This window comes from Pogoniulus pusillus, chromosome 3, assembly GCF_015220805.1.
Source record: "Pogoniulus pusillus isolate bPogPus1 chromosome 3, bPogPus1.pri, whole genome shotgun sequence".
Classification (NCBI taxonomy): Eukaryota; Metazoa; Chordata; class Aves; order Piciformes; family Lybiidae; genus Pogoniulus; species Pogoniulus pusillus.
In genome coordinates, this window is record NC_087266.1 from 30,402,702 (window position 1) to 30,979,417 (window position 576,716).

General features: G+C 41.8%; 6 protein-coding genes and 1 non-coding gene across 7 annotated transcripts; 5 read left to right on the top strand and 2 right to left on the bottom strand.

Annotated features, from left to right (window-relative positions):
• The first annotated feature begins 98,858 nt into the window (after nt 1–98,858).
• MYCBP2 (MYC binding protein 2) lies at nt 98,859–345,705 on the top strand. Its single transcript, XM_064173772.1, is given in 106 exon segments — nt 98,859–99,612; nt 130,939–131,014; nt 153,524–153,739; nt 158,239–158,392; nt 159,648–159,844; nt 160,054–160,296; nt 160,525–160,596; nt 161,924–162,020; nt 164,770–164,843; nt 165,989–166,127; nt 167,730–167,806; nt 169,710–169,914; nt 170,409–170,573; nt 171,250–171,408; nt 172,635–172,839; nt 173,508–173,653; nt 175,975–176,076; nt 191,678–191,785; nt 198,338–198,457; nt 198,825–198,906; nt 207,389–207,506; nt 209,413–209,617; nt 209,954–210,107; nt 211,194–211,366; nt 212,445–212,570; nt 212,672–212,799; nt 215,812–215,903; nt 216,841–216,975; nt 217,053–217,136; nt 218,446–218,542; nt 220,888–221,080; nt 221,683–221,957; nt 222,913–223,134; nt 224,745–224,936; nt 225,904–226,110; nt 226,815–226,946; nt 227,488–227,666; nt 230,444–230,586; nt 235,709–235,809; nt 236,980–237,198; nt 239,227–239,452; nt 239,784–239,902; nt 242,685–242,772; nt 247,043–247,095; nt 248,437–248,609; nt 248,952–249,096; nt 250,088–250,300; nt 260,815–260,870; nt 261,297–261,412; nt 262,625–262,722; nt 266,885–267,001; nt 267,745–267,885; nt 277,635–277,859; nt 278,767–278,899; nt 282,148–282,273; nt 301,485–303,146; nt 304,395–304,452; nt 304,454–304,476; nt 304,479–304,517; nt 304,520–304,559; nt 305,321–305,376; nt 305,379–305,506; nt 305,508–305,540; nt 305,542–305,567; nt 306,010–306,020; nt 306,023–306,070; nt 306,073–306,175; nt 306,376; nt 307,320–307,475; nt 307,667; nt 308,306–308,341; nt 308,344–308,384; nt 308,386–308,506; nt 309,465–309,527; nt 309,530–309,572; nt 309,574–309,614; nt 313,984–314,046; nt 314,049–314,097; nt 314,099–314,128; nt 314,734–314,894; nt 315,516–315,571; nt 315,574–315,741; nt 316,336–316,401; nt 318,719–318,958; nt 319,086–319,184; nt 320,419–320,499; nt 321,725–321,804; nt 321,806–321,917; nt 321,919–321,990; nt 328,196–328,258; nt 328,260–328,326; nt 328,329–328,479; nt 328,778–328,820; nt 328,822–328,890; nt 329,886–330,005; nt 331,684–331,785; nt 333,944–334,072; nt 337,457–337,589; nt 337,890–337,993; nt 339,106–339,294; nt 340,250–340,357; nt 341,075–341,284; nt 343,436–343,543; nt 343,744–343,830; nt 343,832–343,910; nt 344,910–345,705. Coding segments are annotated over 106 exon segments (14,010 nt in total). The 5' UTR covers nt 98,859–99,328; the 3' UTR covers nt 345,026–345,705.
• A 9,537-nt stretch (nt 345,706–355,242) lies between these two features.
• Nucleotides 355,243–355,426, top strand: LOC135174180 (U2 spliceosomal RNA). Its single transcript, XR_010301772.1, has one exon. It is a non-coding gene; the product is annotated as a U2 spliceosomal RNA (small nuclear RNA).
• A 6,454-nt stretch (nt 355,427–361,880) lies between these two features.
• On the top strand, nt 361,881–379,813 carry FBXL3 (F-box and leucine rich repeat protein 3). Its single transcript, XM_064173784.1, has 5 exons — nt 361,881–362,105; nt 368,511–368,874; nt 369,272–369,394; nt 373,208–373,379; nt 377,262–379,813. Exons 2-5 carry the CDS (start codon nt 368,512–368,514, stop codon nt 377,903–377,905), a joined length of 1,302 nt encoding a protein of 433 aa, XP_064029854.1. The 5' UTR covers nt 361,881–362,105; nt 368,511; the 3' UTR covers nt 377,906–379,813.
• Nucleotides 379,814–383,305: 3,492 nt separating this feature from the next.
• CLN5 (CLN5 intracellular trafficking protein) lies at nt 383,306–392,956 on the bottom strand. Its single transcript, XM_064173795.1, has 4 exons — nt 392,781–392,956; nt 390,249–390,414; nt 388,502–388,727; nt 383,306–384,516 (listed from the first exon to the last, which is right to left on the bottom strand). Exons 1-4 carry the CDS (start codon nt 392,894–392,896, stop codon nt 384,005–384,007), a joined length of 1,020 nt encoding a protein of 339 aa, XP_064029865.1. The 5' UTR covers nt 392,897–392,956; the 3' UTR covers nt 383,306–384,004.
• Nucleotides 392,957–402,208: 9,252 nt separating this feature from the next.
• LOC135191498 (glutamine amidotransferase-like class 1 domain-containing protein 3, mitochondrial) lies at nt 402,209–408,502 on the top strand. The gene is made up of 4 exons (XM_064173830.1): nt 402,209–402,383; nt 403,704–403,875; nt 406,712–406,916; nt 408,214–408,502. The coding sequence occupies exons 1-4, from the start codon at nt 402,279–402,281 to the stop codon at nt 408,404–408,406; spliced, it is 675 nt and encodes a 224-aa protein (XP_064029900.1). The 5' UTR covers nt 402,209–402,278; the 3' UTR covers nt 408,407–408,502.
• A 1,271-nt stretch (nt 408,503–409,773) lies between these two features.
• ACOD1 (aconitate decarboxylase 1) lies at nt 409,774–416,600 on the bottom strand. Its single transcript, XM_064173809.1, has 5 exons — nt 416,589–416,600; nt 415,178–415,339; nt 414,035–414,124; nt 411,936–412,141; nt 409,774–411,079 (listed from the first exon to the last, which is right to left on the bottom strand). The coding sequence occupies exons 1-5, from the start codon at nt 416,598–416,600 to the stop codon at nt 410,125–410,127; spliced, it is 1,425 nt and encodes a 474-aa protein (XP_064029879.1). The 3' UTR covers nt 409,774–410,124.
• A 31,861-nt stretch (nt 416,601–448,461) lies between these two features.
• On the top strand, nt 448,462–454,953 carry KCTD12 (potassium channel tetramerization domain containing 12). Its single transcript, XM_064173820.1, has one exon. It carries the CDS (start codon nt 448,760–448,762, stop codon nt 449,759–449,761), a length of 1,002 nt encoding a protein of 333 aa, XP_064029890.1. The 5' UTR covers nt 448,462–448,759; the 3' UTR covers nt 449,762–454,953.
• The last annotated feature ends 121,763 nt before the right edge of the window (nt 454,954–576,716 follow it).

The following is a 576,716-nucleotide window of genomic DNA, read 5'->3' on the forward strand; positions in this document are numbered from 1 at the left end:
TGCTTTTTCTAACCGGCATTTCTATGGTTCTTCAATGGGGCTAGGATGTAAACGTGTTTCTGCTTCAAAGGAAAGCAGCTAGGAGAAAGTTTCTTTTGCCAGTGTGTGAGGGAGCTGGAAAGCTGCAGAATGGTGCAGGGGATTCCAGGCTAGGCCATTCCTGGCTGGGTCTATAAGCAGAAGGAATGCTTTTTCTAACCGGCATTTCTATGGTTCTTCAATGGGGCTAGGATGTAAACGTGTTTCTGCTTCAAAGGAAAGCAGCTAGGAGAAAGTTTCTTTTGCCAGTGTGTGAGGGAGCTGGAAAGCTGCAGAATGGTGCAGGGGATTCCAGGCTAGGCCATTCCTGGCTGGGTCTATAAGCAGAAGGAATGCTTTTTCTAACCGGCATTTCTATGGTTCTTCAATGGGGCTAGGATGTAAACGTGTTTCTGCTTCAAAGGAAAGCAGCTAGGAGAAAGTTTCTTTTGCCAGTGTGTGACGGAGCTGGAAAGCTGCAGAATGGTGCAGGGGATTCCAGGCTAGGCCATTCCTGGCTGGGTCTATAAGCAGAAGGAATGCTTTTTCTAACCGGAATTTCTATGGTTCTTCAATGGGGCTAGGATGTAAACGTGTTTCTGCTTCAAAGGAAAGCAGCTAGGAGAAAGTTTCTTTTGCCAGTGTGTGAGGGAGCTGGAAAGCTGCAGAATGGTGCAGGGGATTCCAGGCTAGGCCATTCCTGGCTGGGTCTATAAGCAGAAGGAGTGCTTTTTCTAACCGGCATTTCTATGGTTCTTCAATGGGGCTAGGATGTAAACGTGTTTCTGCTTCAAAGGAAAGCAGCTAGGAGAAAGTTTCTTTTGCCAGTGTGTGACGCAGCTGGAAAGCTGCAGAATGGTGCAGGGGATTCCAGGCTAGGCCATTCCTGGCTGGGTCTATAAGCAGAAGGAATGCTTTTTCTAACCGGCATTTCTATGTTTCTTCAATGGGGCTAGGATGTAAACGTGTTTCTGCTTCAAAGGAAAGCAGCTAGGAGAAAGTTTCTTTTGCCAGTGTGTGACGCAGCTGGAAAGCTGCAGAATGGTGCAGGGGATTCCAGGCTAGGCCATTCCTGGCTGGGTCTATAAGCAGAAGGAATGCTTTTTCTAAACGGCATTTCTATGGTTCTTCAATGGGGCTAGGATGTAAACGTGTTTCTGCTTCAAAGGAAAGCAGCTAGGAGAAAGTTTCTTTTGCCAGTGTGTGAGGGAGCTGGAAAGCTGCAGAATGGTGCAGGGGATTCCAGGCTAGGCCATTCCTGGCTGGGTCTATAAGCAGAAGGAATGCTTTTTCTAACCGGCATTTCTATGGTTCTTCAATGGGGCTAGGATGTAAACGTGTTTCTGCTTCAAAGGAAAGCAGCTAGGAGAAAGTTTCTTTTGCCAGTGTGTGACGCAGCTGGAAAGCTGCAGAATGGTGCAGGGGATTCCAGGCTAGGCCATTCCTGGCTGGGTCTATAAGCAGAAGGAATGCTTTTTCTAACCGGCATTTCTATGGTTCTTCAATGGGGCTAGGATGTAAACGTGTTTCTGCTTCAAAGGAAAGCAGCTAGGAGAAAGTTTCTTTTGCCAGTGTGTGACGCAGCTGGAAAGCTGCAGAATGGTGCAGGGGATTCCAGGCTAGGCCATTCCTGGCTGGGTCTATAAGCAGAAGGAATGCTTTTTCTAAACGGCATTTCTATGTTTCTTCAATGGGGCTAGGATGTAAACGTGTTTCTGCTTCAAAGGAAAGCAGCTAGGAGAAAGTTTCTTTTGCCAGTGTGTGACGCAGCTGGAAAGCTGCAGAATGGTGCAGGGGATTCCAGGCTAGGCCATTCCTGGCTGGGTCTATAAGCAGAAGGAATGCTTTTTCTAACCGGCATTTCTATGGTTCTTCAATGGGGCTAGGATGTAAACGTGTTTCTGCTTCAAAGGAAAGCAGCTAGGAGAAAGTTTCTTTTGCCAGTGTGTGACGGAGCTGGAAAGCTGCAGAATGGTGCAGGGGATTCCAGGCTAGGCCATTCCTGGCTGGGTCTATAAGCAGAAGGAATGCTTTTTCTAACCGAATTTCTATGGTTCTTCAATGGGCTAGGATGTAAACGTGTTTCTGCTTCAAAGGAAAGCAGCTAGGAGAAAGTTTCTTTTGCCAGTGTGTGACGCAGCTGGAAAGCTGCAGAATGGTGCAGGGGATTCCAGGCTAGGCCATTCCTGACTGGGTCTATAAGCAGAAGGAATGCTTTTTTAACCGGCATTTCTATGGTTCTTCAATGGGGCTAGGATGTAAACGTGTTTCTGCTTCAAAGGAAAGCAGCTAGGAGAAAGTTTCTTTTGCCAGTGTGTGAGGCAGCTGGAAAGCTGCAGAATGGTGCAGGGGATTCCAGGCTAGGCCATTCCTGGCTGGGTCTATAAGCAGAAGGAATGCTTTTTTTAACCGGCATTTCTATGGTTCTTCAATGGGGCTAGGATGTAAACGTGTTTCTGCTTCAAAGGAAAGCAGCTAGGAGAAAGTTTCTTTTGCCAGTGTGTGACGCAGCTGGAAAGCTGCAGAATGGTGCAGGGGATTCCAGGCTAGGCCATTCCTGACTGGGTCTATAAGCAGAAGGAATGCTTTTTCTAACCGGCATTTCTATGGTTCTTCAATGGGGCTAGGATGTAAACGTGTTTCTGCTTCAAAGGAAAGCAGCTAGGAGAAAGTTTCTTTTGCCAGTGTGTGACGCAGCTGGAAAGCTGCAGAATGGTGCAGGGGATTCCAGGCTAGGCCATTCCTGGCTGGGTCTATAAGCAGAAGGAATGCTTTTTCTAAACGGCATTTCTATGGTTCTTCAATGGGGCTAGGATGTAAACGTGTTTCTGCTTCAAAGGAAAGCAGCTAGGAGAAAGTTTCTTTTGCCAGTGTGTGAGGGAGCTGGAAAGCTGCAGAATGGTGCAGGGGATTCCAGGCTAGGCCATTCCTGGCTGGGTCTATAAGCAGAAGGAATGCTTTTTCTAACCGGCATTTCTATGGTTCTTCAATGGGGCTAGGATGTAAACGTGTTTCTGCTTCAAAGGAAAGCAGCTAGGAGAAAGTTTCTTTTGCCAGTGTGTGACGCAGCTGGAAAGCTGCAGAATGGTGCAGGGGATTCCAGGCTAGGCCATTCCTGGCTGGGTCTATAAGCAGAAGGAGTGCTTTTTCTAAACGGCATTTCTATGGTTCTTCAATGGGGCTAGGATGTAAACGTGTTTCTGCTTCAAAGGAAAGCAGCTAGGAGAAAGTTTCTTTTGCCAGTGTGTGACGCAGCTGGAAAGCTGCAGAATGGTGCAGGGGATTCCAGGCTAGGCCATTCCTGGCTGGGTCTATAAGCAGAAGGAGTGCTTTTTCTAAACGGCATTTCTATGGTTCTTCAATGGGGCTAGGATGTAAACGTGTTTCTGCTTCAAAGGAAAGCAGCTAGGAGAAAGTTTCTTTTGCCAGTGTGTGAGGAGCTGGAAAGCTGCAGAATGGTGCAGGGATATTCCAGGCTAGGCATTCTGGACTGGGTCTATAAGCAGAAGGAATGCTTTTTTAAACGGCATTTGTATGGTTCTTCAATGGGGGCTAGGATGTAAACGTCTTTCTGCTTCAAAGGAAAGCAGCTAGGAGAAAGTTTCTTTTGCCAGTGTGTGTGGGAGCTGGAAAGCTGCAGAATGGTGCTGGGGATTCCAGGCTAGGTGATTCTGGACTGAGTCTATAAGCAGAATGAGTGATTTTTTTAAACCGAATTTCTATGGTTCTTCAATGGGCCTAGAATGTAAACATGTTTCTGCTTCAAAGGAAAGCAGCTAGGAGAAAGTTTCTTTTGCCAGTGTGTGAGGGAGCTGGAAAGCTGCAGAATGGTGCAGGGGATTCCAGTCTAGGCCATTCCTGGCTGGGTCTATAAGCAGAAGGAGTGCTTTTTCTAAACGGCATTTCTATTGTTCTTCAATGGGGGCTAGGATGTAAACATGTTTCTGCTTCAAAGGAAAGCAGCTAGGAGAAAGTTCCTTTTGCCAGTGTGTGACGCAGCTGGAAAGCTGTAGAATGGTGCAGGGGATTCCAGGCTAGGCCATTCCTGGCTGGGTCTATAAGCAGAAGGAGTGCTTTTTCTAAACCGAATTTCTATGGTTCTTCAATGGGGCTAGGATGTAAACGTGTTTCTGCTTCAAAGGAAAGCAGCTAGGAGAAAGTTTCTTTTGCCAGTGTGTGTGGGAGCTGGAAAGCTGCAGAATGGTGCAGGGGATTCCAGGCTAGGCCATTCCAGTCTGGGTCTATAAGCAGAATGAATGCTTTTTTTAAACTGCATTTGTATGGTTCTTCAATGGGGCTAGGATGTAAACGTGTTTCTGCTTCAAAGGAAAGCAGCTAGGAGAAAGTTTCTTTTGCCAGTGTGTGACGCAGCTCGAAAGCTGCAGAATGGTGCAGGGGATTCCAGGCTAGGCCATTCCTGGCTGGGTCTATAAGCAGAAGGAATGCTTTTTTTAAACTGCATTTGTATGGTTCTTCAATGGGGCTAGGATGTAACTGTGTTTCTGATTCAAAGGAAAGCAGCTAGGAGAAATTTTCTTTTGCCAGTGTGTGACACAGCTGGAAAGCTGCAGAATGGTGCAGGGGATTCCAGGCTAGGCCATTCCTGGCTGGGTCTATAAGCAGAAGGAGTGCTTTTTTTAAACGGCATTTCTATGGTTCTTCAATGGGGTTAGGATGTAAATGTGTTTCTGCTTCAAAGGAAAGCAGCTAGGAGAAAGTTTCTTTTGCCAGAGTGTGACGCAGCTGGAAAGCTGCAAAATGGTGCAGGGGATTCCAGGCTAGGCCATTCCTGGCTGGGTCTATAAGCAGAACAGTGCTTGTTGTAAAATGAATTTCTATGATTTTTCAATGGGGCTAGGATGTAAACGTGTTTCTGCTTCAAAGGAAAGCAGCTAGGAGAAATTTCCTTTTGCCAGTGTGTGAGGGATCTGGAAAGCTGCAGAATAGTACATGATAGTCCAGGCTTGGCCATTCCTGACTGGGTCTATAAGCAGAATGAACGCTTTTTTTAAACTGTATTTGTATGGTTCTTCAATGGGGCTAGGATGTAAACGTGTTTCTGCTTCAAAGGAAAGCAGCTAGGAGAAAGTTTCTTTTGCCATTGTGTGTGGGAGCTGGAAAGCTGCAGAATGGTGCAGGGGATTCCAGGCTAGGCCATTCCAGTCTGGGTCTATAAGCAGAATGAATGCTTTTTTTAAACTGCATTTGTATGGTTCTTCAATGGGGCTTGGATGTAAACGTGTTTCTGCTTCAAAGGAAAGCAGCTAGGAGAAAGTTTCTTTTGCCAGTGTGTGACGCAGCTGGAAAGCTGCAGAATGGTGCAGGGGATTCCAGGCTATGCCATCCCTGGCTGGGTCTATAAGCAGAAGGAGTGCTTTTTCTGAACCGGATTTCTATGGTTCTTCAATGGGGCTAGGATGTAAACGTGTTTCTGCTTCAAAGGAAAGCAGCTAGGAGAAAGTTTGTTTCGCCAGTGAGTAACACAGCTGGAAAACTGCAGAATGGTGCAGGGGATTCCAGGCTAGGCCATTCCTGGCTGGGTCTATAAGCAGAAGGAGTGCTTTTTCTAAACGGCATTTCTATGGTTCTTCAATGGGGCTAGGATATAAACGTATTTCTGCTTCAAAGGAAAGCAGCTAGGAGAAAGTTTCTTTTGCCAGTGTGTGAGGGATCTGGAAAGCTGCAGAATCGTGCATGGTATTCCAGGCTAGGTCATTCTGGACTGGGTCTATAAGCAGAAGGAATGCTTTTTATAAACGGCATTTGTATGGTTCTTCAATGGGGCTAGGATGTAAACGTGTTTCTGCTTCAAAGGAAAGCAGCTAGGAGAAAGTTTCTTTTGCCAGTGTGTGTGGGAGCTGGAAAGCTGCAGAATGGTGCAGGGGATTCCAGGCTAGGTGATTCTGGACTGATTCTACAAGCAGAATGAGTGATTTTTTTAAACCGAATTTCTATGGTTCTTCAATGGGGCTAGAATGTAAACTTGTTTCTGCTTCAAAGGAAAGCAGCTAGGAGAAAGTTTCTTTTGCCAGTGTGTGAGGGAGCTGGAAAGCTGCAGAATGGTGCAGGGGATTCCAGTCTAGGCCATTCCTGGCTGGGTCTATAAGCAGAAGGAATGCTTTTTCTAAACGGCATTTCTATGGTTCTTGAATGGGGCTAGGATGTAAACGTGTTTCTGCTTCAAAGGAAACCAGCTAGGAGAAAGTTTCTTTTGCCAGTGTGTGAGGGAGCTGGAAAGCTGCAGAATGGTGCAGGGGATTCCAGGCTAGGCCATTCCTGGCTGGGTCTATAAGCAGAAGGAGTGATTTTTCTAACCGGCATTTCTATATTTCTTCAACGGGGCTAGGATGTAAACGTGTTTCTGCTTCAAAGCAAAGGAGCTAGGAGAAAGTTTCTTTTGCCAGTGTGTGACGCAGCTGGATAGCTGCAGAATGGTGCAGGGGATTCCAGGCTAGGCCATTCCTGGCTGGGTCTATAAGCAGAAGGAGTGCTTTTTCTAAACCGAATTTCTATGGTTCTTCAATGGGGCTAGGATGTAAACGTGTTTCTGCTTCAAAGGAAAGCAGCTAGGAGAAAGTTTCTTTTGCCAGTGTGTGACGCAGTTGGAAAGCTGCAGAATGGTGCAGGGGATTCCAGGCTCGGCCATTCCTGGCTGGGTCTATAAGCAGAAGGAGTGCTTTTTCTAAACGGCATTTCTATGGTTCTTGAATGGGGCTAGGATGTAAACGTGTTTCTGCCTCAAAGGAAAGCAGCTAGGAGAAAGTTTCTTTTACCAGTGTGTGAGGGAGCTGGAAAGCTGCACAATGGTGCAGGGGATTTCAGGCTAGGCCATTCCTGGCTGGGTCTATAAGCAGACGGAGTGCTTTTTCTAAACGGCATTTCTATGGTTCTTCAATGGGGCTAGGATGTAAACGTGTTTCTGCTTCAGAAAAAGCAGCTAGGAGAAAGTTTCTTTTGCCAGTGTGTGAGGGAGCTGGTAAGCTGCAGAATGGTGCAGGGGATTCCAGGCTAGGCCATTCCTGGCTGGGTCTATAAGCAGAATGAATGCTTTTTTTAAACTGCATTTGTATGGTTCTTCAATGGGGCTAGGATGTAAACGTGTTTCTGCTTCAAAGGAAAGCAGCTAGGAGAAGGTTTCTTTTGCCAGTGTGTTACACAGCTGGAAAGCTGCAGAATGGTGCAGGGGATTCCAGGCTAGGCCATTCCTGGCTGGGTCTATAAGCAGAAGGAGTGCTTTTTCTAAACGGCATTTCTATGGTTCTTGAATGGGGCTAGGATGTAAACGTGTTTCTGCTTCAAAGGAAAGCAGCTAGGAGAAAGTTTCTTTTGCCAGTGTGTGAGGGATCTGGAAAGCTGCAGAATGGTGCAGGGAATTCAAGGCTAGGCCATTCCTGACTGGGTCTATAAGCAGAAGGAGTGCTTTTTCTGAACCGAATTTCTATGGCTCTTCATAGGGGCTAGGATGTAAACGTGTTTCTGCTTCAAAGGAAAGCAGCTAGGAGAAAGTTTCTTTTCGCCAGTGTGTGAGGCAGCTGGAAAAGCTGCAGAATGGTGCAGGGGATTCCAGGCTAGGCTATTCCTGGCTGGGTCTATAAGCAGAAGGAGTGCTTTTTCTAAACGGCATTTCTATGGTTCTTCAATGGGGCTAGGATGTAAACGTGTTTCTGCTTCAAAGGAAAGCAGCTAGGAGAAAGTTTCTTTTGCCAGTGTGTGAGGGATCTGGAAAGCTGCAGAATGGTGCTGGGGATTCCATGCTAGGGCATTCCTAGCTGGGTCTATAAGCAGAAAGAGTGCTTTTTTAAACAGCATTTCTATTGTTCTTCAATGGGGCGAGGATGTAAACGTCTTTCTGCTTCAAAGGAAAGCAGCTAGGAGAAAGTTTCTTTTGCCAGTGTGTGAGGGAGCTGGAAAGCTGCAGAATGGTGCAGGGGATTCCCGGCTAGGTCATTCTGGACTGGGTCTATAAGCAGAATGAATGCTTTTTTTAAACTGCATTTGTATGGTTCTTCAATGGGGCTAGGATGTAAACGTGTTTCTGCTTCAAAGGAAAGCAGCTAGGAGAAGGTTTCTTTTGCCAGTGTGTTACACAGCTGGAAAGCTGCAGAATGGTGCAGGGGATTCCAGGCTAGGCCATTCCTGGCTGGGTCTATAAGCAGAAGGATTGCTTTTTCTAAACGGCATTTCTATGGTTCTTGAATGGGGCTAGGATGTAAACGTGTTTCTGCTTCAAAGGAAAGCAGCTAGGAGAAAGTTTCTTTTGCCAGTGTGTGAGGGAGCTGGAAAGCTGCAGAATGGTGCAGGGGATTCCAGGCTAGGCCATTCCTGGCTGGGTCTACAAGCAGGAGTGCTTTTTCTAACCGGCATTTCTATTGTTCTTCAATGGGGCTAGGATGTAAACGTGTTTCTGCTTCAAAGGAAAGCAGCTAGGAGAAAGTTTCTTTTGCCAGTGTGTGACGCAGCCGGAAAGCTGCAGAATGGTGCAGGGGATTCCAGGCTAGGCCATTCCTGGCTGGGTCTATAAGCAGAAGGAGTGCTTTTTCTAAACGGCATTTCTATGGTTCTTCAATGGGGCTAGGCTGTAAACGTGTTTCTGCTTCAAAGGAAAGCAGCTAGGAGAACGTTTCTTTTGCCAGTGTGTTACACAGCTGGAAAGCTGCAGAATGGTGCAGGGGATTCCAGGCTAGGCCATTCCTGGCTGGGTCTATAAGCAGAAGGAGTGCTTTTTCTAAACGGCATTTCTATGGTTCTTCAATGGGGCTAGGATGTAAACGTGTTTCTGATTCAAAGGAAAGCAGCTAGGAGAAAGTTTCTTTTGCCAGTGTGTGTGGGAGCTGGAAAGCTGCAGAATGGTGCAGGGGATTCCAGGCTAGGTGATTCTGGACTGATTCTACAAGCAGAATGAGTGATTTTTTTAAACCGAATTTCTATGGTTCTTCAATGGGGCTAGAATGTAAACTTGTTTCTGCTTCAAACGAAAGCAGCTAGGAGAAAGTTTCTTTTGCCAGTGTGTGAGGGAGCTGGAAAGCTGCAGAATGGTGCAGGGGATTCCAGTCTAGGCCATTCCTGGCTGGGTCTTTAAGCAGAAGGAATGCTTTTTCTAAACGGCATTTCTATGGTTCTTGAATGGGGCTAGGATGTAAACGTGTTTCTGCTTCAAAGGAAACCAGCTAGGAGAAAGTTTCTTTTGCCAGTGTGTGAGGGAGCTGGAAAGCTGCAGAATGGTGCAGGGGATTCCAGGCTAGGCCATTCCTGGCTGGGTCTATAAGCAGAAGGAGTGATTTTTCTAACCGGCATTTCTATGTTTCTTCAACGGGGCTAGGATGTAAACGTGTTTCTGCTTCAAAGCAAAGGAGCTAGGAGAAAGTTTCTTTTGCCAGTGTGTGACGCAGCTGGAAAGCTGCAGAATGGTGCAGGGGATTCCAGGCTAGGCCATTCCTGGCTGGGTCTATAAGCAGAAGGAGTGCTTTTTCTAAACCGAATTTCTATGGTTCTTCAATGGGGCTAGGATGTAAACGTGTTTCTGCTTCAAAGGAAAGCAGCTAGGAGAAAGTTTCTTTTGCCAGTGTGTGACGCAGTTGGAAAGCTGCAGAATGGTGCAGGGGATTCCAGGCTAGGCCATTCCTGGCTGGGTCTATAAGCAGAAGGAGTGCTTTTTCTAAACGGCATTTCTATGGTTCTTGAATGGGGCTAGGATGTAAACGTGTTTCTGCCTCAAAGGAAAGCAGCTAGGAGAAAGTTTCTTTTACCAGTGTGTGAGGGAGCTGGAAAGCTGCACAATGGTGCAGGGGATTTCAGGCTAGGCCATTCCTGGCTGGGTCTATAAGCAGACGGAGTGCTTTTTCTAAACGGCATTTCTATGGTTCTTCAATGGGGCTAGGATGTAAACGTGTTTCTGCTTCAAAGAAAGCAGCTAGGAGAAAGTTTCTTTTGCCAGTGTGTGAGGGAGCTGGTAAGCTGCAGAATGGTGCAGGGGATTCCAGGCTAGGCCATTCCTGGCTGGGTCTATAAGCAGAATGAATGCTTTTTTTAAACTGCATTTGTATGGTTCTTCAATGGGGCTAGGATGTAAACGTGTTTCTGCTTCAAAGGAAAGCAGCTAGGAGAAGGTTTCTTTTGCCAGTGTGTTACACAGCTGGAAAGCTGCAGAATGGTGCAGGGGATTCCAGGCTAGGCCATTCCTGGCTGGGTCTATAAGCAGAAGGAGTGCTTTTTCTAAACGGCATTTCTATGGTTCTTGAATGGGGCTAGGATGTAAACGTGTTTCTGCTTCAAAGGAAAGCAGCTAGGAGAAAGTTTCTTTTGCCAGTGTGTGAGGGATCTGGAAAGCTGCAGAATGGTGCAGGGAATTCAAGGCTAGGCCATTCCTGGCTGGGTCTATAAGCAGAAGGAGTGCTTTTTCTAACCGGCATTTCTATGGTTCTTCAATGGGGCTAGGATGTAAACGTGTTTCTGCTTCAAAGCAAAGGAGCTAGGAGAAAATTTCTTTTGCCAGTGTGTGAGGGAGCTGGAAAGCTGCAGAATGGTGCAGGGGATTCCAGGCTAGGCCATTCCTGGCTGGGTCTATAAGCAGAAGGAGTGCTTTTTCTCAACCGCATTTCTATGGTTCCTCAAAGGGGCTAGGATCAAAACATGTTTCTGCTTCAAAGAAAAGCAGCTAGGAGAAAGTTTCTTTTGCCAGTGTGTGATATACCTGGAAAGCTGCAGAATGGTGCAGGGGATTCATGGATAGGCCATTCCTGACTGGGACTACAAGGAGAATGAGTGCTTTTTCTAAATCACACTTGTGTGGTTCTTCAAAGGGGCTAGGATCGAAACGTGTTTCTGCTTCGAAGGAAAGCAGCTAGGAGAAAGTTTCTTTTGCCAGTGTGTGAGGGAGCTGGAAAGCTGCAGAATGGTGCATGGTATTCCCGGCTAGGTCATTCTGGACTGGGTCTATAAGCAGAATGAATGCTTTTTTTAAACTGCATTTGTATGGTTCTTCAATGGGGCTAGGATGTAACTGTGTTTCTGCTTCAAAGGAAAGCAGCTAGGAGAAGGTTTCTTTTGCCAGTGTGTTACACAGCTGGAAAGCTGCAGAATGGTGCAGGGGATTCCAGGCTAGGCCATTCCTGGCTGGGTCTATAAGCAGAAGGATTGCTTTTTCTAAACGGCATTTCTATGGTTCTTGAATGGGGCTAGGATGTAAACGTGTTTCTGCTTCAAAGGAAAGCAGCTAGGAGAAAGTTTCTTTTGCCAGTGTGTGAGGGAGCTGGAAAGCTGCAGAATGGTGCAGGGGATTCCAGGCTAGGCCATTCCTGGCTGGGTCTACACGCAGGAGGATTGCTTTTTCTAACCGGCATTTCTATTGTTCTTCAATGGGGCTAGGATGTAAACGTGTTTCTGCTTCAAAGGAAAGCAGCTAGGAGAAAGTTTCTTTTGCCAGTGTGTGACGCAGCTGGAAAGCTGCAGAATGGTGCAGGGGATTCCAGGCTAGGCCATTCCTGGCTGGGTCTATAAGCAGAAGGAGTGCTTTTTCTAAACGGCATTTCTATGGTTCTTCAATGGGGCTAGGCTGTAAACGTGTTTCTGCTTCAAAGGAAAGCAGCTAGGAGAAAGTTTCTTTTGCCAGTGTGTGAGGGAGCTGGAAAGCTGCAGAATGGTGCAGGGGATTCCAGGCTAGGCCATTCCTGGCTGGGTCTATAAGCAGACGGAGTGCTTTTTCTAAACGGCATTTCTATGGTTCTTCAATGGGGCTAGGATGTAAACGTGTTTCTGCTTCAAAAAAAGCAGCTAGGAGAAAGTTTCTTTTGCCAGTGTGTGAGGGAGCTGGTAAGCTGCAGAATGGTGCAGGGGATTCCAGGCTAGGCCATTCCTGGCTGGGTCTATAAGCAGAATGAATGCTTTTTTTAAACTGCATTTGTATGGTTCTTCAATGGGGCTAGGATGTAAACGTGTTTCTGCTTCAAAGGAAAGCAGCTAGGAGAAGGTTTCTTTTGCCAGTGTGTTACACAGCTGGAAAGCTGCAGAATGGTGCAGGGGATTCCAGGCTAGGCCATTCCTGGCTGGGTCTATAAGCAGAAGGAGTGCTTTTTCTAAACGGCATTTCTATGGTTCTTGAATGGGGCTAGGATGTAAACGTGTTTCTGCTTCAAAGGAAAGCAGCTAGGAGAAAGTTTCTTTTGCCAGTGTGTGAGGGATCTGGAAAGCTGCAGAATGGTGCAGGGAATTCCAGGCTAGGCCATTCCTGGCTGGGTCTATAAGCAGAAGGAGTGCTTTTTCTAACCGGCATTTCTATGGTTCTTCAATGGGGCTAGGATGTAAACGTGTTTCTGCTTCAAAGCAAAGGAGCTAGGAGAAAATTTCTTTTGCCAGTGTGTGAGGGAGCTGGAAAGCTGCAGAATGGTGCAGGGGATTCCAGGCTAGGCCATTCCTGGCTGGGTCTATAAGCAGAAGGAGTGCTTTTTCTCAACCGCATTTCTATGGTTCCTCAAAGGGGCTAGGATCAAAACATGTTTCTGCTTCAAAGAAAAGCAGCTAGGAGAAAGTTTCTTTTGCCAGTGTGTGATATACCTGGAAAGCACAGAATGGTGCAGGGGATTCATGGATAGGCCATTCCTGACTGGGACTACAAGGAGAATGAGTGCTTTTTCTAAATCACACTTGTGTGGTTCTTCAAAGGGGCTAGGATCGAAACGTGTTTCTGCTTCGAAGGAAAGGAGGTTGGAGAAAGTTTCTTTTGCCAGTGTGTTACGCAGCTGGAAAGCTGCAGAATGGTGCATGGTATTCCCGGCTAGGTCATTCTGGACTGGGTCTATAAGCAGAATGAATGCTTTTTTTAAACTGCATTTGTATGGTTCTTCAATGGGGCTAGGATGTAAATGTGTTTCTGCTTCAAAGGAAAGCAGCTAGGAGAAGGTTTCTTTTGCCAGTGTGTTACACAGCTGGAAAGCTGCAGAATGGTGCAGGGGATTCCAGGCTAGGCCATTCCTGGCTGGGTCTATAAGCAGAAGGATTGCTTTTTCTAAACGGCATTTCTATGGTTCTTGAATGGGGCTAGGATGTAAACGTGTTTCTGCTTCAAAGGAAAGCAGCTAGGAGAAAGTTTCTTTTGCCAGTGTGTGAGGGAGCTGGAAAGCTGCAGAATGGTGCAGGGGATTCCAGGCTAGGCCATTCCTGGCTGGGTCTACACGCAGGAGTGCTTTTTCTAACCGGCATTTCTATTGTTCTTCAATGGGGCTAGGATGTAAACGTGTTTCTGCTTCAAAGGAAAGCAGCTAGGAGAAAGTTTCTTTTGCCAGTGTGTGACGCAGCTGGAAAGCTGCAGAATGGTGCAGGGGATTCCAGGCTAGGCCATTCCTGGCTGGGTCTATAAGCAGAAGGAGTGCTTTTTCTAAACGGCATTTCTATGGTTCTTCAATGGGGCTAGGCTGTAAACGTGTTTCTGCTTCAAAGGAAAGCAGCTAGGAGAACGTTTCTTTTGCCAGTGTGTTACACAGCTGGAAAGCTGCAGAATGGTGCAGGGGATTCCAGGCTAGGCCATTCCTGGCTGGGTCTATAAGCAGAAGGAGTGCTTTTTCTAAACGGCATTTCTATGGTTCTTCAATGGGGCTAGGATGTAAACGTGTTTCTGCTTCAAAGGAAAGCAGCTAGGAGAAAGTTTCTTTTTCCAGTGTGTGACGCAGCTGGAAAGCTGCAGAATGGTGCATGGGATTCCAGGCTAGGCCATTCCTGGCTGCGTCTATAAGCAGAAGGAATGCTTTTTCTAAACGGCATTTCTATGGTTCTTCAACGGGGCTAGGATGTAAACGTGTTTCTGCTTCAAAGCAAAGGAGCTAGGAGAAAATTTCTTTTGCCAGTGTGTGAGGGAGCTGGAAAGCTGCAGAATGGTGCAGGGGATTCCAGGCTAGGCCATTCCTGGCTGGGTCTATAAGCAGAAGGAGTGCTTTTTCTCAACCGCATTTCTATGGTTCCTCAAAGGGGCTAGGATCAAAACATGTTTCTGCTTCAAAGAAAAGCAGCTAGGAGAAAGTTTCTTTTGCCAGTGTGTGATATACCTGGAAAGCACAGAATGGTGCAGGGGATTCATGGATAGGCCATTCCTGACTGGGACTACAAGGAGAATGAGTGCTTTTTCTAAATCACACTTGTGTGGTTCTTCAAAGGGGCTAGGATCGAAACGTGTTTCTGCTTCGAAGGAAAGGAGGTTGGAGAAAGTTTCTTTTGCCAGTGTGTTACGCAGCTGGAAAGCTGCAGAATGGTGCATGGTATTCCCGGCTAGGTCATTCTGGACTGGGTCTATAAGCAGAATGAATGCTTTTTTTAAACTGCATTTGTATGGTTCTTCAATGGGGCTAGGATGTAACTGTGTTTCTGCTTCAAAGGAAAGCAGCTAGGAGAAGGTTTCTTTTGCCAGTGTGTTACACAGCTGGAAAGCTGCAGAATGGTGCAGGGGATTCCAGGCTAGGCCATTCCTGGCTGGGTCTATAAGCAGAAGGAGTGCTTTTTCTAAACGGCATTTCTATGGTTCTTGAATGGGGCTAGGATGTAAACGTGTTTCTGCTTCAAAGGAAAGCAGCTAGGAGAAAGTTTCTTTTGCCAGTGTGTGAGGGAGCTGGAAAGCTGCAGAATGGTGCAGGGGATTCCAGGCTAGGCCATTCCTGGGTGGGTCTATAAGCAGAAGGAGTGCTTTTTCTAAACGGCATTTCTATGGTTCTTGAATGGGGCTAGGATGTAAACGTGTTTCTGCTTCAAAGGAAAGCAGCTAGGAGAATGTTTCTTTTTCCAGTGTGTGACGCAGCTGGAAAGCTGCAGAATGGTGCATGGGATTCCAGGCTAGGCCATTCCTGGCTGCGTCTATAAGCAGAAGGAATGCTTTTTCTAAACGGCATTTCTATGGTTCTTCAATGGGGCTAGGATGTAAACGTGTTTCTGCTTCAAAGCAAAGGAGCTAGGAGAAAATTTCTTTTGCCAGTGTGTGAGGGAGCTGGAAAGCTGCAGAATGGTGCAGGGGATTCCAGGCTAGGCCATTCCTGGCTGGGTCTATAAGCAGAAGGAGTGCTTTTTCTCAACCGCATTTCTATGGTTCCTCAAAGGGGCTAGGATGAAAACATGTTTCTGCTTCAAAGAAAAGCAGCTAGGAGAAAGTTTCTTTTGCCAGTGTGTGATATACCTGGAAAGCACAGAATGGTGCAGGGGATTCATGGATAGGCCATTCCTGACTGGGACTACAAGGAGAATGAGTGCTTTTTCTAAATCACACTTGTGTGGTTCTTCAAAGGGGCTAGGATCGAAACGTGTTTCTGCTTCGAAGGAAAGGAGGTTGGAGAAAGTTTCTTTTGCCAGTGTGTTACGCAGCTGGAAAGCTGCAGAATGGTGCATGGTATTCCCGGCTAGGTCATTCTGGACTGGGTCTATAAGCAGAATGAATGCTTTTTTTAAACTGCATTTGTATGGTTCTTCAATGGGGCTAGGATGTAACTGTGTTTCTGCTTCAAAGGAAAGCAGCTAGGAGAAAGTTTCTTTTGCCAGATATAGGTCATTCCTGGCAGGGTCCAAAAGCAGAATGAGTGCTTTTTCTAAACCGCACTTCTCTGGTTCTTCTGTGGGCCTAGAATTAAAACGTGTTTCTGCTTCAAAGGAAAGGAGCTAGGAGAAGTTTCTTTTGCCAGTGTTTCTTGGAGCTGGAAAGCTGCACAATGCTACAGGGAATTCCATGCTAGGCCATTCCTGACTGGGTCTATAAGGAGAATGAGTACTTTATCTAAACCGCATTTCTATGTTTCCTCCAAGGGTCTAGGATCAAAACGTGTTTCTTCTTCAATGGGAAGGAGTTAGGAGAAAGTTTCTTTTGCCAGTGTGTGATGTTGCTGGAAAGCTGCAGAATAGTGCAGGGGATTCATGGATAGGCCATTCCTGGCTGGGTCCATACGCATAATGAGAGCTTTTTCTAAACCGCATTCCTATGGTTCTTCCAAGGGGCTAGGATGATAACGTGTTTCTGCTTCAAAGAAAAGGAGCTAGGAGAAAGTTTCTTTTGCCAGTGTGTGACGCAGATGGAAAGCTGCAGAATGGTGCAGGGGATTCCAGGCTAGGCCACTCCTGGCTGTGTCTATAAGCAGAAGGAGTGCTTTTTCTAATCCGCATTTCTATGGTTCCTCAAAGGGGCTAGGATCAAAACATGTTTCTGCTTCAAAGAAACGGAGCTAGGAGAAAGTTTCTTTTGCCAGTGTGTGATATAGCTGGAAAGCTGCAGCATGGTGCAGGTGATTCAGGGATACGACATTCCTGGCTGGGTCTATAAGCAGAATGATTGCTTTTTCTAAACTGCATTTCTATGTTTCTTCAATGGGGCTAGGATCAAAACCTGTTTCTGCTTCGAAGAAAAGGAGCTAGGAGAACGATTCTTTTGCCAGTGTGTGTGTAGCCGCAAAGCTGCAGCACGGTGCATGGTATTTAGGGATAGACGATTCCTGGCTGGGTCTATAAGCAGAATGAGTGCCTTTATTAAACTGCATTTCTATGGTTCTTCAATGGGGCTAGGATCAAAGCGTGTTTCTGCTTCAAAGGAAAGGAGGCTGGAGAAAGTTTCTTTTGTCAGCGTGTGACGCAGCTGGAAAGCTGCAGAATAGTGCTTGTTATTCAGGGACAGACGATTCCAGGCTGGGTCTATAAGCAGAATGAGTGCTTTTTCTAAATCGCACTTGTATGGTTTTTCAATGGGGCTAGGATCAAAACGTGTTTCTGCTTGAAAGGAAAGGAGCTAGGAGAAAGTTTCATTTGCCAGTGTGTGATGTTGCAGGAAAGCTGCAGAACGGTGCAGGGGATTCCAGGCAAGGCCATTCCTGACTGGGTCTATAAGCAGAATGAGTCCTTTTTCTAAACCGCAGTTCTATGTTTCCTCAAAGGGGCTAGGGTCAAGACCTGTTTCTGCTTGAAAGGAAAGGAGCTAGGAGAAAGTTTCTTTTGCCAGTGTGTGATATAGCTAGAGAGCTGCAGAATGATGCATGAGATTCCAGGCTAGGCCATTCCTGGCTGGGTCTATAAGCAGAATGATTGCTTTTTCTAACCCACAGTGATATGTTTCCTCAAAGGGGCTAGGATCAAAACGTATTTCTGCTTCATAGGAAAGGAGCTAGGAGAAAGTTTCTTTTGCCAGGTATAGGCCATTCCTGGCTGGGTCCAAAAGCAGAATGAGTGCTTTTTCGAAACCGCACTTCTCTGGTTCTTCAGTGGGCCTATAATGAAAACGTGTTTCTGCTTCTAAAGGAAAGCAGCTAGGAGAAAGTTTCTTTTGCCAGCGTGTGATATAGCATGCAAGCTGCAGAATGGTGCAGGGGATGCCATGCTAGGCAATTCCTGTCTGGGTCTATAAGGAGAATGAGTGCTTTTTCTAAACCTTAATTGTATGGTTCTTCAATGGGGCGAGGATCAAAAAGTATTTCTGCTTCAAAGGAAAGGAGCTCGGATGGAGTTTCTTTTGTCAGTGTGTGACGCAGCTGGAAAGCTGCAGAATGGTGCAGGTGATTCAGGGATAGGTCATTCCTGGCTAGGTACAAAAGTAGAATGAATGCTTTTTCTACACCGCATTTCTATGGTTCCACAAGGGGGCTAGGATCAAAACGTGTTTCTGCTTCAAAGGAATGGAGCTAGGAGAATGTTACTTCTGCCAGTGTGTGACGCAGCTGGAAATCTGCAGAATGGTGCAGGGAATTTCAAGCTAGGCCATTCCCGTCTGGGTCCATACGCAGAAAGAGTGCTTTTTCTAAACTGCAGTTTTATGTTTCCTCAAGGGGCTAGGATCAAAATGAGTTTCTGCTTCAAAGGAAAGCAGCTAGGAGAAAGTTTCTTTTGCCAGAGTGTGACGCAGCTGGAAAGCTGCAAAATGGTGCAGGGGATTCCAGGCTAGGCCATTCCTGGCTGGGTCTATAAGCAGAACAGTGCTTGTTGTAAAATGAATTTCTATGATTTTTCAATGGGGCTAGGATGTAAACGTGTTTCTGCTTCAAAGGAAAGCAGCTAGGAGAAATTTCCTTTTGCCAGTGTGTGAGGGATCTGGAAAGCTGCAGAATAGTACATGATAGTCCAGGCTAGGCCATTCCTGACTGGGTCTATAAGCAGAATGAACGCTTTTTTTAAACTGTATTTGTATGGTTCTTCAATGGGGCTAGGATGTAAACGTGTTTCTGCTTCAAAGGAAAGCAGCTAGGAGAAAGTTTCTTTTGCCATTGTGTGTGGGAGCTGGAAAGCTGCAGAATGGTGCAGGGGATTCCAGGCTAGGCCATTCCAGTCTGGGTCTATAAGCAGAATGAATGCTTTTTTTAAACTGCATTTGTATGGTTCTTCAATGGGGCTTGGATGTAAACGTGTTTCTGCTTCAAAGGAAAGCAGCTAGGAGAAAGTTTCTTTTGCCAGTGTGTGACGCAGCTCGAAAGCTGCAGAATGGTGCAGGGGATTCCAGGCTATGCCATCCCTGGCTGGGTCTATAAGCAGAAGGAGTGCTTTTTCTGAACCGGATTTCTATGGTTCTTCAATGGGGCTAGGATATAAACGTGTTTCTGCTTCAAAGGAAAGCAGCTAGGAGAAAGTTTGTTTCGCCAGTGAGTAACACAGCTGGAAAACTGCAGAATGGTGCAGGGGATTCCAGGCTAGGCCATTCCTGGCTGGGTCTATAAGCAGAAGGAGTGCTTTTTCTAAACGGCATTTTTATGGTTCTTCAATGGGGCTAGGATATAAACGTATTTCTGCTTCAAAGGAAAGCAGCTAGGAGAAATTTCCTTTTGCCAGTGTGTGAGGGATCTGGAAAGCTGCAGAATAGTGCATGATATTCCAGGCTAGGTCATTCTGGACTGGGTCTATAAGCAGAAGGAATGCTTTTTTTAAACTGCATTTGTATGGTTCTTCAATGGGGCTAGGATGTAAACGTGTTTCTGCTTCAAAGGAAAGCAGCTAGGAGAAAGTTTCTTTTGCCAGTGTGTGTGGGAGCTGGAAAGCTGCAGAATGGTGCAGGGGATTCCAGGCTAGGTGATTCTGGACTGATTCTACAAGCAGAATGAGTGATTTTTTTAAACCGAATTTCTATGGTTCTTCAATGGGGCTAGAATGTAAACTTGTTTCTGCTTCAAAGGAAAGCAGCTAGGAGAAAGTTTCTTTTGCCAGTGTGTGAGGGAGCTGGAAAGCTGCAGAATGGTGCAGGGGATTCCAGTCTAGGCCATTCCTGGCTGGGTCTTTAAGCAGAAGGAATGCTTTTTCTAAACGGCATTTCTATGGTTCTTGAATGGGGCTAGGATGTAAACGTGTTTCTGCTTCAAAGGAAACCAGCTAGGAGAAAGTTTCTTTTGCCAGTGTGTGAGGGAGCTGGAAAGCTGCAGAATGGTGCAGGGGATTCCAGGCTAGGCCATTCCTGGCTGGGTCTATAAGCAGAAGGAGTGATTTTTCTAACCGGCATTTCTATGTTTCTTCAACGGGGCTAGGATGTAAACGTGTTTCTGCTTCAAAGCAAAGGAGCTAGGAGAAAGTTTCTTTTGCCAGTGTGTGACGCAGCTGGAAAGCTGCAGAATGGTGCAGGGGATTCCAGGCTAGGCCATTCCTGGCTGGGTCTATAAGCAGAAGGAGTGCTTTTTCTAAACCGAATTTCTATGGTTCTTCAATGGGGCTAGGATGTAAACGTGTTTCTGCTTCAAAGGAAAGCAGCTAGGAGAAAGTTTCTTTTGCCAGTGTGTGACGCAGTTGGAAAGCTGCAGAATGGTGCAGGGGATTCCAGGCTAGGCCATTCCTGGCTGGGTCTATAAGCAGAAGGAGTGCTTTTTCTAAACGGCATTTCTATGGTTCTTGAATGGGGCTAGGATGTAAACGTGTTTCTGCCTCAAAGGAAAGCAGCTAGGAGAAAGTTTCTTTTACCAGTGTGTGAGGGAGCTGGAAAGCTGCACAATGGTGCAGGGGATTTCAGGCTAGGCCATTCCTGGCTGGGTCTATAAGCAGACGGAGTGCTTTTTCTAAACGGCATTTCTATGGTTCTTCAATGGGGCTAGGATGTAAACGTGTTTCTGCTTCAAAAAAAGCAGCTAGGAGAAAGTTTCTTTTGCCAGTGTGTGAGGGAGCTGGTAAGCTGCAGAATGGTGCAGGGGATTCCAGGCTAGGCCATTCCTGGCTGGGTCTATAAGCAGAATGAATGCTTTTTTTAAACTGCATTTGTATGGTTCTTCAATGGGGCTAGGATGTAAACGTGTTTCTGCTTCAAAGGAAAGCAGCTAGGAGAAGGTTTCTTTTGCCAGTGTGTTACACAGCTGGAAAGCTGCAGAATGGTGCAGGGGATTCCAGGCTAGGCCATTCCTGGCTGGGTCTATAAGCAGAAGGAGTGCTTTTTCTAAACGGCATTTCTATGGTTCTTGAATGGGGCTAGGATGTAAACGTGTTTCTGCTTCAAAGGAAAGCAGCTAGGAGAAAGTTTCTTTTGCCAGTGTGTGAGGGATCTGGAAAGCTGCAGAATGGTGCAGGGAATTCCAGGCTAGGCCATTCCTGGCTGGGTCTATAAGCAGAAGGAGTGCTTTTTCTAACCGGCATTTCTATGGTTCTTCAATGGGGCTAGGATGTAAACGTGTTTCTGCTTCAAAGCAAAGGAGCTAGGAGAAAATTTCTTTTGCCAGTGTGTGAGGGAGCTGGAAAGCTGCAGAATGGTGCAGGGGATTCCAGGCTAGGCCATTCCTGGCTGGGTCTATAAGCAGAAGGAGTGCTTTTTCTCAACCGCATTTCTATGGTTCCTCAAAGGGGCTAGGATCAAAACATGTTTCTGCTTCAAAGAAAAGCAGCTAGGAGAAAGTTTCTTTTGCCAGTGTGTGATATACCTGGAAAGCACAGAATGGTGCAGGGGATTCATGGATAGGCCATTCCTGACTGGGACTACAAGGAGAATGAGTGCTTTTTCTAAATCACACTTGTGTGGTTCTTCAAAGGGGCTAGGATCGAAACGTGTTTCTGCTTCGAAGGAAAGGAGGTTGGAGAAAGTTTCTTTTGCCAGTGTGTTACGCAGCTGGAAAGCTGCAGAATGGTGCATGGTATTCCAGGCTAGGCCATTCCTGGCTGGGTCTATCAGCAGAATGAATGCTTTTTTTAAACTGCATTTGTATGGTTCTTCAATGGGGCTAGGATGTAACTGTGTTTCTGCTTCAAAGGAAAGCAGCTAGGAGAAGGTTTCTTTTGCCAGTGTGTTACACAGCTGGAAAGCTGCAGAATGGTGCAGGGGATTCCAGGCTAGGCCATTCCTGGCTGGGTCTATAAGCAGAAGGATTGCTTTTTCTAAACGGCATTTCTATGGTTCTTGAATGGGGCTAGGATGTAAACGTGTTTCTGCTTCAAAGGAAAGCAGCTAGGAGAAAGTTTCTTTTGCCAGTGTGTGAGGGAGCTGGAAAGCTGCAGAATGGTGCAGGGGATTCCAGGCTAGGCCATTCCTGGCTGGGTCTACACGCAGGAGGATTGCTTTTTCTAACCGGCATTTCTATTGTTCTTCAATGGGGCTAGGATGTAAACGTGTTTCTGCTTCAAAGGAAAGCAGCTAGGAGAAAGTTTCTTTTGCCAGTGTGTGACGCAGCTGGAAAGCTGCAGAATGGTGCAGGGGATTCCAGGCTAGGCCATTCCTGGCTGGGTCTATAAGCAGAAGGAGTGCTTTTTCTAAACGGCATTTCTATGGTTCTTCAATGGGGCTAGGCTGTAAACGTGTTTCTGCTTCAAAGGAAAGCAGCTAGGAGAACGTTTCTTTTGCCAGTGTGTTACACAGCTGGAAAGCTGCAGAATGGTGCAGGGGATTCCAGGCTAGGCCATTCCTGGCTGGGTCTATAAGCAGAAGGAGTGCTTTTTCTAAACGGCATTTCTATGGTTCTTCAATGGGGCTAGGATGTAAACGTGTTTCTGCTTCAAAGGAAAGCAGCTAGGAGAAAGTTTCTTTTTCCAGTGTGTGACGCAGCTGGAAAGCTGCAGAATGGTGCAGGGGATTCCAGGCTAGGCCATTCCTGGCTGCGTCTATAAGCAGAAGGAATGCTTTTTCTAAACGGCATTTCTATGGTTCTTCAACGGGGCTAGGATGTAAACGTGTTTCTGCTTCAAAGCAAAGGAGCTAGGAGAAAATTTCTTTTGCCAGTGTGTGAGGGAGCTGGAAAGCTGCAGAATGGTGCAGGGGATTCCAGGCTAGGCCATTCCTGGCTGGGTCTATAAGCAGAAGGAGTGCTTTTTCTCAACCGCATTTCTATGGTTCCTCAAAGGGGCTAGGATCAAAACATGTTTCTGCTTCAAAGAAAAGCAGCTAGGAGAAAGTTTCTTTTGCCAGTGTGTGATATACCTGGAAAGCACAGAATGGTGCAGGGGATTCATGGATAGGCCATTCCTGACTGGGACTACAAGGAGAATGAGTGCTTTTTCTAAATCACACTTGTGTGGTTCTTCAAAGGGGCTAGGATCGAAACGTGTTTCTGCTTCGAAGGAAAGGAGGTTGGAGAAAGTTTCTTTTGCCAGTGTGTTACGCAGCTGGAAAGCTGCAGAATGGTGCATGGTATTCCCGGCTAGGTCATTCTGGACTGGGTCTATAAGCAGAATGAATGCTTTTTTTAAACTGCATTTGTATGGTTCTTCAATGGGGCTAGGATGTAAATGTGTTTCTGCTTCAAAGGAAAGCAGCTAGGAGAAGGTTTCTTTTGCCAGTGTGTTACACAGCTGGAAAGCTGCAGAATGGTGCAGGGGATTCCAGGCTAGGCCATTCCTGGCTGGGTCTATAAGCAGAAGGAGTGCTTTTTCTAAACGGCATTTCTATGGTTCTTGAATGGGGCTAGGATGTAAACGTGTTTCTGCTTCAAAGGAAAGCAGCTAGGAGAAAGTTTCTTTTGCCAGTGTGTGAGGGAGCTGGAAAGCTGCAGAATGGTGCAGGGGATTCCAGGCTAGGCCATTCCTGGCTGGGTCTATAAGCAGAAGGAGTGCTTTTTCTAAACGGCATTTCTATGGTTCTTGAATGGGGCTAGGATGTAAACGTGTTTCTGCTTCAAAGGAAAGCAGCTAGGAGAATGTTTCTTTTTCCAGTGTGTGACGCAGCTGGAAAGCTGCAGAATGGTGCATGGGATTCCAGGCTAGGCCATTCCTGGCTGCGTCTATAAGCAGAAGGAATGCTTTTTCTAAACGGCATTTCTATGGTTCTTCAATGGGGCTAGGATGTAAACGTGTTTCTGCTTCAAAGCAAAGGAGCTAGGAGAAAATTTCTTTTGCCAGTGTGTGAGGGAGCTGGAAAGCTGCAGAATGGTGCAGGGGATTCCAGGCTAGGCCATTCCTGGCTGGGTCTATAAGCAGAAGGAGTGCTTTTTCTCAACCGCATTTCTATGGTTCCTCAAAGGGGCTAGGATGAAAACATGTTTCTGCTTCAAAGAAAAGCAGCTAGGAGAAAGTTTCTTTTGCCAGTGTGTGATATACCTGGAAAGCACAGAATGGTGCAGGGGATTCATGGATATGCCATTCCTGACTGGGACTACAAGGAGAATGAGTGCTTTTTCTAAATCACACTTGTGTGGTTCTTCAAAGGGGCTAGGATCGAAACGTGTTTCTGCTTCGAAGGAAAGGAGGTTGGAGAAAGTTTCTTTTGCCAGTGTGTTACGCAGCTGGAAAGCTGCAGAATGGTGCATGGTATTCCCGGCTAGGTCATTCTGGACTGGGTCTATAAGCAGAATGAATGCTTTTTTTAAACTGCATTTGTATGGTTCTTCAATGGGGCTAGGATGTAACTGTGTTTCTGCTTCAAAGGAAAGCAGCTAGGAGAAAGTTTCTTTTGCCAGATATAGGTCATTCCTGGCAGGGTCCAAAAGCAGAATGAGTGCTTTTTCTAAACCGCACTTCTCTGGTTCTTCTGTGGGCCTAGAATTAAAACGTGTTTCTGCTTCAAAGGAAAGGAGCTAGGAGAAGTTTCTTTTGCCAGTGTTTCTTGGAGCTGGAAAGCTGCACAATGCTACAGGGAATTCCATGCTAGGCCATTCCTGACTGGGTCTATAAGGAGAATGAGTACTTTATCTAAACCGCATTTCTATGTTTCCTGCAAGGGTCTAGGATCAAAACGTGTTTCTTCTTCAATGGGAAGGAGTTAGGAGAAAGTTTCTTTTGCCAGTGTGTGATGTTGCTGGAAAGCTGCAGAATAGTGCAGGGGATTCATGGATAGGCCATTCCTGGCTGGGTCCATACGCATAATGAGAGCTTTTTCTAAACCGCATTCCTATGGTTCTTCCAAGGGGCTAGGATGTAAACGTGTTTCTGCTTCAAAGAAAAGGAGCTAGGAGAAAGTTTCTTTTGCCAGTGTGTGACGCAGATGGAAAGCTGCAGAATGGTGCAGGGGATTCCAGGCTAGGCCACTCCTGGCTGTGTCTATAAGCAGAAGGAGTGCTTTTTCTAATCCGCATTTCTATGGTTCCTCAAAGGGGCTAGGATCAAAACATGTTTCTGCTTCAAAGAAACGGAGCTAGGAGAAAGTTTCTTTTGCCAGTGTGTGATATAGCTGGAAAGCTGCAGCATGGTGCAGGTGATTCAGGGATACGACATTCCTGGCTGGGTCTATAAGCAGAATGATTGCTTTTTCTAAACTGCATTTCTATGTTTCTTCAATGGGGCTAGGATCAAAACCTGTTTCTGCTTCGAAGAAAAGGAGCTAGGAGAACGATTCTTTTGCCAGTGTGTGTGTAGCCGCAAAGCTGCAGCACGGTGCATGGTATTTAGGGATAGACGATTCCTGGCTGGGTCTATAAGCAGAATGAGTGCCTTTATTAAACTGCATTTCTATGGTTCTTCAATGGGGCTAGGATCAAAGCGTGTTTCTGCTTCAAAGGAAAGGAGGCTGGAGAAAGTTTCTTTTGTCAGCGTGTGACGCAGCTGGAAAGCTGCAGAATAGTGCTTGTTATTCAGGGACAGACGATTCCAGGCTGGGTCTATAAGCAGAATGAGTGCTTTTTCTAAATCGCACTTGTATGGTTTTTCAATGGGGCTAGGATCAAAACGTGTTTCTGCTTGAAAGGAAAGGAGCTAGGAGAAAGTTTCATTTGCCAGTGTGTGATGTTGCAGGAAAGCTGCAGAACGGTGCAGGGGATTCCAGGCAAGGCCATTCCTGACTGGGTCTATAAGCAGAATGAGTCCTTTTTCTAAACCGCAGTTCTATGTTTCCTCAAAGGGGCTAGGGTCAAGACCTGTTTCTGCTTGAAAGGAAAGGAGCTAGGAGAAAGTTTCTTTTGCCAGTGTGTGATATAGCTAGAGAGCTGCAGAATGATGCATGAGATTCCAGGCTAGGCCATTCCTGGCTGGGTCTATAAGCAGAATGATTGCTTTTTCTAACCCACAGTGATATGTTTCCTCAAAGGGGCTAGGATCAAAACGTATTTCTGCTTCATAGGAAAGGAGCTAGGAGAAAGTTTCTTTTGCCAGGTATAGGCCATTCCTGGCTGGGTCCAAAAGCAGAATGAGTGCTTTTTCGAAACCGCACTTCTCTGGTTCTTCAGTGGGCCTATAATGAAAATGTGTTTCTGCTTCTAAAGGAAAGCAGCTAGGAGAAAGTTTCTTTTGCCAGCGTGTGATATAGCATGCAAGCTGCAGAATGGTGCAGGGGATGCCATGCTAGGCAATTCCTGTCTGGGTCTATAAGGAGAATGAGTGCTTTTTCTAAACCTTAATTGTATGGTTCTTCAATGGGGCGAGGATCAAAAAGTATTTCTGCTTCAAAGGAAAGGAGCTCGGATGGAGTTTCTTTTGTCAGTGTGTGACGCAGCTGGAAAGCTGCAGAATGGTGCAGGTGATTCAGGGATAGGTCATTCCTGGCTAGGTACAAAAGTAGAATGAATGCTTTTTCTACACCGCATTTCTATGGTTCCACAAGGGGGCTAGGATCAAAACGTGTTTCTGCTTCAAAGGAATGGAGCTAGGAGAATGTTACTTCTGCCAGTGTGTGACGCAGCTGGAAATCTGCAGAATGGTGCAGGGAATTTCAAGCTAGGCCATTCCCGTCTGGGTCCATACGCAGAAAGAGTGCTTTTTCTAAACTGCAGTTTTATGTTTCCTCAAGGGGCTAGGATCAAAATGAGTTTCTGCTTCAAAGGAAAGCAGCTAGGAGAAAGTTTCTTTTGCCAGTGTGTGATATAGCTGGAAAGCTGCAGAATGATGCAGGGGATTCCAGGCTAGGCCATTCCTGGCTGTGTCCATAAGCAGAATGTGTGCTTTTTCTAAACCACGTTCTATGTTTCCTCAAAGGGGCTAGGATCAAAATGTGTTTCTGCTTCACAGGAGAGGAGCTAGGAGAAGGTTTCTTTTGCCAGTGTGTGACGCAGCTGGAAAGCTGCAGAATGGTGCAGAGGATTCCATGCTAGGCCATTCCTGGTTGGGTCCATAAGCAGAATGAATGCTTTTTCTAAACCGCACTTGTATGTTTCTTCAGTGGGCCTAGAATGAAAACGTGTTTCTGCTTCAAAGGAAAGGAGCTAGGAGAAAGTTTCCTTTTCCAGTGTGTGACGCAGCTGGAACGCTGCAGAATGGTGTTGCGGAGGGCAGGATTTGATACGTGGCCGAGTCGTGAGTTTATCAAAAATAGATATTTTTATTTTCCCAAAAACCCACCCCCACAACTATATATACAAACATTAATTTAGTTTAATAAACAGGTTCAGTTGCATGAGAATTTAATCTACAAGGATACCATCAATAATCTGACTATATTATAAGTCAGAAGTTGGAAAAGGACTCAGCTATTAATTAATAACAGTTTCTTACTAAATTAAGCTAAGCCAAATAACTCACTCAGGCTGGCTCGTGCGGTCTGTCCTTCTCTTCCTTTCCAGCGGCTGCAGGAGTCGTTAAGGGTCGTTAAGGGTCGTTAGGCACACAAAGGTGTGCCTAACAGGAAAGCGAATCCTTGGTCTCTCTGCAGTCCAGGCACAGGGGAGTGTGTGAGCTCAGGCAGACATATACGTCCAGGCACGGGCAAAATCCAAAGTGGGAACCCCAAAGGTGGGAAGACCCCCAATATTTATAACCCTCGCTAGACAAAGGGCAGAGTTACCACACCCTAGGCACGAAAGTGCACGGCCAATCCCAGCCTGGCTCCAGCGCGGGAACTCACGGCGCAGTCGCTCCCTTCACAGGGCAGTCCTCCCCCCTTCACGGCTGCAGGGCTGGTGAGGGTGGGGGAAACCAGGTGGCTTTTCCCCTTTCCCCCCTAAGTCCGGGCAGGAGAGGAATTTAGGGGTACAGGACTCCAGGACATCCCACCCCAGTGGTAATGAGCATCTTTGTCTAGAACTTGATAGGTGATCCCCCTTCAATTTAGTAACCTATTAATATATATATATATATAGCTTAGCCTTTTCCAACATTAACAATATATAACACATTAATCGCCCCAACAATATTTAACAATACTTAACAAGGCTTAACAATAGCCCAAACAGTATTAATAAAGCTACACAGTCAATTTGAAGATTGCTCTGTTCCTGGTAGAGCAACCAAGTTCATGGCAGAGCCTTAGATGCTCTGAGTCCATGGCTGGAGGTCACAGGCCGTGGGTCCGGATGCCATCATCCACTGGCCACCCCAGTGATATGACTCCATCTCTTGTGTAGCTGGCTCTCCCTTTCCCAGGTGCTGGTCAGGTGGTCAGGAACTGGTCCTCTGCCTCGACCTTAACCTGTAAGGAGACAAAACCTGCCTCGGCCTATAAAGGCCAGGCTTGACAATTAATAATTTGGGACGATTCACCGTGCACTAATCCGGTGGCCTTTTGTACTGGGGCAGGTGGTCAGTGACCACGTGGCTCACCTAGGCAGCAGGTCATTATTCTGGGGGCTTCTGTAGCTCTCCCCGTGACTGCTGACCATTAAACGCTGCCGAGCCACCATTACAGTAAGTCAGTGTTTCGCCTCCCGTGTGGGAGACGAGAAAGGGTTAACCTTTCCGTCTGGGGGCGAGCTGCAGTTCCCAGCGGGGGGGCTGCCGCTTCTGGGCGAGCCGCTCCGGGAGCCACCACTGGGCGTGCCGCTGCCGCTGGCCCTGGGCTTCTCGCGGCTGCCTCTGGATTTTGCAGCTGATTTCTGGAGGCACCACACTAGATCCTTCAGCTGCCAATGTGCCAGCTGCTTTAAGACAGTTTTTGGTACCCCTAAAGTCAGGGCTTGTAGATACCAACTGCTCTTTTCTCTGGGTCTCCAGTCACTCTGTTGGTCTCTGCCCCTTCCCCTCGGGGAGAAGCCTGCAAGACCTGTCCCCCTGGGGGGGCAGTCCTGCACTGGCCGGACCTGCCTGCGCGGAGCCCTGGAATTTTCTGGGGGAGAAGTACGAGACTGTCTCTCCCCAGCCCCTTTTCCTTCAGGAGACCCGAACCCAAACTGCAACCCGTGGGCATTTAAGTCAGTTAACAGTTCAGCCCAAGTCATTACATGCTCTTTAGCACCATTTTCTGCTTTTTTTTCAAGCACCTGTTGAATCTTTTCAACATTCCTCATTAGTTGGATTTGCAGAGTTGCTGGCAAACCCTTCATAATAGGGTGCAGTCTCTCCGGGTCCACAGGGGCATAAAACGGGCAATCATAATTTCCCTTATCATAGATAGCCTGGACACAGGCAAGTCTGTGGAGAGCAGTGATGTACTCAGAGGAGCTGGTGACCCTCAGTTCCATCGGCTCCCCCCGGTAGGCTGGGCGGACGCTGCTTGCCCAGTAAGCTATCCGGGCAGTGAGGCTGTGTGTCCCCTCGGGTTCACGTGTCAGGAACACATTGTCCCCCCAGTCTCCAGCCGCTTCCTGCGAGTCAAGAAGGACCCGGTCCCCACCGGCTTGGGACACTCGATACACATAGTCAGCGATTGAGTCCCCAGGATCTCTCGCATATTTGACTTGTAAGTCACTGAGCTGTGCGTCTGTGAACTGTTTTTTGATAACGGTGGTCCCTGCACCGCCTTTTCTGCCATTCACGGACTGAGTCCTTATTACCGGCAGCACGTGCTTCTGCACCATGGCGCCCTCCTCACCGGAGCTCTCTTCTCTGCTAGCCACGGGGGAGTCCGGTCGGGACCAGCGTTTTCGGCGTGGCTTTGAGGCTTTCTGCCGCACAGAGGCACGTGCAGAGGAATTCTCTGAGTCACTGGCAAAGTCTTTTGTGCCTGGTTTCAGGGAACTCCTCTCCCCCGAAGAGCCCCTCGGGTCATTCTCTGCCTTTTTCCCCGATTCCCGCAAATCACTCCATTCAAATTCAGACACGGAGACTGAAGAGGTAGCGTCTGCAGGCCTTTCTTTCATCTGGGCAGTCAGTGCCACGGTCAGGCTCTTTGTCTGCGCCAGCATGCTTTCCCAGATGTTTTGGCTTTTAGCTTTTTCTGCAAATAAATCCTTTTCCAAGGCCTGAATTCTTTTTTCATAATTTTCAAATTCGGCCAGAGTCTGGGTCACGACTGACCCCAGAACAACAGAGAAATGCTCCGTTGGAGACTCAGTAATCACAGGGTCTGAGCACTCAGCTAATTTCTCCAGGATATTCTCCAGATTTTTACAATTTTGCTGAGCCCAAATTAAATCAAGTCTTGTGATTAGGCATCCCTTTTCATGTAGAAATTCTATGATTGAACTACCTTGCATAAACTGTGCCATAATGTTGCGGAGGGCAGGATTTGATACGTGGCCGAGTCGAGAATTTATCAAAAATAGATATTTTTATTTTCCCAAAAACCCACCCCCACAACTATATATACAAACATTAATTTAGTTTAATAAACAGGTTCAGTTGCATGAGAATTTAATCTACAAGGATACCATCAATAATCTGACTATATTATAAGTCAGAAGTTGGAAAAGGACTCAGCTATTAATTAATAACAGTTTCTTACTAAATTAAGCTAAGCCAAATAACTCACTCAGGCTGGCTCGTGCGGTCTGTCCTTCTCTTCCTTTCCAGCGGCTGCAGGAGTCGTTAAGGGTCGTTAAGGGTCGTTAGGCACACAAAGGTGTGCCTAACAGGAAAGCGAATCCTTGGTCTCTCTGCAGTCCAGGCACAGGGGAGTGTGTGAGCTCAGGCAGACACATACGTCCAGGCACGGGCAAAATCCAAAGTGGGAACCCCAAAGGTGGGAAGACCCCCAATATTTATAACCCTCGCTAGACAAAGGGCAGAGTTACCACACCCTAGGCGTGAAAGCGCACGGCCAATTCAGCCTGGCTCCAGCGCAGGAACTCACGGGGCAGTCGCCCCCTTCACGGGGCAGTTCTCCCCCCCTTCACGGCTGCAGGGCAGGCGAGGGGGGGGGAAAACAGGTGGCTTTTCCCCTTTCCCCCCGAACTCCAGGCAGGAGAGGAATTATGGGGTACAGGACTCCAGGACAAATGGGGCAGAGGATTCCAGGCAAGGGCATTCCTTACTGAGTCTATAAGGAGAATGAATGCTTTTTGTAAACCACATTTCTATGATTCCTCAAGGGGCTAGGATCAAAACGTGTTTCTGCTTCAAAGGAAAGGAGGTTGGAGAAAGTTTCTTTTGCCAGTGTGTGATATAGCTGGAAAGCTGCAGAATGGTACAGGGCATTCCAGGCTACGCCATTCCTGACTGGGTCCATAAGCAGAAGGAGACCTTTTTCTAAACCGCAGTTCTATGTTTCCTCAAAGGGGCTAGGATCAAAACGTGTTTCTGCTTCAAGGGAAAGGAGCTAGGAGAAAGTTGCTTTGGCCAGTGCGTGATATAGCTGGAAAGCTGCAGAATGGTGCAGAGGATTCCATGCTAGGCCGTTCCTGGCTAGGTCTATAAGCAAAATAGGTGCTTTTTCAAAGCTGAACTGCTGTGGTTCTTCGAAAGGGGCTAGGATCAAATCCTATTTCTGATTCAAAGAAAAGAAATAAGGAGAAAGTTTCCTTTGCAAGTGTGTGACGCAGCTCGAAAGATGCAGAATGGTGCAGGAAACTGAGGAATAGACCATTCCTGTCTGGGTCCATACGCAGAATGAGTGCTTTTTCTAAACCGCATTTCTATGGTTCTTCAATGGGACTAGGATCAAAATGTTTTTCTGATTCAAAGGAAAGGAGCTAGGAGAAAGTTTCATTTGCCAGTGTGTGACGCAGCTAGAAATGTGCAGAATGGTGCATGTGATTCAGGGATAGGACATTTCTGGCTGGGTCTATAAGCAGAATGAATGCTTTTTTTAAACCGCACTTCTCTGGTTCTTCAACGGGCCTAGAATGAAAACGTGATTCTGCTTCAAAGAAAAGGAGCTAGGAGAAAGTTTCTTTTGCCAGTGTGTGATGCAGCTGGAAAGCTGCAGAATGTTGCAGGGGATTCATGGATAGGCAATTCCTGACTGGGTCCATAAGCAGAATGAGTGCTTTTTCTAAACTGCAGTTGTATGTTTCCTCAAAGGGGCAAGGATCAAAATGTGTTTCTGCTTCAATGGAAACGAGCTACGAGAAAGTTTCTTTTGCCACTGTGTTATATAGCTGGAGAGCTGCAGAATGGTGCCGGGGATTCCAGGCTAGACCATTCCTGACTGGGTCTATAAGCAGAAGGATTCCTTTTTCTAAACCGCATTTCTAGGGTTCTTCAAAGGGGCTAGGATCAAAACGTGTTTCTGCTTCAAAGGAAAGGAGGCAGGAGAAAGTTTCTTTTGCCAGTGTTTGTTGGAGCTGGAAAGCTGCACAATGCTGCAGGGAATTCCAGGCTAGGCCATTCCTGACTGGGTCCATAAGCAGAATGAGTGCTTTTTCTAAACCGCATTTCCATGGTTCCTCAAAGGGGCTACGATCAAAATGTGTTTCTGCTTCAAAGGAAAGTAGCTAGGAGAAAGTTTCTTTTGCCAGTGTGTGACGCAGCTGGAAAGCTGCAGAATGGTACATGGTAATCCGGGATAGGCCATTCCGGGCTGGGTCTATAAGCAGAATGAGTGCTTTTTCTAAACTGGATTTGTATGGTTCCACAAAGGGGCTAGGATCAAAACCTGTTTCTGATTCAAAAGAAAGGACGTCGGAGAAAGTTTCTTTTGTCAGTGTGTGACACAGCTGGAAAGCTGCAGAATGGTGCAGAGGATTCAGGGATAGGCTATCCCTGGCTGGGTCTATAAGCAGAATGAGTGCTTTTCTAAGCTGCAGTTGTATGGTTTCTCAAAGGGGCTAGGATCAAAACGGGTTTCTGCTTCAAAGTAAAGGATCTAGGAGAATTTTTCTTTTGCCAGTGTGTGGCGCAGCTGGAAAGCTGCAGAATGGTGCATATGATTAAGGTATAGGCCATTCCTGGCTTGGTCTATAAGCAGTATGAGTGCTTTTTCTAAACCGCTGTTCTATGTTTCCGCAAAGGATCCAGGATCAAAAAGTGTTTCTGCTTCAAAGGAAAGCATCTAGGAGAAAGTTTCTTTTGCCAGTGTGTGATGTAGCATGAAAGCTGCAGAATGGTGCAGGGGATAGCATGCTAGGCAATTCCTGGCTGGGTCTATAAGCAGAATGAATGCTTTTTCTGAACTGCAATTGTATGGTTCTTCAATGGGGCCAGGATCAAAACATGATTCTGCTTCTAAGGAAAGGAGCTAGAAAAAAGTTACTTTTACCGGTGTGTGACGCACCTGGAAAGCTGCAGAATGGTGCAGGGGATTCAGGGATAGGCCATTCCTGCCTGGGTCCAAAAGCAGAATGAGTGCTTTTTCTAAAGCGCTCTTGTATGGTTCTTGAATGTGGCTAGGATCAAAACGTGTTTCTGCTTCAAAGGAATGGAGCTAGGAGAATGTTACTTCTGCCAGTGTGTGACGCAGCTGGAAATCTGCAGAATGGTGCAGGGAATTCCAGGCTAGGCCATTCCTGGCTGGGTCCATACACAGAATGAGTGCTTTTTCTAAACTGCAGTTGTATGTTTCCTCAAAGGGGCTAGGATCAAAACGAGTTTCTGCTTCAAAGGAAAGGAGCTAGGAGAAAGTTTCTTTTATCAATGTGTGATATACCTGGAAAGCTGCAGAATGATGCAGGGGATTCCAGGCTAGGCCATTCCTGACTGGGTCTATAAGCAGAATGAGTGCTTTTTCTAAACAGCAGTTGTATGTTTCCTCAAAGGGGCTAGGATGAAAACGTGTTTCTGCTTCAAAGGAAAAGGAGCTAGGAGAAAGTTTATTTTGCCACTGTGTGATACAGCTGGACATCGGCAGAATGGCGCCGCGGATTCCACGCTAGACCATTCCTGAATGGGTCTATAAGCAGAAGGATTGCTTTTTCTAAACCACATTTCTAGGGTTCTTCAAAGGGGCTAGGATCAAAACATGTTTCTTCTTCAAAGGCAAGGAGCTAGGACAACGTTTTTTTTGCCAGTGTGTCAGGGAGCTGGAAAGCTGCAGAATGGTGCAGGGCATTCCAGGCTAGGCCATTCTGACTGGGTCCATAAGCAGAATGAGTGCTTTTTCTAAACCGCAGTTCTATGTTCCTCATTGGGGCTAGCATTCAAAACGTGTTTCTGCTTCAAAGGAAACCAGCTAGGAGAATGTTTCTTTTGCCTGTGTGTGATGCAGCTGGAAAGCTGCAGAATGGTGCATGTCAATCAGGACTAGGCCATTCCTGGCTGGGTCTATAAGCAGAATGAGTGCTTTTTCTAAACTGCAGTTTTATGTTTCCTCAAAGGGGCTAGGATCAAAACGAGTTTCTCCTTCAAAGGAAAGGAGCTAGAAGAAAGTTTCTTTTGCCAGTGTGTGATATAGCTGGAAAGCTGCAGAATGATGAAGGGGATTCCAGGCTAGGCTATTCCTGACTGCATCTTTAAGCAGAATGAATGCTTTTTCTAAACAGCAGTTGTATGTTTCCTCAAAGGGGCTAGGATGAAATGTGTTTCTGCTTCAAAGGAATGGAGCTAGGAGAAAGTTTCTTTTGCCACTGTGTGATATAGCCGGAGAGCTGCAGAAGGGTGCAGGGGATTCCAGGCTAGACCATTTCTGTCTGGGTCTGTAAGCAGAAGGATTGCTTTTTCTAAACCACATTTCTAGGGTTCTTCAACGGGTCTAGGATCAAAACTGTTTCTGCTTCAAAGGAAAGGTGCTAGGAGAAAGTTTCTTGTGCCAGTGTGTGACGCAGCTGGATAGCTGCAGAATGGTGCATGAAATTCAGGGATAGGCCATTCCTCGATGGGTCCATACGCAGAATGAGTGCTTTTTCTAAACCGCATTTCCATGGTTCCTCAAATGGGCTGTGATCAAAACCTGTTTCTGCTTCAAAGGAATCCAGCTAAGTGAAAGTTTCTTCTGCCTGTTTGTGATGCAGCTGGAAAGCTGCAGAATGGTGCATGGAATTTAGGGATAGGCCATTCCTCAATGGGTCCATACGCAGAATGAGAGCTTTTTCTAAACCGCATTTCCATGGTTCCTCAAAGGCGCTAGGATCTAAATGTGTTTCTGCTTCAAAGGAAAGGAGCTAGGAGAAAGTTTTTTTTGCCAGTGTGTGACGCAGCTGGATAGCTGCAGAATGGTGCATGTGATTCAGATATAGGACATTCCTGGCTGGGTCCAAAAGCAGAATGATTGCTTTTTCTAAATCGCACTTGTAATGTTTTTCAATTGGGTAGGATCAAAACGTATTTCTTCTTCAAAGAAAAGGAGCTCGGAGAACGTTTCTTGTGCCAGTGTGTGATATAGCTGGAAAGCTGCAGAATGGTGCGGGGGATTCCAGGCTAGGCCATTCCTGGCTGGGTCTATAAGCAGAATGAGTCCTTTTTCTAAACCGCAGTTTTATGTTTCCTCAAAAGGGCTAGGATCAAGACCTGTTTCTGCTTCAAAGGAAAGGAGCTAGGAGAACGTTTCTTTTGCCAATGTTTGATGCAGCTGGAAAGCTGCAGAATGGTGCAGGGGATTCAGGTATAGGCTATTCCTGGCTGGGTCCATACGCAGAATGAGTGCTTTTTCTAAACCGCGTTTCTATGTTTCTTCAATGGGGCTAGGATGAAAACGTGTTTCTGCTTCGAAGGAAAGGAGGTTGGAGAAAGTTTCTTTTGCCAGTATGTGACGCAGCTGGAAAGCTGCAGAATGGTGCAGAGGATTCCATGCTAGGCCATTCCTGACTGGGTCCATAAGCAGAATGAGTGCTTTTTCTATACCGCACTTCTATGTTTCTTCAATGGGGCTAGGATGAAAACGTGTTTTAGCTTCAAAGGAAAGGAGCTCGGAGAAAGTTTCTTTTGCCAGTGTGTGACGCAGCTGGAAATCTGCAGAATGGTGCAGGGGATTCAGTCTGGAGTGTTAACCTTGGCTAAGGCCAAGCAACCTCCTAGCTGTTCACTCACGGGCCCTTCTCATGGAGACAGGGACAGAGAAAGAGGGATGAGACCCTGTGAGTTGAGGCAGAGACAGGGAGATACCTATCAGTTACTCTCATGTGTAAAGAAGATTCAGCCCAGGGAAATGTGCTTTAATTTATTGACAACTGAAGCTGACTCAGGTAGTGAGAAACAGAGATAAACTTAAAGCTAAGCCCTTTCTCCTTTTCTCAGGGGCAACTTCACTTCCAACACATCTACCACTCCCCACTCTGAGCAGTACAAGCAGAATGGTGGAATGGTCAGTACAAAGTGGTTTCTCTCTGCTACTACTTCCCTCTCACACATTTCTGCTGATCCAGTGTCGCAGAGGGGAGATTCTCAGCCTACGCCTATTTTCGTGGAGGGGAGAAATTAATTGGAGTGAGATAATTTTATATAAAAACACAGATTTATTAAATTCAATATTCTGAACTCTTGCCACCCCCAATCACTGTATATTATTATTAATATTCAAGACACGGTTATGAAAACAATCTAGGATAAAATATGTACAGGAACTGGCTTAATGCCGTTTGGGTTCTCTATGCTATTTGCCCAGCAGAGCGGGATGGAGCTGATTCTGCTCTACAGCAGAGGTAACAGATATTTACAGAGGTATTAAAGCTTTTACACACAACTCTTATCAATTATTAATCACCCTCCTGGGCTGCATCACATCCTGTGTCTAAAGTCCAATTCTCCAGGGTCTTTGCCTGTGGACTCTGAGGCTGGAATCCTTCCGGCTTGAAGGGAAAGGATAAATCTTCCCAGCATCTGGGGAAATAGGTTTCTGACCTCGTTCTCCTTGGTGAAGATATGATCTCTGCCTTTGGTGCTGCTGGCACCTCCAGATTCTCTGTCCAGGAATTCTCATCTGGCGGGATCTCAGGTATAGGAGAAGAACACAGTGCTGCCTCTGGCACAGTTGTCACAGCTAGCAGGCCATGTGTGCAGACAATCCAGGGTCTGTTTCCTGGTTATCTCAGCAGCAACGGCTCTTGCCAGGCAATGATAGGCAGCGGGCATGCAGGATGTGCACGGCTGCTGGGAGACTGTGCTCCATAGGTGAATACAAGCAATGCAGGATCTGGTCCTGATAACACGGTAGCGTGCAGATGTGCACAGCTGGCTGGAGACTATAGGCCCCCATATATATATATATTATGGGCAGGCTTAAATGAGCTCAGCATCTAATGTACACAGACAGGTAAGCTGCGAATAGGTCAAAGCATGAGGTCTGGGCCTCTGAGCATCAGAGCTATGCAATGGCATCTGAGCATGGGGGTCTGAGCAGCTGAGTGCTGCAAGTGAAGGTCAGAGCCTGAGCTGTGCAGGGGTCTGAGCACTTTATTGACCTGTGCACCCCTATTAATTGAATGTGGGCCGAGATTAATGGGCCCTTTGGCCACTAGAATGACCAATCAGGCTGGCAGTCAGCCAAACCTTACCATAGTAGGCTGTGCTAGTTTGAAGCAAGCAAGAATGTTTTGGTGAAAAGAACTAGATTATAGGCCGTGAAAGGAAGATAATGGTGATGTCTACTTCCCTCAGAGTCTTGCTGAACAAGAAATGAAAACATTAGGTAACACTCTTGCCATTTTTCTCTCACTCTCTCTTGGGCTGCTGGCTGAGCTGCATCTCTCTAACACACCCTCCACTCACCTTTGCTTCATAACCTCTTGGCTGAACCTCTATTCTTCCTTGAGTCTGGGGTAAGGTTGAGAGTGGTAGAGAGAAGGCACAGGGGTGGTTGAGAGCCCCTCCTGAGGACTCAGGTTTCTGGGAGGGGAGTTGTGTTTCTGTATTACCTTTTACCTTGTATATTTCTGTATAGAATTGTATATACTGTAAATATCTGCTTGTATATTGTGCTATCTGTAAATAAATAGCTTCATTCATATTTCCAGAGCCAACTGAGCCTACTCTGGGTGATTTCTAAAGTGGGGGGGGGGGGGCATGGGGACACCCAAACCATCACATAGGCAGAAGCTACTTGCCTGAACTTTCCCAAATATGGGGATCACATGGACTTACACTGTGGGAAGCTTTCTCCTGCAGCGGAGCATGAAAGGTAAACATCAGACCCTGTGATAAGAAGTGTCCTTGGAGCCTTGAGGCTCCCAGGGCCCTGAGCCGGCAACTATGAGCAACCCACGCACAGCTGTCAGGGGGTGGAATCTGCCGGCCCCTGGGGCGGGCACGGCCCAGGGGGCTGACTCTGGCCATCCCCCCTGGGTGGGATCCTTAAGGTGTTTACTGTAAGTTAACCTATCTCTGCCTTACACATAACTTGGGGCCAATCTGTACTGTCCACTTCTGCCAGCCCCAGGCTGGCTGGAAACACCTCCTCTGAGCACTATATAAGACGCTGCACTACCCTAATAAAGTTGTACTGATGTACTGATGCACAGATGCCTAGAAGCTGCTGTCTCGAGTCGTCAGTACCCCGATCTCGCCTCTCGCCAGCCTCCGTACCCCGACAAATGGCGCTCGAACAGGCTAATTGGACCACCGTATCGCTGCGGCCAGGCACTGAGGCCTGCATCGTGACCACCGGCAGGCCTCCAGGCCGCATTCGACAGAACTCTAAGCCGGCCCTTGAGCCGCAGGGGCCCCGAGGAGGGGCCGAGACATCGCTTCACCTCCGTGCGTAAGGAGCTGGCAGAACTGTAAGAGATCGGACGCTACTATACCCCCTGCTGGGGAAACGCGCTGGTTTTCCTCTTTTGCTTTTTTTTCTTTTTTTTTTTCTCTTCCCCCTCACTAAACCCGTTACTAACCACGAGGGATGGGTGTCTGCTGATACGGGCGGCCTATAGAGATAGGCGCTTATTGAAGATTGACCGCTCATAGATATGGGGGTGCTTCGGTAACGGCAGCTGTGGCGACGGCCATGCGACCATATAGATGGGCACTTCTGGGGGCAGTGATCGTGCATAGTCAGGTTCCCCCCGGAACAGTTGTTGCCGGAAGGCAGGAACACACACCCATCCCCCCCACCCTCCCTCTTTCTCGCTTACGGAATTTTTCCGGGGAAGTGCGCTGGTTTTCCTTTTTTTTATCCCGTCCCTAACCGCGGGGGACAGTGTCTGCTGGTACGGGCGGCCTATACAGATAGGCGCTTATTAAATAATACCGCTCATAAATATGGGGGACTTTAGTAACGGTAACTGTTGTGACGACAGGTGCGACCATATAGATGGGCACTTCTGGGGGCAGTGATCGTGCATAGTCAGATCCCCCCGGAGCAGTTGCCGCCGGAAAGCAGACCACCCCCTTTCCCCCCCCCCCCTTCCTTTTTTTTCACCTTCGGTGGAATAGCGACAGCGCGGCGGCGGTAGCCGCTCCCACCACCCCGTGATGGCGATTGCCGAGGGCCGTCCGGCGGCGGCAAACTGCCAAAGTTTCTCAGCCTGTAAAAGTTTTTCGGGACTGCCATCCAAAGCGGCTGCTTCCAGATGCCACTGCCAGCCGCTACGGTGCTTTCCTTCTGCGTTCCATCATCAGGACGGCAGCTCCCCCACCACCGCGTCCCCGATACGGACAGAACGAAAAGCAGACAAAGAAAGTAGAAACGGCAGCAGTGCCCACGCTTCCCGAGTCTCGCCGCTGGTGGGAAACGCCCCTCCCCAACTGCAGAGCCCGGCGGAACCCAACCCCCCCCGTGCCCCCCACCGATCGTGGGTACAGGACATGAGAACACCAAAGAGACAGACGGACGAACAGAAAGACTCTGGGGGACCAGGCTCGAAGACCAGCCTGCGGGGATCAGCGAGAAGTCGTCTGGAAGTCCGAGCCACCCTCCCCTTCCCCCCCCCCCCCCCCCGCCCCCGGCCGGCGGCAGAGTTCAGCAGGGTCCCTTTGTCCCTTTCCCGTCCCGGCTTGGAAAGTTCGGAAATGGCGGCGGCTCTGCAGGTCACGGGACACAGCCCCCACCTCTCCTCCCCCCCCCCCCCTTCCCCCGCCTCCCTCCCCTGGCACGGGCGGCGAGCTTGGCTCACCCCCCCCCCCCCTGCACTTCCTCAGCGAGAAACGAACAGCTTAGTTCTTACTGTAACAAACTCGTATTGTTGTATCTTGCTACCTATATGAACTACTGACGTCAGTATTAATGCTTTTTTTTTTTGAGTGTACTGGATCTTACAGGTTAGGAGTGTACTGAATAGGATGTTAAATGATTGTTAATTGTATCAGAATTTCTAGGAAGATCTTCTTTTCCCCTCTGTTCTGATTCTGACTCTCCTGTGGTACCACACCTTGAATTTTTCTTCGCCTTTTTTTTCTCCTATTTCCTTCATTTCCTAGATCTTTGAGCTGTTACAATAGTATAGTTAAGGTTCAGAGTTTGTAATATAACAATTATGGGATTTTTTTTGATATGGGGAAATCATGGGTTGTTCTGGTTTTGGGTTCTTTCTGTATATCTGGGTTTTTTCTGGAATAAAAAAAAAAAAGGGGGGGGGGGAAAGGGGGTAGAAAGACAAGGGAGCAGGTATAAAAAATTCTGCCGACAGGATCAATGGATTTGTCAGCCTAGGCACTCAATATGTTTGTGTTTGTTTCTGTATTTGTTTCTGTATTTGTTCACTTGCATTTGTCTCCGTGTTTGTTTGTGTTTGATCCCTTATCTTCACAGGCATTGTAAGATGGGGACCAGCTTGAGTATGATTAGCCTGTCCTTTCCTAAGGTGAGCAGGAATCCTGCTCAGATGGCAGAATTGTGGTAAGATCTTGAGAGGAGTACTGAAATGATGGCTATATGTGTCTATGGATGATGAGGTCTGATCATGGTTAGTGAATTTGGGTATTTTCATGAGTTTCAGTGATTGTGGTTTAATGGAATAGATTCAGTTTAGCATCCTTTTGTAAAGGCCAAAGCCCACTCAAATTGGCATAAGATGGCAATGTGACCTTTTATCTCTTGCAAGGGCCCTGCAAGAGATAAAAAACACTGCCCTAAATTCTTAAAGTAGATGAAGAACTGTGGGAAAAGGCCTAAGCAGAATACCCTGAATGCAATATCTGTCGTGGAACGCAGTTTCGCGGCAGAGTTATGGGGAAAATACGCGAGGCGTTGACTATTTTTATCAGTGATTTATTGCAAAGAATGCGGATTCCCTCTTCCCGAAACTACACCACCACTGTGAATTCTTTTTGATTGAGATCAAAGTAACATTTCCGAAAATGGCAAATTAAAGAGTCTATGATGTTTAAAGAGAGTTCTTTTGAGTTTCTGTGGTTTGAGTTAATAGTTCATCAGCTACTCACAGTCTGTAGCTTGGCAGGAGAGTCTCTTTTCCCGATGAGGGTCCAGGCATGCAGGTTTTAGCCTCTGCGACTCGGGGTCCGCCCGAGGCGAGACTAGATCGGCGAGCAGTTTGTTGTTGTTAAGTCCGGGGAAAAAACCAGAAAGGCTGGAAAAACCCAGAAGTGCAAGAGGCAGGCTAGAAGGCTAGGGCAAGAACATGAGCAAGAGCAAGAGAGCCCCGATCCTGGCCTGTCCACCATTTTTATAATGTTCCAAAACAGGACTAGCCCACAACTCAGACCACTTTTACGTTATTCACATGCATTGGTAAAAAAAACAGTAAGCAATCTATATAATTGGATAATTTTACTCAAACAATATAAAGACCACTCCTCAGGCCAGCCCACCTACAGGTGCTGGGCAGACTTGAGATAGTCGTTCCTACTTAACCAAAACAATATCCTGTTGTCTGAAAAGCGAGGTCAAGTGGAAGGGAAAACATGGCCAGTGTTTACCTTTTCACTTACTCTGGGAGAAATCTTCCCATGGGACTGAAAGATTGTTTTGGTTTTTCGATGCTTCTGGCTTGAATGTGAGGCACTAGAAACTACACAATATAGCAAAAAGCTTAGAGAGCCTTTTGCTACTCTCCATGACATACTCCACCCCCTGGCTCACATTAAGCCAAGAATCGGAAAAAGCAAAAATGAAATACAACTTACATCTAACTCTTAACATAACTAATACATAAGCATAACTCTAATCTAAACTAACTTAATACTTATGCCCACCCCCCTGAATAAACAAAGCTTTATTGAATATTTACAAAGCAGAAAACCTGGTACATGCAAAAGCAGTTCAGAAGTCTGGGAGAATCCATCGTGCACTGATACGATGAGTCTTCCCACTTACATCAGTTGCTTCCCAAGCATACAACCCGTTTGGTTTTGTCAGGGTCATAGGCACAACTCCAATTGAAGGTAAGTTTACCATTACTGATTGTCCCACCTGTAATTTGTGTAATGACTGTTGAGAGTGCTGAGATTTATCTGGTGGATGATTAACATTCTCCACTGGATTGTCAGGACAAAATGCCCTTATTTTAGGACTACCATAATTACCCCATTTGTTGTTCACAATGAAAACTGCGTATGGCAAGCGTTTATCCCAGTTACCTTTGGATACCATGGCATGTTTCTTAACCAGAGCATTTGTTCTCTCTACAATACCATTAGCTTGAGGATAATAGGGAGTATGGAACACCCATGTAATTCCCTCACCCTTAGCCCAGTCTTGCACAGAAGACGCTGTAAAGTGAGATCCATTATCACTTTGGATGTACTCTGGCATTGGTAAGACACTAAACCACTGCTTCAAGACCTCAATAGTTTGAGCTCCTGTGGCAGCACTAGTTGCTGTAGCCATGACTAATCCTGAAACCACTTCCACCCCCACCAGTATGTATTTCTTCCCGTGTGAGGGCTTTAAAGGACCCACATAGTCAACTTGCCATGTACTCCATAACCTTTTGTCCTCTCTGATATGCTGTGCTGGAGCTAGATTGGGATGATTTGTTTTAAGCCTGATTCTGCACTGTGGACAAGATGAAATGAGTTCCTTACAGGTACTCATAGAAACTGGCCACCCTCTAGACCTACACTCAAAGTAAAGGTCTGCTTTTCCTGAATGACCTCTTTTAACATGAAGCCACTCAGCTAATCTCCACCATTCTCCTTTGTCCTCATCCACTATGTTGATCTTTGCCAGGAAATCAGCTTGATTATTCCAGGCGGCAGCTGGTGTTTGCTTTTTGGAATGCCCTTCTACCCAACCAACCTTGAGGGGTCTGGATCGGCCAATTTCTAATAGCCTTTTCCAGTCTTCGACTCTCCAGACTTCCGCACCTGATACCTTCCACTGATTCGCTTCCCACTGGCAAATCCACTCAGTGGCGCCTTTGAACGTGGAATAAGAATCAGTGTAAATAGTTGTTGCTCCATTTTCGGCTGCTATTATAAGAGCACGCAACTCCCCTACCTGTGCACTGCCATCACCTTCTTCAGTGATGGTCTGGCCTGTAGCAATCTCCAAGGCAGCGGCTTTGTATTGCCACTTCGCCCCTACCCTCCGAGAGGATGCATCTGTGAACCACACTCCCGATTTGTCGGAGTCTGCGGTCATCTCAGGGGCTACCTGAATAGGAGAAGGCTTATATGGCTGACTAAGCAGAGCTTTATCAGGATTTATGGGTTGCTGAAGTTTGGATACCTTTGTAGGTCCCTCTTTCAGCGGCATCAGCTGTGAAATTCCCTCTAAGTAGGCATACCACTTTCTAACAGTAGCCTTTTGGGCAATTCCTTCTGGTGGAGGAGATCCTTTAAGGATCGCTTTTAGCAGAGGAAATGGGCCTTGCACTACAACATCTTGTGTAGTACGAAGCTTTTCTGCTTCCTTAACAGCTCGAGTTAGGGAAAGAAGTCCCTTTTCCCAATCTGAGTACCGAATTTCGGTCTCTTTAAATGCTGTTGAGGAAAACAAGAGAGCTCTACTAGGACCATTGGGTCCTCTCTGGAAAATTCCACAGTATGAGGCATTCGCGGAAAAACCCCATTCAGCCCTCAGGGCATCTTTTGGGTGTAAGGGCCCCAACTTCTGATATGCCTTTAGTTCATCCTTTAGAAACCTCAGGCTATCAGAATGTTCTGAAGTCCAATCCCAATGTTTGTTCTTCTTAAGCAAATCATACAGAGGACGGGCAATTACTGAGAAACCTGGAATATGTTTCCTCCAGTAACCCAGAGTACCCAACAACTGTTGTAACTCTTTTCTATTTTGGGGTATTTGGCCCTTTTCAATGCTCTGAAGAGTGTCGTCTGGCACAGACACTGCACCTGCTATCCACCATGATCCCAGGAATTTTACCTCTTGACTTGGACCTTGACACTTTTCCTTTGGAATGGTCAAACCCTGGCTAGTCAACAGCTCTCGGATATTCTCAGCCACTGCACCAACTTGCTCCTTGTCATTCCCTCCCACCAAGATATCATCAATGTAATGGTACATCTTAACATCCTTAGGAAGCTGAACAGTGTCAAGCAAAGCTGCGAGTGCATTGTGTGCAATGGTTGCGCTGTGTTTGTACCCTTGTGGAAGACGGTTGAATGTGTACTGAATACCTTGCCAGGTAAAAGCAAACTGCGGTTTGTCCTCTTCTCTCAACAGCACCATGAAGAACATGTCCTTCACGTCTAGAGTCGCCATCCAGGTGTGAGAAGCCGCTTGGATTGCTGTCACTGTGGACGAAAGACTAGGAACTGCTGCAGTAAGAGGAGGAGTGTTACTATTTAGCTTCCGGAAATCTACCGTCAATCTCCATCGGCCATTCTGTTTTCGGACTGGCCAAACAGGTGAATTGTAAGGAGAATGAGTTCTAGTGATAATCTGTCTCTTTTCAAGATCAGCTATCACTTCAGTGATACCTTGCTTAGCTGCAGCTGGCAATGGATACTGTGCAACACAAGTAATGTGTGACTTTGGTAAAGGAGGAGCTGTTTGCAATAAGCGAACACAAGCACGGACTAACCTTTGCCTCTTATTCCTCATCTCATAAGCACCAAAGCTCCATAATGTTCCGTCAGGAAGATGCCATCTTCTACCTGCTAGAACATCAAACCCAAGGATATTATGTTTGCACGAAGCCAATGCTAACTCTACCAGGGTACTTCTTTTCTCCCCAGGTAGCCACAGCTGTGCTTTGGCTAAATAGCATGTTTCAGGTTGTCCTGTAACACCTGTTATGTTTACCTTTCTCCGGGATGGCAATATTTTCAGATGCTTTGCTAGTTGTGCATTTAGCACTGTAATTTGTGCACCTGTATCTATTAGGTATTTGACAGCAGTTCTAGTTGGTCCAGTAGGAATCATGATATAGGGTTCAGGTTTGTCAGACCATTGACATTCAGAAACAGAGCGATGAGTGTGGCCTGAATCATTCACCGCCACACTTAGTTTTTTGATTTGCTCTTATCTCCTCCCCGATCAGGAGAACCTGACTTGGTAGGAGACGTGCTTGCAGAGCCTTTCTTATGGTTCTGCTTCACCTTTCCATCACCATTGCCTTTCAGTATCTGTTCTAACAGTTTTTTTATCTCAAACATGATCTCATTTTTCACAGGATCACGCTCTATCTGTTTCCTCTGAAACACATCACGAGGTTTCACTGCATATTTCTGTTCCTGCAGTGGGAGCACACCTCTACCTTGAGAAGTTGGTACCCACATTATTCCAGATTCAGAGCGACGATTAAGCTCAGGGCTCCCCCTGGGACTTGATCGTGGGCTCGATCTTGGACTCTCATTGGGGTTACCAGATGTCCAGGCATGCCGCACCGTTTGGTGTTTTCCTCGTGATGCAGAGCTGCTCCTGCCTCCAGACTGCTTTTCCTTCTGAAAGACAGATTCTGGCACAGATAAAGGATCATGATAACCCATTTGTCTCCCTAGAGTGGCTAGTTCTGTAAGCACTTCCCTCCATGTAGGATGATGTACTACACTTTGTGAGCTTTGCCCTTGCTCTTCATTCTTTTGTATTGCATTCTCGATTTGTCTCCTTATCCTAATACCTTCAGCCTTTATGAAGCCAGGCATACCCTTTATCAGGGGTCCAAGCCTGTGTGGCTCTACTGGAGCATCCATTGCATGTGCATATAACCCCTTATGATTCACAGCTTGGATACAGGCAACCATAGTAAATGCTTCATTTAGCTCAACAGGGGATCTAATCCAAAACTCTGTAGGTTCACCCCTATCTGAAGAATCATAAGCACTAGCCCAGTGAAAAATCCTAGCACTTAACGCAAGGTCTCCCTCAGGACCATCCCCAAGAAATACCTCGGGTCCCCAGTTAGTTCTTCCCACCTCTCCACGAGATAAGATAATCCTTTCCGCCCCCCTTTGGACCACACGATACACATACTCAATTATGGATTCATTAGGCATGCGGGAATAAGTTTCCCTAAGATCATCTATCTGCGTTTCTGTGTACGATTTTATTTTCGTGGTTGTTGTTTTGCCTCCTTTCGGTCCTTGCGAAGTTTCAGACGCAAAGAGAGGATTTACGGAGTAGGACTTCATTTTGTGGTGCACCTTCTCCACTTCCGTGTCGCTATCAATAGACGCAACTGCAGGCTGCAACGCGGTGTGGCGCTGCGCAGGCGTGCTTAGCGCTGGTTGCTCAGGGCGTGGCGGTTGAGAAGATGGCGGCTGTTGTTGTTGCGAAGAAGGTTGGGAAGATGGCGGCTGTTGTTGTGAAGAAGGTTGGGAAGATGGCGGCTGCGGCGGCGCTGCCGATGGTTGAACTTGAGACGGCATCGGGACCTGCTGAAACGCTGGAACGGACTGAGATTGAGGAGACGGTTGAGCCGGGAAAAGCGGCACCATAGCTGCTGCCTGCGGCATTGCGGACAACTGCTGCTGCAGGACCCGCGGCTGGATTATCGGCTGCGTTACTGCTGGTGTCGGCGACTGAAGCGCCGGGACCCGCGGGGTCGTCTGAAGCTCCTGTGCTGGCAGCTGCACCGTCGGAAACGGGGTTGTCTGCAAGATCGGCTGCTGAAGCAGAGTCGGCTGTGAAGCCAACCCGTACTGCAAAGCCTGGGGTTGCGACTGTGTCTGGGCTATCGGCTCCGCTACTATTAGTAATGGCGCTGCCGATGGCTGGGGTGCCGGCATCGCGGAGGCGTCAGAGGCTTCGCCGACGGAATCACCGGGACCGGAACCAACTGCGGCTGAGGCAAAGCGGCGGCTGGCTGAGCCGGCATTGGTGAGTTAAACGGTGGACGCGGTATCGAGCCGCATGACTTTAGCGGCAACAGAGACGGCTCTGCCACTAGTTGGGGATTCATTGGCTGAGGAAGATGCCTCACCGGAGACATTTTAAAGAAATCGGGCTCGTGGGAAGGCGTACTGACGTGAGGGGTTTTAGGCGGAGGGCGCAAGAGTTGCGACTCCTGGGTCTGAGAGGGGGTAGCTACCGGCTCTTTCCGGCGGACCACGGGCTGCTGTGACTTCTCAGGACATATCGGAGTAAAAGTTGGCAAGCCTAGATAACCAGTTGACTCCCGACTGTGGGTCGAGGGCTGCGGAGTTTCTGTCCGAGACCCGATATGCGATCGCGGCTGCGGTGTGTCCGCGCGGGAACTAACGGCTGATTGCGTTCGGGAAGTGCTCCCGGACCGTGACTTTCGGCTTAGTAACCTGTCTAACTTTTCCTCCATACTTCTCATCCTGTCCTCAGTTACAGCGGGCTCTGCGCGAAAGCTCAAGTTCCGCCTGACAACGTCTTTCAACAGAGCTTCTCTCTCACTCTGCAACGACTTGATTTCTTGACGCGCCTGCTCTAAACGCAATTCTCTCCGGGCATTCTCATCACTCAGCTTTTTGACCTCCAACTTCCAAACATCAACCTCACGTTTACAAGCCTCAACCTCACGTTTATGCGCCTCTGCCTCCAGCCTCCAGGCCTCTGCAACATGCCTAAAATTAGCTGATTCAAACACGGAAGCTAATCTAGCATACAGGGTGTCTGTGAGATCTGGCGATCTGGCATCTCCTGCTGCGGGAGAACTCCTTCCGAACTGGGCCATTTTTAAACTCGGCTGTTACTTCAGTTTCTCAATCCCACTTCTGACACCAAATCTGTCGTGGAACGCAGTTTCGCGGCAGAGTTATGGGGAAAATACGCGAGGCAATATCTAAGGCACATCCTTGTACTATATTTAGAGGCTAGTAGCTCTTAAAGCACAATGGAAAGACGCAGCTCACAGCTAAGAGGTGTGATTAGAACATCAAGATTTCTGAGAACTACAGACTGAATCCAGAACTGTGGGAGTCTGAGGAGAAATACTGGACAGCTTGGTGCAGCTGCAGCTCTACAACATCAGCTGCCACACTGAGCCAACGAAGACGATGGATTTTCACTCTCCAGTGACTGTGATATTCGTCTGGACTTTTGGGCTTTGAACATTTGATTCACTGTCGCTTACAGGAATAGCTTTTGGAATTGCTAGCTAAGCTTGGGTTGTTAGTTTGCCAGACTATTACCACTAGCAAAAGGGTTCTTCACAGATGCATTCTCTTAACTTTAGCATTGTTAACCTGCACTTGTATCATCCATACCTGTATCAAACACGGCCTGTATAAGATCGAACGTGGGTTGCTCAAAGAAAAGAAGGGGGTATTGTGGGAAGCTTTCTCCTGCAGCGGAGCATGAAAGGTAAACATCAGACCCTGTGATAAGAAGTGTCCTTGGAGCCTTGAGGCTCCCAGGGCCCTGAGCCGGCAACTATGAGCAACCCACGCACAGCTGTCAGGGGGTGGAATCTGCCGGCCCCTTGGGCGGGCACGGCCCAGGGGGCTGACTCTGGCCATCCCCCCTGGGTGGGATCCTTAAGGTGTTTACTGTAAGTTAACCTATCTCTGCCTTACACATAACTTGGGGCCAATCTGTACTGTCCACTTCTGCCAGCCCCAGGCTGGCTGGAAACACCTCCTCTGAGCACTATATAAGACGCTGCACTACCCTAATAAAGTTGTACTGATGTACTGATGCACAGATGCCTAGAAGCTGCTGTCTCGAGTCGTCAGTACCCCGATCTCGCCTCTCACCAGCCTCCGTACCCCGACATTACACCATGGAGACACAAGCCGGGTGTGTGGGGACTTACACAACCTGTTTACAACCAGGGGTCCTGGCAGAAAAACATATCCAGGCAAGCATAGGCATAAATTAGCCTCTTTTCGGGCCTACAGGCCCTCTACGACATCCAGTGTGAGCTCTTCATGGCCCACTGTCCTGCTCTGTCACAGGAGGTCTTGTCCACAGCTAAAGGTGAATTTCTGCTCTGGCTTCTGCAACACCTCCTTTCCTCCTCTGACCTTGGTGTAATTTGTTTCCCTTCTCTACTCTGTTTTCTGGGGATTTTTCCCTTTTCTTAAACATGTTTTCCTTGAGGCACCACAATCTTGGCTGATGGGTTCAGCTCTGCCCCACAGTGGATCTGTTAGACCTGGGCGGAAATAACTGTCTGAATCTACTTCTCTGATCACCCGCTGTTGGTACCTAGTCATAGAAACCCAGCACAAACTTATACAATTTCAGTTAGCCTTCAAACTGATCAACTCCTTGATAATCTTTGTGGTCTTCCACTGGACACTCTCCAGTCTACCTGCATCTTTCTGGAATCGGGACCAGATTGTTGCGGAACAGAAATTTTTCAAATTAATATTGTTTATTAATTTTGCTATTCAGAACTCTCGCCATCCCCAACCACTAATTTTAATAATATTCTGGTTCTTACATGGTTATGGAAACATTCTATGGATAATATTTACAACTAATATAACCATCAAAATACATAAACATTAACTGAACTGGAAGAGACTATTCTTGCGGTCAAATGCCAGTTGCAGTCAACATGCCATTTGCTCAGTAGATGGGCTCAAGCTCTTTCTGCTTATGGCAAAAGGCAGTAGAGAATTACAAAGAGGCAATGAGCATTTACTCACTGGGGCTAGCCACAGTGCAGACAGTGCCCAAATGCTTTCAGGGGACTCTGTCTTGACAGACTTTGAGGCTTGAATCTTCCCAGCTTCTGGGGAAAGGATGCAGATGATCTCTGACCTTGTTCTCCTGGCTTCTTCTGGATGATCTGTGTATATGTCCAGGAATTCTAAGCAGGATCTTCAGGTGCAGATGGCAGGATGCCGTGCAGTCTCAGGACAATGTCACACTGGCCACACAGGCCGATCACATGCAGGCATCTAGGATCTGCTCCTGGTAACTCACGCCAGTGGAGTTTAGCAGGCAAGCAATAAGGCAGTGTGCAATATCAGCACAGCTGGGCACAGCAGAGAGAGCATGGCAAAGAGCAGGGAAACAAAGCAGCAAAGTAAAAGCACGCCGTTCACCTGTGTATCTCCTTTTATCAATGTAGGCTGAGATTAACTGCCCCTTTGGACACAAGAATAGCCAATCAGGATGGCAGTTAGCCAAACCTTACCATATTAGGCAAATCCATAGACTCGCTTTTCCCTAATTTGGGAAAAGCATGGGCCTTGCACTAGGCAGCCACAAGCTAAGTGTGTGTACTTTACACCACAGGACCCTCTCTGTGGCTTCAGGTGTTGTGTCCGTTTCCCATGCTTGCCTCTCTGGTGGAGCAGAAAAACATGCCTAGGCAAGGCAGGACATTTATAAGCCTATTTTGGGTCTAAGAGGCCTACCACAACACAGATCTGAAGACAATACTCCTGGTGTAGCCTTACACATACTGAGTACAGTGGAGTGATCACATCTCTATATCTGCTAGTGGAGGCCCTGTGGATACAGCCTAGATCTCAGTTTGCTCCTGTTAATGCAGCAGTACACTGTTGATTTTTGTTCAGTCTGTTTCCCTCCCAAGACCTCCATGTGCCTTTCGGCAAGGCTGCTTCACAGCCAAATAGATCCTAGCCTGTACTGGGCACTTTGGCTATTTTGTCCCAAATGCAGGACTTTGTACTTGCCTTTGTTAAACTTCCTACAGTTCTTATTAGCCCAACCTTCCATTTTGTCCAGATCTGTCAGATGGTTCTCCCTTCTGACACATCCACTGAAACACCCAGTTTGGTGTCATCAGTACACAAGGTGAATGTGTTTTCAGTCCCACCACCCAGATCATTTATGAAGTTGTCAGTGTGGGGTCTTGTGGGAAGCTTTCTCCCGCAGCGGAGCATGAAAGGTAAACATCAGACCCTGTGATGAGAAGTGTCCTTGGAGCCTTGAGGCTCCCAGGGGCCTGAGCCGGCGACTATGAGCAACCCACGCACAGCTGTCAGGGGGTGGAATCTGCCGGCCCCTGGGGCGGGCACGGCCCAGGGGGCTGACTCTGGCCATCCCCCCTGGGTGGGATCCTTAAGGTGTTTACTGTAAGTTAACCTATCTCTGCCTTACACTTAACCTGGAGCCAATCTGTACCTTCCACTTGTACCAATCTTGAGCTAAGTTAGTTGTCTACACCCCCTTTGGGGGGCTATAAAGGTCGCTGCATCGCCCTAATAAATCGCACTGCTGCGCAGAAGCCACAGAGTCGACTCTCAGTGCCCCGATCTCTCGCCGCACCAGTCTCCGTCCTCCAACAGGGTCTAATATCGATCCCAGGAGGACCCCACTTGTGACAGGATGACAGACTAAATAAAAAACACTGCTCAACAGCCTGCTAGCCAGTTTCTTACCCATCTCACAGGCCACCAATCCAATCTATATCTTTCCAGTTTGTCTGGGACCATGGGAAATGGCTTTAATGAAGGCCAGGTAAACATTTGCTGCTCTCCCCATGACAACAGAAGATGTTATTTTGTTGTAGAAAGTGATCAGATTAGCCTGACATTATCTGCCTTTGGCAAATTGATGCTGAGTTTTCCTAAATACCTACTTCATTTGGAAAGCAACATATGCTAGGAGAACTAACTTCCTTATTTTCTTGGGGATTGAAGTCAGATTAATGGGCCTGTAATTTCCTGTAAATGGATATAAATGCATTTCAAAAAGTTTACACTAAAATCAGACTTACGTTGACAAAAAAAAATCTGATTTATCTTACCCTTTGTTTTCTTCTTTTCTGCTGAAGAGCAGCCCTAGGAAAAGGACCTGGGGGTCTGGGTTGATGAAAAGCTCAAAATGAGCCAGCAGTGTGCATGTACAGCCCAGACAGCCAACTATGTCCTCGGCTGCATCAAGAGAAGTGTGGCCAGATGGGCAAGGGAGGGGATTCTCCCCCTTTACTCTGTTCTTGTCAGACCCCACCTAGAGTACTGTGTGCAGTTCTGGAGCCCCCAACACAAGAAGGACATGGAACTGTTTGAGCGAGTCCAGAGGAGGGCCACAAAGATGTTCAGCAGGCTGGAGCACCTCTGCCATGAGGACAGGCTACAAGAGTAACCTGGAGAAGAGAAGTCTTCAAGGAGACCTTATAGTAGCCTTTCAGTATCTGAAGGGTGCCTACAGGAAGGCTGGGGAGGGACTATTTACAAGGTCTTGCAATGATAGGATGAGGAGCAATGGGTTTAAACTGGAAGAGGCGAGATTCAAAATAGATGTTGGAAAGGGTTCTTTAAAGTGAGGGTGGTGAAACACTGGAACACGTTGTCCAGGAGGTTGTGGCTGCTCCCTCCCTGGAGGTATTCAAGGCCAGGTTCGATGAGGCTTTGAGCGACCTGTTCATACGATGTTATCAAAGGATGTTAGGGGTTGGAAAGGACCCAAAGAGATCATCGAGCCATTTTGGCTGCAGAGCCGATCAAGAGAGCACCGCAGGCACTGCTCCTGAGCGCTGACTTTCTGCTCTGTTCTGCTGCTCCGCGGTTCAGGGGGACCTTCAGGTAGGCAGGGGGGATGGCAGGACTGTTGTCTCATGGGATTGAGTGGGGCTGTGACGAGGGCTCGTGACGTCAGCCGTGGGAAGTTTAAATCCCCACCGGGTGCCCCGCGCAATGCCATTTTGGCTGCAGAGCCAGCCTCCCATGGCTGGGATTTTTTTTTTTCTCCCCTCTTCCTGTTTCTGACTGTCAGTACCACTGCACACCATGCCTGTCACTCGCACAATGAAGGGCAGAGAAAGTGTGTGCATGCAGACAGACTCGACCCACCAACACACAGCAGTCCAGGGTACTGGCTGCAGGGAGTGCTGGAGCCACTCACTTGCTGTAGAAGGAGAAGGGGTGAACAATTGTGCCAGGGGTGAGCAGGTGAACTTTCTCCTCACCTTGGTGGCGGAATTGAAAGATGAAGTGGCTGAGCTGAAGGATGAAGTATCCAGGCTCAGGTCAATAAGGGAGAACGAAAGGGAGCTGGATCTGTGGGAGCAGGCACTGCAGATCACCCCTGCTAAGGGAACTGCCCCTGGAAACAGGGAGGGATGGGTACAGATCCCTGTCAGGGGCAGTAAGGGAAATCCTCTCCTCCTCTTCCACTGCCCTTGCACAACAAGTATGAGGCCCTGCATGCAGAGGGCAGGGAGGATGAGAAAGCTGAGGAGCATCCAACTGGGATTATGCCTAGGGTGGAGTAGTCCCCATCAACTGTGGTGACTAGCTCCACAAAAAACAAGAAAAAGCGAAGGGTCATAGTTGTTGGGGACTCAGTCTTAAGGGGGACAGAGGGACCCATTTGTCGTCCCAACCCATCTCACAGGGAGGTCTGCTCCCTTCCTGGTGCCCGGGTTAGGGACATCGCCAGGAGACTCCCAAACCTAATCCGGCCCTCTGATTATTACCCTTTGCTGGCAATACAGGCTGGCAGGGATGAGATCGAGAAGAAGGGCACCAGGGCAATTAAAAAGGAATTTAAGGCCCTGGGGAAATTGATAGATGGGGCGGGAGCACAGGTGGTGTTCTGCTCAGTTCCCTCTGTGGCAAGGGAGTTCACAGAGAGGAACAACAGAACCCATGCCATCAACAAATGGCTCAAGGGATGGTGCGAGCGGTGACACTTTGGGTTCTTTGACCATGGGGGAACTTTTACTGAGCCAGACCTGCTTGATCCTGATGGGGTGCAGTTGTCTAGGAGGGACAGGAGAGTCCTGGCACTGGAGTTGGCAGGGCTCATTAGGCAGGCTTTAAACTAGATATGAAGGGGGTGGGTGAGGCAATTACTCTCTCTGAGAAGGAGAGAGTGGGAAGGAAACCAGGGTCAATTGAGGAATCAAGAACCCAGCTGGAGTGCATCTACACCAATGCACGCAGCTTGGGTAACAAGCAGGAGGAACTGGAAGTCCTGGTCCACCAGGGTGACTATGATATAGTCGCCATTTCAGAAACTTGGTGGGATGACAGGCACAATTGGAGTGCTATACTGGGGGGATACAACCTCTTCAGGAGAGATAGGCAAGGGAGAAGAGGAGGAGGGGTGGCCCTGTATATTAGGGAGTCACTCCTTGCCACTGAGCTTGAGGTGAGGGATGAAGGGATTGAAAGCTTGTGGGTTAAAATCATAGGGAGGACTAACAAATCTGACATCCTGGTTGGAGTCTGTTATAGACCACCCAACCAGGACGAGGAAACGGATGAGATATTTTACAAACAATTGGAGGCTGTCTCAAGATCATCAGATCTTGTTCTTGTGGGTGACTTTAACCTGCCAGATATCTGCTGGGAACTTAATTCAGCAGAGAGGAGGCAGTCCAGGAGATTTCTAGAGTGCATGGAGGACAGCTTCATGACCCAGCTGTTAAGCGAACCTACTAGGGGTCAAGCTCAGCTTGACCTGCTGTTCTCCAACAGAGAAGGGCTGGTGGGAGATGTGACAGTGGGAGGCTGCCTGGGGTGTAGTGATCACGAGTTAGTGGAGTTTTCAGTATGCAGGGAGATAGGGAGGAATTATAACAGAACCCACACCTTGGACTTTTGGAGGGCAAACTTCAATTTGCTCAAGAAACTTATTTGCAAAGTCCCCTGGGCAGCAGTCCTTGAGAACAAAGGGATCCAGGATGGTTGGACCTACTTTAAACAGGAGCTCTTGAAGGCACAGGAGCTGGCAGTTCCCATATGCCAAAAGACGAGCCGGCGGGGAAGGCGACCAGCCTGGATGTGCAAACAGCTCCTGAAGGAATTAGGGGGAAAAAAGAGGGTGTATCACCTTTGGAAGGAGGGGAAGGCTTCTCCTGACGTGTTTAACGATGTAGCTAGATTATGTAGGAGAAAAATTAGAGAGGCTGTCCTGGAGTCCTGTACCCCTAAATTCCTCTTCTGCCCGGACTTCAGGGGGAAAGGGGAAAAGCCGCCTGGTTTCCCCCCGCCTCGCCTGCCCTGCAGCCGTGAAGGGGGGGACAGCTGCCCCGTGAGTTCCCGCACTGGAGCCAGGCTGGGATTGGCCGCGTGCTTTCACACCTAAGGTGTGGTAACTCTGCCCTTTGTCTAGCGAAGGTTATAAATATTGGGGGTCTTCCCACCTTTGGGGTTCCCGCTTTGGAGTTTGCCCGTGCCTGGACGTATGTGTCTGCCTGAGCTCACACACTCTCCTCGGCTGGACTGCAGAGACCTTCAGGAATTCGCTTTCCTACTGACACCTTTGTGTGCCTAACGACCCTTAACGACCGTTAACGATTCACCTGCAGCTGCTGTAGGAGGAACACAGACCGCACGAGTCAGCCTGAGTGAGTTATTTGGCTTAGCTTGATTTAGTAAGGAACCGCTATTAATTAATAGCCGACGACTTTTCCAACTTCTGACTTCCAATATAGTCAGATTATTGATGGTATCCTGGTAGATTAATTCTCATGCAACTGAATCTGCTTATTAAACTAAATTAATCTTTGTATATATAGTGGTGGGGGCGGGTTTTTGGGAAAAAAAAAAAAAAAAACCACCAACTATTTTTGATAAATTCCCGACTCGGCCACGAATTAATTCCTGCCCTCCGCAACAGAGGCTAAGGCCCAGTTAGAACTTAGGCTGGCCACCTTTGTGAAGGGTAATAAAAAGCACTTTTATAAATTTATAAATTCTAAAAAGAAGGGCAAGAACACCCTCCACTCCTTGCTGGACCAGTAGGGGAACATTTTAACTGATGATGAAGAAAAGGCTGAGGTCCTGAATGCCTTCTTCGCCTCAATTTTCAACAGTAAGGAGGGAGGAGTTCAAGGCAAGTGGCCTCTTGAACTGGGGGATGGGGTCGGAGAGCGGTGTGTTGCCCTGGAAATTCATGAGGAATTAATTCAGGACCTGCTGAGCCACCTGGACACCCACAAGTCCATGGGACCAGATGGGATCCATCCTAGGGTGCTGAGAGAGCTGGCAGATGAGCTGACCAAGCCACTCTCCATCATTTTCCAGCAGTCCTGGCTCACCGGAGAGGTCCCAGGAGACTGGAAACTGGCCAAGGTGATCCCCATTCACAAGAAGGATCTGATGGAGGAACCTGGGAACTACAGACCCGTCAGCCTGACCTCAGTGCCAGGGAAACTGATGGAGCAGGTTATCTTGGGGGTGATAAGAGCGCACCTGAGGGATGGCAAAGGGCTCAGGTCCAGCCAACATGGGTTTAGGAAGGGCAGATCCTGCCTCTCCAACCTGATCTCCTTCTATGATCAGGTGACCCACTTGGTGGATGTGGGGAGGCCTGTGGATGTGGTCTGTCTGGACTTCAGCAAGGCCTTTGACACTGTCCCCCACAGCAAACTGCTGGCTAAGCTGTCAGCCCATGGCTTGGATGGCAACATTCTGTGCTGGGTTAGGAACTGGCTGGAGGGCTGAGCCCAGAGAGTGGTGGTGAATGGTGCCACATCCAGCTGGTGGCCAGTCACTAGTGGTGTCCCTCAGGGATCAGTGCTGGGCCCCATCCTCTTTAACATCTTCATAGATGATGTGGATGAGGGCACTGAATCAGTCGTCAGTGGGTTTGCAGATGACACCAAGCTGGGGGCAGATGTGGCTGGGTTGGAGGGCGGAAGGGGTCTGCAACGGGACCTTGACCACCTGGACAGATGGGCAGAGTCCAATGGGATGGCATTCAATAGCTTCCAGTGCCAGGTCCTGCACTTTGGCCACAACAACCCCATGCAGAGATACAGGCTGGGGTCGGAGTGGCTGGAGAGCAGCCAGACAGAGAGGGATCTGGGGGTGCTGATTGATACCCACCTGAACATGAGCCAGCAGTGTGCCCAGGTGGCCAAGAGAGCCAGTGGCATCCTGGCCTGCATCAGGAATGGTGTGGTCAGCAGGAGCAGGGAGGTCATTCTGCCCCTGTACTCTGCACTGGTTAGACCACACCTTGAGTACTGTGTTCAGTTCTGGGCCCCCCAGTTTAGGAAGGACATTGAGATCCTTGAGCATGTCCAGAGAAGGGCGACAAGGCTGGTGAGAGGCCTTGAGCACAAGCCCTACGAGGAGAGGCTGAGGGAGCGGAGATTGTTTAGCCTGGAGAAGAGGAGGCTCAGGGGTGACCTTATTGCTGTCTACAACTATCTGAGGGGTGGCTGTGGCCAGGGGGAGTTTGCTCTCTTCTCTCAGGTGGCCAGCACCAGAATGAGAGGACACAGCCTCAGGCTGTGCCAGGGGAAATTTAGGCTCGAGATGAGGAGAAAGTTCTTCACTGAGAGAGTGATTGGATACTGGAATGGGCTGCCCGGGGAGGTGGTGGAGTCACTGTCCCTGGAGCTGTTCAAGGCAAGATTGGATGTGGCACTGGGTGCCATGGTCTAGCCTTGAGCTCTGTGGTAAAGGGTTGGACTTGATGATCTATGAGGTCTCTTCCAGCCTTGATGATACAGTGATACTGTGAGTCCAACTCCCCCTGTCAGAGCAGGACAATACTATCTAACACAGAGCACAGAGGAACACATCCAGACAGGCCCTGAAAGTCTCCAGAGAAGGAAACTCCACAGCCTCTCTGGAGAGCCTGTTCCAGTGCTCTAGGACCCTTTCAGTAAAGAAGTTCCCCTTTGTGTTGAGGTGGAACCTCCTGTGCGGCAACTTATACCTATGGCTCCTTTTCCTATCACAGGGAGCAAGTGAAAAAAACCCTGTCCGCCCTCCCCTGGCCAGCCTTCAGATACTCATAAACATTTATCAAATCCCCTCTAAGTCTTCTTTTCTCCAGACTAAAAAGCCCCAAGTCCCTCAGTATCTCCTCATAAGCCATGCCTTCCTGTCCTCTAATCATCCTCATAGCCCTCCACTGGACCCTTTCCAGCAGATCCCCATCCCTCTTAAACTGGAGAGCTCAAAACTGAACAGTATTCAAAATGGATCTCAGCAGGGCAGAGCAGAGGTGGAGGAGAACCTCACTTGATCTGCTGGACACACTCCTCCTAATACACTCCAGGATCCCATTGGCCTTCTTGGCCACAAGGGCACATTGCTGTGCCATGGTTAACTTGTTATCCACCAGGACCCCCAGGTCCCTCTCCACAGGACTGCTTTCCAGCAGATCACCTCCCAGCCTGTACTGGTGCAGTTTGTTATTCCTCCCCAGATGCAGGACTCTGCACTTATCCTTGTTGAACTTCATCTGGTTCCTCTGTGTGTGTTCTAGTGGAAGGTTCCTTGTCTATGGTGGGGGGTTGGAATGGATGAACTTTGAGGTCTCTTCTAATCTAAACTATTCTATGATACCTGCTGATAAGTTCTTTCTAATTGAATTCTTCTCACCTGCCTGAAATGTTAAATTTGGGGAATTTAGATTTTCACTGTGTTTATTAGAAATTGTTTCACTAGAATTTATGAAGATATGTCAGCATTTTGACATTATTTTTAGTTCAATCTACATTGTATTGTGTTAACTTTCATGCTACTGTTGTATGTTAATAAGTCCGTGTTTCACTCTAATGAATTTATGACCAGTATTACTGTTTGTAAATGAAATTCAAACAGATCCTCATTTTCAGTAAAATAATCCTTACAAAATCTATTTAAAATATAGACGTAAACTCTACAGTTGTCTATTTCTCCAACCTCCTGTTCTCATACAGTTTCTAAGCCAGTCACATTAGAACTATCTGTATAATGTTCTATATGATATTAAAGTAGACTGATATGAGATCACCACTTTTTATCTGTTCTTCCATTTGGAGGTGAGACAAACTTGATAAAAAGCTGCCATCTGAAGGATGTGTATTTGGAATATCTTGGGTCTATATTTTCCATAATCATATAAAAATAATTATAATAACTTATAGTTATTACTACTACTGCAACAAACTACTGCCACACAACTTCCAAGAACATATTTATTCCATACATATATACCCTAGTCCTCTCTTTATCATAGGGTTATTTCATTACTTTGAAACATGCCTACTGCAAAAAGTGAAGAGTTGCTGAGTTCCCATTTACATGATGGATGCTTCTGCCCTGACTCCAAATTCCTAGGTGGCATAATTTCAGCTACCATGCATTAGTCTTTTTTAAATTAATATTCTTCTGATATTCAAATGAGCTATCTTAATAATAAGCTGACGTTCTCTGTGGTTTATTATTTGTAAACAATGAATCATAGTGGAACCTTAAAAAATGGTATTTTGTACTGCTTCATTATTCACAAACAAGTGTGGCCTTTATATTTAGAATAGCTAGTGACAGCGTTTTCTTTGCTTATAATGTAATTTCTTCTGTATTGAATACTGAAAGCCATTCTTGGCAGGGATAGAAGGCACAAGTCACAGGTAGACAATAAAAATTGTGTCTTTTTCAGATGTAGGAGGAACTCTATTTTGCTGTGTAAGAAAAAGTCAATACATTGTCACCATAGCGATGCTTGCGCTGAGCTGAACAGTATGAGGAGAGGAAATATATACAGTGGTTTGTTATGGATGGGAAATTATTTCAAACAACTCCTTTAATAAAGACAGAGGAAAAATATTCCCCAATGACTTCACTGAAGAACTTATTTTTTAGGGATTTCTGTGTTCTTTTTTTACTGAAAGGGAAGGACATGAAGTCTTTGTTTTTTTTAAATGAAAAAACATTTCCACATTCCACTACTATCCTTCAGTTCCATAAGGGCAAAGACACGTCATTTTAGCTAAAATCAAGTTTGCCTTTTGAGAAAAAATCCTTCCCAAAAGCAGGATTCCTTCATTAAATTGTCTCGGGGGAGGGGGTAAATTTCTGCAATCTTTAGATGTTCTAGTTAATTAAAACTCATTAGAATCTAGGACATATAATGTGTGCGAACAAAATTGGACTGTGTGCTAGTTTGAAGCAAGCTAGAATGTTTTGGTAACAGAACTAGATAACGGGCAGTGAAATGAAAAACAATTGTGTCTACTTCTCTCACAGTCACGCTGAGAACTCTGGGAAGAAGAAAGACTTTTTCTCCATTTTGTTTCTCACTCTTGCTTTTGCCTTAGACCTGGTCACATCTCATTAACCCTGCTCCTACTAACCCTGCTCCCTAACCTCTTGGCTGCACCTCTTTTCTTCCTGAGAACTGGGGTAAGGTTGAGAGGGCCGGGGGGAGGTGTTGGGGTGGTTTGAGAGCCCCTCCTGGGGACTCAGGTTTCTGGGAGGGGAGTTGTGCTTTTATATTGTTTATCCTTTGTATATTTCTGTATATAATTGTATATAACTGTATATATTGTAAATAGCTGCTTGTAAATTCTGCTAGCTGTAAATAAATTGCTTCATCTATATTCCCAGGATCCGTCTGAGTTAGCTGGGGCAAATACAAAAGTGTGGGGGGGCGGGGTAACCCCTAAACCATCACATTTTTTATTGGCGCCCAACGTGGGGCTAGATATTTCAGTGAGTGGAAATTAGCTCTGGGAATTAAGATGAAGCTAATCAAGCAGCTATTGTATTTGGTTGGTGCATTGCTCTGGTCTGGTTTTGTTTTCTTGGTATTTAGTTGGTTAAAAGGTCAAATTGTTGCTTATTTCATTGATCTGGCTTATAATAAGGCTAAAGCTAAGGTTTCAGATATGTTCTGGAGCTGGGGTGATTTTATTCTTGGTTATGCTGGTTTTAATATCTCTGAGAATATTACCAAGGATATTACAGGAGCTCTGGTCAATAATGTGACAATCAATGGAAATTCTGCTTTAAATATGGCTCTAATGAGAGTTATTCAGCCAAAGACAGGAATTCCAACTGTTTGCATAGGTACATGCTCGTGTAAAACTGTTTTTCTTCTCACAGTTTTTAATATTTGCCTCATGATTTTAATATTCATATTAATTTTGGCATTATTGGTGAAAAATTCAAAACCAGCTTCTGTAAGAGCTAGGAAAACTTCTGTGTCTCAGAAGCAGTCTCTTTCACAGCAAAACAAGGGAATACAGTTGTCGGCTTCCCCCTTGCCAGCCTCTGCCCCTCCTTCTCCAAGTGCTGGGAACACAGCCAATGTTCCTGCCAATAACGTAAACAATGATAAGGATAACCAAAACAATGCCACAGAGTCTGGACAGGAATCGAACTTGGGACCTCTTGCATGGCAGGCAAGCACTCTACCCCAGAGCTACCAAGACATTGCTAATGCTTTCTTCTCTATTCCCATAGCAAAGGAGTGCAGGCCTCAGTTTGCATTCACCTGGAGAGGAATCCAGTACCAGTTCAACCGTTTGCCTCAGGGGTGGAAACACAGCTCAACCATCTGTCACTCAGTCATCCACAATGCACTGGAGAAAGGTAAAGCTCCAGAGCACATCCAGTACATCGACGACATCATTGTGTGGGGCCAAACTGCTGAGGAAGTCTTCGAGAAAGGTAACAAAATCATTGACATTCTGCTGCAAGCAGGTTTTGCCATTAAGAGAGACAAGGTCAAAGGACCTGCCAAAGAAATTCAGTTTCTGGGAGTGCGGTGGCAGGATGGTCGCCGTTACATTCCTCAGGATGTGATCAACAAAGTCTCTACCATGGCAGTTCCCACCAGTAAGAAGGACACACTTTCTTTCCTTGGTGTGGTGGGATTTTGGAGACTACACATTCCTGGTTTCAGTCAGATTGTCAAACCTCTGCATGATGTGACTCGTAAGAGAAACAATTTCGAGTGGGGACCTGAACAACAAGCAGCCTTTGATCAAATTAAACGAGAAGTGGTCCATGCAGTGGGCCTGGGACCTGTGAGATCTGGTCCGGACATCAAAAACATTCTGTACACGGCTGCCAGTGACAATGGTCCAACTTGGAGTCTTTGGCAGAGAGCTCCAAATGAGACACGTGGTCGTCCACTTGGTTTCTGGGGACGTTGTTACAGAGGTTCAGAGACAAATTATACTGCAACTGAGAAAGAGATTCTAGCAGCCTATGAGGGAGTGAAAGCAGCTTCTGAAGTGATTGGAACTGAGTCACAGTTACTTTTAGCTCCTAGACTGCCAGTTCTTAACTGGATGTTCAAAGGCAAAGGCTCATCACCACATCATGCCACAGATGCAACCTGGTCTAAATGGATGGCTTTGATAACCCAACGAGCACAAATGGGTAATCTTGATCGACCTGGTCTGGTGGAGGTGATCACCAACTGGCCGGAAGGCACAGACTGTTCTAAACCTCCAGAGGAGAAAATAACTCGTGCTGAGGAAGCTCCTCCCTATGGTGATCTCTCTGATCAGGAAAAGAACTATGCTTTGTTCACAGATGGTTCCTGTCGTCTTGTTGGGAACAAGCGAATATGGAAGTCAGCAGTGTGGAGTCCTACCAGAAGAGTTACCGAAACGAAAGATGGAGAAGGAGAATCCAGTCAGTTCGCTGAGGTAAAAGCTGTTCAACTTGCTCTTGATGTGGCTGAACGTGAGAATTGGCCTATCCTTTACCTCTACACCGACTCGTGGATGGTAGCCAATGCTCTATGGGGTTGGCTGAAGGACTGGAAGAAGCATGGTTGGCAGAGGAAAGGAAAGCCTATTTGGTGTGCTGATCTATGGCAGGACATTGATGCACGGCTGGAGAGAACTCCAGTGAAGGTGCGGCACGTAGACGCACACATGCCTAAGAGCAGAGCAACTGAGGAACATCAACATAACCAGAAGGCAGACCAAGCTGCTAAGATTGCTCAAGTTGATACTAACTCTGAACTTGACATTGACCTTGATTGGAAACACCGAGGTGAGCTGTTCTTAGCTCGGTGGGCCCATGACTCATCTGGACATCAAGGCAGAGATGGAACATACCGATGGGCTCGTGATAGGTCAATTGACTTGTCCATGGACGCTATCACCCAAGTCATCTATGACTGTGACATCTGTGCTGCTATTAAGCAGGCTAAGCGAATCAAGCCCTTATGGTATGGTGATAGATGGTCAAAGTACAAGTATGGTGAAGCCTGGCAGATTGACTACATCACTTTACCTCGATCACGTTCTGGCAAGCAGTATGTGCTAACGATGGTAGAAGCCAGCACTGGATGGTTGGAAACCTATCCAGTTCCACATGCTACTGCACGTAACACCATTGTTGGTTTGGAGAGACAGATCTTGTGGAGACATGGAACTCCAGAAAGAATCGAGTCAGACAATGGTACTCATTTCAAGAATAATCTTGTAAAAAACTGGGCCAAAGAGCATGGTATTGAATGGATCTATCACATACCCTACTATGCACCAGCTTCAGGGAAGATTGAACGCTACAATGGTTTGCTGAAAACCACCCTAAAAGCCATGGGGGGTGGAACTCTGAAAAACTGGGACAAACATTTAGCAAAAGCTACTTGGTTGGTAAATAGTAGAGGTTCAGTAAACAGAGCAGGACCTGCACAATCAGATTTAGTCCAAACAGTAGACGGTGATAAAGTTCCTGTTGTACGTGAAAAGAATCTGTTAGGGAAAACTGTTTGGGTATTTTCTCCTTCGGGCGAAGGGAAACCTGTCCGAGGGGTGGTATCTGCTGAGGGTCCTGGTCATACATACTGGGTAATGCAGGAGAATGGTGAAATCCAGTGTATTCCACAGAGAAATCTAACCTTAGCTGAGAGAGTTTAAATCCAAGCTGTTAGGAGTTTTCTATTCCAGGTAACATCGGCGCCCAACACTGAGAGAATCTACAATAGAATCTACAGCACGTGAGCACGAACCCAACATCACCTGGGAGTCCCTGTTCTGAGCTTTTGAATCACCTACATCTGATTGAAGTGTGAACTGAACATGTATATATAGTTTTAGTGTAAATATTGGTTTAGGTTAGATTGGATAATTCTCAGCGATACTCTGAGCGAAGTAGACAGGGGTGGATTGTGCTAGTTTGAAGCAAGCTAGAATGTTTTGGTAACAGAACTAGATAACGGGCAGTGAAATGAAAAACAATTGTGTCTACTTCTCTCACAGTCACGCTGAGAACTCTGGGAAGAAGAAAGACTTTTTCTCCATTTTGTTTCTCACTCTTGCTTTTGCCTTAGACCTGGTCACATCTCATTAACCCTGCTCCTACTAACCCTGCTCCCTAACCTCTTGGCTGCACCTCTTTTCTTCCTGAGAACTGGGGTAAGGTTGAGAGGGCCGGGGGGAGGTGTTGGGGTGGTTTGAGAGCCCCTCCTGGGGACTCAGGTTTCTGGGAGGGGAGTTGTGCTTTTATATTGTTTATCCTTTGTATATTTCTGTATATAATTGTATATAACTGTATATATTGTAAATAGCTGCTTGTAAATTCTGCTAGCTGTAAATAAATTGCTTCATCTATATTCCCAGGATCCGTCTGAGTTAGCTGGGGCAAATACAAAAGTGTGGGGGGGCGGGGTAACCCCTAAACCATCACAGACTGTAATTGAGTAATGTTTGCAACAAACACTTCTGTTGTTCATAATTATATGGATTATGAAAAAATGTTCTGGAAACATGTTCCTGTTAACATTGTAACATTGCCCATGCTATCTTGTAGTTAGCAAACAGCAGTTTTCTTCATAAGTATTGGCAAGTAGTACAGGATAGACATTACTCACTGATAAACCTAGTCTTGCAGCTATTGTGGACATAAGTCACTGACTTCTGGACATATTCTACAGCTTCAAATTAAACACAAAGGTTGTAAAAAATGTTGTATTAATATGAATTTATGCATTTCTATACTGAAATAATAAATTTTATGTGCAGGAATCCCAGAGATTTTGGCTTTCTCAGAATATGGGTTGACTTACCATAGGGACTGAGATCCATCAAAATTCTCCTCATTTTTGACTCAAGATATAAGACAAAGAGAATGAAAGCAAGAGAATATCACATCAAGGGAAATTAGATTACAGGATTTTGAGGCTGAAGCAATATATGCATATTTCAAAGAATAAGCTTTTAGTTAGCTAAACTGTTTCAGTAGATTTAATATTTTCTAGGGATAAACTGAAAACAAAATGAAAAAACAACAAAATTCACCAAACTAGAAACTGCCAGTTCTGTTAAAAGAGAAACATACAGCATCAGGGAAACATTCGTTAAAGAAAATACAGAAACTATCCTGTGGCTTGGTCTGTGGTATTCTGCCGTACAAGTGGGTGCCTTACACATTAGGCTTCAAATTTAAATATCTTTCTGTTGGTTTTACATGACCCTTAAGAAACAAAAGAGGTGTTTTTCTCTGCAATTTTGAGGAGTATCCTCGTTTCCAATCTTTGTATGTATTCTCCTGGGAAGTTTTTGTTTACAATCCTTTCAGCTACTGGAGGTAACAGGATATAAGTCTCTCATTTCCTTGACAACTGTGCTAACCATTAGGTTAATTTATGAAATAAATACATAAGCCAATCTAAGTCCTCTAAGGAAGAGACTGTTGGTGCTTCCTTTAAAGTAAAAGCATTCTCAGACACTCTGTGCTGCTGTGTAAGCTGTTGGTCTGCTAAACACATTTTGCTGCAAGTGGATAAGATGATAAGATAATGGAAACCATAAATGAAGCCACAACATGAAGAGAACATATTTGGCTTGGTCACTAACAGAAGAGCATTAAACACTGCTGTTAACAGCATGTAAATAAATATATTTAACCAATAACTTGGTCCATATTGTTAAACTACATAAAGGGTTAGGGATCCAAGGGCAAATAGCAATCACCTCGAATCTGCACTGCCTAGTGCTAGTCCTTTGTTGAGTAGATACATTTTGGATGGAGGTAATTCAACACAGAGACAGTAACTGAGCTAACACTTAAGTAGTGTGCTCTAGATCACACTGTGATCTTCTTTCACCACAGATATACAAGAACACAGATAAGGTAGTGCTTATGTTTTCTCAACGTTTTCAAAAACTTATAAAGTTTTTTTTAAGTTGTTTAAGAACTGAAGTTCTAAAATTCTTAGGCTTTAATTCTTGTACTTTTTTTTTTTTCATTTTGAAAACAGCAGTCCTCCTTGGAATAAATTCAGAAGATTCCACTTCATAAAAGGCCTTCACAGCCCAAGGATGACCTTGTAGCTAAATACAGCTACACCAAAGGTAGGTCAAATCCTGCCACAGTGATAAGATAATATACTAGAGATATAATTTTCAAACTTTTCCTACTTCTGAAAGTTTAGACATATTTTAGTAGCATATAGAGTAATTTAAATTTGCTGACAAATAATCATCCTGCCTTTTTTGATCATCCAGGGTTTACGTTCTTCAGAAGGAATTTGGAGTTCCTAGAAGACTAGATATCACAGGTTAAAAGTTGTTACATTGAACAAATATCTCTGTATCTCATCCTGCAGCTCTTGCTCATGCATAATTTTTACTTGCCTTTCTTTTTCATTTATTCTTCTACTTGATGCTGTGTTTGCATTCAGGTGGCCTCCTATTTCTTAATTATCTTTTTCCTATTCAGAAGGTGATTCTTCACAGCTTATTTCCAGGTGGTGGCTGAATATTTATCTTCTTTCCAAGGCAAGTACTTTTCTAAAGCCTGTGACAGGCATGACAACTGACAGGTGTGTGGAAGGCAAAAGCATTCTTCTCTCACAAATATAGCAAATTAACATTATGAGGAACTTACACATACTCAGGTTCACTCCACCTTGATGTACTCTCATGGTACCATAACATTATGATTACATTTATTTTGAAAAGGAACTGAATAATTAGTTTATGTGAACTGCACTGATCTAACTCACTACATTTATTTCAACATTTTCATTAGTCTTAAATCTAATACAGTCTTCAGCACAGCAGTCTCTTCCCTGGCTTCTTTTAAGAGCAAAAGCTGAGATTTTTCTATGGCTAATGGATGTTACTTTCACAGGAAAAAAAAAAATAGTCATAATAGAACATGAAATCCACCTGCCAGTTCTTTTAGGGAACAAAGTCATAGATAAAATACAAAAGTATGACCTGTTCTTCAGAAACAAAAATGACAGTGATGGCTCATTCTTCTTTCTGGGAGGTATTACCAAGGAATCCAGTCATGAGTGAGATACTTTCATCAGCAATGAGTTAATAAATCCCAAAGGGAAACCAGAAATGGACAAAGTCCAAAGAGCCTACCACCCTGGGAAAGTTGGCCTAAAGTTTCTCTTCCAATGTAAAAGGGAAGGTTTTCAAAGAATTCTTCTCAGTTTGTATAATGATTTTATTGTCTTTTTTTCATCATCCACAGAAATCGTTCTGGTTTGTTTTTTAAATTTCTACTATGTAATGGCTTGTGAAAGTCCTTGAAAAATTATTTTATTTCTGGAGATTAAACCAAATCAGAACTACAGAGTAAACATTTGATTCCTGATTGCAGAAAGAAGAGCCAGCTACCAGGCTTCAGCTCACAATCTACATATATCTTCTAAATATCAAACTTTAGTATCAGCTTCTGAACACAGCCAAGCTAGAAACATAAAGACAGGACTTTCACAGACATTGTCATCAACTACTACACTGTTTTCTAGTTACGTTCATGAGTAAACTGCTTTCCAACTACTAAAATCCACCACTGAACAGTGCTGACACGACTAGTTTCAGACAGTCCCAGGCACAGTTTCAGGACTTCTGTGTTAAACTTGTATGGGACTAGAGGAAGGGACTCATTGATATACCAACTGTCAAATCTTTCATGTTTAACTGACCAAAATCCATTAAAGCAGTCTACTCTGGGTCTTCATAATCAGCCCCCAGGAGGGGCTCTCAACCACCCCTTCACCTTCCCCCTACCCCTCTCAACCTTACCCCAGACCCAAGGAAGAATAGAGGTTCGGCCAGAGGGTTAGGAAGCAAAGTGGATTAGTCCCAAAATGGAGGGTGAGGTTAGAGAGATGCAGCTCAACCAGCAGCACAAGTGAGAGAGGTGCACCAAAAGAATTATCTATGTTTTGACTTATATTTTTATACATCTCAGCAAGCCTATGAGTGAAGTAGACATCACCATTGTCTTCCTTTCACAGCCTGTGAACTAGTTCTTTTCACCAAAACATTCTCTACTGCTTCAAACTACCACAATCTACCCCTGTCTACCTCACTAAGAGTATTGCTGAGAACTATCTGATCTAATCTAAACCAATACTTACACTAATGAATATCACAAATTCAGTTCGCACTTCATTCTGGCTATCTCAGATGTAGATGATTCAAAAGCTCAGAACAGTTTGTCACTGCACAGGTGAGACGAGAACAGGGACTCCCAGGTGACGTTGGATTCGTGCCCATGTACTGTAGATTCTCTCGTAGATTCTTTCAGTGTTGGATGCCAATGGTATCTAGAACAGAAAACTCCTAACAGCTTGTATTATACACTCTGAATTTTAGACTCTCTCAGCTAAAGTTAGATTTCTCTGTGGAATACACTGGATTTCACCATTCTCCTGCATTACCCAGTAGGTGTGACCAGGACCTTCAGCAGACACCACCCCTCGGACAGGTTTCCTTTAACATGAAGGAGAAAATACCCAAACAGTTTTCCCTAACAGATTCTTTTCACATACAACAGGAACTTTATCACCGTCTGCTGTTTGGACCAAGTCTGATTGTGCAGGTCCTGCTCTGTTTACTGAACCTCTACTATTTACCAACCAGGTAGCTTGTGCTAAATGTTTGTCCCAGTTTTTCAGAGTTCCACCCAGCCATGGCTTTTAGGGTGGTTTTCAGCAAACCGTTGTAGCATTCAATTTTCCCTGAAGCTGGTGCATAATAGGGTATATGGTAGATCCATTCAATACCGTGCTCTTTGGCCCAGTTTTTCACAAGATTGTTCTTGAAATGAGTGTCACTGTCTGACTCAATTCTTTCTGGAGTTCCATGTCTCCATATGATCTGTCTCTCCAAGCCAAGAATGGTGTTACATGCAGTAGCATGTGGAACTGGATAGGTTTCCAGCCATCTGGTGCTGGCCTCTACCATTGTTAGCACATACTGCTTGCCAGATCAAGATCGATGTAAAGTGATGTAGTCAATCTGCCAGGCTTCACCATACTTGTACTTTGACCATCTCTCACCATACCATAAGGGCTTGATTCGCTTAGCCTGCTTAATAGCAGCACAAATGTCACAGTCATGGATGACTTGGGTGATAGCGTCCATGGACAAGTCAATTGACCTATCGCATGCCCATCAGTATGCCTCATCTCTGCCTTGATGTCCAGATGAATCATGGGCCCACCGAGCTAAGAACAGCTCACCTCGGTGTTTCCAATCAAGTTCAAGATCAAAGTTGGTATCAACTTGAGAAATCCTAGCAGCTTGGTCTGACTGTTGGTTGTGTTGGTGTTTCTCAGCGGCTCTGCTCTTGGGCATGCATGCGTCAATATGCCACACCTTCACTGGAATTCTCTCCAGCCGTGCATCAATGTCCTGCTATAGATCAGCACACCAAATAGGCTTTCCTTTCCTCTGCCAATCATTCTTCTTCCAGTCCTTTAGCCAACCCCATAGAGCATTGGCTACCATCCATGAGCTGGTGTAGAGGTAAAGGATAGGCCAGTTTTCATGTTCAGCCACATCAAGATCAAGTTGAACAGCTTTTATCTCAGCAAACTGACTGGATTCTCCATCTCTCACCTCAGTAACTCTCCTGGTAGGACTCCAGACTGCTGACTTCCATCTCCACTTGTTCCCAACAAGACGACAGGAACCATCTGTGAACAAAGCATAGTTCTTTTCCTGATCAGAGAGATCACCATAGGGAGGAGCTTCCTCAGCACGAGTTATTTTCTCCTCTGGAGGTTTGGTACAGTCTGTGCCTTCTGGCCAGTTGGTGATCACCTTCACCAGACCAGGTCGATCAAGATTGCCCATTCGTGCTCGTTGGGTTATCAAAGCCATCCATTTAGACCAAGTTGCATCTGTCGCATGATGCGGTGATGAACCTTTGCCTTTGAACATCCAGTTTAGAACTGGCAGTCTAGGAGCTAAAAGCAATTGTGACTGAGTTCCAATCACTTCAGAAGCTGCTTTCACTCCTTCATAGGATGCCAGTATCTCTTTCTCTTTTGGGGTGTAATTTCCTTTGAACCTCTGTAACTATGACCCCAGAAACCAAGTGGACGACCACATGTCTCATTTGGAGCTCTCTGCCAAAGGCTCCAAGTTGGACCATTGTCACTGGCAGCCGTGTACAGAATGTTCTTAATGTCCAGACCAGATCGCACAGGTCCCAAGCCCACTGCATGGACTACTTCTCGCTTGATTTGATCAAAGGCTGCTTGTTGTTCAGGTCCCCACTCAAAATTGTTTCTTTTACGAGTCACATCATGCAGAGGTTTGACAATTTGACTGAATCCACGAATATGTAGTCTCCAAAATACCACTGCACCCAAGAAAGATAGAGTGTCCTTCTTATTGGTGGAACGGCCATGGTGGGACTTTGTTTATCACATCCTGAGGAATGTGACGGCGACCATCCTGCCACTGCACTCCCAGAAACTGAATTTCTCTGACAAGTCCTTTGACCTTGTCTCTCTTAATGGCAAAACCTGCTTGCATCAGAATGTTAAAAGTATTATAAAATCAAAAATTATAAGACCTAGGACCACACACACCAGAAATGCCACAGTGTGACGTGAATAAAATTCTGATCAAGGGTCTGGCATCTCAATTCTGGGTAGGATAACCTTCATCAGAGCGGTGGATAAAGCAATGCTTCGATTGGCTGTAAGTTTAACTTTGACCTTAAAAATTATCCTAAGCAAGAAATAACCAATGTGGGCCTTGATCCAATTGAACACAAGAAAACGGATAACAGGCCACACAGTAGCCCCCACTAAGTAAATAAGTAAAAATAAGTAAAATAGCTGCTTCATTAGCTTCATTCGGATTCCCAGAGTTAATTAGCAATCACTCAAAATGAATTTGCCCCACGTTGGGGAGCCAAATAAAAATATTGTGATGGTTTGGGTGATTCCCACCCCCCCAAAATTTATGAATCGCCCAGACTAGACTCAGTCAGTTCTGGAAATATGAATTAAGATATTTATTTAGAGCTAGCACAATATACATCAGCTATGTACAGTATATACAGCTATATACAGAAATATACAATATAGAAGGTAATACAGAAACACAACTCCCCTCCCAGAAACCTCAGTCCCCAGGAGGGGCTCTCAATCACCCCTGTACCTTCTCCCTACCCCTCTCAACCTTACCCCAGTCTGGCAAGGAGACCTAGAGGTTATGTGGGGCACTCAGAAAACAGGGAGAGCACTGGCAAGGGAATTTGGAGGGACTGGAAGCACTGAGAGGGACTGGGATGACACGGGGATAACTGGGAGGCCTGGGAAATTGGGGGTTGCTTGGAGCACTGAGTGGACACTGGAACCACCCTGGGAGAATGAGGAGGGGCTGGCAGTGCACATAGTGTTAGTGGGAGCACTTGGATGAGATTCTGGAGTTCCTGGGAGCCCTTCTAATCCATTCCAGGATGGCACTGACCTTCTTGGCCACAAAGGGCACATTGCTAGCTCGTGGGAATCCTTCTGTCCACCAGGGCCCCCAGCCCCCAGCCTATCCTGCTCCCTGGGCTGCTTCTTTCCCAGCTGCAAGACTCTGCAGCTGTGCATATTATTCCAGCCTACACCATCTTCGGCTTCTCTTATGAGGAGAATGTTTGCATTTTTCTAAGCACTTTTTAGTGGTCCATAAAGCAGCACTAATTAAAATGTTTTTGGTTTTAAAAGGAAAGTACTGAGGAGAAAGTTTCTTTTGCCATTGTGTGAAGCTGGTAGAAAGCAGCAGAATGGTGCACAGGATTCCAGCCTAGGCTATTCCCTGCTGGATACAAAACATGTGTGGAATTAAAAGGAAGTGACCTAGGAGAAAGCTTCTTTTGCCAATCCGTGAGGCTTAGAGATAGCAGCAGAAAGTTGAAAGCCATTCCAACTGAGGTCATTCCGGTCTGGACTTGTGAGGGGAAAGAGTTAATTTTCTATAGAGCATTTGTGTTGGTCCAAAAAGCAGCAAGTTTAATATGTCTTTCTGCTTAAAAGGAAAGGATCTAGGAGGAAGTTTCCTGTGCCAATGTGTGAAGCTTATAAAAAGCAAGAGAAAGGTGCATGCTCTTCCAGCTGAGGGCATTTCTGACTGGATTTAGGAGAGGGATGAGTGCATTTTCTAATCAGCCTTTGTCCTGGTCTCAAGAGAAGCAAGGTTCAAACTCTGTTTCTGCTTAAAAAGGAAGGACCTGGTAGAAAGTTTTTTTACAATTGTGTGAGGGTCCTAGAAAGCAGGAGAATGGTGCTTGCTATTCCAGCCTAGGCTATTACAGGCTGGGAATTTTAGCAGAAAGATTACATTTCCAATCAAGCTTTTGTACTGGTACGAGAAGCATCAAAATACAAAATGTTTGTGTTTGTAAAGGGAAGGGACCTAGAGAAAGTTTCTTATGCCAGTGTGTGAGGCTGCTAAAAAGCAAGAGAATGGTACATGCTACTCCATCCTCGACAATCTCTGGCTTTTATTATAAAGGGAATGATTGCATTTTCTAATCACTGTTTAATTGTACTTAAAGCATCAGTGTGTAGTTTTACAAGGAAAGGACTTAGGAGAAAGTCTTTTGCCAGTATGTGATGCTGCTAGAAAGCAGCAGAATGGTGCATGTTATTCCAGCCTAGGCCATTCCCAGCTTTTCTTATAAGGGGAATGATTGCATTTTCTGTTCACTTTTTAAATGCCCATAGAGAAACAATATTTAAAATGTGTGTGGTTTTAAAAGGACCTAGGAGAAAGTTTCTTATGCTAATGTGTGAGGCTGACAAAAAGCAGCAGATTGGTGCCTGGTATTCCATCGTCGACAATCTCTGGCTTTAATTATAAAGGGAATGATTGTATTTTCTAATCACTGTTTAATTGTCTGTGAAGCATCATTGTTTAAAATGTGTTTGATTTTACAAGGAAAGAACCTAGGAGAAAGTTTCTTCAGCCAGTGTGCGAGCCTCCTAGAAAGCAAGGTGCATCCTAGTCCAGCCTATGCTATTACAGGCTAGGAATAATAGCAGAATGATTGCATTTCCTATGAAGCTTTTCTACTGGGACGAAGGGTATGAAAATATAAAATGTTTGTGGTTTTAAAAGGAAAAGACCTAGGAAGAGTTTCTTTTGCCAGTTTTTGAGGCTCCCTGAAAGCAACAGAAAGTTGCATGCTATTCCAGCCTAGGCCATCCCTAGCTTTACTTATTAGGGGAATGACTGCATTTTCTAAGCACTTTTTAATTGTCCATAAAGCAGCAGTGTTTGAAACGTTTGTGTTTTTTAAAAAAGAAAGAACCTAGGAGAAAGTTTCTTATGCCAATGTGTGAGACTGCTAAAAAGCAGCAGATGGTGCATGCTATTCCAGCCTTTATTCCTGGTTGGATACATTAGCAGAATGATTGCTGTTCCTATCAAGCTTTTGTACTAGGACTAAAGGTACGAAAATGAAAAATGTGCATTGGATTAAAAGGGTAGGAACTGGGAGAAAATTTCTTTTGACAATGTCTGAGGCAGCTAAAAAGCAGCGCAATTGTGAATGTTATTCCATCCTAGGCCATCCGAGGCTGGGTTTATATGCAGAATGAGTGCTTTTACTAACAAGCTTTTGTATGCTGCTGAAAAGCAGCAATGTTTAAAATGTTTGTGGTTTTAAAAGGAAAGAACCTAGGAAAAGTTTCTTTTGATAGTTTTTGAGGCTCCCTGAAAGCAACAGAAAGTTGCATGTTATTCCAGCCTAGGCCATCCCAGGCTGGTTTTACATGCAGAATGAATGCATTTACTAACAAGCTTTTGTACGCTGCTGAAAACCAGCAATGTTTAAATTGTTTGCGGCTTTAAAAGGAAAGGAACTAGAAGAAAGTTTTGTTTGCCACTGAGGATTCTAGAAAGCAGCAGGATGGTTCATGCTGTTCCAGCTGTGGGCATTTCTCACTGGATTTAGGAGCTCTCTTCCTTTGAAAACCATTAACATTTTAAACACTGCTGCTTTTTGGACAATTAAAAAGTGCTTAGTAAACGCAACCATTCACATTATAAACACCAGGAATGGCCTAGGCTGGATTAGCATACACCATTCTGAAGCTTTCCAACAGACTCACACATTGGCAAAAGAAACTTTCTCCTATCTCCTTTCCTTTGAAAACCACAAGCATTTTAAACATTGCTGCTTTTTGGACAATTAGAAAGTGCATAGAAAATTCAACCATTCCCGTTGTAAGAAAAGTCAGGAATGGCCCAGGCTAGATTAGGATGCACCATTCCATCAGCTTTCCAGCAGCCTCACACATTGGCAAAAGAAACTTTCTCCTATCTCCTTTCCTTTGAAAACCACAAGCATTTTAAACATTGCTGCTTTTTGGACAATTAGAAAGTGCATAGAAAATTCAACCATTCCCATTGTAAGAAAAGTCAGGAATGGCCCAGGCTAGATTAAGATGCACCATTCCGTCAGCTTTCCAGCAGCCTCAAACATTGGAAAAAGAAACTTTCTCCTAGCTCCTTTCCTTTGAAAACCACAAACTTTTTAAACACTGATGCTCTTTGGACAATAAAAAAGTGCTTAGAAAATGCAATCATTCCCATTATAAGTAAAGCCAGGAATGTCCTAGGCTGGATTAGCATGCACTATTCCAGCAGCTTTCCATTATAAGTTGTTGTGGAGGGCCTGTAGGCCCAAAAGCAGGCTTATTTATGCCTGCTCTGCCTGGACATGTCTCTCTGCCTGCACCAGGGGTAAACGAGAACAAAGGGACACCTGATTGTGTAAGTCCCCACACTCCCAGCTTGGGCCTGCCTGGTGCTGGGCCCACGTGATTCCCATACCTGGAGTCCAGGCCTGTGGGTTTTACCTAGTGTGGCAGGGTTCAGCTGACTGCCAACCTGACTGCTCGTTTGAGTGGCCAATGAGACCGTTAACTCTCGGTCCACATTTGATAAATAGGTGTGCACGGGCTCACGTGCAGGGCCTTCCCCACATTACTTGCAGCTCTGCCACGTGCTTGCTTGCCTGCCTGCGTACTTCCTTGCAGCTTTATGTCTGCCTTTGTATGAATGCCTGGTGTGCACATTCCCGTGGGTTGCTGGGAGCAGACCTACTTGTCTGCGTTCAATTGGCCTGAAGAGCAAGTGTTGGACCCATGCTCAGACTGCATAGAATCCTGCCTCTGCACCTGGAGATCCTGCCTGCATACCCCTGGAGAGAGCAGCCAGCGAGATCCAGCAGCAGTAAGGCCAGAGCCTGCCATTTCCCCTGACGCCAGAGGATTCTAGCCTTGAAGTCTACATCAAAGATCCTGAAGAACTGGACACTTGCAATAGGCTGACGCAGCCCCTGAGGGTGATTAGTAATTGATAAGAATTGTGAGTAGACGCCTCTGTAATTTCTATTACCTCTGCCATAAAGCAGAGAACAGTTTTCATCTCAGCTTTGCTGGGCAAACAGTACAAGACCTCAGGCGGCATTGAGCCGCAGGGAAACTCTCTCTGTTAATGGTCTGAATGTTTGCTAGTTATGAATAAGCTTTCTGTAGATATATATCCTAGAATGTCTTCATAACAGTGTAAAGAATCTTTTAATAGTAAAGTTCAGTGGTTGGGGGTGGCAAGAGTTGAAATATTGGAAGTTAATAAATACATATTTTTATAAAAATCCTCTTGCATTAATTAATTTCTCCCCTCCACCTAATCGGTGTCGGTACTGGGAATCCCCATCTGCGACGTAAGTAAAGCCAGGAATGGTCTAGGCTGGAATAACATGCACCATTCTGCAGCTTTCCAGCAGTCTCACACATTGGCAAAAGGAACTTTCTCCTAGCTCCTTTCCTTTGAAAACTGCGAACATTTTAAACACTGATGCTCTCCGGAGAATTAAAAAGTGCTTAGAAAATGCAATAATTCCCATTATAAGTAAAGCCAGGAATGGCCTAGGCTGGAATACTATGGACCATTCTGCAAATTTCATCAGTCTCACACATTGGCAAAAGGAACTTTCTCCTAGCTCCTTTCCTTTGAAGCAGAAACTCATTTTGATCCTTGCTGCATGACGGACCAATACAAATTCAGTTTAGAAAAGGCAATCATCCTCCTCACTAACCCAGACAGGAATGGTCTAGGCTGCAAGAACATGCACCATTCTGCAGCTTTCCAGCAGCCTCAAACACTGCCAAAAGAATCTTTCACCTAGCTCCTTTCCTTTGAAAATCAGGAACATTTAAAACACTCCTGCTTTTCAGACAATTAAAAAGTACTTAGAAAATGAAAACATTCCCATGATAAGTAAAGCTAGGAATGGCTTAGCCTGGAATAACATGCACCATTTTGCAGATTTCCAGCAGCCTCATATATTGGCAAAAGTAACATTCTCCTCGCTCTTTTCCTTTGAGAACCGCAAACATTTTAAAAACTGCTGCTTTTTGGACTATTAAAAAGTGCTTAGAAAATGCAATCATTCCCATTATAAGTAAAGCCAGGAGCGGCCTAGGCTGGAATAACATGCACCATTGTGCAGCTTTCCAGCAGCCTCACACATTGGCCAAAGAATCTTTCTCCTTGCTCCAATCATTTGAAGCAGACATTCATTTTGATAGTAGGTCCTTTGGGAATCAATACTAATGCTGTTATGAAAAGGCACTCATACTTCATATTAAGCCAGCTTCAAATGGCCTAGGCTGGATTAGAATACACCATTCTACAGCTTTCCTGTAGCATCACTCATTGGCAAAAGAAACTTTCTCCTAGCTCCTTTCCTTTGAAGCAGAAACACATTTTGATCCGAGCTCCGTTGTGAACCCATACATATACAGTTTAGAAAAGGCACTCATTCTGCTTACAGACCCAGCCAGGAATGGCCAAGGCTGGATTAGAATACACAATTCTAGAGCTTTCCAGTAGCCTCACACACTGGCAAAAGAAACTTTCTCCTAGCTCCTTCCCTTTGAAGCACAAACACATTTTGATCCTTGCTGCTTGTCAAATCAATACAAATTCTGTTAAGAAAAGGCATTCATTCTGCTTACAAACCCAAGCAGGAATAGCCTAGGCTGGATTTGTATACACGATTCTGCAGCTTTCCAGCAACCTCACACATTGGTAAAAGAAACTTTCTTTTAGCTCTCTTCCATTGAAAACCACAAACATTTTAAACACTGCTGCTTATCAGACAGTTAAAAAGTGCTTAGAAAATGCAATCATTCCCATTATAAGTAAAACCAGGAATGGCCTAGCCTGGAATCACATGCACCAGTCTGCAGCTATCTTTCCAGCAGCCTCACACATTGGCAAAATAATCTTTCTCCTCGCTCCAGTCATTTAAAGCAGAAATTCATTTTGATCCTTGCTGCTTTTCAGACCAATACAAATGCGGTTCTGAAAAGGCACTCATTCTGCTTACAGACCCAGCCAGGAATGGCCAAGGCTGGATTAGAATACACCATTCTAGAGCTTTCCAGTAGCCTCACATATTGGCAAAGCAAACATTCTCCTAGCTCCTTTCCTTTGAAGCAGAAACACATCTAGATGCCAGCTCCGTTGCAAACCCATACAAATGCAATTTAGAAAAGGCAATCATTCTGCTTACAGAGACAACTGGGAATGGTCTAGTCTGGAATCACATGTACTAATCTGCAGCTTTCCAGCAGCCTCACACATTGGCAGAAGACATTTTCTCCAAGCTACTTTCTTTTGAAGCAGAAACACATTTTGATCCTTGTGCTATTTTGAAGCAGGCTAGAATGTTTTGGTGATAAACAGTAGATAATTGGCTGAAAAAGGAAAACAATGGTGATGTCTCCTTCCCTCAGAGTCTCGCTGAAGAAGAATGTAAACATTAGATAGCACTTTCGTCATTTTGTCTTCACTTTCGGGCTGGGCTTTGGCTGAGCTGCATCTCCCTAACTTCTCCTGCCACTAACCTTTACTTCTTAACCTCTTGGCTGCACCTCTATTCTTTCTTAGGACTGGGCTAAGGCTAAGAGGGGTAGGGAGAAGGTGCAGGGGTGGTTGAGAGCCCCTTCTGGGGACTCAAGTTTCTGGGAGGGGAGTTGTGCTTCTGTATTATTTTTACCTTGTATATTTTTGTATATTTCTGTATATATTGTAAATAACTGCTTGTATATTGTGCTATCTGTAAATAAATAGCTTCATTTATATTCCCAGAGCCTGTCAGAGTCTAGTCTGGGTACCTTTTAAAGTGTGGGCGGTGGGTAAAACCCAAACCACCACAATCCCAGCTGCATTGCGAAAACATACAAATGGGGTTTAGAAAAGGCGCTCATTGTGCGTATAGACCCAGCCAGGTATGGCCTAGCCTGGAATCACATGCACCATTCTCAGCTTTCCAGTAGCATCACTCATTGTCAAAAGAAACTTTCTCCTAGCTCCTTTCCTTTGAAGCAGAAACATGTTTTGATCCTAGCTCTGTTGCGAACCCATACTAACACGGTTAAGAAAAGGCAATCCTTCTGCTTACAGATCCAGCCAGGAATGGCCTAGCCTGGAATCCCCTGCACCATTCTGCAGCTTTCCAGCAGCCTCACACATTGGCAAAAGAAACTTTCTCCTAGCTCCATTCCTCTGAAGTAGAAACACATTTTCATCCTTGGTGATTTGCGGAGCCATACAAAAGCGGTTCAGAAAAGGCACTAAATCTCCCCACAGACCCAGAGAGGAATGGCCTAGGGTTGAATCCCATGCACTATTCTGCATCTTTTCAGTAGTATCATTCATTGGCAAAAGAAACTTTGTCCTAGCTCCTTTCCTTTGAAGCAGAAACACGTTTTGATTCTAGCTCCATGGTGAAGCAATACAAATGGGGTTTAGAAAAGGCATTCATTCTGCTTACAGAGCCAGCCAGGAATGGCCTAACCTCGAATCACATGCACCATTCTGCAATTATCTTTCCAGCAGCCTCACACATTGGCAAAATAATCTTTCTCCTTGCTCCTGTCATTTGAAGCAGAAATTCATTTTGATCCTTGCTGCTTTTCAGACCAATACAAATGCGGTTCTGAAAAGGCACTCATTCTGCTTACAGACCCAGCCAGGAATGGCCAAGACTGGATTAGAATACACCATTCTAGAGCTTTCCAGCAGCCTCACACATTGGCAAAAGAAACTTTCTCCAAGTTCCTGTCCTTTGAAGCAGAAACACATTTTGATCCTAGCTGCATTGCGAAAACATACAAATGGGGTTTAGAAAAGGCACTCATTCTGCTTACAGACCCAGCCAGGAACGGCCTAAGCTGGAATCATATGCACCATTCTGCAGCTTTCCATCAGCCTCACACATTGGCAAAAGAAACATTCTCCGAGCTCCTTTCCTTTGAAGCAGAAATACATTTTGACCCTAGCTCCGTTGTGAACCCACACAAATGTGCTTTAGAAAAGGCACTCATTCTGTGTACAGATCTAGCCAGGAATGTCCTTACCTAGAATCACATGCACTAATCTGCAGCTTTCCAGCAGCCTCACACATTGGCAAAAGAAACCTTCTCCTAGCTGGTTTCCTTTGAAGCAGAAAGAGGTTGATGCTAGCTACTTTGTGAAACAGTACAAATGTGGTTTAGAAAAGACGCTCATTCTTCTTACAGACCCACCAGGAATGGCCTAGCCTGGAATCACATGCAACATTCTGCAGCTTTCCAGCAGCCTCACACATAGGCAAAAGAAACTTTCTCTCAGCTGCTTTCCTTTGAAGCAGAAACACATAATGATGATTTGTGCTTTGCAGACCCATAGAAATGCAGTTTAGAAAAGGCACTCATTATGTTTACAAACCAAGCCAGAAATGGCCTAGCCTGGAGTCACATGCACCAATCTGCAGCTTTCCAGCAGCCTCACACATTGGCAAAAGAAACTTTCTACTAGATCCTTTCCTTTGTAGTTGTCCTGGAGTCCTGTACCCTTAAATTCCTCTCCTGCCTGGACTTTGGGGGGAAAGGGGAAAAGCCGCCTGGTTTCCCTCCCCTCTCGCCTGCCCTGCAGCCGTGAAGGGGGGAGGACTGCCCCGTGAGTTCCCACACTGGAGCCAGGCTGGGATTGGCCATGCGCTTTCGCGCCTAAAGGTGTGGCAACTCTGCCCTTTGTCTAGCAAAGGTTATAAATATTGGCGGTCTTCCCGCCTTTGGGGTTCCCACTTTGGAGTTTGCCTGTGCCTGGACGTATGTGTCTGCCTGAGCTCACACACTCCCCTCGGCTGGACTGCAGAGAGACCTTCAGGGATTTGCTTTCCTATTGACACCTTTGTGTGCCTAACGACCCTTAACGACCTCTTAATGATTCACCTGCAGCCACTGGAAAAGAAGAGGAAGACAGACCGCACGAGTCAGCCTGTGTGAGTTATTTGGCTTAGCTTAATTTAGTAAGAAACCGCTATTAATTAATAGCCGATGCCTTTTCCAACTTCTGACTTCCAAAAATAGTCAGATTATTGATGGTATCCTTGTAGGTTAATTCTCATGTGTGATGGTTTAGGGGTTACCCCTCCCCTCCCACACTTTGTATTTGCCCCAGCTAACTCAGACGGACCCTGGGAATATAGATGAAGCAATTTATTTACAGCTAGCAGAATTTACAAGCAGCTATTTACAATATATACAGTTATATACAGTTATATACAGAAATATACAAAGGATAAACAATACAGAAGCACAACTCCCCTCCCAGAAACCTGAGTCCCCGGGAGGGGCTCTCAAACCACCCCAACACCTCCCCCCGGCCCTCTCAACCTTACCCCAGTTCTCAGGAAGAAGAGAGGTGCGGCCAAGAGGTTAGGGAGCAAGGTTAGTAGGAGCAGGGTTAATGAGATGTGACCAGGTCTAAGGCAAAAGCAAGAGTGAGAAACAAAATGGAGAAAAAGTCTTTCTTCTTCCCAGAGTTCTCAGCGTGACTGTGAGAGAAGTTGACATCAATTGTTTTCATTTCACTGCCCATTATCAAGTTCTTGTACCAAAACATTCTAGCTTGCTTCAAACTAGCACATCATGCAACTGAATCTGCTTATTAAACTAAATTAATCTTTGTATATATAGTTGTGGGGGCGGGTTTTTGGGAAAATAAAAAATAACTATTTTTGATAAATTCCCGACTTGGCCACATAATAATTCCTGCTCTCCACAACAGCAGTAGAAACACATTTTGATCCTAGCTGCTTTGTGAATCAGTACAACTGTGATTTAGACAAAGCACTCATTCTGCTTACAGAAGAAGGTGGAAGGGCAGTTGGGAGCCCCTCCTTGGGACACAGGTTTCTGGGAGGGGTGTTGTGTTTCTGTATGACCTTTTACCTTGTATATTTCTGTATATAAATGTATATACTGTAAATATCTGCTTGTATATTGTGCTAAGCTGTAAATACAAGCTTCATTCAAATTTCCAGAGCTGTCTGAGTCTAGTCTGGTTGATTTCCGAAGTGTGGGGAGGTGGGCAACACCCAAACCACTACATCTTTTATTTTGGCACTCCAGCATGGGGCAAATTAATTTTGAGTGATTGTTAATTAACTCTGGGACTCAGAATGAAGCTGATGAAGCTATGTTGCTTAGTGCAGGCTATTGTGTGGCCTGTTTTCTGCTTTCTGGTGTATAATTGGCTCAAAGCCCAAATTGGTTACTTTTTGTTTAATCTATTTTGAAGAAGAGAAAATCAAAGGTTACCTCCATTTTTTGGAACTGGGGAGATTATATCCTTGGCTAAATTGGGGTTAACATTACCACCAGTAACATTACAGGAACATTTAGCAATAGCATTACAGGAAATGGAAATAATTCTGCTTTGTTCACAGCTTTAATGAGAGTGATCTTGCCTAAGACCTAACCCTTGCTCTGAATGTTATTCATGTGAGACTGTGGTATTTCTGTTGTGTGTGATCTTAGGTTTCATATTAATTTTGGCATTATGTAAGAGAAACTCGAGTGCGATGCCTTTAAAGAACCAGAGAAAGAAGCAGCTATCCTTGAGTAAAGATAAGGAGAATGTAAACAATTCTATCTCAGAGGGAAAGCAAGGGGGGGGCACCACTGCACCTCCTCCCCTAGATTCTGGGAAAGCTGCCAATGTCCCAGGTAATAACAATAACATGGCAAAAAGCCAAGGAACAGAGATAACAGCTCAGGCCCAAGATGTTTCTTCAGCCAATTCAACTAATCTAGCCAGTTCAACTCCTCCGGCAGCAGGAGCCCCTAAGGCAGATTTGAACTCACAGGCCTCAGGCCAGACACCCAATAATTCAAAACCATTAGCAAAGGTGTCAAAGTCCATCTCAGCTCAAATCATCTTGGTGCCAGCCAAAGCCTGGGCTAAGATGAAACATTTGACAAAGAGTGATTCAAAAGAGGACTTAGGAGAGGGGACCTCGGATGAACAAGATGAGGAAGAAGAGACAAATAGTCTTTGAGATTTGGCCAACATACTTAGATCCCAGTACTCTGATGAGAGGAGTGCTGTGAGGTTGGCTGCCAAGAAAGAGGAGTGACATTAACTACAGAGCAATTGTCATTCTGTTTGTACTTCTGATTCTAGCAGAACTCCAAAGTGTTCTAATTCTCTTCTTTTAAAAGATCTTTAAGTACCAGGGCAGCTTTTGATCTTTTGGTCTTGAGCCAGGACTTAAGATCTTATTGTGACTTGTCACTATAATCACTTTGTTTTAGAAAGTTTTTCTATGGAGATCTTCATAACATCACCTGTAATTAATGGAATTAACAATGCAGAGGTACTTCAGGGGAATGTTAAATACTCTAAGAAAATAAGTTCATGTAGGTAGTTCAGCAACATTTGGGTGTTAAGTAAGAAATGCTGATGGATGTAGAGGGCTTTTTTTTTTAGTTATATGTATATGTATGAAATCATGTGACCTTACCTCTTGTTCATTATAGCTCTGTTTACTGTGGGTTTTACCATTTTTTTATCAATTTGGGGAATTTTTTTTTCCTTTCCCATATCATTCCTCTCTTGGTATGTTTCTTGATCTCTCTATATTCAACTGTGCCTCAGAGGGTGTTTAAAAAGACGGAAAAATCGAGTACTGTTTAGTAGGTTCCAATTGGTGTTAAGACACATTCTCAATAAGTTGTATTTAGTTCCAGGCTTCTAAATAAGGATGAATTTTCCTGAAGATAGATCATGTAAGCTCTCTGTTTTCATGACTACTATTTAATAACTCTTAATGGCATTTGAAGTACACATTAAAATGACCATTAGAATAAGGCATGTTGTGGCCATTTGAGCTGATCCTCTAGCTCAGACATAGGGGAGAAATGAACATTCCAGGGATAGGCCACATAAATGGCAACAATAGATAAATTAATATAATTTCATTGGCGCATCAAGAACTTAATGTCTAGAAGCACAGCTTGTTCTCCCCCTTCTCCCGCTGGCTTCGGCTGCTTCAGCTTCACCTATCTTCCCCGGCTGCTGTTTTGGCTACTGCTGCTTCTGCTGCTTCGCCGCCGCTTGACCCCTCCCCCATCTCCCTTAAGGTTATTGTATTTTTTTTTTCTCTTCCTTCCTTCTCTAGTTATTATCTCTCTTTACATTGTTATACTATAAGAAAATACAATTTCATCTTTCCCTGACTTTCAAAAAAGAAAGGGGATTTGTGTTGTGAATTTTCTTCCCGGGGGAGGGATCAGCCCAAACCCAGGACAGGATTTCTTGGCGCACCTTAACGTGGGGCACGATCTTGTCTTGTTGTTTTTTTTTCTTTCCCCCTGTTGATTGATAATCAGAATAAGAACATCAGGGAAAAATGAAGTTGTTTGATATACTCTGGCCTATTATTGCCTCAATTCTGACTCTATCGGTTCAGCAGTGTTTTACAGCTATGGTGCACTACCAGGTGTGTTCATTCTTCGCTAAGATGGTCTGGGACTCGGTAAAAGCTGTGCTAACGAAGGTTGGAGATGTTGTTAGGAATATTTTAGGGTTTAGGAATGTCGTTGAGGGTGTGCCGTATGTGACATTGGTGTCAGAGACTAGGAGTTATTTGGAAGAGATGAGAATCATTTTAGTCGCTGGCTACAGCTGTTTCTTGAATAAGCCACTTAATATTTGCTATAGCTATAACTCTGGTCAGAAGAGGACTTAAATATGTTCTAGGAAGATGCATGGTTTTGGCATTGCCTAAATTTCTTCAATGTATTTTTTATTTCACCTAAATACAGAAGCTGTGTTCAAATGCAGAGTGGTGTTTAGGTCTGCTTCTTCTCACACTGTATGCCCTACCTCATGCAAGAGTATTTCCCTTTGCACTTTTTACTCTTGGTTTATCAGTTTCAACTAATTCTTGCATATATTTTTGCAATTTGCTAATAGAGTACACTCCAATAACACCTTATTTTCTTATCAGAGCCTGTAATCTAAGATATAGATGTGCTTGGGTAACTGAAGCCCATACTTTCCCTAAGTCTGATGGAGAACCTGGATGGTTTTCTTTTATGTTTTTTTGGGGAGTGACTCATACAACAATCTGATCCCAAATTAGAGATTTTATGGTCCTCAAAAAGCATAAAGCTAACTGAACTCTCATTTCTTTAATAAATGCTTCAGAAAAAAAAATCTCTTTTAAACATGATGGTCTACAAACTGCTTACTCTGTTCTTCTTCATGAGCAGTTTTAGTTGAGTGCTTCAAATGGTACAAATTTACATTAAAAACGTGAAAAATACCCAACTATTGCTTAAATCCTTGGAGTTTTGGTTATTTTATTCTTTGGACTGGATGCTGTAAATGTGAGGGTTTGGACCCTTGAGTACTGTGTCCAGTTCTGGGCTCCTCAATTCAAGGAGATGTTGAGGTCCTGGAATGTGTCCAGAGAAGGGCAACAAGGCTGATGAAAGGCCTGGAACACAAACCCTATGAGGAGAGGCTGAGGGAGCTGGAGTTGTTTAGCCTAGAGAAGAGGAGGCTCAGGGGTGACCTCATTGCTGTCTACAACTACCTGAAGGGAGGTGGTAGTCAGGTGGGGGTTGGTTTCTTCCAAGAAGAGGCCAAGAAGTGGAACACCATTGAGCAGGGAACTAAGCTTCTGAAGGAGTTTGCTGTGAAGGAAGTGCTTTATGGAGATCATGGCACACATGAGCCTGATGACATTCCTCTTCGAACAGGTCTCATGAAGAAGCTTATTAAGCTTGCTCCTTCATCCTATGCTAATATCTTGGCTATCAGGTTTCTATCAAGGAGTGATAATGAAAGGTCTTTTACTGTTTGTGAATTCAGCTCAGGCAGATAGAGGACAGCCTGTCCAATTCTGCCCTAGTCTCTGCCATAAAAACTATGTCTACAGAGATGAAAGAGATAAAGAATGACATTAAAGATAGCATGAGAGAACTGAAGGAGGATCTTAAAACCTCCATTTCCAATCTGGTAAAGGATGCCATTCCTGCATCATCTGAATGGGTGCATGCTTCTGCAGTCAGGAACAGACGCCCACCTCCTGCAAGGCAATTCCAGCCCAGGAGGACACAAACTCCAACTAGACATCAGCAATCACGCGGGTCACTGTGGATAATTCTGTGTGACCAATATGGTGAGAACATGCACAAGTGGGGTGGTCAACCTCCTTCGGCTCTTTCAAAGAGAGTCAGGGAACTGCAGAGTGGCAGAAACAGAGGCAACAATGCCAGGAAAGTAGCTGTCACTTCTTCAGCTCTCGAGAGCAACTGCAATTATTCCAACAATTGCAATTTCTCTCACAACACCACCAATCATTGTGTACACCCCACGTGCCATGTTCAGCATTAGGGGTGCCCTGCCTCCAGCCAGGAGGAGGAAAGGGGTAGTGGAGAAAACCAAATCTATTGGAATGTATTCATTAGGTGGCCTGGCAGTTCAACAGGGCTTTAGTTGACACAGGTACTCAATGTACTTTATTGCCATCCAATTGCAAAGGGACAGATAATACATCTACTTTGTGAGTTTCTAATACTTTTTTTTTTTTTGTCTGTGATATTTTTCCACTTCATTCATACACTACAGCATTGTTGGTTAAAAAGTAACTTATACTGCACCTCAGGGTGACTGCACATTATAGCCTGATAATATTTATTTATCTGTGTTTGCCTTCATGTAATGCATAGCTGGTTTAGACAAATATATGTAGAACAAGTCTGAATTTCTATTTAAGAGGAAGTATTAAATAGAATATTTTTAAATAATTAATTGCTACAATATTGAAAGGAAAAAGTTAGTCATACCAGATTTACTTGAACGTGTACTTAAGCTTATTTATTTTTGTGTCAGTCACATCTCCATGGCAGAAATAAGTTTTTAGTATTTTCTTAATTCATATTCTGGTCTATAAGAAGTAATTATCTTAAGAGATGATATATGTGGTTCAGCATTATAAAATGTTGGAGTTATACTTTTTGCCATTTTTTAGCATGTAGTGAGTTTAAAGAAAGTGTTTAAAGGAAAAGATAACAGAATTTGGCTAAGGTAGAATTAAAATATATACATTCGCACAATAGAAAGTATAAAGACAAATGTGGGAGGAATGTTTTGGCTGGCAAGTTTGTTGGGATTTGTGATAGGTAGCATTAAAAAATAATGATTTGTTTGTTTGTTTTCCTTTAGCATGTCCCTGCAGTTAAGACCAGGAAAAATTTACTTGCGAAGAAAAAAAAAGGGGGGTAAACAACTTTTGAGAAAGGTTTTTTGTTTGTTTGTTTTTTAAATATGTGAAATTTGTTTTCCTTCATTTGTGCTTGTGACGGTTTGGGTGTTACTCTCTCCTGCCTTTGTAAACCACCCAGACTAGACTCAGCTGGCTCTGGAAATTGAATTAAGCATATATTTACAGTTTAGCACAATATACGAGCAGTTATTTACAGTATATACAGTTATATACAGAAATATAGAAGTTAAAAGATAATGCAGAAACACCACACCCCTCTCAGAAACCTGAGTCCCCAGGAGGGGCTCCCAACCGCCTTTCCACCTTCTCATTCCCCTCTCTACCTTACCCCAAACGTTGCCTTCTGCCCAAGGAAGAATGGAGGGTTGACCGGGTGGTTAGGAAGTACGTGGATTAATCAGGTTAGGTTACAGAGAAAAATGCAGCCCACAGCCTGGACAGAAAGTGATTCCTTTATCTATGTTTGAATTCTTGCTCTTATACCTCTCAGCAAGCCTATGAGTGAAGTAGACATCACCATTGTTTCCCTTTCACAGCTTGTAATCTAGTTCTTCTCACCAAAACAAACTAGCTAGCTTCAAACTAGCACAGTGCAGTATAGAGAAGCTGAACATGAGTAAACGTAAGTCAGTGTCACTATTTCACCTGGAAAACAATTGAACAGGAAAGTACAAGTATCTCCATTGGAGAAGATGTCTTTGTTCCAAACATGGAGGCAGTATAATACCTATTATGTGCTTTTTATACTGTGGTGGTTTGGCTTCTATCCCACCCCCCCACACTTTTTAGAAACACCCAGCTAACTCAGCCGGACTCTGGGAATATAAATGAAGCTATTTATTTACAGCTAGCACAATATACAAGCAGCTATTTACAATATATACAGTTATATACAGAAATATACAAGTTAAAAGTAATACAGAAACATAACTCCCCTCCCAGAAACCTGAGTCCCCAGGAGGGGCTCTCAACCACCCCTACACCTCCCCTCTGCCTCTCTCGACCTTACCCAGTTCTCAGGAAGAAAAGAGGTGCAGCGAAGAGGTTAAGAAGCAAGGTTAGTGGCAGCGAGGTTAAGGAGATGTGGCTCGGTCTGAAGCCAAAAGCAGAGAGAAAATGGCGAAAGCTATCTAATGTGTACCCTTCTTGTTCCCATAGCTCTCAGCGAGACTGTGAGGGAAGGAGACATCAACCATTATTTTCCTTTCATAGCCAATTATCTACTTTCTCTCACCAAAACATTCTAGCCAGCTTCAAACTAGCACAATCTACCCCTGTCTACTTCACTCAGAGTATCGCTGAGAATTATCTAATCTAATCTAAACCAATATTTACACTCATGAATATTACAAGTTCAGTTCACACTTCATTTCGGTTATCTCAGATGTAGGTGATTCAAAAGCTCAGAACAGTTTGTCTCCTCACAGACGAAATGAGAACGGGGACTCCCAGGTGACATTGGGTTCGTGCTCATGTACTGTAGATTCTCTTGTAGATTCTTTCAGTGTTGGACGCCGATGGTACCTAGAACAGAGAACTCCTAACAGATTGTATTATACACTCTGAATTTAAACTCTCTCAGCTAAGGTTAGATTTCTCTGTGGAATACACTGGATTTCACCATTCTCCTGCATTACCCAGCAGGTGTGACCAGGACCTTCAGCAGATACCACCCCTCGGACAGGTTTCGCTTCGCCCGAAGGAGAAAATACCCAAACAGTTTTCCCTAACAGATTCTTTTCACGTACAACAGGAACTCTATCACCGTCTACTGGTTGGACCAAGTCTGATTGTGCAGGTCCTGCTCTGTTTACTGAACCTCTACTATTTACCAACCAGGTAGCTTGTGCTAAATGTTTGTCCCAGTTTTTTAGAGTTCCACCCAGCCATGGCTTTTAGGGTGGTTTTCAGAAAACCGTTGTAGCGTTCAATCTTCCCTGAAGCTGGTGCATAGTAGGGTATGTGGTAGATCCACTCAATACCATGCTCTTTGGCCCAATATTTCACAAGATTGTTCTTGAAATGAGTGCCATTGTCTGACTCGATTCTCTCTGGAGTTCCATGTCTCCACATGATTTGTCTCTCCAATCCAAGAATGGTGTTACGTGCAGTAGCATGTGGAACTGGACAGGTTTCCAGCCATCCGGTGCTGGCCTCTACCATCGTCAGCACATATTGCTTGCCAGAACAAGATTGAGGTAAAGTGATGTAGTCAATCTGCCAGGCTTCACCATACTTGTACTTTGACCATCTCTCACAATACCATAAGGGCTTGATTCACTTAGCCTGCTTAATAGCGGCACACATGTCACAGTCATAGATGACTTGGGTGATAGCGTCCATGGACAAGTCAATTGACCTATCGCATGCCCACCGGTATGTTGCATCTCTGCCTTGATGTCCAGATGAATCATGGGCCCACCGAGCTAAGAAACAGTTCATCTCGGTGTTTCCAATCAAGGTTGAGATCTAAGTTAGTATCAACTTGAGAAATATTAGCAGCTTGGTTTGCCTGCTGGTTATAGTGATGTTCCTCAGGAGGTTTATTCTTAGGCATGTGTGTGTCGATGTGCTGCACCTTCACTGGAGTTCTCTCCAGCCGTGCATCAATGTCCTGCTATAGATCAGCACACCAAATAGGCTTTCCTTTCCTCTGCCAACCATTCTCCTTCCAGTCCTTTAGACGACCCCATAGAGCATTGGCTACCATCCATGAGTCGGCGTAGAGGTAAAGGATAGGCCAATTCTCACGTTCAGCCACATCAAGTTGGACAGCTTTTACCTCAGCGAACTGACTGGATTCTCCTTCTCCATCTCTCACCTCAGTAACTCTCCTGGTAGGACTCCAGACTGCTGACTTCCATCTCCACTTGTTCCCAACAAGACGACAGGAACCATCTGTGAACAAAGCATAGTTCTTTTCCTGATCAGAGAGATCACCATAGGGAGGAGCTTCCTCAGCACGAGTTATTTTCTCCTCTGGAGGTTTGGTACAGTCTGTGCCTTCCGGCCAGTTGGTGATCACCTTCACCAGACCAGGTCGATCAAGATTGCCCATTCGTGCTCGTTGGGTTATCAAAGCCATCCATTTAGACCAAGTTGCATCTGTCGCATGATGCGGTGATGAACCTTTGCCTTTGAACATCCAGTTTAGAACTGGCAGTCTAGGAGCTAAAAGCAATTGTGACTGAGTTCAAATCACTTCAGAAGCTGCTTTCACTCCTTCATAGGATGCCAGTATCTCTTTCTCTGTTGTAGTATAATTTTTCTCTGAACCTCTGTAGCCACATCCCCAGAAACCAAGTGGACGACCACATGTCTCATTTGGAGCTCTCTGCCAAAGGCTCCAAATTGGACCATTGTCACTGGCAGCCGTGTACAGAATGTTCTTAATGTCCAGACCAGATCGCACAGGTCCCAAGCCCACTGCATGGACTACTTCTCGCTTGATCTGATCAAAGGCTGCTTGTTGTTCAAGTCCCCACTCAAAATTGTTTCTTTTACGAGTCACATTGTGCAGAGGTTTGACAATTTGACTGAAACCAGGAATGTGTAGTCTCCAAAACCCCACGGCACCTAAGAAAGAGAGTGTGTCCTTCTTACTGGTGGGAACTGCCATGGTAGAGACTTTGTTTATCACATCCTGAGGAATGTGACCGCGACCATCCTGCCACCGCACTCGCAGAAACTGAATTTCTCTGACAAGTCCTTTGACCTTGTCTCTCTTAATGGCAAAACCTACTTGCAACAGAATGTCAATGATTTTGTTACTTTTCTCAAAGACTTCCTCAGCAGTTTGGCCCCACACAATGATGTCGTCGATGAACTGGATGTACTCTGGAGCTTTACCTTTCTCCAGTGCATTGTGGATGACTGAGTGACAGATCGTTGAGCTGTGCTTCCACCCCTGCTGCAAATGGTTGAACTGGTACTGGATTCCTCTCCAGGTGAATGCAAACTGAGGCCTGCACTCATTTGCTATGGGAATAGAGAAGAAAGCATTAGCAATGTCTATGGTTGCACACCATTTAGCCTCCTTCGATTCCAGCTCGTACTGGAGTTCCAGCATGTCCGGCACAGCTGCCCTCATGGGTGGAGTCACCTCGTTGAGGGCACGAAAATCAACTGTCAGTCTCCATTCTCTGTTTGGCTTGCACACAGGCCAGATGGGACTGTTGAAAGGTGAATGAGCTTTCTCGATGACAGCCTGACTCTCCAGTTGACGAATCAGCTGATGAATGGGCAACAAAGAGTCACCATTAGTTCTGTACTGCCTGTGGTGAACAGTTTGAGTAGCAATTGGCACTTCCAGATCCTCTATGTCATGATGTCCCACAACTGCAGATTCATCTGAAAGTTCAGGTCTAATGGACAATTTCAATTTACCATCCTCAATCTCTACAGATGCTATTCCAAAAGCCCATTTGTGATCCTTAGGATCTTTGAAACAACCTTGTCTCAAAAAATCAATTCCCAAAATGCAAGGCGCTTCAGGACCAGGTACAATAGTATGCTTCTTCCACTCTTTACCAGTTAAACTTTTCTCTGCCTGCAACTTAGTTAACTCTTGAGATCCACCAGTGATTCCAAAAATAGATATGGACTCTGTCCCTTTGCAATTTGATGGCAATAAAGTACACTGAGCACCTGTGTCAACTAAAGCCCTGTATTTCCTAACTTTTGAACTGCCAGGCCACCTAATGAATACATTCCAATAGATTTGGTTCTCTCCACTATCCCTTTCCTCCTCCTGGCTGGAGGCAGGGCACCCCTAATGCTGAACACGGCATGTAGGGTGTACACAGTGATTGGTGTTGTTGTGAGAGGAATTGCAATTGTTGGAACAATTGCAGTTGCTCTGGGGAGCTGAAGAAGTGACAGCTACTTTTCTGGCATTGCTGCCTCTGTTTCTGCCACTCTGCAGATCTCTGACTCTCTTTGAAAGAGCTGAAGTAGGTTTACCATCCCACTTGTTCATGTTCTCACCGTACGTTTCACGCAGAAGTATCCACAGTGACGCACATGATTGCTGATGTCTAGGTGGAATTTGTCTCCTCCTGGGCTGGAATTGCCTTGCAGGAGGCGGGCGTCTGTTCCTTATGGCACAAACATGCACCCATTCAGATGATGCAGGAATGGTATCCTTTACCAAATTGGTAATGTTTCTGAGATCCTCCTTCAGTTCTTTCATGCTGTCTTTGATGCCATCCTTAATGCTATCCTTTATCCCTTTCATCTCTGTTGTCATAGTTTGTATGGCAGAGACTAGGCCAGAATGTGACAAGCTGTCCTCTATCTGCCTGAGCTGGTCAGTGAACTCACAAACAGTGAAATATCTTCCATTGTCACTCCTTGATAGAAACTTGCTAGCCAAGATGTTAGCATAGGATGAAGGAACAAGCTTAATAAGCTTCTTCATGAGACCTGTTCAAAGAGGAATGTCATCAGGCTCATGTGTGCCATGATCTCCATAAGGCACTTCCTTCACAGCAAACTCCTTCAGAAGCTTAGTTCCCTGCTCAATGGTGTTTCCCTTCTTGGCAGCCCATGGCAAATCATCTCGGGAAGGACATCTCATAGCCACAGCCAAGATAAGGCGTGTCCACAAGCTAACCTTACCAAGAGGACTTGCTAGGTATTTGTCCACTCCACTCTCCTTGGTGAGTGGTCCTAGGTGCTTGGCAGACTTGTCTCCTACCTGCAGGGCATTAGCACCAATGCTACGGCATCTCACTAGCCAGCTTAGGATTGGTTCACCTGATTCCCTTGAGTATTCCTTCCTAACTTCCCTGACCTCTCTGAGAGGATTATTGTTGTCCTGGATGTCATCCTCCTCCTCTTCCTCCTGTTGACCTTGTTGTCCCTGGCCTAGAAACAGAACCTTCCTCATAGCACTCTTAAACTCATTGGAACCATCCTCTTTCTTGGCAGCCAACCTCACAGCGCTCTTCTCATTTGAGTATTGGGACCTCAGCATGTTTGCGAGGTCTCGCAGACTACATGCTTCCTCTTCCTCCTCTTGCTGATCACCAGAGGTCCCCTCTCTTACATCCTCCTTTGAGTCACACTTGGCTTTTGCCTTAGCAGGTGCCAAAAAAGCCTGCACAGCAATAGACTTTGATGTGTCAGCTGGAGGGTTTGAATCATTGGAGATCTGGCCTGGAGTCTGTGAGTTCAGATCTGCCTTAGATCAAAGAGGGTTTTGGTCTGCTGGCTGGGAACTCGAACTGGCTGAGCTGGTGTTATCAGGAACATTCTGATTTTGAGCCTGTACTCCTGGGACACTTGCCAAACCTGGCGCATTATCTTTGTTTTTATTCCCGTCAGGAACATTGGCAGCCTTCCCAGAATCTAAAGAGGGTGGTATAGTAACTGGTGGTTGAGACGCTGAGCTGCCTGTTTTTAAAACAGAAACCTTCCAAGCTTTTACATGTATTGCATTTGAATTTTTCACACATAATGCCAAAATTAATATGAAAATTAAGACTATAAGAGCCAGGATAATACACATCAGTCCTGCCACGGTTTGTTTTGTGTAAAAATCTTTGCAGGGATTTGGCATCTCAGTTTGGGGTTGAATTACCCTCATCAGGGCTGCAGTTAAAGCAGTATTTTGATTGCTTGTAATATTATTGACAAGTGCCCCTGTAATGTTACTGGTAAGATTTTTAGTGACATTAAAACCAGCATAACCAAGAATGAAATCACTCCAGGACCAGAAAACGTCTGAAACTTTAGCTTTAGCCTTCTTATAAGCTAAATTAAGAAAATAAGCAACAATTTGGGCTTTTATCCAATTAAATGCCAAAAAAATGCCAGACCAGAGTAGAGCTCCAAACAAGTACAATAGCTGCTTTATTAGCTTCATTCTAATTCCCAGAGTTAATTAACAGTCACTCAAATGAATTTGCCCCATGTTGGGTGCCAAATAAAAGATGTGGTGGTTTGGCTTCTATCCCGCCCCCCCACAGTTTAGAAAGAACCCCAGCTAACTCAGACGGGCTCTGGGAATATAAATGAAGCTATTTATTTATAGCTAGCACAATATACAAGCAGCTATTTACAATATATACAGTTATATACAGAAATATACAAGTTAAAAGTAACACAGAAACACAACTCCCCTCCCAGAAACCTGAGTCCCCAGGAGGGGCTCTCAACCACCCCTACACCTCCCCCTACCCCTCTCAACCTTACCCCAGTTCTCAGGAAGAAAAGAGGTGCTGGAACATGTCCAGAGAAGGGCAACAAAGCTGGTGAGGGGCCTGGAGCACAAATCCTATGAGGAGAGGTTGAGGGAGCTGGGCCTGTTTAGCCTGGAGAAGAGGAGGCTCAGGGGTGATCTTATTACTGTCTACAACTACCTGAAGGGGCATTGTAGCCAGGTGGGGGGTTGGTCTCTTCTCCCAGGCAACCAGCAACAGAACAAGGGGACACAGTCTCAAGTTGTGCCAGGGTAGGTATAGGCTGGATATTAGGAAGAAGTTCTTCACAGAGAGAGTGATTTCCCATTGGAATGGGCTGCCCAGGGAGATGGTGGAGGCACTGTCCCTGGGGGTCTTCAAGAAAAGACTGGATGAGGCACTTAGTGCCATGGTCTAGTTGATTGGTTAGGGCTGGGTGATAGGTTGGACTGGATGATCTTGGAGGTCTCTTCCAACTTGGTTGATTCTATGATTCTATGGTTGATTCTAGGTGCAGCGAAGAGGTTAAGAAGCAAGGTTAGTGGCAGCGAGGTTAAGGAGATGTGGCTCGGTCTGAAGCCAAAAGCAGAGAGAAAATGGCAAACGTTATCTAATGTTTACCCTTCTTGTTCCCATAGCTCTCAGCGAGACTGTGAGGGAAGGAGACATCAACCCTTATTTTCCTTTTATAGCCAATTATCTACTTTCTCTCACCAAAACATTCTAGCCTGCTTCAAACTAGCACATATACTTAAAAAAAAACTCCTTATAATAGAAAAGCACAGGACAAAAATTGTGTTGTAAAGTTCTATGGTTTTGTGTCATCCTATCCCCTTCCCCAGCAGTAATGAGTTTTCACAATAAATGCTTATAACTTAAAATTACATTACACTAAGAATGCCAAAATAGCCTTGAACTTTGTTGAAGCTGTGATGAAAAATGGTCCATTTAATCTTATCAACAGCCTCACAACCCATCTTGTCAGTGACAGAAACTTAGTGACCAACAGATTATTATGCTTCCCTCCTTCACCTCAATTATTACTGGTTTAAATCTTATTAATTGAGAAAATATGACAGTATGGGCTAGTCGCTTCAGGTGAACAGAGTTGTAACATCACTTGTTTATAGTAAATTGCAAGGTTTACTGCAGAGCTAGTCAGTTCTGTGGTTCTTAATTCCCTTTCTGTGTTTTGATATGTAAACCATCTAGTTTACATATTCTGTAGTTATCTTATTCCAGACTCTGCTTGCATGTGAAAAAAAAATTAATACTTTGGTTTGTATTGTGTTTTGAAAGCATAAAAAAACCCCAAAGTGTAGAAATACTATTGAAAAGTGTAAGGGTTGGACTATGAAATCATGGAACATTCTCCTTTGTGTACAGTCATGCAAGATACAGGAGCTTTCAAATTACCTGGTGGAAATTCCTGTTATGCTGCATTGAAACTCACGTTTGTACAATGCAGATCCATGTGAGCAGTGACAGTGAACACCAACTGGACACACAGTGTCAGATTCTGATTCTGCATGACTTCTGAACCACTGCTGAAACTTATTGAAGTGCTAACTCCTAAAAACCCCACCTCCAAGTAAAAGGGAGAGGCTGATGGTCAAGATGTTTCATTCTTTAACCGTGAGCAGATGTTAGCGAACAGGGAAAGAATTGAGTTTTGTCAGAAGTAGGACACATTCTGCCTGGCAAAGAAGTCACTTTCATTTGACTGACTTCATATAGTAAATCCAACTTTCAAACATCTACTGCTAGATCAAAAAACTTTACAGTTACATCAAGCAAAGGGCTAATCTGATGCAGATTTTCCAAAATTATACTAACACTAGGTTTGCTGGGGGGTTTTTTTGTTTGTTTGTTTGTTTGTTTTGCTTTTAATTTTAATCAAGAGAAATTTGAACTTGCAATAATTTTATGCTGGCTATAGGAATATACTAAATATCATATCTATTATAAGGCTGATTTGGGTGAAATGTGTAGTCCTAAATGTTCTTAGGGCCACAAGGGTGATCAGAGGGCTGGAACACCTTTCCTATGAGGATAGACTGAAAGAGTTGGGATTGTTCAGTCTGAAGAAGAGGAGGCTCCAAGGTGACCTTCCTGTGACCTTCCAGGGGGACCTACAAAAAAGCTGGGGAGTGACTCTTTAGTAGTGACAGGACTAGGGGAAATGGAGCAAAGCTGGAGGTGGGTAGGTTCAGACTTGATGTGAGGAGGAAGTTCTTCAGCAAGAGAGTGGTGAGAACCTGGAATGGGCTGCCCAGAGAGGTGGTTGAGGCCCCATCCCTGGAGGCGTTTAAGGCCAGGCTGGATGAGGCTGTGACCAGGCTGATCTAGGGTAGAGTGTCCCTGCCCATGGCAGGGAGAACAGAAGTAGATGATTCTTGTGGTCCCTTCCAACCCTGACTGTTTCTATGATTCTTACATGGCATAGTACTGTTATTATTGCTCAGAAGCTGTCTCAGATAGAGACTGTGGACTATGACAGTCATATTAAACAAAACAAACCCAACAACAACAAAAAAGTGAATTCCTCTGAGGACCACACAAGAAGTGAAAATATGGCTGTGACTGACGACTGAACACCCAGCTGCCAGTTGGTGCCATTAACACACTTCACAGGTTGGAGATGATTTTGTATTTCCAAGTAAAAATGAGGGCCATAGGTGGACTGCAGACTACACCAAGGCCCAGAGTTCTTGTTGCACAGCAAATCAGAGGTACACTGTCAAACATTATTGACCATCACAGGCTGAAGCTTATGCAAGGTGGACTCTTTACTGTGGACAGTTAGCAAGATTCCTCCCAAAACCAAAAAGACTTGAGATAAGAGAGGTGGAATAGCAGTTGTGGCTTGCAAAGAATAATGCTTGTCATGCTGTGTGTGTCTCTATACAGCACAAGCCCAAACAAATTCTAGAGTCTGAAGCAATATGTAATAATTGCAATAAATTGCATCACTTTAATGAAGGTGTGTCAGTGCTTGGCTTTTATGGAACATGCATTATGATGGCTACGATGGCATTACGGCATGAGAACAATTTTGGGATGCAAGATATAATGTTACACCAGAAGATAGCCCATTTGTCAGGCAGAAATGATACTACGTAATCCCTAAAAAAGGAGTTAGAACAACTTACTGCTCCGATTTTCAGAACGAGTAGAGTTTGGGGGTGGTCAGCACCTTAAGACATGATGCTTGTTTTCTTGTGACTCCTTTTGTTTCATGCTGGATTTAAATTATTTTTTTTTCCTTCCCACTCACTACAGTGTAAGAAGTCTGACATCTTCTGTAGTTAATATTGTAAATAATTCTTGAATAGTCCCTGGCATCTGACAGCAAATATTCAGAAAACAGCTTTTTCTTCAGTGATAGCACTAATCTGGCTGCCCATCCTTTGCTACGTGGAGAAAACCTGTGTGAACTTGGTGGTTTTGACATGCCTGGTTCCTCGTAAAAAATTACTTGAAACTTGGCTTCAGTGCTTAAGCATCAGTGGGCAACATATAACCTTGGGAAATATTGCAAAAAATATTTATCTGCATTCAGAGTCAGCAGAATCCAAGCTTGATTTAGGACCCATTTTGAAGGGCAGAAGAAAAAAAAAATTATGACAGCATGCAGCTTCTTTGGATGACAGTGTTCTGCAGAGTGCAACCCAAGCCACATTTGGCATGCAGAGTTTGGGCATTCTTTTAATAACACACGCTCTGGTCTGTACATCTGAAGTTTTCAGCTGTGTAGAGCACTATGAAGTGTGGCAAAACTGGAGTGCTACAATTCCATCAGATAAAAAGGAAGCAATATACCAAGATATACTGTAAGCATGCCTACTACCATGTCTTATTTTCTAAAAGCAGGTTAAGTCATCCTGGAGCCGAGGAAGACAAAATAAGGAAGTCTTGGCCTAATGTGGCAAATAGATTTAGTGACTTCTGCATTAAGGAACACCATGCACTTGTCAAAGAGTGGCTGGAAAACTGCCCAGCAGAAAAAGACCTGAGTGTGCTGGTTGGCAGATGACTGTAAGAGCCACTAGTATGCTCAGGTGGCCCAGAAGACCAACAACATCCTGACCTGTATGAGGAATAGTGTGGCCAGGCAGAGCAGGGATGTTATTGTGCCCCTGTACTTGGCATTGGTGAGGACGTGCCTTGAGTACTCTGTCCAGTTTTGGGCCACTTATTAGAAGAAGGACATTGAGTTGCTGGAGCATGCCCAGAGAAGGGAGAAGAAGCTGGCGATGGGTCTAGAGAGCTAATCTTACAAGGAGTGGCCGAGGGAAGCGGGATTGTTAAATCTGGAGGAGGCTGAGAGGAGACCTTACTGCTCTCTAAAACCACACAAAGGAAGGTGTAGTGGAGTGGGTGTTGGTCTCTTTCCCCTCTACTCTGCCCTGGTGAGGCCTCATCTAGAATATTGTATCCAGCTCTGGGCCCCCCAGCTCAAGAAAAACAGGGAGCTGCTTGAGAGAGTCCAGTGCAGAGCCACAAAAATTATTAAAGAAGTTGAACATCTTCCTTATGAGGAGAGACTGAGGGAGCTGAGCCTTTTTAGCTTGGAGAGGAGATGACTAAAGTGTGACCTCATTAATGTTTATAAATATGTAAGGAGTGAGTGTGAGGAGGATGGAGCAAACCTCTTCTTGGTGATGGCCAGTGTCAGGACAAAGGGCAGTGGGTGGAAGTTGAGGCATAGGAGGTTCCCTGTGAATCTGAGGAAGAATTTTTTCACCGTGAGGGTGACAGAACACTGGAACCAGCTGCCCAGGGAGGTTGTGGAATCCCCCTCTCTATATATTCAGGAATTGTCTGGATGCATTCCAGTGTGATCCGGTATAGGTGATCCTGCCCTGGCAAGGGGGTTGGACTAGATGATCTTTTGAGGTACCTTCCAGCCCCTGACATTCTCCCTGGTATCAGGTGACAGGACAAGAGAAAATGGCCTTAAATTGCACCAGGAGAGGTTTAGATTGGATATTAGAAAAAAAGAACCTTTACTGAGAGAGTGGTTAGGCATTGAATCATGTTGACCAGGGATGGGATGAAGTCACTATCCCTGGAGATGCTCAAAGAACATGTAGACATAGACATGGCACTTCAGGACATGGCTTAAAGGCCATAGTGGTGTTAGGTTGACAGTTGGACTTGATGATCTTGGGAGTCTTTTTCAATCTACACAATTCTATGATTCTATCCTAACGCTGTGATTCTGTAAGGAAGAAAGAGTGGCTATTGCTCTTGTAAAAGAATTTGCCTAGCTAACAAAGCAGAGTAAGGGGTGTGGAGCACTGATGTGTCGGGGCTCAGCTGCTGCAGTCAGTCACATTGGACTTCTTGCACCCAAATCATACATTGATGCTTTGCTGTTGAGCCTTAGGAAGAACCAACGAGGCTGTATCAGCTCTCCTCACTAAACCCAGTACTTTCTGCGTGTCGCCCAAATACAGCAGGACACCTACAGACAGACACGCATTCTCAACGGGTTTAAGCATAAGTATCTTGTGAAGAACCCCAGAGCAGGACAAGTTCAACCTCCTGCGGGCGCGGCTCCAGGATTCTCTGCAGGTACCTGCAGCACCCTAGAGCAACGCAGCGAATCCCGGGCCTGCCAAACTCAACCCTCTCCTCTAGCACGTGATATCAGCTCCCCAGCCCCGGATTTCCCGGGGATAGCAAGGGGCGTGGGCCGGGAAGCGCATGCGCCCGCCGGCCGAGCTGGCCGCGGGAGGGAGGTGGGGCTGGGGCGGCTGTGCAGAGAGGGCGTCGGCGCTGCTTCCGAAGAGAAGCTCCGAAGGGGAAACAGCACACGCCAGCCTCCGCCTCTCCGCTACACCCCCGCTTCATAGCAGGAAGGGGGAAGCGAGGGGCCGGTGTGCCTCCCTTCACCGTGGCACACGATCCTACTCAGAGCTCGGCGCGCCCGCCAGCAAGAGGAAGAGGCTGTGCTCAGGGCGGAGGGCGAGTGGGTGTGCAGCTGGGGCCCTGAGTCCCGTTTGAAGGGAGGAGAGGGGTGTTCCCGCACCCGTAGCCCCGGCGGATGAACAGCCTCGGGGGCGGCGACGGCTTTTGCGGCCTCTCCATGGTTGGGCCCCACTACTGAAGGCAGCAGAAGCCGCCTGTGTTCCCGTCGCGCGGGAGGCAGCGCAGCCACCAGGGGGCGGGAGGAGGCGGGAATGAGTGCTGCAGCCGCCACCTCTGCGGGAGCTGCTGTCGCCGCCTGCAAAGGGGCCGAGGGCGGCTTCTTGTTTTCCAGCGGCTCTCCTCCGGCGGGACCCATGGGGCCCGAAGAGGGCTCAGCTGGTGGGCTGGGAGCCCTGCCAGGCGCCCTGGCGCCTCCATCGCTGGGCTGTCGGAGCCACTACCAGCTGCTGCTCTCCGGGAAGGCCCTGGCCGACAGATACCGGAAGATATACACGGCGGCGCTGAGCGACCGGGAGCTGGGGAGTCACTCGGGCAGGTAATGTGCACCTAACTCCCTTCCGAGCGCACCTCTGGGCGGCCGCCGCCCCTCTAATTGCTGCCTAGGAGCCACCATTCTCTTGGTGGCTCCTCCCGGCCCTGTACATGCACCTTCCTCTCGGCAGCGGCACGCCTCTCCCGGCCGCCGCCCTTCTCATCCTCCCCCGTCGCTCTCTTGTCACTACCTCGGCCCCACTACCTCGGCCTTGTGGCCGGTTCCGGTCCCTGTGGGGACGGAGGGGGCAGTGATGTAACCCAGCGACTGCCCAGGTGCCATCTCCTTCCCGGCGCCTGGGCCCTGCCGGTAGCTTGGAGGGAGTTACCGTGCAGGTGGCGCTGCCACCCGCCTTTCCCGGAGCCCAGGGCGGGGGGGGGAACTACCTGTGCCCTCTCCCCTCCCCCAGCACGGAGGTTGGGAGTTCCGTCACAGCCCTCTGGGCGAAGGGTTGAGATGTAAAGCCCCACTTCGACAGGGGGCAATGAAGCGTTTCCTTATGGTGTCCATGTTGAGACCTCAGGCAAAACTGGTTCCGCCTGAGGCCTGGCATGCCACTGAAACAGGCTCAACCCCGTGGCGTCTACCGAGACGCGCCACTGCTTGCTCTGCAGGAGACCCGTGCGTCTCGCAGGGGAAGTCCCCTGAGCGAGGGACCTTAGTGCTTCCCCATGTCGTGGAGCAGCCTTTTCCTGCCCTGCCTTATTTTTCATCTTTCGGTAATTTGTTCCTCTGCCGCCTTGTAGGCGGCCTCGGTTGCTGGACGGAGACTGCGTCCTCAGCAGCGCTTTCCAAGGGGAGCCGAGGGGTAGGGAGAGGTCTGCCGCTCTCCGCCCCCGCCCCCGCCTTTCCCGCCGGATGGTGGCCCTCGGGGCTCTCTTATCCCGCCGGCAGCTGCCGGTCTTGTCAGACAAACTGAGACTTCTTTCCTGGGTCGCAGCAGCGTTGCCTGTTGTGCCTACCGCCTTTTCGCCAGGGATGCCTCGCTGCCCTCCCATAAACCTGGGCGCCGCTCGGGGCCAGGAGTCTGCGGAGGAGGGAGGAGCCGTCTGAACTGGGGCTGCGGGCCCAGGGCCGCAGCGGCCTCTCTCGCCGGCAGAGGCCGAGCGCGGGGGAGGTGAGGGCGGGTTGCCTGGCCGGAACCGCGGCCTGACGGCTGCTCTGTATCACTGAAACGGGTAGCTGGCTCCTCTGTGGTGCCTGTGCACCTCCTCATTGTTTTCCTCTGGAGGTCGCTGAGGCCGTGGATAACATGAAGCCAGTACCTTCCTGTGTTCTCTGCTAGCCTTAAGCTGTGATGTGGGTGGCCAGGTCGTAAGGGGAACTTTTGAGTCACTGAAGTTTGTAAAAGGTTGCGAAGCGCTAGGTGGTTGGCTTCTTAAGTGGTGGTGTTTGGTGGCTTTTTCCTTCCCCCACCCCCGTGGGTTATTTGTGGTGTTGTGATTTTTTGTTTGTTTGGTTGGGTTTTTTCCCGCGATCTGACTGAAAGAGCAGGTCTTATTTGCCCTTTCAGGATGTGGAATTACTATAAAAAAACTGGAAAAATAACTTTTCCAATTTGCTACAGCAAATGCTGGAAGATGGTATTTGCCGTGGACGTTGCCATTTGATATTGTACTCACTGAGCCCTTTTCAGAGTCTTTGGCAGGGAAGCTGTACTCTTCCCTCTGTATACTTGTGAGTATTTTCTTACACCATTTACTCCTTGGTTCAGACCTCATGCTTTTTCCTTTAAATATTCTCTTCTCATCTCTGAACTTTGTATCATTTAATCCCAAGATTGCAAGTGCTGGGTACAAGAAAACTACTATATGTAAGGAGATCATCTGTGCTATTGCTTCATGGTGTTCATATATTTGTCTGAACTTTGTCTTGCTGTCTGTGCTTTATAAAACACTGGTTTTGAATTTGTTGTGTCCACTTTTTTGGCTAATTTCAGAATCACTCAACTGATATATTTAAAATTGTAGAAAACACTGGCCTTAGGTGGATATAAATGTTAATGTTCCATTTGCTTTCTTAAAAATACTTTTTATTCCAAGGTACTGTAGATTGTATTCTTTTGGATTTTATTTTGGATTCTTATGAGAACGCCAGTTAAAAAAAACATGGATGTTACCAGTTTGGGTGTGTCTTTATTCTTGAAAACTAGATTTAGTCATATCTTGGCTACATGTTACCATTTTGGAGCAAAGCAAAGAAGCTAGACACCTGGTGATGACTATAATGTGTTGAGTGGGATGTGGTAATAGGCTGTGAGACGCAGCTGGCAGTGCTTTTCATTTCCTCATGTGATACTATCTGCGGTGCCGTAGTCACTCTGAAGGAGGGCAATTTGGCCAGTGTACTTGTTCTCCCTGCCACGTTGACATAATTCTGTAGTCTCTTGCAATAAAAGATTAGAGACTTACTCTGGGTTAAAATTAACTTGGAAAAAACGGTTTGTTGTAATCCAGACTAATTCCCTGATCTGGTTCACCTTGTGATTGTGCTTGTGACAGTATGAGGTGAAGGATTGCACAGAGATCTGTGTGCAGAGGGGCAGGACCAGAGAAACTGCTAGCTTTGTCACTAGTGGCAGTTGAATTTTATGAAAGGGAACAGAAGTATCTAATTCTGCCACTTAACATACAACAATATTTGCCCAGATACCAATGTTAATCTGTTGTTGTACTACTAGCATTGAGAAATTTACTTGTCAAAGATGGGTTTGGAAGATAAATTTGGTCTCAGTGTGCCTAGTTTGTGTTCTCTGCTTTTTTCATAACTGAAATGCTATTAGTAGCATAATGGCTAGTGTAGCCATTAAAGTCTTTAAATTGCTAGTAGGAAGTATGAGCCTCTTCAAAGGACAAATAAAACTGAATGTTTTAGGGGTATTGGCTCATACACTGAGTTCTGAGTGGGTGAAATGAGAAGCTTGCTCTCTGTTACTAATGTAAATTGTTAACTTTCATTCTTGAAACTTTGCATTGGCAAGGTAAGGTATTTCTAATTTTCACATTTTTGTTGTCTCAAAATACACAAGTTTTCTGAATTGCTTCTAGTACCTCTTGATCATCTCATGGTTTCCCCTGAACTGTTAGTCCATTTACTTTTGTTTTACCTATATGTGCACTATCAGAAGTATCATTGAGGCCTAGTGTGTTCATTGAAATGTTCTGTCAAATACAGATAGATACACCATTTTCAAATTACTTTGTGACCTGTTTTGTAATGAAAATGTTCACTATGTATTTTTGACTGATTTTAAATTTTAATGTTACACTGACAATATACTCCAAAAGGGCAGTAACTTCATATTCATGAGAAAGTGCTTTTTACTTTATTTATGTCTTATGAAGTGATTGTTACTAAAAAGATTTTTTTTTTTGTCTGTAGGCCATTAATTTAGCAGCTATAAAAGTAGCATCATGCAAATCCAAGAATAATTTCTGGATAAATTATTTTTTAGTTCTGTCTGCATTTCTAGATTTTTGTGAGGTCCTAATATCTGTAATAACAATAGATATCAGAGATACAGCAGTAGTTATTGAATAATATTCAGTACTGAAAATTTCGTATGCTCCTTACTAAAGGGAGACATATTACTGATCTTGTTAGGTACTTAATTTATTCTCTGTATAATGTCCAGTAGGAAACATTCTATAAATCAGTTTAAAGATATTTACCAATGCTTCTTGGTGGTTAGACTGGCTTTGTTTGGTTTTGTGTGGGTGAAATGAAAAAAAAAATGTGCTTACATGAAGCTAGCCTTTGTATTAGGAAAGCTGGTAAGAGTTATGTCTGCTGTAGGCTTTTTAGCTGCAACATAGTAACATAGGGATTAACTAATAACTAAATGTGTGATTTTTTTTGTGTTCGGCCACTGTTCTGGAAACAGGTGCTGGACGCATGCAGAGTGCATGATTCTTCAGCTGACCAGTTGTATGCTATGTATGCCTCAACAACGTCCTTACATGTTGGCACCTTTTGATTCAATGTACTGCAGAGCCAGTGCTCCTGCCATACTGGCACCTTTCACTGGGAGCATGCTTTAGTTTATATATGTAGTTGGATTTTGCTGTTTGGATGTAAGATAAGAAAGTATATAAAAATAAGGTACTTTGGGCAGTAAGTACTTCGGCTTTGGTTAGGGATTTTGGCTAGGGCTTTGATGTGTGGATGCTGTTCAAGACTTCGACTGCTGCTGTTAGATACTTCTGTTAAGGGCTTCTGGGAGTAGTTCTGCATGGGACTCTTAAGACTTTTGCTGCTTCTTTATGTAAGTAGGACTCGGAGACTCTAATGCTGGGGATCTGTCAACACTGCAGTAAAGAGTACTGAGAAGACTTCTGAGATTCTCTGCCCTCTGCATTTCTGGAATTCCATTATGTGATGGGATTGCTACATTTGTTACTCAATGGCTCTCCATTTTATTGGGATTAATACAGCTACATTAGCCCCCTGAAATGGGGACCAGGAAGGGGATTAAGATATTTTTACTGGTCTTCTATACCATATTCTGATCAGGAAAACAGTTTTGAATAGTAATTCTTTCAAAGATTCACTGTGTTTGTGCAGTGTTAGTGTAGAAAACATAATAGAAGCTGGAAAGAAGCTAATGGTATTGAGAGGCTTACAGTGTTTATATATGCACACAAATAATATAAATAAAAAACTGGGTATCCATGAAAATTCAGGTTTTGAGGGCTGATAGAAATGTGTTTTCTTTTCACAAAAAAGGAGGCTGAAGCAGCCTCAAAAGTCTGGTGATGCCAAGAGGCACCCTTGTCTATTGTCATGAGACCTGCTTCTTCATTTAGAGGAAAAGTGTGTAGTTTGGAGAGGAATTAGTGCATGTCGTAGAAAGATGTTGATAATTTTTTTTACCCCTGTTATTTTTTCTGTATTACAAAATAATAACAGTGTGTGGAATCTTTTGCACTTCAGTTAAAAGTTCATTTATAGACCAAACTGGAATTGAACAGAGGTTACAAGCAGCTCTAAGCTGACCTGGACATGCTGGAGAGTTGGGTGAAGTTCAACAAATGCAGAGTCCTACACCTAGGGAGGAGTAACTTCAGGCACTAGTATAGGCTAGGTGTTTATCTGCTGGAAAGTGGGTTCACAGAGAGAGACCTAGGAGTTTGGGTGGATGATGAGTAAATGATGAGCCAGCATCCTTGTGGGATGGGAGACTGGAGCATCTCTTGCAAGAAAAGGCTGAGAGACCTGGAGCTATTTATCCTAGAGAAGGCTGAGGAAGGATCTCATCAGTATCTAAAGGGTGGATGTCAAGAGGATGGGCCTAGTCTCTTTCTAGTTGTGCCCAGTTATAGGACAAGGGGCAGTGGGCATAATCTGTAGCGCAGAAAGCTCACCTAAACATAACAAAAAACTTCTTTACTTTAGCTGATGGAATGCCAGGTTAAGTTGCCCAGAGAGATTGTGAAGTCTCCTCTTGTGACTCAGAACCTGCCTGGATGTGGTTCGGTGTATTCTGATCTAGACAAACCTGCTTTAGCAAGGAGCTTGGACTAAATGATCTGCAGAGTTCCCTTCCAAACTGTACCACTCAGTGTTTTGGTGATATTTATTTATTTTGTAATTATTATTTATTTTATTTTTTAGCTAGTGTGTTTTTGCGAGCTGATCAAATAGCAGCAGCTATGTGTTTGTAAAGTAGCAACGTTCTGAATCTCCACCTGTGAAGAAGATTGACATGTTCTCCATGTAAACAGGCTGTTGAACCATTCATATTGGTTAGCTAAATATTTAGCTGTTACTGGTTAAGCCTTTTCAGTGTTCATATGCTCACTTGTCTCAGGAAGTGTCTTTTTTAGTGAAGTAAGTGATAGTGACGGCAGATTATCTCTTTTTCAATTCCTGTTACCTGGTCTTGGGTTTCTATATTCCTATAGATACTTTTCAAGCATAGGTAAAGCCTTAAATTATTTTCTTGTTAGCTTAATACTTGCTATTTGCCACCTTTTGAGGATTGGCCTCAAGCACATCCTCCGTCATGTTCCAAATTACCATATTAATATGTTTTGATTCTGAACTGATACTTTATTTTAATGTAAGGTTGAGGATTACTGATGAGAATATTTGCAGTAGTGTCATTGTAGGTGTTGGTATCTGTATAGTAGAAGAGTTCTTAATACTGGCAGTGTGACTGGCTCATGTACTAGTCCTGTGCTTTTAGTGATTAAATGTACATGATGTTATTGCAGGATTTTTTTTAAGTATTTTTGTTAGGTTTGTTGTTTGTGGTTTTTTTCTCCTTTCTGTGTAAAATGAAATCTTTTCTACTTTGAACCAGCAAACATTGTCTGAGTATTCTGCTGAAGTTCACAAGAATGTGTAATTTCAGTATATAAACCTAAGTGAGTATAACTCCTAAGTGGAACCAGAGGAGAATCAGCACATTAGATTTGAAATGATTGTGGTTTATTCTGCTTAACATTTTAACCACTGACTGATTTTTCTTTCTGTAGTTTATTTCAAAATGACTGCAGCTGGCAATTTGAGAAGTGTTTTTTTGCTGAACTGAAACTGAACTTCTTTTTTTAAAGGCCATAATATGAGTTCTGCTGACAGTTGCCTTAAAAAGACTGATGTGCTGTCCTCGGTAATCTTTAGATTTCCTTATCGGTATCCCTAGGATTCTTAGACCCACTAATTTGAAACCATCTGTATTTTTTTTTTCTTTTTTTTTCCTTTTCTGTTGTTGGTTGCTGGTGAGGAAGAGGGTGTTGGGTGCTGTCTTTTGTGTTTTTAAACTGAGAGGAAATGCCAGTTAAAATTTCAGTTATGCTGTCTGCTCTGGCATATGTGGTGGTCTGTTAGGTGGCAAGTAGAAGCAGTTAAAGTTAGGCCAGAGCTGGAGCAATTGAGAATTTAGCACTCCTCACTGCTGGCTTGATAAATGTAGTAAATATGCTTCCTGTCTACTTAACTTGATGTTTCATGTGTGCTTCTGCTAGGTTAACCTTTGGCTGTGGGGTTTGGTTTAGTTTTGTTATTCTGCTCATATGATGATAGTCTTCCTGGCCAAAATATTTTGAAGATGTTTTTTATCATTACTTTTTTCTGCTGACATATGATAATGTATGAATGTTTCACCAAACTCATATAAGTTCAAGATTATTTGTCTTTATTGAAAGCATGTGTGATATATCAGTAAGAGTCATTTCATGCCAAAGTACTTCATGCAAACTGTTTTCCACATTGTTAGTTTACTTTGGATACTTGATCCCTTGCAGCATCTCTTAAATATGTTGTTAGATTTTTGTTTGTCTTTCTTTTTTCCCCCTCTTGCTTGCCATAGTTGTTGTTTCACACTAAGGTGCTGGCTGAAGGAGTAGTCTTATAGTTAATTTTTTTTTATATAATGAATATACTCTTTCCCAGATAATCTTTCCTAGTGTGTTTTCACAAGAGATTTCTACAATGTACCCCTCCAAAGGAGGAATACTAGAAATTGGCATAGGATAATGGATTGTCTCTTCTGTAAGGGGATCCATTAAAATGTATGTTTTCTGTTAACTTAATTTCTCACAATTAATGTGTTTTTTCTTGATATCAAGTATTTCATAGAAAATGGCATGTTACGGCTCACTGCTTCCCTCCAGACTGATGTTAGGCTTAATTAGTTTTCATTGTTGGAACTGCGTGATACTTCTTTCCTTGTATCAAGTACATCTGTGACTACTTTGGCCTGAGAATGCTATGAGGATTTTTTTGTTATTAATTTAATAAATATAAATCTATACCACTTACATGCCTTTAGAAAAGAAAAAAAAATGAGCTTCGTTGTTGCCGCATAACACTGGAGCCCTGTAGTTAGATTAGTGTAATTCCTTATTTTAATTTTCTTTTCTTAACTTAATATGTGTTCTGAAGTATAGTAGACTAAGGTAGTAATTTTTGAACTCTTGGAAAATACTTCGTAGATTCAGTAAAAGTCCTAAGTGTTCCTAGCAGGCAGCTAAGCACCACACAGCTGCTTGGTCACTCCCTGCTGCGATAGAATGTGGGAGAGAGTTGGAGAGAAGTGTGAAAACTCACAGGGTAAGATAAAGACTGTTTAAGTAATGCAGAAGCTGTGTGCACAAGCAAAGCAAAACAAGTAATTCATTCACTACTTCCCATCAACACACAGGTATTCAGCCATCTTCGGGACAGCAGAGCTCCGCCACATGTACCAGTTACTTTAGAAGACAAGCCCTGTAACTGAATACTTGCCCCTTACTACTTCTTACCTCAGCTTTTGTTGTTGTATATGACTTCATATGGTATGGAATATCCTGTTGGTCAGTTGAGGTCAGCCATTCCAGCTGCATCTCATCCCAACATCTTTTGCCCCGTGAGCCTGCTTATCGATGGGGCAGTATGAGAGAGAAATGGGAGAAGACCTTGAGTCTAAGCAGCGTTCAGTAATAGCTAAAGTATAGGTCTGTGACCAGCAGTGTTTACATATCAAATCCAAAACATACAAACACTGTACAAGGTACTCTGAAGAAAATTAACTCTGTTATAGATAAAGCTAATACAAAGAACAAGTAAGATAACATCAAGAAGTATAAGCCTGTTCTTTGTAGTTTAGGTGTTTTGGTAGAGTTAGGATGATCTAAACTGCTATTGCAAATGAAAATAATTTAAAGCCTCTTCTCTAACTTGTGCTTCAGTGCCATGGTTTTGAGATCATTTTGGTGATGATCTCTGTCAGTCTGGGAAAATACCTAGTTAAGAAATTCGGCATTAACAGAGTGAAACCCTGAAGTCTTCATTTTACTTTTCTGGTGTTCTTGTTGCAGTTGATAACATCTCTTTTTGAGCCCTTAAATCAATGGCTGTACAGATTGGAAGCCTGTCATTTATATTACGTTGAGATGAGCTTCTTAAGTAAATACATTCTTTTATTTCAGCCTCTTATTTTGATTATTTCATCATGAGTTATATATGTTGTTATTTATGACTTGCATCTTACCTGGTTTTGCCTTTTCTTTCTCTCCCACTTGCCAATGCATTATTTTTGTAAGAGGCATGCTCATACGTATTTGTTATGCTTGTATGTTTTCAGAGTAGTCATATCTCTATTCTAGAAATGACACTGAATAGACAATTGATTTAAGAGAAGTGGAATATAGTACTACACAGGGTAGACCAGTGACAGCTGTAAACTGAAGAGTTTTCAGTTGTGTTCTACATGGCTACATTTTCTGATGCTCAGGGCTCAAAACATGGAATTTACATGGCTTACTTGCAATAGTAATCATTCTGAAGATGCTACACTGTTATTAACCACAGATACTGTGCCTTTTCTTAAGTACAGTTCTTCCTAAACTTCGTAGAGGTCTTCTCTAAAATTGTGCTGGTATGATTTTGTCTAAGAGAGCTTTGTGTGCACTTCGGTTTTGACAATGGTACTTTGTGCTAGTTTGAAGCAGTCTAGAATGTTTTGGTGAGAAGAACTAGATTACAGGCTGTGAAAAGAAAACGATGGTGATGTGTACTTTGCTCACAGGCTTGCTGAGATGTATGAAAATATAAGTCAAAACATAGATAAGACACTCAGCACCACTCTCACTGGGGCTGCTGGCTGAGCTACATCTTACTCTCTAACCTCACCCTCCATTTTGGACTAAGCCACTTTGCTTCCTAACCCCTGGCTGAACCTCCATTCTTCCTTGAGACTGGGGTAAGCTTGAGAGGGGTAGGGGGTTGAGAGCCCCTTCCTGGGGGCTCAGATTTTGGGGAGGGGAGTTCTGTTTCTGTATTACCTTTTTACCTTGTATATTTCTGTATATAACTGTATACACTGTAAATATCTGCTAGCATATTGTGCTAGTGGTAAATAATATGCTTCATTTATATTTCCAGAGGTGGCTGAGTCTAGTCTGGGTGACTTCTAAAGTGGGGGGGGCGGGGAGGGGGGGCAGGGAACACCCAAACCATCACATCTTATAATTTTGGTACTCCAACGTGGGGCAAATTCATTTTGAGTGACTATTGATTAACTCTGGCAATCAGAATGAAGCTAATGAAGAAGCTATTTTACTTAGTGGGGGCTATTTTGTGGGATATTTTCTGTTTTCTTGTTTATAATGGGATCAAAGCCCAAATTGGTCACTTTTTGTTTAATATGATTTTTAAGAAGATCAAAGCTAAATTCACATCTGTTTTCTGGAGTTGGGAGGATTTCATCCTTGGCTATGTTGGTTTTAATGTCACTGAATCTTTTATCAGTAATATTATGGGGTATTCACCAGTAACATTACAGGAAATGGAAGTAGTACTTCTGCTTTATCTGCAGCCCTCATGAGAGTTATCTTAACCTAAAACTGAGATATCAGACCTTTGTTCAGAATTTTATTCATGTCAGACTATGGCACTTCTGGTGTGTGTGATCTTAGGTCTTATAATTTTTAATTTTATAGTAATTTTAACATTATGTGTGAGAAACTCAAGTGTGATGCATGTAAGAACTAAAAAGAAGCTGTCTGTCCCCCATACTGGCAAAGATAACCCAGCGATCCAACCCAAAACAAAGGTAACTAGGGGGGCACAGCAAGGACCTACCACTACACTGCCTCCCCTAGATTCTGGGAAAGCTGCCAGTGTTCCTATCAGGAATGATAACTTGGCAGGATTCCCAGGAGTACAGGGCACTCAAGATGTTCCCTCAACTAGTAACAGTAACTCAGGCAGTTTGAATGCCCAGGCAGCAGACAAAAAAAACCCTACCTCTAAGGCAGATCTGAACTCACAGGCCTCAGACCAGACCCCCAGTAATTCAAACCCACCAGTGGACTCGTCAAAGTCTGTCTTAGCACAGGCCATCTTGGCACCTGCCAAAGCAAAAGCTAAGACATGACACTTGACAAAGAGTGATTCAAAAGGGGATTTAGGAGAGGGGACCTCTGATGCACAAGATGAGGAAGAAGAGACAAATAGTCTTTGAGATTTGGTGAACATGCTTAGATCTCAGTACTCTGATAAGAGGAGCGCTGTGAGGTTGGCTGCCAAGAAAAAGGATAGTTCCAATAAGTTTAAAAATGCTCTTAGGGAAGTTCTGTTTCTTGGCCAGAGACAACCAGATCAACAAGAGGAAGAGGAGAAGGATGACATCCTGGATTCCATTGATCCCCTCAGAGAGGTCAGGGAAGTTAGAAAGGAATACTCAAGGGAATCAGGTGAACCAATCCTAAGCTGGCTGGTGAGATGCCGTACTACTGGTACAAATGCTCTGCAGGTAGGAGACAAGTCTGCCAAGCAGCTAGGACCACTCACCAAGGAGAGTGGAGTGGACAAATACCTAGCAAGTCCTCTTGGTAAGGTTAGTTTGTGGACACACCTCCTGTTGGCTCTGGCTATGAGATATCCTTCCTGAGATGATCTGCCATGGGCGGCCAAGAAGTGGAACACCATTGAGCAGGGAACTAAGCTTCTGAAGGAGTTTGCTGTGAAGGAAGTGCCTTATGGAGATCATGGCACACATGAGCCTGATGACATTCCTCTTTGAACAGGTCTCATGAAGAAGCTTATTAAGCTTGCTCCTTCATCCTATGCTAAGTTTCTATCAAGGAGTGATAATGAAAGGTCTTTCACTGTTGGTGACCTCACCGACCAGCTCAGGCAGATAGAGGACAGTTTGTCACATTCTGGCCTAGTCTCTGCTATAAAAACTATGACTACAGAGATAAAGGGAATGAAAGAAAGCATTGCGGATGACATCAAAGATAGCATGAAAGAACTGAAGGAGGATCTTAAAAACATTCTTGCCCTCAGTGAGGTGACTCCACCCATGTGTGATCTGGCCCGGACATTAAAAACATTCTGTACATGGCTGCCAGTGACAATGGTCCAACTTGGAGCCTTTGGCAGAGAGCTCCAAACGAGACACGTGGTCGTCCACTTGGTTTCTGGGGTCGTAGCTACAGAGGTTCAGAGACAAATTACACCCCAACAGAGAAAGAGATACTAGCAGCCTATGAAGGAGTGAAAGCAGCTTCTGAAGTGATTGGAACTCAGTCACAATTGCTTTTGGCTCTTAGATTGCCAGTTTTAAACTGGATGTTCAAAGGCAAAGGTTCATCACCGCGTCACGCCACAGATGCAACCTCGTCTAAATGGATGGCTGTGATAGCCCAATGAGCATGAATGGGTAATCTTGATTGACCTGGTCTGGTGGGAATGATCACCAACTGGCCGGAAGGCACAGACTGTACCAAACCTCCAGAGGAGAAAATAACCCGTGCTGAAGAAGCTCCTCCCTATGGTGATCTCTCTGATCAGGAAAAGAACTATGCTTTGTTCACAGATGGTTCCTGTTGTTGGGAACAAGCGGAGATGGAAGTCAGCAGTCTGGAGTCCTACCAGGAGAGTTACCGAAGCGAGAGATGGAGAAGGAGAATCCAGGCAATTCGCTGAGGTAAAAGCTGTCCAACTTGCTCTTGATGTGGCTGAATGTGAAAATTGGCCTATCCTTTACCTCTACACCAGCTCATGGATGGTAGCCAATGGTCTATGGGGTTGTCTAAAGGACTGGAAGAAGAATGGTTGGCAGAAGAAAGGAATGCCTATTTGGTGTGATGATCTATAGCAGTACACTGATGCATGGCTGGAGAGAATTCCAGTGAAGGTGTGACACGTAGACACACACATGCCCAAGAGCAGAGCTCCTGAGGAACGCCAACACAACCAGCAGGCAGACCAAGCTGCTAAAATTTCTTAAATTGATACAAAATCTGATCTTGACCTTGATTGGAAACACCGAGGTGAATTGTTCTTAGCTCGGTGGGCCCATGATTCATCTGGACATCAAGGCAGAGATGCAACATAACGATGAGCACGTGGTAGGTCAGTTGACTTATCCATGGATGCTATCACCCAAGTCATCCATGACTGTGACATTTGTGCTGCTATTAAGCAGGCTAAACGAATCAAGCCCTTATGGTATTGTGAGAGATGGTCAAAGTAGAAGTATGGTGAAGCCTGGCAGATTGACTTCATCACTTTACCTTGATCTCCTTCTGGCAAGCAGTATGTGCTGACGATGGTAGAGGCCAGCACTGGACCGCTGGAATCCTATCCAGTTCCACATGCTACTGCACATAACACCATTCTTGGCTTGGAGAGACAAATCATGTGGAGACATGGAACCCCAGAGAGGATTGAGTCGGACAATGGCACTCATTTCAAGAACAATCTTGTGAAAAACTGGGCCTAAGAGCATGGTATTGAGTGGATCTCCCACATACCCTACTATGCTCCAGCTTTGGGAAGATTGAGGGCTACAACGGTTTGCTGAAACCCACCCTAAAATCCATTGGGGGTGGAACGCTGAAAAAGTGGGACAAACATTTAGCACAAGCAAGCTGGCTGGTAAATAGTAGAGGTTCAGTAAACAGAGCAGGACCTGCACAATCAGGTTGGATTGCTTGGATAGCATAGCTCATATTGAGCTGTCTCTTTGCTTTCCCATTCCCATCCATGATTGAAGAAAAGAAATTTAAGCTGTCAACGGTTGTACTGAGAGATCATTCTCTTTGTGTGGAGAATACTTTGTAGGGATGCTTTCTTGCGTGTTGTCTTTGTGTGTATGAGAGAGATTCATGCTATTTCAGAAGTCTTTTTAGTAACAGTTACTCAGGAATTGTTTTGTGCTCTTGTACTTTTGCTATAGTTAAATGGAAATCAGATCCATTTCACTCGCACAGCTGAGTTTTAACTTAATTTACAGAAACTGCAGCATTTATGTTTCAGATTATATTGGAGAGCTTTTTAGAAAAGGTATTCCAGCAACTGGATTAACATCTTTATTAAGCCTCTAAAATTTTGGGTATAAAAACCTCCCACTAGTTGTTCAAAAGAGTAATGTGATAATAAAGATAAGACAGATTGTCTTGGACTTGAAAAGTAGTTCTGAATTAGGGAGCTAAAGTAATGATTAAAAAGATGTGCAATTTTGGCTCACAAACAGTAGGATGTTCAAGTTCTAACTGAACAATCAAGCAGTAAGTTGACTGTTTTTCTTCCTAATCAGAGTGTGGGATGGAGTTCCAGGTCATATTAATGTGAGTCTTAGCCATCTTCCAGATGTGTGATGTCTTAACTACACATAGCTTTATATTCCTCCCCAGGTAGAGTTCTTTCAAATCCGTCAGTGTCCTTTTTTGAATTTTCTTAACTTTTTCTTTTCAGGTGCCTTAGTATCCCATTATAGCCTGTTCTACTAGTCTGCCTCTGTTGTCCTCTAAATCTGTCTTAATTGGATTGCTGTTCATGTTCCTTACCCCAATTTATGGATTTAAGGGACTGGATTTTGATGATTTTTCCATTTGTAAATATACTGCCTGAGTCCTGACTTTGCTTTTGTATTGACCTCAATGAAAATTCATCTCAGAATGCTTGACTAATATTAAACTCAAAGAACATAGTGGATAAGTTGGCAGTGGTTTTGAGGACATACACATGGCTGTTGGAATGACAGTTGAGCTATTGCTAAAAATTGGATTTCCTCAAGTGTTAGACTTTAGGCTTACTAAATAAAGTTTATGGAAATAATTTTAAATATTTGCCATCATCTGAGGACAATATTGTCATTGGCAATCAAAAATTAAGAAGCTTTAATTACTTGAGTAAAAATCTGATTCTCCTTTATAGTGTTGAGATCTGCCTGTGAAGCTAAGAGGTTTTACTTTTCAATGATTCTTGCTGATGAATTCCTTAAAATCTCCTGCCCTTGATGAGAAGTAATAGTACTGGCAGTAGTTTTCAATAAAATTACATACTCTACAGATATCTGAAGGTCAGGGAGAGCAGTGGAAGTTCTTTAACTTGTGTAAGGCTTTTGACACTGTCTCACATAGCATCCCTGGGCTGACAAAGTACTGGTTAGATGAGTGGACAATGAAGCAGATTAAGAACTGGCCAGATAGCTGGACCTGGAGGCTTATTGATCAGCGACAAAGTCCAGCTGGAAACAGGTCATCTGTAGTGTACTATAGGAGGAGCTGGTTCTGGGGTCAATACCACTTGGCATCTTCATTAATGATAAAAGGTGGGACAGAGTCTGCCCCCAGCAAGTTCACAGATAGTACAAAAATGAGAGAAGCTGCTCATATGTGTTACGCTTGTTTCAATTTGGAGGGATCTGGACAGGCTGGAGAACTGGGCTGAAAGGAATCTCATGAAGTACAACAGAAAATGCAGTGTTCTGCATCAGGGGAGGAATAATGTCAGGCAGGCTGGCCAACTGGAAGATTTCTTGGCAGAGAAGTAGCTTGCTGTACTGGTGAGCAGCAGTTTGACTATGTGCCAGTAATGCGCTGCCATGGCAAAAAAGGCAGACAGCTCTCTGGGCTGGGTTAGGAAGCATGCACCCAGGTTGCAGGAAGGTTGAAGGAAGTGCTCTGTGCTGATGAGATACTGGTGAGACTGTGTCTAAAGTGTCTGGTTCTGAACTTCCCAGTAAGCCTATCCCTCCTTTACTGGGAAGAGTCCAGGGCAGGGCCACAAAGGTGATTAAGGATATGAAATATGTTTTTGCTGTGAGGAGAAGCGGAGTTGTGACTGTCAGCGTGGAGAGGAGAGGGGGCTCATAGAAGATCTTACCAATGCAGGAAAGGAATGAAGAGAACTCTTGTTTTGTCAGTGGGCACTGAAAAGAAGTGGTAATGGCCACAAATGAAAAATTATGTAATACCAGTGCATTCCAAGAAAGCACTTCCTCACTGAAAGACGTCGCAAGGACAAGTTATCGTCCTCCTTGGGGGTAGTAAAATTCCAACTACACGTGGTACTGGGCAGCCTCAGGGCTCAGTCACCTTCACAGTAAAAAAAAAAAAAAAAAAGTATTACTTCAAGAGATCATTTCTAAAATGAGAATGATTCTGTAAAATTCCTTGGAAACTAGGCCACAAGAGGGAAGGATCTATGCGAGACCTACCTGTCTGCCTCCTGATAGGAGGAAACAAATGCACAATGTGTTAATGCAATCGTTTCATGATCTTTGGATCATGGTAATATGATCCAAATGTAGATAATTTATTGCTTAGCTTATTTTTAAGCTGTTCTAAGGTATTTTTTATAAAAGTGTTGCTGGGGTGAGTGGGTGTCTAGTGCTAATTAGTCCCCAGCTTGGGGTTAGTACTCCAGAAATTCTAGTTTTTCTTTTCTGCAGCCTGACTTCCACCTTGTTTGTTTTTTGGTTTGGCTTTGGGATTTTTTGTTGTATATTCTTTGTTGGATATCAGAACAGGAAAAATTCTGGTCTGTGAGCCAGCTGCCATGCAACCTTGTGTTCTTGGCAGAAGCAGTCGCTGTTATTTTTCCGACCCTCCCTGCAACTGTCCAGAGAGAAAGTGAAGGTCAGTTAACAGCCCTGTAGAGGTTTTTTTTTGTGAAGTAATTCAAAGAGCAAGCATTCCTTTATCAGAGACATTCTAAAACCCTGAGTTTTTTTTCCTGCAGATTTTGTTGACAAGTTATAGTGAAAGTATTTAGAGAAGTGCATTTATTTCTTCAGAAATACACATTCTTGGATTTATTTTCTACTTCTATTTGTGATTTCTAAGGTAAAATTTTGGGTCAGTTTGTGATAGAAGTATATAACATAATATATATGTGAAGGTGTATATACATAGGATGGAAGTACATGGCATAATATATATGTGAGCATGTTTGTTTCATAAAGCTTGCTAGTACTTAGTTCTATGTTACACTGAGGGTCTTTGTGTGTTAACTGTGTGCCTGATTTAATTTCATATATTTGTATTCTGTCATAGAATCATAGAATCAACCAGGTTGGAAGAGACCTCCAAGATCATCCAGTCCAACCTGTCCCCCAGCCCTATCCAGTCAACTAGACCATGGCACTAAGTGCCCCATCCAGTCTTTTCTTCAGCACCTCCAGGGACGGTGCCTCCACCACCTCCCTGGGCAGCCCATTCCAATGGCAAATCGCTCCCTCTGGCAACAACTTCCTCCTAACATCCAGCCTATACTTTCCCCGGCACAACTTGAGACTGTGTCCCCTTGTTCTATTGCTGGTTGCCTGGGAGAAGAGGCCAACCCCCCACCTGGCTACAATGTCCCTTCAGGTAGTTGTAGACAGCAATGAGGTCACCCCTGAGCCTCCTCTTCTCCAGGCTAGACAAACCCAGCTCCCTCAGCCTCTCCTCATAGAGTTTGTGTTCCAGTCCCCTCACCAGCTTTGTTGCCCTTCTCTGGACACGTTCCAGCATCTCAACATCTCTCTTGAATTGAGGTGCCCAGAAGTGGACACAGTACTCAAGGTGTGGCCTGACCAGTGCTGAGTACAGGGGAAGAATAACCTCCCTTGTCCTACTGGCCACACTGTTCCTGATGCAGGCCAGGATGCCATTGGCTCTCTTGGCCACCTGGGCACACTGCTGGCTTATCTTAAACCTACTATCTATCAATACCCCCAGGTCCCTTTCCTCTTGGCTGCTTTCCAGCCACTCTGTCCCCAGCCTGTAGCGCTGCTTGGGGTTATTGTGGCCAAAGTGCAGAACCCTGCACTTGGCCTTATTAAATGTCATCCCATTGGCCTCTGCCCACCTATCCAGCCTGTCCAGGTCCCTCTGCAGGGCTCTCCTACCTTCCAACAAATCAACACTTGCTCCTAGCTTGTCAACTGTATGATGGCTGTATTATTGGAAACTTGATAGGTGTTACTGTAGGTCATACAAAAAATGATGCATTAAGAAGCTTCTGGGATTAGTGTCTGTAAGCAGACTTTTTTATCAAGACAAGAACAGGTTGGGTTATTTGAATGGTATTCTTTATTCTTGGCAGTCTGCCGACATTGTCTCCATGTTTGTTTCAGTAATAGAAGAAATAGTGAACTGTGGCTACTTTGCCATCAGAGGTGGGTATCTGCAAAGGGAAAAATGTGAAGCAAGGAAAGCCTATTGGAAGTTCAGTTGTAGGGCAACTGCAGTTTAGGGCAAACTCTAAACACTAAGACATTTGCTGGGTCCAGTTGACTTGAACCACTTTCATGCTAATTAGTAGATTTGCATTGTAGGGAATTAGATGGAGTAGCACACAAGTGAGTTAAGAATAGAGTTAGAAGTTAGGTAGTATAGATTTGGCAAGGTACTTGAGTGTTTTCTCTCATTTTACTGTTACAGGTCTAATATTAAAGCACTTATCCTTAAGTGCCATATTCTGTATGTTGACTTTGTAGAAGGTATACAGCATTTTGATTACACAAGTTGTTCACTTTGCATTGCTTTCTGGGGTATTGTGAGGCAGTTTTTCATTGTAGGTTTGTAGGGTTCCCGACAGTTGAAATTTAACAGTAATGCAGAGATCACACAGAGGTTGGAGAGACCAAAGGGAATTTTCATTGGAAGAACACCTAATGAATAGCTAAACATGAGAAGGTTTGTACATGGTGCCTCTTAAGAGGGATAGATTTCAAGAAAAAGTATTCTTCTAGTTTCCAGAAGTAAGGCTACTGAAGACTGTAATTTCTATAAATGTGGAATGGTAGCAAACCAGGGAAGGTTTCTTGCAGATCTTTCATCCAGATCAGACTATATTTAGCAGGTACCCAAAACAATATTGGTCATATTGGTCTGCTCTCTAATTTTAACCCATAAAATCTCATTTGACTCACCATCAACCATTTCAGATTCTGTCAGAATCACGAAAAGGAAAAGACAATCTAGTTGCTGCTCTGCAACAGCTATGATGAAAATTCTGGTGAAGTTTGAATGTGGGAAGGTAAAGGGAAACCATCAAACTGAATTCTAGAAAGTTAAAAATACTATGTTAGCTACTTTCTTTGAAGTGTAGTGTGTATCTTCCAGAGCTTGAAAGAAGGGGCTAACGGAGTCATCATATTTTCTGGGCAGTCATTCTATGTTGATATAGCTTTGTTTACTCAAAATAGTCTTGTCTTCCTCACCTGTCTTTTCTAAGTAAGTTTTTAGTACTTCGCTTCTCCAGTGATGACTTTGGAGTAGTGGTGCTTCTGTGTGTTATTGAGGTGACTGATAGTAAACAAAAGTCTTTAAAAATTGTGGCAATGATGTGTTTTTTATTTACATGCCTTCGTGGTTTTCTTTTTAGACTTTTACAAGTCAGGTACTCCCCTTACAATTAGTTGAGCAGAGCTTAAGGTAGATAATATGGGACACTGTGGCTGGTAGGTAACTGCTTTGGGTTAGTCTTCCTGTAGTCCCACTGCCTTTATAGCAAGTGTGGTAGTCCATCATATAGTGCCAACCTTTGGATACAGTGTTCTGTAACTTGTAGATTCTTTATGACAGTAGTGTAGCTGTACAAAGAAAGCTGCCATATCACTTCTGTATATGATTTCTGAGTGTAAACATGGTTATTTCTGATCTTGTGCTGCTCTTTCAGCCTGGAGTAGATGAGGGAAGCAGTAGAGGAAATATCAGTTCATTAGTTTCCAATTGATGTGCGTATGTCAGTACTTGCATTTCACTGCCCTTGAATAAAGCATTGGTGGATGTAGATCATTTTAAAGAGCTCAGTGGAGTGATGAAAGACCCTGATATGTAACAATGACTATGTGAGTGATAACAGCTTGCAGTTGCAGGCTACTTTAGTTTTAGTTTGGGGTTTTACTTTGGGCTGTTCAGAAGCAAATGCTTACATGCTGCTTGTCCAACCAAATTGGCCATCAGCAGCAATAATTCATTAAGTGGAGGAAACAGAATTATTTGATACTAGCAGTCTGATACTGTTTCATTTCAGTGTTACTGAGTAGTTGCTGCCTCTTAAAGAGCATTCCCGGTAGCACTTGAATGCTTAATGTAACTGCAGAGTAAGCGCCTATGGAAACAATAATATGTATTTGTCACTTGTTTGGATACAGCATGATTTAGATGGACCTGTTCTGTCAACAGTATACATCTTACTGAAGATGCTTAGCTATAAAACGAGAGCAAGCAAGGTTAGACAAATACACTAATTCAAAGTCAGTTGGAAGCTTTAAAAATGTTAATATATAACAGTGTGCTGAAAGAATTGGTGGAATAACTTGGTGTAATGCTATACTAGCTACTGTGACCTTTAGTAACACATTTCAGAGAGAAGCAAAGGTTTTAAGTCAGACAGCAGTTGAGTAACACTTTTGTTCTTATTGTGCCTCAACAACAGAGACAGAATAGTATTTTTCACTCATCAGTGACACCTTCAGTGTAACATACGACCTAGAAGATCTTATACAAGCGTGACACTGTTAGCATAAGGTTAACATAATGCTAACTCATTAATTCAGTAAAAACATTGAGAGACAGTCAACACAAAGCTTCCTTGCAATTCCTAGGCTTAAATTTTATAATTCAGGACTATTATGAGGGAGGGTGCTCTGTGTGCATTTTCTCAGCTTTTAACACAGTTAAAAGCAGTGGGTGTAGAGACAGCTGAAGAGTGACATCTTAATGCAACAAATATTGGAAGTAATAGCTAGGGGTACTTTTGGTCTGAAAACAAATAAACCAAATGTGCTTTTACTTCTTTCTGCTGCAGTTGCCACAATGCTGAGTGAAGTTGTAATCCTGTCATTAAATAGCCACTTTACCTATTTAGAGTTGTCCAGCAAGCAGTTGTTTGAACTCCCATTATTTTCTACATTGGTTTGAGATAATTGTTCATATTCTAGGCTGAATGTTTTAGATCTTGGCTTTCATTCTCAACAGATTTTCTTGGTAATAGCAGCATTCACTCTTTTGTTGGGCCCATTTGCCACAAGCTTTTCTTGTCAAGCTATCTTCATGTTCAGCACTTCCTTTGTGGTCCAATTCAAAACTGCTAAGTCTCTTGAAGCAGTTTGCACAAACCCTGCCTAAGATTCACTGATAATCACCGTTTGGTTTGTGTGAACTATGTTGACAGCTTTGCATAGTTTACATTTCTTAAACCATAATTTTAGCTTAAAACCAACCATATCAGGTCTTACTATCTTCAGGCAGTAGAAGAGTCAGGCTTATAGTTAACACATGATTTCCAGCAAGAAATGACTCATAACATGCTTAATGTTTATTTTCATGAATATACTTGCCCATATTTTATGCTTGCTTTCTGAATATTAACACTTTTTTGTATAATGATATTAATAGAAGGAGAACTGTAGGTAATCATATATTATGTGCTAAGTGGAGATGGATTGTAAACATACTAGTATTATAGATAGTAATGATAGTTTGCTCAGAACAGCCAGCATGGGTTTAGGAAGGGCAGATCCTGCCTTTCTAACCTGATCTCCTTCTATGATCAGGTGACCCGCTTGGTGGATGTGGGGAGGCCTGTGGATGTGGTCTGTCTGGACTTCAGCAAGGCCTTTGACACTGGCCCCCACAGCAAACTGCTGGCTAAGCTATCAGCCCGCGGCTTGGATGGCAACACGCTGTGCTGGGTTAGGAACTGGCTGGAGGGATGGACCCAGAGAGTGGTGGTGAATGGTGCCACATCCAGCTGGTGGCCAGTCACTAGTGGTGTCCCTCAGGGATTAGTGCTGGGCCCCATCCTCTTTAACATCTTCATAGATTTCTGGATGAGGGCATTGAGTCAGTCATCAGCACGTTTGCAGATGACATTAAGCTGGGGGCAAATGTGACCGGGTTGGAGGGCAGAAGGGCTCTGCAGCGGGACCTTGACCACCTGGACAGATGGGCAGAGTCCAGTGGGATGGCGTTCAATAGCTCGAAGTGCCGGGTGCTGCACTTTGGCCACAACAACCCCATGCAGAGATACAGGCTGGGGTCGGAGTGGCTGGAGAGCAGCCAGACAGAGAGGGATCTGGGGGTGCTGATTGATACCCACCTGAACATGAGCCAGCAGTGTGCCTAGGTGGCCAAGAGAGCCAGTGGCATCCTGGCCTGCATCAGGAATGGTGTGGTCAGCAGGAGCAGGGAGGTCATTCTACCTTTGTGCTCTGCACTGATTAGACCACACCTTGAGTACTGTGTTCAGTTCTGGGCCCCCCAGTTTCGGAGGGACATTGAGATGCTTGAGCGTGTCCAGAGAAGGGCGACAAGGCTGGTGAGAGACCTCGAGCACAAGCCCTACAAGGAGAGGCTGAGGGAGCTGGGATTGTTTAGCCTAGAGAAGAGGAGGCTCAGGGGTGATCTTATTGCTGTCTACAACTACCTGAAGGGTGGTTGTGGCCAGGAGGAGGTTGCTATAATGAATTAAGAGAAATTGTAGGGATTTTGGTAGGCAGGATTAAGTTTTAAATGTCTTGGAACCTTGATTTAGTGTCCTTAAAAAATAAAATAGCAGTGTTTTTCAAGTTGCCTCTGGGAAGTGTGAATTGTACTGTATGTAAAAGACATAATTAACAGCACAACTAGGTAAAGAGTATCAGAAGCTCAGTTTTGAAGGTTTGGAGGTGAATATTCTTAAATTTCTCTGGATTACATATGTCTATTATGCCCACCTCTATGAAGCTGCCAAATAATGCCTGGAATGCAGTTAGAAGTATGACCTTGAAGGCATATGAGGCAATTCTTCTTTGTCTCAACAGCAAAGTTCTGTTTTCACTTTTGCCCGTTGTGGTTTACTCGTGGTATGTAATAAGCCCAGAAGTCATCTAAAATGAATCAGGACTTAAAATTAGATGAGAAAAATACAGTTTGATTATAACATTTTGGACATTATACGTTATATGAAGTTTCCTCCGTTCATTTCTTAAATAGATTGTGTACTGTTATATATTGAAAATACTGATGGAAGAATCTTAGGAGGGAGGTCATCTAGGTTCACTTTTTTTGTTTAGTAGAAGTTGGGGACTTCCCCCTCACTGAATCACCCCTCTTAACTTGAGGATAATGGTGGTGGTTCCTTGTAAGAGAAGTGGTGGGATGATTTGTTTCTACAGAAAGTGTCTTGGTAAGGAGTGTACTTTTCTCTTTGTTAATAGGTGAAGACAGAGAAGGTGATGGAATATCTAACGGGCAGCTTTCTTAAGATATCCTGCAGGGGTTCATTGTTTGAGCTTGTTTCCTGACTGGTGATGGCTGTTGGTCAGACTTCAGTTTGTAGCTTTTGAACTGTTGGACCATGAGAATTTTATACTCTCATAGTCTGAATGCTGTACAGAAAAGAGTAGTAAAGCAATATAATTTTAATCCCTTGAAATTTTTATGTAGAACAAAGGTGTTTGGAAAATAATACTAAGATTCTTGATCTGTTCATTTTGATATCTGAAAGTGAAACTTCATACTACTTGTAATTTTCAGCATCTGTAGTTCTATTTTTCCAACTAACCTGAACTATATACAATTTCATAGAATCAACCAGGTTGGAAGAGACCTCCACGACCATCCAGTCCAACCTAGCAACCAGCCCCATCCAATCAACTAGACCATGGCACTAAGTGCCTTTTCTTGAACACCTCCAGAGATGGCAACTCCACCACCTCCCTGGGCAGCCCATTCCAATGGCAAATTTCTCTGGCAAGAAGTTCTTTGTAACATCAAGCCTAGACCTCCCCTGGCACACCTTGAGACTGTATCCCCTTGTTCTGTTGCTGGTTGCCTGGCAGAAAAGACCAACTCCACCTGGCTACAGCCTCCCTTCAGGTAGTGTGATGGTTTGGGGGTTACCCCGCCCCCCCACACTTTTGAATTTGCCCCAGCTAACTCAGACGGCCTCTGGGAATATAGATGAAGCAATTTATTTACAGCTAGCAGAATTTACAAGCAGCTATTTACAATATATACAGTTATATACAATTATATACAGAAATATACAAAGGATAAACAATACAAAAGCACAACTCCCCTCCCAGAAACCTGAGTCCCCAGGAGGGGCTCTCAAACCACCCCAACACCTCCCCCCGTCCCTCTCAACCTTACCCCAGTTCTCAGGAAGAAAAGAGGTGCAGCCAAGAGGTTAGGGAGCAAGGTTAGTAGGAGCAGGGTTAATGAGATGTGACCAGGTCCAAGGCAAAAGCAAGAGAGAAACAAAATGGAGAAAAAGTCTTTCTTCTTCCCAGAGTTCTCAGCGTGACTGTGAGAGAAGTTGACATCAATTGTTTTTCATTTCACTGCCCGTTATCTAGTTCTTGTACCAAAACATTCCAGCTTGCTTCAAACTAGCACAATCCACCCCTGTCTACTTCGCTCAGAGTATCGCTGAGAATTATCCAATCTAATCTAAACCAATATTTACACTAAAAATATATATACAAGTTCAGTTCACACTTCAATCAGATGTAGGTGATTCAAAAGCTCAGAACAGGGACTCCCAGGTGATGTTGGGTTCGTGCTCACATACTGTAGATTCTATCGTAGATTCTCTCAGTGTTGGGCGCCGATGTTACCTAGAACAGAAAACTCCTAACAGCTTGAATTTAAACTCTCTCAGCTAAGGTTAAATTTCTCTGTGGAATACACTGGATTTCACCATTCTCCTGCATTACCCAGTAGGTATGACCAGGACCTTCAGCAGACACCACCCCTCGGACAGGTTTCCCTTCGCCCGAAGGAGAAAATACCCAAACAGTTTTCCCTAACAGATTCTTCTCATGTACAACAGGAACTTTATCACCGTCTACTGTTTGGACCAAATCTGATTGTGCAGGTCCTGCTCTGTTTACTGAACCTCTACTATTTACCAACCAGGTAGCTTGTGCTAAATGTTTGTCCCAGTTTTTCAGAGTTCCACCCCCCATGGCTTTTAGGGTGGTTTTCAGCAAACCATTGTAGCGTTCAATCTTCCCTGAAGCTGGTGCATAGTAGGGTATGTGATAGATCCATTCAATACCATGCTCTTTGGCCCAGTTTTTCACAAGATTGTTCTTGAAATGAGTGCCATTGTCTGATTCGATTCTCTCTGGAGTTCCATGTCTCCACAAGATTTGTCTCTCCAAACCAACAATGGTGTTACGTGCAGTAGCATGTGGAACTGGATAGGTTTCCAACCATCCAGTGCTGGCTTCTACCATCGTCAGCACATACTGCTTGCCAGAACGAGATCGAGGTAAAGTGATGTAGTCAATCTGCCAGGCTTCACCATACTTGTACTTTGACCATCTCTCACCATACCATAAGGGTTTGATTCGCTTAGCCTGCTTAATAGCAGCACAAATGTCACAGTCATAGATGACTTGGGTGATAGCGTCCATGGACAAGTCAATTGACCTATCGCATGCCCATCGGTATGTTCCATCTCTGCCTTGATGTCCAGATGAGTCATGGGCCCACCGAGCTAAGAACAGCTCACCTCGGTGTTTCCAATCAAGGTCAATGTCAAGTTCAGAGTTGGTATCAACTTGAGCAATCTTAGCAGCTTGGTCTGCCTTCTGGTTATGTTGATGTTCCTCAGTGGCTCTGCTCTTAGGCATGTGTGCATCTACGTGCCGCACCTTCACTGGAGTTCTCTCCAGCCGTGCATCAATGTCCTGCCATAGATCAGCACACCAAATAGGCTTTCCTTTCCTCTGCCAACCATTCTTCTTCCAGTCCTTTAGCCAACCCCATAGAGCATTGGCTACCATCCACGAGTCGGTGTAGAGGTAAAGGATAGGCCAATTCTCACGTTCAGCCACATCAAGAGCAAGTTGAACAGCGTTTACCTCAGCGAACTGACTGGATTCTCCTTCTCCGTCTCTCGTTTCGGTAACTCTCCTGGTTGGACTCCAAACCGCTGACTTCCATATTCGCTTGTTCCCAACAAGACGACAGGAACCATCTGTGAATAAAGCATAGTTCTTTTCCTGATCAGAGAGATCACCATAGGGAGGAGCTTCCTCAGCACGAGTTATTTTCTCCTCTGGAGGTTTGGAACAGTCTGTGCCTTCCGGCCAGTTGGTGATCACCTCCACCAGACCAGGTCGGTCAAGATTACCCATTCGTGCTCGTTGGGTTATCAAAGCCATCCATTTAGACCAGGTTGCATCTGTGGCATGATGTGGTGATGAACCTTTGCCCTTGAACATCCAGTTAAGAACTGGCAGTCTAGGAGCTAAAAGCAATTGTGACTCAGTTCCAATCACTTCAGAAGCTGCTTTCACTCCCTCATAGGCTGCTAGAATCTCTTTCTCAGTTGCAGTGTAATTTGTCTCTGAACCTCTGTAACAACGTCCCCAGAATCCAAGAGGACGACCACGTGTCTCATTTGGAGCTCTCTGCCAAAGACTCCAAGTTGGACCATTGTCACTGGCAGCCGTGTACAGAATGTTCTTAATGTCCGGACCAGATCTCACAGGTCCTAAGCCCACTGCATGGACTACTTCTCGCTTAATTTGATCAAAGGCTGCTTGTTGTTCAGGTCCCCACTCGAAATTGTTTCTCTTACGAGTCACATCATGCAGAGGTTTGACAATCTGACTGAAACCAGGAATGTGTAGTCTCCAAAATCCCACCACACCAAGGAAAGAAAGTGTGTCCTTCTTACTGGTGGGAACAGCCATGGTAGAGACTTTGTTGATCACATCCTGAGGAATGTAACGGCGACCATCCTGCCACCGCACTCCCAGAAACTGAATTTCTCTGGCAGGTCCTTTGACCTTGTCTCTCTTAATGGCAAAACCTGCTTGCAACAGAATGTCAATGATTTTGTTACCTTTCTCGAAGACTTCCTCAGCAGTTTGGCCCCACACAATGATGTCGTCGATGTACTGGATGTGCTCTGGAGCTTTACCTTTCTCCAGTGCATTGTGGATGACTGAGTGACAGATGGTTGAGCTGTGTTTCCACCCCTGAGGCAAACGGTTGAACTGGTACTGGATTCCTCTCCAGGTGAATGCAAACTGAGGCCTGCACTCCTTTGCTATGGGAATAGAGAAGAAAGCATTAGCAATGTCTATGGTTGCATACCATTTAGCCTCCTTCGATTCCAGCTCGTACTGGAGTTCCAGCATGTCCGGCACAGCTGCACTCATGGGTGGTGTCACCTCGTTGAGGGCACGAAAGTCAACGGTCAGTCTCCAGTCGCCCGTAGGTTTGCGCACAGGCCAGATGGGACTGTTGAAAGGTGAATGAGCTTTCTCGATGACAGCCTGACTCTCCAATTGACGAATCAGCTGATGAATGGGCAACAAAGAGTCACGGTTAGTTCTGTACTGCCTATGATGAACAGTTTGAGTTGCAATTGGCACTTCCAGGTCCTCTATGTCATGATGTCCCACAACTGCAGATTCATCAGAAAGTTCAGGTCTAATGGACAATTTCAATTTATCATCCTCAATCTCTACAGATGCTATTCCAAAAGCCCATATGTGACCTTTAGGATCTTTGAAACAACCTTGTCTCAAAAAGTCAATTCCCAAAATGCAAGGCGCATCAGGACCAGTTACAATAGTATGTGTCTTCCACTCTTTACCAGTTAAACTGATCTCAGCCTGTATCTTAGTTAACTCTTGAGATCCACCAGTAATTCCAAAGATAGAAATGGACTCTGTCCCTTTGCAATTAGATGGCAATAAAGTACACTGAGCACCTGTGTCAACTAAAGCCCTGTATTTCCGAACTCTTGAACTGCCAGGCCACCTAATGAATACATTCCAATAGATTCGGTTCTCTCCACTATCCCTTTCCTCCTCCTGGCTGGAGGCAGGGCACCCCTAATGCTGAACGTGGCATGTAGGGTGTACACAATGATTGGTGTTGTTGTGAGAGGAATTGCAACTGTTGGAACAATTGCAGTTGCTCTCAGGAGCTGAAGAAGTGACAGCTACTTTTCTGGCATTACTGCCTCTGTTTCTGCCACTCTGCAGATCCCTGACTCTCTTTGAAAGAGCTGAAGTAGGTTTACCATCCCACTTGTTCATGTTCTCCCCGTATGTGTCACGCAGAAGTATCCACAGTGACGCACGTGATTGCTGCTGTCTGGGTGGAATTTGTCTCCTCCTGGGCTGGAATTGCCTTGCAGGAGGTGGGCGTCTGTTCCTGATTGCAGAAACATGCACCCATTCAGATGATGCAGGAATGGTATCCTTTACCAGATTAGTAATGTTTTTAAGATCCTCCTTCAGTTCTTTCATGGTATCTTTAATCTCTGTGGTCATAGTTTGTATGGCAGAGACTAGGCCAGAATGTGACAAGCTGTCCTCTATCTGCCTGAGCTGGTCAGTGAATTCACCAACAGTGAAAGATCTTCCATTATCACTCCTTGATAGAAACTTGCTGGCCAAGATGTTAGCATAGGATGAAGGAGCAAGTTTAATCAGCTTCTTCATGAGACCTGTTCCCAAAGGAATATCGTCAGGCTCATGAGTACCATGATCTCCATAAAGCACTTCCTTCACAGCAAACTCCTTCAGAAGCTTAATTCCCTGCTCAACAGTGTTCCACTTCTTGGCAGCCCATGGCAAATCATCTCGGGAAGGATATCTCATAGCCACAGCCAACAGAAGGCGTGTCCACAAGCTAACCCTACCAAGAGGACTTGCTAGGTGTTTGTCCACTCCACTCTCCTTAGTGAGTGGTCCCAGCTGCTTGGCAGACTTGTCTCCTACCTGCAGAGCATTAGCACCAATGCCACGGCATCTCACTAGCCAGCTTAGGATTGGCTCACCTGATTCCCTTGTGTATTCCTTCCTAACTTCCCTGACCTCTCTGAGTGGATCCTTGGAGCCTTGGATGTCATCTTCCTCCTCCTCTTCCTGTTGTTCTGGTGGTGCCGGGCCTAACAGAACCTTCCTCATAGCACTCCTAAACTCATGGGAACCATCCTCTCTCTTGGCAGCTAACCTCACAGCGCTCCTCTCACTTGAGTATTGTTGTCTCAGCACATCTACAAGGTCTCGTAGACTAACTGCCTCCTCTTCCTCCTCTTGCTGCTGATCACCAGATGTCCCCTGTCTTACATCCTCCTGCGAACCACTCTTTGTCTTAGCTTTTGCCTTAGCAGGTGCCAGAAGGGCCTGAGCAGCAACAGACTTGGATGTGTCTGCTGGAGGATTTGAATTTTTAGGAGTCTGACCTGAAGGGTTTGAATCCTTAGGAGTCTGACCTGGAGCATTTGAATTATTGGAGGTCTGACTTGGGGCATTTGTATCCTTAGGGGTCTGACCTGGAGCTTGTGAGTTCAAATCTGCCTTGCTTTTAACAGGAGGATTTTGATTCTGGTCTGCTGGCTGGGGGTTCGAATTGGCTGAGCTGGTGTCATTAGGATTTGGACTGACTGGGATAGCGTTACCAGCATTAGCATTAGTGGGATTGTTTGCCTGTCCTGCTGGGATGCCTGCCAACCCTGAGGTGTTATCATTTTTGCTAGGAACATTCTGATTTTGGGTACCTGCCTGTGCTCCTGGGGCTCCTGCTAAACTCTGTGGCTTGTTTTGGTTATCCTTATCATTGTTTACGTTATTGGCAGGAACACTGGCTGTGTTCCCAGCACTTGGAGAAGGAGGGGCAGAGGCTGGCAAGGGGGAAGCCGATAACTGTGTTCCCTTGTTTTGCTGTGAAAGAGACTGCTTCTGAGACACAGAAATTTTCCTAGCTCTTGCAGAAGCTGGTTTTGAATTTTTCACACATAATGCCAAAATTAATATGAAATTTAAAACTACAAGAGCCAGTATAATGCCCAGCATCCCTGCCATGCTCTGTTTTGAGTAGAAATCCTTGCATGGATTTGGCATTTCAGTTTGGGGCTGGATGACCCTCATGAGAGCAGTAGATAAAGCAGACTCTCGATTGATTGTAACATTATTGACAAAAACTCTTGTAATATCACTAGTAATATTCTCAGTGACACTAAAACCAGCATAACCAAGAATAAAATCACCCCAGCTCCAGAACATGTTTGAAAGCTTAACTTTAGCCTTCTTAAAAACTACATGAAGTAAGAAATAACCAATTTGATCTTTGATCCAGTTGTACACAAAAAACCAGAAAACAGGCCACACAGCAATCCCCACCAAGTACAATAGCTGCTTGATTAGCTTCATCTTAATTCCCAGAGCTGATTTCCACTCACTGAAATATCTAGCCCCATGTTGGGAAAGCCAATTAAAAAATGTGATGGTTTGGGGGTTACCCCGCCCCCCCACACTTTTGAATTTGCCCCAGCTAACTCAGACGGCCTCTGGGAATATAGATGAAGCAATTTATTTACAGCTAGCAGAATTTACAAGCAGCTATTTACAATATATACAGTTATATACAATTATATACAGAAATATACAAAGGATAAACAATACAAAAGCACAACTCCCCTCCCAGAAACCTGAGTCCCCAGGAGGGGCTCTCAAACCACCCCAACACCTCCCCCCGTCCCTCTCAACCTTACCCCAGTTCTCAGGAAGAAAAGAGGTGCAGCCAAGAGGTTAGGGAGCAAGGTTAGTAGGAGCAGGGTTAATGAGATGTGACCAGGTCCAAGGCAAAAGCAAGAGAGAAACAAAATGGAGAAAAAGTCTTTCTTCTTCCCAGAGTTCTCAGCGTGACTGTGAGAGAAGTTGACATCAATTGTTTTTCATTTCACTGCCCGTTATCTAGTTCTTGTACCAAAACATTCCAGCTTGCTTCAAACTAGCACAGGTAGTTGTAGACAGCAATGAGCTCTGCCCTGAGCCTCCTCTTCTCCAGGCTAAACAAGCCCAGCTGCCTCAGCCTCTCCTCACAGGGCTGTGTTCCAGGCCTCTCACCAGCTTCATTGCCCTTCTCTGGACACGTTCCAGGATCTTAACATCTCTCTTGAGCTTCATATGGTTCCTCTGTGCCCTTGGTAAATCCATGCTGACTACTCCTGATAAACTTCTTCTCTTCCAAATGCCTTGAGATGCCCTCCAACAGGAGCCGCTCCATCATTTTTCCAGGGATGGAGGTGAGGCTTGCTCGTCTGTAGTTTCCTGGAACCTCTTTCTTGCCCTTTTTGAAGACTGAAGTTCAAAAGTTGCAAGTTGCGGTTTCTTCCAACTAAATTTTCTGCCAAATGATACTTTTCTAAAGCTTCCTTTTTGCCTTGGCAGGCCTGAACATTTACTTGGTAAAGACTTCACAAAGCATATGTATTCTGTGCTAACAAGGTATATTACTAAGAATTGTCAGTAATTCTTCCTTTTAACATGGATGTGGCACTAATGGACTTCAAATAGTGCTGTAAACCAGTTTACAAATATGTGGTTTTTGCCTGACGTAGCATATATTCTGCTTAAATTCATAAGAGTAAAGGTCCTTAATTCAGTGGAGCATCAGGAAAGCATCCCTTTAAGTGATTTATATTTTGCTTAATACTCTGAAATTCTGCTTGTGTTGATTCTTTTTATTTAGGGAAAAAAAATTAAAGTGCTTCTGACTTACCCTCTTCTCCTGCAGCTGCTGCTTCTGCTTGTGATAGGTTATAGAAGAATTTAATTCTTTGTTCTTATGGCTGTTCTATGTTTTCTTTCAGAAGTAAGAAATTGTTCAGCAAGAAAAAATTGAAAAGGAAACAGAAGACTAAATTGAAAGTAAAAACACGCAACAAGGTGAGTCTGTTACTAAACTTGACAAAATTTTGAATGAAAAATGAAAGTATTTTCAACTGAGATAAATGCAAGGAAGGAGGTGGTAATTAGGTGTTTACATGTTTAGAAAATATGGTAAGCCAGTATTGTTTGTTTACTGTACTCTACGTGACTATTATAGCAATATTAATCTTGTTCAGCTATGTTCGCTAGTAATTTTCAACGTGAAATACGGATAGCATTTTTAGTTCCTCTGTTCCTAAATGGTAAATGTAGCCTAAGAGATTGTTCTCACAGTTAAAATTTAAGAGCTGTATGCCTAGCCAAAGAGTTAGAGGCTACTGCTGCAGAGTTCTGTCCATGTTGGCTAAAGGAGAAAGGTAGCATTCAATGTATAACTCCAAAATTACTTCTGAAACTTCCTCTGTAATGGAAGAGATTGTAGTTACCTTTTCCTGTTAATATTTTCTTCATGTGTAATCTCCATGCCCACCACTTTAAATGCCCCCAAACAGTACTGTGAACTTTATAAAAAATGTTTACATACTTACTGCAAAGAAGAAATCTAGCAAGAAACAACAAGGTTTTAAAATACTATTCTACTGCATTCTTTCTCTATTCTACAGCTGTTATTACTCTGTTTAAGCTAGAGTTTTAGTGGGATTTTCATGAAGGCTCACTGCAGGCATGGAGGCTTCTTCCTATATTTTCTAGTTGTTAAAGATAGCATTTCTGGAATGGCTCTGAAAGACAGAACTGCTGAAATATGTATTGAAAACACTTTCTAGTCAGTTGAGTGCCGTTAGAAGGCGTACACACTGTAGATCAAATTGGCCATCTTATCCTTATTTGCCAGAGCTCATGTAGTTGCTCTATCTAATAAAGACAGTTGACTTAGGGAGGGTGAAGCAAGCCCTGTATCTTGGCATTTGGTATTGCCTTTTTGGATACTTACCAGATTGTTCTGCTTATCTCAAGTAGTGCAGCTCCAGACTGTGGTATAGAAGACCTTCATGTCTGTTCTCAATACTGTACAGGGAAATGTTTCTAGTCCAAACTAAGTTTTTCCGCCCTTTTTTTCGGTTGCTGTATTAGGAGTTTTATCCCTGTTTGCTTTGTGGTTTTATCAGACCCACTGTCAACACAGAAAACCAAGTTAGACATTTGAAGAAATTTTGCAGAATGTCATTAGCTTTTGTGGTTTTGTCTGATGACAAAAGCTAGTGCTTTGAAAAATAAGGTAAGTCTTCAGCAATTACCTTACTTCAATCATCCTGATATATGCTGGGAAGATCACACAGTCAGGCACAGACAGTCCAAAAGGCTCTTGCAGTGTATCAACAATAACTTCTTGATGCAGGTAGTGGAGGAACCAACAAGGAGAGCTGCACTGCTGGACCTTGTATTAACTAATAAAGAGGGACTGGTTGAGGACATTAAGGCTGGGAACAGCCTTGGGGACAGTGATCATGGCATGGTGGAGTTCAGTATCCTAAAGGGTAGAATCAAAGCAACAAGTAGAATTGCAACCCTGGACTTGTGCAGAGCTAACTTTGTGCTCTTCAGGGACATGCTTGCAGAAATCCCATGGGCTAAGGCTCTTGAGGGTAAAGGAGCCCAAGAAAGTTGGCTAATTTTTAAAGACCACTTCCTCCAAGCCCAAGCTAGGTGTGTTCCCCTGAGTAAAAAATTGGGTAGACATGCTAGGAGACCTGCATGGTTGAATAAGGTGCTCCTGAAGGAAATCTCAGTGAAGAAAGAAACTTAAAATTCATGGAAGAAGGGATTGGTCACTTGGGAGAACTATAGAGAAGCAGTCAGGGCTTGTAGGAAAGCAACAAGGAAGGCCAAAGCTCTCTTGGAACTGAAGCTGGCAAAGGAAGTAAAACAGAACAAGAAGGGCTTCTTCAAATACATCAGTAGAAAAAGGAAGAACAGGGAAGGTGTGGGGGCACTACTGAATGAGGAGGCAACCTTGACTGAGGATGCGGAGAAGGCAGAGTTGCTGAATGCCTTCTTTGCTTCAGTCTTTACTCCTAAGGCTGAACTATGTACTCCAGACCCTGGATGAAGGAGAGGAAGCCTGGAGGAGGGAACACTCCCCACTGGTCAGTGCAGACTGGGTTAGGGATCAGTTACGTAAATTAAACATTGACAAGTCCATGGACCCTGATGAAATGCACCCAAAGGTGCTGAGAGAACTGGCAGATATTATCACTCTACCACTCTCCATCATCTTTGCCAAATTGTGGCAGACAGAGGAGGTGTCTGAAGACTGGAGGAGAGCCAATGTCACTCCAGCCTTCAAAAAAGGCAAGAAAGAGGTTCCAGGAAACTATAGACCAGTCAGCCTCACCTCCATCCCTGGAAAAATGATGGAGTGGCTCCCGTTGGAGGGCATCTCAAGGCATTTGGAAGAGAAGAAGTTTATCAGGAGTAGTCAGCATGGATTTACCAAGGGGAAGTCATGCTTAACTAACCTGATAGCATTTTATGATGCCATAACTGAATGGGTAGATTCAGGAAACCAGTGGATGTAGTCTACCTGGACCTTAGCAAAGCCCTTGAGACTGTCTCCCATGACATTTTAGTGAGCAAGCTGAGGAAGTGCAGGATGGAAGAGTGGACAGTGAGGTGTCTTGGGTTCAAATGCAGGTTCCCAGAGACTCTAATAAATTTAATAGACCCAATGACAATTTATAGAGTGCCCTCCCCTCTTCCCCCCTCCTTTTCCCAAAGATAGGGAGAGAGAGAGAGGTAAGCACACCCAAATAAATCAATCTCACTCGATTTGGAAGTTAAAAAAGAAAAAGTTTAACAATAACTTAGAAAAGGTATTGGAAGTAGGGAAGTTTACAAAGGATAAGGAAGGGAAAACAGCAAAATACAAAAAGGGATGGATACAACCCGAGCAATGTGATGGTGTCTCTGCCTCGTGGTTGCCACGTGGTGTGCTGGTATGCAGTGTAAGTGTGTGTGTCGAGCGGGAGCGAAGAAAAGAGCACGAGGAACAGGAAGCTCCTGTCTTTTATAGGATAGGAAGTGGGGGGAGTGGGCTAACCATCACCTGGAGTGTGGCCCACCCCTGGGGAGGGGCCAAGACCCCTAGGGTCAGGTTCAGGGTTATGCCCCCCCTGGAGTGTTAACCCTATACATTCCACCCCTTGGTTAGACCACTTCCACCTTCCTACGAACAGTCTTCTTCTCCAAAAATGGGAAAAAGTGTCCATGGGTTAAGCGTTCTTGAAGTCCTTCTTGGTCCCCAGCTGTATCCCAAGGTGATGTGCTCCTCTGGTCTGGTGCAGGTTGGTGAGGTGTACGCAGGACAGGAATGGAAGAAAAGTCAGTGAAACAGGAACAGTTCTTGTTGGAACTCAGGAAAGAGTCTTTTCCCTCTGTGAAGAAACATCAGGAACAGTCTCTTGGTGTCTGGCATCAGGGGAACAGGTGTAGGTGAGATGGCTGTAGACATCCTCTGGAGGGAAATCAGGAACAGTCTCTCACTGCAGGGCATCAGTGACAGATGCAGGGTTCTGGTTGGATGCCTCGTTGTGATGCGATGCTGTAGGACCCTGGATAGCTGCTGGTGTGATGTAGGTTCTGTTGGACGCCGTGTAGTGGTGAGGGTATAACTACAAAAACAACTTGTAACCCCTTATGAACTATAATACAAGTATTGCACAACTATGATACAAATATCATATAACTATTATACAGCTATAATACAAGATAACCTGAAAATATCTGGAACACATGGAATCAACTCTGAGATTTCCAACCTTTTCAGCTAAAGAGAGATTTCTCTGAGGGACACACTCGATAACACCAGTTTCCAGCATTACCCAGTATGTGTGACCAGGACCCTCTGCAGATACCACCCCTTTGATAGGTTTTCCCCCACCAGAGGCAGGAGCAACCCACACAGTCTTTCCCAGTAGATTCCTTTCACAGACTACAGGAACTCCATCTCCCTCAACTATGGGCAGTAGGGCAGACTGAGCAGGACCAGCTCTGTTAACTGATCCCCTGCTGTTCACCAGCCAAGTGGCTTCTGCAAGGTGCTTCTCCCAGTTTCTGAGAGTTCCACCTCCCATAGCCTTCAGGGTGGTTTTCAGCAGGCCATTGTGTCGCTCAATCTTTCCTGCAGCTTATGGGTAATATGGAATGTGGTAAACCCATTCTATCCCATGCTCTTTTGCCCACTTGCTTACAAGGTGGTTCTTGAAATGGGTCCCATTGTCTGACTCAATTCTCTCTGGGGTGCCATGTCTCCACAGGATGTGGCTCTGCAGGCCCAGAATGGTGTTACGGGCAGTAGCATGAGGTACTGGGTAGGTTTCCAGCCACCCCGTGCTTCCCTCTACCATGGTTAACACATACTGCTTGCCACTGTGAGACCGAGGCAGAGTGATGTAATCGATCTGCCAGGCCTCCCCATACCTGTACTTTGACCACCATCCCCCGTACCACAAAGGCTTCATGCGCTTAGCTTGCTTTATGGTGGCACAGATGTCACATTCATGGATAACCTGAGTTACGGCCTCCATGGATATGTCCACGGATCTGTCTCGGGCCCATTGGTATGTGGCATCTCTTCCTTGGTGGCCAGAAGAGTCATGTGCCCACCGAGCTAAGAACAGTTCACCTTTGTGATTCCAGTCCAGGTCAATCTGGCAGATGTGGGCAGCCAGGTCAGCTTGGTGGTTATGCTGCTGTTCTTCAGTGGCTCTGCTCTTTGGGATGTGAGCACTGATGTGTCGGATTTTAACTGGCAGTTTGTCCAGGCGTGCAGAAATGTCTTGCCAGAGATCAGCAGCCCAAATAGGCTTCCCTTTTCTCTGCCAATCATTTCTCTTCCACTCCTTCAGCCACCCCCATAAGGCATTTGCTACCATCCATGAGTCGGTGTAGATGTATAGCATTGGCCACTGCTCTCGTTCTGCAATGTCCAGGGCCAGTTGGATGGCTTTCACCTCAGCATACTGGCTGGATTGACCTTCTCCGTCTCTTGCCTCTGCAACCCTGCGTGTGGGGTTCCAGACAGCAGCTTTCCATCTCCGCTTGCTGCCTACCAGGCGGCAGGATCCATCTGTGAACAGAGCATATGCCTTTTCCTCCTCAGGGAGGTCACTGTATGGGGGGGCTTCCTCCGCACGGGTCACTGCCTTCTCTTCTGCTGGCTTTCCAAAGTCAGTGCCCTCTGGCCAGGTGGTGATGACCTCTACAATGCCTGGGTGCTCGAGAGTCCCCATCCTAGCCCTCTGAGTTATCAGAGCCATCCACTTACTCCAAGTGGCATCTGTGGCATGGTGCGGAGTTGAACCCTTCCCTTTAAACATCCAAGTCAGGACTGGGAGCCTTGGAGCTAAAAAGAGTGGTGACTCCGTCCCAATCACCTCAGAGGCAGCTCTAACTCCCTCATAGGCAGCTAGGATTTCTTTCTCTGTGGGGGTATAATTGGTCTCTGAGCCTTTGTACGCCTTGCTCCGGAACCCGAGTGGGCGGCCTCGTGTTTCATCAGGAGCGTTCTGCCATAGGCTCCAGCTAGGACCATTCTCACCGACTGCTGTATAGAGAATGTTCTTAATCTCTGGGCCGTTTTGAACTGGTCCCAAGGCCATGGCATGGACCACCTCTTGTTTGATCTGGTCAAATGCCACCTCCTGCTCAGGTCCCCACCCAAAGTTATTCCTCTTTCTTGTAACGTCAAAGAGGGGTTTCACAATTTGACTGTACCCGGGAATGTGCATCTTCCAAAAGCCCACAAACCCCAGGAAGGATTGTGTCTCCTCCCGGTTAGTGGGTTCCACCATAGTGGCCACTTTATTCACCACATCCATAGGGATGTGGCGTTGGCCATCCTGCCATCGTACTCCCAGGAACTGGATCTTTCTGGCAGGCCCTTTCACTTTGCTTCTCTTAATGGCAAAACCAGCATCCAACAGGATATTAATGATCTTCTCACCCTTCTCAAAGACCTCCTCTGCTGTCTCACCCCATACAATGATGTCATTGATGTACTGCAGATGTTCCGGAGCTCCACCCTTCTCCAGTGCAGTCTGGATGATGCTATGGCAGATTGTAGGGCTGTGCTTCCACCCTTGAGGCAGTCTGTTCCAGTGGTACTGGACTCCTCTCCAGGTGAAGGCAAACTGTGGTCTACATTCTTCTGCAATGGGGATGGGGAAGAAAGCATTAGCAATGTCGATTGTGGCATACCATTTGGCCTCCTTCGTTTCCAGTTCATACTGGAGCTCCAACATATCAGGCACGGCTGTGCTGATTGGAGGAGTCACTTCATTCAGGCCTCTGAAGTCCACAGTCAGTCTTCATTCCCCATTCTCATTCCGCACTGGCCATATCAGGCTGTTGAAGGGTGAGTGGCTCTTGCTGATGACAAGCTGCTGCTCCAGGCGGCGAATCAGCTGCTGTATGAGTAGCAGGGAGTCTCTGTTGGTGCAGTATTGCCTGCGATGAACTACACGAGAAGCAACAGGTAACTTAACGTCTTCCACCTTGTGGGTACCAACCATGGAAGGGTCATCTGACAGGCCAGGCATGACAGACAGCTGCTCTTTGTCTGCAGTCTCTACAGCTGCTATGCCAAATGCCCACTTGTTCCCCTTTGGATCTTTAAAGTACTCTTTCCAGAGAAAGTTGATCCCCAGGATGCAAGGTGCATCAGGGCCAGTTACTATGGAGTGCTTCTCCCACACATTCCTGGTAAGGCTTATCTCAGCCTGCAGCACAGTCAATTCCTGAGACCCCCCTGTGACTCCTGAAATTGTAATAGTTTCTGTCCCTCTGTGGCTGGAGTGGATCAGAGTGCATTGGACACCGGTGTCTACCAACGCTCTGTACTTCTCGGCTTTAGAAGTGCCAGGCCATTTCACGAACACGTCCCAGTATACTCTGTTATCCCTGTCCTCCGCCTGGCTGGAGACAGGGCACCTCTAATGCTGAGCAGTGTGACCACATGAGGCACATGGACCTGAGTTAATTGCTTCACCACCCCTTGGGCGAGAGGGCTGCCTGCGGGACACTGGGGCAACCCCTCTTCTGGAGGAGTTATTCCCTGTGTTTGTCCCCTGCAGTTCCCTTACTCTGGCCCATAGAGCTGAGGTGGGCTGGCCATGCCATCTGTCCATGTTTTCCCCATGTTCACACAGTGTTCTCCAAAGCGAACTTCTGTGTGTACCCTGTCTGCTCTGGGCTGGTCTCCTGTGGGGTGGAGGAGGAGCACAGTGGCATGTGTTCCTGACAGCTGAGACTTGCACCCATTCTGAAGGTGAAGAGCAGTCGTCCTCTGCCTTCTGCAGTTCAGAGAAAGAGGCTTTTAGTTCGTTCACTTCTTGGGTGAGGGTCTCTACAGTGGCAATTAAGGTTTTCCTCGACAAACTGTCTTGAAACTATCTCAGGTCATTCACAAACTCCCTGATTGTGGGAAGGTTGTTGGCGTCTCTGCCTAGCAGCAGTGCTCCCAGTGTAGGGGCATATGTGGAAGGGGCACACTGGGTCGGTTTCTTTAAGAGGGCTGGCTTCATGCAGACAGCATTAGGGTCTGAGGGCATCTGGTCGGCTCCATAAATTATCTCTTGAACCGCCATTTGCCTCAGGTATGAGATCCCCTGTTCCATATCTGTCCATTTAAGGGGATGGAAAATCATGTCATCCTTGGTGGGCTATCTGTATCTCACGGCTATGAGAAGCCTGGCCCAAAGTGAGTGGGTACCATCGAGCCTCCCCATCTCTTTATCTACACCCCCATCCCTCGACAAGGATCCCAGCTGCTTTGCCTCCCTCTGATCTAGGTCCACGGTTTCTGCTCCTGCATCCCAACATTTCAAAAGCCAGGCTAAAAGGGACTGTCCGTTTGCCCTTGCATACTCCTGCCTTGTGTGCCTGATTTCCTTTCTGGGCGTGGAGCTGATAAGGATAACTCCATTATCAGGTCCATTTCCAGCTGGTTGCTGTTGCTGGGGGGTGCTGGTTCCCGATGAGGTCCCTTGCCCTGGATCTGTGTCTGTGGGAGGATTTGGGTTTCTGGCTTGCCACGTGGTGATGGGGGCGAGGTGAATGGGGCTGGGCTGTGGGGGCAGGGTCCGGGGGGCTGCTCTGGGCGGGACCAGGGGCGGAGTTCGGGGCGGTGCCTGCGCTCGGGGCTGCCTGACCGGTCAGACTGGTCTGACCTGTCGCCCACCCCCCGCAGCTGCAGCCAGGGCAGTGAGAGCCACCCCTCCCACTAAGCATCCTAATGGTGGCGCCCACACGAGGTCTCCACGTGTTCCAGCTCAGAGCTACATTGTAAATTCCGAAAACCACATTTAAACACAGTGAAATAACTGCTATCCAGTACCATTTCTCCCCCAAAATATCTGGAGGCTCTGTGTCCCAACACATATACTCAGATTGATTCCATGTTCCAGAAACATTTCTAAACACAGTTAGATTACTAACAGAATTCAGGAAATAGGCATAGACTCAGACAGGCAAATGCTTAGAATATTCTCAGACCATATCAATGACAATCCAGAAGACATGATAACTTATAAACTTTAACACCCAGGACCAAAACAGCCATGCAAAAGCGTGAATGATTAAGACTCTCAGAATATCCATTTTTTAACTTCCAAATCTTCTCTGAAAGAATTCTTTCTACCTAGCCCCACGTTGAGACGCCAAATAAATTGTCTTGGGTTCAAATGCAGGTTCCCAGAGACTCTAATAAATTTAATAGACCCAATGACAATTTACAGAATTTATAGAGTGCCCTCCCTTCTTCCCCTCTCCTTTTCCCAAAGATAGAGAGAGAGAGGTGAGCACACCCAAATAAATCGATCTCACTTGATTTGGAAGTTAAAAAAGAAAAAGTTTAACAATAACTTAGAAAAGGTATTGGAGGTAGGGAAGTTTACAGAGGATAAGGAAGGGAAAACAGCAAAATACAAAAAGGGATGGATACAACCCGAGCAATGTGATGGTGTCTCTGCCTCGTGGTTGCCACGTGGTGTGCTGGTATGCAGTGTAAGTGTGTGTGTCGAGCGGGAGCGAAGAAAAGAGCGCGAGGAGCAGGAAGCTCCTGTCTTTTATAGGACAGGAAGTGGGGGGAGTGGGCTAACCATCACCTGGAGTGTGGCCCACCCCTGGGGAGGGGCCAAGACCCCTAGGGTCAGGTTCAGGGTTATGCCCCCCCTGGAGTGTTAACCCTATACATGAGGTGGGTTAGGAACTGGTTGCAAGATAGAGTTCAGAGTGGTGATCTATGGTGCCAGGTCCAGCTGGAGACCTGTGACTAGTGGTGTCCCCCAGAGATCAGTTTTGGGGCTGGTCCTGGTCAACATCTTCATCAATGACACTGATGAGGGCATAAAGTGTCTGCTCAGCAAATTTGCTGATGACACCAAACTGGGAGGCTTGGCTGATACAGCTGGAGGTTGTGCAGCCATCCAGAGAGACCTGGACAGACTGGAGAGCTGGGCACAGAGGAACCAGATGAAGTTCAACAGGGACAAATGCAGAGTCCTGCATCTGGGGAGGAATAACGCACTGCACCAGTACAGGCTGGGAGGTGATCTGCTGGAAAGCAGTCCTGTGGAGAGGGACCTGGGGGTCCTGGTGGTTAACAAATTAACTGTGGGACAGCAATGTGCCCTTGTGGCCAAGAAGGCCAATGGGTTCCTGGGGTCAGCAGACCAAGTGAGGTTCTCCTTCCCCTCTACTCTGCCCTGCTGAGACCTCATCTTGAATCCTGTGTTCAGTTTTGAGCTCCCCAGTTTAAGAGGAATGGGGATCTGGTGGAGAGGGTCCAGCAGAGGGCTATGAGGATGGTTAGGGGATTGGAGGGCATGGCTTATGAGGAGAGGATGAAGGACCTGGGGCTTTTTAGTCTGGAGAAAAGAAGACTTAGAGGGGATTTGATAAGTGTTTGTAAGCATCTGAAGGCTGTGGAGGGACAGGCTCTTCTCACTTGCTCCCTGTGATAGGACAAGGAGCCATAGGTATAAGTTGCAGCACAGGAAGTTCCACCTCAACACAAAGGGGAACTTCTTTACTGTAAGGGTCCCAAAGCACTGGAATAGGCTCTCCAAAGAGAGTTTCCTTCTCTGGAGACTTTCAAGGCCTGTCTGGATGTGTTCCTCTGTGATTTGTTTTAGATAGTATTGTCTTGCTCTGGTGGGAGGTTGGACTTGATGATCTTGAACAAAGGGAGGCAACAATTATCACTAGAAAATTGTGGGCTGTGGTGGTTTGGGTGTTCCCCCCCCCCCCCCCACTTTGAAAATCACCCAGAATAGACTCATCCAGCTCTGGAAATATGAATGAAGCTTATATTTACAGCTGACACAATATATAAGCAGATATTTACAACATATACAGTAATATACAGAAATATACAAGGTAAAAAGGTAATACAGAAACACAACTACCCTCCGAGAAACCTGAGTCCCCAGGAGGGGCTCTCAACCACCCTTTCACCTTCCCCCTACCCCTCTCAACCTTACCCCACTCCCAAGGAAGAGCAGATGTTCAGCCAGGGGGTTTAGGAAGCAAAGTGGATTAATCCAAAATGGATGATGAGGTTAGAGAGGTGCAGCTCAGCCACCAGCCCAAGTGAGAGTGGTGCCAAGTGGTTTATCTATGTTTTGCTTTTATTTTCATACATCCCAGCAAGCCTATGAGTGAAGTAGACATCACCATTGTTTTCCTTTTACAGCCTGTAATCTAGTTCTTCTCGACAAAACATTCTAGCCTGCATCAAATGAGCACAATCCACCCCTGTCTACTTCACTCAGAGTATTGCTGAGAACTATCTGATCTAATGTAAAACAATATTTACACTAATGAATATCACAAGTTCAGTTCACACTTCATTCTGGCTATCTCAGATGTAGGTGATTCAAAAGCTCAGAATAGTTTGTCTCCTCACAGACGAAATGAGAACGGGGACTCCCATGGGTTCGTACTCATGTACTGTAGATTCTCTTGTAGATTCTTTCATTGGATGCTGATGGTACCTAGAACAGAAAACTCCTAACAGCTTGTATTATACACTCTGAATTTTAGACTCTCTCAGCTAAAGTTAGATTTCTCTGTGGAATACACTGGATTTCACCATTCTCCTGCATTACCCAGTAGGTATGACCAGGACCTTCAGCAAACACCACCCCTTGGACATTGCCTTCACCCAAAGGAGAAAATACTCAAACAGTTTTCCTTAACAGATGCTTTTCACATACAACAGGAATTTTATCACTGTCTACTGTTTGGTCCAAGTCTGATTGTGCAGGTCCTCCTCTGTTGACTGAATCTCTACTATTTACCAACCAGGTAGCTTGTGCTAAATGTTTGTCCCAGTTTTTTAGAGTTCCATCCCCCATGGCTTTTAGGGTGGTTTTCAGCAAACCGTTCTAGTGTTCAGTCTTCCCAAAGCTGGAGCATAGTAGGGTATGTGGTAGATCCACTCAATGCTGTGCTCTTTGGTCCAGTTTTTCACAAGATTGTTCTTGAAATGAGTGCCATTGTCTGACTCAATCCTCTCTGGAGTTACATGTCTCCACATGATTTGTCTTTCCAAGCCAAGAATGGTGTTATGTGCAGTAGCATGTGGAACTGGATAGGTTTCCAGCCATCCGGTGCTGGCCTCTACCATCGTTAGCACATACTGCTTGCCAGAATGAGATTGAAGTAAAGTGATGAAGTCAATCTGCCAGGCTTCACCATACTTGTACTTTGACCATCTCTCACAATACCGTAAGGGCTTGATTCGTTTAGCCTGCTTAATAGCGGCACACGTCACAGTCATAGATGACTTGGGTGATAGCGTCCATGGACAAGTCAATTGACCTATCGCGTGCCCACCGGTATGTTGCATCTCTGCCTTGATGTCCAGATGAATCATGGGCCCACCGAGCTAAGGACAGTTGACCTCTGTGTTTCCAATCAAGGTCACTTTGATACACATGGTTGCTGATGTCTGGGTGGAATTTGTCTCCTCCTGGGCTGGAATTGCCTTGCAGGAGATGGGCATCTGTTCTGAATGGCAGAATCATGCTCCACTTCAGATGATGCAGGGATGGTATCCTTTACCAGATTGGAAATGTTTTTAAGATCCTACTTCAGTTTTCTCATGCTGTTCTTAATGCCTTTCTCAATGCCCATTTTCATTTCTGCACCTAGAGTTTTTATGGCACAGATTATGTGACAAGCTGTCCTCTCTCTGCCTGAGTTCGTCAGTGAATTCACCAACAGTGATAGACTTTCCATTATCACTCCTTGATAGAAACCTGCTAGCCAAGATGTTAGCATCAGATGAAGGAGCAAGCTTAATAAGCTTCTTCATGAGACCTGTTCAAAGAGGAATGTCATCAGGCTCATGTGTGCCATGATCTCCATAAAGCGCTTCCTTCACAGCAAACTTCTTCAGAAGCTTAATTCCCTGCTCAATGGTGTTCCACCTCTTGGCTGCCCATGGTTGATCACCTCAGGAAGGATATCTCATAGCCAGAGCCAACAGGAGGCGTGTCCACAAACTAACCTTACCAAAAGGACTTGCTAGGTACTCAACTCTCCTTGGTGAGTGGTCCTAGCTGCTTGGCAGACTTGTCTCCTACCTGCAGAGCATTTGCACCAGTAGTACGGCATCTCACCAGCCAGCTTAGGATTGGCTCTCCTGATTCCCTTGAGTATTCCTTTCTAACTTCCCTGACCTCTCTGAGGGGATCAATGGAATCCAGGATGTCATCCTTCTCCTCTTCCTCTTGTTCGTCTGGTTGTCCTTGCCCTAGAATCAGAACTTTCCTAAGAGCGCTCTTAAACTCCTTGTAACCATCCTCTTTCTTGTCAGCCAACCTCATAGTGCTTCTTTGATCAGAGTACTGAAATATGTTTGCCAAATCTTGAAGACTGTATGTCTCCTCTTCATTTTGTGCAGCAGAGGACCCCTCTCCTATGTCGTCTTTTGAATCACTCTTTGTCAAATGTATTGTCTTAACTTTCACCTTGGCAGGTGCCAAGGGGACCTGTGCCGAGATGGACTTTGACAAGTCCAGTAGTGGTTTTGAATTACTGGGTGTCTGGCCTGCGGCCTGTGAGTTCAAATCTGCTGTAGGACTAGTTTTTTTTTTCTGCTGCCTGAGCAGTTGAACTGGCTGAATTAGTGCTATTAATTGAAGGAACATCTTGAGTTTCGGTAGTTCTCTGTGTTCCTGCGCATTCTGCCATGTTATTTTTTTTGGTAGGAACATTGGCAGCTTTCAAGAATCTTGGAGAAGAGGTGTAGTGGTTCCCCTCCCTTGCTCTGCCCCCGAGTTATCAGTGTTTTGATTTGGATTGCCATTTTGTTTACTCTGTTTATCTTTCATCTGGGATACTGGCCCCTTCTTTTTACTTCTTAAAAGGCATCACTCTTGAGTTTCTCACACATAATGTTAAAATTACTATAAAATAAAAAATTATAAGACCTAAGATCACACACAACAGATATACTACAGTCTGATGTGAATAAAATGCTGAACAAAGTTCAGCCACCTGAGTCTTAAGCAGGAATAATCTCATTAGGGCTGTAGATAAAGCAGAAGAAGTAATACTTCCATTTCCTGTAATGTTATTGGTGAATGCCCCTGTAGTGTTACTGGTAAAAGACTCAATGACATTAAATCCAGTACAGCCAAGGATGAAATCCTTCCAGCTCCAGAAAATGGGTGTAAGTTTAGCTTTGATCTTCAAAATTAGATTAAATAAAAAGCAACCAATTTGGGATTTGATCCAATTATAAGCAAGAAAATAGACGATAGGCCACACAACAGCCCCCTCTAAGTAAAACAGCTTTATTAGCTTCATTCTGATTCTCAGAGTTAATTAACTGTCCCAGGTTGAGACAATAACGTTAAAAATCATCTGGGCACCAGAAGATTGTTATTCAATCCCATAATTCTGCTGTCTTCTTAGAAACTCACAACATGGTCAGTTCACTCTCCTTTTCTCCTCCTCCTGCCCTGTGTTTGTGGCAGGAGCCAATTTATCGGGAAGAACATGTAAGCAGTAGGCCTCTTTGGATGGCAGAGGTTTTGAGGGGCTTGGGTGGATTGAAGCACTGGTGAGTGTAGATCTAGTTTTCTTGGGATGGGGAAAAATTCAGGGGGGTTTGCAATGGGTGCAGTAATTGCTTTGTAATGCCTATCACTGTATTTCTCTCTAAACGTAATTCTGTATTTTTTTCCTCCAGTTTGATTTGAGAGTTTAAGTTCTGTCACTATATTTGAAAAAAACATGACAGAATAATTTGGTCGCCCGTACAGGGAACGAGGTGGTTGGTTTTGCATAGGCTGAATTGAAGAAAATACAGAATTAAAGCTTAGGAAAAAAATGGTGCCTCTTAGTGAAGTTGGCGTGGAGAATTGGAAGGCTTGTAGAAGTGAGCTGCTCCCCTCTTGAGGGGTGGAGGGGTGAGAAGGAAGTTGCAAGAAGCGAGTTGAAAGGTCTGAGGTGGCTGAAGATATGAGTCCCCTGCCCCTGAAGTAGCCATGGCTCTTGCTGATGGACAGCACGGTGCTGAGTGGCACTGCATGGGGCGAGCTGGAGGGGTGGGGTAGAGAGGAGCAGGCAAACCCATGTGTATTTTTCCCTTCTGATTGGAATCTGCAGATGATGGAAACGAGGGTGGCTCCAGCCATGCCGGTAGCTGCCTCTGGTCCTGTAGCTCCAACTCCGGACGGTGTTTCAAAGATGACACCACGCAGAAGCAGCACCATCCTCCTTGGTGGGCTGATCGCTGTGGCGGCCATCCTCTTGCTGGGCGCAGCCACTCCCAATTCAGTGGATGAGCCGGCAGCTTCAGAAGAAATGGGCGTGCCTCGGTACCCTTTTTGTCCCACCACAGGGAGCGTGTATGGGCAGGCTGAGGCTGTAAACTGCGAGCCTGCATTTGGAATGTGTCCAGCTGGGGAAGATGCAGAGAGTGGTGATAGGGATTCCCTTCCCCTGCTGCAAGTCAACTTTGACCTTACTGTGCTGGAACTGGGGAGGGGGAGGAGGTTTGCCTCGCTTCCTGTGCACTCCTGCCAGTTCTGCACAGAGTAGCCAGCCAGGACTAGTGGCAAATGGCAGTGTGTCCCAACATATCCCCGCTGAGTTTCCAGTGGAGGCAGAAGCAGCAACAGCAGCCCTGGAGCCGAGTTCAAGCAGCAGGGCAAGCCGCAAGGGTGCTCTAAGGGTAGCGCCTTCTCTAGCCGGTGAGGCAGTGTTGAGGATGGACGCTCCTGGTCAGGCAGTGGTTCCTGTGAATGGCACTGATCTCGTTTTCTACCCTTTTCTGCCATCTCCTCCTTGTCCACCACTGGATCCTCCTCCTTTTCAGTTGTCTGAGAAGGTGGAGGGAGAGGTGCTGGGAAAGATTAAATAAAATTCAAAACGATTTTGTTCAGATTGGGGAAGGAAGATAAGGGCATGGACTGGTGGTGTGGCAGATTGACTTCTGATTGTGTAGCTAGAGCAAAGGAACTGCAGGACGGTACCCTCGGAGTGGTGGATGGCCTGAGGCAAGTAGAAGCATGGGACTCATGTAGATATTGGAACTCATCTGTGACAGAGAGATGGAATTAATCTGTGACAAAGGGATCTTCACTCCTGCATGTGTGAGAAGCAAACTGGAGCAACAGCTTGAAGAATGGAAATGAACTGGACTTAGTTGCCCCATTTGACTGCCCCAGGGATGGAGACATGCCTTTTGAGACTACTGTGGACTGATCCAGATTGTGCCGAGAGGGACTTTTAAGAGAATCTGCATTAAGTAATTGAGACTTTGCAGTGGGTGATTGCTTGGATGCACAGACTGCAGAAATTTGAGTGAGAATGGACTGGGACTGTCCGTTATTTGATGTTAGGTGCTGCTGAGAACAATGCAGATGGAAATAGAGTTCCTTTGTTTGTGAAAACATTTTGTTGGAAAAATTGTATGGGTGTTTCCTGCCTTTGGGTGGGAATACAACCTGTCCAAGGGATGCTTATTTTCTGGTGGGAAGTCCAGGACATGTATGTTGGGCAATGCAGGAAGGTGGTAGGATCAAGTGTGTTCTGCAAAGAAGTTTCGATTTGGACTGAGTCAGTTTGAGTTTAAAGTATGTGCAAGTTGTTATTGAGTTTCTTTCAGATAGTTGATGTCATCTGAGATGTCCCATTCGATGAGAAGAGCTGTGACCAGGATCTGAGCAACACATGGATTTGATGAAAAGCACCGGAACGATGCAGGATTTGGATGGCACTGTTTACTATATAGAGTCTGTTTCTAGTTAGATGAGTAGCGTGATGAGCAGGAATTATGGGATTGAATAAGGGATGGAATGTCCCAGGTTGAGACAATAGGGTTAAAAAATCTTCTGGGGACTAGAAGATTGTTATTCTATCCCGTAATTCTGCTATCTCATGAGCTCACAACAAGGTCAGTTCACTCTCCTTTTCTCCTCTTCCTGCCCTGTGTGTGTGGCAGGAGCCAATTTATCAGGAAGAACATGTAAGCAGTAGGTCTCTTTGGATGGCAGAGGCATTGGGGGGGTGGGGGAGGGGAGGATTGGAGCACTGGGGAGTGTAGATCTATTTTTTTTGTGATGGGGAAAAATTCAAGGGGGTTTACCATGGATGCAGTAATTGCTTTGTAATGCCTATTGCTGTTTTTCTCTCTAAATATAATTATGTTTTTTTTCTCCAATTTAATTTGAGCGTTTAATTTCTGTCACTATCCTTAAAAAAAGCACGACATCAATAATCATTCAAAATCAACTTGCCCCATGCTGGAGTGCCAGAATAAAAGATGTGATGGTTTGGATGTTACCCACCCCCACACACTTTGGAAGTCACTCAGACTAGACTCAGCAGGCTCTGGAAATTGAATGAAGCTAAATATTTACAGCTTAGCACAATATATGAGCAGATAGTTACAGTATATACAGTTATATACAGAAATATACAAGGTAAAAGGTAATACAGAAACACAACACCCCTCCCAGAAACCTGAGTCCCCAGGAGGGGCTCCCAACCTCCCTTTCACCTTCTCCCTACCCCTCTCAATCTTACCCCAGTCCCAAAGAAGAACGGAGATTCGGTCGGGGGTTAGGAAGCAAAGTGTGGATTAGTTAGAGAAACAAAGGGTGAGGATAGAGAGAGAGATGCAGCTTGGAGCTCCCCAGCAGGAAAAGTGCTTTTATCTATGTTTTGATTCTTCTTCTTGTATCTCTTGCTAAGTCTATGAGTGAAGTAGAAAACATTCTGTTTTCACAGCCTGTAATCTAGTCCTTCTCACCAAAACATTCTAGCTAGCTTCAAACTAGCACACATGCATTATTATATAAACATTTAAGGGATGGAGTTGAGTACATAGTTTTCAGCCTTGAAATGCTATCACCCTGCTCCTCAAGTGCTGGGCTACTTTACCCAGGATTCTCACTGACAAGGCCAGCTGTCTCCTGTCTCCTGTCATGGCTGGTTTAAAGCCTTGTCAATGAGCCCAGCTAACTAATGTGTAAAGATTCTTTTCCTCTTATCTGATAGATGAACTCCATCTGCTGCCACTAGCCCCAGTGCCAAGAAAACTTCCCTGTGGCCAAAAAACCCAAAATTCTGTTGGCGGCTGCAGGAGGGGACAGGAACTGGATATGACTCATTTTGAGTTAGGCTATCCAAGCTCCAATTCTTTATTGAGAGCATCAGACTCCAAGTTACAGAGCACATACTTAGAGTTAGGGTGAAAAGTGTGAAACACACACAGCATGCAAGTGATACTTTTCCTTATCATTTGGCGCATCTAAATATTTGAATATGTATAATCTTCCCTAATTGTGGTTACTGCAAAAGCATTTTTAGTGCACCTAAGTATTGGAATTTGCATATTCCTTCCAATTCCCTCCTGCTTTGCACACAGCCCCACAGATGATCTGTGAGGTCTCTTCCAACCTTGGTGATACTGTGATACTGTGACGCTGTTTATCAGAAGGCTCAAGGACAAATTCCTCTGAGCTTCTTCACACACAGCTCTGTGGTTTACTGCAGTTCAAATACTCAGACCTCACATCCAGGGCTTGATTGCACATGCTTCTAGGGGCTTGTGCCCCCCATTTTCCAGCCAGTTCCCAACAGGCGGCACCAATCTCTAGGCCCTGTGTTAATCACAGAATTTTTTCCTTCCTTCAGTATTTCTACCTATCACTGAAGGGATTGAGGTGAACACTTCTTGCTTGGTGTTTCATACTTCTCTGAATTTTAATGCACTTAAAACCAAGAAAACAAACTGTTAGAGTATTCAGTTTGCTGGGAGACTTTTGTTTGTTTTTGTGGGTTTTTTGTTTGTTGTCTTGGAATAATGAACCCCATAGCTCAAGATAAGTCTTACATTATTAGTAGTAATTTGTGCAAAATTAGTAAGTTGTTTCACTGAATTCTTAGATGTCAATTGAGATTTTGGCTTAATGTTCCACTGTTTCCTTTGTTAATGTATAAATATTTTGTGTCAACATGAAATGGGGTTGTCATGGCTTAAAACAGATGTTCTTAGTAAGTTTGATAGAGAACTCCACTGAGTAATACTCATAAGACATAGTGGTTATGTTTTCATAGCAATCTGTTCTACCTCAGTCTGTGCATAGCAAGACTGCAAAAATCTCATATTATCAGGAGAAGCTTGTATGGTCATATAGAATAGTGAGCCAGTGCCATAGCTCTTGTTAGCTAAAGAAACTTCCTCTTGATGATGGAAACAGAGGAAGTTCCAGTTTCACAACTTGGTCAGTGTATCTGATGTCAGTGAAGCCAAGAATCTGTTGTAATTTCAGAAGGAAGAAATGAAAGGGAAAAAAACTTCATATGGAAAAACTTCTTATGTCTGCTTTGGATACTTTCTACTATTGTTGAAGAAAATAAATAAAGGAGGGAGGGAGAGGGTGAGAAGCTGCTCACTGAATGTACATTTTTGCTAGAGGCAGAAAGATTTTGTGGGTTTTTTTTGTTTGGTTTTTTTTTTTAATCAACTCCATCTCTGTCTTTCGTATAAGAAAATGATGTAAACAATCTGCTCATAAACCTTCACTTTTGAACAGATGTTTGTTTTGAAAGCTGTGAAACTAAATACTACAGTTAAGCTTCCTCAGAGGCTTGAATGAATCAGTCATGAATAAATTCAGTGTCTTTTAACTTACAGTGAAGTTTGAGGATGTGCAGGGCAGAGTAGGCAGAGAGAGGACAATGTGGTGATTGAAAGTTCCCTTCCTACACTCCAGTCAGAAATTATGTTTCTTGTCATTCAGCACTTTTGCCTTGAAACATGTGAAACATCTGAAAGTTTATACATTTAATACTAGTTCAATTGAGTTATTCCCCCTTCAAAAGACAGTAAATGATGAAAGTCATAACTATCCTTAAGTTTTAACCTCTTTTTACAACACTACAGCTTACTGTTCATAGATTTATTTTGTACAGTCATAAGGCCAGTGTTTTTAAACTGATAAAATTATGTAGTAAATTTCAAAATTATTCTTAGGAGACGCTGTTAGGTTTGCTACTGTATTTATCAGGTGTTGAAGAGAATAGAACATAAGTTTTCTTAACTGAAAAAAAAAAGCTGTTCATAGAGATAAGGTATTGTGAAAGTGAATTGATGGTGTGAACGAAGACATTTCAACAGTGGGTTAATATCACAGATAAGAATTAAATTCTGTTTCTGATTTGTATCTTCTAAGAGGCCTGCACTGGTAGGAGATCGGTAACTATGGGTTTTGCACTGTCATAGAGAACACTAAACACAGACAGAATGTTTAACGCTTGCTGTTTAAAAGCTAAAGTATTAGGTAAGGGGCCTTTTAATAGTTACAAAGTATTGAGAATAAGGAAAGAGTTTATTTCTGAACATTAGTCAGCTTATTAATAGTCAAGAAGACATACATGGGTGTTTTATCTAGCCCTGTAACGTCTAGAATTATGCTGGTTAAACAATTTAGCCAGTATATTTCAAAAGAGGCTACATGGATTATACACTTAAGACTTTTCTGAAACAGAGACTAAAGTGAACTTCTGGCAAGAAAAAACTGTAAAGGAAACTTTTCCCAGAGGCTATAGTTACAATAGGTAATAGTAAGTAAATAAGTGAACTTCAGATATATCGTATCATAGTATCCAGATGTTCTTTTTCTGTATCTGTCAGTAAATTAGGAAGCACATAATAAACTTGCTAAATTGTTATTCTAACCTACGCAGCTCAACTGAGTTAACTTAAAAATTGAAAGCTGATACTGTGTGTTTACCTTAACAGCAGCTACAAAAACTCTTGAGGTATGTGTATGGATGTTTGACATACAGGGGAGTCATACGCTATAACCTTGTAGTTTTCTGTTGCCAAGTGCATTTTCAAGTATGTAATAGCTTCTTATCATTGCTACCAGTCCATATCTATTTTAATGCAATTCATACTGGAATAACATACAAACTTTTATCTAGAGTTCTTGCTCTGGCTGGTACTGTGAATTTTTAACACCAGCTTTATTATATCAAAGATGTTCACATTGAACAAGGACTAAACTTGAGTTATGCTTCTGTTCATAATGGCAGAAGGTCTGTTGTCCTAAAAATAAGGTGGAGGGGAAACAACCCAGACTTTCAGTATGTATATACTGATTTTTTTTTTTCTGTTTGTATTTTTGTTTGGTGGGTTGTTTGTTGGTTAGGACTTTTGGTGTGTTTGTTTTGTGGAGATTTTTTTAAAGTATCTCCTTATGTTTATTGCTGACGCATTGCTAAGAAAAAAAATAACACACTGCATTGGATAAAACAGGCTCCAAAGTAAACTATTACTTTTTAATGTTTTAGCTTGCAATAATTTTGTAGTAATAATGGCAAAATATGCATATATGCAGAGTTAGAGTAATATTGTAGTCAAAAATAAAAGGAAATATATGAACTATGAAATATTTTAAAGTTTACTTTGAATTTTTTTGTTCAGTTTTGTAATATGTTGTTAAACAGTCTAATTTAGAGGGCTGTGCTATTTCCAGTAATAATAAAAAGTGCGTATTAAAATGTGTTGTGAACCATTGCTGTGTTTTGATGTATGAAGTTGTGGCTATCGTATTATAGAAAAACAAATCATCCCATTAAAATACTATGTAGTTCACTTGTTCTCAAACTTACTTCCCCCTATTCTCTTCTAATTTAAAGTTCTGTTTCTCATCACTGCTCCCACAGATGTAGGATTATTTCTACTCTGAGCAGTTCCGGATCACTCCAATAATTCAGTGTGTACCCTCTTGTCAAATGAGTATGTGTTTATTTCCCTTAAATGGAAAGAAAAAGACAAAATGCTTCCACCCCCACTGCCCCTCATGAACACAGGAGACAAACGAAAGCAACCCTGTGAAGTTAGGTTCAACTGAGCCAGGATCTAATACTCCACCAAATTTTGCCTTGCATATTCAAGCTAATTTATCTGGCATTTTTAACCTAGTCCTTCTCACCTTATATAGTCTCTGCCCTCTGTCTACAATGAGATATTTTAGGGAGTTGATTCCTACAATATACCATTGTATATTTTTATTAGCCTGTGCTTAAGCCAACTTATTCTTTGGAAGTACACAACCAAACAGAAAATATAACCCTGCCTTGGGATTATTGTTCATATTGGTTGTGGGCTTTTGGTTTTTTTTCAGTGTTGTTCTTTAAGTCTGTCATTCTTCCTGTCTCATTCAACTGTTGCAGAAATTGAGAGTTTCTTGGCAGTGGCTGACAGTAAAGTACACTAATAGGAGATACTGAAGAAAGCATGGGGCAAGGTAGTGGTAGGTTAAGGGTATAGGTAGTGGTAGTTTCTTAGAGCAGTTTCCTGGCTCTTACCTTTTGGCTCAGGGCTTCTGAAAACAGAAGCCTTCTGATGTCCTGCTACTTCATAGGCCTGGATAGACTATTCTTCTTTTCTTCTTAATCAGTAGCTTGTCCAATAGGTTTTCATTACCCACAGTATTATTGTCGGAAACATCCTACCAGGAGAATTTTTTGGACTTTCCACCTGTTTTCACTTAATGACAGAACAACTACTGGTATTTTATTTTCTAATACACATTTAGAAAACTGCTAAAAGATGTTATTTACCAATAGATTAACAGCTAGAGTAACAAACAGTGTATTTTAGAATTCATTAAGAATAATTGGGGAAAAAAAAACAACAGCAAATCAGGTAACCCTTGTTAAGAAGATAAATCCTGAATTCTGTTCTTTTGTCTGTTGAATGGATTTGGACCATTCTGTAGTCTGAGCTGCTTTCATTTTCCTTTGCAGAGTCCTCATCAAGTTCTGTGAGGTAGAGAATGATGGAAGTTAGAATACATTGAAATTTCTTTCTTTCTTCCCTACCTGAGAGATAATTGGTACTTAACAGGAAAGTCTTGTCTCCATTTTAAGAATCATTTGATCAGCCAAAATTAGTGAAACACTTGAGAATACTTGTATTTAGCTAAGTCTGAAACTTTATACTAAACTTAAAACTAACCTTGTTTTTTTCAGACTGAAAACCTAGAGAGTACAATAATCATACCAGATATCAGATTGCACAGCAACCCTTCATCTTTTAATGTTTACTGCAATGTCCGCCATTGTGTGTTGGAGTGGCAAAAAAAGGAAGCATCTGTATCTTTGGCTTCAAAGAACAGCTTACAGAGTGGGGATTCAGACAGTGATGAAGAGGAGGAATCCAAAGAGCCACCTATTAAACTTCCAAAGGTAAGTAATTGGATACTTTTTTAAAGTCTACAATGTATGTGATCTTACTATGTTCTTTATGGGGAGTGAAAAACAGCATTATAAGCTAAGCTGCTCAGAAGATAGCTGTAGTTTTCTTTGTAGTCTATCTAGTCCAGAATCATCTATTTCAATCAATTCAGAAAATCCATGTATCTAACAAGTAATAAGTTTTAAAGTCAGTTCAGTATCAGGTAAAATTCAGCTTACACGTCTTCATGAGCATTGGTACTTGAGAATAACCTACAGCCTCAAAAGTCCACAGACAGTGCAGATATGGCAGTTCTCACACTTCTCAGAAGCTACTAGCTGGTAATGATAAAGGGTGCTTTCTCTTGCTTTATGCCTCAAAAACGAATAATCACATCGGCTTTTAGAATTCAGTTGTTGGAATGTTTTCTAAGATAATTTACCAGGTATACATGCAATTGCAGCAGCTATCAATTATTCTTTCTACCACAGTTTTCTAACATTTACTTCATGGTTTTTGGTTGTTTTTGCTAATGTGCCTTTTGGTGCTGGTAACTATGGACAGTTAATAATGCACATTTTAAACATAGTTTAACAGAGTGAGGTTTACACTATTTAACTCTTCTATGCTTATAGAAAAGTTAATGATGAAAAGTCATAAATCTATATATTAGTTACAGATTTCTTAATTATATTTATTTAATTTGCTCATTCACTTGTTTTGTACTATGTAATTTCAGTACATTCCATTTTGTCCACTAATAGCTTATTAATGCTGTGAATATTGCTTGATTTTATTCTTCTGAGTCTAAAATGCGTGTTCAGAGTAAAGTCCATTTGTATTTTCTCTCAAAAAAATACTGAATTAAAAAGATTGTTGCAGCAGTGGTTACATAGAACATTCCAATTGCTTTGAAAATTAGAATTTTGTAGGTGATTGTGTTTAAGTAATGTAATCAGAATGACAAAGTTAGCACTCTAGAAAACATCAGTGGGGAACTGCAGAGGAATTTAAGAGTCAGGTTTCTGCAAGTCGGTAACTGAAATTTCACAGTTGCAATATGATCTTCGGTCAGTATAAAGTTGCTGTTGTTTGTGAACTGCCTATGATTCCATGGTGAGTATATTAAATCAATCAGCAAGTGCTTGTAGACGTGTAATTGGAAATTTTAAGTAAAACACATTTATAAACAGCAGAATGGATATTTTGAAATTGAAAGATTCTAAGGAGGATGAAGATTTACTAGTGATGTGTACAGAGCACTCATGTGGAAATTAAAACACTGATATTATTAAAGGAGTTGGGGAGTTCATCAAAGAAAGACTTGGAAAAGTGGTAGAGTTTTAAAATATGGTGTGTGAAAAAGGATAGGGTAACTATCTAGGGAACTACTTTTCATTTATCAAAACGAATTCAGTGAGATACTTTGTTACATTTACCACAACAGACAAAATTGAAAGTATACTTTGAACATACTCAGTTTTAGCAAAGAATATAGAAAGTGTCAAAATTTTAACATTTTAATAGTTCAGCAATGGCTTAGAAGCTTAGTACAACGCTGATTGTTTTAAATAACTGTTTAGCTAATACTGGGGTGTTTACATCAGTCTAAGAGTTCTGTTATTTCACGTGCATCCATACACTTGAAGATGGCATCCTCATGGGTATTAAAACTTTCAGAGGCTATGTAAATGTCTTTATATCCTGAATATAGAAATGTCTTGTGCTTTGAGTATACTATGGTCTGGTTCTTATGTATAATGAAGGATATTGAGTAGGGCTTAGTTTAAATGTAAAGAAGAAAGTGATATTTCTAGCGTTTACAGAATCTACTAGACCAGTTTCTGGAAGTAGTTATTAGCTTATTAAGAAGAATACTGATATATTTGCTGATCTGGATCCCCTAGAGTTAAAAGGGTGAGGTCAGTTCCTGGTGTGTTGTTATTATTTTTCAATTGTGGTTTGGGTTGCGTTTTTTTTTTCCAGTTATTTATTTCAAAATTGTCTCTTTTTTTCTTCACAAATTGAGAATGAGTTGAAAACAATACTTTTAACACAGTTTAGGTTGATTTCAGGTGTTCTGTTGAGGTGCCTTATTTAGTCTGAAATGTGAAAAACTCAGATTTGTTAGAGCTTTTATTTGGAATACATTTTGTAATTAAAAGTTGTTCTATGCAATCAACATCATAAGATTGAGAACAGTTGTTTTTTACAATTCTTAAAAGACACATAGAAACAGAATTTGCTGGTCTTCAAATATTAGCACCATAAAGTTAGTGTTTGGACAATTTAGTAACTTGCTTTGATAACCTTAGCTAATGATTGGGCATTCTCTCTACTCGAAATAGAGAAATTTTATGTATTTGATAAATAATTGTCTAAGTTAAAGGCACTTGCTTTCACCAGTATTAGACTTAAAACTGGACTAAAAGGATAAATGCTGGATTAAAGTGATTAAGGTGGAATTAACTGATTTAGATATTCCTGGAGTAGCATACATTTTGTTGTTTAGTTAATAAGCTTAAGCAGAAATGAGTATTTTCAATCTTTAACAAAAAATAAAAGAACAGTAATTATGCTCCTGAGAAACTGACTTTAAGTCTTAAAAGAACATGTAACCTGTATCAAGTATTTTTGTATAGTATAAATTAATGCAGAGTATTATGTATTCTTAAAACGAACATGGGCAGTTATGAGAGGGAAGACAAAGATAATAAAACAATAGTCTAGATAAGACTTCTTGAAGAAATAGATCAGGCTTTTGGGAATTACATGTCATAATGTATGCATCCAGGCTAGAATATTGTGTGTACCCTCCATGAGGTCGACTGTGGGAGAATTCTCCCGCTAGCAGGACATGAGCTGGTAAACATGAGAACCCATGCTGGGAAAAGTGTCCTTGGGCCCCTTCGAGCTCAGGAAACCAAGTTGTAAACAATGAGCAACCCACGCACAGCTGCAGGGTCTGAGCCGGCCAGCCCCCTGGGGTGGACACCGCATGTTGTTTTGATACAGGGCAACCTATCTGTACCTTACACATAGCTCTGAGCCAATCTGCACTGTCCACTTGCGCCAGCCCCAAACTGACTGTGCACGCCTTTCCTGAGTACTATTTTAAAGCATTGCACTACCCTAATAAAGTGTACTGTGTTGCTGGCTGCTGAGTCAACTGGTCAGTACCCCAATCTCACCTCCACCAGCCTCTCAGGGACTGCAGTCGATGTTAATTTTTTTTCATCTAAAGTGGCAAAAATGTTGCAAGGGGAGCCAGGAGGATGACAGCATGGAAAGTGACAGGTTGTGCTACAAAATGAGACTGCAGCAATGTTTGTTTTACTTCAGAGACTTTTCAGAAAGCATTGAGACCAAGGTTAAGATGTCTTGAAAATTGCTGCTTATTCTGTCCTTCAGTGCAGGCTGGAGTAGTAGAGAGAGAGATACACATACATACTTGAGTGTATAATATGCATTCTGTGAAGAGTGACTGAGGAAGCATGGTCTGTTCAGTTTGAAAAAGGGGAGACTGAGGGAAGCCCTCATTGCTGTCTACAGCTACCTGAAAGGATGTTGTGGCGGGGTTGGCGCTAGTCTCTTATCACAGATAAATAGTGATAGAACAAGAGGGAATGGCCTGAATCTATGACTGGGTGGGTTTACATTGGACATTAGGAAAAACAAAATCATGGGAAGAGTGGTGAGGCATTGGAATGGGCTGCCCAGGGAGGTGGTTGAGTCACCAACCCTGGATGTGGTTAAAAGTCATTTGGATGTGGTGGTTGGGCATATGGTTTACGGTGAACCTTGTGGAGCAGGGTCGTTGGTTGGACTTGGTGATCCTGAGAGTCTTTTCCAGACGAAATGTTTCTGTGTTTCTGTGTTACTGACTTTGAGAAGGGAGATGAAAGGAAGCAGTCAGTGGAAAGAGGAATAACTGAAATCTCAGAATATTTATTCTAAAAGGGAAAATAAGGAGTGGCTCAAATGGTGCTCTTACACAGGTGTTGTATTAATTAGCATAATGCAGATATGAGATGGAGTTTTAGTGGCAAGAAATTCTTAGTTTTTTGAATAGTCACAAAAACAAATCCAGAGGTTCTGAAGGGGAAAGCGCTAGTGTTATTAGGTTTAGCTGTCAAATCGTTATTCAATTTGGGAAGTCAAATTGGAAGCCAGTTCTAGATTACTGGTTCACATTAATGAGCAAGGAAAGAGGTGTGTCAGATGTCAACTCATTAGAAATCACAAGCACCCAGAGTGTCAGTTTGTCTTACATTGTCCAAAAAAATTTTAAGCGTCCTTATTTTTTCAGGGAACCGTTTTTTATAGATATGGAATTCCGTAAGATGACATGACTTCTGTTTAGTATTTGCTAGTACAATTACATATGTGGATTCTTCTTTTTTTTTTATTACCATTGTATTCTGTGTTATGTTTTTGTTATTCACATAGCTATCTTGTTCTTTAAACATTGGCATGTACCTGTAGTGATGGAAAATCTATACTTCTTTAGATCATTGAAGTTGGATTATGTGAAGTCTTTGAACTGATAAAGGAGACAAGGTTTTCTCATCCATCCTTGTGTCTCAGGAGTCTGCAAGCTCTACTTAATGTGCTCCAGGGCCAGCAACCAGAAGGCCTGCAATCGGAGCCTCCTGAAGTCCTAGGTAATGTCTCATCTGTTGTTGTCTTTACTCTGTAGTGTGAATGCTGTGTGATGTGCGTAACCTGAATTTATTCAGCCTTAAGAGATGGAATATTGGCACATAGAGGTGTGTATATATAGATAAAAACTCTTATGTTGTTCCTGTGAAATGCAGAGTTTACTGAAGTTTTAAGGTTAGTTAACCTTAAAATCCTTGCAAATTGTGATTTGTCTTACTGAAGCTATAAAATGCCTGGTCTTAATGGAAAGAGGATAGTTCTACAGTTAAATTCTCTTGTGATCTGCTGTTGTAATCTGTAGCTTAGCTATTTAATGTTGTAATTTATATGAAGCTGTATGTAAAATAGTGTTCTTGCTTTTCTTTCCTCTGGCCTTCCAAAAGCTTCACTGAAAATTAATGTTGCTTTTGATGATATTTAAAAATAAAGTTAAACTCCTGGTGGCTTTGAGTCTATGATTATATATTTAAGTTGAAATCTAATTATCTTGTTAATTCATATATTTTACGGGTTCGTAGAACTGCAAGGAAGGCCAGGCTGTAGCATGTGTTGTTTAAAAGTAAGAAAAATAAAATATGTTAAGATTTTGTGTGTATATTTTCCTGTGCTTTGACTAAACAGTATTCCATTTCGAAAGATGACAGTAATTTGTTACTGAAAGATTCTATTCTTTATTCATGTAGGGAGTATTAAAAAGCTGTGAAGGTGACTTCTGTCTTGATTACTGCCTTAGCAATTATTGATATATATATACTATCAAAAACATTGAGCTGAATTTCTGTTCAGACCTGGATTGTTACAGATGTTCACTGCTAAACAGTGCTTGAAAAGAGCTACTACAGTCAAAATTTGCAAGCTTTGATTTGAAATGCTTGCTTCTGAGAAATGAGATGTGCTTCAACATGGGTAATGGTCAAGATTAGACAAGTTTGGTCAAGACCTACATGTCTCAGTGTTGAGGTAAACTGAATAGGCAGGTAAAGTAACTCTGAGTAATTTCTAATTTATGCGTTCCACTGTAACAGAAGGACTTTATTTTTCTCATTCTTTGGCCATTATGGTTGTCAATATTGCTTTTTTCTAGCTGAAAAAGAATGAAAAGTTAAGGATGTTTGAGGCCTAATAAATATGATGCTTTCTTTCTAAACTTTATGACTGGGAAAAGATGAATCGTACAATTTGTCAGTCAATGGGAAATTAAATTTAATTGTTACGATTTTGTGACTTGTCTACGTAATTATTGTGTTTTATCTACAGAATCCCTATTCCAGCTTCTTCTGGAAATAACTGTCCGTAGCACGGGAATGAACGACAATACAGGACAGTCCTTGACGGCACTTTCCTGCGCTTGCCTCTTCAGTTTGGTAGCTGCGTGGGGAGAGACAGGAAGAACATTGCAAGCAATCTCTGCTATCCTCACCAATAATGGCAGCCATGCTTGTCAAACTATTCAGGTCTTGCACTTAAACTTCTCTGTATCTGGGAATTTATGTAAATTATATATGCATGAGTTCTGAGAAGATCTATTGTATAAATTCAGTTAACTTTTTTCCTGCTTTTTTTGAGATAAGAGGAGATAGTCCTTTGTCTTAAGCTGGAGATAGGACAACGTTTGAAACCTAGTCATGTTGTTCACTCCCTCAAGATTTCTTTTACTGTTTAGGTGCCGACCATTTTAAACTCTCTTCAGAGGAGTGTACAGGCAGTTTTGGTGGGCAAAATCCAAATCCAGGACTGGTTCAGTAATGGAATAAAAAAGGCTGCCTTGATGCACAAATGGCCGCTGAAAGAAATATCTGTAGATGAAGATGATCAGTGCTTACTTCAGAGTGATGGTTTTTTCCTCTATCTCTTATGTAAAGATGGACTTTACAAAATTGGCTCTGGATATAGTGGGACAGTGAGGGTAAGGTGATTTTGTTTTTTTTTAATTTGTTTGAATGATACCCTGTTTCAGTTCAGAATCTTTATCTTACTAATTATGTGCTATTGTATTATTTGTTTAAAATGTTCTGATTATTTCTGTGAGAATTTTACACCGTTTTCTTACAATTTTCTCTTCTTGGCATGGTTGAAGACATTGCTTAGATTGTGTAAAACTATTGTTCTGATATATGGACATTTTGCTTTTCAGGGCCATATATACAATTCTACATCTCGCATCAAAAATAGAAAGGAAAAAAAGTCTTGGTTAGGCTATGCTCAGGTAGGTGGATACTTAAAACATGCACCCCACTTTGCAACCCTCACAAGTAATTTATGTCTTAGAGTAAGTGTAAGCGTGTACTGTATTGTTCCTTTGGCTTTAGTTACAAAAAAATCATTTGGTATTGACTTTTAAACTGTGAGAGATGAGAAACATCTGATTGTACTGCCATATACAAAGGAGTAATGAAAAGTATTACTGATGGCCACTGCCACTGGAAAGACTTTCTTTAAATTTGACAATTTAAAGTGTAAATCTATGATTTGTACACTCAATTGGTATGCTTTGTAGAGACTCCAATGGGTTTATAAATGCATTGTTGCAACAAAATAGTGTAAAAATGCTTGCAATATCTATATTAAAACACATTCTAAAGCATTTACAGTAGAATATGGAAATGGTGATTTGGTTGGGTATGTAAACCGTAAGTAAAGATAGTTGTTGATGTTACCACTGCAGAGTTAACTGTATTAGAAATTAATTTTTGTGGTTTTTAGCCTGAGTCAGTTTCTGGAATATCAACATTTTCTTATACCTTTGCTATCCATTGTAGAAAGAGCGTTGTGTTCTTTAGAATTCCTGCTGTTACAACTGTGCTCTCTGTCTCAACAACCCGACCAAAGCCAGACAAGAAGCCTCCACAGCAAACCAAAAATTGTATTTCATCAAACAATTACTTAACTTTTCAACTGCTTAGCAGCTTTTACTGTATATTTACTTTCAACTGAGTGATCTCATTATTCTAATATCAAATCAAGTGTATTCCTTGCTATACTTTTGATGTGAAACCCTTTGTTACAAAAGTATATTCTATTTTTAGTTCTCTGTGTGTGTGTGTGTGTATATATACACACATGTTTTAACATGCTTATTTTAATGGGTTTGTTTTTTCTCATTTCACAGGGATTGATCTATCCAGAAAAAAATTCAAGTAGTTTAGATGGAAAGGAGTGGTTGCCTTTTTCTGTTATTAGATGAGTGCAAAAAACAAGAACACTGGTTTTTACTGTGGCTGAGTCTTTTAACCATAATTGTATGAACAGAATTACTATGTGTTTCTTTAGAAACTATGTATGAGCTTCAGCATGTTGATCTACATCATGTAAAAAGTGTAGAGGAAGGAGACAAAATCTGTGGGGCATGTTGCTGAATTTGATTGGTGGAAAAAAAGTAGAATATCAAAATGAAGCATATTTGATATTATGAGTAAATTTACAAATCTTTTAAGCAATACTTAAAATAATTATGACATTTTTTCACTTGATAATGTCTCTATATGTAGTTAACAGTATTTTTATACTAATGTATATATTCTTTCTCTTAACAGGGTTATTTATTATATAGAGATGTGAATAATCACAGTATGACAGCCATAAGAATAAACCCTGAAACTTTGGAGCAAGATGGTACAGTTACTTTGCCAGGTGAGAACCTTTGAGATATTTGAAGGTGTGGTTGTAGTTGACTGTTTTACCCGCTGTATTTTCAGGTAAGTGGAAGAGAAACTGAAACAGATTTTGAAATTGTGAGTTAGACTGCTGTTTTTTCTTCAATTTGCTGTATTATACCATCTGCAGTATTTTGAGTATTTTATTTCAACTACTGGAAGAATGTTTCAATGTCTTAGAAAGTATGGTCATCTCAATTTGAACACATTGAGTACAGGATACCGTTTTTTGTTGTCTTCACTTGAACTTTGAGCATTTGGCTCAGATTTTACTTTGTTTCAAATATCTCTTATGTCTTAGATCATTATAAGCTGTGGCCAATACCATTTAGTATTATTAGCCACTCCAATAAATAGTAGAAGGTCACAAGAATGTTTTTCAATAAAACGATGATCAAAAGAAAAATTCTGTTTTGCGTCATAATATAAACAAAAGAAGGCACTGAATTAAATCAGTAAAAAAAATTTCGAGGCTTTTTATATTTCAAACACAAACAATCATGTTTTTATAAAACTATAACTGTAGAATCTAGTCAATGCAACTTTATGCAGCTTCTTAAAATGTGGATTTCTGTTTAAGCTGCTTTGTCTTTCTGGGGCTGTATGAGAATTCTGAGTGAGAGCACATTCAAAGACCTGAAAAATTGCCTTGTAGAATTGTTTTTCTGCTTTCTTCACCTCAATGTAGCTTCTTCATCCAGTAGGATCCTTCAAGACCTTAATTATGTTATCATTGTAAACAAATCAGTGCTTTTCATGTGGATCTTGAGAGAGACTTGACCACATTTAAAGGATACATCTCTGTGCTGTTAGCTTTCTTCTGCTGATCTCAGTGACTAATGTCATTCTGCAAGGCAGCCATGTTTCTACTATAAAAAAGCACAAATTAAACAATGACATTCTTGTTTAGAAGGCATAATTTTCTTTCAATGTCAAAGCAAATTTTATATCTGGAAATATCCATTGAGAAATCCTTTAAGCTATTTTCACATAATTTTATTTTATGTTGGTGTCCAAGTGGACATTAGATGTTCTTCATAATTACTTCCCCCTTCTTATTTTTATTTTGTATTTGAACTTTGCTGGTTTACTTTCTTCACTTAGACATGTTTGTCTGAGTGTTACAATTCAAACAGATATAGCCTTGACTCCTTTGAATTTCTTCCAGCCTTTTAAAAGAGCTACTTCTGATTATTTCCCTTTCCAATTAGAAGGAAAGAAATTAAGGCTGGTGAGAGGAGAGCATGAGCTCTTCTGAGGAAAACTGAGTAGGTAGGCACATAACTGAAAAGTAGTAGCTGCCCCATTGTAATCTTAATAGCAGCTTAAAATGTTGCTTTTCTGGAAGACCACACTGGACAGACCTAGAGAGTAGAAACCTTGCTAACAGCTGAACACTGATAGGATTCCCAACTATTTCCTCCTATCTGGTATGGTATTCAGACATTACTCTATGTGGAGTTAATCTTTTTCAAATGCTTGGGTTGGTGATAATACATTTAAATAAGGTATTTATTCATACTGGGATGCTTAGGAGGTTAGGAGTTCATTAGGGGATGGGATTAGGAGTTGATTCTAGGTAGATGTCATGTGACCTTAGGAAGCTCAGTGTACTGTGGAACATATCATCTTTCTGAGTAGGATTCACCAGCTTCTTGAAACCATAAACTTTTTTTCAAAGGGTAGTCTTTCTGCTCTGGTAGGTGGATTGTGTTCAGCTGAAGAACTCAGTTACATTGTGTATGTTTCATTGTTCTTTGAAGTAGCTCATGAATACCTTGAAGCTCAGGGCTGTTCGTTTAGTCTGAAAAATACCGCTAACTGGGGGTAGCCGACAGGAGCTCAACTTACTGGCATAAATATAATATGTAATGCTTGAAAGGGATTCTTGATGCCTTTAAGGAGGCTATGATTAACAGTTGTCAGTAGTTGTGAACTTCAAGTAAAATGTAAGCTCTTTGTTATAGTTGTCTGCAGACAGAAACCTTGGATATCTCAGTCCCCACTCTGTTTTTTAGGTTATGAAGCAGAGTGTTAAATACATATCATGTAGTACTTTTTGAAGAGGTCACTTTCCTTTGTGCAATCAATGAAACAAGCAGCTTACAAGCTGTTATCTGTTAGTAGCTCCATCAGCAGAGAAAGAGGGGAAGAAATGATGCAGGAACCTACTTATAATCTTATGGAGACAGTCTTTTTGTTTATATGAGTTTGTGGTGGTTTTGTTTGGGTTTTTTTCTGTGTTTTTTGTTTTTTTTTTTTTTTTCCTCTAATATGGGCAGATTTTTTTTCTTCTTCAGAACACCTAAACTGTTTTCAATAAACATGTAATACTTTAAAGGATATGCTTTGTAATCTTTAAGTGGATTGAATAATGGCCTTATTTAGGAAAAAAGTCTTTGGGCAAGGAGAAGAACGTAACACAGAGAGAAAATTAGAGTTTTGATGTAGTGTAATAGCTTAGAATACATATCACAGGTGCATACTGTAAGCTTTTACAGTTAAATATTGGGCTGACCACTTAAATTTAATAAATGCTTTAACTGTTACAGACAGAAGAGAGTATTCTATGTGTTTGAGAGAGAAGATTCTACCATATAACAAGGTGTTAGGAGAACAGTATGATCAAATGTGAACTCTCACAAATAATTCTGAGAACACATTAGAAGCAGAAAACTGGTTGTGTGTGTATGATAATACAAATGCACTTCCTCTTTCTCTCACAGATTGTCATACTGAAGGGCAGAACATTCTTTTCACTGATGGAGAATATATTAATCAAATAGCAGCATCTAGAGACGTAAGTGCTACATATGATAGGAAACCTATTTTTCTTTCAACTGAATTGTTCTATTTTACAATATTTATAGCTTCATTTTCACTTAATGTTTGGCATTTTCTTCACTAGTACAACTGAAGAAATCAGTGTAACTAAAGATACTGAGAAACTGTCGCTTTTTTTGCATGAAGGAGTAACATTTTTGGATTTATCCCCACAATATTCATTTGTAATGAAATTTTCAGACTTTATTTTTCAGATAAGTTTTAAAGAAAACTTTGTTGCTCTTGGAGGGAAAATATCGTACACGTGAAGTAATATTTTACACATGGAATATATTACTTTGCAGGGTCTCTGTGGGATAAGCTTCTTAGAGACTAATCATAATTATTTTCTTTTACCTAATTTATTTTTGTGCAATTGCTTTGGTACTTGTTGGGGAATTTTAGCCAAATTTAAAGTAATATGAAAGATACTACATTCCAATAGATTTTATATGAGAATTGCCTATTGGGCTGAAGTTGTAGAAACCTAAATAAGCATTTCTACTATTTTATAACTATTCTATAACTACTCTGTTACTACATTCTTTGATCTGGACTGGTCACTGCATTTTGAGTGTGAGAAAGTTGTAGCAGAACAATGGGGCAGGGGTGGCATGAGGCAGGGGTGGCATGAGACAGGGTTGGCAAGAGATACCAGACATGCAGCTGTAAGAAAGTCCATTTATCTGTGAATGGAAAAACTTTTTTTAACATGGTCCATTGAAGATACTTCATCAGCACTTGTAAACAGAAACTTGTTTTAGCTACTCTTTAAAGCAGTCGCTCTTAACTCTGAATAAGTTTTAAGAGTTTAAGGTTCCTAATGGGAAGTTTTTGAGGGCTTAAAAAGTAGGTGTGCAGGTAGTTGCCGAAGCAAGTTTTCTATAGGTTTCAGTTAATTATTTCTACAGCACTTCACTTTTCATAGAATGTAATATATGCTTAAGGTTGATCTGAAGCTCATCCTGTTTAGCGCTTATTTTCTAATATAAATGCTACTTTATCAATGTGTCCTCCAATAATTTACTCTGAAATGATATTAACTCTGATGGCCTTAGGCCATGAAAAATGAAGTAATGCATTTATTAGACAGCATAAAGTAGATTATTTATTTATTTGCAGGATGGCTTTGTAGTGCGAATATTTGCAACAAGTACTGAGCCAGTGCTGCAACAAGAGCTGCAGCTTAAGCTTGCAAGAAAATGCTTACATGCCTGTGGCATCTCATTGTTTGATCTGGAGAAAGACTTGCACATTATCAGTAAGTGCTTTTCTTTGAAGGTTAATAACATGCGTAGTAAATCAAATAATAAAACCAAAGCCCTGCATTTCCCTTTGTTTGCTTTTATTATATGCAGATATAGCTCTATTATAATAGGTGGTGAAGTATAGGATGTTTGAAATTGCTTATGCTTTGACTCAGTAATCCCGTCATTTTGGACCACCTTTTCTGTCCATAGCACTACATGTAGTTATTCAGTATTTTCTTCTATGTAATTGTTTAAACTTTGGACTTAATAATAGTGCTCGCATAACACAAGTAAGCTTTAGAAGTCCCTTCTCTGGGTCGAAGTTAACAAAAGTTAAAAAGACTGCTGAATGGATTAATGGCAGAGAAATATATTTAAAGAAGTGTGGAAGACATCTTGTCATCACAATTTGAGATGCGGAATTTGTTGGTGTCTGCGAAAGTATTTTGGGAAAAGATCACTTGGCCTTTGCTTTTAGGGATTTTTGCTCTGTTAGCTGTATGCTTTTGGCACTATCAGGGTGTTACGGAATGCAGTTTAGGGGATTTTATGGGGAAAAACATGCAAGGCCGATTTGTAAAGATTAAATGGTTTATTGCTAAAATACGAAAAATCCCCTTCCCCAAACTTATCTAAAACTATCCCATGTAAGTTCTTTGGTCCGCGGTCACAGATTATATTAGTAATTTCTGCATTTTAAAGAGAGTCTGTGGTTTTAAGAGAGTTCTTTTGAGTCTTGATAAGTTGCTCAGTCTTTAAGTAAAAGTTCGTTGGTTACTCACTGTCCAAAGCAGTTCAACAGGCCTTGAAGTATTATTGAGTTCAGGGCATTGTCCGAGCCTTCTGCAGGTTTGGGCCGAGGCAGGCCCTGGCCTCCGAGGATCGGTCGGTTACTGGTTTCGTGCCGCGCAGGCTGTGCAGGCAGTGTGTCGTTCAGCAGGGTTGAGAGGACGAGAGAGCGAGCGAGCTTCGAGGTGCAAGAGTATGGAAAGAGCCCCCGATTAAGGCAGACAGACCATTTTATAATGTTTAAGAGGGGTGTGCTCAACCAGTTCAGGCAATTTTACGTTATTTCTACAGATTGGTACAAAATTATAATCAATATATACAATTGGACAATTCTTACCATAAACAACCTATAAGACCACCCAGAGGTCGGCCCCCAACAGGTGTCCAGCGGTGCCATGGGAATCAAGGCCTTTTGCTCAAAAACATGACCAATGTTTATCTTTACTCTTCCTAGGGAGGAATCTTCTCAGGGGCCTTGTAACTGCTGGAAATATTGTTTTGGTTTTTGTGATGATGTGAGCCATGACTCTAGCAGAAATGAAGCCTGCTAAAATGCTCTGCTACCTTCCATGACGCAGGGCAAAAGCATATTTGACTGTGTGGACCTTTTGTCTGATGAGATGCAGCTGCTGTTAGTCTAGTGCTTTTTTACTCTTTGAACGACTCTGCCAGGTCTAGCCCAGTAAACCCTTCTTACGGCAGCAAAATTTTGTTTTGCTTTCAACTTTCTTGGAGTCTTTGTTGTGTCTGACAGTCGGGTTCGTAAACTGGTCTGTGAAACTGCCTGGTTAACCTGTCCAGTTAATACAATCTTACTCCCACAGGCACAGGGTTTGACGAGGAGTCAGCTGTCCTTGGTGCTGGAAGAGAGTTTGCACTGATGAAAACTGCTAACGGAAAGGTACTGAAAGTGCTCTGTAGCAAATAGTAATTACATCAATATATTTTACGTGCTTCACAATTTTGTATTTTCCCCAAATTCCTGTTTCCACCTTTAGTATGTTAGAATGACTTGATGTAACTATATTTAAATGCATTGTAAGAGCTCACTCTAAAGGGAAGAAGGCAAATGGTTATTTGAAAACATAAACAAATGGCATTGGAACCACTGAGAAATCTGGGGCTTGAATTTATAGCAATTTCTGTAGTCAGTCTTGCTTACAGACAGTGTGGGGCTTCATTTTAGATTTGGGGAACAAAAATACCCTTTGTCTATGAATAGCATAGCAGCACACTTGCAAATTTTTTTTCCCTTCTTAGTTTCCATAAAGAGACTGACTACATATAGTAATTTATTTAAATCCCAACCTCAGTTTTCTGATTCTTCAGGAAATTACTGACTTCCCCTGTGTAAGGTTTTTTCTTTGATTTCTTTAAACCTGTTCTTAATGATTTGATATGTTCTGTGTAGTGGAGGCTGTTTTTCAGAGATTTGCGTACCCATGGAAATGAAGAAGTAATTTAGCTTGCTGTCACTATGACTTCTTACATTTTTTACTGTGTTTCTATTTTGGTTTGGCAAACAAATGTTAGTTTGCTTTTTATAAGCATAGTTCTGTGTTCAGAATTGTGTTTTGTTGGAATGGAGGTTTTCCTTTACTGATTTCCGGCTAATAATTTGTCTTAGTTCTAATTTAAATTCCTAGAGACACAAATATAGTTGATAAAATCAATAACAATTTATAGAACGCCCTTCCCTCTTTCCCCTTCTTTCCCAAATGAAAAGGAATTAGATGGAGAGAGAGGAAAGGTATGCCAACCAAAATAAATAATCTCACTGTGATTTGGAAGTTAAAAGAAGAAAAGTTTAACAATAAAAGGTATATGAGGTAGGGAAGTTACAAAGGTGTAGGGAAAGGGAAACAAGATACAGAAAATGTAAATTACAACCAGATTTGATGACAATGGGGTTTTGTCCACCTCATGGTGATGATGGCCACATGATGAAACAAAGAGCTGCAGGAAACAGAAGTGATGATGCTAGCAGGCAGGGAGGGAAGAGAGAGAGAAAATGGATGTCTCCCTGGTTTTATGGATTTTTAGACAGGAAGGAGGAGTGGACTAACCACCACCTGTTAGTGTTCAGACCCACCCCTGGGGAGGGTTCAAGACCACCTGGAGTCAGGTTCAGGACCACTCCTCCTAGGAGTGTTAACCCTGTACATAATTGCCTCTTCAGTATAAGCTGTCTTTTTAAGCATGAAATAAGCTCTATAACACAATGAGAGCTGGATTTAGGTGTGCACATAGGTGAACATACCTGTTGTACAGTACAATTCAGTAGTGTGGTTCTAGAGGAAACTCTTCAGCTCATGTCAGTAGTTTTGTGCTTATTAATGTGAAATATTTTATTCTGTGTGAGTATTTAGATACTCAGTGGCCACTATGCATTTACATAATTTTAAAAATTATTGAAGCATATTAATTTTTTTAGTTATTTGGTATTTTTAATTATTATAACACCATTTTGGTTTGCACAGGCCAGACGTTTCCCTTAAATGCTTTAAGCACTTAGTGTCTTCTGGAAAGTTCTTTGTGTGTTCAACTCATCTAGACAAACAATGCTATATGAAAACTAAGTCTGTAGTTAGTAGAAGGCACAATTCAGTACAAGAAGAATCTAATCAGAATGTTTCCTCTGTTAAGTCAAAAGTCATGAGTTTAGGATAGTGATACTTAATGGGCATAAATAATGTCAGAAGTATAGTTTGAAATGACAGGATTTAAAAACAATATGACTTTTAAATTTATCCAAGTTTAAAGTGCTGTGGTATAACTGAAAATAATAAACTGTTTCTTCCTAGATTTATTATACAGGCAAATATCAAAGCCTTGGAATCAAACAAGGTGGCCCTTCAGCAGGAAAATGGGTTGAACTACCAATCACAAAATCCCCCAAAATTATTCAGTTCTCTGTTGGACATGATGGCTCACATGCCTTACTTGTTGCTGAGGATGGAAGTATATTCTTCACAGGTTCTGCTAGTAAAGGAGAGGATGGCGAATCAAGTATGTATTATGCTTACTTGAGCAATTGCTGATAAAAGCCTATTTTCAAGAACATGTAATCATGCCATGGAATTAGAATGTGATGATAGCCACAGGTCCTGGTGCCCATTCCACATAGAAATGTTAGTACTTCATTTTTTTCTATTAATGGGCATCTGCTGTGATTCCAAGATTTCCAAGCACAGATTTTCTTTAAAAATCAGTGAACTCGTGTAACTTTTTTTTTTCTGTGGAATTATTTTGCATATATTTTCAATCTTCTTAGATCACAAGGTGGATATTTTTTACTAAGTGCTATTTCATAAAGTTAGTTCAATCATTATATAAATATAAAGAAAAAAATGAACAGTCATTTCTGATGTGTAACTTGTCATGACTTTGAAGTTTTTGCGATAAACTAGTTTATCTTAGTAAAACTCTAATTATAAAACAAATTATATTGTGCATTTGAAGTTTGTTTTTTTTAGAACAATTTGCAATGTATTTTTTTTAAGCTAAAAGCCGACGTCAGTCAAAACCATATAAACCTAAAAAAATCATTAAAATGGAAGGAAAGATTGTCATATCAACAGCGTGCAATAATGGAAGCAGTTCTGTAATTTCAAAAGATGGAGAACTCTACATGTTTGGAAAAGACGCCATTTACTCTGATAGTACAAGTAAGTTAATATTTGTCTTTTGAGTGATTTCTCAGCAACAGTTATTTGATTGAGTTTGGAAGTTCTTAGCCTGTGTGATTCCTGAATTTCTGCTGATTCAATCAAATATGGCAGAAGGATAGAAAGAAGTGACCCTATGTAGTGTAAAAAAAACATAGCAGCCCTGGTGACAAGTACTCAAACAAAAGCTTCCTCTAAGGAGAAGAAAAATAAAGGCATGAATTTGTTGTATTAATCTGACACTAGAAGGCCACACAGGGAAAAGTCACAGAAATGAGATGAGTTTTGTTATAAGCAAAAGCTGCAGGAAACCAGGTCTTACATGTTTTGTGGTCAAAAGACAGCCTACTCTGAATTTGCAGGTGATCCAGTAACATCTCTATTTAAATAAAGTGTGAAAGAAATAAACTCCTATGGTATAACTGCTCCTTTGGTACTTTTTTCAGAAGTGATATGCAGCAGGGTTTTTGCCTTCTTTTCTTTGCAGGACAAATGTACTAGCCCTAAATCTCCATTCAGTTGTTATTCTAGCACTTGGGTGTTTTTGTATGTGCTTGTTTTCTTCCTTGTCATCAATTAAAAAAGTGTCAGTGTTCGCTAGCAATTTTGTTATATCACTAGTTTCCTTCTCATGTAGAAAGTGCAATATGCCACTCAACTGTTTTATGTCTTGCAGGTTTGGTAACAGATTTGAAAGGCCATTTTGTGACTCAAGTAGCCATGGGCAAAGCTCACACCTGTGTATTAATGAAGAATGGAGAAGTTTGGACATTTGGCGTAAATAATAAAGGACAATGCGGGCGAGACACAGGCTCCATGAACCAGGGGGGAAAAGGTGACCTAGATTTAATACCACAAGTGAAAACTTAGCTAAGCATTTTGTTGTAAAATATAATTCTGGTACTAGACCTGAAGTACATGCAGTGTGCTTAAAAAAACCTCAGGAATTACCAGCTTCAACTGGCAATCAGATATTTGCTTGTTGTGAACATGCTAATAAATTTATTAATACAAAAAATCTGTTACTTTTCTTCTGTCATTGAAAAACATTTTCTTTAAATGAAGCAATAAGGTTAAACATTTTGCTGGCTTGAGGCTAGTTGGAATATTTTAATGGGAGAAATTAGATCACTGGTTGTGAAAAGGAAATAATAATTATATAAGTCTATATAATTCATTGTTTTGTTGAGAGGGATAAAAAGCCAAACTATCAACAATTTGTCCCACTCTCTTCTGAGATGCTGGATCTATTCACTTACTTCCTGACTCCACTCTAATACCTTTTCTTACTAATCTTGGCTAACAGCAAACAATGTATGCTTTGCTGGTTGTTTTGTTTATCAGACTCGGGAACCAGACGGAGAAAGAGGGGGTAGTTTTGAGCCCTTTCTGGATAGCTTCCTTTGTCTGGGAGGGAGTATGGATTTCTGTATTATTTCTAATTTGTATATAATTGTAAATACTTGTAAATATATTGCATATATATATGCTTGTAAATTTTGCTTCCCTTTAAAAATAGCTTCATCTTACTTCCAAGCTGTCTGAGCTAGTCTGGTAAATTCCAATAGTGGGCAGGGGGGAAGTTCCTAACCAACTACACTCATCACTCCTTGTCTTACTGTGGTGTTGTCCTAGTAAGAACATTTTTCATCTTCTCTTTGTTTGCATTCAGTTTTGAGGCTGTTGTCTGCCTAAACAGGACAAGTCTACATCTTTCTTCATGTACCTGAATATTTCTGTTAGTTCTAAATACGGGTATGAAAAATCATAATCTATTCACCTTTGCCAGATTGGAATATTTCATATGTGACAAGTAAATGACCTCTTATTTGTATACTGAATAGAAATGTTCTGATTCCCTTTGAGTTGTGAAACCTAGCTATATACCCCAGCCTATGCTCAGAGAGCTTTTGAAAGTGTCATTGTGCTGGCTGAGCAGGCAGGTGAGATATGCCTAATTACTGCTTTTAAAATCTGATTTGCAAGTGTTCTTCAGAACTTCCTCACGAGACACTATTGGCTTCAGAAAACAACTGTTTCTTGTTTCAATATCTTAATCAGGTTTTGGAGTTGAGAACATGGCAACAGCAATGGATGAAGACTTAGAAGAGGAACTGGATGAAAAAGATGAGAAGTCCATGATGTGTCCTCCTGGCATGCATAAGTGGAAGCTGGAGCAGTGTATGGTGTGCACTGTATGTGGAGATTGCACAGGGTATGGAGCTAGCTGTGTTAGTAGTGGGCGCCCAGACAGAGTACCTGGAGGGTAAGCAAACATATGGAAATACGGTTCCTATAAAGTGTTCAGTGGCTAAACCACGTGCTGAATGTAAATTCAGTTGGTATGTTCTGAAATTAACATATATAAAAGGAGTCTGAAAGTCAGAAGGTGGTTAACGTTTTCTGAACTAGCAGGTGATTCTGTTTTAAATGCATTTGTGTACATTTCTCTAGCATGTAGTTCTCTACTAGAAGCTCTTGAATCTGGACACTAATCAGCCTCTTAACTGCTGCTGGCTTTGGGGTGTATGATTTTGTTTGTGTATGTTTTTTGTTTTTCTTACCTTAATGTTCCACTTGCTTTTATCTGCTACTTCAGTGATGAACTGCATTAAAGGGCTACTACTTTAGATGTTGCTATTACTATTTCTGCAGCATTGCATTTGCTTATTACCTTATTCATATTTTCACATGATGCATACTTAATGAGGAAAAATTCATGCTGAGAAATCAGTTCAAATCTGTATGGTCATTTTATGCTTCCTGGCACAATGCAACAGCATCTAGGTTTTAAACTAGTTATACTTCTCTGTTTATCTCAGGAAAAGTACATGTCCACAGGTGGAACAAACTAATAGCATGTGTTTTAATAACCAAGGCATCAGTAATGCATGAAAATAAAAGATAGTGATAAAGCAACTCTGTTTGGTGCAGAATCTGTGGCTGTGGCTCAGGTGAGTCAGGCTGTGCTGTATGTGGCTGCTGCAAGGCGTGTGCTAGAGAACTGGATGGCCAGGAAGCAAGGCAAAGAGGAATTCTTGATGCTGTAAAGGAGATGATACCTTTAGATCTATTGCTGGGTAAGTGGTATGAAATTAGTAAGATGGCTTTTTATTTCCTTTCATAGTACACTTTTTTTTCTCAGTACATCTGTTTACACTTTAAACTCAATTATTGGCTTGGGAAACTTGAAGTTACAGGTTAGATTAGAAATAGGTTCTTTTCAATCCCCTGGAGGTCCATGGAGACCCTGCTGGAGGTCCATGGAGGAGGTGTTGGAGGTCCATGGAGAGGGTCCTGGGCAGTTCATGGAGGGAGGTGTCCTGGGGGTCCATGAAGGAAGTCATTTAGTATTTCGATTCTTCAGTATGATAAAACTCAATTACTGGCTTGGGAAACTTGAAGTAGCAGGTTAGATCAGAAACAGGTTCATTTCAATCCCCTGTAGGTCCATGGAGGGAGGGTCCTGGTGGTTTGTGGAGACCCTCCTGGGGGTCCGTGGTGTCCATGGAGGGAGGGTCCTGGTGGTCCATAGAGGAGGTCCTGGTGGTCCATCGAAACCCCTCTAGAGGTCCATGGAAGGAGGGTCCTGGGGGTCCATAAAGGAAGTCGGTTAGTATTTCGATTCTTCAGTATGATAAAACTTTGTATCTTAACACATTTCTTTCCAATCCAGTTACTGGACTTTTAGACTCATGGGTTAGTTTTAGTATAGTGTAGTTAAAATGGATAAAATGTTGCTTATCAGGCAGGTTTCTTTATTGGTGATATAGGAAACTGGGATCGCTGTAGTAAGTGAAATACTTTAAAGTTGCTCTTACTACAAACATGTTTGTGCCACTTTGACTTGAGTGGTTATAATACTACTGATGATGCTACAAAGCTGTACTTGTCTTTTTCTGATAGGCTGAGAAATTTTCTATAATCTTTTTGTCAGAGTATTTTGCAGGCACATAAAGAATGGAAAATATTATTTTTTTATTACTTCTTTTCTCTTAGAATTTGAGTGATTCACCAAGAGCATGGAAATGACTTCTTAAAGATATACAGGATACTTCCCACAATACCTCACCTAACCTCTCACCCCCAAAAATATAACTATCTTGGGGAAAGAAAATACCAACTATTATGATTATTGATAAATGCAACTCGGGATCTTACCTTCTAAGATCTGTTATTGTAGTATATATAATACTGTGTTCTTCCTATTTGCAACCAGCAGTTGCAGGTTTTTGGAGATCAGATTTTCCTTCTGTAATTTTTTGTGCTTAGATTATGTAAAGCATGGCTGTATGAATATAATGTGTAGAAAATGACTATGAAATAATCTGATGCATGACTTAAATTGGTGAAATTTATAAATATTTTATCTGGGCCGGTTGAGTGAGAGGGTGGGTTTTTCATGAAGCAAAAGTTAAATGTGCTTCTTGTGAGAAGTTTATGCTAACAATCTTAAATAACCTCATTTACGGAGTCCTGATGCCTTTATGCAGATTTTTCTCAGTATGATTTGCTTGGATATCACAGAAGTGGGTTTATATTGATGGTGATTGTGACAGTAGCACCTCTGCTTCATAGGTTTGCTCACATGCATGACCAAGGAGGAGTTCGTTTTTGTGCTAACTGCTCTGCTAGCAGGGTAGGAAACAGTTCTTGGTCCTAGTTTGAAGGGGAGCATTGACCACATTTGTCTGGAGCAAACTGAGAATGCTTCCAGGTGGCGTTTGCTAAAATAAAGAAATAATTTTGAAAAAAAGCACATTCTTATACTATCTTTTTATATTGCATTCATACAAGCTATGTTTTCTCTTTAGAAAACCACTTAGCAACTTGTTTCAAATTCCTGTTAAATTACCTGTTGTTTTTTTTTAAATAACTCAGCTTTACATATAGACACATATACACATTATGTAATTGCATGTGTCTTAGTAAGCACAGAGCATACAGTGGTAAAACATTCTTAAACTGTTCTTAGATGTATCTAATAATCTTGATACAAAATGTTAATCTAGATAAATCATCTTAATCTAATATATTAATCTAACATTTTAAAAATATAAGCACTTTTATGCTTATTTTAATAGTAATCCTTGCTGAAACTTTTTTTGAAAAATTGAGATCACCATGACAGTAAATAACTAAATACACCTCATAGAAGCTAACTGCTAAATAGTATTTGATAATGTTAAAATTGTGGCAGTGATTAAACTCAGGAAATTCAGAGATAAGACTTGAAATTTTTCTCCAGATTTACTCAGCTCCTTCCTTTATTTCTAAATACTCTGACAGAGCAGATACTAACTAGGCTTCAATTTTCATTTACTTCTTCTAGGGTTCATTGGTATCATAATAATTTTTAAAGATAATTTTATATATTTGACTTTTCTTTTTTTCTATGTAGCTGTCCCTGTTCCTGGGGTTAATATAGAAGAACACCTTCAGTTACGGCAAGAAGAAAAGCGGCAACGTGCAAATAGGAGGCATAGGTTGGAAGAAGGAAGAGGTAAGTCACTTCCTTTTTGATTAGAGGCTTGAATAGTTTAAGCAAACTTTCTACTCTGTTTTCTTAGAAAATAGAATGGTCTTGCCCCAGTGAGCCCCAAACATTAACTGAACAAAAATCAGAACCTAAACAGCTACTTTAAGTTACTTAGCATGCTTTTGGAAAATTGGAAAAAGTCTATGTTTATGAAAGCCTGCTCGTAAAAGCCAGAACTTTAATGGTGAAGAGTATCATGTTATACTGCATTCATGTAGTAATATTTCACGGTTTTGCTATTTATATTAAGAGCTGCCTTTTCTTACAAAGAGTTGAAATGACTGCAGGCCTGTCCACTGCTAGTTAGCGTTATGATAATGATATTTTTTTGTGTCATAATAAGCAGGATTTCTTGTTGATATATAAAGTGAACTCATCTATATTTGAATAGCATGAAAAGGTTGACACTGACTAAAACATTACATCATTTCAAAATTTTCTTGCCTTGTGTATTTTTCTGCCTTGGGAATTACTGTCAATTTCCCACACAAATTATATGTACTGTAACAAGTTCTCAGTACTTTACTTGCTTTAAGATACTTGAGTGCCCTAATCTGATAGTTAAAAAGATTTAGACTGATAGTGGAACAACTTCCTTGGAATGTTACGGTCTTGAAGTTCCTTCTGTGTTGATAAATGCAGTTTGATTCTCCCTACAGGAATTACGTACTGTTTTTATTCAGATACAAAATGTGCACTGCTGTAGAACTTAGTTCCTAGTCTCCATGCCAGTAAACCTTGTGGGGGAAAATTGTGCCTTTATTTAATTTGTTTGTAAGAAATGACTGGTGTCGTCATATGATGGTTTGGGAATTACCTGCCCCACCCCCTCCCCCCTCACTTAAGTCACCCAGACTAGACTCAGATGGCTGGAAATTAAACAATGAAGATATATTTACAGCTTGGCACAGTATACGAGCATATATACACAAATACATGCAGCTATATACAAATGAAAAGTAACACAGAAACACAATACCCCTCCCAGAAACAGAGACCCCAGGAGGGCTCCTAACCCAAACCCCCTTTCCCTCCCTTTTCCCTCCCTTCAGAAATAACCAGATTAACCCACATATGTCTCAAATGATAGATCTGGAGATCTGAGGTGAGATGTCAAATAAAAGATGACAAGGAGGTCAGAGAAAAGAGGGGCTAGGTGGATATTACAGAGTTAAAATCAGAATCGGCCACAGAGAGCAGACTGCCAGAAAGAAGGCATAGCCGGAAGTGAGAGATGATCCGTGTGTGTGTGAAGTGCCTGTCTTATCTATATTTTGAGTAGTTGCGCTTCTCAGTGGAAGAATGATGATAGAGGTTACTGGTGTTTTTTTCTTTCTTCTCATAGCTAAGGATTTAATTTCTCTCAGTAAAAATTAGCCTCAAACCAGCACAATCCACCCCTCTATATCACTCAGTGTTCTGCTGAGAGCTATCTGTCTAATCTAAATTAATTTAGATTAGATGTAGATCAGATTAATTTAGATTAATGTAGATTAGATGTAAATCTAATATTTACAATAATAAATATTACATGTTCAGTTCACACTTTGTTCTGGCTATTTCAGATGTAGGCGATTCGAAAGTTCAGAAAACAGCAGTTTGTCTCCTCACAGATGAGATGAGAACAGGGACTAACAGGTGACACTGAGTTTGTGCTCACATACTGTAGATTCTCTCATAGATTCTTTCATTGGATGCCAAGTACTACCTAGAACAGAAAACTCCTAACAACTTGTATTATACACTTTGAATTTAAACTCTCAGCTAAGGTTACATTTCTCTGTGGAATTCACTGGATTTCACCATTCTCCTGCATTACCCAGTAGGTATGACCAGGACCTTCAGCAGACACCACCCCTTGGACAGGTTTCCCTTCGCCCGAAGGTGAAAATACCCAAACAGTTTTCCCTAACACATTCTTTTCCTGTACAGCAGGAACTTTATCACCATCGACTGCTTGGACCAAATCTGATTGTGCAGGTCTTGCTCTGTTTACTGAACCTCTACTATTTACCAGCCAGCTTGCTTGTGCTAAATGTTTGTCAAATGTTTGGATTTTTCAGAGTTCCACCCCCCATGAATTTTAGGGTGGGTTTCAGCAAACCGATGTAGCGCTCAATCTTCCCTGAAGCTGGTGCATAGTAGGGTATGTGGTAGATCCACTCAATACCGTGCTCTTTGGCCCAGTGTTCTTGAAATGAGTGCCATTGTCTGACTCGATTCTCTCTGGAGTTCCATGTCTTCACATGATTTGTCTCTCCAAGCCAAGAATGGTGTTACGTGCAGTAGCATGAGGAACTGGATAGGCTTCCAGCTATCCGGTGCTGGCCTCTACCATCGTTAGCACATAGCTGGCTTGCCAGAAGAGATCGAGGAAAGTGATGTAGTCCATCTGCCATTAGCTCATCATACTTGTTCTTTGACCATCTGCCTCACGCATACCATAAGGGCTTAGCCGCGTATAGCAGCACAAGTGTCACCAGTCTATGTGTGACTTGGGTGATAGAGTCCATGGATAAATCAATTGACTATTGCATGCCCATTGTTATGTAGCATTATCTAGCCTTGGATGTCCAGACAAATAGTTACTAAGGTATATTGACCCCATGCGGTATCTGCTTGGGGGACCTATCTCTCTCTGTTTTATAGTTTGAACTGTTTGCTAGTTATTAATAAGTTATGGTGTGTATAAATCCTAGAATGTCCTTTCATGAGATGTGTAGGTCCGTTTTAAGTATTAAAATAAGTGGTTTGGGGTGGCGAGAGTTCAGAATACTGAAGTTAATAAATATATATTTTTATAGAATATTATCTCGCATCAATTAATTCCTCCCCTCCGCCATAATCGGTGTGTCAGAATACCCTCTGCAAGACGCGTGCCCATCAGCATGTTGCATCTCTGCCTTGATGTCTGGATGAATCATGGGCCCACCGAGATAGGAACAGTTCACCTCGGTGTTTCCAATCAAGGTCAAGATCAGAGTTTGTATTGACTAGAGAAATTTTAGCGGCTTGGTCTGCCTGCTTGTTGTGTTGGCGTTCCTCAGTATCTCTGCTCTTAGGCATGTGGGTGTCTACGTGCTGCACCTTCACTGGAATTCTCTCCAGTTGTGCATCGATGTCCTGCCATAGATCAGCACACCAAATAGGCTTTCCTTTCCTCTGCCAACCATTATTTTTCCAGTCCTTTAGACAACCCCTTAGAGCATTGACTACCATCCATGAGCTGGTGTAGAGGTAAAGGATAGGCCAATTTTCACATTCAGCCACATCAAGAGCAAGTTGGACAGCTCTTACCTCAGCAAATTGACTGGATTCACCCTCTCCATCTCTTCCTTCAGTAACTGTCCTGGTAGGACTCCATACTGCTGATTTCCATCTTCGCTTGTTCCCAACAAGACGACAGGAACCATCTGTGAACAAAGCATAGTTCTTTTCCTGATCAGAGAGATCACCATAGGGAGGAGCTTCTTCAGCACGAGTTATTTTCTCCTCTGGAGGTTTAGTACAGTCTGTGCCTTCCGGCCAGTTGGTGATCACCTTCACCAGACCAGGTCGATCAAGATTGCCCATTCGTGTTTTTTGGGTTATCACAGCCATCCATTTAGACCAGGTTGCGTCTGTGGTATGATGCGGCAATGAACCTTTGCTTATGAACATCCAGTTTAGAACTGTCAATCTAGGAGCTAAAAGCAATTGTGACTGAGTTCCAATCACTTCAGAAGCTGCTTTCACTCCATAGGCTGCTAGTATCTCTTTCTCTGTTGCAGTGTAATTTGTCTCTGAACCTCTGTAGCTACGACCCCAGATACCAAGTGGATGATCACATTCCTGTTTGGGGCTCCCTGCCAAAGACTCCAAGTTGGACCATTGTCACTGGCAGCTGTGTACAAAATGTTTAAGTGTCTGGACCAGATCGCACAGGTCCCAAGCCCACCACATGGGCTAGTTCTCTCTTGATCTGATCAAAGGCTGCTTGTTGTTCAGGTCCCCACTCAAATTGTTTCTCTTACTAGTCACAATATGCAGAGGTTTTGACAATCTGACTGAAACCATGTGTAGTGTGTAGTCTCCAAATCCACGGCACCCAAGAAAGATAGAGTGTCCTTCTTATTGGTGGGAAACTGCCATGGTGGAGACTCTGTTTATCACATCCTGAGGAATGTTGACAAGCTACCATCCTGCCCATCCACAGCTCCCAGAAACCTGAATTTCTCTGGCAAGGTCCTTTGACCTTGTCTCTCGTAATGGCAAAACCTGCTTGCAACAGATGTCAATGATTTTGTTACCTTTCTCAAAGACTTCCTCAGCAGTTTGGCTCCACATAAATGTTTTTGTTGATAAATTGTGTGTGTTCTGGAGCTTTACCTTTCTCCAGTGCATTGTGGATGACTGAGTGACAGATCGTTGAGCTATGTTTCCACCCCCATGGCAAACGGTTGAACTGGTACTGGATTCCTCTCCAGGTGAATGCAAACTGAGGCCTGCACTCCTTTGCTATGGGAATAGAGAAGAAAGCATTAGCAATGTCTATGGTAGCATACTATTTAGCCTCCTTCGATTCCAGCTCATACTGGAGTTCCAGCATGTCCGGCACAGCTGCGCTCATGGGTGGAGTCACCTCGTTGAGGGCATGAAAATCTACTGTGAGTCTCCAGTCTCCTTTAGGTTTACGCGCAGGCCAGATGGGACTGTTGAAAGGTGAATGAGCTTTCTCAATGACAGCCTGACTCTCCAGATGACGAATCAGCTTATGAATAGGCAACAAAGAGTCACCATTAGTTCTGTACTGCCTGCACAGTTTGAGTAGCAATTGGCACTTCCAGATCCTCTATGTCATGATGTCCCACAACTGCAGATTCATCTGAAAGTTCAGGTCTAATTGACAATTTCAATTTACCATCCTCAATCTCTACAGATGCTATTCCAAAAGCCCATATGTGACCTTTAGGATCTTTGAAACAACCTTGTCTCAAAAAGTCAATTCCCAAAATGCAAGGTGCATCAGGACCAGTTACAATAGTATGTTTCTTCCACCCTTTACCAGTTAAACTTATCTTAGCCTGCAACTTAGTTAACTCTTGAGATCCACCAGTGATTCCAGAAATAGTGACAGACTCTGTCCCTTTGCAATTGGATGTCAATAAAGTACACTGAGCACCCGTGTCAACTAAAGCCCTGCATTTCCGAACCTTTGAACTGCCAGGCCACCTAATGAATACATTCCAATAGATTTGGTTTTCTCCACTATCCCTTTCCTCCTCCTGGCTGGAGGCAGGGCACCCCTAATGCTGAACATGGCATGTAGGGTGTACACAATGATTGGTGGTGGTGTGAGAGAAATTGCAGTTTTTTGAATGATTGCAGTTGCTCTCGGGAGCTGAAGAAGTGATAGCCACTTTTATGGCATTGCTGCCTCTGTTTCTGCCACTCTGCAGTTCCCTGACTCTCTTTGAAAGAGCTGAAGTAGGCTGACCATTGCACTTGTTCATATTCTCACCGTATTGGTCACATGGAATTATCTATAGTGACACACGTGATTGCTGATGTCTAGGTGGAATTTGTCTTCTCCTGGGCTGGAATTGCCTTGCAGGAAGTGGGCGTCTGTTCCTGACTGCAGAAACATGCAACCATTCAGATGATGCAGGAATGGTGTCCTTTCCCAGATTGGAAATGGAGGGTTTGATTTCCTCCTTCAGTTCTTTCATGCTATCTTTAATCTCTGTAGTCATAGTTTTTATGGCAGAGACTAGGACAGAATTGGACAGGCTGTCCTCTCTCTGCCTGAATTCACCGACAGTGAAAGACCTTTCATTATCACTCCTTGATAGAAACCTGCTAGCCAAAATGTTAGCATAGGATGAAGGAGCAAGCTTAAAAAGCTTCTTCATGAGACCTGTCCCAAGAGGAATGTCATCAGGCTCATGTGTGCCATGATCTCCATAAAGCGCTTCCTTCACAGCAAACTCCTTCAGAAGCTTAATTCCTTGCTCAATGAAATTCCACTTCTTGGCTGCCCATGGTAGATCGCTTCAGGAAGGATATCGCATAGCTACAGCCAACTGGAGGCATGTCCACATGCTAACCTTACAAAGAGGACTTGCTAGGTATTTGTCCACTCTCCTTGGTGAGTGGTCCTAGCTGCTTGGCAGACTTGTCTCCTACCTGCAGAGCATTTGCACCAGTAGTACGGCATCTCACCAGCCAGCTTAGGATTGGCTCTCCTGATTCCTTTGAGTATTCCTTCCTTTCTAACTTTCCTGACTTCTCTGAGGGGATCACTGCAATCCTGGATGCCATCCTTCTCCTCTTCCTCTTGTTGATCTGGTTGTCTCTGGCCTAGAAATAGAACTTTCCTAAGAGCACTCTTAAACTTCTCATAACCATACTCTTTCCTGGCAGCTAATCTCACAATGCTCCTCTCATTAGAGTACTGAGATCTAAGTATGTTGGGTAAGTCTTTAAGGCTGTATTTCTCCTCTTCCTCCTCTTGTGTACCAGATGACCCATTCCCTAAATCCTCTCTGGAATCACTCTTTACCAAATGTTTTGTCTTAGCCTTTGCTTGGCCTTTGGAAGTACCTTCTAGTGGTTCTGAGTCATTGAGGGTCTGACCTGATGCCTGTGAATTTGAATCTGGTTTAGGTGTAGAGGCCTGTTGGTTTCAACTAGGTGAAGGAACAGGAGAGACTTGAACAGTTGGACCTGTTCTTTGGCTGCCTGCCATGTTATTGTCAAGAACTGAGACTTTGGCAGTTGTCCCAGAACCTAAGAGGGTGCAGTGGTGCAGCTCCTCTCGCTCTCCCCCAGAGCAGACTTTTTTTTACCTTCTTTATGGCTTATCTTGGGTAAGTGTGTTTGTTTTCTTTTTTTCCTTAAGGGAACCACAGGAGATTTGTTTTCTTTTTTTCCTTAAGGGAACCACATTTGAATGTCTTATGCATAGTACCAGCATTACTGCTAAATCCAAAATTATTAAGGCTAAGATCACATATGATAAATATACCACCATGTCACATGTGCAAAATTTGCAACAGGGATTTGGTAACTCTGTTTTAGGGAGAATTACCCTTATCAAAGATGTCAAATAAATTCCAGCAATTGTATTCTTTCTTGACTTACTAAAAACAGAGTTGGCAACAGTCTCGGTAATACTGAAGCCTACCCAGCCTAGAAGATACTCTCCGAAATAAAAAAACATTAATCTTCCTCCACAGTAAATCAAAGAGACGGGAACCGATGTAGCCACCATAGGAAAAGTGGCCATGCAACTGCTGAAAATATATAAAATAGCTCCAATAGCAACATCTTAATTTCCAGGCTTAATTAACAATCAATCAAATTTATTTAGCCCTATGTTGGGCACCAAAATAAGGATGTGATGGTTTGGGAGTTACCCACCCCCCCCGACTTAAGAAAATCACACAGACTAGACTCAGATGGCTGGAAATTTAAACAGTGAAGCTGTATTTACAGCTTGGCACAATAAACAAGCGTATATACGCAAATACATGCAGTTATATACAAATTTAAAGTAACACAGAAACACAATACCCCTCCCAGAAATAGAGTCCCCAGGAGGGCCCCCAACGCAAACCCCTTTCCCCTCCTTCTTTCCCTCCCTTCAGAAATAACCAGATCAACCCAAGTATATCTCAAGTGATAGATCTGGAGATCTGAGGGAGATGTTCAAAAAAAAAAAGACCACGAGGTTAGAAGAAAAAGGGGTTAGGTGGGTATTAGAGAGGCAAAGGCAGAATCAGCCACAGAGAGCAGACCACTAGAAAGAAGGCACAGCCTGAAGTGAGGGATGAGCAGCGTGTGTGAATTGCCTGTCTTGTCTATATTTTGAGTAGTTGTGTTTCTCAGCAGAAGAATGGTGATATAGATTACTGTTGTTATTTTCTTTCTTCTCAGAGCTAAGGATTTAATTTCTCTCAGTAAAAATTAGCCTCCAGCCAGCACATGTCACAAATACAGGAAAGAGAAATGTTAGTTTCCTGTGCATATGAAGAGGACTGAGTATTTATTTTTATTTGAATCTTTGTGGTTAATTTTAGCTGTGAGTTGGAAACGGGCATCCTTTTTTCCTTTGTCTAGGGCATGTTTGAATTGCATTACATATTGCTAGCAACGAGCAGCAGGGAAACATTTCAGTTTTTGCTAACCATCTTGTTGTACACATCCATACTCCGTGGGAAAAAAACATTTATGTTCCATAGTTATGTGCATACTGAAGGTATGTCTAGCTGAAAGGGTTAAAAATGAGCCTCCTGTTTCAGTTCAGAATGACTTACATGATAAAAGAGAATGATACTTGGAGATCTCTATTTGCACAACTGGGTGTGAAAATTTGATGACCAGTTTTGTTTTGGGAGGGTGACGTTACTGTAGGGGTCTACTACAGGCCACCTGACCAGCAGAACCAAGCAGATGAGGCCCTTCACAGTCAAATAGAAGAGGCTTCCAGGTCACAAACTCTGGTCTTTATGAGGAATTTCAACCACCCTGACATCTGCTAGAGGGACAACACAGCAAGGCATCAGCAATCCAGGATGTTCCTGGATTGCATAGATGACAATGACACCTTCCTCCTCCAAATGGTGGAGGAACCAACAAGAAAAGGTGTTATGTTGGACCTTGTTCTTGCCGGCAGGGAAGGGCGGGTGACCAGTGTGAGGCTCAGGGACGGCCTTGACTGCAGTGACCATGAAGCAGTTGAATTTCAGATCCTGAGGGCAACCAGGAGGATGTATTCTAAGCTTACAACCCTAGACTTTAGGCATGCAGACTTTGATCGCTTCAGGGATCTGCTGGGGACGAAGCCCTAGAAGGAAGAGAGCCCCAGGACGGCTGGTCAGTATTCAAGGATCACCTCATCTGTGTCCAGGAGCAATGCATACTAACAAAGAGGAAAGCAGGGAAGAATGCTAGGAGGCCTGGTTGAGCAAGGAGCTCCTGGACGTGCTGTCACACAAAAAGAAACTCTACAAGGAGTGGAAGAAAGGACAGCTAGAGGTCTGCTTAGGAAAGCCAAGGCAGAGTTTGAATTGAATCTAGCCAGGGAGGTCAAAGGGAATACCAAGAATTTCTACAGATATGTTTAATGGTAAAAAGAAGCCTAGCAAAGGTGTGGGTCCCCTCAGAAAGGAAACAGGTGAAATGGTCACAAGTGACATGGAAAAGACTGAGATTCTCAACAACTTCTTTACCTCAATCTTCACTGCAAAGGCCTCCAGGCACACTCCTGGAACCATGGAAGATAATGGCAGGGACTGGAAGAAAGAGATGCCCATCATAAGTGAAGATCAGGGTTGTGATCACCTGAAAAACCTGAAAGTCCATGGGACCTGATGGGATACACCCACAGGTGCTGAGGGAACTGGCAGATGAGGCCAGGAGAAGTGTGGCCAGCAGGTGGAGGGACGTGATTCTCTCCCTCTGCTCCATTCTGCTGAGACCCCATCTGGAGTACTGCATCCAGTTTTGGAGCCCCTCTGACAAGAGGGATGTGGAGATGCTGGAGCATGTCCAGAGAAGGGCCACGAGGATGATCAGAGAGATGGAGCAGCTCCGCTATGAGGACAGACTGAAAGAGTTGGGGCTGTTGAGTCTGGAGAAGAGGAGGCTCCCAGGTAACTTTATTATGGCCTTTCAGTATCTGAAGGAGGCCTACAAAAGTGCGGGGGAGGGACTTTTTAGGCTGTCAGGTAGTGACAAGACCAGGGGGAACGGAGCAAAGCTGGAGGTGGGGAGATTCAGGCTGGACGTGAGGAGGAAGTTGTTCAGCATGGGAGTGGTGAGAGGCTGGAATGGGTTGCCCAGGGAGGTGGTTGAGGCCCCATTGCTGGAGGTGTTTAAGGCTAGAATGGATGAGGCTGTGGCCAGGCTGATCTAGGGTAGAGTGTCCCTGCCCATGGCAGGGGGGGTTTGGAACTAGATGATCCTTGTGGTCCCTTCCAATCCTGACTGATTATTATATTCTATGATTTACAGTAAGAGGAAAAGATTGGATTTCCATTGTCTCTTCTCATCCAAACAGTGCTTCTCTGTGAGCTGGTGAAATTCATGGCACCATTCTTGAGAATTCTTATGGTACTCATATTTTCATGAAAGAGACCAAGAAAACATTTTAAATAGATTTTTTCAGGTTTTGGAAACAGAAAAAAATGTTAGCTATGGTAATGTGTAGAACAGGGGCAGGCTGCCTAGTTATCTCCAGAAAGTTTGTAATATTTGTGCCTGTGTAACCAACAAATCCTTGCTGATGAGAATTAGCTATAGATTGGATCCAAAGAAAGGTTTTCATCTTTTTTTCTCTGGAAATAGTACTTAGTAAAGGCCAGATTAGTTAGTCTTTCTGTTCATTATCTATTCACATATAGTATTTCTCATGAACTATTAGTGCAGCTTAGTTTTAGTTAAATATTGAGTTTTATGCTTTCGGGGCTAAGAGATGATATTTGTTTCAAAGTACTTCAAACAAATGAAAACCAACCAAGGCTCTCCCGTTCTTCTTGAAAAAATACCAAATCCATGCATGACGTTGTGTTTAAAATGCTTTCCATAGAATGCTGTAGGTTTTTGTCTACAATGGTGAGCACATGTGGTTCTTTAAATTGTTTTACTTGAGTTTGTTATTACTGTCTGAAAGAGGTGATTATTGTTAGATCTGATTTCCAAAGTAGAAATTTTATATTTATATTTCAGTTTTAGAATGCAAATTTGTAGTAGGCTCAGTGAGAATAGTTCTGGTCTATATTTATTGTTTTCATTTACCTTATGTATTTATTTGCAGAAATGCATCTTTCATATTTACTTAACAATATATCTATAGTCAAGTTTTCAGAAGGGAGAAAGTGTCAAGGTTGTCTTGAATCTTAATTTCATCTTATTCTTTCTCACCTTTAAATCGTCCTGTATGCTTGTATTGACTAGTCTGCATCTCCTTCCCCTCTAAGTAGCTGTAGTTCCCCAAGGATCAATGCTGGGTCCAGTCCTGTTCAGTATCTTCATTGATGATCTGGATGAGGCAATTGAGTCCATTGTCAGCAGGTTTGCAGATGACACCAAGCTAGGAGCAGTTGTGGATCTGTTGGAGGGTAGGAAAGCCCTGCAGGGGGACCTTAACAGGCTGGATGGGTGGGTAGAAGCCAGTGGGATGAGATTTAACAAGGCCAAGTTCTACACTTTGGCCGCAACAACCCCAAGCAGCACTACAGGCTGGGGACAGAGTGGATGGAGAGCATCCAGGAAGAAAGGGACTTGGGGGTACTAGTAGAAAGTAGCTGAAGATGAGCCAGCAGTGTGCCCAGGTGGCCAAGAGAGCCAATGGCATCCTGGCCTGGATCAGGAACAGTAGGACAAGGGAGGTTATTCTTCCCCTGTACCGAGCACTGGTCAGGCCACACCTTGAGTACTGTGTCCAGAGAAGGGCAACGAAGACGATGAGAGGCCTGGAATATAGCCCTGTGAGGAGAGGCTGAGGGAGCTGGGGTTGTTTAACCTGAAGAAGAGGAGGCTCAGGGGTGACCTCGTTGCTGTCTGCAATTACCTGAAGGGAGGCTGTAGCCAGGTGAGGGTCAGTCTCTTCTGCCAGGCAACCAGCAACAGAACAAGGGGACACATTCTCAAGTTGTGCTGGGGATGGTATAGGCTGGATGTTAGGAGGAAGTTCTTGCCAGAGAGAGTGATTTGCTATTCGAATGGGCTGCCCAGGGAGGTGGTGGAGTTGCCATCACTGGAGGTATTCAGAAAAATACTGGATGAGGCACTTAGTGCCATGGTCTAGTTGATTTGATAGGGCTGGGTGCTAGGTTGGACTGGATGATCTTGGAGGTCTCTTCTAACCTGGTTGACTCTATGATTTGTACAGTTAGGTGTCAGTTTTAAGGACCCTGAAAGAGGGATGTTTCTTGGTTTTATTTGGGTGTTTAAGCAAAAGAAGCAAACTGCAATTAAGCTTAGTGCCTGCGCAGCACAGTCATATATTTATGAATATTTCTGCCTTAATAATAAATTGCTATTTATAGTTATAGAATATGCCCTTTAACACTCTTGCCTTGTATGAATAACAAGTTTTGCTTCCTTTGAGGCAATAGGGATGGGCTGTTACCTCAGTGTAATGTTTTTCTCATTTAGTGGGACTGAAATTAAGCATTTGTTCCCAATTTTGTTTCTTGAAATATTTTTCTTTAAAATTTACCACCCGTTGACTCATTAGACAGCTATTTTTCCATATTAAGAGGTTGTCTCCCTGTTTTACTGCTAAAATAAACACTCCAAAAACCTGTCTGTTTTCCTCTTACAAATATTCAAGAAGCCAAAATCAGGTTTTTACAACAGAAAGTGCCATGCAACCTAGGACTTTCACGTGCAATCTTAATTTATACTGTGTTCCTCATTATACAGTCTTCAGTTGTATGGTTGTGTACTGTTTTTCAGGTAGCCTGTTACGTTCGGTGCAGTTAATGTAAGTCACCATTTGAGGTCATTGATTCAGTTTACTGTAATCATAGCTTGCCAAATAACATTTGTTTAAGGAAAGGTACTGAAACAAAATAAAATGTGTAATATAAATTCAAATTAAGTAGTAAACTCTGATAGTTCTGCCTAGTGTTCAGATGGGTAAGGATGCAGAAGAATATAAGTGAATATAGTCTCATTGTGTACACTGGTGACTGAATCCCCACACCTAGAAGTGCTTTAAAAGATGGAGAGATATGGTACTGAGGGACATATTTTAGCACCAGTTTTGGTACAGTCAGATAATGACTGTACTTGATCTTACAGTTCTTTTCTAAGTGAAATGATCTTAAGTTAGAGGATTCTAGTACAGTCTTTCAAACAATATTCCACAGCCATTTTATTATATAACAAAATAAAGGAAGTGTCCAATGCATGGCCGAGTTGTTTAATGAGATTAATTCACAGTACCTAAACTCAGGTTGTACAGATAACCTCAGATGTAAGCAGAAGGCAAATATGGTTTGTATGTATGAATTGTCCAAGAGTTTTGTTTCTTGTGGTATTATTATGAAGGGTCTGGAACAGATATTTTACATCTTGACAGCACATGATGAAGGCATCACAGTGTAATAAAAATGTAGATGTTTCCTTTCACATTTCAATCATATTACAGATTTAGCATGCATTAAAAAAAACAAAGAGGATAACAGACTTGTGTTACATGGATAGAAATTATTATTAAATGGAGATGTGTGTTTGATGTAATTTTAGATTGAAGTTCTTTAAGTAATGGATGGAAAAGTAAAGCATCCAGAAACAAAGATAAATCTTGCATCGACCAGAAGGGTAGATTCTGACTAGGAGAATGTAATTCAGATGAGTGGCAACCGAAGTGAGACATGTACTGTCACTATGCTGGGGCTGACAGTGTATTATGCTTCCTAAAATATTGTCTTTCCCCAAAAATGTTCTGTGTTTTTTACTCATCCTAGTGTACATCACTTCATTCTGTCCTCCTGAAATGCACTCCTCTTTTTTTTCTTTTTTTTTTTCCCATCTTGGTTTCTGGCACTAAAAAGGCAAAGGCTGCCTTGAAGGCTGTGTCATGTCCCATGGCTGTTTGTTTGTTATGCAGGCATTTACTGACACCTCAGAATTTATTCCCTAATTTATGTAGAGGTCACTTTTTTTTGACCACCCACAAATGTCTGAGGTCCACAGACCTCATGCTGCAGTTTTTGTTCTCTGCATTTCATTTTGCAACTTTTCTAATCTGAATTTCACGTTTGTCATATTATCCTGTTCCTTCTCTATTTCTTGAACTTCTCATTTCATAAAGGACTTTTCAGTAAGCAAGTTATTACCTTCCCTTCCCTCCATATATTCTGTCCTTCATCCAGCTTTCCTCTCTATCTTTTGTATTCAGACATAAATTTTCATAATCTGCTTCTCATAAGACTCTCCCTTTTCTTGTGTTTTCCTGAACTGCCTTAGTAATAATCTTCAGTATCTCATCTCCAACTTGAAGGAAAGTGTGGTATAACTTTTTTTCATGGAATGGCTTAGGTTGGAAGGGATCTTAGAGATCATCTACTCCAACCTGGATGGGGACTTGTGTAATTCTAAACTCTGGCAAGTAGGATATTAAATGCAGAGATTGGCCTGAAGAAACTCCTTTCCAAATATGCATCTATTAAATGGAAACTTGAGAAAAGAATGTAAGAGGAGGGAGCAATAGCAAGACATTTAAAGGATTAATTTGACAAATGAAGGTAAAGAAAGGCAAATGGTTCTTAAGTATCAGAAGGGAGTCTTAATTAACAATGGATCCTATTATGGGGTAGAAAGTCCACATAAATGCAGTAAAAATACCCCTGAAATTGATGCTGTATGTAGAATCATGAATGATTAATGGTGTTTTGGGCCACTGTATTAGTTTACACAACTAATTTAACATTTCAGTATTTTCTTTATCTAAAGACAGGTTTCTTCCTTTGAAGGTTCTAAAGCTAGATTTGACCTAACTTGCATTTAAATTCCTTTTCACAATATTTTTTTACTGGTGAAGGAACAGATGGACCAAAGTTGTCAGCAGGAAATATGAGACAATGAGCATTTATGAAAAGTTGGCCTAAGTTAATTGAAGGATGAGGAGGAATACTTGTTTACAAAGTTTCACATAAGCTAAATATTTATAACATGATACAAAGCTTCTATTTGGGTATTTTGGGTGTTTTGTTTGAGTGTTTTTCACCTATGAGGACTGGATCTGGGAACATGTGGAATGGCAAGAATGGCAATTGGTAGAATTAGCTGCTCCTGATTTGTGATTTCCATTGAATGTGAGATTTCTGGAAGAAGTGACATGCTTGAATGTTAAAATAGAGGGAAAATACGGATTTTAGGAGCAAATTGTTTATCCATGATCTGCTTATAATCAACCTCAATTAAAATTTACAGCATTGCTTGGTCTAGATGAAAAAAAAAAAATCTGGATAAATTTTTAAATGCATCAGTGTTCTTTTAAGTATAAATCTTCTCTTGGAGACCTTTGTGTAGATGGAAAACATGTTCAAAATAAATTGCAGATTACTAGAAGATTATACAATTTGAATAATTTTCTTCAAGGAACAGGTGTTTTTGAGTAGCTGTTTTTTTCATAAGCTGTAAGTCCAAATTTTAAATATGGTAAATTTTTGAACAGTTGTTACTTTTTAACTTAGCATTGACATTGATGTTCCCAATTCGTATTTTGAATTTAATGTTGTAAGAAGTAAAGCATGCTAATGCATCTTTTAAAGTATTAAAGACAGTGATGATATTTGCTGTCCATCTCCAGTGTTTCCATTCCTTGGAGTACAGTTGCATACTTGCAAATGCAGCAAAAATTGTTACTGTGGTATATTTATATGTGTAATGCAAAATACTTTGCTTTTTCTTTATAGTAAGACCAGCTTTCTTTTATTTAGGCCTTTCTGAAATTATGGAAACATTTTTTTTGCTGTTTTTTTTTCATTGCTTTTAATTTAAATTTTGTTTAACACAGTGTTTCCATTTTATGAGCTTTCCTATGCATGTGTAAAATGTTTCTCCTCAGGCCCCCTTGTATTTCCTGGTCCTATTTTTATGAACCATCGAGAACAGGCTCTAGCCAGAATCAGACCCCATCCAGCACAGCTAAAGCATAAACGGGACAAGCACAAAGGTATTTGGTCTTCCTTATTGGCTAAGGTGGAAATAAGCCCATCCTCCTAGTCACTTCTTCTGTGCACTAAATCTGTCCTTTCAAAGAACTGTGCAAAATGGGTTCTGCCTTTCTTCTTGTTAGTATCACTTTACCTGAGGAGAAAAAAAACACATTTAAATGCTGACCGATTTTTAAAAAGTGTGAATATTTGGTAGTTTCCATAATTTTTGTTATTCTTTCTCTTTTTTTTTTTTTTTTGAGTGAGTGAGACACACATTGTTTTCCTGTATCTTTACTCAATTCTGATGCTGTCTTATTCCTAAGGCTCTTTAATTTTTCCACAGGAAACTTTTAACACCTTCCAGTAACTCCATCTGCTGCGTTGTACTTGCACTGCTTGTTTGTGTTACACTAAAGCGATTGCTGCAGATATATATCACGTCTAGATCTGTTACAATTTTTTGTAGATATGTTATCTTTTAACAAGCCATTTTTGGAAATTACTTGTTTTAAATAGTGATAACAACATGTTGTTTTATCTTTCAATGGGGAGAATAGAAAAGAAATGACAGATTTTACCTTGCGGTATTCTTGAGTTAAGTGTTCTCTTGTGTATTTGGAAAGCAAATTCTTAATGTATAGTTTTAGATTAAAATTACAATATATTAGGAAGTAGTAGTATATTATTACAAATTGTTGACCTGTATCAAATCTCATCATAGTTTGTATATATCTGAATATAGATGTCTGTGCATATATATAAAGGATAAATACGTACTATGTAGACTGCAGCTCCCAAAGTGGTAAGAGTCACTTCATCTATTTTCTAAAGAATAGCTAAATATGGGAAGAATTGTTAGAGTGGCATTTCAGTTGAATTAGCAGAAGTTAGGGGTAGTATTTGCCTTGTATTCAAATATTCTATGACAGTTTGGAGGCTTTGAGGATACAGTTTCAGTGTGTGGGGGCTACCTAGTTATGAACATGGGTTTACTTTATTGAAATGAAAGCAGAATCTGGTCCTTTGTGTAACATACCATCTCAACTTGAAGTACGGATTGATTAAATAATCTATCATAATCTCCCTGGGAGAGCTTGGATGCTGAAATACATAACATCCAGAACCTAAATGCTGTAATTTGAGGGAGAGTTTGCTGATGACTGATGTTCTTTAGCTGGATACTACTGCCATTTATACTGCTTGACCTCCTAGACAATTACATAAGAATATGCTTATCCTGCCTACATATCTGCTTTTTCTGATATATGTTAGGAGAGATCATTTCAGCTCAAGTATCTCCTACTATCAATTCGAGGTTTATGTTGCTTATTGGAATTGTAAGGACAAAGGTCTATATCGTGTTGAAAGATTTTCAGATAGGCACTGTAGAACCAAATATTTACTTTTCCTGGAGGAAGGCTATATGCAAAGAAATGTTCAGTTGGTTTTAGTTCTTTGTGTCTCAAACTAAACAGAAAAGGAAGACTGTAACATCTTTACAATTATATTTTGAGAACCTTCCCTGCCTCAGAAGACAGCTTCTTTTAAATGACAACTGTCAATTCCACTAGAAATATACATTAACTTCTGGAAGAGCTTCCAAGAGGAAGGAAAGAACTGGTGAAGTGGGTTATTGTTGAAGTAATGGGGAAGGTAGGAATAATGAAAGAAGATTTAGAATCATAGAATAGTTTGGAAGGAACCTTTAAAGATCATCGCATTCCAGCTGTATGGACAGGGTTACCTTCAATTTTATCAGGTTGCTTAAAGCTGCATCCAGACTGGCCTTGTAAACTTCCAGAGAGGGGGCATACTTCATCTTAAAAGGTGTGTGTCTTCTATTGTACATGGAATGTAAAAGCAATAATCAAAAAAGACAAGGACAGTGACCAGTGAAAGGATACCAACATTAGAAATCATCATTCTTTTACTCTTGAATAGGATGTTTTCCAAGCCACTATTTTAACTCCAGATAGAATCATAGAATGAGCCAGGTGCGAAGAGACCTCCAAGGTCATCCAGTCCAACCTATCATATAAATCTGCCCTAGCCGAGTTTTCACGTAAATTAAAAGAGGAAAGTATTAATGAAAAAATGGCAATTTTTTGCCATTTGGATCCATGCTTGAGACAGGTATGAATGTAAATTTAAAAAAAAAAAAAAAAAAAAGGGCTTAGATCACTTACAGCACAGTATGTCTTTTAAAAAATTCTGGCTATTGTGGCTGATTTTGAGGTGAATAGCTGAAGGATGGCACAGAATTGCAAGAATGATGCTATATATATCCATGTAAAAATGTACACTGTACATTTTATATAAATTTTAAATATTCCACAGCATAATCTAGCAGAGGTTTTAAACAGAATGGCTCATTTCTGCCTCCATTATTTCAACACATACCAGTTTTCCTAGACATGCAGCGCTTGAGTTTGCTTCATTTTTATCTGGCTTGTAACTAGAGACAAAGCAGGCCTTGCTTTCATATTTGTGTGCTGCTTCTCTCTTGCTGGTCCACTATACCTAGGACACTTGTATTATGCTCTCATAACAGCTAATGTGCCAATTGAAAAAGGGAAAAAAAAAAAAAAAAAAAAAAAAAAAAAGGTAAAAGCAGAGCAGCTGGGAGTGGGAGGGCTTTGCTGAATCTTGGTCCACTTCTGCAAAATCAAAAATCCCCCAGATTACCTTTCTCCCAAGTCAGAAAAATATGGCCTTTGTGTAAAAGGGCTTGATGCCCCTGTTCGAGCATAATTGGTTTAGCTAATGCCCCAACTGAAATATTTGCCAGTAATTTGCACCTTTTGAATTTATTGCTTGAGCAAATAGAAATACATTTCAGTTGCGTGCAATCAGGGTGTGAATGAAAAACAGATACTGAAAATAAAGCTACACATGAACCTTGCACTAGATGCTCATTCAAAAATAACACATCAACATGAAGGGCTGCAACAGGTACAAAGCAGCTTAATACCAAAATCCTAAACCAACTCTGAGTTGTCAAGTCTTGCCTTAAATTGCTTATCTAAAGTACACTGCTCACACTAACCAGACCTTCAAGATCTTTTAGCAAGGAAAATTTATTTCAAATGGTAGTAGTGATGAGGTCAGTACCAAACTTGCTCCTGCCTCTTTCTGCTTCTCTCTTTGCAGCTGTAGGACATCTCTTGGTAATCATACTTAAATTTGAATGTGAACAGCTTCTTCAGGACTGACAGTTATGACTTGATTTTAAAAGTATGTTTCATATCTACTCACACCTATTATCAAATCTATATGTTTTTTACTTACAAAATTCTGATTAACTTCTTAGTTGAAAACTCTTTCAACTTCATCAAAATACCTATTTTTTGGGAAGCTTGCAATTTAAAACATCTGCATATCAAGATCAAGATGTTATTTCCAAAAAATGCATATTAAGCATTATCATGATGCTTATTATCTATGTCTGTATAGGTAGAAAAGATTATATACCACATCCTTGGTATTTGTGGAGTGCTTTGACACTAAGAAGGAAAACAAGCTTGTGTTTCATCCTCAGTCTTTAATGAGGGTGGTAGTTCCAAGTCAGTGTCTCTAATACCTGCAGACTTCATCAGTGGAATCTGTGTAAAACTGTAAAACTCATTTAAAAAACTCTGAAGAATTTCCTCCACTAGAGAAATTAATTGAGCAGTAATCAAAACCAAAGTAATCTTGAGTCAAGCAAATGCCACCTGTTTTCCTTTATTTGAGAGTAGTGGCAATGAAAAAAAATGTTCTGAACAAGAGGATGGAAGTTATACCAAGAACTTTTCAGAGACATTTTATTTACTAGGTTTTTACATACTGGTATCAGTAGGGAGATAGTTTAGACACTTTATTGGAATCTGAGACCTGAAACATGCAAGGGTATTTCAAACCTCACAAGTCCTCACCTGTTGTCATGTGTTATCGTGACCATTAATAGTTTGTTGATGACACCTCTTAACGACAAGGTTGACTTTCTTTGTAATATACTTTTTTTGATTTTGCAAGTTCTGTCTCTCTATTTGGACAGTCTTATCTTTCATACCAGCTTCTCTATTCTTTATCATTCAGTAATTCTTTTTGGAGTGTTAAGTTTGATTAGATGAAGTTGCACAGAATTTTGAAGAGGTTAGAAATAACTTCTCATGTTATATACAGCAAGTGGAGACTTACACCTGTGTAACCATTGCAAATCATAAATAGAAGCAGTACCAGAAGAAGAAACTACTTAAGAAATTCTCATTGAATAGGTAGACAAGTTACAGCATTTATATGAGCTTTTCTTAGTTCTCTGTAGTTTAGAAATTGTTGCTGCTTCTCTGTCTCTCAAAGAAACCCACCACTTAAAATTACTTACTCCAGAAATTACACTTGTTAAATAATTTGAAAGGTGGTTCTTGTTATTTCATAAGGTGCCTTTGGTATTTATGTAGGACAAGGTAACTCATAAATGGACTTCTTGTTCACTTGTGAAATAAAGCTGAATACCTCATTCAAGAAGACAACACTGAAAGTAGCTATCCTAGTTTCTATCATCTGTTGAGAGGAGGCTCTACTCCCCCAAAGCATATATTTATATTTGGCAAGCTATCCAAGTCACAGAAATTACCTAAAGTTCAAATTCTTGCACTGAGTCAGATACACTCAGTTTCCTATCTGTTTTGTTTTGACTACACTCCCTATTGAGACTGAAGGATTTTTTTCCTGGAAAGCACCTTGTTTGCTTTTGTGGTAGGAATATCAATCAAGAAGTGTGTTTTACTGAGGGAAAATTTGCATTCAGAAATTAAAAATTTTCTAAGAAAAATGGAGAGAGCTTTGTATATTTCAGTAATTTTTTTTTGTCCTATCCAGTTACTCTGAGTCTTACTGGTTTTAGTTAAAAAGGGTTTGTACTTACCACACGTTAATGTAGAGTGCTTACAAGTGCTGAAGACCCAACTGATTCAAAACTCATAAGGCAGTTACTGCAGAAAGAAGGATGAGAGGAGCTGAATGTTCGGTTTGCAAATTTCATGCTTAAGCAAAATAAGATAGGTATGGAAGACAGCTGCTTCTATTCCTGTATTTGTAAAAGCTTTCAGAAGTTGGCTTTGGAATTTGAAAATTCCAACTCTTAAGAAGTTATATCCAAGAAATTAGTTTATTTTAAAGGGAAGGAATTGCAAGATTTGTTTCATGTGAATGTACAGTCTGGTAGTACACAACTGACACTGCTAGAAAAATTAAAAGAATAAAAATTCCATGGAAATTTTCAGAGCCAGACAATTCCTTGAATCTCCATTTCACATAAATCCAGCATGTAGTGCATGTGTAATTCTGTAGAGATCCACTTAATTTCTGCACTCAATCATCTCTGGAACAGAGCCTTGTTTCCAGAACAGTAAGTGTTTTTTTGAACTGGTTTGTTATGACAGTGTTGAAATTACTTTGTTATATCTGCTGTTTCTATGCAATTAAAAGGAAAGAAAGTTTGAGCAGTGTGTGTAAAGGCAGAATTGTACTTTACTGATTTGTAAATCTTTTAAGTGATGTGCTGTGCGGTGGATAATGAAGTCTCAGTTCAGACTTTCACTAATGATTTTCCAGACAAATTGTGTAGAAACTATAATTTTATGTTTAAATTCACAATACTTTGAGCAGCAGTGATTTCCCTGAACCACCTTTGTAAATAAAGCATATATGAAACTGTTCCTTGTGGAAATGCACTTTTAAAAGAATGTTCTTTGCCTGCTTTATATGCAGGCATAGGTGTTTTAATGGTGATGATCAAGTTATCTGTTTCTCTGTCACATTGATTTCCTGCTGGTTTTATGGAAACCACCTTCCTTTGACTATATGGTTTGATTATAGTGTAATTGTTAGATGATGTAAATATTTTGATACTTGGAGAGAATAACAGCTTTTGAGTTGTTTCTAAACACTACACTTGTCACTTGAGATGCAAGAGCAGTTTGTCTTCAGGAACCAACAGTGCACTTTCTGAAAGAAATCACAGAAACCCCTGTCTAAAAATGCATATTAAACAGACAGAAAACAAACATGCAGATAGTGAGCATGCTGACATTGTTACATATGAGCTGCATAAGTAACTGTTAATTATGAAAAATAAGTGCTGATATTGTCAGGTTAGTCAAGTAAAATCCTTAAAAGGTGATGATTGTGGGAAAAAAAGTGACCAGGCTATATCTATTCAGTTTAACTACAGTGCTTTCGTCCTATTTCCTAATGCTATTTTATTGAAGAATTGAAGTGGTGATTATTAAGCAAAACTGAAATTTCATTGTTTCAGTTTCCTGTTTCAATTTTCCTGGTGTGCTAGTGACTTTTGTCTGCTCTTTATAAGTTTCTGCTTTAGAAGATGCAATTTTTTCCTTGTAGTAAGATCTTTAGAAGTAATTTCTGTCATCTTTCACCTCTACTTTGATGCCACACTTTCAACACCTTCTCTTTCTCCTACTTTACAAATGGTTGGGTGGGGGGTGAGATACTATTTGTGTTCTCTTCCTATTAATATAAGTCTTTTAGAAGACATGGGATGTAATTACAAGTTCTGTTTATAGATGGAAGTGGAGAAAGAGGTGAAAAGGATGCTAGCAAAATCACAACCTATCCACCAGGGACTGTCCGCTTTGATTGCGAACTGCGAGCTGTACAAGTCAGTTGTGGATTCCACCATTCAGGTACAAACAATTAACCAATGTTAATGTAAATGTATTTTTTTGTTGTTTTTATCTTAATATTAATATTATTGTGTGTATTTTCATTATTACTACTTCACTAAGGATGTACACATGATTGCTAAAGGTTGCATAATTATTTTGTAGCCTACTACACTATATTTCAACAGTGAGAAATACTGTGTTACATACTGAGTTACTTAAGAGCTAAGCAATTTTTGACTGATTTGGGAGTTATTTATATGGTGCTGTGCATAGACATGCTAGCTGTGAAGGGTTGTGGAATCTGATACAGATCTCTTAATGTCTCGATGTGTGTTTACATGTGCATGTGTCAGAAAAATGTGATTCAGTTTTATTTGTTTTTCAGTGGTTTTGATGGAAAATGGTGATGTTTACACATTTGGATATGGACAGCATGGGCAGCTTGGACATGGTGATGTTAATTCCAGGTGAGTTGGATGTGACTGTGTAGTGCTGTACTGCTGCATACAAAATGACTAAATTGCTGTTTCTCTGTAGCTGAGCAAGTGTGAAAACCTGAGTATTATGCAAATAAAGTTGATTAGCTTATATTCTGCATTTATTCCCCATAGTATCCTGGGTTTGGATACTGTTGTACTGTAAGTAATTTGTTTATTATATGATGGCTTCTATGCATAGTTATTAGTGTAGCTGTGATAACTGACTTTGAATTGCCTCTGTCTTGTGAATTCTTCCTACATAGGACATTGGAATGTCATTAAGATTATGTTTTCTTAAAATTCATGTAATATGCAATGATTAAAATAGTGTTACGTAAACTTATATTGACCTGTTTCTGTTTACACTATTGACAGTAGTTCAGTTGTGATAAAATCTCATTTTAAAAATTACTAGTCTCCAAAATTAAGTTACTAAGCTTGGATTTTGGCTGCATTTTACAGACATATTGTGGATGTCAACATGAGAGTGATGTGTGCTTTCTTTGTGATCACTGGAAATAGAGGAGTCCACAATTTGTGGTGAGCTATGTGACTAACCACCCACTTTAGGTATGCTCAGTAGCTCTAAACTTCATGAGCTTGTTCTACATCAACTACTGTGAGAGCATAAAAAAACACAGGTGTTGTAGTGTGAAGCTCTGTCTCACACTTAGTGTCTCACCTACTCAAGTAAAGAAATCAGTGTCCTGCCACAAAAGGAAATGTAGAAGCATTCTGCTTTGGGCACATGCATATAACACATAAGACAGTAGTAGGACTCACTGAGGCTTTGCGTGTGTCTGGTAGTGCCCAGTATCCTTTTGTAAAAGACATGCAGGGTGAAGCATCCATGACCTATCTTCAGTTCTGTCATTTCTTTTGTAGCAGCGATATTGAAAGTACTGAGCATCTATCCTCCTAATCTCTTTGGAGACTTCCAGATAACATCTTTTGTCAAGTTTCTGAAGAAATCTTCATCATCTTAACTTCCATTGGATTCACTAAACAAAAGAGGGAGAGAGAGAAGGAAGAAGTTTTACTGGAATTGTTGTGTTGGCTGCTGTGCCAACTGGTACTGTAAACTGTTACCCCTGCTCAGTTTGCATTGGACTGAATGCAGTCTGTGTTTCTGCCTATGGTAGGGCTGTATCACAGGTTGTTGTTTTGGTTATCGTTCCTGGAAATTTCTCTTACCTGTTCCAAGCTATAGCTGATTTAGCTGGCAGTTCAAGTTCCTACTAGAATAAGGCTAGTTTCTGTCATAGAGACTGAAGAGGTATAAATATAAGTGACATCTATACTGGTAACTTGTTGTCTTACATTTTCACCTTTAAGGAAATTGTTTGGCTTTTCTAAAGGTGTCAGAGACATCTGTTATATTTGTCAGAATTTCAGGCAGTAAACCCCACATCTGTCACTTTAGCCACAAAGTGGGTGGAGACCAGATGTAGTTCCAAGTAAGATCCTAGAAGAGAACATGAAATGTCCTGTGCTAAAGGATAGTGCTTGGCCAGACCTAGAAGCTGAGGAGGTATGAGCGACTTGGCACTGCTCTTTGTATCATTCTACTAACAGACTCTAGGAGTGTCTGAATAGAAACTCTGAAGAAAATCTTGGAGTATGTCCTGTGCATGAGAACTTGGCTATGGTACCATATTGCTGTTTAGCACCATCACTCAAATTATAATTTCCTCATGGATGATAGAATCATAGAATCAACCAGGTTGGAAGTGAACCTCTCGCAGTCATCCAGTGCCAACCTATCCCCCAACCCTATCCAGTCAACTATACCATGGCACTAAGGTGCCGTTCATCGAGTCTTTTCTTGAAGACCTCCTGTGGACGGTGCCTTCCACCACCTCCCTTGGCAGCCCATTCCAATGGGAGATCACTCTCACTTCCCCTACTTCTTTTCAAGCTTTAAGTAGAGATCTCTACGTGTCCTCCTCATAGTAAGGGATTCAGAGTAGGAAAGGGAATCCTTATGCAGAGTTTCCACCTCAGCTCTGGGACACAGTTGGTGCTCAGGTGCCATCTTCAGCCTGATCAGTGTTATGGCAGTCATGCAGCGTTTCACATTGCCTCTATTGTGGATTGACCTCAGGAAGACCATCATCTGAAATCCAGGAACTAATACTCTAGTGTGTTTCTGGGAGAGAGAAAGAGGGGAGAACACAAGTAGTAACATTTAGGGCAGCCTAGGTGGTGTATCTAAATATGGGGACCCCTGAAAGAACTGTCAGGGAAAATGCAGGGCAGCTTCCATTTTCATCTTGAGGGAGCCACTCATTGCTGTGTGAAACAATGTCAGCAACTGATTTATCCTTTCAGAGACTTCTGTCTTGCAGTGTAAAGATTTAGTAGTGAGATTATAGTCTTGAAAATGCTTAACTGTTTTGAATCCTACGCACTTTTCCTATAAGGGGGATTCAGGACTCGTCTATTAATAGAGTGCAGTGAACATCGCAAATTCTTTCTCCTACTTCAGTAGGAATGAGGCATATTAACATGACCTAAAAGGACTTCTGAATATCTTTTATGCTCACAAGCAAACAAAATGTGCACAATGTGGAGTTACTTTTTTTTCCAGAAGACTTTAGGCATTCACAGATGGACCACTTAAACATGCAGGTTACTGGGAGGCCATTTTATGCTATTAAGCTAGTCTTCATAGGCTTTCTGTTGTAAAAATCTACAGTGGCAGATGCTAATGCACAGTTCGTTATGTGAGAGATTTGTCAGTCTCTTCATATATTCTTCTCAGATTAGATGCTGGTGGATAGAAGCTCAATGGAAGCAGGAAATTCTTTGCATATGTAGTCGGTGAAAAATATAGCATGCCTTGTATTCAGGTAAGCAAAGGGGCTATTTGTGTTGCTAATGCTTCTTTGGAGAAGCTGGGATTTGGAACTCCACGATCTTTCAGTTGCTGTTCAAAATTTGCATATGTTTCTTACACAAGTTGTTGACTTCAGTGCTTACGTTAGCATGTACATGATCTGGCAGTCAAGCTTCAGAAATGGAACAACTGAAAAAAGACAGTTGTGATGTTTTGCTTCTGAAGGTTCAACAACAACCTGGAAGAGTACTGAGGCAGACCAGCAGACCTTTGATAGACTGTCAGCTTTGTTTCTATTTGAAGAGAAAGTTGTAGAGCCTATATCCTTTAAATATCTATAGGAAAAAAAATATATATTCCGACATCTCTGATAGGACCTGTTTCTAGGTACTTTGTCTGGGTGATTTTGCTTCAGGTGGTATTTTTAAGTTTTTTTTCACCAGACTTCCAGTTACCTTAAGTCCAAAAATCGTTCATTTTCTTTTTAACTTCATACTACACAACTCTGCCTGCAGTTTACAGAAGTTACTACTGGTTTCCTTTCCACCACTACACAGGAACAGCCCTCGGTAAACCTGAATTTACAACACCACAGGCAGCTGACATGAGTGCCATTTTACTGAACCCAGCAGCCAGCTGTTGACTGGAGAAGTAGCATGGACAATTGAACAGTTGGTTTGAAGAGTTCATGCAGGATGAGTTTTCAAAGACCATATCTGCTCCCAGAAATGCTTACTCTTGATTTCAGAAGAGAGTTTCAACATGGACAGCCAAAATGCATTTGGAAGTTCTGCAGGATCTTGAGCTAGCTAATGCATTTACTTCTGCTGTTTTTCATTCACCAGTCTCACATTTTCCCAGAGGATCTCAGATTACTTTCTGTATTGCTTAGGTCCATCTCTTGTGACTGTCCAGTGTTCAAGTACCCATGTCATTTGACACCAGTGTGTCTACGAACTCTATCCCAAAGGAATACTTCTTACCTTCTGCTGTTGAGATGGAGAGCCCTATTTGTCAAAACCCTAGTTATCAAAATTTTGTCCCAGGAGCCTCTCAGACTCTTAAGTGTCTATTATAAACTTTTCTGCATTGGGCTGCAGAGTCATAGGAAAATATTCCATACTATCACAGGTTTTTAATTTCCTTATACATCAGTCAGGTTGGTTTACTGTATTTCTCCAAATCTCTTTTTATGGAGTGAAAACTTTTTCTGTAATTTTTTTTTTTTTTTGTCTTGAATGTAGTTAAGTGTCTTAAGCTTTTTCCTGTTCTTTCTTTAGTTGATACACTGTACTTGGCTATTCCAAAAACTGGATGAACTTAAAGGAACTGTTTCAGAGGATAATGTATTATATCGCTCTACATTGGTTACTTGTCCAATTTTGCTCTCTTGCTGACAAAGGAATATCATACTACGTGGCATTCAGATGACATAGATTAGATTTGGTTGATAAAATTGAAATATAATTAGAGTTTTGGTGATAATAGCTTAGAATTTATGTGGCAAAAAGATGAAATGTTTGCTTTCTTGTAGTTGTTTGGGTTTTTTTATATGTGTAGCTAATTCTGTGCCTGCAACTGTCATCATTTTGAGGGACAGGACAAAAACTTTCATATATTTCCCTTAAACAGGAATCCTTGTGGAAAAATTCTTAAATATGATTTGGTTTTGCTTCAGTATGTTTTTGAGTTTCCTTAAAGGTAATGGGAGGCAAATAAAATGTTTCTTCTATTTCTAAAATGTTTTGGTGCTGCTAAACTTTGCTCTGTATATAATCTTGCTGATGTCCAACCCATGTGCCTGTAGACCAACACATTTCTGTATGTTTGCATCCTCCCTTCTGCCACATACCTGCTTGTAGGATCACAGGTCGTTAATGAAGAACAATGGTCAATCAGGGACCAGCTGCAACACAAGCCCTTGGGCAAACTATCTGAGTCAGAGTGATCTGATTAGAAGAAGCAAGGAGTCTGTCCTGCCATCTGATGAATATGGCTGTCCTTCTTATCTGATGAATATGCTGAGACTGTTGCTCTCCGGGAAGCTGATGTGGTTGACAGAATTTAGATTAGACGATTTTGCATGTGATAAAATGACTAATCAATAGATAAAGATTTTAAGCCTTCTGACAAAGTAATAAATTTCTGTATGTTGCCTAATAAAGTCGGAACTTAGCTTGCATCAAGCTGCCTTCCCCGTCTCTCTTCGTCGCGGCAAATGGTGACTACTGACGTGATATCGGCACTGAACGTCTGAGACAGGACGACCGGGCTGCGACTCTCTGGGAACTTGAAAAGTTCTGCTGAAAGAAGCAGCGAGCGGGCCCCGCGACTAGTCACCTCCTCGAGGTTGGCAGGTGTGGCCCAGAGAAAATGAAAATGGGAAACCAGAGTTCCCATGAAGAAAGGGACGTTTGTAAACTTATGACAGCAATTGTTCGGATGAAATGGGTCCGCGACAAGCTCCCGGGTACCACTAAAGTTAACATTTCTACATCAGAACTATGGGACAAAGCAGGGGGTTTGTTTGTGGATCTCTCAACAAAAGGACACCCTGAGGCTCAGCGGCTGCTTGCGCCGTGGCGAAGAGTGAGGCTATTAAGGAACAGAGGGGAAGTCGGGTGGGGCATGGAAGGAAGGGACACCGAGTTCTGCAAAGCAAGAAGGCGAGCTGAAACTGCCGTCTGTCCAGCCTCTGCCGCCCCGCTCGCCCCCCGCTGCCTCCATCAGTCCGCCTGTGCCTAAACCCCGTGTGCAATCCTGTCTTGCTGTTGGGGTTTCGTGAATGGCACCTCTGAGTGAGAATCCTCTCGAGCCGGATCCCTTCGACCCCAAACGAGAACCGGACCTCTAAACTCCATGACGATCATGACCCCCGTGCCGTATAAGCCTTGGCAGAAGGGGATGTTGATAAGAAAGAGACAGAACTCTGAACTTTTCCTCCCTATGAGAGACATTCAAGCTTTAAGAGTTATTTTTGCAATGCAAAAAGTCTGCTTTTTAATTCACCTGAGATGTGGTGACAAGGGCTCGGAAGAGAGAGCTCCAGAGGGCTCATGAATCTGCCGATAAGAAAAGATGTGGAAAGAAAACAGAAAAAGTAACAGAATTAGCAGCTACAAAGGTGGCTGAATGTCGAAAAAGTCTTGCGGGATTGACTGCCAACTCCTGGAACCGTCTGCGGCTCCAAATTTGTAAGACTGCAAGCAGCGGGGAGGCAGGAAACATGCGGCGAATCTGCTGAGCTGTAGCAGCTCTACTTGGGACGCCGTGGCAGTCCGACGGGACCCCTGGAAGTGGCGTTCCCCGGAGGATTTGCCCGCCGCCGCTTGGGTGCTGCTGCAGCAAGCAGTACCCCCACACACCTCGGATCACGAGGGGTTCACAACACGGCGCGAGTGCGAGCCCAGCGCATACAGCGGGAGAGGGACAGCGAGAGCACAGCAACCCCCTCTCCTCACCTGCCTGCTGGCCAGGCTCACGGAGGCTTATTTGACCTGATTAACAAGGCTTCCGACTTGATTACTAATTCTGCTTATGTTGCAGGAGCTGGGGCTGCAGCGCTCAAAAATGTTTCTAATCTCCAGCTTTTTCATCTGCTGCAGACATTGATTTTTCTTTTAAATAACTGATTCCTCGGTCCATTTGCTAGATGCCAACTTTAAGGGACCTTTGCCGAGAAACACGATTGGTTTGATTTTGGGAAGGTCATCAACTACTTTTAACTGGTCTTTCTGTGCTGCCTGGGGTTGTTGATAATGATGCTAAAGAGGTAAAGCTAATGGTCTGGACGCCGCTCCTCCCTCCCCCGTCTCCCCCACCCCCCCTCCCGTATAGTTGCAGAAGATCACGGCCGCTAGCAGGAATAGGGGGGGTTGGGGAGGAGTCAGCAGAGCATAGACTCAATACAGATCATTGGACCTGAGGGAGGGGTTGGAATTGTAACATGATGTTCAAAAGTTACTGGGATCGACCTCTTCTGGGCATTCCCAATTCTGATTTAACTCCTTTGCTTGAACTTTTAAAAGGAGACGCCAGCCCGACAGCTCTCAGATGCTTATCAAAAACAGCTGAGGGAGCACTTGAAAGGGTTTGTGAAGCCATTCAGTCGCGGCGAGCCCAGAGTTGGGACCCTGAGTTGCCGCTATCACTAATCAAACTATGGGAAGATGTGAAACCCTTAGACCTCATCTTTCAATGGGATTCCAATCTAAAGGGCCCACTGTTACTTCTCGAATGTGTCTTGCCTCATCAACCTTCTAAAACTATCTTATCACAACCAGAAATGTTTGCCCATATCATTATGAAGGCAAGAAACAGAATCACTACTAGAGAGGCTTCTCCTAAAGTTTTTTTCTTTACAGGGCTAGGAAGAAGAAGCACTTTTCTTAAAGGGGCCAAACTGAATTTCTAATAGATGCCTTGCAAATTAAAATCGTCATAACGTTTCTAATTTTGATTGTAATACATCTTAGAGTTTTAAGAGTTTACTGGATAAGTTGTTAATTGCAATAGGATAAGTTTGGGAATGGTTTTATCAGAATAATTGTAATAAGGCTTAAGTAATTAAAATAAAGTAATTAAGATAGAGCATATTAAGTAAGTGGTAAAATATAATGGAATATTATGGTAAGAATTGTTTTGTAAGTGTATCTGATTTTGTGATTTAACGTTCTTTTCTGAATGCTAAGGTATTTCCAAGGAGCTCCATCTTCTTAGATTTTCTTTGCTTTTTTCCTCAGTAATGATTTACTGGTTTAGACTTTTTAAGTTGATAATAGAGTTAAGGTTAAGAGTTTATAATAGAATATTATAAAACATTTTTTCTTAAGTATTTTCTGTATATTAATATATCGTTATAGGATAATGATTATATGAAAATAAATTTTTAAAAATATAAAAAAGAGGGGGTTCTATTCTAAGCTACCAAAGTTTTTTGTCTTTACTTCTTGGTCATCTTACTGGTCAATTTTTTTCCATTTTTACTGGAGTGGGAAATTTATTTTCTTAAACTTGTCCATTTTTGGGAGACACATGAAGTAGAGTTTTTCAAATCTTTCCGAAAATGTTTTGAAAGGTTTGTTCTTTCTTGCGTTTAAATTTAATGGAGAGAATTTTTTTAAATGCCTTATTCTTCATTAAAAACCTTTCTCTTGTAATTCCGCAGACAGTGATGTAAGGAGAGCTGAGTACCAACCACAAAAGACTTTCATTTCTTTATAATATGCAAGCTTAACCATCGTCTTCACAACAGAATTTTTCTTACTGCTGCAGTTTGTTAGAATATCTTTTACATATGTACATATACACATACTTATCAATGTTACTGCACTTCCATTAAGATAGAATCCTGCAATTATATATTAAAATATTTGGGGTTGTTCTGTGCTATTTTTGAGATTAACTGAAGAGAGGATACTTGATCTGTTTCCCTGTAAGAGGGCATAAACTTTAATATTTGGTTCCATCTTTGAAACCTCTGTTGACTGAATATGTATGATGTTGCTTGACTCTGATTCCATGTGGTGTGTGAACATACTGAATATGTGACACAGTATTGAAATTCTTGTAAGACTAATATGTGTGTTAAATAAGAATGTATTGATACAAAATTAATTTGTTTTGATACAGGGGATGTCCTACTTTGGTGCAAGCATTACCAGGTCCTAGTACACAAGTTACTGCTGGGAGCAACCATACAGCTATTCTCTTAATGGATGGTCAGGTCTTCACATTTGGAAGTTTCTCAGTAAGAAAATATTTATATGAGTAAACTAGTAGTTACTATATTATTCAAAGACCTTTCAAAACTGATTATACTTGTGCCTATAGAACTGGTCACAACTTCAGCATGTTTTTTATTTTTTATGTTTAAAAATGTGTTTTCTAATATCATTGTGACTAGAAAAGCATGATGCCAGAAATTCTTGGGGTTTGTGTTTTCATAAAGATGGTGATATAAAACGATTATTTTTTAAGAGGCATCTCAAACTCTTTATTGTTGGAAACTCGGTAGTGAATAAGTATCTGTTTGTATTCTTTTCTCTGTCTGTCTGCATTCACTAGACAAAAAGAAAAAAAATGTTTTCTTTCACATGAACACGAGTTACATTTACACTTGAGGGCAGATAGTTGCTTAGTTATAACACAGGAGATGATACTCTTCTTTCATATCCACGTCATAGGTTCTCTTATGTCCATGCAGAATCCATTCTTATTCACTGAAAAAGATTTTCAGTGTTATTTAGTTCCCTTTCATCCCGATTTTAGGCCCTTGTGTCTCCTTGTTTGTACAAATACTTCCCTCACTGCCACGTCTCAGGTCATCTGTTGTTTGAGCTTTCCCATTAACATCCCTTTGGCGAAATCTAAATCAAATGCTTTAAAAAGGCAAAAGCATACAGAAGAGAAATTATACCTTTTCACATCTTTTTTACTAAAAGTATAAAAAATATTAAGACAGACCTAGAGTTCGAAAATAATGTTTTGAATTAAGTGTGCCACAAGATGACTCTTAAGTTAGGAAATACTTATTGGTTGTCAGACTTAAGTGAAAGCTTTGGTGTCCATGGTTCTATCAAAAATAGCTTGGGCACATAACAGTGTAAGCTTAGTTGACTTGCAGTGAAAATTAGCCCTTGAAAAACCAGATTCACTCAGAAATAAGATTTAGAAGTCTGTTGTCTGAGATTTTTTTTCTCTTGAGGAAAAGAAAATATAAATGTACTCCATAATTACATTACCTGTTCTATGTGTCTGGTTTTAATACTGTAGTGTATGGAAAGTTTGTTGAATGTTTCATGAAGTGAAGACATCTCAAAAGTAAAAGTTTCTTGAAAATGTCTTCACTAATTTCATTTACGTACAGTGTTATGTAGAGAATTGAGGCACATGCTGGACATAGGGTATTTGCTATACATATGGGTTTCTTTTTTTTACCATTCAAAATAGCTACCTTGACTTCATCAGTCCACAGGCAATTTCGTTTTCCTAGCTGAAGTACATGGCGTCTGAAAAGGTTTCTTGCAGCAGTTCTTGCTGCGTACTTAGGCACAGGGTCAGAACTGTTTGTCCATCTCTCAGTTACCGATTGTAAGAAAGAGAGAAGACCCTGTATCTCCAGGTTAGGATGTTAATGCAGAGGTGCTTCTTTGTTAGGCACTTTATGCCATTTTTAGGTCGAGTTTGATATGCTAATCAATTTCTGCCTACTTTTAAGAGGTGTTGGCTTTGTAAGACTGACAGTATATACAAGTTCAGAATTGACTGGACTTCAAGGATGTCTGAATGAAGAATTGTTGATTTTTCTCCTTCTTCCATTCAGCATTGCAGTTGTTTGTCTATTGAGTATGGAAGAATAACAAAACTTTTGTATTTGATTATGAAGAGGAAAAGGAGAATTTATCCATTATGGAAAGTTTAAGTTGCATTAAAAAAAAAATAGTTCACTCAAACACTAATGGAATATCTGTCAACAACTTGTTCTTTGTATTCAAGTGTGTAATACTTCACTGAAAGTAGACATTGCTGTTTCAAATAATTTTGTGGTAAACTGTCTTTTCCAGATGAATAATTTTGTATGTTGAAACTGTCCAAGTAATTTATTAATGCTTGAGGCTTACTGTATCTTCCTAATTAGTTTTTTCTCTCTGTAGAAAGGTCAACTTGGTAGACCTATTCTGGATATGCCCTACTGGAATGCAAAACCAGCACCTATGCCTAACATAGGCTCTAAATATGGACGCAAAGCAACGTGGATTGGAGCAAGTGGAGACCAGACTTTTCTCCGGATTGACGAAGCTCTCATTAATTCTCATGTGCTGGCTACATCAGAGATATTTGCAAGCAGGCATATAATAGGCAAGATTTTTTTTCTGTAATCTTTTATATGCTTATAGAAGTATTGAGGTAGAAAAAAGCTCTGGCCATCCAAACCATAGAGCAAAATGCATGCAAAATATATGAATGAAGGGAGTTTAAATAATTTGACCTTCTAGTTATGCTCTGCATTATGATCCTAGATTATTTAGAAAGCAACTTTATATCAAAAATAAGAATGTAAAAGTCTAAACCATTTTCCTGTTATTTTACCACTTTTTTTTCTGTGGCAGTGTATCTGTTGTTCCATACTGAATTAATGTTTCATGCATTTAAATGCCATGTCATGAATGGAGTCTTGATATTTTTCTGCTCTAGGTTTGGTACCAGCTTCAATATCAGAACCTCCTCCTTTTAAATGTCTTCTGATAAACAAAGTAGATGGCAGTTGCAAAACATTCAATGATTCAGAGCAGGAAGACCTTCAAGGTTCTGGTGTGTGTCTGGATCCTGTCTATGATGTTATTTGGAGGCAAGTGTGGATTACAGCTATTAAAGATACAGAATAGAAATGCTTTTAAAGATATTTTGGAGGGTGAAGATTCAATTATGCTAATTTCCTCAGTAAATGGAAGTCAGTTTTTAGTCTTACATGTATCTCTTTTTTTTTTCTTCATTTTTTTTTGTGATTTCCATGGATGCCTGTAGTTCTGCTTTGTACAGCCCCAGGATTGCTTGAATCTCATTAGCTAGGTGCCAGTTCTTAAATTATGATGAGATTTGAAACAAGGACGAGTAGTATCCACATCCATTAAATCTCTCAGCCGTGATAGTAACAGTATGATTGAACACATGGAAAGACTCAGTTAATGAAAAATGCACTTAGCTCAATGGTCATGGTAAAGCAGCAAATCTCAGGGGAGGAAAGATGGCACTCAGTGTAACAAAATAAAATGGGTTTTCAGCGTCAGAAATTTCAAAGTCATATATGTGTTATTCCTGCTTACTTCAGGGGTATTGAATGAGGGGACCTTTAAAGGTCCCTTCCAAAACAATGCATGCTGTGATTCTATAATACAAGTAACTCATCAAAAGTCTGAATGCATATGTTGTCCTACGTTATTTTTCTTCAGAACTCTTTCTTCATTACTTACACCATCTTAGCTCCATTTGGATTCTTAGAACAGTTTATCAGTTGAAAGTTCCTTTTGTGTTTCTTCGGAACACTCCTGTAGGCTTATGCCTTCTGTTTTTTCCTTCTACATAATTATAGGAAGAATATTTTTTGTTGTCTTCTCCATGTTTCTCTATAGAATAGAAAGACTTTGTATTCCCTTGTTTATGCTGCCCTTTTCTATAATCTTTTAAATACTTTTAAGGTGATTTTATCTAATTAAAAATACCAAGCACAATACACTGGATTTTTCAAGATCTTTTCGCTTGCTAGTGTGTTAAGATACTAACGCCTCTATGCATTTGTTGTGATGATAATTGGTTTTAAGTTTCTACTAGCAGATCTATATTTTCGATTAGCTTGTTAAATTTAATTATCGGTTAGATTTTCATAATTTTTTAGCAAATGAAAGGTGGTTTTTCACTCTGTTTTGTCTTGCTCTAGATTTCAACAAAATGCTAAGGAATTGTGGAGTTACAATGCAGTAGTTGCTGATTCCAGACTTCCCTCAGCTCCAGACATGCAATCCCGGTGCAGTATTTTGAGTCCAGAACTTGCTCTGCCAACAGGTTCCAAAGCTCTAACCACCAGATCTCATGCAGCTTTGCACATTCTAGGTATACATTTATAGTTTATGAGTCAGAAGCTTAGATTAATTAAAGGAGCATTGCTTAATAGATAAATTAATTGTAGTCTAACCCTTCCCGACTTATTTTGAGTTAGAACTTTACTTTATAATCTTTCACCATTGCTGTTAACATGATCTGGATTTAACCAAAATAGTTATTTTCTGCTGTCTTAATGGTGCTAAAAGATTTTAGAGTTCCGATGGAACCTGTTACTAGAAGGCAGCATAGTAAATTTCAAGATGATCAGTTTTAGACAGTCTGAAGAATAAAGTCATTGCTGCTAAATTAGCCTGGAGGCTCTTAACTAAGCTAGTTTTTGTGCTAGGTTAACACCGCAGATTCAACTCAATCCATGACAGTTTTATTTTAATGTAAAGAGTATCTAAAATTAGAATTTACACTTTGCAGTTCTGTGTAATTGTGCACTAAAAGTAATATGTTTTCCTGTCATAGTCTGAAAAGACAAGTAAAAAAAATAATCTCACTGTGTTCATAATCTGGCCATATGCAACATACTCGATGCTTCAAAGTACAGCTTTGGAAGTTACTTTGATTTGTTAGAGATGAGTTATCAGTTCCTTGTCCTGCTTCCTTCATTGTGTGTTAGAGATGTGATAAAACTGAACTTGGTTTGTGTCTGAGTCAGAATAAAGCATGTTAGGTACCCGTGTATATGAAACAAAATATTTTGTATGAAGAGTCTTAAATCTACACATAATTCAGTTACTATGACTTCAACTCTTTTTGTTAATACATGAAATATAAAAAAGAAAAAGAAAAAAGGTGTTGCCCTTATTTACCATTGCAAAAAGTTGCAAAGTAGATTAATTACATCTCTTGGTTATTCAAGAAAATAATTAAATTGATCTTCAGTAGTGAATCTTGAGATTGTACATCAGCAACCCCTGACCTAATCAAAGCTGTAATGATATTCACTAATTTAATGTGTGGTTTAGGAACAAAACAGTGAGGTTGCTTTGACCTTTTTAACTATCAGTTGTTTCCATTCCACTGAGTATAGTCAAGAGTAAGAAATGTTAAGTGTTTTGGTTTTGCTTCCTTCTAGGTTGTCTCGATACTTTGGCTGCTATGCAGGACTTAAAAATGGGTGTGGCAAATACAGAAGAGGAGACTCAAGCAGTAATGAAAGTTTATTCCAAAGAAGACTACAGTGTTGTTAACAGATTTGAAAGTATGTACACATGAAAATTTTGTAGCACAATCTGATCAGGCTTGTGTACTAAAGGACTTTAGATAGATTAACTGTATTTTTGTTTGGGATTGTTTTTTCAGGCCATGGAGGAGGCTGGGGTTATTCAGCCCACTCAGTAGAAGCTATTCGTTTCTGTGCTGATACAGATACTCTGTTAGGTGGTCTTGGTCTTTTTGGAGGTAGAGGTGAATACACTGCAAAAATAAAGGTACGTTTTTTGGGTTTGTTTTAAGCAATATTATGTTCCAAAATCAGAAGTTCAGAAATGACATGATTAATTTTATTTCTTGATTAATTTAATAAAAAGTATCAGTGATAGAACTAGAGGGCAGTTTCTCAGTGGAAAGTAACGAGCTTTATGCAGGTAAGGTGGGTGAAGCAGAGATTCGAGAACGAATATACTTAATTGTCAAAAATTAGCACATTCTTACCTTCACTAAGTGCCATTTTACAGCGTCTTGAACAGATGATGGTAATGGGTCAAGTGATTCTGTCAGCTGTTTTTTACAATGCTTAGAGGTCCAGCTGCAAAGAGTTGATGATGTGGGTTTCAAGTTAGAATCATGTACTATGTCAGGATACGTGAGGGGCTGCTTCTCAAAGCCATAGAGTGTTTAATCATAGATGGAATTTCTTCTGTACTAGCTGAACTGTTGCTTAGCACTGTCTCTGCCACTTCATTATTAAATTTCTGTCTGGATAGCTTTTCAAATGGGACTTTTCCACTGAGTGAATGGCACTAGGTTGTCATGGAGGGGTATTCTGCTGCCTACGCCGATTTTGGTGGGGGAAGGGGAATTAATTGGTGCGAGATAATATTCTATAAAAAAAAATATTTATTAAACTCAATATTCTGAATTCTCGCCACCCCCAACCACTGTATATTAATATTAAAAGGATTCTACATGGTTATGAAAACATTCTAGGATAAATATCTACAGTCACTTATTAATAACTAGCAAACATTCAAACTATAAACAGAGAGAGGATTTTCCCCGCAGCAAATACCGTTTGGGGTCTATATGCTACTTGCCCAGCAGAGTGGGCTGGAAACTTTCTGCTCTATGGCAGAGACAACAGATGTTACAGATGCATTAAAGCATTTACTTACAACTCTTATTAATTATCAATCAGCCTCCGGGGCTACATCACAGCCTATGCCTAGTGTCCAAGCTTCAGGGGAGCTTTGCCCGTGGACTTCGAGGGTAGAATCCTCCCGGCTAGTGGGGAAAAGATGAATCTTCCTGGCTTCTGGGGAAATAGTCTCTGACCTTGTTCTCCAGGTGCAGGATGCAAATTCTGCCCTTGTCTCCTGGCTTCTTCTGGATGCTCTGTCCAGGAATTCTCAGAAGGATCTCAGGTGCAGGAGTAGGATGCCGGGCAGTCTGAGCACAGTTCTCACACGGCTAGCAGGCTGATCACATGCAGACAATTGGAGTCTGCTTCCTGGTAACTCAGTGGCCATGGTGCTCACCAGGCAATGATAAGGCAGTGGGCATGCAAGGTGTGCATGGCTGTTCAGGAGTCTGCGCTCCGTAGGTAAAGGCGGACAATACAGGATCTGGTCCTGATAACACAGTGGCATGCAAGTGTGCACAGCTGGCTGGGAGACTGTGGGCTCCACATATATATAGGCAGGCTTAAGTGAGCTCTGCAAGTAAATACACAGGCAGGAGAGTCCAAGCATGAGCAATGGAGTCCGAGCTATGCAGGGGAGTCCGAGCAGGGGTCTGAGCACGTTGTTTACCTGTGTACCCCTATTTATTGAATGTGGGCCGAGATTAATGGCCCCTTGGCTGCTGGAATGACCAATCAGGTTGGCCTTACCATGATAGGCAAATGCCACAGTGCCTGGACCTCCAAATATGGGAACCACATGGGCCTTAACACCAGGCAGGCACGAGCTGGGCATGTGGGGGCTTACACAACATGTTTACAAACACCTTATACAACATAGACTTTAGGCAGGCCAGACTTTGTGGCACCTGGTCTGTTGTCCCCCTTTTATCCATTTAATGTGTTTACCTCTAGTTTGGGCAGAAGAACATGTCCAGGCAGGGCAAGGCATAAGCAAGCCTATTTTCGGGCCTACAGGCCCTCCACAACACAGGCATATTTAACTCTGCTTTGTACCAAATGCAAGGATAATTGTGGCAGGATCTAAAATATAAATGTGCTGATTTACATAAACCTAGCTTTAGATAAAAAAACTTGCATAAACACACAGAATAACAGAGCTCTGAGTTCTGATGAGTAGCTTCTGTTCTTGTGTTTAATAAGGATTTCAGAAGCTTCCCAAAGGCATTGCAAAAGAAGTATCCAGTAGCTGTCTGAGATTTGTATTAGATGTACATAGTCAGAATATGTTAGTTATTACTTGCTATTTAGTGGTTTATTGAGTTTTCTTTTTCTATTATGAGATAAATATGTATTGAGGTTTGTTTTGGGGAAATTAATGACATGTGCTTAACAGTATCATTTGCGCAAGAGAGTGGACCCAAAAATAAATAGTTGTACTTCGTTCCAATTTAACACCATGACCAAGAACCGCAAATGATTAAGAGAAAGCCAAGAAATTTAACAAAGAAAACAACATGACTAATGTTTAAATACTAAAAGCCAGTAACTCTGTGAAGACTCTTGTCTAGTATTATTCTTTTCAACTTGTTTCAGTTGCCCAGGATTTGCTTGTAGCCAAGACAAGCTTTCCCAATCCTACCACAGCTAAACTGCATATTAAGCAGATATTTGCTACAAAAGCCATAGACATGTATCGTGGTCATTTTTTTAACTCACCAAAATGTAGAAGTGACTTCACTAAGAAACACAAGTTCATTTGAAGAAGATGTCATCTTTCCTCCTGCTCATTAGTTGTTTATGACACTGTTGGCTGTCTCTCAGCATCATGCTGTCCCATTCCACAGAAATTGAGTGCATTTCAATATTTACCTCTTTTCAGATGCTCTACATTTGACTTGCCTGTGAGAGTTAAGGGATTTCATTTAAGAATCTATCTGGGAATAGGTTTTAGGAGTGTCATCTGCTATTTTGCTATTATAAAATCCTGGTTTCCACATGGGAAGCCTGTCAGTAATTAGGTACTTTTGGGAAGGAGAAAGAACAGTAGTAGAAAGTTGCCAGAATGTCAAGCTTTAGGAAGTGCTTTTATGAGGTTTCTAATGCCAAAGTTATGTTTCTATCTTTTTATTTACTCCACTAGTTGTTTGAATTGGGCCCAGATGGGGGAGACCATGAAACTGATGGAGACCTTCTTGCTGAAACAGATGTCTTAGCATATGATTGTGCTGCTAGGTAGGATGTTTTCCTTAACTACTTCTCGATCTTTATTTTTATTTTCTTCATACACATTTTTAAAACACTTTTGATATCAACATATCATTAGACTTTTGTTGCAAATGATGTAAAACTGACACTTAGAGTGTGCTGTGTAAGTTAATAAAATACCAAATACCATTATGGTACTAAATTAAAATAATTTCATGTTTGCTCTTGTATAAATCAGAGGTAGATTTCATATTCATGTGATGAGAAGGCAAGATAAAATGTTACAGCAGCTTTTTTGAATACTCTTACGAATAAGATGCTCTCAAGTAGAAATGGATATTTGCATTAAACAACTCATCATTAAGCTTACTGAAAAATGAAAAAAACATAACTAAAAGAGTTACTCTACTTAAGCTCATTACAGTACAGAGTTATTGCTGGAAAGATATTTTTGTTGTTCATATAGATGCACTTAACTATATTTTAGCTACTGTTTCATTTTTTGTTATGAAATAATTTAACATTCAAATTATCCATGACTAATCTTCCATATTTAATTCTTATGGATCAATGAGCAAAATATGTATCCTGTTATGTTCTAATGTACTGATGTAATTCCTAAGAATTCCTGAATAAACTCTGCTCATATACATTTTTTTAAAATGTTATTAAAATAATATAATACCTTATTTCATATTTTAAATGTAATTGGGTTTGAAATGTGGTTTCTGATTTTCTAAAAATTAAGTCCAAGCTACATGTAGGCATTTTTACGTTCTTCTGATCTATTTTTTAAATACAATATTTTTCAACTAAATATTACTACATTTTGAGCGTGAATACTTAAAACGAATATGTTAATTCCTTTAATTTTCAATTTGCTTTTATAAGCAGAGATTAATTTGTTAAAGGTTGATCTGAAAACTCATTCACATATACCTTTTTCAAAATTTGCTTCTCCCAGAGAGAAGTATGCAATGATGTTTGATGAACCAGTACTCCTGCAAGCTGGTTGGTGGTATGTAGCCTGGGCAAGAGTGTCAGGACCTAGCAGTGATTGTGGATCACATGGACAGGCCTCTATTACTACAGATGATGGGTATGTTTTTTCTTTTTTTTATGCAAAAGAAGAGATCTAATGTTACTTGAATAATAATTGTATTATTTCTTTTTCAGTGTTGTATTTCAGTTTAAAAGTTCCAAGAAATCAAATAATGGTACAGATGTTAATGCAGGTCAGATCCCACAGTTACTATACAGGTAATACTTTAGCTTCTAGTTAGAACAATTTATTGACATAATTCTTACGTGAACAAGGCTTCTGTTTAAGAAATATGTTTTATGGAATTATTATTGTATTTAGCTAAGCAATATCTGAACAATTTAGGGGAAACTTTGTGTCTTTGAGGTAAGTAATACATTTGTTATACCAACAGTTATCTTTGCAATATTTCTTGCTGTCATTCTTCATATATTATGTTCAGAGAATTTAGTTCTAGAAATCTTCATGGTTTCATTTAACATGCTGTTTGTGGATTTTGGTTTTTGGTTTTTTTTCTAGTTAGGAAATACTCAGTTGAGTCGGCCTCAGATGATCTTAATGAAAAAAAAAGAAAGATAAAAGCTACAACAAAAACACAAACACAACAAAACAGAAACCACCCAACCAATGAACCAACAACGACAAAAAAAACCCAACAACAACCAAACAAACCAGAAAACAAAACCCCCCAAAATTTTGTTTTACAAGAAGTTGCTATCTATAGCTACCTGAAGGGAGGCTGTAGCCAGGTGGGGACTGGTCTCTTCTTGCACACAATTTTATAGAGTGCCCTTCCCTCTTCCCCCTTCTTTCCCAAAAGAAAGGAATTAGAATGTAGAGAGAGGAAAAGGTAAAGCACACCCAAATAAATAATCTCACTCTGATTTGGAAGTTAAAAAAGAAGAAAAGTTTAACAATAAATTAAAAAGGTATCTGAGGTAGGGAATTTACAAAGGTTTAGGGAAGGGGAAAAAAAAACAAAATGCAAAATGTGTAAATCCAACCAGATTTTGCTGGTAATGGGTTTGTCCACCTCGTGGGTGATGGCCACATGGTTAGAACAAAGAGAACCAGGAACAGGATGGTGATGCTGGTAATCAGGGAGGCAGGGAGCTCAGAGTGATAGAGAACAGGAAGTCCCCTGCTTTTATGGATCTTCGGACAGGAAAGGGGAAGTGGGCTAACCATCACCTGGTGGTGTTCAGACCCACCCCTGGAGAGGGGTCAAGACCACCTAGGGTCAGGTTCAAGGTCACTCCCCCTGGAGGGTTAACTCTGTACAGCAATAAATACTTGTAATAATTTCGTATGTAACTACATCTTGACTTTATCGTCAATTGTTGCAATACTGCCAGTAGGTAGGATTACTGGACTAGAAGGATTAGGAACTAGAGGAAGTTAGACTGAAATGGAATATATTTTTTTATAATTGTCTTAAACTTTTCTTCAACTTGCATAATCACTCAATTAAAATTGCTAAAAGGAAAAGATGCAGATTTCAAGTCAGCTCTTTTATTGTTCTTCCAGACTGCCAACAAGTGATGGCAGTGCATCCAAAGGAAAACAGCAGACCAGTGAACCTGTGCACATTCTGAAGAGATCTTTTGCCAGAACTGTCTCAGTGGTGAGTATTGCCAAGAATCTTCTGTTTCTAAAGTTCATCCATACTTTGGAAACTAAAAAGTACACAAGGAAATAGCTAGTAATTTTTTTCTTTCTACTTCATCAAGCGGATGTTAGGTAGGCTGATATGTGAAACATTTTATTTTTCAATTTTTTCTGAAGATTTCACATGTAAGCTAAGTTTAGCTAAGCTAAGCTTGGTTTTGACTTGAGGGTAAGAGCCTAGAAATGCATTTGATTACAAGGGTGAGGTACTGAGTTTTGCGTTTTTGGGGGGGAATGTGAGGTTGAGTTCATACTTACTGTTTGCATTCAATGTACAAGCTTTACTCCTTGCCAAAAAATTAATCTTAGATGGCCTTCTAGATTTTTGGGAAAGTTTTACTATATGGACTGTTTCATGACTTCTAAATTACTGTCATGAAGTAGACACTGTTGAGATTCATCTTCATTTTGGATGCATTCCAGTATACATTGAGGGTCAGAGAGCATTTAATTAAACTTTGTATTAAGGAGTATTAACAGCCACTATGAATTCCCACAGTTAATAGAAGACAGTCTGCAGTTCTTCACATTCAAGGAAGTTAGCCAGATCTTACAGAATACGTCATTAAGTTGAAATGCAGTATTATCGTACAGGATAAGGCAAATTCAATCTTTGTGTTTTTTGAAGTAGTCTCTTCCTTTTATTCTATGAACAAAGATTATTTTATTTTCAGTTATGCCCTGGTTTATATTTTGTATTGCGTGTATTGGTTTAACCAGGACATTGTATTAACACATACTGTCAGTATTCTTAACTTACATCAGAGTTGCTGCCTCCATATGGATACTTGTAGTACAGTTTTCTTAACCAGCTTTGTTTCTTTCAGTTGTGTATTCTCAGTTTCTTCAGTATTCTGTCATGATCAGGCTGATCGTCTCTTCATATATCTTCTAGAAATCTATCTACACCATTTGCATTTTTAGTAATCTTGTTGTTGGCATATTAGCTACTTATATGCTTGGTTAGCAATATTTGCATTGAGCTATGAACACCCATGATATATTTTCCCTCTTCATTATGTTGCTGCTAGTTTTGTCACCATAGATCTGAACTGGGATAAAAGTTTTGGCTTTCTGCAGCATTAGCATTTTGTAATTAACTTTGAAAAGTGAGCCTGATCATTGCAGTTTGAAGCAATATTAGATGCTTCTAGTTTGCCTTTTGAGGTGCAGCTTTATAGAACTATCAACCACGCTTATGAATAGAAACAAGGTTTTGGACAAACAGAAGTTTTTTAACACTCAAATTTCTTTTTGGACTCACGTACTTCTGTTGAAATTTCAAGTACTGTAAACGTGATACAGTTTCCATGATTTTGCAGATCAGAACTGTTCAAAAAGAAAGCAAAGACAGTTCTGATAACATTTTACTCTTACGATGAGAATATGTTTTGTATTACACTATTCATATCCAGATGAAGCAAATAAAATTTACAGGTGAGTTCAATTACTAGTTCTTAAATAACTGAGAGACTTCCACACACAAAATACTACAACATATAAACTGCTTTTAGCATATTGCAGTGAAGTGTTTCCTATGTTCTCAGTGTTCTTTTTTCCTTCTGTGATGGTTTCGGAATTACCTGCTCCCCCACACTTATGAAATCACCCAGACTAGACTCAGCTGGAATTAAGGAACGAAGCTATTTTTACAGCTTAGCACAATTTACAAGCATATATATATACACACAAATATTTACAGTTATATACAAGTTAAAAGTAGTACAGAAAAAATACCCCTCCCAAAACAATCAGATTGCCAGGAGGGGCTCCCAAGCCAAACCTTCTCCCTACTCCTCCTTTCAGCAATAACTGGATCAACCCATGTATAGCTCATGTGATAAATCTAGAGATCTGAGGTGAGATGTCAAAAAGACAACAGGGAGATTAGTGGGAAAAAATGGTTAGGTTGGATTAAAGAGTTAAGGCAGAGACAACCACAGAGACCAGACTGACAGAAAGAAGGAACAGAACTCAGAGCTGAGAAGTGTCTTACCTGTATATTGACTAGTTGCGTTTCTCATCAGAAGGATGGGGATATAGGATACTGTTGTTTTTTTTTTTTTCTTCTCACAGCTGATTTCATTTCTCTCAGTAAAATACTTCAGTTAGCTTCAAACCAACACACTTTCTCAAGCAAACAGGATTTATATGTTTTGTGAAAGATGTGTATAGACAAATATTTTTTCATAGTAAACATGGATGTAGATGCTATTTGCTTTTCACCTTATATTGATGCAGGAATGTCACTTCATTTTTAATGTAAAATCTGTCTTCTGTGTCCTTCATACTCCGAAACAGGAATGCTTTGAGTCTTTGTTGAGCATTCTTCACTGGAGCTGGACAACATTGGTGCTGGGAGTTGAAGAGCTTCGTGGGCTTAAGGGGTTCCAATACACTGCTACTCTTTTGGATTTGGAAAGGTTGCGTTTTGTGGGCACTTGCTGCCTGAGGTTGCTGAGGGTCTACACCTGTGAAATATATCCTATATCAGGTATTGCTCTTAAATCACTTGTTTCATATTTACCAACAAATAGTAATCTACAGAATATTAAACTTTTGATCTAATTATTCACATTGGATATGCTGTAAAATGAAACTGCTTATACAGATGGTTTTATTGGAGCAATTTAGAGACTTGCTGTCAGCAACTGGACATGCACAAATATCTGCATAACCACATATCCAGCACTATGCTTACACTGTAATTTGTGTGTGTTTTAGAGTTACTTTCTTGTTCAGCTGACAGTTCAGTTCTTTCAGACTACTTGTGTATTCTCTTTTTTCCGTTTCTGTGTAAAGTAGATGCTTTAGTGTTGAGCACAATTTAAATTTGAAAGACAGTATCTCTTCTTCATGCCTCTGGTTTAACAACACTTGTATTAAAATGCAGCATGTATTATGAAAGAGTGGAAAATTGGAAGTTCTTGGTGTTCAGGCTTCTTTGATGTAGTTTAGTAGCCTTCAGTTCTGTAAATGTAAATTCATCAATGCTGCTAAATTCTGATTGTTTTGTGCGCATGTAAAATGTACATTTTAATATGAAGATATGTCATTTATTGTACATTCAACGCTCCTCTTTGTGTAACCTTATAGCAACAGCTAAGGCAGTTGTAGAAGAAACAAGCAAGCTAGCAGATTGCATTGGAAAAACTAGGACCTTGCTGAGAAAAATTTTGTCTGAAGGAGTTGATCATTGCGTGGTGAAGTTGGACAACGATCCACAAGGATACCTCAGTCAGCCTCTCAGTCTTTTAGAAGCTGTCCTTCAGGAATGCCATAATACATTCACAGCTTGCTTTCATTCATTTTATCCAACACCATCTCTCCAGTGGGCATGTCTTTGTGACTTGCTGAATTGTTTGGACCAGGTATGTTGAAATGAAACATGTAGATATTGTGACATGGCTTGCCCTTTTTACTCTAGGAGAAGCCAAGTTGTATTTAAAACCTTTATTCTTTTTTTTGTGTTTATCCTGGTTTGTGACTTTAATTCTACCATGTTTTGGTTTTTCCAAAGAATGTGTCTTTGGCGTGGTTGGTTTGGTTTTATTGTTTGGTTTTGTTGTCTTAGTTTTTTGTTGTTTTGTTTTTTTTTTAACTGTGTCCACATAGAGCAAGAGCCTTGGAACTTCTGCTTCCCTTAGCAATCAGATTCTTTCAGGGAGAGTTAAGAACATTTATGATGCTGATAACTCAGTACCTGATTTTTCAGTATTGAGACTATACCTTATATGTGATGTATGTTGCTTAGAAGCATGCATGGGGCATTTTTCATACTCAGCACTAATGCTGAAGTAATTTCTGGTGCAATAGTTCCAGCAAAGTATGTGGGAAGTTGCCAGTAGTCAATAATGTTCTTCTAAGAGTCTTGCTTCTTGTGGGCAAGTATCCCACAAATAAATAGTGTAGCTGATTGCTTGTATTGATTACACTGAGTTGTAGACAAATCTTTTCTTCTCATGAAAATTCATTGGCATGTAAAAATTCAAGGAATAAGCAGTTCTTATATATTAGAATATTATTCTAATTAAATTGTTTCATTATCTTAAGAGCTTTGTCTTCAAATGTTACCGTAATATCAAAAGAAATTTTAAATGAGTTTGTTATTTTAAAACATGTCAATGAACAAATTTTAATTATTCCAATTTGGAAGAACTAAATGGAAGCTCATAAGAGAACATAATGTAAACTAACAAGTCTTTCTCCAAGTTTTTTTTTTTCATGATTAAATGAAAACTGGAGAGTTCTTTTCCAAAATAGCTCTTCCATCATGTACTTTGAATGCAACAATCCTGTTCTATTACTTCCTTTTTATATTTTTAGGACATCCAGGAAGCAAACTTCAAAACCTCCAGCAGCCGACTTCTTGCTGCTGTTATGTCTGCTCTCTGCCATACTTCAGTGAAGCTGACTTCTATCTTTCCAATTGCTTATGATGGAGAGGCATTGCTGCGATCAATGGTTAAACAAGTCAGCACTGAGAATGACTCTGCTCTGGCCCATCGTTTTCCTCTTTTAGTTGCACACATGGAAAAACTTAGTCAGGTTAGGATATGTTCTAAAAATCTCACAATTCAGCTTTTCAGTTTTGTAAGTTGACGTTTTAGCTTTACAGAGGTGTAGCTGAACATGCCTGTTTTCTTTCTCAGGGCTTTTTTTCAGAAACTTACTGGTTTATCCAGTTTTTGTCTTTCTATCTGAAATACTGAAATTATTTCTTGCTTGGACAATATCGGAGAAAAATATGCTCTTTATTTTGGAATATTATATTGATAAAAATATTGTTTGCCATTGTCTTCTGTTGCATAGTTCTTTATGCAACAGTTTTTCAGCTTTTTTACGTGATTATAACAATGAACATTTGGATAGATTTAGTGTTTTGTGGAAGGATCAACACAGCTTTGATAATTTAAAAAAATCTTGTCTTAAACTGGAGTTCTTAAAGGGGTCAGCAAGCAGGTGGACAAAGGAAGCCCATTCCATATAGATCTATCAAAGGTTATTAAACGATTTCTTAATCGAGGATTTCCAAATGCTGTATTTTTGTAGTTGTATTATTGCATAACAGATTAACAGGAGTGAAAAGGGTAAAGATAATAGTCAAAGGTAGGAGACTAATGAATGATATTACTGAATTATAGGAATACTGAATAGGTTTCTTCACTTCCAAAGACAGGAGGGGTGAGATCTTAAAAAATTATGACTGATGCCTTAAAACCAAAAGTTATAGGCAATGAGACTTCAAAACGATGTAAGTTCAAAAGCTTGCTATTCTTCATAAAATGCACCGTTATGCTGTGGAGTGTATCCTGGGGACTATTGTTATGCTAGATATTTTCACATACTTAGCACCTGCTCAATTTAATGAAGGAAAAAAAGTCACCAAAACCTATTAAATGTAAGGATAATATTTCTGTGTTGAGTACAGCTGCCTCTTAACTGCTAATGACAGAGTTCTGTGCAGATATCTCTGAAGATTTTCTTAACCAGGTTATTTTCCCTCTCTGTTCACTACCTGAATATTTTTGACAGGCAAAGTGGTGAGAAGGACAAACTTTTTCATAAGTAGAGCCAATTTTAATTTTCTTCATAGGGAATTGCTTCGAGCATGGTAACTATTTTGAAAAACAGACATCCCTGCTGGGTAAAAGACACCTACCTTAGATACCTAAGCTAAAATTTGTTTTGTGATCTTCATTCACTAAAGACAACCATTTTTATAAGCATCTCACCACTGGGTGTATTTTACGTTTTTGCATAGAAGAGTCTTTTTACTAACATCAAAGCTGAGTCTTCTGAATTCCCTTTTAGACAGTGGGGTAGACACTGGTCTAAAAAGTTCCATAGGCAGCTATTGACGTGTGGCATTCTAATGTGTTTTTATAGGTAGTACAGCAAGAAGGATTATAACGAAAAGCATCTCTTGAGGAGGACACATGCATATTTTGATGCCACATCACACTGGAAATTTAAGAATATTAATCAGTAATTTTACAAAGGAATGCCTACTGTGGTAGCTTGGAGATTTTTTTTTGTTTACTTTTTTTTATCCTCTAGACATTTCTTATTTTTAAGTAATGGATTTTTCAATTATTCAGTGCTTATAATATGTGAAAATCAGTGTGTCACTTGCCATTTTTCTCTTCGTAATGCAGAGTGAAGAAAATGTTTCAGGGCTGACAAGCTTTCGGGAGGTGCTGGAGAAGATGTTGGTCATTGTTGTTTTACCAGTACGGAACAGCCTTCGACGAGAAAATGAACTCTTCTCTTCACATCTGGTTTCTAATACCTGTGGGTTGCTTGCTAGTATTGTGAGTGAGCTTACAGCATCAGCATTAGGATCTGAGGTAAACCTTCTATAAAATCATTACTAGGAATCAGGAGGTGTAGGTGTGCAGATCTTTCACATGTTCTTAAGTTCTCAGTAGCTTTTAGATATTTCACATAGATTTAAAAGCATGTTTTCAGTGTATCAGGGAGTACTCTTGATAATTAGCTGCTTCATTACAGATGCAGAGTACTGCAGTTTTCCAAATAGCGATTTTAATGCTTTTCTTGTTGTATACATGTCTCTGCGCATATACTCTTAAAATGTATTTGCCCATTGCTCACTGGAGACAGTGCCACATACCTAAGTGTCCTGGTCTCGTGAGTGCCTCATGGTGTTTGAATCTTGTCTTCTCTTGATTATGGGTCAGAGTTTGTGCTTTGTTTCTGCATTGTCTTCCTTGTTTATGCTCAAGATATGATCAAGATGCTATATCTTTCTTTATATAGTCAATATTGTATAAGTATTGCATTTGTCTGTATTATTAGACTTTTTCCAGTTTATTTGCTTTGTGTTCAAATTTGGGAATAGTACTGAGTTCATGCAGATATTCATTATCACACAGAAGTTCCAGGACCAGGCTTTTGATAACATCTTGGTTAAAGATGTTTCTACTATAAAGTTATAGTATGTCCTCTCTTCATCTTCACCTTACCTAGGGTAGGAATACCCAACTTCTTACAAAGCAGTTAAGATATATTTTGTACTTACTCGTCATAGAAAATAAATATTTAATAGTTGAGGGGGGGAAGAAATCCGAGGAATTTGGATTCCTAATTAATAATTAACTATTAATTACTCTTTTTTTTCTTTTTATCTATATTGAATAGAAGGCCTAATAATGGCATATTCCTTGTTTTATCAGTTGATTTTTTTAATTTCCCTGTTTGAAAATCCGACAATTTAAGTCAGTTACCTTCACTTTTTTAAATTTGTCTGGCTTTGAGCAGTTAATTTTTCTGGTGCTTGTATTTAATGTTTTACAGGTTGATGGGCTCAACTCTCTCCATTCTGTCAAATCCACTCCAAACCGATTCACTAAAACAAGTCAGGGAAGAAGCTGGAATACTGGGAATGGATCCCCAGATGCAATATGCTTCTCTGTTGACAAACCTGGTGTCATTGTAGTAGGATTTTCTGTTTATGGAGGAGGAGGAATTCATGAGTATGAGTTGGAGGTACTAGTTGATGATGTAAGTACTGCATTTGAGACAATTTGAACAAAAATAGCCTGATTTATTTCATACTGTTTTACAAGGTATGATGTAGTATTTTCATACATTGTATGCTACTAATAAAACAGTACACTACTAGTAGAGTTTTTTTGTTTTGCTTGTAGTGGAGATTTTTTTGTGATATTGCAAACTATACCATATCCGGTAGAGTCGTATCTTGGTTATGGTCTTGAAATGTTACTGCAAATATTATTTGTAATAAAGTGTAGTTGGCTTTTCACGTCCTGGAGCTAAAGGTAAATTACTGCCCATTCCAATTTCTAAGGCAGTAGTGAAATAAAGCAAACCAAGTTAAAACATTTTAAACCAAAAATGGGAGAAAAGGGTAATCTGCCAGCATGGTCAGGCTGTAGCTGCAAATGTCTTAAGTGTTGTTGAAGTACTCCCTTAGAAGAAGCATAAAACTGCTGTGTGTTATTCTAATGAAGAAAAAACTCTTTTCTTTTACATCTAGCTTTTCACCATAGCCAGTGGTTTTATTATCTTCCAAAGTGCAAGCATAGGTTGATATGGAAAATTAGCATCTTTGCTCAGTAAGTTCTTTCTCAGCAGAAAGGCTTTTGTTGACTCTGAACAGGTTTCTTACCATTTTATTTGTAATGCATGGCCTGTGAATGTCAAACATTTACATTATTAAAAGTGACTTTGCTTATTTGAATCAGAGTGATCATACTGGAGATTCAGCTCATTCTCATAGATGGACATCTTTAGAATTGGTTAAAGGAACTTATACCACAGATGATTCTCCCGGTGATATAGCTGAAATCAGAATTGACAAGGTCATTCCACTGAAGGTAAGCAGAAGTGCACATCTGTAGGTATCATATGGCCTCTTTAGGCTGCAAAAGTGAAAAAGTTCAGTGTAAATTGTTTGAGGGTTTTTGTGTACATGTTTACACGTTGTTGACATGTTTGTTTTATGGAGTTGTAGTTACCATCCTGTAACAAGAAAGTTCAAATTCTGGCAGTGGAAGTAAAAAATTAATTATTGTACTGGCATAAGAGGGATTGTAATTTCTTAGTAATTTCAGAATATTCTTTAACATGCAACTTTAGCGTGTGATTTCACAGCTGATTTTCTTGGATACCTGGCCAATCTTCAAATAGTTAGCAGTAATATTTTACTTAAGTGATAGTTCATAGTTTGGGAATTCAGAAGAGCTTTGACTTGTGTTGAATGCTAGATCCTTTTCAGTTAATTAATTTGTAGAGTGCTTTGGAGGTTTTTTCAGACTTCAGTATTAATGTCAAGTAAGAGTTTTCATAATACCCTGAAACCTAACTTATGTGTACTTGTTTTATACTATGTACTATTTTTTGACTCTCCTTTTTAAGGAAAATGTGAAATATGCGGTTCGCCTGAGGAATTACGGAAGCCGGACTGCCAATGGAGATGGAGGAATGACCACAGTTCAGTGTCCAGATGGTGTAACGTTTACATTCAGCACATGTAGTCTGAGCAGTAATGGCACAAACCAAACACGAGGACAGATTCCACAGATTCTTTATTACAGGTTAGTGTGTTTCATGATCCAAAAAAAAGCTAATAAAACCATCATAGTGCTATCATACTCTACCTGGTTTGGAGAAGTAACAGAAATAAATACATCTGGAGTGTGTTCAAGGAAGGAGCTATGTGTTCCTCTGCTGTAGTTGCAGACTTCATTTATTCAGTGAAAACAATTTTCTGGGACACTCTTTGTGCCTCTTCCCAGTCTTGTTTTGACTCCTGGGTTGCTGTTTTGTTGTTGCTTTTTTGTTTGGATGTTTTTTTTTTTAATTTGGACCTTTAAGAAAGTCCACTGTCTGCTACTTTAAAGGAGTAGTATGGGGAACTGGTAAGATGCACTGTTTCAGTCTGTAACCTAAGAGATTTTGAGAGCCTTCTTGTATTCAGGCCCTTTCCCTACTGCCAGAAAGAATTGAACCATGTAATGATGCAAAGGAGAGAGTGAAATGTCTCCTCTCTTACTGTAGAGTTCAAAGGTAATAGAAGAAATTGCAACTATCAGAAGAGAGTCAACTGTAACAGTTTGCTCTCTGGTGATGGTTTGGGTATTACCTGCACCCCCACTCTAATGAAATCAACCAGACTAGACTCAGCTGAACTGGAAATTAACGAATGAAGCTATATTGACAGTTTTGCACAATATAGAGGCATATATACACAAATATATGCACTTATATACAAAAATATACAAGTTAAAAAGTAATACCGAAACACAGCACCCCTCCCAGACACCAGAATTCCCAGGAGGGGCTCCCAAAAACCCTTCAACCTCCTTTCCACCCCTCTTACCTTATCCCAGAGTTTGCCTTAAATGCAAGGTGAGTTTAGAAGAACGGCCAAGGGGAGTTAGAAAGCAGGATTAGTTCACAGACAGCAGGTTAGGGAGAAAAGTGCAGACAGCTAGAGACACACAGCAACTGTGTTGTCTATGTTTGTATTGTTGTTTTTACACCTCTCAGCAAGCCTATGAGTGCAGTAGACATGATCATTGTTTCCTTTTCACAGCCTCTTGTCTAATTTCTCTCACTAAAACAGCCCAGCTAGGCTCAAGATAGCACACTGTTCTGCAGGGAAGCTTATTTTAGTCTGTGAGAAGGGTACTAGGAATTCACTTAGTGTGAAGCTTTTGCAGAAAGCATTGCTTTCATTTTTGAGATGTTTACCCTGATATAAATGAAGACATAATTTTCAGAATGTCAGCACCTGAGTATATGAATTACTACCATTGTTCGTACAGCCAAAAAAAATCACACCTTTTACTCAAATCTCATTTGTTATAAAAGGCTGGTGAATGAAAGATCCAAGTAGTAAAAGGAGAAAGGAATACTATCTTTGATATTTACTTACGTATAAGATGTACTTACCTAATAAAATATGAAGAGTATAAAATAAGGAATGCTACATGTATTTTGGACTAAAATTCACAAGAATATGCTACTCTTGAAGCCTTAAAGGAGCTAAAATACAATGAAATAAAGTGCCAGCAGAGACATTATAATAATATACTTGAAGTGCAGAATAGTTCTAAAGCCTTTTAAAACACAAAATTGAAATAGATTGTGCTCAAAGATCCCTCTTGTCAGTAATAACAGTAATTGCTTATCAAAGAATGGGATTAGGGTCGTGCACATACTGATTTCATATCCTGAAATTGAGCATATCTGTGTTTATAAAATTCCTCCAGCATCTGGAGGAAGTTTATTATGAAGACTCATATAAGAAGGAAGAAAGAAAACAAGGAAAGCGTTTGTTCTCCTTCCTAGAATTATGTGTTTATATAAGCAAAAGTGGAAACAGAACTGAAATAACTGTTTCTTGGATTTTAGAAAAGCAAAGGACATAAAATTTCAGTAAATAGAATCTTGAAGGCATTTTAATTCATACCAAAGTGCTGTCTTCCTATCAGAGCAATACAGGCTTTTTTTTTGTTTCAACAGTGATAAAATTCCAATAAGCTTTTAATGCACCACAATGGCACAACTTGAACTGTTACAGAATAAATTAATGCTTCATTTGGGAATTTTTCAAGCTGCTGCATGCACTCACAGTGTCTTTGAAATGTGCTCAGGCAATAGAAACTTCAGTGTTATCTGATTGATGACTGTGGCCTTAGTCAGTTTGAAGATTCCCAGTTTGAAACATAGTAATTTGAGGTTTTGATCTGTCAGTAAAGCAACAAAGATTCAGTCAAATATAAGCTTGTAAAATTCACACTTAATTTTGTTTGAAGTGCACTCAAATACAAGTGCAAATGCTGAGAAAGGCCATGCCAAAAAAAGTGTGTTAGTGCACCGCTGATAAAGGCAGAAATTATTTGGAAGGATTTGTGGAAAAGTAGCCAGCCAGGAATTGCATACACTCTCTCACTAGTAAATGCTAACTACAAAGGATTGAGGCTGTCAAGAAAACTAGAGTTCTAGGACACGCACACACACACAGAGAAAAATCTTTACATAATGGTGGTTAATTTAAATCATGGAAAGTGTAGGTAGCCTTGGAAGAGCTTAGCAGTTAATATGTTTCTGTGGTTTGAAAATCATCTAACCAAAAGAAACATTATAGAAAAATACTTTTCATATTTTCTGCCATATAAAATTAAATTACTACAAAGGGCTAAGACTAAGGTATTGTTTCCAAAATACTCTGTGGGTTTTTTTTATTGATTCCTTCACTACTTTGTCATAAATTGTTTTACTTATTCTATGTTAAAATACAATCAGTCATGTCTGTTCATATAATTTTGTATTTTGTGAACTTACTTCAATTTAATCCACAATCCAGGAGTGAGTATGATGGAGATCTGCAATCCCAGCTTTTGAACAAAGCTAATGAAGAAGATAAAAATTGTAGCAGGGCTCTTTCTGTTGTGAGTGCTGTTGTGCGGGCAGCCAAAGATCTGTTGCACAGAGCTCTTGCTGTTGATGGTAAGGCTTTTAAATGTTGACTTTCAAAATTTATATTTCAGAGTCCTTTTGATAGGAAGAGTTAATAGCAGAATATTAGTGATACAAGCCTGTGATAGTTCTCTTTTGCTTTACAAAAAAATATTTTTCTGTCCTTTCGTTCCTGTTGGTAACAAACTGTGAGTAACTTTTTAAGTCATTCAGTTGCACTTGAGATACACAGATTTACCTTGTGTAAATTTGTTCACCAATTTAGCAAGTAACTCTCGCCTGGTTCGGCGAGAGAGCAGTACCGAGGCTAGCTCAGCTGGAACGCGCTTTCTCGAAGCTTTTTTTTCTCCACTTTGCGGCTCTCTCAATCGGGCAAGCCCAGAAGGCGGGCAGCGAAGCGGCAGGCGCGGTAAGCTGCGTGGTGTTAAGTGCTCGCTCGAAGGTGAGGCAGAGGGGGCGGTGCCTGGCGAGCGGGTGATTTAAACGAGGAGCGGCAGTGGCGACGCCAGAGCCTGGTTCGGCGAGAGAGCAGCCTGCGGCTGAGCGCAGCGCGCCGGGGAGAAAAGAAAAAAAAAAAAAAAAAAAAAAAAATTCCCCTAACTAGCTACCATCGGACTTCCAAGAAAGCCACATATGGTGAAAACTAGGTCAAAGCTTTACAATACTTGCAAAACTGGGCACCCAAACAGAACCCACCCGTAGGAATGCAGGTGTTCAGGCAACTGGCTGCAAGGAGTGTTGGAGCCTGGCACTCGAAGTCGAGGGAGACAGAGGCATTGGCTGCATTAGGTGTGAGCAGATTAATAGTCTGTTTAACCTAGTGGCTGAACTCAAAGGTGAAGTGGAACAGCTTAAGGCTGAAAGGGAATGTGAAAGAGAGCTGGACCTACAGCACCATGCTCTGCAGTCCCCCTTACCAGAGGGAGATAAACCAAATAACAACGGATAATGGATCCAGGTACCTGCCAGAAGGGGCAAGGTTAAACCCTTCCAGCCACCCTCACATCCTCAGCTGCCCTTACACAACAGATATAGGGCACTAGAGGTTGAGGGTGAGGTGGTTTTATTGGAGGAGGCAGAAGCATCACCGGCTGGGATGGCAACTGAAACAAATCAGTTGCCTCCTCATGTCAGAACTGGTATCCATAAGAAAAAGAGGAGGGTAATTGTTATTGGTGATTCCCTTCTGAAGGGAGCAGAGGGCCCCATATGCTGGCCAGACCCCTTCCACAGGGAGGTCTGCTGCCTCCCTGGGGCCCAGGTCAGGGATGTTACTAGGAGGCTGCCTACTGTAGTGAAGCTCTCTGATTACTATCCCTTATTAGTTACACAGGCAGGAAATTATGAGGTTGATAACAGAGGGCTAAAAGTATCAAAAGGTACTTTAAGGCACTGGGAAAAGCAGTTGAGGGAGCAGGGGCACAGGTAGTCATTTCATCTTTACCCTTAGTCACAGGTTGGAATGCAGAGAGGAATAGGAAAGCGCATTTGATTAACAAGTGGCTCAGAGACTGGTGCCTCCAACAAAACTTAGGATTCTTTGATCTTGGGGAACTTCGTGTTGCCACAGGTCTGCAAGCAACAAATGGGATACAACTGACAAAGAGAGGGAGAAGGACCCTGGCATGTGAGCTGGCTGGGCTTGTTGAGAGGGCTTTAAACTAGAGTGGAAGAGGGAGGGGGTTAAACATGATAGCACTAGAGATAAGCCAAAGGAACTTGAGGATGGTAGGCTAGAGATAGGGGTAAAAGCAGCAGCCCAGCTGAAGTGCATGTACACTAATGCACCAAGTATGCGTAACAAACAAGAGGAGCTGGAAGCTTTGGTGCTGGAGGAAAACTATGATGATGTCGCCATCACTGAAATGTGGTGGGATGACTTGCATGATTGGAGTGCTGTAATCAATGGCTACAGACTCTTCAGAAGAGACAGGCAAGGGAGAAGAGGTGGAGGAGTGGCTCTGTATATTAAGGATGCTCTGGATGTCATGGGGGTAGAAAACAAGGATGATCAAGTTGAGTCTTTATGGGTGAGAATTAAGGGGAAGGCCAACAGGACCGGTATCCTGATTGGAGTCTGTTATAGACCACCCAATCAGGAAGAAGAGGTTGACTTACTACTCTTTAAACAACTGGAGACTGCCTCAAGATCACCTGCCCTTGTTCTGATGGGCGTCTTTAACCTACCAGACATCTGCTGGGACTTTAACGCTGCAGAGAAGAGGCAGTCTGGAAGGTTTCTAGAGTGTGTGAAAGACAACTTCTTATCCCAGCTGTTACGTGAGCCTACCAGGGGGGCAGCCCTGCTTGACCTGCTGCTCACAAATAGAGAGGGCCTGGTAGGGGATGTGGTGGTTGGAGGCTGCCCGGGGTCCAGTGACCATGAAATTATAGAGTTTTCAATATATGGAGAAACCAGGAGGGGCATCAACAGAACTTCCGCACTGGACTTCCGAAGGGCAGACTTCAGCCTATTTAAGGAACTAACTCACAAAGTTCTTTGGGAAAGAGCCCTTGAAAATAAAGGGGTCCAGGAAGGTTGGACCTACTTCAAGAAAGAACTCCTAAAGGCACAGGAGCAGGCTGTGCCACTGACTGGAAGACGAGCTGACGAGGCAGGCAGCCAGACTGGATGGGCAGGGAGCTGCTGAAGGAATTAAAGATTAAAAAGAGAGTATATCGCCTTTGGAAAAGAGGGGAGGTGTCCCAGGAAGAGTTCAAGGAAGTTGCTAGGTCTTGTAGAAAAAAATTAGAGAGGCAGAAGCCCATTTAGAACTTAGGCTGGCCATGGCTGTCAAGGAAAATAAAAAATGTTTCTTTAAATATATGACTGGCAAGAGAAGGGCCAAGGACAACCTCCAGTCCTTATTAGATAGAGAGGGGAATATAGTGACAAAGGATGAGGAAAAGGCAGAGGTGCTTAACACCTTCTTTGCCTCAGTCTTCAATAGTGGGACAGGTTGTCTCCAGGACAACTGGACTCCTGAAGTGGCAGATGGAGTCAGGGATCAGTATAGTCCCCCTCTAATCCATGAGGAAGAATTAAGGGACCTGCTGAGCCACTTGAATCCTCACAAGTCCATGGGAGCAGATGGGATCCATCCTAGGGTGCTGAGAGAGCTGGCAGATGAGGTGGCCAAGCCACTCTCCATCATTTATCAACAGTCCTGGCTCACTGGAGAGGTTCCTGAAGACTGGAAGCCAGCCAATGTGATACCCATCCACAAGAAGGGTCGTAAGGAGGAGCCAGAAAACTACAGACCTGTCAGCCTGACCTCAGTGCCAGGCAAGGTGATGGAACAAGTCATCTTGAGTGCCATCACAAAGCACCTACGGGATGGCCAAGGGACCAGTCTGAGCCAGCATGGGTTTAGGAAGGGCATGTCCTGCCTCACCAACCTAATCTCCTTTTGTGATCAGGTTACCCGCCTGCTGAATGTGGGGAAGGCTGTGGATGTAGTCTACCTGGACTTCAGCAAAGGCTTTGACACTGTCTGCCACAAGAGGCTCCTGGCCAAGCTGGCAGCTCATGGTTTGGACAGATTCACTCTGTGCTGGATCAAGAACTGGCTGGATGGCAGGGCCCAGAGAGTGGTGGTGAATGGTGCCACATGCAGTTGGCAGCCAGTCACTAGTGGTGTTCCCCAAGGATCAGTGCTGGGCCCAGTCCTGTTCAATGTCTTTACTGATGATCTGGACAAGGGGATTGAGTCCAGCATCAGTAAGTTTGCAGATGACACCAAGCTAGGAGCAGGTGTTGATCTGTTGGAAGGTAGGAGAGCCCTGCAGAGGGACGTAGACAGGCTGGACAGATGGGCAGAGGACAGTGGGATGAGATTTAACAAGGCCAAATGCAGAGTTCTGCACTTTGGCCACAACAACCCCAAGCAGCGCTACAGGCTGGGGACAGAGTGGCTGGAAAGCATCCAGGCAGAAAGGAACCTGGGGGTACTGATAGACAGTAGGCTGAAGACAAGCCAGCAGTGTGCCCAGGTGGCCAAGAGAGCCAATGGCATCCTGGCCTGGATCAGGAACAGTGTGGCTAGTAGGACATGGGAGGTTATTCTTCCCCTGTGCTCAGCACTGGTCAGGCCACACCTTGAGTACTGTGTCCACTTCTGGGCTCCTCAATTCAAGAGAGATGTTGAGATGCTGGAAAGTGTCCAGAGAAGGGTGACAAAGCTGGTGAGGGGCCTGGAACACAAACCCTATGAGGAGAGGCTGAGGGAGCTGGGGTTGTTTAGCCTGGAGAAGAGGAGGCTCAGGGGTGACCTCATTGCTGTCTACAACTACCTGAAGGGACATTGTAGCCAGGTGGGGGGTGGCCTCTTCTCCCAGGCAACCAGCAATAGAACAAAGGGACGCAGTCTCAAGTGCTGGGGTAGGTATAGGCTGGATGTTAGGAGGAAGTTCTTCCCAGAGAGAGTGATTTGCCATTGGAATGGACTGCCCAGGGAGGTGGTGGAGACACCGTCCCTGGAGGTGTTGAAGAAAAGCCTGGATGAGGCACTTAGTGCCATGGTCTAGTTGACTGGCTAGGGCTCGGGGATAGGTTGGACTGGCTGATCTTGGAGGTCTCTTCCAACCTGGTTGATTCTATGATTCTATGATTTATTTAAAGCGGCTAAGATTCTTCATTTCCAAAAGAAAGGCAATGATGGGTCAATAACCAAGGTTTTCTTGCATGTTTTGCACAGTGGTAGGAATCTGGAAGACTGGTGAGTGTAAAAGCATTTATAAGCATTTAAACATCCATTTTTGAACAATGTAGACATCAGTGTCTTCAACCATTCTAGTCAAAATGTGCCTATTACGTAGTGCTATAGAAATTGTTTTGGAGGGCTGATTGGCGCTGCTTGTGCTACATTTTATACCACAGAAATTAAGAACACAGCTTCACAAAATGGCAAAGAATGCAATAAAATTAAGCTGTAATTGAAGGAGGATTTTTTTAAAGGCGTGTATTTAATGACTCGTTTACAAGTGAGCTTCAGAAGTTTAGAATTTAACAATGATTATGAAAATAATTTGAAGTAAAAACTACTGTTGAAACTTGAAGTTTCACCCACAAGAAACAAACCAGAAAAGTAAGATGCATTATGAACCATAGTACATTTATCAGTAATACCTCTGTTGGCAATTCTTTGTTTAGCTGAAGACATTCCAGAACTACTCAGCTCTTCAAGTCTGTTTTCAATGCTGCTTCCCCTCATAATAGCCTACATCGGACCAGTAGCAGCAGCTATTCCCAAGGTATGATCTTCAACAGAAATTACTGGAGAAAATTAAGAATGATAAACAAGGAAAATGTTTACTCTGGATAGCTAAACATCTCAATCTCTTTGATTTCATGAATTAGCGGTTCCTGCTTGACAATATGACTAATGACTTCTCCAAGAGTCAGGAATCTAAAAATGTGTCATGTTTTAAAAATTACTTTTTTAAAACTTAAAATGAATACATTATAAAAAAAAAAGTGGCAGGTTTTAACAGCAGGGGACAAAATGGTTATAAGAATCTGCATTTACAACTCATTGTGAATTTGGTAGGATGAAATGCTTTTGGTTTTTTTTACATCACATAAATTCCATTTTTACATTAAATGTACAAAACGATGGTAGCTGTTCATTACTGTTGTTTCTGTCAATTTTAGGGATAGGAAGATGCTAGATGTAAATAAAAGCAATCTTATTTCTCAGCAGCATAGCACTCTTCCATGTGTCTGGTCTGGAACACTCTTGAAGTCTGTTGCTAAATACACAAATATCATTGATATTTAGCTAGTAGACACTATTATCTTCTGTTGCTTGTTCTTTAACTGCAAGATCTCTACTGATTTTTTTTGAAGGGGAAGAAAAGAAGACTGAGTACTTTAAAAACAGCAGAGTCATTTAATTAAAAAGTGTTGAAATTTTAATTACTTTGTTACTATAATGAACCAAGTGCTTTGCTTTAGAAGTGTTCCTCTCCTTTGAAAATGCTGTAAAGAGTAACAGGAAATAATGTAGTACTAAGCACTACACACATTAAAATATGTTGAATATTTGAGAAAAACAGCATTGTTACTAAAGGTATAACGAGACTGTGACTTCAGTATATTACTTGCTTTCTGTTGACTCGTGCTTATTGTGTGTTACTGTTACAGCTTTTTAATAGGTGCTTTAGTGAAGGTATCTTGCAATTGCATACAGATATTTTTTCGTTCAACTTTGGCAAGTGTTCAAGAGGAGTATTAGAAAATGCATCACTACATGAATCTCAAACAGAATAGTGTAGATACAGAATTTTAAAATAACTGAATGAATGGTGGTAGTAATATTCTGAGAATATCCAGAACACCTATTGCAGTGAGAGGTAAGTTTCTAAGTACCATTTTCACCTAGTCATAAGCAGTACTTCATTGTGTGTGGTCTTATGTTACAGGTTGCTGTTGAGGTTTTTGGCCTAGTACAACAGTTACTCCCTTCTGTGGCAGTTCTGAATCAGAAATACACCCCTCCAGCTTTTAACCCAAATCAGTCAACAGACAGTACCACAGGAAACCAACCTGAGCAAGGGCTTTCAGCTTGTACTACCTCCAATCACTATGCTGTTGTAGAAAGTGAGCATCCCTATAAACCTGCCTGTGTTACACACTACAAGGTAAGAACTGTTCTAAGTGCACATGTTGCTTCTTAAAAGCTATTGCCAAGTGTATTTTGGTTTGTCACATTTTGCTGTGTGCAAAATTGTTGCCACAGATGATAATTCATAGTGTTTCCTGTATTGTTTTTGTACTGCTTTCTAGAGAAACCTCTGTATGTCCAACAAGTATAGTGGAATCTAGTGTAGTATTAAGCTCTTCATGCAGGTATCTACTCTAAAGTTCTGGAGTGCTGTGAGCAGTTTTAGTCCTCACTGTACAAAAAAGATAAAGATGTCCAGAGAAGGGCCACAAGAATGATCAGAGGGCTGGAAGACCTGCCATGTGAGGAAAGGCTGAGAACTGGTTTTGTTCAGCCTTGAGAAGAGAAGGCATAGGGGAGACCTTATTATCACATACCAGTACATAAAGGGTGGACTCCGTTTTTATGTGGAGTCAAGTGGAAAAGACAAGGGGTAATGGGTACTCATGGGGAAATTCCAATTGGAATCCGTGTTTTCACCATGAGAACAGTTAGACATTGGAATAATTTCCCAAGAAAAGTAGTGGATTCCCCTGCATTCATCAGTTTGGAGACTCAGCTTGACAAGATGGTGGACCACCTCAATTAAACTCTACACTACCACCTTGAAAGGTTGGACCAGATGATCTTTGGGGTCCCTTCCAACCTGGCATTCTGTGATTTTTGTAAGTCCTTAAATTTGCTCGGTACGGGATTTTTTTACTATCATGCACAGTTTCTTACCTGTAGTTGTACAGATCATAGAGTTGGAAGCCTTAATGTATACATTATCTAATCTCAGACTTGCTTACATAACACTAAAACAATGCTTTTTAAAAATAGCTAGCATCAGTTCTAGTCAAATTAATCTGCATTACGGTGTGTGGATCTCTATGCTGGCTATTAGTGGTCTGCCAATTTAAATTTTTCATTATTTGCTTTCACTTGGACCATCTATATATTAAAACATTGATACATAACATACTATTATAGTTGATTATAAATATTCTGAAGATTTAGCTGTATTAAATTGTTCTAAGCAGGATTCATTCTATTTTACAGGGATGACTACAGCAATAAAATTAGATTTTACTCAGTGGTCAATGGAGAAAGGATGTGTTTTTCTAGTTTAGTAAAGGGCTGAGGCGTAAGTTACATGGCTGTACTTGTTACTGCTTATGAATTTCTGCAACTGTGTGCTATTGTACTGCAGGCCATACTCACAAGTGTGATTCAGCATCTGCATACCTCTCTAGAACTGCACAGAACAGTTACTGAAGGTGTTGAAGTTTGCATTTTAAAAAGTATTTGAGTGTTAAATGTTCATAATAGTCTGTGGTTGTTTTGCTTAATGATCCAGTGGAGACATTTCAAAAACAATCACAAATAATATGAACACAAATGCTTGAGATGGACATGTTTTAATACATGAGTATAATTCAGTGAGTTATGAACCATTTCCAGTATATCAGAATTTGAAAGAATAAATTATGTTGATATTAATATAAAGTATATCAAAATAAGATAGAGAAGAGGAGGCTCAGGGGTGACCTCATTGCTGTCTACAACTACCTGAAGAGACACTGTAGCCAGGTGGGGGGTGGCCTCTTCTCCCAGGCAACCAGCAATAGAACAAGGGGACGCAGTTTCAAGTTGTGCCGGGGTAGGTATAGGCTGGATGTTAGGAGGAAGTTCTTCCCAGAGAGAGTGATTTGCCATTGGAATGGGCTGCCCAGGGAGGTGGTGGAGACACCGTCCCTGGAGGTGTTGAAGAAAAGCCTGGATGAGGCACTTAGTGCCATGGTCTAGTTGACTGGCTAGGGCTGGGTGCTAGGTTGGACTGGCTGATCTTGGAGGTCTCTTCCAACCTGGTTGATTCTATGATTCTATGAACTCTACAGATTTACATAATAGAAACACTTTCACAGCCTAAAGAGCTAAAACAAGGTGAAAATGAAGAAATATATCTTAAGAGAAAAGCTAGCCCCCCAGTCATGCACCTAATTAAGTTACTATTTTGTTTTAGGTAACTTTTCCTGAATGTGTCCGGTGGATAACAATAGAATTTGACACTCAGTGTGGCACTGCTCAATCAGAGGATGTTCTTCGTTTATTAATTCCTGTCAGAATTGCACAGAGTTTAGGATTTGGACCAAAGCATGCCTCTGTTCATGAAAACCTAAATTCATGGATAGAATTGAAAAAATTTTCTGGATCCTCAGGATGGCCTACCATGGTATTAGTATTGCCAGGTAATAGATACTGCAGTAATTTCTAGCAATGTGAATTATTGAAGTAATGAAAAAGTTTGACTTTTTCTATGAAATCATCTTGGAAAACAAAGTTGAAAAGATGTGTTCATATAAGTTGGCAATAGTTCATTATGAACCGTTGGCTGTAGCTACGTTAATTATGCTTATATTTGGTTTCTTGTCTGAAATATTGACATGCATGTTAACATTTTTTTTTCTTCACATGTTATATATAAAGCTTGGGTTTGAGATATGCTTATATAGAAGAAGCATACAAAAGAGGATAAACAGTACTTAAAAAAAATTACTTTGTCCTTTTACTTCCTATAAGGAAATGAAGCTCTTTTTTCTCTGGAGACTGCGTCTGACTATGTGAAAGATGAAAAGGCTTGTTTTTATGGTTTCAAATCCTATGCAATTGGATACGAATTTAGTCCAGGTTCTGAGGAGGTAAGGAAAAAGAAGTGTCTACAATTTCTTCACCTATTAATTCACTCTTTTCTTTTTCTCTTTTTTTTAAGTCTTTGTATTTCCATTCTTACTAAATAGCATTAGCAAAATGTTTTTAAATTTCTTTGGTATAAGTTGTTTGGTTTTTTCGGTTTTTTTTGTTACAGATGATATTTAGCTGGACTGCTTTGATCTGTATATTTCTGGAATGGCTTTTTTTTAAGTTTGTTACTTCTAGTAAATGTGGCAGTCTGCACATTCACAGCATGATTTAATCTAGTGTGTTTAATGAGATATGAAATTTCCTAGAATGCTGACCAGGTCTTTCATCCAAAATCCAAAGGCCTGGGTCTTTCAGATTTGTAATTCTTTGTATTTTACTGTCACTGCCAATTATGGAATGACAAACTTTTAATGTTTTTCCAGTGTTTACTCATACTAAGTCCCTGGAAATGCCACAGTCATTTAGGGTGAGATTTTGTGCGCTGGTCACTTCATCTTACCTTTAAGCGCACCACTTATTTTCACCATTGTTTCTTTATTGAAAAGTGAAGATAACATTTCTCTGTATCCTTGGGCCAGTGCTTTATTTTTGCTTATTTTGAGAGATTACTGAAAACACTTAATATACTTTATAGTAATTACAGAAAAATAGCCCTTTCCTTCTTTGAGAGTCTTTGGTCCCATTGCTTCACTTAAGAGGTGAATCTTTCAAAAGTATTTACAAATGCTCTTAACACTCAGCATTAAAATATTCTAACCAATATGTTAACTGTCATTTAAAGAAAAGTTGCAAGTAATTGTGTTCAAATGTACTTTTTAATAGCCTAAACACTCCCAATTTAAAGCCCTATAAATAAAAATAAAACTTTTACAGTATGTACATATACCTTGCATCTTGGGACTAAAATCTCCATGACTAAATTAAGTAGTTGAACAAAGACAGTGCAAGGTTCTTGTAGGAGTTTTATGATCACAATTTCTGAAATGGACACTGGTGACTGTGTGTTTCCTCTACTTTAATAGAACTATCATTAAGACCTAATTCAAGTCCGTTAATATATCTGATTATTTTGTAATTTCAAAGCACAAACTTCATCTGGTACTGTTGGCAAAATACAGTATATTGAATGGCATTCTTTTGTTAGGGAGGTCTCTGCAAAAACTGGAAGATACCACTGAGTGTGAGCAAGTGCATTAAGAGATTGAGAGTAGCTGAATTTTTAAACTTTGTTTAAATTGAAGATTTTGAAAAAAAAATACAGATTTACAGATTAAAATGGAAGACTTTTGCTGGTCACTGTTAAAGCTACAAAGTATGTGCAAAAGCTACCTTCAAAAAGGATGTTCACACAGTAGGGAACTGTCATGTCCAGACCTTTCTATTTCAGAAGCTGCTGTTATGAGTCCTAAATGTGCAGTTTATTGATGCATTCATTCGAAATGCATTTTGGACACTTCTCAGTCTTCTTGGGAGTCTTAGAGAATATAAGTCCAGAGTTTCTGATCCTGAAGGCTCTTTCCCAATAAGTTTTTTTTTATCCTACTTTCCATATAACAAATTTCTGTAAGTCTGCTTTAGGAGATCCATCAGGTGTAGATTTCCCGTCTGCCCCACTGTTCCTTTGTGGGGGTTGTTTTCCTTCCCGCTCTGTTAGAGGCATCTGCCAGAGGTGTGCTGAACTATCCAGATGTCTTTAGTGTCAGTGTTTGTCTTCGGTGCCAAAATCTTTTTGTGAGCAAAATTAGAGGCTGAACCTGTACATGGCTGGGACAAGTTGGAGGGAAAATATCAGATACATTTCTCTATGGTTTAAAAATTAGCTACAATCTCTCTAGCCATACTGATCTCTCCCTGATCCTTACACCCGGCATCCTCCATGTATTTGAAAATTGGGTGGTCTTGTTTTGATGCTTTGTCTGTTGGATGCTTTGTCTGTTGGATGCTTTGTCTGTTGGATGCTTTGTCTGTTGGATGCTTTGTCTGTTGGATGCTTTGTCTGTTGGATGCTTTGTCTGTTGGATGCTTTGTCTGTTGGATGCTTTGTCTGTTGGATGCTTTGTCTGTTGGATGCTTTGTCTGTTGGATGCTTTGTCTGTTGGATGCTTTGTCTGTTGGATGCTTTGTCTGTTGGATGCTTTGTCTGTTGGATGCTTTGTCTGTTGGATGCTTTGTCTGTTGGATGCTTTGTCTGTTGGATGCTTTGTCTGTTGGTTTGGTTTTGTTTTTTGTTGTTTTCTCTTGTGAACAAGATTGAAAGGTACTGATGGAGAGAGTCTCGTGTTTTCAGGTATAGTAGGAGGGGGGGGAGTCTGAAACATCTGTAACAGAAGTGTCCATGGGACAAAATAACTTCATGGTGTACATAGAAGTGGGAATCTGTCAAGAACATCTCCTGGCAGATTGGAATGTGAGCTTGTGCAATACATACTTACACGTATATAGAAAGCTTAGAAGAAGCATTGCTTTTTTTGTGATAGGAAGTTTCCTTTCTCTTTAACATTACAGACAAAAGGCAGTTTCCTTCAGCTGTTCATAGCAGACTACATTTATTAATAAACTTACCTAGTTGAAATTGTTTTAAAAACTTTCATTTGCTGTCCTATGTCACAGCTATCTACACCAGTATGTATGTTAAGAGGTATATCACTGAGAAACTTTGAAGTGTTTCTCACAGTATCTCTTAGGATAAAGCAGTGTCAAGGAAATGTACTAATTATCCTGTTTTCTGACACCATTTTTTGTTTAAATTTTTGTTTTAAAAATTGTTTCAATTTTAAGGGCATTATTCAACTGGAGAAGGAATTGGCAAATCTAGGAGGATTATGTGCAGCAGCTTTGATGAAGAAAGATCTAGCACTTCCTATTGGTAAGTATCATTCAGAGCACAGACTTTATTTCATTGTTGTTTCACATTTCTGTATTAGTACAGAACATTGCCTTTAGTTACAGTTAACCATACAAAACCTTTTGTTAAAACTGAATTAAATTAGTAAAGTGGTGGTGGTTTCTGCTTGCACCATTCCCTGTGTGTGTGTATGTGGAGAAGGGAAACCTGGTCATTTAAATCTGAACCAACTCGCCCCCTCCACAGGTAGTGTAGCAGTATACGACCTATGTCCTACAGTTTCATCGTGGTACTTCACAAATGTGCAGGTATATTGTTTGTGTTTCCCTTTCACTCTTGTATTTTTTCTCCCTTCACTCCACACGTATGAATTAAAAATACCTGCAAAATTGAATTGCAAAATGTAAAATCACTTGTTTAAAATTGAAAGTAACCACTGCATCTTACAGCCTAAAATGTTTGTGCTGTACATTTGTTTTTTTTAACAATTATTTAAAAAATAAAATGCATACTTCTGTGGCAGATGAAGCAAATAAAAGTTCACAGTAACCCAAATTCAATTTAAAATTAAGGAAAAATAAGTATATGACAATTAATGTATGTGGAGATTGAATAAAAACTTCTAATGGTGCAGCCATATTCTGTGTAATAGCATTTCTCCTAATTGAAATTAGTGTATAGGAAAAACAACCTCATAATCTGTAATAGGCTATCTTGTTGATCGTTTTAATTTAGGAGGACAAATGAGATCTCAAATACTATTAATGAGACTGGAAGTATATATTAATGAGAGGAAAGCATTGATCAGTGTGCCATTAAAACCACAAAACCCGATTTGAGTTTAACTCAGTATTTTGCGTGGGTATTTGAATGTGTGAATTTCATTGTTATAAATAGGCATCTCAGTTGCACTGGTAGATTGGTATTTCTCTCTCAAAAGTACAGGAAATTCTATAGTTTAATTTCATAGTTTTCCACATTAATATAAGGAAAAACTTTTTTAATGTGAGTCTGACAACACACTGTAACAGGCTGCCTAGAGTAGTTGTTTTTACTGTGGAGACATTCAAAACCTGCCTGGACGCTTTCCTGTGTGACTTAACTCTAGGTGATTCTGCTCTCGCATGGGGGGTTGGACTGGATGATCTTTTGAGGTCCCTTCGTATAGCGTTAACACTCCAGGGGGAGTAACCCTGAACCTGACCCTAGGGGTCTTGACCTGTCCCCAGGGGTGGATCACAGCACCAGGTGATGGTTAGCCCACTCCCCCCCCACTTCCTGTCCTATAAAAGGAGGGGCACTTCCTGTTTCTCTTTCTCTCTCTGCTGCTCCCCCTACCTCACTCTCAGCATCTCTCTCCACTACCTACATACCAGCATACCACATGGCCAGCACCCACAAGGCAGACAAAGCCATCATCACAAACTCGGGTTGTATTTTTACCTTTTGTGGTTTGCTATTTTCCCCTTCCCTGTCCTTTGTAAAATTTTCTTAACTCAGAGTTATTGAGTTAACCTTTCTAAGTTATTGTTAAACTTTTCCTTTTAACTTCCAAATCAAGTGAGATTGATTTATTCAGGTGTGTTTACCTCTCTCTCTCCCTCTATCTAATCCCTTCCTTTGGGAAAGAAGGGGGAAGAGGGGAGGGCACTCTACAAATTGTTATTGGGTCTATCAAATTTGTTGGAGTGTCTGGGAATTTGAATTAGAACCCAAGACATTCTTCCAGCCCCTAATGTTCTGTTATTCTGTGAAATAATTCCCTCTTCTCTTACTCTGCAAAAAAGCACATTAACTCCCCAGTTTTCTTGACTTCGCTAGCATTCATTTATCCTAATTTTCTCCCATGCAAAAGAAGAAAGATGCAATTTAAATACTTCTGACTTTATTTCTGAGTTTTTCTAATACTTAGTACTTCTCTTCGGAGATATATTTCAGTTTGTTATAATTTTGAATGTCTAAAACATGGAGGAAAAGTAGGTGGTACATACCTAGGCTTTATGTGCTTTCAGATAGGAGCAACTTTAAATTAAACATGTAGTTCAATTACCTATACAGTTCTCAGGCACCTATAAAAGTCATTGTGTTTCATGTGCAAGAGAGGAGAGATAGGTGTGTTGACTGCAAAGAGTTTCTTGATTTATTGACGTAATTAGAATTGATTTATTTGTCCATTTATCTAGCACCAACTCAAGGAATCAGCAAAATCTGTTAGTGTTGCTGATAATATGACAGTGCTAATGTCATGCATGTGTGCTGTTTCTCTACAAGATCACTGTAAACTGTGAATAAACAAAATTCATGAGTTACCAGTAGTAGTGTTTGCAAATGGAAAACACTGTGCAGGCTTTTTAAGACTGTTTCCGTTTTTCTATTATTTTGTTTCAAGTGTTTTGCTTAGTGCCTCAGAAGAGCACTGTGACAGTTAAATGTCCTAGTGTCAGATCTCTTTTTCTTCCATCTTCCTTTTGCTTCAAGTGAAATAGTGTCTTTGGTAGTAATATGGTAATTTTAATCTCATCAGCAGAGCAGTATCACTTGCGGAACGGAATGTCCTTTAAGAACTTAACCATAGGAAAGACTGTCTTGTAAGGCCTACACACAGGAAGACCCTATTATTAGACTGTTCACAGTTTTTAAACAATTTTCACAGTTCTGCCTTTGTTATCTGTGTGATTGCATGCAGGATAAAGAAAGTAACCTAAGAAAAGGCCTCAACTCACAAAATAATTAGCAGCTTAACAATGCTTGAACTTTGACATTTAGGAGTTAGGTGTCTGTATCTAAGCTAGTAGCGCTAACCTTATTTTAAATTTAATTTAGACATCTGCAGAGTATATTTCATGTTGTCCTAAGATGTAAGAAAGATTAATCACCCAAAGGAGGAGCCTGTTTCTCCTCCATTTGCTGTAGATGCTTTATGATACAAAAGTCTCATTATCTCATGCTTCACTGCCCAAAACTAGGTAAAGTAAGTCCTCCTCTGTCCCAGATACTCTTCAGACTTCTTGGATCCAATTAAGTACTCTTCAAATGCCTCATTTTTAATGAAGATCATAAACTTCTTGAAGAGTCTGCCAAGGAAAATAGCATAATTGAAATAACTTCAAAGTTACTAGTTGTTAGTGTCATCCTTGTAGAACCCTTCCATCTTCCTCTTTATCCATATGATTTGTCTTGCTGTGGTGACTTGAGGAAGCTGTCTTTACAACCTTGCTTCCTAGTAGTTGTGTGTGTATATGTACTATATGATTTTATATAAAATTCTGTATATAAGTACTTATGCAAGTATTTCTGTAGAACCATTAGCAAAAAAAAGTGTTTTGAAAGAATGTCAAGAAAATTTAGCCTTTTTTCTTCCCAAGGGAGATGGACCAAACAGTGATTCCTTCATGTATTAGGAAAACTTAGTTGAGTTACCATATTCAAAATGTTACACTTTCTCCTTTCCAGCTCTCCAAGACTTAAATTTAAGCTACTTCTTCCCAAAAGAGAAGCTGCTCTGTGACAAAGATCTGACTTAAACAGCAGTGTGGCGTTGATCAATGTATTTAGCATAGTTACTTGTTTCAAATTTGGTGGAAGCTGTATCTGAGAGCTGTGTGTTTTACATATCTATTTCCCTGAAGATAAAAAATACCTTAGGACTTAATTCTTTTCATTTCTCTTTCTTCTGACTAGTAGAATTGCCTGACATGTTTTTGAGAGAGAGTAAAATATGGTAACCTTACTGTTTCACTTTTCTGTTAAAAGACTGTGTTTGGCAATTCTGGTCACCCTGGAATCACACTGAGTTGTATTTCTGAGAAACAAATATTGTATAGTAGAACATATATGAGTTTTATGTTTTAGGAGAAAACATAATTTACAAAATTGTGCACAGATAGAGGTTTTCAAACACTGTTACTGGTATAAGCTCTTAAAAGAGAGCAGCTGGTGCATACTCATAGATAGTGCTTTCTGAAAGCAGTTTTGTCCTCCTAAAATCTTCTTAAAGTATCTAGTCCAAAGATTTGCCATACATACTGTCTTGAAGATAAGAACATAAGCAGCAAGTTTTTGTTTCATGTGACATGTATTGTTTACTTGCTTGTGCACTGAACTACACAGCTGCATGCATGTGTTACTTGAAAACATTACTTTCAAATGCAGATTAAACATTATTGCACATCATCATTCAAACTTAAGTTTTGTCATATAGAAGGCTTCACTAAAGAGAACTGAATTTCGTATTCTGTATGTAGATAAATGCCAATATTACTGTTAAAAAAATGTGTTTGTATTTTCACAGCTGCTAATGAATTTGAGGAAGATCTTGAGATACTTGAAGAGGCTGCCTTACAGGTATACTGTGGCATTTCATCCATTGCAACATAGTTAAACACAACATTTTGACTGTTAGAGGTAGAAAATCACTTGTTAAAGTTTTTATAATAGAGTCCAGCTTAGTATAAAACACTTTAAGAAAGTCTTACAGAAATTTCATATTTACATTAAATCTTTTTAGTAATGAATTCATCTAGGAAAAAATGCATGCAATATCACATAGGAAGTTAGATCATAGAATCAACCAGGTTCGAAGAGACCTCCAAGATCATCCAATTCAACCTATCATCCAGCCCTATTCAGTCAACTAGACCATGGCACTCAGTGCCTCATACAGTCTTTTCTTACATTCCAAAATACCTAAATGTTTGGTTTATGTTGCATTACTTAGCAGTTTTTTTTAAATTATCCTTAATATGTCTTTGTAGCTGCAGAAATAAAATCATTTTTCACTTGAGAGATAACATTTATTGAGTCCCAAATAATATGATTGTGGTTGTTCTGTTTTGCTGACGGTATTTTCTCATGATGGTAGCTATTTATAGTCCCTAGCTGGTGATGAAACAATTAAAAAAAAGTTCTCACATTTTCTTTGTTAATTATCTTCAGGACAACTGTTTTGAAATGCAGTTGTACTGTGACTTTGAAAAACATGGCAGAACTACAGTGTGACACCAGCGCATACGCTTTAGATGACAGAGTAGTAAGCAGAAGCTGTCTAGGAGGAGTCAGATGTTCACATTCTGTTCTTGAGCTCACCATATTCCAATTCTAAATGTGAGCTTAGGAGCATGCACATGCAAGTGATGGGAAAAAGTTTTTCATGGAGAGAGTTGTCAGGCAGTGGAATGAGCTGCCCAGGGAGGGGATTGAATCACCAGCCCTGGATGTGTTTAAGGGTCGTTTGGATGTGGTGCTTAGGGCTATGGTTTAAGATTAATCTTGCAGAGTAGGGTTATAGGTTGGACTTGGTAATCCTGAGGGGCTTTTCCAACCTCCGTGTTTCTGTGATTCTCTGTGATTCATTTTTACATTTCCTTCTGTCCAGTATTTCATACATCATTCTACATTCCTCCCCTTCTTGCAAAGAAGGGATTTTAGTTTGTCTCACTCAATAATATCTTTCTTTGAGAGATCTACCTTTTCTATAAATTCTGTCTATAGCCTTTTCTTTTGAAACATGCACATTCATCACATGTTCGGAATGCCTTTTTTCATACTTGGTGATAATTCAGTTTCTTAGATTGAGCTAGTCTTCAGCGCCCTAACTGTCTGTACCAATTGTGTCATATTATGGGAAAGTGCCTACATGTAAAGTACTGAAAGGCTGTTTTGTCTGCATTTTTTAACTTCACAAAGGTGTGCAAATCTCACTCTGGCATTCTTGGGAAAGGCTTGGCACTATCTCACTCACCAACCATTTTGGAAGCTCTTGAAGGAAATCTTCCACTGCAGGTACAAAGCAATGAGCAATCATTTCTGGAAGATTTCATTGCTTGTGTACCAGGATCAAGTGGTGGGCGACTTGCGAGGTAAAAATTGTGTGCTGCATGAATAAACCCATTACTTGATAGTCATAGTATTTTAACCATTTTCTGTTTACTGCAAAACTTGTAGTTATCTGCTAAATTTTAAAACCTGTGCATTGTTGCTTGTCTATACAACTAGCTGTAGAACTTCAATAACTGTATCAAATATAAGTTAAATAAAACAATTTCTCCATAAAATTTCTATTAATATATTTAGATAAAAGCATTTATATGTTCAGACCATCTGTGTACTTTCTCAACTGGAAGTCTGGTTTTTGTGCAGGGTAAGAATTTATTCTTTGTGGGACTATAAAGAGTTTTAATGTTAGATGTTCTTTGTGGTAGGTGGCTTCAGCCAGATTCATATGCTGATCCTCAAAAGACATCATTGATTTTGAATAAGGATGACATTCGATGTGGTTGGCCAACTGTTATTACAGTACAAACAAAAGACCAGTATGGGGATGTTGTTCATGTTCCTAATATGAAGGTAATTATTTCAGTCTTGGCTATTCTTGCACTTCACTGTGCCATCTTTCAGTATTCATGGTAGATATTCCACTCAAATCTATTCTTTCTGTGGGATGCAATAATTGAGAGTTTTGTTATAGTGCACTTTAAATGAATGCACAGTGACTCTTACAACAGTAACATGACAATCAACTTAGTCATAAACACAATGTGAGTGAAATTTATATACGTGGTTACTGATTTGTGTTTGTAAGAGGAAGAAAAGTAATGTTTTTTATCAATTAGGAACAGGATATGTCAAAATATCAAAATTATTGTTGGAATTCTCATTTACTGTTTCTCTTCACAAATGTAGTAAATGGATTTATTCAGTGTGCAGCACAATAAATTAAGTCAGATTTTGATTAAATACTGTGTTAAATGTGCAATATTTACATATACTTCATTGCAGATTTAAAATGAGTAATACATAAACTTCCAGCTTTTACCCCAGAAAGCTTTGTGCAGCCGTTACCTACAGCTGTACACGATCTGCGATACCTCTCAGGAAGAAACAGTCAACTAATGTGCATTAAAAAGCATAGTGTAAAAGTATAGTTCTATGTAGTACAGTGGTAGAGCTAGCCGAGATCCTGTCAGGCTCTGTTGATTCACTCTGAAACATGAGCTTGTTTGGAAAGCTCTCTTCCTACTTGGCATTTCTGGTTGTGGGAAAACTTAGCTATCAGATTGTGCTGCTTCTCAGGCTGTACTCTGGCACTGTTAGAAATGCACCTTACTTATCATGTGACAAATCAGTTGGATGCTTCTCTTCCAGTATATTTACATTTTTCAGAGTTACCATGCTTGGATTTGTGAATTGTTACTTGCAAACACATAGGTTTTTGACACGGCTGGATTTATAGAGGGTGTTCTAAGCGTTTTGTCACTGCACACCATACCAGATCTAAAAGAATGCATGTCTGTGCTTCCTCCCTAAGTAATTTTCTATATTCCATGTCTTATTGCAGGTAGAAGTCAAAGCTATTCCCGTTTCTCAGAAAAAAACATCCTTGCAACAAGAACAAGCTAAAAAGGTGCAAAGAATACCAGGGAGTCCTGCAACAGGTGCTTCCCCTAGCAGTGATATGACCTTTGGAGGACTTCCTTCACCAAAGCTTGATTCATCCTATGAGCCAATGATAGTAAAAGAAGCTCGATATATTGCTATTACCATGATGAAGGTAAACTGCTGTCATCTTAGCATTATAACTTATAAAATTCAGCATTCAGAGTCTCTAAAGGAATGCAAAGAAAGGAGAAGGAAAAAAGTGGGGTTTGGGTTTGTCAAAAATGTAAAAATACATTAGTTACAGATTACTTGGATTATATTTATGTCCACTAGAAAACTAGAGCAAATTGCCTGAGCTCTAAGGCAGTTATATACCAGATCAGCATTTAAAAGGAAAAGTTGTCTTTCATTTTGATTACACTGATTAACAAACTAGTCTGGGTCACTCAGCCGAAATGGAGATGGCTTTTGAAATGATTAGAAGTCACCCCAATATATCCACAGAGTTAGAGTGCTGTAGTGAAGATGTATTAAAAACTAGAAGTGGTGAATATAGCAGAAAAAAAATAGCTCAACATAGTGAAACGATCATACAAATGTACCAATATATAAATATTGAACATTAGCTGTCAAAATTACTCATTATCAAATATATCACCTCAAACTGCCAGGAACAGTTTTTAGAGGTGGAAATTGTGCAGTTAGTATTGATTTGAGCATATTTTTGCATTTACAATAAATAAACTTTCATTTATTTAACATAATGATCCACTTAAGAGATGTGTATAACTAGTGACTGGACAAGTTAAGATATGGTTAATCAAGAGTTACAGAAGGATAATACTCTGTTTAATTTTTATTTGGATTAAATGGATTTGAGGTGGGGGGAAAGAAGCACCATCTGCTGGAAGGTACAGGGTTGCTTTCTGGAAAGGATGGTTCTGCAGCAGCTATGCATAAGTGTAGTACAACTGGCTACCAAGTAGTGTCTTCCTGGATCAGTGAAAAAACTATGAAAACAATGTGATGTAAACAAGTGGTTTAAAACTTGTTAAGTCATATGTCTAAAAAGATATATACAACTAGGGAATGAATATATACACCAAGGAAATGAATGTGTTTGGCTTGTTTACTGGTTTTGGGTTTTTTGTTTGGAGTACTGCAGAGTTCACTTCTTGACTTGATGATACTTGATAATTTTACCAGTGACTTGAGGAGGGAGGGAGTATATTATTTATTCAAAGTTGGAACCCAGGTGGGATTTCTGATAACCATTACCTGAAAAGTACCTGCTGCTTCTTTTCTAATAATAAGTGTCTGTTCACACAACTGCTATGGTGACACATCTTGCAAGGCATTAGATACTCTGGAGTAAATGACAGTGGAGCAGTGCAGAATGTCCAGAAATTAATTTCTGTATTTGATGGAACCTGAGGGAAGAATGCTTAATGTTATCTAGTTGGCATGTAAAATATTATTTGAATCATGCTAAGATTAAATGAAAATACAGGTAATAATTGAAAGCCACGAAATTCAGCAAGGGCAAGTATAGAGTCTTGCACCTGGGAAAGAACAACCCCAGGTCTCAGTATAGGCTGGGGACTGACCTGCTGGAGAGCAGTGAAAGAGAAAAGGATCTGGCACTCCTAGAAGATGGGAGGTTGACCATGAGACAGCAATGTGCTCTTGCATCCAGGAGGGCCAGTGCTATTCTAGGGTGTATTAAATGGGTGTGGCTAGTAGGTTGAGAGAGGTTCTCCTGCCCCTCTATTCTGCCCTGGTGAGGCCAGATCTGGAGTACTGTATACAGTTCTGGGCCCCTCAGTTCAAGAGGGACATAGAACTGCTTGAGAGAGTCCAGTATAGAGCTGCAAAGGTTATTAGGGAAATGGAATGTCTCTCTTATGAGGAGAGACTGAGTGAGCTGGGCCTGTTTAGCTTGGAGAAGAGGAGACTGAGAGGTAACGTCATCAATGTTTATAAATATGTGCAGGGTGAGTGCCAGGAGGCTGGAGCCAGGCTCTGCTGGGTGATGCCCAATGACAGGACAAGGGGCGGTGGGTGGAAGCTGAGACATAGGAAATTTCATTTAAACATGAGTACACCTTGAGTACTGTGTCCAGTTCTGGGCTCCTCAATTCAAGAGAGATGTTGAGGTGCTGGAACATACAGAGAAGGGCAATGAAGCTGGTGAGAGGCCTAGGACACAGCCCTGTGAGGAGAGGCTGAGGCAGCTGGAGTTATTTAGCCTGGAGAAGAGGAGACTCAGGGCAGACCTCATTGCTGTCTACAGCTACCTGAAGGGAGGCTGTAGCCAGGTGGGGTTGGTCTCTTCTGCCAGGCAACCAGCAACAGAACAAGGGGACACAGTCTCAAGTTGTGCTGGGGGAAGTACAGGCTGGATGTTAGGAGGAAGTTCTTCACAGAGAGAAGGGCACCAGGGCAATTAAAAAGGAATTCAAGACCCTGGGGAAATTGATAGATGGGACAGGAGCACAGGTGGTGTTCTGCTCAGTTCCCCCGGTGGCAAGGGAGTTCACAGAGAGGAACAGCAGAACCTATGACATCAAAAACTGGCTCAAGGGATGGTGCAAGTGGCGGCACTTTGGCTTCTTTGACCTTGGAGGAACATTTACTGAGCCGGACCTGCTTGATCCTGATGGGGTGCAGTTGTCTAGGAGGGACAGGAGAGTCCTGGCACTGGAGTTGGCAGGGCTCATTAGGCAGGCTTTAAACTAGATATGAAGGGGGTGGGTGAGGCTATTACTCTCTCTGAGAAGGAGAGAGTGGGAAGGAAACTAGGGTCAATTGAGGAATCGAGAACCCAGCTGAAATGCATCTACACCAATGCACGCAGCTTGGGTAACAAGCAGGAGGAACTGGAAGTCCTGGTCCACCAGGGTGACTATGATATAGTTGCCATTTCAGAAACTTGGTGGGATGACAGGCACGATTGGAGTGCTATACTGGGGGGATACAGCCTCTTCAGGAGAGATAGGCAAGGGAGAAGAGGAAGAGGGGTGGCCCTGTATATTAGGGAGTCACTCCTTGCCACTGAGCTTGAGGTGAGGGATGAAGGGATTGAGAGTTTGTGGGTTAAAATCATAGGGAGGACTAACAAATCTGACATCCTGGTTGGAGTCTGTTATAGACCACCCAACCAGGATGAGGAAACAGATGAGATATTTTACAGACAATTGGAGGCTGTCTCAAGATCATCAGATCTTGTTCTTGTGGGTGACTTTAACCTGCCAGATATCTGCTGGGAACTTAATTCAGCAGAGAGGAGGCAGTCCAGGAGATTTCTAGAGTGCATGGAGGACAGCTTCATGACCCAGCTGTTAAGCGAACCTACTAGGGGTCAAGCTCAGTTTGACCTGCTATTCTCCAACAGAGAAGGGCTGGTGGGAGATGTGACAGTGGGAGGCTGCCTGGGGTGTAGTGATCATGAGATAGTGGAGTTTTCAATATGCAGGGAGATAGAGAGGAACTATAACAAAACCCACACCTTGGACTTTTGGAGGGCAAACTTCAAATTGTTCAAGAAACTTATTTGCAAAGTCCCCTGGGCAGCAGTCCTTGAGAACAAAGGATGGTTGGACCTACTTTAAACAGGAGCTCTTGAAGGCACAGGAGCTGGCAGTTCCCATGTGCCGAAAGATGAGCCGGCGGGGAAGGCGACCAGCCTGGATGAGCAAACAGCTCCTGAAGGAAGTGGGGGAAAAAAAGAGGGTGTATCACCTTTGGAAGGAGGGGAAGGCTTCTCCTGACGTATTTAAGGAGGTAGCCAGATTATGCAGGAGAAAAATTAGAGAGGCTAAGGCCCAGCTATAACTTAGGCTGGCCACTTCCATGAAGGATAATAAAAAGCACTTTTATAAATTTGTCAGTGCTGAAAAGAAGGGCAAGAAGAGCCTCCACTCCTTACTGGACCAGGAGGGGAACACTATAACTGATGACGAGGAAAAGACTGAGGTCGTGAATGCCTTCTTCACCTCAGTTTTCAACAGTAAGGAGGGAGGAGAAGGCAAGTGGCCTCTTGAACTGGGGGATGGGGTCGGAGAGCGGTGTGTTGCCCTGGAAATCCATGAGGAATTAGTTCAGGACCTGCTGAGCCACCTGCACACCCAGAAGTCCATGGGACCAGATGGGATGCATCCTAGGGTGCTGAGAGAGCTGGCAGATGAGCTGGCCAAGCCACTCTCCATCATTTTCCAGCAGTCCTGGCTCACCGGAGAGGTCCCAGGAGACTGGAAAATGGCCAACATGGTCCCCATCCACAAGAAGTGTCGGATGGAGGAATCCAGGAATTACAGACCCGTCAGCCTGACCTCAGTGCCAGGGAAACTGATGGAGCAGGTTATCATGGGGGCAATAACTGCGCACCTGAGGGACGGCCCAAGGGCTCAGGTCCAGCCAACATGGATTTAGGAATGGCAGATCCTACCTCTCCAACCTGATCTCCTTCTATGATCAGGTGACCTGCTTGGTGGATGTGGGGAGGCCTGTGGATGTGGTCTATCTGGACTTCAGCAAGGCCTTTGACGCTGTCCCCCACAGCAAACTGCTGGCTAAGCTGTCAGCCCGCGGCTTGAATGGCAACACTCTGTGCTGGGTTAGGAACTGGCTGGAGGGACGGGCCCAGAGAGTGGTGGTGAATGGTGCCACATCCAGCTGGTGGCCAGTCACTAGTGGTGTCCCTCAGGGATCAGTGCTGGGCCCCATCCTCTTTAACATCTTCATAGATTTCTGGATGAGGGCATTGAGTCAGTCATCAGCACGTTTGCAGATGACATTAAGCTGGGGGCAGATGTGACCGGGTTGGAGGGCAGAAGGGCTCTGCAGCGGGACCTTGACCACCTGGACAGATGGGCAGAGTCCAGTGGGATGGCGTTCAATAGCTCGAAGTGCCGGGTGCTGCACTTTGGCCACAACAACCCCATGCAGAGATACAGGCTAGGGTCGGAGTGGCTGGAGAGCAGCCAAACAGAGAGGGATCTGGGGGTGCTGATTGATACCCACCTGAACATGAGCCAGCAGTGTGCCTAGGTGGCCAAGAGAGCCAGTGGCATCCTGGCCTGCATCAGGAATGGTGTGGTCAGCAGGAGCAAGGAAGTCATTCTGCCCCTGTACTCTGCACTGGTTAGACCACACCTTGAGTACTGTGTTCAGTTCTGGGCCCCCCAGTTTAGGAGGGACATTGAGATGCTTGAGCGTGTCCAGAGAAGGGCGACAAGGCTGGAGAGAGGCCTTGAGCATAAGCCCTACGAGGAGAGGCTGAGGGAGCTGGGACTGTTTAGCCTGGAGAGGAGGAGGCTCAGGGTTGACCTTACTACTGTCTACAACTACCTGAAGGGTGGTTGTGGCCAGGAGGAGGTTGCTCTCTTCTCTCAGGTGGCTGTGCCAGGGGAAATTTAGGCTCGAGGTGAGGAGAAAGTTCTTCACTGAGAGAGTGATTGGATACTGGAATGGGCTGCCTGGGGAGGTGGTGGAGTCACCGTCCCTGGAGCTGTTCAAGGCAAGATTTGACGTGGCACTTGGTGCCATGGTCTAGCCTTGAGCTCTGTGGTAAAGGGTTGGACTTGATGATCTGTGAGGTCTCTTCCAACACTGATGATACTGTGATACTGTGATTGGCATTGGAATGGGCTGCCCAGGGAGGTGGTGAGAGTCACCGTCTCTGGAGGGGTTCAAGAAAAGCCTGGATGAGGCACTTAGTGCCATGGTCTAGTTGATTGGATAGGGCTGGATGATAGGTTGGACTGGCTGATCTTGGAGGTCTCTTCCAACCTGGTTGATTCTATGATTCTGAGAGGAGGAATTTTTTCACAACAAGAGTGGCAGAACGCTGGAATAGGCTGCCCAGGGCGGGTGTGAAATGGAGATAATCTAGTCCGACTGTCAACCTAGCTCTGCCATGGCCCATTAAATCATGTTTGGAAGTGTCATACCTACTGTTTTTTTTAAAAAAAAAAGCAAAGAAAACCAAACCTCTAGAATGGTGACTCTACCACCTTCCTCAATAATCTATTCCATCTATTCCTGGGTAATCTATTCCAATCTATTCCTGACCACTCTTCCAGTAAATAAACTTTTCCTAATATCCAATATAAGGCTTCCCTAGAGCAGTTTGAGGCTGCTTGCTTTTATTCTGTCACTCGATACTAGGGAGAAGAGACTCATTTCCCCCTCACTGCAGTCTCCTTTCAGGTAGTTGTAGAGAGCAATGAAGTCTCCTCTCAGCCTCCTTTTCTCCAGACCAAACAATCTCAGTTGTCTCAGCGGCTCCTCAAAGGACATGTGTCCCGGGTTAGGGCAAATCCGCCCCCTGGGGAGAAATAAACTCACCACAACACAGACTCTTTTTTTTTTTTTTTGAAAGTCAGGGAAAGATGAAATTGTATTTCTTATAGTATAACAATGTAAACAGAGATAATAACTAGAGAAGGAAGGAAAAAAAAATACAATAACCTTAAGGGAGATGGGGGAGGGGTCAAGCGGCGGCAAAGCAGCAGAAGCAGCAGCAGCCAAAACAGCAGCCGGGGAAGATAGGCGCAGCTGAAAGCAGCAGAAGCCAGCGGGAGAAGGGGGAGAACAAGTTGTACTTCTAGACATTAAGCTCTTGATGCTCCAATGAAATTATACTAATTTATCTGTTGTTACCATTATGGGGCCTATTCCTGGAATGTTCAACTTTCCCCTATGTCTGAGCTAGAGAATCAGCTCAAACGGCCACAATCCACCACTTTAATATAATTTACCATTGCAGCATCAAGTCATTCTATGTAACTAGGGATAATATCAGCATCATAGATGATCGTTCTCCAGGCTTCAAGCATCTTTCTTCAATTTCCAGTCATTCATCTTCTCATTTCCGTCTGTCTCAGACATTGACTAGCTCAATGGTTTTCTAGAACAGTCAGATGTTTTTCTTTGATGAGTGGAATAGAGCAGGACTCTTGGCACTCACAGGGTTCATGCTCATGGAGAGTGGGCTCTTCATGATTTTTTGGGCACCACAATTATCTGCAAAAGAACTCATAACAACATATCTACATTCTTTCTGCCAATGTCAGATTCTTTTGTGGCACACATTGTATTTCACCGTTTTTCTGCATAACCCAATATGTATGACCAGGTCCTTCAGCAGAAACCACCCCTCGGACAGGTGTAGCCTCCCCCGAAGGGGAGAATACCCAAACAGACTTGCCCAACAAATTCTTTTCACGAATGACAGGAACCCTGTCACCTTCTACCTTTTGTAAGACCTCTGAATGAGCTGGGCCAGCTCGGTTGGTGGAACCTCTACTATTCGCTACCCAAGTGGCTTGGGCTAGATGTTTCTCCCAGTTCTTTAAGTTTCCTCCCCCCATTGCCTTTAAAGTTGTTTTTAGCAAGCCATTGTAGCGTTCAATTTTGCCTGAGGTGGGTGCATAATAGGGGATGTGATAGATCCACTCAGTGCCATGCTCTTTGGCCCAAGATTTTATGAGATTATTTTTCAAGTGGGTACCATTATCCCATTCAGTTCTCTCTGGAGTGCCATATCGCCACAGGATTTGTCTTTCCAAGCCCAAAATGGTGTTACGTGCAGTGGCATGGGAAACTGGATAGGTTTCCAGCCATCCGGTGCTTGCTTCTACCATAGTCAGCACATACTGCTTTCCAGTCTGAGAACGTGGTAGAGTGATGTAATCAATCTGCCACGCTTCACCGTATTTTTACTTTGCCCATTGCTCACCATACCACAAGGGCTTCAGATGCTTGGCTTGTTTAATAGCAGCACAGATATCACAGTCATGTATAACTTGTGTCATAGCGTCCATGAATATGTTGATTGCTCTTTCCGGGCATAGTCTTGCCTAATATGCCTGACCTCCTTTCTTGGCAACAGGGCTTTCTCCTCATCATCACTATCATCCGTCTCCTGAGTGTATTTTCCCTTAGCTCTAGCCTTTCCACTCCTTGTGCCCACAAGGGTACTGACCTTCACACCAGCCGATGTACCTTCTCCTGGATCCTCTTCCCTTTGCTTCATGAGTTGAGCAGACTTCTGAAGCTCCTCATCCACAGCAAAAGGGTTACCCTGCTCTGGTTTATCCCCATCGTCATCTGAGCTATCTCGACTCCCAGGGCTAGCTGCCATTTTTCTCCTCGTTTTAATCGGAGCAAGGGAGACCTTATCTAAAGTAAACTGTGTCTTACTCTGGGAGGTGCCTTTCATTCAATCATCTGAATTTTGTTTGTCTGCCTGGCTCTGTTCCTCACGTGGTAGTGGAGCTGAGACTGAGGCAGAAGGACCATTCCCCACAGCAGCAACAGCAGCCGGCTCAGCAGAGACAAGTGGGGCTAAGGCAGGAGCAGCGGCATTAGCAGGCTCAATGGCGTTAGTGGGCTCACCCTCCGAGGACCCCGTCACATCCCCCGGTACCGATTCTGGTCCCCTGGTTGCAGGTGAAAGAACCTTTGCCTCAGCAGCCACTCTACTGGCAGAGGCTCTGGTGTCAGTAACCCTCCTACAGATGAAAACGTTCGAGCCGCATTTTCCACAAACCAGTTCCTCAACTTTATCTGTGCAAGGAACTTTGCCATAGCCCACACCGTCTGCAGCCAGATCCGGCTCTGCCGCCGCAGCCCTTTGTGACTGCACTTATGCAGGGGTTCCATCGCCTCTACCTTTACTTTCCTCCGTTCTATTAGGTACAAATGGGAACCAGATTGTTTCCTGCCTCCATGCTTCAGGGTCAGTGGGGTATGGGCCATGTCCAACAATTTTTCCTCCTCTCAAATGTTCCGAGGCAGGACGTTTCACTGCTCTGTGGGCAGTCCGTCTGCCTGGTGCCGTGGCCTTCCCTCCCCTGCTTTGGTCGCAGGCTGTTTCTTTAACCCTTAGCTCCCTGCTATTGCCTCCGGAAAAGGCAAAAACCTCACTTACAACCTGTTTGTTCCTGCATCTTTCTCATCTCCACACTACAACCAGACCTACAATAGCAGCCAAAAATATCAAGTTCACACATATTAGGCAGGCTACTGGGTAACTCATCTCTTCCAAATAACTCCTAGTCTCTGACACCAATGTAACATACGGCACACCCTCAGCGACATTCCTAAACCCTGAAACATTCCTAACAACATCTCCAACCTTCATTAGCACAGCTTTTACTGAGTCCCAGACTATCTTAGTGAGGAATGAACACACTTGGTATTGCACCTTAACTGTAAAACACTGCTGAACTGATAAAGTCAGAATTGAGGCAATAATAGGCCAGAATATATCAAACAACTTCATTTTTCCCTGATGTTCTTATTCTGATTATCAATCAGAAGGGGAAAAAAAACAAACCATGATCATGCTCCACATTGGGCGCCAAAATTAACGTCCTGGGTTAGGGCAGATCCCTCCCCCGAGGAGAAATAAACTCACCACAACACAGGCCCTTTTTTTTTTTGAAAGTCAGGGAAAGATGAAATTGTATTTCTTATAGTATAACAATGTAAAGAGAGATAATAACTAGAGAAGGAAGAAAATAAAAACAATACAATAACCTTAAGGGAGATGGGGGAGGGGTCAAGCGGCAGCGAAGCAGCAGAAGCAGCAGCAGCCAAAACAGCAGCCGGGGAAGATAGGTGCAGCTGAAAGCAGCAGAAGCCAGCGGGAGAAGGGGGAGAACAAGCTGTGCTTCTAGACATTAAGTTCTTGATGCTCCAATGAAATTATATTAATTTATCTATTGTTGCCATTATGGGGCCTATCCCTGGAGTGTTCAACTTTCCCCTATGTCTGAGCTAGAGAATCAGCTCAAACGGTCACAACATGTTCTCCAGGCCCGTCACCTGGAGTTTTGTTGCCCTTCTCTGCACCAGCTCCAGCAATTCAATGTCCTTCTTGTAGTGAGGGGTCCCAAACTGAACACAGGATTTGATGTGTGGTCTCACCAGTGCCAAATACAGGGACACGATTACTTCCCTACTCCTGGCTGCACTGTTCTTGATAAAGGCCAGGATGCTGTTTGCCTTCTTGGCCACCTGGGCACACTACTGGCTCTTGTTCATTCATGCGTCAGCCAGCACCCCCCCGGTCCTTTTCTGCTGAGTGGCTTTCCAAGCCTGTAGTGTTGCATGGGGTTGTTGTAACCCAAGTGCAGCACACAAGACTTGACCTCGTTAAACTTGCTACAATTAACTTCAGCCCATTGATCTAGCCTAGTTCCTTGGTTTTACTTCCAATGAGGCTTGTCATATTTCATAAGAAACTGTAAAAAACAAACCAGTTGGGTATTTTCTTTTGTAATGGGCATTGATGATTTGGTTTAATTAGAAAAAGGATCCAAAATTCCACTGACTACTAGGCTGCTTTGCAGTTGCTGACCTGCAACATACTTACTTTTTTTTATCTTCATGTGGTATTCAGTGCACTATTTGCATTCAAAGGCTTTTTATACAAGTTAGATTAGAAGAAATTCAAAGATTTGACAGTAACCAAAGGTTTTTTTTAGCAGTAGCTGATAAAGATACATTTTTCATGTATGTATATAAATGTCTGTTCATTTTCTGGTTCCTTGTGTAGTGTCGCTAAGTATAACGGTAGAGGATTGTGTTATTTGAGAAAATACTCTGCTTTCATTAATTTTTATTTATAACTCATAACTGCTGATTTTATGTTTATTGAGTTTCATGTCTTTATAGGCATATGAAAATTATTCTTTTGAGGAACTACGCTTTGCTTCACCAACACCAAAGAGGTAAACATTAAAGAGTTACGTTTTAATAGGAACTTGAATTAGCATGTCCAGTCACTTCTGCTTACACCCAGTCTTACAAGCTTGACTGCCAAGTAATCTTGTATAAGGGTAGACACACTATAAAAATTGTTAGTATCTTTCTTCTTAAATTTAGAGATTTTTCTTAAACTCCTTAATCATTTTTATGCTGATTCCTTATTTGTATTATCTACTTACAAATGTGTTCTTTGAATGCTTGCCATAAATGAATGTGGCGTAGAGGATTATAGCTTCGTAGTAAGTAATATGGAGTTAGAACAATGAATGGATAAAGATGGTATTTAGATGATCTGATAGGAAAAATAGAGTAGTTTCCAAACTAAGCTATTACAGATTATTTCCAAGACTACAATAATTATTTAATGATTTTTTTTTTTCTGTAACTAGACCCAGTGAAAACATGTTGATCAGAGTCAATAATGATGGTACATACTGTGCAAACTGGACTCCTGGAGCTGTTGGTCTCTATACCATTCATGTTACTATAGATGGCATTGAAATAGGTACTTAATTTTTGCTATACTTAAGCATAAATCTAAGTTATATTCATTTTGTATACTAATAAATATGTCTTGATGTCCATGAGATTTACTACTAGATTTCATGGCAAAACTTAGTGACTGAGTTTTGTCTCAAAAGCCTGCTAATTCTTTTTTCTCAAAAGAAAGATAAAAAAACACAGCTATTTTTTCATGGAAATAGGGACATATGTGGCACATTGTGTATCTATAATGTGGTTAGACTAACAGATGCCTTTTTTTGTCAATGTATTGTGTTCTGGTTTAATCAGAATACCTTAATATCACCTCTTAAGCCTGAAGTACTCAGACATGCATCTTTAGACATTGCTGTCCCCAACTACCTGAAGGGAGGCTGTAGCCAGGTGGGGTTGGTCTCTTCTGCCAGGCAACCAGCAACAAAACAAGGGGACACAGTCTCAAGTTGTGCCAGGGGAGGAGGTCTAGGCTGGATGTTAGGAGGAAGTTCTTCACAGAGAGAGTGATTGGCATTGGAATGGGCTACCCAGGGAGATGGTGAAGTCGCCATTCCTGGAGGTGTTCAGGAAAAGACTGGATGAGACATTGAGTGACATGGTCTGGGTGATTGGATAGAGCTGATTGATAGGTTGGACTGACTGATCTTGGAGGTCTCTTCCAACCTGGTTGATTCTATGATAATGTTAGTGTTGAGCTATTTTCCAGTACCTTCTAGCAACAGTGTTTGTGTCATAGATGTTGGCTTTTTAAATTCTAGGCCTTTTCCAGCTGTGTAACTTATATTACCTGTTTCTCACATTTTGCAGTTAGCATCTGCAGCAGTGCAGCATGCATAATGTATTGCCTCTCCAGGAGTTTTCCACTTGTACTCCTCAAACCTTAAACCATTCTGTTTAATGTTCTTGAAACACCCCTGCAGACAGGGGTGCAAAAATACTTAATATTGCTGCATATACAAGGTTTGGCAGATATCCAGTAACACAGTAAAATTACAGATCTCTAAATTTCTGCATGTAAAGATGCCAACGTTGAGGAAGTAGTGCTTTGCACCATGAAGCGACTTGAAGTGTTGTTTTTGGTGGATGGATCAACAAGTGGTTATTTTGCCTAATCTGAATTGTAGCACAGATAAATTATAGTTAATATTGTAAACTGTATGATCCCCTTATACTTAATGTGTGTGGATTTTTTTTTTAACTTTATCTGTTTTGCTTATAGATGCTGGACTAGAAGTGAAAGTGAAAGATCCTCCAAAAGGAATGATACCTCCTGGAACTCAACTTATTAAACCAAAAGCAGAGCCTCAGCCAAACAAGGTTTGGAAACCTAAAAATAGTTAAATTTGGGATTTTATTGTTGTTTGATACTTCATGTTACAGTGGTGCTCAACTTAAGGATATTTGCAAATCAATTTAATGTGCTGAACGGAATTAAATTAACATTCAGGATAAAATGAAAGATGTTAATTCCATTTTTCGATCTGTCTATCCATTAATAAAATTGTTAGAAGTTTTGCAGAATCTGCCTTAGTCTTGGCTTGTCACAAACATTGTGCAGCTATTATGAAAGCCACAGACTGCACTCAGTCCTTTTGCTTTAATATTATAGGATGAAATTCATTATAAAAAGGACTCAACAAAGAATTTTTTGTGATGAGGATCTTTCCTCCATCAATATAAAATCCAAGCTTAAGTTTCCATACTGATACCTTCCTTTCTTAGAGTGTCATGATTTTATTTTTAAAAGTTACACTTTCTGTAGCTTTTGACTTCACATTTCACTTTATCATTCCACCCTGAAGGACTAAAGTAGACACACGTAAACAGAGGAAGGCTAAAATGAGATGTAGCAGTGCTGTAAGGAAAATACCAAAGTGAGTGAGGCATCTTTCATGTCTCCAAAGGCACAATGGAAGGCAGTATTACACAAGACACTGAATCTTTATTTTCATGAAATAAACTTTCATTAAAAGATGTGGAATTCTGAAATACCACAAGGTTATCCTTCCCTGTTAAAACTGCAACGGTCACAAAATATTACTACATATTACCATATTACTACAAAAACTGTCAGGTGTTTGTCAGCATCTTTCCTATACAGCATGTCTTGATTTGGTTGCTTGCCAGCTTTGAATAATTTAGTAATTTCTTTTGTACCAATACCATGGTCAGTAAATACATCTTGTGTCTGCTTCTGCCACTGACAAGATTATCTTGCTGCAACCACACCTCAAAAGTGATAAATTTTCCTGTAGTTTCTGTACTTTTTTTTTGTAATCCCTTGATGCATTTATTTATTTAAAATGCTTTCAGTCTTTCTCCCTTCTCTTGTAAGGAAGACTTCTTGGTTACTTCATTGTCTTAATCAAAACTCCCCATTCCTACTGAATGAGATTCGTCTGACAGAATTAATGATACCTCCATGCAGCTTGATGGTTTTATGTATTGTTTGCTGTCACTAATGTGAGAGGCATCAGGTCTAAAATGATGTATAGGGTTAACACTCCAGGGGGAGTAACCCTGAACCTGACTCTAGAGGTCTTGACCCCTCCCCAGGGGTGGGTCTGAACACCACCAGGTGATGGTTAGCTCGCTCCCCCCTTCCTGTCCCATAAAAGCAGGGATACTTCCTGTTCCTCTCTCTCGCTCTGCCTCTCTCTCTGCCTCACTCTCTCCATCTCTCTGCATCACTCCACTCCCTGTATACCATCTGTTCTTGGTTTCTCTACCACACGGCCATCACCCACAAGGAGGACAAAGCCACCATCACAAACTCGAGTTGTATTTATACATGTTGTATTTCGCTATTCTTCCTTCCTTATACCCTTTGTAAACTTTCCTGCCTCAAATACCTCTTTTAAGTTATTGTTAAACTTTTTTTAACTTCCAAATCGAGTGAGATTGATTTATTTGGGTGTGCTTACTTTTCCTCTCTACTTCTAACTCCTTTCTTTTGGGAAAGGAGGGAAGAGAGGGAAGGGCGCTCTACAAATTGTTATTGATTCTATCAAATTTATTGGAGTCTCTGAGAATTTAAATTAGAACCTAGACAAATTATAAAAATTGGATGAAAATGCTATCTTTATTTTAGTTACTATGGTGACAATTCAGGTGACCGGTGCATATATACTAGCTACATTTTGTTAAGTAATGGTTTTCGACACGGTTAATAGTACTTGACAGGAGTTAAGCCTCTAGTGTTCTGAAGCATTACCTATTTAGTGTTTATTCGTTTTCCTGAAGGTGTTCTGCTTGCATGTCTTGTTTCAAGTTGTAGTCTCTTCAAAAGAGGAGCCATCCTTCTGTCTGGTATATAGTGTCTGTAAATATGCACATGACTTTAATGGTAAATAATTCTATTGCTCTTCATTATTCTGTGTCTTAACTCATAAACTGGGTTAGATGAGTTCTTAGTCTGAGCAGCAGGATTATAAATAGTACAGAAAGGAAAATATTGCAGTGTGCTCTATGCTTCTGAAGCCAAGAATGCAGATTAGATGTATTTCATCCAGAGACAGTCCAATGTACTCGGTATTTCACTGAGAAATACAGCTTAGCTGAGCTCTAGGAGCTTCTTCCTCTTTTGTCAGCTCAAAATTTCAGGTAGTTGTAACCAAAGGGCATTAACAGTGGTCATCTGTTCTCAGAAACATCAAAATATTTTCATCGAGGTAGTGGAATACAGTAATTTTGTAGTCAAAACTTACTTGAGTCATATGTTGAAAATAGGTACTATATTATGATTTTGTATTGATTTCTTCCTTCTCTAGTGAAGTCAGATGAGAATCTGATTTTTCTGTTGCCTTCTCATAGACTATGATACTTAGATTGAGTAATTTGCAGGAAATTCCATTCCACATCACATGGAGGGAAACTTTTTCTTACAAGCTGCAGAATGTAATTCAGACTAATTGGAATAAAATAAAAAAAAACAGCCCAAAGTTAGCTGACTTCGAAGGGGCAGGGGTGATACTAGTATGATTGTTTGCTAACACGTTTTTGCTGTTTCTTCTGTCTTCACGTGAAGGCAGAAGTAGCGTCATTTGCAAAAGAAAAGCACCCTTCACGTACCCGAAAACTTTTTTGTATCCATAGAAAGTTAACTGCCTTGTTGATAAGATTGTTTTGTCCTGTACAGCACTCCTTTCTGCACTGTTAAATGTACCTCTTTTCAGATTCACCAAATAAGAAGATACAAGTACAAAGCCTGTGAAGACTGCTGTGCACTGTAAGGGAGATGTACAGCTTAACTGCTAAGCGTTTTTGCATTAGTGGTTCTTTTAGCCAGAATCAAATTTGTGTGCTCCATGAAAGAACTGAACATGGGTGTGTTGCAGGACAAAGTTACTGAACAGTTGTGTTGTAGAGAAATACTCCAAGCTATGTTAGAAGGAAGGCTCAGACAATTTAATAGGAGTGTTATGATAGTCAGAAATTAGTATAAAGGAACTTTTCATGTGTTTGTATATTTACAATATATAATACATATAATGTATATACAATATACAGTATAATTTAGGGAAATAATTCAGGGGCTCTTAGTTAGCAGGTCTTTGTTTATTGACTTGTCTATGTTGAGAATTCCATCAGCAGTGAATCGGCCTTACATTTTTACAAGTACCTTGAAAGTCTTAAGTCTTGCCTGTTGAGAGAAATCTAAGTCCTTGGAATAAAAACATTGCTAGTAAACAAAACTTTGCATGGTTTGGATTAAGCTACATTTTAAATTCTTGACATGCTTCTGATTTTTTTAATGTGTTTATTTTTAGTTATCCTTAAATACCATTTCTTAAAATAAGTCATTTAGGAAAAAATAATTAATACAGTTAATTGATAACCTTTCATTTCTGAGGTTTATTCTTTTGATATAATTCTGTGCTTCATGTTAAATTTAAGATTGAGTCTGTGCTTCAACTGATTTTTTTTTCTTCAAGTTTGAAAATGACAACAAAGGAGTGCTTGATGTAATCTTCATTGAAAAAAGGAGAAAATATTGACATCATTATTTGAAGAATAAAATAAATATATAGAAATATCCACATTTTGGTGAAAAAGCTGACTAAAAAGAATGTTGCAGTACTGCAAATGAGAACAGGTAGTCCCAGGTTGGCAACTTAACTGGGAATACTGCATTTGAAAAAGCAAAAAACCCTGAACACTTGCAAGACTGAATAAAATAGAGGGGGGAGATGTTAAAAGAATTGGAAGCTTGTGCTGAATGTTGTGTGACATAACACATCTTTCCAAGACTGAGTCAATGCAGTTTGAGGGATGTTTTCTTTTTAACATGATTTTACTGGTTGTGGTAAAAAATGAAGTTTTACACAGCAGCCATGGGAAACCAGCAACAAACTGTAACTCTCAAGACTGCTATCTCAACGCTAGCATTTCAGAATCTGTTAAATCTGTTTCTTTTTATTCTTTGAGAGCTCTGTTCTGATTTTTTTTCTTCCTTACTGTCTTCCTTTGCTTCTCTTAGGTTCGCAAATTTGTGGCCAAGGACAGTGCAGGGCTTCGTATCCGTAGTCACCCTTCCCTTCAGAGTGAGCAAATAGGCATAGTGAAAGTCAATGGATCCATCACTTTCATTGACGAGGTAATTAGTCATTTCTGTTGAAAATCGATCTAAGTTGTAAAGTCAATTCATGCAAGTGATGTTGGATTTTTTTTAATGTTTAGATATTAACATATGCAACTTAACAAGTATAAAGTGCAAAAATCTAACTATTTACTATTTCAGTTTTCAAAGCTGTCATTTACTTACTTGAAGTCCTGTGTAACACTGATACGAGGAAACAGAATTCCTAGAGATTATCTTATAAGAATATCTAAGAATTTCCCTCTTCATGACTTACTGTTTTAACTCTACACAAATTCAGGCGTACGTGTTATTTTCATGACTTCTTTCACGTACACATCTGAAAGATCACTAGTCCGCTGGACTACTATGCATGTATTTTTCTTGCAATGAAACTTCATATAGAGGGAATATTTTTGCTATTTACTGAATTATGCCAGCATTGGAAAAATGGAAAGAAGGGACCTTACAAACCTTACAAAGGCTTGGCTTTCTTTCCTCTCTTCTCTCAAAGCAGCTATTATTATTGCATGATCTGATGTAAATTTATTTTCACACATTGCCTTCTGAAAAGATAGGCCTCATTGCTTTGAAATTCTGATATTATCCATATTCCCCTTTACCTTTTCTTCCATTTTATTGGCATTGTGAAGATCATTGCTTCTTCGCTGCTGTTGTCTGCTTGTCTGAACTCTGTTACTCTTCACTTGCTACAGAGTTATAGGAGGGCATGGCTTGTTTTTGTTGCTTGTTTCCTGTAGATCCACAATGATGATGGTGTGTGGCTGAGGCTGAATGATGAGACAATAAAGAAGTATGTTCCTAACATGAATGGCTACACTGAAGCCTGGTGTCTCTCTTTTAACCAACATCTTGGCAAGAGCCTACTGGTACCTGTTGATGTAAGTAAAAGGTGCCTTTGAAAAATACACAGAAGTACACTCTATCCTCATTACAAGGCATTCTTTAATTAAGGCTGCAAATTACTCCTGAGGTAAACCGTAGTTTAATTACAGAATACTACCTTACATATGTTTGTGTTTTTAAGGGCTATGGCATAATGAGGGTGGAGTGTAGAAAGGTATGAGGCTTTTCTATGTCGAAGCCCCTTCTCCTAGAAGGAAAAGAAAAGTGTGAGGACTGCTATCACATGGTAAAATAGCATAGTCATATTGGGTTGTGGTCTGCACCAGGTGTTTCTGATGGAAAATGTCATTTTCTGAAGTGGTCCTCTCATGCTGTGGTTTCAGAAGCGGCTTGCAGCCTGCAGTGAATCAATGTAATTGAGGCTGTTTTTAAAAAAATGAGAGCATTCTGTTGATTTTTGTCTATATTTTTTGTGAGTTTTACACTTGAATCCTGAAGCTAACAGTTTATTAACTAATCAAAGAATTCCAGAGCATCAAGACAGAGTTAAAAAAAAATTATAATAGCTGCATGTATGATTTCTATGGATAACAGTAATGGTCATCACCATTCACAAGTTGCATCTTTTCTGAAAACAACTGCTGCTACAGTTGAAAACAGTTAGCAAATATTCGGCCAAATTGAACAGCCAGTAATGTCATCCTTTTCGTGTTTTCTGATCATAACAGAACAGAAATATTCCTAGGGCCAGTGAAACAAGGCTGTTTGCTAGTAGCCAAATATGGCAAATCATAATTTCCCTGTAGCTGCAGGTGATCTAAATGATCTTCCTATTCACCTTCTTCTCTATAAATTATTTGTTGATATAATTCTAGTTGCAGATATTTTTTTCAATAAAGTCTTCAGTTTGGGAATTACTTTCATACTACATTTGGGAAGCAAATTATTTCTGTGCTCAGCCATCAGTGACTGAAACACTGTGGTACCAGCCACAGTTTGCTGCAAAATATACCAACATAAGCAAAAAAATTATGCTGTGTTTGAAACCTTCTTTATGTTTTCGGCCTCAGAAATTGATACTTACTAAAAATTGTTCTATTATGGTATCACAAAGCAATATTTGTATGCAACAGTTGAATTTTATCTATTCACCTATGATAAAAATGAATTTACATTGACTAAGTAATTAACTGCAGTAAATAGTTTATATCTGGATGGGCATATATGGTACCCTACTGGATTTGTGTGTATGTGTCTGTTGGTTTGAGATTTCTGGCTGTATCTTGCAATTTTTTACTTGCCAAAGAGGAATAGTTTTGATCTCAGCATTTGGTTAGCAAGAATATACTAGTTGGTGTATTTCAAATGGCCCTAGTACACACCTGTTTCTAGAGAAGAACATACACTGTGCTTCCTAAATGAAGCTGAAAAAGAGATGGCTGTCATAATTAAAATACTGAATTGTGATAATGCAATCTTGAAAATTCAAATTTCATTTGAATAAATAGGTAAGGTACAATGAGTGTGAAACACATTTCACTTTCTGTGATGCTTAGATTAAATACTTACTTTCTGAGACAGTGCTGTGAATTAGTTTTGATATCTATGAGGAGCTGGTAGATAAGGTTGATTTTCTTTTAAAGTAGTAAGTTACATAGCATCTTCAATGACACAAGGTAAAATTTACTTTCTTCTGATCGGTAAATGGTGGCCACAATATCAAGTCTTACAAAATCAATGATTAAAACAGTGTAGAGATGTACAGTAAGCTAGTTTCAAAGTGGGGTTTCTTTACATCTCTCTTAACTTCAAATTTTGGAAAGGGGTTAGCAGGTCCTGAAACTCATTTCATTGTGACCATATTTAAGCATTGAGATTGTCGCGGAGAGGTATTCTGCCGCCTACACCGATTGTGCCAGAGGGGAGAAATTAATTAGTGCGAGATAATATTCTATAAAAATACATATTTATTAAACACAATATTCTGAACTCCCGCCACCCCCAACCACTGTAATTTAATATTGAAAGGATTCTACACAGTTATGGAAACATTCTAGGATTAATATCTACAGTAACTTGTTAATAACTAGTAAACATTCAAGCTATAAACAGAGAGAGGAGTTTCCCTGTGGCAAATGCTGCTTGGGGTCTATATACTCTTTGCCCAGCAGAGTGGGCTGAAAACTCTTTCTACTCTATGGCAGAGGCAATAGATGTTACAGAGGCATTAAAGCATTTACTCACAATTCTTATTAATTATCAATTACCCTCCGGGGCTATGTCACAGCCTATTACTAGTGTCCAAACTTCAGGGGAGTCTTTGCCCACGGACTTTGAGGCTGGAATCCTTCCAGCTTGAGAGGAAAGGAGAATCTTCCCGATTCCTGGGGAAATGGCGTTCTCTAACCTTGTGCTGCTGGCTTCTGGGTGCTCTGTCCAGGGATTCTTAGCAGGACCTCAGGTGCAGAGGCAGGATGCCATGCTGTCTCAGCATGATGTAACGCTGGCTACTCAGGCTGATCGCGTGCAGACAATTCAGTCTGCTTCCTGGTTAACTCAGCAGCAGTGCCACACTTACTAGGTAGTGATAAGGTAGAGGGCATGCAGGGTGCACATGGCTGCTTGGGAGTCTGTGCTCCATAGGTAAAGGCAGGCAATACAGGATCTGGTCCTGATAACTCACCACAGTGGCATGCAAGTGTGCACAGCTGGCTGGAAGACTATGGGCTCCATATATATGCAGACAGGCTTAAGTGAGCTCTACAAGTGAGTACGTAGGCAGGCAAGCAATTCTGGGAGTCTGAGCAATCGGGAGAGTCTGAGCTGCAAGTGAGTCAGAGCACGTTGTTTACCTGTTTACCCCTATTTATTAAATGTGGGCTGAGATTAATGCCCCTTTGGCCACTAGAATGACCAATCAGGTTGACAATCAGCCAAACCTTACCATAATAGGCAAATGCCACAGGCCTGCATTCTCCAGATATGGGGATCACATGGGCCTACACCAGGGAAGCACAATCTGGGCATGTGGGGGCTTACACAACATGTTTACAAACAGGGGGCCTGGAAGACCAGACTTTGTGGCACCAGGCCTGTTGTGCTCCTTTTATCCATTTAATGTGTTTACCTCTAGTTTAGGCAGAAAAACATGTCCAGGCAGGGCAAGGCATAAATAAGCCTATTTTTGGGCCTACAGGCCTTCCACAACAGAAATGTGTTGGTTTAATTCATAAGAGGGAAAACATTTTCTTATAGGCCATGAAACAAAAATCAAGGTTCAGTGGCTTATGTAAGAATACCTTAGTCCTCCCTGCATACTATTCTAGTGTTACACACTGCACAATAGACTTCAGTAAACCCTTTTTTTAATCTTCTCATTTTTTTATAGGTTAGCTTAGCAGAAAAATATTTTTATTACATGAAGTGCTTTCTTGGTAGAAAATTTTAAAATACATTTAAGCTGGGAATATTAAAATACTGTACAGTGCTCAGGAACTATGTTTTAAGTTGTCATATTTGATCAGTACAGTCCTGTACTCAGGTGGCAAGAGTTACAATTAAATTACAAATCCGAAAGGTTCTGTAGATTGAATTGTGAAATAGTCCACATCTGTTCATCCTGTTGATTTGGGAAATGGAATAACATGATGAGCAGTTGTAATTGAAAAAAAAATAGAAGAAATTTTAATAAACACAATTTTTGGAATCCAAAACTGTTCTCTAGTGTTGGTTTCAGAAGGAGGAACAGACTGGAAGAAGTATCTTTATGAGACTAGAAATATAAATGGAAAATCAGGTGACTGAATTAGTAATTGTATTCCTTGTTCAAATTAATACCACATTACTTTTATTAGCCTCAACCTTTACTCAGGTCATGAGCTTGCAGACTTGTCAACTCCAATTACTCAAGAAAATAAAATCTTTTAGTACATTTTGTAAACTATTATAAGAGAAAGCTTTAATTATTGTTATCACTGTTAGTGAACAAAGTAAAAACAGTGTTAATTTTGGCCTCTTATCCTCTTAACATATTAAATTTATTTTTGTGTTTATTGACATTAGCTACTTCACGATAAAGCAGATATTGCGTACCTTAGTCTGATACACTACTTCTGTATATTTCAATAAAAGCTATTCATAGGATCATAGGTTCCTTACGCAGTTACTATTCTTGCTTACCCATAGTCCTTAGTAGAGAGACACATAAAATGTAAGCCAGTACACATTAGGAATAGAGTTTTATATTAAGTTCTAAAATTTGATTATTTTTAAAAAAACATGAATATGTCTTTTACTTCATTTTTAATCAAGAGCTTTGTTACAGGAAATACTCTGTCCTGCTGCCCGGTTACATTAGTACATTCCCCAACCATGATAGGCAAGACAGACTGAGAAGATGCAAGCTCTTCAAATTATTACTGCATTGAAGAACCAGCATTAGTATATAAAGTGCAGTGTTTGATCACAGAACATCAGAATGCTCAGTGTTCTGTGCAACTGTTATAGAAAATCCCTTATGAGTGTCCTTCTGTTATTTTAGGCACAAATGTTTCTTAATGGTCTGATAACTTTTACTGGTGAAATGAAATGCCAAAAAGAAAGTCTTTCTGAAACTTAAACTTTATTGGGAGAAGGTATGAATTTTGAAATTATGTTTAGGTTTTGGGAAGGAAAGCTTAAAAGGAAAAAGATTGACAAAGTCTACAGATGGTAGCATAAGGAGTAAACACAAAACTGGTGTGGAAGTGGTGAAATACTGGAACACATTGCTCAGGGGTGTGGTTGAGGCCTCATCCCTGCAGACATTCAAGATCAGACTTGATGTGGCCCTGGACAGCCTGATCTAGTAGGAGATGTTTCTGCTCACTACAGGTGTTGGACAAGATTACCTTTGATGGTCCCTTCCAACCCAGTGCAGTTCATGAATCTATGAACAGATTCCTCAGTGTGAAAACTTCATTCTCAGATACAGGCCTGCTCTGTTTCTGAACTGGCATACACTATGCTAATAGCAGGAAGCTCTAAAGCTCTCAGAGCAAAATAGAGGCTCTGGTTTAATCTTACCTCCATTTCATATATATGTGTGTGTATATATATGTGAAATAGTTGCTTTATGAAATGGATTTTGCCATAAATAAATTATTAATACTACTGTAGATGGACTATTAATCATAGAATCAACCAGGTTGGAAGAGACCTCCAAGATCATCCAGTCCAACCTATCACCCAGCCCTGTCCAGTCAACTAGACCATGGCACCGAGTGCCTCATCCAGTCAGGAGCAGTGAAAATTTCCTTGAAATTAGTAGAAACCAGTTTATGCAGAAAAGATGGCTTCTTTTTTTATGTTTTCCAGTGATTAAAATATGCTATCCTAGCTGTTCTGTGAGAGGAAAAAATACACAGTAGCGTTCATTTCTGTACTACAGGCAATTGATTATAAAACCACTGAAATCTCTTTGTCAGCTTATCTAGTATATGGCAATTCAGAACAAACAAGTAAATGCATTTTATAAAAGTAATGAAATCTTGGCTATCGTTCTCCTTACAGCAGTCTGTGAAATTTTGGGCTTCTGGTAAAGAGTGTGAGTTTGATGTGCAATCTGGTGAAATCATTCTATGCAAGTGAATTGCTTTCAACAATAGTGAGTTTAGCCTTTCTGCATCTTTTCAGTTCTGAGCTGGTGGCTAGAAGCCTATGCAGAATTACCTTACAATACTTTATTTCAGACCAGCAGACCATCTTGCTATGACACTGGCTTGTGGTGGGACCAACTGCTGTTCTACTGTTCCATTGTAACAAGTGTGGTTATTTTTCTGTGCACAAAGTCTCAAGCTGTATAAGAAATGTCTTGCTCTTAATTTCAGTAAATGGCATGACACACTACATCCATTTTGAGCTTCTGACATATTAAACTGTTATTGTTTAATTGATGATTTGCCATGGTGAGCATTGAGCTCAAGTGACTTGAACAGGAAAACAAAACTTTCCTGTGTGCAAAATATTCTACCAGTAAATGGACTTGTGGAGAAAATTTTTCATTGTAGTACCTCAAACTTCTTCCTCCAGTGTTTCTTTGTGCCCGTTTCTTTGTTGATATATGTCTTTTTTAAAAACTTTGTTGCTCAGAATGTCTTTAATGCTAGCCAAGGAGTAAGGGATTTGGACTTTTTTTCATGGACTTCCAAAGCTTTACCCCCTAAGGTGAGTTAAATGACAGGAACAGTCACGCTGTGTCTCATGTTTTCAGATTGTGCATTATGACTCAATTTTACACTAAATATTTTTGGAAGCCTGTTTTACTTTCACTTATTTTTACAGGAAATAGCAAATTTGCACAGAATGCTGCATCTTATCTTTTCCTTCAGGTTGAGAAAAAGGCACCAGGGCAGATTACTGAATTTTCATTATTTAATCCAGGGGTCCTCGAACTTTTTAAACAAGGGGCTGGTTCACTGTCGCTCAGACACTGTTGGAGGACGGACTATAGTTTATCTAGGGCCAGACTATACTTTGGCTGCAGCCCAGTAGTGTCCAGGGCTGGACTATAGTTTGGTTCCAGCCCAGACCCGGCAGGTGCTTGGGAGGCCTGCAAGCAGATTGAGTGGCCAGAAGTGGCTGCTTGGTTTTGCCCCCCAACTTTTGGAGGGGGGGAGGGAGGTGGTGGGGTTCTGTAAATACCGGTGGGCCGGATTGTGGACCCTGGGGGGCCATATCCAGCCCGCAGGCTGTAGTTTGAGGACCCCTGATTTAATCAGTAGCACTCTCCTTTTTTTGAAAGAACCAAATCAGAATTTCAGAGAGGTGCCCTAGTAACGTAGTAAAAGTCTTCATTCTTTTTTAGTTAAATGTACTATTAAGTGGCTTTTTTTTTCTCTTATTAGAGTTCACAGAATCACAGAATTAATCAAGATGAAAAAAATCTCTAAGATTGAGTCCAACCTATCACCTAGTCCTTCTAATTAACTAAACCAGCCCCCTCTTAAACACCTCCAGGGATGGTGACTCCACCACCTCCGCAGGCAGCCCATTCTAATGCAATCACTCTTTCTGTGAAGAACTTTTTCCTAACATCTAGCCTAGACCTGCCCTAGTGCAGCTTGAGCCTGTGTCCTCTTGTTCTGTCACTGAGTGCCTGGGAAAAGAGACCAACCCCTGCCTCACTACAACTTCCTTTCAGGTAGTTGTAGGGAACAGTAAGGTCTCCCCTGAGACGCCTCTTTTCCAGGCTGAACAACCCTGACTACCTCAGACCCTCCTTGTAGGGTTGTGCTCCAGCCCCTTCACCAGCCTTTTGGTACTCTTCCTTGGACATGTTCAAGCACCTCAACCTCTTTCTTAAGTTGAGTGGCCCAGAACTGGGCACAGTATTCAAGATGTGGCCTGACCCGTGCTGAGTAGAGAGGAAGAATAACCTCTCTTGTCCTGCTGGCCACACTGTTCCTGATACAGGCCACTGGCTTTCCTGTCCACCTGGGCACGCTGCTGTCTCATGTTCAGTTGGCTGTCGACCAATACTCCCAGGTCCCTCCATGCCTGGCTGGCTCTCCAGCCAATCTGTCACTAGCCTGTAGTGCTGCCTGAGGTTGTTGTGGCCAAAGTGCAGAACCTGGCACTTGGACTTATTAAAACTCCTGGTGTTGGACTGCGCCCATCTGTCCAACCTGTCCAGGTCCCTCTTCAGGGCTCTCCTACCTTCCAATATATTGACACCTACTCCTAGCTTGGTGGCATCTGCACACTTACTGATGATGGTCTCAATCCCCTGGTCCAGATCATCAATAAAGATACTAAACAGAACTGGGCCCAGCACTGATTCCTGGGGAATACCACTAGTGACAGCTGCCAACGAGATGTGACTCCATTAGCCACCACTTTCTGGGCCTGGCCAGCCAGACAGTTCTTAAACCACCATAGAGTGCCCCTGTCTAAGCCAGGGGCTGCCAGCTTGGCCAGCAGTTTGCTGTGTCAGACAGTGTCAAAGGTCTTGTTGAAGTCCAGGTAGACTACATCCACAGCCTTCCTCACTTCCACTAGGAGAGTCACATGGTCATAAAAAGAGATCAGATTGGTCAAGCAGGGCCTGCCCCTTGTGACTTTACTTGTACAAATAATAAATACTCAGCCCCCTTTTGTTTTAAATACAATTATAGTAATAAGCACAGGTAAGCAGTCTAAGTTATTTGCAGTAATGCTTGTCTAAGTCTCTTTGCAGGCCTGTGATGATCTTGCGATTGATTTTTTTCATATCAACTTTGTAATGAAGTTTATGTTCAGTGTTGTACATACTGGTTTGGAGATGTAAATATATGCAATTTCTGGGAAACTTCTGTATGATTATCTTGACCTAGACAATGCTTTAAACTGTCTTTAAAACAGACAGATGTCTCAAACCAGTTTACCTCAGCTTCATTAACTAACTTGCTTTGAAAGTTACATATTTACAGATTCATTTTTGTATTAAGGCTTCTCAGAAAAACTGCTGTATTGGTCTGGATATAAGGCACAGACTTCAGTAATTGAAAGGTGAAAATCAGTATTAGCAATCAGAGGAAACTGCATTAATTAAAAAGGAAATAACATAAGTAGCAGTTAGGTTTCAAACATAAATAAAAATATTTTACACAGCAGGAAGTGTGCACTCCTGGAGAGTGTTGTTAGAGAAGATCGTGGAGACAGAAAATACCAGCACATACATAAGAAATTAAACAAATGTGTAGATAACAGATGAATAAATATCAATATAGGGTAGACTCTCTAATGCCCATCATAAAAATATTTTAAATGTTGTTGACATGTAAGAGACATAACTAAGCGTGATCTACTTCTGAAGAGCATCTCCTGTATCCATTGCTGAGCAATGGCCTAGATGAACTGCTGCCTTTATCTCACAGTGCATTACTTAGTTCTTAACATTCAAACGTTCCTTTAAAAGCACCTATGACTTGCATTATTAGCATCATAGAGCTCCTGCTTCTGACTTGCTTTCTTCTGATATAAGTGTGCATTACATTATTCCCAACCAGCGTATTTTGCTGTACTTTAAGCTATGGCTGGCTAAAAAACTCTGTGCTAATATTTCTCTTCCTTTAGTAACTACCAGTTGTTCTTGGTAGGACACTTAAAAAGTGCTTTCCCATTTCAGATTTGGATATATATATATTTCATCTATAATTGGTGTCAGGTAAAATAAATATGCAAAGCATTTTTATTATGTCAACAGTAATAAATGCAATAATATATACATATGCATTAAAGAATCTGTGGTGTTGCTGTTACTTTGTCATAATTTTACCTTTACTTCAGCAATGTGTTCTGAATGTGAAATCAAGGAAAGCAGCATATCATTTGTAAAGAGATAATCAAATTCCCTTTACGTGGCCCTGGGCTATTCCACATAACTTCACAAAAAACAGCATGAGGAGTGAGCGTATCTGCTGATAAATGTCAGTATGAAACAAGGTTTAGTGAGAGTGTTAAGAATAAGTAATTTGCCTCCAATGGTAGATAGGAGCTACACCTTTTCCATAAATGCTTATATTTATACAACTTTTGTTTGAAGAGTAACACAAAGACATTTGAATTACTGTGCAGTTTACTAGTAGTTGTTTGCCATGGCACATGAAAATTAGCAATGTAACTAGTATCTATTTTAGCTTTGAAATTCAGCTGTTGTATTCTTGCAATAAGTATTTCTTATTTAAATAGTTCAAGGTATTATTAATAGGTTCTATTCTGTTTTGTTTTGCTTCTCCCCCACCCCTTTTTTTTTTAAATTTCTTAGGACTCTAGGTCTAATACTGATGATTTTTTCAAAGACCTAAATTCACATTGCCTACAGGAAGCAGTGGTGCAAGAACAAGATATACCATTCCTTCGAAGTGGACCTGGAGTGTACAAGGTAGTGAAGACTGGCCCATCGGGTCACAACATCAGAAGCTGCCCAAACCTTAGAGGTATCCCAATTGGAATGTTAGTTCTGGGAAACAAAGTCAAAGCAGTGGGCGAGGTATGGATCCTTGTAGCTTCAGTTCATGTCTTAATAGATACCAGTATATAACAGTAGTAGATACAACAAAGAGTCTGCCCCTTATACAGGTTTGCTTTTCCAACCCTCACAATAAGTACTAACCTTTGAACTTGGTTACGTGATCAATACTAATGCTGTTATGTCTTTTGCCTTTTCGATGCGTGCATTGATTAGTGTAATGTTAAAATTGTTCTGCAGTTACATTAGCTTGGTTATGTATTGCTTCTTACAGTATTCCTTACAAAATTATATTTCTTGTGTTACTCTTTTGTCATATTCTTTGAAAGAGCCTCATTTCATTGGAAAAAACGTTTTGATTCTTTTGACCTAACCAATTAACAAAATACACTGTTTCTCTGTTTTGATTGTATTCATTTTCAGTTGCTGAATTGTTGCTACTGTTCTCAGTTGTCTAGCTGTGATGTTTTATGATTAAGAAGGGCTTAAGGATGAAGTGTGTCATGCTATTTCCTAAATATGTCAGGAACAAAATTAGTACTCATACGAACTTTTCATATATGAACTCGGTATTATAATACTACTGTTGCAACCACTGATAAAAAGGCCTGTTTCAGTGATTACCTCCTTGAAGTTTTATTTAGGCTTGTTTGGATGTTCTAAAGTTGTGACGTTGGTGTGTTGCTTTTTCTCAATGTAAACATGTCTATGATTTTTAGAAATACTCCTAAGTGTAAATTTACCATAAATAGTTTTGGTACTTCAGTCTGCCTCAGCCTGTGGCCTTAATTTAAGAAACTATTTCTTATCATCTGCTTTGTAATACAAAGTTTGGAATGAGTGTTTTCTGGATACTGTGATAAGTTTCTGAGTTGTTATAATGAAATAACTGAAAAGTCAATAAATTATGCCTTTTTTTGTGCATCAGGTGACTAATTCAGAAGGTACATGGGTGCAAATGGATAAGAACAGCATGGTAGAGTTTTGTGAAAGTGATGAAGGCGAAGCATGGTCATTAGCTAGAGACAGAGGTGGAAACCAGTACCTCCGACATGAAAATGGCAAGTTGTTACTTTATTTTGTTTAGTGTTGTAGGATGTTTTTTTGACTTAGGAAAAATTAAGCAATCTAAATTTACACTTTTTCATTTAAATTACTTTATGCCCTTGGACTGCACAGATAAAGAATCTTCAAAATTTTTTTTGTTTATTTAAAAACAAAACAAAACAAAAAAAAACAAAACCCACAATGAAAACCAAAGCAAAACCAAAAAGTCACCAACAAACGAAAACACACCCCAAAATATTTCCCTCTGATTTCCTCAGTACCAGTTATGGAGCAGAATTTTAACCATCCTTCTTTTAGCTACAGTAATATATTTTAGATACGTAATTGTGCAATTTTGTTAGCTTTCTTTGGTCTGCTTTGTGTTGCTATGAAAATTTAGGGCAGAATGAATTATTTGTGTTTTGGTTTTAAGTTAATTCTGTCGCATAGCATCCTCTTAACCTGTTAACTTTTATAACACTATATTTAAAATTAACATCAAATTAGTTAATTATTCTAGTCAGCAAAATATGATAGCATTCTCCTAAAATGCAGAATTTGCATATTGATGTTTCATGATCAAAGTGGGCAAGCCCTAGGAATAGTGAAAGAGAACATGAAATGTTAATACACAGTTTTTTACTGCTTTTTGTTTTCTCTGTTGTAGTAATCCTCCTTGTTGATTTTCCTCTAAACAGACTTTCATTGCTGATCTAAAATATTTTTTTCACACTGAATGCTTCATATGAAGATATTCACAATAGTTATTTCCTTAACAGTTAGTCCCAGTCCATCTTGATGAGATCTTCTGTGCAAGATTACGGGATAATCATATTCCCTTAAAATTTAAGAAAGGGAGTGATATGTCAGTATTTTTACTTCTGCAAGTGATAATTTATCCAACCTCTCTATCAGTGCAAATTCATCTAGATCAGTTTGCTCACTCCCGTATCTAGTCAATTTCCAACAACCTCCAGGCACCCTAGACAACCTGTACCAGTATTTGACTTACTTTCATGATGAAAATTTTTCCAAATGCTTAATCACAGATTTCCATGCTGCAGCTTTTCTTTATTGTCTTTTCCTGCAACTGTGAATCTCTGAGATGAGTCTGGCTTCATCTTTGCTGAACCCTTCGTTTAGGTGGTTGAAGGGTGCAATAGGATCTCACCGTAGATTCCTTTCTCTTTTTAAGACCGAATAAACCCATTTCTTTTAGCCTCTCCTTTCTTTCTTTGGTGTTCCATCCTGATTTTCTTGGTGGCTTCCACTGAGATCATTTTAGTCTTCTAATGGGGAGCTTGAGACTGAACACAGCACTGCCACTGCCCAGTGTGTCCCTCTTCTTTCCAATGTCTAGTAAAAATTGGTATGGATTTTCGTTAGCTTGATTTTACAGATTCAAAGCAGGATCACCTGGGGCAGGTCACACAAGAACACAGATGTGTTTTGAAATTCTCCAAAGGAGATTCCACGTCTTCTCTAGGCAGCCTGTTCCAGCACTCTGTGAACCTCACTGTAGAGAAGTTTTTCATAATGGTGGGGGGGGAACTTCCCATGTTCCAGCTTATACTCATTGTTCCTTGTCCTGTTACTGGGCACCACTAAACCAAGACTGTCACTTTCATGCTGACATCTGTCCCTCAGAATTTTATAAACATTAGTAAGATCCCCTCTCATCCTTCTCTTCCATGAACTAAACAACCCCAGTTCTCTCAGTCTTTCTTCATATGAGAGATGTTCAGGTGCTGCATCATCCTTGTAGCTTCCTGTTGGACTCTCTTCAGCAGATCTCCGTGTCTCTTGACCTGGGGAGCTCAAAACTGGATACAGATTTGCAGTTCTTCTATATACTAACATTTTGGTAGAGTTACCTGGAGGCTGATCTGTTTTAACTCAATTCAAGACTTATTTTTTTCATTCATGCCTTTTTTTTCCTTTTAATTCAACATAAATTTCTGATTTCTGAATAAACCTGGGCATTTTCAACTTATAATTTTCCTGCTCCATTTATGGGGTTCCGTGCATCCATGTTCAAAAAGATGTCTTCATTAAAAGTTTCCACCTCAGCAGTCATTCTACTTCAGATTTTAGGTAGAGCATACTATCAGGCTCTCATTTGTTCATTGTAAGAGAATTATTTCACACCAAGATACTTGGATAATTATTATTTAACATTACCATGTTAAAACACTTAATTACTTGCTAATACATAAGTACTTCTTGTAGGCCATTGCCACTTGACTTAAAGGTATCTGTGAAGAAGAGTAATAACTGAGAGTTTTTCATAAGATGTATAAAATGGAAGTGTTTGCTTAGCACAGTATCTTTTTTGAAGACAGATTCTCCATTTTTAGTTATATCTGAATATGTTCTGATATGCTCAAGGAGCACAAATATATTCTAGAGAGTATTTGTGAACTTGAACATCATGCTGTTGAAAGGACATCTGTTGAACAATACAGCTAACTTCAGTAAATGGCAGAATGGAAGGTCAAGTCTTTTTTTCAGTAATGCCCAGCAACAGGACAAGAGGTAATGGCCACAAACTTCAACATACCAAATTCCATATAAGCATGTGAAGGAACTTCTTTATGTTGGGGATGGAAGAGCACTGAAACAAGCTGCCCAGGGAGGTTGTGGAGTCTCAGTCTCCTGGGTCATTCAAAATCCACCTGGACACCATCCTGTGCAACCTAATCTAGGTGAATCTGCTCTGATGGGGGTGTTGGACTGGCTGATCTGCAGAGGTTCCTTCCAACCCCTCTCATTCTGTGATTTCTCTATCCTAATATGAGACTGCTTTATTTTTCAGTGGAAAATGTCTCTGGAGCTAATAAATTAGCTGTTGTGGTGTAGCCAGGATTAAAAGTGTATTGATTCTGAGTTTGCCATTCTGAATATTCCTTTTGCCACCCTGTGTTGTTAAATGAATATAAGAATTGCTCTTCATAGTAAGCATTAAATGGTGTGGTGTTGAGCCTGTTCTTCAGCAGCTTATGACAGCAAAGATGGCAGGAGCTCAGTCAATATAAAAACAGCCTGCATGGTATCAAGTCCTCCATCTCTATAGTTTTGGAGTATGAGCTGTCAAGAAGAGAGATGTACTTTTCTCTTTGAAGAGAACCAGGTAGACTGGAAGAGTATTATATGCAGGGTGGGAGAATAAAATGGAAATCACTCCTTTGCCTTGTGACTCATCTTTCCAGTGTTAAATCAATTACTGAGGGTCTAATTCTCAAGTGATGTATTCTTTTTACAGAGCAAGTCCTTCTAGATCAGAATGTTCAGACTCCTCCCCCAAGTCCTTTTTCAATACAAGCTTTCAGTAAGGGGACAAGCTGTAGTAATGGTCAAGGGTTTGATTATGGCCTTGGAAATAATAAAGGTATGTTTATACACTCACATTTTTAAAAAAAATGTTATTTAAAACTTTGTTTATGTTTTTATTACTCATTTCCTACTCTTGTAGGTACCATCAGATGTTCTCTAACAGTAGTGCAATGAATTGCAAGGTGTTTTACAAAACTGCTTTTTTTCTCTGCTTTTGTTTCACTCAGTGAAGTACTCTGTGTAAAGAAGATCATCAAAAGTTGTTGAAGTTACAGTTTATACAGTGATGGGCAAAAATGTATAATACAGAAATTAAAAATACATACATTGGAACAAGATGTGAAACTTAATGAATTTAGAAAACATGTTTTTAAATGATCAGAAATAATTGTATACATGCGCATCTTGACATTTTTAATGCCTTTAATAGAAAGGCAAAAGATACCAGTTGAGGTTTTAGTTGTGAAACTCAAACTTTCAGTTGCAGATAACAGTTACAAATGCTGGGAAATAACCTTTTCATTTTACTGATGTAAAAGAGTTGCTTCTTTTAACCATGATTTATTCTGTTGTCAAGATACTTAAGCCATCGCAAAGTCAAGCTGCATGCCTTTTGTTTTGCTCACTGTTTACATGTAGGTGAGCTAATACAGAAGTGACTTTTGCTGAGGCAGATGTCCTTGAGAAATACTACTGAAACACAGAGCTTTGATGTTCTGCTCTTAAGATCACTGTAGTCGAGCTGTGTCACTACAAACATGGGCCTAAGGTGTGCTCTGTGGTTTTAACACCAGCATATATTCTAAGTGGTGTCCTTAAAAAAAAAAAAAAAGTGATTTAAGACGTGGTTTAAAGGAGAAGAGTTGAGCAGAAAAGAATTACTTGTTAATGTCCTTGTCTGTTGTTTTCATAACATGAAGTCATTTGAGATTATTTCATAGTGTTTTGCTACATTAAGTAGTAGTTCACACTTCTTCCTCTGCAGGAAAACACACGCCCCTTTTTTTCTTTTTTTTTTTTTTAACAAAAGCTGGAAGAGTTGTTTTCCTTTTCATTTTATAGAGCCTTTTATACAGAGCTACTTCTCCCAGTTCAGCCAAACTCATTGCCAAGTAAGGGCTGAATCATGGAAGTGTTAAAAATGCTCGGTGTGAGACAGTATTACTACTTATCTCTTCATATCATTTGCGTAATAGTACAAATGTATTATCTGGTTTTTTTTTTTCTGCAGGGGCACACTAGGAAAAGATTTTTTCCCCTGTATTGTCCAAAGATAGAATATTTGAGATCAATATGATGTATTATCAGGCATCCTGGTTTCTGAAGACAGTGTGATTCTTTTTACTGTGTGCTGCCTTGAAAGTTTCTACGGTGTTTTGTTAGGATATTACAGTTAGAAAAAGTTTGGAAACTACTCTAGGCATTAAATTCCATATAATTTTATGCATATTGTTCTCTCTCAATGTAACCTTAAGCTGTGATGTTTAGTGTGAGTGAGCAACTCAGGTAGATGACTTTATTCATTACATCTGTTCTACAATTCCTTCCAAATTGCCCAAATGTGGAGAGTTGTTGGCAACTATATTGAAATAATCTCATTAATTCAAAAAATAGAGTTCTTCAGCAGTATCATTGTTTCGTAGATGATCTTTTTGTTTTTTTTCATATGTAAGAAGCTTTCAGTTTTGTGGAAAATATAAAATTACAGGAGCAAGTGTGATCTCTTACAGGAATTTCTGAATGAAGCAGTTGTTTTGGAGGCACTTATTTGTTAAAAGAACTTCTCTAGAGATGTATTAGTTTCACTGAAAATTCAATCACAATCTATGACTGTTTCAAACTTCTGTCAAATGTAAAGATCCCTGTGTAATAAGTCTTTGTTTTGCAAGTAATATTATAGACAGAACTCAATCACTGTCGTTTAGCAGTGTCTTCTCTATTCTGATTCTGTCCTTCTACATTTCAGGCATGTCTTTAATGTTCCTTCTGAAGAGCAAATGACTTTCAACCTCTTCACAGTTGTTCTTCTCTTTAAAATAATTGCTCATTCTAGGAAATAGAACTACTGTATTTAAGAATTGACTGGTTTCTCAAACATGCGAATTAGGAATGATCGCTGCCCAAGTATAAATTTCAGTGTTTTTTAGGCATACTACTTCCAAAACAGTGGAACAAAATTAATTTATTGCTACCTTATATGATTATTCAGACATTCCAGCTATGTCTGGTGTTTCTGTTCTCTTGCTTTTGAAACAAAAAGAAGATGATGGCAAAATTTATTTAATTTTTTTTAGGTAATACAAACTTGCATACACCCAACAGTCATTCTCTAACTCCATAAGAAGGCAATTAATAATCACAAGAAAAGTGTTGTAAATACTGGTATTAGCTGCTACTTCCTAGGATATCTAGAATGCTATCAAAATTACATTAATTTGTGGAATAAAGGGGTGCTCTTAGGATTTGCTTTGCCTGGTGGTGGTTAAAACCTGAGATGCTCTCAAGGTGCTGGTGTCTCCCAGCTCATATTACTGTATGCTATTACTCTAGGCTTCATATATTTCTACTGGTCATGTATTTTTTTGAGAATTGGCATTCAGAAATTAAATCTATTTTTACCATGCCATTTTTTTAAGACCTTCATTTGCCTCATAGCATATGTATGTAGATCTTCAGTCTGATCATGAAAATCGGCATGACAGATATTTGCAAAACCAAGCAAATATTTACCAAAGACTTGGCACAGAAGTACATTTGCCAAAGCCTAAGTACATGTTCCTTTTCCCTTCTCATCAGTTTTTCCTAATATTTTTCTGCATGTTTTGTTGCATATGTGTATTACTGTAATGCTAGGGATTTGGTTTTCTTTGGCTGCTTTTCATTTTCTTTTTATCAAGGCAAATATATGTCTCTATTTTGAAATGTATTAAATAGTCGCAGTAAAACCCCTCTTAATCTTTTTAAGTAGTTTTACTGCCATGCATGAGGTGAGAATTTTATGTTCAGCCGCAACCATAGTTGTATGTGGCTAAATGAAATTTATGAACTTTTCCGTTATCGTCATTTGAAGTTTAACTGAGCACCATTTTACTCTGCCTTTCTGGAGAATGACAAGTAACAGGTTGTAGTTTTGACTGTTTTGCCCACTACAGGTGACCAACTGAGTGCCATACTGAATTCCATTCAGTCACGGCCAAATCTCCCAGCTCCTTCCATCTTTGATCAAGCTGCAAAACCTCCCTCTTCCCTAGTCCACAGTCCATTTGTGTTCGGACAGTCCCTTTCCTTCCAGCAGCCTCAGCCACAGCTTCAGAGTAAGTTTGTCAGCCTTACCTGCTTCATCAGTCCATCTCTGCAGCTTTGACATTCCTGTTCTCAGTTGCTTACCAGCTACTAATCAGCACACCTTTCTGATTTTGTTTTGCTAATTTTTTTATGATTCAGAAGCATGCGAGGTAATGCTCCCAAAGTATACTTGTTCATCTTTAATTTCTACATTGACAATATTTTTGCTGTTCTATGTGTTCTGCAGCACAGATGAGTCATGAAAGTGCATTTCCAATATTGTGTGCGGCTCTTGGGTTTATAAGTAAGGTATATGGTACAAAATGTTTGTATTTCTCTTAACATCAAAAAAGGACTGCAACAAATTCTTAGGTATTCAGTTTTTGTACCTTCTAAATTCCTGTGGTCATCATTGCCTCTAACTTTCTAGAGATATAACTTGACAGTGCGAATAATTTGGGACTCTTTGCTAGAATTCTATTGAGTGCTCATAGGATTGGCACAAATATGAAAATTTACACCTAGAAGTGAGTAGCAGGTAACCTGATTACTGGCAAGAGGACAGGAAACCTATTAGCTTTTGATTAAGGGAAATACAAGCTCTGCATTCATGACAGATAGAAGATATTGCAGTATGTTCTTCCTTGTATACAGAATAGGTATAGCGTGGACCACAGTAATACTAGTGTTCTGTCTCCCATAAACCCTCACTCAGTTCTTTCTTGCAGGACCTTGTCAGACAGTTTTCTGTGAAGTCCTGGATCTGTCCAGCACAGCTTATTGAAGTGGCAGTGAAGTTCTTGTGAGAATTAGATTAAAATCTCTTAATTCATTTTCATAAAGACGATCAGAAATAATCTGACAATGATCTTCTAAATTTATGCTGGTCTGAAACCAATGTTCTGAAAGCAGAATATTCCAAAACCTCAGATAAAACAATAGTTGTCAGCCCCAGTGGCATCAGCACACCATCAGTGAGATTTTACCTATTGTACATTCCTTTCCATCACTTGTCTCAGCTTGTTCAGAGTAATGAAGTTAGTTTCTCATTCAATTTTGCATCAGAAAGAAATCTAAATTTCATGTGATTTGTTCTTTAGCTTATAGACCTTTATTGTGGGAAACTTAAAACTCTCAGCATTTTATATTGGCTCCCCATCAAGATCTTGCTCAATGGATTTGCTATACAACAGATGTGTATAAGCTGTGTTCAGTAAGCTACATCCATATTTTGTGTTTTAATAAGTATCCTTTATTCAAAGGAAGCCTTTTTTGTCAGATAGGTAGTCTACTAAATAAAAAAAAATAAACTGGAAAAAATTACAAACTTTTGTCTCATATGAGGTATTAACCAATACAATTGTTTGCCCTTTCAGCTGGGCAAAAATCATTATTCAGAACTGGTATACTATTGCACTAACAGTAATTTGATACAATGACTTTATTTCAAACAGTGTATTGCTTGTTGTACTATTTAATGTATATAATGCAAATTATGCATAAAGGAGAGTATCTTAATGTTTCTATTTCACTTCTAAAATGTAAGAATTATATGGGGGGGGGAAGTTTCCTGTTTTAACTTCCATGGTTCTTTGCAAATTTGTTAATCATCCATTTACAAGTTCATTCAAATTCAGAATATTGTTGACGGGCCCGTAAGACCATATTCATGTGCTTGTTCATTTAATAGTGAAGAAAACTAGAGTATTTGAAACTGTCTAGATTAAACATTTTAGTGGTTATTCTGTTTTTACTTTATTTCTTGGAGCCTTACACTTCAGAAAGTGGATTAATTTTAGAATAACAAAGCATATATTCAATAATAAACATGCGTAGAAGAGTTCTATTTTGGATTGAGTTCTGCTCTAGTTTTTCATCTGTTAAACACTGATGCAGCTGTACTAGTATTGTAACAGAAATTCTTTAATTGTGCAGTTTTCATTCATTATTTCCAAAGCACATTATAGGCTTCTTTTCTCAAACACATAACTTTAAAATTAAATTCTTTTTACAACGTATCCCAAAGCTCCATATCAAGTCTGCCAATGATGGCAGAGGTTGTTTTTTTTTTTTTTCATTAGAAGAGTTTTTAGCTAGCTGTTCATTCTGAGTAATGATTTCTGTGCTTAGGTTTTCAAATTCACTTAAAGAAGAAGGGAACAGTTTTTCACAATGTTTTGTCTTCCAATAGTCTGTGGTTATGTTTTTTGTGGTAATGTTATGATTTACAGATATGATGCTTGGACAAAATAAGAAGTGTCTCTGCTATTCTTTTCACATCATTAATTGGTAAGCCAACATGAGTCCTGTGTATTTTGTCAAAGGATTTGTTACAGAAGGGATATTATAAAAAAAAAAAAAGGTGGAACTCATTTTGTGGTGTTTGCCAGAACTCTGTGAAGGGCTACTTGGGCTTTCCTACTTAATTCCTTTGTTGACTTTCACATTTGGTCACACAGCAGGAAAAAAACTGGAAGATTGTCATGGTTTTGTCATGTCGTCTTGTCAATCTCTTGTGCAGCTTCAGAGTTTTTGTTTGTTGTTTTTTTTTAAAGTATAATATATCTGGAACTGAGAAACAGCTGTATTGGCTTGGAATTTTAGCAGGCCCTTCTTCTAGGAGGAGAACAAGCTTATGTATCTTTCTTCCTCAGTTATTTCCACAAAACAGACTGTAACTGCTCCACCTTGCATATCCTTAATTCTGAGAGGTTTGTGAGATCCATCAGTACCAGGTTTGCCTGGGACTGCAGCCTCCAGTAGCAGATAGACTATTGCTGAATATTGATCAGTTTGTCTCTGAACTTTGTGAAGAGCACAGAAGGCTCAAATTTATGCTTGAATTTTCAGTATAGCTGAAGTGTGGAAACCTGAAGGGTCATGGAAGATCTTGTTGCTGGGTTATAAAACTCCCTAGACATAAGTCAGAGAATCAGGACCTTGCCATGCTCTCTAGTTACAGTTACTGAAATTTAACGATTGAATGTTGAACTTTTAATTTGGGAGATGGAAGTGTGAGACCTTTTCTGTCACCAAAGTTAGACCTTTATACTGTATATGATCACATCTGAGTTGCAATTGCAAATGAAGAATTGATTTATAGGCTCTGGACCCGTCTTCTTAGCTTTATCTGTCAAATCTGCCCTCTTTCACTGCAGCCCTGGCAGCAAACTGAGCAGCTGGACAGCATCTCAGTCCAGACAGAGGCTGCAGTGCTGAACTTCTGCTCAATATGCTCAGTGTCTGTCAGGCTGCTTCCTTTTCAATCCATGCTGTGGAGCCACAGTTTAGCGTATGGTCCAACCATACATGATCAGCATCTACCATTCCTGTCAGGAGTTTATTAGTACTTGCCTTCAGTTTTGTACTATTACTTTTGTTTGTTTTATTAATTTCCTCTCTAGTTACCAGTTACAGAGCAATTGGAACCACTAGTTTTACTTGCAGTACTTAGAGCTGTGTTTCCTAGCCTGTAGAGGCAACACAAAATACCGGTATGCATATGGAGCAAATCCTCCTTCTTGGAGTGTTTCAGTAAAATGAAGGGAAAGAATGTTCTCAACCAAGCCCTCAGATCTCTTCCTGTGTCTTACTGACATGGCTTGTCTTGTGATGCAGCCAGAGAATTAGTTTTATTGTTTTTTTCAGATGCTGCATATTGTCAGAGCATCATTCCTGAAAATTTGAGCCAGTAAGTTTCATGCTCTAGGCTTTACTGATTTGCTGATTAAAGAGAAGTTAAAAGCATGATTTTTTCCTTCTCCTGGGGACTGGTATGGCAAATTTTGTAGGAAAATCACAATCTTGTTTTAGAAATACTCAGTTTATCACATTGTCAAAAAGTATCATTACAAAATACAAAATTATAGAATAGTTTTTATATACCCTTAAAGCGCACAAATCCTCCCATCAGTTAATGAACTTTGGCTCAAGTGTTGGTGCTTCAAATGCTATCTTTAGATAAAGAGCACTGGGAATGTTTTTCTAAGGACTCTGCTTTTCAGATTTTGCTTCCCTTCACTCGCTCGTTTCCTTACTACAACAGTATCTAATACTTTTCTCGTTTCTAATATTTAATGTTCAAATATTTATTTGCTTTGGAATATTTTCGCACAAGAAGAGTCCTTGCACAACTGTCACTATGGCAGTTAACATTTTAGGATGCCAAAAGATACATTTGATTTCAGTGCTTGAGGAAATTCAACTAACAGCCGTATTGCGACTTCCATGTCAGTAGCAGTGAGTGAAAGAGAAATGCCTCTTTTTGTAGAGGCATTAATTTCTTAGGCAAAAGCAGGTCAGTTCTTTCCTTCATCATGCAGAAAAGCAGTGGCATTTCAAAAGGAACTTGAACTCCAAATAATTTTAACATTTTGGCTTAGAATTTGTTTTAAAGAGACTAATGTGAACTGGTTGGTAGCATGTCACATCTCCTAGACTGGCTTGCTAGCATGCTTCCTTGGAGGAGGCAGGCATGGCTGCCAGAAAACTGCATCCTGCCATAGGAATTGAACTGCCTGTATGTCGCCATATGGTGTAGCTTTTCAAGCTGGAACTATTTTCATGTTCAAGGACAATATTACTAAAGATACAGTCTCACGTTCCAGTGCAACATGAGATTGACATTTTTGTAGTCTTTAGGGTGATTGAAAAGGAAGCCAGGAATCCTGACCTTTTAAAATGCTGGTCTCTGCAGTTATCCTGGGTAAACAAACATTGTTTGTCAAAGCACTAAGGAGATTGTGGGAAACTCATTCTGTTTGAACCACGTTCTCCTTGAAATGATTAATAGTAGTACCTTGTTCAGTGTAAGCTAGGCTACAGCATTACAAAACGTACATATTCTCAGGCCTAGAAGGAAGTTTAATGTGCTGTCATGAAAATGTATTTAGTAAATATTTTAATTTTGTTATTCATAGAGTAAAATGCTAATGACTGGTTCTACTGCTGCTTTGTGCTCCTGATGTGGTTTTCTACATTTTACCTTTAAAAATCAGTGGAGAAACATTCTGTTACTCAGGAGCTATAGAGTTGATATTGTGTTGCTTCAAATCATTTGGAGGCACTAAAGTAGATAATAATCTTCTTAAATCTGTGCTAACACTGACTTTGGAAAATTTAGATTGTTTTCTTGTTTTCAGGCATGAAATTCTTTGATGAGAAGGTGTTCACTGTTTTGAAGAGTGAAAGAGTAGGTTTTATAGAACTGTAGTTCATTGCATAAGTTAGGGGAGGGACTATTTACAAGGTCTTGTAATGACAGGACAAGGGGTAATGGGTTTAAACTGAAAGAGGGGAGATTTAAACTAGATGTTATGAAGTTCTTCACAGTGAGGGTGGTGAAACATCAGAGCAGGTTTCCAGGGAGGTTGTGGATTGCTCCCTTCCTGGAGATGTTTAAGGTTATGTTAGATGAGTCATTGAGCAACCTGTTGTAGTGGAAGGTGTCCCTGCCTATGGCAAGGGGTTGGAACTAGATGATCTTTGAGGTCTCTTACAACCTAAACCATTCTATGATAGAGGGTTTAGTATATTAATTATGTAGAGGTTAGTAGATGCTTTGCCAGACAAAAAATAGCCTTAAGCAGTGCAGGTGTTAAATTCACTTACTTTCAATACACTTAATCTTACTGCATTTGTACAGAAGAGTCTCTCTGTGCTAGTTTGAAGCAAGCTAGAATGTTTTGGTGAGAAGAACTAGATGATAGGCTGTGAAAGAAAAACAATGGTGATGTCTACTCCCCTCAGAGTCTTGCTGAAGAAGAAACAAAAACATTAGATAACACTTTCCATATTTTGTCGCACTCTGCCTCGGGCTGCTGGCTGAGTAACATCTTACTCCCTAACCTCACCTTCCACTCACCTTTGCTTCTTAACCTCTTGGCTGAACCTCTGTTCTTCTTTAGGACTGGGGTAAGGTTGAGAGGGGCAGGGGTAAGGTGCAGGGGTGGTTGAGAGCCCCTCCTGGGGACTCAGGTTTCTGGGAGGGGAGTTGTGTTTCTGTATTACTTTTTACCTTGTATATTTCTGTATATAACTGTATATATTGTAAATATCTACTTGTATATTGTGCTAGCTGTAAATAAATAGCTTCATTTATATTCCCAGAGCTAGCTGAGACTAGTCTGGGTGATTTCTAAAATATGGGGGGGGCGGGGAACACCCAAACCATCACATTTTTATTTGGCTTCCCCAACATGGGGCAAATTCATTTGAGTGATTGTTAATTAACTCTGGGAATCAGAATGAAGCTAATGAAGCAGCTCTTTTACTCGGTGGGGGCTATTGTGTGGCCTGTTTCCTGTTTTCTTGCATACAATTGGATCAAAGCCCAAATTGTTTATTAGTTTCTTAATGTAGCTTATACGAAGGCTAAAGCTAGACTCACAACCATTTTCTGGTCCTGGGGTGATCTCATTCTTGGGTATGCTGGTTTTAATGTCACAGAAAATCTTACCAGTAGCATTACAGGGGTATTTGCCAGTAATATTACAGGCTGTGAAAATGCTTCTGCTTTATCCACTGCATTCATGAAAATTATATTACCTACAAGTCAGGCAGACCCTTGTTCAGAATTTTATTCACGGAAAACTGTGGTATTTTTGTCAGGTGTCAATTTATGTCTTGTAATTTTGATTTTCATATTAATTCTGGCATTATGTGTGAAAAATTTGAATGCAATGTCTGTGAAAGCTAAAAAGAAAGAGAACGGGACAGTGTCGCAAAAACAAATCGATCCAAACCAAAACAAAGATAACTCAGAAACACCACCTCTCTCCCAGCCAGGCACAGTCACTACACTTCCCTCTCCAGATTCTGGGAAGTCTGCCAATAATCCTAGTGGCAAAGATAACAAAGCAGGATTGGCAGGCATCCCAGGAGCGCAGGCAAATAATACTACTAATAATACTAGTAACACTAACTCAGCCAGTTCAAATCCCCAGAACCCTGTTAGTTCTAAGGCAGATCTGAACTCACAGACCTCCACCCAGACCCCCAGTGATTCAAACCCTCCGGTAGACCTGTCAAAATCTGTTGCTGTGCAGGCTTTTTTGGCACCTGCTAAGGCGAAAGCCAAGACACAGCATTTGACAAAGTGTGATTCAAAAGAGGATGTAAGAGAGGGGACCTCTGGTGATCAGCAGGAGGAGGCATTTAGTCTACGGGACCTGGCAAACATGCTCAGATCCCAGTACTCTGATGAGAAGAATGCTGTAAGATTGGCTGCCAAGAAAGAGGATGGTTCGAGTAAGTTTAAGAGTGTTATTAGGAAGGTTCTGTTTCTAGGCCAGGGACAACCAGATCAACAAGAGGAAGAGGAGAAGGATGACATCCAGGACTCCAACGATCCTCTCAGAGAGGTCAGGGAAGTTAGAAAGGAATACTCAAGGGAATCAGCTGAACCAATCCTAAGCTGGCTAGTAAGATGCCATAGCATTGGTGCCAATGCCCTTCAGGTAGGAGACAAGTCTGCCAAACAGCTAGGACCATTCACCAAGGAGAGTGGAGTGGACAAATACCTAGCGAGTCCTCTTGGTAAGGTTAGCTTATGGACACGCTTTCTGTTGGCTGTGGCTATGAGATATCCTTCCCGAGATGATCTGCCATGGGCAGCGAAGAAGTGGAACACCATTGAGCAGGGAATTAAGCTTCTGAAGGAGTTTGCTGTGAAGGAAGTGCTTTATGGAGATCATGGCACACATGAGCCTGATGATATTCCTCTTGGAACAGGTCTCATGAAGAAGCTTATTAAGCTTGCTCCTTCATCCTATGCTAACATCTTGGCCAACAAGTTTCTATCAAGGAGTGATAATGGAAGATCTTTCACTATTGGTGAATTCCCTGACCAGCTCAGGCAGATAGAGGACAGCTTGTCACATTCTGCCCTAGTCTCTGCCATAAACACTATGACTACAGAGATAAAGGGGATGAAAGTTAGCATTAAGGATGGCATCAAAGACAGCATGAAAGAACTGAAGGAGGATCTTAGAAACATTACCAATCTGGTAAAAGATACCATTCCTGCATCATCTGAATGGGTGCATGTTTCTGCCATCAGGAACAGACGCCCGCCTCCTGCAAGGCAATTCCAGACCAGGAGGAGACAAATTCCACCTAGACATCAGCAATCACATGGGTCACTGTGAATAATTCTGCGTGACAAATAAGGTGAGAACATGAAAAAGTGGGATGGTAAACCTACTTCAGCTCTTTCAAAGAGGGTCAGGGAACTGCAGAGTGGCAGAAACAGAGGCAGCAATGCCAGAAAAGTAGCTGTCACTTCTCCAGCTCCCCAGAGCAATTGCAATTATTCCAAAAATTGCAATTTCTCTCACAACAACACCAATCATTGTGTACACCCTACATGCCATGTTCAGCATTAGGGGTGCCCTGCTTCCAGCCAGGAGGACAAAAGGGATAGTGGAGAGAACCGAATCTATTAGAATGTATTCATTAGGTGGCCTGGCAGTTCAAAGGTTCGGAAATGCAGGGCTTTAGTTGACACAGGTGCTCAGTGTACTTTATTGACATCCAATTGCAAAGGGACAGAGTCTGTCACTATTTCTGGAATCACTGGTGGATCTCAAGAGTTAACTAAGTTGCAGGCAGAGAAAAGTTTAACTGGTAAAGAGTGGAAGAAACATACTATTGTAACTGGTCCTGATGCACCTTGCATTCTGGGAATTGACTTTTTGAGACAAGGCTGTTTCAAAGATCCTAAGGGTCACAAATGGGCTTTTGGAATAGCATCTGTAGAGATTGAGGATGGTAAATTGAAATTGTCAATTAGACCTGAACTTTCAGATGAATCTGCAGTTGTGGGACATCATGACATAGAGGACCTGGAAGTGCCAATCGCAACTCAAACTGTTCATCACAGGCAGTACAGAACTAACCGTGACTCTTTGTTGCCCATTCATCAGCTGATTCGTCAATTGGAGAGTCAGGCTGTCATTGAGAAAGCTCATTCACCTTTCAACAGTCCCATCTGGCCTGCGCATAAACCTAAAGGAGACTGGAGACTCACAGTAGATTTTCATGCCCTCAACGAGGTGACTCCACCCATGAGCGCAGCTGTGCCGGACATGCTGGAACTCCAGTACGAGCTGGAATCAAAGGAGGCTAAATGGTATGCTACCGTAGACATTGCTAATGCTTTCTTCTCTATTCCCATAGCAAAGGAGTGCAGGCCTCAGTTTGCATTCACCTGGAGAGGAATCCAGTACCAGTTCAACCGTTTACCTCAGGGGTGGAAACACAGCTCAACGATCTGTCACTCAGTCATCCACAATGCACTGGAGAAAGGTAAAGCTCCAGAGCACATCCACTTCATTGACGACATCATTGTGTGGAGCCAAACTGCTGGGGAAGTCTTTGAGAAATGTAACAAAATCATTGACATTCTGTTGCAAGCAGGTTTCGCCATTAAGAGAGACAAGGTCAAAGGACCTGCCAGAGAAATTCAGTTTCTGGGAGTGTGGTGGCAGGATGGTCACTGTCATATTCCATAGGATGTGATCAACAAAGTCTCCACCATGGCAGTTCCCACTAATAAGAAGGACACTCTGTCTTTCTTGGGTGCCGTGGGATTTTGGAGACTACACATTCCTGGTTTCAGTCCAGTTGTCAAACCTCTGCATATTGTGACTGGTAAGAGAAACAATTTTGAGTGGGGACCTGAACAACAAGCAGCCTTTGATCAAATCAAGTGAGAAGTAGTCCATGCATTGGTCTTGGGACCTGTGCGATCTGGTCCAGACATTAAGAACATTCTGTACACAGCTGCCAGTGACAATGGTCCAACTTGGAGCCTTTGGCAGAGAGCTCCAAACGAGACACGTGGTCGTCCACTTGGTTTCTGGGGTGGTAGTTACAGAGGTTCAGAGGCAAATTACACTGCAACAGAGAAAGAGATACTAGCAGCCTATGGAGTGAAAGCAGCTTCTGAAGTGATTGGAACTCAGTCACAATTGCTTTTAGCTCCTAGATTGCCAGGTGTCATCTGGATGTTCAAAGACAAAGGTTCATCACCACATCATGCCACAGATGCAAACTGGTCTAAATGGGTGGCATGGATAACCCAACGAGCACGAATGGGCAATCTTGATCGACCTGGTCTGGTGGAGGTGATCACCAACTGGCCAGAAGGTACAGACTGTACCAAACCTTCAGAGGAGACTGGTGCTGAGGAAGCTCCTCCCTGAGGTAATCTCTCTGATCAGGAAAAGAACTATGCTTTGTTCACAGATGGTTCCTGTCATCTTGCTGGGAACAAGCGGAGATGGAAGTCAGCAGTCTGGAGTCTACCAGGACAGTTACTGAAGTGAGAGATGGAGAAGGAGAATCCAGTCAGTTTGCTGAGATAAAAGCTGTTCAACTTGCTCTTGATGTGGCTGAACGTGAGAATTGGCCTATCCTTTACCTCTACACTGACTCACAGATGGTAGCCAATGCTCTATGGTGTTGGCTAAAGGACTGGAAGGCGAATGGTTGGCAGGGGAAAGGAAAGCCTGTTTGGTGTGCTGATCTATGGCAGGACATTGATGCATGGCTGGAGAGAATTCCATTGAAGGTGCGGCACGTAGACGCACATATGCCTAAGAGCAGAGCCACTGAGGAACACCAACACAACCAGCAGGCAGACCAAGCTGCTAAGATTTCTCAAGTTGACACCAACTCTGATCTTCACCTTTATTGGAAAGACCGAGGTGAACTGTTCTTAGCTCGGTGGGCCCATGATTCGTCTGCACATCAAGGCAGAGATGCAACATGCCGATGGGCACACGATAGGTCAGTTGCCTTATCCATGGATGCTATCACCCAAGTCATCCACGACTGTGACATTTGTGCTGCTATTCAGCGGGCTAAATGAGTCAAGCCCTTATGGTATGATGAGAGATGGTCAAAGTACAAGTATGGTGAAGCCTGGCAGATTGACTACATCACTTTACCTTGATCTCATTCTGGCAAGCACTATGTGCTAACGATGGTAGAGGCAAGCACCGGATGGCTGGAAACCTATCCAGTTCCACATGCTACTGCACGTAACACCATTCTTGGCTTGGAGAGACAAATCATGTGGAGACATGGAACTCTAGAGAGAATCGAGTCAGAAATGGCACTCATTTCAAGAACAATCTTGTGAAAAACTGGGCCAAAGAGCACGGTGTTGAGTGGATCTACCACATACCCTACTATGCTCCAGCTTCAGGGAAGATTGAGCGCTACAACGGTTTTCTGAAAACCACCCTAAAATTCATGAGGGGTGGAACTCTGAAAAGCTGGGAAAAGCATTTAGCACAGGCTACCTGGTTGGTAACTAGTAGAGGTTCAGTAAACAGAGCAGTACCTGCACAATCAGACTTGGTCCAAACAGTAGACAGTGATAAAGTTCCTGTTGTACGTGAAAAGCATCTGTTAGGGAAAACTGTTTGGGTATTTCCTCCTTCGGGTGAAGCGAAACCTGTCTGAGGGGTGTCTGCTGAAGGTCCTGGTCACACATACTGGGTAATGCAGGAGAATGGTGAAATCCAGTGTATTCCACAGAGAAATCTAACCTTAGCTGAGAAAGTCTAAATTCAAAGTGTATAATACAAGCTGTTAGTTTTCTGTTCTGGGTACCATCAGTGTCCAACACTGAAAAAATCTATGAGATAATCTACAGTACATGAGCATGAACCCAACATCATCTGGGAGTCCCTGTTCTCGTCTCATCTGTGAGGAGACAAACTGTTCTGAGCTTTTGAATCACCTACATCTGAGATAGCCGGAATGAAGTGTGAACTGAACTTGTAAAATTCTTTAGTTTAAATATTGTTTTAGGGTAGATCAGATAATTCTCATCGATAATCTGAGTGAAGTAGACAGGGGTGGATTGTGCTAGTTTGAAGCAAGCTAGAATGTTTTGGTGAGAAGAACTAGATGATAGGCTGTGAAAGGAAAACAATGGTGATGTCTACTCCCCTCAGAGTCTTGCTGAAGAAGAAACAAAAACATTAGATAACACTTTCCATATTTTGTCGCACTCTGCCTCGGGCTGCTGGCTGAGCAACATCTTACTCCCTAACCTCACCTTCCACTCACCTTTGCTTCTTAACCTCTTGGCTGAACCTCTATTCTTCTTTAGGACTGGGGTAAGGTTGAGAGGGGCAGGGGTAAGGTGCAGGGGTGGTTGAGAGCCCCTCCTGGGGACTCAGGTTTCTGGGAGGGGAGTTGTGTTTCTGTATTACTTTTTACCTTGTATATTTCTGTATATAACTGTATATATTGTAAATATCTGCTTGTATATTGTGCTAGCTGTAAATAAATAGCTTCATTTATATTCCCAGAGCTAGCTGAGACTAGTCTCGGTGATTTCTAAAGTGTGGGAGGGCGGGTAAATCATCTCTCTAAACCAGAACGTTTTCCAGGATACAAATTCTTTTTAAAATTACTAGTTTAGTGAGAATTGTATTTACTTTCTTTTCTAAACAAAGGATTAGGAATCACAATTAGCATTATTACCAACATTATGATAGAATTGAAACTCCAAGTTTCATTTGGGGTTGTACGTCTAACTGATTTGGTGTTAGTAGACTCTACTGAAATTGTCTTGGACTACAAGAGAATTTAACTTTGGGGTTTTTTGGTTAAGACAAGGGTTCGTATGATTTGGGTTTGTGTCTACTGTTAAATAGAAACTCTTCTACTGTTAGTAGAAACTGCAGTTTTCATTATATGTGAAGTTTTTCAAAGCATTACACTGAGGTGCGTTCAGGTGTGAAAATATAGTTATGTTGCATGTATATGTATTTTTATTATTCCGTCAATTACTGAGACTTTTTAACACAAACATCTAAATGGTCTCTAATTTTCTCAAAAGAATGTGACAATTAGTTTTATTGCCGTTTAAAATAATTAATTTCTGAATTTACAGATCAAAAGTTCACATTTCAAACCAGAGTTTGGTTAAGCTAGATAGTGCTGGGTTTTATTGTAAACCTTAAATCTCACTGGCTAGTCTACACATAGTAAATTTTTAATCCTAGAAACTAATACTGAAATCGCAGAAGTTCTGAAATTTAGATCAGGGTAAACATTCTGAAGTAACCATTTAGCATTTAAAACTAGGAATCGAAACAATGAATTCAGAATACAAAGGAGATGCTTATAATTTTAAATGCTTGTTTTTATCTTAACTGCTTTTTCCATTGAATCTGTGCTGCTTCTGTGCAACTGTTTCCCACTGTAGAAACTCCATCCTGCTTCCTTGCTTCTCGTGAGCGTATTTACAAAACTAGCGAAGTAGCTGGGCCTGCCTCTGCTATTTCATCTCTGTCTCTCAAACTGAAGGGTGGGTATGCATGCCAACATAGCAAGGTTATTCAGATTTTACATTCAAAATGTTTTGGTTTCTTCCCTCCTTTCATTCATTTTCATGTCATTTGCTGCTTAAAACATTGATTCAAAAGTAAATACTCATGTTTGGTATTAGTTGGGAGCTCTTTTGATAATTCAGTGTTGCCTTTCCAATTGTAGCACTTTCATGATAACTGATCTAGCCATCTTACTGCTTTGTAAAGAGACAGGTGGCTGTTAATCTAATCTAGTAATACCTGTTGTCATACAATAGACAAATTAAATATGGAAGAAGAAAGGTGGGAAACAATATGTATGGGGGAGTTGGGTTTTTTGTTTCCAGCTAATGCAATTTGCTACATAATGCAGTTTTTCATTTTAGGATGTGTTTGGTTTTTTTTTAATATGCTGAAGAGTGTAGAATGTTAATTGGGATTATTTACCTGCATATGTGTGAATCCAAGCATTTTTTCTTTAAAACTTTTTTTTAATTGCTGGAAGCTGCTATTAAGCTATGCATTTCATAAGCAGATTTGTTTTGGAATGTTTTCTTGCTTGGTATTCCCTGATCATGCATATATTTTTCATTTCATACACTGATGAATGTTTTACAGTTTTTTTATGTCCTCTAAGACTATTGTCTTTTCACTGTTTTCTCCTTCACAAGAAATTCTGTAAAAGTCTCAATCTGGAGTGTTTTCTCATCTGGAAACCTTAAATTAATCTTTTTTGTTTGTGTCTGGGGAAAAGCATGTATAAATTAATTATAATTTACTGTTTTGAATTCAAGTATCACAAAATAGACATCTCAACTCATCAGTAGAACTGGTGAGTAACTGAGTTGGCATAAACAAAATTCTTCGACTGTTGGACTGCTATTTAAGAAACCTTTTTTTTTTAATTTTAATTTAGTTAGAACAATCAGTTTCTAAACCACGATGGTGCATGTTATTTCTTTCCTTACTATTCCCCCCATGCCTCTTCCCAATAATGAAACCTGCAGAACTCATTAAAAGAAAAAAAAAAGAGACAGATTGGACTCTGAAAATTTGTTATGATGATTTTTGAATGTTCACATTATAGCCTGCTATTTACATTTGGCATATTTTCCTGAACATAGATTTTTTTTTTTCCTCTGCCTGGAGATACATGAACTCCTACTATGTCACCTATCCTAGGAGAGTACTCTAACCTTCAAACTCGTTTTATGTTCTGATGTAGATATCCTTCACTTTCTCCTGTTGCTGTTTGTTTTTGGAAAAGATCCTTAAATATGGAGGTAGCAAAATAATAAGAATAGTTTTGTAACTTGAGGAAACATCTGGGTTGCTGGAATTTGCTCCAAGTACTGTGAGGTAACAGCAGGAAAAAAATGAAATCACTTAGTGCTTCAATATGTTTCCTAGTGTAGAAATAAAGCTTTGTAGTTGGGAATTGGAAGAAGCTGGTTCAGATCCCGTAACGCTTGAGGAAGTTAATACAAATCTCCCACCATTTAAATAATTACTGAAGGTAGTGGGTAAAAGATGACTGCCTATTCTCTCTGTTCCCATTGGAAACAGAAGTCCAAATTTGCAAGTAGTCTGTGATTAATGGAAATAGTTGTTTCTCAAAAAACATAACCAGACTACTGGAAATAACCTTTTAGTGTCTCAAAATGTGAAACAATTCAAAGTGCTGTGGTCTACTCTGCAAGCGTTATGAAAGGTTCTTCATGTTGAACTAAGGTAAACCCATTTGAATCATCAGAACAACTTGACTGAATTTAAGACTTTGCAATGCTTCATGGGGAGACAGTTCTATTTAATTCACAATTGCTGTATTGCTTAACAGTAACTTCAACGTTGCTTGTCTTAATTTTCAAAATACAATTGTGCAAGAGGAACTGCAAGTGTGCTCACAGAACTCTTAATCAGATTGCTAAATATATTTGCATATAGTAATTTTGTATATATTAAGCTACCCATACTTTTATAGTTCTGTGGATTAATATGTGTATGAAGTTAAGGTGCTTAGGAATAATAAATTACTACCTTAAAAAAAATGGTATCATAGACTAGAGTTGATGGTTTAGCTTAGTGTTTGAAAAAGGTGGGGTGTTTTAGCAGATTGTGTTGTCATATCAGAACATTGATGCTTTGTGGTCTTAAAGTCACCTCAGATTATCAATATGAATAATTTCAAGCATATTTGTCACTCTCACCTGATTTACTTTATTTGTTGTGTTTATTTTCTACACTTCCAGACTTTTGAACACTAAAGAAGATAACAGAATGAATCTTTTATGCAGACAGGCCAACACACCTAGAGATAATAACTAATTTCTGTTGCACCTGTACTAAAATTGGTTAACTTAAGGAAGGAAATTGTTGTTCTTTGGCTAGTGTTTTGCAGGATTGATACCTCCATACTAGTGTTTTGTCTGAATATTTCTTAGCACTTGTTTGTATATATCTATGGGCAAAGAAATTTATTGAAAACAATCTAGAGGGAAAAATGTCTCTTTGTATTTCTTTTAATTTTGAGATGAACAGAAATGTGCTTGAATTTTACTTTGTGCTCAGCTCTTTTAATCCTTGTTCTGTATTATTGAAGGTATTGCTTTCAAAATATGATAACATAATTATAAAATATATTGAACAGGTGACCGAATGAATTTCACAGGAGCTGGTAGACCCATTTCTCCAGCAGGAAAGTCGGACATGTCATCAAAACACAGAGCTGACTGCAGGTCACCCAAACTTGATGTACGAATGAATAGAGTTGTTGGTGACCAGAAGAAACCCAGGAACACAGAAGGCTTATCTGCCAGTGAGTCTCTTATGCTGAAATCAGATGCTGCAAAATTGCGATCAGATTCTCACAGCAGGTCTTTGTCTCCAAATCATAACACTTTACAAACACTAAAAAATGACGGAAGAACAACTACTGGTCTGAGAGCTGAATCTCCAGGGCCAGGAGCCCGGTCAACTTCTCCAAAGACAAAGACACTTACAGCCGTTAAATCTGGTACTAGTTCTCCACGATCCTCATCACCCCATGACAAAACTCTACCTCCTGTTAAAACACCCCATGACAAAGCTCCCTCCCCTGTTAAAACAAAACTTGATCCTCCTCGAGAACGCTCCAAATCAGATTCTTACACGTTAGATCCAGACACCCTTCGTAAAAAGAAAGTACCATTAACAGAACCCTTAAGGGGGAGGTCCACCTCACCCAAGCCAAAAATTATTACAAAAGATGGAAAGCCTGCTACAGAAACTGAAAACAGAGCTCCTTCCCCTCACATCGTACAAGAAAATCTTCACAGTGAGGTAGTTGAAGTATGTACTTCAAGTACTCTAAAGACTAACAGCATTACAGATACCACCTGTGAAGATAACATAGAAGTCAGAAGTGTGGATGATGGTTCTAATAAGGTTCATTTCAGCATAGGGAAAGCACCACTGAAGGATGAGCAAGACATGAGAGCATCTCCAAAAGTGAACCGTAAATGTGCCGGTAGGCATACAAGACCCAAAAAGGAAAAATCTGGCTTTCTTTTCAAGGGAGATGGCTCCAAGACTGCAGAGCCTACCAAACAAGCGATGTCACCTTCTGTTGCAGAATGTGCTAGAGCTGTATTCGCTGCATTTCTCTGGCATGAAGGAATAGTTCATGATGCTATGGCTTGTTCATCTTTTTTGAAGTTTAATCCAGAACTGTCCAAAGAGCATGCACCAATACGAAGCAGTCTTACTCCACAACCTGCAGAGGAAAAAGAAACCAAGCTGAAAAATAGACATTCATTGGAAATATCATCTGCTCTTAACATGTTCAACATCTCGCCTCATGGACCAGATATATCTAAAATGGGTAGCATCAATAAAAACAAAGTCCTCTCAATGTTAAAAGAGCCACCTCTGCATGAAAAGTGTGAGGATGGAAAAACCGAAACTACCTCTTTAGAAACATCCAGTCATCACACAATGAAATCCAAGTCTCCTCTTCCATTAACGCTGCAGCACCTGGTAGCTTTCTGGGAAGATATTTCCTTAGCAACTATTAAAGCAGCTTCGCAAAACATGATTTTTCCAAGTCCTGGTTCTTGTGCAGTGTTGAAGAAGAAGGAAAGTGACAAAGATAACAAGAAAACCAAAAAGGAGAAAAAGAAGAAGGAGAAGATTGAGACTAGGCCAAGGGGAAATCTTTTTGGTGAGATGGCTCAGCTTGCAGTGGGAGGACCTGAAAAAGACACCATCTGCGAATTGTGTGGAGAATCCCATCCATACCCAGTCACTTACCACATGAGACAAGCTCATCCAGGTAAGATTGTGTATTAATTCCCATGCCTGCTGGTAAAATATATAATACACATTTTGGTATTAGTTACTGCTAAAACAATGTCAAGCTGTCTTGTCTAACATTTTAACACAGCTCACTACATAAGATAAGTGTATACTTAGACATACTTAGAAATTATTTACACACTTGTGCAAGTAATTTTAAGTAGTTATGGATGTGGGCTTTCAAAGATGTTGAAGGAGATTGCAACAAGGCTAAAACAATGACCTGACTTTACAGTAGCTCTTCAGAAGCATGCCATTTGTGCATGTTAGGACTTGAAACTGTGCTGATGAAATTGTAAATAAGATTTTAAGTGTGGGATTGGTTAGATTTTTTATAATATTTTATTATTATTCTGCTGCACTCTGCAGAAAATTTCTATTTATCTGCTCTGTCAGCACTGGTTATCAATGACTATTTGTTCAATATGTATCTATAAAAGAAGATCTTAACCTTTTAGGCAGTTTGTATTGAAAAATGCGATCTCAATCTGTTTGTCTGTTATGTGGGGACCTTGCTTTCTTTTTTTTTTTTTCTTCAGTATTTGGTTAATTTCAGGAAAGCAAAGTAAGTCAGTGCTAACAAGACATGATTTTAACTACTCATCTGGGGTTCCAAAAGATGCCTAAGGTTGTTTTCTTCATGAAAGCAATCATAATAGAATCAGCTTACAGTATAGCTTGGAATAAGCAGGCTTGTTAGAGACAAAATGATTTCTGTGTATTCTAGCTTGTAAACCCAATTATTTATCCATGTAATAAAACTCAGTCCAATGTCACAAACACTTGTTAGCACTATATGGGAAGTTAAAGCAAAATTAAGACATCAAGATTCAGCAGTTATCTATGTGCAGAATTTGAGAAACATTAATCAGTAAAGGAATGCTTGTCATTTGTTTTTAGGCTTTGTTAGACAGGGCGTAGGGTCATTTAATGTTGTTAAATGATGGCTATATTGTCTAATGTATTGTGCTGACTTTACCGCAGTTTAGCTGTCTGAATAAGCAGCTATTGGTGCTTTGCATAAGTTCATGATAAAAGTGTGCTTGGGTTTCATTGGGTACTGCTGAGATGCCATGGACACATACCTTGTTTTTTGATCAGTTCAGAAATACTAAAAAAGGAGAAAATAATAACAGGAAAATACAAGGTTCTTCATTCCAAACTTTCTCTTTTGCAGTATTAATCCTTCTGAAATACATGTTTTAATTTTTTTCCCCTCCTCTAGGCTGTGGCCGTTATGCAGATGGACAAGGGTTATAATAGTATTGGCACTTCTGTGAGGCTGGCTGGTAATTGTGGTGATGGTGGTATGGGGGAAGCACTTGGTACTTGGTTTGTGATCGATGCAGAGAAAGTATCTCCGTGAAAAGCAAGCAGCACCAGAGAGAAGGTATTTTTCTCCTCTCTTTCTCATACATTTAGGGTTCTGTTTAATAGTACTCGTATTCACAACTTCAAATAAGATAGGGCCAGTTAAAAAAGATTTTTAACTTCAGAATTTTGAAGGTTCTGGAATATCTGCTCATGTCTCATTGATACGCTTAAAATAATAAGCTAAAAATTCAGCTTTTGACCAAATTTCTTCCCAAATTTGGGAAGATTTTGTCTTCTTGACGCAAATTTGGTGTTTCCAAATTTGTAAATAATGTTACTTTTCATCCCATATAATTGCAGGATAGAATGTAGTATCTAATTTTAAGTATGTGCAGAGTTTATTTAACATTGAATTCAGTTCACTGAAATACAGGTACTTCATAGTTTGTATAATTGTCTTAATCATCTAGATCATTCTCCAGTGTTTTGGCAGCTGTGTTCACATGAAGCAGTTTTCAGTGAGGATGTACAAAACGTTTTCCCTTACATTGGTCTTTCATGAGCTATTTAAATTCCGTGCTTAGATTATACAGATATGCTGAGGTTTTAAGATAAACTGACCAATGCTAATTTACATTTAAACATTTTGCACACAGAATTCATCCTGCACAACTCTTTAGTAAATAAAGTTACAATGTTACGCAAATGTTTAGAAGAGGCATTTTGTAATAGAAAAAAAAATAACGGGAGGAATCAATCAACTTCAATATAAGTACATTGACATATTTTCTTGTGATGACTATAATCTAAAAAATACATGGTTTAAAATTTTTCTAGATTAAACAATCTAGCGAGGAAACCAATGCAAGTAAAGACTCCTCGTGCCTTGCCAACTATGAAGCTCATCAAGTGATTAAAGCCAATGCACTGTATTTACTGTCACTGAGTAGTGCTGCTGAGCCCAGTATCCTCTGCTATCACCCTGCAAATGCATTCCAGTCTCAACTCCCCAGTCTCAAAGAGGGGAATTTCAGAAGACTTCCCCATTAAAATGCCTTTGTCTTTATCTACAGACTTTAGCAAGGTAATTAAAGGAAGTTTGAGTATTGATTAAATTCTCAATCTAACTATAATGTTGGGATAAAAGGGCATGTAAAATAAATTAAATATTAAGTAGATAAATACATGGTTCCCAATTCTTTATCGCCTTTGTTCTTCTGAGTCTTTTATTTCCATGATCTTTTTCAATGCATTTGCTCCAAGAGTCAAATAGGTCCGGAGTAGTTTTTGGGTGCTAAGTATTAAGAGTATTAGTAACAGACTTGGTGCTACTTTTCTCTCTTTCAGTTAAAATAATAAAGTGGAAGGCAGAAGACTTGTGTTTAGTTGGTGTTTGTAATAGATGTCACTGTAGTGTAAAGGAATAGTGTTGTCTGTTTAATATGTATTGGCAATGGACTTTTGTGTGTGTCTTTTTCAGGAACTTGTAATTCTTAGACCTAATTAAAACATTTAATTTGATGTAGGCATCATCATGAAAATTTGTTGGGTACCAAGATGACAACCTCTTCCAGGATGAAGATGAATACTGCGCTCAACTTCAGTACCTGCACCATACATCTCAGTTACTCCTGATGCAAGCCCTAATGTCTTTGAAGAGCCAGAGAGTAATATGAAATCTATGCCCCCAAGGTACTTTGTTGTAATTCTAGGGCACTACATACAAATGCTAAAGCATTAGACTGACTGTAATGGGGGGGGAGATAAAATATTGCCGTAATTAAGCAGCTAAAGTATCAGATCAGCCCAAATCCATCTCCAAAATGGCAAATAGCCCAACCGCAAAAATTGTATGAAGCCATTGTTAGAAAAATTCTTCAGTGAAATCATAGCGTATCAGTATATTTTCAGCCACCAGCAATCCAAATTTGCAGTTGGATTTACAACTTTTAACTGTTTCTCTAGAAAGGTCTTGAATTTTACAACTTAAATATAGAAAAAAAAAAAAGGAATTGCTAAGGACTCTTCAGGGAAATTTAACAATAGCGCTTACTCCAGATCTGCTTGTTTCCCCATAGGCACAAGTATAGTTTTTCTAGAATCTCCAGAGTTGAAGTCGTGATCTAAAGAGACCAAAGACCATAGCTGCTGCAAGCACGTTGAAAATGGTAGCCATTTCCCTCCTGTATTTCTAATTAGCTTATTGGAATACTACAATCTACAATGTAGTCTTTCAGAATAGTGCTTTTCTAACAAAACTCCTTTGAGGAGTGCATTGTATTGGTATGTTCCTTTATTAAAACTATGGACACTATGTCTTCTGAGGCCTACAGGGACAGCATAAGCTGGGAGTTCTTCTGCAAACTGTAAGAATTCCACCGAAAGTAAGGATGAAACATGCCAGAGCAATTGAAAATTGACTTAAGACTTATGATGTTAGAAACTTTTACTTTAACGTAAAGTTCGAAATTTCAGTTGCTTGCATATTAAAAAGTCGCTCCATAGATGTTTTCACATGCATTCTCAGGGCAAATTTGGTCTGAAACTTCAGTTCAGATGTGGTCTGAATGTTTGTATTCTCTCTAAAAACAAATACCCAAATTGTTGGAACTTGTCATGTACATCATTATGTTTGTTTATAAAGCACTTGCATGCTTTTGCACCATGTATAATTTCTATATGTATTCCTTCTTTTCCAACATTTAAAGAGTTCTTGGGTACACAAGAGAAACTTTCATACAATAGTGGCATTGTCCGGAAATGCATTTGCCTTTGTAATTCAAATTTGTGCTGTATGTTTATTAATGGGTCTATAACCTCACTGATTTCTTTGCAGTTTGGAACCAGTCCAATCACAGATACAGATCTTGCAAAGCGTACAGTCTTTTCAAAGGTCATACTCATTGTTGCATCAGAATATGACAAGCAGCACTCCAATTTTGCCAGCACGTGTAAAGCAATCCCGAGGAGACGAGTCCACAGCGAGATGCAGGTAAGAGCACAGCTTCAGAATCAGTGAGCAAATACTCAAGGATGTGACATTAGAGTGTGGGTTCATCTTGGTGGCCCTAGGCAAATCAAATTTTCTATAAATACATGTAGTAGTAGTGAGTCCAGAGGAGAGTCTCATAAAGATATCCAAGAGTTTGGAGTGCCTTTACTAGGAAGTACAGGCTGAGTGAGGGTGGGGTTTGTTCACCCTGGAGAAGACTCTGTGAGGAGCCCTTATAGCTGTCTTCCAATGCCTGAAGGGAACCTACAGAAAAGCTGGAGAGGGACTTTTTTGATGATGTCTAGCATATGGCAAGTGGCGAGTGGTTTTAAAGGTGAGGGAGAGTAGCTTTAGACTGGATCTTAGGAAGAGTTCTTCAGTACAAGGGTGGTGAGACTGGATAGGTTGCCTAGAAAGGTTGTGGACACCCCCCTCCCTGGAGGTGTTTCAAGGCTAGGTGGATGAGGCCTTAGCAACCTTATCCAATTGAGGGTGTCCCTGCCCACGGCAGGAAGGTTGGAGTAGATGATATCTAATGTGCCTTCCTACTAAGTCATTCTATGAATAACGTTCTTTCTATTTATTAATAAATGTTAGCTGTTTGTGAATTGAAGCAGGAGGATTAGCAGCTCTGGAATTTCTGTGGTACAGCTTTTTGTTCTGGATTTAAAAATTTAAAAGTCCACATTGCTTTTTGAACACATTTTTCTCATAGACTATTAGCAAAAATAAATATTCTAAAGCTGCTGTGATGCTCTTTGTTTATTGTGGCTGTAAATAAAGATGCAAAAAGAATCTAATGTATGGTGTATTTTTATGCCTTTGACTAGAAGTGGGGTCCTCTCTCCTGAGACATCCATCTCCTGAACTTCTCGGTTAATCTCCGCCCACAGCTCTCTTTCCAAAGGATGAGAGAAATTTCCAGTGCCGGTACTGGGCATTTGTAATCCAGCATCATGATCTGGAGGGACTTGAAATAGCAATGAAACAAGCCTTACGGAATTCTGCCTGCCGAGTTTTTGCCATGGAGGGTATTCATGTACTGATGGGTCACATGTGATTAAAATAAGACATTTGTAACTTCTGTCTCAATTTTTGTGAAGTCTCCTATAGACTAAAAAAAACAAAGAAGTATTTTCAAATGTGCAGCAAATCTATTATAAAAGTCCACTTGGATTATTAACTCTAAGACATTAAAAAAAACCAAAAGTATTGTCTGTAAACCTTCTTCAATAGTGTATCTGTTGTGTAGAAAATCTCTGACAAAAGAATATCAATAAGGTTTCAAAAATCAGTTAGATACTTTTTTCTCTTCATTTGTTCAGCAACTCCTGGCCTTACTTTGATGGGTTTTTTTTTTTTGGTTTTTTTTTTTGGACTTAAATATTCTTTCCTTAGATTGTGTGTGCTGCTAGGGAGGAAATAGAAGTGGATTTTCTTAAGTAAAGCAAAAACCACACCTCTACCTGTGTTACTTCTACGCAACAAGGTGCATAAGTATCACAGCTTTTAGAAGACTATAAGAATGTTACAATGTTTAAAACTTTTAATTCATGAGTTGACTTTTTTGGAAGTGGTTTTATTGGTTTTAATTAATTCAGTCAGTGGTCAAAACCAAACAAGAGCACCAAATTTTAGCCTACAGAGCTCTAAATTTAAAGGATCTTTCTTTTTTAAAAAATATCAGTGGTAGAGAAGTGCTGCAGCTTCATCCTGTTATAGTCTCTGAAAATACAGAGGAACTTTGCCTTTAAATCCTTGAAGCTTTTTTCAAAAAACTGGGTTTTGTGTATAGTGATTGTGAAGTACTTTGCCATGTCCCCTGTAATGTCATTGTAATATCAACTTTTTAACTGCTGTTGTCTCTTGCTTGAAGACACTCCATATTATTGCCTGTCCAAAAGTATTAATGCACCTCCTTGCATAAACTATTTAAGAAATGGTTTTTACTTCAGGTGTGCTTAACCAGTTGTGAACTCCTGGTTTTAGCTTTCAACTGGCTTCTTTGGTAAATGTCATTCAAAAACACTTCCCTTCATGATATTTTGTGGCATTTGTGGCTTCCCTGACTCCTGCACCTGTAGAGCCTGAAGAAGAGAGATGAAGAAAATAAATCAAATAAAGAAAGATGCAGAACAAGTAAGATTCAGCGGTCCATTTATAAGAACACTATCTTGGTTGATTTTGTAGTCAATTTAGAAATGCTATTATACTTCAGGGGAAAAAAAAAAGGGTAAACACATAAAACCCCACAAACATGCCCTTAATTCTCTCTCTTTGAAACAGAACTTAACTGTGGAATTTAAATTCTTAATCTTCAGTCATAGTTGAACCATTTAAATAGTCATAGATAAATTTATTTTTTTAGTCCAAAACTGCCAGATTTTGTGCTGATGAATTACATGGTAAACTAAAAGAAAAAATTTAAAAAGAACACAACCGCATCACTAATCCAACAACAAAACAATTAGTTGTTGCTTTTTATTCTCCCTTTGCCTCATCAAAAAGAAGAGAGAAAACATTTTTCATCTCTGTTGTGTGGTCTCCTGGGTGTTTCACTGCTTTAAGAAAAGTCTGTAATTAGATCTGAAAATCTATAGTTAAATTGTGGAATTATATATATAAAAATAAGTCTATATGTGTATGAAAAGAACTACATACACACTAGATACATTAGTGATTCAAGGAAATCTACAGTTTGGAAGTTGTTGCATGTAAAATGTTATAGTCTAACATGCAGCTGTAGCAGTTCAAGAGCTAATGCTGTTTTGGTTTTAAACTACTGTGCTAGTTTGAGTGTTACCCACCCCCCCACCCCCCTTATGAAATCACCCAGACTAGACTCAGATGAGCTGGAAATTAAGGAATGAAGCTTTATATTTACATCTCAGCACAACATACAAGCAGATATTTACAATATATACAGCTATGGACAGAAATATACAAGTTAAAAAGGTAGTACAGAAACACAGTATCCCTCCCAGAAACCAGAGTCCCCAGGAGGAGCTCCCAGCCACCTTCCACCTCCTTTCCACCCCTCTGCCTTATCCCAGACTTTGCCCTTACATTCAAGGTGATTTTGGGAGGATCGGCAGGAAGGTTAGAAAAACAGAAGGATTAGTTTACACAGAAGGCAGACCAGGGAGAAAAGTACAGGCGCCAGCGGTGACAGCGACCCACTGTTGACAGTGTTATCTATGTTCTTGTTTTATGCATCTCAACAAGCCTATGAGTGAAGCAGACATCACCATTGTTTCCTTTTCACAGCCTATTATCTAATTCTTCTCACCAAAATACTCCAGCTAGTCTCAAACTAGCACAGTTATAACAAGAAAGGATCCTTTCAGACATTCTTTTGAATCTAGAGAGAATGAGTAGGGCTAATCTTTTTCTTGATAACATATGAGATCGTGCTGGTTTTCTGTCTGAGGGATAGAGAAGAAGGTGGCGTAGGCCCCTTCTGGGTTTTCTTTGGGGGAAGATTGGATTTTTGTATTAATTCTAAATGATAAATTGTATACAATAGTAATTGTATACAATAATATAATTGTGTACAATTATAAATACATGTAAATATATTTTTTATATATGCTTGTAAATTCAACTTGCTGTAAAATATAACTTTATCTTACTTCTAGCCATCTGAGCCAGTCTGGTAAATATTTATTTGAAGGGTAGTTTCTCAAACCCACCACAGCAACTCTTCCAAAAGGTATCTTCATGCAATCTCTTGATTGCGCTGATTGAAAACCTTATGTCTGCAATGAATAGCTCAAGAGCTCATGCTAGTGCTGTTAGTAAGCCAGGGTAATTTTATCATGTCAGATCCTTATCCAGCTTTAAAATAAGAGGTTCTGGAATGAGTGTTCTCAGCATTGCAGTCCTGGTATAAAGACACAGTTGTTTAAAAAGCAACTGTAATCTTGTCCTAAATTTTATTTGAAATATCAACTTTTCCATGTTCCGGTATCAACATGCAGATTTATGATTCTACTTATTTTCCAGTATGCTAAAATCTTGCAAATCGACTTCAATGTATATAGAGTAGCTCTGTGTGTTATATTCTGAATATTGTTTCTGTGCTTTGACTCCTTGTGATTATTTTGACTGCTTCATCAAAAGCACTGTTATAGTGAAGGAAATGTGATCCTACTGGTTCTTCACCTGATTAATCTCCAAAATAAGAACCTTTGCTATATAAAAGTAATTTGGATACTTTCTGACTGAAGGATAAATTATGTTAGAAAGGAATGTTAAAACTTGCTACTTCTGCTCTGGTGTCGTGGAGGGCCTGTAGGCCCGAAAATAGGCTTATTTATGCCTTGCCCTGCCTGGATGTGTTTTCTGCGTAAGCAGAGGTAAAACACTTTAAATGGATATAAGGGACGCAATAGGCCTGGTGCCACAAAGTCTGGTCTGCCAGGACTCCTGTTTGTAAACATGTTGTCCTGGCTGCCTAGTGTAAGGCCTATGTGATTCACCATATTTGGAAATTCCAGGCCTGTGGCATTTACCTATTATGGTATTGTTTGGCTGACTGCCAAAACCTGATTGATCATTGTGGTGTCTAAAGGGCCATTAATCTCAGCCCATATTTAATAAATGGGGGCACAGGTAAACATGTGCTCAGGACTGCCCCGATCGCTCACACTTGCTCCTTGCCTCATTATTAGGCTAAGACTTGCCAGCACAGCTTCTTGCTTATGCCTGCATGCCTAATTGCTTTGCTGTTATTATGGAGACAGAATCTCCCATAGTCTCCCAGCCAGCTGTGCACACTTGCATGCCACTGTGGTGAGTTATCAGGACCAGATCCTGTATTGCCTGCCTTTATCTATGGAGCTCAGACTCCCGGCAGCCGTACACCCTATTGTATGCCTGCTGCCTTATTGCCTGGTAAGCATGCATTGCCGCTGAGTTGACCAGGAGCAGACTCCACTTGTCTGCACATGATTGGCCTATGTAGCCAGCATGAGACCGTGCTCAGACCCACATCATCATACCCCTGCACCTGAGCCCTGCCAACAGAATCCCTGGACAGAGCATCCAGAAGAAGCCAGGAGAAAAAGAGCAGAGATTGCATCCTTCACCAGGAGAACAAAGTCAGAAACTGTCATTTCCCCAGAAACTGGGAAGATTCCCCTTTCCCCTGAAACTGGGAGAATTCCAGCCTCAAAGTCCATGGGCAAAGACTCCCCCTGAAGTTTGGACACTAGTAATAGGCTGTGACGTAGCCCCGGAGGGTGATTGATAATTAATCAGAATTTGTAGGTAAATGCTTTAATGCCTCTGTAATTTCTGTTGCCTCCTGCCATACAGCAGAAAGAGCTTTCAGCCCACTTGCTGGGCAAGCAGTATACTGACCCCAAGCGCATTAAGCCACGGGGGAAAACCCTCTCTCTGTTTATGGTTTGATTGTTGCTAGTTTTAATAAGTTATGGTTGGATATTAATCCTAGAATGTTTTCATGACCATGTAGATCCTTTTAAATTAATATACAGTGGTTGGGGGTGCGAGAGTTCAGAATATTGAAGTTAATTAATATATATTTTTATAGAATATTATCTCGCACCATTAATTTTCCCCTCTGCCACAATCAGCATAGGTGGCAGAATACCCCTTCGTGACATCTGGTGAGAATCGTTCTCTCTTGATATAATGAAAAGGGGGAGTTAAATCCCCCTTTGGTCACTTTGCTAGGGTGAATAATTTTATGTCATACAAAAAAATACAACAGTTTTCAGTGAATTGTGAAATATCACTTGGGTGATGTATATTTATATCACAACATCTTTTCCTTCTGTGTTGTGATCATTATACACAGTCATTTTTACTGGGCTTATAAAATTGAATCTGACATTGATGTTAGTATGTTTGGAGGCATGTAGCTGGGCTCCACGATTCAGCTGGGCCAATGCTCTTTTAGAAAAAGAAGCAGAGATACAGTTTGTACCCTTCATAGATTAGTCCTTCTTTGCCTGCCTTCTGAAATGGGGTATCATCAGAATGAGATGTCATCAAGAACCTCCTTCTTTCTCTACTACTCTCCCTTTAACACAATTTGCTGGCTCTTTCCATCTTTGATCCTCTGCTTCTACTTCAACCTGACTCCCAATGCACAGCCATTCTGATACCAGGACACCTTAACTAAGAATGATTATTGTCACAGTTTTAATTTAATACAGCAGAGACTAACTTTAGTAAGTTTATTATGACTGAGTTTTGCTGTTTAAAGAAGCTATAACAGCTGATTTTTTTCTGTGTTTGTTTTCAAACATCAGATACTTCACTTCTTTAAATCCTGAGTTGTATGTGGTACTATGCGGCTTACTTTCTCCAATTTCAGCCTTGTTCACATGCATAACTGACAGGAGCTTCTTTCAAAGTTCCACATCTCTTATGGGATAGTTGCACTTATCCTTAAGGATCAAAAATTATTTACGTTCTATTTTTCTCTGAAAGACTAACAACATACAAATTGTTTTGCATTGTAGGAAAAAGACACAAGAGTGTTGTGAACATCCTCTGTCAGATATAGTGATTGCTGGTGAAGCAGCTCACCCATTACCCCACACTTTCATCGCCTTCTCCAGACAATCTCTGATCTTATGATGTCCTTCCCATGGTAGTGCATTACAACAAATGGCCTTAAGGTAAGCTCAAATTAACAAAATTCTTAACAGGCTGGAGCACTGTAACATCAAGATGAAAAACATTTTGCAATGTAGATAGAAATTTGCAACGTTGTGCCTGTGTGAAATTGGCAACCTTGTACCTGTGCATGGGAAAACATATGTAAAAGATACATGTATGCATTTGTACATCTAAATAGTAGTGTAGAAGGCTTTGTAGAGAAAAATGTATATGCATTTGCTCTTAAATCTGTACTGGATCCACTATGAAGAAAACCACATATTTGAGTAAATATAGTAGTATCGTCTGTATGTGCATGGTAACATAATACTTTTGCTCAGAAATCTCTCATCTGAATTGTATCCTTAAACTGTTTGTTTTTTCCTATATGTCTATCTCAGAGATATAAAGTGAATAATGATTGTAATTACTGGGTTTTTTTAAAGTCTGTTCCACCTTCCTCAAAATGATGCATAGAAACAATTAAGATCCTGCATCAAACTGAAGTTTAAAGTTTTTACAAATGTATTTTGAGAAGACAAAAAGTAGTTTACAAGTTCCACTGGTAGGTTATGCCTTTTAAACAGTATTCAGAATTACAAAGTCCTCTTAATGTGTTTTTAAGATGCTGGAGTCTCAAATTCAAACAATCTGATCACCAGTTCCTGCACCAGAGCAATGTCTTTCATCATATCAACAATATTTTGTCTAAATCTGATGATGGAGACAGTGAAGAGAGTTTTAGTATCAGCGTTCAGTCTGGTTTTGAAATTATGAATCAGGCAAGTATTACACTTCTCAGATGTAGCAATCAATTGTGAACAGGCTGTACTTCCTGTGATCATGCTGTTTGATTAAAACCTTCCTTATTGCAATGTCATATTTGCTTGAATGTAGCTCAGACTGGGATCTTGTTGCTGATATTCAGGATCTGATATCTGGCTTTAGAGGTTCCAATATTGACTCTTAGCCTATAGATCACTCAAAGCTGAATTTTGAAGCAGTACTTGTTTGCAAGTAAATTGTTTAAGAATCTTTCTTAGGTGATTTAGTTAATTCACTAGGCTCATTTAGTTAGTTAAGTACTGTGTACTTCCTAGTTCTTACTTGCCTTTTTTCTGTTATTCTGAGGAGCACAAATTAATACTTCATATGAATATCTTCAAAGTGTTTTCTTCCATATATTAATATTAATACATTTAGGCATTTACTAATATATTCAGCTGTTAGCTATTATTATTTCCTTTGGTTTAAAGAGTTAAATAATTTGAAACGATAAATGGCAAGTTCTTTAGTTCAGAGCATAGTCTTCAGAACCAAAGTGTCTGCACAGTTTTAAAAATTGTACATAATGCATTTAGTTGGGCTTACTTTTAGACATTTCAATAAATTTCTTTGCTTTCACAGAGCTGTGCATAGTGGTTTGTCTAAAAGACTTAACCAGCATTGTTGACATTAAAACAATCAAGGCCGACCTGCCATGATTGGTAGTTTAACAGATGGGTCTACAGAAACGTTCTGGGAGTCAGGAGATGAAGATAAAAACAAAACCAAAAATATCACAATTAACTGTGTGAAAGGAATCAATGCACGTTACGTGTGTGTTCATGTGGACAATTCCAGAGACCTTGGGGTAAGAGGAGGATTAAATTACATGTGTTTCATTGAAGGTGCATAGTCAAAGTTGTATATTTTTATCAATCAAGAACCACCATTTCTTTTGTCCAGTTCAGCTTGTAATTCTAATTCAGACACATTTCAAAGTTTGTAATCTCTCTTGATTTGAAAGCCACACCATACTTGATCAGTCCAATCAAACTAATTTTTTCATGAATCTGGAACCTTCACAACCACAATTTTCAGTGGCTTGTTCAATTTCAGATGCATTTTCAAGCACTCAGTTATTTCATAAGCTACTTTTCTTGGTCATGATTTCTGTAGAAGTATTCAAATAAAATCCAGACTACTCTCTAGAGTTAATCTTTATTGATCTGTACAATAATACTACAAATATTACTTTATTTTCACTACAGCTTTTAATCCAAGGAATAATCTTTTCATTTTAATGGGAGCTGTGCTTTGGAACACTTTGTCCTTGATTTTGATCATACTTAATTATTTTTTTAGAGTGTAAATATGTCCCTTATGTACATGCTCTCATAATATGGAGAAAATATTCAAAGTGGTCTTCAGAGGAAGTGTTTCATTCTTTGCTTGTCTGTTGCAGAACAAAGTGACTTCAATGACGTTTTTAACTGGCAAGGCAGTAGAAGATCTCTGCAGAATAAAGCAGGTAAGCATTTTAGCAACTGACATTGAAAAATCGTGGTCATTTTTTGGCTGCATATAGCAGAGGTTTTCTAGGCAAATAGTTTCCGTTCCTTATGTTAGATAAAATACTGTATAAAAACCAAGCATCACAGTAACATAATACTGTTATTAGTAATGACAGAAATCAGTTATGTATACTGAATAGTAAGCAGGCTCCTTAGATTTATTTTTTTAATTACTACAGCTGAAAGGATAAGTTGTCATGTAGAAAGCTTCCAAAAAAAGACTGATTACCTTGCATTGATTGCTTGATTTCAGATATTTGTGTATGAGTGTACTCAAACCAATTGTATTAACTAGTATTATGTATTACTAAATATTCTGATGCCTAGCTTCTTGGCATTGCACAGTCATTGCCTTTTACCTTCTTTTGTGATTAATTTTTCATTAGACAAAAAGTAACTTAGAAGTTAGCAGAAGCAGAATGCCATGAGAAAGGAAAAAATAAGTCATTTACCCTCCACACCATTTTTTTCTAGTTATGTGGTCTAATGTGCACTTATAGCATATATTTTTCCCAGTCATTTTAGTTCTTATCACGTGGCTGAAGACTTTGATCTAGAGAGTAAAGTTCAGAATGGTATTCGGCCTTTCTACTTTGTCACTAGGACCAATGATAAATGCTTTTCACAAAGAGAAAGATGTTTTGTATTTTAACACTAGTGTGAACTATCAAAGAGGTTTTAAGTAGACAGTTACTATTTGGGGCTCAAAACTTCATTATCTGGGTTAGTGGCAGTCAGTGGTAAAGTTCTTCAGGGAGAAGCACTGTAACAAAGTGTTTTCTCTGTCTATTATTGTCAGAGAGCATTTAAGGCAAAGATGTTAGAAGAAGCAAAACTTGCATGCAGTGGGCTCATACTAAACAGTGAACTGTGAGGCAGATAAAAAGTTTGTATGTGTATTTCTCTGAGTCTATGTAGAATCATGGAATTGTTTCAGTTGGAAAAGACATCTAAGATAGAGTCCAGCCATCAACCTAACACCACCATGCTCATTAAACCATGTCCCAGTGTGCCATGTCCACTCATTTTTTTAACACCTCCAGGAACAGTGATTTCACTACTTCCGTGGGCAACGTATTCCAAAATCATGTAGAAAATATAAAGGGACACACTCTTCTTCAAGAATTCTTTCTTTGTGAGAAGATTGACTTGGTATGCCTGGCTGTCCAGCTAAATAAACAAAGGCCCTGGCAGAGCTGTGGTGCTGGGCTCAAGATCACAGAATCACAGAATGTTAGGAGTTGGAAGGGACCTCCAAAGATAATCCAGTCCAACCACCCTGCCTGGCTTTGTCTGTCTGCTCAAACAAATGCTCAGACATTTTCCAGGGACAGTTCAGTCCCAGAAGACAGATGAGGCTGGATTAACCTTTTACCTTTATTTCCTGTTCACTGAACAGACTTTTGAGGATTCTCCAATGGACTTTTTCCTATTTTCAAACACACCCACATACTGTACCCTAACTCATACATAGAGTTTATTGTGTCATATTTTAAAAAGAAAAAGGCAATGTTGTCTACTGCAGCACAGCTCAATGCAGGCACTGAGAATTAGCCTAGAAATGGGAGAGAATAAATATTAGCTTGATTATCAACGAACCCATGGATATGAGAGAGGGCTGACTTGGCTCAGGGCTAAGGCCCAATTGGGTTGCTATGACCAATGATATGAAGGCGCCCTATCAGGTTTTGGATTCCAATAGTGATATCAGAGTTTAAATCATATAATCTTACTTATGTTGTTTTTTTGAAAACATGTTTTAAAATAAACTTTATATGATACAGTTAATCTCTTTTACAATGATTGAGTCCTGCATCTCTTGTAAGGATATCAGACACTGACTTCCACAGAGTTGCAATTTCTTTGTCAGAGGTTTGTGTGAATAGGGATGAAATAACTTAGCCACTGATAACTGTGTACTATATTTTCAGTTAAATTGTGATGGCTGCATTTTTTTATTAAAAGTAGTGAGCAAATACTAATTTTTTTTTTTTTTTTAATGTGTGAGCTGTTGCTTAGAGAATGAAAGGAATCAATAGGCTGCTGTTTCTAATAGGTTTTAATAGCAAACTATAAATGACTGTGTCTTTAAGTTTGAGTTGTCTGGGTGTTTTTAAGTATAAATTCATAGGGTTTAATATTTTTATAATTCAGTGTGATAGTTTTCATAGCAAACACCATAGATTCCACTGGTACATGATAGGTTTGTTATAGAGATAGGTGACTTTTGTTTGATGTAATGTCAGTTCCCATCTTTATATTCCTGTCTCATAGGTAGACTTGGACTCAAGACACATTGGCTGGGTAACAAGTGAACTTCCTGGAGGCGACAATCATATAATCAAAATTGAACTGAAAGGTCCCGAGAACACACTAAGAGTTCGACAAGTAAAAATTCTTGGATGGAAAGATGGTGAAAGCATTAAAATAGCAGGCCAGATTTCTGCAAGTGTAGCTCAACAAAGAAACTGTGAATCTGAGACACTGCGAGTATTCCGACTTATTACATCCCAGGTAGGAGTTTAATGATGTATTATGTAGTGAAACTTAATACAAATGGTAGACTTAAGTGCTTTATGTTTTCATGTAGAATGCCAGATCTGTCTTAGTGTGAGACAGACTAATTGTCACTGTCTTCTAGGTATTTGGAAAACTCATCTCTGGAGATGCTGAGCCAACCCCAGAACTAGAAGAAAAAGCACTGTTGTCTTCCCCAGAAGGAGAAGAAAAAGTACACAATGTATTCATTTGTATTCTGTCAATAATACTTTTCTGGGAAAATGATCCAGGATGATTTCCACTGTTTGTCTTCTGACTTCTGCTGCATAATTTTCAGACCAAAGCAGAAGTAAAACATTACAGTTGCTTACTTTATTTGAATTTTTTTTTTAGTTCACACATGGTCCAATTATAATTTGTTCTTAATATGGAAGCATTGCACCAGTGGTAGTGCACATTATGCCTAGACTTACATGAATACTTAACACCTGCACTTTTACTTGGAAGAATTCTCCTGTCTTCCAGAAAAGATTAGTTGATTAACTTAGGAAAGACAAGGTATATAGGCTGTCCAAAATTTGACTGACCTCAATGAAAATAATTTTTTTTTTAGATTATATATGGTTTTGCTCTACCCAGTACTTTGTGATGCTAAGCTCCTGGTGGACAGTGGGCTGAACATGAACCAGCAGTGTGCCTAGGTGGCCAGGAGAGCCAGTGGCATCTGGCCTGTATCAGGAACAGTGTGGCCAGCAGGACAAGGGAGGTTATTCTGCCCCTGTGCTCAATAGTGGTCAAGGTGACCTCATTGCTGTCCCCAGCTACCTGAAGGGAGGCTGTAGCCAGGTGGGGTTGATCTCTTCTGCCAAGCAACCAGCAACAGAACAAGGGGACAGTCCAAGTTGTGCCAGGGGAAGTATTGGCATTAGAATGGGCTGCCCAGGGAGGTGATGGAGTCACCGTCCCTGGAAGTGTTCAAGAAAAGATTGGATGAGGCGCTTAGTGCCATGATCTGGTTTGATTGGACAGTGCTGGGTGATAGTTGGACTGGGATGATCTTAGAGGTCTCTTTCCACCTGGCTGATTCTATGATTCTGTGATTTTGCAAAGTGTATTTTTCTCACGCCTATTGTGTGGTAACTTCACTGTGGGTTCCCTGCTTCTTTTGTTCTAAAACACATGGAAAAACATATTCTATGGACTGCTTTACCAAAAACTCAATCAGTGAAGAGGCTGGACCTCAGATAATTATGCTCCAGTTGTTTTGCTTCTTGATTATTTTATTTCATGCTTAGGAGAGCAAATCCATCTAAGAGGTATTTATTAACCATATTTAAACTGACCTTGTTTATATTTTATTTCTCTCTAAGAAAATGCTAAAAATCTTGCAGAAAAAGGTTTGTTGTATTCCATGTTAACTGCTGCAGTAATTAGGAAATGTTCTTGAAACTCAATCTAATATGCTTTTTATGAAGGCAACATCAGATGCAGACCTGAAGGAGCACATGGTAGGGATCATATTCAGCCGGAGCAAACTGACAAATTTGCAGAAGCAGGTTTGTTGATTCTGAAATGCTTTGAAGATTTAAATACTGTTTTGTTGTAATAAATTACAGTCTTTTTCAGTGAATGTAATACCTTTTCTTAGGCGCTTTAAATTCTTCTGTTCTTTATAATCAGATTTTGTTTATTTTAAATAGCATGGATTTTAAATGAAAAAAAAATGGCTGAAATTGTCAATGAAATAATCCATTTTAATAGGTTAAAACCCTCAAAAGATTCAATTTAAAAAGAACTTCTAGAATTGAGTTGTAAATAGTACTTAAACGTGTTTGCTGGCAATGATAGTGTAATAGTAGACTATCTCAAATTTCTAGGAGATTTTGAGTGACAGAGATTAGATTCTTACTTCTGCACATACTTTTCCCATTTCTGTCATCAAAAAGTATTTTGATTTGATAAAATATAATCTTATAAAGGTAGTCAGTGCTTAGATGCTTATTCTTTATTGAAGTCAATGAAAGTTTGAGTTTGGGATTTTCTTACTTATATTTTAGTTTTCTTAACATTAAGTGGTAGCTGCAGTATGGTTTTTTGCTTTTCATTTTGAATACTTTGAGTATATGAACTTCTTTTATATTACCATTATGGCACCTATCACAAGGCAAATATTGCTATGAAGATTTTTGCAGTAACAAAACAAGTATTAGATTAATTTTGAAATTTGTTAGACTAGTAAGTCATGCAGATTGTTTTTTCGTCATCGGTCTTAGCAGTCTTTAAAATCTCTTAAATGTGCTTTTTAACATGCTATTGGTAAAATGAAAACATGCTATTGGTAAAATGAAAACATTCTTTTAAGCTTCCTGAATACTAAACTGAACAAGAGACTATGTCTTTTACTAAGGCCTTTTTCTTTCTTGGGTTTTACGTAAGTGCATTTCATGTTTGGATTGGTGTTGTGGCCCTTTTTAAACCTGAATTCTATGTCAAATGGAAAATAAGAGGCAAAAACTACAATAACAACCAAAAAAATCAGTTAAGTTCTCCATAATGAAGATTAGCAAATTCAGTAGTAAATATCTAATTCTAAAGATTTTTGCTCTAAATCTAAATTTATTCTTTCATTTGAATTTCCTGTGGAAAAGTAATTTAAGCACTGTCAAATTGCACAAATTTTGCATTTAGCCATAGTTACAAAGGGGCTTAAAACACAGCCTTTCACTTTCTAAAGTGTTTTTTTTTTAAGAGTTACTCTGTGTTTGGGTTCTGTTTGAATAGGTCTGTGCTCATATAGTCCAGGCCATAAGAATGGAAGCTACCCGTGTGCGTGAAGAATGGGAGCATGCAATCTCCAGCAAAAGATGCTAACTCACAGCCCATTGATGAGGATGCTTCTTCTGATGCCTATTGCTTTGAGCTACTGTCAATGGTTCTGGCACTTAGTGGTTCCAATGTAGGTCGGCAGTATCTGGGCTCAACAGCTGACTCTGCTCCAGGATCTTTTCTCGTTGCTACACACTGCTTCGCCCAGGGTGCAGAGACAGGTTAGTGCTGATAGTTCCTTGTCTACCTTCATGTTCCCAGAAGGAAGTCTGCAACTTGGAGAGGGTCCGTAGAAGTATTGGTGGACAGTTGACTGAACATGATCAACACTGTGCCCAGGTGCCAAGAAAGCCAATGGCGTCCTGGTTTGTATTAGAACACTGTGGCTAGCAGGAACAGGAGGTGATCATCTTGTATACTCAGGATTGGTGAGGCCACACCTTGAGTATTGTGTTCATCTCTGGGCCCCTCACGGAGGAGGGACACTGACATGCTGAACATTACAGAGAATGGTAATAAGGGTGGTGAAGGGCCTAGAACACATGACCTACAAGGTATGTCTGAGAGAGCTAGGACTTGTGCAGCCTAGAGAAGGAGAGGCTGAGGGTAAGGTAGCTGAATGAAATTGGAGTGAAGAATGGTCCAGCCTCTTCTCCTTGATGACAAGCAACAGGACACTAGTGAAATGGTTCCAAGCTGTGCCAGGGGAGGTTTAGAACTGGGATAATAGGAAATATTTTGTCACTGAAAGGATTATCATACATTGGAATGGTCTGCCCAGGGTAGTGATTGAGTCACCATCCTTAGAGGTGTTCAAGCAGTGTGTGGACTTGGTGCATAGGGACATGATTTAGTGTTGACCCTTCAGTGCTGGGATTGAAGTCAGACTGGATGATCTTTGAGGTCTTTTCCAACTAGGTGTATCCTGTGATTCTATATTTGAACTTAATTTTTTGTGAAATGTGTTTTATAGTTTCACTTCAAAAAAGTTTTCCCAATCATACTTGCGTCATCCCTATATCCACATGAGGAATAACTAAGTACAGTCACTCATCTTGTTTTTGCAGTCATAAGAAGAAGGTAATAGGAATTTAATTTAAAGAAATTTAATCCATTTTAAAACAAATTACAGAATCCCTTTTAGAGTTTTAAGAGTCTGCTTTACAGGGAGTTTTCCCGACTTGTTGAATAGAGTCAAAATGATAGATTTTATGTGTTTGATCTATAAATAAATTGTCTCGGTTCTAATTTAATTCCCAGAGACTCGGAGTACATTTGACAGAACCATTAACAATTTTGTAGAGTGCCCTTCCCTCTTCCCCCTCCTTTCCCAAAAGAAAGGGATTAGATGGAGAGAGAGAGAGAAAAGTATGCACACCCAAATAAATAAATCTCACTTGATTTGGAAGTTAAAATGAAAAGTTTAACAATAACTTAAAAAGGTATGTGAGGTAGGGAAGTTACAAAGGCTATAGGGAAGGGAAAGCAAATACAAAATCTATAAATACAACCCGAGTTTGATAGTGATGGCTTTGTCTGCCTCGTGGGTGTTGGCCATGTGGTAGAACAAAATGAAACCAGGAACAGATGTTAATGCGGGTATGCAGGGAACAGTGAGTGCAGAGAGAGTGAAACAGGAAGTCCCCCTGCTTTTATGGATCTCTAGACAGGAAGGGGGAGTGGGGCTAGCCATCACGTGGTGGTGTTCAGACCCACCCCTGGGGAGGGGTCAAGACCACCTAGAGTCAGGTTCAGGGTTACTCCCCCTGGAGTGTTAACCCTATACAAATACATATACGCTCCAGCACTACTGTGTAAAGTTATTTGTAGGAAGTACACACAGTGTTGAAGAGAGTGAAAGACACAGAAGATTAAAACAAACTCGCTTTTGATTAAGGTCATAATGCTTTATCTCTAAGAGGTAGAACTGAGGTGCAGGAACGCAAAATTGCTTTATTAATACTTATGTCATCATGAACCAAGATTTTAATTTCCCCTTTATCAAATGTATCAAATTTTATAGCTGCTTAATTTATTTGTGACAAATAAGAATATATAAAATATTTTTATATATTATATATTTATGTATATAAATGTATATAAATAATATATTTTTATATATAGAATATATAGGAATATATAAAAAGGAGTTACATTTTCAAGCATGGAATCAAACTAGTGACATGGCATGAGATCTTCCTGAAAAGAAGCAATCACTGCATTTGGGGGAAAGGGTCTGAGAATGCTACAGGGTTATTTCCAATTTTATATGTGCTGCAAAAGCTCCAAAAGTTGGTAAATACTTGTGTGATTTGAGGAGGCCATAGCTAATTCTTGCCTTTTTAATATGATGTTTGTCTTTGAGGCACAGTGGCAGCAATAATTATTAAACAACTAATGACTGTCCTGCTACAGTATAACAGGCAAAGCAGAGGGTTCACTGGTTGAGATTAAACCTTGACGAGTACAGCATGGTTGAAATGTCTGTCAAATGGACAGCATTTCAAACTAGCACAAGTCTTTAGCATCTTTGTCTTACACTCGGTTTGCAAGTGTAGTACTGTGAAACTAGATGATTCCCCTCTACTGTTAGTATCCTCATCTAGGGCTTTAATATGTCTTTCTTTCTGAAAATGAATCCGTTACATGTATATATTTATATGCATGTAATAAATCATAAATATGTGGGATATAAAATAGTTGCTTTAGTACAGATGAACAGGCTTGTTAGCCTGTATACCTTCTCTAGGTTAGATTTTTAGTTCTTCTTTCGGAAGAGTTTTTATTTTTTGTTCTCATCCTCTCTACTTTTTCCAGTTTTCTGAACTTCTACGGTGTAACACCTCAACTTGCCTGAAGGCAGATAATGCCTGCTTAGTAATTCTGATATATTGCAGATGCGCAAAATAGTGGTGGTGTGTTCTTTTTTCTTAAAACATAAACAGATTTTTAAGAGAACACTGAAAGTTTGAGAAGTCAGATATGGAGACTCCTTAAGCTTTCATACATCCATATTTGGACCAAGCCTTGCGTGCCGTAGCCAATTACAACCCCAGTTCCACCAGAACTGGTAAGATAGAGTGCATAATTTAAAGACAACTCCAGTTAGATGCAGAGCAGCTGGGATAGATTTCATATTCAGAAATTTCTGTTAGAATATCACATGGAAAATTAAAGGATGGAGGAAAGATGTAGTGATTTTCAGTACCTTGAGGCAAGTAGTTTAAGAGGTCTAAAGTGTGTCTAACAGTTCTACCAAAGAGTGTCTGACATCTAAAATATAGTATTAAAAAATAATCTAAAGATTATAGTGCCAATTTATGTACCATGCCTGTGACATGCAGGCAGGGTAATTGTTATTGGTGGATGTCCTTTCTGAAGAGAACAGAGAGCCCCATATGCCAGCCAGACCCCACCCACAGGGAAGTCTGCTGCCTCCCCGTGGCCCAGGTCAGGATTGTTACCAGAGGGCTGCTACTGTAGTGCAGCCCTCTGATTTCTATCCCTTGTTAGTTATACAGGCAGGAAATCATGAGGTTGATACAGAGGTCAAAAAGCAATCAAAAGGGACTTCACAGGCACTGGGAAAAGTAGTTGAGGGATCGGGGGTACAGGGTAATCTTTTCATGTATACCCTTAGTTGCAGGTTGGAATGCGGAGAGGAATGGGGAAGTCATACCTGATTAACAAGTGGCTCAGAGGCTGGTGCTACCAACAACATTTTGGACTCTTTGATCTTGGGGAACTTTATATGGCCCTGGGTCTGCTAGCAACAGATGGGGTACAACTGACTCAGAAGAGGAGAAAGATCCTGGCACATGATCTGGGCTTGTTGAAAGGGCTTTAAACTAGGCTGGAAGGGGGGGGGGGGTTAAACGCAACAGCACTAGCGATAAACCGAAGGAGGCTGAGGGTGGTAGGCCAGAGATAGGGGTAAAACAAGCAGCCCAGCTGAAGTGAATGTACACTAATGCATGTAATAAATAAGAGGACCTGGAAGCCTTGGTACAAGAGGAAAACTATGATATGGTGGGGTGACTCACACAACTGGAGTGCTGTAATCAATGGCTACAGACTCTTCAGGAGAGACAGGCAAGGGAGAAGAGGTGGAGCAGTGCCACTATGCTTCGGGGTTGCTCTGGATGTCATGGTAGTAGAGATTAAGGATGATCAGGTTGAGTCGCTATGAGTGAGAATTAAGGGGAAGACCAACAAGGCTGCCATCCTGGTTAGAGTCTGTTACAGACCACCCAACCAGGAAGAAGAGGTTGATTTATTACTCTTCAAGCAGCTGGAGGCTGCCTCAAGATCATCTGCTCTTGTTCTTGTGGGTGACTTTAACATGCTGGACAGCTGCTGGGACTTTAACAGTGCAGAAAAGAGGCAGTCTAGAAGGTTCCTAGAGCGTGTGGAGGACAACTTATCTCAGGTGTTACGTGAGCCTACCAGGGTTGCAGCCCTGCTTGACCTGCTGTACACAAATAAAGAGGGGCTGGTGGGAGATGTGGTGGTCGGAAGCTGCCTGGGCTCCAGTGACCATGAAATTATAGAGTGAAACCAGGAGAGGCATCAACAAAACCACACTGGAATTCTGAATGGCGGATTTCAGCTTATTTAAGGAACTAACTTGGCAAGTTCCTTGGGAAACAGCCCTTAGAAACAAAGAGGTCGAGGAAGGTTGGACCTGCTTCAAGAACAAAGCCTTGAAGGTGCAGGAACAGGCTGTGCCAATGTGCCAGATAACGAGCTGACAAGGGAGGCAGCCAGACTGGATGGGCAAGTAGCTTCTGAAGGGATTAAAGATAAAAAAGGGTGTATCACCTTTAGAAAAAAGGGGAAGTATCCCAGGAACAGTTCAAGGATGTTGCTATTTCTTGTAGGAAAAAAAATGAGAGACAAAAGCCCATTTAGAACTTAGGCTGGCCACTGCTGTTAAGGAGAATAAAAAATGTTTCTATATTAGTGCCAAAAGAAGGGGCAAGGACAACCTCCACTCCTTATGAGATGCAGACAGGAATATAGTAACAAAATATTGGGAAGAGGAAGAGGTACTTAACGCCACCTTTGCCTCAGTCTTCAGTAGTGGGACAGGTTGTCACCAGGACAACTGGCCTCCTGAGCTGGCAGATGGAGTCAGGGACGAGTATAGTCCCCCCTGTACTCCAAGAGGAAGAAGTAAGGGACGTGCTAAGCCACTTAGATCCTCACAAGTCCATAGAACCAGATGGGATCCGTTGTAGGGTGCTGAGAGAGCTGGCAGATGAGCTGGCCAAGCCACTCTCCATCATTTATCAACAGTCCTGGCTCACTGGAGAGGTCCCCAAAGACTGGAAGCTGCCAATGTGATGCCCATCCACAAGACGGGCTGGAGGGAGGAACTAGGCAATTACAGACCTGTCAGCCTGACCTCAGTGCCAGGCAAAGTCATGGAACAGGTCATCTTGAGTGCCATCACAAAGCACCTACAGGGTAGCCAAGGAATCAGGCCCAGTCAGCATGTGTTTAGGAAGGACAGGTCCTGCCTGACCAACCTGATCTCCATTTGTGATCAGGCTACCTGCCTGGTGAATGTGGGGCAGGCTGTGAATGTAGTCTGCCTGGATTTCAGCAAAGCCTTTGACACTGTCTGCCTCAAACAGGTCCTGGCGAAGCTGGCAGCTTGTGGCTTGGACAGATTCACTCTGATATGGGTCAAGAATTTACTGAGGGCTGGGCCTAGAGAGTGGTGGTGAATGGGGCCACATCCAGTTGGCAGCTACTGACTAGTGGTGTGCCCTTCTCTCGTCCAGAGAAGGGTGACGAAGCTGGTGAGAGGCCTGAAGCACGGCCTTATAAGGAGAGGCTGAGGGAGCTGGGATTGTTTAGCCTGGAAAAGAGGAGGCTCAAGGGTGACCTCATTACTGTCTGCAACTACCTGAAAGGAGGCTGTAGCTGGGTGAGGGTTGGTCTCTTCTGCCAGGCAACCAGCAACAGAGGTCTAGGCTGGATGTTAGGAGGAAGTTGTTGCCAGAGAGAGTGACTGGCATTGGAATGGGCTGCCCAGGGAGGTGGAGGAGTCGCTGTCCCTGGAAGTGTTTGAAAAAAAACTAGATGAGGCAAATCTGTTGTGTACACATCTGTATCACTGTTTATAAGTCCAGTACCAAGCATATTGATATTATATGAAGATTAAGTATTGTTTGAATGAGGTTGATTCTGGACTCTTCAGCCTTGTCCCACTGGATATAAATAAACAGTTAAAAATCATATAGAAATCTTAATGAATTTCTTATAGGTGTGATCTAAGTACAGAGAGTAGATCAAATCCTCCTTACTGAAATAACTGATGATGAAGACGAAAGACTTTGTATGATTTTGCTTGGAGATGTCAGCTGTCTTGGCTAAGAACAGTGATGTTCTGGTCTTTTTTTCTTTTGTCCCTTCCAGGTAACATCATTACTAAGACGTGTCTTGCCTGAGGTAACTCCTAGTCGCCTGGCTAGTATTATAGGGGGTGAAAGTCCCCTCACCAGCAGATATAAGTGATATCATTCACTCAACAGAAAAAGGAGACTGGAATAATTAGGTATCTTAGACATGTTTTTGGGATGCATTGCCAAAGCTCTCACTGTACAGCTAAAAGCCAAAGGAACTACTATAACAGGGACAGCTGGCACTACTGCAGGCAAAGGAGTTACTACAGTCACACTTCCAATGATCTTCAATTCCAGGTTGGTTTAAAGATTGTGTATATTCTCAAGCTAAAACCACAAAATAATAGCATTATTTTGAAGTTAGTTATGTTGTGTTCCATAGTCTTTTTGTAATTAAAAGAAAAAATTGTGTAATGCATCCAGTATGACTCATCGTTATTGATGAATTTAGATTTTAAAAAAAAATACCACCAAACAAAAACCAAACAAACAGAAGCTACTTGTTGGCTGAATGTGCATTATTTCAAGGCAGATTTTGAAGTACAGTAACTAATTGCTTGGATTAATATCCTATATTAACATGTGTCCTTAGCAGTATAATTCGACGAGGGTGGGAAAGCCATTGGTGGATGAAGGGTTTTGTCTACACCATACTCAGATTTCAGTGAAATCATTAATAAACTCATTATCAAGAACAAAGTCGCATCAGTAAGTTTTCCTCTCTCAGATGTGTGGAGGAATATTGAAATTAATCCTGATAATTAAGAGTACTTTTTTAAATACTATTAGAGTCAGTATTGACTTGAGGTGTTAAATGTGAGCAGATCTCAAGGAAAAAAGGGTAGTCTTCTGGGTAGAGTCTAGGCCTAGGAGCAGTAGGAAGTGAGCAGTGAGTTCTGAGTTTTCTAAGAGAAATACAGTTTTGAAATAAGCTTTTAGGTAAGTAATTTTTATCAGAAATTGACATATTAAATAATAATTATCTGATTTTCTACATTAATAACTTAGAAGCCTGGTTTTGTAAGCCTTGAGTACTCAGAACTCCAATTGAAAAGTAAAGAGTGTCTGGAAATCTACATTTGTAGTTCTTTATTAATGGAACCATCTGAGATAAAGTTTTCCACAGCCATATCTGCTTCAGGCAAGCTTTTTGGCAGAAGAATTTGATGAAAAACAATTCAGCTATTTCCATGAAACCATATGGGAAGGAGAGGGGAGAATATATATGTGTTCGTTTACGTTTAGGGCAAAGAAGTTTAGCTGGGAGATTGGTTCGGTGTTCCTGAAGTCCTCTATTTCTTGCAAGTATAGAAACTGTGGAAAGCATTCAGGAAGGTTGAGCTAAGCAAACGGAACTGATGTCTCTAGGAATTCTCAGTAATCCATGTGTTGTTCAGAATCAGTTGTGCTCCAATTCCACATCCAGCAGGAGGCTTTTGGAACACATCCTTGTGTTCTTCAAATCTTATTGCCCTCTACCTATTCAAGTTAGTTATTGCAGTAGCTTTAAAGAGACTACACCAGTCAGTCACCTGAATATTTGAAGTAGTTTTTAGAAGTCTGTCTTATCTGAAAACACCTAATTTATCCTTCTCTTTTTCTGTTCTGTGTTGCAAATCTCCCATGTATTTGTAGCAACTATAATTACAGTTTTAGTTGCTCTTAACAGAAGCTGCAAAAAAATGAGTTTCCTTTTTTAACAGGGTCATCTGTCAGAAGCTTGGTCCCGTGTGACAAAGAATGCTATTGCTGAAACCATCATAGCTCTGACCAAAATGGAAGAAGAATACAGATCACCAGTGAGGTGCATTGCAACAACCAGAGTAAGAGCTTCACTAAATATAACATTAGTTCACTGCAAGTGGGCTGTAGGAACCCTTCCTATATTTCAGGAAAAAAAATCCTTATACAGGTTGTTTCAGCAAACAATCTTTACAGCATGCAGTTATGTACTCCTAGTCTAGCTGTAGGCATAACAGACAGGCATCCTGAGTCAATCACTGTTTATCCTAGTAAGTCTTGCTTTCTCGGTGTCGCTGCACATTAAGGTTTCTTTTTTGTGGACGAAATACATCAATAAAAAACTGTATTGTGATTAGACATTCATCTTGTGTACCTCCCAAATAATGAACAGGTAAGTTACATGCTTACACATTTAGGCTTTTTATCCTCAAGATAATTCTGCTTTCAGTTTGTGATACCTGCAAATTACTAAATTTATATGATCACCTATGGGGAAAATTGTGCACCATAGATCACCTGTCTTTTTCCAGCTCTCCATGTGATTATTTTAAGCTGGTTTTGACTTCTAGCGTCCATCAGCTGCTATATATCTCAAGGCTGTATGTATTTTTACCTGGCATTGTTTGCGGGTGTTTTTCTTGCTTTTATTTCATTGAATATTTTATAGAACATGGTACTAACTTAACCGTAACAGGTCAGCTTACATAAATTCAATGCAAAACATTACTTGGTGAGTTATGACATTCCTTCTAGCTTAGGACTGTAGATGTCAGCTTCTGCACCATAATAATGACATATTAAAAAGGAGATTTGCAGTGGTTACAAACACTTGACACTCACAGTTTCCCTCTTAAAAGGCTGTGCCAGTTGTCCTTTTAATCCCCTTTCTCATATTCTCTGCTTTTTTGGAAAATAGGGTCTCAGGGTACCAGCTCCTTCTATCACTGTGTTGGTTTAATTAGGCCTTAGAGGAGCCCTGAACATCAACCTAGCTCTCTTGCGAATAAACCCAGTTCTGCCAGAGAAGTGTGGGATTTTTGAAGGGAAATCTAATTGAGATTTTTCAGCAAAAGCTGTTTTTTTTCAAATCAAACCTTTGATCAAAAAACTAATTGTGAAATGCAGCTCTCAAGTGCATTTCAATTTGGGCAGCAGGTCTACTGACAAATTATCCTCAGGCAGCACATTTCTCTTAGATTTCATTGTAGATACTGGAGAGGAAGAAAGAAAAGCTTCCTTTGAATTCCTCTGAAGGATAGTTAGCTCAGAACTCTTCCCCAGGATAATACTGAATGCCTTGTGCAACAGAGAGAGCACAGCGGAAATCAGTCTCACTGAGCTAAAGATTTGGTGTTTGGAGGATTTTTTTATTAGTCCATATCTTCAGATATCTTCCCTTGCAAAGCCCTGCAGTTTGGGAGTGATATGCAAGTCTGTATTTATCAACATTTCTCTATAACGTGCTCTGATCTTTTTTCACTATATCTATCTTGTGCAGTAACTACTGTATTTATGATCATAATATGACATACCTGAAAGAAATCAGATAGTTCCCAAAAGTTCAGTAAATTTTACTGTATGCTTGACTTCTTTTGGTGAATAAAAACCTTGTGTTCTGTGAGCAGGCTTCAGCTAAGAAGGATACAGTTTACACTTTAACAGTGACACTCTTATCTGCCAAAGTCTGTATTTGTGATTTTTTTAAAATTGATTTTCAGTATTTTTAAAAACACTTAATTCTACCTTGCCTTTCAATAGCTATGGCTGGCCTTAGCATCCCTCTGTGTACTTGATCAGGATCATGTTGATAGACTATCCTCAGGAAGATGGATGGGAAAAGATGGACAACAGAAGCAGATGGTGAGAGTCATAAGTTTTCCTGTTTGTTTTTATTTATTCAGTAGTCAAAGAATTCAGAATAACGATAGGGAAAGGTAAGTTTGGTCTAATCTTATTCTTCCACTTTTTTCCCCCAGTGGAGTTTGTACATATGTATTTGAAGTATTTGTGTTCTGGAAAAGTAATGCTCACAAAAAAAAAATTCCAACTTAAAATAACAAGGTGTCAATTCTAGTGGTATTCAGTATAGAGAAACACCTTCCTAATACCTATGTGAATTATATATTTTTTTAGAGTAGATTGACTCAGTTAATAAAACAGCCTCTATCAGGTGTTTTTGCTTCCTATCTGGCTCTCTGACACCTGTTAAAGTCAATTATTTTACATTCCTCTGTAACTACTTTCCCATAATTTTGCATCCTGTCCCCTATCTCAGTAGAGTGTGATTACCTCAAAGAGAAAGAAATCCTTTCTAACAATTTAGTAAAGCTACCATTTACCCAGAAGATTAATAAACTTAATATTGAATACAATGGATTAATCAAGTGTCTATCCTTATTTTTCGTTCTCAAAAAAACCTCAAAACTTTAGGATTTTTATTTAAATACAAATCTGGAAAGAGCAAAGTAGTTAAGCTGATCTATTTATAACTTGGTTAGGTTATTCCAGATGTCCCAAGGGAATATCATGTTGTCCTGCTAGCAACTAAGGATGCTTGGCACAAAAAAGCCTCCTACGCAGTTTAGTGTAGACAGAAAGAGAATACAAGAGAGACAGCTGCAGCTGCCACAAGGACTAAAACTCTTCTGAGAGAAGGAGGCAAACACAAAGGTGTCTGAACTGACTAAAAGTCAAGGGACATCTGTAGAGCTTTGAAAATGTCAGAAGAGTACCCAAGACCTCACTGAGCAGGGAGATGAATTCCTAAACCCAGCATGAAATTCTGCCATCCTATTTTATATCAGGATGTTCGATGTTTGAGATAAGCTGTGTATCCCCTTACCAGAACTGCTGTTGAAAAGATTGTGTTCTAAGTTGCTTGAGCAGTATCCTGTAAACCATGTTTACAGTCCTCAGACATATGCCTACACATAATCAAAGTCAGTCACTGAATTCCGTACAGATATTTTGAACTACAAAAAAACTGCATTGAATTCTGTAAGAAATTATGTCAGTAGAGCAACTTAATTTTGTGGTGGATTTTGAGGTTTGTTACTTAGACTGAATTCTCTCTTGAGTTATAGATGACCTACAGCTTTGATTAGATATTTGAGCTGAGTGAACATACCAGAGAGCTGTGTTCCAATTCTGGGCACCACTCTATAGCAAAGATGTGGAGGTTGTGGAAGGGTGCCCAGAGAAGAGCAGTGAGACTGGGCTTTGGAGAGCATGTCCTATGAGGAGCAGCTGAGAAAAATCAAGTTGTTTAGTCTGGAGAAGTCTAAGGGAAGATCTTAGTGCTCTTTGCAACTACTTGAAAGGAGGCTGCAGTGAGCCTGATGCTGGGCTCTTCTCCCAGGTAACTAGCAATAGGATGAGAGGAAATGCACTTAAGTTCTGCCAGGGAAGGTTTAGATTGGATGTTAGGAAAAATTTCTTCACTGAAAGAGTGATAAGGCATCAGAACAGGCTGCAGAGGGAGGTGGAGTCGCCAACCTTGGAGGTGTTCAAAAAATGTGTAGATGCAGCACTTCTGGATACAGTTTAGTGATCATGGCAGTTGGGTTATGGTTGAACTTAAAGGTTTTTTCAACCTCTGTGATTCTGTGATGTAAAAGTAATTGAGGGAAAATATTGTGCATATTGACTGACCTGAGTACTCAGGTACTGAACTTTTCTGTAACCCATTGTTGCCACAAATCTTTTCTCAGATTAGTTGAAAATGTCTCAATTGTGTGGTTGAGAAATGCATTTTTGCTGCATCATTCAAAATAGAATATGAAGAATATCAGAACTGGTACCACCAGTACATTAAATAAAACTTTATTGTGTCCAGAAGTTTAGTGACTATTCTAAAGATAGACATAATAGTCTATACAAACTCTTTATCCCCCCCTTTTTATTAATTGTAGGGGGATGGAGGAGGATAACTGAAGGAAGAATAGAAACAGGCCCTAAAAGGAAATCAGAGATTTAATAATGAGAGAATGACTTCACATTTTTCTTTATTTTTTCCCAGCCAATGTGTGATAACCATGATGATGGTGAAACTGCTGCAATCATTTTATGTAATGTCTGTGGGAATTTGTGTACAGATTGTGACCGATTCCTTCATCTCCATCGGAGAACAAAAACTCATCAGAGACAGGTGAGAGTATACATGACATCATGTTTGTGTGCACTGCATACACTGGCTGCACTTCCCCCACTAATACATGGCCACAATGGAGTTTTCTTCTTTTACATTTGAGATGGGATAGGTAAGTTTCCATTTAATTGCCTTTGTTGTTTTTAGTTAAACTCTCTTGTCATTTTCTTTTGAAGATGATGGGAAAACCATGTGGCCGTCCCTAATATGAAGTTTTGGGCTACACCAGCATTCTTCCTTCTTGTTCTAACACTGCTTGGGAATATTTTTTAGGAAAATCTATAAACTGTGTATAGTGGAAGTATACATTGGAGCAGTACTTCTTTTAAATCATAGCTCCTTTATTACTTCTATCACATGTCACTGTTTGTCAGCTCCTTCACTTTTAACATAAGTATGGTTTTTACTTTGTCCTTTCTCCAGCTTTCACTGTGTTTTCGTAGAGAAATACATTATTATATCTTTAAGATTGAGAAATTCCTCATTTCTTTTGGTTTTGTTTTTAAGATTAAAGCATCTTTCCTCTTTGACTTATATAGATGAGGGTTTCTAATTACTTTTTGCTGCACTTTTTGTATTATTCTCTCATCCTTAAACATCAAACAACATTGTCCGTGGAATATCTATTCTTGTGGAAATTAATGTTGACAATGCCTTCTGAAACTACTGAGCATTTACTCTTTCCTGACACTTTTTTCTGGGGATTTTGGTCCTTTATTTTCTCCTTTCACTCTGACTAATTCTATTTGTACAAAGGAAAGACTGATAAACCTGATTAATAACGTTCAATGGAATTCATTCCTCTTCTCCCTCTTCTAGAGTGCATCTACACCTGCATTTTGGTTAGGATCGGGAATGGACTTCTAAAGCATATCTGTCTCGTTTGTAGTTTAAATTTCCAGAGACTGAAATAAATTTGATAGAATCAATAACAATTTTATAGAGTGCCCTTCCCTCTTCCCCCTTCTTTCCCAAAAGAATGGAATTAGATGTGGAGAGAGGAAAGGTAAGCACACTCAAATAAATAAATCTCACTCAATTTGGAAGTTAAAAAAGAAATTAACAATAAATTTAAAAGTTATCTAAGGTAGGGAAGTAACAAAGGTAGAGGGAAGGGAAAGCAAATACAAAATGTATAAATACAACCTGATTTTGATGGTGATGGCCTTGTCTGCCTCGTGTGTGATGGCCACAGGGTAGAACAAAGAGAAACAGGAACAGGATGGTGATGGTGGTAAGCATGGAGGGAGGGAGTGCAGAGAGAGAACAGGAAGTCTCCCTGCTTTTATGGATCTTTAGACAGGAAGGGGGAGTGGGCTAACCATCACCTGGTGGTGTTCAGACCCACCCCTGGGGAGGGGTCAAGACCACCTAGGGTCAGGTTCAAGATTACTCCCCCCCTGGAGGGTTAACCCTATACACTATCTTATCTCTGCTTTAACTTGTGTTATAGAGCAGTTGTGGAGTGCCTGTACTCAGCACTGGTTAGGCCACACCCTGAGTACTGTGTCCAGTTTTGGGCTCCTCAATTTAAGAAAGATGTTGAGATTCTTGAACACGTCCAGAGAATGGCAATAAGGCTGGTGAGGGAGGGGGCTGAAGCACAAGCCCTACAAGGAATGGCTTAGGGAGCTGGGGTTGTTCAGCCTGGAGAAGAAGAGGCTTGGAGGAGACCTTATTGCTCTCTACAACTACCTGAAAGAGGTAGTAGCCAGGTGGGGACTGGCAACCAGGGACAGAACAAGAGGACAGAGCCTCAAGCTGTGCTAGGGCAGGTTTAGGCTGGATGTTAGGAAGAAGGTCTTCACACGAAGAGTGATTGGCCATTGGAATGGGCTGCCCAGGGAGGATGTAGTGGAGTCACCATCCCTGGAGGTGTTTTAAGAGGAGGCTGGATGAAGCACTTAGTGGCATGGTTTAGTTAATTAGAAGGTATTAGGTGATAGATTGGACTTAATGATCCTGAAGGTCTTTTCCAACCCGGTTAATTCTGTGATTCTCTATGAACTCAATTCCTTTCATATTGTACAAAGACATGCAGGGGCAGTCTGCTAATGGTCCTTCAGTGCAAGGGATCAGCTCTTCTAGAGCATGCATGATGTGAACTCAGATCACTGGTGCTAAGTTTTACTCTGCAAGTCTCCTTGGTGTCTCAGCTTTTTCAGTATAGACTGAAAGTTCATGCAGATTCATTGTTCTCTTTCTTAGTCACCATTTTGGCTATCACCTTTGAAATTTTCCTGTCTCATCATCCGAAGAAGGTGATTTTATGTCTGCTTTTCTGACGTGGCACAGCAAAGTCTAGTCTAGATTATTTTTCTGATTTCTCCTTTATAGCCTGTTCAGATTACAGTTGATAAAAAGTAGGTTCTTATTTCATAGAAGCCCTCACATCTCTCTTTTATTCTGTCCAGAATAGCTGCTTAGCAGATTTTCCTGTTTACTTCTGAAAGCATGTTTAAACTTCTGCTCTCTGTTCACCTCTCTTACCTTTACATCTCTCATGTTAGTCCCCCCAGTTTAAATTTTAAATGCTGTCACGTTCTCTGTCTCGTCTTCTGTTAGCTTCCTGATTTTTGTCCAACTTTTTTTACATATACCTCTCTAAATGTGTTCCCTCTCCCTCCAAGAACAGACAGAGCCTGTAAATTACTATGACCTGTTTATATGAATCCCTTGCTTATATGAATCCTTTGTGAAGCAATTAGAGTTCTGTTCCTGATTCTAGTAAGAATTGCAACAAAGTTTAAATTGAGTGCATAGAGTGCACTGAAATTCTTCTGTTGCATTGCAGGTAAAATGAATGAAAGCAGAACTGCCTTAAAAACTTAAGAAAGGGGAACAAGAGGAGATTATATAAAACTTACTATGGACCTCATGTAGTTAGTTTTTTTTTTATTCCCTGAAGAATTTTTATGTGAATGACAGAAATATTAACATTGCATAGTGACATAATTGTTATGATTAGTACATGTCATTAAGACCATAACTGTTCATGTTGCCTTGATAAATTGCTGGTATGGTTATGTGAAAACATTTCTAATGTTATCTTGTGCTTTTAGTATACAGTAGCCTACTGGATGAGTTGAATATTAGCTGTGAAGTCCAAGCTCCATACTTTTTAAACTGGAAAACAAGCTGTGCAGCTCTCTTCTTAGCATTATTGCACCATTGTTTCCCAGACATGTTAGCTCAAGTGTTGATTTTATGTATTTTTACTTTCGAGACACAAAGCCTCTATCTGTCTCTCCTGCAATATGTACAACTATAGAATGCCTAAAACAAAATAACTTGGACTAGACAATCTGTTTAATGAAAGTCCAGAGAGGCAGTGACAAAAATAACATGGAGATGTTATTTATTATCTCTTTCATTATCTGACAGGTATTCAAAGAAGAAGAAGAAGCTATAAAAGTTGATCTCCATGAGGGTTGTGGTAGGACCAAACTATTCTGGCTGATGGCATTAGCAGATTCCAAAACAATGAAGGCTATGGTGGAATTTAGAGAACAGACAGGTAAAACATAACTGTTATTACTTGCTCTTTATCCTGGTTATTTTTACCTTTTACTTGAGCATTTGTCCAAAACAACAAAAAAAAAAACCCAAAACACAACCAATCTGGGCTTTGGGGCAATGCTTTGAATTGTTAATAAAAATTAAATAGCTTAATTTAGCTTAATTGCATAAGAATTGATGGTGTTCTGATTGTTTTCTGTGATTGTTGTTTAGGTGTCTGTTGTTAACAGAGTATCAGACCCTTTGTTTTCATTCCATGTTCATCAGCTTTCATTTTATTTCACTTTTGTGGATCTAGGCAAGCCGACCGCCAGCAGTTCTGAAGCGTGTCGCTTCTGTGGGTGCAGGAGTGGAACAGAATTATCAGCAGTGGGAAGTGTTTGTTCTGATACAGATTGCCAGGTGTGTATGAACAAATATCATCGTTAATTACATAAACAGACTGCAGGATCAAATTCTTTCCTTATTGTGAGGAAACCTTGTTCATTCCTGTGGTCCATTTTAAATCAGATCTTTCCTATGAAAAGGTTTGAATATTTAATATTATTTTGTAATTCAAATACCTCTAAGTTTGTAAATGTTTAATTACAGGCTACAAACACCAATAGTCAACCAAAATACTGCGTAGTTTTATTATGATTTTCAGAAGCATCTCAAGTTTTCACAACAGTGTTCCATGTATAAAGTAATATTTACCCTGTCAACGTAATCTGGTCTACTGGAAAGCTTGATAAAAGTAGTTTGTTTAACAGCCTGCTTATTTTATGAGCACAGGGCCTTTCAGAGTTGGCCAGGTTTGCCAGCTGTATTCATGTATCCCGAGTGTTTTTCTGCTCTATGGTACGGGTAGAATTGGTGGAAGGCCAAATGCTCACCAGTTTCTTATCTCACCCTGTTTATTTCTGGTTATGTGTGGCAGATTTGTCTTTTTTCCTGTCTCAGCCTATTGAACATATTGTTATTGTTAATTCAGTTCCACTTGTTGTGGCTTCTAAGCAACTTTTATATGTTTTCTACTTACTAGGGATAGGAATTAGAGGTGGTTAAAATACCATTTCCATATAAAAGTGCATTATGCTGGTTAATGATCAGCTCATAACATTTTCTTAAGGGTGGATTACTTCATTCCTCTCTTGAAGGATCTAAATCTGCAGATAACTTAAAGGCTGGTAGCACAGGGCAAGCAACACTTACGTAGGATGCAGTTATTACACAAAGTACACGTGGAAGATTAAAGAATATTTCCCTTTGTATTAAAAGTTAAAAATTTTGAATGATTGCTTCATTATACTGTTGCTATTCAGAGGTAACATACGAAAACAAAGGTATCAGCTTTACTCGAAGTACACAAAACGTGCACTTTTCCCCAAGTATCTGCTGTGGCAGGAGGCAACAGAAATCATGATTTCTTTCATCTGAGTTCATTGCATAAACCAGTGATCCTTCAAAAAAACAGCAATTACATCAAACTGTTCGGAGAAAGGCCAAAAAGATTAATTATTTACTTTTGATAGGAATATGCTAAAATTGCCTGCAGCAAGACACACCCCTGTGGTCACCCATGTGGAGGTGTTAAGAATGAAGAGCACTGTTTGCCATGCTTGAATGGCTGTGACAAGAATGCTACTACTCTTAAGCAAGATGCTGATGACATGTGCATGATCTGCTTTACTGAAGCACTTTCAGCAGCACCAGCTATCCAGGTATCTTTTTTTTTTTTCCTTCCTTTCAGAAGAAATTCATATTATGGCTATAATGTTAAGTGTGGAGGAAGTCAAAATATATTCTTAATATACTCTTAAAAATTTCAAAGCAGACACTCTAAATTTAAAAAAAGTTTTTTGTCTGGCATTTACTGCTATTTCAAGAAAGCAGATTGTATCAATTTCAATTGTTTAAAAAATACAGTGTTTTATAAATGACAAAACAATTGAGGTAATTTGTATGTGTTTCATATATCCACTGGTCATTTTAGAATGGAAAGCTGTGAATTTTAATAACCATCTTTTAAGACAAAATTCGGGGTCTTCTAGGTCTTTAAACAAATAAACTTTGGATTTAGAAACAAATTCTTTACCATAAGGGTTGTGGAACACTGCATTGCCCAGGGAAGTAGTTGAGGTCCCATCCCTGGAGATACTCAAGGTGAGGCTCAACAGGGCTCTGGGCAACCTGATCTAGTTGAGGATGCTCCTGCTGACTGCAGAGGGGGGTTTCGACTAGATGACTTTTGGAGGTCCCTTCCAACCCGACTTGTAGCCAGGTGGCAGTCGTTCTCTTCTCTCAGGCAACCAGCAACAAGGGGCCACAGTCTCAAGTTGTACAGGGGGAGGTCTAGGCTGGGTGTTAGGAGGAAGTTATTCACAGAGAGTGTGATTGGCATTGGAATGGGCTGCCCAGAGAGGTGGTGGAGTCATCTTACCTGGAGGTGTTCAAGAAAAGACTGGATGGGGCACTTAGTGAGTTAGTGTCATGGTCTAGTTGACTGGCTAGGGCTGGGTGCTGGGTTGGACTGGATGATCTTGGAGGCCTCTTCCAACCTGGTTGATTCTATGATTCTATGAATTGATATATGTTGTCCCTTGAAAGCGAATAACTGCTTGTGTTTTAGTGGTTAAAGTAACTTCAGTGCTCCCTTCCACATATTTTTTTCTAAAGCTGGACTGCAGCCACGTTTTCCATTTGCAATGCTGTCAACGAGTCCTAGAAAACAGGTGGCTTGGGCCAAGGATAACTTTTGGGTTTATGTCCTGTCCTATTTGCAAGGTAAATGAAAACTATTTACTTGATTACTGCCTATGTAAAATAAATCACTTGTCTTCTGCAGGGTTGGGGAGGTGTCTGGTATTTTGGTGGAGGTGAGGTTTGTTTTTTTTCCCTTTCCATTTTGGTGTTTACAGTTTTGGTGTTGTTTTGGGGGTGTTTTTTTGGTTCACTGGGTTTTCTTTGTTTTGTTTTCATTATATATGACCTGTTACAATACAAATTAGTTATAAATCACTTGTTTCCTTACCCTTTCTTTAGTGACAGAAGAAATTATCATTAATGTGTCTTTTTACTTTTCCCTACTGTTCCCTGAATTAAGGGTCCTCTTAGAAAGAATAATGCAGACATTATCTGTCTCTCATTTTAAGCAACATCAGCATGCAATTCCCTATATTTGGAGACAGTCGGAATGAAGAAGTAATCTTAATGCACATTATCGGAAGCCAGAAACTTGGCTTCTTTCACTATCCACTTTTTACAGCTGCTTTACTGTTCAGGATGATGACAGAAATGAAGAATGCATGTACTTAGTTCAAATTACTACAGATTCTTCTTTTCCTTATCAGCTAGTTATCAGCCATTTTTTGAAATGCCTGTTGCCTGAACTCTTAAGGGCTTTATGATTCCCACTATGCTTTTTATGTTGGCCTGTAATAAAGTCATCACAGCTGGTGTAACAAAGGTCCAAGATATTTTAATCTTTTTTTTTTATTGCAGAACAAAATCAATCACACAGTATTAAAGGATTTGCTTGATCCAATCAAAGAACTCTATGAAGATGTAAGGAGAAAAGCACTAATGAGACTGGAGTATGAAGGGCTGCACAAGAGTGAGGCCATCACTACACCAGGTGTTAGATTTTATAATGACCCAGCTGGTTATGCCATGAACAGATACGCTTATTATGTTTGCTACAAGTGCAAAAAGGTATGCTGATGGGTAATTTCTTCAATGCATGTTACAGCTTCAAAAGTGATTTCTTACAGAAGAGAACATGTTTAGTATAGTGTATGGAGTAGGAAAGCAGGAAAATAAATTGTCATTAAACTATAATTTGAAAAAAGGCCTTGAGCAAGTTAGAGGTACACAGTGGCTTACTTCACAAAGTTCAAATCTAGGTACAGAAACCAGAAGAATCGTGAGGTTCTGGCCTTTAAAACAATGTCCAGAATATACTTTATTTAGGACCAACTATCCCTTTGCCTCACTTGCAACTCATACCTTATGTGAATATTAAAATAATATAACAGGTTTCATTCTGACTCTTCGTAATGGAAAGTTTCTAAGATTCCACCCAAGTACCACTTTTACCCCAAGTAAGAGTTGATTTAAACTGAAATAAACAGTGGATTTGGGGCAGGAAAATGACCATTAATGCAAGCAAACATGTGATTGTGGTTTTCCTCAGTGCTAGTCTCAAAAGATGGGAATAGCCTTCTCTAATTTTGATTTTTGATAGTGCAGTTCTTCAGGATAGAGATAAGGAAACTCTGCCATCCTTAACCAGTGACATCTAACTTCAGATGTTAACAGCTCTGGAGGTGATGGTGAGAAGTGTTAGAATGAAAAGAGTAAAAAGAAGAAACATGTGGTCTGGCCTGATGGACCCTGGGTCATACATGTACAGTTTTCTTCAGGCAGAGAATGTGAAACTTATCCAGAAGACAAAAATCATATAAAACAGCCACTGATTTCCCCACCTGCTGAGAAGAGTCAAACATTCTGTGTCTATAGTTAGAGAAATTTTAGATAATCGACTGAACCCAACCCAATTCCATTACTTCTTGCTCCTGAAGCTGATTTTAGTGTCCATCTTGATCACATCTTTTTACTTTTTTCCCTTACTAGTGACTGGAATAAGGCAATTTCATGGTAAAATTTTAAAGAGAAACCTCTTTTTTTTTTCTTTTAATGGATGTGCACAATTTGAAAATCAGAGGAGAAAGGATTAACTTCCATATGCTAGAGAACAGCAATAAGGAATCTTTCTAGCTCATTACTGTAGTTACTCCATTCACTTTCTTCCCATCTCCTAAAATTAATCTGTTCTCATTCATCCTTTAGCAACTTGCATTCTGCCTTTTTTTGCCTCCCTCTATAAAATATTTTGTCTGTCTTTCTCCAGTTTTTAATGCTGTCCCTTTCTTTAGTACACTCTTTCCACTATTTAATACTGATTTATTTTGGTGTTTTTCTAACTGAAGAAGTCCTTCCTTTGTAATTCATTATTGCATTTCAATACTTGTGTCCATTATGTCTGAACAGCAGCATTCAACTGTCTTGACTTCTTGCCTTCATACAGCACCTCTTCACCCCAAACTACTACCTAATTCCCTGACATACATTCCATAGTACTCCCCCTTTTCCCTTCAATCTGCAGAGTCTGGGAGAAGGTCAGCCTCTTAAGTTTCTTCATCCTTGTAGCTGCCTTGAGACCACTTTCCTTGTCCTTTCCTAATCACTGCAAAAAGGCAAGAATTGCTGAGAGCGAGAGTTCTGTGCACTGTCTTATTAGTTAATAAGATGGGAACAAGGGAAGTCACTTGTGGCCTCATGTCACCAACACATGTGAAAACACTTCAATATATGGGGAAACTCATCAGAGTTGGCAGTCTTACCTGTTGCATTTTTGAGCCCCGTATATCCTGGTGAGAAAGCAGAGTGGCTTTGTAGAAAACAGCAAAAATCTACCTGTAAAGGATACCATGTGAGCTTAAACACTTTTATTCTTTTGAGCTAGTAAAAAGCCCTCCCAGCAGAATGCTTCTCTGTTGCCTCCAACGTCAGTCCCATCTTTCTTGTATATGATTCATAGAGCACCCAAATGCCACTTCAAAAGCCTGACAGTCACTTGCACAGACAAGTACATGGCACAATTTTTGGTCTTGTTTATCCAGAGACTGAGAGACAGTGTCTTAGTACCTCAAAACCATGTATCTGGAGTTGGAGTTGGGCGATATCAGAACAGTGGAGACTACATTAGTGGCTGATATTCATCATTTTCCTCTTACAAGTTGATTTTGTTAAAATAATAGTTTTCTCTGGTTTAATGTCCAATCATTTCTATATAAAATCAAGGCTTACTTTGGTGGCGAAGCTCGTTGTGATGCTGAGGCTGGACAAGGAGATGACTATGATCCAAGAGAGCTTATTTGTGGTGCATGCTCTGATGTTTCAAGGGCTCAGGTAAGCAAAAAACTTATGTTCATGATTTTATTTCATCCTGAAACTCCAAATACCTGAGCTGTGCAATAATTCAGTCATTTGTAATTATATGTTTTGAATATTGCAGATAGATACTAGAGAATGTAGAAATGTGTTTGTTGTTCAGATTGTGACAGCCTGGTGGTGCTTCCTTTATCAGCTTCTGTTTTCTTTTTGTTCAGATGTGTCCCAAACACGGTACAGATTTCTTGGAGTACAAATGCCGCTACTGCTGCTCAGTCGCAGTTTTTTTTTGTTTTGGGACAACACCATTTTTGCAATGCTTGCCATGATGACTTCCAAAGAATGACAAGCATCCCTAAAGAAGACCTGCCACACTGTCCTGCAGGTAGTATTTTCACAAAGCAAATCCACCAGAGTGAATTCTGAGATAAGTAATTGGTTCTAATTGACATGGTTATCTTTTCTCACTGCTAGCTTTTAGGTCAGTCATACAAATTTGAAATTCAGTATCTTGAATGATATTGGAATGGGTTTGTTCTGTGCACAATTTCGATTTTTTTTGTGTGTGTGGTGGTGGTTTTTTTTTTCTGGCAGTAATACAAGCAAGATCATAAAATCATCATAGAACTGTTTCAGTTGGAAAAGATTTTTAAGATCAAATCAAAGCATTATCTGACTACCAGATCTGGTGCTAAACTATGTCCCTTAGGACCCACATCTGTGTCTTTTGAACATCTCCAGGGATCGTCCCTCATCTGGCTCTCCCCTGGGGAGCTTATTACAGTGTTTGGTAACCCTTTCAGTGAAAAAGTTTCTTCTGATAGCCCATCTAAAGCTCCCCTGATGCAACTTGAGGTCATTTCCTCTCATCCTAGCATTTGTTGCACCACTTCACTACAGCCTCCTTTCAGGTAATTGTAGAAAACAATGAGGTTTCCACTCAGCTTCCTCTTCTCCAGACTAAACATCCCCTGTTCCCTTAGCTGTTCCTCATCAAATTTTCTCAGGACCTTTCACCAGCCTCATTGCCTTTCTCTGGACTCAGTCCAGCAGTTCTGTCTTTCTTGTAGTGAGGGGCACAAAATTTATCAGGTCATCACACTGGTCCTTTAAATATTAGATACTTTGACGCAGAAGACATTTCAATTTCACAGTATTAATAAGAGGAAACTTTATTGGGTTTGGGGTTTTTTTGACCACATTGAAAGCACTTTTCATCTCCTGTTTCTTAAGCCCTCATTTTTAATACCTTATAAATTCATATAATGGATGTATCACCTTCGCTTGGCATGTTTTGGAGGAAGCATAATACATGTTTATTTACATCACCTGCAGGCAATAATCTTTATTTTCTGTTTTTTCCTGCCCCTTAAATTCACTCTAGGTCCCAAAGGTAAACAGCTTGAAGGAACAGAATGTCCACTTCATGTCGTCCATCCACCCACTGGTGAAGAATTTGCTCTGGGTTGTGGAGTTTGCAGAAATGCGCACACTTTTTAGATGCTGTTTTTTTTCACCAGAGCAAAACAGGGGCCCTCATCCCTCAAGTGTCCTGAAAATGAAGTTCAACTGGAGATGAGGATGGGACCATTTCATAACCCAGGAACAATATCCAGTGCAAGAAGGATGCCAAATACCATGTACATAATTCTTGCTGTGAGACTGACATTTTTTTGAACTGAGACATCAAAACTTGTGAGGTGTTTGCATGTGGCCATTACAGTCATTGGCTAGGAAACATTGGACATTTACAAATGAATAATTGCTATTAAAGGATCTGTGTGTCTGTGGACTATGAATGATGCTGGTTTCAGGAGAAAGGAAAAAAAAATGATTATTGTATACTGACTTTTTGTAATCTTGTACAATCATAAGGCATCACAAGTGAGGATGGGAAAAAGGAATATTCTGGTTTATTTCCTAGACTGTTATTTAAAAAAAAGTGTTAGGAAGGAGTAAATGTAACAAGTATCATGCTGTATATAAAGGTATCAATGTTTGTCCTGTATAAGAATTATTAAATTACAAACAGCAGTTTCATTTAAACTTCGGGGTTATGTTTGAGCCTGAAATTCTAATGAAGTGCAATACTGAGTGTGCCTCATATCTTGCAGCTGTAAACATAATGGAATGTACATGTCAATAAAGCCACTGTACATTTTTATACAGTGAAAGTCTAAGGAATGTGTAAACCTTTTTGTTTTCAGAATATTTTTGGAATGGGCGAGAGTGTCTTATGCTTATTTCTGCAAGTTCTTGGGGTGGGAAAGTTTATTAGCCAAAATGGTGGTTGTGGAAGTACTTAAGATGCAAAAAGTGATGCTTAAATCTTCTAAAGCAGGATACATGTGCTACCATTCATATGAAGAATTTCCATTTCAGTTTCTGTTTTAAAACATCATGCAAGACCTTGTTTTATTTTTAATCAGTTATTGAGGATCTTCAGTATTGTATCACCCCACCTTTACTACAAATAGTCTTTTGCCATGAATCCCATTTACTAGAGGCCCAGGTTTTCTGCTTCTCTGTATTGAAAGCAAAACATTAATTTGAGGCACTAATATGAGATGCTTCCTTCAGATTTCAGTGATCCTTGCAGGTCCCTTCCAACTCAAGAACAACTGCTCTTCCGGAAACACTGATAGATGGCATTCAGAGAGAAATACACACCTCCAAAGTACAGTTTCTCTCACTCGCAGTAGCAGAGCATTGTGGGTCAGTCTCAGGTATGTGAATGTTACTGCAAGAAGCATCAGTAAATAGAAGCTGGAAGTTTCTCCAATCAAATGTATTTTTTATTATTGGCATAACAGACACTTCATGAAAGAATTCATGTGGCCCTCACTGACACAGAAGAGAGGGCACAGTGCGCTCAGTAGTGGCCAGAGGGTGGGAGAGGTTGCAGACATACAGAGGTTGTCAAACATAAGGCTTGCCTCAGACTTGCAAAGAAATATACTGCCTTTTTAACAGCTAAGTCACCCAAACAACTGAAGGTTGTGACAGTCAGGAAATTCAGCTAGTGGGGATCTGTTTGGAAAGACAGCAGGAGATAGGGTAACTAGCAAGCTCTTAGTAAATTCAATGTATTTAAAATAAATATGCTTTATGAAGTGGAGAAAGCAACTGAAAGGTGGCTTACAGGACCTAATGTTTTCTTTAGAATAACCACCTATGCTACAAGCAGCTATCTTTGTGCAAACAAAGGACATAACTGGTACTAAGCAATCAGCTCGGCCAAGTCAGGAATAGTATATTGAAGAAACTGAGTAGCAGATGAATAATGGGGAGAAAGGTACAAGACAAAACTTAATTTGCAATGAGCAAAAAGAATTACAAGTAGAGAAGCCCAGACAGGCTGGAGAGGTGAGCCATGCCAAACTTGTGAAGTTCAACAAAGCAGAGTGTGAGGTCCTGCACCTGGGTCAGGGCAATCCCAAGCACAAATACAGGCTGGGTGGAGAATAGACAGATAGCAATCCTGAGGGGAAGGATTCAGGGGTGCTGGTTGATGGGATGCTCAACATGAGCCACTACCGTGTGCTTGCAGCCCAAAACTCCACATATATCATGGGTTGCATTAGAATCATGGCCAGCAGGTCAAAAGAGGAGATTCTTCACTCTACTGTCTTTCAAGAATCCACTTGGAGTTCTGTGAGCAACACAAGAAGGGTGTGGAACTGTGGGAGTGCATGCAGAGGAAGGCCATAAAGATGACTAGAGGGCTGAAACACCTCTCCTGAGGCTGAAAGAGTGGAGGTTATTTGACCTGGAGAAGGGAAGGCTGCAGGTGGATTTCAAAGTAGATGGCTGGAGAGACTCTTTTGACAAAGGCATATAGTAATAAGGGAAGGGTTAATGGCTTCCAACTGGAAGAAGCTAGACTTCAGTTACACATTAGGAAGAATTTTTTCACCATGAAGGTGGTGAGGCATTGGAGCAGTTTGTCTAGAGATGTTTTGGAGGCTCCAGCCCTGAGAGTGCTCAAAGACAGGATGGGCAGGGTGATTTAGCTGGAGCAATTAATGAGGCAGGAATTATAACATACGTAGTTATTTTATTTCCAAAAAGCCCCATCCAGAAACTGTGTACAAACAAGTTAAATTTGGATTCTAATTCAGTTAGGAAAATCTTCACAAGGATGCTTATGGGCAATCCATTAATTTAGGAGAATCAGAAAATTGGAAAAATTTATCCACAAAATGGCTTTTCCCCACTTATAAATAGAAGGTAGCCCAGAGCCCTAAGGATTGTCTGTGCTACTGACAGCAGTGGAGTAGGAATTTCAAGATAGTTTCTAGCTCTTTTGTGGCAGTGTTGGAACTGCTTGGCATCTTGATAGCTATTGAAACACGTATAGATCTTCCCATGCTCTAGCAGGGTGCTGGGAAAGAAGCAGAGGATCTCTATCCTGGTTCCTCTTGGCACAGTGGTTTGCAGAGTTGCAAGCAGGATCTTTTGCAGATGTGCAGATAGCATGACGTTGTTGGCACTTCTCACCACATCATGAGGCACTTAATGCCTTCTCCTGGAAAACTTGAGGTACTTAAGCTTCCAGGCAGTTTGAGCCCGAAACATCAGGGCTAAGCTGGTCTGAAGCACGAGGCAGAGCAGAACACACTGTCCAAGCCAAAAGCAGTGAAGCAGAAGCACCACAACTGCTGCAGCTTAGCTCAATTTACAAGTGTAATGGCTCCTTTTGCCACAGATTCACCAGTCAGAATGGCATTTGCAAAACTGACTATATTAGGTGAAACAGGGCTTGTTTACCCTTATTTGGGCAAGACACTAACAAGTACCTAAACACCTGTGAGTACCTGTTTATCACTTTGGGAGGGGACATAATGGCCCAAGCCTTTGTATTACTCCCACCCTTGCTTCCCCCCATCAGCAGAAGGGTGGGGCAAGCCAGAACATGTTTTAGGCCTACTAGCCTTTCATGACACAGGGCCTGAATAACCTGGTCTAGTTAAGAGGTTTCCTGGCCTAGAGCACTGGAGTTGAAAGTGGATGATCTTTAAGGACCCTTCCAACTCAAACTATTATGTGAAGCTATCATTCTAAAAAATAGTCCTGTACTTGCAATGATGAAGCTCTTCAGTCCACAAAAAATTACCAGCAATTACAAATAACTTCAAACCCTTTATCTGAAAGTCAAGGGAAAGCCAACACAATGTTTTTATTCAGAATCCTGAAAGCAAGATACTTGTCACATTGTTCTTCTCTTTAAAAAAAAACAGAGTATGACTCATCTGTCCAAATTGTATCCATACTTGTAGATACTTGCCTCAGATGTAGTCATCTTTGGTGGGGAAGGACAGGCACTCCTGGGACATGGTTCATTTCATGTCAATATAAAAGACATGACACCTGAGCAGCATTTTTTAATGTAAAGTCATCACAATCTGCTCTGCAATCTGGACCAGTGAAAATGTTTTGGACCATGACACCACAACCATCAGCAATAAGGCAATAGGTTGGTTTCTTTTGGGTTTGGTTGTTTTTTTGGTTTTTTTTTTGAGGAGATGCTGACATACAATGAAAAAGTCTGAAGTGGTCTTCTCTGGTTGTGGCTTAGTTTATCAAGTGGACTGTGTGAGGGAAATGTTCCTCTCAACACACCACCAACCATCCCTGCTTGCTGCTCTAGAGATGCCATGGCCAAGCATGAGCATCAGGCTCTTGGGCAGAGCACAACTCCCATGCATAATGGTTGTGCCTCAGACATTCCACTTCTACATTGTCTCAGACATTAGCGTCACCACATCTCCCCCTGCACGTATCTCTACCGCTGATTAGTCAGATGCCAGCATAGGCCACTAATCAGATCAGTGCATGATAAGATTGCTGAATGCCTTTCCAGCAGCCTCACGTGCTGTGCTGACGATCCACGGCCCATGCAATGGAAATGCTCAGTTCTTGTTCGCACTGCCCTGTATGCCACAGCTCCATTCAGTCAGCTCCCGACCAAGGCAAGCCCACAGAACTCCCACTGGGATCATACATCATTAGTTTGCAAACAGCTTCAATTTTCACAGATGTACCCACCCAATGAGCACAAAACCAACAGTAAAAGTTAATAAGGCATAGGCAATTAAGCAGTCACCATAAGGGCCTGATAACCTCTGTCCTTTTGAAATGGATTTCCTTAATCATGTGGTACTTAGTTTATTGTTACACCTCAACAGAGGATAGAGAGCTTCAGGTCCACAGTATTCTTCAACTCTACAGAAATTTACTACAAGCACTTCCTTAAGCCTTACAGAATCTTCAGAAGAGACAGGCAAGGGAGAAGGGGTGGAGTGGCACTATGCATTAGGGATGCTCTGGATGTCATGGAAGTAGAGATTAAGGATAATCAGGTTGAATCCCTATGGGTAAGAATTAGGGGAAAGGCCAACAAGGCTGCCATCCTGGTTAGAGTCTGTTACAGACCACCCAACCAGGAAGAAGAGGTTGATTTATTACTCTTCAAGCAGCTGGAGGCTGCCTCAAGATCATCTGCTTTTGTTCTTGTGGGTGACTTTAACATGCTGGACAGCTGCTGGGACTTTAACAGTGCAGAAAAGAGGCAGTCTAGAAGATTCCTAGAGTGTGTGGAGGACAACTTCTTAACTCAGCTGTTACGTGAGCCTACCAGGGTTGCAGCCCTGCTTGACCTGCTGTACACAAATAGAGAGGGGCAGGTGGGAGATGTGATGGTCAGAAGCTGCCTGGGCTCCAGTGACCATGAAATTATAGAGTGAAACCAGGAGAGGCATCAACAAAACCATACTGGAATTCCAAAGGGCAGATTTCAGCTTATTTAAGGAACAAACTCAGCAAGTTCCTTGGACTGCCACTGCTGTTAAGGAGAATAAAAAATGTTTCTATATTAGTGCCAAAAGAAGGGGCAAGGACAACCTCCACTCCTTATGAGATGCAGACAGGAATATAGTAACAAAATATTGGGAAGAGGAAGAGGTACTTAACGCCACCTTTGCCTCAGTCTTCAGTAGTGGCATAGGTTGTCACCAGGACAACTGGCCTCCTGAGCTGGCAGATGGAGTCCAGGGACGAGTATAGCCCCCCCTGTACTCCAATAGGAAGAGGTAAGGGACCTGCTAAGCCACTTAGATCCTCACAAGTCCATAGAACCAGATGGGATCCATTGTAGGGTGCTGAGAGAGCTGGCAGATGAGCTGGCCAAGCCACTCTCCATCATTTATCAACAGTCCTGGCTCACTGGAGAGGTCCCCAAAGACTGGAAGCTGCCAATGTGATGCCCATCCACAAGACGGGCTGGAGGGAGGAACTAGGCAATTACAGACCTGTCAGCCTGACCTCAGTGCCAGGCAAAGTCATGGAACAGGTCATCTTGAGTGCCATCACAAAGCACCTACAGGGTAGCCAAGGAATCAGGCCCAGTCAGCATGTGTTTAGGAAGGACAGGTCCTGCCTGACCAACCTGATCTCCATTTGTGATCAGGCTACCTGCCTGGTGAATGTGGGGCAGGCTGTGAATGTAGTCTGCCTGGATTTCAGCAAAGCCTTTGACACTGTCTGCCTCAAACAGGTCCTGGCGAAGCTGGCAGCATGTGGCTTGGACAGATTCACTCTGATATGGGTCAAGAATTTACTGGAGGGCTGGGCCCAGAGAGTGGTGGTGAATGGGGCCACATCCACTTGGCAGCTGCCACTAGTATTGTCCCTTAAGGATCAGTGCTGGGCCTAGCCCTGTTCAGTATCTCTACTGATGATCTAGACCATGAGATTGAGTCCAGCATCAGTAAGTTTGCAGATGATACCAAGCTAGGAGCAGGTGTCAATCTGTTGCAGGGTATAATAGCCCTGCAGAGGGACCTTGCCATGTTGTATGGGTGGGCAGAGGCCAATGGGATGAGATAAGGACAAGTGCAGGGTTCTACACTTCGGCCACAACAACCCCAAGCAGCACTACAGGCTGGGGACAGAGTGGCTGGAGCGAAGCCAGGAAGAAAGGGACCTGTGGGTACTGGTAGATAGTAGCTGGAGATGAGCCAGCAGTGTGCCCAGGTGGCCAGGAGAGCCAATGGCATCCTGACCTGGATCAAGAACAGTGTGGCCAGTAGGACAAGGGAGGTTATTTTGCCCCTGTTCTCAATGCCAGTCAGGCCACACCTTGAGTGCTGTGTCCAATTCCGGGCTACTCAATTCAAGAGAGATGTTGAGATACTGGAATGTGTCCAGAGAAGGGTGAAGAAGCTGGTGAGGGGCCTGGAGCACAGCCCTGTGAGGAGAGGCTGACGGAGCTGGAGGTGTGCAGCCTGAAGAAGAGGAGGCTCAGGGCAGAGCTCACTGCTGTCTACAACTACCTGCAGGGAGGCTGTAGCCAGGTGGGCTTGGTCTCTTCTGGCAAGCACCAGCAACAGAATGAGAGGACACAGTCTCAAGTTGTGCCGGAGGAAGTATAGGCTGGATGTTAGGAGGAAGTTCTTGCCAGAGAAAGTAATTGGCATTGGAATGGGCTGCCCAAGGAGGTGGAGGAGTTGCTGTACCTGGAGGTGTTCAAGACAAGACTGGATGAAGCGCTTAGTGCCATGGTCTAGTTGACTGGATGAGCTTCGCGGTCCTCTTCCAAACCTGTTTGCATTCTACGATTCCTGATTCTAATCCCTGACAGACACTGCAGGTGACCTGAAAGTTTTACCACAGATGTCCTATGATCCCTGACCCTCAGCATACTGGAAGGGCTATGATGTCACACTCCCCCATCCTTACTGCTCAGGCCTATTAGTGATGAATGAGGTGGTTTGGATGTACCCCGCCCCCACCCCCACCCTTTTATAAATACCCCCACTAGACTCCAGTCGGTTCTGGGAATATAAATGAAGCTATTTATTTACAGCTAGCCACAATATACAAGCAGATATTTACAGTATATACAGTTATATACAGAATATATCAAGTGAAAAGGTAATACAGGAACACCAACTCCCCTCCCAGAAAACCTGAGTCCCCAGGAGGGGCTCTCAACCACCCCTGCACCTTCCCCCCTGCCCCTCTCAACCCTTATCCCAGTCCTAAGGAAGAAGACGGGTTCAGCCAAGAGGTTAAGAAGCCAAAGGTGGCGTGGCAGGAGAGGTTCAGGAGATGCAGCCTCAGTCAAAGCCCAGCCCGAAAGTGCAAGTAAAATGGCAACTAAGGTGTTACTCTAATGTTTTCATTCTTCTTCAGCCGAGACTCTGAGGGAAGGAGACATCACCATTGTTTTCCTTTCACAGCCTGTCATCTAGTTTTTCTCACCAAAACATTCTAGCTTGCTTCAAACTAGCACAATGAACTTCTGCTACTAAGCATGCCAGGTGGCAGGCTTGTTACACAGATGCCACCCCAAATACAGAACAAAGATCTAACTACAAGGAACAGCACAGCAATCAGGTGCAACAAGACATCACAGATCCTTGATAATCGCCCCAAAGATCTCTCCCCCACCAGCTAGCCAGTGAGTTCTTGTCAGGTAACGGCCACCTCTGTAGCCTGCTGGGATTGGGGCATACCTAAATGGGGTGGCTTTGTGCTCTTGGTAAAGATTCTGCATAGGTATTCTGATGCTAGTTTGATATTCAGTCACTTTGGATGTAACAGTTGTCTTCCCCCCCATTATACTTTTAACGCAGAGTTAGAGTAGCTCACCTGAATCTCTAAACACTACTTTAGGGCCAACTGCTTCGCTTTTGAGTTACGCTGACGCAGCCGCTGAACAGTGCCATTTGACTATCACCATCCATGTCACACTCCTCGGCAGCTGATTTTCATCTCTCCCCCTACCGTTCATTCAGTTAAATTTGCTCCTTTCCTGAGGCAGCATCACATGGTCTTTGTCGTAACTCCTCTGCTGCCACAGCGTTTATTCCTTTCTCGACTCAGTCACAGAAACACCGAACATAAGGGGCCACAGACAGACGACCTTAAAATGATTACCTAGTTTCAACCGCCCTGCACAGAGGCAGGACTCACACAGAGTTGGTCACAATAGGATAGGCCATCCAGGCAGGTTTTTAATGAAGAGGTTCATTGAAGCAAACTCCCACAACCTCTCTGGGCAGCCTGTTCCAGTGTTCTGTCACACAGTCAGCTGCCCTGGAAAGAGTTCTCTGTCCATCCAGCCACATTACTAAGTCTCTCCTGTGTAGTCCACCCCATTTGGGCAGCTATGAGAAGAGGGCAAAATGGCATCAAACACACACAAGCACACGCATACTCCGCTGTGGCTTTGTGTGCAGCACTGTCACATCACAGAGAGCTGTACCACCCTAGCACACTTAAGAGATTCAAGCAGTTCAGTATGGCAGGCAGGTCAAAGTCCAATAGCAGTGATTTGTTGTCCCAGTGCTGATTCCTAACAAGCAGACTCAGGAACTTGAGTGGTGAACCTTAATAACCCTTTCAAAGCACATGCCTGGAGGCAATTCATATCAGTGGACTCTGTAAGGGAGCAGCAGTAGCAACAGTGACCATCTCAAATACAGGATAAATACTACAATGCTTGCATAATGTAAGCTGATATACTGCATCTGCACCCACCTCTGCTCCCATTTCTCCTCTGCCCTCTGATGGAGACTGGGCACGACTACATATCAGCATTAAGGTGTCCATGCAGAAGCCATTTGCCAGGCTCCATAAGGTCTCCTTCAGTACCTTGGTACCAAGGCTAATCCTACTACAGACACCAACCCTCTCTTATCAATAAACCTGTTCGGGGTTTTAACTTTACCACTGCTAGCTTGCTAATCCTGTTAACTACTAGCAGAGACAGATGAAGCACTTTGCAGGGACACCTACAGAACACAGAAAAATGCTGCAAACAAAAAACTTCCTCTACCAGGTTGTTAACAGGTCAGCCTATCAATGAGATGGCACTATTCACTTCCAGCAGTATTGTTCTCCTGTCATCTGGTGATGCATGGTCCATGACATGGAAACTTCTTGTTTGCACTGCCATTTGCATGGCTGGGCTCAGCCCTCAGGCACTGTGATATTCCTATATCAGAGATGCTCCAGTGTGGAGAGATTTTTGCTTGAGTAACCTGTGCTGGGAAGTGTCCTTGAGTCCGTCTTGGGAGTTAAGATACCAGGCACTGGGTAGCACCCCCCACATGCAGCTGCAGGGGGTGGAGTGCCAGTTGCATGTGGGCAGAGTTAGCCAGCCCAAGGGGGCTGGGTTAGCCAGCCTAGAGGCTGACCCGTCAGAATGTTATTGTGTATCACCCTATCCATGCCATGCTTGTAACCCTGGACCAACTGGAGCTATTTACGTGTCAATCCTAAACTAAGTTAGTTGTGCATGCCTCTTGCAAGAAAGCATATAAGTCTCTGTAACACAGAAATAAATGGAAAATGACCATCTAACCATATTGGTGACCCAAGAGTCATTTTACCGAGGTGCTCCACCGGCACTCCAGCAATGGCTGTTTTTCACTGTGTCATCTTACAAAATACAGCAGATTGATACAGTGAGTTTTACAAATGAAGAAATCACCTGAGCGTTCCATTCCAGAAGAATCACTATAGACTCTGGAAACAAAATGTAGTAGTTTAAAGCTTACTGGAAGATTCTGATAAGAGAAAATAGATCATTGGTTGTAAAAGAATAATAAAGTCTGTATCATTCAGTGGTTTGCTAAGAGGTATAAAAAGCCAATATATAAACAATTCTTTCTTCTTTGCTTTTGGGCACTGGCTCTGTTCGCTATTTCTTCACTTCTCAAGCTTTTGGCTAAGATCAAGTGTCATATCTGTGCTTATCAGTTTAATATATTTTTGATCAGAGGACTTCATATTAAATGGGGTTTGGGGCATGGGAGTTCGATCTGGGGCTTGCTCCCTCCACTTTGCACATCATCCTGGTATTGCAGTGCCTCCAGGAATGATGCACCCTGTTTAAACTACTACACAAAAATAATATTTAGACAATGTTATGGAGGGGTAATTAATTAATGCAAGATGGTATTTCCAAACTCTCACAACTCCTAACCACTAATTTTAATAATAATTGGTTCTTTGCATGGTCATGGAAATATTATACAGAGGAATAAGTAGATCTAGAAACAGCTAGCAAAAATACATATGTAACATTAATTGAACTAGAAGAGAAGGTTCCTGCAGCCAATATACTGTTTGCATACTAGGTGGACTCAGGAAAGCTCCCTTTCTGCTTATGGCTCAAAGCAATGGTGTAGTTACAAGAGGCTTTAAGCATTTACTCACAAAATGTCTCCCAACCATCATGGAGCTAGCTACCTGCTTCAGACACTATCCAAACACTTTCAGGGAATTAGTGTACTGTCTTGTCAGCTGCAGAGGCTTCTGATTCTTCCCAGCCTTCAGAGGTAGCTGGGGAGAGGAGGGCTGACTATCTCTGACTGGCCCCTGGCTCTCTGGGCAATCTGGTGTACTTCCAGGACTTCATCTTGGCCAGAGACTTCTCTGGTGTAGGCAGGATGTCTTGCAATGTGCAGTCTTAGCACAATGTCATGCTGGTTATGCAGACCCATCATGTGGTGACATTTAAAGCCTGTTCCTGGTAAACGAGGCAATGGAGTTTCCAAGCAGTTCAGGATGCACTGAGGCAATACACTGCCAGAAGCAGAGAGTAATGGCAGGAGGCGGCAGCAAGCAGCAAGCACAAACACAGTGACAGAGCATGTTGTGTTACCTGCTCATCTCTTTTTATCAACACAGCCCGAGACTAATGGGCCTTTGGACACAGAACAGCCAATCAGAATGGCAGGTAGCTGAGCTTGACCATATTAGGTAAATCCATAGACTTGCTTTACCCAAATTTGGGAAAACCACAGGCCTTGCACGAGACAGATGCAAGCTAAGTGTGTGTACCTTGTTTATCACAGGATGTAAACAAGTCTGGGCAGGCCAGAGCCCTTAGACTCAATGGCTCCAAGTTCTTCGTCTTCTTTCTCGTGGCTGCTTCTCTCCATAACGGTAGGGAGAGCAGAAAAACATGTCTGGGCAAGCCAGGACATGTATAACCATATTTTGGCCTATCCAGACCTACCACAACAGACAATGAGTTTTGAAGCAATTATCTATAGCTTTTACTGGAGCATGGGGAACAATATGAAGTAACTAGCCTGCTGCAGGTAACCCCAGGCTTGTCCTCAGTTTTAACTTTTTAACTTCTTGCTGCCATGAGGCTGTAAGTTGAGGCCCTCTGTTTTTAGGATCATTTCACCTGTAGCTACTTTTTGAAAAACAGCTCCTGTTCTACAAGTCCTTGTTGATGGTAGATAATACATACTTAGCACTTCCTAACAATTTTTTTTTTAATACAATACACCTCATTCCTCCTATAGAGGATAAAAAAGGGACATTTCATAGTGATTTGTCCTGGAGTCCTGTATACCCCTAAATTCCTCTATCTCCGTGGCTTGAATGGGAGGGGGAAAGCCACCTGGTTCCCCCCCCCCCCCCCCCCCCCCGCCTGCCCCGCAGTAGTGAAGGGGGTGAGCAAAGGGGTCCTGCCCGCACGAGGAGTGCCCCGCGCAGTGCCCGCGCTGCAATCGGGCTGGGATTGGCTGTGCGCTTTCGCATTTAAGGTGTGGTAATTCTGCCCTTTGTCTAGAGAGGGTACAATTGGGGGGCTTCCCGCCTTTGGGGGTTCCTGCCTTGGAGTTCGTCCCTGCCTGCCTGAGAGTTCCCCCACTCTCGCCTAAGCTGGATGCAGAGAGATCTTCAAAGAGTGCTCCATCTATTGACACCCTTTGTAAGCCTAACGACCCTTAATCGTCCACCTGCAACTGCTAAAAAGGAACAGAGGGACAGACCTCACCAGGAAGTCAGCCTGATCGTGAGTTATTTTGGCTCAACTTTATTAGTAAGAAAACGCTATTAATTAATAGCTAAAGCCTTTTCCAACTTCTGACTTCCAAAATAGTCAGATTATCGATGGTATACCTGTAGATAATTCTCAAGCAACTGAATCTGTTAATTAAACTAAATCAATCTTTGTATATATAGTTTTGGGGGCGGGTTTTTGGGAAAATAAAATAACTATTTTTGTATAAAAATTCCCGACTCGGCCACACATTAATTCCTGCCTCCACAACATTATTTTACTAATTGCTGGAAACCAGTACCTCATTTGGCATTGTGGAAAGAACACATTCTGTTTTCCTGTCTTTTTCAGCAGTCTGCTGAGGAGTAAGATTGCCATAGGTAGCCTAGAACAGGTCCTTCAGCCACTGACTCATCACAGTAATCTCCCCATGTTTTTTCACAGCTTGTGTTTTCACTAAATTGGAGTGGCTGCTCATGCCCTGAAACCCTCAACTACTTTCATTGTAGCTGGGTCTGGTCTGTTTTATTGTTACTTAACTCTCTTCCAGCTTCTTATTTTCCTCTCTGCATTTTTTTCCTGACCAGATGCAAGCCAGGCTTATATGAGTGAAGCACAGCTGCCCTGCTTCAGAGCTACTTGAATACAGTCAGAAAGTTGGCACAGATGAGACTTTCAGCCTTAAAAGCTGTAGCCTTTACATCCAAGACCTCGTGGTTGCAATGCTGCTGCAGGCCTCATCAGGCAGGTAGTCTGTCAGCTGAAATAGGAAGGTTTAATCTGCATGGCCTCAGCCTGATGTGGTGAGATCTCTTATTAGATGCTAGGCAGCTACTGGCTATCATTCTCTAGACTCTTATGGAAGGGCATCTGTGGGCTGTTCCTCATCTTCACATGATCATAGTGAGGGCTGCTTCAACTATCTGTCATAAAGTGACTCTCCAACCAGAAAAAAATCAAACTTCAGCTTTTCCTTCTCTTTTGGAAAAAAAAAATTACAAGGCATTTTCCTTGATAGTTTAATTTCTGCATACCTGGGACTAATATAGAATCCTGGACTATATTCTGGTACTATGAAAAGTGTGCACAAATGAAAACAATGTAAGCTTTATAATTCAAAATACTTTCTCAGAAACTCATCTGCCATTAGTTATGACAGAGAAACCACCTGATGAAGATACAACTGTGGTGGAGGGTTGCACAGGCCCCAAATGACCGTGTTTACAAATCTAGTCATGCCCGGACATGTTGTCCCCCCGAAAGGTGTTACCCTGCCCAAACTTGGGGAAAACAAGTTCAGGGGGACAAAGCAGCACAGTAACACTGGGGCCTTCAAGTCTGGCCTGGCCTGCATGAAGGTTGAAGTAAACACGTTATGTAAGATCACGCGCCTAGGGTGGGGATCCGCCTAACCCCTCTCCCTATTTGGGGGTACCAGACCCGTGGATTTCACCTTATTTGGTATGTTTTGGGCTGCTGCCAGGCCCTTATTGGATAGAATTGTGGCCAAGGACCATCAATCTTGGGGTCATACCTAATAAAAGGGACAATTCAGTGTTCCTGCCACCTCTCCTCTACCCTCCTCCATCCACCGCTCCTAGCCGCTTTGCTGCTTTTTGGGACCACCGCCGCTGCATGATTCCAGCCCATGGCACCTTGCACCAGCCCAGGGAAACTGACCAAGGCGCTCCTGGCCAGCCACCGCTCCAGCCCGCCGTTCCCAGCTTGATCGTGCCTGTGGAATCCTCAGACAGCGTGCCCAAATAATCCCTGAACTGAACTATTCAGACCCACGAGGGTTAACAACATGGCTTTGCCGCACATATTTAGGATCACCGAGACTGACTCTAGCCAGTGAGTAACTGAGCAAACTCGATTTAAACTGGCATAGACTTTCAGTAATTTTACCACTGGCACATTCATGCCACAGACTCTCTACCTAAATCCTTTCAAACCTCTGCTAAATTTCTGATTTTGCTGTACATAGACATTCTGTAATATAATTTCCCAACCGCATACAAAGAACTTGTGCGGGGTAGCTGTAAATAAGTTTGGGGAAAGGGGGAATTCCTCGTGTATATAATACTAAATTATTTAAACCCTTTTAAATTTGGCCTCATATTTCATTCCCCCCAAAACCCAGACAAACCCCTTCACAACAACAACCCATCAAAGAATTCCCGGTTACAAACCAATGCTTCAAGGCACCTTGCCATAGCTGGCAGTAACAGAGGTCTTTCACAGACCAGCCCAGACCTATGAATGTTTTCTTTGGATCTTTGCTACCTGAGCCTTTCAGAACTTGCTGCTGCCTCTCTCAGAACTTGCTACCTCTCAGAGTCCAAGGGATCTATAAGCATCACAGCTTTGCCTAACAGGTAAGCCAGAGTCAGCTACAGGGAGTTCTCCAAGTGCCAGGAGAGAGTGACCACACCACTATGTGCCCATGGTTTTCTTTTATTAAATTATGGTAAAGTTATGCTGTACCAGCCAACATCACAGGCACGTCCAGGGCCTGACTCAGATCCATGTACAGAGCTGCACTGCCTTTCTTGCTGATGATGCTGAGAGAGCTCTTCTGCACTTGTCCTCTTCTCCTAAAGTTAACATGCTCAAAACATATACGAGCACTTATAACAAAGGGCGCTGAAGCAAACTTTGTTTACTCTAAATAACAGGCAGCAAAATAAAACTGTAAGGCACTGCAATAAGTCTCCACTGGCAAGTAAGCTAATACATCTAAACTCAGATAATGCAGTAGGGAGGTTAAAATAATACCACATCAAAATAATAGAATTGCAGCCCTATTACATTTCCTGACACTTTTACATAGATCCAGAAAAAGATTATTTTGCCACAAGATTGTTTTATTTGTTGTTTTCCAGACACCAGAATTTCATCAGAGCATTAATCTTAGCAAAAAAAGGTATTTCTTCCAACCTCACATGACATGGATCAGCCACGTCATATCATCAGTGTAATGCTGCCTGAAAACAATAAAGGAAAGCATCGTCTGCTTATTCTGCATTTGTCAGTATGTAATAGCTCCTTCTCCACAAGACTGGGTCAATCCCATGCAGTCAGAGTCCATCTTTCTCTCCCACATTTCCAGCAGCTTGCAAATTAAATTCCTCTAAATATAACTTGCTATTATCAGAAACTGTAACAGGAAGCTGTTTCCTCCCCACCTTTACAGAACAAACCATTTATGAACAGGGGACTGAAAGGAGAACTCCCATAGAGCAAGAATGGAAAGCAATGAACACCTTTAAATGGGGACAACGGCTACTTCAGTTTTCTTGACAGTATAGGCTTCAGTCATAAACACTGCTCATTATCAACAAAAGTTTGTGTAGATGCTCTGTTTAACTGAACAAGTCCCACAGCCAAGTATTTGCTATTAAAAGCATGTCTGACTTGCTCAGTAATCTGCTCAAGTGAGGCGAGAACTCATTCCTTATCTCCAGATTTTTGTTGCTTTTCTGAAAAGCTGAAGGCTGGATACACACAGAACTATATGACTGAACAGTAACAAATTGTGGATGCCAGAAAGTTATTATCTCATGGAAACATAAAATACAGGAAGCAATGCTTTTCAGTGAGAAACCTCTATGTATCAGTATTTCCTCCCCAATAATCTCAATGAACTAACTACAGATTGTAAGTATGCAAGAAAATGCTGCAGAATAATTTTCTTCAATAAAGTGTTTCTTGAAGAACTCAAGGGTGGCAACATTTGAGAGACTGCTGAAGAAAAGTTAACACTGCTTTGACGTTATTTCAAGATTGAGGAGTCTATTGGATATCATTGGCTCGTTCCAAGAAACCTTAACCGAAATTAAGATCATAACCCCACTGTCCTGAAATAAAAAAGTCAAGCATGTATTTTTTCATATCTGTTGCAATTAATAAAATAAGTTTTCAGTATCACAAAAACTTTAAACAAGTTGTCCGTGCAGGACTGAAGAATGAGCTGTATGAGACATCACATATGTAACAAGGCCCCTTACAAACAGAGAGAACTTACTCTCACGGGTCAGTTTGTCTCTCTGCCTAGAAATTGCCCCAAGCAGTTAATGTCTAATGGCCTGCTGGGCCAACAAGGCTAGCCCTGACACGTGGTATTCAAACTACAGAGCCACTTGATTCTACACAGAGGAAGATCTGGCTCCTTTGCTCGGTATCCACCCTCGGTATATCTCCTCTAGACTTTTCACGCCTCTTTTTCCCGGCCGTCGAGCCTCCGTCCGGACGCCTGCAGGCAACCTGGCCCTTGCTAGCCCATAGCGGAAGCAAACTCCCACCCGCCACGGCGACTCGCCGCAAACCGAGGCACGAAGCGCTTAACCCCCTGCAGTAGGGCCCAAGGAGGCGGGAAGAGCGAAGGAGGGGCAACTGACTGCCCCCCAGCAGCCACTACCTCGGCAAAAGCTACACAGAAACCAGTTCCGCAAACAACCTCCCGATGCAGCCCCTCTCGCACCGCCCCCAGCCCGTGAGGGGTGGAGGCGGAGGGGAGGTGCCGCCACGCAGCCCGCCCGCCGCCATTTTGGCTGGTTTGCGTCGCTTCCGCTATTGGGAAGTAAACACAGAGGGAGGAAGGGGGCAAGTAGCGACTGGGGGGCAGGACGGAATTGGATGGACGGATTGGACGGGTGAAGAAGGCGCTGGAAGTTGTCTTCGGTGGAGGGAGCTAATGTGGCCGGAGGGGAGGCGCCATCACGACCCGAGTCCCGGTTAACGCGAAGCGCTGCAGGGAGCCGCCAGGTGAAGGGACTGGAATGGGGTGGGCGGTGGCAGCGCAGCAGGAGCTTTGTCCTAACCCCAGCTGTGCTTTCTGTGTAGGGAGGAGAAGGGGGTCCGAGCTGTGGGGGCGCCAGGGCGTGGGGCCTGGTAGTGGTCTGCATGAGCCCGTATATGGGGCTGGGCCATTAGAAGCGGACCCTGAGGTGAAGCGTCTCAGGGCGCTGCGGGGTTTAAACTCTCCGTATTTAGGCGTCGCTCTCTCGCAGCCTTCTCGTACTGACAGTAAGAAAATATAAATCACTCATGGTTTTCAGCATATCTAAATTGTTTGAGGTAACTGTGAGTTAGACTTGGATTAGTCTGGGTAGCCCTTTCAGCCTTTTCCCCCCACTAGCGCAGACATTGCTTCTAGAACAGCTTTCAGGTGTGGAACAATATAAGGAGCTGAGCTCTGTTTGTTCGTGGACAAGCGTTATCAGCAGAATGTCGATACCCGTGCACAATTGTTTGGATTTTTTTTTTAGCTGCCATTATGTTTTGTCTCCACCTTACCAATAAAAACAATGTTAGCATGTGCTTTGCTCCTCCTTTTAACTTCGTGACTGAGCTTTGTGATTATGGTTGAACGTGACTACCTCGAGCGAGATAGCGTGGGTTGCACCTAGATGCGGAGTTCTGAACATTGAGTTGAGAAGCAAGTCGTTCTAATAGGTTGAGAAATCTAGTTGAAAAATCTCATGGAGTCAAGCATGCCCCCAGTCAAGATCTTAAATTTTGAAGCAGAGGTTATAGTAGCAATTTGGAAAAATTGGTCAGTGATAAGTGCATCCTGAGTATGCCCGAAAGAGTTAAAAGCAAGATGAAGTGGTTCAAAAGTGGTAAGAAGTGATAAGCAGCCATTGTTTGAAAAATAGGTTGTACCAATGCAGTGATAGGCCAGCATGGAATTTTGCATCAGCATCTTCCTCGTTGAAAAGTTATTTCTGTTGGCCTCGAATTTAAAATGGATAGATTAGACTATTGCATACATAAACTGAAGAGAGCTGAAATCTGTAATTGCATTTTGCACAGTTCCTGTTTTAAATTTGCAGCACAGAACAGGATTACACTAAGTGTCTTTTTTTTAATTCCAGTAATAAATCAATTTTTACATGACTGCAAACCTCTGTAGGCAAATCTACATCCTCTTTTAATTATGTAATTTTTTACTGTTAAGAGGTTGAAACTCCAACTGTGTTTTTTGTAAAGCAGGCCTGTTCTAATGCTTTACATGCTGTGAAACGATCATCAAAAAGTAATTAGAATATTTTAAAATCATGTTTTTAGTCTTGCAGCTTAGCTTTTTCCTACTTTTGAAGAAGTTCCACGAAGAAATATTTTTTAAAAACTTAAATGATAGCTCTGCCCTTCAATTACAGAACATCCAAGATGTGACTAACAAAAAAAAAAAAGCCTGGAAATGACTTTCTTCACCCTCTACTTTTTAAGACATGGCACTTTGAAGGTGACATAGTATCTTATTTTCTTGGAAGACTGTGACGTGAAATTGTCAGTATAGCTTCTAGTGATGGACATACTGTCTTTTTTTTCCTTAATTCCCTCCATAAAAACTTAGGATAGTAAACTGCAACTTCAAGACTGAATTTTGATCTGTAGTCAGCATATATTAACTATTTGGAATTCATCAGAGTTAGCTCAGAGGTGCAGGTTCATAAGCTGGCAGCTGATGACTTTTGTCAGACCTTTCTAGATTATTTTTCCTACTTGAACAATTCATAGTCTTTTATCAGTTGCAGCTCACTTCCATCTTTCCTGGAAGAAAAACAATGTGCAAGATGTAGAGCTTGTGCCTTCTTTTAAAAGGTCAGCTATAGCGAATGTGTTGTGTATGTGAATCAGCTCTATGGTACATGCACAATAGCCTTTGTAACATGATAAGAAAATTCAGAACTTGACCCCCTAATGCAGAGATAAAAGTAGCCTACCATATCTAGAAACGTGTCCTGGTGTGTTTGCTAGGGAAGAGATAGAGGAAGATGTCACATACGGTTACCTTGTGTAGCTTTTTGCAGACCAATGATGAGATGGCTTTGGAAAGGTTTAAAGGCATCAAACTTGCTAACCCAAATTTGGCAAGTGAATAGCTTGCGTGTGATAACTGTTCTTTATAACCTAGTTGTAGTTGTTTGGAATATTTGCTTCGTTTAAAGGAATATTGCATTTTATGCTAGCTTATAATAAGTGGTATTCTCAGACTATGCTTAGCAGTTATTTGAAATGCAAAAGTGACCAGTTTGTAGTGGAATTGCTAATCTAATTCTCAGTTCGTTTGTATGTTTAATTACTCAGTTTTCACAGCTGCAAAATCCAGTTTCTTCATCTTTTGTTTTGGTTGCAGATAGCTCTAAGTCACTATTCAGTTTTCTTGCTTTTCTTCTGTGCCAGTGTAGTCAGTTGCTCAGCAACAGAACTCTCTCTTGGTGGAAACCTTGTTTCAGACTCCTGTTTTGCATAGTCATAGCCATGAGCTGTGAGTCACAGGAAGTAGTTCTCAGGAACCAAGTAGAGGATTTTTTAAACTAGTAGCATGATTTTTTTACCCAATAGCATTATGATTGCTGTCCACGTGTTACTGGGATTAAAAAATGAAGTTGGAAAAAAAAAGTCAAGACCAAATCTGTTTATGAGTATTTGATGGGACTTAAACACTGCAGAGAAGCAGCAGTCTAGAAGGTTTCTAGAATGTGTGGAAGACAACTTCTTATCCCAGCTGTTATGTGAGCCTACCAGGGGGGCAGCCCTGCTTGACCTGCTGCTCACAAATTGAGAGGGGCTGGTAGGGGATGTGGTGATTGGAGGCTGCCCGGGGTCCAGTGACCATGAAATTATAGAGTTTTCAATATATGGAGAAACCAGGAGGGGCATCAACAGAACCTCCGCACTGGACTTCCGAAGGGCAGACTTCAGCCTATTTGAGGAACTAACTCAGAAAGTTCCTTGGAAAAAAGCCTTTGAAAATAAAGGGGTTCAGGAAGGTTGGACCTGCTTCAAGAAAGAACTCCTAAAGGCACAGGAGCAGGCTGTGCCACTGAGCTGGAAGACGAGCTGATGAGGGAGGCAGCCAGACTGGATGGGCAGGGAGCTGCTGAAGGAATTAAAGATTAAAAAGAGAGTGTATCACCTTTGGAAAAGAGGGGAGGTGTCCCAGGAAACGTTCAAGGAGGTTGCTAGGTATGTAGAAAAAGAATTAGAGGCAAAAGCCCATTTAGAGCTTAAGCTGGCCACGGCTGTCAAGGAAAATAAAAAATGTTTCTTTAAATATATGAATGGCAAGAGAAGGGCCAGTCCTTATTAGATGGAGAGGGGAGTATAGTGACAAAGGATAAGGAAAAGGCAGAGGTGCTTAACACCTTCTTTGCCTCAATCTTCAATAGTGTTGTCTTTAGGACAGCTGGACTCCTGAAGTGGTGGCTGGAGTTAGGGACCAGTATAGTCCCCCTCTAATCCATGAGGAAGAAGCAAGGGACCTGCTGCGACATTTGGATCCTCACAAGTCCATGGGACCGGATGGGATCCATTGTAGGGTTCTGAGAGAGCTGGCAGATGAGCTGGCCAAGCCACTCTCCATCATTTATCAACAGCCCTGGCTCACTGGAGAGGTTCCTGAAGACTGGAAGCTGGCCAATGTGATACCCATCCACAAGAAGGGTTGTAAGGAGGAGCCAGAAAACTACAGACCTGTCAGCCTGACCTCAGTGCCAGGCAAAGTCATGGAACAGGTCATCTTGAGTGCCATCACAAAGCACCTACGGGATGGCCAGGGGACCAGTCTGAGCCAGCATGGGTTTAGGAAGGGCAGGTCCTGTCTCACCAACCTGATCTCCTTTTATGATCAGGTTACCCACCTGGTGAATGTGGGGAAGGCTGTGGATGTAGTCTACCTGGACTTCAGCAAAGGCTTTGACACTGTCTGCCACAAGAAGCTCCTAGCCAAGCTGGCAGCTCATGGTTTGGACAGATTCACTCTGTGCTGGGTCAAGAATTGACTGGAGGTCCTGGCCCAGAGAGTGGTGGTGAATGGTGCCACATGCAGTTGGCAGCCAGTCACTAGTGGTGTTCCCCAAGGATCAGTGCTGGGCCCAGTCCTGTTCAATATCTTTACTGATGATCTGGACAAGGGGATTGAGTCCAGCATCAGTAAGTTTGCAGATGACACCAAGCTAGGAGCAGGTGTTAGTCTGTTGGAAGGTAGGAGAGCTCTGCAGAGGCACCTGGACAGGCTGGATAGGTGGGCAGAGGCCAACAGGATGAGATTTAACAAGGCCAAGTGCAGGGTTCTGCACTTCGGCCACAACAACCCCAAGCAGCACTACACACTGGAGACTGAGTGGCTGGAAAGCAGCCAGGAAGAAAGGGACCTGGGGGTACTGATAGACAGTAGGCTGAAGATGAGCCAACAGTGTGCCCAGGTGGCCAAGAGAGCCAATGGCATCCTGGCCTGTATCAAGAAAAGTGTGGCCAGTAGGACATGGGAGGTTATTTTGCCCCTGTTCTCAATGCCAGTCAGGCCACACCTTGAGTACTGTGTCCACTTCTGGGCCCCTCAATTCAAGAGACATGTTGAGGTGCTGGAACATGTCCAGAAAAGGGCAACAAAGCTGGTGAGGGTCCTGGAACATAAACCCTATGAGGAGAGACTGAGGGAGCTGGGGTTGTTTAGCCTGGAGAAGAGGAGGCTCAGGGGTGACCTCATTGCTGTCTACAACTACCTGAAGGGACATTGTAGCCAGGTGGGAGGTGGCCTCTTCTCCCAGGCAACCAGCAATAGAACAAGGGGACACAGTCTCAAGTTGTGCCGGGGGAAGTATAGACTGGATGTTAGGAGGAAGTTCTTCCCAGAGAGAGTGATTTGCCATTGGAATGGGCTGCCCAGGGAGGTGGTGGAGGCACCATCCCTGGAGATGTTCAAGAAAAGACTTGATGGTGCACTTAGTGCCATGGTCTAGTTGACTGGATAGGGCTGGGGGATAGGGTGGACTGGATGATCTTGGAGATCTCTTCCAACCTGCTTGATTCTATGGTATGTTCAGGTTATTTCTGTAATTTTATGAATAGCTTCAGACTTTTAAATGATAGCTTGTTTTTGTCATGTGAGTAAGTAGGATTAAAGTGTTTATAATGATATGCAAGGAGGTGCTGTCATTGAGAAAAATGAGTGATGCATTGGATTATGAACGGCATAATTTTTCACTTGTATGTCTAGTGTATCACGTTTGATTTTAAGAAGCTACTTCTAAACTTCTACTTACTTGCGGTGTGTAGCAGGAAGAGTTGATTGTTCACATCTCAAATGGACTGGACATATAATAATTTTATGTGTGTGCCCCTAGGGAGTGTTCATACATATCAAGGCTATCCCTGGGTTCTCTTAGTTTTGTAGACATTAGAATTAAATCTATTGTAGTGTAGTGCAAGTTCTTGTTCCTAGTCCTTTAGGACATGATGAGCATTGCACTGAGGCTTTCAAAAGTAAATGATTGGATACTAAGTTCAATTTTAAGCTGACATTGTACTAAAGAATGTACTGTTAATGTAACCTAAAGTAGAATGTGTGAGACCACTAGGGAAGAAGTACAGGCAACTGAGGATGGAGTAACGTTGTGCCTCAGACTTGCTGAATTTGATACGACTGAGGAAGGTTTGGTGACTGTACTGTAAACTTTTTTTGTGGGTTGAAAATTCCAGACCATTACTGGAAATCTTTTGTACTACTTGTTTAGTAGTTAATTGGAAAAATTAAAGCACACCAGTATTCTTGATGTAATAGAAGATGCATGTTGAAGTAACCTTTTTTAAAGATTAATAACTGTAAAGATTGTTCCTGCCTAGGAACAAAAAATATTTGGCCAGGTACAAGTGCAACACCTGCAAGCACACCCACACTCATTATTTACTTTGTTGCCTTCCTTTGCCTTCCATAGTTTCAGCTGTAGTTTTGGTAAAGGAGACTTAGGCAGCAATATCAATCAGTGATCAGAAAATTATTAAGAAGAACATCTTTCCATTAGTAGGAAGGCAGAGTGATAATCAACTAAACAGTAAAACAAATTATGTACAAAGTGCTCGCAAACACAAAAGTGAAATGCTGAAAGGAGAGTGACTGCTATAAATGGATTGCCACTGTTATTGATTAAAGAATGTTAAAGATATGGTAATGTTATTTTTAGAGTACCACTACAAATTCACTGTTACCTGGGTTGTTTTTTTTAACTTCATTGGAGGGAGACACACACTCAACAACTCTGCAAAAGTGTAGTTACAGAAAACATGCTTTTTCATCACCACATTTGTCTATTAAATGTTGCTCTTTTAAGCTCTGTTACATTTACAAAATAATACAGAATTTCCAAATTATTATTTCTGTAGAATGAAACGAGGAAGAAAAACTGAGGGCCACAGCAGTTCCTTTGGAGAGACAACTGAGAAAGAATCAAAGAGGCACAAGATTACTAAAGATGAGAAAACCATAGTTATGCAGAGTCCTGACTGGGCAAACCTGCTTCAAGACATTATCCTGCAGGTGTTTCAGTACTTGCCACTTCTGGATCGTGCTCATGCATCACAGGTCTGCCGAAGCTGGAACCAAGTGTTTCATATGCCTGATCTCTGGAGGTGTTTTGAGTTTGAACTGAATCAACCAGCTACATCTTACTTGAGAGCTACGCATCCTGAACTAATCAAGCAAATAATAAAGAGGCATTCCAATCACCTGCAGTATGTAAGCTTCAAGGTAGTGTATTTTTGAGGCTTTTTAGAGGTAGTTTTATAAAAAATAAATGTATCTATTAAACTTCTTTCTCCTTTTATTTTTCTTTTTTTCTCTTTTCCCTTGTACTTTATTTAGGAAGTTTTTAAGGAAATTTCTCTTGATACTTTTGAGACAGTTTTGATGATTTGTCTGTATAAATAAAGCATGAGAGGTATGATTTAATTAATGTCAGTAATTGCAACACTATTGACAATTGTGATCAAAACATTTTAACATGCTGAAAATTAAAGAATGTCACTAAAGTTAGGTAAGGCTTATAAAGCCCACATCATTAAGGAGCATTCATTCTGATTTTTTTTTTTTTAAAGAGCATGTTTGATGCAGTGTTTTCTAAACAATAAATCTGTTTTGTTTTAAGGTGGACAGTAGCAAGGAATCTGCAGAAGCAGCTTGTGATATTTTATCACAACTTGTGAATTGCTCTCTGAAGACGCTTGGGCTAATCTCAACTGCCCGTCCGAGCTTCATGGATTTACCAAAGGTATGTTAATATAGATAGTTTTCTATAACAAAATACTGAAGTGATTCATTCAGCATTTTTTATTAACTTTTCTGTAAGTTTTTTTGTAAGAATGTGGATCTTTGATAGAAAATTTATTAATGGACTCCATTAAAGGGAAGAACTGTCCTATTGTAGTAAGTTGGCTGACTGAAGTTGTGTTCATTTTCTGCATTGTGTGAGAACTTGGTCCTGACCTTGTTCTTCCAAGGCCTCCTGTCTGTTGACTGAAACGTAATAACTAAGCAACATGATGCAAGTCAGGAGGCTGGACGATTCATGACTCTGCTGTGAGGGATGTTCAGGAGACTTAGAAGTTGAAGGAGTGGTAGAGTTTTATCTATGTGCCCTTGCTCCAGGGATTACATTATCATTATGCTCTCTAAAAGGCAGTATAATCACAATTTTCAGTAGTTCATGTTGCACGGTTGTGTCAGATTCTTAGACAAAGTACACATTTTTTCTGAAATTTTCCATCATACTTTTTTACTCTGCATGTTATCAAAACTGGGTTTTAGTAGAAGACATCTGATCTAGAAGACAACGGGTCTCATACATTGTTCCACACAAGTGTTTCTGATAATGAGGTAGACATGTGCTATTGCTGACAAATGGGAAGGTGGTTGGGGTAACCAGAGTTGGTCGTTCTGTGACAGGAACATATCAGATATCTCACAACCTCATTTCTTGCACCTGCTCCACATGTATGTGGAGGGTGAGGCACAAGTAGACAATTAGCTGAGTCTCACTGATATCATTGCTGATTATGGCAACAGGGACAAGGAAGAAGTAGGGACAGTGTCAGGAAAGGCAGTGGACTATAGCATTTAAGTAAGGTTATCTATGGAAAGATTATCAATTATTATCCTTGGCAGTGATCGCAGCCACATTGTGTAGTCTTCTTGGTTATGTGTTTTTAATCCTTAATTTTGAAAGATTTTTTTTTCCAAATATCTGTTTTGTAGGGTTTTTTTTTCCATTTTTCAGTGTTCTTTGAGATATGACTATAAGAAAACATGAACACAGGGAAAACAGGACACAGTCTTGCTGTGTTAACAGTAGTTTGTCCTTTCATCTCTTGCATATTGTGTTATTTTTCAATCTCTATGCTGTTTTATCTCTTTTAGGTTTTCCTGGAAGGCTATGTTATGATCCCATTCAGCTTGATGAATAATTATTTGTAGGCATTCTTGCTATGGTCTTCAAGGCTTCTAAAATGCAAAGCTTCCTTTTTTTTATTCCTATCAGGTTTACATGTGGCATTTAAAAAAATTTATACAAAAGGAGGTGAACACAACTGTCGTCATAATTTTACTTTTGATATTTAATACTCCAGTAATACTGTCCCTGGCATATGTTACCACCAGCAATTATTTTTAAAGAACAAAAGTGGATCATGAGTAAGTTCTTGTGGGAAGCTGTTAGTAACAGGCCCAGGATGAGAAGCAGATAAAAATGAATGGATCCGAAAATGGTTAGTGATCAGTTTTTTTAATCACACTGGATAGGAAGTCTGAAGTACCTTGCATTATCTTCACTGGCGCCTTTTTGATTTCAGATCATGTGACAACTGCCATATATTTGTAAATCATACTTAGCCTTGCATTACCAAGTCTTTTCAAGAAGTACATTCCATGTGAATATTTAAAAGAATTATATGATAGGCTACATGTGTTTCAGTATTGAAAAGACGTTATGTTCCCATCTTTCTTCTGTTAGCCTTTCAAACTAGGGCTTCAAGTTAGCTGTTTTTGAAAACGTGATTAACTTCTTTTGTCTTTAACAGCTGCCTTAGTGAAGCAATGATGTGAGTTGAGTGACAAGGGAATTACATTCTAAATACAGAAAATAACACAATACTGACACTTCTGAAATATCAAGTGGAAATATCATTAAAGCACTTTTTCTTCAGTACATAACATATATAATCAGTGTATTCTCAGTATACTTAGGAGTACGTCCTAAAGCCAAAATGCCTACTGCTTCTGCTATGAACTTTGGATGCTGACAGATTATGTTAATGTGAAAAGACCAATTCCTGCTGTAAATCTCATGAGTTTTAGCAAAACCACAAACACAGCGTAAGAGTGAGCAAATGCTGTTGCCAGGCCTTCTCTGGTGTAACTGTATTTGGGATTCTACATGTGCTTTTGGCTCAGAGTGAGCAGTTTTGAAGTCAAAAGTAGCAGGTAATTTTTAGGGAATACCTCATGTAGTACACAGAAGAAGTTCTTCAAAGTATTGAGTCAGTATTGTAGGAAATCATTATGACAATGTAATTACGTGCTTCCTTCATACCAACAATGATTTCTGCAGCTGCTGCTCTATGGGCTTTTTAATCTGTTTCTCAAGGTGTCCTGGGTTCTGTCTTTACTAGTAAGTTTCAGTGGTTATATAAAATTGCTGAGGAGCAGCCTTGACCACTAAACCTACGTTATTTATGCCACCTAATCATTAATTGATTACATACTCCTTGGCTCTGTTTGGACCACTCCATGTAACTTCCCAAGACAAATCTGTTCAGACCTGGATACTCTGTGGATGGTGAGGACACAGTACTGTCATTTGACTTTGGACCTATCTTAACAAAGACTGGGCTGTGGTTTGCACCTCATCAGTGCAACACAGCTCACTGTGTGGGAATTCCTGTTGTAAAAGATGCTTCTTTTAGAGTACAATTTGCAAATGATCCTCTTCTCTTCTAGGCTTTCTCTTCTTTCATGGCTTTCCTACAGATTTTGTTTGTGTAGCGGGTTGTCCTGGGTCAAGTACTTGATTCATACTTAATGTTGGATGTTTTGATTTGCCAAAGACATAGACTAGTAAAAAATTATTATACTTCCTCTACTCTTAAATTATGTGATATCAGAAGAATGCGAGACCTGGACAGACTGGAGAGCTGGGCACAGAGGAACCAAATGAGGTTCAACAAGGACAAGTGCAGAGTCCTGCACCAGGGAAGGAATAATAAACTGCACCAGTACAGGTTGGGAGGTGATCTCCTGGAGAGCAGCCTTGTGGAGAGGGACCTGGGAGTCCTGGTGGATAACAAGTTAACTGTAGGACAGCAATGTGCCCTTGTGGCCAAGAAAGCCAATGAGATCTTGGGGTGTATTAGGAAGAGTGGGTCCAGCAGATCAAGGGAGGTTCTCCTTCCCCTCTATCCTGCCCTAGTGAGACCTCATCTTGAGTACTGCCTTCAGTTTTGGGCTCCCCAGTTTAAGAAGGACAGGGATCTGCTGGAGAGGGTCCAGCAGAGGGCTATGAGGATGACTAGAGGACTGGAGGGCACTGCCTTACGAGGGGAGGCTGAGGGACCTGGGGGTATTTAGTATGGAGAAGACTGAGAGGGGATTTAATAAATGTTTATAAACACTGGAGGGCTGGGGTTCAGGAGAGGGGAGACAGGCTCTGCCCACTTGCTCCCTGGAATAGGACAAGGAGCAGTGGGTGTAAGTTGCAGCACAAGAGGTTCCACCTGAGCACAGGGGGGAACTTCTTTATTGTAAGGGCACTGGAACAGGCTCCCCAGAGAGGTTGTGAGTTTCCTTCCCTCGAGACTTTCAAGGCCTGTTGAAGGCCTTGTGATCTGTTCTAGATTGTGTGGTCCTGCTCTGTCAGGGTGGTTGGACTCGATCTCCTTGGGTCCCTTCCGACCCCTAATATCCTGTGATCCTGTGATCAACTGATTTCTGTAAGTAAAAGAAAACTAGGACTGCTCTGTACAATGTAAAAAAATTGAGATTTTTATCTCAAATACTACTGTTTAATTCAAACTTTTTTCTTCCTCCCCAGTCTCACTTTATTTCTGCACTGACAGTGGTGTTTGTAAATTCCAAGTCACTCTCTTCACTTAAGATTGATGATACACCAGTAGATGATCCATCTCTCAAAGTGCTCGTGGCTAACAATAGTGACACACTCAAACTATTGAAAATGAGTAGTTGTCCTCATGTTTCTCCTGCTGGTAAGCTACAGTGGTTTGGAGGTTTTTTTGTGGGGTGGTTTTGGTTGTTGGATTTTTCTTTGGGTTTGTTTGTTAATTTTTTTTTTAATGTATGCATAGAATTTTGTCTGAAACCAGTAAACCTCTGAAAAGATAGAAGTGAATTGGGAGTGAGGATGAATGTGATATATACAGCAACTGTTACTGAATAAAATGTTAATTCAACTGGTTGGTGATCCATCAATCCCACCACTTGCAGAGTAACTATGATCAAGCAGTGCATGTCTGTTCTGGACAAATAGATAACCTTGTGGAACTTAAAAAGAATACTTACTGTCTTGATGGTGCACTACATCTGCAATGCCTATTTAAGTATTCCAGTATAATTAGGTTTTTAGAACATGAGCTCTTTCTGCAGTTCATTATGTGTGGATTTTGAGTGTTGCGGTGTCATGGATTATGAAGATGCTGATTTAGTCATTCTGAAAGTAAGCAATTCAGTTGGGGAATAAGTGCACACAGCATCCACAAAGGAGAGACGAGACTGAGCTGTGCAGAACTTCTGCCTTTACTAAATATACCTCATTAATGCTCTTTATTTGTAGCAAGAATGAGGCTAGTTCATATCAGAATTAAATTATTTAAGATTCTTAAGTGCATAGAATTAATGTTTGTGGAAGACTTACTCAATTCACAGCAAGTTTAAGATAGATTCACAGCCCATCAACTTAAAACATTTTTTCACTGAGAAATGGAAGAGGAATTGTGAATGAGATGCTGGCAACTTAGTTGAGGTTTTTCTTCTGAGGATAAGTAGTTACTGCTTTAGTCACCGTAACTTTATTCATGCAAATACATTGCAACTGCAGATATTAGGTACATTACATGTAGAATTCACTGTTAGGGAATCTGACATGAGAGAAATGATACTGTAGCAGAGGCTATGTGTCTATAAGTGATAACAAAGTGCAGACAATACTTTTTGCAGTTGTACCTCTGGGACAAAACCTTGTGTTTGGTTTTGTATATAGAAATTCTGGATAAACAGGTTTGTTTTGCAGCAGATTTGTCTAGTTAAACATTTGTCAGTGTGTTAATTGGAATATTATTTCCATCAGAGCTTTGTAGTCATAGGGAGTTTTTTAACTTTAGTAACTGAAAAGAAATCACTTGATATTCCTTGTGTGTAGAAGTACAGGACACGTAATGTGTCTTTCAGGAGGAACAAGTTCCAGCAATAATTTTTATTGAGGCAAAGAGTAATTTCCTTTAATTTGGATTTGGGAGCAGACTTGCTGGTTTGTGGCTAATGCTTGATACAAGGCTTTATGGAACATCATAAGAGATGGTGCAACATGCAGTTGGCAGCCAGTCACTAGTGCAGGCTTCTACACTTTGGCCACAACAACCCCAAGCAGTGCTACAGGCTAGGGACGGAGTGGCTGGAGAGCAGCCAGGCAGAAAGGAACCTGGGGATACTGGTAGATAGTAGGCTGAACATGAGCCAGCAGTGTGCCCAGGTGCCCAGGGAAGCCAATGGCATCCTGGCCTGTATTAGGAGCAGTGTGGCCAAGTAGGACAAGGGAGGTTATTCTTCCCCTGTGCTCAGTACTGGGCAGGCCACACCTTGAGTACTGTGTCCAGTTCTGGGCTCCTCAATTCAAGAGAGGTTTGAGGTACTGGAACATGTCCAGAGAAGGGCGCTGAAGCTGGTGAGGTGCCTGGAGCACAGCCCTATGAGGAGAGGCTGAGGGAGCTGGGGCTGTTTAGCTTGGAGAAGAGGAGGCTCAGGGTAGACCTCATTGCTGTCTACAATTACATGAAAGGCAGTTGTGGACTACCTGCCAGGCAACCAGCAACAGAAGGGGGGAACACAATCTCAAGTTGTGCCGGGGGAGGTATAGGCTGGATGCTAGGAGGAAGTTATTCCCAGAGAAAGTGATTTGCCATTGGAATGGGCTGCCCAGGGAGGTGGAGGATTTGATGTCCCTAGAGGTGTTCAAGTAAACCCTGGATGAGGCACTTTGTGCCATGGTCTAGTTGACTGGATAGGGCTGGGTGCTAGGTTGGACTGGATGGTCCTGGAGGTCTCTTCTAACCTGGTTGATTCTATGGTCACACACTTTCATAATTTGGGAAAGAGTGTGGGTTTACAAAGTTGTTTGGTACATTCTATTTGGCCTTGTGCAGGAAGGAAAAATGGGTGAGAAACAGCAATGCCTGATTAAGGAGCAAGGAGCATAGTTACTTTTGCCCTACATGGAATGGAGATTAATAGAATGGGATTAGATGCATTAATGACAAAACCTGGGTGCTAAGCAAATAGCGGGAAAATTTTATGGTGTGGGCATGCCTTGAGGTGGAGACAAATGTGGAACAAAAAAAAGGAGCTAGTATTGTGGATAGCTGGCTTCAGAGGCAGTAGGCTGAAGAAAATACACTCTTGAAGGAAAATTAGAATGTTTTCAGTGCTGAGACTTAACTGGATTTTTTTTTGTCTTTTCAATGGGTATATTATAATTATCAGGCTGATGTTAATTTGGAAGAACTTTAATTGAATTGAAAGGCCCATGAATTATGCAAAATTTCTTATAGATGCACTTAAAATTATATAATATGCTTTCAAATTGCAGTTGGGACGAAGGGAATGGTCATTACTAGTTTAGTTCTCAAAAACTTGTTAGTGAAAGACATAGAATAGTAATGCAGCTAGTGCAAGAGAGATTCCACTGCTGAGAAATAAAGGAAAAAGATTGATACCAAACTGCAGATTACTTCTGAAGGATACTCTGAGTACTTCCTGAGTTACTGTGCAAAGATAGAGGCATGTTTGGGTTTGGACTGGAGAAGCAAAGTCAAAGGTATATTTCTAATCCTTTGTGAGGCTATTTGAAGTTTCTTCAGCTTGCTGCTAACTCAAGTTCAACTTGCATTAGAACTACAACTGTACCTTGTGATGGTTTGGGCTCTTAACCGCCCCCCCCACACTTTTGGAATTGCCCCAGCTAACTCAGATGGCCTCTGGGAATATAAATGAAGCTATTTATTTTACAGCAGCAAATATACAAGCAGCTATTTACAGCATATACAGTTATATACAGAAATATACAAAGGATAAACAATACAGAAGCACAACTCCCCTCCCAGAAACCTGAGTCCCCAGGAGGGGTTCTCAAACCACCCCAACACCTCCCCCTTGCCCTCTCAACCTTACCCCAGTTCTCAGAAAGAAGAGAGGTGCAGCCAAGAGGTTAGGGAACAAGGTTAGTGGGAGCAAGGTTAATGAGATGTGACTAGGTCTGAAGGCAAAGGCAGAATGAAAGACAAAATGGAGAATGTTTTACTTCTTCCCAGAATTCTCAGCGTGACTGTGAGCGAAGAGACACAATTGTTTTTCATTTCACTGCCCGTTATCTAGTTCTTTTACCAAAACATTCTAGCTTGCTTCAAACTAGCACAACCTTGTAAAACAAAATGTTTTGTTTTAAATCCACATCAATGTGCTCTTGTTTATTACCTGAAATACAACTATTTGGGATGGTGGGAACTGAATGCATTTCTATAAAGGCTGTTTATACTCTGCTTTGGTTTCTTCTCTGTTTGAATGGGAGAGGGTAGAGGAGAATAACAGATGCAGGGTATGTCTGCATCATTACTTCAGTAGAGGAACATTTTCAATGCAAACCTATGCTATATGATGTCAGAGTCATTTACCTCTTGATGACGCAAAGGCCAGAGTGGTGCTTATCACATGGTTCTAGTTGTCAAGTATAGTTCTACTTTGCTGTTAGGTCTAGATAGTCTTTGCACCCTTATGACACACAAAACCAGGCTGGCCCTTAGTTTCTTGTTCAGCTATTAGTATGTTTATGTGTAACCTCTTTTGTAACATTCTCTTCCCAGGTATCCTTTGTGTGGCTGACCAGTGCCATGGCTTACGTGAGCTGGCACTGAACTACCACCTCCTGAGTGATGAGCTTCTGCTTGCATTGTCTTCTGAAAAACACGTCAGGTTAGAACACTTGCGCATTGATGTTGTCAGTGAAAACCCTGGACAGACTCAGTTCCACACAATTCAGAAGAGCAGCTGGGATGCCTTCATCAAGCATTCTCCTAAAGTAAATTTAGTAATGTACTTTTTCTTGTATGAAGAAGAATTTGACCCATTCTTTCGTTACGAAATACCTGTCACTCACCTTTACTTTGGAAGATCAGTAAGCAAAGATGTACTTGGTCGTGTTGGGATGACGTGTCCTCGGTTAGTGGAACTGGTGGTGTGTGCCAACGGATTGCGGCCACTGGATGAGGAGCTGATCCGTATTGCGGAACGTTGCAAGTATCTGTCAGCCGTTGGCCTAGGAGAATGTGAAGTCTCTTGCAGTGCCTTTGTTGAGTTTGTGAAGATGTGTGGTGGTCGTCTCTCTCAGCTTTCTATTATGGAGGAAGTTCTGATTCCTGATCAGAAATACAGCTTAGAGCAGATCCATTGGGAAGTTTCAAAGCATCTCGGTAGAGTCTGGTTCCCAGACATGATGCCCACATGGTAAAGTCTGTGGAAGACTTCAGGGCAGATGGAATAGCACCTTAAACCCAGGCTTACTCTGTTGGAATTTACTCAATAAGCTTATTTAATACTGTAGTTCTTATTGTATGCTACTTCACTGCTTGACTAGAAAAATGATTTTTTTAAAATTCAAAAATTATTTACAAAATCTGAGTTCAAAAACAGAAATCATGGATAGCTCCAAATACCTTTTTCATCCAAACAAAAAATCATGTTCTGGTTTTAGATTTGATCTTTCTCATTGACGGTGACTCCAAACACTTATGGAAATTAAAAAAAAAAATTAAAAATTGAAATGTACTTGCAATATACCAAGTTTTAATGCATGTATTTTGATTTTTAGTATTGAACAGGATCAGATTTGATTAAACAAAACCCACAACAGCAAATTAGCATGTTTCTGTTGCAAACTAGAGCATGGATGAGGCACTTAGTGCCATGGTCTAGTTGACTGGATAGGGCTGGGTGATAGGTTGGACTGGATGATCTTGGAGATCTCTTCCAACCTGGTTGATTCTATGATTTCTAATTCCAGTTACCTAGATGATAAGATTTAGATTATAAGGAGTATTTAGTAGGCTGCGAAACAGACACATTCTTTTATATAAGCATCAAAAAAGGCAAGAGCAATACACAGTAATAGATTTTAGACAAAATACTAAGCTTGTTACTTTATTCCAGAGATTATTAGAGCCATCTAAAATGTATTTAGAGCGCAAATAGCAGTGTGAGATACCAGAAGTGGTGCAGGTGGGGTTTTTTGCCTCTCCCCCTTCCCTTCCCCTCCATGCATTTAAATGTAGTTTGCTTATGGGATCTCAGCTCTCTGTCTAAACCTGTTTTAAGGTATTTTATGTCTAGCTCAGGAAGCGAAAGCTTTCTGGGGAAAAATGTAGATACATTGTATGTAAAAACACATTTGAGTTAATGAGCTTTTATTGCCCATTGACCAGTTTTGCAGCATGTGATTAGATGGAGTAATGTATATTTTATTAAATGAACCCTGCAGTGTTAAATGCGATGACATAGATGTGAACAGGATGAGACAAGAAGGTTAAAATTTGAATGGTGACCAATAACCTTTTAACAAAAATCTGAAGACTTTTTAGCTGCTTTCAGTTTGAGAGAAATGGCATTGTAACAGTTGCTTACACTGTACAAACTAATTGTATACTGTAAATCTGTTTGGGAAACATTTATGTATAAAGTGAATGTTAGATGATCATTTTGTATAGCATTCATTCAGTTAGTTCAACCATTTCATGGTATCTGAAAACCTAAAAGCAGTAAACTTATGTGAAGTAGAGCAATAGGCAGAAATTTGTTTTGAATATTTGGTAAATAAGTTTTATTAAAGAAATTTTTTAGTCTGTGCATGGTGTAGGCAGTGTATTGCCTGTGATCCAGATGTGGCTTGTGACTTTCTTAGCACCAAGTTATGTTATTTTTCCCTTCTCTGTTCTGGACTGGTAACACTATGAAGTATTCACACAACTGCCAAATGTGTTTAGTCAGCCCACTGGCAAGGCACAGCTGCTCCAGGTGTGGGCTGTACCAAACTCAAGCTGGGGGCTGCTTCTCATTTAAACTGTACAGCTAGTTCTGGTAAGAATTACCCTTTCTTCATTTCTGATTTCAGTAACGATGGAAATGTATAGTTAAGTGTAATACACTTACAAGCATATTAAAATTTATATTTTGAGCAAACATTGCTCAGTGGACTGGACATATTTTTAGGGGAGTTCTATGTTTCTGTAGAGCTCTGATTTAAAATTCTCATTTTATGAAATACATGGGTTTTGTATTAGAATTTGTTAAATTCATGTAATGCCATAATTTGCTTTTATTTGTATAAAAAGTGTCAATATATTTAGTCTGCAAAAGTCAAAAAGCTTAGTGTTTTTTATATTCTGACTCTTGGTATTGCCTGCATGATTAGGGTAGAGTAACATGAGTAATCTGGGAAAGAGGATGTGTTTTCACTCATGTGTGAGTAATCTCATTAATAATGCAGCTAAAACCTCTGTGGACCTCAGCTGCTGGTGTCCTGATGCTGGCAAGGTATGTTGGTCTGTTGCTTACTGGCATGGTACTGGGAATAAATGAAAAGCAAGGCACAACCTCAATACCTGAGGTCCTTCACTTCTGGAACTCACACCTTTGGAACCCCAGTGTTCTACTTCTTGTGAGGACATGTCTAAGACTCTGAAGTGGGGAACAGGTTAGCAGCTGAAGCCTTTATGCTTAGTTGTGGTCGAACTGCTTTCCCTGTGGGGTAGTTGGTTGGTGTCTTCTGAGAAGGTTGATGCCTTGTTGCATGAATTTCGAAAAGTCCTTCATGAATATGGTACATATTGTAGCAGTTACCAGGATGTTCAAGGATAGAAAATTGCTTGAAAGCAGTTGTTTCTTCCACGTGAAGGTCAGCGGTTTTTATACATTAAACCAATTACATCATCCTTAGCTGAAATATTCTAGCTGTAAACAAACTTCTCACACAAGCCTATATGCAAGGTAGCTTCAGGAAAAGCTACAGTGCTCTTTTTTTAGCAAATCTTGTGCAATTCTTAGTTTGCTCTCTCCACATTGGAACAAATGAATAATAAACACATACGTGAAAATCTCTAGTGCAAGTAGTAAGGGTACCACAGAATGTCAGGAAGTTTGCAAATGTCTTACAGCTGTGTAAAATAATTTTCGCTGGGATCTGTATTTTTTGTTTTCAGAAGACAATTTAGAGCTGGTTTGGTTGTCCAGATTGAGGCAGAAGTTGCTGATCTGTGCAGCCACAAATCTTACTTTGAAATACAAGTGCTATATCAGTTTTTGGTTATGAAATCACTCTTCAAAGCTGTTGGTGCCAGGCAGCTGGGGTAATGCTGCCTGGTTATGTTGGTTTACCATGAGATAAAATATCAAGAGCAAAAAGGTGAGCAATTTAAGAGTACCTATTTACATCAACTTTGCAGGTTTTGCAATTTGCCTATAGCAACAAACCTGTGAATTTAAGTGGGGATTTAGGCCAGGTTTTTTTGTTTGTTTTTTTTTTTTTTTCAGACAGAAGCTTTCACTTACATGGTGCAAACTGATCTAACTACTTTGGTATGCGTTAGCTGTATCTATTCCAGTTAACATTTATGTGTGCCAAATTGCTCCTTGTGACTTGAAAGCAGTGTTCAGCAAGGTCTGTATATTTGGAGTAGGATTAACTAAAACCTTGTTACTTCAGAGAGATCTGTCTTCATCTCTGTTTGGTCTAGTTGGCAGCACATGGAATGGTCAAAATAAGTGCTGCTGCTGTATCTAAAACTGGAATGTTGATTTAATGATGAAATTTGTGAAGTTTTAAAGGGGCTTAGAAATTGTGTGTAGATCAGAATACAAAATAGGTTAATTTTCCTAAAATACAGGTGCTGTAGAAATCAGTTGAGATATAGTTGAAGCTTGACAGTAGCAAAAGTAGGACAGTAAAACCAGAATTAGGCTTAGATATTCTGTATGTTCATCAGTTGATCCCTCTTGCTAGGTTTTTCCTGCAGGACCACAACCACAGCTGGCTGTTACATGATCTGAAACAGACTGTGATGTCTACCCTCTTTAACCTGTGCTTTTGTAAGATAACATCTCCTTGCACAATGCTAAGGAAATGGGACAGCTTTGGACCTTTCAAATAGCTGTTCCTTCCAGTTTTGCAGTGTGACAGAAAACTTGTAGTTTCCCCATTTTAGCATGATTTAGCATGAAGATCAGTTGTCATGGTTTGTTAAATGAGTAAGAGGAGAACCTCTCATGATTCCTTGTATTGTTCTTTATCTTCTGTGTAGCATTGTAGGGATGTAAGCTAAAGACTGAAGTAAATGAACTAGCAGTCGGGCAGGCTGGATCTCAAAACATGATTTAAACGTTACTAGTGCAAGAATTTCAGCAAGGTAGCATCATACTAGTTTTGTTGCTTTATCCTCAAGGAATGAGGATAAAGATCCCCTAACAAAAGCTAGGTTGGGTGGAAGGAAGGTAGGAGGAATGGAGGAAAGATGTTGATTTCTAATTTATGTAGCTGAAATTCTTTGACAGTAAGAGTACCTGGGCTGGAAGTCCTACCTGATAACAGGCTTGTTCCTTCCCTTAAAGGGGCAGACACCCAGTAGCTCGCTCTGCATTCTGTAACAGCCGTTCTGCAGCCAGAAAGAGGCAGGCTTTAGAACAGTACCTTCTCTCACAGCTTGCAGCATTGAGCCCTTGTTCAAGGGATCTTGATCTTCGTGGTGGTATGAACCCTGCAAGTTATCTTGTTTCAGGAGGTAATGATGTGACATGGGAGATACTTCTTAAATAAATGTCAAGTTTTCCAAGATTAAAGAAGTTATATTCTTAGTAATTCTGCTAATTTGTAATCAGCAACTGGTGGTGGGGACTCTACGCCTTAGTTTTACAATTGAACTCCATTGTAAGTGGAAGAGCAGAAGCTTGCTCTGCTTTTCATGTTGTTCCCTAGTTGTGGTAACTTCAAAACATATCAGTGACACTGTCTTCAGTTACTGTACAGAAGGCACCAGGTCTCTCAACCCTGAACACCAGTGGGTGGGTTTCTGAGGGGGAAGGAAGAAGGTATTTGTACTGCCTTTCTTGAGAACCCTCTGGGCACAAAGTGTGGGTTACAGCTCTGAGCAGCTCAGCATTATAAAAACTAAGCAGTTTTGCAGAGGACATCAAGTCCAACTCCCCTGCCAGAGCAGGATCATCATTAAGCTAGCACAGATCACAGAGGAATGCATCCGTTCAGGCCTTGAAAGTCTCCAGAGAAGACTCTGGAGTCTCACACTAGCTATCATGCTCATTCCATTACATGGTAATCAGTTTCAACTAATTAGTGGCTTTTTAATACAAGGTTAATTTGCTGCTAATCTTAGGGTTTGTATTAAATCACTGTGCATCCTCCCCACCTCTGTCTGAAGCAAGCTATTAACTTGGCTCAACCCAAATGGCACTGAAGACTCAGGTTCCTCTGTTACTGCTTAGCCACGGTACAGTAACTACTCATTCTGTAACAGATTTCACAAAATCAAAGTGAGCAGTGTATGCTTGCAGAAGATAATGATGGTGCAGGTGCAGGTTTTGTGTACAAGCATCCGACTCTTTAGAAAGCTGCTTTTCCCGTAGCTTTGGCCAGTTAGGTTTGAAGGCTGCCAAGCTGCTGTAGGCACAGCCTGGGACAAGACTCGAGGACACTGCAGCACTAGGCCTGCAACTATTACTGCCTCTAAGAGGTTGCAATTGCTCTTCAGGCTAATCTGTGACAAGCAGAGATTTTCAACTGTGATTTTTGAACACTCACAAACTGTTAACTGCTTCGGAAGAAATTCAGAAGGAATACAAACATGAATTCCATGAAACTGAAGTAGACTTTTAAGACAAGAAACTGCTAGAATGCTGCAGAAAACACACAGATCTTAGGAACAGACATCTGCATTCTATTTACAGTAGAGATGAGGGAAGCAAAGTGCTGAAAAGATACTGCCCATGCCATGTGCAGATAGATTTGCTGTCCCTTTCCACCCCTCTGAACACCTGTGCCACAAACCAGAGAAGAGTACATGGGTCTAAGTTGAACCAAATACAGAAACACCAATCTAAGGCACATGCTGAGGAAATTTGGCACAGTTAGGCATGCATGTTTGTTAGTTCCAATACTTGGATGAGATGCACTGGCCAAACAAGATCTTTGTAAAGCTTCTGTTCCATGTCTGCTGGTGGCCAGATGCCATGGTTCTTGGCCAGGTGGCCATATATATGTGGAGAGCACTGAAACCAGAGCAGGCAGGCTACCTCTCATTCACTATCACATCAACCTGCCTTCAGGCAGCAGGCGTCCACAAAAGCTGGCCAAGTCAGAAATGCTAAAGCATTCATTGATGCGTTATACAATTAATAGGAAAAAAAAAAGTCTTGGATGCGGTCAAGCAAAGCTGTCTCACCAGATCTTTTACAGTTAGCAGTGAAACACTCAACGCTTCAACACCATCACAACAAAACCCCTACAGATATTCAGACGTAAGGGCAAGTTTGATTCTTCAGTAAGTTATTATACACCAAAGGATGTTTTGCTTCCAGTAGGTAAAGGAACCTCTTCATAAACTACTTTGAGATAAGGGAACTTTATAGGTAAAAACCAGTATTCCAAGTTGTAAAAGAGGTAAAACTGATGATTCAAGATGACACGATCAATTATTTTTATAAGATCCACAAAAAATTCTCTGACTGTCTGATGAGGTTTGAATGGATAGTAGAAGTCTCTTATAGCTGTTGCCAAGGTTTTGTTTCCCTGTGGTCCAAAGACAGATGTCTCATTTCCCAAATAAACAGGTTCTCCACTGAATAAAACAATGCTTGTATAGTTTGTTTGTATCTTCTTAAACACAGCTCCTAAATCAGCAAGCTTCTGGTATGTTCTCAGGATAAATTTAGAGCACTCATAAGAGTCAAACCATACTACTGACTGTTTGTCAGGACTTGCTTGAACTGTCCAGGTCTCATAGTAAATGCCAGTCTCATTGTCGTATTTTACCCATTTTGCCATTTCATTAAACATGCTTCCTGTAAGAGATGAAAATAACTATTACAGAGACAAGGTAACAAATGTACAACTCAAAATGTTAGTCATCTGCTTCAAGGTTCACCTCCCTTCCCTGCACAAGTTTACCCATGTTACCGAACCCTACAAAGGAAAATGGATATCCCAGTAAATAAACTACACATGGAAGTTATTTACATGGTGGTTCCTTTTTCTGCCCCATTTCCTGTTACTGTGCCAGAACACCCAAGTTTCAGAGAACCATGACACTTCTCATTTGCTTTATCCATGGACACCAACAGGACAGGTAGTATGATTTACAAGATATGCTGACACAATGTTCTACCAGTGAAACAGGTGCTCCTGCACTTTCTCTAGTTTTAACAGGATTCGGGACAGAAGTTTTCATGTCTGTCCACAAACGGAATCATAGGATTGAAACATCCTTCTGTTTTAGAAGCTTCTCTGCCAACAAAATTGAACTATGCCAAAGGGTGTGAAGATCAGTAAACTTAAAACCCTTAAAGTTTTCTTTGTGTTTTGGTGGTTTCTTTCCTGTGTTTTTTTTTTGTGTGTATGCATGTGTTTGTTTTTCATTTAGAATAGGTTTGGAGCATTCTGGTGATGGCAATTTCACAACCGGAACAAGGAAGATGTCTCTAACTCACCTCATCTCTCTGGCACCTCCCTACAGATGATGCATCTGCCTTTCCAAAACAGAGCTGAAGCACAAGGCTAATTTCCCTCCTTTTGTTTTTCCCATAGTCCCAGGACTGCACCTCAGTCTAATGCCTTCCTGCTCTCACTTTCCTCAGTCATGGCACAGGATACAACCATCCATGCCTCTGACCTGTCTAGTATCTCATATTCATAGCATGACCAGATTTTGCAGATTCTTCTTGTGTGATACATCAGATGACAGCTTGCAACCATAGCAGTGTTCCAAGCCATGACCTTTCTTTAGCTGCAAGTGTCACTGCTGTGGATGCAGCAGCTGTGCTTGCTAGCTGCTAACAACAGGTAAGACTGTTGCAAGCCCAGAGACTGGAAGAAAGCAGTTACCTCACAGTTCAGGGATAGCAAACATCAGTGTGTCCCTAACACCACCCTGCGCACAACAACCAACCTACTGCATTAAGCCTGAATTCACTTCCACTCTGCATTTGTCAAGACCAATGAAGAGCACTGCATGACGTGCATTTCCCTCCAAAACAAGCTGCAAAGGTCAGTCACTGCATCTGCTCTTCACCACAGAGAGCAAATGCATCTCACGCTTACCCTAAGTTAAGGCAAGTGTGCAAACTACTACCTCAGAACAACTGAAGCTCTGCACATTCACCTACTAGGCTACCCCATTATAATTGTTTTTCACTCCACACTTAAGAGCTTTTGGGCTTCACAGTAAAAATAACAATAATTTTGTTTAGTTAAAAGTGTTGGATACGTTCTTTTTAAATTGTCCATGACTTGGTTTAATAAAATAGCAAGTCTCTCTCAAGAACTGTACTTACTATACACTGTACAGGGGCTTGAAGCTCCCCTTTATTTTCTACCATATTAGCTTCCTAGTGCATATTCTGCAAGGTGTGCAATTGAAAAGGGCTTCTCTCTCCTAACAAGACCAAGATCATAGAATCAAACAGGTTGGAAGAGACCTCTAAGATCATCCAGGCCAACCTAGCACGCAGCCCTATCCAGTCAACTAGACCATGGCACTAAGTGCCTCATCCAGGCTTTTCTTGAAGACCTCCAGGGATGACAACTCCACCACCTCCCTGCCAATCACTCTCTCTGGCAACAACTTCCCCCTAATATCCAACCTACACCTCCCCCGGCACAACTTGAGACTGTGTCCCCTTGTTCTGTTGCTGGTTGCCTGGGAGAAGAGATCAAGCCCACCTGCCTACAGCCTCCCTTCAGATAGTTGTAGACAACAGTGACCTCTGCCCTGAGCCTCCTCTTCTCCAAGCTAAACAGCCCCAGCTCCCTCAGTCTCTCCTCACAGGGCTGTGCTCCAGGCCCTTCACCAGTCTTGGTGCCATTCTCTGGACACATTCCAGCATCTCAACATCTCTCTTGAATTCAGAAGCCCAGAACTGGACACAGTACTCAGGGTGTGGCCTGACCAGTACTGAGCACAGGGGAAGAATAACCTCCCTTTTCCTACTTGCCACACAGCTCCTGATACAGGCCAGGATGCCATTGGCTCTCTTGGGCACCTGGCCACACTGCTGGCTCATGTTCAGCCTACTACCTGCCAGTACCTCCAGGTCCCTTTTGTCCTGGCTGCTCTCAGCCACTCTGTCCCCAGTCTGTAGCGCTGCTTGGAGTTGTTGTGGCCAAAGTGCAGAACCCTGCACTTGGCCTTGTTAAATCCATCCAGCCTGGCAAGGTCCTTCTGCAGGGTTCTCCTACCCTACAACAGAGGACTAGAAGTTCTGGCCTTAACATCTTAAATTAAACTAAAATATTACGGGTTAATGTAATCTGTTGAAAAATGCCTAGACATTCAAAAAAATAGACCTTGGATATTCCTGCCCTACTTCCACAGAAGCAGCATACCCCTAAGTAACATTAACATGGCTGACAGGCTTTAAAAGAAAATGAGAATCCTTCAGTATGGTCTCTGACATTGCTGACAAACAGCTCCTAGCAAGGGCAAAGAGGGCTGATTCATATGTAATGCCCTTTCCCACAAGATAGGATGCTTTTAGCCTGCTCTCTGGAGGAAGCAAGTTCAGCTGATGATGTTGTCCATCTGCGCCTGCATCCATTCACCTTCCTCCATGGCAAGCTTCAGATTCCTAGTCAAATTCAGGCAATTCAAAACTCTCCGAGATTCTGCCTGCCTAAAAGTTTCATGGAAACAGGAAGTGAGAGACAAGGACAGCAACAGTGCCTCCACGAGGAACCACCATAACATCATCCTTCTCAGGCATCAAATAATCCACACAGGCAAGAAGCATTACAAATTCCATACCTATGTGGTAATACTTAACTTGCTATTCATACAAAGAATCTAACTATATCAGGCATTAAAGACCTGTCATGAGCTACAAACTCACAAGGCAGCAACTCTGCTTGGTCCATTGCCATAAGAACAGTTTGGAATTTCTTAGCAGCACGGGACAGATTTTCTAGAGCTGCTAAAGGTGGAAGGGGGCAAACATCAGGCTCCACTGTGCCTTGTATGTTGCACTGACTTCAGAGAGTAAGCAGTTTTGGTCACATGAAATCCAGCTTTCCAAGTCCTCAGCAGATTTTGTTCCTAAGTCATTCACTGTACTACTACACTAATCAACCAGATTGTTTAAATCATAGAATCACAGAACTTTAGAGGTTGGAAGGGACCTCCAGAGATCATCAAGTCCAACCTCCCTGCCAAGACAAGATCACCTAGGATAGTTTATTCTAGGATTTCAGTGTTCAATATTTATCAGGAAACCAGTCTGGTGATCCTCCATATATTTAGAGGTGTAAATCCTGGTTTCGTCCTATAACATATGCCAGAGACCTATTACTGGGGGCACTTGCACAATTTTTAGTGACACATTAATAGGGAAGACAGAAATAGAGATTAATATTCTTTGTGTTTTTTAATACTGCTTCTAAACATGCCTTGTTTGCTCAGCAACGTATACATTGTCACCATTTTTTCTATGTCATCAGTCATCTACCACTTCACAACATGCTTTGTTTTGGTGAAGCCATGTGAAAAGAGTCCATAATGGTTCTGTTTAATTATTTTTACATTGAAAAGACTCAAGTGTTTTTGTACAGCAACATCAAATGACTCTCTTCTATGAGCTCTTTAGTGTGTGCATTGTTCAAAACTCAGCAGCCTCATACAGCTTTCCGCATTACAGACAGTACAGAGAAAATATTTCCATTTGAAACTAGCATTGCCTACTAGCATTGCAAATAACCTACAAAAAAAAAAGATACTGCTTGATATGCTGAGTCTTTATGATAGTAGCATCTGAAGCATCTCAAACATCCGAAGTTTACCTGATATTGTGGTCACAAGAACTAAAGTTCCATTTTCCTTCCAGTGTGCATCATCTATTCCTTCATAAAAGCAGGCAGCTCCCTGGTTACACCAGAATGGTGCATTCATGCCAGGCCGGAGATGTGGAAATGTGCAGTTCCCAAGTTGGAAGAGTTCATACCATTCCATTGTGTAGTTTTTGTCCATCAGAGAGCTCTTGAAACCCACAGCATCGTGCATAATTTTCTGGAAAAGAGAAAAGAGAATAAACAAACACCCAATACCTTAATGTAAGAACTTCACTTTGACCTTTACAGAAGATAAGACATTTGGAAGCTGTTGCACGACAGGGTGAGGCGAAGGAGTTCCTGTAACATCTTGGATTTAGTAGCATTGGTGCACAACACACTGAATTAAATCACACACATACTTTTATAATAGGATCACATTGCCTCAGTGGTTACCTATCTATTCCTCACACATTCTGTTATTTGGAGGTAGATATTCAAGCCTTCTTTTGAATCCTTAACCCCAGTGGAGTATTAAAGAAAGAGCAGAACAGGGTTACCAGAAACAGGTCTTAGCAATGAAAACCAGTAAAGGAATGAGGTAAGTATCTTTTTAAAAAGCTGTAAATACATAAATTCAAACTTAATTTCTGAGATAATGATTTTTAAGCTAATTCCATTTTTGATTCTGTGTGCTTTGTTTTGATGTTGCTATTTCATATTCACTAGTATTTTTTTATCCATTAGGCATCATTCTTTGACGTTTAATTATGCTATTGAGGTAGCCATAAACAATACTAAAGTTGGGATTCTTTCACACTTGCATGACTCCATGAATGGAGACTTTAATTCAATACTGATCATAACATTAAAAAATGAACTGTAGAAGAAACCAGCTCCCCTTCATCTACCATTCTGACCAGCTAGCTGTCCACTCTTGACAGGTATCCATGTTCATGCAAATACGTAAGTTTTTAACCACAAAAAAGTCAATATACAAAGGAAGACTTGGAGAGACAACTGGGGTATTGGTTGATAGTCAACTGAATAGGAGTCAGCAGTGTGCCCAGCTGGCCAAGAAAGCCAATGGCATCCCAGTTTGTATTAGAAACACTGTGGCCAACAGGAACAGCAAGGTGACCATCCCCATGTATGTTGCACTAGTCAGCACTGTGTTCAGTTCTGGGCTACTAAATAGATGGACATTGAGGTGCTGGTATATGTCCAGAGCACAGTGAGGCTCATGAATGGCTGGGAACACATGGCCTACAAGGAGCATCTAAGGGAGATGGGGTTGTTCAGTCTGGACAGCCTCTTCTTCTTGGTATCAAGTGACAGGACTAGAGGAAACGGTCCCAAGCTGTGCCAGGGCAAGTTTAAGCTGGATGTTAGGAAATATTTCTTCACTAAAAGGGTTATCAAACATTGGAATGATCTTCCCAGGGCAGTGGTGGAGTCACCGTCCCTGGAGGTGTCTAAATAGCATGTGCACCTGGCACTTAGGGACATGGTTTAGTGTTGACCCTTCAGTGGTGGGTCAAGAGTTGGACTGAATGATCTTTGAGGTCTCTTCCACCCAGATATATTCTGTGACTCTGTGAAACTTACATCTCTTTGGGTATCTTTCCTATAGATAGCCTGGCTTGTGTGCTCCACTACTACTCCACACAAGCACACCCCAACCTTACAGTTCACATCCTTGACATCTGTTGTTGAATTCAGCTGAATGTGCCACTCTTTGTTAAAACCATCATCTTACCAAATGCCCTAGTAGGTCCCCATATTTGAATTCCCATACTGGGGCCTGTAATCGATACACTTCAATGACATCCTCTTCCTTCATAACTGGAATAGCAGAGCCAGTGGGACAGAAGGTGTAACGAGCCTGGCAGTAAGGATCAGTTTTTGGGCGGTAATCAAAGCGCCTGTGTTGAAAAGGAGAAGTAAGTTAAGCAAAGTACAGAATCACAACTGCAGTAACTATCTCATGGCTTCCTAGGGGCCTGGGTGAGCAAGCTCAAGTGTTCAGCCACATTCTCTGATCTGGATGCTGCAGTGCTTGTAGTGCACAAGTTCGTAAGGTGTCTGACGTGCATGTCTGCATAAAGAAGACTTAAGGATTTAAGACCTTCAAATGTAACTCATGTTGTACATAGTTCTGATAACTAGGGAGTGTACATGATGCAGATTACAAGGGGTGACTTGTACTCACAAAATCAGAGGCATACAGAGGCTGAGTAGAGAGGATGTTTTCAGATCTGCCTCAAAAATGTTTTGTCTACAGAGTGACAGACCAATTTGGTCTGTGAAGCTATTCTGTAATAATAGGTTCCCAGATGGAAGAAACCTATTATTCCTCTCTGCTAATTTATGTAAAGAGACTTAGGAATAATGAATGGAAACAGTGATTGTTCCTACAAAACCTCAAAAACTGAACACAAAATCCACTTATCCATCACATTACAACAAAAACCTTTCCGACAAGCCTTCCTTTCCCCATTTCCTTCAAAGTCACACACTATTTAATTTAAAACAAGGTTGCTCTATTCCTGGTACCAAGAGACTGGCATACACAGCTTGCCCAGAGCACAGCCTGACAGCCTAACATACTTGCCCAGGGCTACTGAATGATATAAATACTGCAGCCATGACATGACTCAAGGACATTGGACTTCCTCAGCCATACTAAAGCTAGCAGCCCTGCTAAGGCACCATTGATTTTCCCTGTGGACCTCTGCAAGCTTGCTGGGTACTTCACTGAACGGCAAAAATGAAGAAGTACATGTCTGGAGAAAGAACACACAATTAGAAAACACTTACGCCAGTGTGCTAGTTTGAAGCAGGCTAGAATGTTTTGGTGAGAAGAACTAGATTACAAGCTGTAAAACAATGGTGATGTCTACTTCCCTCATAGGCTTGCTGAGATGTATAGGAACAAGAAATAAAAACATTAGATAACCACTCTCACTTGGGCTGCTGGCTGAGCTGCATCTTACTCTCCTCACCCTCCATTTTGGACTAATCCACTTTGCTTCCTAACCCTCTGGCTGAACCTCTATTCTTCCTTGGGACTGGGGTAAGGTTGAGAGTGGTAGGGGGAAGTTGAAGGGGTGGTTGAGAGCCCCTCCTGGGGACTCAGGTTTCTGGGAGGGGAGTTGTGGTTCTGTATTACCTTTTACGTTGTATATTTATGTATGTGACTGTATATACAGTAAACACCTGCTTGTATATTGTGCTAGATGTAAATAAAAGCTTCATTCATATTTCCAGAGGCAGATGAGTCTAGTCTGGGTGATTTCTCAAGTGGGGGGGGGGGGCAGGGAACACCCAAACCATCACAGCCAGACATACATTTAAGTCCCATTTCTAAACTGCACACCTTCCACTTTCAATCTCCAACCACACCTTGCACGTGGCAAGAAGGTAACAAGCACATGAAGATGCATTAATACAGCACATTTTTGACTGCCTCACACTGACTGACGGGCATGTACTCCAACTGTGACCAGCTTGACACCCAGTCCTGAAAATACTGAACTTACTGAAAATCCTGAATGACTTGTGACTTGCATGATCAGCTCCTTCAGGCGTCACTCGATACAAATTAAACTGCTAGGAATTGCACAACAGGCTTTCAAAACTTCAGACGCGATTTAGATGACAGTTAAATACAGGTAACACCTCCCTTTACAAACAGCCAATCCCCACAAAATACATACGGTAAGTGTAGCCCATCTCCTCAGAAGGCCCATCATAGCCAAAGCCGTAGCTATGTAAAATGAGGTTAACATGCGTTTTCCTGCTTTCCACACCACCAGCTCTTCTTCTGGAGCTAAAACAGCTCAAAAGCAGTAAACAGCACTTTACACCATTTATCATCCAGTATAAAGTTAAATGTAAGAACAAAAATAAATCGTAGACACTTTTCCTCATCACTACCTTTTTTACTGCATAGGAAATAAAGGAGAACCTTGCAAAGCATTCCTGGAGGTTAGCAGTGCTGGCCGCTGACAGAGCAAGTACAGCTCTAGGGCCACGACATCCGCTGCCCCCGTACTTGTGCGCTAAACACAATCAAATACCGTATAAAGGACAAACACCTCGTGATTAAAAGGGGGGGACTACTCTTAGTCTTAAACCAACAACGCAAACAGAGAGCTGGCAGCCTTGGAAGACGAGGTGCGGGCATTTCGGCGGCGGGCAAACTGGTCTGCAGTGCAGACGGCGCTGCGGACGTCCGCGGGGACATGCCTTCAGCTCTGGTCGCCAGGCCGCCTGCCCGCCTCACCACCTGTAAGGCACCGGCCATCGCCGCTGTGAGGAGCGGAGCATCCCCGAGAAACATGGTCCCCAAGCTGCCGCCAGCAGTAGCAGCAGGAACGACTGGTAGTGCCAGGCAGCACCCATGGCTGTGCGGCCTGCGGGGCTCCGGGCCCGAGCCCCAGTGCTCCGGGCAGGCGGGCGGGCGGGCTGGGGAAAGCGGCGGCCTCCCAGGCTGGGCGGGAAAGGAGACCGCCCCCCACGCCCGCCCCACACTACCAGGGGGAGGCCGGTGGTGTCCTCGGGAAGGCAGCTGCGCTACATGCAGGGTCCAGGGGCAAAAGATTTTTTTCCCTTCCTGCTGAGCAGACGCAGGCCGTGTGCTGAATCGTCGCTTTAAAAACATCACTTGACTGCATTTTGATTTCCGTTTTCTAGAGACCCAGAGAAACCGTGCATTCTTTTAATTAATTAAAGCACCTTTTTAACAGCCTGGTAACTTGAAGCTGAGTTAAAACACACATTAAACCGGCCCATTCTTAGAACCCGAGCCATTCAGGGAGGAAATAATGTCTGGGTCCTGGGACCCAGGACAATGAAGCAAGGCTTCACCAATGGCAGAAAGGTTTTTGCTGTGATAAACTGCATAGTCCTAGGCCTCTTCCGGCTGCCCAGAAGTCCTCTTGAAGCTTTTAGGGCATTTAGGGTTGTAACAACTCACATTACTAGGATTTTATAGCCATTTATGTTCTCGTTTTTACAACGACAGCAAGAAATACATTTCAAATGAATTTGGCTAAGATAAACAGCAAGGACAAGCCTGCCAACATCTCTCTGCAGTGAATGCAGCTATTTCCAGCTCTGTAGATTTCAAAATGTGTTCTTCTGGCATCAGAATCCAGAATGGTACGTGTGCTGCGGTTCACTGGGTAAATAGTAGCTATGCTGAGGACTGTAAGGAGCCAGAGAAATAACTCCTGGTCAGTGCATGTGAGTCCTTCAAGAAAGAGCAGTTCTACAGCCAGTGCTATTCTGGGCAGTATTCAAAGAAAACCAGAAGGGGGAAAACCCTGCATTCTACATGAGAATGTAGGATAGGCTGCTGATTATCAAGTTTGGTAATGCTGGGATTAATAGCAATGTTCAGAAAACAGTAAGATGGCACAGCTAATAAAATCATTGATTTCAGCAACATTTCTGTATCTCACTTGATTGCTGCCTGATTTTGTACTGCTTATCTTTAAAATTTATGGCCTTCAGCACTATACGTTAATTTCATGCATATCTACCTAATCATTAATAACCTGTATTTCCATATTTCATTTTAATTTCATGCATGCTCTTTTTGTCTGTTTGAAAGTAAAAGCTGGTTTTGCCTCTTCATAAAATAAAGTGTTCTGTTACATGTGTGTGTTCAAGTTTGAGTGGTTGGTACAAAGCGCCAGCTCTCACACCTGTTCTAAAATGCATGTGTTTGCATGGAATACAGCTGTAATTCCCAGTTTTAAAGATTTTGATGTGTAACTCAGGAAGTGCTTTATGAAGTAAGGGAAGCATAACTTATCCCTTCTATGAAACTGGGATGCAGGGAAGTGATGGGACATAATGAAGGTGGCAAAACTGCTCATTACCCAAACTAGAAATACAGTATGAACTGGTTCTTCCTTCTGGCTCAGCATGTTTGCAGTTTGGACTATTAAGTTGCAATTCAGGCACTGCTGTGGTTTCTAAAGGTGTCAGGTCAAATGGCAATTTTTTTTCATTTTAATGGTAGTTCACTGCATACCATTGGAAACTTTTGCAGCACAGTATTTTGCTCTTTCTTCTCATATAACCTATGTTATGAATCATACTTTAACACAGAAAATTAATGAATAATAAATATGCAAATAAATATATTTGAGAAGACTCTCAGTGATTTCCCATTATAAACAGCACCTTCTCTATCTCTGTCCTTGAAAGCAACAGGATGGAAGGAACAGAGAGAACAGGGAAAACAAATCCTGGTGCTGCAGCCAGCAGTTGTGGTTTTGAACAGTAAATTGGGTTTTGAACATCTACATGGGTCACCACACTGTAATAGTCACAGCAAAGAGGACATTTAAACATGAAGTAATAGCTCCTGACTCATGAAAATGGGCTTCTCTGGATGGTGTTACACCTTCAAGCTGCACAGCTGCCAGCCTATATACTGGAATATTCCATTCAGTAAGAAAGTTTCTGTTATATATGGATCAAAAAAAAAAAATTACATAGCTGGCAGTTTTACTGTTTACAGGGGCTTTTTAAATACTCATATTGGCATATTTTTGCTTTTGAGTCAACTCGATGCATGCTGATAAATACAAGCGTTATTTGAAATTACACTGAAGCCATCTGGAGTTCATTAGTAGGTATATTTAATTTATTAAAGTGACAAACATAACAGATTTAGGATTGACAGTGATAAATGACCCTTCTTAAAGGTTTCTTATATCTTAATCCCAACTGTTTCTGCCTTCTAGGGACATTTAGTATAAATTAGTGGAGAGTTGAGTAACATGGCCACATGTGTTTAGCATGTACTCCTTTGTATCTGTCATACTAAGGGGTGGAACTTTAATTAATTTGCAGTTAATTAGGCTAAGGTCTGTGCTCAGATACTATAGCATTCAAAATCAGTTTTGAAGCTGTGTATTTTCTATTGTTGTTTTGTTGTTCAAGCTTGTTTCATTAGTTTTAGCTGAAATAGAGCTGTCCTTATCTTTCACAAGACTCCTTCAGCCGTTGGCAGTTCATAGATAACACAGACACCTCTTGGTTGTAAACATCTCAGTCTTTCTTCCAAAGCAGAGTAAATTAACTTGCATTCCTGCCCCATAGTGAGCTAGGCAGTTATCCCACAGAAAGCCTACAGGAAAGGAGAATGACTGGGGTTTGTGACTGTGTAAGGTAAGGATAAGGGCACCTCTCAGGTCCCTTCTTAACCCTGAGAGCTAGGGATGTAGGCTGTACTCAGGATAGAAGAGCAGTTCACTGGGTGTTTGGGTCTTGCCCCTGCTTTGTCTAGCATCTTAGGGGGGCAGGTAAGGGAAATTATTTCTTTCCAAGCTGTAATTCCAGAGGGGCTCTGGGTGAAGTTTGAGAGATGGGATGAGGGCAGCAGTTAGGGATGCAGATGCAGATTATGAGATTCAAGCTGAGAGGAGACTCTGGGATCTGCTGCAGAGTATGGATATGTGAATCAACGGCTCAAATAAAGCAGACTGTGAAATACAAAGAGCGAATCCAAGTCAAATCTAAACTAATCTGAGAAGCTTGTTAGGTAACTGAGGACCTTACCAGCAGAATTTCCACTACAGAAAACATCTTCCTTGAATACTGAGCAGTATGATAATGGTTGAGGTCCGGGGACAGAGCTGTAATTCAACCTTCTGAAGCCTGAAATTAGAGTAGGAGTGTTGATCTCCTTGAGGGTAGGAAGGCTCTACTGAGGTGACCTGGATAGGTTGGGATGATGGGCTGAGGTCAACTGTATGAGCTTCAACAAGGCCAGTGGCAGTCTTGCACCTGGGCCACAACAACCCCATGCAGTGCTACAAGCCAGGTGAAGAATGGGCTATAGAGGCTGTGTGGTAGAAAGGTGACCTGGGGGGGTACTGACTGACAAGAAGGTAAGTATGAGCCAGCAGTGTGCCCAGGTGGCCAAGAGGGCAATTATTAGTGTGGGACCATGCCCCTCAAAACTCCTCTTTGTCTTCCTCTTCTTCCCTTTTTGAATAGGGAAAGTGGAGCAGTGCAAAAAGAGATTAAAAGGGCGCTCATTTTCCCACTGCAGGCTGGGGTGTCCACCTGTGCATTACCCCATGCCACATGAAATTCTCATGCTGGGATGCCACACTAGGATGCTGTCATGAAGGGGAAATTAATTAGAGAGAATATTTTTTCCAAAATTAATATTGTTTATTAAATTTGCTGTTCAGAACTCTTGCCACCTGTGACCACTGATTTTAATAATTGGTTCTTCACGTGGTCATGGATAAATTGAACTAGAAGATTCCTGTCGTCCAGTGCCACTTGCGGTCAATGCATCGCTTGCCCCCTAGATGGACTCAAGGAGTTCTTTCTGCTTATGGCAGAAGGTAATGGAGAATTACAAAGAGGCTCTAAGTATTCACTTCCAAAATTATTATTACCCAACTTGTGGGGCTAGCCACAGTCCCAGACAGTACCTAGATGCTTTCAGGGAACTCTGTCTTGTTGGCCACTGAGACTTGATTCTTCCCAGGTTTCTGGGAAAAGGAGGCAGACAATTTCTGACCTTGTCTCCTGGCTCCTCTGGACCATCTGTATATCTCCAGGACTTCTCATCTTGGCAGGAGACTTTCAGGTGCAGACAGGATGCCTTGTGATGTGCAGTCTTAGCACGATGTCACGCTGGCTATGCAGACTGATCGTGTGCAGGCATTTACAGTCTGTTCTTGGTATACTTGTGACAGTGGAATTTCCAGGCAAACAATAAAGCAGTAAGCAATAGCAGCAGGCAACAGCAGGCACAAATAGAATGGCAGAGCACAGCAGAACACACTGCATTACCTGTGTATTTCTTTTATCAATGTGGGCTAAGACTAATGGGCCTTTGGACACAGAATAGCCAATCAGACTGGAAGTTATCCAAGCCTGACCCTATTAGGTGAAACCATAGCCTTGCTTTACCCAAAATTGGGAAAAATGCATACCTTGCACCAGGCAGGCACAAGCTAAGTATGTGCACCCTGTTTATCACAGGGCCAAGACAAGTCTGGGCAGGCAGAGTCCTTAGACTTAGTGGCTCCAAATTGTTTTGTCTTCTTTCTCGTGTTTGCTTCTCCCCATAACAGGAGGGACAGCAGAAAAACATGCCTGGGCAAGCCAGGACATGTATAAACCTATTTTGGGCCTATAAGGCCTACCACAACATATGTCATAGGCTGAGCTTTTCCCACTCAAATTATGTCAATGGACACAATTTGACTACGAAGTTATGAAATGGAGCAATCTGAAGGCACTGGAGGCTTCTCTGGGGCTCTTTGGGCTTCTCTTGGACCCATGCTACCTAGATCCTGTTTCCTCTGTGCTGGACAAACTGCTGCATCACTCCAGCCATAAAAGTGCCGTCTTCCCACACCACACTGGGAAAGCATACCTGGCAGTGGAGCATGTGCAAGCTCCATTTTGTGCTTTGTTTTCATGCAATTCGGATATGGGATTTATATAACTTGCAATTCTGGAGGCCAGTTTCCTGAATCTGGAACCACAAGAAATCCTCCACCCTCAAAGCACCTATTATTTTCTGGGGATCTTGCCTGGCTATTCTTATAGTGGGGTAAAAGTCTGCTTGTGTCTTTTCTTTCCCAATTTCTGATTTTTTCTAAATTGTTTGTTGTTATTAATATTCCCTCATTGTGAACAATAATCTCCCAACTGATACCCAGAACCTGTAAATAAATCCCTAAATTTTGTATATATTTTGGGTCAGGATTTTCAAGGCAGTAAATAATTATGTTTTCATAACACCAGCTTCATATTAATAACCATGACGATTAGAAATAGTGTGGACAGCAGGACCAAGATGGTGATTGTCTCTCTGTTCTCAGCGCTGGTAAGGCTACACCTTGAGTACTCTGCTCAGTTTTGGGCACCACAGTACAGGAAGGACATAGAGGCACTGGAGCTGGTACAAAGAAGGGCTACTAAGCTGGTGAAGGCCCTGGAGAATAAATCCTGTGAAGACTGGTTGAGGGAACTGGGGCTGTTTAGTCTACAAAAACTGAAGACTGAGGTGAGACCTTATTGCTCTTTACAACTACCTGAAAGGAGGTTGCAGAGAGGTAGGCACTGGTCTCTTCTCACAAGTAACTAATGATAGAACAAGAAGGTATGGCCTCAAGCTTTTCATGGAAAGGGGTGTCAGGCACTGGAACTGGCTGCCCAGGGACATGGTTATGTTACCATCCCTGGATGTGTTTAAAAATGATATAGATCTGGTGCTTGGGGACCTGCTATAGTGACAGACTTGGTGGAGCAGGTGAAATGGCTGGACTTGATGACCTTGGAGGTCCTTTACAGCCTGGATGATTCTGTGACTCCGAAGGGGATGGTAAACACCCTCTTTTTTTCAGGAGCTCTAGAGCTGCCTGCTCTAGTAAAACTGTTGTGATGAAAGGCAGAAACTACTTCTGTTCTGCTGAGACACTGCAACAGCAGCTCCCTGCTCCTTTCCTGAGGAGCTGCTTTAAAGCCAAGGCTCTTGTCTTCTACCTGAGTTATGCTGCATCCATGCTTGGGCCCAGCCAGGTACTCCATTGATGTAGACCCCTAACTCATTGTTGTGGAGGGCCTGTAGGCCCGAAAATAGGCTTATTTATGCCTTGCCCTGCCTGGACATGTTTTTCTGCCAGGACCCCTGGTTGTAAACAGGTTGTGTAAGCCCCCCACACCCAGCTCATGTCACCTTGGTGTAAGCCAATGTGATCCCCATATTTGGGAAAGTCCAGGCAAGTGGCTTTTGCCTATTATGGTAAGGTCTGGCTGACTGCCAACCTGATTGGTCATTCTAGTGGCCAAAGGGGCCATTAATCTTGGCCCACATTCAATAAATAGGGGTGCACAGGTAAACAACATGCTCGGACCCCATTGCATTGCTCAGACCCCCACGCTCAGATGCTCATGCTCTGACCCACTCACAGCTCTGACTCCCTGCCTGCATAACTTAGTTGCAGAGCTCACTCAAGCCTGCCTATATATATATACATATATATGTGGAGCCTATAGTCTCCTAGCCAGCTGTGCACATCTGCACGCCACTGTGTTATCAGGACCAGATCCTGTATTGCCTGCCTTTACCTACGGAGCTCAGACTCCCAGCAGCTGCGCACATCCTGCATGCCCGCTGCCTATCATTGCCTGGTAAGCACCACTGCCACTAAGACAGCCGGGAAGCAGACTCTGAATTGTCTGCACACGATCAGCCGGCCTGGCCAGCTTTAGACCGTGCTGAGACTGCATGATATTTTGCTCCTGCACGATATTCTACTCCTGCACCTGAGATCCTGCTTGCTAAGAATCCCTGGACAGAGCATCCAGAAGAAGCCAGCAGCACAAAGGCAGAGATTGCATCCTTTGCCAGGAGAACTAGGTCAGAGACCATTGTTTCCCCACAAACTAGGAAGATTCATCCTTTCCCCTCAAGCCAGGAGGATTCCAGCCTCAAAGTCCATGGGCAGACTCCCCTGAAATCTGGACACTAGGCATAGGCTGTCACATAGCCCCAGAGGGTGACTGATAGTTAATAAGAGTAGTAATTGTTTTGATGCCTCTGTAATATAAGTTGTCTCTGTCATAGAGCAGAATCAGTTTCCAGCCCAGTCTGCTGGATGAATAGTGTATAGACCCCAAACAGCATTAAGCTGCAGGGAAAACTCCTTTATATGTTTATAGTTTGAATGTTTGCTAGTTATTAATAAGTTATACTGTAGATATTTTATCCTAGAATGTTTTCATAACCATGTAAGAATCCATTTTAATATTAATATACAGTGGTTGGGGGTGGCAAGAGTTCAGAATATTAATAAATATATATTTTTATAGAATATTATCTCGCACCAATTAATTTCTCCCCTCCGCCAAAATCGGCGTAGGTGGCAGAATACCCCTCCGCAACACTCATGCATCTGTCATTCCAGCTTGACCTTGGATCTGCCTCATCACCATGGACTTGCCTAGTAACTAGACTTTTGGTGATACCTCATTGCTATCACCAGAGCTTCCTTGCTTACCTTGCTTAGAGGGAGAGTTTGGGCCATGCTGGTGAGGTGCCTACCTCCCCTTGATGCTTTATTGTGCTCAGTTCCGCTTGAGGAGCAGCCAGTCCTTGCTCTGCTATGCCAGTAAAGAGTCTCAGCAGTACCAGTGGCTGAACTGCCAATCTACTCTCAACAAGTATTTTTTGTTTCCTCTGGGCTGAGGTGGCTCCACTTGAATTTCCCATGGGTCTTACTCAGCCTGTACAAGTAAGCTAAGGATGTGGCAGTGTGTGGAGCTCTAGCTCAAGTGGGTTTAGTTGCAAAGGATCTCCAAATGTATGGTTATGGATTAGGTGGTCAGGCAGTAGAGGACTTTCTGAGCTGGAGATGCACTGCAGTCCTGCTTAATCCAGAAAGGCAGCATGTGGGCTGTGGTGGAGATGAAGCTGTAGTCCTGCATTTGGAGCAAACACCTATCAGACAGCAGCCTGCCCTTATGCAATAAGTTTCCTTATCTTGGCCCATTCCTGTTCAAAAATCATCTTATCCATCATCCCAAACTCTCGACTGAATGCATTTTGTTAGTGTTTTTTCTTTTATATGCCAGTTTTGCTGTTCCTAACCTATGCACCCATGTGTCATTTGCAGTATCCTCATAATGTGAAAAACTGGAAGACACTTAATTTTTCTACAGAATCCCATTTTTCAGCCCTCTGGTCCACTATAAGAATGGATTTTCATTGTCAAGTCCAAACCTTTTAGAAGCAGCTGATGAAAAATGAAGGACCAAAAACTGAGAGATCTTTCTAAAATTAAGTACATATGGTCTCCAGGTGTAAGGTGGAGATAAAGATGAATGTCTTGCTTTGGCCCAAGGAAGCCCTTTGGTTCCCTAGAGCAATGCCTTAATCAGTATTTAGGGAGTGGGTGACAGAAAGAAGGTAGGTTTGGTTTTGCAAAGGAATTGTTTTTCCTAGTAAAATTAGGCTGCTCCCTAAAGCACAATAAAATGTTAAGGCAGTCAAAGCAAGTATGTGATTTCCGTGATTAAGGGTATCACTGAAACAGCTTCAAGACTGAGAAGAACCTCTACCCAAATTCCACTTTGGTTTGGTTTTCAAAGCAGTGCATTCATTACACTAATACAGTCCTATGACTAACATGAAAAAATCAACGGCACAATTTAAATCCCTGAGCCTTTGCAAGGTGCTACTGGAAACAGAGCAACTTTTTGGACAAGCTATGGGAACCTAGACTTGTAGACAGTATCCCAAAGGTCACAGAGCAGCACCTTGTCTGCCGTATTGCTCTAAGTAGGCAAGATAAGAAATAAGGACTTAAATATACCTTGAGCCTCTTCCATCGTAAGGTGAAGCAGCGCATACATATGTATATATATATACACACACCTGCATAGATGTTTCCCCTCCCCTGTTCCAGATTAATCCCGATGTTTAAAGTCACCTGTCCACCTACATTCTGATAGCAGAGGAGAGACCACCTAATGAAAAAACGCCTGCAAGACGGTGTGCCAGACTCTTGGGTCTGACTGAGCCCCCGAGGCGCCTCCTGTGGAAGATCGTAGAGCACAAGCTGTTAAAACCGATCCCCAGCGAGGCTGCAGTCCGCGCTGGCAGCTGCAAGATGGAGGGTTAGTCGAAGTTCAGTGCGCAGGCGCAAAGAGAGTGTCGTGAGTCCCGGGTTTGCTGGTTGGAGCAGCCTGTGCTCAGGGTTGAAGAGCGGGCGTTGGGCGGTGTGGGGCCACCATGGGCAAGCGGGTGGCCTTGGTTCTTGCTGGCTGCGGCGTCTTCGATGGCAGCGAGATTCACGAGGTCTCGGCGGCGCTGGTACACCTGAGCCGCTGCGCGGAGGTAGGTCATTCCGTCGGGGTATGTGTGGGGCCGCATGTGACAGGATCACCGGGATGAGGAGGCAAGTGTGTCTACCCTGTCTCTGCCTCCCTTAGCAGTCGAGATACTGCCGCCTTGGCTTGCCTTTACTCGCAGAGCCCGTGGCGGGCCATCTTATAGATCTTGCTGTTAGTGGCAGAGGCGGCCCTCCAGCTTTGGGGTGCATTTTCCCTGCTACTGCACAATACAAAAGTTGCTCAACCATAAGTTCCGCTTAGGTTGTGCCCTCCCTTTCCATTATTCACGCCGCTCCCTAGTGCCCCTGACAGGAGAAGCGGTCGCATGCAGGTAGCAGAACCGCGGAGCGAGGACTGGTCCTGCTCTGCTCCTCCGTCCCATCAGCCCGCTAGAGGCTGCGGGCAGCAGAGGATGCCGGTTAAAATGTTTGATCTGCTTCCTGGTTGCTTTTGCAGATGTCAGGTGCTCACCCTCTCTCAGGTTCACCTGCTTCTTACCTGCTAACTGTTTCTGGGCTTTTTCAGTAATGGGGAGTCAGAAGAGAACCCTGGACCACGATGTGGTGGTGTTCCGTGATCCTGTCTACCTTAAGGTGGCTGCAGTCACTTTCTATCTGCGTGTAGCAGCACTCGGGTGTATGACGGTAACAAGAGCACCCCTAAGTTTAGCGCAAAATTGCCCTCTCTAAAATGGACCGAAGTAGTGAGTGCTGAGAATCTGCAAAGCAAGCATCAAAACAGATATATGGACACAGCCCCTGCAGTAGGCATTTCACAGAGCTTTCTGGATTTGTAGCAGTTGTTCCTTTTGTGTGTCCAACCAAAATACGTACTTCTGTGTTATTTTTTTGTTTGTTGTTTCCTCCGCCTCCCCCCCCCCTCCCCCCCCCCAACCAGCATTTTGGGAAAGCGAGTAATGTCTAAATGCTTATAAAATTTGCATCTGGATTTCTTAAATGCTTTTCTTAAAAATGCATTTTAGCAGCCTTTTAGCAGCTCCGTGTCAAATCAGGGTAAAAACTGCTGTTCTCTGTTTGTCCTTATCGATGGAGGAGACATCTGCACACCCTAGCAAAATCACTAAGCTTAATGTTGGCATAAGAGTTCAATCCTGTCAAAAAGCTGCAGTAATAGGATGAGAAAGATAGCTGGGTTTACGCCACCTGTGTCTTTAGTTATTTTATATGATAGTTCATCCTGTGAAAACCACTTTTGGATAAGAGACTTAAGGGACAAGAATTATTTTGATTGAATGATCTTTATTGTGACCAGTATGTATGACTTCTGTTTATGTTCACAAAAATGCTTCATCTGTGTATGCTAGGTGAAGATATATGCCCCCAATATTGAGCAAAGGGATGTGGTCGATCACCTGAAAGGAAGTCTAGCAGAAGAGAAGAGAAATGTATTAGTGGAAAGTGCCAGATTGGCAAGAGGAAACATTCAGGATTTAACTGGACTGAAAGCTAGTGAATTTGATGTGGTCATTTTCCCTGGTGGTGTTTTTTAAATGAAAAATGAGGGGTTTTCAATTGCAAATAACCTACTTACCCACTGATACTTACTTTTAAAGTAATTCAGAGAATAAACTACATTCTTGAATTTGAGAGGTATGTAGGTTTTTTTAATTCTTTTTACTTAACTTTTTTTTTCTCTCTGAGGTTGAGAAAATGTTTTAGCAAGTTGTCATGTGCTGAAAGGTCATCTCAATTTATTTATTTATAGATCACTAATTTTAAATGCCAAAGTGTTCTTTTGGTATTAGGTTATAAATGGCACTGTTCCTTCTTCCTAAAGATTGCAAAAAATTTAGTACCTGCTTGTGGACAAGATTACTGACCAGAGTGGAAAAGTAAGGCCTTAACTTGACATTGCAGTGCATTAATTCTCGGTCCTCTGAAATTATTGGCAAAGTGTGAGGTTGCCACATTGTGCTAGTGTGAAGCTAGCTAGAAAGTTTTAGTGAGATGAACTAGATTATAGGCTGTGAAAGGAAAACAGTGGTGATGTCTACTTCCCTCATAGGTTTGCTGAGATGTATAGGAACAAGAAATAAAAACATGGATAATCACTCTCTGCTGCTGGCTGAGCTGTATCTCTAACCTCACCCTCCGTTTTTGTTTCTAATCCACTTTGCTTCCTAACCCCCTGGCCAAACCTCCATTCTTCCTTGGGACTGGGGTATGGTTTAGAGGGGTAGGGGAAAGGTGAAGGGGTGGTTGGAAGCCCCTCCTGGGGACTCAGGTTTCTGGGAGGGGAGTTGTGGTTCTGTATTACCTTTTATCTTGTATATAACTGTATATACTGTAAATATCTGCTTTGTATATTGTGCTAGATGTAAATATAAGCTTCATTCATATTTCCAGAGCCAGCTGAATCTAGTCTGGGTGAAAGTGTGGGGGAGCGCGTAACAGGGTAATTCCCTGTCCGATGTAGGTATGTTTTGTTGTGCTAGTTTGAAGCAAGCTGGAATGTTTTGGTAAAAGAACTAGATAACGGGCAGTGAAATGAAAACAATTGATGTCAACTTCTCTCACAGTTATGCTGAGAACTCTGGGAAGAAGAAGTAAACTTTCTCCATTTTGTTTCTCACTCTTGCTTTTGCCTTAGACCTGGTCACATCTCATTAACCCTGCTCCTACTAACCCTGCTCCCTAACCTCTTGGCTGCACCTCTCTTCTTCCTGAGAACTGGGGTAAGGTTGAGAGGGCCGGGGGGAGGTGTTGGGGTGGTTTGGGAGCCCCTCCTGGGGACTCAGGTTTCTGGGAGGGGAGTTGTGCTTTTGTATTGTTTATCCTTTGTATATTTCTGTATATAATTGTATATAACTGTATATATTGTAAATAGCTGCTGGTAAATTCTGCTAGCTGTAAATAAATTGCTTCATCTATATTCCCAGGGTCCGTCTGAGTTAGCTGGGGCAAATTCAAAAGTGTGGGGGGGCGGGGTAACCCCCAAACCATCACATTTGTCTATGTATCTGTATCCATGCTGATCAGGTTATACTAAACATGTTTATTGATAATTTTTTATGTATTGACCACAGAACTGCCTTTCAGACAGAGGTAACTATAGTCACAGTAGAAATGAAGAAACCAAAGTGTTATGAGGCTTGCTGAAGATCACTTTCCAGTATATTCATAGTACTGCTAAGTGGTGACTAAAGGATTGTGCCTAAACTTTGATTTTGTTGCCCTGTCTTATGTTTTAAGGCCAGCAGAGGGAGCGGGTGTGTAATGCAGAGATACCTGTGCACGCTAACATGAGTGGGTGACATCAGGGCTGGTAAGGGAGTAGAGACCAGCAAGTATTTTCCACGTTAATTTCATAGCCAGGCTCAGGGCACTCGCTGTAATAACTTATAAAGAGAAACAAACACTATTAAGTTTGACATTGTAATTTCAGAGATTCTGGATAGCACTCAAAAGTGAGCAGAGTGAAAGGAAAAATAGTAAAATGCAAAGCTTCTTGGAGTTTTCTTTTGCAATACTTGAGGGAATTTCTTTTTGTTTACTGTGGAAAAGTTGTTGTGCAAATTTCATACAGAATGAAACAGAATGGATGGTTATGCTTACTAATAGCTTTTTTACTTTGGTTATTCTTATGGCTATACATCGATCAACCAATGTAATCTGCTTGCACGGTTAAATGAAGATTGAATGCAAGTGAAGGATTGTTGTAAGTAATTTCTTGAAAGACAAATCCATAATTATTTTTAGTAGGAAATTATGTTATTTATGTCTGGGAATACCATACACTAACATTTCCTTTTTATGTAGTAGTCATTTTGGGTTTATTGTGTTAGGCTTTTTAAAGTAAGTCCAAAAGTAATACTATGGGAGAATAAAAAGCTCTCCTATAGTTTGCTAAGTATCAAATTAAAACTCGAGTAAGAGCTATGTAGAGGGTCAAATTGCTGTTGGTGTTACTCATGTGAATTACACTTTTCTACTTTCAGCTATCATTGGTCTTTCTTCTGATTTAGGGGTGTGTATCAGATGGTGGAGGTTTTCCAGTAACTAGCAAACAAATATAAGGTTTCCTATTTGTCTATTTGCTGCTTATGGAAGCAAGGTTAAGTTTTCTGCCCTGTGGGATGAAAATGTGTCGTTAAACTTTTAATATTGCAAACCCATCATGTTTCATGTGCTGAAAGTTTTCTGTCTGGTAAGTTAACCTTCCTATCTATGCTAAGATTATGTTGTTAAAAAAAAATATATCTTTTTTCTGGTATTGATTTTTATGGCTTTTAGCAGAGTTTTACATTTGAGATACTTGGTAGGGGTTTTTATTACATTTTTTTTTCACTGAGTTTTTTTGTTTTTTCTTTAGGTGGCTTTGGTGTGGCAAAGAATCTGTGTTCCTGGGCTGTAGATGGCAAGAACTGTACTGTCAATGAGCACGTGAACTCCATGCTCCAAGCTTTCCACAGTGTGAAAAAGCCCATTGGGTTGTGCTGTATATCACCAGTCCTGGCAGCTAAAGTCTTTCCCGGTTATGAGGTCACGGTTGGCCAAGATAAAAATGTAGATGGAAGGTAAAAATCAAATAGATGAAGATAATTTAAATAGGAATTAGGTCTGTAGATGGCCAGTCTTCCATGCAAAGGTGTGAGGCCTTTGATGTCACTGAATTTTGAGTAACTTATTAGTGACATTTTTCACTTCAAATTTTCACTTGCGTGATAGTACCAGGTGCAGAACATTCAGGGCAGACAGACTGAATCCAGTCAGCCTGTCCAGTGTGCTACAGTGCTGGAACAATTATTTCCTCAAGTCGGAAGCACGCTGGTCTGTGGTATGTTTTGTGATCTATAGACATTATAGTTAATAGTATGAAAACTTTAGGTAGCCTTATTTCTTGCTTAGACCATCAAGTCTGTGAGCTGTGAAAGGTAACATAGGGCTCCTGCACTGGCATAAAACCCCTTTAGTAAGTGCAATAAATGTGCAGTGTGAGTGCTAACGAGTCACTGGTTGTAACATCTGTCAGTCCTAACAGTGACAGAACCAAGCAGCTTTTACAGAATTACAGCTGCACAAACACAGAGGTGACCAAGGATATCAAGGTTTTTTTCACAATATACTCATGGTAAATGATTTGAACTCATATTAAGTGAGATACAGGATTTGCTTACCCAGTGCTTTTGAGGGCCACGCTTCTTACTGCAGGTGTGCAAATGAAGAATAGGCCTCTGGCCAGCCAGCATTCAAAAACTTGGTACCCTGTGGTAATCTGAGTGGCTATTTAAATTGTGTCTATGGGCTTTTGTCTGCTCAGGGATTTTTGATAGTTTTTCTGGTGGTAATGGCTTGTGGCCAGCTAGGAGAGATAGATGAGAGCAGGGCCTAGCAGAAGTCACTGGTGCTTCAAGAACTGTCAAGTCCCAGTAAAACTTCTGAGTGGAATTTCATAGCAATGTCTGTAGTGAGCAATTGCTTCTGTTCCTCCCTTATCTCAGGAAAAAATCTGCAGAATCACAGGGAAGAACTTACAGGAACATGTCATAAAAGGTCTAAAATGTCTGCATGTTCATCTGGCATCTTTTAAACCTGAGAATCAGAGTTATGGCTACATTTGGTATCATCTTGTAAGCTTCTTCCAAGGTTGTTAAAACTGGACTTACACATTCTGACATAACATAGGTCTGCATTTCAGATGTTACTGTTTTCTAAGAAATTGGATCAACTTGTGTCTGTAGGGAGTAGGAGAACCTGACAGTGGCAGCCTGTTTGACTCCTTTGTCATTATCAACTAAAGAGTCAGTTATTATGTTAGCAGAAGTTTATGGCTGTTTTGTCTCTTTATGTTAATTGCAGTCTTTTTATTTACAGATTTCCTGATGCTGAGACAGCATCTGCTATAGTGGAGCTTGGGTGTAAGCACATTTGCAAAAATGTGAATGAATCCCACATTGATAAAGCAAATAAAATAGTTACTACCTGTGCTTTCATGTGCAAGGCTCCTCTGCATGAAGTCATTGATGGAATCGGAACAATGGTACAAGAAGTCCTGAAACTTGCCTGACTGGAACAATACGGACTTCTTCAAGGAAATTAGTTTAGCTAAGCATAAGCATTTATCTTCCTGTGATGGTATTAATAAAACAACTGTGAAACTTCACAGTTCTTGTTTTGTTCTTGAGTTTTTTTTTCTTTTCCTTTTCTCTTTTCCTAATCTGTAATACATCAGATATTAAGTGCTAAGTTTATATGTTTGTGTTCTGAAAGATAAAGCATGTGTTAGAGGTCAGGGGGATGAGGGAAGAGAATTTCCCCTTTTTTTTTTTTCTCATGAATCTGAATCTCTTCAGTCTTGCTAAGACAATGTAGGAAGCTTCCATGGCCAGTGGGATTTTATCACATTGCAACAATTATCAGCACTTGACCTTTAGTGTTAACCGAAAAATAAATACAGATGAAATACAGAAGGGAAAAAGTAAAGAATGTGATTATTTTCTGTGTTTCTTTGGATTTTTGTTTGTTTTGTATTTTTGCCTTGCTTTTGTTTTTCCTTCTTTTGAAAATCTTCAAGCAAGTGTAAGTATCAGACTTCTGAAATGTTTGCAGAGCCCCCAAGAATAAACTTGACTTTAGAACCCAAGAGTCAGAGATTTAAGCCCGAAGAACTACATTGCATGTGTGAAAGGTAACTTTTGCTCCAATAAATGAAATAATTTGAAGTTTGGTTAGTAATAGGCATTAACTTTATTTTGTGTTTGTTTTTTTTATACATAGGAAGGTGTATTTTATATGTAGTAGAAAGTGTACTTTTATGTTACAAGTGCAAACAAAGGTCATCAGTCTCTCTTAGAAACACAACCTGGCAAGGCCTTGTTCTCCTTACGGAACTAGAAATTCCCAGATTCATTATCAAGGTAAGTTGATTGTCACTGTGGACACTGAATTGTCTCAAGGTAAGTGTTCTGATGCTCACAGTTCTGTCACTCATATTGTAACTCATGTTACAGTGCCCTGTAACATGCTTTGCAGTGCCTGTAGCATTGTCAGCATATTGTTGTTAATTAGTGCTACTCGTGTCTTTTTGAGCACCTTCTAATGAGCAAGAGTACAGCAGGACCAAACCTGTACCACACAGCAGCCAAAAGATGGAACTGCTAAATAACACCTCTATGATGAGGAGCGTTGAGTTGTCCCTGTTGCTCAGCAGCTGGCATGGGCAGGAAGGGCACTAACCTTTACCTTGTCAATGCAAGAACAATTGTCACAGCAAAGCCTGATCTGTAGCAGAGTATCAAATTCTACGGCTCTGGATATGTGCCCTGTTTATTAGCACAAATGCCAAAGCTCTGATACAACAGATGCACTCTTTAAGGAGGCTTTAGAGCTAGATATACAGAAATACATAACTGAAGGCTTTTGCTCTGTCCTCTCAGTAACATCTCACACAGACATAGCATTTCCATACTTGTCCAGCATTTGGATTTCCTTGTGAAGTTATTTAGCAGAATATACAGGGTTTTTGGCAAAAGAGCAGGGACTTTTTTTCGTCACATGCAAGCAGTGCTTTGCTTCAACAGTTATAAAGATACTTGAAGCAGTACCAACAGAGGATCTTCTGTTCAGCCTGACAGCTCTCCATGTAATTGTTTACTTATGTCAAAAAACCACAATATTGAACTGAGCATGGCAGATGTGTTACAGGAGCCCATTTTAAAAGTGCATGAGTCTGTCCTGAATTTCATATTTGCTTCGTGAGCAATGTCTAGCTGTCAGTTGGCACACTCAAAGAAAGCACAGCTTCTCTGACAGTGCTCCAGCTGATTGTCCTGATAGAAAAGTACTTAATATAGAACAGTCCTCTACTTTTTCCAGATTGTACACTGTCTCTATAATGCTTTCTGTGGCTTCTGCAGGTAGGACGCTGGAGGCATTGGATTGAAACTTTTTCTCCAAGTCCTCCTTTTTCAGAGGTTTCCTCCAGTGTCCATAGAATGTATTGCAGCGGTCACTGATGGTGTTGCCATCCTGAAGTGTGACATTCACTTCACAGTAAAGACTCTCAAAGCTAGGTGTGTTATCAGGAGGGTGCTCCAGCTGTGTTTTTTTGAGTAGCTCCTGCAGGGCTGGCCGGTGAATGTTCTCATGGGTGAAGGACTCAACTGACATGCTGCCATCCAGCAAAGCAGAGCATGCAACGAATTGGAACGAGTGTCGAGCTTCATGCTCTGAGGCAAGGCTAGGTCTGTTCACATATTTGACCTCTGGCACTTTGAGAGTGACTCTCTCAATTTTATCAAGGGGGAGCAAGTTGTCACTGCTGTTCACAAGCTTCCTCCTAACCAAAGTTACTGCATCAGCCACCCAGTGTGTTCCAAGATGAGCAGGAAAGCGTTTGATGGCCACATCTTGCTGATCTAACAGCCAGGGATAGGACTGCAAGGTTGGCAGAGTCTGTGGGTTGTAATCTGTATAAAAGGCACCGATCCCTGACTCCATGTCCAAGATGTGTTTGTTTCCTTGAAGGCCATGTGATGCTAAGCATGCTGCTTCCAGTCCGTGCTTGGCAGCATTGCCAACATGGAGGGGCTTTGTTTGGGTTGCTGCGTTAGCCAGTGGGGCACCTGCATAGGATGCAGCAATAGCCAAGGCGTTTTTACATTTCTGCTGGTCAAAAGCTAGCAGTTTAGCACAAGCTGCTGCACTCCCCATCGTACCAACCACAGTTGGCGGGTGAAACCTGAGGAAAAACAATAAAAATATTTTTATTACTGCATTTTAAAAGATATGTATACAGTGGATCTGAATGCACTATACACACAAGTTCCAATTTCAGTGCTGTAGAAGACAAATTGATCATAAAGAAACAAGCAGTTAGAATTCATGTGTGGTCCTAATAGAAATAGTTATCACATTTCCCTAGGAACAAGTTAAACTGGTATAGTACTACTACAAGGAAGCAACCAAAATGCTGGAACTGCTCACAGTTGAAGGCATAGTGAAGACAATCATGATAAAAGTGTCTCAGCTTATAGTAATCCCTAAATTGAGAGTAATTTATAGTAATCTACAAGTTATACATACTAGGGAGGCAAGTTTTGTTATTCTGAACTAGTTTTGCAAAATCCATAAAAGGAGCATGTAGAAAGTAGCAAGACAACATCTAGACCATCTCACAGTTCAAGGCTTTCCTCTAATCACACCCCATCTTCTTGGGCTCTTCTTTGAACCCAGCACTAGTGAGACCTTTTGGCTAAGAGGAAGATACTATTTGAAAAAGAGGCATGATCCTAAATATTCATGAAAGCCTGTGACCTCTGCTGTTAAAAACTGCCTTTTTGCTGCTGTTTTTAATATTTGGAGAGATAATTACCTCCTTCTTTTAAATCAATACCCTCAAACCCAAATCTATTAGCTAAGCCATAAGGAATCATGTAGGTGCATTTAAATTTAAAGTGGATCTTTCCTAAATTTCCAAATAAACAACATAGAAAATGTGGCTTTGTCATTTCTATTTTGACTAGCATATAAGTATATTAGCACCAAGAGAAAAACAACCTTTCACTCAACTTTTGACTTGAAGCATTTCTATGTACCTTTTTGGAATATTCCTGGCTTCATTGGAAAAGCGTAGCAGCCTGCCTTGCACTTCGATTCCCACATTGAAAGCTAAGAGCAGATCAAGACCTGAGATTTTTTTCTTCTGAGGAGTGGCTTCTGAGAGTGCAATCACAGCAGGGAGCACAGCCCCAGATGGGTGCGTGGCTGGATGCCATGTGTCATCAAAATCCATTGAGTGTATCTAATGGAATGAAAAGCCTTGACTTATTATCAGAAATAAATTCTGGCTTGGCAAGCTCAACTCAGTTAAATGAAAATACTGTAATTCTGTCAAAGAACTGAAGAACTTGATTTTCCTTAGAAAGCAAAACTTCCAAAGTCATTCTTTGAAAACCTTTACTCCCAATGTGACTTGATGAGAAGTGGCAGAGCAATACAAATCTTTCCCCTGAAAAGTACAATTCTAAATCAAGTTGCATCACTTTAGAACAAGTATGATAATGAATTGTCTTTCCTACAACAGGCTTTTGCTGCATTAATTAGACTGACCTATTCTAGGTCCACCATGTAAATGATGAGTTTTCACTTCTCCCCAGATAGTATGCAAACATAATTAAAATTACTTCCCCAGTGCTGCACCTGATGCTTCCATTAGGGCTCAGACCATTAAAGCTCTAGCAGTCAAATCCACACAGCTAACTGGAATTTGTATCAGAACAACTCAAAGCTTTGAGAGTTGGGCAACATGGCCATCCATAGGCAACAGGCATAAACCTGCAAATGTAAGTCAGACTTTATCCTGAATTTTCAGCACATCAAAACAAGGCCTATCGCATGAGGAGACAGACGCCTTGGGGTTGATTGGAGAAGGAGAAAGCTAGTCTTAAAACTGAGATGAGCTGCTTAGTCCTTGAGAGTATCAAGACCGTTGCCTTCTATTTCACTTGTCCAGAGGTCACTGCTTGAGAAGATTTTGGGTGCTCCCAGCATGGTGTATGGTTGCTATTCTGGCATCAGACTGCTCCCAGTAGTGCAGTCATTGTTTGCAATATACTGCTTGTCAGAAATACTCCCAAAAGTTTTGAGAACTCCCAAGAACTTGACAGCATTTTAATTAACATAATAATGCTTCAAAAAGCTAACTTCAACACCTACTCACTTGTGTCTTCAGAACAAACTAGGAAGGTGGTCCGTGCTCAGGTCTTGCCCTGCAATACTGTGCTTCTGAAGGCTGCATTTCTGAACAGTCAGAAGAAAGCCCATTCTGTGCTTTGATAAAGTTTGATACTCTGAAGTGTAGAATAAGGAAAGTGGTACACAATACTGGTAAGGTGTGTTCCTGGAGTCTTCAATAAGTGCATAGAACTGACCTATGACCAAGATGTAAACTGAAGTGATCGTATACACGCTAACAGCCAGATCTGAATATCACATTGGTTGCTAGGAGCTGACAGGTACCAGATCTCATTTCCAAGGTAATTTTCTCTACATTGGAAATGAGGTGTTAAATTGTACCTCTGATCTTGTCGCCCTAATTTTGATAGGCTTAGTATTACCATTTCCTGGGTTGGTCACCTTCCCCACCTTTGCATAATTGCCAAATATGACTGCCTCACCTCTTGTTCATCTTTCAATTTCAAATGGTTTCAGCCTCAATCTGAATTTAGACAAAGGTTTGGGTAGTCATTGCTTTAATGACAAAGTATGTGTCCAAAATATATAATTGTCTTTTTCAAACTCTGTAAGTGAAGATTAAATGATGTTACATGTGTGTAGGAGTATATGCATCTGTCTGTATTGGTGGTTTTCTGTAAGTGTACTTTGCTAGTTGGCATGAAATGTGGGTCATGGTGAAATCAGTGAGAGTTAGAGTACCAGTTTGTAATGCAGATGTAGGAAAGCTGTGTGAAGCTGTAGAGTTCTGACATTTGGAAAGAGCTGGATGAGATATATACTATACCTTGAGCTCAGTCTCATTGGAAGAAAGTTGAAACATACAGTCTAAGAAAGTTTTATAGTATGCTTCAGGGAGAAGAGGAAAGTAATCTAAGATTTTAGGAGCAGTCTGCTCTCTCTAGAGCAAGAATGGGGTCAATTAGTGTGATTTCAAACCAAATTAAAGAGCATCCCTTACAGCCACTCCATTCACAAAAGCTGCATACAAAGGAGGCAGTCGAAAATCCAGGTGGCCCCAAATGGTACTGGACATATCTGAGCTGTAGATCTGAAACAAATTGACATTAATTAATTCAGAATCCTGAACTCAAGCATAAATATGCTCTCCATCTCTGATGTAACTGAGATCAGACTATACCCTCTTGGGACCCAGCTGTTCCCTTTTATGAGAAAAATGCTGTTCTTTTAGAAAGTATGAAAAGAAACTTGTTTTTTTGTTGATTTATGTCCCTTTCTACTCAACCAGACTTCGGGGGGCATATCAGCACTATCTGCCTGGTCATTCAATACCTTTGCATAAGCTCTGGCCATTGATGCCCCTCCTCACTGCTGTCAACACTGCCCTCAGGACTATTATCATCTTAATGGGGAAGATCTCCAGTTAAAGGCTATGGTTTTCCATGTTTTAGCAAGGCCCTGAGTAAATGGTATATGACCTCCTGGTTCCTTTCCCACAAAAGGTGCTGTTCCTTTCCTTTTGCTGTGCAGATCTCTTAGCCAAGAAAGAGACCTTTATGGAATTAAATGAAGGGGCATGAACCACCACAGTTTGAAGAAACTTATTGGCACATGGAGCTCTGGAACTTGAGTCCAATTAGCCAAGTCTGACTGATAAAACCGTGGGTTAAACTCATTGATACAATCCAGTGTTGGGAAGGCTTTTCCTCAGGGTCAAGTGCTCCTCTAATTTGAAGACACTAAAACTGAGGGAGACACGTGACCAATGTACCTTAGACAGCATATGATTTGTGGACTGGAAGTAGCTTACCACTAATTCTCCATCCCTTTGACACTCTTGGAAAGTCTAGTGTTAGGTGATGTTTGCTTTGCTGATGTTCTTAATAAAGTCTCACAGGCAAAAGAAAGGAAGGAGTCTTCATAAACTGTGTTTGCAGTGTGGGATCTCAGCATGCAGACGTTTGTCTATCCAAAGTTAAAAATAACTTCAGCAATGAAGTTTCCTCATCTCCCGTAGGAAGAACACTGTCTCTCTTTCCATCCCCTAAAGAATTTTACAATGGCAGTTTCCCCTTAGAGCTCAAATTTTCCTTTGTCTTTCTTACAGCTAAAACTTCAGGTTTATGAATAGCAGATGCCTTACCTTGCTGTATTGTGTCACTTTGTGGCAGACCTCTGTGCTGGTACCCAGAAGTCCCACTCCAAGAGTATCCAGAATCATTCGCTTGCTTCTCTGAATGACCTGGTCTGTCAAATGGTTTGCATTCAAACCATGAATCACGTTGGCAAAATTTCCTGTAACTGTCTAGAAAGGGAGAAGGAAAAAAAAAAAAAGAGAAAGAGTAGATTACTTCTCTTAAGAAAATACAGTTTTTTCTTCCTTTGTTTTCAGTTCATGCCTACTGTTCACCGTTTCTGTTGCCCTGCCCCTGCTTACATGAATTGTTTGACTTCTTCCTCTTTTTATTCCCAGAAATGGCACATTGTTATTTATTATTCCTACTTTCATCAGTGTCTTTGTCTATTATGTATTTCTGCAGCTTTCCCCCTAACTTGGATCCTTGAGGGTAAGCACTGCAGGTGAGGTAACTTTGCAAGCCATACACACACAAATGTATATAAGACAAATAGAAGCAAAACCTGTCTGGCTTTCCTTGACATTTAAGTGCAGTATAGCCACTACCACACAAGGAGGGGAAATTTAGAAATTTAATCTTCTTCATCGTTGAAATTATTATCCTAAGTCCTGCTGAATTTGGAGCATAGTGGGAGATGGGACTTGGCAGTCTTACTTTGCTCCCATTGCTCCAAGCTCCTATTGAATTCACACCTAGCTGGAGTTTCAGCTTTACTTAGACAAGATCTCACCTCTTTGAAAAGCAGTGGCTCCTTGTTCCTGTTGATCTTGGAATTATATAACCAATCCATTAGTCCATTATTGCAGATACAGCCTGCTGCTTCTTGGCTGCTAATATTAGCTGCTGTTAATATTTCTATTAGAAATTAATCCAGAACTTCCCTCTCTGATGACATAAAGTTCTTCTTGTAGAGGCATATATTGCTTACAACCAGTCCATGAATACACTTTTGTTTGTTTGTTTGTTTGTATTTGCATTACTGAATATAGTTCCTCTTTCTATCTGGAAATTGTCTCCTTGTATTTCCACTTACCTTCTCCCTTCTGCTCTCCTGCATATATCCACAGACAGTGAGGATATTTCCTCTTAGTCTTCCTTTTGCTAATTTAAGCAAACCAAACTGTGCTCTGTCTCTTTTATAACACAGACTGACCTCTACTATGCCAGCAGATTTTCACTACATTCTTCATATTGAATTTTTTGTTTCTGGCAATGGCAACGTGAATTGTATCTATTATTTCAGAAAAGTTCTTCATACTAAAGCAGTATTAAAACTATTAGGACTATCCTGAGGAACACAAGCAGGTGAACCACATAACCTATAGTGTGATGTACACCTACAAAAACATACAGAGTAGGGATACAATAGCTGAAACAGAAAAATGCATCTTACAGCGCAAAGAAAGAAGATAGTACCTTTGCCCACATTGTGGAGGGATGGTGTGTGGTCTCAGAGAGATACAGCAAATGAGTGGTGGCAGTGAGCAGGGGAAATCAGTTTCTCACTATTTATAAGTGTATGTCTGGGGTGGGGGAAGAAATATGAGATGTTTTTGCTTACTTATCTTGTCCTGCCCATTTCCTGCTCTGGCTGGAAATGTTCCTTTTTCTTCACTTGCAACTTTCCTCTGACTAACTGTACTAGAAACTGCTGGGACTTGTGTGATAGGACTTTAACAGTTACATTCACGTGTCACATAGAGTGATGTATGTGATATTTTAATACCAGATACAAAGTGGTATATTGATTCAAGTATCTTATATTTGGTAGCATGGAGAAAAGAGGCCATCAGATGTATCAGGCTGACCTTGAAGAACCACAGTAGCACGTGGATAACTCTACTGCTTGTGAGATCAGCCCACTAAAAGATGGCAATGACTGTTTTAACTTTTAACTTTAACTGTATTGCTCCTCTATAATGCTTCCAATACAGACATGGGAAATGGAAAATTTCAGACCGTAAAATGGATTAAAGGAGCTTTTGACATTAAATAGTGTTTTAGCAGCATGAATGTGGTCATCATTTCTACTGGCAGGTTTTCTGCATCTCAGGAAAAGATTTACTCTCTGAGGAAGGGGGCACTTATCTCACCACTAGTTTAGGAATTTCACTTCTGTAGGTATTTCAGACTAATACTACAAGATACTGAGAAATTCCTGCCTGTCTCATTAGAAAGGGAGCAGACCACAGAGGAACACAAGCAGAGATTACTGAATAATTCTGAAATGAAGTAATGTATGTTTGAAGTTTGAGAACCTCCTGGATTAGGGGACAAAGTATCAAGTCTTCAAAATTGGAGTCTTGCACTTGCATGCTGAAATGCAACTTACTTTAGGAACCTGAGCCTAGCCTCAAACAATTTTGTAGAGCCTTAATTAACTCCAGCATGCTTCCGGGCAGAGACCAGCATGGACCTACAGGTAAAGTTAAACACTGATTTGTGTGGCTCCAACTACTAGTGAAAGGTCCTGTTTCAGGTTGCCTTCTCTTCCTGCTCCTGTCTCCAGACACACAGTCCTCCCTCTTCTTGCACCAATGCTAATGCAACCAGGCTCCTTTCTGAGCCAGTCCATCCTCTCTTCAGACCCAGATTAAATATTCTCACCTGACGGGAAAAATGGGGGTCATTGCCTCAGAAATTCAAAATTAAATCTAGCAGCACAAGCAGAATGAGAGAAAGAGGGCTATCAGTATTTTGTGAAATTTTGGGAGGGCATGAGCAGGTAAAAAGAGATGAGAGGAGAGCAGCTGTTCCTCAGCAAGCTCTAACCCAGACATTTGCCTGTTTTGCCTGTGCTCGAGCCAGCTCTGCTTGTGGACATAATCCTGATGCCTAACCTGATGTTGAAAGAGTGCCTTCAGTGATAAAAGCAATAGCGTGTCTGTTCATGGATGTAGTCAAAGAGCTTGAGGACCAGGACTCCTAAAACCCACAGGCCCACAAATACATACACACTTTTGTGTGGGCTATCCTGCATTATATGCAGGCTTCATTTAAAGCCTTGTCCTGTCTTTCTCTTAGATATGAGAAGCTACAGCATGGCTACTCAACCTCTTCCGATATATGTTTCTCTGAGTTTGCCACAGCTTCCTCACTCATGCATACATAACCTGCATCTACATAAACCATCCCAGCAGCATTTCCTAGTTCCTGGATGATGTGTACATTTTGGCCAAATCCTGACCCCATGAAGAGACAGAACTGAAATGTGTATCAGTGCTTCTTCCTTGCCCTCTCATTTCCACACTAAGGAATACCTCAGAGGTAACTTGGATAAGCTGAAGCACCTTTGGTATTGATAAAATCCAGCCCAGCTAACAGGATTGCTCACACTGACAAGGCTGGTAATGCTTAGAAAGGTTGATAGAAGTTAACGTTATTAGACTGAGAAAGGGAAAGATTTTGTGAACTTTAACTTTTGTTCTTTCAGTTCATTTTTCTTTCCAGAAAAATGGGAGAAAAAACAACTAAATCAAAGACCACAGAATAGCTGAGGTCAGAGATCATCTGGTCCAACTCAGCTACTCTAGCAGGGACTCCCTTTCTATTTCTCTTTTTTTCCTCTCTTCAGGTGAAATTTTCAAGTGAAATTTGAACATTTTCTTGACTCCTCTGTGTTTTTGGATGGCACAAAGGAGACATGACAGTCCCAGTGCCAGTTAAAGGAAATTTTCCTAACATAAGAAGCAGTATGGGACCCTTTAATTTCCCCTGACAACTCCAATGGATGGAACAGTGAATAAACCTAAATAGCTGAAATATATGAGCAAAGCATGAAGTACGTTACGTACTTTGATCTAATAATCTAATTTATTGCTCTAACAGCAGTGGCATTATACTGGAAAGCTCACAACCAGAATTGGGAAAAAATGGCCCGTGACCCTTTTTGTATCTCTAAATGGCATAGTATAGTGACAGCCTGTAGGACAGTGTCCTTGGCTTGCATCATGCCTCAAAGCAAGGTCTACACAACATTTTACAGCTCGTAACATCTTATTTTCCTCTAAAGGCTTTGCAACACTTCTTACAGGAAAGAAGTGCAGAGGTCCCCACTGCTTTTAATCCCATGTCAAGACTCCAAAGCCAGAACTTGTGGTGTGCCTTGCAATGTGATGTGTAGTCACACGCTTGTAGCTGGTCTCAGATAAACGGTCACTTCCTTCTGTAATCTTGACTGCAGGATGGATTTTCCCATACATTGCAATAGTAACATCAGTGCTATTTAAGGATTGAATTGAGGTGTTACGAGAAAGTGACTTTTTAAAAAAAGAATGAAGTGAAACTATACATACAAAAAAAAATTGCTTGGAAGACCCAATTTCCAAAATGTGACAGACCTCCAACTCAGGTATACACTGTAGACTGGGAGGGAAAGGAAAGCAATATGATTATCACTGCAGGAGGAAGAGGCCTCTGTACAAAGTCCTGTATCTCCACAGGAGAATTAATAGGGGTCTAAGTAGAAGGTTTAAAATCAGTGACTGAGAGTTTGGCTTGGGCTGTTGTCCACTTGAACAAAGGGAATTTGCTGCTTTCATCTTCTTTGATACAAAACACATGGTTCAGCAATTTGGGCAGACAATTTGTTAACTAGTGAGCATGATGGAAAGACAAAATGCATTCATCCAAGTGCCATTTTCAACATCATGCACAACAACTGTAATGATCTGTGTTGATTACAGAACAAGGCTTTAGAAAACCAGTGCCCCAGAGTCTATTTTCTCTTGCTGACATCACATTTTTAAGATCTGTTGTGGAGGCAGGGAATTAATGTGGCCGAGTCAGGAATTTATATAAAAACAGAGTTATTTTATTTTCCCAAAAGGCCGCCCCCAAAACTATATACAGAAATTAATTCAGTTTTAATTACCAGATTCAGCTCGCTTGAGAAAATCTACAGGATACCATAGATAATTTGACTATTTTGGAAGTCAGAAGTTGGAAAAGGCTTTTAGCTATTAAATTATAGATTTTTTTTCTTAATAATAAAGCTGACCAAATAACTCACAGGCTGGCTGAAAAGGGTAGTCCAGCTGCTTGTCTGCTCGGGTTCTCTTTCAGAAGCCGTAGGAGAGTCGTTAAGACCTTAATAGGCACTAATGGGTGAAGCAGTCCTTTGGAGCAGAGCGCCGGGCTCCTTCTGTAGAATCTATCCATGTATGTGGGGGGGAGAAGTCTCAGGCGGGCACGAACGCTTAGGCAGGGACGAACTCTAAGGCGGGAACCCCAAGAGCGGGAAGCCCCTCAATATTTATACCCTTCCTAGACAAAGAGCAGAGTTACCACTTCCTAGGCGCAAAGACCACAGCCAATCCCCAGCCCAATTCCAATGCAGGCACTGCACGGGCACTCCTCATGCGGGAAGGGTCCCTTGCTCACCTCCTTCACGCCTGCAGGGCTGGGGGGGGGGCAGGGAGACAGGGATTTTAGCGCCTTTCCCTCTCCCATTCAAGCCACAGAGGGAGAGGAATTTAGTGGTATACAGGACTCCAGGACAGATGCTTTTTTTCTTTCAGTTATTAGGTTAGTTTTTTTTCCTTTGGTTATTTTTAGCCTAAACTCTGTCCACACCTGCAAGCTCAATGTTTGCAACTGAAAGCAATTTTGGCCTTAGCCTTATACTCCTTTTGTTCTAGGGAAATTAAAGGAAAATATAACAAAATACAGACCTCAGACTCCCTTTTCCGTAAGTCAGATTTTAAGGTGTAACTTTGTTCATGGACTGTGCTAAGACGAGAATATGGGAGGCAGATGCCAATGTACTCTGTTTACGGAGTTTCTGCTACTGCTGAGGATCTGAAAACATCTTACGAGTGCAGGACGCGCTCCTTTCCCCTCTATTGGGATGCTTTAAGTAAAGAGGTGAGAATATTAGCAAATAGTCTGAAATAGGTGGCTCAATCTAGATCCTGTTAACAGCCCTACTGCCATAAATCTTGAGATCTCATAATACCAATCATTGAATAGTTTGGATTTGAAGGATCTGTAGATCATCTAGTCCCAACCTCCCTGCCATAGGGAGAGACACCTTCCACTAGATCAGGCTGCTCAGAGTGCCATCCAATTTGGCACCACTACCATTATAGTCTCTTCTGCTGCTTCTTCATCACATCTGCTTCCCCTCAACAGCAGTTACAGAGCCAGCCAGCAATAACACACAGCAAATGTAACAGTGGCTGCACTATGTAACACTTAATTCTGGAAATTACTGGCCTGTAGTAGTTCTCTTATTCACTTGCGCAACTAGTGACAATAGCAGTGCAATCTCTTACAACATCCTTGTTTCATTTTCTCAAACTTTTCACAGCAAATCTTGGAAGTTCCAGGCCATATTCTGGTAAAATGTACTAGAAGTCAATGCACCAGGTCTGTATTATCCTGTTCTCTTTACCTTCATAAATTAGCAGTGTTGTTCCTAAAGGCAAGTCCTCACAGTTAATTTAAACTTCTGATGTGGATGCTGCTTTGCTTAAATGAGCTAAAAGATAGAAGCACCAGACATATCTGGGATGATCATGTAGAATGTTGTTCAAGATAGATTGGTCATTTCAGTATTGACACACTGTGAAGAGGCTTAAACTGCTCTACCAGAAGCACAAATATGTTTGAAGCCAAATGATTAGGCAAGCCTGTCTAACACTGCTTATGGAGTAGCATGAAGTGGTCTGAATTATCATAACAAAGTGAGATGACACTACAGTTCCATGAAATTCCTGTTGACCTACAATAAGCATTAGGTCACATACTATAACCTTTACCTGTAATACTAGTGCCAGCACACAGATGCAAGGGGCTGCACCATACTTGGCTGCTTGAAGTTAACAACTCAAGAGAAGGAAGTGTAGGAGAAGGGGACACAGTCTGCCCCAGTCTCCTGTGAGCCACCTCTGCACCCTGGGATACCACCACTTCTCTGTGCCATGCAGTGCAGCTATGTACTGAAAGCTTATCTCCATCTTGCTGTAGCTTCCCACCCTCTTTGCTACAGAAATAACATCACCTGTGCTAGTAGCCGGTGGCTGTACGGTTTCTATATAGTATGATCTCCAGTATGAGTAATAGAAGCAGGCATAGGAGACAACACAGGTTTTCTGTGCAGGCATAGACTGCCATAACTTCTCCTGATTGATAGTTTTGGCAGTCTGGTGCAGCCTATAACACACAGTGCTCTCTTAATCAAAGAACAGTCGTGATGTCTATAATAAGTGGCCAAAATTCAGCCAGATGTCATTACAGCGCTTGTGCCATTTAGGGAGTTAATGAAACTTGAGTAGCATGATTTCAGAGTTTGAATAGCAGGAACCAAGTAAGTGTGAGCACATGTGAGGGATGTGGCAGTTGTAATTAAATTACCAGCAGAACTGTTGGTGTAGATGGGGCACCAGTCACTGTGCCGGGCTGCTGCATCACACAGGGAAAGATACCCAGCAAATAGACCTTGATTGTTTCAAAGCAAGTCCAGATGTTAGGCTGTAACTGGTCCCAGAAAGCCTGTGGTGGTGGTCCAGTGGGGAGATGTGGTATCAAGATTTGACAACCCTCATCATTAATTAAGGGATAAAGGAGTGGGTTTACATCTAAACTCTTTTTCAGGGATTTTAAACCCATAAGAAATTATCCCAGATGCCATTAAAAACTTTTGTGTGCACTGGAAGGACTGAAATAACATGTAAAGCCTCTACAGCAAACCCAGAATCACTAATAAAACACACTCCTTCAAACAGAAACAAACTTCCAGGAGAAAAAAAATCACCTAATTTTGTGGCAGTCCATCATTTTACCTGTCACCAGCTCCAAAGGAAATTTAGACAAGTACTAGGAGATGACATACAACTTGGCAGAACTGTTCCTTCAGCTTTCACCACCAACACTCACTCTCTTCCCCTCTGTCGTACCTAAACAGAGTGGTTAGAAGGATTTAAACAACAAACTATGTTGCAAAAGCCACAGAGTGCTTGTTGTTAACTGATTGCTCCTTCTGCAAGCTTGTGTCATGGGTCAATTAATTGCTGGACAACATGTGATCAGACAAGGTGATCCTTTTGAGGTCCCTGATGCAGCTTGGCTATCTTACGAACTTTGCACATCTTGCTGCCCTTCAGCATTGCTTTTGGGGCACTCCAATAACTGAAGAAAGACTCTTTTTCCTCATCTGTGGTTGCACATACCCAGCTCACAGGTTTTCCACCTCGATATATTTCAGAAATGCCAAGAAATATTGCAAAACAGCCTAAAAATTACACTTTAAATGCAGTAGTCTCTCATTTATTGTGCAATCTAAAATCATGCCATGGTAGTTATTAGTTGTGAGATTGAATATTACATGGTTCAGGCTGTAAGACATACAGGGGAATTTCTAGCTCTATAGAGAAAATGGGTGTAATTACACCAGCATTTTAAAAAGGGAGAAATAGCAAAAAATGGAAAAAAGGTTAAACTTGAAGACAAAAGCTGTGAATACATAAAAGCTATTAATGTTACTACATTTGTCTAATTGAATATTTAAGCAGAAACTAATGATGTGATTTAAATTGGTCCTCTTTTACATAAGTAATATTTAAAGATTTTTGGGGGTTAGAATTTTTAATGGCACTATTTTCCCCCCTAACATTATTCATCTTCATCATATTAGACTAAGATACAGAAAGCATGAAAAGTCAAGCTAAACAACTAATGAAGGATTCTGTAGCCTTTGATAATCTATGCTGTCTCTTTAGCCGCGGCAGGGTTTAAAACTATTCACCTGATACCCACTGTCAGATGCAGTAGACAGTATTTTACTCACCTTTTTGCCTCCCTGCAGTAGTTGGAGGCCAAAGGCAGGAAGAATAGAGTTAGTTGTAAAGGAAATAATGCTTAAGTCACGGCATTTTTCATTTAAAAAAAATTACTTCAGGTAATCATATTCAGTGAGAATATCCAATGTTAGTGGTACCACCAACTCACACAGCTTATCTTACTGACTTTGGTAACTGTTCTGCATGGCATGATGCCAGCACTATGCCTTTGGGTTTAACGTAATAAGCAAACAAACCAATCTCATTGCTCCTTTATACAACTGGAAGATTTATCCATTTGTGCAATATGACTTTGAAAATTCATTATCAAATGGGGCAGTTTTGAAGTCTGCTTTAGTCTATGTTTACTTTGGGGATTTTTTTTCCTTTTAAATTTCCTTGATTTGATACAGGGTTTTATTAAACATGAGGAGAGTCAGAGGACAGATCCCCCTTCAAATAATAAACTGAGTCACAGATGAGTGAATACTGAAATGCTGCAGCACATCCTCAAATGCCAGCAGAGTGTAAGTCATGCCGTTCAAGCAGCGACACACAGGGGTAGGGCCAAAGCAATACTGTTTGACTTTCACAAGAAAGGCAGGTAGCTACCTTAGGCAGCAACTTTTAGGAGGCAGCTTGCTGCCTGTGTCATCTACCAGAGAAAAAAAATAAAGCTCAATGGTTTTGAGCCTGATCCACTCCTTGTTGCTTTGTGTGTCTGTGTTCCTCTGCAGCTGCAGCTGCTGAAGGAAGGGCTCCTAAGAAGGAACAGGGTGGCTGATGATAAGTTGCTTTTACCCTGAGACTGTCAGTTAGCAAAGGGAAATTGTTCAAGGGTATGGGAGAGGGAGAAAAAGCTTGTGACCAGACCTCTGCGTAATCTGTTATGCAGGGAACATATGGTGGGAGGTGGGAAAGAAACCATGGCTATGGAAGTATTTATTCATATCTGTTGTACAAAATACAATGTCGTTTAATTTGATGTTGCTTCTAGATAGAGTCAGAAGTACGATGAGCTTGTTTACTGACCCCAAGTGAAAAATATTAATAGGTCTATGACTGTGCTCAGCATGCTATGCTATTTATTGCCTGGTATTATATTACTTGTTTTACCTGGAGAAATTGTCCATCCTTTCCTCCTTCCTTCCTTTCTTACATTTCTATTCTCAGAGGTCAGCTAGGAGCATGTCTCACCTGAAATTGAGGATGCCAGATTACCATAACTTTATAAACATCCACTCCTATTTATGCTCTTGAATGGGTGTCCACCATTGCTGGAATGGAGATCTTTGGTCAGATTGTGTGACACATGCTGGAATGAGATCATGATGGATCTGGCAGGCATTGCTGCAGGTGACACTTGGAAAGCAGTGAGCCCTCTTCTCTCTCCTGTCCCCTAAGCCATCAGCCTGAATTACCTCCGTTAAAGTTGGTACTTCTGACAAAGGACCTGGATGTTCAAGAACAAAAGTGCAAGGCTGAGGGAGAAAGTGTGAGTGGAAAACATGTTTCTGGGCTTGACAAAAAATGGGGTCAGTTCCTGAGGAATCTCTGTAAAAATATGAAAAAATGAGTCATAAAAGCTGACTAGGTTCTCACAAGAGGGTGGGTAGCTGTCGCGGACGAGAAAGTTTGTTTGGGGGGGGGGGGGAGGTTCAGAGGAATGATATGCGAGGCCGATTTTATAAAAAGCTCCAATGATTTATTACTATAAGCACTAGAAATCCCCTTCCCCAAACTTATTTGTAATTATCCCACGTAGATTCTTGATTCATAGTTGTGATTTAATATACAGAATGATTAAAATGAAGTCTATGATATGAGAGAGTTCATTGAAGTCTTGAGAGGTTATTCAGTTTCAAATAGAAGTTTATCAATTACTCACTGTCCCAAATGCAGTTCAGAAAAGTTTCAAAGTCTTTATGAATTTTAAGGCGCGTTGTCCGAGGCTCCACGGGTCCGGTCGAGCTGAAGGCTGACTCCCGGGGCTCGTAAGGATCAAGCCCCTGCCTGGAACGGTGCCGTCTTGAGCTGGTTGTTTGCGATGTGAATACTGCGTGTGTGTGCGTATGTAATCAGCGATCAAGGTATCGAGCAAAAGAGGTGCAAGTAGAGCAGGGTAGAGAGTGAGGGGCAAGGGACTAGGGCTAATGCGGCATTTTTATATTATTTCCAGAAGAGGTGTGTTCAGCCAACTCAGGCAGACTTACGTTAGCTTTACAGATTGGTACAAAGTTATAATCAACTTATACAATTGGCTAATTCTCACAAAAAACAACTTATGGAACCACCCAGGGGTCAGCCCCCAGCAGATGTTTGTCGAGTGGTCACCATGTCTGAGAATTCGAACCTTTTTTCCAAAACATAGCCATGTTTATGTCTTTTGTTTCTCTGAGAGAGAGATTCTCCCAAGGCCTGTACGTCTGCTGGTACAACAGCTACGTCAGTGCAAGCACATAGAAAATACTGTTTTGACTTTTTCGATGAAAGGCCTCTGAGCCACAATTTTGTGTATAAATGAAAATTCTGCAATAGGGCAAAAGGGCTCTGCTCCCTTCCATGACAGTAGCATATAAAGGTGAGTAGCATATAAAGGTGAGTGGGCTTCCTAGCTCTATATCATCATACTGCAAAGGAAGCCTGTAGTGGAGAGACCTAGCCTGAAGATCCTCCATTATCTACATCATCCTTGAACTTGAAGAGCAGTGTATCCAAAGCCATACTCTGAAAGCCACAGAAGAGCCTTCACAAGAAATGCAGAAAAGCACAACAATCTCTGCCTTCAACTCAAGTGTTTCTGAAATTTTCTAAAGAATATTGCTCATCTCAGATGGGATCTGGTTATATAGGGCAGAGCAGCTCACAGGTTACCACGGTCTGTGGTGGAACATGAATTCAGCTAGACCGACAATGATGGAGTCCTTATTGGTGCTTTCTTCTTTGCAGCGTGGGTTTCAGCCACAGGAGACACACTGTGGTGGAGGGTTGCCAAGCCCTCATTTGGACAGAATTGTGCCCCAAGGACCATCAATCGCGGAGTCAAAAGCCCATGATCCCAACCACCGTTTTTAGCTGTGGGAAGAATTTCTCCTGCAGAGGGGCATGAACTGTAAACATGAGACTTTGTTATGGGAAAAAGTCCTTGAGTTGGAAGGCACTGTGAGCACCCATGCACACCTGCTGGGGGCTGACCCTGCCAGCCCCCAGGGGTGGAACTACAGGTTGTTTTTATGGAAAATAACCTATCTGTGCTTTGCATATAACTTTGGGCCAATCTGTATTGTCCACTTGTGCCAGCCCTAGTCTGGCTGAGCACACCTCCTCTGAACAGTATATAAGACACTGCATTACCCTAATAAACTTGCACTCGCACTGCACTGATGCATCACACGCTCTGCACACGCACCACACTGGACGGCACTGATCGAACTGACCGTATTTGTCAGCGCCCCGATCCGCGCCTCGCCAGCCTCCTGACCGCCAACGCCCAGCTTGGCTCGTGCCCGCGGAAGCTCAAACAGCGCCCTAATAACCCCTGAATTGCTCCAATCCAAGATATTTGGGACTTTCAAACTGACTCCAGACAGTGAGTAACTGAGAAACTCGATCCAAGCCAGAATAATCTCTCAATAACCTACCAGCGGCATTTTCAAGCCACAGACTCTCTTCCTAAATTCTTTCAAACCTTTGCTAAATTTCCAATTTGTTATACATAGATATTCTGTAAATTAATCTTGCAACCGCATACAAAGAACTCACGTGGGGTAGTTATAAATAAGTTTGGGGAAGGTGGATTCCTAGTATATATAATATTAAATCTTTTAAACTCTTTAAAATCCGGCCTCATATTTCATTCCCCCCAAACTCAGACAAACTCCTCCACAACACACACTAACTCAAACTCCAACGTTGCAGTTTTTGACAAGCAATGAGATTTCAGACTAATTGTATTTGGGACCCTTATTGCTTTAACTTCACTGATTCTGTAACTTTGGGCTTTGTATTTTGCACATCACTGCAGTAATAATTTAGCAAAAATTTATATTCTCAGTTGACTACACGACTGCAGGTCGTGATGGCTTTACAAGAAAAAAAATCAAGTACTTCAAGATTCTAGATCATGTTTTGAAAGAAATACATGAATATGAATCAGAACCAGGAAACTGAGATATTTATAAAAAAATCTAAGTCAGAATACAACAAATTTTAACATCTTACTCCTATACATTGCCACAAAACTGTACTTGCATAAAGTCACTAACCCCAAAAGATTTCAGATTACATCAAAGACTGAGAATCTGTCAAGTGCCTGCTCTAGATGTAGGTCAGTGTATACACACAGCAGAACTGGTGGAAACTTGAGAGAAATTATTTTCTCCACGCAGAGAAACTCTTACCTAAGATTCTGCTGAAATATGGATGATGCCTTCAATTAAAACTAAACGTGATGAGATAGCCACATGAGCAGTGACCACACTTGGAAGGGTGCTGCTGAGAATAACCTTCCTTAAAATGAACAAACATGACCCAGGGTGACACACTTGTGTTTGTTCATCCATCTTGTGAGCATAGTTATTACACAAGGTAGGCAAAGTCATGGTCATGGCACACACACATTAGGCATGGATAAATAGGCAGAAAAACGTAAAAGCAACAATGAATCTTCTTAATCTTTCTGTTGGCTTGTTCCCTCGTAACTGAATCATACATATCAAACACTCTTTGGAACGAATGGGAAAAACTTAGGATGGTTCATATTGGCAGCAGCTAACATCCAGACTGGCTTTGCTTTTTTGTGCAAATGTACTATAGACAGGAACATGACACAGAAATACCATCTGCATATCTTAGAAAGGACAGCATGTTGAGTGATTTTGCTGTAACCACTGAGCAGATTTCTTTTTGTCTTCTTTCTAAGTATTTATCAAAAATTCTTGGTTTATGGAGAGTGGCCAGGAAGAAAGGGACCTGGGGGTACTGGTAAATAGTAACTGAACATGAGCCAGCAGTGTGTCCAGGTGGCCAAGAGAGCCAATGGCATCCTGGCCTGGATGAGGAACAGTGTGGCCAGTAGGACAAGGGAGGTTATTCTTCCCCTGTACTCAGCCCTGGTCAGGCCACACCTTGAGTCCAGTTCTGGGCTCCTCAATTCCAGAGAAGTGTTGAGATACTGGAATGTGTCCAGAGAATAGCACCAAGATTGGTGAGGGGCCTGAAGCACAGCCCTGTGAGGGAAGGCTGAGGAAGCTGGGGTTGTTTAGCCTAGAGAAGAGGATGCTCAGGGGTAATCTCATTGCTGTCTACAGCTACCTGAAGGGAGGATGTAGCCAGGTGGGGTTGGGCTCTTCTCCCAGGCATCCAGCAACAGAACAAGGGGACACAGTCACAAGATGTGCTGGGCGAGATATAGGCTGGATGTTAGGAGGAAGTTCTTGCCAGAGAGAATGATTGGCATCTGAGTGGGCTGCCCAGGGAGGTGGTAGAGTCACCATTCCTGGAGGTCTTCAAGAAAAGCCTGGATGAGGCACTTAGTGCCATGGTCTAGTTGATTGGACAGGGCCGGGTGATAGGTTGGACTGGATCATCTTGGAGGTCTCTTCCAACCTCATTGATTCTATAATTCTATGTGAATAACACTCCTTTATAACAGAAAGGGTACTGGATACTGAAACATGAAGATATTTTACATAAGAATATTGTGCATTTTCATTCAGTGGAATCATTACCACTGTATTACACAGATGTCTGCTATTTGACTGATACTTTGTTAAGAGGAGCATCTGTGAACACAGACACATCATCAGACATAGCACTCAGGATCTGCTTTGTATCTTGGAACAGATGGTCTCTAAATACACCATCAAAAATAAAAAACCCAAACCTCACACCAAGAAATAAAAAAAAACTGTGAGAATAAATCAAACTTAGTGGCAGTTCCCCATCTTGTGGTTTAGGCCATAAATGGCATTATACAAGCATGACGGAAGTTCAATTGCAAATAGTGGAAGTAGGATGACCAACTGGGAAATGTGTATGCTGAGATACATGACTTCATTTATATAACAAAAGTGTAACAGACAGAATTTTTGTTAATAAAGTGGTGTTTATATTAAAAATGTGAAACTGGAGGTAAAATGAAGCAGAGCAATATGCTGTATTCAGGGTTTTCCCCTGAATTTTTGGAAAAAATCTCCAGAAATTGTGGACTGCAGAATCAATGAATCAGATTTGGAAAATACTGAAACACACCTTACCTTTCTCTCTCTCTGGGCAAGGAATAGTTGTTATCAGTAATGTTCTCTAGGGAAGTATTTTCATTCAAACAACACACCACAGCTTTTCTGTACAAAACTCTCCATTCCCTTTACAGTTGGGGTGTTCTGGGAAAAGCCTTGTAGGAGGAATAAACCAACATCAACAATCTACAGGCACTTAAGAAAATATGTCAATTACTTTAATGAAACTTTATTAAAGGACTAGCCCAAACCATTCAAATGGAGCAAGCCTGTGGATTCAGATTAATCCAGGCTTTACAAGTGAGGGTTTGAGTTAAGAAGTATGCTTTACAGTGTATCTCTTCACGTTTTTTTAAGTCCTATCAAATGGTGAAGATCAATAATAATTTAGGGAGTGCACGTAAGCCCTTCAAGGAAATCTGAGCACAGAGCTTGCTGTGCAGTCACACCCACCCTGCCGATGCTGTGCAGCCTCACAGGGGAACCACAACTGTGGGACATAAAGCTGCCTTCCACAGTTTGAGGAGCAGGGAGCTTTCTTCTTTGATGAGCCCTTATACCTTTGAAGCTGATATCTACTTGTTCTAATGGGACTGATTAGAGAGAGAAAGGAAACTTGAAAGACTTCACTGCCTCTGTGAACTAAGTAGTCAGAAAGCTGCAGACAACCTCTTGTGACATGTACCATAGTTCATGTTTGAACTTGTTCCTCATTCTGCCTCTTAATATTAGCATCTCTTTGGCTGTGATAATGCTGAAGTTTGCAGACACCAGAAAATCGTCAGTTCCTCTACCTTAGATAGGACTCTTCTGTATTTCTCTCCAGTGAGCTCCATGTATTTTTATTTCTGAAGCTTTGGTGGACACACATTGTGATCCCAATCCATCAGTGTGATGCATGGTTGTAACTGCCTGACTGATAAGAGCTGTGCTTTCATCATGTAGGTAATTTGATGGGAAGCGACAGTACCACATAGAATGGGAAAGAACAAAATGCTAACACAATCCTGAAGATGAGTCTGCCAATCCTCCAAGCTTCTCTCTCTGTGTTGATTTAATTTCATTTCACTCACTTAATGGTCATCTGCACTGATACGATCTGTTCCCCCATTGCCAGATGCAGCTCATCTACTTTATGAATCCAAAGAAGGATCATGCACAAATAATCTTCCTTTTCTCAGTCCTGGCAACAAGCAACCCTTAGATTAACATTCTCTACACATTTCCTTCTCCCAGTTCTGTCTGCTTTTATATAAGGAATTATTTCCTCAGACAATTCACCAAAATTCACCATCAAAAAGACACACATAGCTACAATTACAATAAAAACAAAGAAACAAAAACCCACAACATCCCCCCTCAAAAAAAAAAAAAGAAAAAAAAAGACAAAACCCCTCAAATAACCCCCCCAAATGTCTCCAGTTTGGCAGATACGTATTTTCAGGGTGTAATGTTAAAAAAGACTGGAGTTTTCTTTATTTTGGTGACACTGCATCAAATATATCACCCATCAGGTAGCTCAGGTATTCCATTTGATGAGACCAAATTAAAGATAAAAACAGATCCATATTTATATACTAAGCTGACAGAAATGCTTTAATGATTATATAGGCAACTCATTTTAGCATGTCTTGAAACCTCAGACACTTGACCACAGCGATTCACATCTCATCATTTCAAAGGAAAATATTTTACTTGACTTTTTAATTTGGTTTATAGTTATGCCTTTTATCTTACTCCCTTTGAACTTGAGGCCACACAAGGGACATTTCTTGCTCCTACAGATTCTGGTTTTGTCTTGGTCATTCAAAATATTGGCAAAAAGATAGGAGAAAAAAATAAAAAGAAAGGATGACACCATTTGATGTACTTCATTGTTCTTATCATGAATGCCTGGCATTATGGCTTGCTCCCACTAGGTTTGCAACAAGATAAAGCAGTTGCTGTCACTCTGCCCTTGATTCTCTTCTCCTCAAGTCTTGACTCCATCCCTTGCAGGTAGCAGATGCCCTATTTGGCACGTCTGTACTGTAAGCTGTGGTTTTGCACTCCTGATTATCACCATTGCATAGTCTTTAATCGTGGGTGGGTTGTTTTTTTGTGTGTGTGGTGATTTTGGTGTTTGGGTTTGTTGGGTTTTTTTTGGGTTGTTTTATCCAGAGAAGACAAAGACATGGCCAGGCATCCCATCTACTGCTTTCCTTACAGACTTCTCTTTAAGTGGTAAAGCAGTAGCCTTATTGCATTAGTAGAGTTCAGCTCTGCCAGTGACACTGCTACTGCATTTACTGCAGAGCTGAAATAAAGCATTCTCTATTTAATAATGTGATTCTGAACAATTGTTTACTTGGACAACAGTGTTTCTATATATTTTTTTAAACTTTTAGGAATAGATGGCAACTGCACCTACCAGTGAAGGTTCCTAACCGCACCAGCAAAAAAATATATTAAATTCATTCTGGGGTAAATAAATTTTGGGCTAAAAATAAAAGTAGCGAAAAGTCACTTATACTCCTTGCTAATATACCTACACACCTATACTCCTTGCTACAAAGACTGGAGCTCCTTGCTAATATACATACAGATCTCCACTCCTTGCTACAAAGACTGGAGCAAATACTACACGCATGATTCAGAAGAATGTCATGCAGAATTCACAGTCAGGACAGCAAGTTCACACCACCCTTGATGAGGTCACCTGGTACTGCCCATCAGCAGAAGGGTCCCTGTTTGGAGTAACCCGAACATGCTTCACGAAATGGCTTTTTAGAGCTGTGCAACTGCAGTGTCTTACGAAGAGGGAGCAGTGACAGCATTGCCGCCTGCTGCTCCCAGGTACATGTCATTCACTCTCACCAAGGGAACCAAAGTTCGGTTGGTAAAAGTTGGTGTGTACTGTATAAATACATTTTATTCTAGAAGCAAATGTTCAGGAATAAAAGTATTACTGCCATAAAAATCAAAACCCAATTTTGCCCTTTGCAAGGTGTCACGGAATAAAATATGCTACCATGACAGTCCTGTGAAAATTTCAAAACCAAAATAATCCATCTTGCCACCCTGTTGATGCTGTTGTCTTTGGCTACTTCAGCATAAGGAATTCTGTAAAGAATTTACTGAAATTGTAGCCCAACAATGCTGTCCTTACAAATATGATGGACAACAGACAACAGTGATAGTAGAATAACAATCAGGAAAAGTTCAAAGTAAAATGCATGGCTTAAAAGTGACAGTGCACGTATTTACATTTTTTCTACATCACCTGTCCTATACATCTGAAATTGTCTTGCTCTTAACAAACATTACCAGAAATGTTACTATTTTAAGACCATAATAGAAATTATCACAACATTCCTAGTGCTAAAATATTATCTTATTGGCAGAAGAGAATAGCTACTACTATTGCACTAAAGCATTGCAGAAGTGGGGCACTGATGTTTTGTGGCTAGCAAGAGATGTGGTTCATCCAGGGTAATTCAGTCACAACAAACCTACCTGGTGAAGGGCAGTTGTAAGGTCACTACAGAGTCAGTGCTAAGGAAACTGCTGAAGTTTTAAGACCTACACCTGTGACTCTGGAGCTTCTGATGACAACTTATTAAAGAATCTGGTAAGAGTGTTTGATTTAACTACTGAGTTGCAAAGATTGCCAGAAATTCCCAAACAGGTGGTGATTGTTTTTTCTTACAACAATGCTGTAAATTTTGAAGGAAAAGTCATTGTGCTGTTTGGGAAATTAAATTTCAGATTTTCCCCTAGGAAATGCTTAGATGAAATAAAAAAAAGTGTATAGAGGAAGGCATGTATACAGTAAGGTTAGTCACACATACTGGGTGAATCCTGCTGGCTAACCTGTGCCACCAAGACAGCAAAATGTCAGGTTCTACATTTACATTCACCTATGGATTTCAATGTGGGGTGGGGGGGAGGAGGGGGAAGAGCTTCCTGACTTTTGGAACATCACTTCATTGCACTAGATTCTAAAGAAAACTGCTTTTCACATTAAAACTAGCAGTGTGGCATTACAACCTGCATATACTTTGTCTTCTGATGCTTTGAATTGGGATCATCTTTGCTTATCAAGTCAGGCTGCCTACTCCTTCACTACCCAAGGTGTATTAATGCTGATTTGTAAGCCCATTTTTTTGTTGCTCCCTCATAAATCATTCAAATCCCTGAACCAGAGCCCTGCTCTGATAGTGCCTTTAGTGTTTTTTTATTTATTCCTGAGAAACACCGCAGAATGTCAGAAGAAAGCCAGAGACAAATGTGTGCCAACATATTTCTTGCTTCTGTGTCACCTGCAAATTCAAACAGGTAAACTTCTAACACTCGTTGCTTGAACCAGCATGGAGTAAAGGAATATTTCCAGAGATAGATATGATACTCGGCTGTGAGAAAGGAACAAATAGCATTGCCTTCTGGACTGCCACATGCGCAGCATTTCTCAGCTGAGGTGTATTTTATTGAGTCCTCATTTAAATGCATCAGGCTAGGAGGTTTGCCCAGTCAAAGTGCTGTGAATGTGTTTAGAATCCTTTCTAAAGTAAAGGGCTATGAATCTTAACAGAAGTTATGACACTCAACGTCTCAGACTGGTTAGAACATATGACACATAAGCATAAAAATAATAATAAACCAAGAAATAATCATATTATTACTTGAGGTAGTAAGCTACTATGCAAGTTCAAACTTAATCAAAAGTAGAAGTCAAGACAAAATGATGAGGTAAATTAGTAGATATTTATTCATGAGTATAAGCAGACAAAACATATGCAGATCTCACGTGCATGTACTAGTATATTATTTCTCACTTGGATACAGCAGCTTGAAAGAACACAAACCCATCTACTGTCTAAGCAGCTCAAGTGATAGATCTATGTGCCTTAGGAGGTTGGGATGAATGAATTAAATTAGCTACACTTTCCTGTGCAGCAATTTTCCCAAAGTATGGATGGATTTATGATTTGCATAATAACAAGGGTCGATACAATCAAATGCAAAGAAAATAGAATATTTCAGTTTGAAGGGACCTACAATAATGCAACGTGTAGCTGAACAGCTCTAATTAATGTAAATTGGAATTGTGTGGCTAAGACTGCTAACTAGCTGTGTGTTTTCAACCAAGAATCTTTACAGTGTCATAAGCTTTCTTATAGAGCCTAGCACTTGTGCTCCAGGTAATTGGAGTATTTCATAGAAGAATAATTGTTTAAATCCTACAAGAATACTCAAGATGCAGGGCTGGTGAATGGAACAAACCAGGTGTCACCTCAGTCTGGTATGATCTATGGGGTTTAAACGCTCAGTAAGTTTACTGGCTGCAATTAGCAAACCACATTTTATTCTTCACAGAGAACACATTAGCAAAACAATTTTTGCTCGGTGTAAGTGGGGGAAAAAAAGTTTTATGCAGAAGAATAAATTATGTGAAGCACAGAAAAATTAATTGGGAAGTAGTTGCACAAAGTGTCAGTCATTATAATACACATAGATGAGATTATCTTGATGTTCCCCAACCTGTATGTTGAATACATAGTGCTGGAATATACCAAACTCACTTCTGAAGAGTTTCTGTGGGCAATACAGTTACTAGTACTAATAGTTAAATATTTTTCCATTGTATAGCTACCAGGAAAACCTCTTCATACCACTCATCTGCTCCTTCAGTCCATCTTACTCCTAACCTCCATTCTAGATGCACAATGAATAGTTAATTTGTGGTCAAATTGATGACAGTTTAGCCTCTTGTACCTGCAGAAATGGTTACTCTTATGGTTGTAGCTCAGTACTTCTTCTGGCTCCCAAATATTTCTTTTTATTATGAAGTGAAAAACCCTAGACAGATGCATATTCACTCTGAATGATAGGAAAAAAAACACCAGTACAGTAAAAGGAAGGCAGTTTTATTGGAGAAAATAATCAGAACATGTTCTGTCCAAACATCATCTTTTTCCACTAAAAGCCAAAGGGGCAGACACATGTCCTCAGTCTTACTCTGAAGACAGAGGCTGAGAAGCTAAGAAGGTAGGTGTCATGGAGGGCCTGTAGGCCTGAAAAAAGGCTTATTTATGCCTTGCCCTGCCTGGACATGTTTTTCTGCCTAAACCTGAGGTAAACACAATAAATGGATAAAAGGGGCACAATAGGCCTGGTGCCACAAAGTCTGGCCTGCCTAGGGTCTATATTGTATAAGGTGTTTGTAAGCATGTTGTGTAAGCCCCCACATGCCCAGCTTGTGCTTCCCTGGTGTAGGCCCATGTGATCCCCATATTTGGGAAGTCCAGGCACAGTGGCTTTTGCCTATTATGGTAAGATTTGGCTGACTGCCAACCTGATTGGTCATTCTAGTGGCCAAGGGGCCATTAATCTTGGCCCACATTCAATAAATAGGGGTACACAGGTAAACAACGTGCTCGGATGCCCCTGCATAGCTTGGACTCCCCGAATTGCTGGTCTGTCTGCTACTTACTTGCAGAGCTCACTTAAGCCTGCCTATATATATATGTGGAGCTCATAGTCTTTGTCATGGAGGGGATTTCTCTATTCCTCCTCTGTTAGGGGGAGGTGAGAAATTAATTTGAGGCTGTATTAACTTTTTATAAATTTTTAAATTAAAATTAATATTTACAAATTTGTACCACCCCCAACCACTATGAAATCAGGTTCGTTTGCAAGTTTATGAAAACAGCTTGGGATATATTTACAGGGATTGATTATTTGTTGAGGAATGGCTAAGAGAGAATGGGCATGGAGAATATATGAAATTGGTGGGTCAGCAGAATGAAGATATTGCAACATGCTGATGTGACAAAGTGCCCAAGGACACTGTCCTTGGGCGAAGTGGTAAACAAAGGGAAAAAGGATGTGTTTCCTGTTTTTGAAGGAAGAACAGCCACTTGTTTTGAAGGAAGAACCGCACAAATGCATCCTGTAGAGCTACTGATAAAGTAATTGCTGACAGTGGAATACATTAACTGCTTGCTATAAATGTACGCTACTGCTCCAATAAAGTTGTCACCTGCTTATAATCCATATTGGATGCAGTGTCCATTTCTTTCCTTCTCCCAACAATTATTAAATGGAAATATCAAATTATCAACAACTATAGACAGAGAGAAAGATTCCCTTAGGCTCAATGCCTCTTAACAACTATACTGTTTGCCTAGCAAGGGCTGAAACTGTGTGTGTTCTTTGGATAGAGGTAACATATTACAAAGGATTTAAGGCTTGCTTAAATGTGTTGCTCTTAGGTATTAATTATTAATCACCCTCTTGGGATTGTCACAGCGTGTGCCCAGTATGGGGGTCTTGGTGAAGCTGAAGTCTGTCCCGGCTTGCAGGAGATAAGGGGTCCCAGTCTCTGGGGTAAATAGAATTTTCTCTAACCTTCTCTCCTGGGGTGAAGTAGTCTCTGCCTTGGAGCTGTTGCTTCTTCTGGATGCTGTGTCCAGGGATGATCAGCTGGCAGGATTTCCCCAGTGCAGGAGAAGGACTTGTCCATGCAGCTTCTGACACGGTCTCACAGCTAGCAGGCTGTGTTTGCAGGTTCGCAGACAGTCTGAGGGTCTGGATCTTTCCAGACTTAGCTGATAAGCAGTATATACTGGGCAAGCAGGGTCTGCCGGGCTGCAGGGAGACGATCTCCGTAGATAAATGCAAGGCAGCAAGCCAATATGTGCGGCTGCTCTTGAGCATAAGCAGGGGGCTCTCAGCTCCCCATGTATGTATGAAATGCAGGTGTGCATGTGCTCTGCTTCTCAAAGGGCTCGCAGACAGGATAACTGCGCCTTGAGATCAATGCATGAGGTCTGTGCCTCAGTAATGCTTGCAAGTGAGTAAGGCCTGTGTCTAGGCCATGCAAGCAGGTCAGGGCAGCAGGGTGCTGCTGTGGATCAGAGCTAAGTCTGAATGCTCTCAATGCTCCGAACTTCTGAGCAGTTTGAATGGTCTGACCACGTGGTGCTGCTATGCACCCCTTTTTATAGACTCTGGACCGAGATTTGTGGCTCATCTGGACATCTACAGTGACCAATCAGGCTGGCCGTAAGCCAAACCTTGCCCCAATTGGACCTCCCAATAAGGGATTACCTGGGCGGACCCCCAGGATACACGGACTGGGCGTGTGTGTGATACACGACCTGTTTACTGCCTCGTGGGTCCTGGCAGAAAAACATGTCCAGGCATGTAGAGGCATAGAGAGGCCTCAGTTTTGGGGTTACTGCCCCTCCACCACAGCCTTCCAGCCAGCTGTGCACACTTGCATGCCACTGTGTTATCAGGACCAGATCCTGTATTGCCTGCCTTTACCTACGAAGCGCAGACTCCGGAGCAGTGGTGAACACCTTGCACGCCCACTGCCTATCATTGCCTGGTAAGTGCCATTGCCGCCGAGTTACCAGGTAGCAGACTCTGAATTGTCTCCATGAGATCAGCCTGTCTGGACAGCGTTACGTCGTGCTGAGACAGCACAACATCCTTCTCCTACACCTGAGGTCCTGCAGGACCAGAATCCCTGGACAGAGCATCCAGAAGAAGCTAGCAGCACAAAGGCAGAGATTGCATCTGTCGCCAGGAGAACAAGGTCAGAAACCATCATTTCCCCAGAAGCCGGGAAGAATCTCCTTTCCCCAGTAGTAGGGAGGATTCCAGCTTCAAAGTCCACAGGCAAAGCTCCCCTGAAGTTTGGACACTAGTAATAGGCTGTGATGTAGCCCCGGAGGGGTATTGATAATTTATAAGAGTTGTGATTAAATGCTTTAATGCCTCTGTAATATCTGTTGTCTCTGCCATAGAGCAGAAAGAGTTTTCAGCCCATTCTTCTGGGAAAAGATTATATAAACTCCAAGTGGCATTAAGCCATGGGGAAAAAAATCCTCTCCCTGTTTATAGTTTGAATGTTTGCTAGTTATTAATAAGTTACTGTAGATATTTATTCTAGAATGTTTTCATGACTATGTAGAATCCATTTTAATATTAATATACAGTGGTTGGGGGTGGCGAGAGTTCAGAATATTGAGTTTAATAAATATATATTTTTATAGAATATTACCTCACACCAATTAATTTCTCCCCTTCGCCAAAATCAGCGTAGGTGGCAGAATAACCCTCCGTGACAGTAGGGCACTTGGATAGGTCACTGGTAATTACATTACTATTTAAATTAATTCCACTAGCAGACAGGTCTGAATAGCCACATTTATTTACCAATATACATTCTGTGATTCTATATACAATATTAAAGACCTGTCTAAGTAGCTATTGTACTTCTCTAAAACACTGAAGAAATGGATTTAGGGCTCATAAAATACAGAAATAATTGTCCTGTACTCTTTTTTTGCCTTTCATTAATTGTATATTTAATTTCTTCCTTTCTGTCTTAATACACCTAATGCATGCTTGGCAATCTTGTCTTTTTTTTTTTTTTTTTTTAGACTATCAGTCACAGACAGTGTTTTGAATTACAAATAGATATTTTCTTATTCCAGAGCCTTTTTTGTCACTATGACTGCAGGTTTTGTACTTTTCTCCTGCCTTTCAGATAAGCTTTGCCTTCACTAAAATCCGTCCTATAACCTCAACCTTTTCCTATGTGGTTTAACCATCTTGAGATAATAGATTTTTTTTTTCTGTTTTATTTGAAAGGATTTTATTTAGGAGACTTAACTCTGATACAATCTAGGCTGATGGTGTGCAGTTACAAAATACAAACAATAATGAAGAAAGTTTCCATTTTCTAAGAAAAGCAGTCAGGAAAGCTGTATATACACAGTATACATGAAGAAAAAAGTTGAAAACAAACAACATCATTTGTATGAGAATATTTCTTTCCAGGCTAGCAAAACTTTATGGCATACACTTCTGCAACTGTCTTGCTGCAGATACAGGAAACATCATTTCTATACTTAGTTCAAAAGCAATTAATAAATTATCAGTAGTTCACAGGTATATAAAAAGAGGAGAGCCACTTAAAAAAAATAATTCCTATATTCCAGGGCCTGGAGACTGCTGGAATTAAGTGAATGTGATATGTCTATTACTTCAGACATTTGCTTCATTAAAACTTCATTAAATCTAAACCCATTTTTCATTGCATATATATCTTCAATGTTCTGACAGTCTCTCAAACATTAATTCTGTCAGTTTCCTCATTTTTAGTAGGAGTGTAGTATTTATACTTACATATGTGACTGAAACTCCAGATACTGTAAACAGATATTATTTTACAGGAAATCTCTAAAGAGCAGAGTGGTAATCCCTCTGTGTAAACACTTGAAACAGGAAAGCACATTCAGAAATTTCTAGAAGCACTGATTTAACACTATTTAGCCCCTCCAAGTAAAAAGCAAAAATACATACAGTGAACTTTTCTAAGAATGAAAACAGCCATATCAAACTTACCTCCATATGAACTGCAGCAAGCCTCAGTTTTTCTTTCCAGTTAAGAAGCAGCTGCTTTTTATTACCTTGAGCAGTACCATCTCTTTAGCATGGCAGGTCAAGGAGCTAGGGAACCATCAGCTACACCTGATAAAGTTTATACCAAGTTTCTTTGAGCTTGGCACCATTAAAGTGTTGAGTTATGCAATGGATAATGGATAGAAGTCTACTGAGGATGACAGCTGAAGGGAGTGTCCTGGAAAACTCAGCCTTGGCCCAAGCAGACCCTAGCTTCTGCTATTTCTCTCCCTAGGCAGAAATTTTTGGCAGTTAGGCAGCAAATTATTTCCCCCACCAAGTGAAAAGAAATTAATTCTCCATGACACACTAGTTTACGTGGCAGGTCAGAGTGGCTACCAGTGAATAGGAGGTCCAGTATCTCTTTCTGGCAAGGGTTGCACAGCTGAGATACGCTGCCTGCAGGAGCTGACTATCTAATTACAGCCTTCATTCACAGATGTCTCCACTGGCACGAACCCTAGTTACAGCCTTCAGAGAGAAGTACTTTGGCAAGGTCCTGATAGAATGGATATTTTCCAGGATGCCTCTAACAGCTAAGAGCTTGTGGAGCTGCACCCTCCCTGTAGGAGGGTCTGTTCTCTGAGGCTGAAGAAACAAGTTTGAGTATCCTAACAATAAAGGGTCTTTCTCTCTATGTGTATATACATTGGTTTTCGTCTTCAGGTGGAAAATTTCATTTCAGTCTGTGTCAAGAGATGATGAAGTCTGGTGGACAGATTATATAACTTTGGAGTTCAGTAGTAAGATGGAACCACCTCTAATGTACTCAAAACATCCTTCAGCACAGATAACCTGGGAGGACGTGAGCAAGCAGGGGAAACATTGTACAAGCCTTGTGAAGGTGGTCACTCCTACACAGTTTACTATCACTCACCAGTTTACATGGCTGTGAAACAAGCAGGGTTTGACACCAATATGGTCAGTTCTGCCACTGAGGGTGTGAGCTAAGGTCTTGGTTGAGAACAAAAATAGTACAAACATGTTTTTCTTAGGTAGTCACTCACATATCTAAGGTAGTAAAAGAATCTGCTGCATTCTTATCTGTACCAAAGTGCCTACTGGGGGTTGTCATCAATGGCCTTCACTCCTTTTATACTTTTACTGATGCTGTAAGCATCCCTGGTAACAATTTTGATATTTCTTCTATTAAACATAGCAACAATTTGAAATTGATTTCAACAGAAAAAAAAAAAAAAAAGATGCAAAGAGAACAAAGCAGAACATAAAATTTTTGAGTCTGTCAAAATGAGTGATTGCATTTAATTTGTTTATTTTAATCTGAAATGTTAACATTGATTAAGCACAGCTGGCACTGGCACATAGTGGCAGACAGCAAAAGCAAATACATTAATTACTATTCACTAACCACAGGTATGATTTTGAAAAGTGCAAGATTAATGTGCAGTACAACTGCAGTAGTTTCAGCTAAACACACAACCACCAATGTCATTGTCATTAGCTGTTCTACCTTTGAAGAATCACTGAAAATTATGATTTTATAAATACATTTTTGAAATAACTTTTTAAACTTCTGTGTATTTTGTTGTTTTTTTTTTTTGGGGGGGGGGGTGTTGTTGGGGTTTCTTCTGTATGGGGGCAGGTTTTTTTTTTGTTTTGGTTTTTTTTTATGAAGAGGATATAAGAAATACTTGCAAATTTTGAAAATTTAATTTATAAGCACTTTCCTTTGGACAGAATTCCTCCCTAGGAATGTTACCACCCTTATGATTAGCTCCTCAGAGTTTAGGTACAATTCTCAGGTTTAGGTACAATTCTTAACTCGCTCCTTTACAAAACAATGCTCTTTTCATTGCAGGCCCCTCCAAATAAATGTGCTTTCTCTCCACCTATTTTTGAAGCCTGACTGACACTACAGGAAGGCAGGCTGATAAGAAGGAGAGGTTGGTTTTGATATCCTAATTAGCAAGATAATGAACTGCATTTTCCCTGTTAGGAGAAGCTCTTTTGCTGAATCCTCATACTGTCAAAATCTAGGAGACAGTATAAGGCTGTTGATCCACGTTGATGGCTAATAAAGAAGACTGATGCAGCTTCCTTTCACATCTGCAAAGGTCTGATTGTCTTTCTGTCATTGCTGTGGTGGAAGCTAGGTCAGAATGCTATTTATTCACAGACAAAAAAACTTCCAAGGGAAGATTTGAAGACGTGAATGTTTTACAGAGAAGATTAATTTCAGAAGACCAAGCCTCACAAGAAGAAGTCTGATTTAAAACTGCTTCATAGGAGTTACGGCTGATTTAGCACAGGAGAACGACTTCAGATGTTATGAATGTAAAATACCACACACTACATATTATAAAATGGCATAGCTGACTTCTGCTGTTTTGGTATCAGACAAAGATGCAACTTCCTGATAGTTAAGCAAAGCAGAGAAAGAGGAAATCAAGCAGCACATTTGTGGTGGTGTATAGGGTTAACACTCCTGGGGGAGTGACCCTGAACCTGACCCTAGGGGTCTTGGCCCCTCCTCAGGGGTGGGCCACACTCCAGGTGATGGTTAGCCCACTCCCCCCACTTCCTGCGGTATAAAAGAGGAGCACTTCCTGCTCCTCACTCTCTCTTGCTCTTTCTCTCTTCCTGCGTTCATGATCACACACACACTGATACTGCATACCAGCACAACACGTGGCAGCCACGAGGCAGAGACACCATCACACTACTCGGGTTGTATCCATCCCTGTTTGTATTTTGCTGTTTTCCCTTCCTTATCCTTTGTAAACTCCCCTACCTCCAATCCCTTTTTCTACGTTATTGTTAAACTTTTCCTTTTTAACTTCCAAATCGAGTGAGATTGATTTATTTGGGTGTCCCTACCTTTATCTCTCTCCCTGTCTTTTGGGGAAAGGAGGGGGAAGAGGGGAGGGCACTCTATAAATTCTATAAATTGTCATTGGGTCTACCAAATTTATAAGAGTCTCTGGGAACCTGCATTTGAACCCAAGACAGGTGGTAGGCCTGATGGGGCAAACATGGGCTTATCCATGCCCAGACATGTTTGCCTGCCCCTCCCCCCACCTTCTGTGCTAGGGAAGCCACCTTGGGAGGGGAGGGCGAAAGCCCTGGCTTTGCCTCATATGGTGAGGCCTGGCAAAGTGCCATTCTGATTGGCTAATCGATGTCCAATGCCCCACTAGTCTCAGGCTGGATATTGATAAAAGGGATGAGCAGGTAGTACAAGGCTGCTGACGCCTGGTTTTGCATCCTGAATTTGCCTGGAGAGCTTACCAGGAACAGGCTCCAAATGCCTGCACGCGGTCATCTTGCATAGCCCCCAGCGTGACACTGTGCTGAGACTGTGCACACCTCAAGACATCTTGCCTGCCCTGAAAGTCTTCCTGCTAAGACTACGAGTCCTGGAGATCACAAATCGTCCAGAGCTGGGGACAAGGTCAGAGATACCAGCTTCCATTCAACAGAAGCCTGGGAGAAATCAAGTCTCAGCGGCCAATTGGACAGTGTTCCACCTGCTTTGGGTACTGTCTGATTTATAATTTTGTGAGTAAATACTTAAAAGCCTCTTCCAGTATAATATTTGCATTTGCCACTTCAAGAAACAAGTGATCTAGTTTTGCCTGTGCCCTGCCTGTATAAATTTCCAACCTGTGCATTTTTTCAACCTGTGAATAAGTTTCTGGTGAGTTTTAATGTTAATCGCATTCTGAGCAACAATTTAGAAATGTAGAAGGTTTCATTTGATATCCATCCAATGACAGTCAAACTTAAGCCTACAGAACTGCACACATTTTACAGAACTTGTAAGTCCCAGAACTGTGAAGCGTTCCCAAGTTTTAGGCAATAAACTCTGCTGTGTGACTAACCATACTCTTTTTCCTGCATATTCTGAACAAGATAGCGAAACTTAAGTGAGCATATTTGAGCCTCCAGTTCAGTTTAGATCACTGACTCCTTGGTTTTATGCAAGAGGTTAAACATGTCACTAAATTTAGAATTAATAATTTAAAAAATCGGCCACTTCTAATTAGGCATTTTACTGTTTCACACAATGAAGACTGAACAAACAAATAATAAATGATAAACCCATCACTCTTAGATCAGAGCACGGATTAAATGTGTTCTTGCTTTCTGAAGTTTCTTACAAAGAGGTTCCATTTAGTAATACAATTATTTACATTTACATTTTCTGACCGAAAAAATAATAGGTTTATTACGTATTTTGAGTCGTGCAGAGGATACTTCGGGACCCTTTGCCTTTCTTAGTTGCAATGTGGGGTTACTCCCACTAGGTGTTACCCTTCCTCTACAGTTTATGAAGGAAACGGCTCTGAAATAGAGATGAACCACCTGTGAGTGCACTACCCAAAACGTGAATCAAGGGCTCATTCATTTTTTGAACACCCAAACTCCTGTGCCGACTTCTCAAAACACTGAAAGATCCCATCAGATTAAGACAGCATGCATCCAGCATGCAGCTAGTTCTGGGAGGCAGCTAGTAGCAAATACCAAAATAAGACTATTTTATCAGAAGTACCAAATGCTCAGAAATGTCATGGTACTGCACAGTCGAAGAAATTAAACCACACATCTATTGTCATGCAGCCTAGATTGTCCATTTAGAGTCCCTTATATGGGGTGTATGCATTACAAGACCTTCAGTGGCAGCCTTGAATGTCACATGTACTAATATTTCACTGCCTCCCACACAAAATAAGAATAAACCACTGAGATTATGACTGTTATGCAACTCAGTGACTGACATATAAGTAAAAACAGCTGGTATATTTACCCATTGTAATGCTCCCAGAAAATCAAATTTTCCTCACTGGAAACAAACATAGCCAAATTGGGGGGAAAAATATATGAAATGTGTGTGTGTGGGAGTGCTTGAATATTCTGTGAAAAGAGAAAAAAAAAAAAAAACCAAACATTTTTAAGAAGGAAGTTGCAGTACCCAAAGCCTTGCAGACAGGAAAAGTATCCTGCAGCAGTAAGACCTCAGAAGATAATTCTTCTGAAGAGAGGTTGTTTCAGAACACATATTTCAGTGCTGGGGATGTTTACAAGCCCAGAAAACAACAGCTAGTTAGCTATCTTAGGCATGAACACTTCAAGCTGGGTCTTTGCCCAGGACTGTTGAACAGGTTATATGAACAGTACCCTCCCACGAAGACAGTTCCTTGCTCCCTTTTTGAAGGGGAGTCAGGATTCAGCTTGTACACTGGCACATAGGACACAGTGGGATGGTCTGGTTTGTACCTCTAAAAGAAAGATCTGGGACAGTGGCCCAAATAAGTTGTGTGCTAGATCTGTGTCCCACTCCACTGCCTATAACGTGGATAGCTTTGGACATTATATGGTGCTGCATCTGAACATGGTGAGTCCTCACCTGGCCTTCCACTAGATGACAGGCATGTGTCTGAAGGAGCATCATAATTTACTACTCTGTGAAACCTCTGAAAACATGAACTGCAAGATCCAGTAAGTTCAGGTCTAATCAAATCTAGACTCAAATCTAACTAAGTTCAAGGCAAATATAAAGCTGAAGTTAATAAATATGTTAGTACTATTTCTGTTAAGCTACATTAATACCCACTTAGTGCCAAAACAATTATGTTTAATTAACAGATGTGTTAAGCATCCCAATTTTTCATAGGGAGGCATTTGTAAGACTCTCCTGATGGTAGTAAGTACAAAATTTTCTATCTGCTATGAATAAGCACCCACAGGAGCATTATATGATCTCATCCCCTAGGTGCACAATTTAATCACAGTACTCTCCACAGAGAACCCACACTAGTGAAGCAGAGTTTAAAATATGAATCTGTGGGAGGATCTTGAGGTGGCTTCTTGCTAATTATGGCCAGGAGCAGGGTGATGTGGGGGGAGATGCCACATTAAGAGACTGAAAGGTAAAAGTAATTCCATGAAACTGTCACCAGCAAATCACCATGTGAAAATTTCATGTGCTTTTAGTCTGGTGAATTTACTTTAGAATAGTATAATGGAAGAAAACAAAGACCCCCTGTGTGCTGGCAGATAAGTCACATTATTTTCCTTTTATTGTTTTCTATAGTGACAAACTCAGATGTCTTCATTCAGGCTTATTTTATTTTCCCACGATCCTTCAGAAGTGGTTTCATTTCTCTCGTACTACTCTCAAATGAGGGGGGAAAAAAAGGGAAAAAAAAGGTAGAGAAAAGATGAAGAAGAAAACAAAGCTGTTCATTGCAAAATGTCAGCAAAACATCAAGTTAACCAGCTTTGCCATTTTGCTCCCACAAATTAAAATATTGGGGGACCAGAGTCCTGGCAGCTGGCTTTCCTACAAGGAAAAAGTAATGTTTCTCATCTGTGCCACCCTTCTCTTGGTCTTGTTCAGATTAAATTCCTGTAACTTTCAGGTGGCTGGTGCCCCAAGCCCTCTCCATCTTCCTCAGATCACAGTGTCTTAATGTCAGCTTTCCCTTGACACATCATTCTTCATCATCTATTCCCTTTTCAAAATGTCTGTTTCTCAACTTCCCCTTCTCTTGGGCAAACAGTTTGCTTTTTGTGAACTAACTTGCCTTTCCTTCCTCTCTCATTACACAAACTTGAAGGACTTCTTGTTCCTTGCCTCTTCATCTTCTAATTTCTTCTTCATGGACCACTGCACGAAGACATTTGCAGCACAGTGGCTGCTACGAGAAGAAGATTGTTGCCTTAATACTTCTCAGACCTTTCAGCCTTTTCAGCTGTTCTCTTGAGGAAGAAACTACACTCGAACTCCCTGCCAGAGAGCAACTGAGTAACAACTGAGCAGCGGCTCTGCACTTGGAAAGAGAGTCAGAGATGTAGCGAAATTCATACAAAATCCTGGAACGTAATTTAAATGCTTGTTACCAATCATGTTAAATGGGTGCTTATGTTTCACGTAAAATCCGACGTACTTAATTAAACCAAATTAAATCTGAGCTGTAAGGGCACCCAATCACACATGCATCCACACAGACACTCTCACGGTAAAGCATCCTTGAGATGGCTGGAGAGGACCTCATTAGTCCACTGGTTCCACTCGGCGCTATCGCTAGAACCTTCCTCCAGCCGGCGGGAGCCGATCCTCGGCGGCGAGGCACCTCCGGCACGGTGCTCTAGGTGACATCTAGCGGGGAGCGCTGCGGCTCCCACTCAGTCTCCCCATCGGGGTCTCTATCAGCGAGAAGGCTTTCACGGGGGTCTTTATCGGTGTTAAAAAACTTGCACCGCGTGTCTCTTGCAAGCCCAGAAACGGGCAGGGGATCCTTATGAGGCGAGCGCGGGCGGCAACGTACACTCGCCTTTTCTTCCGTGAAGGCGACAGGAGGGAGGGGACACAATTGCTTTGTAGCGGATCTCGCTTGGCGAGGGTTTGGACAAGCCTTAGAAAGATTAACAAGGGCACAGAATGGCTCTTACGGGCGGGCAGGGGCGTCTCTTCACTTCCCCGCTTCCGCACTTCAGGGCAAAAGGAGAGAGTCTTGACTGCGAAAAGATAAAATGTCTTGGAGAAGTCGGGCAGTGAAACGAAGTCCAGAGGAATGCCCGAGGTGGGGGGTAGCCAGGGCGCTCTTGCAGATCCCCCAGGTTTTAACCCACGTTAGTCACACACTTCAGTGCCCGTTCCCGGCGAGGGGAGCGGGAAGAAGCAGCACTGGGCAGGCCGAGAGGCCCCGCCGTAGCCGGGGATACAGGATCAGCGGTGGGAGGGAAAAACACACGGCGACGAAGGGGAACCCTGCGTCAGTGCGGGGCCGTCCTCTTCCCCTCCCCGTGCGCTCGGCTCTGCCTCCCGCCAGCCTCCCACGCCTCCCGGGAGGTGCGGCCGCGCTACAAAAATACGGCCCCGCGACTGCCGCCTGGTCTCTGCGCTGGCAGTCCGACGGCAAGCATCTGGCTGGCAGTGGGCAGCGTAGTGGCAGTGAGGAGCGGAGCAGGAAGCGGCTCCCCTGCTCCAGGGACAGACGGGGCGAGAGGATCCGGCCAGCAGCAGCGGAGGGCTGTGCGCTCCCTCGTGGGCAGCAGCGGCGATCCCGCTGGAGCCTAGGCGGCCGGAGGAGGAGGAAGAGGAGGAAGGCAGGCGGCTTCCCGCCAGGGGCGGGTTACCTCTGGTATGGCCCTGGCGGACAGCGCCCGCGGGCTGCCCAACGGCGGCGGCATGTCGCCTGCGGCAGGAAGCGGGGCTCCGGGGAGCGGGGCGGCCGCGGCGGCGGGCGGCTGGTCGTCTTTCCCGGAGATCGTGGAACTGAACGTGGGCGGGCAGGTGTATGTGACGCGGCGATGTACCGTGGTCTCGGTGCGCGACTCGCTGCTTTGGCGCATGTTCTCGCAGCAGCAGCCCAGCGAGCTGCCCCGGGATAGCAAGGGCCGTTTTTTCCTCGACCGCGACGGCTTCCTTTTCCGCTATATTTTGGACTACCTGCGGGACCTGCAGCTGGTTCTGCCAGAGCACTTCCCCGAGCGAAGCCGTCTCCAGCGGGAGGCTGAGTACTTCCAGCTTCCCGACCTGGCTCGCCGCCTAGCGCAGGCTCGAGTCGCCGCCGCGGCCCGCCCCGCCGCACTGCACCGCGACGGATCGCTCTGCACCGACGAGCCTCCGCCGCCGCTGCTCGGCTACCTGGAGGCCGAGCCCCTGGAAGGAGTTGGCAGTGGAGCCGCAGCATCCGCTCCGTCGCCCACCACTAGCCGCAGCCCCTCGGGTGGGCCGCTACTCACGCCCTCTCAGTCGCTGGACGGGGCGGGCGGGCGGCGCTCGGGCTACATCACCATCGGCTATCGGGGCTCTTACACCATCGGGCGGGAGGCGCAGGCCGATGCCAAGTTCCGGCGGGTGGCCCGCATCACCGTCTGCGGCAAGACGGCGCTGGCCAAAGAGGTCTTCGGGGAGACGCTGAACGAGAGCCGCGACCCCGACCGCCCGCCCGAGCGCTACACCGCCCGCTACTACCTCAAGTTCAACTTCCTCGAGCAAGCCTTCGACCGTCTCTCCGAGGCTGGCTTCCGCATGGCCGCCTGCTCCTCCACTGGCACCTGTGCCTTTGCCCCCGAGCAGGGTGGTCCTGCGGATGACAAGATCTGGACCAGCTACACTGAGTATGTCTTCTGCCGGGACTGAGCATCCGCCCGGCCCCGTGGCCTGGGGGTGAGGCGGTGACCCCTGCACACCCTAACACCCACGGTCTCCTCCCAGCCTGGACGATGTGGTGGGGACCTGTATCCCCCTACGCTTTCTTCACCCCGGTGCCTGTCTCTATACACAAGACAGGTCATCCCCCAGCTCAGCCCCCACCCCTCCTGCACACATCTCCTGATGGCCCCGGCGACCGGAGGCCGCCACGTTGTGCCTCGGCTGCCGTGTCCCAGCTCAGCCACCGTGTGCCAGCTCAGCCACCGTGTCATGGCTCACACGCTTATCCTCCCTCCCGTGCCTCCCAGTAACTGTGTGGGTAGACAGGAAAGAGAGGAAGGGGAGCGGTAGACTGAGTATGCAAATACCCATTCGAGGGAAGTGTGTGTGTATGTGCGCCCAGCGCCTGCCCCTGTCTGTGCAGAAGAGCTGAGAGCTCTGTTAGGGTGTGGTGTTTTAAAAAACATTCATGTAGGGACTGAGGAACTTTTCAGTTGCTTTTCAGCAATTTTTGTCGAGTTGGCATGACACATGGCTGTCTTTTCTCATCCCCATATGCTTAAGTGAGATTTCATCCTCTTGGACAGAGCCACAACGGTCCATTTTTTTCTCTCCACCCTATCAAAGTCCTGCCTGTCTGTGAAGGACTGCCACATAAAAGTGATGCCTGACTGTGAGGGGTTAGCACTCCAGCTCATACTTATCTGTAGAGATGAGTAAATTTGTGGGAGGCTTGCATGTGGCCCTTCATGACTGGTTGCTTTTATCTCGCCTCTCTGCTCCCTATCTGTTTGAACCTTCTCCAAGCTTTTAAACTGGACCAGAACTTGCACAGCAGGCATGTAAGGCTGGTGTGAAAGGACAGGTTCACTGGATAACCAACCATTTGAACTATCAAGTGTCCTCAGAGACGTGTTTATTCCTTCCACAGTTAAAACAGCAACGCTTTGAAAAAATGAAGTGCTTGTGGATCATAACTTTCCTGGGTTGTGTATAGTCCTTATAATTCTCTTGAAGTTGCTGTCTTACCATATGCATATAAATCTCAATGCGTATTCCCTTAAGCACCCTTAAAATGGTGGGGGTGAGATGAAGCCAGGCTTGCCTGAATGAAGGTAGGGGCTGCTTAATCCTATATGTTGAATTAATGCATATGTACGTTATCAGTGTAATCAAGAGGACCCTACTTATTGCTTTATGTTGCTTTATGTTTTGTCATGTTAGTGCTGTAAAGATCTGAAGCCAACAGAATTTATACCAAAACCACCTTTCTCCCCCACCTCCCCTTTTTTTTTTTTTAAATAACTGGTTTCTTAATTTTCATGACAGTACTATCAGGGCAATGACACTGCTGAATGTTAAATATTTCTTTCCAGACAAACTTAGTGCTTCTTTTTGGACAAACTTAGTACTTCTTAGAAAGGATTAAGCTCTGGTTTTAGAAAAACAAGAATAATGACAATGTTCTTAAGGGTTAATTGCTCTTTCTAAGTTGTATTTGGTTTGTGCTAATAAATTCATGAAGACAAGGGTACAGCAAGCACTTTCCTTTAAAACCTGAACTTGATTTTAAAACCTGCATTGTCCATTCAGACCTTCACAGAAAAAATCCCCTACGTTTTGGAAACTCTTTAATAATAAATTGTTTTAACTCCAAATTTAGAAATACTGCTGGCACTTGTATTCTATCCAAAGAATTTAAAAGTACAGTTTTAAAAACATTAGTTCCTTTACAAAGAGCTAAAGCTACACATACCTTGAATTTCAGTGCTCAGTCTGTGTTCACCACATGCACAATTGTATTAAACTGAAAATAGTTTGTAACACCTTGTGTTTTTTTTCCATGTTAGCAAGATTGTTTATCAATGCGACTAAATTGAAGATGCACATACAAAAGTGCTGGGTATTGTTCATTTGTAGATAGTTGTATAATGGAATATTTTTAAAATGAGGGAAATGTATACCTGCCAAATTAGATGAGCAATAAGATAGAGTGAAGACACCAATACATCTGGAGACTGAATGAAACCTGTTTGTCCTATGCCTTACTCTGAGATGATTTCTTTGTGCTTAACTTATTTATACCACAAATTAAAGGACATTGATCACAGCTACTAGGTTTTTACAATGTTGTTCTTGAGAGTGACTCTCTTTTTCTAGTTTCTGTTTAGTAATTAAGTATTTTTTTTAAGATTTTGTATGAAATCGTTTTTCAGTAAAGCGTTCAAATTTAGCTCTAGATGGCTTTCTTTTTTAAAAAATTCTTGGGAGCGTACTAAATCTGTCATAGGAGCTATGAATAGGGGCAGTTTTAAATTGAACTTATGATTTAGTGTACATATATATACAGTATACAAACATTTTACAGGAATCATTTAGTTTTTTAATCATTTTAGTGCTACAGAATTTCATAATGTATCTAGCTGAGCATTTACATATTATGCTGTCTACATAACATGGTAATGTTTTACTGTTTTCCTGTACCTGTTTCTGTGGGAAAAAAATCTGAATATCAGCTTGTAGAACTGAAAAGGGTTACATATTTGCTTGATTGTGAATCATTACTGAACTTCCAGGTGGCTGAATGCATTTCTAGAACAAAGATTGCCTGTGTTTTGATCAATTATTGCCTATCCATTTTTCAGTAAAAATGAGTGTAATAAAACATAAACAGATTTTTTAAAATTTCTGTATTTGTGCTAAAACCTCTAAATGTTATAAGTATTAGGAAATGAGGCCCTTCATTTACTGATGACTCATTACATTTGGTCTTAAAATGATGATTCCATAAATGTGATAGTTATTTGATGGTTTGCCACAGAAGATGGTATTTTTCTTAAATATTACTTATTAATTTCAGTAAAAGTATTAAGAGGCAAAATTACCAGGGCAAAGTCGCTCAGGTTTGTTGATCTCTTCTACTGAGAGCTGTAAGAACAGATAAACATGATGACTATGCTAACCTGTTGTTGCATAGAAAGTAAAAAACCTAATGGCACGATACTGGAGTCCTGTGTATGTTTTGTAGCTGTTGTTACTCACAGTTCATGTACTTATGGATGAATGCAGTAGCATTTACAAGTGCAATTTAAAAAAGCAAAGGCAGTCTTTCTTTGAATTAGAAGTTAAGGAATAGGTTTGTTCAATGAGGCATATCATGAAGGGCGACTTTGCAGATGTTTGATAGGATGTTTATATTTTTATACATGTAGATAACTAGCCACTGAATTCATTCTTATTTTCACATGTATAGCATTGATAATAAAGATCCTCTTAGGAAAACATTACATGCCAAATTAAACTCTTGTTCTTTAAATACTGTTGTGTGGTTTATGCTGTCCTTTTTGCTCTTGGTAAAGATGTTGTTAGCTTTGCTGTCTCTTCCACAGCATCATACTCATTACTTCAGCAAAGACTCCATACTAATATGTAAAGCAGAAGCATGAAGCAAAGAACATGTAATATGTGTGTAGGAATCTCTCATAACACTCATGGCAAGACAGACAAAGATGTGTATAATGCACAGACTGCATACTTTCTTTTTAAGTGTTACAGACAATTTTATAGTAGTAGTTAATACAGATTAGTCCACAGGAAACTATACTGATTAAACAGCTTAATTTTAGTATCACAGAGTAACTGTTGAAATAAAGTGTTGATGTTTTATATGAAGCCAGAGAATAGTAACATTGAGAATAATGAAAGAAACATGAATACCTGTGGAAATAGATGATCCAAGAGAAATGCATCTAGAAAGTCTGCCATTGGCCTTACTAGCTATGCTGTGGTCTCCAGTGAACTGTAATAAACCTGACACTTTATGATAACCCTGCCATCAGTTTCACAGAATTAGTAATCGATTGCTAGTGCGTGAAGCACTTCTGTGCATAGACCTTTCCTGAGTAGCATGGTTAGAAGGCAAAGGAACCAGCTGAATGTTTTACCAACCATTTTATTTGATGGCTGGATATTGAGAGCTTTGCTATCATGCAATAATATAAGAAAGGAGGATGTTCGCTGAGCAACAACTTTGACTGACTTTTGACAAGCTTAGATCTTGTTTCCTTTATACTAGCATTTCAATTATTCTACTCACCTCCATCGCTTTTATTTCACTTCTACTACCAAAAGGCAGCAACCCAGCAAACCACACCCCCCCTTTTTTTCTTTCTTTTGCAGAGACAGCTTCTGCTATGCTGATGGTTATAGCTGAATTCTACTTTTCCCCTTCAGGGAACTATAGGGCTTTTCCCCCTTTCCTTTGCCCAGCAAGCATTATTCTTGGAACTAGCAAGAATGTAACATCTGCAAGGATTTTTAGTTCTTTCAGTTGTGTTTGAAATTATCCCTGAGCTCAGAAACTAAGAGGGACAGATGTCCATCCAAACAGACAGTACAAGTGTATGAGCCTTATTTCGTTAGGGAACAAGGCTAACAACAAATTACTGCAATTAATGCCTGACACTGTCTATATAAAATCTTTTGTTAGAGGAGAACGGAGTAGTGCAAGTGTTCTAAATCCCTATAGACTGAGGCGAGCAATCGTGCTTATTTTTGTGACACTGGCCAGTCAGCCTAACAAGTGGGTGGAATAGAATGTCTTAAATAATACTTCCACACTCCAAATTTCTGCAGTGTTTCCAAGTGTGGTTTGAACAGCTTTGAGCCTTTTTGCAGCAGCCCTTCTTGACTGCTTGCTTTATACTCATCTGTTGGTACCTTTGCTGGAGAAACTTTTTGTTATGAATACGGAGGTTTTAGGATTCTTTCTACCTTTTTGGCTGGCAGAAATGTGCAGAAAAGTATCTTCCAAGGGCTTGATTTTTTTTTTTAATTATTACTATTCTTATTATAGGAAATCATCGTAGTTGAAATGTATTATTTATTTAGAAAGTATTAGCATTTAGTTTTATGACAGTAAATGCTAACTTTGCTTTTAATTAAAATGAGCTGCATGTGTTTTTCTCCTTGCAGTGACCTATACTTGATGTAAGACTGCTGCTAAACGAAACTCTTTAATGTATGATTGCTGAAATGTTAGTACTGCTGTTGCAAGTCTGTTTGGAATATGCCGTACAACTGCTGAGAGTCAAAACCACAGCTGGTCAAATTATTACATTTCTTCCCTGTTCTACTCTCCACTGTGTTATAACTGGAATAAAATTAAGCTCCGTTACACATTTCTTGCTCTAAAAGTTCTTTAATACATACCGTGTAGTATTTGATATCTTAATTGAAATAGTTTACAACAGTGAGTCAGGGCACAGAAGTATTTCTATTCTGTTTTCTTGTGAGGAAAAAAAAACAACAACCATGCATTAAGTGGGAGTGACCTCGTGCCATTTTGGGGAAGTTTCTTGGTGTCACAAGAGGGTCAAGGTATTTTTCTGTCTAATCCAATTAATACATTTGCACATTATTCCTATCTTGCCAACACAGCCCTCCAGAAAATTACAGCCCTTGATGTTGTGTGCTCTCTCTTTAGCTGCTGAGAAATAACAGTGTTAGCAGTACTAGCTTAAAGAGATAGATGAGGTGTGGGTTAATATTTTATCATCCTTTTTAACTCAACATAATATGAAAAGGAGTTTTATATAGGAATGGGCCAATGCAGCCAATGAGTGATGTCAGTATGCCCAATGAGTGATGTCAGTATGCACGTGATGCCCAACTCTGTATAGCTTGTGTCTTGGCTTTTGCAGCTTAAAAATCTTCTCAGACTAGATTTTAAGCGTTAACTCATTGAAGCTGAGCTAGAGAGGATGAGAACAGCATATCTAGACTGCAATAAAAAACAGCTCCAGTAATAAATAGCACGTGACTGGTCATTTTCTTTTGCAAGTTTGAGGTAAAGTCACAACCTTGGTTAGTTTATTGAGGATCAAGCTGTAATATAAAAAAGAAAAATATAAGCTCTTTCAGTCCTCTTGCTACATGCACATTCTCTGGAATGCCCTGCTTGTGTGATGTGAGCAACCTTCCTTGTTGCTTTCAGACATAACTGCAATATCCCACAATGCTGACACCTCAGTTTTGACTGTTCTGGCCATGGCTGAGCTTCAGGTCTACACCAGCTCTTAATAAACAGTCTTTAGCAGAGCGTAGCACCGTGATTATGTAGGCTTCAGTAGATTTGAATGCAATTCAGCTTTGACTCATTTTCCAAATAGCATTGTGGCAATCTCTCTCCACATACTACAGTAAAGGCTGTGATTATTACAAACTTGAAATTAAAGTTTTTTTAAAAAATATTATTTTATTTAAAAGGGCAGAAGCTGTTCCAGGAATGTGACTATTTTTATAGGGCTTTTGTGGGGTAGTTTGGGTTTTTTTGTTTGTTTGTTTGGTTGGTTAAGTGATCTCATTTATGGAGTTAGGTGCTTTGTCCACATTTTGTGCAAACATTCCTAATTTGCCTCACCTTGTAAAATTCACTTCAACATTTTCCTATGTCTGAGAGCTCAAAGCAGGAGTATTTCAGAGAGCTGAAAGGACCAGGAGGTCTTGCAATGACTCACAGGAGCTAGAGGTACCTGACAATCTTTTTCTGATGTGATCCTCCTGCTCTGTCATGGCTGGAGACAAGCTGAGTAGGTAGATGAGTCCCAAGCCCCAGGATAACCTACCAAACCTGACCACATATACCCCTTTTCCTTGCTTCCCCTGAGGTGGCTTGGTGGTCCCTGAGCCAGTATGGTGCCGCTGCTGGTGCTTTGCCTAAATAAAGGGCTGCATTTGTATGCTGGTGAACTCTGTGCAGCCCAACAGCCACAAACTGGCATTTCTCTGCTAGGCTTCTGACCTACTTATTTCCAGGGTTTATTTTCATGGTCTGTATGTTATCTGCTGTCTCAGGGTATAGTTTGAACATGGGAAAGATTTAGCTGTTTACAGTAGGTTATGTAATAGCTTATCTGCTGTGGCACTAAAGGGATGGTAGAGACAACTCAGTTAATAGTTTTAAAATCTTATTGTTTGAATAAACCATGAAAAGTGCTGCAGAAGCTGTAATAAAATTGCATAAAGGCACCTTTTATTTTATAGGTGAGAATGATGTCTGTTAGTTTTACTGGAGCACTAGCATGTTGGTCCACTTGGATTTGTTTGTACCATGTTAAAGGCTGGAGAGCACTCAGCTGCAGATAACTGGATCAAATAGTCCTATTTCTTTTGAAAAGTTTAGAAAAATGTATGTATTCCAATGTACTAGTGTTTCTCTTTCTAATAGGTTTATAGGTTACTTGCAGATTATAAGATTGGGTATTTTTCAATACATCATCTCCTAGGGTTTGAGGACAGAAAGAAATGTCCAGATCATCTAGTCTGCTTGTTCTACATAGCATATTTTGCACAGCTTCCCTGATCAGAGTCTTCAAATTAGGCAGTGAAGACTCTTAGACTGCCATATAATCTTATGCTGGTGAAAAATAAATAAAAGTGCTTGATTAACATTCTGCTAAAGATGTCATCAGCTTTGGCTTCTATCCACAAGAGTCTGTAATTTCTTCTTCACCAGTACTACAATGCTAGAGAGAGCATTATGTAGGAGGTTATGTATGGAGACAGTTTCTTTGATTTAAATCTGGAGACCGACTGTCCTGTCTTTTCCTTCAGTTTCCCACCACTTGTTTCTGTAAGGCACTACCTACCTGGCCATGCATTGAACCAGTTCAGGGACCTGGTGCAGTTAACCTTAAACAAGCAAACACAAAAAGGTGTTAGCTGTTGATCAGGCCAGCTCCCTGAACTGGCTCACAGCATAATAAAGCTTTTAATGTTTGGACAAATGGTTCTTCAGGTAAACAAAATCAGTCCCTGTAGTCTGTCAATAAGACATGTTTTTTAGTTCTTTAATCATCTGATAGATCTTCTTTAAATCTTTGATTTATCAACATTTTTTTGAGCTGGTGATTTCAGATCCTGCTCATTACAGTAACAGAATGTGCTAAAGCAACATAAAATGTCTCTTTTTTGTCCTCTGCTTCTTCCATTCGTCTAAGGTTTACACTGGCAGCACCTGTCTTCTGTCCTTCAAATGCTGTTCCTGTTACCAGCCAAAATGCATGGCAGTGTATGAAGTATTTGTTTATTGAGCATTATACCACAGTTTAACTTCCCACAACTAGGGACCCTTAAAAACTAAAGCAAAACTAATACAAGAAGATCTGTTTTCCGTACATCAGTGTTGATGGATGTTGCTGTGTCACACAAATGTTCAGCTTCATTTCTTCCTACTTATTACATCAAATAGGTAGTTATAAACTGGATAAATAGATGGCTGAGGATTGATGTCAGACTGGCAGGCATACAGTTTCCAACTTATCAGTTTATTTTTTTTTACCACTATCTTCAAACACAATCAAAAAATCACTTTGTGTTTTTTTCCCCAGTCTTTTGGACCTGACTCAGGATTTGGAGACTTTCTGAGAAAGCTGTATTAGTAATTATATAGGCTTGTAAAGACACCAGATCTAAATTGGCCAGACCTGATTAAAAAAAATACTCGTGGCTCATTTTTTTGGTTAGTCTCAAAAGGGAAATTGTTCTTTATTCTCAACAGACCTGCAGAGCAAAATATTTTTACTTTTCCTGAACTAATAAGCCTCCAACTTCCGTCTAGTAATGATTCAGTTCAATTTTTCACAATGTTCCTAATAAAATCAAATAATTTCATTTTAAATCCTGATGACTTCTGCTTTCTTTGTGTTCCTTTTCCTTATGTTATTGAATTTATACAATTCAATTAGTACAGCATTTGGAATTCATAGCTTTTGATTTATACAAGTTTTAATAGCCTCCTCTTTCCCTATTAGAGTTTGTCTATGACTTTTTAATAGCAGCTATCTGGATCCTGTCCCAGGATGTACTGTAGTTCCTGTTGATCTCAACAAAAGGTGCTATCATTGCAGGATGTACCTGACCATTTAACAAAAACGCTATTCTGTCTTTTACAGTCAGGACTTTACATGTGCCTTTATTTGCTAAAACTGTAACCCAGCATTTAGAAATACAGTCTTTTTAAAGCTAAGTTTCTTGATATGCAGTTAGTGGGAATTTATACTATAACATTACTTTCTGTTTTGACTATTTGATCTCATCTTCTTAGAATCAGAGAATCATAGAATCAACCATGTTGGAAGAGACCTCCAAGATCATCCAGTCCAACCTATCACCCTGCCTTATCCAGTCAACTAGACCATGGCACTAAGTGCCTCATCCAGTCTTTTCTTGAAGACCCCCAGGGACGGTGCCTCCACCACCTCCCTGGGCAGCCCATTCCAATGGGAAATCACTCTCTCTGTGAAGAACTTCTTCCTAATATGCAGCCTATACCTACCATGGCACAACTTGAGACTGTGCCCCCTTGTTCTATTGCTGGTTGCCTGGGAGAAGAGGCCACCTCCCACCTGGCTACAATGCCCTTTCAGGTAGTTGTAGACAGTAATAAGATCACCCCTGAGCCTCTTCTTCTCCAGGCTAAACAGGCCCAGCTCCCTCAACCTCTCCTCATAGGATTTGTGCTCCAGGCCCCTCACCAGCTTTGTTGCCCTTCTCTGGACATGTTCCAGCACCTCAACATCTTTCTTGAATTGAGGGGCCCAGAACTATTGTGATGCACATCCAAAGAATCTATCTAGAGCATATACCAGAGGAGTATTTTCTCAAATTTTTCCTAGCACTGTTCTGATACATTTAAAGTTGCTTCTTTGTTATATTCAGTTATTAATGTTATCAAGAATCATAAGACTTGTTTAGGTTGGTAAAGACCTTTAAGATCATTGATTGTTAATATAGCACTGCCAAGTCTGCCACTAAACCGTGTCTCCAAGCATCACATCCACAAATATCTCAAGAATTGGTGACAGACACTTCCCTGAACAGCTCGTTCCAGTGCTTCATAACCCATTCAGTGGAAATAATTTTCATAATATCCTCCCCTGGCACAACTTGAGGCCATTTCCTCTTGTCCTATCACTTGTTACCTGGGAGAAGAGACTGACTCCCACCTTGTTACCTCCTTTCAGGTAGTTTATAGAATCATAGAATTATTTTGGTTGGAAAATATTTTTAAGATCATCAAGTTTGATCATTATCTAACTCTACCAAATCGGGTGCTAAACCATGTCCCTTAGTACCACATCTGTGTGTCTTTAAAACTCTTCTAGGGTTGATGACTCATCCTGCTCCTTGGGGAGCCTATTTCAGTGTTTGATAACCCTTTCCGTGAAGCAGTTTCTGCTAATATCCAGTCTAAATCCCTCCTTGTGCAACTCGAGGCCTTTTCCTCTCATTTTATCACTTGTTACTAGGCAGAAGGGACCACCACCCACCTAACTACAGCCTCCTTTCAAGCAGTTTTAGAGAAAAATGAGGTCTCTCCCCTCAGCCTCCTCTTCTCCAGACCAAACAACCTCAGTTCCCTCAGCTGCTCATAAGTTGTGTTCTCCAGACTCTTCACCATCTTCATTGCCCTTCTCTGGACCCACCTCAATGTCTTTCTTACAGAGAGAGGCCCCAAACTGAACACAATACTCAAAGTGTAGCCTCGCTAGGGCTGAGTGGATGTTGTGGAGGGCCTGTAGGCCCGAAAATAGGCTTATTTATGCCTTGACCTGCCTGGACATGTTTTTTTTTCCTGGACCCCTGGTTGTAAACAGGTCGTGTAAGCCTACACACCCAGCTCGTGTCTCCCTGGGGTAAGCCCATGTGATCCCCATATTTGGGAAAGTCCAGGCAAGCAGCCTTCTGCCTATTATGGTAGGGTTTGGCTAACTGCCAACCTGTTTGGTCATTCTAGTGGCCAAAGGGCCCATTAATCTTGGCCCACATTCAATTAATAGGGGTTCACAGGTAAACAAAGTGCTCAGCTCAGACCCTCAGGCATAGACCCTGCAGGGCTCAGATCCTCAGACACGTGCTCTGACCCTCACTTGCAGCGCTCAGCCACTCAGACCCCCACGCTCGGATGACACTGCATCGCTCTGATGCTCAGAGGCTCAGACCTCATGCTTTGACTCATTTGCAGCTCACCTGCCTGCTCACCTTTCTTGCAGAGCTCATTGAAGCCTTATATATATATAAGGAGCCTATGGTCTCCTAAGCCAGCTGTGCACATCTGCATGCTATTGCATTATCAGGACCAGATCCTGCATTGCATTTACCTACGGAGCTCAGACTCCCAGCAGCCGCGCACACTTTGCATTCCCGCTGCTTATCATTGCCTGGTAAGTGTGCCACTGCCACTGAGATAACCAGGAAGCAGATTCCAAATTGTCTGCACACACACATGGCCTGCTAGCCGTGACAACCATGCCAGAGACAGCACGATATTCTCCTGAGATCCTGCAAGCTGAGAATTCCCAGACACAGCATCCAGAAGAAACCAGTGGCACCAAAGGGCAGAGATCGCCTCTTTGCCAGGAGAAAAAGGTCAGAAACCTATTTTCCCAGAAGCTGGGAAGATTCATCCTTTCCCCTCAAGCCGGGAGGATTCCAGCCTCAACGTCCATGGGCAGAGATCCCCTGAAGTCTGGACATTAGACATAGACTGTGACGCAGCCCCAGAGGGTGATTAATAACTGATAAGAGTTGTGAGTAAAAGCTTTAATACCTCTGTAAATAGCTGTTGCCTCTGCCATAGAGCAGAATCAGTTTCAGCCCACTCTGCTGGGCAAATAGCATATGACCCCAAGCGGCATTAAGCCGCGGGGAAAACTTCTCTCTCATTTTATAGTTTGAAAGTTTGCTAGTTAATTGACAAATTCCTGTACATATTTTATCCTAGATTGTTTTCATAACCATGTAAAGAACAATTTGATATTAATATACAGTGGTTGGGAGTGGTGAAAGTTCAGAATATTGAGATTAATAAATATATATTTTTATATAAAATTATCTCGCCCCAATTAATTTCTCCCCTCCGCCAAATAGGTGTAGGTACTGAGAGTCGCCCTCTGCAGCAGTGGAACAATTACTTTTCTGTTCTTGCTGACCACACTATTCTTGATACAGGCCAGGATGCCACTGGCCTTCTTGGCCACCTGAACACACTGCTGCCTCATATTCAACCATTTGTTAATCAACAGCCCCAGATCTTTCTCTGTTGGGCAGCTTTCCAGCCTCTCTCCCTATAGCCTTATATGTTGTGACACGGGTGCAGGACCCAGCATTTGGCCTCATAGAGCTAGCTATGGCCCATCGATCCAGCCTGTCCTGATCCCTTTGCAGAGGCTTTGTACCCTCAAGCAGATCAGCACTCCCTCCAAATTAGTATCGTCTGCACATTTATTGAGGGCACACTGATTTCCCCTCATCCAGATCACTGATAAAGATATTAATCTGCCGCAGTACTGAGCCCTAGGGAACACAGGTTTGGTTGTTCCTAAACTCCATGTACATGGTCACCTAAGAACTTCAGTGATGTGCATTTTTGGCTGCTACACATATGGCACACAGTTCATTCCTTTGTTCTAATCTGGACTTGAACTCACTGGAGTTGGTACTTGCTAGTTTTGAGTCCCTGATTCCAGTACTTCTGATACATATGAATTGGTATTGAAGTCAGGAAGACAACATGAAAACTTAGCTGTGGTAAAGACATGTGGGCAGTTAAAAGCGTCATCAATGACAACTTCTCAGCTCAGAGGGGATGCACACTTTGCCTACCCACTCCACTAACTTGTGTGTGCAGGCTGATACTGTCTAGATAAATAATAAACACTTAACATCACAATGAGTAGCTTGTAATGGCCTTTCTCTTGCTTTACATTCATCAGATTACAGATCAAGAAAGCCATGTTGTAGCTTTAAACATGATTTATGGCTATAATTCCCTCACTATAACTCATACCATTGTTCTCACCATTTTTCTCTTGATAGTCTCTTAAATAGCTTAATGTTCTTCCCACATCTTCATTTGCAGAATTAGATTATAGAATATTAGAGAACAAAATGCTGCTTTAAATTTGCATCCTTAGACAATGTGAGATTGCTTTTAACCTTAATTTTTATAGCAGCATGTGAGAATAAAAGAGTCACTGGCTGAAATGAGTGAGACATTCCCTTTATGTAAAATAACAGAATGTGTAGTTATGAATAATTCAGTTTAAATCAAGCAAGAAAGTCTTCCTGAGGTCAGAGCAGCTCTATTCTGTAATAGCAATTGCCTAATACTGAATGTTTCACAAACAGAACAAGGCAGAACACACAGAAGTAATTTCAGAATTATAAAATCTTCAACATCTCCCACCTTTTTCCTTATGAAACTTCTATGTTTTCCTTCTGACACATCACCAACTGGGAAACATATTTCACCATTCATCTTTACAGAGATTCTCTCATTCTACTACAATTTTCATCTTTCCTAATATGGTGTATTGGCCTGCAGTTTTCCTTTCCAGCTATCGTCTTCCTTAAATGAACCTTTACTTTGTCTAAGTCTTCCACAACAGCTGCTACATGTGAGCTTCTAATAAGTCTGTTGTTGGGTTTGATGACTTACCTAATGTATTAACACTTTTGCCTCTTAGATTTTCCTCTCTCATATGAAAAGGCTTCTAGCTGAGGCACATGGTTCTCTGTACACACAATATACCTGGGCCAGTTGTATAGTTATCAGTACACAGGAATTGCCATATCTCAGCTATCTGCTTTGCTCAGCCATTTACCCTCTCTGATCATGATTGGCAGGGGTACATCAAAGGGAACTATAAGAATCTCTGTACAACCCATGGAGCATCTCAGAGTACTATGCCCCAGAAACCCTTTTTAAGCATGTGGTAAAGCATTTGGCTTATGCATATAATAATGAATTGCATGCTTTAAGTAGGAGTATTGTGCTCTGCTGGCTTCTTTTCTCTAAGGAAAGGTCACCAGAAGAAATGGATTTTGGATGCTGTTCTGGTTTACATATGTGGAGAAACCTACACTGTACTGGTGCACTTAGTACCTACACTGTACCAGTGCAGTAAAAATAGACTTGCACTCCTCTTTCTTCTCAGCTTCAGTTGAATCACACTTTGAAAAAGATCATGCATGTCCCCAAGTATTTTTCCCTGTGAAATGAATTTTTTTAGACAATGTTTATATTATTTTGATAAGAAAATGTTCTTTTCTTTGATTACTTTGTATGCAGCAGAATGATTTAGAAAGAGACTTTTTTTTTTAGTTTTATAGAACCATAGAATCATAGAATCAGTCAGGGTTGGAAAGGATCACAAGGATCATCTAGTTCCAACCCCCCTGCTATGGGCATGTATACCCTACCCTAGATCAGGCTGGCCAGAGTCCCATCCAGCCTGGCCTTAAACACCTCCAGGGACGGAGCCTCAGCCACCTCCCTGGGCAACCCATTCCAGGCTCTCACCACTCTCATGCTGAAGAACTTCCTACTGACTGTGCTAGTTTGAAGCTAGCTAGAATGTTTTGATGAGAAGAACTAGATTACAGGCTGTGAAAGGGAAACAATGGTGATATCTACTTCACTCATAGGCTTGCTGAGAGGTATAAGATCAAGAATCCAAACATAGATAAGGCACTTCTTCTGCTTGGGAGCTTTGGGCTGCATTTCTCTCTAGCCTCTCTGCTATCTCTCTAATTAATCCATGTTGCTTCCTAACCCCCTGGCAAAAACCGCCATTCTTCCTTGGGACTGGGGTAAGGTTGAGAGGGGTGGGAGAAAGTGGAAGGGTGATTGGGAGCCCCTCCTGGGGAGTCAGGTTTCTGGGAGGGCTGTTGTCTTTCTGTATTACCTTTTGCCTTGTATATTTCTGTATATATTTTAAGTATCTTCTTGTATATTGAGCTAAGCTGTAAATATAAAGCTTCATTAACATTTCCAGAGCTGGCTGAGTCTAGTCCGGGTGATTTCCAAAATGTGGGGGGATGGGTAACACCCAAACCACCATACTCACTTCCAGCCTCAACCTACCCACCTCCAGCTTTGCTCCATTCCCTCTAGTCCTGTCACTCCCTGATATCCTGAAAAGTCCTTCCCCAGCTCTTTTGTAGGCCCATTTCAGTTGCTGAAAGGCCACAATAAGGTCACCCTGGAACCTCCTCTTCTCCAGACTGAACAGGCCCAACTCTTTCAATCTGTCCTCATCGCAGAGCTGCTCCAGCCCTCTGATCAACCCAGTGGCCCTTCTCTGGGCACACTCCATCACATCCACATCCTGTCCTAGAGTCCTGTGTACCCCTGAATTCCTCTCCCTCTGTGGTTTGAATGGGAGAGGAAAAGTTGCCTGTTCCTCTCCCCCCCCCGCACCGGCTTGCCCTGCAGGTGTGAAGGGGGAGAGCAAAGGGCCCTTCTGGCATGAGGGGTGCCCATGCAGTGCCTGTGCTGGAATTGGGCTGGAGATTGGCTGTGCCCTTCACACCTAAGGAAGTGGTAACTCTGCTCTTTGTCTAGAGAGGGTATAAATATTGGGGAACTTCCTGCCTTTGTGGTTCCTGCATTGGAGTTCGCTCCTGCCTGAGCGTTCTCCCCCCCCTCACCTAACCTGGATACAGAAAGAGCTCCAAAGGACTGCTACACCCATTAAGGTCTTTTGTGCAGACCTGAGTACCTCTTAACGACCCTCCTGTGGTTTCTGAAAGACAGTGAGAGGGACAGGCCACAGGATGAAGTCAGCCTGACCATGAGTTATTTTGGCTCATCTTTATTATTAAGTGGGAAACGCTATTAATTAATAGCTAAAGCCTTTTCCAACTTCTGACTTCTGAAATAGTCAGATTATCTATGGCATCCTGTAGATCTCAAATGAGCTGAATCTGGTAATTAAAACTAAATTAATTTCTGTATATAGTTTCGGGGGCGGGCTTTTGGGAAAATAAAATAACTCTATTTTTATATAAATCCCTGACTCGGCCACATTAATTCCCTGCCTCCGCAACGCTATGGCACAGTGAAAGCAGAGTAGTTCAATCGTAGAATTTCTACATGAAAAAGGATGCCTAATCACAGGACTTGATTTAATTTGGGCTCAGCAAAATTGTAAAAATGCCTCTGTCCATGGCACTGACAAAGATATTGACTGAGTTCCTGAGGACTGATCCACTTGTCACTGGCCTCCACTTGGACATGGACCCATTGACAGCCACCTTTGGGTGTGGCCATCAAGCCAGTTCATCTGGTGGTCCACTCATCAAACCCAAGTGTCACCAGCTTTGAGACCAGGATGTGGTATGGGATAGTGTCATGAAAGCCTCTGTCTTTTCTTCAGGATTCCTCCTCTTTGTTGGTTCATGATTTTTTTTGATTTTGTTACATTTTTTGAGTATTTTCAAATCTGTTTGTTATCTGCTCTCGATCAAATGCCATGAATTTAATAGAATAAGCATTTTACTCTTTCAGCTAAAATGTACACCCTGCACTGGCTTTGTGGAGCCAGGAAAATTCAAGTTCATACACAGTAACTTGTACTTAATTTCTCTTTGCTAAAACAATCTTTCTCACCATTTGTTTAGTTTCTTTTCTGAAATCCTCTCCATTTGTAAAGGGATTCATAGTTACACAAAGGGTTAAATCTAGGTGGGTCAATTTTGGTGAATTTTGTTGCTGAAAAATGCATTTTACAGGCAGCTTTAGGTATTTGAAAACAGAGAGATAAGTAAAACTGTGAGTATCTCCAGTTGTTTCAGATTAATCCAAGTGGCCTAGGGATATCAACTGAAAGCTAGAGTTTCTCTTAGTTGCCTGTCCTGAATGGAATAGAAAACTTCTCTCAGATATGAGTACAGTCTCGCATTTCTTGATCTGAGCAGAAATTTTTAGGAGTCCTTGCAGGTGGGTGCTCAACCCAGGCAGCTGATGGCTGTGTGCATCTTTACTAATCCGCTTTAAAAGATAAATTCAGTTGCCTTTTTTTTATTAAAAAAAAAAAAAAATGGCTCCTGCATGTTCATAGGGTGCTCTGCAGTCCAATGTAGATAGGGAAAGCCTGATGTTAAGAAACTGTGTAGCAAAGGGTTGAAGTGTTGTAGCTCATCAGGCAACAAAGGATAGCACCGGAATCAGTCCTATTTCGGCAGAGGGAGAATTGGGGCACATGTGCAACTTTGCATGACACCTCTGTTAGGAGGCACAATCTATTACAGGGGCAAGAAGGTCTCCTAATTCCCTGGAATGGATGGGGCAGGGATTACAAGGCTGAATCAGTTTACATAAGCAGTACTTTGAATCCTGCACATTTCTTGCAAGACCTGCAGCTCAGTCATGCCATTTATTCCCCTTGTTGTTGTGGGCCCTTGAATTTCTCCCTCTGAAAGGAGCTGGACCTCAGCAGACAGCACCCAGGGCTCAAATATAAGGATAGAGGCTGCAGGGGAAAAGCTGGTTTCAGACCTCCTGATCTGACTGCCAGAAAGGGCTGTGCTTGCATCAGTGCAGAGGAAGCTGTTCTGCAGGAGAAGCAGCAAGCAAGGAATGCTTTGTGTAGCTGATGGGGAGTTATTAACCTAATAGAAATGGCAAGCTGGTTGTGCTGGACCAAAAATTAGCAGAAGGGGCCTCCTGCTGTGTGCTGTGTGCAAGCACTGACTGAGGAGGAAAGACCAAGGAGCAGCAATGTCTGCTCTGCATTTGAACTGCATGAAGTGCCTTGGCATCTGTCTGCCAAGAAAGAGTAGTTGTAAACAAAATTGTAGAAGAGTCATTTAGTGCTCCCAGCAGCTGCTTGTCTGTGGTGGTTTTTTTTTTTTTTATTTAGAAATGATATTGTCTTTAATTGTCAACCTCAACAGTCCCATAAGAGATGTAGCTGTATTCCAATAGCAGCTCAATATTTTTCTGGAGCTTATTTCACTTTTTGAAAGGTGTAGTGCTTCATATTTGCACCAAAAAGGCAGTGCAGCTCGGTTGGCATTATCCACCTTCTTGACACTGAGAAGCATCAACTAAGTTATGTGACAAGCTACCATTCTTCTTTTGCTTTAATAATTACATTTCTGCCATTTCTTTCCTAATCCACAGACTCCCTCTATGTAGTTTCTTTTTCATTTTGCACACTGCAGGATGCAGTCACTCTAAGTTTATTCCAGTGAAATAAAATGAAATTACTAGATGTGTACTCTCAATGAGTGTGAAACGACTGTTTTCTAAATTGTAAACCCACTAAACCAGAACTCCAATCACTACATCTGTATTTGTTTTAGGGAAAGAACAAAGCTAAGACACTACCTATATACTATATATAAAAAAAAGTATGAGGTATATTTCTAAAAGACAGAGTACTACAGAATCTTAGCAAGCAAAGTGAAACACCAGGAAAAATGCCAGTTTTGACTATCATTGGGCAGCATGTGGAAACATGGTTCCAGTGTTTCCAAATGCAAATTAAGATCAGCTCCTTTTTGTATTTTTCAAATGCTCTGAACACATAAACGGTCTTGGGTTTATGAATTAGTCAGGGCAATTAATGAGGCAGGAATTATAAAATTATGTAGTGTGCTAGTTTAAAGCTAGCTAGAATGTTTTGGTGAGAAGGATTAGATTACAGGCTGTGACAGGAAAACAATGGGGATGTCTACTTTCCTCATAGGCTTGCTGAGAGGTATAAGAACAAGAATCAAAACATAGATATGGCACTGCTCCTGCTGGGGAGCTCCAAGCTGCATCTTTCTCTCTAACCTCACCTACCGTTTTCTCTGACTAATCCACTTTGTTTCCTAACCCCCTGGCCGAACTTCCATTCCTTCTTGGTACTGGGGTAAGGTTGAGAGGGGCAGGGGGGAAGGTGAAGGGGAGGTTGGGAGCCCCTCCTGGGGACTCAGGTTTCTGGGAGGAGTGTTGTGTTTCTGTATCACCTTTTACCTTGTATATTTCTGTCTATAACTGTATATACTGTAAATATCTGCTTGTATATTGAGCTAAGCTGTAAATAATAAGCTTCATTTGTTTCCAGAGCCATCTGAGTCTAGTCTGGGTTTATTTCCAAAGTGTGTGGGGGTGGGTAACACCCAAACCATCACATCTTTTATTTTGGTGCCCAACATGGGGCAGATTGATTTTGAGTGATTGTTAATTAATGCTGGGAATCAGAATGAAGCTAATGAAGAAGCTATTTTACTTAGTGGGGGATATTGTGTGGCCTATCTTCTGTTTCTTGTTTATAATTGGATCAAGGCACAAATTGGTCAGTTTTTGTTTAATCTAATTTTGAAGAAGATCAAAGCTAAACTTACATTCATTTTTTGGAGTTGAGGGATTTCATCCTTGGCTATACTGGGTTTAGCATCACTGAGTCTTTTACCAGTAACATTACAGGGATATTCACCAGCAACATTGCAGGAAATGGAAGTATTACTTCTTCTACTTTATCTACAGCCCTAATGAGAGTATTCCTGCTTAAGACTTAGGTGGCTGACCCTTGTTCAGAATTTAATTAACATCATATTTTAGTATTACTGTGTTGTGTGTGATCCTAGGTTTTAAAATTTTTGATTTTATAATAATTTTAACATTATGTGTGAGAAACTCAAGTGTGATGCCTTTAAGAAGTAAAAAGAAGGGGCCAGTGTCCCATACAAAAGGTAAACAGAGTGAGGTAAATGGCAATCCAATTCAAAACAGTGATAGCTCAGGAGAGAGCAAGGGGGGACCACCACTACACCTCCTCCCATAGATTCTGGAAAAGTTGCCAGAGTTCCTACCAAAAATGACAATATGGCAGAATGCCCAGGAATACAGGGAACTACCCAAACTCAAGATGTCCCTTCAACTAGTAACACTAATTCAGCCAGTTCAACTCCTCAGGCAGCAGAAAAGAACCCTAGCCCTAAAGCAGATTTGAACTCACAGCCCTCAGGCCAGGCCTCCAATAATTCAAAACCATTAGTGGAGTCATCAAAGTATGTCTCAGCCCAGGTCCTTTTGGCACCTGCCAAGGCAAAAGTTAAGATGAAACATTTGACAAAGAGTGACTCAAAAGAGGACTTAGGGGAGGGGACTTCTGGTGAACATGAGGAGGAAGAGGAGACATATAGTCTTTGAGATTTGGTGAACATACTTAGACCCCAGTACTCTGATGAGAGGAGATCTGTGAGGTTGGCTGCCAAGAAAGAGGATGGTTCCGATGAGTTTAAGAGTACTCTTAGGAAAGTTCTGTTTCTAGGCCAGGGACAACCAGGTTAACAGGAGCAAAAGGAGAAGGATGACATCCAGGATTCCAACGATCCTCTCAGAGAGGTCAGGGAAGTTAGAAAGGAATACTCAAGGGAATCAGGTGAACCAATCCTAAGCTGGCTGGTGAGATGCTGTGCTATTGGTGCCAATGGTAGGAGACAAATCTGCCAAGCAGCTAGGGCCACTCACCAAGGAGAGTGGAGTGGACAAATACCTAGCAAGTCCTCTTGGTAAGGTTAGCTTGTGGACACGCCTTCTGTTGGCTGTGGCTATGAGATATCCTTCCCGACATGATCTACCATGGGCAGTGAAGAAGTGGAACACCATTGAGCAGGGAATTAAGCTTCTGAAGGGGTTTGCTGTGAAAGAAGTGCTGTGTGGAGCACATGAGCCTGATGACATTCCTCTTTGAACAGGTCTCATGAAGAAGCTTATTAAGCTTGCTCCTTCATCCTATGCTAACATCTTGGCTAGCAGGTCTCTATCAAGGAGTGATAATGGAAGGTCTTTCGCTGTTGGTGAACTCACTGACCAGCTCAGGCAGGTAGAGGACAGCTTGTCACATTCTGCCCTAGTCTCTGCCATAAAAACTATGACTACAGAGATCAAAGAGATAAAAAATGACATTAATGGCATTAGGAATGGCATGAGAGAACTGAAGGAGGATCATAAAACCTCCATTTCCAATCTGGTAAAGGATACCATCCCTGCATCATCTGAATGGGTGCATGTTTCTGCAATCAGGAACAGACACCCACCTCCTGCAAGGCAATTCCAGCCCAGGAGAAGACAAATTCAAGGAAGTTGCTAGCTCTTGTAGAAAAAAAAATTAGAGAGGCAAAAGCCCACTTAGAATTTAGACTGGCCACAGCTAAATAACATAAAAAATGCTTCTATCAGTGTATTAATGGCAAGAGAAGGGTGAAGGACAACCTCCAGTTCTTATTAGATAGAGAGGGGAATATAGTGACAAAGGATGAGGAAAAGGCAGAGGTGCTTAACACCTTCTTTGCCTCAATCTTCAATAGTGGGACAGGTTGTCTCCAGGGCAACTGGACTCCTGAAGTGGCAGCTGGAGTCAGGGTCCAGTATAGTCCCCCTGTAATCCAGGAGGAAGCAGTTAGGGACCTGCTGAGCCACTTGGATCCTCACAAGTCCATGGGACCGGATGGGATCCATCCTAGGGTGCTGAGAGAGCTGGCAGCTGAGCTGGCCAAGCCACTGTCCATCATTTATCAACAGTCCTGGCTCACTGGAAAGATCCCCAAAGACTGGATGCTGCCAATATGATGCCCATCCACAAGAAGGGTCATAAGGTGGAGCCAGAAAACTACAGACCTTTCAGCCTGACCTCAGTGCCAGGCAAGGTAATGGAACAGGTCATCTTGAGTGCCATCACAAAGCACCTACGGGATGGCCAAGGGACCAGGCAGGGCCAGCATGGGTTTAGGAAGGGCAGGTCCTGTCTCACCATCCTGATCTCCTTTTATGATCAGGTTACCCACCTGGTGAATGTGGGGAAGGCTGTGGATGTAGTCTACCTGGACTTCGGCAAAGGCTTTGACACTGTCTGCCACAAGAAGCTCCTGGCCAAGCTGGCAGCTCATGGTTTGGACAGATTCACTCTGTGCTGGGTAAAGAACTGGCTGGAGGGCAGGGCCCAGAGAGTGGTGGTGAATGGTGCCACATGCAGTTGGCAGCCAGTCACTAGTGGTGTTCCCCAAGGATCAGTGCTGGGCCCAGTCCTGTTCAATATCTTTATTGATGATCTGGATGAGGAGATTGAGTCCGCATCAGTAACTGCAGATGACACCAAGCTAGGAGTAGGTATTGATCTGTTGGAAGGTAGGAGAGCCCTGCAGAGGGACCTAGACAGGCTGGATGGGTTGGCAGAGGCCAATAGGATGAGATTTAACAAGACCAAGTGCAGGGTTCTGCACTTTGGCCACAACAAACCCAAGCAGCACTAGAGGCTGGGGACAGAGTGGCTGGAGAGCAGCCAGGAAGAAAGAGACCTGTGGGTACTGGTAGATAGAAGGCTGAAGATGAGCCAGCAGTGTGCCCAGGTGGCCAAGAGAGCCAGTGGCATCCTGGCCTGGATGAGGAACAGTGTGGCCAGTAGGACAAGGGAGGTTATTCTTCCCCTGTGCTCAGCACTGGTCAGGCCACACCTTGAGTACTGTGTCCAGTTCTGGGCTCCTCAATTCAAGAAAGATGTTGAGGTGCTGGAACGTGTCCAGAGAAGGGCAACAAAGCTGGTGAGGGGCCTGGAACACAAACCCTGTGAGGAGAGGCTGAGGGAGCTGGGATTGCTTAGCCTGGAGAAGAGGAGGCTCAGGGGTGATCTTATTACTGTCTACAACTATCTGAAGGGGCATTGTAGCCAGGTGGGGGGTGGCCTCTTCTCCCAGGCAACCAGCAATAGAACAAGGGAACACAGCCTCAAGTTGTAGCGGGTGATAGGCTGGATGTTAGGAGGAAGTTCTTCCCAGAGAGAGTGATTTGCCATTGGAATGGGCTGCCCAGGGAGGTGGTGGAGTCACCATCCCTGGGGGTCTTCAAGAAAAGCCTGGATGAGGCACTTAGTGCCATGGTCTAGTTGACTGGCTAGGGCTGGGTGCTAGGTTGGACTGGCTGATCTTGGAGGTCTCTTCCAACCTGGCTGACTCTATGATTGATTCTGTGATTGATTGATTGAAATTCAACCTAGACATCAGCAATCATGTGTGTCACTGTGGATAATTCTGCATGACCAATTTGGTGAAAACATGAACAAGTGGGTTGGTCAGCCTACTTCAGTTCTTTTGAAGAGAGTCAGGGAACTGCAGAGTGGTAGAAACAGAGGCAACAATGCCAGAAAAGTAGCTGTCACTTCTTCAGCTCCCCAGAGCAACTGCAATTATTCCAACAATTGCAATTTCTCTCACAACACCACCAGTCATTGTGTATGCCCCTCATGCTATGCTCAGCATTAGGGGTGTCCTGCCTCCAACCAGGAGGAGGAAAGGGATAGTGGAGAGAACCGAATCTATTGGAATGTATTCATTAGGTGGCCTGGCAGTTCAAAGGTTCGGAAATGCAGGGCTTTAGTTGACACAGGTGCTCAGTGTACTTTATTGCCATCAAATTGTAAAGGGACAGAGTCTATATCTATTTTTGGAATCACTGGTGGATCTCAAGAGTTAACTAAGATACAGGCTGAGATCAGTTTAACTGGTAAAGAGTGGAAGACACATACTATTGTAACTGGTCCTGATGCGCCTTGCATTCTGGGAATTGACTTTTTGGGACAAGGTTGTTTCAAAGACCCTAAGGGTCACAAATGGGCTTTTGGTATAGCATCTGTAGAGATTGAGGATGGTAAATTGAAATTGTCCTTTGGACCTGAATTTCCAGATGAATCTGCAGTTGTGGGACATCATGACATAGAGGATCTGGAGCTGCCAGTTGCTACTCAAACTGTGCACCACAGGCAGTACAGAACTAACCGTGACTCTTTGTTGCCCATTCGTCAGCTGATTCATCAACTGGAGAGTCAGGCTGTCATAGAGAAAGCTCATTCACCTTTCAACAGTCCCATCTGGCCTGTGCATAAACTTAACGGCGATTGGAGACTCACAGTAGATTTTCGTGCCCTCAACGAGGTGACGCCACCCATGAGCGCAGTTGTGCTGGGCATGCTGGAATTGAAGGAAGCTAAATGGTATGCTACCATAGACATTGCTCATGTTTTCTTCTCTATTCCCATAGCAAATGAGTGCAGGCCTCAGTTTGCATTCACCTGGAGAGGAATCCAATACCCGGAGAGAGATCTTTTATTGTCAGCAACTGTGATGCTGCTTTGGCACCTTCTCAATATGTGTGACACTCTCAGAGTGTTTGGGTTTGTTTTTTATGGGACTCAAAGCCAATCACTCTTGAACACTATGCTATTTTGAGGCTAACTAGGATATTTTAGTGAGAGAAATTAGATTGTAGGCAGCGAAAAGGAAATAATGGTTTTGCCTACTTCATTCATAGGCTTACTCAGATGTATAAAATCAAGAACACAAATATAGATAACACAGTTGCTGTGTGTCTCTGACTGCCTGCACTTTTCTCCCTAAGCTGCTGTCTGTGTAACTAATCCTTCTGTTTTCTAACCCCTCCAAACTCACCTTGAACATAACGCATAGTCTGGGAAAAGGTAGAGGCGTGGAAAGGAGGTGGAAGGGTGGTTGGGAGCCCCTCCTGGGGACTCTGGTTTCTGGGAGGGCTGTTGTGTTTCTGTATTACTTTTTAAAACTTGTATATTTCTGTCTATAGTTGTATATATTGTAAATATCTGCTTGTACGTTGTACTAAGCTGTGAATATAAAGCTTCATTCCTTAATTTCCAGCTCGGCTGAGTCTAGTCTGGGTGGGGTGGGTAACTCACTAACCATCACAAATGCCATCAGGCTAAGGAGCAATATCACAATGTAATGAACAGCTAGCAGGTGTCACATCATTCCAGATGTGATGATTTTGGAGTTATCCACCTGTGGACGGATTTCTTGCTAACAGAGGACATAAATCAATAAACAATGAACAACCCATGCTGCAAAGTGTCCTTGAGTCCATCCCGGAGGCAGGAACTAAGGCAGTGATAACAGCCTCCCACATGCAGCTGCAAGGAGGCAGGGTCTGCTGGCCGCAGGAGGCTGACCCTATAGGTTGTTTATATAAGTTTAACCTATCTGTACCTCACACATAACCTTAAGCCAATCTGTACCTTCCACATGTACCAATCCTAACTACCTAGCTATGCATGCCTCTTCCAAGTTGGCATATAAATCACTGTACCAATGCAATAAAGGTTTATCAGGAGAACAAATATCTAACCACATTGGTGTTACAGTTGTTACTCTGGGAGTGCAACACTGGCAAATGGTGCCCTGAGGGAAGACTGAGGTGTTGCAGACTGGCAGCAGGCAGGACCATGATAATGGGCTGGGGGTCGGGAACACACCGATGAACTGTGGACATTTTGAATTGAAAGTAATGTCACCAGAGACACCGGACGGAGGGCACTGCAAAAAGGAGGCAGTAGGCAGAAGCTTGGACCGTGGATAAGTACTCCATAGAAGCAGGTAAGGCTGCGGTGGATGTAGCACTGTGTTTATGGATGAGCATACTCTCTGTGAGAGGGATTACGCCAGATATGAAAAAGCTCCGTGAGCTGATCAAATGGGCTAAAGAGAGGGACTTTATGAAGCAGATATGTATGATTTTTAGCCCAGAGACCTGGAGAGAAGTGGGAGATGCACTGTGGAACGCAGTTATTACTGACAGCAAAGACTCTAAAATTGCTCAAAAGCTCGGTTCAACCTGGCGAGACATAATGAATACCTTAATGGACATGAAAGCCGAGCAACAGGTTGCTATAGCTGCCGCGCACATGCTCGTTGCTGCTCCTGCTTTTCTGACACTGTGTGTATAGGGTTAACACTCCAGGGGGAGTAACCCTGAACCTGACCCTAGGTGGTCTTGACCACTTCCCAGGGGTGGGTCTGAACACCACCAGGTGATGGTTAGCCCACTCCCCCTTCCTGTCACATAAAAGCAGGGGGACTTCCTGTTTCAATCTCTCTCTGCATCACTCCACTCCCTGCATGCCACCATTACCATCTGTTCCTGGGTTCTCTTTGTTTCACCACGTGGCCATCACCCATGAGGTGGACAAAGCCATCACAATCGGGTTGTATTTATACATCTTGTATTTGATTTTCCCTTCCCTATATCCTTTGTAACTTCCCTACCTCAGATACCTCTTTTAAGTTATTAAACTTTTCTTTTTTTTAACTTCCAAATCGAGTGAGATTCATTTATTTGGGTGTGCTTTTTTTTTCTCACTCTCCTTCTAATTCCTTTCTTTTGGGAAAGGAGGGGGAAGTGGGAAGGGCACTTTATAAAATTGTTATTGGTTCTATCAAATTTATCTGACATGTGGAAATTTAAATTAGAACTGAGACACTGTGCCACGGCAATAAAGGTGTATCTGGAGAACAATTATCTAACCACATTGGTGTTACAATTGTTACTCTGGGGGTGCAACGCTGGCTCCCACCCTACCACACTCTGGAAAACCACCCTGCGGTGGTTTGGCTATTACCCGCACCCCCCCACTTTTTAGAAACACCCAGCTAACTCACACGGGCTCTGGGAATATAAATGAAGCTATTTATTTACAGCTAGCACAATATACAAGCAGATATGTACAATATATACAGTTATATACAGAAATATACAAGTTAAAAGTAATACAGAAACACAGCTTCCCTCCCAGAAACCTGAGTCCCCAGGAGGGGCTCTCAACCACCCCTGCACCTTCCCCCTGCCCCTCTCAACCTTACCCGGAATCCTAGGAAGAAAAAGAGGTTCAGCCAAGAGGTTAAGGAGCGAGGTTAGTGGCAGTGAGGTTAAGGAGATGTGGCTCGGTCTGAAGCCAAAAGCAGAGTGAGAAAATGGCGAAAGTTATCTAATGTGTACCCTTCTTGTTCCCATATCTCTCAGCGAGACTGTGAGGGAAGGAGACACAACCGTTGTTTTCATTTCACAGCCTATCATCTAGTTTTTTCTCACCAAAACATTCTAGCCTGCTTCAAACTAGCATAATCCACCCCTGTCTACTTCACTCAGATTATCGCTGAAAATTAAGGAATGAAGCTATATTTCCATCTTAGCACAATATACAGGCATATATATACCATTTTATACAAATTGAAAGTAACACAGAAACACAATACCCCTCCCAGAAACAATCAAAATCCCCAGGAGGGCTCCTGACCCAAGCCTCCTTCCCCCTCTCTCTTTCCTTCCCTTCAGAAATAACCAGATCAACCCATGTATATCTCACATGATAAATCTGGAGATCCAAGGTGAGATGTAAAAAAAAGACAGCAAGGAGGTTAGAGGAAAAAGGGGTTACATGGATTAGAGAGTTAAAGGCAGAATCAGCCAGAGAGCGGACCACCAGTAAGACGACACAACCCAAAGTAAAGAACTGAAAAGCTGATCAGTGTGTGTGTGAAGTGCCCGTCTTACCTATATTTTGACTAGTTTCTCAACAGAAGAATGGTGAAATAGGGCACATGATGTTTTTCTTTGTTTCTTTTCACAGCTAAGCTTTTAATTTCTCTCAGTAAAACATAGCCTCAAACCAGCACACCAGAGCACCTTCCTGGGCAAACAGGGAAAAGCTCACAGCTTGCCTGTGAATTGTAGCTACACATACACCTTTTTTCCAATGGAATAAGATAGCATTTCATTACTCATGTAAGGCTCCAGTCATAGGCTTGAGTGGTAATGCAGTGTGGAAATCATGTAAGTGTTTGCTAACAGATTTCTCCCACCTGGAGAAAATCAGTTTAGATGAGTGAAGTTGTTACAATAACTGTAACAACTATAATGCCACTGATTATAACTATAACTATAGATTCAAATAACTTTAAATATGAGGGTGTGGTCAGTTTTCACTTGATAGAACATTTTTGTCCCCAGAAGAGCCATGAAAGTGTACATAAAGATATATAGTAAACCGCTCCAATAGGAGACATTACTTCAGGAATCTCTTTAAGCTGTCTTGAGAAAGATGGGAAGAAAAAAACAACAGGAGTTAGGGACAAGACAGAGGAGAGGACACACAACTTGTTCTTTGATGTGAGTTCTGGTACTCATTCCTAGTGCTCCTCTGCAGAATTCCTTCTGGGTATTAGTGGTTGGCATTGTCAGACTAATCATTTAGGTTGTGGAAGTTCAGGGAGGGTTTTGACTCACAAGGGCTTTTGACTCAGTTGTTGTACAAATCTGTAGCCAGACCTGGATCCAGTGGCAGTAAAAATGGAAGGTAAAACAGAGTAAGTGTAAAAGCAAATAAAAGAACAGTGATAGAAATCAACAAGTCTGTTCAAGCCACAGAAACAATTTCTTACTGAAAATGGAGATTTGCTACGATCCTAAATGTCTCCATAATGAGAGAGATTAAGAGACTTTCCACACCAAAACACTGGACACAAAATGATTTCTGTATTCAGAATCCTCCTTTATTCTTCAATGACAGCTACAGAAAGGCAGAGGGAGTGCAAGAGTGCTCTAACATGGACAAATGGCCATCTTTGGACTCCTAGGGAAGGATTTCCTTTGCTGAGCCAAAATTGACAGTTAAGACTTGTTCCCATTAAGATCAATCATAGCTAGGACAGAATGAGAATGAGGGATCTAAATCACCATTTGTCATTGCTCACAATGGATGTACAGCTCCTTCTGGGTGTTTCTAGGCGTGCTCAGAAAGGCTTAATTTTTATCTTTTGTTCCACCTTCTGAAATGGGCATATCAAGCCAAAATAATGCCTGTCTCTCTAGGAAGACTGTTGCAGTCTGAACACCCTCTCAGCAAATAAATGCTTCCTAATATTTAGTCTAAATGTTCTCTGATGCAGCTTAGAACTGTTCCCGCACATCCTGGGACTGGATACCAGGAGGAAGAGGTCAGCACCTCCCTGGGGCCCTGCTACAGCATCCTGCTACATCCATTAAGGAATATTATATGAAGACTGCCAAGACTGAAGAGGCATGTGTCTCCTGACCATACAGGTTTCCTCAGGAGAACCTCAGAAATATTGGTTCTAGTAACACTTTGAAGGATGGATAGCAAAGTCTGCTCTATGCACCTGGGCTCCTTGTTCTTGCCTGCTTGGAATTCCATAGTTGCCCATCCCCATGAGGTCCCTTTCCAACTTTCTCTTCTTCCTCCATGGCTCCCCATCACTTGCTTATCCACAGGTTTTTGCTTCCTGTGTCCTTTCCATTCAATAGCATTGTTAGACAGGTGAAGCCATGATCAGCTTGAACAAGTTCTGCTCTTTAGCAAATCTAGCTCATTTTATTTTCTCTCCTCAAAGGAGCTCTTCAGCTGATCACTTCCAGCAGCAGTCAGAGGCAGCAGCAATAGAAATGCGGCAAGTGAACAGGTGACAAGAACCTACCTGCTCAATTGCTACCTCAGCTCTGCCCAATTGCAATCTCAGCTTTGGAAGGCAGATTACTTGGATGGATTTGCTTAGCTGATGTCAGCTCTGTCATTGGGATCTCCACACTAAGTGTAATGGCCAACTTGCATCAGTTGTACTCTGCACTTCTGCAAAGTCCTGGGATGGTGGATGACCCTGCCTAGATGGCCCACAGGATGACCCCTATGGCAGCAGGGACTGCCTTCTAATGGGGCTGAGTTTTGCTCTCACACAGTGTACTCATGCACCTCTGCAGGTTCTGCTGCTTCTGACCCTGGTGCTGGCAGCTCCCTGAGCCCATGTGCCCTCAAGCCAGCCTCCTCCTCGTCAAAGAATTCCTCAGTAGTGAATGAGAACTTCCACCAGCAGTGTTATCTGCACAGAGTAAACCACTGGTTTCCACTTAGGTGCCTGAAACTGGACCAAAGAGCCATTCCCTAGGATGTCCAAGGACAGAATGTGATTCTGGGTTGGGGTCAGCAGATCTGGTGCCACACAAATGACCAAGTTGACAGCAACCATCCTGCTGGTAGCTGAATTGCTGGTGATGTCTTGCAGCAAGGCCAAGAAGTGCCTCAGGAGGAGCAATTTGCTGGCCACAATGAGAAAAGAGGAGCATCAAGTTAATAAAATGGATGCTGTCAACGCAGGTGTCTCAGGCTGATATCACACAATCAAATATGTGAGAGTTCTACAGAAAAGCAACCATCCTTGATAAGACATGGTCAACTTCTTTGTTCCCTGCCATTCTGTCAAGAGTTTTATAGTGGAGCAACCCTCAGTGTCTGCAGCAGCTGACCCAAGGACAGAAATGCTTTTCTGTGCCTCTTGTCCCAAACCCACAGCAGCAGAGGTGGCTGGCAGCACACACAACTTTCTCCAGGAGGCCGCTGCCTTGCAGGCTGCTCACCACACTCACTCTTTCAGCCCTGCCAACCTCTTCTGCCTGCTGCTCCTGTGCAGGGCACTCATCCACTCCTCATGGAGCTGTGACTGGAGGAGCTTGGCGGGGATCTTCCAGAGAAAGTCCTGCAAGGGCTCTGGGTGAGCCTTTGGCCACTCCTGCTGCCGGGAGCACGGCCAGAGCCCTGCGGCACTGCAGCTCAGCAGCAGACTGCCAGCTTTCAGCTCCTGCTCTCGCAGGTGCCCATCAGCGCTGACAGAGCTGAGAGCCGCTGTGCTCCAGGTCAGCAGGGTTCACCTTGAGAAGGGCAGCCAGCAGGTGCACGTGCTGGCTTTCAAGGTCTATCTTCTCTCCCCTGTCTAGGGCCTCCCTGATGCCTTGCAAGGCATGCTCCCCATTTGCCATCCCTCCATAGATGTCCCCTGCTGCTGCAGGAGAGCCAGCAGGTCCTGCAGCAGGCAGATGGAGGCAGTTGGTTTAAGTGAAGAGTATGCCTGGGGCAGCTGAAGCCAGGCTTTCATACCTGGATGGGCTGAGGCATTGTGGCATCCTAGCTGCCCAAAGCTGCCAAGAGCTGGCAGAAGAGAAGCCCTCTGACATCAGAGCCTGCTGGCCTGAGGGCTTCTACAGTGGCAACAGAAGTCCCTTGCTGTGCAAAGGGCCAGGGCAGCCCCATCCTCCTTCTGTGGCTCCCACCCCTCTCCAAGGAAAAGAGAGGGAAATGATGTTGCGTTGGTCAAAAAAGGCAAGTGCTCCTCAACATTCTCAGCACTGTTTCCCAGCTGTGCTAGTTTGAAGCTAGCTAGAATGTTTTGGTGAGAAGGACTAGATCATAGGCTGTGCAACCAAAACAGTGGTGATGTCTACTTCGCTCACAGCCTTGCTGAGAAGTATGGGAACAAGGAACAAAAACATTTGATAACAGACTCAGCACCATTTTCACTGTTGCTGGGGCTACTGGCTGAGCTGCATCTCTCTAACACACCCTCAATTTTGGGCTAACCCACTTTGCTTCTTAAACCTCTGGCCAAACCTCTATTCTTCCTTGGGACTGGGGTAAGGTTGAGAGGGGTAGGGGGAAGGTGTAGGGGTGGTTGAGAGCCCCTCCTAGGGGCTCAGGTTTCTGGGAGGGGAGTTGTGTTTCTGTATTACCTTTTTACCTTGTATATTTCTGTATATAACTGTATATATTGTAAATATCTGCTTGTATATCGTGCTAGCTGTAAATATAAGCTTCATTCGTATTTCCAGAGCTGGCTGAGTCTAGTCTGGGTGATTTTCTAAAGAGTGGGGGGGCGGGGAACACCTAAGTCATCACACCAGCCATCACAAAAGCACACAGGAGAGTCATTGTATGGGAATGAGGGGCCCCAGGGGCTCAGTTCTAAGCCTATCAACAGCAGTGGGGGCAGACGTGCCTAGCAAGAGGGGAAGCACCAGGAGCCCCATGGCAGCACAAGTGCCTGCCTGTGAGAAGAGAAAAAGACCATCCTGGCCCTGTCTTCTTCAAACTCACCATCCAAGCAGCCAGATTCTCCTTTCCTGTAGCTGGGGACAGGAGTCAGCTGCTGCTCTGTGCCAGCCTGCAAGGAATGAGCTTTGCTCACCCAGCAGCCCCGCAGCAGCAAGGGCTTCTGGATATGTGTGGGGCATGGGGAAGGCCTGAGAGACCACTCCAAGCAATCCTCACCTCAGCCTCTCCAGGCTGCTGGTGTGTGGTGTTGTCACCTGGGCAAAGGGAAGAGAGCACTAGGTGACAAGAGTCACACTTGATCCTGGATTGGGGTAGAGCAGACACAAGAGGAACACTTACAACGTTGTGGCTGACATGAGCAGCTTGATGGAGGGCATCTGGGTCGCCTTGGTTCCCTCCATTCCTCCTGCTGACCTGTGCAAGGGAAAGGACAGAGAATGAGTTGTGTGAGACACAAGCTGCCTGTATGTTCTCCTATCATCCTGGGGAGCACTTCAAAGCTGCCCTGAAGCAGATGAGTACCATCTGTCAGTCAAAGAGCAGTGGCAGTTGTGAGGATGAAGCTGGGTAGGTGTTGGCTGAACACAAACAAGTGAAGTTTCTCCACCAGATCCGCCCACTCAAGAGCTGCCCATAGCTGTGACAGCAGCGCTCCCAAGCTGAGGAGTGGTGGTTGAATAAAGTGGAGGTTTATTGTGTCTAAAAGAAGTCTAAAGACTCTAAAGACTTCCTTTAATGGTGGATGCCTATAAAGTATTAAGGTACACAAGGATGTAGAATTGATGTGTGCTGAAGCTGCAAATCTGACCATGGACTGAAATGACCTGGAAACCAGGCATGTTTTTATAGCAGGTGTTAGTTCTGGCATGTTTCTTTTGCAAATGTTACTACCAGGACAGGGAGAATAAGTTGATATCAACCTAAAAATGTTGTCTTTCCATATGTAAGTTCTCTGTGTGTGAAGCATATGAAAAATGTGCTGGTGGCTGACTTGTGTTGTGGCTGTTGAGTGATGTTTCATGTTACAATAAATATGTGCACAAAGACTAAGAAGCCTCAAATGCATTACAGGCATCAGAATGGTGGTTCTAGTTCAGACACATGGTTTGTGCATTTTGCAGTGTTCTCCCTGATAGTGTCCAGCACTCACATTCATGGGCATACCTACAAGCAGTTCAACCTTTTTTAAGAGGAAGCTGATCACTATGCATATGAGAGGCAGTAAACAAAAATAGACAATATGAAGATGAATGTCCCTGTTTTTTTTTGTTTACATTTACATCAGCTCTTCATTTGTTCCGGACGCAATGGAAATTCTCTACCTGACTGCAGTACAAGTCAGGCTGAGTCCTGAGTAATCAGCCATTGGTTAAATTTGCTTTTGGAACTACAACAAACTGTGGTGAACTGCAGAACAGAGACAGCGAGGGACATTAGCTGTATTTTCTAGAAGGGGGTGGAATTTTTTCTGAGGAAACTTTCTTAGCAGTGTTAGCATGAAAGTGGCACCTGACAGCCAAGTGTCTTTGTTCAGCTAAGTTGTGGAGGCTGTGCTGGGTTTGTTGCCAAGTTAGAGCAATAGCAGCTACTGCTCTAAGTAAATGGCATTTTAGAATTAGAAGCCATTACTGTCTGAAGTGACACATTCAGAAAATGCCTCTGCATGAGTAATTAGCTCACATAGCAAAGCTGCAGCTACCTGATAGCACTATATTTTTCACACTCTGGAAGTTTTTTGTTTATTTAAAACTTTCCAATGGTTGTCACTGTTAGCTTACTCTTCCTGTATGACAAATAAGTAGTAAATGGAATTGCTTTTATAAATTGCAACAATCTGCATGTTTACATTTTTTTTACAACTATTGCAAAGATGTAATTGAAACCCTGAAAAGATTTCACTCTTTATACTACCAAAAGCCACATGAAAGAGCTTTCAGAAACATTTAATTTTGGAGAACTGAAGAGTAATTATTCAAGTGTACAGAAGGAAAAAGAAAAAAAAATCTACTTTAGAGACATCACTTTTCAGCAGATTTTAGTTTTCAGTTTCCTCTGCCTTTTCTCAAGCTGGGAAATCTCTAGTTCCTTAGAAATTGTTCTTGTATGATAGAATATCCTTGTCTGGTAGCTGAAAAGGAACTGGAGCTGTTACAAAATCACAGAATGATAGGAGTTGGAAGTGGCCTCTGGAGATCATCTAGTTCAATTCTCCTTCCAGAGTTGGTTTCACCTAGAGCAGGTTGCAGAGGATAGCATCTAGGCAGGTTTTGAATGACTCTGGAAATGGAGACTCCACCACCTCTCTGGGAAGCCTGTTCCTCAAAGTAAAGAATTTTTCTCTTATGTTTAAGTGAAACTTCCTATGTTCAAGTTTCTGCTCATTACTTCTTTTCTTGTCACTAGGCAATACTGGAAAAGCTGGTCATCCCTCCTGAGACCTACCCCTCCCCACCCTCCCCTTGAGGTATTTATAAGATTTCCCCCCCCAGTCTTCTTTTCTCTAGGCTAAAAAGCCCCAAGTCCCTCAGCCTTTCTTCATAAGAGAGATGCTCTAATCCTCTAATCATCTTTGTAGTCCTTTGCTGCAGCCTTTCAAGCAATTACCTGTGCTTGAACTGTATAGCCTAAAACTGAACACAATACTCCAGATGAAACCTTAGGAGGGCAGAAGAGAGGACTGTCCTTTGTCAATGACATACCACACTAAACTCTCATTTCGAGTATGCATGCCATTTTCTTCTGTTTATTAAAAAAAAAATTACCAAAGTTTTTGTATTATCTTGTACTTGTAAATCAACAGAGATAAAATCAACTTTGCTCACCAGACAGTAGCTGCCTGGGGGGTGGTGTGTGGTAGAAGACCCTTTGGAACAAAGATAAGATCCTCTCTATCTATCAAGACTGCAGCTACCCTGGAACTGGAGGAGGTGGAAAGACTGCGACACATCACTTCCTGGTCTGATAAGCCTAGGAGGGAAGTGAACAGATGAGGTGTGGGGGGCGGAGGCCCACTTTCCCAGTGCTGGACCCCTGCTGGCATAACACTCCCTGAAGGCAACACTTGGACTAAAGGTGAGGGGCCAGGAGGAAGCTACAATTAAAAGAACTGAATAACCAGCTTCTGTGGTGGAACACGGTCATGGCTCAGCCTGGCAACAGCAGCCCAGGACATCTCCCCCCCACCACCACCACCAAAGGACCATGCCGTGCCCTCTGTAAGAGAAAAGAACTCAATTGAAGTTGCGACATGCTGGAAACATCACAAGGTTCGGCAACATCCTTGGACAACTCAAGCTGAAAAGAACTTGGACTTTGGAAGCTCTGGGCAGTATAATTCCTTTTCTGCTCTCCCTCTTTTATTCTCCATTTCCCCCCCTCTCTTTTTCTTCCCCTCATTTTCTCAGTTTGTTTTTCTCTCTCCCTATTTTCTCCTTTCTTCTCTTCTGTTCACTTTATCCTTTAACAAATAGTAGCTTTTGCTATCTGACCTCATTTGTGCCTTAATTTCACAACACGGGAATGTTCAAAAAGAACTTGAGTCTTCTCCAGGCTGAAACAGTCGTACTGTCATACAGCTGCTGACAATCTAAATGTGTACAGTGAAGCATTACTTTTTGCAACTGAGCTAAATGTCTGTGCCAGATTGTATCACAACACAGGAATGAAAATAATAGGAAGGACTTCACATATATTTGTTATGACCAACTACAAGTAAATAAGAAAAACTGTAGGTAGATAATACTTCAAATTTAATCTTTGACATCTCAACAAGATAGTATTAAAACTATCCTATTATGGTTTCTGCACAGAATGTTAAAAAAAAACCTCTAAGTTTTTAATGGAATTTGTGTAGGAAAGTGTTGATTGAAAAATACTAGGGTGCTTTTAATGTTTGTTCCTTCATCAAACATACTGAGATGAGGCTTACAAGCCCTACACGCAGGATTGCAGAGGCAAGAGACGGAGAAGGTGAACCCAGCCAGTATGCTGAGGTAAAAGCCATCCAACTGGCCCTGGACATTGCAGAACAAGAGCAGTGGCCAATGCTATACATCTACACCGACTCATAGATGGTAGCAAATGCCTTATGGGGGTGGCTGAAGGAGTGGAAGAGAAATGATTGGCAGAGAAAAGGGAAGCCTATTTGGGCTGCTGATCTCTGGCAAGACATTTCTGCACGCCTGGACAAACTACCAGTTAAAATCTGACACATCAGTGCTCACATCCCAAAGAGCAGAGCCACTGAAGAACAGCAGCATAACCACCAAGCTGACCAGACTGCCCGCATCTGCCAGACTGACCTGGACTGGAAGCACAAAGGTGAACTGTTCTTAGCTCGGTGGGCACATGACTCTTCTGGCCACCAAGGAAGAGATGCCACATACCAATGGGCCCGAGACAGATCCGTGGACATATCCATGGAGGCCATAACTCAGGTTATCCATGAATGTGACATCTGTGCCACCATAAAGCAAGCCAAGCGCATGAAGCCTTTGTGGTACGGGGGAAGGTGGTCAAAGTACAGGTATGGGGAGGCCTGGCAGATTGATTACATCACTCTGCCTCGGTCTCGTAGTGGCAAGCAGTATGTGTTAACCATGGTAGAGGGAAGCACGGGGTGGCTGGAAACCTACCCAGTACCTCATTCTGCTGCCCATCACACCATTCTGGGTCTGCAGAGCCACATCCTGTGGAGACACGGTACCCCAGAGAGAATTGAGTCAGACAATGGGATCCATTTCAAGAACCACCTTGTAAGCAAGTGGGCAAAAGAGCATGGGATAGAATGGGTTTACCACATCCCATACTACCCACAAGCTGCAGGAAAGACTGAGCGACACAGTGGCCTGCTGAAAACCACCCTGAAGGCTAAGGGAGGTGGAACTCTCAGAAACTGGGAGAAGCACCTTGCAGAAGCCACTTGGCTGGTGAACAGCAGGGGATCAGTTAACAGAGCTGGTCCTGCTCAGTCTGCCCTACTGCCCATAGTTGAGGGAGATGGAGTTCCTGTAGTCTGTGAAAGGAATCTACTGGGAAAAACTGTGTGGGTTGCTCCTGCCTCTGGTGGGGGAAAACCTATCAAAGGGGTGGTATCTGCAGAGGGTCCTGGTCACACATACTGGGTGATGATGGAAACTGGTGTTATCGAGTGTGTCCCTCAGAGAAATCCCTCTTTAGCTGAAAAGGTTGGAAATCTCAGAGTTGATTCCATGTGTTCCAGATATTTCAGGTTATCTTGTATTATAGTTGTATAATAGTTGTATAATATTTGTATCATAGTTGTGTAATACTTGTATTATAGTTCATAAGAGTTTGCAAGTTGTTTTTGTAGTTATACCCTCACCACTGCACGGCGTCCAACAGAACCTACATCACACCAGCAGCTATCCAGGGTCCTATAGCATCGCATCACAATGAGGCGTCCAACCAGAACCCTGCATCTGATTTGTCACTGATGCCCTGCAGTGAGAGTCTGTTCCTGATTTTCCTCCAGAGGATTTCTACAGCCATCTCATCTACACCTGTTCCCCTGATGCCAGACACCAAGAGACTGTTCCTGATGTTTTCTTCACAGAGGGAAAAGACTCTTTCCTGAGTTCCAACAAGAACTGTTCCTGTTTCACTGACTTTTCTTCTGTTCCTGTCCTGCTCACAGCTCACCAACCTGCACCGGACCAGAGAAGCACATCGCCTTGGGATACAGCCGGGGACCAAGAAGGACTTCAAGAACTCTTAACTCATGGACACTTTTTTCCCATCTTTGGAGAAGAAGACTGTTTGTAGGAAGGTGGAAGTGGTCTAACCAAGGGGTGGAATGTATAGGGTTAAAACTCCAGGGGGAGTAACCCTGAACCTGACCCTAGGGGTCTTGGCCCCTCCCCATGGGGTGGGCCACACTCCAGGTGATGGTTAGCCCACTCCCCCCACTTCCTGTGCTATAAAAGACAGAGGGGCTTCCTTGCTCACTCTCTTGCTTCTCTCCCTCTCGACACACACACACACACACACGCACACAACATACCAGTGCACCAAGTGGCAGCCATGAGGCAGAGACACCCTCACATTGCTCGGGTTGTATCCATCCCTTTTTTTGTATTTTGCTGTTTTCCCCTTCCCTATCTTTTGTAAACTTCCCTACCTCCAATACCTTCTTTCTAAGTTATTGTTAAACTTTTCCTTTTAACTTCCAAATCAAGTGAGATTGAGTTATTTGGGTGTGCTTACCTCTCTCTCCCTATATCTAATCCCTATCTTTTTGGGAAAGGAGGGGGAAGAGGGGAGGGCACTCTATAAATTGTCATTGGGTCTATTAAATTTATTAGAGTCTCTGGGAGCTTGCATTTGAACCCAAGACATGAAGAGAAGCTTCCAAATGTGACAAGGAAAGGCATACTGCCCTTCTGAATTTTTAAGTGCTTAACTGTTTAGTTGTATATGTATTTCAGGGGATCCAGTAGCAGTGTATTTGTACCTAATGCTACTTGGTAGATTTATAGTCCATGACTTTATGTAGTTACTTTTAAAACACCTGCAAACTATTGTATCTTCAATGTCTAGCAGCAGTGAATTCCAAGGTTCAGATATATGATGCTGTAGGACTTCATTCCCTCCCCCTCCTCCCCCCCCCCCCCTTTTTTTTTTTCAACCTGCCACATAATTTTATTTGATCATAGAATCATAGAATGGTTTGGGCTGGAAGGAACCTCAAAAGGTCATCTAGTCCAACCCCTTCAACATCCTCAACTAGATCAGGTTGCACAGAACCCTGTTGAGCTCAACTTTGAATATCTCCAAGGATGGGGACTCAACCACTTCCCTGGGCAACCAGGGACATGACCATCCATTTTTGTGTAGGAAATGAATAGCCATTCCTCATTAACATTCTCTCTGTCATGATTATTTTTATCCCTCAGTCATATTATCCCTTTAGTCATCACTTTTCCTGGGTAAAAAACCCTTGTCTAGTTGGTCATTCCCTGCCTTTCATCATTCTTCTGCCATTTTAATCTATATTATCATTCCTGCTGTTTTCTTTTCAGCTTGTGGAGTTCACAAATGTATCTACACTGATTCCTTCATACACACTTCTGCAATTTAGGATCTGAAAGTTGGAAGCTGAACTGGTTCAGACCAGATTTCTGTTTACTGTCCTGTCTCAGAATATCCATTAACAGGTGTTTAGGAACTGGTCCGTTCTTCAAGAAGATTGTATTACACTTTAAACCTCAAGTTCATTCACTTCAAGTTGTTTTTCATTCTCTCTTTAAAAGGCTCAAGAGTTAGACTTGTCCAAAAAGCAGTTTTCATCCCTCCCCTGCCCCAGCTTTGACCATTACAGACCAGTAATAAATAAAAAAGTTGCCTAAGTCTACTGATGGAACTTTCTGCTCTTGGGAATCTTAGATTTCCCTGTTAAGAGAGATTGCATTATATTATAGAATGTTCTGAAAAGTAGATAAATCCAGAGTAATTATTCATAACTGCTAACTTCAAGGTAAATTTTTTATATTCACCCAGAAAAGTAATTTCTTGAAAAAAAAAGGTCCTTAAAATATGAGGATAACCCTACTTCAAATCTATTCTTCAGTAATATATAGACTGTTGTAAATGCTATTAATACAACAGATCCTGAACTGTGTTAAAAATTTGCTGAAATCTGATTTGGGCAATCTAATAGTCTGCGTTGAAATGTGTCTGCCTCCTGCAGACCTCCTATTAAACTCACAAACTTTCACTGATTAACATTTTGGTGACCTAAGAAACTAATCATATATGTGTTTAATGACAGTATAAAGGAATGAATCACTTAAAATGCAATTAAAAGGTTTTGCTTCAGCGTGGATCTGTTAAGTCAGTTGGAAATAATTAACTTCAGAATGATTTATTGAAGAATGTTAATCTTTCAGTTAGAGTTGGAGTAATCCACATGAACTTTTCTGGACAATACTGCTCACTATGGCTTTAATGGGTGCAAGATTAGTTAAAATAGTGTTATCTTTACTATAGCCCAACAGACTTTTTGCCTCAGTACCTGTTTGTGTATGTAGCAACTCATTTTCACTGGCATGTATCTAATTAGGCAGTGTCATGTTTTGAACACCATCATATTTGATTAGAGTTTTATAAAAGGCAAGCCCTGAAGACTCTTACAGAACATATATTTCAATCTTTTGCACATCAACAGAGCACCAAACCATAAATTATTGATTGTCAGGTTGGTTGTTGAAATCACAAAGCCACAGGAGATCAAGTAAAATCCTATTGATTTCCATTTAAAAAGGCAGTGTCTACAATCTGTACATATTGTAGGCATTAATATTCTCATTTGTCTGGGAAAACTACTTACTGATTTGTGGCCATTTGAGCTGATTCTCTAGCTCAGACATAGGGGAAAGATGAACACTCCAGGCATAGGCCCCAATAATGGCAACAATAGATAAATTAATATAATTTCATTGGAGCATCAAGAGCTTAATGTCTAGAAGCACAGCTTGTTCTGCCCCTTCTCCCGCTGGCTTCTGCTGCTTCAGCTGCGCCTATCTTCCCCAGCCGCTGTTTTGGCTGCTGCTGCTTCTGTTGCTTCACCGTCGCCTGACCCCTCCCCCATCTCCCTTAAGGTTATTGTATTTGTTTTTGTTTTTTTTTTCTTCCTTCTCTAGTTATTATCTCTCTTTACATTGTTATACTATAAGAAATACAATTTCATCTGTGCTAGTTTGAAGCAGGCTAGAATGTTTTGGTGAGAGAAAGTAGATAATTGGTTGTGAAAGGAAAACAATGGTGATGTCTCCTTCCCTCACAGTCTCGCTGAGAGGTATGGGAACAAGAAAGTAAACATTAGATAACACTTTCTCCATTTTGTCTTCACTTTCGGGCTGGGCTTTGACTGAGCTGCATCTCCCTAACATCTCCTGCCACTCACCTTTGTTTCTTAACCTCTTGGCTGAACCTCTATTCTTTCTTAGGACTGGGGTAAGGTTGAGAGGGGCAGGGGGAAGGTGCAGGGGTGGTTGAGAGCCCCTCCTGGGGACTCAGGTTTCTGGGAGGGGAGTTGTGTTTTTGTATTACATTTTACCTTGTATATTTTTGTATATTTCTGTATATACTGTAAATAGCTGCTTGTATATTGTGATGCTGTAAATAAATAGCTTCGTTTATATTCCCAGAGTCCGGCTGAATTAGCTGGGGTACCTTCTAAAGTGTGGGGGGGTGGGTAACAGCCAAACCACCACATCATCTTTCCCTGACTTTCAAAAAAAGGGTCTGTGTTGTGGAGAGTTTATTTCTCCCCGGGATCATATGTTCAAATTCATGTTATGGGAATGCAAAGTGAAGAAGGATAATAACAGGCGGATGCTGACCTTGGTTCCCACCAGCTGCTGGCCATCTTATCTCAGAAAGGACAGATAGTGGACATCTTGTTAATGCGAAAAACAAGGCAAAGTTTATGCAGAGGGCTGGGTTATCTTTGCCTAATTGTGATAATGTGTAGGTGTGTGTTCTATGCTCACAGACTATATAATGAGAGTCAGAACAATAAAGAGTCTCTGCCATAATTCACATTGAATCATCTGGAGTCTATGTGGCACTGCTTTTGATCACACTGATCTGTGAGGTCCTTGACCACGTCTCCCGCGGCAGCTAACAGGTAGCTGCAACACTGCATAGCACAAAGAATGCTTATTGTTTCCGTTTTTGAATTAATAATTTTTTTATATACAAATAGACAAATAACTTCTCTGGTGGTCAGTAGAAAATTATTGCAAGTACTTTGAAAAAAAAAGTCTGAGAAATTCTATGTGCATGTTTCTTCTCTTTTTCTTGTGAGTCCTCCCCTCCATGGTTAGCTCCCACTTTACCTTAGAAAAGCAAAATGCCTTGCTCACATCACGATCTCTGACTTTTATGAGTTTCAGCCAGTCTAAACATAATCTTTAGATTGTTGAAAGTATATTCATCTCCAGTTCTTTCTGAAAACAGCTTTTAGCCTTATAAATAATAAGCTGTGTCCCAATGGAAGGAACTAAGCATCACATTTCCTATGTAATTCTTTTGAGGATCCGAACTGTTTTATATTGTTTGATTTCATGTCCCCATTATTTGCCTCCTTACATTTCATTCCCAGTGTACAGGAAGGACAACAAGCTAAGACAGAAAAGCTAGGTGCAGAAAAATACCATCAGTTATGCATGATAGTCCCTTCCTCAGAAAATACTCAAGTCTGAAGAGGCCTCTGTTTTCCATCCATGTCGTACATATGTCTTGTGTAGTGCATGACAAATGAAAATCTTCACTATAGCTGATATTTTTCCTAATCTAGAAAGAAAGAATTTCTGGAATGCCAGCAAGCAGGATCCCTTCCTGAAGCAATCCTTGTTGCACTTATTTCCAGTAGCTTCTGTCAGAAATGTATCAAAGTACATTGAGACACTGTGTTATTAGGAGTTGGCATGACAAAGCGATCACAAAATGACTGCATGGATTATCCAGAATTAGCTTTCCACTGGAGAGAAGCTAAGCTTTCTAGAGTGTATGATACATATTTTAAAAAACCTTTACTTTGCTACATTAGCACTGCTACAGTTTTATTTGTGCAATCCCAGCACATCCTGCTGCTCACAATGCATTTCATCACCTACAAGACCATAGCTTATCTCTTACTAGCCAAAAAACTAGGGAATCAGCACATACAGAGCAGCAGCTGGGAAACTTGCAGTGCCTGCTCTAACTTGGGAATATCAGCCTGTGTATGAACAAATTCCAGTTTGAAAATCCTGCTTGTCATTAAAACTTGTTTATTTTCTTGATCAGCCAGTAAGGCCTGTCTGACACAGGAAGAAACAATCTTGTGGTAATGAGATTTCAAAAGACAATTTAAATTTATTTCTGTAGACAAGGAAGAAGATGAGAAATAGGAAGTACTGAGCACAACAAATAGGATTATGAGAAGTTTATAGGCTCTAACAAGCTCTTCTGACACCGGAAGGGACCCCTTTGTGCAAATTTCAAGTCCCATCTAACACAGCATGCTAGTGTGTGACAGAGGACATCTCCATGTGTCTGTCTGCTGCAAGAAGGTGTTTATCTCAAATGGACTAAAAACCCCAAAGGGAAACTTCCACCCTCGATTTAGTTATTCTCAGAGATCATCCTTGCTTTTACTCTTGGAAAATATAGCCATCTCAGTTTCTAGAAGATCAATTAACATGGGCTTTATTCTCAGTACTACTGGTGGGTTTTGTGTTAACTATGGATACTTAACTATGGATAGTTTCTGAAATTTCCTCTCATTTCTCCTTCTACCTCCAGAAACTGATTCTGTGCTAAGGAAGTGTGCTAGTTTGAAGCAAGCTAGAATGTCTTAGTCAGAAGAACTAGATCATAGGCTGTGAAAGGAAAACAATGGTGATGTCAACTTCCCTCAGAGTCTTGCTGAAGAAGAAATGAAAACATTAGATAACACTCTCGCCATTTTTTGTCTCACTCTGCCTTGGGCTCCTGATTGAGCTGCACCTCCCTAACCTCACATTCCATTTGGCCTAACCCACCTTTGCTTCATAACCTCTTGGCTGAACCTCTATTCTTCTTTAGGACTGGGATAAGCTTGAGAGGGGTAGGGAGAAGGTGCAGGGGTGTTTGAGAGCCCCTCCTGGGGACTCAGGTTTCTGGGAGGGGAGTTGTGTTTCTGTATTACCTTTTGACTTGTATATTTTTGTATATAACTGTATATACTGTAAATATCTGCTTGTATATTGTGCTAGCTGTAAATAAATAGCTTCATTTATATTCCCAGAGCCAGCTGATTCTATTCTGGGTATTGCTAAAGTGTGGGGGGGGCGGGGAACACCCAAACCATCACATACTTAAATTTGGCATCCAACATGAGGCAAATTCTTTTTGAGTGATTGTTAATTAGCTCTGGGAATCAGAATGAAGCTAATGAAGCAGCTCTTTTACTTGGTGGCAGCTACTGTGTGGCCTGTTTTCTGTTTTCTTGTGTACAATTGGATCAAAGCCCACATTGTTTATTTCTTTCTTAATGTAGCTTTTAAGAAGGTTAAAGCTAAACTCACAACCATTTTCTGGTCCTGAGGTAATTTCATTCTTGGGTATGCTGATTTTAATGTCACTGAAAGTTTTACTAGTAATATTACAGAGGTATTTACTAATGAAAGTACTTCTGCTTTATCTTCCGCACTGATGAGAGTGATTCAACCCAGAATTGAGATGCCAGACCCTTATTCAGAATTTTATTCACGTCAAACTGTGGCATTTCTGGTGGGTGTGATTTCAGGTCTTGTAATTTTGATTTTCTTGTTAATTCTGGCATTATGTGTGAAAACTTCGAGTGCAATGCCTGTAAGAACTAGGAAACCGTCTGTGTCCAAAAAGAATGATAAACAATCCGGCAGTCCAAACCCAGCCAAAGATAACTCAGGAACACCACCTCCTTCACAGCAAGGGACAGCTACCACTATACTTCCCTCTCCAGATTCTGGGAAAGCTGGCAATACTCCTACCAAGAATGATAAAAAAGCAGGATTGGCAGGCATCCCAGGAGTACAGGCAAATAATCAAAGCCAGAATGTTCCCTCTACTAATAACACTAGTAACATTAACTCAGCCAGTTCGAATCCCCAGACAGCAGACAACCAGAACCCTGTTAGCTCTAAGGCAGATCTGAACTCACAGGCTTCAGCCCAGACCCCCAGTGATTCAAACCCTCCAGTAGACATGTCAAAGTCTGTTGCTGCGCAGAACACCTTTTTGGCACCTGCAAAAGTGAAAGCAAAGACACAACATTTGACAAAGTGTGATTCAAAAGAGGATGTAAAAGAGGGGACCTCTGGCGAGCAAGAGGAGACATGTAGTCTTCGGGACTTGGCAATCATGCTCAGATCCTACTACTTTGATGAGAGGAGCGCTGTGAGGTTGGCTGCCAATAAAGAGGATGGTTCTGATGAGTTTAAGAGTGCTCTTAGGAAAGTTCTGTTTCTAGGTGTCCTGGAGTCCTGTATACCCCTAAATTCCTCTCTCTGTGGCTTGAATGGGAGAGGAAAAAGCCGCCTGTCCCCCCCGCCCCCGCCTTGCCCTGTAGGCATGAACGGGGAGAGCGAAGGGTCCTTCCAGCACGAGGGCTGCCCGTGCAGTGCCCGCGCTGGAATTGGGCTGGGATTGGCTGTGCCCTTCATGCCTAAGGAAGTGGTAACTCTGCTCTTTGTCTAGAGAAGGTATAAATATTGGGGGAATTCCCACCTTTGGGGTTCCCGCCTTGGATTCGTTCCTGCCTGAGTGTTTGTGCCTGCCTGAGACTTCTCCCTGCCCCTCGCCTGGTGCTCTGCTCCAAAAGGATTGCTTCACCCATTAGCACCTTTTGTGCAGACCTGAATACCTCTTAACAACTCTTCTAATGAGCTTCTGAAAGAGAGCAAGAGGGACAAGCTGCAGGAAGAAGTCAGCCTGATCTTGAGTTATTTTGGCTCAGCTTTATTAGTAAGTGGGAAACACTATTAATTAATAGCTAAAGCCTTTTCCAACTTCTGACTTCTGAAATAGTCAGATTATCGATGGCATCCTGTATATCTTCTCAAAGCAACTGAATCTGGTAATTAAAACTAAATTAATATCTGTATATAGTTTTGGGGGCATGCTTTTAGGAAAATAAAATAACTCTATTTTTGTATAAAATTCCTGACTCAGCCACATTAATTCCCTGCCTCCACAACACTAGGCCAGGGACAACCAGATTAACAAGAGGAAGAGAAGGATGACATCCAGGACTCCAACGATCCTCTCAGAGAGGTCAGGGAAGTTAGAAAGGAATACTCAAGGGAATCAGGTGAACCAATCCTAAGTTGGCTGGTGAGATGCTGTAGCATTGGTGCCAATGCCCTGCAGGTAGGAGACAAGTGTGCCAAGCAGCTAGGACCACTCACCAAGGAGAGTGGAGTGGACGAATACCCAGCAAGTCCTCTTGGTAAGGTTAGCTTGTGGACACGCCTCCTGTTGGCTGTGGCTATGAGATATCCTTCCCAAGATGATCTACCATGGATGGCCAAGAAGTGGAACACCATTGAGCATTTCTGAACTATAAAATAAACCCTTTGTTTAAATAAGATAGTCGAGCTTAACATTTAGTGTCTCTGGATTACCTTATTTATACATGGCTTACGTTTTTCAATTTTTTAAATGTACTTTCTTCTCACAGCACTTAAACTAGCATAATTGCCTAGATATTTATTTTGGGATCTTGATATTAAGAAGTGTTTTTCGTTTCCTGATCAGTGTTCAGCTGTGTTCAGTGAGAAAGGCTTGCTTTTATTGTAGCATGCCTCCCTAGTATTCTTCATTTCATAGGATTCAATAAGATTATCACAACTTTAAACAAGACATACATGAGCAGTCAGCAGACTGGCATAACCCCAGATCCACTGACCTCCAGTGTTCAAACCATGTGGGTGGACTCCAGACTGCCTGTGTGGACAAGCTACCAACCATGCAGCCTTGCTTGATGGCATATCCATTCTCTAATTCCATATCAGTAGCACATGAGATAACCTTACATGCAAGTTCTTATGTGCTCTGGGTTGTTCTATCAATGACTGAAGGTATCTTGAAACTGACCTCTGTAAGGGTATCAAAAGAAACACGTACTAGATGTCAGTTGTCCTAAAATTCAGTCTTTGGAATGCAAGGCATAGCATTAAATTGAATCTGTTGAGGTTCTGTTGTGGAGGGCCTGTAGGCCCGAAAATAGGCTTATTTATGCCTTACCCTGCCTAGACATGTTTTTCTGCCCAAACCAGAGGTAAACACATTAAATGGATGAAAGGGGCACAATAGGCCTGGTGCCACAAAGTCTGGCCTGCCCAGGGTCCAGGTTGTATAATGTGGTTGTAAACATGGTTGTGTAAGCCCCCACATGCCCAGCTCATGCTCACCGAGTTCTAGCCTGTTGTGTTTACCATATTTGGAAAGTCCAGGCCTGTGGCTTTTGCCTAGTATGGTAAGATTTGGCTGAATGCCAAAACTTGATTGGTCATTCTAGTGGCCAAAGGGCCATTAATCTCAGCCCACATTTAATAAATAGGGCTACACAGGTAAACAACGTGCTTGGACTCCCTGCATTGCTTGCCTGCCTGCGTAGTCACTTGCAGAGCTCACTTAAGACTGCCTGTTTATATGTGGAGCTGATAGTCTCCCAGCCATCGGTGCACACTTGCACGCCACTGTGGTGAGTTATCAGGACCAGATCCTGTATTGCCTGCCTTTACCTATGGAGCTCAGACTCCCATGCAGCTGCATGCCTGTTGCCTTATCGTTGCCTGGTAAGTGCCACTGCCACTGAATTAACCAGGAAGCAGACTCCACTTGTCTGCATGTGATCGGCCTGTCTGGCCAGCGTTACATTGTGCTGAGACAGCATGACATCCTGCCTCTGTACCTGAAGGTCCTGCCTATGTATCCCTGGAGAGAGAATACAGAAGAAGCCAGCAGCATGAGGTCAAAGACTATTCCCCCAGAAACCAGGAATATTCTCCTTTCCCCTGAAACTGGAGGATTCCAGCCTCAGAGTCCATGGGCAAAGACTCCCCTGAAGTTTGGACACTAGTAATAGGCCGTGCCATAGCCCTGGAGGGTGATTGATAATTAATAAGAATTGTAAGTAAATGCTTTAATGCCTCTGTAATATCTATTGACTCCTGCCATAGAGCAGAAAGAGCTTTCAGCCCATCCTGCTGGGCAAATAGTATATAGACCCCAAGCGGTATTTGCTGTGGGGAAAACACCTCTATCTGTTTATAGTTTTAATTGTTTGCTAGTTATTCATAAGTTATGGTTGGATAGTAATCCTAAAACGTCTTTCATAACTGTGTAGGATCCTTTTTGACATTAAATTACAGTGGTTGGGGGTGGTGAGAGTTCAGAATATTGAAGTTAACAAATATATACTTTTATAGAATATTATCTTGCACAAATTAATTTCTCCCCTCTGCCACAATTGGCGGAGGCAGCAGAATACCCCTCCATGACAGGTTCCTAACATTAACAGAAAAGGACTAAGAGAAATAACGATAAGTGGTATGTTGCAAGAGCTATTCTGTTCAGCAAAGGGTAACTGGGGATAATGAGAAATATCTGCTGAAGAGAAATACAGTAGATTGGACAAGAAACCTTTGGATTGCATCAGGGAAATTGTCTCTGATTCAAGAAGAAAGGATTAAAGAAGAGAGAGATATTATTTCATATTTGTTGACAGTTGTGAGGAACGGATGAGAATTTGAGGCTGGGAGGTCCATTTAAGAGTGGTCATTAGAGAAATGATTGATTATCATTTGGGGCAAGAGGGACAAATATGGACTGAATGATAGGAGCTGAATGATAGAAGGTAGACTACAACAATCTCACAGAATTGGTAACAAGATCTCATATAAAGGAAAATGCTGTTAAAGTATTAACAACTTAGAAGTATGATACAAAATAACATAGTATCTATCAACAGGGTTATACTATCCCACTGTGATGAAAAGAGATAAAATGTAGTATGAGATCAGCTTGATTAAAGTATGAACTGTGCATGAACCTTAAACACAAGAAAGAATAAACTGGAAGCAGAAACTAGGTCAGGCTACTGAAGATGAGTGATAAATATAACATGAATGTGTAGGAACAAAATTTTTAAAAGTCAATTTTAAAAACAAGATGCATCTGCCAAGAGACATCAATCACATTTGAAGGGCGATTGTAACGGACAGAAGGTGAAGAAAAGAGTGAATTGGTCAGCTGCAGCTGTTCAGCAGAGAGAAAAGCTGTTGTTGCATGATATTTAGAAGGTCAGGTTTGCTAAGAAGGTTTTTTTTTTTTTTTTTTTTTTTTTTTTTTTTGCTTCAGTCCTACATGAATGATAAATTGCAATCAAAGGGTATTATAGTTCATACCAGTGATAAAAATAAAGATCTCCACTTTGAATGGGAAGGGAAGAAGTCAACAAGGGATTATGAGTTTCCTAATGAGGAAATCAAGGAACTTAATGATGAAACATTAGATACTACTGTTGCACTTCATAGCATGTGATAGGCAGGTGATGTCTGGAAAGGTTCGTGAAAGAAAAGCCAGTATCCATCATTAGGCAAGGAGAAAGGATGACCAGGGTGTGATTACTAGCAAATGCTTGAATGAGTGACAAAACAATTTGTTAGCACTGGAAGACAATGTTATCATATCTATGTGATTTCCTACCACAGCAGGATAGCAGGGTTTGAAGTCATAAATGCAATTACTTTGACTTTAATTGGACTTTCTGTATTGTCTTATGTAAGAAACTGGGAAAACAGAGGTTTGGCTAGATTATCTTCAAGGGTCCCTTCCAGTCCAAACCAGGTTATTCTATGGTTCTGTAAAAGGTTGGGGAGATTTCAGAAGACATGAAATAAAGATCTATTATGTGGGGAAAAAAACAAACCCCAAAACAACAAAAAACAAACACGCCATATTCATAGTATGGTTCTCCAGAGGTGTTTCTTCAGACCGTATTCAGGTTTTGCTTCATGATCTGAAGAATATGTCCATTCAATTTTCTGATGACATGGAAATGGACAAGAATAACAGAGAATTCAAAACTACCTTAAAAAAAATAACTAAATATCTAGAAAGTAGTAAGATGAAATTGAATAGGGACAGGGGTACTGTGTTATTTTGGGGCAAGAGTAATCGACCAGACACATATGGAAAAGTCATATCTAGTTAATTAACAGAACTTTAGAAGAGGAGCTGAGGGCTACACTGGATCACAAGATGAAAACAAGACAAAGATGGAAAAAAACAAAAGTCATTACATCCTCTGTTCAGGGAATATAGAATACAAGACCTAAACCACTACTTTCCCTCTGGTCTTTATCACCAAGACTGAAGAACAGTATCCAAGCTTGGGGCACTGCATTTAAACAAAGCCAACTGGCAAATGCAGAGAAAAGGATTAAGAGTGGTTACAAAATATACAAAATGTGACTTGCATTGCAAGACTAAAGAATTTATTTAATCACTGAGAGAGAAGGGCTGTGAAAACAGTAGTCAGATATCTGAAAGAATCTGTAAAGAAGGCAGTGAGTAGGAAAAGTAATAAAATTATAGGAGGAAAGATTCCAATTAGTAACTGAGAAAACTTGCTTATGGATAAGGAGAGGAAAAGTTGGTAGAATACCAGTGATGCTGCATCCCTGAAACTGCAGAATGGTTTAGACCAGCATGTTTCAAGAGAGCTTAGACATGTATGATCTAAATGTAAGGCCAGGCATGGCCTATTTACTACCTATAGTCCCTTCTGGCTCTGGGTTTTTTATAGCTGGAAGTCAGTTCACATATGTTCAATGCTTATGTTATAAGATCTGCTTTTGGACTCTACCTCTGGACTTTATGATTTGAAAATATTTGAAATTAAAAAAGGGAGATGGTTAAACCTCAAACATGTTATTTGAGAGTTAACACAAAAAAAGAAGACACCATGCTTTTTTTTTGTCTAGAATAAATTCAGTGTAAAAGGGGATATGAGTTCATTTGGCATATGTGTGTGCAAAAATGAGGGATTATGAAAATATTTGAAAATCTGTGATATTTAGTCATTTGCTTTTGTTTTATAGTTATACATATAAATGCTACAAACTTGTATTAGACAGTTCTTCAAGGAAAAAAAAGTTGATGAGTGCTTTCTGAATAAAGTGTGTCCCATATTTGCAATATAACTTTGTATTTGGTTGATACAATTTGAATAAAGGTTTTAAATTAACATTGCATAAATTAGGTAATGTTCTCTTCAAAATACTCTAACTTAACAGAAGCTCAGTCTTCTCTAAAGACAAAGACTGGTCTGCAAAACTAATTTATAAATCACTTTCAGTTCAGATAATTTAGCAGTATTCAAATAAGAAAGCCCTCAGAGGCAAGAAAAATATCTCAACATTCACAAAACTGATTAACAGAATTCTAGCGGAGCCTTGGGTTGTAACACCTCTGCTGTGATATCAGAAGTGTTCATGAAAGGGAAAAAGAAACAAAACTCCAACATAACTGATAATGTGCCTCTAGATAAGTAAAATTCTTTCACCACTAGCTTCCAACATAAAAAATGAATTGATAAGATTAAGCTAGGAAAAGAAACAGTGAAAGGAGAAAAAGTTCAAGTTTTGTCTTGACTGTTACAATTTATGAGGAATCTCTTAAAATCTCTAACAAATTCCTTATATGGTCGTGATTAGAAAGCTGAGGCTTGTGTCTGCACATATGTCTGGATCTTTAATATAATGAGGTGTTCAAATTCTAGTTGACTTGGGATAGAGCTACAAGCTCTGTGAAGTGGATGCACCTTCATGTCTGAAGTAATTTTTATAATATTTTAAAATTAATGCATGTTGCATCCCTGCCAAACCATTCATCTTGGAAGAGGTTTGAGTACCAGCGAAGGTAGATTAATTTTCCATTCAATAGCTGTAGCCCAGTGATGCCTGAAGTGCAAAGATGTTGTAGAAATGAAACTGATTAGACATTTTAGACGTTCTTGTCTTCTGGTAAAACTTACCTTTTTATATTTTCTTTTGCATGCTTTAGAACAATCAGTGGAATTTTGGTTTGTCTTCTGAGGTTCATGGTGTATTTAATGCCTCATGCTGAAGGATGAGAAAACACCAAGAGTAATAAATAATGCAGATTTTGGGGCTCTACTCCTGATTCTTCTCTCACAACTTCCTTAAAATATTAGATTTCGATTGACTGCAATGGTGTTATTCTTTGTGTGCTGGAGTTTAAAAAAAAAAGGATAAAATAGTGATAGACACATACATATATGAATAGAGAGGCAGAAAATTAGGAAAAAGAAAAATCACCAATTCACCTGTCTGGTGCAGTGTTACCTCCATCCTGACAAATGTAATTGCTCCAGACAGCGATTCTCAATCCACAAGGCAAATGGGATGTGGTTAGGACTACCCTGCACTTCAGTAACCAAACCATATTCATGTTGTGAAACACTCAGCCCTGGGGTCTGTCAAATACCCTTTCAGGTTTCATTATAATTTTATGTGTGCTGTGATAGTCTTTACTGCAGCCTGCCAGACTGCAGTTATTAACAGGAATAATATTTGCCATAGAATCATAGAATTGTCTGGGCTGGGAGGGACCTCGAGGGTTATCTAGTTTCAACCCTTCTGCCATGGGCAAGGACACCTGACACTAGATCAGGTTGCTCTGAGTCCCACCCAGCCTGGCCTTAAAACATCCAGGGACGAGGTTTCCACCATCTCCCTGGGCAACCTGTTCAGTCTCACCACCCTCATGGTGAAGAACTTCCAATCTGAATCTGCCCACTTCTAGTTTTGCTCCATTGCCTCTAATGCTATCACTACCTAACACCCTAAAAAGTCTCTCACTAGCTTTCCTGCTGTCCCCCTTCAGATATTGGAAGGCCATAAGAGGAATAGAGGGATGTATCTCAACTTCCCACCTACACTGGCACTTGAAGTGGGCTTGTGATGGATGATGTAGTGTCTCTACCAAACCACTTCCAAACCCATTCTGCTTTTCTAAAATGGAGATTCTTTGATGTTGTAGGCTCCTCCAGGCATAGATGTCAGCTTTGGCCAGCATTGGAGGTGATCTTGGGAATGCATTTATTGCTCTGAAAAGGCTCTTGTACATACTGTTTGTCTCTCACTTGGTCCTTAGCTCAGAACCTGCCTGAATTGTCCAGTTTGATGATGAATCATCCAGTTCCCTTGGTAAAGAAATTGTTAAAATTGTGTCGCTTTCAGTTTAGGTGTCAATACCAGGCATGAAGACCAAGAAGATACTGTTTTCTGTGGGAAGGCTATGGGATCCTATTTTCCATCCATAGCTTGTCTTTTCTTTATGTCAGAATCTTGCAAGGGCCTTGGCACATATATTAGAATAATATATGTGATCCTGGTGATATCCATCTTGTCTCCCAGATCATTGCATAGAATAAAAGGCCAAACCATCACAGATGAAGGCCATGGAGGGCAGGCTGCATTGCACTCTTCATTCTACATCCCGCCAGTATAGAGGATGCTACAGAGTGGATAGTAAGAAGGCATCCATGGAGGTCCCTGCCTTAGATAGGACACTTAGCTCTACCTGTGGAGAGACCATAGCTCCTGACTGCGTGCCCTTTCTCAGCATCATGGGGCAACTGGCTGAGTACATGGTGAATCACAGTTTACTCTGCACCTTCTATAAGACCCAGGTGTGGGTGGGTAAAGCTAACAGTTCTCTGCATCCCAAGGGTTTCTGCTTCCCGTGCTAAAAGAGTTAGCAGATCCAGTGCAGCAAGTTAATTGGATGGGCAACCCTGGGTACAGTTATGCAGAGAGTTTCCAAGCCTACAATTTTAATTTAAATACATGTTATCCTTCATAGCTTTTCAAACTTCAGGCTTCATTTATCCTGAAGCTTAGTTTCCTCTGTGTTTACCATCAGTTAAGGAAGTAGAGCTGATGAGATGCTTGAAATGTTTTGTCATGCTGAATTTTTTGCTTTATAGCTAAAGGTTTTCACATTTAACTTGCACCCCTTCTGAGAGAGAGGAGTATTTGCTCTTAGTAACTGTTATTTCATACTTACATAATAACTATGCATTTGTTTGATGAGTGAATTTTTTCCATTAAGGATTTTTAAGCCTCACATCATGGTATTCTGAAGTTGAATTGTACTTTGATGAAACCTTGGCGTGCATAAAATTAGTATAGAATGACGCACAATGCACCATCTTTCCTATGATGGAAGTTCTGGCCTAGATGGTGCAGAGCACTTCCATTTGATCTAAGCAAAACTGACTCAATTTAAAAAGTCACTTTCATTAAAGAGCATCTTGGGATTTAGTAACATGCATGCAGTATGATAAAATGTTTGCTAAGTGCAAGGGTAAACAGAGATCTTATTACAGAAAGCCATTATATATATTTGCAAATGGATTTATCTACATTTATGGAAAATTCTTATGCAATTCTATAGCTGGATGATCTATAGATAGGTTTCCTAATTATATTCATTTGACTTTTAGATTGCATTTTGGGATTCTACTGTGTAAGGATTCTAGCAATGAAATCTAGCAAAGTGAACACAGCAATAATTAAAATTTGGTTGCATTAAGCATAATTCAGGACAGGTCTAACAGTCAATTCTTTTTGCCTATTGTAAAGTCAGCAGACAAAATGTTTGTCAATTTACATAAAAATACTTTAGAAAGGCATGAGAGTAAGAAAAGTAGAAAACAGTCTTCATGATTCAGGACTATCATGGTTTAGGAAACACATAGCAGTTTTAGTGTCTATTTTCTGGAAATATTTTTGTATTTTAGAACCAAAGACAGTTTGTGCTCCATTAGAAAAGCTGTTTTATTAAAAGCATGGCTGTTTAGAAAATAGCAATTGAGAGCAGCATCCAAAAGCTTTAAGTTCCCCTCTGTCCTGGAAAAAAAAAATCTGTTTGCATTTTTCTAGCTGCAATGTTTTAGCTGTGATTTTGACCACTTATACTGCAAAGGTAAGCAGACTTTCATTTACATTCATCATTTGGACATTCATGGCTGAAGTTCTACATAATATCTAGCCATGAACAATATGAATGGCGGGAGACCACACATAAGATGCTACTCAACAAGGAAGAGTCTCTGAAACTGAAAGAGTGACAAACAGTGTCACAAGGGATGGCCAAATCTCACAAGGGCCAAGAAGCAGGGTTGTTTGTGACATCAGGTAAGGCAGATAACCTAGATGATGGTACCAGAAGTACCAAATCATCACCTCATGTACTTATATCTGTGTCACCATCTGCAGGGATTGTGGAAAGTTTTAGAGATCATGTGAAATTACTTTAATTTTAAAATATTTATATGATACATTAAATATGCATAGACACATGGAATACCAGAGAAGTTCCTTGTCCTCAGAAAGTCACGAGAATGTACTACTTTTATTCTATTTTTCAAAAAGGCTTGGCTGTAGTTTGTGTATATGTGCTGTAAAAATACCTTAATTTGAAGTACAGAACTAATTATTAGATCATTTTTCTTACTAGTGAATTTTTGCTCTCTGCAGAATCTACAGAATTCCACTTAAAACATGTAGCTCTATAACATGTAGCTCTATATTGTTGTGATCTTCCTTGCAGAGATGCTATTATCTGCTATTTCAGATTTTTAAATGTACTGTGTCCAGTTCTGGGCTCCTCAGTTGAAGAGAAATGTTGAGATACTCAAACGTGTCCAGAGAAGGGCACCAAGGCTGGTGAGGGGCCTGGAGCACAGCCCAGTGAGGAGAGGCTGAGGGAGCTGGGGGTGTGCAGCCTGGAGAAGAGGAGGCTCAGGGCAGAGCTCATTGCTACAACTACCTGAAGGGCGTTGTAGCCAGGTGGGGGATGGTCTCTTCTCCTGGGCAAGAACAAGGGGACACAGTCGCAAGTTGGTCTGGGGGCAGGTATAGTCTGGATGTTAGGAGGATGTTCTTCCCCGAGGGAGTGATTTGCATTGGAATGGGCTGCCAAGGGAAGTGGTGGAGTCGCCATCCCTGGAGGTGCTGAAGAAAAGCCTGGATGGGGGGGGGGGGGGGGGGGGGGGGGGGGGGACGGGGACGGACTTAGTGCCATGGTCTGGTTGATTGGATAGGGCTAGACTGGATGATCTTGGAGGTCTCTTCCAACCTGATTGATTCTATGGTTCTGTTATCATCACCAATCTCTTTTCACAACTGAAAGTGAGACCAAATAATCTAATAGGCACAGAAAACCACAGGATTACTTTTAACTGCTTTGAAAGTAAATTACAGTGTTAAAAGTTAGTATTTGATGAAAAAGCACATAAGACTACAAAGTGTTTTTAGAATAAGATGAAAAATATGAGGTGATGAGTATGGTATTTTTCTTGAGAGGTGATGTAAAGACATTCTCCACATTATCTTGAGGACTGTACAGCTTTTTATAAACCTGGTGGTAACTTACGGTACTCAGGTAAATAAGTATTCAAATGTTTTTTCAGTGCTTCATCATCCTGCAGCTTGCATAAGAGATTGTCCTTCTGCTTCACTGCTTCTGCTCCACTGCTGCTTTTACCCTTACTGAAGAGATTCCTCTCTACTCCTCTCTACCGTTGATCAAAGCTGGAGCTTTTGCTCTGGTAGTTCTTCAGTTTGTGACAGTGCTGGTACATTGCTTAACCTGTCCACTCATTTGCTGTCATGACAATATTGATTGCCACATTTTATACTCTTGAACTTTCTAGTGTTTCAAGTACCACTTACAAATTAACTGTTAATATTATTTACAGGGGGTTTTATCTTCATCTTTGCTTTCATAATTCCTTGGTGTCCCTGTCACACTTTTCCGCACAGAACCGATGATAAACTCTATCCTGATCCAGAGTGGTCTGTCCTCATAGGAGCAGGAAGGCTTATCCTACCTGTTGCAAGTTTAGTAAAAGCAGCATACAACAAACAAGTCACATGGGCTATAAACAACTCAGTTCACAGGAGCTATAAATCAGTGGCAACTCCCTTTTTTCAAGATGTCCATGTGGTCTGGATCCCAGTGTCTGACATGCCATGTTGTGTATTTTTCTTGCTCAGCAGGACTGTGAACCACAGTGATAAAATAAGCTTTAGCCTGCATTTTTGCTCCATATGTAACATAAACAGATTTTTCCATCGCAGTTCTGCACATACTTATCATTCAGTGCAGCATCGACTGACATCTGCTCCATAAATAAAAAGATCAGTAGCTGTCCTGCCCCAGTCTCTTAGTACTGCGACCAAGCTCCCACACCACATTAAGCTGCATCATTTACTCCTAAAATACATGTTTCTCTGTGGTTGTCAAGAGCCCTGACAGCACTGAGAAACCAGTGGTATGCCATGGTCCTGTTGGGGTGTACATTAACTAGATGCCGGTTGTCATGTCTACTTTGAAATACCAAAAAGCATAATGCACTTTTGAAACAAATTTGGGGGAAACCTCCCAGATTTAAGAGAAAGTGTGCACAGACCCACAATGTTTGACAATTGTCTAAGTTCAAATGAGTTTAGAAAAAGATCTCTGCAGAAGCTAATGACTGACAATAACACTGAACACCTAGCCACATAAATATTAAATTATAATTACATTTATTCAAGCAGTCAACACCACAGAATAATCAAACAGGCAATGTAGGTTACCATTGGAAACACACTGAAGAAACTCTGGAGAATCTTCTCTACCTAAATGTTGCTGCATCAAGCCTTCATATGCCTGGAGGCCCCATAGAAATCTATATTTCTTAGTTTCAAAACTTGCTATAAATGGATGATGAGTTAAAAAAAAATAAATCCTAATCTTGTAGTAGGTCAAGTTTGGAAATCTAAATGGGGCATAATGTGCTTGTTATGGGCAGTTTTTTCAACTGCATGTTCAGACAAAACACAATACTGTGCAAGTTTTGTTTAAAATCCTGGACTAATAAAAAGAGGAACCTCTATAAACCCAGAACATTATCAAAACACAGCAAACAATCATGCTCCTTGCTTTTCAGCAAGGGCCATGAGCTTTTGCATAGCCACTTCCTAGTACTTTTCCTGAAGATACACTGCTTTCAAAAGCAATACCATAGGTTTTAAAACTTAGTTTACATTTTTTTAAAGGAGAGGTTTCATTATATCTTTTAACAATTGCAATTATTTAATTGAGTTACCAAAATATTCTTGCAGTAAGTATGCTTCATCCTGGAAAAATGATGAGTGGCTCCTTCTGGAGGGCATCTCAAGGCACTTGGAAGAGAAGAAGGTTATCAGGAGTAGTCAGCATGGATTACCAAGGGAAAGTCATGCTTGACTAACCTGATAGCATTTATGATGCCATAAGAGAACGGGTATATTCAGGAAGACCAGTGGGATTAGTCTACCTTGACCTTAGCAAGGCCTTTGACACTGTCTCCCATGATATTCTAGTAAGCAAGTTCAGGAAGTGTGAGATGGAAGAGCAGACAGTGAAGGTGGATTAGGAACTGCTTACAAGATAGAATTCAGAGTGGTGATCAATGGTGCCAGGTCCAGCTGGAGAGCTGTAACCAGTGGAGTCCCTCAGGGATCAGTGCTGGGTCCAGTTCTGTTCAATATCTTGAACAATGACATTCATGAGGGCACAGACAGACAGAGACTGCTCAGCAAGTTTGCTGATGACACCAAACTGGGAGGCTTGCTGATACAGGCTGAAGGCTGTGCGAAAATCCAGTGAGGGCCTGGACAGGACTGGAGAGCTGGGCACAGAGGAACCTAAATGAGGTTCAACAAGGACAAGTGCAGATGTTCTGCACCTGGGAAGGAATAAATAAACTGCACCAATACATGTTGGGGTAGGTGACTGCTGGAGAGCAACCCTTGTGGAGAAAGGACCTGGGAGTGATGACGGATAAAAAGTTAGCCATGGCACAGCAATGTGCCCTTGTGGCCAAGAAGGCCAATGGGATCTTGGGGTGTATTAGGAAGAGTGTGTCCAGCACATCAAGTGAGGTTCTCCTTCCCCTCTAGTCTGTCTTGGTGAGACCTCATCTTGAATACTGTGTTCAGTTTTGGGTTCCCCAGTTTAAGAGGGACAGGGATCTGCTGGAGATGGTCCAGCGGAGGGCTATGAGGATGATTAGGGAACTGGATGGCATAGCTTATGAGGAGAGGCTGAGGGGACCTGGGCTGCTTAGTCTAGAGAGAGAAGATTGAGAGGGGATTTAATAAATGTTTATAAACATCTGAGGGCTGGGGGTCAGGAGAGGGGGGACAGGCTCTTCTCACTTGCTCCCTGGGATAGGACAAGGAGCAGTGGATGTAAGTTGCATCACAAGAGGTTCCACCTGAACACAAGGGGGAACTTCTTTACTGTGTCACAGAGCACTGGCACAGGCTCCCCAGAGAGGCTGTGGAGTCTCCTTCCCTGGAGACTTTCAAGGCCTGTCTGGATGCATTCCACTGTCATCTGTGCTAGATTGTGTGGGTCCTGCTCTGGCAGGGGGGTTGGACTTGATGATCTCCTTGGGTCCATTTCAACCCCTATAGCCTTTTATAGCCCATGATGCTTTGCACACGAATGGTGCTATATAATCAAACTTGCAAATACTAGGCTATCTATCTTCTTGACTAAAACTATGGCTAAATCCTTCTCCTTTATCAGCAAATCAGATCTGGCATAACCTAAACACAATGGTGAAAAATGTTTTGAGAGTTATTCCTCCAGTGAGCACTGGACTGTACATTGTTCTGTAGAGCATGACTGTCAAACATTTTTCGTGGGCTGATCATGTGTGACGGATGGAAATCGTTTGTATCAATAGGAATCAACCTTTCTGTGGTTCTGTGAATGGACTCTTCCAGATATTCACATAATAGTTCTTCCATTCTTAGGCATGAATTTAACCTCTCCTCACCAGACAATCCCTTGACCAGGAAAAAAAGAAATAATTTTCTATTTTCCATCTTGATGTATTTTTTTATGTACACCTTTTTTTCTATGTTGAATAATAAACATGAAAGGAATTTTACAGCTAGCCTTTGTATTTCTGATACTGTCCGACAAGTTCAGTATATTAAATCATTAAGCATCTCTTACAGTATTTAGTAAAACAGCATAGACAGTAGATGGCAATAATTTTCATTTTTATTACAGAAGCTCAAAATTATCTGGCAAGCTCTGTTACCACTGGGATAATCCACAGAAAAAAGATAGAAGAACAAACCTAGTTTCCACTGGAATCTTAGCAGCTCCTAAACCCATCAAGAATACTTGTTTTGGCTTTGATTGCACTTGGAAAAAATGTAATCCAATTTTATATTTCTGGTATATCTAATTGCCTGGGTTTTGGCTAAACATTATTTTCCACATCCAGAAATCCATATGCAGTTTGAAAACACTGCCCACTTCCCTGCTATATATGAATGTGTTGCTACTGACAGAGAAATTACTATGGAGGATTTTTTACAGGTTTTGTGATGAGTACATCATAATTTGCCTATGAAAGTATATCATCTGTTTGCATTATCCTGGGACTACTGTAAGTGTGGTCCATTAGTAGGAAGGCAGGAAGAAAAGTGAGGCATTTCTCCTTTTTCTTCTGAATCTTTGTAATGCAGGCTTATGCAGAATCCCCAGGACATTTCACATTTGACAGAGCAAAATTCTGCGCCAAGTCTGTCCTGTAGTCAGATAGAATAAAGTCAGTTAATGAAAAAGCAGTGTCAGGCTCCTCCTGAGGTCTGACAAAGACTCACATGCTGGCATTGTTGCCTCCATTTTCTGCCACTCTGCAGTTCCCTGACTCTCTTTGAAAGAACTGAAGTAGGTTGACCATCCCACTTGTTCATATTCTCAGTGTATTTGTCATGCATATGTGACATCAGTGATTGTTGATGTCTCGGTGGAATATGTCTCCTTCTGGGCTGGAATTGCCTTGCAGGAGGTGGGCGTCTGTTCCTGATGGCAGAAACATGGCACCCATTCAGATTGATGAAGGGACGGTATCTCTTACCAGGTTGGACATGGAGGTTTTAAGGTCCTCCTTCAGTTCTTTCATGCTATCTTTGATGCCATCTTTAATGCTATTTTTCATTGCCTTTATCTCCACAGTCATACCTTTTTTATAGCAGAGACTATGGCAGAATGTGACAAGCTTCCTCTACCTGCCTGAGCTGGTCAGTGAGTTCACCAACAGTGAAAGACCTTCCATTATCACTCCTTGATAGAAACTTGCTGGCCAAGATGTTAGCATAGGCTGAAAGAGCAAGCTTAATAAGCTTTTTCACATGACCTGTTCCAGAGGAATGTCATCAGGCTCATATGTGCCATGATCTCCATAAGGCATTTCCTTCACAGCAAACTCCTTCAGAAGCATAATTCCCTGCTCAATGGTGTTCCCACTTCTTGGCCACCCTTGGCAGATCATCTCGGAAGGATATCTCATAGCCACAGCCAACAGGAGGCGTGTCCACAAGCTAACCTTACCAAGAGGACTCGCTAGGTATTTGTCCACTCCACTCTCCTTGGTGAGTGCCCTAGCCACTTTGCAGATTTGTCTCCTACCTGAAGGGCATTGGCACCAATGCTATGGCATCTCACCAGCCAGCTTAGGATTAGTTTCACCTGATTCCCTTGAGTATTCCTTTCTAACTTCCCTGACCTCTCTGAGAGGATCGTTGGAGTCCTGGATGTCGTCCTTCTCCTCTTCCTCTTGTTGATCTGGTTGTCCCTGTCCTAGAAACAGAACTTTCCTAAGAGCACTCTTAAACTCATCAGAACCATCCTCTTTCTTGGCAGCCAACCTCACAGCGCTCCTCTCACCAGAGTACTGGGATCTGAGCATGTTTGCCAAATCCCAAAGATTACATGTCTCCTCTTCTTCCTCTTGCTCGCCAGAGGTCCTCTCTCTTACATCCTCTTTTGAATCGCACTTTGTCAAATGTTGTGTCTTTGATTTCGCTTTAGCAGGTGCCAAAAAGCATGCTGCACAGCGGCAGACTTTGACAATGTCTACTGGAGGGTTTGAATCACTGGGGGTCTGGGCTGAAGCCTGTGAGTTCAGATCTGCCTTAGAGCTAACAGGGTTCTGGTTGTCTGCTGTCTGGGGATTCCAACTGGCTGAGTTAATGTTACTAGTGTTATTAGTAGAGGGAACATTCTGGCTTTGATTATTTGCCTGTACTCCTGGGACGCCTGCCAATCCTGCTTTTTTATCATTCTTGGTAGGAGTATTGCCAGCTTTCCCAGAATCTGGAGAGGGAGGTGTATGACTGTCCCTGAATTTTGCTGTGAAGGAGATGGTGTTCCTTGCTGTGCTGCTGAGTTATATTTGTTTTGGTTTGAATCTCTTTTTTTTGTGACACTGTCGCTTTCGTTTTGGACACAGAGACCTTCCTGGTTCTTACAGGCATTGCATTCGAATTTTTCACACATAATGCCAGAATTATGAAAATGAAAATTACAAGACCTGAAATCACACCCACCAGAAATGCCACCGTTTGACGTGAATAAAATTCTGAATAAGGGTCTGGCATCTCAGTTCTGGGCTGAATCACTCTCATCAGAGCTGCAGATAAGGCTGTGCTTTGATTGCTGGAAATATTATTGGTAAATACCCCTGTAATGTTACTGGTAAAATTTTCAGTGACATTAAAACCAGCTTACCCCAAGAATTAGATCACCCCAGGACCAGAAAATGCTTGTGTTTTAGCTTTAATCTTCTTAAAAGCTACATTAAGAAAGAAATAAACAATGTGGGCTTTGATCCAATTGTACACAAGAAAACGGAAAACAGGCCTCACTGTTGCCCCCACCAAGTAAAAGAGATGCTTCATTAGCTTCACTCTGATTCCCCAGAGTTAATTAACAATCACTCCAAATGAAATTGCCTCACGTAGGGTGCCAAATAAAAATATGTGATGATTTGGGAGTTCCCTGCCCCCCCCCCCCCCCCTTTAGAAATTGCCCAGACTAGACTCAGCTGGCTTTGGGAATATAAATGAAGCTATTTATTTACAGCTAGCACAATATACAAGCAGATATTTACAATGTATACAGTTATATACAGAAATATACAAGGTAAACGGTAATACAGAAACACAACTCCCTTCCCAGAAACCTGAGTCCCCCAGATGGGGCTCTCAACCACCCCTGCACCTTCTCCCTACCCCTCTCAACCTTACCCCAGTCCTAAGGAAGAATAGAGGTTCAGCCAAGAGGTTATGAAGCAGAGGTGGGTTAGGCCAAATGGAATGTGAGGTTAGGGAGGTGCAGCTCAGTCAGAAGCCCAAGGAGAGAGTGTTATCTAATGTTTTTGTTTCTTCTTCAGCAAGACTCTGAGGAAGTTGACATCACCATTGTTTCCTTTCACAGCCTATGATCTTGCTCTTCTCACCAAAACATTCTACCCTGCTTCAAACTAGCATATCACCAAATCTCGAAGACTATATGTCTCCTCTTCCTCCTCTTGTTCACCAGAGGTCCCATCTCCTAAATCCTCTTTTGAATCACTCTTTGTCAAATGTCACGTCTTAGCTCGGACTTTGGCAGGAGCCAAGATGGCCTGTGCAGAGACAGACTTTGACGAGTCCTCTGGCAGGTTTGAATTATTGGAGGTCTGGCCTGAGCCTGTGATTTCAGATCTACTTTAGAGGAATGGTCTTTTTGTCTGTTGCCTGGGGATTTGAACTGGCTGAATTAGTGTTATTAGTTGAGGGAACAACTTGACTTTGATTATTTTCCTGTACTCCTTGGAATCCTGCCATGTTATCATTCCTGATAGGAACATTGGCAGCTTTCCCAGAATCTAGGGGAGGAGGTGTAGTGGCTGTCCCTTGATGTACCCCTGAGTTATTTTTGGTTTGGGTAGGATCACTGGGTTGTTTATGGGACACTGTCACTTTCTCTTTCTTTTTACTTCTTACAGGCATCACACTGGAGTTTCTCTTACATAATGCCAATATTAATATGAAAATCAAAATTATAAGACCTAAAATCACACACACCAGAAATGCTACAGTCTGACACAAATAAAATTCTGAACGAGGGTCTGCCATCATAGTTTTACGTAAGATAACTCTCATGAGGGCTGTAGATAAAGCAGAAGTAGTAACAGTTCCATTTCCTGTAATGTTATTGGTGAATACCCCTGTAGTATTACTGGTAAAAGACTCAGTGACATTAAATCCAATATAGCCAAGGATGAAATCCCCCCAACTCCAAAAAAATGGCTGTGAGTTTAGCTTTGATCTTCTCAAAAAATATATTAACACAAAAAATAACCATGTGAGCTTTGATATAATTATACACACAAAAACAGAAAACAGGCCACACAATTGCCCTCACTAAGTAAAACAGCTTCTTCATTAGCTTCATTCTGATTCCCAGAGTTAATTAACAATCACTCAAAATCAATTTGCCCCATGTTGGGTGTCAAAATAAAAGATGTGATGGTTTGAGTGTTCCCACCCCCCCACACTTTAGAAATCACCCAGACTAGACTCAGCTGGCTCTGGAAATGTGAATGAAGGTTACATTTACAGCTAGCACAATATACAAGCAGATATTTACAGTATATGCAGTTATATACAGAAATATACAAGTGAAAAGGTAATACAGGAACACAACTCCCCTCTCAGAAACCTGAGTCCCCAGGAGGGGCTCTCAACCACTTCTACACCCTCCCTCCTACCCCTCTCAACCTTACCTCAGTCCCAAGAAAGAATAGAGGTTTGGCCGGAGGGTCCAGGAAGCAAAGTGGATTAGGCCAAAATGGAGGGTGAGGTTAGAGAGTAAGATGTAGCTCAGCCAGCAGCCCCAGCAAGTGTGATTATCTAATGTTTTTATTTCTTGTTCCTACAGATCTCAGCAAGCCTGTGAGCGAAGTAGACATCACCATTGTTTTCTTTCCACAGAGTGTAATCCAATTCTTCTCACCAAAACATTCTAGCCTGCTTCAAACTAGCACAGCTGCTAACAGTGATTCTGCCATTGCCTTCTGCCATTGTACCTGCCATGGTCTGCTAAGATATAAGCTAGATCTGCTGCATAATAACAAACCCTGATGTTTTGGATTTGTCTACCTGGAAACCTGCTGTGCCTCAATTTTACAAGCGAATACGTACCAAATAGCTTCACGCTATAGGCTTGCTCAGCCTGTGTGACATTATGCTAAGTCTGCACATCCACAAGACATCCTGCCTACACCTGCAAGCCTTCATGCCAAGTCTGGAGCTAAGAGGAACCAGGACCAGATCAGAGATTGTCTGCCTTTCTGCAAGCACCCCTGTTAAGAGCTCAGGAAGAACAAGAAGCCTCTTAACAGCTATCAAGACACTGACAGAACTCCCTGCAAGTGTTTGGGTAGTGTCTGGGAACTGTAGTTTGTCCCGGGATCCAGAGATTAATATTTGTGTGTACTCAAAAGACTTTTAGTAAATCTTTAGCAAAAACTCTGTAAATTCTTTAATTGAATACAAGCTTCTGCTTATGCAGAAATGAGCTTCTGAGTCCATCTCGTGGGCAAGTGATATAATGGACCGCAAGAACATCTTTCCTGTTTTAATGGTTTAAAGTTTGCTGTATTATTGCTAGTTATTTCTTAAGTGTTCTAGATCCTGTTATTCCTTTCTATAATGTTTTTATGACCATTGCACAGAACCATATTATTAAAAATGATTGGGCAAGTGGCAAGAGTTCTGAATAATAAAATTAATAATATCAAATATCAAAATTATATAAAGAATATCAAATTATATAAATAATAACCAAAATTAATAAACAACATTAATTTTGAAAAAATATTATCTTGCAGCATTAGTACCCTCCATAAACATCTGACACACAATATGCTTACAAGTATTGACAATCAGATACAAATCAGAAATAATACAGAAATCACAAACTCCCTTCTGGACAAAGGAATCTACCCAGAAGGGGCTCAAAGCTACTCTCTCTCTTTCCCTCTTTATTTCTCTTCCCAGAGAGACAAACAGAAAGATCAGCAAAGCTCGTGTGTTATTTGTAAGTGGAGAGATTAGAGCAGGGTGAAGAGGAAGCAAATACAGAAGCATCCCAGACCAGAGTCGGACAAATTATTTACTGTTTGGCTTTTTATCCCTTTCAGCAAATCAAAGAATGATAGGGACTTCATCATTATTTTCTTTTTGCAATCAATGATCTAATTTCTCTCATTAAAATATTCCAGTTAGCCTCAGACCAGCACATCAAATCTAACCCCAAAGGAGACTGCAAGGGTCAGCCTCAGAAAGCAATCAGAAATATAATGATGTTACTTTGTGCTTGCCATAAGATGACAAATATGATTTCAGTGCTGTTAGGAGACATATTCATGAAACATTTCTGCCTCTCTCCTACATGTGACAAGTGCTTCTGAAAACTGTATTATAGTGGTTACACCATGACAGGTACTAGTAGGTTAGATCTTCTGTTAATTTGTTGCTCATAGGGAGATTTTCTTTTTTTCTCTATGCAGCCCAGTTGCCAAGAGATCTTTACAAAAAGCTGCTTGATTTTAGCTCAAAATATTTTTCACTATTTCTTTAGTCCTTCAAACTAGGGGCTCCTCTAATGCATGACACAATTGTTAGAAAAAGGAAAGTAGGACAAAAGCTGCACAGGCCACTTGTAGCTCATAAAGGAATTTGTGTGTTTGCTGACTGCCTGAGAGGCATCTTCACTTATAGCTACCACACTGGAGCAGTGATGGTCAGGTGCTGGATACTGCTGAGCATCCTTCAAGTCAACGGCTTCCTGTGCACTGCAGCAGTTGTATACCTTTCTTTCCCCTTTGATACCTGCATATACATCATAAGAACTGGATGCATATAGCAGTTAATAACCTCCATAGATCAAGGCAGGGCTAGCCTTGTTTAGGACTGTAAGCAGTAGGATAAATTTAGCATGGGTTAAACATCACCCTGGCTTTCACCCAATGTCTGGGGCAGACTTCATAGCCCTGTGCTTAGCTTTGTGTTGCCATGGCTACTGTGCCCTCACTGGGTGGTCAAAACATACTCAAGGGTTTCTGTCTGAGTGCAGGACTGTCTTTGGATGCATTAGAAGTATCTCACATGCTGCTGTCATCTGGACTGAGAAAACTCTTCATTGGCTTGATTTGCAAGCTTAGCCTCACTTTACCCCCAAACCCTCCTTTATTGAAGCAGGTCGTGTATTGTAAAATCTACTTCGAAATAAAACATAAAATGAAAAGGGAAATCCGGAGCCAGAGATTTTGGTGCCATTATTAAAAATATTTAATATAACTTAGGGAATGTAGTACTCAGGCAACTCTTCATTCTGAATTTTTTTATATGCACATGAGGACAAGCTTGCCTGCATCATATTTTCACATAAAATATTTATCTCTAGCCATCACTTTTAGTCTGACACTGCTTTTAGAGGGCAATCGAGAAGAGATTTGATTCCTACCTCTTTGTATTCTAGAAGAACAAAATCTAAGGGAGCAAATTGTATTTTCATCACAAGTGGACTTCAGTGGTTCATGAACTGGGTTCTCTCCTTGCATGTTTGGCCTCAGTCAAGTTTGCCCTTGCTGCTAAAAAAGCAAAAAGTTCAGCCAGATTACTGGAAGACTGTTTACACAAATCAGTGCAAAAAAAAATAGGCAAGTATTAACTTTTTCTGCAAAGTCATTACACTGAGGACACTGGAATTGAGAAAGTTCACAGAATACTGACTGAAACAGATTTATACACTTTTATGGAAGATGGATAACACATTCTGCTTGGTGAGGAAGCCTGCATACATTTACAAAGCCCAGCAGCCTTCTCTGAATGTTGACAGTATGTCTGTTTGTAAAAAGACAGCATTCCTGTTTTGTCTCCTCTTGTTTGAGCTGAGTGCATGCAACTCTCTCTTCTTGGGTGTTTTTGTGTTGTAAAAATGGTGGAGCAGTTTTCATTTGCCTTTGCAGGTAAAGGCCATGGCTGCTGTGCTCCAGCTTCACTTCAAACCTTGCACAAAATGAAAGGACTAGCAGTTTCAGCTGAGAATTTCCCCAGTGCAGGGCATCAGGAGTAATCTGAAGAGTAGAGAAGGAAAAATAACCTCTAGGGCCTGCTTTTCATAGCTACTATCTGTTGCATAACTTCTTTCTATTGTGATATAGTAATTTCTTACAGTGACATCCAAAATAAACTGATACAAAGACAATGTTTCTGACATTCTAAAGCCGCAAAAGTAAAGTTAAACCAGGTAGACTTCTCACAATCACAACTCAGCATCGAAAGGCTGTGCTGATGTGGAAGAATGTGTAGTGATTCTTACATAATGTATTCTTATAATATATAAGAGAATGTAAATCGTATATGGATGTGGCAAGGCACTCCAAATTCCCTTCCCCACCCTCCATCTCTGGAGGTTTGAATGGGGAGTGAAACTGCTTTCTCTACATCCACCTTCGAGGTTTGAATGGGGGAAGAAGTAGATGAGAAGCTGTTTCTCCCACCCCTGCAGGCTTGAATGGGGAAGAGCAAATCACACCCAGGGTATATATATATGGCAACTGAATGCATTGGCTAGGTGGATCTTGACGAAGGGTGCTGAGAAAGCGTGCGGTTCCTCATCCTGACTTCCTGCTGGAAGGACCTCACTCTGCTGTAAACCACTGCCATTCATAGGAGCACACCGAGCAGTTTGGCTTTTCCCTGCAGTGCTAAGGCAGTGCTGCTTCATGAGATTTGCCTTGTGGAAGCACTATCTGAGACACTTTAGCGGGTTTTTATTCATGTCGGACTTTGATGCATGTATCCACGATTAGATTATAATTTGCACTTCCAGACACTGCCACAAAGGAGCCAGCATCCTGTCTCCAAATTCTACTCCACTGACATGAGTAGATCAGACTTTCCCTAGGGCTGCAGGCTGCCTCCTATTTATAAGTGGGGCAAAGGTATTTTGTGGCTTAGCCTTTTCCATTTTCCTGATTTTCCTAAATTACCAAAATTGCTCATAAGCTTCCTTTTGAAGATTTCTCAACTGAATTAGAACCTGCAAATACAATTTAGCTACTTTGTATACAGTTTTGGGAGTGGGGGCTTTAATTAAAAATAACTATGTGTATTTTTATAATTTTGGCCTCATTTACTGCTCCAACTAATTCAATGGGGCTAAATTCAGAGCTGTTTATACTGTAGTAGATGTAACCCTGTGGAGGCTGCTATGCTTTGGACACTTGAAATGTTTGTAGTATTCTGGGAGATTTGTCAGACAGCTTTGCATAGTGTCCACTTTATCCTACTTTCACTTTGTTTTGCTTTCATTTCCACAGCCATCACCTGCCACACTAGAAGCACACAAGTGAGGTTAAAACCTGGGTACATAAGAATAGGACCACAAAATCTAACGATTGCAAGGTTCCTATTAAGTGGAAGAGCTGTGGTATATGGCAGAAAATGTTCTCAGCATGTACACAGACAGATAGATGGTAGTTATCCACTTTAACCTTTATTTTCTTCTCATTCATCGTGATCACACACAGTTATTTATGCACCTGGTATTAGAATTTCATGCTGTTGTATCTGTACACACAACATGTGTACATTAACCATAGATACATCTCATATAGAAAACTATCACTGTGTCAGAAAAGAACAAAGCATATTCTGGTATAACCAAGCACACTTAAATCCTATAGTCTTTGAATTGATAAACTACATGACATCTTTTCCTGTCTTTTAGAAAATATGAGCTCTTTCTTGTTCTGTTGCTGTGGAAGAAATTGGGAAACTGAGTATTAGTGGTCTGATCTTTTGGTTTTACCTTCTCTGAACTGGACTGTGGATATGCAGGCATTGAAGCACCATAGAAAACATTAATCTAAGCATTCCCACTATGGAAAGGACATAACAAGCAGAAAGGGCCAAAGTTGTCTCCTTTTTATCATGCTTTTGGTGGCCTATTAACTCTCATGTCTTGTAAGGACGTATCTTATGTGTGGCTTAAGAAACAAAAAGTTGAGGGTCCAAGCAGAGAGTATACATAGCAGCCAGCCTTTCCTTTCTGCTGCCTGTAGACATGCTGCATCCCTGTGCTAGGGGATAATCACTGCTTCAAGTGATGTCCATTTACAAAATTGCAACTGGAAACCTTTGGAGTTGCCATGATGCTTCTTCTTTCCTGGCTTAATGGTCATCAGAGAGCCAACCTCATCCAACAGTGTGACACTGAGGCACCCATGCTGTCCTGCCCTCCTGCCATGCCTCAGGGTGTGGGGATGATCTGTTCTTGGTTCAAATATGCTTTCTGAAATTCAGCAAACCAAAATTTTTAAGCTCTCTTCTGAGTTTCCAGGTGGGTGACAGCAGGAATATATCTCTATATGTAAAGTTGGGTCTTCAATAAGCTTATGACATGAGAGTGCTAAAGCCAATACAGGTACTTAAAATATGAAATGTTTCATAGATTGCTAAAAAGCAGAGTGCTCGCCTTATGGGCCTCTGGGTCAGAGTTTCAGGCTCATTTATTTCACTTACACAGAACTGAAATAGAAACAGAGGGAAAGAGGATGAAATAGAAACAGAGGGAAAGAGGAAGAAGAAAACCCCAAATTTCAGAGATTAGCGATATGAGAGTTGCAGCTCAGCTTGCAGGCAGCTGATCCATGAAGGGTGGCCAAAGAAAGCAGCTGAGAGAACTGAGAAAGTACTCTTTTTTTTTTTTTTTTTTTAAACGTCAGTCAATAACTTGTTTTTGTATATTGTTTTAAAGCCCACCCTCATCTGGGATATTATGAAAGGAGGTGCTCAAGAATGCAAATGTTGGTAGCTAGTACACAAAAAGAAGAGCCAACAATGACGAAAAGGAAAAATTAAAAATATTCCTTCTGTGAGGATTAATAAATACTTTTGGAAGACTTTTTTTAAAAGTTGGAAAAGTTTCATTTTCTGAGGTTATTTTCTCCCAAGATTTTCTGAAAAAGTTCATACGCAGAATTACAAAAAAAGCTTTTCATTCTTATTTTAAATACATCTCTCGCTAACCTGAACTGTTGTGTTCTGACAGCCCAGGATCACTGTAAAAACCTACTCCATTTCCTTAATTTCCTTTGCATAACTTCCGTTTTTTTTTGGTGGTGTTATTATGCTTCATAACTAGTATCTTGTACGAGTCTCTTGCAGAACATAGAGAAAAGGATGCCATAGATTTTAAAAATTGAAACTACCTGTGAAATTTATGTATTTACATAATGGAAAAGAGAGGATTTGTGTGATGCTTTTGCAGTTTTACATACAGCATAAATCATTTACTTGTTCTCTGTTTGTGACAGTCTGCAGTTTAAGCAAATTATTTGCTGACACAAATTGTAACTGGAACTGCAGATTCAAAAGCTTTGCTGCACTCTTTTATCTGTTCCTCTTTCTTCCTGGAGTCTCCTGATCTCCCCTGAAAAAATACTTTGAAACTCAAAGCCTTTTTTTTTATGAGCTGCATGCTAGGCAATAATCTGAAGACCCTATTTTAACTGAGCAAAAAGTGCTTCTCTTTAAAAAATAAAGATTTTCAGAATTCTGCCCACAAAAGCTAGACATTTTTTTCCTTTTTCAGAGTGATTTCCTAGTACCTGCTTCAGTCTTCCTTCCTGTGGCTTGATCTTCTTCCTCCTTAGTATCATGCTGTTTCCTATATGGGCAGTTTTTAGAAAGAGCTGCAAAGAGCACCTTTTAATTCCGGCCTTTCCAGTAAACAGAATGATTAATTCCAAAGCCAGTAGCAGAATGGCCTGATTAGAGCTGACCTGGTGCAGCAGCACTCTGTCTTATGCAGAGCATCAATTATTTCACTCATTGCAATGTTACTTTGGCTCCCACAGGAGCTGACCTTGATATTACAGAGAAACCATCCTTCAGAGACTGGGAAAGGAAATGACATCACGACTGCTTTCTGCAAGTTCAAACCTCATGGACAACTCATTCAAGTCTGCTGCCAGAGAGAGATATGAGATCCTCCCCTTCTTGTTGTGGAGGGCCCGTAGGCCCAAAAATAGGCTTACATATGCCTTGCCCTGGCCTGGACATGTTTTTCTGCCTGCACCAGAGGTAAGCACATAACGAGCACAAAGGGGCACAACAGACCTGGTGCCATAAAGTCTGGCCTGCCCAGGACCCCTGATTGTGTAAGGTGGTTGTGTAAGCCCCAACACGCCCAGCTTATGCCTGCCTAGTGTAAGGCCCACATGATTCCCATATTTGGAAGGTCCAGGCCTGTGGCTTTTGCCTACTATGGTAATAACTGCCAAGCTGATTGGTCATTCTAGTGGCCAAGGGGCCATTATTCTCAGCTCACATTTAATAAGTAGGGGTACACAGGCAAACAAAATGCTCGGGCTCCTCTGCATTGCCTGTGTTCATTATTATGCTTAAGCCTGCCTATATGGAGCTCAGTTGCCTGTGCAGCCATGCACACTATTGCACGCCCGCTGCCTTATTATTATTGCCTGGTGTGCGCTACTGCCACTGAGTTACCAGGAAGCAGACCCCACTTGTCTGCACGCGATTGGCCTGCTAGCCAGTGTGAGACCGTGCTCAGGCCACGGCATCATACTCCCTCTGCACTTAAGGTCCTGCCTAAGAATTCCTGGGCAGAGCATCCAGAAGAAGCCAGCAGCACAAGGTCAAAAACTGTCATTTCCCCAGAAGCTGGAAGATTCTCCTTTCCCCTAAAGCTGGGAGGATTCCAGCCTCAAAGTCCATGGGCAAAGACTCCCCTGAAGTTTGGACATTGGAATAGGCTGTGATGTAGCCCCGGAGGGTGACTGATAATTAATGAGAATTTGTAAGTAAAAGCTTTAATGCCTCTGTAATTTCTCTTGCCTCCTTCCACAGAGCAGAAAGAGCTTTCAGCCCACCCTTGCTGGGCAAGCAGCATATTGACCCCAAGCGGCATTAAGCCCCAGGGCAAGTCCTCTCTCTGGTTAACTGTTTGAATGTATGCTAGTTATTAACAAGTTACTGTTTGATATATTCCTATAATGTCTCCCATGACCATGTAAGAATATTAATATTAAAATACAGTGTTTGGGGGTGGTGAGAGTTCAGAATATTGAAGTTAACATATACATATTTTTATAGACTATTATCTCACATCAATTAATTTCTCCCCTCCTCCACAATTGGCGTACGAGGCAGAATACCCCTCCACGACACTTGTTTAGTGCTGATCTTACAGGTAGTCAATACCTTTATTGATGATCTGGGTGAGGAGATTGAGTCCAGCATCAGTAAGTTTGCAGATGACATCAAGCTAGGAGTAGGCATGGACTTGCTGGAGTGTAGGAGAGCCCTGAAGAGGGACCTTGACAGGATGGATGGGTGGGCAGAGGCCAATGGGATGAGATTTAACAAGGCCAAATGCAAGGTTCTGCACTTTGGCCACAACAACCCCAAGCAGCGCTACAGGCTGGGGACAGAGTGGCTGGAGAGCAGCCAGGCAGAAAGGGACCTGGGGGTACTGGTAGATAGTAGCTGAACCCGAGCCAGTACTGTGCCCAGGTGGCCAAGAGAGCCAATGGCATCCTGGCCTGGATGAGGAACAGTGTGGCCAGTAGACAAGGGAGGTTATTCTTTCCCTGTACTCAACACTGGTCAGGCCACACCTTGAGTGCTGTGTCCAGTTCTGGGCTCCTCAATTCAAGAGAGATTTTGAGGTGCTAGGAGGTGTCCAGAGAAAGGCAGCAAGGCTGGTGAGGGTCCTGGAACACAAACCCTGTGAGGAGAGGCTGAGGGAGCTGGATAAGAGGCGGCTCAGGGCAGAGCTCATTACTGACTGCAACTACCTGAAGGGAGGCTATAGCCAGGTGGGCTTGGTCTCTTCTGCCAGGCAACCAGTAAGGGGACACAGTCTCAAGTTGTGCTGGGGAAGGTCTAGGCTGGATGTTAGGAGGAAATTGTTGCCGGAGAAGTGATTTACATTGGAATGAGCTACGCAGGGAGGTGGTGGAGTCGCCATCCCTGGAGGTGTTCAAGCAAAGCCTGGATGGGGCACTTAGTGCCATGATCTGTTTGATTCGACAGGGCTGGGTGCTAGGTTGGACTGGATGATCTTGGAGGTCTCTTCCAACCTGGTTGATTCTATGAAGGTCCTGAGAAGATAGATAGGCCTCTCTCCCTTTCACCTACAGCTTTGAGCTTGGGAAAGAGAAGAGGCAAGTTCTTCTGATTGTCACTGGCAGCACAGTGGCCAGATGTAACATCCAGAAGTGAGATTACAGATTTACAAAACAGGGTTTGCTCAAATCCAGAATGATTCACTGCCCAGAAATAAGTGGGGAGATGACTCAGAATCTCACCTGCTCACTGGGAATTTATATGCAATGGCCAATGTACTTGGATTCCAAGGCAAGGATGTTTCTGGAATATATAAGTCCCTAATACTAGCCGTCATGGCCAACTCAGTGTAACTTTGCAAATCCTTGCCCTTCTGCCTCTTTCTGTCTTAGTTCTTAGTGCTGTATCATCTCCTTCCATCTCAGAACAATGGAAGGAAAGTTCATACAAACTCGAAATCTTCCAACACTCCTTAGAAACTCGCATGTGGTACATAAAGCTCTAATGCACATGGCAGATATTGTGCTCCTTAGGTCTCATACACTGGAATGAAAGTTCAGGGAATAAGTCCCTTTTCAGTACTTCTCCTTGTCTTTCCTTCCTCTTCTCCCTGATATTACAGCATACGAGTGGTTTCTGGCAAAATTAGGGAAGTATCAGAATCAGAAGTACATTCAGACAGTCTCACATCTGATGCTTGAGAGGACAGATGTCTGACTTGCAGGAAAGTGAGTTTATTGACAAGACTGCAAACCTTTGGCTCTGCCATCCAACATCAACGTTATTTTTTCACCCTCTCTCTCTGTCTTGTAGCTTCCTGTACTATTCCTTGCATATCAGCTCTTAGCTTCTAACTTCAAAGCAAGCCCTGCTTTGAGTAGGATATGGACCTGATATCCCTAAATGGTCCCTTTGCAACATGAATTGTCCATGGCTTCAGGATTCTGACTTCACCTGAGTCTGGTCAGGCAAGTAGAGTCACTCCAGCCTGGGAACAAAATTGCATGCCCTTCCACTTTTAAGTATTTAAGTTGGAAAGCTGATCATACTGGACTCAGTAATAATTCTGTTGCGTCCACAGTCACCATAATGGAGGACACTTAGCAAATTAGATTTCCTTGTTTTAATGGGAGTCTTCTTTCAGAGAGCTACGCCAGTCAATGAGGTTAACTCATTGCATGCTTGTTTGAAGAACTGAACAGTGCAAGAACTCTTTGAAAGTAACCTAAAATATAGACTCTGTGCTGTAAACTGAGGTGCCAAACATGTGCATTTGTTCATCTACATGTCAGAATGGGAATACAGTTGCCAAATACAGGATATAAGCAACAGACTTACAAAAAGTATTCCAAACCCAGAAAGACACCAACAAATATCCCTTCCATACCAAAGACAAGTCTTAAAGATATATATGTGTTCAAGTAAAACTTGCTCTGCTTTGTCCCATAGGTTCAACACCTGCAAGCTTCGCAGTCAGAAAGGAAAGGAGATTCCTAGGTGAAGGAGGTAGAGGAAAGGGTTTGAAGAATGATTTTCTTTTTCATTATTAATGTTGCTACATCTTCCATAAATACATGCTTTGCTTCCATGTTCTTTCACAGTATCACAGTATCACCAAGGTTGGAAGAGACCTCACAGATCATCAAGTCCAACCCTTTACCACAGTGCCCAAGGCTAGACCATGGCACCAAGTGCCACATCCAACCTTGCCTCGAACTGCCCCAGGGACGACGACTCCACCACCTCCCCAGGCAGCCCATTCCAGTGCCTAATGACTCTCTCAGTGAAGAACTTTCTCCTCACCTCGAGCCGAAATTTCCCCTGGCGCAGCCTGAGGCTGTGTCCTCTTGTTCTGGAGCTGGCCACCTGAGAGAAGAGAGCAACCTCCTCCTGGCCACAACCACCCTTCAGGTAGTTGTAGACAGCAATAAGGTCACCCCTGAGCCTCCTTTTCTCCAGGCTAAACAACCCCAGCTCCCTAAGCCTCTCCTCGTAGGGCTTGTGCTCGAGGCCTCTCACCAGCTTTTCTTTATCAAAGCTAAAATCATTTTGTCAGAGAGTTTAGCATCTGGTGTCTCCAACATTGTTTATAGCGGAGATGTGTTTAGCCTGGGTCCTGTCATGATGATGAATACTGTTTCACTGCTCCTTTTGACTGCCTCTTTCTATCTGTATCCATTGTGTGTCCTGATTTATACTTAGATTAATTCAGATCGTAAATGCCTTATGTCAGGTGCTGTCTCGTTCCACGTTTATGACATACTTAGTGTGATTAGGTAAAAAGCCAAATCACTGGTTTTTAACCTCATTTGGTGATAGAACAGAGTGCAGACCTATACTTGTGCTATGAACATATCCATCTGGAAATCATAGTCCTGAAATTCATCTTCAGCCAGACAGGGAGCAGCTGCCCTCTCTTAGAGCCAGGGAAGGAAGCAGGAAAGCCTTGTGAATTTTGAGGGAGCAGAAGCCTGTCTGGTTGGTTGAAAAAGACTGATCTTCTGTGTCTCTCTCAGTGAAAATACAATGACCATGGATGCTTTTGTAGCATTTATATATCATGGAAACAAGCTGTTCTTGTGACATTTTTGGCTTCACTTCTGTTGGAGAAATTCTTGCTAGCAGAGGACACAAAATCATAAATATGAGCAACCCGTGCTGGGAGCGTCCTTGAATCCATCTTGGGAGTTAAGATACCAGGTGCTGGGGAGCAACCCCCCACATGCAGCTGCAGGGGGTGGAGTGCCAGCGGCAGGTGGGCAGAGTTACCAGCCCCAGAGGCTGACCTTCAGATTGTTATGGTATATTGACCTATTGTCGTGGAACGCAGTTTCGCGGCAGAATTTATGGGGGAAATACGCGAGGCGTTGACTATTTTATCAGTGATTTATTGCAAAGAATGCGGATTCCCTCTTCCCGAAACTACACCACCACTGTGAATTCTTTTTGATTGAGATCAAAGTAACATTTCCGAAAATGGCAAATTAAAGAGTCTACGATGTTTAAAGAGAGTTCTTTGAGTCTCTGGTTCGAGTTAATAGTTTGTCAGCTACTCACAGTCTGTAGCTTGGCAGGGAGTCCCTTTCTCCCGATGAGGGTCCAGGCATGCAGGCTTTAGCCTCTGCGACTCGGCGTCCGCCTGAGGCGAGGCTAGATCGGCGAGCAGTTTGTTGTTGTTAAGTCCGGGGAAGGACAGGAGCGAAGGTGAGATCCAGGGCAAAAGAGCAAAAGGCAAAAAGGCAAAAGGCAAAAGGCCTCGATCCTGGCCTGTCCACCATTTTTATAATGTTCCAAAACAGGACTAGCCCACAATTCAGACCACTTTTACGTTGTTCACATACATTGGTAAAAAACAGTAAGCAATTTATATAATTGGATAACAATACCTAAACAATGTAAAGACCACCCCTCAGGCCAGCCCACCTGCAGGTGCTGGGCAGGCCTAAGATAGTCGTTTCTACTTAACCAAAACAATACCCTGTTGTCTGGAAAGCAAGGCCAAGTGAAAAGGAAACATGGCCAGTGTTTACCTCTCACTTACCCTAGGGAGAAATCTTCCCATGGGACTGAAAGATTGTTTTGGTTTTTCGATGCTTCTGGCTTGAATGTGAGGCACTAGAAACTACACAATATAGCAAAAGCTTAGAGAGCCTTTGCTACTCTCCATGACACCTATCCATGCCTTACATGTAACCTTGTACCCTCTATATGTGACAAATCTTGGTGGAGCACGTCTCTTGCAAGAATGCGTATAAGTCTCTGTATCACGGAAATAAAGCAGACTATGACCATCTAACCCTATTGGTGAACAAAGAGTCATTTTACCCAGGTGCTCCATTGGCGTTTTTTAATACACTTCCTTCTAGGAAAAACAAGGGGTGAGAGGGAAGAAAACAAAATGTCAAGAAGACTCTGAGTGCCTAGTTGTGTGTTTCTGTACATGAATCAGGTATGAAAAGGGGAAAAAAAGTAGTAAAGAAGGAAAATTCTGGAGGATATTAAAAGTGGGAGGGAAGTGAGTCTAGGAAAAATAACCTTAAATGTAGCAGATTGTATCTCTGTGAAAGACAGAAACAGAGAACCTGTCAGGGAAGGATACAGAAGGGAAGAATAAAAGATCAACCACAAAACAGAAGAAGGAAAAAAAAGAAAATTAGACATTTTTTGGTTACTTCTATCAGTTTGTTAGAAACCAAATTAAAAACAGCCATTGTTGTTGTCATCTGACTTTAGTGGTGTATGTATTACTGAATATTGTTTCAGGGTCTTTGTGGAAAAGCTTCTCTATGGAGTCCTCAGGAGTCTAAGCAGGAAAAGACAAATTAATTTTAATTTTCTGCTTGCACACTTACACATTTATTTTATTTTTTATCTAGATTTTATTATCTGTAATCTCACAAACTGCATTTGGATGACGGTATTTGGATGACAACCGCACAATTCAGTGCCATTGTCAGAGGTGCTGGGACAGCATCAGGCAAGCTGTGTCTTTTTGATACTTTGTGCTTGTGTGCAGAGCAGGCTGCTGAGGGGCAGTAGGCCCTAGGTATGTTCAAGAGAGCATCTCCTCACCCATCCATGTCAAGTCTTCCAGATGGGTCTCTATGAGGAATCCTTTGGAGAGAGTCCCTGCTCTGTCTTCCCATAGGGCAAGCCAGAGTGGTATCCTTTATGCAGACAAAAGGCTCCTCCAAAGTGTGTGCCATGCAAATCTAGAGCTTTTCCAGTCATATCACTATTACATCCACCCTGAATACTTCGAGGAGTAAAAAGCATGCAAGGTAGGACGGCCCTTCTCCAGAGCAGAGCAAGATGAGGCAGGTGGATGAACAACTCGTCTGTGCTGGGAGTACCAGGAGAAGAAACTCTGGGGTCTGCTTGTTCTGTGTATCAGTGGTATCTGTCATGCCCTACTGTCAGTGTGGAGCTGCTCAGCTGATAAATTGCTTCTCTTTTTAACTAGAAGTGGTGCAAAGCAAAAAGTTGAGTGTGGTGGGTTAGGAACTCTCCCCCCACCAACCCTCCCACACCTGACTGAAATGTATCAGACTAGCTCTGATGGCTTGGAAGTAAGATGAAGCTATATTTACAGCAAAGCAAGATTTACAAGCATCTATACACAATGTATTTGCAAGTATTTACAATTATCATAGAATCATAGAATCAACCAGGTTGGAAGACACCTCCAAGATCATTCAGTCCAACCTAGCACCCAGCCCTGTTGAGTCAAAAAGACCATGGCACTAAATGCCTCATCCAGGCTTCTCTTGAACACATCCAGGGAAAGCGACTCCACCACTCCACCCTGGGCAGCCCATTCCAATGCCAATCACTCTCTCTGTCAAGAGCTTCCTCCTAACATCCATCCTAGACCTCCACTGGCACAACTTGAGACTGTGTCCCTCTGATGGTTTGGGTGTTCCCCACCCCCCACACTTTAGAAATCACCCAGACTAGACTCAGTTGGCTCTGGAAATTGATGAAGCTATTTACTTACAGCTAGCACAACATACAAGCAGATATTTACAGTATATACAGTTATATACAGAAATATACAAGGTAGAAGGTAATACAGAAACACAACTCCCCTCTCAGAAACCTGAGTCCCCAGGAGGGACTCTCAACCACCCCTACACCTTCCCCCTACCCATCTCAACCTTACTGCAGTCCCAAGGAAGAATAGAGGTTCAGCCAAGAGGTTAAGAAGCAAAGTGGGTGTGTTAGAGAGATGTAGCTCAGTCAGCAGCCCAAGCCAGAGTGAGAGAAAACAGCAAGAGTGTTATCTAATGTTTTCATTTCTTCTTCCTATACTTCTCAGTGAGATGGTGAGGGAAGTAGACATCACCATTGTTTTCCTTTCACAGCCTGTAATCTAGTTCTTCTCACCAAAATGTTCTACCCTGCTTCAAACTAGCACAGTCCCCTGGCAGAAGAGACCAAGCGCTTCAGGTAGACAGCAATGAGCTCTGACCTGAGCCTCCGCTTCTCCAGACTGCCTACCGCCAGCTCCCATAGCCTCTCCTCACAGGGCTGTGCTCCAGGTCTCTCACCAGCCTTGCTGCCTTTCTCTGGAAACCTTCTAGCACCTCAACATCTCTCTTGAATTGAGGAGCCCAGAACTAGACACAGCACTCACTCAAGGTATGGCCTGGCCAGTGCTGAGTTCAGGAGAATAATAACCTCCCTTGTCTTACTGGCCACACTGTTCCTGATCCAGGCCAGGATGCCATTGGCTCTCCTGGCCACCTGGGCTCACTGCTGGCTCAGGTTCAGCTACTATCTACCAGAGTAGATTATATACAAATTAGAAATAATACAGAAATCCAAGCTCCCTCCTGGACAAAGAAACTGCCCAGAAGGGGCTCAGAGCTACCCTCTCTTTCTCCCTCTACTTTCCCAGACAGACAAATAAAGCAATCAGCAAAGCTTATGTTGTTTTCAGTTAGCCAAGACTAGTGGAGACATACTGAAATGGATTGAAGAGAAAGCAAATAGGTCCTGTGTCACAGACCAGAATGGGACAAATTGATCACTTTTTAGCTTTTTATCTCAGCAAACCAATGAATGACATAGACTTAATAATTCTTTTATTTTTACAACCAATGATTTGATTTCTCTCATTAAAATATTCCAATTAGCCTCAAACCAACACACTGAGCCACAGTAAAGAGTAGGTAGCAGCAAAGAAAACATCTCTGGAGGCTGGAGATGGAGTCATAGAGAGGATATAGGGATTTCCAGCAATGTTTGAGCAAATCTTATTGAGATTATTGGGACTTCGGTACCCCTGTGACTCATTGGTATCTTTGGAGTAGATGAAATTATTTATTTCATGTGTAGTTTTGCATTTCTAATCTGTGTAATTTTAATTAAATGAATTGGCTTTTAATTTTGACTCAGTGTCATGGGACCAGTGTCATTTCTGTCCATGGCATGCAGCTCTGGCTGACATATATAGTCTGTCTAGATATCAGAGGTTTTTAAAAATGGAAGCAGTTGAGGAAAATGTCACCAAACCTCCCCTCCCCCCACAATCTAGCTATGATTGACATGGAAGAACATTCGTAATCTCAAAGATGATTGCCAAGAAAAATTTAAATGTTAAGCTGCGACAGAAGTTCCCCCATTTAAAGAATAGTGTCAAAAGTGGACACTATTCTTTAAAAAGAGCAACCCGCACCCAAAAAAGTGGTTTTATCTTGGGGTAGATGGCTGCAGCTCAGCTCTCAAAACCTGGATCATTACCACAGTACTTCCACTGAGCAGTGAGATGACACATTTCTTGCTTCAGTGGTAGAGCAGGTATTACAAAATCTAATGTGGGTAATACATACATTACTCACATTTCCTGTTGATCAGACAGGTGAATTCTGTTTTGTTCCTCACTCTCTTCTTGCATTCTGATTATAAAATAGGCATAACGATATCAATTCCTTTGAGAAAAGCTCCTATGCAAGAGCTGGAAGCTTTCTTTCCTCATTCAGGTTAAGCCAAAGATTAAACAGGCAGCTGCAAAGCCCAAGGCAAAAGCCTTACAAGAATCTCAATGAAAATCAGCGTTTTCCATCCCACAAAACGCTGTGTGGAAAAAAAAATAATCTATTACTGGTCATGTAAATTGAGAAATCAATTAGTGTTACAAATTGAGCTGAGGGAAACTCCTCTCCTCTAATTAGAAATCTGTTGTCTTCTGAGGAAATCTGGGCAGTGCCAGGGGAACTAAAAGTCCAAGGGAGTGTCTAGGTAAAAATGCACAAGCCACCCAGGGATGCTGTGAGACAGATCTGACAGATCTTAGGTTTGATTGGAATATCGCAGATTCTGTTATGTTCTGCCCTTGAAACGCTAAGTGATGGAACCATCGAGACTCAGAAATATCTTTTCCAGTAATAAACAAAACAAAACAAAACAAAGTTGTTTGCAAAGCTGCGAAGCAACCAGAGCAAGAGAATAATGCATCTGAAGGAGACCTGGGAGCAACACTCTGTCACTATCAGCTTTGTCATTAGGATTCTGAATAACACAGAGAAGAGTCAGTCTGGATAAGGACGTGATAACGTTTCTGTCATTCAGTTTCAACTCTTTGAAAGGGTAAACCCTTCACGTGCCACTGGAAAGCATTGTCTGGAGTCAATTGATCAACTCTTATCCAGGAAAGGTACTCCTTGTGACAGGAAAACTGAGGAGGATGTATTTCTCTGGTGGAGCTTCAATGGCTCAGGAAACAGAATAACACTGTACTTTAGATTTGTGACTTAAGAAGCACTAGGTTGATCAGGATTGCATTCAATGGGTGCTAGGAAAATTATTGTTCAGGCCATAAGAGTACAATGTTTCCATTGCTGGTTGAAAGGTAACATGGGAATTACTACACCAGCAGTAAACATACAGCAGTTTATAACTAGGATATTGAAAAGCCTTTGATGAATTTAGAAATAAACATACTGATGAGGAACGAAAATCCAATTACCTTTATGAAATACCACAGAATGTTAGGGGTTGGAAGGGACTTTGAAAGATCATCTACTCCACCCTCCATGCTAGAGTGGGATCCCCTCGAGTAGGTCATGAAGGAACATGTCCAGAGGGGTTTTGAACATCTCCAGAGAGGGAGACTCCACAACATCTCTAGACAACCTGTTTCAGTGTTCTGTCACCCTTACAGTGAAAAAAGTTTTTCCTTATGTTCATGTGGAACCTGCTCTGTTGCCTCAGGGGTCTGTCACTTCTGAGGACAGTCTCCAGCAGTATAGATGGAGAGAAAGAAGGCAATCATTAAATCTACCTTCTTTGTGTCCTCTGTCACCAGATCACCTACCTCAGTCAGCAGTGGGCCTACATTGCCTCTAGCGTTAATTTTGTCTGCAATGTATTTCCAAAAGCCCTTTCTGTTGACCTCTCTTGAAAGGTTTAATTCCAAGGAGGCCTTAGCTTTCCTAGTTGCTTCCTAGGCCTTCTGACAACAGTCTTATATTTCTTCCAAGGGGACAGCCCCTCCTTTCATGATCTATAGACTCTCTTCTTCCACCTGAGTTTGCTCATCAGCTCCCTGTTTAAAACCTCCTGTCTCACTTTCTTGATTTTTGACCTGTTGGAATGCTTTGATCTAGAGCTTGGAAGAAATCCTGCTTTAATGTTACTCAGTTATCATGGGCCCCTTTACCTTCTAGTACCTTGTCCCAAGGGATTTCCCCTAACAATTGCCTGAAAAAGCCCAAGGTAGCCCAGCTGAAGTCCAGGGTTGTGACTCTGCTTGGTATTCTTGGCACACAAAATTCATAGAGTGGTATAATCACAGAATCATAGGATGGTGTAGGTTAGAAAGGACTTCTGAAGGTCATCTAGTCCAACCCCCTCTGCAGGGGCATTCTCAATTAAGTCAGGTTGCCCAGAGCCCTGTCAAGCTTCACCTTGAATATCTCCAGGGATGGGGCCTCAACTATCTCTTGGCAACGTGTTCCAGTGTTCCACCACCCTCATAGTAAAACATCTGTTCCTAACGTCCAATCTAAATCTGCTCTTCTCTAGTTTGAAGCCATTGCCTCTTGTCCTATCACCACAGGCCTTTGTAAACAGTCTCTATCCATCCTTCTTGTAGACACCCTTCAGGCACTGGAGGGTCATTATTAGGTCTCCCTGGAGCCTTCTCTAGGCTGAACAACCCTAGGTCCCCCAACCTGTCTTCATAGCAGATGTACTCCAACCACCGATCTTTTTCATGGCACTCTGGACTCACTCTAGCTGGTCCATGTCCTTCCTATATTGAGGGCTCCAGACCTGGATGCAGTACTCCAGGTGGGGTCTCAACAGAGCAAAGTGTCTCTGGATCTGCTGGCAACATATCTTTTCATGTAGCCCAGGATGTAATTTGCCTTCTGGGCTGAAAGGGTAAATCATCTGCTCATGTCCAGCTTCTTGTCCATCAGCATCTCCAGGTCTTTTTTCACAGAGCTGCTATCATCTCATGCCTCAGTCTGTATTGACAGTGGGGGTTGTTCTGGCCCAGGTGCAGGACTCTGCACTTGCTCTTGTTGAACCAACAAGATCCTAAGCTCTAGATCCTAAGCTTCATCACATGATTGATGCAGCTAAGGCTGCCCTCAACCTTCACTGCTTCAAACAGATCCTCCTTGTTAGTGAATAAAGACTAAAATAGTCAAGAATGGCAAGGAATATTTTACCACTTGGGAATCCCAGCCTGCTCATCAGAAAGATTGTATTAGTTTGTTTTTACCAAAGAGAAGTCTGGTCAAAGATTATGTCTACATTTTCTGGTACCAAAGACAGGAAATAGAAGATATATAGAAACTGAAAGACATTTAAAGATGTGAAATTCATACAGGTTGCTCCAACAAACTATAGAAGAATTCAAAGAACCTTTGCTGTGTTGTTTTCATGCCCAGATTTTTTAAAGAATCATAGTAGTATCTTTTCTTAAGAAATAAAAATGAAATAGGTATTTATTCAAAATTCAGAAGAGTAACTTCCAACACATATGAAATGGAGGTGCTTTCACACAGAAATAGTTGATCAACACAGAAATAATAGATCTAATCTTTTTGCATAAATCTTAATAATGCATAAAATGAAAATCATGGCCCTTATCACGTATTCTTTAGCCTGAAATAAGGAAACCAGATTATTACATTTAAATTACTAGCATTGTATTTTTGTATTTCTCAATGCATTCTTTCTTCCCAAGGCTTCCATAAAGCCACTGAAAAGAAGAATCAAAAGTAATAAGAGCCAAGAGGTAGCAGGGGTTACCTATCCACAGCACTGCCTCTCTGCGCAGAGCAGAGACTGTCAGAGATGTGTCATAAAATAAAGTCTCTGTTTCCTGCTAGGACATTTGATTCCAACAAATAGCTAGTGTATAGAAATAGCTAACACATAGCAAACAGAGACCTGGCTACAATAAGAAGGAGAAGAAATACTGACTGCTAGGCAGAATGTCAGCCATGAAATGCCCACATACAATAATGGTGGCAAAGAAGGGACCCAGGATATAGCTCAGATGAACTGGTTATAAACTCAGGGTAGCAGTGAAGTTGTAACCAAAGATAACTTCAAAGCAGAGCCAGACTATAAAAAGTGAAAGTCTTTTTTTAATGAAAGAAGTCTCCAGAAAGTGGAAGAAAACCCCAGCAAACTCCTTTTCCCTTCCAGCAGCTAGAGGAGAGTGTAGTGTCAATTTTACAAATTGGTAAATAATCTGGTGCTACTAATCTCTCTAAAATGTACTAATCACTTTCTTAATGCCCCAAGTCTAGTGTCCTCATTCCTGAGTTTGCAAGTGTCATTCAAAATATTTAGTATACTGAAGTTTCATCTTCATCGTAGTTTTAGGGACCAGAGAGATGCTCTTTATCCCTCTCCAAAGGACTATAAGAAAATGCTCCACCACAGGATTGGAAAGAATAGGAAATTTAAATGGAAGTACTAATCACAAATACAAAATACACAAATCCACAGTAAATTTCAGCCCAGTCTTCTCATATGGGCTTACCACAGAACCTTGTTAACCCAAAGCACTTCATTACTTCCTCCCAAACCCCAGGCCTCAAACCCCCACTCTGCCCCATTCCCAGGCCTGAATGACCAAAGAATCATGGAATTAACCAGGTTGGAAATGACCTCTGGGATCATCAAGTCCAACCTATCACCTAATCTGTCTAATTCACCAAACCATGGCACCAAGTGCCTCATCCAGCCTCCTCTTAAACACCTCCAGGGATGGGGACTCCACCACCTCCCTGGGCAGACCATTCCAATCACTCTTTCCATGTAGAACTTGATCCTAATGTCCAGCCTAAACCTTCGCTGGTGTGGTTTGAGGCTGTGTCCTCTTGTTCAGTAACTGGGTGCCTGGGAGAAGAGACCAAACCCCACCTGGCTACAACTTCCTTTCAGGTAATTGAAAGGACAAGCCAGGCTGCAAACCTCTCCCACAAGAGTTAAGGTCCATCTGGGAGCAGAGAGAGGGAGAAAAAGGGAAGAATAGGCAGAAATGTCCATTTACATTGGCGGGATGCAGGAATGATGGGATAAAATTACAAAAGATTACATTTTCCAGTGCCCACCTCCCTGCATGTCTCTGGTACTTGGAGGACTTTTAGCTCCATGGTTAAGACATATAGTCTTAGACCCACAACAAACTTTCAAGGTGAAATGAAGAAATAATTATGGATTCTGTGGGATATTTGAAATTTTTTTTCCTACACAGCTAGACTAAAAAGAATCTTTAAAAAATGGATTTCCAAACAGAGCTAGGATGTGTCCAAGGTAACACACAATGATTGATAGCATGTTGCATTTGTCTCAATTAACTGAAAATCCCTAAATCCATAAAATTAAGCCACTGAAGCAACCTTAACTCTGCCCCATAGTACCATGGTGCAATAGCTAGGTGATTATGATTAGAGCTTCTCAGTGTCTGCAGTCCTTCAGCAGAATAAATTGCTTTTCCATTTATTGATGCTTTATATTCAGGTTTTTAACGCTAACCTCTGTTACCTTTGCTGGTATGAGTAAAATTCTGTAAAGAAAGGTTTAAGATTACATGGCTTTGGTGCCAAGAATTCATATCCATGTGACTGTTTTCATCAGCAAAGCTATCAAAGAACTTCTCTATTTTCAAAGAGGTTTCCAGTCTCATTGCTCTTAATGGAACTCAGGGCAAATGTCTCCTCTTGTGCTGTGATGGCAGCACCTTGTTTGGTTTCCAACACACACTAAGTCAACACCATACCACTGATAGGAAGTGAAACACCCCGGTTAAGCTGCTCCTCTAGAGGCGTCTAACTAACAGGGTGAATTTGTTTCTTCTGCTACCAGCTAATATAAATCTTCGCTTTTTATAGCTGATTGCTGCTATTTACTGGACAGATTTTTTCTGTACTGTCAGAAGCCTGGAGCCCTTGGTAGGACAAGGTCCTATTCTGTGGGGAACACAAATGTATATTTTCTTCTAGCACAGCTGATGAATCACATGTTTTTGTAACATAATTACTTAAATTTTCTCTTTGAAATTCCAAGTATAATGGCAGAGGTGACCACACATTTTCAACATCTCCTGTTTGGGTTCACCACCACCATAAAAGACCAAAGTGTATGCTTACCATTGCTGTGGAACTCTTTGCCATTTCTGTGATAGACAGTCTCAAGTTGGCTTTCAGTACAGTTTCTAAACTATTCAGTCTTGCTCCTTACCATCCCCCATTATTGAGGCTTATTATGAATTTCCTTTCACTTTGTTTCTCTTTCCTGGCAAATGTTCTCTTCACAGCTAAGTCCTTCCTTTCTGTTGCCAGGCACAATTATTTTTTCCCCTAGGTTGCTAGGCAGTATTAGTTTTCTTCTTATTTTACTACTCATGTGATTTCTGCTCACCATCTCCTTCCAACATTACCCCACATCTTTTATTCATTTCCACCTCTGCTTGCATATACACAGCCAAATAAAATTAAAGAAGTGAATACCAGAAGGGACTTAAATGAAGTCTTTGCTACACTTAACCTCAAAAAGCCAAAATTTATAGCAAAATTCAAATGTTAAAGAATGAGATTTTGTAATTACACCAAAGAATACCTTTTAGTAACAGCCAGATTTAATGAGAACATACTTGCCTATAATTATTTAATTTATCCTCATCCTTAATAAACACAAAGGGTCACTGAGTTTAAATTATACGTCACTAAGTTTGTTTAAAAACTCATCATAGAGTGTTGGGATCCGGAGGCTGGCGAGAGGCGAGATCGGAGTACTGACGAGTCGACTCTGTAGCTGCTATGCATCAGTGCGCTTTATTAAGGTGATACAGTGGTTTATATAGTGCCTCAGAGGAGGTGTGCACAACCAGCCTGGGGCTGGCAGAAGTGGACAGTACAGATTGGCCCCAAGCCACGTGCAGGGTGCAGATAGGTCACCCTGTGAAAACAGCCCATGGACCCACCTCAGGGGGGCTGTCAGGGTCAACCCCCTGGAGCTGTGTCTGCCCCTAGAGGCTGGCAGATTCCATCCCCTAACAGGTGTGCGTGGGTTGCTCAGCCTAACAGCCTAGCTTCCTTGGGGCCGCCTGGGGCTCCAAGGACATCTCCCATCACAAGGTCTCATGTTTACAGCTCATGCCCCGCTGTGGGAGAAATTCTCCCACAATAGAGTCCCTCTGGGATCTAATATATTAAACCCACCTCAGTAGACAGAGGTATGAATAAGAAATCAATTATTTTTCCTCCATGAGAAAAGAAGAAGCTTAATGACTGGTGCTTTATATCAGATGATTCAAGGAATACACCAGAGGTGTGCTGTCCCAGATGACAGTATGGAAATTACCTTTGTCACATCTGTGAAATGCGCATTTTTTTTCCCCATCTTTGAAATTTCCTCCAACTTTTTCTTCCGTGGATACTCAACACTGATAATAGTACTCCCCCACCTAAATTGCTTCTGTCATATAATTTCAGCTTTGGCTTGTGTTCAAAATGACACACAGCAGTATGGAACAAATGGGTCATTATCACATCTGATAAACTCAAGATAAGACATTCACCTCAACCTCTCCTTCCCTTGTGGGAAATCTGCTCAAGCTGCCCTTCTGGAGCCAGCCCTCACCTTCCTATTCAAAGCTCCTGTCACACAAGTTTATTTCTGAGTTCTCTTCTGCAACAAGGGACTCAAAGACCTATCTCTGTCTGTGAGACCTTGACATTTCTCCAATCATGATAAAGCCCCAGGCTAAGAGAAGACCTCATAGTGATGTGAGGGCTTCTCCATCTCACCCTTCCTTCCACAGCAGATCTTGCTCTTCATCGCTTCTACAGAGGTAAAGGTCTTCCCTTGACTATAGCTGCCATTTATGATTGCTTCCTTCATCTGTGGGAGGATCTAAGAGGATAAATGCTATGTTAAAATATGAAAGAGAGGTGATATGATAATACCATATTAAAACCCCAACTCAAACCAAACAAAAAAACCCCACCCAAACAAAAAACCACCACCACCAAAACCCCACATAGTAACCTAATAATGCTCCTTCAGAAAAGCAAAGCTGGCAGCTCATGGCTTGGACAGATTCACTCTGGTATGGGTCAACAAAGGGCTGGAAGGCCAGGCCCAGAAAAAGGTGGTGAATGGTGCCACATCCAGTTGGCAGCTGTCACTAGTGTTGTGCCCCAAGTATCAGTGCTGGGCACAGTCCTGTTCAATATCTTTATTGATGATCTGGACGAGGGGATTGCGTCCAGCATCAATAAGTTTGCAGGTGACACCAAGCTAGAAGTAAGTGTGGATCTGTTGGAGGGTAGGAGAGCCCTACAGAGGGACCTGGACAGGATGGATGGGTGGGCAGAGGCCAACAGGATGAGATCTAACAAGGTCAAATGCAGGGTTCTACACTTTGGCCACAACAACCCCAAGCAGCACAACAGGCTGGGGACAGAGTGACTGGAGAGCAGCCAGGCAGAAAAGGACCTGAGGGTACTGGTAGATAGTAGCTGAACATGAGCCAGCAGTGTGCCCAGGTGGTAAGGAGAGCCAATGGCATACTGGTCTGGATCAGGAACAGTGTGGCCAGTAGGACAAGGGAGGTTATACTGCCCTTGTACTCAACACTGGTCAGGCCACACCTTGAGTGCTGTGTCCAGTTCTGGACTCCTCAATTCAAGAGAGATGTTGAGGTGCTAGAAGGTGTCCAGAGAAAGGCAGCAAGGCTGGTGAGGGTCCTGGAACACAAACCCTGTGAAGAGAGGCTGAGGGAGCTGGGGGCATGCTCAGGGCAGAGCTCATTGCTGTCTACAACTACCTGAAGGGAGGCTATAGCCAGGTGGGCTTGGTCTCTTCTGCCAGGCAAGCAGCAACAGAACAAGGGGACACAGTCTCAAGTTGTGCTGGGGGAGGTGTAGGCTGGATGTTAGGAGGAAGTTGTTGCCAGAGAGAGTGATTGGTATTGGAATGGGCTGCCCAGGAAGGTGGTGGAGTCGCTATCCCTGGAGGTCTTGAAGAAAAGCCTGGATGAGGCATTTAGCGCCATGATGTAGTTCATTGTCTAGGGCTGGGTGCTAGGTTGGACTGGATGATCTTGGAGGTCTCTTCCAACCTGGTTGATTTTATGATTCTATGAACATCTGAGTATAGAGGAAATTTTGTTACTTGTGACACAATTGTTTCTATTTGCACTATGAACATCATCCTGGACACAGTAAGTGCATGAAGGCAATGCAGCTCCAGAGGTATGTTGTCAGTTTTGTATTGAATCACCTAGCTTAGTTTAAATTTCAATATCTTGGCTGCTGCACCAGAGAGTTGTTGAGGTGTCACCTCCTCGTGTTACTCAGGGTCTCTGGTAGGCTGGACAGCTCATGGTAATGCCCAAAAGACCATGGCAATGCAGTGGAAGGTGCCTGAGTACAGTTGTCATGGGTCTGTTTCCATGCTTCTGTCAGACCTCCCACTTCAGGAACATAATAACCTAATTCTGGCTGCAGCCTCACACAACTCTGGCCAGCAATGCTTTTAAATGGGAGTTTGATCCACTAAAAGTTTACTAAATTCTATTATTGCTTTTTATTTCCTGTACCATGAAGACAGTGATTGTTTTACTGTGTTCTTGCATGTTGTCATTCAGCACTTTGATTTTCTCTGCACAGTAGCAATTTAAGGTTCTTTTTCCTTTTTTTTCTACTCTTACCCTCACATTTTGTGTTTCTGTTGTGTGTCAGTAGATTCATTGTCAAATGGCAACTTGCAACATTTTCTTCTTTTTCACTAGGTCTAATACTGAAACTAAATCAGGAAGAAGGAGGATGAACTACTATTGTAAGAAAAAGGAAGGATGCATTCCTGCTGTGTAAAAAAAATATTTCGACCAGCAGTAGTGATTTATATAAAGTAGTTACAGAAAGGGCTGCAGTGTGTGTGTGTTTGTGTGACAAACCCACCACAAAGCTCAACTGCAAACAGTTCAATAGCAGGCTCAATACACAAATCTCAGGCTTCTTCACAACCTCAGGAGCTGGAGATATCAACTCCAGACGACCATCACTGCCTTCACGATACTGATGGATGTGAGCCCTGTGTGACATTCATCCCATTCAGTGTCTATGAGAGCAGGGACAAGCACGGCTGAGAGGACCTAGAAGGCCCAAAGTCACAGTCTTCTAGCAGGGACAACCCCCATTCCAGTGGCCTCTGCTTGACCTGCTGCTTGCACTTGGACATCTGGTCTTGGTGTGCCTCATGGAGGAAACCTCAGTGAAAATGACAGGCATGACTGTTGCAGAGGGGGATTCTCAGTACCTATGCCTATTTGGCAGAGGGGAGAAATTAATTGGGCAATATAATTTTATATAAAAATATAGATTTATTACATTCAATATTCTGAACTCTCACCAGTCCCAACCGCTGTATATTAATATTAAAGGTTGGTACATGGTTATGAAAACAATCTAGGATAAAATATGTACAGGAATTAGTTAATTACTATCAAACATTCAATTCTATAAATAGAGAGAGAAGTTTTCCCTGTGGCTTAATGCCGCTTGGGGTCATATGCTATTTGCCCAGCAGAGCGGGCTGAAACTCCTTCTGCTCTATGGCAGATGTATTAAAGCTTTTACTCACAATTCTTATCAATTACTAATCACCCTTTGGGGCCACGTCACAGCCTATGTCTAATGTTCAGACTTCTGGGGATCTCTGCCCATGGACGTTGAGGCTGGAATCTTCTCAGCTTGAGGGGAAAGGATGAATATTCCCAGTTTGTGGGGAAATAGGTTTTCTCTAACCTTTTCTCCTGGCGAAGAGGCGATCTCTGCCTTTGGTGCCGCTGGCTTCTCTTGGATGCTGTGTCCAGGAATTCTCAGCTGGCAGGATCTCAGGAACAGGAGAATATCATTCTGTCTCTGGCACGGTTGTCAGGGCTATCAGGCTGTGTGTGCAGACAATTCAGAATCTGCATCCTGGTTATCTCAGTGGCAACGGCTCTTACCAGGCAGTGATAGGCAGCGGGCATGCAGGATGTGCACAGCTGCTGGGAGTCTGAGCTCTGTAGGTAAATGCAAGCAATGCAGGATCTGGTCCTGATAATGCAATAGCATGCAGATGTGCACAGCTGGCTTAGGAGACTATAGGCTCCTCATATATATATATGTGCAGGCTTAAATGAGCTCTGCAAGAAAGGTACACAGGCAGGTGATCTGTGAGTGAGTCAAAGCATGAGATCTGAGCCTCTGAGCTATCAAGGTAGCATCTGAGTGACTGAGTGCTGCAAATGAGGGTCAGAGCAGCTGAGCCTGAGGGTCTGAGCTCAGCACTTTGTTTACCTGTGCCCCCGTATTTGAATGTGGGACGAGATTAATGGCCTCTTTGGCCACTAGAATGACCAATCAGGTTGGCAGTTAGCCAAATCCTACCATAATAGGCAGAAGGCTCTTGCCTGGACTTTCCCCAAATATGGGGATCACATGGACTTACCCCAGGGAGACACAAGCTGGGTGTGTGGGGGCTTACACAACTTGTTTACAACCAGGGGTCCTGGCAGAAAAATATGTCCAGGCATGCATAGGTGTAAGCAAGCCTGCTTTTGGGCCTACAGGCCCTCCACTACAATGATGTTTCCCTTTCTCTCTGGTAGGATGAGCAAAAATATTTCTTCACTATTCCATGTCTTCACTATTCCTGAAAAGCATGACGTATGAGGAGCAGCTGAAGGAACTGGGGTTGTTTAGTCTGGAGAAGAGGAGGCTGAGAGGGGACCTTATTGCCTTCTACAACTACCTAAAAGGAGGCTGTAGTGAGGCTGGAGCTGGTCTCTTCTCCCAAATTACTAATGATAGGACACAAGGAAATGGCCTTAAGTTGCATCAAGGAAGGTTTAGGTTGGGTGTTGGGAGGAAGTTCTTTACAGTGAGGGTGGTGAGACAGTGGAACAGGCTGCCCAGGAAGATGGTGGAGTTGCCATCCCTGGAGGTGCTTGTAAAGAGAGTGAATGTGGTGCTTGAGGCAATGGTCTAGTGATGAAGGATGCTGGGATGAAGGTTGGACTGGATGATCCTAGCAGTCCTTTGCAACCATAGTGATTCACAGTGATTAGATGTTGTGCTGAGGGATTTGGTTTAGTCAAGGACTTGTCAGTGTTAAACTGGTGATTGGACTTGATCGGCTTGAAGGTCTTTTCCAGTCTAAGAAATTCTGTGATTCTGTAATTCTGTGTTCACAATCTGTGCCCCGGACAAGTGCCCCACCAGGAGCCCTGCAAGTAGGAATTGTGCTCTCCTGCAATGCCCCACACCTAGCCATGCGGCTGATGAAAGCCAGAAGATAAATTCTGCTGAGGCTGAGAGTCAGTGTGCAGCAAAAGCTTGTAAATGCTATTACTTCAATATGAAGCATTTACAAGTCACATCAGATTTGTGGAGCTAGGTATCAACATAAAAGTTTTTACTGTCCACTGGTGTGAACTTTATATTGAATAATTTTCTATGTTGGGGTTGTCATTTCACAAAGTTTCTGAAAAATGTAGCTGATTTAATCTGAATATGCAATGCAGATGCATTTGTATCAACATAGAGCCGTTTATTCAAACAGACTTATTTTGCACAGATTGCCACATTGATTTTTTGTGATTTACTAGTGCCTTAAACTCAAGATCAATGACGGTACTGTGAAAAATCTACAGATAGCCTGAAGCTACATGCCTAATACTGGCGATCTAAATACCCACATTAACAGCTACTTCACTGGAGAACTTTTTGGCAGAAGTGTTCACTTACTGCCACTGTTTGAAAACTTGCTGACATTTCACATGGTGTAAATATTTACTGGGAGACTGAAAAGAGGCCAAAAGTTCATATATGTGCTTCTCAAGAGACAAAATGAGAGTCCACCTCCTCATGCCCACTCACAAGAGTTAGTAACATGGGGTGTTATTAAGAAAGGGGAAATGAAGGCATACATTGCACAATATTGCATGTGTTTTCAGCACTATTCTGTAAAGAGAAGCCTGAAGAAAACATACTCTGTACAGCCTAAATAAACCAATTGTTTCACTGATGAGCAATGTGTATGTGTTTGTACCAGTTCCTACCCTTACAAATGTATTTGGCATTTTATCTTAAGTCTCTGAAATTTAGGAATGGAGAAAGGGAAGAAAGAGATCTCATCAGCAAGAGAAGCAGTTAATGAAGTGAGCAATGAAAGGGATATCTACTGTGACAGTTGGCTGTCAGTAGTCCTGTGTAGGCAAACAAAGCTGTCTTTTACCAAAGGAAAAATAGCTGATCAAAGTTCCTGAGTTCACATCTTGCTTTTTCCCTTGAGAATAACTATAGGACTTTGATTTTCAGCTCAGCAGCCATGAGATACCAGACTTGGTTGTCAGTCTTTTCTGGAGCAGGTTCAGATGTTTGGAGCATCACTGAGATGTTTATGTTGTGCCCACAGGAAATTGGACTCTGCTACTGAATGCAAGTGCTCAGTGGCTCTCGGAACAAGTCAACCCCAGTTTGTTAGCACAAAGATCTTCTGTCCTCAGACAGCTGTGGGGAGCTGTGAGACAAAGAGTATCACTGGAAAAGCATGATTTAAAATATGTGATTCAATCGATTTCTTTCATACAGAAGCTTCCTACAGAATAAACCCAAATCATTCAATAAACACCACAGCAGTTTGATATTAAAAGGAAGACATCCTTCAAGTCTTGTTTCATGGTATGAGCACAGCACCCCAGGAAATTGTTCTGTTCTATATGCCTACACAGATCACTTGTGACTTGGGGGTCAAATTTAGCAGCAGATAATTTTATCCTCACTAAATAAAAGGCTAAACTCCTCAGAAATGTCATGACATTGCCTGTCTACATTTTAATTTCTATTCCTTAATTCTGCATTGCTTTCCAAATGAGACATTGTGGTTTTCATAGCTTGCTCTGAGGATGATGTAGAGCTATGCTTGGCATACTCTGCTTACACTTCTTCACAGAAAAAAAAGCTGTAATTTTATGCTCACCATCTCACTGATGTTTGAAAGCTACCTGGAATAGGGGAAAAAAAAGGAGGGAAAAATAAGGAGGAAAAAAAAGAAGTTGAGGGGAGCACAAAAATAATCGCATCTATTGTCACTCAGAATGAAAAATGACCATAGTATGCATGGAAGTTTAGCAAGGCCCAAATGATTCATACATTTTAACAATCATGCATGCCGGAAATCCAAGGCAGCTGCCAGGCAATTGCAGTTTAGAAAAAGGATGCAGGAAAGAAAGTAACAGATAACAAAAAGGAAGACAGCAGTTTTAGACCACACAATTCTTGCCCCCTGATTGTTTTCACCAAGTGCTGTGTTCCTGTTTCTGCTCTTACAATGTCCAGAGATGCAAACAAAAATCACAGAATCACAGAATCACAGAATCAGTCAGGGTTGGAAGGGACCACAAGGATTACCTAGTTCCAAACCCTCCTGTCATGGACAAGGACACCCTATCCTAGAGCAGGTTGGCCAGAGCCTCGTCCAGCCTGGCCTTAAACACCTCCAGGGATGGGGCCTCAACCACTTCCCTGGGCAACCCATTCCAGGCTCTCACCGCTCTCATGGTGAAGAACTTCCTCCTCACTGTGCTAGTTTGAATCTCCCCACCTCTAGCTTTGCTCCATCCCCCCTACTCATGTCACTAGCTGAAAATGAGGGCCACAAGTAGTTATATGTAAGCAAAGAAGAGGTATGCATGATGCTAACATATGTACTCTATATATGGGATGTTTTATATGCTCTTTGAGGAAGTCGCTTCTCAAATCTGCTTCCCCATGGAGGTGACTGTGAAGAACAAGAATTTTGAAATCCTGTAAGAAAGAATTCCCACATTTTTTTCACTGAAAATTTTAAATTAAAAAAAAAAAAAGTGGTATGGTGAGGAGAAATATCCCTATTTCACGAGCTGAGGTTCATATTTCAGCTAGCTGGTTCTGTGAGGTTCCAAGTACATTCACTAAGGAGATGCAGATTCTTACAACACAAAATTTAAGTGTTCTGAATACCTCTGGAAGTGTCTATTTTTCTCCATTGGCTTCTAGAAGGAATCCTAGCAAAGTATTTAGAAAATTTTAGAGCAGAAATGTGAATATTCTCTCCTGTTTTATTTTTAACTTTTTAAAAGCACCATTACATTGACATAAGGTGTATGGTTTTACCTCTTTCCCTCTATTTTTGCCTGTCTTGCATGAATTGCAGAGCTGCTGAGGCCAAAACTGTATATAATGCTGTTTTCATTACATCTAGCAGAATGTCATCCCTTACAGTTCAGCTCTTGATCCTTACTGAGAAATTAGAAAACATAAAATTATATGAGAATTGCTTATTTTTTCATGTACAGTAACCTAGTACCAGGGAAACACAAGAAAAACCCTTTGCTCTGATGTGCTCCAAACTAGCCGCCTTCATCCAAATCAGCTGCAAGGAACTACTTCTCTTAGAAACATAAAGGCACAGGTCTCTCTAACGAAATGCAAAGCAAAGATGAAGAGACCATCCTAATACTACTTTATCAAAGTGAAGTACATTGTGGCCATTTCAGATAGACTTCTAGCCCAGATATTAAACAAATTTGGAACAGAGAAACTTAGAAGTGGAAGCTCTGAGTGGAGAGGTGAACATTTTAGAATAAGCCATATAATTGCAACAATGGATAAGTTAATATGATTTCATCAGAGCATCAAGAGCTTTATGTCTGGAAGCATAGCTTGGACCTTCCCCTTGCTGCTTCTGCTGCTTCAGCTGCACCCACTGCTATCTTCCCCCAATGCTGTGTTGGCTGCTGATGCTTTTGCTGTGTTGCTGCCGCTTGACCCCTTCCCCATCTTTGTTAAGGTTATTCTATTTCTGTAGTAATTTATTCTGCTTATACTGTTATATTTAAACTGTACGAAAGACCTCAGCCCGCGGCTTGGATGGCAACACTCTGTGCTGGGTTAGGAACTGGCTGGAGGGTCGGACCAAGAGAGTGGTGGTGAATGGTGACACATCCAGCTGGCGGCCAGTCACTAGCGGTGTCCCTCAGGGATCTGTGCTGGGCCCCATCCTCTTTAACATCTTCATAGATGACCTGGATGAGGTCATGGAGTCAGTCATCAGCAAGTTTTCAGATGACACCAAGCTGGGGGCAGATGTGACTGGGTTGGAGGGCAGAAGGGCTCTGCAGCAGGACATTGACCACCTGGACAGATGGGCAGAGTCCAATGGGATGGCATTCAATAGCTCCAAGTGCAGGGTGCTGCACTTTGGCCACAACAACCCCATGCAGAGATACAGGCTGGGGTCGGAGTGGCTGGAGAGTGGCCAGACAGAGAGGGATCTGGGTGTACTGATTGATACCCGCCTGAACATGAGCCAGCAGTGTGCCCAGGTGGCCAAGAGAGCCAATGGCATCCTGGCCTGCATCAGAAATGGTGTGGTCAGCAGGAGCAGGGAGGTCATTCTGCCCCTGTACTCTGCACTGGCTAGACCACACCTTGAGTACTGTGTTCAGTTCTGGACCCCCCAGTTTAGGAGGGACATCAAAATGCTTGAGCGTGTCCAGAGAAGGGCGACGAGGCTGGTGAGAGGCCTTGAGCACAAGCCCTATGAGGAGAGGCTGAGGGAGCTGGGATTGGTTAGCCTGGAGAAGAGGAGGCTCAGGGGTGACCTTATTGCTGTCTACAACTACCTGAGGGGTGGTTGTGGCCAGGGGGAGGTTGCTCTCTTCTCTCAGGTGGCCAGCACCAGAATGAGAGGACACAGCCTCAGGCTGTGCCAGGGGAGATTTAGGCTTGAGGTGAGGAGAAAGTTCTTCACTGAGAGAGTCACTGGACACTGGAATGGGCTGCCTGGGGAGGTGGTGGAGTCACCGTCCCTGGGGCTGTACAAGGCAAGATTGGGCGTGGCACTTGGTGCCATGGTCTAGCCTTGAGCTCTGTGGTAAAGGGTTGGACTTGATGATCTGTGAGGTCTCTTCTAATCCTAATAATACTGTGATACTGTGATACTGTGAAAGACAATTTCATTTTTCCCTGACTTTCCAAAAAAATCCATGTTTTAGTGAGTTTATTCTACTGGGGGAGGGATCCACCCTAGCCCGGGACATACATGCAGAACCAGCTCTGCTCTCTACATGTAGCACTGGGGCTGGTTAGCTATAGAACCTGCAGAATTCATGTGATTGAATGACTGGGACATGACACCTCACAGGTAAGGAGACAGGTAGAATGGTGGTGATAGGAAACAAAACTGGCTGGTGTGGGGCAGTCAAAGCAGCAGTTATGCAACTAAATAGCACATACAAATGCCGTGTGTATAGGACTTCTAGACAGGATCAAAGTTGTTGCTGGACAAAAGCCATCTGCAATGTTAAATCCTGGGAAATAACTGTGTGTTACTACTTCTTATGGTTCAACAGGCCTTCTGTCAGGATTCATCTTTTCCAATGGACCACAGGCTCTAAGTGTTCAGTTTTCTGGATTCATCATGCTGCTGTTAACTTTTCCCCCTTCCCAGTCTCTTCAGCTCTCCACCAAGAAATGTCCTTGAGCATCGTCTGACATAATTAATACCTTCCCTCTCATCCTGCTTCCCTATCATGCCTGTGGTCTTCCAGTTATCCTGTACTTTTGTGGTGGAGGGGCAGCAGCCCCAAAACTGAGGCTTTTCTATGCCTCTGCATGCCCAAACATGCTCTTCTGCCAGGACCCACGAGGCAGCAAGTAAGTTGCATAACACACACACGCCCAGCCCGTGTACCCCTGAGGTCCAGGCAGGTAATCTCCTATTGGGAAGGTCCAGGCATATCTCTACTGCCTATTGGGGCAAGGTTTGGCTTATGGCCAACCTGATTGGTCATGTTAGATGTCCAATGAGCCACAAATCTCGGCCCCAGAGCCTATAAAGAGGGGTGCATAGGAGCACCACGTGTTCAGAGGTTCAAACTGCTCATTAGTTTAGAGCACATAGACTCAGCTTTGATCCACAGCAGCACCTTGCTGCACTGACCTCACTTGCATTGGCCTAGATGAAGGATCAGGCCTCACTCACTAGCAAGCATTACAGAGGCTTAGACCTCGTTCATTGATCTCAAGGTGCAGTCAAGCTATCTGCAAGCCCTCTGAGAAGCAGAGCACATTCATGCCTGCACCATACATATATGGGGAGCTGAGAACCCCCTGCCTAAGCCTAGAGCTATCTTGATTCATACGGAGTTAGATCTCCATGCAGCACAGCATAGACCCTGCTTGCCCGGCATAAATACTACTTGCCAGCTATTCTGTAACTCTGGAAAGACCCAGAGCCAGCAGACCCCTTTTCAGATGGTCTGAAAACCTGCAAATGCAGCCTGCTAGCTGCCCAAACCATGTCAGAAGATACACGGACCAAATCCTTCTCCTGCATCGGGAAAAACCCTGCCAGCTGATCATCCCTGGACACACAGCATCCAGAAGAGAAGCAGCACCGAGGCAGAGATCACCCCAGGAGTGAAGGTTAGAGAAAACTCAATTTACCCCAGAGACTGGGAAAACCCTTATCAATTCCCTTTGCAAGCCAGGACAAATCTCCAGCTCCATCAAGTCCCCAGAGACTGAGGCACATGCTGAGACAGATCCCTGGGAGGGTGATTTAATGATTAATACACAAGAGCATCACACCTAAGTAAGCTTTAATACCTTTGTGATACAAGTTATCCCTGTCCGAAGAGTACACACAGTTTCAGCCCTTGTTGGGCAAACACTAGAGATGTTAAGAGGCATTAAGTCTAAGAAATATTTCTTTCTGTCAATAATTGTTGATAATTTGATGTTTCCTCTTAAAAAATCTATCCCTGTAAATATCCCAAGCTATTTTCATAAACTTGCAAATGAACCCTGGATTTCATAGTGGTTGGGGGTGGTGTAAATTTGTAAATATTAATTTTAATAAATAATTTTATAAAAAATCAAAACCACCTCAAATTAATTTTTCACCTCCCCCTAATAGGGGAGGAATAGAGAAAACCCCTCCACGACAACTTTCCCATAATGTGTCTGTCATTCAGCACATTTTATGACTTGATTCATCACTCTTCGACCAACTTAATTTATATTAAATTAATATATCAGACATTGTCACTTGAAGTCTTTTTTGTAAGGGGGAGGGGGGAAGAGCCCTAACCTCTATACTGCCTTTGAAACCCAGTGCTCTGGATTTCCCAGAACTGGCCACCTGCCTATGAATTTTAGCCTCTTTCATACTATTGATCTCAGCTGAAATACTGTTGTCTCCCTTAAGAAAGGGTCTTACACTTGGATTATACAGAGCTGTCACTTACAATTTCACACTTTTCACCTGTGAACATCACTGCTATTATTTTTTCATATGTCTGTACATCCATCTGGAGAGATGGCTTTTATGACCAGCAAGTGATTTGGCATATTTCAGTAAGCTTTTGGTACTACTTAGAAACAATGAGATGATTTGCGTGGAAAAGAAAAAGATTAGTTCACTGGTGCACCCTGCATCCATAAGATGGTTAGGCTTCTTTTATTTATATAAGCTGCAAAATATCTAGAATGGTTTAAGTACCTCTTACAAAGAAATGAGGATAATGTACTGTTAACTAAGTAGTCAGGGAAAGAAAACTTGCCATTAGTAGAAAAGATGTTCTTGGTGACATGTTTTCAAGAAACAGCAGATGGAGTGAGTCCAGAGGAGAGCCTCAAAGATGATCAAAGGGCTGAAGCACCTCTACTATGAGGATAGACTGAGAGAGTTGGGGCTCTTCAGCCTGGAGAAGAGAAGGTTTCAAGAAGACCTTGTAGTAGCCTTTCAGTATTTGAAGGGGGCTACAGGAAGGCTGAGGAAGGACTATTTGCAAAATCTTGTAATGGCAGGATGAGGAGTAATGAGTTTAAACTGGCATAGGGGAGATTTAAACTAGATGTGAGGAAGTTGTTCTTTACAGTGAGGGTGGTGAGACACTGGCACAGGTCGCCCAGGGAGTTTGTGGATGCTCCCTCCCTGCAGATGTTCAAGGCCAGGCTGGGTGAGGCCTTGAGCAACCTGTTCTAGTGGGAGGTGAGGGGTTGGAACTGGATGATCTTTGAGGTCCTTTCCAGCCTAAACCATTCTACGATTCTATGATTCTATAGACAAATATTTTAGTGCCCCGTTCTGTAAAGTTGTTTGAACAACTAAGGAGAACTAATCCTGAAATAGTTACACAAGACTTATGTATAGTGAAAGCACGAAAGAGAAGTTAAAAAGAGAGGGTTAGAGGTAAAGCTGTGGTCAGGAGTTACCTGCCCCCTCACACAATGAATTCACCCAGACTAGACCCATTGGGCTGGAATTTAGGGAATGAAGCTTTATATTCACAGTTCAGCACAATATGCAAGCAGATACTTACAATGTATTACAAATATTTACAGTTATATATAGAAATATACAAGTTAAAAGCAATAAAGAAACACAATACCACTCCCAGAAACCAGAGTCCCCAGGAGGGGCTCCCAATCACCCTTCCACATTCTTTCCACCCCTCTACCTTATCCCAGAATCTGCTTTACGTGCAAGGTGAGCTGGAAGGATTGCAAGGGGGTGTTAGAAACAGAAAGATTAGTTGGGTTACACAGATCCAACCAGAATGGCAGAAGCTCATGAAGAAAACACAGACATCAACAGATTCCAACAGACAGACTGTCTTATCTATGTTTGTGTCCTTGCTTTTAAACATCTCAGCAAGCAAGCCTATGAGTGAAGCAGACATCACCATTGTTTTCTTTTCACAGCCTATAATCTAATTTCTCTCATTAAAATATTCCAATTAGCTTCAAACCAGCACATATTTTACCACTCCCAAAGACTTGCACAACTGGATTCAGAAAGAACTGAAAACATCTTGGGAAAATCTTGGCAGACATTGATGACTCTTTCTTAGGAACACCCAGATTATCCTGCTGGAGCTAAAATATATGCCAAATATATGTTAGCAGAAAAAAGGATACCAGGCAGTAGGTAGCTCCTTATTTGAAGAAAGGCATTAGCAGTTTGTTCTGAGAGCAGATGAAGTGTGGAAATGGTTTTTGACATGGGTTCAATGTTCTGGGCTCATTTGTCTTTGTTTATTTTAGAACTGCCTGTGCTGGCTGTGTGATGTCGTACTTGCAGAAGGAAATTCAATTGGCACTACTGATATTAGTGGATATGTGTCCCTCCCTTAGGAGACAATAGAGCTGTTCAATTGTACCCCATGCTTCCATGACAAAATTATGACAAAGGCGTCAGCTGTTTTCAGTTGCTTACTAATATGACTAATGTTATGAAGACTTTTCCAAAATTTTTTGCCCAGTACTGCTTAAATGCCTCTTTGAGTATTTAAGCAAATTTCCAGAATTTCTGCTGAAAGTCTTCAGCCACCTAATTATATTAAAATATTCATTAATAGATGGTGTTTTTCACCTCCTTTAAAAAAAACCTTAAAACCCCAATCAAAAAAGAAAGACTTCATCATAAACAAAACTGAGTTCAAATACAGCTCACATAAATCTGTAGAATTTCTTTGTTTTCTCAGCCAGACTGTTCTTTCATGTATAGATAGAACAGCATTAAATTTGATTTATTGTGTTTGAAAATAATTGAATTGCGGATTTACAGGAGTTTGTATTAGGCTGCAGCTCTTTTTTTCAGTTGCATCACTGACATAAATGTGATTTGCTGTCATGTTTAACAAGAATAAGTGGTCTTTGTTCATTTTCTGTCCCTCAGTTCTTTCTGTACAGTTTAGAAATTAGAATTTGAGAGAGAAACAACTGACAGCAAAAGAGCAACACTAGTGTATTTAGGCCCATTTTCCAGAAATAGTAAGAAGGAGAATATGAGCACAGTGATAATAAGCTCATAAGGGTAGCATCACCATGGTAAATTGCCAGAGTAACTCCTCAACAGAGCACAGCGCTAAATTTAGGTGACTGCATTGCTGGTGAGTCATTGATTGTTGCACAAGTAGCATGGTCTTCTGCTATGAATATATACATATACCACATTTTGCATATTAGACAAATTAGACCTTATTAGACAGTCATGCAATTCATGTCTTAAACTGGCATAAGTGAGACAAAATAAACAACTCACAATGGATGTGGATATTGGGATTTATTTAAGAGCCAGTGAGATTAAAGATTTTACCCTGCTTGATTTTCTCACACACTCATTCTCTTCCCTCCTCATCAGCACTATGTTCCCTACATTTCAATGTCTCTTCCAGCAGAAAGGTGGCTACTGGTCAGAGAGGCAATCATAGATTAGAATCATAGAAAAACATTCTCTGGGCTTGGCTGTCCATCCACTTTTTTTACGTAGCAAAGACATCTGTCTAAGACAGTTTCTGTAGGAGAATGCTGTGGAACCAGTGTCAAAGTCTTTACTTACATGCAGGTAGACAACACCCATAGACTTCTCCTCATCCAACAGGCAGCTCACTTGGTGCTAGAAGGAGATCAGGTTGGTAAAGCTGAACATGTCTCTCATGAGCCCATGCTGGATGGGCCTGTTTCCTTGGTTGTTCTGCACATGCACTGTGAGTGCACTCATGATGATCTGATCCATAATCTTCCCAAGTACCAAGGTCAGACTGACAGTACTGTAGATCCCAAGATACTCCTTCCAGCCTTTCTGGCTCGCCATCACATCGGCAAGCCTCCAGTTATCTGGGGTGTCTCCCCTGTTAGTTAGGATTACTTGGCAAGCTCCCTCAGTACTCTTGGGCGGATGCTATCTGGCCATGTAAACTTGTGAGTGTTTGGGTGGCTGGCAGATCATTAACTGCCTCCTCTTTGATAACGGGGAAGAGCAGATAGAAAACTGTCAGGTGATACTCTGCCACCACTCACAGTCACAGATGTTAGCAATCCAGGTCTCTGATTGTCCCCCAGCACTTGTCTCCATGCAGTGTGCTGATCTCCACTGTGGTCTTTCCCCTCTTCCATGGTCTTTTCCATGGTCAGGATGTTCACTGTTTTATTTCTGCATTGTACACTCCCTAGATTTCCCATTTCTAAATAGTCAATGGGCAGAAGCAAACACGATCAGCTCCTAACTGGTGGTTGTGCTTCACGTCTTTTGTATTAATTGAAGGAAATGTGCCACAGTTATTTTGTTCCTGTATAATCAGAATTTGCAGCCAGTCCATACCAGCTATAGCTAGAAGGCATCAGACTCATATGTGCTTATGGGTTCAAAAGTTCAGTTTCAGATAGTCACTCACCCACAGATACTCAGTTATCTGCTACCTGTCACTGTTCACCTAACACACTGAAAAGAAAGATATGGTAAATATTTCTTTTCTTTTCTTTTCTTTTCTTTTCTTTTCTTTTCTTTTCTTTTCTTTTCTTTTCTTTTCTTTTCTTTTCTTTTCTTTTCTTTTCTTTTCTTTTCTTTTCTTTTCTTTTCTTTTCTTTTCTTTTCTTTTCTTTTCTTTTCTTTTCTTTTCTTTTCTTTTCTTTTCTTTTCTTTTCTTTTCTTCCCTTCCCTTCCCTTCCCTTCCCTTCCCTTCCCTTCCCTTCCCTTCCCTTCCCTTCCCTTCCCTTCCCTTCCCTTCCCTTCCCTTCCCTTCCCTTCCCTTCCCTTCCCTTCCCTTCCCTTCCCTTCCCTTCCCTTCCCTTCCCTTCCCTTCCCTTCCCTTCCCTTCCCTTCCCTTCCCTTCCCTTCCCTTCCCTTCTGTGATGGTTTGGGGGTTACCCCGCCCCTCCCACACTTTGTATTTGCCCCAGCTAACTCAGACGGCCTCTGGGAATATAGATGAAGCAATTTATTTACAGCTAGCAGAATTTACAAGCAGCTATTTACAATATATACAGTTATATACAATTATATACAGAAATATACAAAGGATAAACAATACAAAAGCACAACTCCCCTCCCAGAAACCTGAGTCCCCAGGAGGGGCTCTCAAACCACCCCAACACCTCCCCCGGCCCTCTCAACCTTACCCCAGTTCTCAGGAAGAAAAGAGGTGCAGCCAAGAGGTTAGGGAGCAAGGTTAGTAGGAGCAGGGTTAATGAGATGTGACCAGGTCCAAGGCAAAAGCAAGAGTGAGAAACAAAATGGAGAAAAAGTCTTTCTTCTTCCCAGAGTTCTCAGCGTAACTGTGAGAGAAGTAGACACAATTGTTTTTCATTTCACTGCCCGTTATCTAGTTCTGTTACCAAAACATTCCAGCTTGCTTCAAACTAGCACAATCCACCCCTTGTCTACTTCGCTCAAAGTATCGCTGAGAATTATCCAATCTAATCTAAACCAATATTTACACTAAAACAATATATACAAGTTCAGTTCCCACTTCAATCAGATGTAGGTGATTCAAAAGCTCAGAACAGGGACTCCCAGATGATGTTGGGTTCGTGCTCACGTATTGTAGATTCTATTGTAGATTCTCTCAGTGTTGGGCGCCGATGTTACCTAGAACAGAAAACTCTTAACAGCTTGAATTTAAACTCTCTCAGCTAAGGTTAAATTTCTCTGTGGAATACACTGGATTTCACCATTCTCCTGCATTACCCAGTATGTATGACCAGGACCCTCAGCAGAAACCACCCCTCGGACAGGTTTCCCTTCGCCCGAAGGAGAAAATACCCAAACAGTTTTCCCTAACAGATTCTTCTCATGTACAACAGGAACTTTATCACCGTCTACTGTTTGGACCAAATCTGATTGTGCAGGTCCTGCTCTGTTTACTGAACCTCTACTATTTACCAACCAAGTAGCTTCTGCTAAATGTTTGTCCCAGTTTTTCAGAGTTCCACCCCCCATGGCTTTTAGGGTGGTTTTCAGCAAACCGTTGTAGCGCTCAACCTTCCCTGAAGCTGGTGCATAGTAGGGTATGTGATAGATCCATTCAATACCATGCTCTTTGGCCCAGTTTTTCACAAGATTATTCTTGAAGTGAGTACCATTGTCTGACTCAATTCTTTCTGGAGTTCCATGTCTCCACAAGATCTGTCTCTCCAAACCAACAATGGTGTTACGTGCAGTTGCATGTGGAACTGGATAGGTTTCCAACCATCCAGTGCTGGCTTCTACCATCGTCAGCACATACTGCTTGCCAGAACGAGATCGAGGTAAAGTGATGTAGTCAATCTGCCAGGCTTCACCATACTTGTACTTTGACCATCTCTCCCCATACCATAAGGGCTTGATTCGCTTAGCCTGCTTAATAGCAGCACAAATGTCACAGTCATAGATGACTTGGGTGATAGCGTCCATGGACAAGTCAATTGACCTATCACGAGCCCATCGGTATGTTCCATCTCTGCCTTGATGTCCAGATGAGTCATGGGCCCACCGAGCTAAGAACAGCTCACCTCGGTGTTTCCAATCAAGGTCAATGTCAAGTTCAGAGTTGGTATCAACTTGAGCAATCTTAGCAGCTTGGTCTGCCTTCTGGTTGTGTTGATGTTCCTCAGTTGCTCTGCTCTTAGGCATGTGTGCATCTACGTGCCGCACCTTCACTGGAGTTTTCTCCAGCCGTGCATCAATGTCCTGCCATAGATCAGCACACCAAATAGGCTTTCCTTTCCTCTGCCAACCATTCTTCTTCCAGTCCTTCAGCCAACCCCATAGAGCATTGGCTACCATCCACGAGTCGGTGTAGAGGTAAAGGATAGGCCAATTCTCACGTTCAGCCACATCAAGAGCAAGTTGAACAGCTTTTACCTCAGCGAACTGACTGGATTCTCCTTCTCCATCTTTCGTTTCGGTAACTCTCCTGGTTGGACTCCAAACCGCTGACTTCCATATTCGCTTGTTCCCAACAAGACGACAGGAACCATCTGTGAACAAAGCATAGTTCTTTTCATCATCAGAGAGATCACCATAGGGAGGAGCTTCCTCAGCACGAGTTATTTTCTCCTCTGGAGGTTTGGAACAGTCTGTGCCTTCCGGCCAGTTGGTGATCACCTCCACTAGACCAGGTCGATCAAGATTACCCATTCGTGCTCGTTGGGTTATCAAAGCCATCCATTTAGACCAGGTTGCATCTGTGGCATGATGTGGTGATGAACCTTTGCCCTTGAACATCCAGTTAAGAACTGGCAGTCTAGGAGCTAAAAGCAATTGTGACTCAGTTCCAATCACTTCAGAAGCTGCTTTCACTCCCTCATAGGCCGCTAGAATCTCTTTCTCAGTTGCAGTGTAATTTGTCTCTGAACCTCTGTAACAACGTCCCCAGAAACCAAGTGGACGACCACGTGTCTCATTTGGAGCTCTCTGCCAAAGACTCCAAGTTGGACCATTGTCACTGGCAGCCGTGTACAGAATGTTTTTAATGTCCGGACCAGATCTCACAGGTCCCAGGCCCACTGCATGGACCACTTCTCGCTTGATCTGATCAAAGGCTGCTTGTTGTTCAGGTCCCCACTCGAAATTGTTTCTCTTACGAGTCACATCATGCAGAGGTTTGACAATCTGACTGAAACCAGGAATGTGTAGTCTCCAAAATCCCACCACACCAAGGAAAGAAAGTGTGTCCTTCTTACTGGTGGGAACTGCCATGGTAGAGACTTTGTTAATCACATCCTGAGGAATGTAACAGCGACCATCCTGCCACCGCACTCCCAGAAACTGAATTTCTCTGGCAGGTCCTTTGACCTTGTCTCTCTTAATGGCAAAACCTGCTTGCAGCAGAATGTCAATGATTTTGTTACCTTTCTCGAAGACTTCCTCAGCAGTTTGGCCCCACACAATGATGTCGTCGATGTACTGGATGTGCTCTGGAGCTTTACCTTTCTCCAGTGCATTGTGGATGACTGAGTGACAGATGGTTGAGCTGTGTTTCCACCCCTGAGGCAAACGGTTGAACTGGTACTGGATTCCTCTCCAGGTGAATGCAAACTGAGGCCTGCACTCCTTTGCTATGGGAATAGAGAAGAAAGCATTAGCAATGTCTATGGTTGCATACCATTTAGCCTCCTTCGATTCCAGCTCGTACTGGAGTTCCAGCATGTCCGGCACAGCTGCACTCATGGGTGGCGTCACCTCGTTGAGGGCACGAAAGTCAACTGTGAGTCTCCAGTCGCCCGTAGGTTTACGCACAGGCCAGATGGGACTGTTGAAAGGTGAATGAGCTTTCTCGATGACAGCCTGATTCTCCAATTGACGAATCAGCTGATGAATGGGCAACAAAGAGTCACGGTTAGTTCTGTACTGCCTATGATGAACAGTTTGAGTTGCAATTGGCACTTCCAGGTCCTCTATGTCATGATGTCCCACAACTGCAGATTCATCAGAAAGTTCAGGTCTAACAGACAATTTCAATTTATCATCCTCAATCTCTACAGATGCTATTCCAAAAGCCCATTTGTGACCCTTAGGATCTTTGAAACAACCTTGTCTCAAAAAGTCAATTCCCAGAATGCAAGGCGCATCAGGACCAGTTACAATAGTATGTGTCTTCCACTCTTTACCAGTTAAACTGATCTCAGCCTGTATCTTAGTTAACTCTTGAGATCCACCAGTGATTCCAAAGATAGAAATGGACTCTGTCCCTTTGCAATTAGATGGCAATAAAGTACACTGAGCACCTGTGTCAACTAAAGCCCTGTATTTCCGAACTCTTGAACTGCCAGGCCACCTAATGAATACATTCCAATAGATTCGGTTCTCTCCACTATCCCTTTCCTCCTCCTGGCTGGAGGCAGGGCACCCCTAATGCTGAACATGGCATGTGGGGTGTACACAATGATTGGTGTTGTTGTGAGAGGAACTGCAACTGTTGGAACAATTGCAGTTGCTCTCGGGAGCTGAAGAAGTGACAGCTACCTTTCGGGCATTACTGCCTCTGTTTCTGCCACTCTGCAGATCCCTGACTCTCTTTGAAAGAGCTGAAGTAGGTTTACCATCCCATTTGTTCATGTTCTCACCATATTTGTCACGCAGAAGTATCCACAGTGACGCACGTGATTGCTGCTGTCTAGGTGGAATTTGTCTCCTCCTGGGCTGGAATTGCCTTGCAGGAGGTGGGCGTCTGTTCCTGACTGCAGAAACATGCACCCATTCAGATGATGCAGGAATGGTATCCTTTACCAGATTGGAAATTGAGGTTGTAAGGTCCTCCTTCAGTTCTTTCATGCTCTCCTTGATGCCATCTCTTATACCATCTTTAAGCTCTGTAGTCATAGTCTTTATGGCACAGATTATACCAGAATGTGACAAGCTGTCCTCAATCTGCCTGAGCTGGTCAGTGAATTCACCAACAGTGAAGGATCTTCCATTATCACTCCTTGCTAGGAACTTACTGGCCAAGATGTTAGCATAGGATGAAGGAGCAAGCTTAATCAGCTTCTTCATGAGACCTGTTCCCAAAGGAATATCGTCAGGCTCATGAGTACCATGATCTCCATAAAGCACTTCCTTCACAGCAAACTCCTTCAGAAGCTTAATTCCCTGCTCAACGGTGTTCCACTTCTTGGCTGCCCATGGCAAATCATCTCGGGAAGGATATCTCATAGCCACAGCCAAAAGAAGGCGTGTCCACAAGCTAACCCTACCAAGAGGACTTGCTAGGTGTTTGTCCACTCCACTCTCCTTAGTGAGTGGTCCCAGCTGCTTGGCAGACTTGTCTCCTACCTGCAGAGCATTAGCACCAATGCCACGGCATCTCACTAGCCAGCTTAAGATTGGCTCACCTGATTCCCTTGTGTATTCCTTCCTAACTTCCCTGACCTCTCTGAGTGGATCCTTGGAGCCTTGGATGTCATCTTCCTCCTCTTCTTCCTGTTGTTCTGGTGGTGCCTGGCCTAACACAATCTTCCTCATAGCATTCCTAAACTCATGGGAACCATCCTCTCTCCTGGCAGCTAACCTCCCAGTGCTCCTGTCACTTGAGTATTGTTGTCTCAGCACATCTACAAGGTCTCGCAGACTAACTGTCTCATCCTCCTCTTCTTGCTGATCACCAGAGGTCCCCTGTCTTACATCCTCCTGCGAACCACTCTTTGTCTTAGCTTTTGCCTTAGCAGGTGCCAGAAGGGCCTGAGCAGCAACAGACTTGGATGTGTCTGCTGGAGGATTTGAATCTTTAGGAGTCTGACTTGGAGCATTTGAATTATTGGAGGTCTGACTTGGAGCATTTGTATCCTTAGGGGTCTGAACTGGAGCTTGTGAGTTCAAATCTGCCTTGCTTTTAACAGGAGGATTTTGGTTCTGGTCTGCTGGCTTGGGGTTTGAATTGGCTGAGCTGGTGTTATTAGGATTTGGACTGACTGGGCTAGCGTTACCAGCACTAGTAGTAGTATTAGCATTAGTGGGATTATTTGCCTGTCCTCCTGGGATGCCTGCCAACCCTGACGTGTTTTGATTGTTGCTAGGAACATTCTGATTTTGGGTACCTGCCTGTCCTCCTGAGGCTCCTACCGAATTCTGCCCGTTTTTGTTTTTGTTTTCATTGTTTACGTTAGTGGCGGGAACATTGGCCGTGTTCCCAGCACTTGGAGAAGGAGGGGCAGAGGCTGGCAAGGGGGAAGCTGATAACTGTGTTCCCTTGTTTTGCTGTGAAAGAGACTGCTTCTGAGACACAGAATTTTTCCTAGCTCTTACAGAAGCTGGTTTTGAATTTTTCACCAATAATGCCAAAATTAATATGAATATCAAAATCATGAGGCAAATATTAAAAACTGTGAGAAGAAAAACAGTTTTACACGAGCATGTGCCTATGCAAACAGTTGGGATTCCTGTCTTAGGCTGAATAACTCTCATTAGAGCCATATTTAAAGCAGAATTTCCATTGATTGTCACATTATTGACCAGAGCTCCTGTAATATCCTTGGTAATATTCTCAGAGATATTAAAACCAGCATAACCAAGAATAAAATCACCCCAGCTCCAGAACATATCTGAAACCTTAGCTTTAGCCTTATTATAAGCCAGATCAATAAAATAAGCAACAATTTGAGCTTTTATCCAATTAAATGCCAAGTAAACAAAACCAGACCAGAGCAATGCACCAACCAAATACAATAGCTGCTTGATTAGCTTCATCTTAATTCCCAGAGCTAATTTTCCAATCACTCCAAAATCTCTAGCCCCACGTTGGGCGCCAATGAAAAATGTGATGGTTTGGGGGTTACCCCGCCCCTCCCACACTTTGTATTTGCCCCAGCTAACTCAGACGGCCTCTGGGAATATAGATGAAGCAATTTATTTACAGCTAGCAGAATTTACAAGCAGCTATTTACAATATATACAGTTATATACAATTATATACAGAAATATACAAAGGATAAACAATACAAAAGCACAACTCCCCTCCCAGAAACCTGAGTCCCCAGGAGGGGCTCTCAAACCACCCCAACACCTCCCCCGGCCCTCTCAACCTTACCCCAGTTCTCAGGAAGAAAAGAGGTGCAGCCAAGAGGTTAGGGAGCAAGGTTAGTAGGAGCAGGGTTAATGAGATGTGACCAGGTCCAAGGCAAAAGCAAGAGTGAGAAACAAAATGGAGAAAAAGTCTTTCTTCTTCCCAGAGTTCTCAGCGTAACTGTGAGAGAAGTAGACACAATTGTTTTTCATTTCACTGCCCGTTATCTAGTTCTGTTACCAAAACATTCCAGCTTGCTTCAAACTAGCACACCTTCCCTTCCCTTCCCTTCCCTTCCCTTCCCTTCCCTTCCCTTCCCTTCCCTTCCCTTCCCTTCCCTTCCCTTCCCTTCCCTTCCCTTCCCTTCCCTTCCCTTCCCTTCCCTTCCCTTCCCTTCCCTTCCCTTCCCTTCCCTTCCCTTCCCTTCCCTTCCCTTCCCTTCCCTTCCCTTCCCTTCCCTTCCCTTCCCTTCCCTTCCCTTCCCTTCCCTTCCCTTCCCTTCCCTTCCCTTCCCTTCCCTTCCCTTTTCTTTTTCCTTTCCTTTTTCCCTCTCCTCTCCTCTCCTCTCCTCTCCTCTCCTCTCCTCTCCTCTCCTCTCCTCTCCTCTCCTCTCCTCTCCTCTCCTCTCCTCTCCTCTCCTCTCCTCTCCTCTCCTCTCCTCTCCTCTCCTCTCCTCTCCTCTCCTCTCCTCTCCTCTCCTCTCCTCTCCTCTCCTCTCCTCTCCTCTCCTCTCCTCTCCTCTCCTCTCCTCTCCTCTCCTCTCCTCTCCTCTCCTCTCTTTCTCTCTTTCTGCCTGTGGTAGCTATTAGAACAGCTGCTAGAGTATAATGTAGTAAGGCATGCTCTGGAGTTACCTGGTTATTGTTACAGTGAAGTAACTCTGAAGCAGAAAACAGGCTTTCTTTTTTTCTTTTTCTTCTTTTTTTTTTTTTTAAGTTGCACTATAAGCTGTCCTGAAACTAATTTCTAATCTTTGTTTTTCAATTTAGATAAAAATCAATACTAACTTCACAAAACATTTAGAAGTTGTCTTTTCCTCTGAAATTTGTTACATTAGAACAGAGGTCAGATTTCTCAAATAAGAAATTTCCAGTGTGTGGGACAACACTAGCTTGCAAGCCCTTTGGAAAAGGATTTGTGCAGTGCTTTGGGTCTCTGGAAGGGGCTGAACAACTGAGGTCATGTCTGAGCAGGGAAGAACTGGAAAGGGCTATTCTCTTTACTGGTAGCTTTTTGTTTTTTTCTTTCTTCCTTCCCTCCCCATGTCCCCTCCCTCGACGAAATTGCAGAGTTTGCACAGTGGAAAGACATCAATGCATGAAGGAAGGTCGCATATATCTCACACAGCTAGAAATGAGTCCAAAAGTGGCCAACATATTTTCACTGCTCCATTGTATTTTACCTTTGGATGTGAAAACTACTATGAGAATAAATATGCTTTAACATATTTTCAGAAACCCCTGCCTGTTGGGAAACATTCGGTGGAGCGCTATGGGAAGATGACTCTTTGTTCACCAATATGGTTAGATGGTCAAATCCCCTTTATTTCCGTGATACAGTGACTTATATACGTTCTAGCAATAGGCGTGCTCCAGCAAGAATGGTTACAGTCAGAGGATCCAGAGTTACATGTAAGGTGTGCATAGGTTAGCTTATCACAACATTCTAAGGGTCAGCCTCCATCACCACCCACTCCAGCCCCTTTGGTTATCTAGTCTCTGCCCATTGCAGCTGTGTGTGGGGTGCTCAGCTGTTTACAGCTCGATTTCCTGAGCTAGCTGGGATCCAAGGACGTTCTCAGCATGGGTTGCTCATGTTTACAAATTTATGTCCTCGACTGGTGAGAAATTCTTCCACACCTGCCTTAAGTCACTATTTCAGCAGCTGGCTGTAAATAACCATGATAACATGATGGAGAGGGTCCAGAGGTGGACCATGAAAAAATTCAGGAGATTAAAGTACCTCTGCTATGAAGACAGGCTGAGGGAGCTGGAATTGTTCAGCCTGGAGAAGAGGCTTTGGGGAGACCTAATAGCAGCCTTCCAGTACCTGAAGAGGACTGTGATGGTTTGAGTGGTCCCCACCCCCCCACACTTTAGAAATCACCCAGACTAGACTCAGCTGGCTCTGGAAATATGAATAAAGCTTATATTTACATCTTAGCACAATATAAAGCATATATTTACAGTATATACAGTTATATACAGAATTATACAAGGTAAAAAGGTAATACAGAAACACAACTCCCCTCCCAGAAATCTGAGCTCCCAGGAGGGGCTCTCAACCACCCCTTCACCTTCCCCCTACCCCTCTCAACCTTACCCCAGTCCCAAGGAAGAATAGAGGTTCGACCAGAGGTTTAGGAAGAAAAGTGGGTTAGCCCAAAATGGAGGGTGAGGTTAGAGAGATGTAGCTCTGCTAGCAGCCCAAGCAAGAGTGATGTCTAATGTCTTATCGATGTTTTGACTTATATTTTTATACATCTCAGCAAGCCTGTGAGCGAAGTAGACACCACCATTGTTTTCCTTTTACAGCCTATAATCTAGTTCTTCTCACCAAAACATTCTAGCCTCCTACTTCAAACTAGCACAAGGACCTACAAGAAGGATGGAGAAAGCCTGTTTACAAAGGCTTGTAGTGATAGGACAAGGGGCAATGGCTTCAAGCTAGAGAAGAGAAAATTTAGATTGGATGTTAGGAAAAAGTTCTTCACTATGAAGGTTGTGGAACACTGGAACAGAGTGTCCAGGGAGGTAGTTGAGGCCCCCTCTTTAGCGCTATTCAAGGTGAGGCTCAACAGGGCTCTGGGCAGCATGATCTAGTTGAGAATGTCCCTGATGACTGCAAGTGGGAGTTGGACTACATGACCTTTGGAAGTCGCTTCCAACCCGGACCATTGTATGATTCTATGACAAAAAGGGCTAGGTACTGCTTCTGGTTCTGCAAACATCAGCCTGGAATAGCTCTGCAGAGGTTTGTAGAGTTATTTCTAATTTACCATAACGTAGATGTGAGACAAATCAGCCCAGTACAGCTGTCTAATATTTTCTTCCGTATGCTGCTTTGGTATTTTGTACTCAGAGAAGTAGACAGCCTTCTGTTAGAGGGAAATGCAGTAGCTCTCCAAAGCACTGTGATATCATTAGAACCACACAGATAGCCAGATGCATCAGACTTAGAGCTGATAGACTCTTCTTTCAATTTATTGGTGACAATTGCCACTCAGTGATTTAGATCTAAAAAAGAACAAAAGGAAATATACTTTACGATAGCCCAACATTTGGATGATGTCCTCACTGATCCAACACCACCATGTTTTGGTGGTTTGAAATTTCGAAGTTTGAAATTTTGAAGAGAATAGTCTTTGTGTTCAAAATGTTGTCTGTTATTTCAACAGAGCTGACTTTAAATTGTTATTGTCTTGAAAAAAGGAAGAAAATAAAAGTGACTGGAAATTGCCAGACACATCATAGATTCAAAGGAGTTTTCCAGATAAACACTTTTAAGAAACAAAGTTCTAGCCACAGTAGAAGTCTGGTACAGTGAGTGTTTGATGCAGAATATTACAGCAAAGACCTCAAGAATTGGAATTGTGATCCAGAATGAAGGAGACATTATTCTTTATCTTAGTACTGCTGTGACTCATAGTTTTTACAGGCTGATATGAGCAGAAGAATGATCAGAAATTAAAACAAGTTTTTGAGGTTCTCTTGCTCTAGCCTTGTAGACATTTACAAGGACAAGAATTAGGATTAGAAACGCTGGATAAAAGAAAGATTGTAGAAGTAAGAGTTTCAGTTTGGTCAGGAAGATGAAATTTGGACCAGGCAGTTGGGATAGTTGAGGGCCTGGTGTTTGCTGAGGGAAAAAGTCTGTCTTAAACAAAAGTGAGTGAAAGGGTAAGGAAAATGGTGCTGAGGGCCCAGCTAACCGTACATTAACTTTACAACTGTAAAAATGCTCTGTTAGCATAGTGTGTGCTCGCTTCTGCATGTGTAATCTTAGGTCAATTCCCTTCTGACTTGTTTTGAAATATTACTGCAAGTAAACCTGTTGCCATAGTACTCTACACCCATATGTTTTGTACTGGACAGGATCTGTGCATCCTCTTTCACAATGTTCTGATGTCACCAGCACTTCAGAACATGTAGTTGGCAAATACTTGTTGATTTATGCTCCCAACACTCTGGCATAAAAGCATCTTGCTCACCTCACAAAATTTACCATAAATGGAAATTTTCACTGAAATAGAGAATTCTTCTCAGAATACATGCAGCCAGGGACTGAAGCAGGTTGTAATGCTGGTTGAAATCTTAAGTTTGAAAACCAAAAGCAGTCAAGCACTGTGTAATTGCAAGCACATATGAAAAAAAAATATTCAGAGGAGAAGGAGCAGTTGCATCACAGTTACATGGAATATAAGATTTTTGGGTCCATGATTTTTTGTGTGAATGAATCAAAGTTTGTAGGGAGAGGTACTGACTTTTAGAACTGGAAAAACAGACAGACCTTCAGACACTATGTCTGAAGCCTATTTAAAGCCTTCTTTGAATATGAAACAGATGAAAAAAAATCTTAAAATAAACACAAGCTATTATTCTAAACAAAATGAAACATTTTAATAGAAGGATGTGATAAAGTGGTTTTAGCCTATGAGGGAACCATGAGATATTAATTTATCACTTGTTAAAAATAGTATGGCATCCTGGCCTGGATCAGGAGCAGTGTGGCCAGCAAGACAAGGGAAGTTATTCTACCCCTGCACTTAACACTGGTCAGGCCACACCTTGAGTATCTAAAGCATATCTAAAGGATTTGTTCTGATTAAAACTCATAAAAGGCACAACCTATCTCTGTCAGGCCTCTGAAAGGGCTGGACCAGTACTTGTCACATCACTTTTCTTCATTTCTTTAAGGCCTAGAGTCAGAGAAGATTCAACTGTCATGCCCAGTTGTCCACCACAAGACACACAGCTGGCCTGAAGCTCTACTTCTCTAAATTGCTTCAACAAACATATGGATCCATGCAGGTGAACAGTTTAGAGAGAGCAAGCAGAAGCTGTACCTCATGGCGAAAGTTTCAAAACTATACTGAACTACCCTAAATTCCTCTCTATTCCCTCTCACTCTGTGGGTTTGAATGGAAGAAGAAAGCTGTGAAAACCTGCTTCCCCCCCCCCGCCCTGCAGGATTGAAAGGGGGCAGCAAAAGGTGCCTTTTCTGCATGTGGGCTGACCCGTGTGGAAACCCACACTGGAATTGGGCTGGTGGTTGGCTGGGTTTTCACCCAGTATAAATGGTAAATGGACACTTTGTCTAGAATAAGGATTAGTAGAGCAAGGGTTCCTGCCTTGAGAGTTCCTGCCTTGAGAGTCCCCTGCCACTGTGAAGGACAAGTTCATGTTGTGACTGGACTGTCCCCGCTTTTGGATAGCTCCTACCTTTTGTGTGGCTCTTGGTTTTGTCCTGTCCTGTCCCTGATTTTGGATGGTTCTCTCTACTTTGCACCCTTCTGTGCAAACCTGCAGGCTTGGTAATCCCTGGGGTCCTTTGAGAGAGAGAGAGAGAGAGAGAGAGAAAGAGACCACCCTCTGTCAGACCATATCAGTAGCCAACTTCCTGGCTGCCTCCTGGACTGGGGACCCTAGAAGTTTTGGCTCTCCCCTGTCACTGTGAATGTAGCATCATTCCACAACCATCCCACTCAGGAAGAAGTGCTCAAGACATTTCCCAGTGTGATGGCTCTACCACTTGCCTAAGGACTTCTGCAGTGTGAATCTCTATGAGTGGATATTGCCTGCAACATCAGAAGGCTGCTCCTGCAGAGGAATCCAGCAAGGGAACATTGCTGAATGCCTACTTCACCTCCGGGAGTAATGCCTGCTGTTCCCTTAATCTTCTGCTCAGCCTGATAGTGGGGTAAAGCTGTGTTTACAGCTTAGCCTTTTCCATTGCCTGACTTTATAAATATGTAAATTTATCTATAATATCCTTTTTTTGGAAGATATTTCTGAGCGAACTAAATCTGTAAATAAACTAAACTAATTTTGTATAAAGATTTGGGGGTGGGGTTCCAGGAAAATAAAATTATTCTTTTTGTTGTAATTCCTGACTTGGCCACGTTCATTCCCTGCTTCCATGACAAACTGTATGGATCCATGCAGGTGCACAGTTGTGAGACAGCAAGCAGAAGCTGTACCTCATCTTGAAATTTTCAAAACTATAGTGAATTACCAGTTCTGCTGGCAATCTTAACTTTGCATTATTTTGCCAAATACAATACAGCTGTTTTTCAGGGATAAACTAAGCAAACATAAGATGATACAGCACAGGAAAATATTCAGGGTCATGTTCTGCCCTCAGGTATATTAAAGTACAATGCATGTGGAAATCATAATACAAATATGTATTTATCTCAGGCCATAAACCAACCTTCAGTTTGGACAGCTATTTTTTTCCTGCATTCTGACTGCCACTTTGAACTCCTATGTAAATTCCATATCTACTCTGTTGCTATTTGCCAGCACAGAAGCACAAGAATTTGGGAAGACAATTTATTTGTTTAGCTGAAGATTTTTTCTTTTCAGAATGATCTTCCAGAGGTATAAGGTAAGTACAGCATTTGGTCAGGTCACTTAGGAAGTAGGAAACAGATGAAAGGATGACTGGGAAACTCTCATGTCTATCAACCAGAGGCTGTAACTAATTTATAGATATATTAGGTAAATTTTCAAACAATTTAGGCCAATTACAGCTCAAGTCCTGTTTTTATATCTGGCTTCTGAGTCTGAATGTCAATAATATAAAATAATTACAGTGTTTCTCCTTTTATCTGACTGCATATTTTGGAACTATCCTAAAGATATAAAAGACAGTCCTTGGAGCAGCATCAATGACTCCCTGTGTATTACGCTCTTTTTGATCCCTTTCCCAGCCTATACTTGCTGGAAAATGGTGTAGTTGAACCAGCACTATTAAAGAATTGCATGAAAGCAAGAAGAAAACTGGTGGATTTCTTTTTAGAAGTCATGGACATTCATAAACATGAAGAATAGACAGAGTATATGTGGGAACCTAAATCAGCAGGAGTTTAATTTTCATCTGCATGTAGGTGTTTTTGGACTGTAGGAGGAATATGTAATAACGGTTTTATAATCACAAGAAATTTGGCTGTACAATGGTGTACTAATAGGGAAATTTGTTTTTAGTTTTACACAGACTGTTCACTAGTGTAAGCAATATATTTACATTCACAATGAAAATAGAAAACATGGTTTCCCCACATTTTTGGTTGAGGATAAGTAAATATATGCAATGTGCAATATTAATTATGCCTTTGCAATGTGCATCGCACTTAAAATAGCTACTATTCCTATTTTGTTAGCACAATAGTCATTCATATACAATACATAAATTAGCAGAACCATTCTCATAAAATATGTTACTTTATAAAAGCATTCTCGAAAAGAGATAGTACTGGAAAGATCAGCATATACTGAAAACTAAGAAGTGATGCAATGATGGTTCTATCATTCTTTAGCAATTTTAGTTAACGGGTGTGCTTACTAAAATACAGAAATTCCTAAACTGATTTTATGAATTCAGAAAAAGTAAATTAGTATGGTTGGCATTTTCCCACAATAACAATCAAAACCAATGAAGTTGACTTTGAAGATCCTATTAAATCAAAGAGCAGAATGGGATTTTTGAAGTTAATAAATTATCAAAGGCTGTCAAAGACATCTAATGCAAGCACATTTCTGCCAGGTGCAATTAAGGAAGGTGCATTCTGATCTTATACAGGTTGTGATTAATTTTAGAACAAATAACCCTAACCAACATATTCAATTCCAGAGGTGGATCTGGTCAGTAAGTGTGGGACCATGTCTGTAAAAATTTGAATGAGAAACTGTTATAAGCCAATTGCTGATTGACTTCCAATTTTTTGCTCATCAACATAAATGATGAAGTTGTGTTGCAGGATATGCTTCAAGGGTCAAAGACCAAGATAAGCTGCAGTTGACACATTAGCAAGAAGACAGCATAACAGAGGGTCAGCAAAGTGTGACATAGAGAAAGGATGGAAACTGATCAGATTCAGTGTGGTCTGGCCAAATGTCAGACTCGCAGAGAGGATGGCTTGAGATTCAGAATGATTTGAAATTTAGGGCTGTGCTATTTCAAAAAATCAACATCCCAATCCTCTACCTGTCTTGTATTTCCTCAAGTGCTAACAGTCTAATGGTTAACAAATATCTTTTACTGAGATTTTTTTTCTTTCAGTCTGGATATTTGTTGTGAAACTCAGAAAGGGCAGAGCATGAGATGGATTCCTGAGGGTTGTGTGGAGGTGAAGAATGACTTGGGTAGGAGAGAGGCTACCTCCAGTGTGTTGCTCTGCAGCAAAGATGTTGAAGTTACAAAGTGTACTGGAGCATTTTTTAGACATACATATTTTTGTGGAATAAAATCCAGTGGTTAGATCCGTTTTCAGTTATCTCAGTCCAGCACTGCATGGAACTGATAAGAGATGTGACATCATATGAAATATTCATCGTATGCCCTAGATCACTTTTAGAAATACTGTTATCATCTAGTCTGGGACATTGTCATCTTCAGCTCCTTCCACACAAAGTAAGGCACCATTGCCTGGCTAACAAGCAGTAACACTGCATTGCAAATAAAGTTACAGCGGTCTCAACAGAATCACAAAGTCTTGGAAGATAGATGAGCCTAAGAGAGTCCTATGTAACTGAAAGGGAAGTATGGGCAAATACAGAGCTCATCTAAGCCTGACAACTTCATATCAGAGTCACCCTCTGAAGAAGTCTTTATCTACTCATAAATCAGGCCTGAACTGCCAACACATCTGTGTGATCAATCAAACCACCTCTACATCTTTAGATTATTTTTTCACCTGTTTTTAGCACATAACTGTTGTTTAACCTTCTATGTAAGATTATAACTTATACAGGACTTTGCTTAGTAAAATTTCAGAACCAATTTTTGAGGATTAGTCTCCTCTTTGCATGCTCTGGTCAGTTCAGAAAATGTGAAAATAATTGTATTCAGATTTTTTTTCATCCAGGGAACTTCTATTAGCTTTTGAAAAAAATCAGTATATGTCTTCTGGCCTTTATTAATCTTCCTAGGTTTATTAATGAAGAGCTAGTTTTAGCTGTTAAGGCAGCTGGGCATGGGCCAATGGAATAAATTAGAAGACTTTTCAGGTTTCTGACTAACTTCATGAATTGACATTGATTTAACAGATCCCTGCTTTTTTCCTGGTCTCCTCATCTTCATTTTCTAGTGTTTGGAAATTCTTTTGTGTTTCTCTAGCTCACTGGATGTTAATCTCATTGCACTTCTGCTGAAGTCAATCAGAAGCATATTATGGTTCTGCAAAAAAAAGTAAAATAACACAATCCACCCTCAAACACTTCTTTATGCAAATTATGCCCTTTCTTACCTAATGACCTGATGAGTGAAAAGACAAAAAAAAAGATAATATTTATTTGTAACAAATAAGACCTAACTACAGAAAGGAACAGAGTTCATGGAAAAGTCTGCTTTAATAAGTCTCAACACTAAGTGAAATTCTTAACCTATTTTTTCATATGGTTTCAATGTATGTTTTTTGTTGTATGGTTTTAGTACTTCAGTTGGCAATGACCCTTATATTTATTTTTTTTAACCACAGTAAAAATGCTTATGATATAGTAATTATTTTAGGGTATGAATTTTGTACATTTTGTACACTCCTCAACATTATATAAAGCTTCAGCCATTAAAACTGTTATGGCAACCCACAGTTTTTCGAAAAAGTGCAGTGTTGTGATATAGTCACAATATTTAATGATCTTTTGTTTCTAACTCACACAGAGACATTGTTTTTTCATATTAAATTCTGCAGTAGCAATATGAAGCATTGTAATAATTCATCTTTTTTAGGCATTAAAGAATATGGTTATTAGTTTGTTGTAAATAGTTCTACTGCAAATCCATAATATTCAATTTCAAGTAAGAGCAACTTGCAGAATAGTGTAATGTAGAAACATGAGTAATCACACCCATCTTTCATGTAAATATTTGAAGTGACACTGATTGCAGTGGCATTCTGTCTCACATAATCTTACCTAAATAAGATGAAACAAGTTACATTTCAGTGTGATTCATAGATTTTGTGGACTTGGATATCTAGCTTGAACTCACGTGCCATTGCCAAGGTCCTGTTGTAGTTATTCTGGTGCAAAATACTCTTCTTATGAGAGTTGTTCAGTTCTTAAGTATAATCCGTTTCTCCTAAGTGCTTATCTCTTTTTCTATTTACTATAAATAAAGCATAGAACAGGCACATTCCTAAGTGGGAATCTCATCTGTGCACCTACACTTGAACAGACTGAAGCATGACTATGCAGACAACATAACTTTTTTCTTTAATTTATTTAACAAATGTACAAAGTGAACTTCTATGTTAAATGCTGTTCAGAGGATGTAGGAAAAAAAAATGCTCAAGGCTTATCAAAGGAAACCCAAACAATATGAAAGGGATGTAAAATGCTTCAAAATAAACCTAGACTGAAATGGAGAAGCTGCCTGAGATCCACGTCTGAATTTGTAGTTCGAAGAATGAAAGGATGCTTCTTAAATACAATATATCTTCCACGGCTTATTTAAGGAACAATTTCTATTTAAAACCAGTAGTGGATTGGATTTGATTATATTAAAGGCCTTACAGGGATTTTTTTTCATGAAGAAACAGGAAAGTAGGATCTTTGTAAAGTCCTCATAGGAGTCACTCATAAGATGTTTTTGACAAAGGAGTTTTGGTTTACTGCAGGTTTGATAAAGATGGGAATTTCTCACACAGTCTGTTTGATAAAAAATTTCCATGGATATCACGTGTACTGCCATTGCTGCCAACTCTTCCAACTTCTTTTCCTTGCCTTTTTCCAGATCACTTGAAAGAAGGAAGGCATCACCAGCTGCTTTCTTTAAATATATTGCTTTGGTGCTGTCCTTCATGGCTTTAAAAATCATGTCCAGTTCCTTTAGATCAGTGGAAAGCACAATGCTCTGGCTACCAGGCCACAAGCAGTAAGTATGAGGGATATCAACCCCTACCTTGCCTATCAAGACAGAGGCACCGTCCAGAACAATAAATCACTATTTATTGTTCCAAAGTAGAAAAACTTTGGAAGAGCATGTATGATTCTAAGTTGCGTTGGGGTTTCTTTATAAAAGGTCCACTACAGTCTTGTTCTCCTTTCAAGAGGTACAAGTCTGTTTTACTCAACATATAATGGAGTTACCTTACCATTCAACATGTTGATAAGCACAGTTCCCATCTGGAAATATCTGTCTGTCCTCATGGCTATGGCAGTATATACTCTCATCAGACTCTAGCATTAACATAGAGTTGTACTGATTTTCCTACAGTGGGTTGGACTGGAAAGGATATTAAATACCTTCTGGTGCAAATTCCTGTCCCATGGACAGGGACACTTCCCCCTAGAGTAGGTTTTTCAAAACCTCATCCAACCTGATTTCCTTTCCAGGCTGAGGCAACCAGAACTTTTCTCAACAACCAGAGAATCTTGGGACTAGTCCATTTTGAATTAAGCCAATTTGAACAGTTCAAAACTGAGTGAACTAAACAATACTGAGAACAACCAGGAATCCAGTACTGAAGTTTGCTCCCCATCCCTTCTAGTTGAGTATGGTAAATGTAGTCTATGAGCAAAACCCAAGAGCTTGAGTTCTACTGCAGATAACATCACTGTTTCAACATACTAAGCCTCACTGAAGTCAATAAGGACATCTCTACGCAGCAAGACTCATAGACAACATTCAGACATCTTCTGAGTCTGTGTCAATGAGAGGAGATTCCTGAACAAAAATAAATTTCTCGTTAATAGTCAGATCACTGAGACTCTAAAAAAGGAGACACTACTGAAAAAAATCCTGCAAACTGGCTTTATTTAGCATCTGACCAACTTGCGGGAGCCCTGAAGCTACCAGAAGCTTCCTGCCTGCCACTCCTGGAAAGCTTTAGATAGTAAAAGCAATAAACACCACCCAGTGGGAAGCGCCAGACTAATGATTTATATTGATTACTTTCTAACAGCAGGAAGAAGCAGAGCGTGGACTTTGAGAAGTTGAATGTGTGAGCTTGTAGAGGGTTAACCTTCCAGGGGGAGTAACCCTGAACCTGACCCTAGGTGGTCTCGACCCCTCTCCAGGGGTGGGTCTGAACACTACCAGGTGATGGTTAGCCCACTCCCCCTTCCTGTCCCATAAAAGCAGGGGGACTTCCTGTTTCACTCTTTCTCTGCATCTCCCTCTGCATCTCTCTGTGCTCCCTGCCTTGGTTAAACCACTATTACCATCTGTTCCTGGTTTCTCTTTGTTACACCATGTGGCCATTACCCACGAGGCGGACCAAGCCAACACAATTGGGTTATATTTATACCGTTTTGTATTTGCTGTTTTCCTTTCCCTAACCTTTGTAACTTCCCTACCTCAGATACCTTTTTAAGTTACTGTTAAACTTTTTAACTTCCAAATCAAGTGAGATTGATTTATTTGGGTGTGCTTACCTTTCCTCTCTCTACTTCTAATCCCTTTCTTTTGGGAAAAGGAGGGGGAAGAGGGAAGGGCACTCTACAAACTGTTATTGGTTCTATCAAATTTATCTGAGTCTCTGGAAATTTAAATTAGAACTGAGACAGAGCGAATGCTCTTTTCTAGTAGAAAATAGGAATCCAAATCTAGGACACAACACCATCCTGTCCAATAGAGGAGACTTACATTTACATTCACACTCTCCCTAAGCCAGTGATAGTGATTTGGCTCTGAAAAGCCTGAAATTATCCCTAATACTTCTGTAAACCAAATTAATTCTGCAAATCAGATCAATGGGATTTGTATTTGAAATGTCTCCTGTCTGCCAGTTTTTGGGGTTTTTTTTTTTTTTTTGCTTTTGTGTTACTTTTTTTTTTTTAAATGGGAACAAATAATTTTCATGCACATATATTAGTTTATTTCTTTTATATAGCTATTAAAAACAGCAACAACAAGAATCCTAAAACCACACACACACACAAAAAGACTAAGCATGCCAAGGTGAACTGATAATAGCCTTGAAAAGGATATAGAAAAGAAAACTGAATTCTAATTGACAGACTGTGGGGGTATTGTCACAAGAGGCAATGTTATTGCTCTATACTATAGAGAAGCTTTCACATGGGATTTGGAGTGTTTTGCTCATTTTTGTAAATGTAAATTTAAGTTTTGGTAGCTAATAATGCTTAGTATCTCTACATATCAATGTATGTAAACTTGATACTGAAGCTAGTGACTGATTTTTATGTATTCAGAAGAAGATTACCCTGTGTTATTGTTTGGGGTTTGTTTTTTCTGATACCAGTCAGTAGTGGCAATGACATCTCAGCTGCACTTCTATGTGGCAATCTAGCAGGCCTTTTTGTGAGTTATTTGGTTTTGTTAATTTATAAAAAAGCTTCTGGCGTGCTTTTCATTGCGGCTTTTTTATAGCTGTCTCCCTTCTCTGAACACTGTATGCCTGATACTTTTACATTTAATGGTTCTGGATGCAATTCTTCCACCAAGTCTGTTAGAAGGAGCTGGATTTAGCTGTCTCTCTGAAGGAATCATCTTGAAACCTGGCAAAACTCTTGGAAACTAAGTCAAGGGGGAGGCTGCAGGGGGAATACCTTTGATGGATGAGTTCCAAGGCTTGGCTGCCCTTACAGCTGTTCTTACTCACAAGCATCAAGTGCAAGAGACTAAGAAAATATTTGGGAAAAAAAGAATAAACTATGGAAATCCATCATAGTAATAACAAAGAGTACTCTAGTTCTCATTTAGTGTTGCTAATAAAATTAGGTATTAATTTAACTTCTCCCCTCTCCACTTTATCTCATTGAGGATTGTCGAAACCCAGTAATTCAGCAGCTGCATCATCTGGTTGTATAAAGCTTTGGGGAAGCTGCTTGAAGTGAGTACACTTCTGATATCCAGGGCAGAGACTATCAAATTCCTGCTGTTTTGTGTAACCACAGATCAAGCAATTTTAGCTATGTCCTCCACCACTGTATGTGTGCTTACTCTGAGGCAGCCTATACACCATTTCAGCTTGAGTGGTGCCTCTGCAGTTTCAGAGTCTAAAAAAATACAAACCACCTTTCCAGAATATGAGAGTATAGAGTATATATATGATATAATATAAGTGTATAGAGTCTTCAACTGAGTCCTTGACACTGGGTAGCACCGCGTCCTCAGCAGCAGCTTCCTCAGATATACCCACTCATCCCATTCATCAATTCTTTACTGTGCTTCTTCATCAAGCTAAGTGGTTCCTAATCATCATGGCTCCTAAGTACATGTGTATCCTGTCCTTTCATTTTCTGGCATCATTTAAGTATTTGTCCTGTAACTCAAAAATTAACTGCATTTTAACCCAACTTGAGTCAAATATCCTCAGTAAGTAACTTCAGTGAGCTATTCTACTTGCTGATTTTTTTCTGTACCCATTTGATGTTCCCAAGAAACCTCAGCCAGGAAGCTTTTGATATTATACATGTGTAAGTATTGTTATTTCTATAGATTCTATCACACATCTTTGAATTGCTCTCATATCTTTGAAAATGTTGCTTATTATGTGAATTTCAATTATCATCATAGTAATTATTTATAGCAGAACACTGAACAAGTTTGTGCTCTATATGCAACTGAGTTTGCACACGATGGTTCAGAAATGTTGCAAAATGAGCAAAATTATTTTAGAGTCACAAGTGGTAGCATGCTCTTTTTTCAAGCTTTCTCAAAATACTGATTTTAATTTTCAAAATACTGAAGAAAAAACAAAGAAAAGCAGGATAAGAAATGAGTCTTTCAAAAGACTGCAAATGGTCAAAACAAGAGGTCTCCTACTGTGGCACTTTGATATTCTTAATTATAAGAACCACTATCATCTCACAGTGTAAAGTATATATTTTCTAGCAAGAGATCTGAAAGCTAATGACTTAAAAAATAAGTAAACACAAATCTAGAGTTGGCCAAAGACAAAACTGCTTTCTTTTATAGCAGTCCTTGGTAGAAATTCATATCCTGTGGGGAAATTGGGGTGTTTGTGGCTTTAAGCTAGGGATACATGGGGTTTTTTTTGTTGTTGTTTGGGTTTTTTTTTGTTTGTTTTTGTGGTTTTTTTTTTTAATTCTATTTAATTCACTGAAGAATGCATTTTTGGCTGCTCAGAATCGATGGCAGCAAAATTTTCGAACAGGATGCTCTTTTCATTTTGAGCAGAGAAGGAGGCATATGCAGTGCCAGTAAGATCCTCTCCACACATACCTCTATCCAGGAGGAGTTTGAAATGCTCAACTGTGTTGAGGTATATTATAGGTTTTATCCCTCTGATACTGATTGTTGAGAAACTAAACCTCCTACTGTGTATGTGGCTTAGTAAACCATGAAGTTGCATGCCAAGGCTACATACCAGGTTTTGTTCTAGGGAAGAGAGCTTAAAAAGTGTTGGCATCAAAGTGTTGAAGTCATAATCCTAGTATCCCATCATAATCAGCAGAGAGATGCAACCCTAAGACTGGTTGGTCTTACCCTGAAGTGAAGGTATATAGTATATTCAAATAACAAAAATGCCCACTCTGTTCTCTTGTCTCAGATGGAATGAAAACAGATGTAGGATGGGATGAAGGACACCTCCCACTAGAACAGGTTGCTCAAGGCCTCGTCCAACCTGGCCTTGAACATCTCCAGGGAGGGAGCATCCATAGCCTAAGAGCCCTTTCCTAGCATCTAGTTTGAATCTCCCCTTTGCCAGTTTAAACCCATTACCCCTTGTTTGTCATTACAAGATCTAGTAAATAGTCCCTCCCCAGCCTTCCTGTAGGCCCCCTTCAGATACTGGAAGGATACTACAATGTCTCCTTTAAGCCTTCTCTTCTCCAGGCTGAAGAGCCTCAACTCTTGTAGCCTGTCCTCATCGCAGAGGTATTCCAGCCTTCTGATCATCTTTGTGGCTCTCCTTTGGACTCACTCCAACCGTCTGATATCCTTCTTGTGTTGGGGGCTCCAGAACTGCACATGGCACTCCAGGTGGGGACAAGGGCAGAGTAAAGGGGCAGAATCCCCTCCCTTGCCCTGCTGGCCATGCTGCTCTTGCTGCAGCCCAACACGCAGTTGCATGTCTGGGCTGCACATGCACACTGCTGGCTCATGTTGAGTTTTCATCAACCCAAACCCCCAGGTCCTTTTCCTCAGGGCTCCTCTCAGCCATTCACCACCTAGCCTGTATTTGTGCTTGGGATTGTGCCAACCCCCTTGTCCACATGACAATGTGTGCCATTGCAGCCAATGGGAAAATAGATCAGACCAACCACAACAGTAGCAGACATGAATATGGTGGTTCCTCTTACTCTTCTCTG

Bases quoted from the DNA above. Each gene is read 5' to 3' on its own strand.
- FBXL3 (XM_064173784.1), top strand. From the start codon at position 368,512: ATGAAACGAGGAAGAAAAACTGAGGGCCACAGCAGTTCCTTTGGAGAG. The intron at 368,875-369,271 runs GTAGTGTATTTT...TTTTGTTTTAAG, and splicing joins TGCAGTATGTAAGCTTCAAG to GTGGACAGTAGCAAGGAATC. The intron at 369,395-373,207 runs GTATGTTAATAT...CTTCCTCCCCAG, and splicing joins GCTTCATGGATTTACCAAAG to TCTCACTTTATTTCTGCACT.
- CLN5 (XM_064173795.1), bottom strand. From the start codon at position 392,896: ATGGGTGCTGCCTGGCACTACCAGTCGTTCCTGCTGCTACTGCTGGCG. The intron at 388,728-390,248 runs GTAAGATGATGG...TCTCTTTTCCAG, and splicing joins GGGACCTACTAGGGCATTTG to AAAATTATGCACGATGCTGT. The intron at 384,517-388,501 runs GTAAACTTCGGA...CATCTCTTACAG, and splicing joins TCTTGTGACCACAATATCAG to GAAGCATGTTTAATGAAATG.
- LOC135191498 (XM_064173830.1), top strand. From the start codon at position 402,279: ATGGGCAAGCGGGTGGCCTTGGTTCTTGCTGGCTGCGGCGTCTTCGAT. The intron at 403,876-406,711 runs GTGGTGTTTTTT...TTTTTTCTTTAG, and splicing joins TGATGTGGTCATTTTCCCTG to GTGGCTTTGGTGTGGCAAAG. The intron at 406,917-408,213 runs GTAAAAATCAAA...TTTTATTTACAG, and splicing joins GATAAAAATGTAGATGGAAG to ATTTCCTGATGCTGAGACAG.
- ACOD1 (XM_064173809.1), bottom strand. The intron at 414,125-415,177 runs GTAAGGCATCTG...AATTTGTTTCAG, and splicing joins AAGTGACACAATACAGCAAG to ATCTACAGCTCAGATATGTC. The intron at 412,142-414,034 runs GTAAGGGATGCT...TCATTCCATTAG, and splicing joins CTTTTGTGAATGGAGTGGCT to ATACACTCAATGGATTTTGA.
- KCTD12 (XM_064173820.1), top strand. From the start codon at position 448,760: ATGGCCCTGGCGGACAGCGCCCGCGGGCTGCCCAACGGCGGCGGCATG.